The 576,716-nt window shown below is 33.5% G+C and overlaps 14 protein-coding genes and 4 long non-coding RNA genes across 35 annotated transcripts; 11 read left to right on the plus strand and 7 right to left on the minus strand.

Moving 5' to 3' along the window:
• Nucleotides 1-3,574: 3,574 nt before the first annotated feature.
• LOC123683030 lies at nt 3,575-4,522 on the minus strand. The gene is made up of 2 exons (XR_006747931.1): nt 4,056-4,522; nt 3,575-4,002 (listed from the first exon to the last, which is right to left on the minus strand). It is a non-coding gene; the product is annotated as an uncharacterized LOC123683030 (long non-coding RNA).
• Nucleotides 4,523-4,541: 19 nt separating this feature from the next.
• On the plus strand, nt 4,542-9,195 carry LOC123683010 (NADH dehydrogenase [ubiquinone] iron-sulfur protein 4, mitochondrial). The gene is made up of 4 exons (XM_045621911.1): nt 4,542-4,717; nt 4,773-4,914; nt 4,975-5,150; nt 8,895-9,195. Exons 1-4 carry the CDS (start codon nt 4,659-4,661, stop codon nt 9,073-9,075), a joined length of 558 nt encoding a protein of 185 aa, XP_045477867.1. The 5' UTR covers nt 4,542-4,658; the 3' UTR covers nt 9,076-9,195.
• Nucleotides 9,193-203,298, minus strand: LOC123682927 (sodium channel protein 60E-like). Of its 4 annotated transcripts, XM_045621781.1 has the most exons (28): nt 203,058-203,293; nt 182,012-182,234; nt 174,174-174,308; nt 164,156-164,466; nt 150,252-150,400; nt 145,145-145,299; nt 140,190-140,334; nt 138,831-139,048; nt 126,454-126,624; nt 113,604-113,797; nt 87,905-88,010; nt 81,436-81,570; nt 54,850-55,024; nt 49,811-49,932; nt 40,553-40,700; nt 36,983-37,081; nt 36,787-36,919; nt 32,553-32,868; nt 32,008-32,283; nt 30,776-30,880; nt 30,530-30,721; nt 25,114-25,402; nt 24,862-25,055; nt 21,892-22,367; nt 20,180-20,399; nt 19,516-19,655; nt 17,269-17,578; nt 9,193-13,168 (listed from the first exon to the last, which is right to left on the minus strand). In XM_045621781.1, exons 1-28 carry the CDS (start codon nt 203,255-203,257, stop codon nt 12,626-12,628), a joined length of 5,880 nt encoding a protein of 1,959 aa, XP_045477737.1. In that variant the 5' UTR covers nt 203,258-203,293; the 3' UTR covers nt 9,193-12,625. The 4 variants fall into 4 exon arrangements, with proteins under 4 accessions (XP_045477737.1, XP_045477718.1, XP_045477727.1 ...); XM_045621762.1 differs by having other exon boundaries at nt 36,787-37,081; XM_045621771.1 differs by having other exon boundaries at nt 36,787-37,081; nt 81,445-81,570; nt 203,058-203,292.
• Nucleotides 203,299-207,295: 3,997 nt separating this feature from the next.
• LOC123682960 (phospholipase A2 inhibitor-like) lies at nt 207,296-240,944 on the plus strand. Of its 8 annotated transcripts, none has more exons than XR_006747926.1 (3): nt 213,989-216,479; nt 216,530-216,620; nt 235,871-236,394. XR_006747926.1 is itself a non-coding variant. In XM_045621855.1 (2 exons), exon 1 carries the CDS (start codon nt 223,850-223,852, stop codon nt 224,777-224,779), a length of 930 nt encoding a protein of 309 aa, XP_045477811.1. In that variant the 5' UTR covers nt 223,664-223,849; the 3' UTR covers nt 224,780-224,815; nt 235,871-236,394. The 8 variants fall into 8 exon arrangements, 3 of the variants coding, with proteins under 3 accessions (XP_045477811.1, XP_045477797.1, XP_045477780.1); XR_006747928.1 differs by lacking the exons at nt 213,989-216,479; nt 216,530-216,620 and adding exons at nt 233,720-234,294; nt 240,809-240,944 and having other exon boundaries at nt 235,871-237,395; XR_006747927.1 differs by lacking the exons at nt 213,989-216,479; nt 216,530-216,620 and adding an exon at nt 207,296-208,561.
• LOC123682994 (sodium channel protein 60E-like) lies at nt 240,607-462,909 on the minus strand. 3 transcript variants are annotated; one of them, XM_045621887.1, is made up of 3 exons: nt 462,211-462,909; nt 280,330-280,335; nt 240,607-240,995 (listed from the first exon to the last, which is right to left on the minus strand). In XM_045621887.1, exons 1-3 carry the CDS (start codon nt 462,826-462,828, stop codon nt 240,783-240,785), a joined length of 837 nt encoding a protein of 278 aa, XP_045477843.1. In that variant the 5' UTR covers nt 462,829-462,909; the 3' UTR covers nt 240,607-240,782. The 3 variants fall into 3 exon arrangements, 2 of the variants coding, with proteins under 2 accessions (XP_045477843.1, XP_045477852.1); XM_045621896.1 differs by lacking the exon at nt 280,330-280,335; XR_006747929.1 differs by lacking the exons at nt 280,330-280,335; nt 462,211-462,909 and adding an exon at nt 261,655-262,844 and having other exon boundaries at nt 240,865-240,995.
• Nucleotides 272,174-273,498, plus strand: LOC123682990 (arginine kinase-like). Its single transcript, XM_045621873.1, has one exon. It carries the CDS (start codon nt 272,252-272,254, stop codon nt 273,341-273,343), a length of 1,092 nt encoding a protein of 363 aa, XP_045477829.1. The 5' UTR covers nt 272,174-272,251; the 3' UTR covers nt 273,344-273,498.
• LOC123682945 lies at nt 327,477-340,965 on the minus strand. Its single transcript, XM_045621800.1, has 9 exons — nt 337,613-340,965; nt 337,403-337,554; nt 334,867-335,076; nt 334,081-334,290; nt 333,293-333,502; nt 332,707-332,910; nt 332,488-332,601; nt 328,968-330,986; nt 327,477-328,477 (listed from the first exon to the last, which is right to left on the minus strand). Exons 2-9 carry the CDS (start codon nt 337,542-337,544, stop codon nt 328,245-328,247), a joined length of 3,342 nt encoding a protein of 1,113 aa, XP_045477756.1. The 5' UTR covers nt 337,545-337,554; nt 337,613-340,965; the 3' UTR covers nt 327,477-328,244.
• LOC123682953 lies at nt 356,551-359,566 on the minus strand. Its single transcript, XM_045621813.1, has 7 exons — nt 359,387-359,566; nt 358,529-358,649; nt 358,000-358,344; nt 357,678-357,940; nt 357,287-357,622; nt 356,941-357,068; nt 356,551-356,878 (listed from the first exon to the last, which is right to left on the minus strand). The coding sequence occupies exons 1-7, from the start codon at nt 359,439-359,441 to the stop codon at nt 356,552-356,554; spliced, it is 1,575 nt and encodes a 524-aa protein (XP_045477769.1). The 5' UTR covers nt 359,442-359,566; the 3' UTR covers nt 356,551.
• LOC123683022 (cold and drought-regulated protein CORA-like) lies at nt 406,211-426,470 on the plus strand. Of its 2 annotated transcripts, none has more exons than XM_045621923.1 (2): nt 406,211-406,376; nt 426,098-426,470. In XM_045621923.1, exons 1-2 carry the CDS (start codon nt 406,341-406,343, stop codon nt 426,299-426,301), a joined length of 240 nt encoding a protein of 79 aa, XP_045477879.1. In that variant the 5' UTR covers nt 406,211-406,340; the 3' UTR covers nt 426,302-426,470. The 2 variants fall into 2 exon arrangements, 1 of the variants encoding a protein (XP_045477879.1); XR_006747930.1 differs by lacking the exon at nt 406,211-406,376 and adding an exon at nt 421,264-421,619.
• LOC123683015 (holotricin-3-like) lies at nt 432,693-435,673 on the plus strand. The gene is made up of 2 exons (XM_045621916.1): nt 432,693-432,767; nt 435,373-435,673. Exons 1-2 carry the CDS (start codon nt 432,753-432,755, stop codon nt 435,595-435,597), a joined length of 240 nt encoding a protein of 79 aa, XP_045477872.1. The 5' UTR covers nt 432,693-432,752; the 3' UTR covers nt 435,598-435,673.
• A 38,810-nt stretch (nt 462,910-501,719) lies between the features above and the next one.
• LOC123688797 (uncharacterized histidine-rich protein DDB_G0274557-like) lies at nt 501,720-503,647 on the plus strand. Its single transcript, XM_045627463.1, has 2 exons — nt 501,720-501,992; nt 503,202-503,647. Exons 1-2 carry the CDS (start codon nt 501,957-501,959, stop codon nt 503,439-503,441), a joined length of 276 nt encoding a protein of 91 aa, XP_045483419.1. The 5' UTR covers nt 501,720-501,956; the 3' UTR covers nt 503,442-503,647.
• Nucleotides 503,648-514,966: 11,319 nt separating this feature from the next.
• On the plus strand, nt 514,967-520,652 carry LOC123688798. Of its 2 annotated transcripts, XR_006750112.1 has the most exons (4): nt 514,967-515,042; nt 515,109-515,262; nt 515,322-516,608; nt 520,327-520,652. It is a non-coding gene; the product is annotated as an uncharacterized LOC123688798 (long non-coding RNA). The 2 variants fall into 2 exon arrangements; XR_006750111.1 differs by having other exon boundaries at nt 515,035-515,262.
• A 5,710-nt stretch (nt 520,653-526,362) lies between these two features.
• LOC123688940 lies at nt 526,363-529,936 on the plus strand. Its single transcript, XR_006750134.1, has 2 exons — nt 526,363-526,994; nt 529,464-529,936. It is a non-coding gene; the product is annotated as an uncharacterized LOC123688940 (long non-coding RNA).
• Nucleotides 529,937-530,155: 219 nt separating this feature from the next.
• LOC123688941 lies at nt 530,156-530,568 on the minus strand. The gene is made up of 2 exons (XR_006750135.1): nt 530,331-530,568; nt 530,156-530,255 (listed from the first exon to the last, which is right to left on the minus strand). It is a non-coding gene; the product is annotated as an uncharacterized LOC123688941 (long non-coding RNA).
• Nucleotides 530,569-534,681: 4,113 nt separating this feature from the next.
• Nucleotides 534,682-536,221, plus strand: LOC123678264 (glycine-rich cell wall structural protein 1.0-like). Of its 2 annotated transcripts, XM_045615231.1 has the most exons (3): nt 534,682-534,821; nt 535,628-535,706; nt 535,773-536,221. In XM_045615231.1, exons 1-3 carry the CDS (start codon nt 534,807-534,809, stop codon nt 536,144-536,146), a joined length of 468 nt encoding a protein of 155 aa, XP_045471187.1. In that variant the 5' UTR covers nt 534,682-534,806; the 3' UTR covers nt 536,147-536,221. The 2 variants fall into 2 exon arrangements, with proteins under 2 accessions (XP_045471187.1, XP_045471177.1); XM_045615221.1 differs by having other exon boundaries at nt 534,696-534,821; nt 535,628-536,221.
• An 18,160-nt stretch (nt 536,222-554,381) lies between these two features.
• Nucleotides 554,382-556,194, plus strand: LOC123679875. 2 transcript variants are annotated; one of them, XM_045617413.1, is made up of 2 exons: nt 554,382-554,538; nt 555,585-556,194. In XM_045617413.1, exons 1-2 carry the CDS (start codon nt 554,524-554,526, stop codon nt 556,146-556,148), a joined length of 579 nt encoding a protein of 192 aa, XP_045473369.1. In that variant the 5' UTR covers nt 554,382-554,523; the 3' UTR covers nt 556,149-556,194. The 2 variants fall into 2 exon arrangements, with proteins under 2 accessions (XP_045473369.1, XP_045473379.1); XM_045617423.1 differs by having other exon boundaries at nt 554,390-554,538; nt 555,588-556,194.
• A 1,837-nt stretch (nt 556,195-558,031) lies between these two features.
• Nucleotides 558,032-569,977, minus strand: LOC123679885 (origin recognition complex subunit 4). 2 transcript variants are annotated; one of them, XM_045617444.1, is made up of 6 exons: nt 569,834-569,971; nt 569,482-569,717; nt 569,083-569,428; nt 568,713-569,026; nt 568,372-568,659; nt 558,032-558,290 (listed from the first exon to the last, which is right to left on the minus strand). In XM_045617444.1, exons 2-6 carry the CDS (start codon nt 569,665-569,667, stop codon nt 558,126-558,128), a joined length of 1,299 nt encoding a protein of 432 aa, XP_045473400.1. In that variant the 5' UTR covers nt 569,668-569,717; nt 569,834-569,971; the 3' UTR covers nt 558,032-558,125. The 2 variants fall into 2 exon arrangements, with proteins under 2 accessions (XP_045473400.1, XP_045473392.1); XM_045617436.1 differs by having other exon boundaries at nt 569,482-569,977.
• On the plus strand, nt 559,564-564,047 carry LOC123679898 (kynurenine aminotransferase-like). The gene has a single exon (XM_045617456.1). It carries the CDS (start codon nt 561,578-561,580, stop codon nt 562,856-562,858), a length of 1,281 nt encoding a protein of 426 aa, XP_045473412.1. The 5' UTR covers nt 559,564-561,577; the 3' UTR covers nt 562,859-564,047.
• Nucleotides 569,978-576,716: the final 6,739 nt, after the last annotated feature.

Consider the following 576,716-nt stretch of genomic DNA (forward strand, 5'->3'; position numbering starts at 1 on the left):
GTGTTGAGCTTAGTGAGAGTAATTCAAAGTCGCCCAAAAAATGGCGTCCGCTCACTAAACATGTTGAGTATGCGCTCACTGATCAGATCCGTTCAGCGAAAATTCTTACAACTGTTTTACAACTGTTGTGTCCGCTGAACGCAGCCAATGGCGTCAGCCATCATTCGGAGTATTTCTGCTAGTGCTGTTGTGGTTGATTTGCCCTTCAGGTAGCCATGTTGTTGTCGGCTCCAGATGTCTTGTTTTTAAAGAAACTAGTGAATCTATCCTTTATCGCACTTTCTAGAATTTTTGCATTGTTGGTTTATGGTTATCAGACGGAAGTTACTCATCTCTCCTGGGTCGCCCTGTTTGTGAATCGGAATGACTCGGCTCTTTTTTAGTTGATCGAGAATATGTGACCCTCAGACAAACTTCTTGAGAATATTCCACTCAAAAGAAGGGCGATTGTGGGAATGATCTATTTCAAAAGTTTAGTAGATAGTCCATAAATATCTTTTGTGTCTTATCTTCCATTCTTCTTGTAATTCTTTCTATTTCGTCCGATGCTACGAGGGTTACTATTTATGTATTGAGAATACAAAAAATAAAAAAGCGATTTTGATGCAAAATATTTTTATTGCTTTTCAAAATAATATCCTTTAAGATCTTCACACTTTTGCATGCGATTAAATCGTCATTAGAAATATTTTTTTCAGTTAGAAGATGGTAGATCTAAAACATGCATTTTGAAGACCTCAACCTCTTTTGCGGACGATGAAAATCGTTGTCCACGATGTTTATTTTCAATTTATGGGAAGAGGAAGAAATCATTCGTTGCCAAGTCGGGGCTGTAAGGCGGATGACTCATTATTTAAGAATAGTTTTCACAAGAATTTTGAAAACTTCAACAAATACAGCACAAACAGACCAAAACTTATATTGAAATATCCTAAACTAAATTTAAGACAATCAAATGTGGTCGTTCGATATGAGGGGTCGAAATTTGATTGTTTGAACTTTACACATATTTTTCAAATTTGAAATGGACTCGGCCTTGAACTCACACTGTACAACTGGCCCTCACAAATCTAATCAAGAAATGTATGTACGTAATTTGTACGCCAAGTTCCATGAAGTTGTTTCAAGTAATAAAGACATGATTCACAGAAATTTTTTTTCGAAACGGAGTAACGTCATCAGGATTTATATTTTGAATAACTGAAATTGTAAGATGGAACTATCCAGAAAATTCCAATAAATGGTATAATTATTTAAGTCATTAGTGAATTGCAACACATTATTTCATATTTCAGATTTGGGTAGTTACATACACCATTTCAGTTGTAACGTTACAATTGCCCATGAGACTCTAAAGACTAATTTCTAGGGGTGGTTTGGCTTATTTGGCAACAAAAAACTCTTACCCAGGTTTTTACAAATTCAATAAAATTAAAATATACAAAGATCGATCCTTTTCACTCTCAACAAATAATATTGATATTAAAAACTTAACTTGAATCGGTTTTCAATGAATTAGTCTGCTACTAGGATGGAACCTCTTCTGTAAATTATTTTCAGCCTTCTGAACACCAGATCTTATCAGGAAGCTATAGTACTCCAATTCACATTCAGCGAAATTGATGTAATAACGCCAGGTATTACGCAGGTATTCTCTCAGATTCAGGAAATCTGAAACAAGGTACGTATCCTTCTTGAAGTCTCGATAATTATTGAAAATCTTTCAGAAAATTCTCTCTAGATACGTGCATCCTCATTCCGACCAATGGCATATACGATTAATTGAGAAATTACCGCGTCTTCAAAATTCCAGTAGAGTAACATGAATTAAAGAGTGCAAAATCGTTGCACGATTCACCATGGATAATTGCACCCATAGACATACTATCAGATATAGTCAAAGATTGCCTCCTCACAGCGACATGATAGAAATACATCAATTGATATGAGAGCCTCCATGGCAAAGCTAGCTGCAATACTTTAATCGTATCCTCTCTGATGTTTGAAAGAGAAATATCGAAAAATACAGATCATAAATTAAAAATGGATTGAAACACCTTGGATTTTTTCACACAACATGACAATTCTTGAATATCCTCACATTCAACAGGTGATCAACATTGTTGAATATATTCTTTGAAAATGCCACATTGGGTTCAATTTGGAAGCAAGTCGCTATCTCTTGATATAATTCTATCAAAACTCAAATGCAAGTGAAAATACATTCAAAACCAGGAAAAACAGTAGAGCATCCATGATGAACAGATATGTAGCTACCCTCACAATGAAAATTGATAAATGAAAATGTTTATATCAAAATTAGCAAGGAATTCAAATGGATAAAGTTTGCATATCAACGCAATAGTTTCTATAGTATAGTTCTTTTAAACTAATTCAAAGTAATTTGAGATTAAATCAACTTCCCTAAACTAAATCAAATACCTTGCGAACTAGCTTAGTTTGTATAAGAAAGATGAGTTGTCAGAATGGATGTGGGGGAACTAATCTCAAACTACAGAAAACAAAAGAACAGTGACATATAATTTTAGCTTCATTAGATGACATACATCTAGTTGCAGGAACATTAATTAAAATAATAACCCTCCATTAAACAGTGAAGATGGCCAATAGGCTATGATGATATTTTAATGAACGTTCCTGAAACTGGGTGTTGGATTGGTTCGAAAGAAGACTACTAATATATCAATTACATCTAATAACACTGATCAACACAGTACTTTAATCCACAACATTATGATTATATGTTTAATTTAATTAACCAAAAGATTCTTGATACTGGTAAGAATATTTATATATATGCTATATGAAAATCAACTTCAATACCAGTAAAAAGAACAATTTTCAATTTTGAGCCAGAGTATAAAATGATTTATTTATGGTGATTACCAACGCAAGAAAGGAAATTTGGATACTATTCTTCATTATAAAAAGTTATTTAATCAAATAATCAATAAACCAACTGTTGGAAATAATTTCTGAAGTTGTAATCTACATAAGGATTTGGCTGCACTTACCTCCGGTGTCCTATGCTGCGCAAGGACTAGATGGAAATTCAGTTCACTCATTTATTTGTTATAACTTCGACTTCTAGGAAGAATGAAACAAATATTGAGTCATTTTGTTCTTTTTTGAGTAGTTTTGTATAATGAACATTGTCAGTCAGACTATCATCATTCAAAATGGTTTCTAGATAGTTTTTGTATTATTAAGAGACTTTTATTGCCATATTTTTATTAGAGAACAAACTAATGAAACATTAGTTGTGTGTGGCACTTTGCCCAGGGGGCATGTGTTGTGAAACATTCGAATAAATATATTTTTCAAATAGGAATCAATTGCTATTTGCATTGTTAAAATCGGTGAAAAAACAACTTATTTTTGGTATATGCACTGGAATAATCTACTCATCTTTTTGGTGCCACACTAACTTCAAGACTCAACACATGCCTCCGGGCTACGTGCCGCAGTGAATGTGTTGAGTTTAAAACAAATTGCAATGAAGCAGTTCATTTCACTAGGAAAAAGGTGAGAGGAAAAAGAAAAAAGAAGATAGTACCTTTTATTTGTTATATTTTCTCAAACCCTTCTATTGAAATTATTAGTAGTTGGTTGAGTTAGTTGTAATCCAGGCAAATTTGTGAAATCCAACTGCTTAAGCATCTCTTTGGTGTCGTTGTCAACTTCGATGATATCACTATCCAAAGCCGATACTGCGGGAACAAAATTGTCACGTCTCTCTCGTTCTTCTTCCTGAAGTTTTATTGATATTCCTCGAACTTGAGAGTATCGAAGCCTTTTCATCAAATGGGTGACAAATCCAGCAATTTTATTCCTGAGAGGCTTCGTAGGAATAGAGGCTACTTCTTCGCAGATTCTTTTATTTGTGTGAAAATCTAAGGTTAGGCGAGTGTAATATTTTTCAATTATTACTTTTGATGCTTTTTTAACTGTCTTCGTACGTACACGACCCATGGTGCTTTTCTAAAACCAGAAAATTGATTTACTTAGTCTGATTAAAATAAAAAGATTTTTACCTTATTTTGTATACAACACTTCGATAAAACACAAGGTCACAAGGAACGTAATCCCAAAATATAACCAATAATAATAAAATAATGGCAATAATCTATTATACTATCTATGGTTAAGAATAAGAAGTCATGTATTTTGACGAAACCAGTGAACTATCAAATAGTAAATATTTTCATTTCACATTTATTTAAAATTGATTTATTAATTCTCTTGAATTAACGTTAATTTTCAAATTCTCCTTATATGTGGTTGTAGTTTTTTTTTTATTATAAAATAGTTTTCCTCTTTTTGGCATTCCTCAGTTTCACTTTTACCTGGTTGTGTATTTGTCAGTAAAATAGAATTTTCCCCAACCTTTCAGTTCTCAGTTTTCATTATTAGGCATTATCAGTGAATTCAAAATTTCCACATAATTTCTACTATTTCTAGTGAAATCTGAAAACTTTGGCAAAGTGCTACGGCAACGTTGCCAGCGGCAACGAGTATGAACTGAGAAGTGTCAAGTCAAGACTGTCAAGTGACAACTCGAGTATAATCAAGGTTAGGAGACCTTCAAAAATTCAAATTGAGAATATTTTCCTGTGCAAATCTTTCAAGACCGAAAAATGGCCCTTATACATTCTGGATGTAAAAATTTCTTAAGACTTACACCTGTTTTGCAGAGGTTGTTTTTTATTGTTCTCGTCATATAAATTTTAGATGTTTTCTATAATTTTTAGGACGACTGCTGCTATTTCCAGTACATGTATAAATTACAGTTCCAAAGATGCTAAACCTATTAAAAAAGATCATGCTCTCCTTATGCCAGAAGAACTAGAACAAAGGAATAAATTGAAAGGTTACATAACAGTTGAAGAAAAAGTATGAATACAATTACTTTTGTATTGGAGCTATTGCAAAGACATTGTATCAATATTTTAGACAGATATTTCCCCCATAACTGGAGTTCCACCAGAGCATGTCAAGGAAAGATGTGTCCGTATATATATGCCTCCAAAGAATGCAATGCAAAGTGGGACCAATAATTTGGGTCATTGGGAAATTGATTTTGACAACAGAGAAAGATGGGAGAATCCTCTTATGGGGTGGTGCTCTACGTGAGTAGTAATGCAGATATTTATATATAGTAGAATCCCAATTATTCGTGCTCCATGAGACGGGACGAGGGATGGATAATTGAAAAGCATGTATAATTCAAACATTCATTTGTTACATAATATTTAAATATACATAATATTTAAATATACATAGGTACGTATTAAAAAAAAAAGATCACATAAGTTCAAACTCAGTTTATATGTATCGCCTCAAAAGATTACAGAATAAAAAATTATATCTACTTAAGTAAAAAAGTAAACTACACAAATTAAGAAAACTAAAGACTCTACATATGTTAATTTGAATTTACATAAAGTGGATGTGTATTTTGCGTAGCTATGCACTTGAGAGAAGTCTGTCACCTTGTTCTGTGTTGAAATTTTTCAATAGTCTGACGTATGCAGTGCAAGTTGAAAATGTTGGCAAGGTCCGAAAATTTTCATTGCTCAAAATAATCTAGTAGAACATTGGCAGCTTCTTCAGCCTTTCTGTTACAAACTCTTTTAACTGATGCTATCTGATCATATTATTCAAAAACACAATTTTGATTATGGGACATCATGGCATCAATAATCCGCAACACAGATAATCCGCACACGAATGAAAGGGGTTCTACTGTAATTTCTTATATCAATTCAAGACATTTTCGAAAATTTTTTTCTTCATATATTCATTTATAAGAGTATTTCTATATACTTAAATAGATTTTTGACAAAAATCTCAAATTCTTCCATAGTGGATTATGTATTATAAAATTAATACATTCCCGGATAACTTTCACTACTCTGAGACTAATTTTTATTTGATTATAATTTGTGAAATTGATTAGTATTCAATTCATTAGCAGATTTAACTACCATGTATGTAATCTGACTTTTGAGAAAATATTTTTTTTCGGCAACCGTCTAGGAAGTGCTCACTTCCCGGACGCTTTTTCTCTGAGAAAGTAGCATTTCCCGGCCTAGTCCGGAAAGTACGTACTTCCCGGACTAGGCCGGAAAAGAATCATAGAATCCATAGCAACCGAGATAACGGCTGACAGTTCATATGAAATTAGTTGTCAAAAATTTGCATGTTTTTTTATCGCAATCGCAATAAAATATGGAAAGCAGCAGCGATAGTGTTATTTTACATGGTTGCCGAAAAAATATTGTACGCAACACGCCGGAAAATGGTTTTTTTGGACTCACAGACTTCCAGGACTCGCTTACGCTCGTCCTGGACTTTTGTCTATTCGTCCAAAAAAACCCTATTTTCCGGACTTGTTACGTAAATTACTATTTTCAATTGATTTTCAATGAATGTCAAATAATTAGTAGTTTACTTTAAATCACTAAATTTGAATTAAATTTCTTCCTGATTTCCATGATTTATTATTTTTGTCTTCAATTATTTGGGATTAATGTAGACAGGTAGCAATAGCTAAATAAAATTGCATTTTATTTAAGAAATAATTACATAAATAATCTTGACACAATGATCTAATAATACGTAGATAGCATGTAGAGAGGGAGGAATCGATTCTATCCTAATGGTGAGACATATGGCGTTTGCATTAGTTGACTGGAGTCACAACATAGCTTCTTTATCCTCTTGATGGTCTTATGACTGGAGACTCAACCTTTCTCTCTTTAATGTTGGAGTTGACGCTCTGCCCTGTAGGATTGGCGAATCTACGTAATATTAGATCATTGGTCTAATATTCCATCTGCAAAAAAAGTGAATGAAGTATTGAAGCAATAACCTTATTACTGTCACAGTCTCGAGTTCTTGAGCTAATAGGGTATATTCCCAATAAGTTGAATTAGTGTCACAACACTTGTTGTAAATTGTATGCTTCCTTTGTTTGATATATTCTTCAAGAATCGAACTGCAATACTTTTTATGTAGCAAAAATGTTTGCTTTCTTTTGAGTCTTTCTATTTTCTGGAACCTTTGATCTTCAATTATTTAACTATTATTAAGTTACAATTCGGTATGTTATATATTGAGAAGTGGTGGAGATGCTGATGATTTTCACAACCTGTCCCCTTTTCAATCCAAAGTACCTGAAAACATGATCACTAGTCAGAATTCGCGGCAACTGGTTCTCTTTCAGTTGGTATTTAGTCAATAGTTTTTTTTTCTTCAGTAGACAATACTACAATATGTTCTGGCACCATCTCATGTTCAGTAATATTATTCATTAGCTCAGATTCCAAAAATTGTTCTAAGGTGTATTTTGGTGTCATATCTACCAACCATTTTTTGGCTGAAGGGGTTATTTCTTTTTGAATAACAACGATTGCGTTATGTACATTTTCAGACTTCATTTTGTCACAATTAGTCTTTATAGTTTTCATACAAATTTTGGGTTCCTCAGGAAAAAAGACAAATAATTGATTGGTTGGGTCATCAATATGTTGTACCAAGATAACAAGAGCTTCTCTAAAAGATCTATTTTCACTTGGTTTATCTCCAAATTGTTCAAGGGTCTGCTCCAATTCATCTTGAGTAATAAGATATCTTCTGTCATGACATAACTGCATTAATGTCTTATGAATTCTCCATAATTTGTAAATTTCCTCTTCATCACCCATCTTAATTTTTTTTCAAAATAAGCGAGCACTTACTTTCGACAGCAGATCTCAATTTATGACCGAAATGCAGAGAATGTCCAAATAAAGCAATCTTTCAAAACCTGGGATTTTTCACACCAAATTACATTGTAACATTTACTTTGCATTCTGTCAAATTTCCAAAGGGCTTCAGAACTTCATGACCTTCATGTTTCATTTGACAATGCACGACACTATAAAATAATTTTTTTTACTAAATGGCCATATCTTGAAATTAAAACCATGCTCTTTTCATGCCACTATTTCACTCACATCAGATTTTTTATTTGATAAGATGTTTCCTTTTTTTTTATAATGAATGTGTAAAACTTAGCGACAAAGTGATATCATACAATAGGCGCGTTCAGCAGAAAGATTGTTAGGTAAGTAGCTCCAGTACTGATAGGTTTTAGTTTGGAAACGTAAGAATTCTCTGCTGGACGGGTTGCTCCTTTTCTTGACAGCAGTAGGTTCTGTGGGCCCTTATTGAAGGTTTACCTAATGATGAGAGACAATTTCCTGTTATAATATCGATTTTTATTTCCAAGTTTGCTTTTGGTATTATTACTATTTTCTTCTACAATATATGTCTCTCATTATAACGTTACCTTCAATAAGGACCCACAGAACCTATTGCTGTCAAGAAGAGGATCAACACGTCCAGCAGAGAATACTAATGTTACCAAACTGATACCTATCAGTAGCGAGGCTACTCACGTTACCGATCTTTCTGCTGAACGCGCCCATTGTGTAAGGCGAAATATTATTTGATTTTATTTTTTAGCAATTTGATCAATTGTTCCATGACTGAAACTATAATGAATTTTAAGGCGGATGCTTGATTTAGAAGATTGTTGTTATTTAAGCCATTTGTATTAATATGACCATTGGCAACAACATAGACCTTACAGCATTTGACTCTTTCTTATTGTGAATTTCCATGATTAGTCAGAATAGTATTGGTATGCATGCACAATAATCGAAATTCTTTTGAAACAACATAACATCTCTTTATCATTGAACAGACAAATTGTCAATCTTTTCAAATCTCAAAGAATTTCTCTTTCAATTTTGAATTATATTTGATATTTGATTATACAAGGGTTGCCGAAGTTTCCAGAAATTGATATTAATACTGTATTACAGTGGGGATCCATTGTCTAACATGAAAGTTCAGTTTGGAAGTCCAGAAGAAGCCATTGAGCATTGCGAGAAAAATGGATGGCAGTGGTACATCCAAGAGAGCAAACTTGAAAAGCCAGTAAAACCTAAATCTTATGGTATCAACTTTTCATGGAATAAACGTACCAGAGCTTCAACAAAGTAAGGATGTCAATTTAATTGAAAATAATTTTTACATTGAAATTATCAACCTCATATTATGTAATATGAGAGGCAAATAACATCATATGTATAACTGAATTAAAAATAAATAGTAACATCAATCGATTAATGTTTTATTTTAAATTCAAAAGCTATAACTTCGGGTAATAGATTTGTACACAATTCTACATATAAGTGATTCCTTTATATCGTTCAAAATTAACAACGATATTCAAAAATATCTTGATAAAGGCAATCTATGTTTAATTTATCACCAGCAACTTCCAAAATGGCTAACACAATATTATCATTTGTATGAGGATCAGCAATGAAAAATCATTATTATAAACATTGTTATTCTGCTTGAGCTGTTGTGAAATAATTACTCCACAGTATACGTCATTAACTATTTTTGAACATATAATTTCTTTACTGTAAAGCTACTACTTTTGATAAAAATATAAACGTTAACTGTTCAATTCTAATTGATTTTTGAAGAAAGATTTCGATTTTAGAATATCTAATTTTGTAATAGGAAGATTTCAGTATATACTGTGAGGTAAACAATGAATAACGTATCAGAACATACTAACAAAAGTTGACCTAACCTAATGAAATATATAAAGGTGTTTTTCAAGTATTTCTTAGAAATCTAGCAAAAAGGACAGACATGTGATTATATTCAAACTTGAAATGAATATTGATAGATACTGATATCATCAGTATAGTATAATGATATGAAGTAGTTGCTTACATTTTTCTTTTATAATCTGAACAACTAATTTAGAATTTAATATAGTCCCTTTTTCGATAAATTCAACTAGTTCAAAAATTTAAATAAGATCAAGATCAAGAGTGTAATTTCTGTTCCTCATACTATAGATGCATAATAATTTGGCCAATTGCTATTTACAAATTTTATTAATATTTTGGCATTAAACTCTTTTAAACATCATTCATAAATTGCAACAGATAATATGATAACAACATACAAACAAAGCATAATAGGATATTGAATACTTTATTCGTGACCTTATTATTCTTAAATATATCACAATTCAACATAAGGTTATCAAGGAAGAAAACTTCTTAAATTATTTTCTCAAGCTTGAATTCACACAGGTGAAAGAAAGCTAAAGTGAGCTAACAGACTACAAAGACTCTTTTTTTACCTATTATACCTTGAATATATAAATTTTATTCTTATTAATTTTTTCCCATTTGCCTCTTATTTTGTTTCGTCTAATCTAAGTGCTTTTCGCAGTGCTGTGAATTAGAAGTATAAAGAATAATGATGGAAAGAACTGTTCTAATTAGGTTGAATTAAAATTTTATTTATTTTTTATTAAAGCTATTCCTGCTATGATTAAGAATAATTGTAGTCTGTTCTTACTTCAGCTACATTTTATATACTACAAATGAGAATGAGTATTTACAATGATATATTAATAGATTTGATCTCTGGCCCCATGAGAGTTGTGAGTAGCATGCATTTAATTAGTCTAATGTCATCAGTTATTTTTATTAAAATCTGTAAGAACCCAGAGGTAATAGTGCAAAAATTCTGATGTTGGAAGTTGAAGAAGAGGATTTCTTGATTGTCTCCAATAAATGTAAAATTCTAATTTTTCTATGTAAGATATGTGGCAAATCTTTATTCAATTTATTGATTCACAACCGTAAGCTTCCGTTTGTGCAATTTATTCTACAAATTATTTGCATTAACCTAACTTTAGGCCTTTAGTATTTTCTGATAATTCTTAACAAGTTTCAAGAATGGAAAAATAGCTAAAGCAGAAAATTTAAAATCTATTAGATGTTTGTATATTCGAATTTCTTAAATGTAATTACTTATTAAAGTATCGAATTTTAATGTGGAAATGTAGGAATTATTTTTGAATTATTAATATTTTTAAGATGTGTTATCAGCTTCCTCAGCAGAATTAATATTATCATCAAATCCTCTGTTAGTTTGAGAGAAAAATTTAAAGGAATATTTCAAAATATCCTGGAATGATCTTAAATTGAATCCATTTTTGCTGCTATCTCAATAATTGTCTAACTTGATCTGAATGCAGAAAATTTTTCAGAATAGGTATAAAATTTGATACAATGTTTGGGTCATTTCTTTCACAATGTACTGATATTAAAACTAATTACTGATTGTGCATATACTTTCAGTAACTTAATGAACTATATATGTATAATTAATTGACTTAATATTATTCACTTGTAATTTGTATTCATAGCATGAAACTTAATTTTATACGACTCAGATTATGTAGGTACTGTACATTATTCATCTAAAGTTTTTGTACAATTATGCGTTTCGCATTTCAATTAGAATTAATTCACTTTACCATTTCTTAAAAATTCAAACAGAAACAAAAATCATCAATAATATATTATTCTATTTTAATTAGTGAAGCAGAAATATTACAGCATTTCAATCATGACATATCATTACCGAAAGAAATGGAAAATATAAGTAGTAGTGAGCAATAGAATTGATTCCTGAATAGTAAATTGAAATTCTTCTACTTGGGAGTAGATTAAAATTCAATTTGTTAGTGGACTAAGCATAATTTTTTCTGTTCATGTTCATGCAATCAGATTGAATAGAATTGATTTAATTAAGAATTGCTTGGTGAATAGGATACAGTCACTAAGAACTGATGTGTAAGGTATACAGTGTGAAAGGTTTTCTGTTGATACAAACGCCAGAAAGTAAGTTATTCATTTCTGCTTGTTTTTTATTGAGTTTTTTTTTAGTTGCAAACAAGTAGAAAATAGAATTTAGCTATCTTTGTCAGAGGTTAATAATAAAGCTTTGTCAGAGGTTAATAATAAAGCTTGAACATTATGTCTAAATATAATAAAAATATATTGAGGTTAATATTGAATAAAGTTTATTCTTAATTTCTTCTGTTTATTGAATATAAAGCAATTGTTTTGCTACGCATTCGCTCGGTCAGATTAACTGGATAGAAAAAAAATTGTTAAATATTCAATAAACCTTGGAATTTGAGAATAAGCCCCATTTAATATTAAATTGAATAGATTTTCATTGAGTTAAGGCCGACTCAATGAAATAAAATAAAGGATGTAACAGGCTGTAAGCTGAATAGAATTGCTCTTATATAGTACAAGCGCTCGAACAAGGTTCCCAAAACTGATGAAATGAAATTTCATTTGACTAGTTAGTTGAAATTTGGGGAATTGTTTTGGTTATAAGGGTTATATTTTAGTGTAAGTAAACAGTTTTAGACAATTTTGAATGGGAGTGGGGCGTAAACAAATGAATGCAATATTTGTTAAGCTTGGAGTTAACTAAAAAAAATTTCATCTCATCATACACCCAAACAGATCACACAAGAGTTATTTTATTTGTTTTGTTTATAATTTCATATAAATATTTTCCCTTTCTCCTGGCAGATATTAAAAATATCACTACTATAAAATCTATACACGTTCTAACAAAGTCGAGATTTTATTTGTTGAACTATTCTAACCGTAAAAAATTATTGCGTTAACCTTCTAACATAAAGTTCAGATCAGCTATCCCTGACCGTACTATTCGAACTGAGAGTGGTGTCAACGATGATGTCACTCAACATATCATCACATTTCTCTTGGTCAACCTGTTCAACTTTGAGTTCAGGAGTAGGTGTTTCCTGCTCTGGTTCATGATACTCCTCACTCTCACGATGAACCAATACCTGAACAATGGTTGCTTCACTCTGCTGCTTTTGGAGTGTCGGCTTTGTAGCTATTGAATCTGGAGAAGCTTCGGTGACTAGGATGCTCACATCTGTAGAGTTCTGTGGCTCGCTTCCTGCCCGGTGCGCTTGAGAAAGCATCGATGTGGGACGTGTTTTGCAGGAACCGCCTCTTTTTCGTCGAATTATGCTTCCACTACGTTTCGGCTTGGTATCCTCCGCTGCGGCTGGATGGAGGGTTTGACTAGTTGAGACGTTTCGTTTTGGAGCAGGAGGCGATTGTGATACGTCCTCGTTTTCTACAGCGTCTTGATGTCTAAGGAAGAAATTGTATATACTTCTTCGTCGAGGCTGCTGAGTTGGTGTTAACGCATCACCCTATAAAAGTGAAATATGATAAGGTATACTATAAACAATTTCACTCGTATTAGAAGTTTAAGTAAAATAACACAGCGTGTTCACAGTCTAGGCAATTGGGCTTTGAAATTCTGTTAGCATTGCAGGGTATCTTCTTAAAGACTGCGAATAAATTATTTCCAAGACTTTTAAATATTGGGGTATTACCTGGAGACATTATACTCTCAAGATATATTGCAATTCAATACTGACCCTTGTAAAGCTAAGAAATATCAAAGTAAAAAAAATTGGAAAGTTCTGACTTGAAATCAGGATCGCTTTTGGGTTTTGATCGTTTGTAAATTCATGCGCCCTTGGAGACCGCATGTATATGGGTATATGTGGTCGCCAAGGAATACCATTGCCGCATGAATAAACTAGAGCACAAAGGCTCCTTTTTTTCGAAATTCTGCTTGAATTTTTCATGGTTCTGACACCGTCTTGACAATGAAATATTGGGTTGTTGTTTTTTGATGTCCGTTTTGAATTTCCTATTGTTCACCATGCTTTGCTATGGAGATAGAAAGTGTGATTTCGTTCCCGGGATGAAAAACTGCAATAATTCTTAAAGAGGGCGCACCTTCGACATTGCCTGGGAACGCCTCGTTAAACATATATGTGTGGAACATGGTTAAAAATAAAAATTCATTTCTACTTGAAAATTTTTTATCAAATCTGTAATCGTGCACTATACTACGAAACAACTAGAAGAAGAATATTAATCGGATATTACACTGAAACCACTTGAATTACGCCAAGCCCAAAACATGAGAAAAAAAGTTTCACGAAAATTAGGTTTTTGTAGGATAAAAGAAGAATATGGCGTTGTATATTCAGAGCTCAAAGTAATAAACTTAGATTTATATTTATTCATTTATTACTTTGAGGTTGAGTGCTTTATGTCTATGCTTTATGTTTAGGATGAAAAATTTTTCATTCATTCGTTTTTCTTTTTTTCACCTTTTGAGAATTATTACTTTTGTAGGTATTTATTATGGGTGGTGTTTTAGTATAGTGAATTGGGTAGTGATTATCAGCTGTACCTAGTGTTTGTGAGAAGACTGTGTAAAGCAGGTCTACAATGTATCATGATAAAGTGGAAGTTGTCGAATTATATGCGTACATAGTTGGTGTTCAAGTTATGATTCATTGAGGGTATCGATAATGAATATTTACTACCACGTCAACTATTTGTAGTTATTGAGGAATTTTGAAGTATTGAGGTGGATTGTTATAAATAGTCTCGGTACGATCAGATCAAGATCAGAGACAATATTGTAAAGAATGCTTTTGTGGATTTCCAATGACGTTATTCACACTCACAGTCATGGTACGGTCAGTCAAGTTTTCAGTGGTTGATTTTTCGTCACTTTCATTTTTTATCTTAACTTTTGGATCCCATTGTTCAAATACGTTTTTACGTCTTTATTTTTAATTTCATAAAAACCAGATTTATATGGGAAAATTCATAAAAAAAAATGTTTGTTCGGAAAGTTATATCCTGCATTGTATTTATTAGTCAATTAAAAAGTTATCTACTTTTTTGTTCATTCGAAAAATATTAATGAATAAGGATTTTTGGCAAGGAAGTTGGACTCTTCGAAATGAATAATAGTGAAAATCTCATATATGAATTAATGTTCCCCGTTGCATGAAGTAGAATGACGGTGATCTGCCAAGACTAGATTGTGTGAGTGAATGGTTGTCCCTTGATGACGGTGATTTGACAGTAATCTGATTGTACCCTGACTGTTGGTATGAATCCACCTCTAGTGTCAATATCTGAAATTGTCTTTTAGTGCACTGGATTGTGAAGGAGTAATTCCCGGTGCACATGAACATAAACCCAAAGTAACTGGTACGCCGCGATAATTTTCAGATAGGCAGAAAATATGTTGACGAGTAGGTTCCCGATAAATATCGGCGTCTCAAGTTAATTGCACCATTTACCCCTAACGTATTTCTGCCCTGAAAACTATCCTGGCATCCCGATTCATTTGCATCTCTTGTGTACCGAGCCTGATGAAGTTGTAGTAGTTGGTAGCTTCTGATAAAGTAAAATTAAAATTCATTCATTTGAGGGTTGAATAAGATTCCGTTAACTTAATACTAATTTGGTATTCAAGTTTGTTGGTTATTCAACGTTTCCTTAAAATACAAAATCATGGTCTGGGATCAACTACATTTATCTGTTTGGATTCAACTCAGAATTCCAATTGAACTTCTCTACTACTCTTCTTACTCATTTAATTGAATGCACTGAAATTTGAATGGATATAAGTAGATATATAGATATTGCACATTCAAGCAACTAGTTAAATTCGAAACACAGCAATAATTGACGTGGTAATGATTGAACAACTTTGACAAAAAGTATAGAGAATAACAGACTAACAACCTAGTACATTAAAAAGGGTCCAACGAAATCTACAAGTTACTGTTACGAACACCTTCAGTAAAGTTGAAAAGAGATAAATGAAGTAAGGAAGACAGATACCTACAATAAATTCAACATCGAAATCTGATGAATGAAATGCATAATGGAGAACAAGAATTGTAGAAGCATATACTGGAAATATCGCTGCAGGGTTGAGAAACTATGCGTAAAGATTGAAACGATGGAGGGATTTCTCACTTAGGACTCTGCTCTCACTTACCAATCTCTTCGGTTGATTTAAGAATTGAGGTGACGGACAAGAATGTTGCTTAAACTAAAATTGAAAAATGCTTTTGAAACAACGTATACTAATAATTCTGTTGAAAATGAACGAGTAGTGGATATTTAAATGATGGTAGGCCTAAAACAATTTTCTTAATCTTTCAAGTATTTTCTTTAGAGGCACGTAAGAAAAAAATGGAATAATTTCCTCGATATATACTGAATGAAATAACAACACCCAGCAATGATTACCTTTAGGTATAATATTTCAATATTTCTTGGTATGCATTCAAGAGATTGTTGATAACAGCCTGCTAAACTCATGTTAACTTAGAACCTCGTCTGTCATCTAGTTTATTTGCTGTGCTTCATAGTATAAGGTGGTACATTAATTGTCTATTGCTAGTCTGGAAGAAATTCCTGCTGAAATTTTTGTGTCTCAGAATCAATTAGAGACATTTCAAATGATTGTCAGCAAAATTAATAACTGCGTAGCTGACTGCTATGGTGTTAACTCGTTTCCAGCGAATTTTTCTTCGTGGCTTAAATATGCCAGAGTCTGTGAAGGATGATGGACATGCTTCTTGCCATAATATACCACACAAGCATTCAACAGAATTTCGATTCAGTGAAGTGTAGCCACAGCAAAACATTAACGGCTGCCGTTTTCGTTCATGTTATCGGAAATCTAGGTAGTAAACAACAGAAGGTACAGTTTTTAAACGATTACAATAACAGCTCTCCATAGCGACATAAAAAACAGTTCTTCTGCAAACTGATATTCTCTGATTCACCTTGAGGTGGAGTAGAGAAATGGCCTTGTAAGTTGGTTGCCTGTGCTGCCTACCTTGGTACGCCTCAATATCAAGTTGGTTTTCTGCTTATTCTTTCGCCCAATCTCCTCATGCAGGCTTTACTCCTAATGCAGAATAATTATTACGGTGGTCCATTTCGTGATGAGACCAAGCAACATCTCGATAGAGACAACTCTTACTCCTATCAAGTTAAAATGGTCATAATTTTGATATCTTTCGTAACGCTCAACACAATTAGATGGAGATCTTCTTAATAGAGTTTCTCCACAAAAAGTAAGATATGATTAGATGAAATTTTGTTTCCCCAGAGAAAAGAAGTTGATATTGTTAGTAGGATAGTAGGACATGACTTTTGTTACAAAATATATCGAAGGAACTATGTTTTCTGGGTGTAAGAATGTCACTGAGTATATATCGAGAAGTATTTTTTGAATGAGTGAAATCCACTATTATTTTCATAGATTTTAAGAAATAGTGGAATTCGATGACTATCAATTTTGCTCAATTCTCCGAACAAATGAAAACTGATATTTTTCAGACATCATCTAAGATATCCATTCATTCATTTTCATCTTTCTTATAACAAATATCAGTATAAATCTACTTACGATCCTCCTTTCTTTATCAGGCGTGGCTTCGTTGACCTTGATGCTGATTGCATCGTTGGTGTCGCGCTTCAAATCCAGCTCCTCCGGATCCATGTTGGTCGCACTGGAGAGCAACAACAGCGGGAGGTTCAACCATGGGCCGCCCAACTCGCTGAGATCACTCGCGTCCGATGCCCTGGAGGACTTGCGAGAAGAAGCGCGACTCCCTCGATGAACATGCAAAAAGGCTGACAGTCTTCCTTGCCACCCTCCTGGCGATGAGTTCCTGGTATCGGCTTCTTCCTGCTCTCGCTCACGGTCTTTCTTGCGTCTACAAGATGACAACATGAGAATCGTGTATTGACCAAGACAAGAAAGCAGGCAACAAATTAACCTAAGGACATGTAATGTTTTCTCTACTGCTGATCATACACGTACCAATAGATTAGTATACATAGAAAGCATATACATAGCCCATAGGACAGGTTACACTGATTTAGTGTAGTTGTCAGAAACCTCATTCAGCCATGTGAAGCTTGGAATGTCCAGAATGTCCTCTCAAGCATAAAATAATAATCTAAATCTTAAGGTAAACACAAAGGGATAATTGATGGCTCTTTGGATTTGTGAACAATGGACAGATATCTCTCTGTGATACAGATGTTGCAACATTGCGAACCCAGATCATTTCGCCAGTGACTATCTGACTTGATAACCAACTATTAGTTAACCAAGAACTATATCTCAGTGAAAACATCTAAAACTGTTTATCTATGGTCCGACTTAATAAACGGTTTTGTTGCTGATTGCAGTTCGCCAGTGAGTACACTGCTTGTATACGGGGTGTTACCAAAGAGGTGGGGAAAATTTTAGGAGGTGAATCCTTGTCGAAAATTAAATTTCATTCGAATAAAAGCTCTTAGGTCTTTCGTTTTTGTTTGAAGGTTGTTATCCTCCTATGTTATTGTTAACAGACAACATGAAATTTTCACACTCAGCTGTTTGTACATATATTAATGTTTACTTTATGTTAAGGAAAATGAACACATTATGATTAAGTTATCTGATTTTCATGGTTATTCTACTAGAAATTCGGCTACTTTGTGTATTCCTTCTCACACAACTGCCAAATTTGAAACATCTCCTGCTTATCAGGCAATTATCTTATATAATCATGTACCATCAGTTGTTAAATCATTGGGAAAGAAAGAATTCAAAAAATTAGTCAAAGGTGAATTGATTAGGAAATGTTATTATAGTATTAAGGAATATTTGATGGATAATAGCTTCCTGGTTGGGTAGATTAGAAATAGTTTTTAATTTTGTATAACCTTGACTTGTCTCATACATATTTTGTTATGTCTCAAGAGATGAATAAAATTATTATTATTATTATTATATATTCAATGTTTATAGATATTATTGCATCAGGTATTCCAGAGAAAGTAGGCTATGGACTTCTTAACATATGGCTTACATTGTTAAAATTATTCTTCGTTAATCAATAATATGGCCTGCCAAAGTAAATATGATATACACAGCTCAATAATATATTTTCTCTATTTCAGTAACGCAATGAGTTCATTACAGTTCTAAAAACAGTGCTGGAATGAACTCATTACAGCATTGTTTTCAGTTATATTTTTCATTTTGTGATTGTCTACAGTACTCTAATCCTATAAAATTTCAACAGACCTCATCAATTGTCAATACCTATAATATGATTTGGATATAGTGAATTAATTTGCAGCATTATTCGCAATTTCTTTCAATTCTGGTGGTGTTAAGTCGATTTTCGTTAGACATAATTCACGAGTTATAACTTATTTCAAAATTCCAAACGTACAATTCAAGTTCAAATTCCGTATTCGTCACTTTTCTTAACAGTCACACCAACTGCCAAGATACAATACAAAAGTCATTAGGATGTATAATCTGAATTTTTCATTGAATTTCGACAATATTTCATAAAACTTGACTGAAATAGAGAAAATATCGTCTAATACTCGAATACTCGTTGCAGAAGGCAATTCCAACACTCGCTCCTTCGTCGCTCGTTTTCGAATTTCGCATTCGTGTTGGAATAGGAGCCTATTCTGCAACTTGTTTTAGAATATACTATTATTGGTGTTTTCTTCCGAATGGCAGAAAATGCAAAAAACAGAGAAACTAATGATATTCGAAGTATCGAACTACTATAGAAAAAAGTTATAACCATAATATGATTTCAAATTATTTTTGTTTGTGGATGATCCTTATTTCGCTTACCGCTGATAGTCCTTGTAAGTCCGCTGTATCAATCTGGCAGCTTTATCTTGTCTTTTCCAAATTCTTGTGGAAGAGACTATCTCAAGTTCCTTTCTTGTAGGGAACTGCTTCTTAAATTTGATATCCATCTGCTCCTGAAGCTGGAAATAGTTCATTTTAGTATTGAATTGATATATTTTTTCATTTTAAATTAAAGTAATAGCGAAAAGAAAATATGTAGGTACTATTATCCACACAAGATTTTTCATAATCGTGTGCAGCAATAGTAAGGAAATAAGTTTGGTTTAGTCCATTAACTGATTTATCAAGAATTAATCCCTTGAGATCTTCAGAAGATGACTTTCAAGAATTTGAAGATTTTCAATAAAACTTTGTGTGCTGTTATAAAAAAAAATCAAAGCATTAAGTTCATTTGTAATTTCACTTCAAACACTTCTTTTGTGCCTGATTTTAACTTTTACATTCCTAAAAAATTGGTTACTTCATGTTGAAAAGTTTTCGTAAAGGCAATTTTTTTTTTCATTTAATTTTCATCAGCAATCAGAACATACATTCTATGAGGTAATGTATTAACATTTAAAAATAATCTGTTTTTTTTTATACTTGATGCTTCATCCTAGATCAAATATTTTGCCTATTCATGTATTACTAATTACTAACTCACCTGTCTGAAGGTATCAGTCTCTTCTACGTGCCCCAGAACGTGCTTTACCAAAGCATGAAGAATATCGAGGCAGTGAATTTCATTTCCCTTTGCTATCGGTAGGTTAAAACTGACCAAAGCCACGGTGTTCGGTTTTGGAATACCTAGAGGAGGATCAAGGGAAGCTATGAAGTCTGATAATTGTGAGAACCTTATGAACTGTGTTGCGTGAGGATCATATCTGAAAAAAGAAATGGTGACAAAAAGCTTTGAAGAAAGCGTTAGTGGGTTATGAATGCCAGATTGGTATCGGAAGTAACCTTCTAATGCTCTATTTAATTGTCAGTTATTATAGTTGATTCCATAAGAAAATTAGGTTTAGCCAAATATTCTTGGACGAAAGTTGAAGATCACCAAGTTCAATGGGATAGAACTATTATATCTTATGGATATAATGTCTTAAGAGATCACTAAACTTATTTTTATTATCATCTGACAAGGAACAATGGACTAAGATAAAACTAGAAAGATCGTATTATACCTAACCTATTCAGTACCCCGAATCTAGAAATTGATGATTTTTGGAAGATTGTAATGAGCAGATAGTCGAGTAGAATTTACCAAATCCACCAAACCTATTCCGACAGCTACGTAGTAACAGCTATGTAAGTATACATAGGAACAAAAATGGTCGATTTCGCATATCTCTTGCGCGACCATTAGAAAAATGAAACTTATATGGAATTAGTTTCGTAATGTTCCATACCGTGCATAGTGGTTAAAGAAAGATCGAAAAACTCCTAATAAGTAGTTGACAGAATTGGAAATTAAGAAACAATTTGCAATCACCTTCAGGTCCAATGAAAATTAATTTGGCAACCAGCTATTCTCAGAACTACCTTGAAGACTGATGGAGTTATCTATCGAAAATGATCAAATTACAAAATTTCTAAGACAATGGCAACAGCCCTTATATGTATACTCTGAATTAGAGATATTGCTCGATGAGGATCCGTGCCAAACGCAAAAAGAGCTTTCTTCTGCTAAAACCGTTAAAACCTATATGGAAACGCTCAAATGAGATGTCCTTCCACACCCGCAGTATTTCCCAGATATTGCGCCGCTAAATTTATTCTTGTTCCGTTCAATGGTACATGGTCTGGCTCATCAGCAGTTCCATTCATATGAAAACATAAAAAAATTGCTTGATTCGTGGGTAGCCTCAAAAGATGAACACTTAAACCGAGCTTTACCAGTAAGATGGGAAAAAGTTGTATCTAACAATGGGTAATAATTTGAATGATTTATTTCTAAATATTTTTTCACAATGAAGTTTCCTTTTTATAAAAAAAATAGCGGTTACTTAGTTGCGCTCCTTATAACTCATAAATAATTTTTTATTTTATTTATTTTTGGGAAGATATTGTCGAATCGTAACATATCTGAAAAAGCAGCATTGTTTAGAAGGAAACCTTACTCATATAACTCATAGTGAACAAATCACAATGATACCTTATATTTGAAAACTAACAACTAGGCCCATTTGTGGACTTTTATCTTAATGAAACGAGTCCTAATGATTTAGAAGCTGATAGCAGGCGTGAATTTTATATCTTTAGTTTTATGTTTGACGGCCCTTCATAAACACAAATCAGAGAGTGCGATTTTTTAAGGAAAACCCAATGAAGAATATTTTCACCAACAAGTTAAACAATAGTTTTTTTAACACTCACTTGCTCCATCTGATGTAAAACATCTCCAGGTCATCTTCAACAATTCCAATCTCCTCTTCTTGATGAGCTTGGTTGAAGTTCTCGAGTATTATAGCTATGTACATATTGATAACAATCATATAATTTATGATGATGAAACTTGTGAAGTATATTATAGCCAACAACGGATATCCGCAATCTCCGTTACTCTGGCCCCTGTAATTAGGATCGCAGTCGGGATACTCGACCATCAAGCTCTCCAGGACATCGTTCCAACCGGCTGAAGTTATCAGTCTGAAGAGTAGGTGCATCGATCTTCCGAACGTTTGAAAGTTGACCATGTCGTCCAGAGCGCCTTGCTGTCGAACGTGGCCGAAGAGGAACATGCCGATGATGGCGTATATAAAAGTTATTAGAGCTAACAGTGCCCCTATATTGAAGAGGGCAGGCAAAGAAACTACCAGCGCAAATAGTAATTTCCGTATACCTTTAGCAGCCTGTAATAGAAAGACATTCATAAAATACTTGAATTACACCCAGTTGCATCTTAATCATCCAATACAAGGAGCCTATTGGCCATCTGCGCCGTTTAATGGAGGATTAAAATTTTAATGCGTCATTAAATTTGCATGAACGTTTCTGCAACTGGTTTTTGAGCAAATGTAATTAGGTATCTTATCGAAATAATAATAGTTTGTGCTTTATGATGGAACCGGCCTACCTAAAGAGTTCTCTTACGCGATATATTGAGAAGAGTCAAAAAGTCTGAAGGAGAGGCTAATGACAGACCTCTTACCCTGACCATCAGGGAGTAAATATCGATACCTTACTTTCTTGAATATCGATATAGAGAGTCTCTTTGATATTTCAAGTTTCAAGACATTGTCTTTATAACTGTTGAAAAATAAGACTGATGTATTTGTATTCATATGACTCTATTATATTTATACCTTCTCACATGTGTAGATTAAATTAAGTACAGGGAGTCCCAAATTCGATGCTCTCTGAAAGCATCTCGAGAACTATAATACTTAGAGAAAAAATCTTCTAGTTACCCCGAGGTCTTTTTTCGAAAATATTCGATTCGATTCGTTCTCAAGTTAAATGACGTTTCTGAAAAATGACTGTTTCAAATAATTCGTTCGGGATAATATAAAAAAAAATCTCAAACGTTTTTTTCAGTAATTGTTATTGTTTATTATGATACTCGTTACAGATCCTAGAAATAAATTACCATTTTAGAGATAAAAAGCAAATTTGGTGTTTCTTAAATGAGACACCCTATATTTTTCAACGCAGTTTTTTGTCCGCAGATTTGTTGAAATTCATCCCGTTATCGGTTTTTCAAAAATGTTATCCGTTTCAAAAATATTGGGTTTTTTTGACATCATTGTTTTGATGGGATATCTTATACAGCGTGTCCTCTGAGTAACTGTACATACTCTTACCGGACGTAGAATAGGACTAAGGGAGTACGGATTGACTGCAAAAAATTCTCTGCCTTTCCCCAGAAAGCTACAGGGTGGGTTTGCATATTCATGGAAATATTTAAACCATCATCAAAACCAAACTTATCGTCGGAATTTATTGGACCTTGGGATGTAATTGACACATATCGAGGTCGAGTCAGAGATATATTAATTATTTTTCAGGATTCATTATTTCTCATTTATAGTGTTCAGGTTAAAAATATCACTTTGTATTTCATTTCGAATTTAAAATATTTATATTTCCAAGAAGAAGATAAATTCAGCTTCAATACGCGGTATGACTCAGAGTTTTCACATCAAACATTCTTTTTTATGACTTTTTGAAATTGGAAAAAGTACGAAAAGTTTTATTTATTCACATAAACAACACCGAGATATCTCGTGATTGAACATGAATTATAAAATTCTTCCTGAAAAATCATCTAGAGGGTCAAGAGTTTCATTTAATAATGAAAAAACAACAAAATGAAAAACATCGAATTTCAGTAATAAGCCTAAAAAATAGAAAAAAAACGAATAAATTTTTTATATTGAAATTCGTTAGAAAATATTTGCACAGTTGTTCGAATTGAAAACCATTTGCTTATTTCTTAATATATCGCAACAGTTGATTATTTTATTCAACAAGTCTCTTGACTGGATGTGTTCAGCATTAGCCATATCCTTCAATTCTCCCCATAAGAAATAATCAAGTTGGTTAAGATCTGGAAATCGAAATGACCATGAAACGGGTCTTCCTCGACCTATCTCCCTTTTCAGTTATCAGCATGTTACAAGAATAGAAAACGGTCACAAACGTTTAGAGGAATTCGTATTTTGTCATATTTTCTTTTGCTTTTTATTGTTGATTCACTGATCAACTGAATTATTCCTTATTAATATAAGGATAATTTGCTAATGCAAATTATCATCATATACTGGACGTTGACTAGATTTTTACTAAAGAGTAAAAATTGAATATAATCAATAATAATATATGAATATAAAGATATATAATATACGAGTATGAATATACAGATATTCATTCACGACTCGTACCAAATACCCCTAAATAAATCCAATTGCAAAAAATCATAAAAAGAAATGTTAGGTGAATGATACCGCGTATTTTAGCTGAATTTATGTCCTTTTTCAAAATATAAACAATGATTTCACATTCTAAATACAAAGTGATATTTTGAACGTGAACACTTTAAATGAGAAATAATGGGCCCGGTTCTGTAATAATAATTGATATCTCTCTGACTCGACCCTGGCATGTGTCAATAACATCCCAATTTTCAATTAATTCCGCCCATAAGTTTGGTTCTGATGATAGTCTCAGTGAGATAGAGCATATTCCATGAATATGCAAACTCACCCTGTAGCTTTCTGAGGAATGGCAGAAATTAATTTTTCAGTCAATCCGTATCATCAAAATAAAGCGAAAAATACGGAATTACTTATTCCTCAATTAATAATTGAAAATTAATATTATTAAAATTAATTCACATTTACTCACCTTGATGAGCCTTAAAATTCGTCCTATCCTAAAAACCCTAACTACTCTCAACAACGTAGGAGAAACTGGAAAATCTATCATGATATCCTCCATTAGTATACCAAGAATGGAAGCCAATACTAATAAGAAATCAAACACATTCCATGGAACGGTAAAATAGTGGTATCTTAAACCTATTATCTTCACTATTGCCTCTAAAAATGAAATATTCAGTTATAATTTTCTTTTTACTTTAAACAGTTGAATACTCACCTAAGCCGAATACTGTTGTAAAAAAAGCATTTCCAACTTCGAGGATAAAGAACACTGTATGGGGTTGGTTATAATGTTCGATCCCCATACTCAACATATTCAGAAAAATCAGAACGAATATTGCTATTTCGAATCTCCTCGAATTGGAAAGGTCGTAAAACATTGCTAAAAATTGGTTCCTTGGTCTTTTAATGACCTTTTGGGGTTTCTTTCTACCTAATTTCTTCATTGCAGTGTAATATTGTTTCTGGCTATCAGTGAGGAACATCTCCAACACTCCACCTTCGTACTGCAAAAAAATAATAAAATTTTTATTATTTAAATAAACAATTTCATGGACACAACCAATAGAGCTACATGAAAATGAACCATACATCATAGAATGAATAAATATTTTACAACTAAATGAATAAAAAGTATACAAAATTAATAATTTAAATATAAATGTATACAGAGTGTTTCATTGGGAAACGGTAATACTCAAAAGGTGAATAGAGGGTACATTTGTCTGTCATTCAGCACTATTCTGTAACTTCAATAGAAATGAATGAATCAGATCTAAGATGCATAGAATACCTGGTGTGCCTACTTATAGCTGTAAAACTTTCAGACAAAACGGGAGATTTTTCGGATTTATACCTACTTGATTTCGAGGGATCGCGGGCTTTTCAGATGGCGCATACATCGTTTACATTTAACATTTCTCGACTCTTGTGAAACAAGGGCGTAGATCTTTTTTTTCTTGGGGAGGGATAATCGAAAAAAAATTTTGATGACAACTTTTATTCATATCTGTAATGTTAGAAAAAGAAGTTTGATAATGAAGTTTGAACCAAATTACTCGAAATAATTTTTGTTGTTACTTATTCAGTTGTGCTTACCTCGTTCTCAAATAAGAGTTACGAAGGAAAATGAGAAATTACTTGGATAATTTTGAGAAAAAAAAGTTTCATGAATATGAGCCCACAAAGGCTTTGCTTTCAATATACAGGTTGTTTCTAGTGTTTCGTACAGTTTATCAAATATTTATTAATCTTCGCTACAGATTAGGTAAATAAATACCAAAACTTATAATTAATGCATTCATTAGAGCTTACTAGCTGGATCTTCATAATAATTTGGATTTTCCTGAGGATTACTAGAGATTTTTCTCGAAATCGATAGCATATACGACAAAACTATAACAAACCAAAAAGTATAGTACTGGACCAGAGTTTTTTTTCTACATTTTTCTAAACTAACAGCCATTCACCAAAATATAGTTTTGGAGGAAGGAAGCAGGCATCCTTCCAGAAAATATATCACCCTGTAAATTTGCATTCAAAATTATCATATCACATAGTGAAAACTTTAAACTGGAATATCTATGGCCAATTCATATTAAATATCTTGTGAAGGGAAGGTTATACGAGAAATTAACTTGAACTTCAACACATGTATCTCAAAACAAAATGTTTGGGGACTCATGCTATAGGACTTTTTTTCTTAAAATGATCCGGAAATTTATATTCTATGGTCTGTCATTATATTCCATTCATTTGAGTAAAAATTCGATATGAACTGAATTGTAATTTATTGTGAATGTTCGCAGTGTCTAAAATCAGTATTTCCTTTTTAAACGGCACCAGGCAGATGCGGGAATTCGAAAAATTTTAAAGAGCGCCACCTTACAGCACTCTGGTGAAGCACACCACCAAAGCAACAGGTGGGTCTCTCAAAAAGTCTGAAACAAAATTGAATCAGTAAACACACCAGGTATTCTATGCATCTTAATCAGATCGTAATCTGAGAAATCGGAATGTTTCACTTCTATCACGTCTAAATTTGGTGTTCTATACCAATTCTTCTTCTATCGCCAAATGTAATTCGTAATTGATATCCTGATATCCATAGGAATTCTACTTGAGTTTACAGAATACCAATTCGATTCGACGGTGCATTTCTATTCTATCCATACCATATCTATTCGATTTGAAGTTACAGAATAGCGCTTATTGATGAATTTTACCTAAGTCTTCCTGGCGTCAATACGAGCGAACCACCCTGTATTTTTTCTTCATATTTGGCACACATGTTCCTTATTTAATGCTGAAATTCATAACTCAGTAACAATGAGAAGAATCCAGGTCTAGTTCAACAAAAAATGAAGAAAAGATTCTTTCCTTGAAACAACATAACTCGGAATTTAGAAAATCCACTTGCATATTCGGAATGAGTACAAAAAGTTATACTGAAACGTATGCTTCGCATTTCTGAGTAGAAAGTTTCCCTGCACTAATTGTAACTTATAGCGTATTCGATTGGCTGCACCAGTGCGAATTAATTCGAATTTTTTCAGTGCTAAATGACATAATTAGCTCGGTCAATAACATGACCGGTAGGGATAATAAAAACCACAATCAAATAACAACAAAAAATCCTCAGCATCTAGCTGAAGATTTCAACGAATACTTCATCAATGTAGCCAAAAAATTAATTCAAAATTCCCAAACTAAGAAAAAATTTCAACCCTCTGAAAACAGAGGAAACGTTAAATCGTTTTTCGTATTTAATGTGACTGATGATGAAGTTATTAATACTGTCAAAAGAATGAAAAATAAAACTTCATTTGGCTATGATGAGATACCTATGACAGTTATCAAAAGGTCAATTCATTTGATCGCCAAACCACTGTCTGAAATTATATATGCTTGTTTCACGCAGGGAATATTTCCAGAGTCTTTGAAGACTTCAATCGTGAAACCTGTTTATAAGAAAGGAGATGTCAACAATATTGGAAATTACAGACCTATCAGTCTTCTGAGCGCATTCTCAAAAATATTCGAGAAAATACTATCAGTGAGATTAATTAAGTTTCTTCGCAAATATAATATCTTTGCGAGTAATCAACACGGTTTTTTGAAAGGGAAGAACACAGAGACCGCAATATTTGAAATGGTTGATGAAATAATTTCGGAATTAGAGAATGGAAATCCTTCAATTGGTCTGTTCTTGGATCTCAGTAAGGCATTTGACTGCGTTAGCCATGACTTGCTGCTGGAGAAACTGTTCCACTGTGGGATCAGAGACAATCAACTGGAACTGATCCGGAGCTTTCTGAGAGGCAGGATTCAGAAGGTAAAAATTGAGCTGAATGGGGAAGACTATTTCTCGGCTGATCGGATTGTGGAGATGGGGGTACCCCAGGGAAGTATTCTTGGTCCCCTACTATTTCTTCTATACATAAATGACCTTCCTGATTGTGTCCAAAACTGTCTGCTTCTGATGTTTGTGGATGACACGAACATCATAGTGTCTAGAAAACTGTTTGATGACGCAGTTGATGACATCAAAGCTGAATATGAAAATTTTTTGAAATGGTGTGAGAATAACCAAATAAAAGTAAACTCGGAGAAGACAGAGTGTGTTTTATTTACGACACATAATTCCAAACTGACGTTTCCTGATGGAGTATCCCTGGAAGGTGGCGGAAAGAAGTTCCAGTCTTCAACCAACTTTCTCGGTGTAATCCTTGATAGCCATATAAGCTGGAGCTCTCAGGTGTTAAACGTGAGAAAAAGATTGAACTCGGTAATATATACAATGAGAGTATTGTCGAGGAGAGTAGATTCTTCCTTTCTCAGGGTGGTCTATTTTACCAACTTTCAGTCTCTCCTACAATACGGCTTAATGATATGGGGTAATGCTTCTGATGCATCTGATATATTTATTGTACAGAAATCGGCAATACGTATTATGAATAACATGAAATACAGAGATTCCTGCCGTGGTGTTTTTCGGAGGAATGGAATACTAACATTGACGGGCCTATACGTGAAAAAGTGCCTACTCTTCTTCCGGCAGCAAAGTTCTTATTTCGAAAAATTCAGAAATACTAATAGTACAAGGAAAATGATTCCCTTTCATTTTCCCCAACACTCTTTAACTTTGACTGAGAAGAATGTCAAATATATGTGCCTGAAATTGTATAACTCTTTACCAAGAAAGATTCAACAAATCGATAATTTCAAAAATTTTAAAAGAGAAATATCAAACTTTCTAATTGAAACTGAACCTTATAATGTTCAAGAATATTTAGATCACTGTAAGTGTAAAGGATTAGTATAGCTGATTTATATTAACTTGTATTCTATTTTTTTTATTATGACATGTTCTTCTTCATGTATTGTACATTGATTTGGGAATAAATTATTTGATTTGATTTGATTTGATTTGATTTGAATTAATTCGAACTGGTGCAGCCAGTCGAATACGCTATTGAATTCCAATATAGGTACAGGGTGTTGATTCAAGATCCTAGTATACAATCGTTTCGTAGTTTTTTGTTATCTCATAAAATGATTTTTCTTTTATTTATCAAGTTATTGATTTGAACATTAATTGAAGAACATGTGTACCAAATATGAAAAAAATATACAGGGTGGTTTGCCTATCAGGACGGAATGAGTAAAATTCTTAAAAACTCCTCTATTTCGGTAACAAAGACATTCGGAGCTGATAAATGTAGTATATCTAGAACCCATTCGGTCCCCTCTATTCTCCTTCGAAGGTTTTCTGTTTCCCCATGAAAGACTCTGTATAAATATACAGGGTTAGAACTATTTAGGGGGGCACTGCACTACAGGGATATCGAAAACCTTTAGAAAGACAGGGTGGCTTAAATTACAAAAAAAATTGCGCTATTTAGGGATGAGTGTGTTGGTGTAAACAGATCCGAAATATCTCCATTGGTTCCAGAGATATCTCGAAAAAAAACGAAAATCGAGATTTTCTTTTTTTTTCTGTATAACTCATTTGTTTTTGGAGATAATTTCACGAAAATTGGTTTATAGCCATTATCCAATATAGAGATTCTAAAATGGTGTCTTCAGTTTTTTCTGTTTTCTATTGTTTCAGAGACGCGATAGTCAAGTGATGATTTCACATAACAACTCTTCAAATTTGCATACCTAGACTCGATATTTTTGTAGAGTGTGATACATTGTGAAATTTGTAATTTTTTTCTTTATCACCTCATAAGGAAATCCAAAATGGCGTCTATAAGAAAAAAAAGTTGACTATCGCATCTCTGAAACAATAGAAAACAAACACAGAAAAAATTTAACGACGCCATTAGAATCTCTATATTCGATAATGGCTACAAACCGAATTTCGTAAAGTTATATCCAGAAACAAATGAGTTCTACAGAAAAAAAATCTCGATTTTCAGTTTTTTCGAGATATCTCGGGAAGCATTGAAGATATTTCGGATCTGTTAACACCAACACATTAATCCCTAAATAAAGCAACTTTGTTGAGAAATCAAGCCACCCTGTATCGCTAAAGGTTTTTGATATCCCTGTAGTGCATCTCTAAATTGGTCTAACACTGTATAGATAAATGATTCATCTTCCTATAAGTTTCGTCTCAAACTCACCTTTTTCTTGAGCATATTGAAATTATCTATAATAACTCCTATAAATAGGTTCAATGTGAAGAATGATCCGCATACGATAAAAATCACAAAATAAATGTAGGCATATAAATTTGCCTCTCTCTGGGGCTGTAAATTCACCCCTCTCGAATCCACAGCATCAGCCATGACTTCCATCCAGCCTTCGAAAGTGGCCTGAAATATTGAAGTATTAGCAGAAGGATCAAAATTTTAGGAAAAACTACTTACCACTTGAAATAAGGCTAAATATGCTATTCCAACATGATCGAATGAAATTTTGGAGTTTTCCCAAGTATAGTTCAACCTGTTGCAATCCCATTTGTTCTCTACGATCTGGAAATAAAAGCACGTTATTTATTACTATGCCGTGATCTGAGGTCTGAAAGTTCACATTCGGTTTCAGTTTTTTTGTTAGGAATTCGAAACATTATTCACATTTTTATTTTAGATAATATAGGTCAATTTCACATGAACGAATATTTGAAATTTTTATATCAGTTTAAAAACCCCAACAAAAAGATAAATAGACAAATTTAAATATACAATATTGAGATCAACGAATATTTAATATACAACATATATAGTTTTAACCCTGTATTAGAACTATTTGGAGGCCCTCTCAATAGTTCAAATTGTTCTAAAGAGTTCTAGTTCTATTATTAAAATTATTTATGCCCTTGGTAGTTCTAAGCCTGTATATTTGATAATGGCTAGGAAACAGCCTCAATATAGGTAATATAATTATGAAGGCTTTCAGAACCGAATTCCATATCAAGTTTAAAATATTTCGGGTATTTCAATGAATTTTTACACATTTCAACTGACGTTTACCCATATGGGCATATAAATTTATGAAAGAGGGTTCAGAGCAATTTTTGACTGATATTGTAGGATCGATCACATAGGCTCATAACCTCCAGAGCCATCTGAAGTACAAGCCTAGAACAAGATGATTTTCGCTACGTCTCTGCTAGAGGAGTGTATTACGACATGATTTTATTTATGTTGAATAAATAGTTGTTTTTGAGTTAATGAACGGCGTGGAATAAGTGCGATATAGTTTGAAATATAGTGTAAAATTGCACTTCAAAAAGTGAACTACGATAATGTTTTCGCAGAATTTTTTTCTGAAATTTAGGTGAGTGCATTTAAAATCATCAGCTGAGGAAAATTGTGGAAATATGTGTTGTGTTCCAAATCGCACGAGCAATTAGCCCTATTTCGAAAACAAAATTATGAAAGTTCTTTCCACTCTCTGAGAAATTAAGTGTGACCATCCCCACTTCGACATTGAAAAAGTATTTCATTCGATACGGTATTGCGCAGATGTTTTGATTGTTGAACTATTCCATTGGACCATGAGTATTCTATGGAATAACTTTGAATATCCTATCTTTCCGAATGCATTTTCCAAACCTGCACATACTTACATATTGCTATCGCATATAGCTTAAACTCACCGTAATAGGAAGGAGTTCTCCTTCTTCATCCACACATTTATAAAATTTACCACTGAAGAATTGCACTCCCATAATTGAAAAAATGAGCCAGAACACCAGACACACTAATAACACATTGAAGATACTTGGAATGGCGTACATCAAGGCATTTACTACGATTCTCATGCCTTGCCATCTACTTATTGCCCTAAGTGGCCTTAAGGCTCGTAATGTTCTCAAAGAACGTAATACCCGTAAGTTTTCGTTTTCCTCAATTAGAAGACTGAATAGTGATACCTGAAAATAGAAAATTACATTAAAATATTTTTGTCTTTTAGTTAGATTAATTAGAGGTGAAATAGAAATTTATTAACTTTTGAAATTTAATATTCAGTTGGTCACAAATGATTATGGATTTACACCTAAATGACACGATCAAACTTTTTGAATTTAATTATTTTAACATAAAATGAAATTTTAATGAATCTGACTCATTCTTTCGAAAAGTTTTCTAGAAATACTGAAAATTCTCAATGTTAATTTCTTCAAGTAAAAAAGATACTTACAAATACAATTAAAAAATCCAACAGTGTCCAGAAACTAGTGAAGTATTTGTGAAAACCATGAGCGATCCATTTCAGAAACATTTCGATGATGAAAATTATAGAAAACGTGAAGTTGGTCCAATATAATACTCTCTTCAAGTCGGGGTTCTCGTCCAAGTGGATATCCTCGAAGCACAGTGTAACACTAGATGCAAAAATTAAGACCAAAACAAACCATTCGAAGCTTGGAGTGTCCACAACCGACAAAACTCCTGTTCTCATCTTCGTCCATTTCTGTCCGATCCTAGTGTTCAGACATTTCTCGAATCCATTGCACCTACAAAATTAAATGAGATTTGAAAACGGGATTAGGACAAATTTTGATCATGCAGTGAAAATTCAATGGAAGAATTTTGGGCATAATATGCTTTTACTCAAAACAAATTCACTACGTATCCTAAAGCGAAGCTTTTTTCAATATACTAAATGCATCGATTGTATGCATTTCAAAAGTCTACCAGTTTTCTCTATTATAAGTAAATTATTAATGTTGAAGTTTCAACTATTCTACTTCATAAAAGCATTGAATATTTTTTCAGTATACTAATTTGGGTGTATTAGATTTTTCTTAGCAGAATTTAAAAATAAGCCGAACATTTTTGAAAGTAATGATTGATCATGCTAAACTTCAGATGAAATCATTATAGCTTTTTCACAAATTTCAAAATATGATGGGATGATGTATTCATTCGTTTGAACAATATTAATGGGATAGATTTACACTTGTCAAATAGAATTCCCATTGTGTCGGCAAAACTATTTCATGGAACAAATCCTTGTTTTTTCATTTCACCGATTTTTCATTTTTACTAGGAAATATCGAGCAATATTTTGAGGGGAATAGAACACCGACAAATGAGTAGTACATTTTTTTTGTCATAATTTTTTTTTTAAAAGAAATCGAAATATTGTTCTCGGGATTTCGAATAAAAGAAAAAAATTCTTCAATTCATGAACATGTAGTTTTTCATGTAATCCATTAATCAGAAAAATATTATTAATATTGTTCAATATTTCCAATAAGATTATTATTAATCACATAAAAACTTCCAGAGTATAAATTGATTGAATTCAAATCTGATCAGATTTAGAATGAATAAGCCAATAGCACCTACATTGAATGTTTCTTCTCAAAAAGCCAATCAGTACTTTACTAAGCTGGTAACAACTAACAGTGTTTAGTGAAAATTAAGATTGATTTATGTTTCGAGTGTTAGAAAAATAAAAAGCATATTCTAATTCCTAATCGAAAGGAATGCAAAGAGAGATTTGTTTTTTAACCAAAGCTACGTATGTTTCAAGGTTTCAAGAACAGTTTGTCATTTCACATACTGCTCATGCTTTCTGCTATAAGAATTTCATTCATTAATATGGCCTGTCGCAGAGCATAAAAGAGTTCGACCTCATTTTTCAACTATATTTCTTTTTTTTTTTATTGAATTTAATATATTGAAAACATAATAGGTAGGTAGCTACTATCGGAATATTTTATCATGAAATATTAATTTTATGGAACTCACTAAAGTTTTAAATATGATGGCAATACTGCTAACTAATCTGATCAACCTATTCCTAAAATTGAACACTCAACAATGCCTTTTTCATTTTCGAAACCCCACATCAACTAAAACTGAAAACAAAAACGGATTATTTGTGGTCTTTTCCATTCTTATAATCATTTAATGCCAAGAATGAAACGGTTTCATTCATAATTATGCGCATTTCAGAGACAGCATTTCACTCATCTAACATGTCCAAGATGAACATTCCGTTTCACATAGTTGTGAAAAAAAGGAGCAAGGTTAGGATATCCTTTTCATACTTCAGAGAATAATGAGGAGAGATTAGACGGGTCGTCCGGGTCGTCAGCCATTGATGACTTTTATTTTTATCTTTTCGTTTTTCATATTGTCCATGTTCTCTACTTCCTCAGTTTTCTTCTTGTATTTTCACCTTTCCTTATTTTCCCTCCTCTTCGTTTCCTCGTTTTGTTTATTCATCTTCATTTTTCTTGTCAGCTGTTATATTTCGAGTTATTCTCCATACGGCGTTGATGTTCAAATGCAGGAACTTTCGAGCTGTTGTAGTCTATTTGAGATTTTATTTTTTCAGCAGCCAGTAGTTCAAAAGTCGAAAGTATGAACTATTTTTCCCAAAGAGTGTTGTCATGTAGATTGCATTAATCCGTCAAGTTCTAGTGAAACATTGAATGTTTCTTCGAGAGGTTGAAAATTGACATTTCTTCGAAATTATAACAGGTATAGGCAAATTAACACCATGATATATTGGGAAAATATTGCTTTTATGGGTATAACATAATTGACTAAAAATGTTTCGCTAATCGCTATGAATAGTTCTATCAAAGATCTCTGTATTGACAAATTTTGCTTCATTAAAAATTTCTGATCTTAAGAGATAGAGGGGTTTGCATTTTTAACTCCTTCAACATTGCATAATAAAAGTGAAAAAATATTCATATGTTATATTTTTAACAAAATACCACTTCTACAACTCTTCAGCAATATAAGGTACTATCATTTTCAAGGGAAAGCCTAGCTTTAGAGCATTTGTTCACATTAAATACAAGGATTCACTCTTTGAAAATATTCGCATTTATTTGCTAAAACTCTGTAGATCAGTCGAAGATAAATATTTATTTATGTTTTAGTTTCAACTCAACCATTGTTTTTGTGAATATGATATTCGTATATCCCAAAGACATGTAAAATATTCGTCTTTAAATCATGAATAGAATAAACCGCTCTTATATTGTATGTTGAATATTTGAAAACACCCATACCTATAATAACTAAATTTACTGAAAATAGTAAACAGTATTTTATTGCTGCATATATCGATTTGTGTTGTTTTGTTTATGTTTTCTTGAAACAAGTTTTGTTATCTTATTGAGGGTACTTCATGTTATTCATTTTAAATATTTTGATTGATCCTTTCTCCAGATGTTACGATGTGAAAATTATTATTATTTTAATTGTGTGGCGGCTTCTCATAAAGCCCACATAGCAACAATAATAAAACACAGCACTCAGTGGCCTAGAAGCTAAGACTGTGTTCTCACTCACCGAGATGCAACAAGGTCCCGGGTTCGAGTCCCGGCGGCTCCCGATAATAATAAATTCCCCAAGCGTCTGTGACACGGCACACACAATTATACCAAAGTCACACTGATGAGTCCGGTGTGTGTGCCAGGGACGAAACGCATAAGTAGGTATACGTGAAATCCTACATTGGTGACCCCGACGTGATGGCGGAAAACTGCGGCGTTGGAGCGCAGAGGCGACTCACTGCCCCGCTCAACGTTACGGCTACTGGGGTGTCCGTCGGTCACTAGAGCCGATGGTACGCCGAGCCTCGTGTTTCCGTCGTCACAGCATGCAAGCCCGACGTGATCTGAATGGCCATCTTAACGATGTGTCCTGGAAAGCAGAAGGTTGATGCATAGCTTCCATATATCTGCAATTTCCAACGAAACTCTAGACGCCCATTCCCATGACGTGCAATACGTGCTCCTTGGTCTGCCGCGGTATAGCGGACCTGAATAGGCGGCATTCACCGTCCGCACGATGCCGCGAGGTGCAGCTCTGATTAGGCGGCAATCACCCAGCTGCACCGATGACCTCGTAACACGCATAAGTTTCGTTCCTCCGTCACTGGGGAGGGAGTCATGAAGCAGCTTCTCATAAAGCCCACATAGCAACAATAATAAAACACAGCACTCAGTGGCCTAGAGGCTAAGACTGTGTTCTCACCCACCGAGATGCAACAAGGTCCCGGGTTCGAGTCCCGGCGGCTCCCGATAATAATAAATTCCCCAAGCGTCTGTGACACGGCACACACAATTATACCAAAGTCACACTGATGAGTCCGGTGTGTGTGCCAGGGACGAAACGCATAAGTAGGTATAAGTGAAATCCTACAATTGAAATAAGTTTGGAAAGCTATACGAAAGTCAATTTCGTAGATTATTTATCATTCTAAAGTTGCAAGAATGAAGTCTTCTTTTTGCTCTGATGACTGGCCTCTAAAGCTTACTCGATTAGGAAGGTTGTAAAAAATGATCGAAAACGAATTACCTTAACGGATAATCTTTAGAAATCGTGATAATATCGACCTCCCATCACTCGCAACTTACCACACTTTATGCTCATTGCTGTTCAGAAATGTCCCTACTTACTTTTGGTAGATATGAATCGGAAAGCAATCCGGAGGTACTTTCGGAGGCTTATTCCTTCCAAACCCCGGAAAACTACCCATCCCATCCATGTACTGCCCTTTGGAGTTTCTTCTCCCTCCTACTGTCAGTTCATCTACATACGATACCAAAGTTTGCCATGGTCTACTTTCACTTCTTTCTTTTCTGTCATATTTACCCTTCGATTCTGGACAGAGAGCTGATTCTTCGTCGTGTTCGGTGTCTGCCGATGCGCCCCTGCCGATGTCCTTCAGTTCCACATTTTCGGAATTTTCATCTTGAAAATATTCATTTATTAGTTGATACAATCATGAAATTATTATATCGTATTCAGTAAAACTGATTGCGCTTGAAAAATATTTTCATTCATCAACTAAGTACCGGGTTTTTCACCATAATTTGACCCCCCCCCCCTTTAACTCTGTTATTAGAAGAGGTACAAAAAAATATTATTTACAAAAGTTTCGCGAAATTTACTAGTGCTTTCTAAAATGATTTCACAAAACGAAATATATACGGAATGGGCAACATATTGACTGCAACTTAATTTTTTCAAATGGAACACCTTGTATATTTTTCTATATTTGACTAGATCTTTTTCCCCTGACTTCGAATATATAACATATGTTTGTTCTATCTCTCTTATTCTGAGTACTTACCACAGAGTTTCAAATTTTAAAAACCACCTGGCATGCTCAGTAATCAGTTTTCCAGTGGTAGGTTGCGATAATTCAAAATGCCCTTTTTTGAGTTATCTCTTTGGCAACGATATGACATACGTTTCTCACTTAAAATTGGAATTGGATGATTTGGATGCAACTCCATATATTATTCTCTCCTTGTAGCTTTTTTTATTTTTATTGTTCTTCACATAAAGTGGAAATAATTCAAATTTTTCCACTTCTGTGTAGTGCATATTCGATGGATAATTTCATTGAAAGACTAAGGTATGTCATATATGCCAACTCAAAAATGGATATTTTGAATTATCGCAGCCTTCCACATAAAAACTGATTACTTAGCTTGCCAGGTGGTTCTTAAAATTTGAAACTCTATGGTACTCAGAATAAGAGAGATAGGCCAAACATAATATGTTATATATTCGAAGTCAGGGGAAAAAGAGCTAGTCAAATATAGAAAAATATACAGGATGTTCCATTTGAAAAAATTAAGTTGCAATCAATATGTTGCTCACCCTTTATATATTTCATTTTGTGAAATCATTTTAAAAAACAATAGTCGATTCTGTGAAACTTTCGTAGAAAACAATTTTTTGTACCTCCTTTAGTACCAAAGTTAAAGGGGGGTCAGATTATGGTGAAAAACCCGGTACTTGTAGCGATGAGACTTCTAGACTCTAATGAAATGGAAATTAAGACAATGAACAAACGGTCCTCAAATTCTTGTTGTTCGCAATTCGCGTCACCCTGCTCCAAAAAAAAGAGCTACAAAAACTTCCGCTATTAGAAAGCAGTGAAAATACACGTCCTAAAGATGTATTTCTTTGAAAGCTCATGCTTAAGAGGGATTACCACCACGTGACTTTCCGAGTATCAGTCAAACATTAGGTACCCATTAATTTCCTCTCTGGTGCTCCTGCGATGACCAAACTTTATACGGTGTACGAAGTTGTACAATTACTTTATCTTCTTTCTTTTTACAAAGCATATAAGTAGAGGGTAGCACTGTTCGAAGGACGACAAGTTTTTTCACATAATTATAGTTGCAGTTTCGAAATTCAAATGAATTTTAAATATATTTGCATTCTACAATGAAAACTATTGAATAATAATTGGTGGTTGTCAGAGGAAGAATCCATTATTTTGTTTTGAACTGAGCAGTCACGTGGTGGCATTCCCTTTTAATGATGCGCTGCTATAGATGCTAATTGACATTTATTATTAATTTGTTAATGATTCACATATTATTATTAATTTATTGAGCTATTTTCAGAATTTATCTCTATTTCGAAAATAGATATACTGTAGCTATTTGGGGTTTTCTAATATTTCGTGATTTCTTGATAAAAGAATATATGACTAGTATTTTACTTTTTCAGTATATTTCATAATAGATGAGCTGAGTTATAAAATAAAGGGTATTTTTTTATCGCGCACTGGTTATAATGTATAATATACATCAGCGATGTAATTAGTTTATTAGGTATAAAATAAACTCTTTTCTTCTTCTATAAGAAGTTTCATTTTGATATTGAAAAAAAAGTATATTTTGAGAGAAATCAATGATGTTCATTTCATTGTAAAAAGGAAGGTACTCCATTAACGGTAGAAAACAATATGAGCAAAACTCCAACTCAAACTCCAAACAAGAAAAAAAAATTAAAAATATGGAATTAATAGTTTTCCAGAAAATTTCTCAAGCTTTTTTTGAAAGAATGATATGTTTCAGGTAATATTTAGGAAGTTCATTGTGGATTTGTGCTTCTGTGTAGCTTGGTCCTTCTTCTGTCATAGTTTAATCAAAATGCAAAAATACAAACCCTTTCAAGTTTAGGATTTTGTACTAAGCAAAAGGGGGGGGGAAGAGTTTAGGGCGGATGTTGGTTTGGTGAATTTGTTTTGAAAGATTCAGTGTGGAAGTGGGAAAAACTCTTCACTATTCCATAAAAGGTATTTTAGGAAGGAAAAAATTTATTTTAAATGTATTTATTTTTTATGGATTCAAATTTCAATCCAATAGATGATTTAGAATAAGTGGAGTGCTCAACTGAATTCTTATGAATAAATGATAAAATATATTAATTGATTTCAGGTTTCAGATCCTTCTGCTGAGTTTTGACACATATAACGCTCGCTTTTTATTTCTTTGATATGATTGAATTAAACAACCGGATGATGCTGATGAACGATTATTTTAAATTCGAAAGGATGTTAGAGATATTCACGATACAAAGATGTTCAAGATAAGTAAATTTGATAAAAAAATCATTTGAGAAATTTGTTAGAATGAAAAAAAAAATTTAATTCGTTCTTCCAGTAATCAAAATTTCCCAGAAAAACGAGATCATGATGGCCTTCATTATTTGCCGCCCTCCTGGAGAGAGCTCTGCAGTATCAGGTTCCTAATTCAGTTTCAATTTAAGAAAAAGCTCGAAAATTGTTTTTTTTTTTGTTTAAGATTATTGAGTTGAACAATCGATTGATGCGGATGAACCATTATTTAATTCGAATGCGCCCACGTCCAACATTAGATAATTTGATATAAAAAATGAAGAATATTATAAAATAATGGAATGTGCTATGAAGTAATGAAACTTCTTATATTTCTTAAGAAGGATCAGTTGGAAGTGATGAAATGGAACTGTTTTCTTATATTTTGCATTCCATTCTGAGGAATTAACATTCTGATTGGAGAATTGAAAAAAAATAATTCAGATCCCCAAGTGGCAATAAAATATATGAGTATAATGCGGCCTTTTTGATGGTTTTTGATGTTAATTAAATTTGTCGGTATTCCTTCCTGTTGTTGTTGACTGAATTAAATCTCATTCGGTCTTTTGAATTTCTACACATGTAATTTTTGTTGATCAAGCTTGAAATGCCGCCCTTGAATTTTGCCGCCCTAGGTGAGCGCCTACCCAGCCTACCGTCTAGCGACGGCCCTATGCTCTATTCAAAATGAAACCTCTTATTGGAGGAACATGTGGGAACTGGAAATATGTTGACTAGATGCAGGGCGAAAATTCATGGGGCGAGAATGAAAAAGATCGATAAATGAAATACAATACCTGTTCCTGTGGAATTTTTCATGGCTATCAGATTTTGCCTTTTCGATTCAGGCAAATTTTCGAGTATATCACTCTCTTCCGACACTCCATTGATCAGGGTGGAATACTGGTTCGGTCGTCTGGATTCCTGCACTTCTGCTATCGTTTCCTGCAAAAAAATTGAAATTGTTATATTATCGCGGAGAACGATCTTATTGATCCGATACAGAACGATGTTTGTTTATATTTTCAAACCAGACGTCGGGTTGTTTTGCTCGAACTGAACTTTGAGTAGACTCCAGTGAAACTAAGTTTGAAATGAAGGAAACTTCGGACGTAGCTTTTTTGCCTTCAAATTCGAAGGATAATGTGTTTATAGTTCAACTTCCAGAAGAAGTTGAGAAGGGATATTTCTTAGGTAGATTTCAAAGTTAGGTCCATTACTTCAGAGAAAAACACGTTTCTGCTCTCACAAACGTGGATGTCTCCATTACATCACTTTGCAAATATCATTGGAATTCTTCATATGGTTTATCGTAGCCCTTATTTATAGACCTTATAAAAGTTTATTTCAATTTGATGTTGTTTATTTCTATCGATGATGCCATGAGAAAATCCAGTGGATATCGAGAGCTTGTATTCCGAAGGAATGGTGACATGTGAAATTGGATATTCTTAACCAAAGATACTCGGTGGAAATAGAAGAGGCATTTTATATGATTTTTTCGACAATCCGGGGGACACAATTTCTATCAAATAGTTTCATAATAGAAAAATGTACAGAAACAGAATCGGTAAACTACCTGATATGGAATATGGATATAAAATTTGATGCGAAAGTGTGAAGGAAATACCACTCAAAGTTTTGAGAGCTCGTTTCCCGAACAAAGTGTTGAATCATTTCGTCATGATGTCTAATTTTCTAAATTTAAACGATGAGGTTCGACTCATTGACGAACCTGTCTTCAAATTCAATTCCGTCTATCTTGCTGTCCGGACGTGAAAACATTGAATTTCAAACGGAAAAACCTAGAAATTTGAAATTTTCGGAATACGACAAACGTCAGATCTAGATCGGAAACTTCGCGGTTAACTTTATTAATGGTTTTCCAGATGACTATGAATTCGATGGAGATTGAATTTTGCATTTAGATGCAGATTAAGAAAATCAAGCTTCAGGAAATTTTTCACTCTCAATCGGTGATCTATGGACCTTCAAAGCAGTCAGAAGCGAGTCATTGAATAAATTTTTCCTGCCAAGCAAATGTCACTTTCATCAATGAAAATCAATGCAAGTAATAATTGTCATCAAAACCTGATTATTGATGTGACCGATTGTGAGTAAAATAGTGAATAAACCTCAGAGAATATCATTCCAGATCACTTCCCCACTGGGTACTATCGTTGAGCCATTCACCAGAACATGAGATCATTCAAGAAGAATATCGAAAAAAAAACCTAATATTTCAGTGATAACAGATTTGAGTGACTTGAGAATTTGTGACTGTATTTATAAAAATTTTCAATTTTATGCAAAATTTTGTGTTGATTTCGCCATCAGAACAATGAAAGGTTCAAGTAGAATATCGAACAAAAATATCCAATATTTCAGTAACAACAAATCCTACTAGATTGAAAGCCATTTTATATGAATGTAAAATATATTAGAAAGTTCATGCCGAATTTCAGGACGATCAGAATACTTAGAAGAGTTTCCTTTTCCTTAATACCACACTGATTTCGCGAATTCAACAACATTCAACAGTTGTATGTTTCGTCGATGTAAAATTCAACAACTTGTAAATGTAGGTACCTACTGCTTTCTGAGGCTTAATCCTATCGTATATTGTTCCCTATTTCTTCTTATATATGTATAAAATACCTATTTAAAATTCATTGGTAGACCTTATATCGAAAATAATGAATTTTTTCAAGAAATACAAAATTATATCTGAATGCAACTACGCATACACAGACGGAAAATCAACTGAAGACGTGATTAACGAGTTGCAGTTTTATTGAGATTTTTGTAGATCTCTGAAAATTCTTCTAAACCATAAACCATGATTGATGGAAAAATTGAATGAATTCGGTAAGTACACATTCAAAATTTTGAAGAACTATTGCAAACATCGACAGCAAATGGTTCTTGTTGAAGGTTAGTTAAGCAGTACTAAGTCTGTAGTATGTGGTGTTACCCAAGGAACCGTACTGGATCCTATTTTGTTCATCATCTCAAGTAATAGTCTGATGAGACTGTGATCTAATATGAGATTTCTTGGTATTGCAGACAGTATTGTGATATTTTATGATTCTAATTCATTCCTGTATAAGATATAGGTAGGAAAATACTAACAATTTAGAGCAACTGTTCAGATTTAACATTCTTACACTCAATTGGAATAATTAATAAAACTTAATTTTCATCAATCTGTTCTCACATCAAGGATGATACATCTGATCATCGAACCATGCTCACATATCCTAGAAGCTGAATCTGTTAAGGATTTGGGTTAGGTAATGAGTTGAGAGGAATAATAAATAAACTCAGACATATAAGGAAAAACCTGGAATAGTAAATTATGCGTTTGTTCAATCACATTAAATATGAAATCATCGGATGAAGGAGTGTAAAAGATATGCTTTTTGAGAAGTTTGAATGAGATTCAAAGGTGAATATTGAGGATTATTTGTAACAAACTAGTTAATTTTTCAAAATTCAAATGAAAGATTTTATGGGGAATTTTGGTTGCTTCGTATGAAACAAGATACATTTCTATCTGATTCTATCGCGTCTGAACACTGTTAGAAAAAGGATTAACGTTGTTTGGCCGTGTTACACTAAATACCTAGGTCAACAATGTTGTTATTTGCTGGCCCTCCAAGCTTTTGAAATGACTTCAGTACCAACCAACCATTTGATTCAAAAATCACATTAGATCCACTGTTTTCAGATCAGTTATAAAACGAAATAACGAAATTCAGAAAAGACATTTTTTCCGGCCAAGCTTGCTCTTTTTTTTTAAATTTCAATCCGTTCACTAGATTCATAACGTTTGAACGTTGTAAAAAACTTTTGCTTAGTTAGTTAATCGAATCAATTTGCAAGAAAAGAAAAAATATTGTACAATAATGCTCCATTTCTGGCAAACTTTGGATACAACACAAGACCTGCCCAAAATTGACCAAATACCCATAGTTCTTCATTACATCTTGATAACAGAAAAAGAATATCATGGACCTAAAGACATGAAATCTGCGAATCATTTTTAACGTTTATACAAATATTCGAATGTAATGCAGAAGGACTTCAAACTGGAATTTTGAATACCATAAAAGAATATGGAATGGATTTGTTCAAATGTAGAGGGCAGCGTTACGATAGAGTGAATCGAGGAGTAAATGTTATGTCGGGTTTATATGGAGCGTTACAAGCCCTTATAAAAGAACATGTTCCAAATTCCGATTACGTTCATTGTACGGCACACGCATTGAATTTAATTTCAATTGATGCTGCGAATCGTGTTCCTGAAGATTCAACTCTTTTGAGTATTTGGAAAAATACCTGTATACTTTTTTCGATGATAATATGAATTAATGAATCGAAATACTCTCATTTCATAATAAAAGAAAACATTGAAAGGAAATCGTGACATACGAAACAAACAGAAAACAAATACTTTTTCTCAAAGGTGAGCTTCCGCAGGATTGAACCCTGTTTGAGAATTAAAACAAAAAAGTACAAGTTCTTGACGTAATTTCTACGTCATAGTACCTATGAAACACTGGTCAATGTTGAATAACGATTCATTTACAAAATATAAAATTACCCTTAAAATCTTATGTCCTACTATAGCTGGTCCTAGTAGTTCGAAGTATTACAACTGTATAGAAACTATTATCTGTTTCAAACGAATTAATGAAAAAAGAAGCAGGAAAACTGTCTGCCAAATACAAGGACATTTCAGTTCATCTGTATGAACAAATAATTGCTATGAAAACATGCTCAAAATCGGAAATTTAGACAATTCATTCCATCTAGGAAATTATAGAATTAGAACTGATTAAATTGATATAGCCTTGCATCCAGGGACCAGGTTTCCTCCGGAGGTCAATGTTGCAAACTTTCTATTTTTGACCCTTCCGGCGGCTACGACTTGCAAGCGCTGAAAAAATTTTCTGGGATTGAGACTAATAAAAATTATCTAAGGACTTCTATGGAACAGACTTGTTGTTTATAGGGGCAAAAAAACTAGAAAAAGTGGAATTGTCGTCAGCTTTGGAGGATTTAATAATAAAAAGAAGTTGGACGCAATGAAGTCTAGAATAATGTATCTTTGATTTGGATTTTTATTATTTAAATCATAGTTGCAATTAGTATAAGTAACTCCATTCAATTATAGTATAAAAATATACAATAATGTTTCAATTTGCAGGGTGTCCCCAAATAAGGGTGACAGAATTCAATGGTGCATTTTACGTCAAAAAATAGGACGAAAACTTCATTTGAACCTATATACAGGGTGGCCACTTTTTCAATGGGATTGTATTGGTAACTTTTAAACCATAAAAGTTAGAAGGTCGGTCAAATGGAGAAAAAGTTGCATGCATAGAAGAATTATCAAGCAGTTCAAACAAATCGAGATTATCATCAGGGCCGGTTTTCGAGATATCATAAGAAAAGTAAATTATGTCATTTTGATTTTTCTTTTTTTCCCACTTTATTTCAAAAATTATCAAAAAATGTTACAGGAACTTTTTATTCGACAGTAAATTATCCTCAATTTGACGTAATCAGATTTCGTATCCAACGTTTCGTACTCTCTGGGCCACCCTCAACCTCATTTTTTTCAATACGTACCTGCATATTTTATGACATTTTTCGAAATAACTTTTAACGCTGAATTCAACGATATATCATACAATGTCATTCAAAGTAGATTTTCAGGTGATTTTGACCCTTATCCAATTTTCTTCGGGTCGGATCTGTATTACCTTCATTTAGTTTAATTAACAATATGCAATATGCAATAAATTTCGATAAGAAAATCAACTTACCCATCTTGAACTAAATGGAACATATTAGAATCAAAGCAAGAAACCAGTATACTGGTTTCCTGGTTCTTCTTTTATAATAATCATTTGAATATTTCAATTCATAAAAATTAAACGAAAGTGTCATTTAATGAAAGAAAAATCAAATGATTATTCGAAAGTAAATGAAAATTAATGAAGTAAGTGTTCGAAAAGTCCACCATTTTGTAAAATGCACTTTACGGTTCTGGAACCCATACTTCTTATACATTTGCTTGTTTGGTCTCCTTGAATACCTTCCAAAACATTCTCAATTTTCTCGCGAGGTATCACTATTGTTGTATTTGTCATTTGAATCGTTGAAACAAATTACAAATTCGAACTTTATTTTGAGATCATTACGATATAATTTTTGCAAGGCTTGGTATTAAACTTTAAAATCATTGTATTCGCGTCTCTTGACTATTTTATTACCAGCAGTTTTTGAAAAATTCCATTCACTGGCCACAGTTCTCGATTTATTTTCTGGGTTCGATTGAATTTGGGTCAGAACATTGATATCGTTAATAGAATTGTTTTTTCTTACATAAACACCATTAAATTTGGATGAGGGTCAAAATCACCTGAAAATCAACTTTGAATGACATTGTATGATATATCGTTGAATTCAGCGTTAAAAGTTATTTCGAAAAATGTCATAAAATATGCAGGTCCGTATTGAAAAAAATGAGGTTGAGGATGGCCCAGAGAGTACGAAACGTTGGATACGAAATCTGGTGACGTCAAATTGAGGATAATTTACTGTCGAATAAAAAGTTCCTGTAACATTTTTTGATAATATTTGAAATAAAGTGGGAAAAAAAGAAAAATCAAAATAACATAATTTACTTTTCTTATGATATCTCGAAATCCGGCCCTGATAATCTCGATTTGTTTGAACTGCTTGATAATGCTTCTATGCATGCAACTTTTTCTCCATTTGACCGACCTTCTAACTCTTATGAGTTAAAAGTTACCAATACAATCCCATTGAAAAAGTGGCCACCCTGTATATCCGCCAAAGCTACCTTCTTGAAATGGAGGCTGTTGAAGTGAATTCTCTGAAAACAGATTTTTTTTTATAATTTTTGCCGAAACTATAAAAGAAAGGTATTCAAAAATTTGAGAAGTTCTAAAATTTTCCAGCCTCTATAAAACGAAATACATTAAATGGCCCCGGTCAAGTCAGTGACGGATTGCACCAGGAGGAGGCGTGGAAAATTCCATCAAAAGTTCATACCCTGTATCAATTTCAGTAAATTGTTTCTTTCATGAAAAATTTTACGCTTTCTTTGGACTCCCCAACACATTTTGGTACAGGGCCACTCTAAAATAAGCTACGCAAATGACAATATCAATCTTTTCAAAAAAACCTTCGATAAATGTCTTTCTCCGTATATTATGAGCAGAATTAATGATATCATCTCCAGAGGACTAACTCATAGATAGGACGGGTTTAAATTGGAAATATATCAGGCTGAAGATGGCGGACAGCAATTGAAAGTATACAGGGTGTCCCGTAAAGACCACGTCAAACCGTGGGAGAATGTAGATCAAAGGATAACCCACCTGCTATGACAAAATTCCCCTTATAAAAGTCTTACCGTTTTCGAGATATTTTTTTTTGTTGAAAATAATGAATTTTTGCCCCTTCCAATAGTTTTGCCTTTACAGTTGGTACAATTTTACATCTTTCTGGTTAATTTTTTTTGTAAAATATTGCTGAAGAATGATTTTAACGTTTACATTAAAAACATCCTTCGAAAATTTTGAAGGGGGGCTATGAGAAATATTTCAATTGGAAATTTTGGTAGTGGATTATTTTGTTCATGAAGTTTAGCACATCGTAGTGCAAAAAAAATTTACCGAGATACTGCTGCACATTACACCAATAAATTGTCTGTTTTATAGTAATTTCAAAGAGGTATCACACAAGTCATTTGTTATTCAAAGAAAAAAGATATGGCTGTTTTTATCCAAATGGGTACGTTTCTGACAAAATCAAGTTTGTTAATTCTGTTAAGAAATCTTCGATGTTGCATTATTTAGTGAACAATGGCAATTGTTTACATGCGAAAATATTACTCGCATAATTATTCACCTCAACGAAATCCAATTTTGCCGGCAAATTTTGGAAAACATCATGCAGATCCAGGTTTTTTTAATGAGATCATTTGGAGCGACGAGTCTTTCTGTACCAAGGATGGGTACATGAATCTCCACAATTTGCATAGCTGGAATATCATAAATCCACACGAGGTGAGAGAAGATAGATCACAAAATCGATTCAAGATCAATTTATGGACTGGAATATTTAATGGTGCAATTTTGGGCCCGACCGAACTGCCGCCATCACTGAACGCAAACAATTATTTGGAAATTTTAAACAACCAGCTGCCCATTTTATTGGAAGATGTGCTACTGGCGCTGCGACGTAGTCTGTGGTTTCAACATGATGGATGCCCAGCACATTACGGACTCGAAGTTAGCGCACATTTGAATAGAACTTATCCCCTCCGGTGGATTGGAAGAGAAGGTGAAATTTTGTGGCCTCCTCGTTCACCTGACCTAAATCCTATGGACATTTATTATTGGGGCTGCCTAAAAGACAAAGTATACGCAACACCCATACGTGATGAAGCCGAATTGAGAACACGCATCCGCAATTCGGCTTCATCACGTATGGGTGTTGCGTATACTTTGTCTTTTAGGCAGCCCTAATATTGAAAGTCCAGAGGATTTAAGTCTTCATGTACCCATCCTTGGTACAGGAAGTCTCGTCGCTCCAAATGATCTTATTAAAAAAATCTGGATCTGCATGATGTTTTCCAAAATTTGCCGGCAAAATTGAATTTCCTTGAGGTGAATAATTATGCGAGTAATAGTTTCGCACGTAAACAATTGCCATTGTTCATTTAGTAATGCAACATCGAAGATTTCTTAACAGAATTGACAAACTCGATTTTGTCAGGAACGTACCCATTTGGATAAAAACAGCCATATCTTTTTTCTTTGAAAAACAAATGACTTGTGTGATACCTCTTTGAAATCACTATAAAATAGACAATTTATTGGTGTAATGTGCAGCAGTAGCTCGGTACATTTTTTTTCCAGTACGATGGGCTAAACTTTATGAACAAAATAATCTACCGCCAAAATTTCCAATAAAAATATTTCTCATAACCCCCCTTCAAAATTTTCGAAAGATGTTTTTAATGTAAACGTTGAAATCATTCTTCAGCAATATTTTACAGAAAAAATTAACCAGAAAGAGGTAAAATTGTACCAACCGTAAGGGCAAAACTATTGAAAGTGGCAAAAATTCATTATTTTCATTATTTTCCCTCGGTTTGACGTGGTCTTTACGGGACACCCTGTATACGGAGAATGAACATTGATGTTTTTTTATATATTTGGAAGATTTGTCGATATTTTCGTTGATGGTTTGTATTTTTTGAATGGAAATTTCAAATCTATTACGTATAAGTGAAAGACTTCACGAATGATTTTGTTTATTTTGCTAATATGTCATTAAGTTATGTATAAATTTTATTAATTCAGAAATAATAGTATGTTATTTCATAAGGAGGAGAATGGTCACTTTTCATGGCGAGCCTGTGTTTACCCGCCAAACATAGTGAGGCAGGTAATTGATGGCGAGCCATGAAAAGTCACTTCTCCGAATAAAATTTGTTATTTTTTTTTAAATCATTTGAAATTCATAAAAATCTGAAGATCCAACTGTTGATAAGATTTATATTAACGATCGTTATAATTCTTTTTCCGATTGATCACTGGAAAATTTGCCTAGTTACGGTTGTCATGCTTTACTAATTTTGACCAACATTTAGTAATAGTTGATTTTTATCTTTTCCCTCCGGCAGACGGAATAATTCAGTGTTGACATAGCAACAATTTTCCCTCAGTCAAAATATGACTTTCGTATTGCATGTTTAAAAAAAAATTTTTTTCATTATTATCGAAGTTTTTTGTGTTATTAAACTTTACCATATTCATCTTTTAATTCCTAGAATCTTTGTACTTCATGTAATACATGTTATACTTGCCACCTGTTTTGTATGCATGAAAGTTGTGGAAAATGAAGAGCAATAACAAATACATGAATATTGATCCATGAAAATTCAGATCTCATTTTAGCTTAAGAGAACTACCTTTGCAACGTTATTAGATTATGCTAATACTAACCTGGTAGTCCGGAGGCTCGTAGCTAATGATGGAAATCGGTCTGTTCATCGCTTCCTGGTAGCTTCTCTTATCTCTCGGAAAATTAACCACAGATTGTTCGACGGGTTTTCCGGTGACGCCGGCTGGAAATTGAATGAGATTTCAATTCATTACGTACGCCTTGGGGTAAATTACATTGCTGAAATCAGTCCGGAAGCTCTACATCTCAATTCGAAAGTGTGAATCGAACCGAAGCCAAAGTAACGGAAATTGAAAGAATTCGGCTACTTTGAACAAGAATCTTTTCATACTAGAGGTGATATTTCAATTTGAAAAGAAATTCTTCTGAAGATACAATAATTATTCGAGTTTTATTTTCAACAAACCTATAAAGTCTAATTTTTTTCAGAATCGAAGATAATCAGGAACTTTCTTCCTAGCCGCTCGCCGAATCAATAACATACATAATTAATTTTAGGAAATAGAAATATAAATTACACTTATAGATCGAACGCATGAAAATCGAGGGAAATGAGATCAAAACCAACTTTATTTGAGTATTTTTTTATGTTTTTCTGAACACTACAGGAAAAAAATGATATAAAACCACACTGATTCATTTTCGAAAGAAATTATGAATGACTGAACAAAAATATTTTTCCTTTCTGTGTATATTTGATAGTTGATTTTTTTATTGATCTTCGAGGTAGAGAAAAAGCAAAAGTCAAATCGAACATACTACTCTATTTATACCAACATATACATAGATGTAAGTAAAAATTATAAAATGAATTGAATTGTATTAGTTTCTTCGGACGGTCCAATTGTTGACAGTTCCGAGTTAACTATTGTTAAGCTTATAGTAGGTAATTCCCTGCCAATACACACAGCCAAACCTTCCTGACTATCAATCCTAGCTTGACCACTGTTTACGCCGGCTCATCTCATTTCAACCACGACCGTTTTCACTTGACGTTGTCGTAAGTGATCCACGTTTCATCACCAGTTATACCAACCGCTTCAAAAATGAACTGATTTTATTGCGATTCAGCAGCGATTCGCAGATGGAAATTCGGTACAAGAGGTTTCTTACTCATATGGTACCCATTCATCAAACTTCTTCTTGAGACTACCATTATGCAAATGGTTTCAAACGGTTTCTAGTGCAAATTTCAGCTCTTGAGAAATCGAAACAGTGCTTTCATGACGGTAGGACTCGACATCGACAATGCCCATGATTTTATCAACATTTTCGACAATTGGCCTTCCAGTGCGTAAGGCATCTCTGACATTGAAAATCGGAATCGACAAAACCAAAATTGCGCGTGATTGGCTGTTACAGTATCGGAATTATAAGCATTAATTACATTTTCAACCACCTGGATTGCATTTTCGTCTTTATCGAAGAAAAATAGAAAAATATAGCTTATTTTCTCTTTGCTTGTGTCCATATTTTAAGCGTGCTTGAATTAAACTGAGTCGAATAATCACAAAACTGTCACAGAAGTTTTTGTTGTACAACATCTCATCTTTCTAACGCCATCTAGTGGAACCCGATCGGATTTATAAAACTCGAGGTACAGATAACTAAAGCCATTGGTACATTCCGAATAAAGTTCTCACAGCCCCTTTCTGTTTCAGAAAGGATGATCCCAAAAGTCATTTTAGTTTGAAAAAATATGTACCTAATGTGTGAGTGCAGCCTTGTCATTACGTCATTCAATTCAGTGAAAATACCAAGATTTTTTTTTCATAACTATTTGTAGAAATAATCTTCAAGCCATTAAATATCTCAGATCTCATGCAAAACTCTCTATGGTCTTATATTCACACTCATTACTTCATTCAACAGGGTGACCGAAAATTGCTTGTGAAAAAAGAGACAGACGTATTTCGTTCTTCGTCATAATTATCCTTCTGAGTATGAAGCAGACTCTCTTGACATTTCAATTAAATGTGAATGGGCTAGCTTCATTCTTGCTACGAAGAACTGCCTGGAAATATTATGATTACATGGCCATTATAAAATAGAGGCACTAACGCCCCATTAAGGTTGGCTCATAGTCCCACTGCAAGAGAATCAATAGCTGAAAAGAATTCGTCTCTTTTCTGTGCAGGTTGTTGAAACTGATTAGCAGCAAACACTTCACTTTTACAAAGATTTCATCAGAGCTTCAGGAAACTATGCACAAAAGTATCTAAGAGAAATTCAGTAATTTTCTCAATTTTAGAAAGAGATTGGTGTGAAATTAACAAATCTCTTTTTATTCAAATGTTAATATTGGTTTTTGTAGACCTTCATGCCCTTAATGACAAAAGTTGTAAGAAGACTCTGATCAACGCTGTTTCCCAAGTTATTGGGTGTTCAAAGTAGACAGCGATAAAAGCTACAAATGTAATACCATCATAACTTTTGGACCAGGGAACATATTTGTAGGATCCAGTTTATTGTTCCCTGTAAATAATTGAGATGGTCAACCGGATGCTTGGAGACCTATTAGTCTCTTCAAGTGCCAAGGGCATGACAAATTCAATGAATTTACAGGAAACGAATTGTTATTGTATATAATGTGAAAAGGATGTGTTATTCTTCGGGGTGTCGAAGAATGTGTTATGTCGGTTGTAAAACTTAAGAGATTTATGGGGTTGGGAAAGGTTCGAAGACAGCACGGTCGTGCCAGATGTGTTTCATATGTTTTTCTCAGGTTCAGGTCCTTCTAGAATATTCGGTTTCCAGGAATCCGCGAAGATCTTTGGGGGCGGTACGGCAAAAGCCCTGATTGGACTAGGGGGATGGTACCTTTCCCTAAGGGTGTGGTCAAACCGAGAGAGGTCTATATTCGAGAGAGGGTAGTTCCAATCGACAGAGAGGACAGTTAAGATTAAACCGAAGACGGGTACAGACGGTACAGTTTAACTTAAGTCTAAGACGGGAGACAGAACAAGTTCGGTCGGTCAACTTAAGACGTACGACGTAAAGACGGTTCGCGGACTAGATTAAGACGAGTCGCGAACGAGTTGAAGACGAGACGACCAAAACTTGTAATAAGACGAAGACGTTTCGAGTAATTAAAACTAGAGTTAAAGACGAAATTCAGTACCGTAGTGAGAGACTTGTTAATTAAGACGTAATTAGGATCTTCTCAACACTGAGTTTCTATTGTATAATTGTGGCTTTGTAAATAGATGTAGATAATTCAAAAGAGTTTTATTATTACAAATCCAACAAAGTCACGGAGAAAAAGACGAAAGGCCAGGTAATCGAATCATACCTCTAGACGATCGATTAACCAAGCCTACATATTTGAATATTTTTTCGCAAGATACAGCCAGTATCGTCGACTACACAGTTAATATGGCTAACTTTGTTCCTTTTTCATAATTTATTATTGCCATCAACTTTTGCAGGTCTTGCAGTGAGTTTCGTGAGGCGTCATCTCGCATCGGATTTTCATTATAACCTTTCCACAGAAAGTACTATTCTTTGATTTCTTCCAAGTTCATCTATAAAATTCTCAATTTCTGGGATCTACACATTCCGAAAATCTGTTGATAAATTGCAATGATGATGATTTGTCACAAATTTCTGGTAGGTACAGTTTGATATGGTGTTTTGGAATAAGTTAATCATAGATTGATGTTAGTTTGAATATTGATAAAACCTGAAGCTACAGCCCACTGTTTTACGAGTTAACTTGATACTCGGATTTTGGATACACGTCCGTTCCGATTGGCGGTGAGGTTATCCCTATGACATGTCTGATTACCGTGTTAATGTATCCTATAACCTACAGTTATTTTCAGTGTTCTCTGAACACTGAATAGTAGATGAGACCAGGGCTAGTTGGCTACAGAGGTAGGTTGGCACAGAGACCATTCTTCAAGATTCCGATTTGGTGATTCTACCAAATGTTGTTAACATAATAGTGACATCTATGAAAGGCAACAATAAATATAATAGTAATTTCAGCCGTTTGACGGTGTGGAACCAGTGGCGTACCCAAGGGGGGGATAAGGGGGTATATCCCCCCCAGAGGGAATATCCATTATATGTAACAACCTTATATATCACAATATTATTATGAGTAAGCAAAATTCTTTGGAAAACTTCTTCAAAAGAAGGAAAATTTGAAATTTTTTTCTTTATCCCCTCCCAAGGCTTATGTCTGGGAACGCCATTGTTCTTAAAGTGGTTTCTGGAGAAATTGATCAAGTATGATGTTTGAAATGTTCGGTGGAGAAAGATCATATGTTAGCTTATTATATGGAGTGATTTCGTATGAAAATGAAACAATAATAAAAAAAAAACTGTTCTGGGTCAGATTGACACACTGTGTCAACAACCAATTTAAGAATTGAAAGAAAAGAAACCTCCAGACTTTATAGTAAGGATTTCATCTCTTACCAGAATAAACTGTCAAATTTTTTCTGATGAACCTGTTGCGGATCTTTCTGATTTGATTTCGCCTCCTAAAACCCTTCCACAACCCTTTACCATAGGCACTACGCACGGCAGCACCCAGGAAAAAAATCATCAACAAAAAAAAAAGAATCACGGCTATTCTAGCTGATACCCAGATCAAAAATTATTTGGAAAATGAATCGCAATCAGTCAAGAAAAGATCCAGAAATCCGCAGCGAAGAAAATAGAAAGGTTTAATTAAAATCCAAATCTGGAAACGCCTATTCAGATGAAGATGAGGTGGACTATTACTATCTCGTGTGTATGGATAAATATTCCGAAAGTGCATCTTGATGAATTGATCCAATGCACAATATGCTGAAAATGAGCTTTTACCCCAAGTTCGCGGTTTGCTGACACATGTAATCAATGTGGGAAAATAATAATAGCGTGACACTAATTGAAGAATGGCAATCTGAAGTCACTAAATGAGTACTTAAGTAAAGTCCAACAGATAAAAATACTAAGGGAATGAGAATTCGCATAAGTTTTCCAAAAAAAATAATTTTGTTTTAATGACTCAACAAGTCACTGTCTCCCCTAAGATGTAATCTCAACAGATAATAAATACGTAATACATAATAATCTTTGCACTGACCTTTTAAAGCAGCGTCCTCCTCAGCTTTTTTCTGCATAACCTCCCTGACGATTTTTTCCAAACGCGAATTGTTCTCGTTCTGCTTCTCTTCCTGCATTCGCTGTTCCCTTCGTTTCCTCACAAGGTCCCTTATTCTTTCGAAACTCTGCGCCAGTTTCGACTCATCGCCAACTTCCTAGGAACAACAAAGATCATTTTAATGAAAAGAACACCACTTTGTTCTGCTAAGAGACTAAGACAGGCATTCAGGCTCCTGCATGGACGGGCCATTCAAAAAGCGATGTCTCATCTAGAAGAAACGACTGTTGCAATCAACGTCTTCGGCATGAACGTTTGAGATGGATAGCGGGAGGAATTCATTATTTTTCTTTCACGGTTCTCTCGCGGAATTGGAAGAGATATATCTTCGCGATGGAAAAATATCTCAATATGACCAGAAAATATGTATTTTTCAGTTAGTCCGAGCTCGAGAAGAGAAAAAAGAAGTGGCTAGCCGGAATCGATTATGGAAAAATTTTATTCCTTCTTCATAAACAGAAGTATGATATTCCACCTTCTCAGCATCATCCGCAATTTATTAGCGTTAATTCATTATGAATGAATTAATTCTCCGATAAATGAGAGAACTTTGATAACATTGTTGAACATACCTACCCTTGATTTCCCTCAGTGATTCAATGAAATTGAATTTATTTATTTATTTAATATGGACAGGAAAAACTGCCGTGGTGTGAAGGAAGAGAGCGAGGTAATGTAATTCCTTATTGCTCATCTTGGGATGAACACGGCGTCTTGCATTATTCAATGAAGATAAAAAGTGTTTCTTACTCAGATTTAAAGAATCTACTATACCTTTGTACAATGCACTAGGAATGGACTAGTTTAGTGATGTTGATAATACTATATTTGACACGATAGAATTAAAATATAGAGCAAAACTGATAAATCATTAAAAAAATTTTGAAAATCCATCAATAAATGACTGAGAAATAGATTATTTAAATTTAAGTATTGTAGCGCGGAACGTCTTTGGTCTGTGACGTCACGGCTCTTGCCTGTGATCGCTACACCATAAATTACGTTTAAATACTTAGCCGCGCCAAGGTGCCGTTTGTAGTTGTACAATGTAGTTTCAACTCGAGTTTTGTTTTTATGTCACCATAATAGAAGAAGGCTTCGTGAAAGGACAAAGTGACAATTTGCCTAAAATAGATATATTCGCAGTGATGGAGTTTTTTTCTTCAAATCCATCTTATGTCAGTGCAGAAATAAAGGGACTTAAACTTTTCAAGTAAGTATCTACTTTTGAGTTTGCTTCATCATGGTTCAACTTATAACGATGATTTATTTAAAAAACGTTTCATAAACAGTTTGTAGTTGAGTACTGGTTGTTGAAGTCTATCAATGGCAAAACATATTTATGTGAGGAGTAAAAAGTAAAAAGAGAAAAAAGTAATTTATATGTATGTATATAGTGAGTTATTTCAGCCATCGTGTAACGAACAAAACACGACACGAACGGCACAAGTGATTGTACACCAATGAATTCGTAAGCACTCTGCGAATACCAGTCGTCTAGTGTGTGACGTCACGACACTTACACGTACTATGAAATTATTCTTCCAAGCGCAACTTCAAAGTCCCATAACTTTTTCATTTCTAGAGATATTTCAATGATTCTTCCACATTTTTGTTTCATTTTACTTAAATTTTTAGAATTAATCCTTAACAAAAAAATGAAAACTAGTCCATTGTCTGATTCTCTATCAAACACAGATAAGTGTAGGAGTTTCATATAAAGAAGAAGTACTTATACAGAGCGCGGCAGAGCCGATTGACGAGTTCTGACAGGTCATTGCTCGGGGTGTGGTGGAGACAGTTAGATGCGGAAGGGGTCTTTGTGTTCCTTAGAGTCAGTAGTTTTTAGTCAGCACCATGATTTGGACCGGAGTGCATCGAGGCTTCGCCGTTCGCACGTTTTACGAAAATGACCGTTCTGTGATCGCGACCCAGCAAGCATTTCGGCGCCATTTCGACATTCCTGTCAAAAATCAACATGTGAAATTTCAAGATGAATCCTCTAAAACACTTCTCGCCCTCTCACATAACATGACCCTTTTCCTCTTACTTTCATTGGCAGCGATTAATTTTTCGTAGAAACGAAATTGATTCATTCAAGAACTTGTCAATGGCATGTAAATGAATATACTAGAAAAGATGATATTAGTTTTCACGAAGACAAACAGCTGAAAAATACAAAATCCTTGAAAGTAAACTTGTTTCAAGACATGTAGTCCATATTATCGTTAAGAAACTTTTACTATGCCCTGAGTGGAGGAGTCTTTTTAAGATACCTACAATTCGTTAAGGTTTGCGTGCAACGAGTAACGAGAAATAATCTGGTGGGTTAGAAAGTACTCATAAAATGAATTTTTTGTTTTGTGAAGAGCATCTCAAATTAATACCACCATAATAACATGAAACTTAAGGTAGAAAGTGCCTTATGATTAGAGGAAGTCGATGGAATGTGGATTTTCATTTGTATTTAGCGGCTTTTAAATAAACAATACAATTCAGCTTTTGATAGTGAACTGAGTGAATGGATTTTGATGGAGTTTGAAAAATATATCACTATAATAAAACATTTCATCCTATAACGAATTTCACAGATTAATCTTGACTGACTATGAAATATCAGAAGTTTGAACGTGAGCAGGGTACATGGTATATCCAAATAGCTTGATTTTTTATGGAACCACCTATGGTCCAATCCGTATACGTATACCGTTATGGATTTTTCTACCAAAATTTTCATACATTCATCACATTTTATTGAAAGTTAAAGATCCAGTAATCATATAAAAATTTGACTTATTTACTGACTAATATAACATTTACGAACTAATATAACATTTTTAAGTAAGGTAATTAATAAATGTTATGGTCGAATTTATCAAGAGCTTTCTGGAAATATGACAATATGAATTCTTGACTTTTCACTACAAGTTATTGAATTGATGCCTCTCTGCAGATTTCTTTTGCAGATTCCAAAACGGAATAATCTTTTATTATACAGGGTGGCAATTTGAAAACGAAACAGACGGGATTACAGACGAAATAAAGTTTTTCGATAGAAATGCTCGGACAGGTCGATTTCTGTTTCGAGGGAGACAACTTAAGACGTAGGTTACGGACGCATAGCGCTTCAACCCTTGCTGCTACAACCCCCACCCCCAATTTTTGAATAGGGAAGATGGGGTGAGTGATACCTCAATTTAAAGGTATTTTTATACTGATTTCAGCACAGTAATTGTTTTTTCATTTTATGCATTAGTTCTCGAAATATTCATGCGTTAGTTAGTTAGGAAGGAAGCCACAGTCATGGTTGTTTTGAAGCTCAAAATGTCGATTTTTCACAAAACACTACAAGTGCCATGAAAACACCACTCCATTTTCAAATACTTAGTTAAGAATATTTCGAGAACTAATGCATAAAATGAAAAAACAATTACTGTGCTGAAATCAGTATAAAAATACCTTTCAAATGAGGTATCACTCACCCCATCTTCCCTATTCAAAATTTGGGGGTGAGGGTTGTAGTAGCAAGGGTTGAAGCGCTATGCGTCCGTAACCTACATCTTAAGTTGTCCCCCTCGAAACAAAAATCGACCTGTCCGAGCATTTCTATCGAAAAACTTTATTTCGTCTGTAATCTCGTCTGTTTCGTTTTCAAATGGCCACCCTGTATGTAAGTTAGTCAGATTTTTAGACAAATTTCTTTGTAGATATTTGACAAATTGAGATATCAATTACAAATATGTACTGTACAAAATTCCAAATTCATAAATAAAATTCAATTTTTACCCAATATAACGGAAAATTCAGTAATGATTTCAATTAAAGAACAAGAAGGAAATATCATTTGTATCTAAATAGAAAAGTACTTTCCATTGTGAATATTTTAATATTTTAAGACTAAAACTTCTCCAGATTTGTTTCTGTCTTATTAAATTCTTAACATAAATATGCATTGAATACTTGAATGCTGAATGAAATAATAATATTTCGTCTGTAATCTCGTCTGTTTCGTTTTCAAATGGCCACCCTGTATACATGAAAAAATCTCTAGGAAAAAAATCAAAATTCTTTTCCCGCTTTTACCCTGAAACAATCACACAAAAAATGACTCTTGCCAACTATCAGTGAGTGGCTGCCCTTAGTATTCGAAATCGAATCTCAGTGTATAAAGGAAAATTGGAGAAGAGCAGTATTTTGACATCAGAAGCTTTAGAGCACTCCTCACTCATACGCCATTGGAAACCACAGAATTGTATATTACTATATTAGGGGATGTGATTTATTATAATCTTCTAGTTGTCGGTTAGTTTAGCTAGACTCAAAATTTGTAATGAACATTTGAGTAGTAGTTTTACACATACCTTCAAACTAAATTTTGCCCAAGTTTAGATCTATTGTTATGGAAATATTAAGAATTATTTTCGATATTCCGCTTGAATTTTCTATAGTTCTAGTGACGTGATGGACATGAAATTTTGTACATAGGTGGCATGTAATTGTTATTTTTCCAGTAATTGTTCATAGTTTCATACATTATTAAATAACATTATTATATTCTTATATTTCTATTGGAAATAAAGTTATTATTTATTTATTTGCATGCTCATGCAAATATTGGTCAGTCTTATAGTTACTGAAGTATCAAATTTTTTTTCAATATTCTGTTAAAATTTTCTGTGATTCTGATAATGCAATCAATTAGAAATGTTGCACTAAAATATATATTTTCATGAAATTATGCATGCCGGCTTGAAATGGTTTTCGTTCATCTAAATGCTTGGTTTTGAAATTATCAGAAGAATAGAATTTCGAACAGCCATATTTATTATACCTATTCATTAATCTGAACCTTCCCTGATAATTTCAAGTTTCTAGGTTATAAATTATACCACAAATATTTTATTTCACTCATTAATAAATATTACCTACATGTTGCATGCATATACGATGTGATATATTATATTAAACTGCATGCAGCAGTTTATTCTGTCAGAAGTTACTTAGGTATTATAATGATGGAGTTTCATGTATCCCAGAACCGCTAATCAAATACCTACTGGAAAACGATTCAAGTTTCAGTAAATATTTTCATTTGCTGTTTATACATCTCCTGAATCCGCTGCGAATTATAGAGAAAAAATTATTTCTTTATAGTTGTGAACTTAATTCTTACTGTAATTCTTTGATAGAATTATCGGTGAATTCTACTAAAAGTGGTATTATTGATTAAAAAAGTTGTTAGAAATACCCAGCTAGCTTGATCAGACAGATTATGATTCCGCTTGATGATTTATGAGAAACTAACTTTCCATTCATACCTGAATAGAAAAATCAGATGTTTAGGTAGGTGAAAAAAAAGTCAATCTTCCTGACAAACGATTCAAGTCAAATCAAACTGGACAATGGTTACAAGTTTGAAAATTCGAACTGTTTGTCAAACTAGTCTGAAAGAGTTTGAAAAATAATTTATCTCACCTCACAATTCTTCGTGAAAAGTAAAGTTCTTACTTCAGTACTTCTCACAAATTAAGTGAATACTGTGAACAAGAAATCTCGAACCAGAGCCCCCTGCTCATAAAAATTACAAATACAATAAAACGAACCGCATATTTTTAACTTTAAGAATATAAGAGCTGCCGTCTAAATACTATTTCGATAATTTTGGATCCAACGTTTTATGTTGTTACTAGATACCACAAATAATACTTGATCCAAAAGGTGCTGCTTCTATCGAAAATTCTATTTTATACAATTTTTTGTAGCTCTTAATCAAATGACCTTAAAGAACTAGTTCAATTATTCAAATTTTATACCGTTGTTCTTCATTTTAACATAATTTGCACTTTCCAATTTTCATTGTTTTGGAATCGCCTGCCTCAACACCAAAAAAATCTTTATATTTCTCTTTCTTGGTGATTAATTTTGCCTCATCTACAGATTTCTTGTCATAGTTTTTAGAGGGGAGGATTTTCAAAATCATACTCAGTTTGTTCTGGTGTACAGGGTGGGCAAATTTTGATGTTTTAGCACTACAACTTTTAAACCAGAGGTGATAGACAAAATCTGATACCCACTTCTCGATCTCTTTTTCTGAGAAACTATCAAGGGTAGTATTCATTTTTGGCCACCTTCTTTTGTTTTCGAGTTATAAGCGAAAATTGGAAAAATGGCGATATCGACAATTTCGACAAAATTCGGATTTAGATATTTTTTATAAATTTTTCATTCCAAAATGGTTTCGGAAATAATGAAAAGATCCACATCATCATCATATAGTGTTCCCATTTAAAAAAACATAACTTTGGGTCATAGCTTCGTAATTGAAAACCCTTTTGAAAATACGAGCACGCTACTGGATTCTACGTAAAAAAGTGCCCGTGTAATGTTTTCATTTCAGAGCTCTATCATCAATATCAACGGAGATATGAATATTTTTCGATATCGCCATTTTTCCAATTTTCGCTTATAACTCGAAAACAAAAGAAGGTGGCCAAAAATGAATACAACCCTTGATAGTTTCTCAGAAAAAGAGATCGAGAAGTGGGTATCAGATTTTGTCTATCACCTCTGGTTTAAAAGTTGTAGTGCTAAAACATCGAAATTTTCCCACCCTGTACGTATTCCGAGCGGTATGAGCTATGTAGCTCATACCGCTCGGAACTCTTTTCATGTGAAAAGAGTTCAGGTTCAGACATTTCGAGTTCAGACACAACACATATTATACCTTCTTAAAAAAAAAAAAACGAAACAAGCCAAGCGTATCCTTCTCAATACGAACTATAAATATTTTGCAAAGTAGTAGAGTACAGGTTCAGAAACGTTGCGCAATTTAACATTCGAACTTCAAATCAAACTGTTTGAAGAAGATTGATTTCAAGCCAAACCTAAAGATAAAGAAATCGAGTCGAGTCAAACTCTTTTACATAAAAAGTTTGATTTTCAAGCCGAGTCAAGTTTGTGAGCAAAATCAAACTAGTTTGACTTGAATGCATTGTCTAATCCAAAATACTATTCGACTCAAATATCCAGCAACTTAGAAATATTAAGGAAAAGAAATTATTACACTCCCATTCCCGAAATTTCCATTCTTCGAAATGAAAAAGTAATAGAGCCATATCTAAAGTCACAAATCTCATAATCTGGTGAATTGCAGCAGTCGTATTATATTCAAGATGAAAGTGATAACTCCGGCGTAACAGAATTGCACGAATTCGTTTCTAGTCGCGTGGCTGTGTTCCATGCTAAAATATCCGAACACGATTGTTAAATCTTCCGTACAATGTTCAAGGCAAGTTAGGAGCCGAAATCACTTTATGCTGCCTACATTGCCATAACTGTTATCCCCAGACGAAATTTACTTCGGGAAATTTTTGTTTGAAGTGGGAAAATGTCTAACAGTCTAATTATGAAGGTATATATTACGAGATTGTTACTGCAATGAACTACATCTACAATTTTTATGTTCTATATTAGACCATAAATTTAGCTTATGCCGCTTATGATGCTATTACCAACTTCCCATTAGCGTTTTACATTCACACTTCTAACTGATTTGAACGATGGAATTGTTTTTGCGGATGTTAATTGAAATGGAAAATTATTTAGTTAAGTTTATAGTCCAGTAGACAAATACAAAAGAGGTGGGTCTGCTGCAAAAAATTCCGAAATTAATGAAACTTCTACAGGTTGTTTGGGGGTATTGTGGGATGACTCTGTCAAGTTATCCAACAAGAGGACCCTGCGCTTACTTGAGGGGGGCCGAACAACCTCAACATCTCCGGACTTTTTTCGGTTTTTTGCTCATAACCTCTCAACTAAATAGTTTTCGACCAAAACGTTCATTTTTAAAGTTGTAGAGCATTAAATTCTCTACAGTTTTGTATTCACAAACTTTTTTGTTAGTCAGTAGACAAAGCAAAAAAAGAGGGAGTCTGCTGGAAAAAATTCAGAACTTAATGAAACTTTTACAGATCATTCGGGGGTGTTGTGGGATGATTCTGACAAGTTATCCGACACGAGGACCTTGATCTAACTTGAGGAGGGCCGAAGAACCCCAACATTTTCGGACTCTTTTCGGTTATATCCAATCATTATTTTCAACAAATTCTTGGGTATTATTTATTGATTTTACCCAGTTGATCTGATTATTGAGGTTCAAAATAATTATGATAACATGCCACGATAATATTGAAATATCTACTCTTCACATAAAAACAGGCTTTTAGTCAAAGCTACCTTCCTTCTGCCCCTCCCTATGTTTCAGTATGTCGATATTGATGAGTTATTACTATAATTACCATAGAACGGCTGGTAATTGTTAGTTAGAGGGTCAAACCTTTGTTTTTTGCAAATTTCTGACATTTTGAGTAAACTTCTCTAATTTTGATTGGCTGTATCTCGGTTGATATACGGTTTAGAAAAAATTTTTTGAAAACAAAGTTATGGAGATTTCAATCATCTACAACTTTAAAAATGAACGTTTTGGTAGAAAACCCATTAGGTTAGAAGTTATGAGCAAAAAACCGAAGAAAGTCGAGAAAGTTGAGGTTCTTCAGACCCTCCTTTAGCACAGGGTCCTCGTGTTGGATAACTTGATAGAATCATCCCAGAGAAACTTCAAACAACCTGTAGAAGTTTCATTAATTTCGGAATTTTTTCCAGGTAAAATGTACATATCTACTGGACTATTAATGAATGGCCATAAATCAATTTCATATTTCTATGTGAGAGACTTTTCATCAAAAGATTCGTCATAATGTGGAAGTATACACACTGGCAAAATTAGGGGAACGGGTGAAATTTCAAAGGAGTTTTAAATTCAAGTTAGCAATTCTTTTCTTGATTTGAAGATTCCTTGGAAACATAACGTTTAAGAAGCCATCCCCATTCATTCCTCTTTGTGTGAAATAAAAATTTACAATCAACTTTTTGTCATCTCAGACACGATTATATGCCCATAATGAATTACGACAATGATATGAAGGAATAATTGAAAAATATTTATAAAAATAAAAGACGTTGAATCCTTTAGATTCGATTTTGCTTGATATCTCACTCGATTAACTCCTTTTTCTGCAAAAATCGCAAAAACGCAGACTGAAATATTGTTTTCATCGAAAACTGCTGATTGCAAATACTTGGGACTAGGGATTCACGGCTTGGCTTGATTTTCAAACTACTAGGCTTGAGCTTGAATTGATTACAAGTCAAGTTCAGTATCGTGATGAGTTCATTACTTTTCTAAAAACAGTGCTGTAATGAATTCCTTACAATTATAATTTTTATTATGTCTATGTTGACTTCCAATCCTATCAAATTTCAACAAACGTCAATAATTGTCAATATAAAACAATTTGGATATAGTGGAATGATTATTCGCAATTTTTCTTTATTCTGATGGTGATAAATCGATTTCGTCGGATATAATTCAGGGATTTAATGCGTAAATGTAAATTATTTCTGAATTCGGAACGTTCATATTCAGATTCCGTAATCTGTCAATTTTCGTAGCAGTCACACCAACTGCCAAGTTACAATATAAAAATTACTAGGATGTATAATCTGAAATTCGCGAAATTCGTTTTATTTTTTCTGAGAAAAAAAAACATTCTTTACAGTTTTTTATATAAATACATATATGTAAGTGTGAATATATTTTTCTTGTTGCTAATATTCTCTTTTTTCGAGACTTTTTCATATCGAATAAAAACATTAATTAATTTCAATGGTTTTTCAAATCTATATTTTCAATATGACCCCAACTTTAAGATTTCTGAAACTACCGAAATCTACCAATAGAAAAATACCAATTAAGTCACACTGGCGAATGCTTCAGTCTCTCGGCGCTCGAGGAATCCCTTTATTCAGTCTAAAGGCGGCCACTCACGATGCATCCATGTTCGAGCGTTCGGATAATTTTACAGTCGGGCAGCTCGGGACAAGACCGCACGACTGTAAATCAGATAAAGAACTTGACTGCCCGACTGGAATCTCTTGGACGCCTGGCGTTTAAAGTCTCGAAAAAACGCTTCGTGAGTGGCGGGCTTAATGCTTGCCATTCACGAAGCGTTTTTTCGAGCGTTTGGTAGCAGGCGTTCAAGAGATTCCAGTCGGGCAGTCAAGTTCATTCTCTGATTTACAGTTGTGCGGTGGTGTCCCGAGCTGCCCGACTGTAAAATTATCCGAACGCCCGAACATGGGCGCAGCGTGAGTAGCCGCCTTAAGCGCGCACGAGATTGCAGAAATATCTATATGCCGTGCGACGCGTGCATATCAAGCTCAAGTAATATCAGTAGCGTCATATCAAGTCAAGCAATAAATATCTAAAATTAAGTCAAGTCAAGCATGTAATTTTGTACGAGCTTGATTTTCAAGTCAAGTAGTTGGTTAAAATGTCAACCTACTTGGCTTGATGAATCCCTACTTGAGGCTATGGCAGTTTCAAGGAGGATTGGATTTTTTCCTTCGGTCTATTCTAAATGTATTCAAATGTGAATAATGAACTAGTGAAAAAATCCAATTAAGTTTTATGCCCTACATCCGTATCTTCATTTCATATTTACTGCCCGAATTTCTCCTAATAACACATTCACTGAAGTGAAATTAATCAGAGACTACAGCTTCCAAGTGGAATGAAATATTCAACCTGCTGAATGCTCGCTAAAGGTGAAAATTGAAATAGGTAGAAATTGGATTCACGAAATTCAACAGTGGAATCAACGATAGTGGTTCTATATATAAACATTGCCCACTATTTGGACATTTGATCGAATACCGTGGAGTAGTGAAAAGGCATTACTTACTCATTAGCTCGTTTCATGATCAACTACAGATTATTTATAACAATTTCGAATATGTTGAATTTCAGTGCCAGTTGAGTTTAGAATCTCCAATTTATTAATCATTCGTATGATTAGGGAAAGATATACGTTCTATGAATTTTCATTAATCGTCATATTTCATATTGTGAAATAACCATGAAACCGCTATTTTTTTATCTTCATTTTGGTATAGATCTGAGAAAACTCTTAGAAAATAAAAAAAAGCTTTTCTGTTGTTCTACAGGGTGTCCCAAATTCAATGCTCACTGAAAGCATCTTGAGAACTATTAGACTTTCATTTCAAAAACCCCCGACCTATTTCTTCGAAATAATTAGATATCAGAGAGCAGATCAGGGATATCTTGATTTCTTCTCCAGTTACCAAGCGGTTCTGAAAATTGAATGTTTGAAATATTTCGATATATCTTGGGGTCTGTTCGAGATATTCAAAAAACGCTGAAACGTTTTATTTCAGTAATTTTTATTGCTGATATGATACTCATCAATCTAGATATCTATGATCTGCTTTCTGATATCTTATTATTTCAAAAAAGAAGATCAGGTCCTTGAAGTTTTTTTCTCTAAGTCTTATTTTTCTCGATTCTTATAATGAGCATCAAATTTCGGACACCCTGTTGTCTCCGTAACGTATTACCGTAGTGAAACATGAATTTTGAGAGTTTAATGAATGTATCATAAACTGAATATTATAGAATAGTCAGGGTCAAAAAGATTTCACCTATATCATATTACCCCAAGACAAAAGACAAATAAAAGTTCTGGACTGTATTTCTTCAAAAATTGTAAAATTTAAAGCTGAACAAATAGCCCCTCATTTATCATTTATGTTGAATCTTTCTATATCTTCGAGTACCTAAGTTTCCATCGACATTAAAAATATCACCTGCTTACCAGTCTTCAAAAAAGATGATCCTGGTAATGTTGTGAATATCTATTTTGAGGATTTCGAAATAATTGTTTTCAATCGTATAAAGACTTTTCTAACCAAATTTAAACTTGTGACAGACTGCCAACATGGTTTCAGGCAGGGTAGATCAATAGAATCGGCTGATGTTTTTTATATGGAACATGATTTTGAAAGCCTTGATAGTGTCCTCTTTGTGGCACACCCGTTCTTTGATCTTTCCAGAGCATTTGTTCGCCTCATCTTTGATTTTATATTGCATTAACTATAAAATCTTGGATTTACAGGTATACTATATTTCTTGATTGGATAAAAAGTTATTTATCAAATAGAACTTTTCGTGTGAAAGTAGAAGATAGTTGGTCTAGAGATTATGCGTTACATCAAGAGTTCCTCAGGGGTCCGTATTGGGACCTTTTTTATTTCTTCTTTTCATTGATTATTGACCGGAATATTATGGTATCAATAATTATTAATTAAATTTTGTCGACGACACTTCATTTGGTATCGCAGCAAGGAGTTCTAAGGTGTTTACATGCTAGTGTATTATAACAAGATTATAAAAGCTTTCAATTCTTGGTAACAAAAAATTTTTAATTCTGAATATATTTATCTGAAACAGTTTGTATATCTTTAGGTCTTAAGATTACTGGTGATTGTTGACCGTTCTGTAATATCAAAATCTTGCACAACATTTCTTGGTATAAATGTGTATAGTGGATTGTCTTGGTTAAAACGTAAATCCATTGTTTATATAAAAAAATGAATAAAGCTTATGATGCCTTAAGCAAAGTTAAAGAATCGTTGCCAGTCGCGTCACTGATTACTGTCTCTTACAGTCTTGTATATAGTCGTATAGCCTATAATATTTTTCTTGAGATGAATTCGGTGGAAAAAGCAGCAGACTTCCCATTCTTCAGAAGCGAATTCTTAGAAGGATGTTTGATGTAGTTCCTAGAGAATCATGTAAGCCTGTTCTCAGGAGTACATCCATTTGACTGTTCCAATTGTGTACCTGGTTAATGCCTGGTTTATTTGAAAGATAATGAGGCTAATTTCTCACTACTCTCGGGTTTTCATGATTATGAAACGAGAAGTCTCATTTTTCTCCTCAAAACACCGGACGCCCAAATTTGAAAGCGCGTAAAATTCTTCAATCAGCTACCGCATGCTTTCTTCAAAACAAGGAATATAATTCAATAAAAGAGTTTCTGCAGGAAAATCTCACTGATGATTTGTTTATTCAATATGACTTATTTTAACATGTCCATTCACCGTGCTGTATCTTTTGGGACTAATGAATATTAGTATTGTTCTTATTATTATTATCTCCCGAGAAATTATAATTTAGGCATACGTAAGTTCCATATTCGGAGGGGGTGAAATAACTATGGAACTATTTATACCCATCCCAAGCTAAACACTTGTTTGCAGATGACACCGCCATTTAACATAACAGAAGAATGCGTAAATCAAATACTGGACAGTTACAGTTGGACCTAAATAAAAAGACGGAATATTTCAAGAAATGAAGTGAATACGACGAAAATAGTTACAATAGTAAAGAAAGAGGAAGCAGGAAACGTCAAAATAGAAAATCACACAATAGAATGAAAAAAAAGCAAAATATCTGGGAGTAATTCTAGATGAAAGAATAAATTTTAGCGAACAGATAGAAGAAAACAGAAAAAGGCAAGGCAATTGCACGGGAAACTCTAGCCGCTGCTCAACCCAAAAACCAAAAAGTAAACTTTTCTTCCTTAGGAAACAAGTTGAAGATGATAAATCTAGTGCTATTACCAAGCATAACATATGCTGGAGCAACCAAGTATAAATACCATGATAATAAGAAATATCAGTTACAAAGTATACTGAATACAGTAATCAAAACAGCGGTTGGCGCCTGATGGTATATTAGCAACCAACAAATCAGAGAAGAATTGAAAATTAAAGCTATTGGAGGAAATAGTAGACAAACTAATAGAGAAGACAATAGAGACGCTAAAAGCACACGCGAATAGGGAATTGAAAGATAATACAAATCCCAACAAGAAAGACTGACAAGAGAAAATACCTCTTTCAAAGAATCAAATTAAGGAAAATAGTGTCATGCAGAAGGGAGAAAACTCTCCTAAATGAACAACAGTAGAAAATTGGAGAACTTCTAAAAGAGGCGTAGGGAATAAAATTCCAGTCCATATACAAAAAGGACCTGTGATGAAATACTTATACCATAAATTTTATCGAAATCAGATAAGTAGAACACGATATTTCGATCTCTTGTTAAGTTTGCGAATGCGGAACCTAAAATCGATCCAATCTGATCTAAATCAAATTTCATTGAAATCTTATTTTTTTAATTCAATATTTGTGCAGAATTCAGAAATTGATCAAATTAGAGTGTACAGAAACGAGAAACGAAGGAACTTCTTCAGTGTACAGTAAATGGATCACTTGATATTGGTTCGTTATTTCTCATTATAATAATAATAAACTTCTCGAATCGTTCCTGAATTTATTTTTCATTCCACAGAAGGTAGTTCAAAATGCACACTAGAAGAGGAATTATATGATTTTAAATTTATAATGCACATTTCGAATTCCATGAGGGAAGAAGTAGTAATTTTCAGCTCAGCCGTATATGTAGCTTACGCTCGAAGCTGAATTTTGCATAACGTATTTCCGAGATGTATGGATATGTATCCTGTTTAAGTTAATATGCAGAGCGTGGAGAGCAGTGAAAAGTTAGTATAACAATTTATTTCGTAGAGGTGTTCAATTAAAACTTTCGAACAAAATTCAGATTTTCCTTCGCATGATTCTTAAGCTACAGCCTCACAAATTTGAAGTAAGTAATAATTTATGACGATGCCATTAAAAATATTTGAATTCGGATCATGATGTGGACTTGAACAAAAATTAATAAAGGCTTGGAAAATCAAGCCTGTGAATTGAAATTACGTTACGTTAGATGAAAGGAATTCATGAATTTTGTACCTACTATATTCCATAATTCTCTAAGCTATGATGAACTGAATTTGTAATAACATTATATATCGACATGGATGTCGCAATGCATTCAAGCGGGGTGACATAGGTTCGAAATCTTTGGAAGTTGGGTAGGCAATCAACAGTTGCTAATTTGAAAATTTTGATTTGAAAATTTTCGACAATCAATGAATTCTAATTTTGGAAATTAAAATAATTTTCCTGAAAGACAATAAATATGAAGTAAACTGGTTTTCTTCCTTTTGAAACTGTAGCTTTACAGTCTACCTGAATACTTATAGCATACCCACGCGCAACTTTAGTTTTAGTGAGATTTCAATGTTTATTTACATCTCAACTATTCTTTTGTTATCTATGTAAAACATTTTTTTTTTGTGAATAAACTTATTATTATTATATTATCTAGTATTTGCATTTTGTAGTGGTTGATTCGAGTGTGGTAATGTAGGATCCAGTTATTGTTCCCTGTAAATAATTGAGATGGTCAACCGGATGCTTGGAGACCTATTAGTTTCTTCGTGTCGAGGGCATGACAGTTTCAATGAATTTACAGGGAACGAATTGTTATTGTACATATAATGTAAAAAGGATGTGTTATTCTTCGAGGTGTCGAAGATATGTCAAGAGTTGTAAATCTTGAAGAGATTTACTGGGGGAATGTGAAAGATCGAAGACAACACGGTCGTACCAGATGTGTAACATCTGTGTATCAGGTTCCAGTCCTTTGAGAATATTCGATTTCCAGGAATCCGCGAAGATCTTTGTGGGCGGTACGGCAAAGTCTTATTGGACTAGGGGATGGTACTTTCCCTAAGGGTGTGGTCAAGCCGAAACAGGGTAAGTTCCAATAGGCAGAGAGTACAGTTCAAATTAAGCCGAAGACGGGTACAGTTCAAGTTAAGACGAAGACGAGTAAAGTTTGGTCTAAGTCGAAGTAAGAGTAAGTTCTGTCGGTTGAAACTTAAGACGTAAGACGAAAAGACGGTTCGCGGACTAGATTAAGAAGAGTCGCGAACAAATCAAAGACAAGACGACCGAAAACTTGAAGTACGACAAAGACGGGATAATCGAAGACGTTTCGAGTAATTAAAACTAGAGTTAAAGACGAAATTCAGTACCGTAGTGAGAAACTTGCAATAAGGACGTTATTAGGATCTTCTCAATACTGAGTTTGTACTGTATAATTGTGGCTTTGTAAGTAGATGTAAATAATTCAAAAGAGTTAATGATTACAAATCCAACAAAGTCACGGAGAAAAAAACGAAAGGCCAGGTAATCGAATCATACCTCTAGACGATCGATTAACCAAGCCTACAGTAATATAACAGTTCAATATTTGACATGAAATGAGTCGATTTTGCTTGCGAAAACTGGAAAATATAAAAGAAAATATTTAAGTATTAAATCTTCTTTTCAAACTTCGGAGTGGAAAATCCAATAGAAATATCATTCTTTTGAGCAAATTTGCTTCCGCCGTTTTGCAATAGATTGCTGTAGCGGTAGGTGGTAGTCGAAAAAAAAAATAGCTCGTAGATGTCATACAATAAGCTTAGGTATTTGTCAACATAACGCCATCGAAATATTAGTCGATTTGTGTCTGCATAATAAAGTTATTCTCGATTGAATATCATCTTACGGGCCAGTTTCTCGTCAGTTGCGGGAGGTATAAATTTTCTGCTTTAATATGAATAAATCTGCGGCTGAGGCTTATCAAATGCTCTCAAATAATTATGGTGAGGCCGCTATTAGTGGAAAAACATGCCGAAAGTGGTTTCAACGCTTCAAGAACGGTGATTTTGTCGAAGACGGCGGTGGAAGAGAGAAGGTTTTAGAAGATGCCGAATTGGAGTCATTATTTGATCCAGAATTGTGTCAAACGCAACAAGAATTGGCAGGATCATTGGAGCGACGCAACAAGCCTGAAAGTCATGGGAATGATTTAGAAACAAAAGGAAATTGGATGCCGTACGAGTTAAAGACTTGTGAACAAGATGCATTTGAAAGTAAATGAAATTTCCTTTTAGACGATACAACATGTTTCTATACCTTAATTGTAAGGTTTCCTAATGAGAAGCAAATTTTCATCCCAATATTAAGCTGCCGGATCGAGGGGTCAATAGAAATATTTCCCAAATTTTTCAAATCACATCGGATGACTTTAAAAGCATACATTGCCGGCTAAATTCCAATCATTTAATAGTTAGATAAATAAAGTTTATTTAAAATGGAGAGGTAGATATTATTTGGCTTTAGCGAGCTATTTGATCAAAAATTTTTCAACCATTTCATAGTCTTTCTGTTTCAGATGAAAGACAACGAAATTCCACTGAATTCAAATGATTACCTCAGGGATTGTAGGACGCATAGGCGACGAACCAGCAATCTATTGCAATATAAAAATTGTGAAATGAATGTGAATATTCGGCGACATGGAGTTCTCATTTGTGAACTGAATAGGTGAACGAGTGAAATTCCAATTACAGCTCTATTGTTGCCAACATCGTTAATGCACACCGAATAAATCTGACGGAAAATCTAGTCGGCTGATATAGCAGTTTGCCTATATGAAATGGTTTTCGGATCTCTTTTTCACAGTGAAATTTAAAAAAAAAAAAATTCTGACATCCATCAGATTGCATCTTGTGTACAACAAACCATTGATTATTACACAAAGAGATAATTTAAGTTCTTTTCTAAAATTACTAAGTACACAAGTTCGAGTTAAAAATAATCGATATCTAATAAGAATCTTTGTTGATTTTCATAAGCCTCTGTTGATTCGAATTTTTCACCAACAAAATTGTTCGCTATGGACAGGAGCATATGGTAATCACTTGTTGCCAGGTCCGGACTATAAGGTGGATGCATGAGAACCTCTGAACCAAGCTCCCGGAGCTTCTGGCGAGAACTATCGATGTGTGGCCTGGCGTTGACTTGATGGAACACAGTTCCTCTTCTATTGGACAAAGTTGGCCGCTTATGGATGATTGCTTCCTGCAGACGGTCCAACTGTTGACAGTACAGTTCCGAGTTAACAGTTGTCCTGAAGAGGAGCAGCTCATAATAGATAATTCCCTGCCACCCCACCAAACACACAACAAAACCTTCCTGGAGGTCACTCCTAGATTGGCCACCGTTTCCGCCTTCTCACAGCGTTTTGACCAAGACTTTCGCTTGACGTTGTCGTAAGTGATCCACTTTTCATCTCCAGTCACCAACATCGAAATTACTGGAATGACATCGGCGAACCTAAATTGCAGTGATTGGCTATTGCAGTATCAGGGAAATAATTAATATTTACATTTTCAGCCGCCTGGATTGCATTTTCGCCTTTAACTAAAAAAAACTGTGAAATACAGCTTATTTCCTGTTTGCTAGTGTCCATCTTTGACAGAAGCTCAAATTCAACTGAATCAAACTAATCACAAAACTCCCAGAAAGGTTTTTGTCGTACAAAATCTTATCTTTCTAATAATCTAGTTTAACCCGATCGAACTTATATAACACGAGATACAGATTACCAAAGCCCCCTATTAGAAAAATAATGCTTTTTTTACTACACCTTATATGAAATGATCTCAACTTTAATCTCAAAATTTGAGGGTGAGGGTGCGGTAGTTGTTCTACGGATATCTAAGTTCAAGTAACATCAATTGCTCTATAACGATGATGGAGGAACTGAATTATTTCTGTTATTCATGTAATGAATATCTTAAATTCTCTTAATTCTGGTATACCAAAAATCTTGATCTAATACCGAACAAACATCAAATCTGACGCAATATTGAACTGACGTTGTTTTGAAAACATTGCACGAATCCATAGTGACTGCTGCTGAAAAACATCCTTCCGCTCGAAAAATAAGTCGGATTACCTTAAATCCGATTCTATCACGGAATCAATCGGAGAGAAAACCGATAAATTGAATCTGAAAAGATTGATACAGTGAACACAATCAGGGTGCAGTATCGGGAAATCAACTGGAGCATTCACTTATTAGAGCGTCCGAGCGAGTGTTGTACAAAGTTTAATATCAGAAAGTTACGATTAGAGTTCAACACCTCTAGATGAGCGTGAAATTAAAACTCCAAAAGACCGCAGCTGCTGCAACTTCAATGGACGCTGTGAAACGTTAAATGGAAAATAACAAATTCTCTCTGGAAGAGGTTTTAGATGCCACTGCATTTTCCGGAATGTAGATACATTTCTGTATGCAGGGGAGCGGACGATATGATGACATTATTTTCGAATACAATGGGCGAGTCAGGATTTTCTCTGTAGAAATGAAATTCATAATAGATTTTAGAAATGTTCACCATATTTTCTAGAAGTGAACCTTTCAAGCTCGCAATTATTGATACAAGGGCATAAATAGGGGGTGTACGGGGGTTATTACACCCCCAAGACTTCCAAATTTCAGAATTTTCGCGACGAAGAACACAAATTTCTCGATAAAAATGAAATAATAATCATTTTACTTTACTTTGAAAAAAATCGGACGCATTTATGGTTTCTGAGTTTAATTGTTATCGCTTATTGCACTATTATGAGCACGTCCATGTCCAAAGTTCATTATTTTCTTTTTATCCGCTTTGTCGCCTCTTGTTTTGCCATTAATAATTTTACATTCGTCATCGGTATACAGTCATTCCGTTTTCGGTTTTTTGTCTCTGAATTTCTTATATTATGTTCTTTGTTTAACATGCGATATAAGTCAGATTTCACAAACAAATCTGTCGACAAACAGGGTGCATCCTTTTTGATAAATGACATTACATTACATCTTGGTTAGAAGAAAGAAGGACCGATGTAGAAACCTGTTTCAAAGCAATATTCAACGAAGTAGAATTGCTTCATTCAAAAATGAATTTGTATCTTGCGAGCCCAGAACTACTGAGATTCAACTCAACTGAGTTAACACTCCAGCTGATTCAATCGAAGATTATTTTAGAAGTATTTCTATTACATTATTGGAAAATGTACTGGCAGATCTCGAATTCCGTTTCTTTAATGATGTATCTATTCGAAGTTTTGATATGAATAATTCAATTCCCCCCTCAGTCTTTGGAACAAAATAAAGTTGTTCTTTTCTTGTATTACCCTACGAATCACTTGACAGAACACCCAACTATTAACTGAGCCACAAAATTCGAAATGAATTAATAAAAATATTATTATCATAATTAATATTAATTTATTTTGAATTTAGTGGCTTTATATGAATTAATTCATTTATTTATTCATTTATTCATCCATACTAGCAAAAAATTGTTACAAATTTGATAATAATATTATTATCATAATTAATATTAATTCATTTTGAATTTCGTGGCTTAGTTAATGGTTGATAATTGTTTTGTCATCGATTAGTTTTGTGTTTATGTAATGATGAATCATAATATTTGGATAACATTTTAAAAAACTTTATGAAATTAGCAGATTTTCTGCTATAGCCATCTCTCTTAAGTGACTCCTTGTTACCTCTAAATGCCAGATTATGGGATTTTTTCGTCAATTTTTCTTCTCTTTAGGTATGAATGTTCTCATACAGTCTGTTATTTTATCATAGACCACATAGGATCATTTTTATCATGATAGTATGTCCTTTATTTATGACGAACGATGGCTGAAATTGTACACTCTGTCTTAAAAAATCAACACAAAAGCTTCAGCGGTTCGCCCTGGCTCTAAGAAATTTTACATATTGATATAAAATAACAGTTTCAAGCTTCGTGCAGTTTTGTGATGATTGCTTCATCAGAAGGAACTCAAGCAGTATATCGATACACAAAAAAAAATATTTCAGTGACATCAGATCCACCCTAGTTGAAATTTTGCTAATAGATATAAAAAATGATTTCAAGCATTAAACGAAATATATTTACCGTAACCATAAAAAATTCGAGCAGCTTATCGAATTACCAGATTATTTCATAACAAAAGAGTTAATTAGGTTGACATTTGGTTCATATATCACTCGAAATTTTATGCCAAATTTCAGTAAGATCGTAACAGAGAAATAACCGACATCAATGGCATCCTCATCTCACATTTCGAATAATATAACATCAGTTGTTTCCTTTAGGTGCATCAATGAATAAGCACTCGAAACACCTAACAAAAAGTCTTTCCTTTTCTCGCATTTTTGCATAATGTGAATCGATTACTTAGTAGTCTCTGTCTGCCAGAGAGATGGCACTATGGGCTACGCGCCATACTCTAGTGCAGCCCCGAAGGGAAAAGGGGGCCGTCGCATTACGGCAGTCACCCACCATAGATTGGAAAGGTTGCCAAACTGATTATTCCACCAGTGATATCAGGATGAAAAAACGTAATTCTCAGAGGGAGGGTAGACCTCAAAAATTTTGGTTGAGAACGACTCGCCAAAGAACCATTAGGTTTAAATATGTTGAAATATCATTTCCAGAATGGGTAAGGAATTGTTTTCGTTCATTCTTTTCAAGAATAAAACTATGGATACTTTTCAGGAAAAAATAATTTCCTTGAAAAAAATAATTTCCTTAAAATTTTCAAAATTGACAGTTTAGAATGTGTAGATCCAAAAAATATATTGCTATAGGTACTTTCATTCTACCAGCTCAATAGGTTGCGCCATTTTTCAGAACAAAAAAAGGAAATTATTGCAATTGCGATTTTATTTCGAAAGAATAAATGTTAGCCTTCCGATGTTTGACGTGAAAAATTTAGTTTTCAAACAGTGATTCGTTGATTCTCCTGTTTTGTATCCTTTATGATGATATTATATATTATAGAAAAAAAAAAAAAAATAAATCAAAGTTTGAAATTTACATATTATTTTGTTCGCGGTTTTTTACCATAACTTTGTATTTTTACTATCTTCTCATAATGAATTATTTTATTATTATCTATTATGAAGAATATCATTATATAAAGTACAATAAATGAAAATATTGTGATGGCAAAACTTAGATCCAGCCAGCACAATTATAATTAATCCCTCTGGATTAATCTCCTCCAGATTTCCTAATTGGGAGAAAAATATACATAATTACGTATCATATAAATGATAATTTCTATTATTCTATTATTATTGAACCATTTTATGGTGTACGATTAATACTAAGTGCTAGCTAGTCTATTTTATCTCATTAGTGATAGAAAATGAATTGTCTACTCGATAAATGAGCTGCTCTTATAGAAACCAAGGATTATCTGTGAAAATTTCAACGAGTAATGTAGATGTACTACTTTTCAACCATAAAATCTATCAGTAACGAATTAGCGGTAACACGAAACACAAGTTTGAGAACCCAGAAACTTGTGAGCTCTTCATGTTTAGGTCATGGTTGAAAAGTGTAACGGTGAGTTGAGCCTTAATGCAGAGAATTATTTCCCAGTTAATTGAAAGATCAATTAATAATAACCAATAATAATCAATTAATTAATTAATTGAAAGATCAATTTTGGGTACTACAGATGAAATTTGTTTTTGGTAATGTGTACTGGATTTGTTCAAAATAATGGATTAAGATTTTTGTTCTGGAAATTTTCAGGTCAATTTTTCCACTATTACAACAGTTATCTAGATTTTAACCTGTATTGACCGCCTCCCGAAATCTTTTTCGAGATGAATTCAATGTTTGATAAATAGTGTATTATAAAACCGAAGATAGCAATAAACTTATAGCTGATAACCTAAAAGGTGTTTTGATTCATTCAAAATGGAAGAACAATTATTATTATTATTATACAAGGGCGGTTTGATAAGTCAGTGACTTTTTGAATTTCCCGCACATTTACTTCAAATGCATCAGTGCTGCCGTCAACTGTAATCTATAGTGAGAAACTTTCTTATTTTGAGAAAGTTACTACGTGCAGTTGCTGTTTTATGGCCGTTCAAAGCAGACAACCTCGTGAATTTTTAGAAAATGGAAAAAAGTAAATTTCGTATACTGATTATGCCAAAATCCACGAATTGGGCTACGAAATTCTACCTCATCCAGCTCATTTTCCAGATTTAGCCCTTGCGACTATCTTCTGTTTCAAAATATCAAGAAATGGCTGGACGGTAAGAAATTTGAGTTGAATGAATAAGTCATTACCGAAACAAATGCTCATTTTGAGAGCTTAATAAAAAAATTAGAAAAACGCTGGACTAAATGTATCGAGATAAAAGGTCATTATGTAGAAAAATGAAATGTGTATTTGCCGAGAAAATTTTGTTTTATTCAAACAGTCAATACCTCATCAAACCGCCCAAGTATGTACCAACCAATTTTACATCACTGATTGGATTGGATTGTTTTTGATGAAAGATTCGAAATATGTGCTATAGTGACTGTCGTAAAGGCATATTGATTTGCAGGAGTTGTTTTCTGATCAAGTAATTTACTGGTTTGTTGACAAGAATCGGCAATTATAACCTTTTGTGACTTGACACCTTCCAACTCTTGGTTAAAGGACTATTTGGAATTAAAAAGTGAATATTCATTGAGGCCTTATATCACAATATCTCTACAGATAACAGTTTTATTTTCTTTCTGTATAACTCATTTGTTTCTGGAGATAACTCAACGATATTCGGTTTGTAACCCTTATCAAATATGAAGATTCTAATGTTTTCATCAGATTTTTTTTGTTCTCCATTGTTTCATAGACGTGATAATAATTTTTTTCTGATCAACTCCATATTGGTTCTCCTCAAGAGGTAATAAAGAATAAATTACAAATTCAACAATGTATCACCCTCCACAAAAATATCGTGTCTAGCTACGCAAATTTGAACATTTTAAGTATTAGGCTGGAGCCAGAATTCTCAAATAACTTTGTTGACAGTTGTTATTTGAAACCATCACTTCAGTTTTTCAAATTATGTATAACAATTCCTTCACAGACATTGACAGTTGTACGCTATGGAGATATTGGGTTCAGTAGGATTATATAATTTTTAGGAAGTTACTTATCAAACAAGATTCAACAAAAGGAACAAAACTCGAGAGTTCTTCAAAACTTATTTGAAAATTCTGGCTCCAGCCTACTACTTACACAAAAAACTAAAAAGAAAGTTCGGTAGTTAGAGTCGATTTATAGAGGGTGATACATTTGTTGAATTCGTAGTTTATTCTTTATCACCCCTCAAGGAGAACCAATATGGCGTTCATAAGGAAAAAAATATTATTTAGTCTCTAAAACAATGGAAACAAGAATAGATCTGATGACTCTTAGAACAGTTATTTATAATACAAGTGTAGAAGGCATTGATATTCTTCCACGAGTTCAAAATTCAAAAACGAGCCACGAAGTGGCGAGTTTTTGAAGGAACGTGTGGTAGAATGAGCCTTCTGTACGAGTATTATACATTATTTTCTCTAATTCATTTCATTTTTATCGAAATTTATGAAATATTTCCATAAATATCATTTAGTGATTTTTGCATTGAAAAATGTTGGTTGGCACAACTGATTTCTTTAAGGGAAATTGATGAATTGACAGATAAAGCCGTGGCGGAATGTTCGTAGTACCAACATATAATAATAAAATATAACCATGAAAACTGTGCGTTTCTGATATATTCTCGCACGATTTTGTTCTACAAGATGTGGAAGAATGAACTGAATAACCACAGAATTAGAGAAACTCTATATTTGATTATGGCTACAAACTGAATTTCATGAAGTTATCTCCAGGAACAACTGAGTTACCTATACAGATAAAAGAGAATATCGGGAACCGTTGGAGATATTCTACTTCTGTTTACACCAATGCACTCATCCCTAAATAACGCAACTTTTTCGTAATTTAAACCACCCTGTATTTCTAACGGTTTTCGATATCCCTGTAGTACCCTACTGAATAGTTCGAATCCTGTATACTGGAAATAGTTATTTTGGGCATTTTGAGAATTATGAAGATAGAGTTGAATTAAACGTTGTGGTTGTCTAAATTCTCAATTATTTTTAATTTATTACTAGCGTTACTGCAAATTATTGCATGAAGATACAAAGACTATTGGAAAACAAGAAAATGGCGATAAATTGTTTCTATAGTGGAAGAATTGACCTGAAGAGCTTTGGAAATTAGGTTGGTTTGATTTTAGATCTGTATTCAGGAGATCAAAAAGGTGATGTAATTGAAAAATGTTATCATTATTTGCCTGTATAGGATCCTAAAATTTATATACTTAATAATCCACTAAATTATAAGAAACTCCATGCTTCCTCTAATGTCACAAAGGTGAAAAGATGAAATGTTGCTATCTACTCACAACTATGGACAGCTTCAACGCTCATTACAAGATCTCTATCTGATAATTGTTTTCTCGATTGCAAATTGAATATAACACAAATTCCCGAATGCGCTTGTAAAAATCTAGTTTGTAAATTTGACGAAAAATGCAACGTTTTAATTTCGAATATAGGTTCAGGAAATTTTTTTTTGCAGTAGAGAATTAAAGCTGTCCTTTTGAAGAACTAACGAAACCTAATCACTCTGATCGTATCTACAATATTATAGCAACCTAAAAATGTAATGATGGAATTCTTGTGCGAATATATAACTCACCCCAAATTTTCCATGAAAAAAATTTTACTGGAAAAATCTATCATTCGGTTAGTTGAATAATTATGACAAGAGGTGTCGATATTATACTGAGCAAATGATGAAATTCACAATATTCCGAACATTTTATTGCAACTCCGTCGCATTTTAAAAAGATTTCATTTCTTTTTAAATTCGATTTGATTATATACTATAAATATAAAATATTTTCCTCCATGAAAGTTACATTGGTAAATAATGAGTAATCCCTGAAAAGGAGAAACAGCGTTCAATGGAATATAGAAGAGGTAAAATTGATGCAACTTTGAGTGGATAATAAGATTTGACTTTCTTATATGAATCGACATTTAAGGATTGTTCAAGAAGATATTGCACTCGACAGATAGATTTATAATATATTTCAATACAGAACGAAATTTCTTGATAAATAAAGATATTTCGTTTTAAGCCAAAAATAATTAGGTTTAAATCCTTGAAGAAGGAAAGAATGAAAATGTTCTACGAAGTATGAAAATCGTATTTCTCATAGTCTCAGTGAGAAAAATAACCAAATGTATGATCACCAGTGAAATTTTACTGATGTGAAAGCTCTTTATATGAAGACATTATTATATGTAGTTCTGCATATTTTCACGAATAGAACATAATTTGAACAAATATAGAAAATCTTCATGAGAATCAGTACAAACTTTTCTATGTACAGCATCAAATATCGGAGCAAATAAGATGCTGCTCTGAAAGACATCCAGGAACACCTTCGAAAGAAATAAGTACCTATAGTAGGTATTTATAATGATAATAATATTTTGAAGGGGTTTGATTTCAAGGAAATCAAATATTTCTGGGATTGCAATTGAAATGAAAAGTGGAGAAAACAACTTTCATTGGGATTCGTTCAATATCGGCGCTGTTATTGTTGTATGGCATTGATTATATGTTAGAAAAAATAGAAGATGAAACATTTACAAAATCAGACACATTTCTTACAGCTTTTTCCAATGCATTGATAATTGTCAGCTCAAAAACAGAACACACATTTACATACACATTGAAATGACACATATACGATTTCAGGGTGTACATCATGCTCCACGTGCAGATGGAAAGTTCATGCTCTAGAGGAAAATTTACTTCCATCTTTCATCACAATATCTTTGTATGAGATACAAAGTTATCTTAGTCATGCTAGGGGAATAGTAAGAAAACACAGCATACATTCAATACCTCTTTCCTGTTCTTCAATTCTTCGGAGTTGAAACTATTGAGTAACAAAGCCAAGAACAAGTTCAGGACCATGAAGTTTCCCATCACGAGTGTAGGCAGGAAGATGGCTAGGCACAAACCTGGACTCTGAAAGAATATAAAATTTTAGGAGAAAATAATGATTGGAAATAATCCTAGAAGTGATAGAAAATTTAAATTCTCTTAGAACATTTACAAACCGTTCATATTTTTTGTGAATAATTACATCTCGTCATACTTTTATATTTTTAGCTTATATTCAATTTATCGTACTCATGTTTTAATTAATATGCAGTGGTGCCCAATCAGTATCTTAGAATTTAATATGAAGGTGTTTGAAAGAAATGCATAAAGAATGCTGAAAGTCAAAATGGCAACGTTTTTCTCTCTTTCCATCCACAAACAGTGAAAGTCCAATAAAAAAGAAGAGAAAAGTCATGCTCTACCTCTGTAAAGTTTCGTCCCTGGTGCCCACATCTTAGCCGTGTCTAGTAGTTTCATTTCCATTTAGAATTTTTTGGAAACCTTATACTGGTAAAGAATTGTAATTCTAAGAGAAAATGTATTCGAGAATTCAGATAATTCGAATCAAAATATTTCGAATATACCTACTGTTATGGATCATGTAGTTTACTTTCTTGATTTTAGAATTGAATATTCAAAGACCCACAAGAAAATTTTGGCGCCCAACGTGGGGCACGAACCCACGATTTTTTCGTGACTTTTTTCCTGAGGTGAGTTTTCCTTCTTTAATCAGGTTCTTAGAATATTTCTCCATTTTTTTCTCCACGTTTTGATACCACATATCTTGCATTCGGTCTATTTAATGAGTATTTTCTAATATTCATAATTTAAGTGAATTTAAGCTAATTTTTCAGTTTCTAAGATTCTGAACAGATGTAATCAAATCAAAAAAATTCCATTAAAATCAACATGAAAAATATAAAATATGATTCATTATGAACATTGTGAGAGGAAATTGAATATTCATCCCTTGATTGTTTTAACAGAATGAAAATGATTTATAAATGGTTTCTCATCCTTAAATTGAATATCTTCTGTTGATTTTATTGAATTTAACTTGAATTGTGTTAACATTGTCCTGTTGTCCTTCCCATACTGTTAATGGATCTTATCAATTAGAAAATTTATGATGTATTTGATGAATTAGGTGATTGTTTCCGAAAATTATAATTTGGCATTGTATTTCGTTGATTTTTATCAGTCGATTTTAAAATTCCATAACACTACTTATACTCCCCTTTCCTCAAAACGATTTTGAAAAGGGAACTGTTCTAATTACTGAATCCAGTATCATCATTTATTGAATGCTAATCTTTATTCTTGTCATTGGATTTCTAGAATATAAATACGTATCACTGCCAAGTGCCAATAGAGAAGTATTTTCCATTGAGAGAGAATACCACCACTCAGTTCAAAACGAAATTATAGATTTTTCTTCTAGCATTCACCGATTGTATGGGGTTTTCACATAATGTCTTTAAACAATTATCTATCATAAATTGTAGAATGAAAATATTTCTAATCAATGGGAAAACATTTTGTTAACTTCTCGTGTTTTGCAAAAGAATTGAGGATATGTTATGTTCAATGATATATTTGATGATTAGATATTCGCATATAAAATTTGGAGATTTTTCTCATTGATATTAACAGTTATAACGAGCTTATTCAATCGTAAACTAATTGATCATATCAGAGGTTGAACATTCCATTCGAAATATGAGCAAAAGTTCTTATTATGAGTATGAGAGAATAATATCCTTGCAAATGAGAGTTAGAAATTCTCAGTGTTATCCAAATGATTATCATATTTTACGCTTTGTGGGAATTTCAAAGGTGTGGAGCAATTGTGAAAATTGATTAAAAATGTATTATTATTCTTTCTACATATCCACCCTTAACGTGACAAAATTTCGTACGACGATTCAAATCTATGTTCACGTTTTGGGATTCAGCATTCAGCAAACTTAGATTTCAACACAGAAAAAAATGTTTGCCAGAATCAAGCCCTGTTAAGTTATTCAAACATCTAGATCCTTCCTTCTTGCCGAAGAGTAGGAGATGAAAAGTCCCAAATGGACCTGCTTTCCTATAACAATAAAGATATTCAGGATTCCGCCCTTGACGCAGTAGTGAGGGCGAATGTTTATACTAGAAGAAAGAACATTAATTCAGAGCTCTGCTTCGATGTTTCACCGCGTAAAATGTACATATTGAAGTTTGTTCGAGGAGGTGAATTTTTATGGTGTGTAAGGTGGTAGTTAAATATTGGGATAGTCAGATGTGTTCGAATGAGCTTTTTTGTCGTCAACATCGAGGGTCTGTTGACGTATACAGAAAATTTACTGATCTGGGGTCGGATTGACTTATCCAGAATACGTTGTGGATAAATCTCAAATACTAACTGTAATTCAAATGAATAAAATCTTTTTGACAATCAACCCGAATGTTTTCGATGGTTTGAAATATCATAAAATATTCACCTAAGGCACACGTGCGCAAATCAATCAATCAATCAATGTTATTTATTTTACCAAATTTAGTACAATAATTTTCAAGAAATACTGTCAATTAAACCAATGGTTTGTGACTGACAGTAACAATCTTTACATCTAAACAGTTTCAAAATCAACAAATATACATGAACCCATTTTAGTATCTTCATTTCACCAGCTTATAATTATACAGCTTATAATATTTTCTCCCAATTTTATTGATTCCCCCTCTATTTTTGTACACAGTACAAATCAAGAATTAAGAATTGTGTTTTTTATTTTTCTGACAAAATGTCTGAGGTCACTTATACGCTTTATCTTCTGAGGTAAGGCGTTGTATAATCGTATACCCACGTGTGAGGCATGTTTTTGAGAAATTGTTTTCTGTATTTTCGGCGTTTTTATTTGATTTTGGGATTGACTTCTTGTGCCATAAGTATGCTCATACCTTACATAATCTACACGGTGTTAGTATATCATCAACACGGGACACGGGATTTCATATTTGATTCAGAATTTGGGCTCAATAAATTGCGTTACATAAATAATTTGTTAATCATATTCGAATGCATAAAATCTTTCTCAGTTTTTCGGATGAAAATTGCATATCGAGAGAAAATAAGTGAGGTGAAATTTGGATTGGAGGCATATTCAATATGCAGGGTATCCCGGGACTAATTGTACATACTCTTATCAGAGGCAGATGTAGACTAGGGGAGAACGGATTGACTATAAAAAATTAATTTTCTGCCTTTCCTCAGAAAGCCACAAGGTGAGTTTTCATATTCATGGAAATACTGAGACTATCATCAGAACCAAACTTATCGGCGGAATTTATTGAAACTTCGACGTACCTATGTTGCATGAGATCGAGTCAGAAAGATTAATTATTTCAATATTACAGGACCGGACAATTTTCATTTTTAGTGCTGAATTTCAATATATCAATTGAAATCGATTCAGAAAATAAACAAAATTTCGAAAGTGATTTTGAAAATGCTTTTCGCTAAATTGATAATAGATTTATAGTTTATTTATTCTTGCTTGGCCTTTATTGAAATGAAATTGAGTGAATGATATGCCATTTATAATGTATTCAATATTTGGAGCGGAAGAAGTGGGTTATTTCAAAGACAGATAATATACGCCAATTTTCAACTATCGTTCGAGCCAGAACGGTTCATCGGACAGAAAACTTAATCGAATAAATTGGTGGGATGTTTGATTTGTTTTTGTATTGTATTGATTCATTAAAAATTGATATTTTCCGAGTTAAAAGCAAAAACCGTCAAAATTTTTTTTTTACATTCAATAATAATAATAATATTTATATTTATTGTTTGCCACAAAATTTTCGTGGCAAACCCCAGAATCGGATTCAGCTCCAAAAGAACATATTAAATCAAGGAATCAAACTCCAAAACTTTCCTGTAAGAATCACATATTGACTAATTATCTCATATAAATTTCTTACCTCTAATATCTTAGCCTGAGTCGTTTATATGTCTAGCTTTGAATTGATCTCTGAATTGATGCAATTTTGTTTTCAAAATAATCATTTAGATTATTTTATTTCTCCCCTTTCTAATGGTGTAAACCTTTTTACAGCTTAATGGCCAATGATTATAATATCCAAACCTGCTTTGTGGAACTAGGGATATGTGTGACAATTTTATGATCTACAAAAATTGCTTCTCTGATCTGTACCTATATGAGATGTGATTTGCTAGGATTTCAATGCTGTCGGTTAGTTGATCTAGAGAAATTTCTCATAGAGCTTGAAATGTTATTGGATACATCTACACGCCAAATTTGAATTCAATCGATCAGTGTCACTGAAAAATCAGCTTGGTTTCTCTCGATGCTTTGCTTAAATTTGCTATGGTCCTAGCTATGCTATGGTCACGATCAAGAAATTCTGCAGAAGCTTGAATTGCGATATTATATGTACATGGTGTCCCAAATTCGATGCTCGCTGAAAGCATCTCGAGAACTATAAGACTTGGAGAAAAAAACTCCAAGAACGCCTGATCTCTCTATTAGAAACCTTCATGAACGTTTTATCTTCGCTGATTGGTTCCTTATTGGATTGCATCAAAACGATTTTCATGGAAAAATCATCTTCAATGTTCAGGCCCATTTTCACATAGGACGTTAAGTTCATAAGAAGAATTGTCGTATTTGGGGTTCTAAGAATCCAAGAATGTGATGAAAAGCCTCTCCATTTCCCATGTGTCATTGTTTGGTGCGATTTATGGATTTGCTATGTGATTGGACCTTACTTCTTCGAAAATGAGAGTGGTGCAACTGTTACGCTGGGCGGATTTCGCTATGAATGATAATTTTCTATGGCCAGAATTGAAAGACGTTTTTTCGCAACAAGATGGCTCTACGTGACACACAAGGAACAAAACAATCGCAATTTTGCAAGAAAAGTTCCCTGGTTGTGTTTATTTCTATATGAGGTGAACACAATTAGCCACAGAGATTTTTTGATTTTACAACTTTAGACTTTTTTTGGGACTACGTGAAAGGTAGGGACTCTGCTAATGGTACACAATCGATTCAATACCTTAAAGATGATATTCGTGAAATTAACGAGGACATACAGCCGCGAATGTTCGAATTGGTCCTGAAAATTTTCATGAAAAGGATATGGTGCTGCAACCGTAGCCTATTTGGCTTTTCCATCGTTGATAACTTTTTCAAAATTTAATAAACAATAATTGATTTCTCCGAAAATATACTCGTTTTTTTAACATCAAAATGAAACCTATTATTGGAAAACCCTTCATACACTTATATGCTATGTATGTGGTTTCTACATTTTTCGGGATACCGAATTGATTAAACTGAATTCGATATCCTGGAAAAGATGAGGAATTTTTATCGATATTTGTGTAGGATCCAGTTACTTATTGTTTCCCTGTAAATAATTGCGATGGTCAACCGGATGCTTGGAGACCTATTAGTTTCTTTCAGTGTCGAGGGCATGACAGTTTCAATTTATTTACAGGGAACGAATTGTTATTGTACATAATGTAAAAAGGATGTGTTATTCTTCGGGGTGTCGAAGAATGTGTCATGTCGGTTGTAAAACTTAAGAGATTTTTGGGGTTGGAAAAGTTTCAGAACAAGACGGTTATGCCAGATGTGTTACATCTTTTTCTCAGGTTCTAGTCCTTCTAGAATATTTGATTTCCAGGAATCCGCCAAAATATTTGGGGGCGGTACGGCAAAAGCCCTTATTGGACTAGGGGGATGGTACCTTCCCCTAAGGGTGTGGTCAAACCGAGAGAGGTCTATATTCGAGAGAGGGTAGTTCCAATCAGCAGAGAGCACAGTTCAGATTAAACCGAAGACGGGTACAGACGGTACAGTTTAACTTAAGTCTAAGACGGGAGACAGAACAAGTTCGGTCGGTCAACTTAAGACGTACGACGTAAAGACGGTTCGCGGACTAGATAAAGACGAGTCGCGAACAAATCAAAGACGAGACGACCGAAAACTTGAAGTACGACGAAGACGTGATGAACGAAGACGTTTCGAGTAATCAAACTAGAGTTAAAGACGAAATTCAGTACCGTAGCGAGAAACTTGTGATTAAGACGTAATGAGGATCTTCTCAATACTGAGTTTGTACTGTATAAGTGTGGCTTTGTAAATAGATGTAAATAATTGAAAAGAGTTTAATTATTACAAATCCAACAAAGTCACGGAGAAAAAGACGAAAGGCCAGGTAATCGAATCATACCTCTAGACGATCGATTAACCAAGCCTACATTTGCAAGAGCTCAAAATTTATATTGTTACAGTTCCCTTATATATTGCTTGGTGAATGGTTTGTAAACAGCGTTTTACGTCACATAAGCGAAACGGTGAAATGAAACTCTTATTTAAATGCGGACAAACATTCTTCCTACCTCTCCAGCTTCAGCTCTCATACAGTCCCAAAGTGGCTCGATCCATTCGCCGCATAATATCCGGAAAATCATCATGAACGAATGAAAAAAGTCAGTGAAGTTCCACCTGTAACAAAAAGTGAAATTACAGTAATCTTTCATATATTATCAATAATTTCGTTGAATACACGTTTACTTTTTATTTCATTTTTTGATTCCGAGTCTATTGGAGGAAGCGTTGTGCAAATCAGTGTCAACGCATTGTGCTTAGATTTTGAAAGCACTTGAACCGTTTTTGTGCTCCCAGGGGTTTTTTAATGGCAATGCTTATTGGTTAGTGATTGAATCATTTCAACAAAAGGTTTATTGTCCATAGTAATCCCCAATGTGCTCCTGAGTATTGATATTTTTAATAGAGTGATAAACATCTCGCGCTGGCGCTATTGTGGGAACTTAATGATGCGTTATATTTATATTTGAATAATTAATATGCCAACATTCAACAGCTAATAATACCATCGAGAGCGAAAATTTGATATAACCCTTCAAGCTGAAATATATTCCTTTCTATTAAGTATCATATCAATTACAAATCGATTTATTTTAAAAAGAGAAAATAAAACGCAAAATCTAAGTATATATAAAACCGCTTGCACATATACGTCAAACTTTAAACGTAAAATCACAGCCCAAACGGGACCATCTAGAGCAAAAATGACAAGAATAAGACCCCCCTCAAAATCGTCTGGAGATCCCGGGAAAAATCCCAAACCTTCGATTTTCCCCGCGGTTTTCGAGTATACGGGGTGTTTCGGATCATTTTGACATTTCAAGTCCCATATTTCTGTGGTATCTGTGGACAATTTGGCTGTCAGTGTCATGTTAATAATAAATATTCCATTTCGATATATGAAAGTTCTTGAAAAAGTTTGCAGTTTCCAAAATTGTATTCAATATTTAAATAAATGCCGACAGATAAAATGCAAAGTCTTCGGCGAATCAAAAATTCCATAGATATTTGTCAAAATTTGGAAATGAACATTTATATCATGGAATGCATTTTCCTCAATTCAGGTTTGTTTGAAGGGTTTGTATTATTTGGAATTAATTGGATGAATGTTACTTTATTTCAGGAATTTTTCGTTTATTTTCCACAATCTATAAAACTACATTTCCTTTCGTGAGAATTTGAATTTATTGCGACAGAAAATGGAACTACCAAAGAGAACAGAAGCTTCATTCATCAATTCAGTCTTGGATTGGAGTAAAAGTTATGCTACTATGAAACAGTATTAAACAGATAGAAAGACTCCTTATAGATAATTCACAATTGGCTTTATTACTGGAAAAAAAGAGCCAAGTTAGTCAGATAACAGTCAAAAGTTTCCATGAGTTTTTTGAATATCTAAAATATACACTTTTACGACAGAGGAGTGCAAAAATATAAGTGATCACTCCGTTTTTGAAGAATTTGAGTGCAGTGCTGTTGAATTTATAATGAATAAGTCAAATCTTTCATACTAATAATTTCAACTATATATACCCTGTTATATTATATTCCGCTCAACTGAAACATGTATCAATAAGCCTTGGAAATTAGAGACTCTCAAACTTATCACCTGATTTCTCAAAAAGGTTTCACCAAGATAAGATATTGTAGGTAATTGCTTATGAGGTAACATAGGCCATGGGTATTTGAAAGGCAAGTCTATTCATTATGTCTCTTTTTAGTTGGTTTATTATAGCTATACTGAATATTTCTAAAAATAACATTCACTTTAGATGTGAATTAATTAAATTTGGACTTATGCATCATATCATATATGACTATGAAATTGAGAAAGACATATTTTTCTGAATTCCATTATAAGTCTTTCGAATAGTACTTTGAAGATATTGATTTCAATGACGTATAGAATATATCAGTTGAAATACTAGTCAAAATGTTACGACAGAAATAAATTTTGAAGGATCATTCAGTATATGAAGAATTTAACATGGCAGTCACTTTCGAAATTGGTATCAATTTTCCAGCAATTCAATGAAGGTATAAAATACTTTAAAAAGCAACTATTTATTGAAAATTTCCATGTCATGAATGAATGATCAAATTTGTATAAAAATGTTGATACCTACCTATTTGTTCACTAAAGTTTCCAATCTTTTAATCGTTATAGGAATAGGTGCTATATGGCCATTTCAAAAATGCTATCCTACTGATTTATTCATTGCTTTTCATTTTGGTAAGAATTAAATTATTCATTGATTCAGATCCAAAGTTAACATTTGAAAAAATCAAGTCAATGTAGTTATCGAATCCACTAATATGGGTCAATAGTATTGGCCGATACACTTTTAGTACCGATTTCAAATACTCAGTTCCTTTTGACTGAAGTAAAAATTGAACAATGATCTTTGTATCTTGAAATGAGTTTTGCACTTTTCCAGTGTTCAACAATGAGATAATTATTAAATTGACTCAAGAAATTAACAGAGTATGCTATATCAGGACTAGTTAATACTGCTAAAGATGTTATCATAATAAACCTATTAATTTCTTATATGGTTCATCATTACAACTTTCTTTTGTTGAATTAAAATTCAATTTAGTTTTCACATGTTCACAATCAGACATGTTGAATTATTGCAATACATATTTGAAGAATATAATCGATAGCGTTACTACCTTTTCCATAATTTCTAGTAATATTCATCCCTAATCATTTTTTAGCTTCCCCTAATTTCTTTATCATAAAATTTTCTATCAGAAAATTCATTCAGAATTAACATTAGTTAAAACAAAAAAGTCATCCACGTACAATGCAACAATAGTAAGCCAGTTATTTTTTGATTTATGTAAATACTATGATCAGTTGTTGATCTTTTGAAACTTATATCTATCAAAATTTTATTTACTATATAGGACATAAATTGCCCTGTTTAATTCACTTCTGAGTAAAACCCAGAGCCACAAGTCTCGTTCTATAACATAGCATCAATACAATCTTCAGATACTAAAAAACCCCTTAGTTCGTCAGGAATTTCCAATAGGTCCTTCAAATTGTTGTAATTATATTGTATTTCTTCACAAAATATGGAATAGAAGAATAATTTGCTGCTCAACTGAAAAATGTATTGATAAACCTTGGAAATGAGGGACTTCTTATAACCTGATTTCTCAGATATGGATATCCGAAAGGTAGATCTATTATTCATTCTGCCTCTTTTCAGTTTGTTTATTACAGCTATACTGAATATTCCTAAAACAAAAATCTCACTGTAGGTCTTTTCATAGATCTTATCGAACGATTATGTAAATTCAATATTTGTCAAAACTGAAAATAAACATTGAATGCAATTTCTTTATTTCAGGTAGTATTTCTATTAATGAGTCAATTGAATAAATGTAACTTCATTTTAGGGCTCACAAGTAAATATCCAATGGAATGATAGCCCTTAAAATATATCTATTATTCATTTTGAATTGACTTACAAGAATATCAATATTTTCATCGGCAAGACATAAAATGACAAATTTTCTTTCAAAGTTGAAATTCAGAGAAAAATATGCTAATAATTGTCTATTGTAACTATTAAATAAACAAAAAAAAGGACCATAAAAAGGATTACAACTTAACTAACAAACATAAACTTTTTTTGTCAATTTTTCCCACCCAATCATCAATTAAATTTGGACTTATGCATCATACATGTCTCTATAAAGAAGAAATGTGCTAATTTAAAATCTTAATGTTGGGATTATATTATTATTCAATATTCTCTAAAAAATTTTTACAAACCTATAAGCATGAATAACTTTCTTGAAAGACTGACGCTCACATTTTGATTATTCATTTCTCCCAAATTCTTCAAAGAAAGAAATTGCCATTTCTGGAAAAATGAGATCTGAGAATTTGGTTGATATCGGTTATTTTTTATTCATTATTAAAGAATACAATATACGATTTATATTCGAACAAAATTTTAAGACATGCGTCTGAGTCTGACTGACAATTATGGTCATAGAGAAATCTTTGTTTATGGTTATGACTGCGTTCGGCAAATCCACACTAGGGATGGGCAAAGGTCAGAAAACTATCGATATCTATATATTGTATCGATATTTTCTGACACTATCGAAATATGTAAGAGTAAAATATCGATATATATCGCTGTGATATTTTGGTGTGAGAAAAATCTGTTGATTTGAATAAAGTTTTTCTATCATAGAGGATAATAATAAGATTCAGTGGAAAACGACATATTTAGTAGTTTGCTTCCATTTTTATGGAGTATTTTGTCCTCCTGAACATTCATAGGGACATTGATGTTGACGAGGACGCTGTGATTACAAGGTTTTCAAAGGGTTCAAAATTTTAAAGACCAAATTAGATTTTGTGATGTAGTTGCCAATTGTCTTCTTTTTTTCATATTAAACAATCTAATTTTTTTTTAATTTCTACCTGAATGGTTAAAACCCTGATAAGTAAATAATGGTATTATAATACAACAAATACATAAGGGTAAAACTTTTTTTGCGAAATTCGAGGCTCTATTGTAAAAAACTGGTTATACATTTATAATTCAAAGTATTGCCCATCGCTGGTCACTACTTTCTTCTATCTTTCGGACAGCGTACGAATTGAAAAAACTGGTCATCTTTTGAAGCGATCCACAAATCGATCCAAGTTTTTACTTCTTCATAAGATCGGAAGTGTTGTTCAGCCAGGCCATGTGCTATTGATTGAAACAAGTGATATTCCGTGGGAGCAACGTCTGGAGAATACGTCGGGTAGGGTTGTGGGGTAGGAATTCCCATTTTAACGTTTCCAAGTATATCTTGATTACTTTCGCAACATGGGGTCGAGCATTGTCATGCAGTAAAATCAATTCATCTTCTCTCTCGTTGTATTGCGGCGGTTTGTCTTCCAATGCTCGGTACAAACGCATTAATTGCGTTCGATAACGATCGCCTGTGATTCTCTCAGTCATAATACACTACGCCGAGCTGGTCCCACCAAATACTGAGCATGACCTTAGAACCGTGAATATTCGGTTTGGCCGTCGATGTGGAAGCATTGTCAGGATATCCTCATGATTTCATGCGCTTGGGATTATCGTAATGAACCCATTTTTCGTCTCCAGTCCCAATCCGATGCAGAAACCCCTTCCGTCTTTGTCTTGCAAGCAGCTGTTCACAAGTAAATAAACGTCGTTCAAACACCTCGCGGCTTCAACTCGTACCGCACCCAATTTCCTTGTTTCTGAGTCATTCCTATGACTTTCAGGCGTTTTGAAATGGCTTTTAGTGTCACTCCTATTGATCCTACAATTATTGTTGCGTTTGACATGAATCTTGATCAATTATTGCCTCCAATTCTGCATCTTCAAAAAACTTCTCTCTTCCACCGCGATGCTGGTCTTCGACATCAAAATCACCATTCTTGAAGCGTTGAAACCACTCATCTATTTCTTTATTTATTTAATCAAACGGAACAAGCCATTTTACAGATGTACCAGAAAATAACTAAACCTAGACATAAACAATATCGTTGGTACGTTCTTCCACCAATATCGTTCTCACTATAGGTATTTGAAAGCATTCGATGAACCTCAGCCGCGGATTTTTTCATATTTTAGTAGAAAATTGAAACCTCCCGCAAATGACGAGAATTTGGCTCGTAAGCTAACATGGTTAGTCGTGAATAACTTTATGATGCAGACACAAATCGACTAACATGTCAATGGCGTTATGTTCACAAATACCTAAACTTATTGTATGACATCTACGATATATTTATTTCTCTAATTCTATGGTTACTCCGTTCATTCTTCCACATCTTGTGGAACAAGATCGTGCGAGAATATATCAGAAAAGCACAGTTTTCATGGTTATATTTCATTATTATATGTTGGTACTCCGAACTTTCCGCCACGGCTTTATCCGCCAATTCATCAATTTGCCTTAAAAAAATCAGTTCTGCCAACCAACATTTTTCAAGCCAAACATCACTAAATGATATTTATGGAAATATTTCATTAATTTCAATAAGAATGCAATGAATTAGAGAAAATAATATATAATACTCGAACAGAAGGCTCATTCTACCACTCGTTCATTCAAAAACTCGCCACTTCGTGGCTCGTTTTTAAATTTTGAACTCGTGGAAGAATATCAATGCCTTCTGCACTTGTATTATAAATAACTATTCTACTACCACTTACCGTTACAGCCATCTATTGCAAAACGGCGGACGCAAAGTTGTACGCCTTATATAAATATTCATATGAATATCTAAATATAAATATTTTTGAGAGGTAAGGCTTGATATCGGTATAATCTGGGATTTGGTCCCATAGAAATACTCGAAGCCCATAACGGCGAACCCCCTCAAAATTTAAGGCTAAGACCGCCCTTGATTTGTCGTCATGGAAAGTTATTTGCATCAAATATTTTCATGTGAACAAGGGCCAAACGGTATGTTCTAGGAAAAAAAATCATACAGAATTCCACCCTAGAATCAGCATAGTATACCGAGTGAATCGTCTGAAATCAGCTAACGATACAAGGTTTCCGAAAAAAATCTTTTATTTTCTAGAGGGATACCCAGTGAAGGATCTACCGGCATAGTGACGGGGTCCAAGGGGCGGAGCCCCTTCGGCGAGCAGAGCGAGTAATATTTCTATAACAGAAATCATTTGTGCAGGTGCAAATATTTTCGTTTTTGACTCGGATTTTTGTTGCCACTAGCATTCATACTTCTTGTTACTCTATTACTTAGCAACCTATTCTTTTTATATAATTAGATTTCTTCACGATATTACTTCCGAGGATTATTCAAATATTCGATCACTACTCCCTTTTCTGAATAATATTCTTATTTTTATGATTACGTTTTATTCTACAGAAAAATATAACAAGAATTCATTTAAAATCGTGGGCAACTTTTTTCTGTATTTACAAGTAGCGCTTAGCTTGTACCATATTCTTTCCAGATTCGAAGTATGTAAACAAATGTTAGTGATTTGGTATAAGCTCAGCGCTACTCGTAATCACAGAAAATCAACTATAATTTCTCCACAAGTCTCTTGACCACGAATTTGATTGAATGCTCGTTAGTATCTATCTATCTACCTTCTTAATTTTCATTATGAACCCAATATTTCCGAAGTATTTTCATGAAAATAGATGTAAATCTAATTTTTTTGCAGTTTTTGACATGGTATTTCAAATATTCTTTCTTTAATCCGAAATTAAACGTTATATTCACTATTATTCTACTTTAATTTGATTCTACCTTCAAGATTCCGCAAATTTAAATGATAAATTTTCGAATTTTTTATATTTTACAAAACCAACTCGTCAATTCGAATATTAATTGATTAAATATTCCGTTGGATGAATGAGAATTGAAAACTCTTGAAGCATGTTACTTCAGTTTTCTAGGACTTCTAGACAGTTGGGCTTCAAAAAACATAAGAATTAATATGTTACTATTCATAGAAGGAAAATTATTACTTATAAATTAGAACTATATAATATATTGCTCTGAAATTTTTCTTTGACATTAGGCGAGTTGTATTGTTGTAGACGAAAAAGACAGGTCTCCGCTATTTGATATTCTATCAATTTATATAGGTTAACAAATAACAATCATTGGTATAATTCAGTTGGTACTTACATTCAATTAAAATCAATAATTTTTCCATAAATGAAACTTAAAGCATTAAAAGTTCAAAATCCATTTTTAACGCAGACTTCAAATTGTTCTCTTTTATCCTTGTCTTGCTTAAACATTTTTATTCTGATATTTCTCTTCAGATTGTTGACTTTGAAATATAATGAACATTGAATAGGTAAAATATTAATTCCAACTGAATTTCACCTTCACCAGTTTGCCCTAATGAAGTGCTTAGTGCTTGAAGCCCTTATTCTCTAGTGGTGAGTGTTTACTCGAATCACTATTAATCAGTCCTCGTTACAGCTCTGACGTTGTGGTCATTTTTGGAATTAAAAAATGTGGCCACTAATTTCAACATTTCCTGGCATGGAACACGTTTCAAACTACAATTTTGGTTGGTCTGTCGGTGCACATCCATGCAACAACTTCAACTTCTATTTCTCATCCTTAGTCTTATTCGTTTCTTAATATTTGATGAAAATTTTTATCAGCATTTAGTTCCAAATGTAGATCACCCCCTACAAAATTCAGTTTTTCATATAAAAGGAAAGCGTTGTTCTACCGATTTTCATGAAATTTCCTATTCTATTTTGATGAAATTTGGCATGTATATTTGGATTAAAGTGGATGTATTTTCCACAAATTCAGGCTCTTTCGGATAACATGCTCTACTCGTATTAGGATTTCAATATTTCGCTTTCTACCAGTCCAATTTTGAAGAAATATGGTATTGTTATTTGGGTTGGGACGTCAGATGTTACATAGTAATTTCAGCTCTAATGAATATACGTTGCGTTTTAGGGCTCCTTGGAAGAGAATAGTGCTATAGAACTGAAAACTACGTACTCTGGAGTGCTGACTTCATTTAACGTGAAGCAAAAATTAAAAATAAACTAAACCAAATAGCTCCAGGAATTGGTCAATGATATACGAAATATGTATTACTACTACTATCACTCCTTTGCCCCAATGGGAATCCATGTCTCAGTTGACATTTAGCCTTTAATTCATTTCTGTCTTTTCCATGAAGATGCAAAATACAGAGAGGGCCATTGAAAACGAAACAGCGGCTCTGTAAGTCGGCAGAACCGAGTTATATAAAAACGCTCGGACACGTCAACAACATTTTCGAGGGGGACATCGTTCGCGATGAAATTCACTCGAAATACATTCCATCCCTCGGAGCTGTGACCGCCACCCCTAAATTTTTAAATGGCACCATATGGCAAGTGATACCTCATTTGAAAGGTAGTTTCCTTCTCAATATCAAACAACAGAAATAAATTAATTCTATCGATTCGTTTTCGAGATATAGGAACTTGAAGTTGGGAAATAACTTTTTATTCACTCAATCAATAAAAATAAGATCTAACATTGCAACTGTTTAAAGATAATTATCATTGTCAAGGAATTAAATGATCTAACTGTTCACCACCCATTTCCATACAATAGTACAAGTTCTGTTCAAAATGAGACCTCACATTTCGTAGCATTTCCGGCGTTATTCGACGGCATTCTTCAATAATTCTACGTCGTAAATCTTCCAGAGATTCTGGTTCGGTTGCATAGATTTTGTTTTTCAAGTGACCCCACAGGAAAAAGTCGAGTGGGGTTAAATCTGGTGATCTGGCTGGCCACCCTATAGCGCCTCTTCTTCCAATCCAATTTCCAGGAAACATTCTATCTAAAAACTTGTTGAAATTTCAAGTGCTCTTCATGGTAACGATTGAGTGATTAAAAAGTTATTTCCCAACTTCAAGTTCCTATATCTCGAAAACGAATCGATAGAATTTATTTATTTTTGTTGTTTGATATTAAGAAGGAAACTACCTTTCAAATGAGGTATCACTTGCCATATGGTGCCATTTAAAAATTTAGGGGTGGCGGTCACAGCTCCGAGGGATGGAATGTATTTCGGGTGAATTTCATCGCGAACGATGTCCCCCTCGAAAATGTTGTTGACGTGTCCGAGCGTTTTTATATAACTCGGTTCTGCCGACCTACAGAGCCGCTGTTTCGTTTTCAATGGCCCTCTCTGTATTTAGATGGGTACAGGATATCACAAGGAAGAATGAAGACCGCAAACAGTGTTGTATGTATGTGTAGGATTATGAAAGGAGTTTAGTAATTTATACTTTCCTTGAACTACTTTTTCCTATAAGATACTTCTGGTACATATTTCTCTACATAATAACTGTATTCTCATCTTTTCTCGTGACATCATACGCCTATCTCAATATTGATCTTTCAGTTATGTTACTATATGCCTGGTTGTTTGTAGATTGCTATATCGGGTGTGTTTGATTCTTAAAGTTCACTTTTCTCATGTAGGTCTATTAATAGATAATGCTAAGTTAACTATTTTCACGATGAGGTCTTAAGTCCTTCTTCTTCCATATTTATCACTAAATCATCAGAACCATATTCAACCTTATTACCAATCGTTCGGTCAAAAGGTTTGTAGCTACAATTTTCGAATTTCGAGCCAGTTAAATTTGAATTTTCAGGATTGGATCGTATCTCGAATGTTTCGGATGTTGTAAATACAACATCCAAATGGATGTAGAATGTCAATTCAAAGCCTCGTGCAATATTTCATGTTGATCACATAAAAAAACCATATTTTCGTGACTACGGAGTTGGGTTTCTGGATGTTGATATTGAAATAGGAAATTAAAAATTTTCGAGCTGATCCCATCAACAAAACCTTAGAAAATTCGGGAAGAATATTGAAAACAAATCACCCAATGCGGACGCGTCTACAGATCCAGTTGAGTTGAGAATGAACATTCCAAAATTCGTGCAGAATTTGGTATTGTTTACTTCATCAGAAACATAAGAAATTTAAACCAGATTTCGAAAAAAACATTCTTGGCAGGTCTCATCGATCAAGACAAAATATATACCAATATGCAGTTATGCGAGCTCTTAGGGTACAATTTGTGCATGAATAAACGAGCTCCTCATTTTTTTATGACCTTATACCATCATATTTCGAAGAAAATTAATAGAAATGTAGACATCAGACACCGTGACGACATGAAAGACGCTCTATTTCGGGGACAAGGATTCAAAAAATATCACGACAACGAAGACTTTCATAATGGGGGTTCTTTTCAAAGCAAGTAGGGTAGCTTTTGATCTATATTCTCATCAAGTTTAACGTCTTCACGAGATACCCTGCATTATTATTATTATTATGTAGAAATTTTGTTGTATGGATAGTATTTCCCGATTTACTGTTTATATCAATGAGTATATACACGTTTTAGCCTCTATTCAAAAATATTGAATCATCCACAGCAACATTACATAGGTACCAGGTAATCGATATAGATCAAGAATTAAATTAGTCCAAGCACTGATCCACAGGATAATCTTCATGAAATTTTCATCATGAACGACTCTCTCCATCCAAATTTACCACTTGATTGCTTTCACCGAGAAAGAATTCAATACACCCAGAACTGGACCTTACATACCAATATATTCCAATTTGCTCAGAAATATTGTTAACACTATCAAACGCTCTAGTCAACATCACTTCCTCTGCATCATCCAATGCCTCCATGATAAATTCGATGATATATACCATGGCCGTGGTTGTCGATATTTCCTTTCTGAATGCATCTTGTTAATATCTAAGCAAGGAATTGCTTCAAAGAAACTAGATCACTCTGGTTCTTAGAACATTTGAAGGACCATGCAAGCATATCGATTAAAGTCAATTAAACTAAAAGGAATATCGGTTGTAGTAATAATACAATTAAGCTCTATCTCCTTATTGTCTTAAATTTCCAAGCTTTCGGTCGATTACCTCCACCATCTTCAGGGATCTGAAAATAACTATCAATAACACAAATAGACTCAAAAATTACAACCAGGTCAATCACAACCAAATGGAATGGTTTCAATGAACTTCCATCCAGAATTACAAACAGATTCTGGTAAAAAAAATTTTTTGAGTCAGTAAACAACTCACAATTTAGGAAAACGAATTGAAAAGAAAACGGTTTACCCTGTAACAGTTCAAATTTCCTCTTAAAGAACTCTTAGAACTCCAAACACGTGAACAAAATTCCAGAACATTCATAAGTAAGATTTGAAGATTTTTGAGCTAGCACAATCGATATCGGTCTATAATTCTCATATATTTTTTTGTCGTCTTTTTTCATTACCCTTGCGATCTTTAGTTCATCAGGAAAGAAGCCTTGCTGAAAGCAATCGTTCATGATGTCTGGGGTTGAATACGTTTAATATTGAATTAATTTTTTTGTGCACTTTTAATGGAAAGCCATAAATATCCTGTGAAGATTTATTTTTCATTTTCCAAACAACCTCTAAACTTCCTCTGGTATAAACGACATAAAGGTTAGTGGTGCCAACATTGTGATAAAAAGAAACCCTTTTAGCGGGTTTTTTGGATAATCCATTCCCGGTTCTCTTTTGGAGAATGATATCAGAGAATGAAGAATAAATATTTCATATTTTAATCCGCAAAACCTCAACCCCTGTTCTGAAATAATTCGACAAGTGTTAACCTCTTTAGCTTGATAAATGCGAGAATGAAAATGTCTTCCATTTGGATCCTCACGAATTGAACTTTAGCTTTCGGAATCGATGCTTGGAAGACTATACGAGCGTGAAAACATTTATGGTCGACTAGCTACATCTTGTTCGCTGTTGCTCTGTATTTCGGGCTATTTATTATATTACCAGGAACCTGTTAACATTCGACTTCAGTTTGTTCTCGTATGTGATCATTCCCGGACAACCAATTTTTTTTTTACCATAGATCATCGGAAATTGGATTTGAAACAAATCGGCTGAATATGCTCCATTATTTTTTGTGAGCTTCTTTTATGGAACAAGGCGATATCAGTACGTTCAAATTGTCAAGACTAATCTGAAATGTTATCGAAATTTTGCTCGTTCTTTTATCGAAATAGTGACAATGCATAACGCAATTGTTTTCACAATTTTTAGAACAATATTATTGAAGGAAGACGTCTTCGAACGAGAAATTTCATTAGACTTAACTATGACTTAAAAGACAATGGCCGGACAATACGTAACTGAAGAGGAATGTACTATTCAGGTTTCATACACCGCATTCTTCTGATTCTTCATACAATTATTACTATGTTACCGATGTTGACAGGTGTAGAATTGTTGCCTATCGAGATATTGTCATGAAACGAGTTGGTCAGGGAAAGTTGACCAATCGTTCACTCATCTCCGGTTGAGATGTTCTTTTGACCCCTGGAAGAGCGGCTTTCCAGAGGTCTCGGAGAATTAATAATTATGTAAATTCACAAAGATGTTATGTGTGAGTTCGGCCCGTCGCTTCAATGGACAGGTCTTTTTATTTGACTTTCTTTCTCTAGGGACAGGATTAGTTTACTGGGTCAATGAAAATCGATTTAAATTTTAAAACTAAATATAATAAAGAAAAATAAAAAATAAGCGAAGTTACAATATCCCTGAAATTTCTATGTTGACTCAACGGCCAAAATTTTATATGAAAAACAAAAAATGTCTTAAATAATCTGTTATTCAAACAAAAGAAACAAAATACCAACTCTGAATTTGGGAGAATCGGGACTACTCAAATTAACTTATTTTCATCGAAAAAACATTCAAACATCAACAAATAAAATAAAAATTAAATAGCCAAAAAACTTGCCCTTATCCCACGATGCTAGGTGGGTATTTTAGGCTCTGCCTAAACCTAGTTTTAATATTTTCAAACTGTTCACTCGAAACGTGTAATTCCTTATATAACACTTCACTCCCGATCCGCGAACTCCGATCTTACCTAATTTATTCCAAAACAAATTCTAAACTTCATCCCAGAAAATTCCTATTTTACTATTTCTGACCTAATTAAGTTAATTAGAGTTAAAACAATTCCTTCTTCCAAAACAACTTAAAATTCCTTCAACTCTCTATCATCTACTAAATTTCCTTTATTTTTTGATTCAACATTAAAAAAATTACTCTGATCTCCAAAAGAAATTGTTTCAATCTAAATCCGGTTTCGCGACCGGCGTTCTAATTCTCAACCCTTCTCAATAAGAGACCCTAACGATCAGTGACGGCTCGTGCCCTCGAGATGTGGGTCGGCCACACACACACACACATATATATATATATATTGTTATGGATCGTATATATTCAAGTTGAGATTATGTTGTTGTTAATTTGATTTAAATTGATTAGATCCAATAACTAAATTTGAAATTATATTTTATAATTTTGCACCGACTATATTTCTCAGGAGGGTTCATTCAAATTCAATTATATATTTTTTTTAATTTAATTAATATTTTCGAAATTCACTAACTATAAAGAAATTCTTATCTAATAACTAAATTTATATTAATCTAATCTTATATTTACGTATTTAAATCTTCATCGACCTCATCAGTGTTCTATGTTATGGTATGGTATCGTCTTCTATGCTCCTAACCTCGAATGGATTATAACCTTGATTTGTATTAATTCAGTTGCATTGTTTTGAATCCATTTTCCATTTGATATTGCTTCAACTTGCTTGAATCCAGGGAAATTTCTTCTTGAAATTGATTAAATAATTTTCCACTTCTTCTCACAATGATTTTCAGGTACGTATTTAACAATTTTAATATCTTGCAAATTTTCGTAAATAAATTCTTTCGTTTATCAATTATTTCAGGTAAATTTCTTGAGTCAGGTGACGTGCTCTCAACAATGGTTTTTTACTGACTGACTAGCTGTCATTCGGCTGGGCTTTATATAGATTTTCAATTTTTTTCTTGAAATCAAGATTGCCTTGGATGTCAAAAAATTTTTCAAATATGATGCTTTCGCAATTTTCTCTTTTGAGGTAAGTTTTCCTTCTTCAATCTTGATCTAGTTAATTTCTTCATTTTTTTCCGCATCTTTTGGTACCACATATGTTGCATTCGGTCGATTCGAAGTTACAAAATTTTCAAATATTCTATATACAATTTGGAAATTTTTCTAATATTCACTTTCTTTGGCCTAATATTCAAAGATTTCTATCTATAACTCCTAAAATCTACTACTTATTTTTAAATTATACTATAATCTAAAGAAATATATACATTTTTGTATGTTTGAGACATTAATTACTTTAGAATCCCTGATTTATCATTCGATATCCTATCCCTATCCATTTTTTACAATTTTATTAGGAATTTCAGCTAATATTACATTTTTGAGATTGTATCTAGATGTAATTCACTAGATCACAAGCTATTTCATGAAAATTAACATAGGAAATATAAAATAAATGATTATTTTTTATCATTTTGAATGAAAATTGAATATTCAGTCTTTTGACTCTTTTAACATTATTTACATGATATATAAATGGTTCCTGATACTTGAGTTGAATATCTTTTGTTGATTTTATCAAATTGAACTTGAATTTTATTAATATTTTCATTTTGTTTCAGATCCTGAGATGCTTTGAATGAATATTGATATAGAACTTTAGAAATATTGGATTTATGCTACTTTTATAATGTGCAATTGAATGGAATAAATGAATAAAGTTACTCTACTTTCTTTAAAATTATTGGATCATATCAAGTTAAAATTTATTATCTATTTGATGAATTTACTGTAGTTTCCGAAGGATAGAGTCTGGTAATGTATTCTCATTGATTTTATAAGTTGATAATACCATTCCATAACAATTCCCCAAATTTAATATTTGAAATTTTTTATTTTCAATATAAAATTTAAAATATTAAAATTTCTCCAACATTTTGAAATTTGATTGAAATTTAAATTAACTTTCATTCGTTGTCTGGATGAATTCATATAAATCATTAATATGAAAAATTCCTCTTTTTCTTTCTGTTTCTAATTCTTTTAATACATAACTATTCAAACCATTCTCATTATCTATTATATATGGTCCCTCAAATGGAGTTTTTAATTTCGCACAAATCTTATTCCGCTTGTCTGTTACCCTGTGGAATCGTACAATAACCAAATCTCTTTTTTTTTTAAACTTCACATATTTCCTTCTATTCATTCTCTCCATTTTCTTTCTGTATCTTTTTCTATTCTTTTTCAATCTTACTTTTACCTTCTTCATGATGTCTTCATTATTTATATGACTTGTTCTGTAACAATTTCTTTCTTGTTTAATTGAATATAAATTTGTTTCTTCATTAATTGCATTATGCATTGTATTCAACAAAAATTCCACTCTGTTTAATTGTATATCCCATTGGTTTTGTTCTCCATTGACAAATTTTCTTGAATATTTCACTACTTCTTGAATGTATCGTTCTGATGGTTTTGCTTGAGTATCCCTTATACTGTTATAATTCAGAATTATCTCTTTATTTTCATAATATTTGTCTTCTATTGAATTTTGTGGATTTCCTAGCTCATATATATTTTGGTCAATCTTGTTTTTATTTTCTGAAAATTCTATTAAAGGTGCTGTATACTGATTTATTAATTTTTCATTGAAATTCATGTTGATCTCTCCTACAATTTTCAATTTTTCATTCGATTTCTCATTTTGAATTCTTGCAATTTTATACATCTCAATCTTATTGACTTCTAGTTGCTCATTTTGTTTTTCAATATCATTATATATAATACTCAGATTTCCTTCTGTTAGATTGTGAACTCCAGTTTCACAAATCTCCAAATTCTCTTCATATATTTTTCTTTCTGTATCTAATTCAGTTGAAGATTCTTTTTGTACTTTATTTCTTTTGGTATATAACATTTCCTTGGAAATCATTAATCTATCCCCAATTTTTTTATCCATTTCAATTATATTATCTGCCAAATGAATTTTCTTTTCTTCTTTAATTTCTTTCAAATTTTTATCCAATATTTTTGACGGATCTTCAAATTTTTTACTCATATTTTCTTCTAAACTTTTCGAACAATCTTCAAATTTTTTACTCAAATTTTCTTCTAAACTTTTCGAACAATCTTCTAATTTTTCACTCCAATTTTCTTCTAATTTTTTTATTGCATTCATTATATCCCATAAATTCAGTTCTTTTCTATTTTCTTCATTTATTTCCATATTTCCTCTTGCATTTTCTTCTTCATCCCCTTTTTCTCCAATTTTCGTTTTACTTCTTGTTTCCATTTTTTATTGAATAATCAATGATATGATTCCAACAATTATGTATTAATTTGAAATTTTTTTTTTTTTTTTTAAATAATGCTGTAATTGAATTAATATAATAATGCTGTAATTGACTTTATATCAGCCCCACGTTGGGCGCCAATTGTTATGGATCGTATATATTCAAGTTGAGATTATGTTGTTGTTAATTTGATTTAAATTGATTAGATCCAATAACTAAATTTGAAATTATATTTTATAATTTTGCACCGACTATATATCTCAGGAGGGTTCATTCAAATTCAATTATATATTTTTTTTAATTTAATTAATATTTTCGAAATTCACTAACTATAAAGAAATTCTTATCTAATAACTAAATTTATATTAATCAATCTTATATTTACGTATTTAAATCTTCATCGACCTCATCAGTGTTCTATGTTATGGTATGGTATCGTCTTCTATGCTCCTAACCTCGAATGGATTATAACCTTGATTTGTATTAATTCAGTTGCATTGTTTTGAATCCATTTTCCATTTGATATTGCTTCAACTTGCTTGAATCCAGGGAAATTTCTTCTTGAAATTGATTAAATAATTTTCCACTTCTTCTCACAATGATTTTCAGGTACGTATTTAACAATTTTAATATCTTGCAAATTTTCGTAAATAAATTCTTTCGTTTATCAATTATTTCAGGTAAATTTCTTGAGTCAGGTGACGTGCTCTCAACAATGGTTTTTTACTGACTGACTAGCTGTCATTCGGCTGGGCTTTATATAGATTTTCAATTTTTTCTTGAAATCAAGATTGCCTTGGATGTCAAAAAATTTTTCAAATATGATGCTTTCGCAATTTTCTCTTTTGAGGTAAGTTTTCCTTCTTCAATCTTGATCTAGTTAATTTCTTCATTTTTTTCCGCATCTTTTGGTACCACATATGTTGCATTCGGTCGATTCGAAGTTACAAAATTTTCAAATATTCTATATACAATTTGGAAATTTTTCTAATATTCACTTTCTTTGGCCTAATATTCAAAGATTTCTATCTATAACTCCTAAAATCTACTACTTATTTTTAAATTATACTATAATCTAAAGAAATATATACATTTTTGTATGTTTGAGACATTAATTACTTTAGAATCCCTGATTTATCATTCGATATCCTATCCCTATCCATTTTTTACAATTTTATTAGGAATTTCAGCTAATATTACATTTTTGAGATTGTATCTAGATGTAATTCACTAGATCACAAGCTATTTCATGAAAATTAACATAGGAAATATAAAATAAATGATTATTTTTTATCATTTTGAATGAAAATTGAATATTCAGTCTTTTGACTCTTTTAACATTATTTACATGATATATAAATGGTTCCTGATACTTGAGTTGAATATCTTTTGTTGATTTTATCAAATTGAACTTTATTAATATTTTCATTTTGTTTCAGATCCTGAGATGCTTTGAATGAATATTGATATAGAACTTTAGAAATATTGGATTTATGCTACTTTTATAATGTGCAATTGAATGGAATAAATGAATAAAGTTACTCTACTTTCTTTAAAATTATTGGATCATATCAAGTTAAAATTTATTATCTATTTGATGAATTTACTGTAGTTTCCGAAGGATAGAGTCTGGTAATGTATTCTCATTGATTTTATAAGTTGATAATACCATTCCATAACAATATATATATATATATATATATATATATATTTATATATATATATATATATATATATATATATATATATATATATATATTTTTTTTTTCAATTCACACTAGCGTGGTAGTTCAATTGTGATTATTCGGGCCGGAAGGCCAAGAATAAGGCGCGAATTACAGAACTTTTGAAATCAGGATGTTTTCAAAGTTAGGAATATATTAATTATATTTTCATGATCAGAAAATCAATACCTAACTACTATCGAACGGCATAAATAAGTTCTTTTCTGATTAAGACGTAATATCCCATAATTAACCATTCATTTGAATATATTAATTATATTTTCATGATCTGAAATTCAATAGCTACTATCGAACGGCATAAATAAGTTCTTTTCTGATTAAGACATAATGTCTCATAATTAACCATTCATTTAATTATCAAATATTTGAAATAAACTGTGAAAAGTTGCTGCTTGACGCTCTGCAATAGGATAACCGGCCAGCCGACCCTGTGTATTGGGAAGCGACCTAACATCGAGTTGTTGTGCCGTTCTACTGAGTGGTCGTATTCTGGGCGTATGTCGTAGTATCTTTTCCTTTACGTAGTGCTCTCGGTAGCGTTGGTTCCGCCATCGGCTCTTGGCCGACCTAACGTGACATTTCAGGAGTTGCAATTGTATAATTGTAACATTTGTGTTACATTTCAGACCTAATGTTACGGTGTTACGTACAATTCTGAAATAACTTGTTTGGGGTGATGTTACGAAAAGTAACCATTTACGATTGTGGTTTGTTACAATTTATGAAAGGGAATAACAACGCTGGATGCTTTGGAAATCGAATATTAGGTGGTCCGAAAGAAAATATTGGCCGGTATAAGTTATATTTTCCTGTTCTGAGTGGAAATATTCATTACCGAGGGAATTTGGATATCGAAGTCGATAACTCCGATTGAGTTTCAATGAATTGAATATCTAGAATTATTTTCTATTTCCCAATAATTTTTGGGTCGGCCCGGCCGACCCTGCCGACCCTGACGAGCCGTCACTGCTAACGATACTGATTTCTTCTTTCGACCTCTCCAAAAATCGTAACATCGTACTTATCTAAGACTGCCCCAACAATTCCTCAAGATACCATGTCAATTAGATCATTGGTTAGAACATTTTTTATCTTTTTTCAATAAGAGTCCTTACCTCTACTTCAAACTACATTTTTCTGTCGATCTCAGCAAGAAACATACTTCAACTCCGCCTAAGACCTTTTTGCTGCGTCATCTTGAGAACGACCCAGACGGTTTTTCGCATGTATCGAACTCAGATAAGTCAAGATTTCCCCATATCTAAATTATTTTTCTTATCCGTAAAAAATATATCAATTTCACCAACGTCGTGAGACGGTAACTAAAAAAAGTATTGATTGAAAAATAAAACATCCTTATTCTAAGATAAGATCAGTTTACACAAGTCGCGATCGCTCTGTTGAATTTAACGTATATTTCCTCTGCATAATAATTGCAATAATTTCAATAATTTCCAAATATCCGCTTTACTACAATATTGGGTTGTACTTTGGTGAAATTGGCCATCGTGTTAATTGTACTGCAATGATCGGAAAGCACTAGTGTTGTGTATGTATAAATAAATATAGAGAAACACGACTAAGACCAACTGGCCAATCCAGGCGTACCACAGAACGTCAAGATAGGCGCTTCAGGCAATTCGCTCTACGAGACCATTTTGCTACTAAACTTTAAGTCGCTGAACAATAGTTAGGAGCAGAAGGTAGACAATAGGTGCACTATATCGCCATATTCTTCATATATTGGCCATATATCGCCATAAATTCGAGACAATTTCATAATTTCTACGATCAGCTAGTTGTTGGATTAATGATTTGGGTGACTATTAGTATTGCCTATGAAAGTCAATCACTACTTCTCTTTATTCGGCCAGCATGATAGCTGCACGTTATGTTGCGATGTCCTACAAACAACTCTCCTGTCTACTATCTAGATGGCCACCAAGACGTCCTTTTTCAGCGAGACAGCGCCCGTCGAACTTTTTCCAATGAGCTTACGCTAACGTTTTGCGGTGGCCACCCCATTCACAGGATTTAAATCCCATTGAATATGTGTGATATATGATGGGGAGGAGACTGTCTGATTCGAACTAACCTACACAGACTTCAGAAAGTTGATTCAGTTAGCACAGTCAATTCGCGTTGCTGGAACAAGTTGTTACAAGTAGACATCTTATTTTGTCGATACCTAGACGTGTATGAGATTTTATTCAGCTACAAAGTCGTCATAATATAATTATTTTTATGAAAGGCTGATAAAATTTAATGAAAATGTAATCGTTTCACTGATTCTTAATAGTTATATGACTTGCACATATCCAAAATAAAGTCCACCGAGTTATTTTTTTTTCGATGTGATACTTCTAATGTCAGTGCGTATAAATCGTATAAGAATAATAATAATGATGGCAATAGTGAAAGATATATCTAAGGTGTTAATCACGAAATGAGGTATGCGGCAATCATCCTTAATATAATATTATTGAATATAATGAACCGAAAAAAATTGCATTAATTGCAATAGTTTACAATTTAACGAAGATAAAAAAAGAAGAAAAATTTAATAATTATTGACTTTCAGTTCCATAATGGTTGTTACGACGAGACGACTACATTTCCTTGCGTCCTATTTTGGAGCTTAAAATTTTATATTACTGTTGAAAATATTATTGTAGTTTGTGAAATTAAATAGTGAATTTTGATGTTTCAACATTGAAAATTGTTTTTATTGACTGTATAGGTCTCTGTGGGATGATATAGGTTAATCCTAGACTCCGTGACCCCAGGAATAAATAAATAAATTTTATTGCAATTCAATCCAGTACATGATAGAAAGTGTCCACAGAGAAGACACATTTTCTGCATTTTCATTCCACTCTACTGTTAACGATTGAATTATTTATCTATATAACTCGATCAAAGGTACAGTCGCCGCCAAATAAGATGGCAAATCTAAGGCGCAGAGAGAAATAATGCTATCTCCTTCGCACTATCACGGCAGTGGTTCTGGGGTGTTGCCGATTTCGAGACTGCTCAACTCAGTGGCGTGGTAAATAAATTGAATCGGCAACGAATTATTCGAGATAACGAAAAAAAATATCGGAGGATAATATTTGACATTGAGAGTAGAGCCATTCATTATAAGACAAGACAGAAAAAGTTTACAATTATAACAGGTACTTTTATTTGAGAAAATAAGATATATAGGTAGTACAATAGTATGAAATTAAACTGGCTTTATATGTACTCTACTGAATGGAACGCTTCGGGTTATTAGGTACTCATAGTCAGTCATTAGCTCCTCCTTCAGTTTTGTGCGCAACCAAGTTCTTGCCAACTTATTTGGCGGCGACTGTACATTGCATTACTGCTGAGCCCAACAATATTTTGGTCCTCAGCGGGGGTTTACGCTATCCAAAGTATAGTGCTTTGAAAATGAATAAATGAATGAATTGACTCCTGTAGCATTTGACCATAAATGTTTTTTAGGGTCGAAGAGCTAACAGAAATGAATAGAAGTCGCACTACGTATTTCATATCTCTGTATTCAACAGTAATAGATGTGCAATACTTCCACTTTGATGATGATGAAAGATTTGTCAAATTTCGATTAACACAGTCGCAGAAATTAGAGAATTAAACATAAGGGATCTTCTGTAAAAGGCCTTCGAAAACCGAGGTAGAGAAGAAGTGATAATATTTCCTTAATTAACACTTTGATAATTATCTCTAAACATCAGTTTGCCACAAAGGTATTTGAGCTCCATTTAGGATAAAACAAAATACATGAGACTTGATTAACCAATTTATGTTGTTCATGAACATCCATCAACATCAACTCGTTTTCGTGATCAATCATTGACATTTCACGCATTTCTCCGAACATAATTTTGCATAAAGACCTCGATATGAAGTTTTACAAAGTTCACTTATAGCTTTGAAAAATATTCATGAGTTTTTTAAATAAACCGTATCAAAAATGCAAATTTCAAATGGACCACCCTTTACATTATTTATAAACGTGAATCTTATACTTTTTTTTCGCGTGAATCAACGCGCTCCAAAAATGAGCCATATTTCCGATTATTTTAATCTTGAAATTCCTGTTTATTACTGATTATTCTAAAAGTCAATTAATACTTCCTTTAATTGATAATCAAAATATATCACGTGTTTATTAAATTGCAAAGGTTTACGAAATTCAGCCAGTTTTTGTAAAAATTCAATTCTAATGTAAACTGAATTTTGAAATAAATGTCATCGATATTCTTCCAATCTTGATCCTTTTTCAATATCCTGACAACATCATAATCGTTCGTTTCATCTCAAGGTCAATGATCCAAGAATTTCTGCATTTTATTGTCTGGAATTAACGCGAACCTGTTTTTTTTTCAACAAGACGTCTTGTCATTGACAAGGGCGACAAACAGGGTGTCTTTCACGTGTTGAACATTTATTCTATCATCACGCGCAATTTCTGCAAATGACACCCATCTGCTCCTCCATTATCAAACCAATTCTCATCACCGGAAGATTACTGTCGTCAGACAAGATTACGAATGTTTCTCATCTTCCCAGAAGTGTTCTTCATTTGAATGTTTCCGAGGTTTGTAAAATTCCGAATAAAATATGTTTGTTAGGTTTCTTAAATGGTGTTCAGATATTTTCTAGCTCTTTTTTTGAGTGCGTTCCCAAAAGAGAAGGCTATATAATTTCGTCGCGATTTATATTATTTACGGATTTTATTCCAGAATTATCTCGAATGATAAGGTTCAATTCACATATTATGATGAACCGTGGTCGAATTCCATTATGATCGTCCGGTACTGGCAGGCCGTAAAAAAGATAACTCACTTCTACAGGATGTCTCGTAAAGATCACGTCAAACCGAGGGAGAATATAGATCAAAGGATAACCCACCCATAAAATTCCCATTATAAAAGTATTACCGTTTTCGAGATATTTTTTTTTTTTAGAAAATAATGAATTTTTGCCCCGTTCAATAGTTTTGTCCTTACGGTTGGTACAATTTTACACCTTTTTGGTTAATTTTTTCAGTAAAATATTGCTGAACAATGATTTTAACGTTTATTTCAAAAACATCCTCCTAACATTTTAATGGAGGACTATGAGAAATATTTTCATTGGAAATTTTGGTAGTGGATTATTTTGTTCATGAAGTTTAGCCCATCGCATCTTAGTGGAACCAAAATTGTACCGAGCTACTGATGCACATTGCACCAATAAATTGTCTATTTTATAGTGATTTCAAAAAGGTATCACACAAGTCATTTGTTATTCAAAGAAAAAAGATATGGCTGTTTTTATCCACATGGGTACGTTTCTGACAAAATCAAGTTTGTCAATCCTGTTGAGAAATATTCGATGTTGCATTACTTAGTGAACAATGGCAATTGTTTGCGAAAATATTACCTCAACGAAATCAAATTTTGCCGGCAAATTTTGCGAAAACATCATGCAGATCGAGATTTTTTTAATAAGATCATTTGGAGAAACTTGATATTTTCAAGGTGAGTTGCCAAAATAATGGATATAAATAGAGTTGAAATATTGCATTTATATATATGAAATAACCCAAAGAAAATAGAGGAAGAATATCGAAAAAAAATTGAAAATCACGTTGATAACATAATCGATTATGTTGAGATTTTGTTTAGATATAAAATGATAACATCTAATTTCTTGCAAAATTCGTGCTGATCGTGCCATAAAAATTATACAGAGCGGTTCACAATGAAGTCCCGTATTTGCGAAGCTTATAACTTTTGATAGGAAAGCCATAAAGTGCTTAAACTTTTTGCATGATATTTCTCAAGAAATTCATAAAAAAATTTGGTTTATCGACAAGAAAGTGGTTTTTCTTTATGTCCGAGATGAGATAAAATGATAAATTGGTAATGCTTGATTGTCTTAGATACATGATTTGATCGGTTTCAAGAGAAACATATTAATAATGTTTCTGATTGAATTCGCCCTGTTAGTTTCAGATTGATTCCTGAGCGACTTTCTAACCGATAAATAATTCCCTTTCTTATCAATTCGATCCTTATGAAATGAGGAAATTCATATGAGATCTCAGGAAAAACTTGAGGATATAAGGAATATCGATTATTTTATCGTTTTTTTTATGATTTTGACTTCTAGGGCAGCTTTCATCCTGCATATAGTTAGTTTTTCATTCTTTGTATAGTGTGATTTTTATTTTCAAAAATATTGAAATGTTGAAATTGCTGTGATGTACGAATGTTTTGTTGAACCTGATTGAGGTTGTTTTCGTTATTTTAAAGAGGTGTCATCAATTTCATTAATTTTTGCAGCCCTGATGAAGAATCAATAAAGAATCAAAATTTTAGCAATTTCGATGGAGTTTTTTGTTCGTTTTGAGTTAAAATTTAGTTTGCATATATATTGGGTTTCCAAATTTGTAGTCTAGCAAGTGCATCTCAGAATCCCTTTGAGCTAAAGAAAAATGAATAGCACATTTTAGGGCTCAAATTTTGAAAGAGCTGAATTGATGGAAACAGCAACCTTATAAGTTCAACTGTTTTCAAGCTATAAGAGAAAATTAGAAAATAGCGTGAAATGAAATAAAGTTCACATAACTTCTTTATTACTGGTAATAAACAAACACATTCTACAGGTCCTTTTTTCATAGTGATTAATTTTCCAGTGCGATTAGTCTTGAAGTTATAATACAAATTTATATATTTTTAAATGTAAACCTTACAAATTTCGGTAACAAATGTAAAAACGCTTTTTTTTTCGGAAACATTATAGGTATAACATAATATATCAATTTTTTATCAAACTATAAAAACTAGCTCAAAGAAATTCTGAAATCACCTCACTTGACTATGAGTTTGGAACATCACAATATTCAATTGAATGTGAAATTTCGAAAGTGTTCTGTCTTCAGCATCTATTATGTTTGTAAGTGTTATTCAATTTCTCAATAATAATATTTGTTATTTCATTACTAATATCGATCACCTGATAGAATTCATGAGTATTACATTATTATTAGAGAATATTACAAAATTATTCCATTCAGTATCTTTTTTACCTACTGTTGGATTGTTATTTCTTATAAAATCGTTATTAATTGCATTTTAGAAATAATTAAATGAGCACTCACCTGGGTACAGGATCAGGATGAAATTTTTCAGCCAAATAGTCCCTCGAAAAGAGTTGCATTCCGATAACAGCGAAAATATAAATGATGATCAGGAGTACCAAAGTCAGGTTTCCGAGAGCGCCAATGGTACTGATGATTATACTGAGTAGAACCTTCATGGTTATCCACGATTGTGCAAGCTTCAACACTCTCAACTGAAATCAAAATTACACTTTGTTGTTTAGATATATATTAGGTACCTACTTCTGGATTCAACATTTATTCAATTCATATTGATGCAATTTGATCCAATTTATTACTGAGTAACAGTTAATGAACTATAGTAAGTATATGGAAATAAAAAAAGTTAGCTCTATTGTTTGTGAAGTTTCGTACCAAACAAATGAATATGGCATTTTTCAAATCACTAATGAAGCAATTTAACAACAGTTCAACAACATTTTTTTCATTAGAATTTGTGGAAATTATCAATAATGACCTTGAAGTAGGTATTAAAAACATTTCGTTGCCCTCTCGAAAAGGAATTATCATCTCAAGTGAACCCATCCTACAAATTCTAGATTTCTCATTTGAAGACCATAGTTATGAATTTGTACTCACTGCAAGATTTCGACAAGATTACTAAAAAATTTTTATTCTAGTATTACAGTACAAGTTAAACATAACTAAAAAACTGATCAGTGTATCGCGATACTTGAAATGTCCTAAAATTATGATGAGGATGATAGAGAATATTCGGAAATTTTTAAAAAATTCTTGAGTCCAAAAATGATATAGGTATAACCCTGTGAGGATTCCCGATGAGAAATCATTGAGTTGTGAACTAAATTTCAGAGAAATTAATTCATCCTATAACATTGCAGGGAATATTGTAAAAAGCATCAAACTTCAATTTCAGGCATAAGGAGCTAAGTTCAAAAAGTTTAGGCGTATAAAATGCTACCGATCGAACACATTATTTTTCTGTCAGAAACAAATCTTCTATTTTTGTGTAGATATGAAACTGTTTAGAAAATACTTTGAATCAGTAAGTTCACAGAAAATTAATTTGAAATCATTCCTCATTAATAAAATGTTTGAAATTGTTTCTTCAATCGAACAAGATTGCCATAGTACAAAAAATAAAATATCAAGTAAATATGTAGTTCTTAGACTGAAAATTGCCAGCAATTAATAAAAATGCATGTCAGCTAATCTATGCGCTGAGAGAAATATATTTTGGAAGAATACTTTTTTTTCCTCGTGTTTTTTTCGATATGTATAATATATATCATGAATGTTATAGGTTATTATTGAATATGTAATATTATTGTTGAAATAAAAATAATGAAATTACTTTTGTTTTTTTCAAAAAAAAAAAAACTTGCATTTTTATCTATGTCAAACAGTCAATATGTTATTATTCCCAAAAAAAAATTGGTGAATTGCACTGTTTGACAAAGCAACAAAAAAATTTGAGGCAGCCATTTGAAAACAAAATTACGTCACTGTGGCGAAATGAATGACGTCATAAGAAAAATTCATCTACCTTTCCTTTTTCCACACATTGATCATTTATGACATAAATATTAATTTGAAAACGAACAAGTATATACCACTTCCTAATTATATATTTAGAGCAACTAAACAAATTCGAAAAGAGCCTCTACTCTTCCAAAAATGAATGATGATAAATTTAGTGTTATTTGATATGTGATGTGAAAAAAGTAACACAATTATTTTTACACCATTCATTCCCACATTCTGATTTTCTTTCAGTAGTCTCCTTCAGTAAAAGATATTTCGAAAAACACTGCTCAATGTTTGAACCTAATATTTCCTGCCGAGATTTGATGGCGTATGGGTGGAACTTCTATCCTATATCTTGTATAAAGGCGGCCACTCACGATGCTACCATGTTCGAGCGTTTGGATAATTTTATAGTCGGGCAGCTCGGGACACGACCGCATGACTGTAAATCAGAGAATGAACTTTACTGCCCGACTGGAATCTCTTCGACGTATGCTTCCAAACGCTCGAAAAAACGCCTCGTGAGTGGCGGGCATAAAGCCACTTCACGTATCTCTTACGGCAGTACTTGGGTGATAAACCCAACCGTTCTACGGCCAAATCATTATGCTCCGCACAAATTCACAGGCAATGTAAATATCATCGGTTATCGATAAAAATATTTATATTCAGATATGCAAGAAGAATAATATTCAATGAAATTTAATTAATCTAAGGTTCTTACCTTTCTTGATTAGCAAATTTTTGATTCGATTTTATTAATTTGTTTGAAAAACTTATTCTGAAATTAATCAAGATGTACGGGTAGAGTGTCCCCCAATTTCAAAAATGATTGAGTTAAAGGTTGGTATCTTTTTGATAAAATACCGCATCATCAGTCTTCTGTTTTAAACGCTACTTAATAATTTCTGAGGAGATCGTCGACTTTATCGGCAAATCTAAGAAATTCTTTTGAAACTTGCTGTCATGTTGATCATCTTACGAGGGCGGTTTGATAAGTCCGTGACTTTTTGAATTATCTGAGCAGTTACTTACAATGCAATAAAGTTTCCGTCATCTGTGATCTATCAGTGGGCAACATTCTAATTTTCAGAAAGTTACGACGTGCAGTTGCTGTTTTATAGCCGTTCAAAGCAGACCACCTCGTGAATTTTTAGAAAATGGAAAAAAGTTAATTCCGTGTGCTAATTAAGCATTACTTTTTACGTAAAAAATCGATCACTGAAACTATAAGGAAAGGCTTTATAAATATTACGGGGACTCGGCACCATCAATTTGAATGGTAAAAAAATTGTTTACAGAGTTCCGTTGTGGGCGTACTAGCACTAGTGACGCCGAACGTTCAGGTCTCCCAAAAGAAGTGATCACCCCGGAAATCGTAGATAAAATCCATGAAATTATATTGGACGATCGGAGAATGAAAGTGAGTCATTTGGCTAATGCTGTATGTACCTCAACAGAACGGGTACATCATATTATACACAAATATTTGGACATGAAAAAACTCTCCGCGAGATGGGTGCCGCGATTGCTCACAATCGACCATTAGCGCAATCGTGTGACCACTTCAAGAGAGTGTTTAGCGATGTTCAGCCGTAATCCGAAGGAGTTTTTGCGCCGTTTTGTTACTGTGGACGAAACATGGATCCATCACAACACTCCAGAGAACCAAAGAAATCGAAACAGTGGGTTGCAGGGGGTGAACGTGGACCAAAGAAGGCAGAACAGAGTCGGTCAGCCAACAAGGTCATGGCCACAGTTTTTTGGGATGCACGCGGTGTCATTCACATTGATTACCTCGAGAAAGGTAAAACGATCAACGGCGAATATTATTCAAAGCTTTTGAACAGATTCGAAGTTGATTTGAAGCTAAAACGGCCGCATTTGGGGAAGAAAAAAGTGCTGTTTCATCAAGACAATTCACGTGTGCACACTTTTCTAATCACGATGGCCAAAATCCACGAAGTGCGCTATGAACTGCTACCTCATCTAGCTTATTCTCTAGTTTTAGCCTCCGCGACTATTTTCTGTTTCCAAACCTCAAGAAATGGCTGGGCGGTACGGCTTTGAGTCGAATGAAGAAGTCATTACCGATACAAACGCCTATTTTGAGAGCCTCGAGGAAACCTATTATTTGAAGGGAATAAAAAAATTAGAAAAACGCTGCACTAAATGTATCGAGCTAAAAAGGGATTATGTAGAAAAATAAAATGTTTTTTGTCGAAAAAAATTTGTTTTATTCAAAAAGTCACGGACTTATCAAACCGCCCTCGTATCTAGGCAAATTCTTTTGAAATCCTTTGGAGCTAAGAAATCGTTCACTATTGTTTGGAATTAAATTTAAATTTTTTGTCTTCTGAACATAAGGTGGAAGTCTGAACTTATCTCTCATTTAGTTTGAAAAATATTCGCCTACGGAATTCAATAATTATGGAATACAATTAATTTGGAATATGGAATGTCATGAAAGAAAAAATTAGGGTACCTACTTTCAACACAATGTCTTTCATCATTTTATTTGAACAATTTTGTTGAGGAAACGAAGTTTTTAAAGACAATTATAGTACCCCAGTGATCTCGTATTATTTTTCCTCTTTTGTCGAACATTCAACATATATGGCAGAAAGAATAATCTCTTCAATAATGTTTACTTATTCGAATTATGTAACTGAACATTTCAGTCGAGACCGGGGAGATCATCGCAACCTGATTTAAATTCAAGGACGGATTCGTCTTATCATTTGAGACTGCAGCAAGCTTGAAATTCGACAATTACAGATTTTGAAGATCTCAGTTCCATTGAACCGTTTTTAAGCGCTTTTCTTCAAAAGAGCTTAAAAACTGATTCATGAAAAATAGCTAGTTGATATGTAATCTGCTCTAATGTAATATAAATCGAAATAGACCGATAAATACGAATCTAATGTATACCTCAACGTCCTCAACTCATCCGTCTGTTAAATTATTGGGATGTACGGGCATCAATGTTCAGAACTGTCAAAGGTTGCTTGTTAATAAGAAAGGCGATCACTCATCAACAAACTATAACGATGATGAATTTGGAGAGAAGATAATAGTAGGTACCCTTCAAGGTTATATCAAGAGTTGAGGTGATTAATCCAAAATAATCGGGGACGTTAGTCAGTGTCTCACGTAACTGTCACCAAAATTAATTGACCTGCTGTACAGGGTGAATGTGGAGAAAGATCGAGGAGTTCGAAAGTGTGTGGATAAAGTAAGAAATAAAATTCATAACACACACTCTCTGCAATTACTCAAATGTTGTTTTTGGGAACTGAAACAAAAGATGTCTAAAAGATCCCCCCAACAAAAGTCAGGCCTAGATCCGCGCCTGGCCACTCATAAGCCTACTTTTTACATTTCAAGTTTCGGTACCCTCTTGATGACTGAATATTCCTACAAAATCCATTGATAAAATGGGGTAACAAACACTTATCTATTTAGCTTTTCTTATGGGAAATTTTTTCATGTAATAACCCTATAATCCACAAAATGTATCTTGGATATCGGATTCATTTCTTTCAAATTACCACGGATATTTATCTGAAGGAGGGGTCTAAAAAATGTCAAGAAATGCATTTTGAGCTTAATGACTGATTTGTTTATTCTCTACGATTTTGAGCCAATAATTGAAATTGGAATTGAACTTCTCCATAATTAAAACTTCACTAGGAAAGAAATATTTTTCATTTGGAATTTTTATTCGCTAATCAATTAGTCTGTATCAGACTTATCAAATCTTCGTATTATCTTGTTGAATAATTGCCTAATTATTTTTCGGCTTACAAACAAATTTTCTATGTTTAGAGGAAATACTTCAACGTGACTGCTCATACTTCATGACAAAATTAGAGATATTTCTTCTATTACAGATTTTATGTTTAGTTTTCACATAATTTCTTCGAACGATAATCTACATTCGAGTATTTCAATATTTCGAATTTGCAAATGAAAAAATGTATGATGATATGGTATCCATACAAAACACTGTTGAGAATATTCGTAAAAAACATCCACAAGAAATCATTACATAAAAGGCAAATATCTAAATTTTGTGAAAATTTTTAGGAAGACTCGTAAATTGTAATATTCTACTGATTGTTATTTCCTCTATCAGCCGAGAAGAACTAATTTGCATAATAATAATAATAATAATAATAATAATAATAATGGGTAGCGGTAGGTGAATCTCTAGCGATTCACCTATCAGGAGAGTTGAATCGACTCCTGCCCACCGCAGATTCCAGGAGCTCTCTGACCCGGGAAGCTGAAACCTGTCGAAGGGTCCCTGTCCAGGGTAACGGACGAAGCCGTGTGGAAAGCAGCTCAAGAATTCTCCCACCGTAGCTCTGCGGATCGTAAAAAGCGATCAAAGGCCGTCTCCCCCACGACACGGAGGAACCCATGAATGATGGTGAATTTAAGGAATAGGAATATAGAGCCGCTGCCTGAGGTTCGTCAGGGCGTGTCTGGAGCCGGCGCTGGACATGACAGTATGCGGGACGTCGGTGACAGAGTGCTAAGGAGACGGGCGTCTGTCGAACAAAATGCTACGCCTCCACAATCTCAACATTCTAGGAGAAGAATAACACGAGTTTCTCCGACCGCTGAAGGTGCTGCGCAGGATCCCCAACCAGCACTCACCCAAGCAGGTCTACCAAGAAGACGCATGAAATGGACAAGTTCGATAAATGAAACGATCATGCGCATATATTATGAAGTGACTAATATGGAAGAGGATAAAATAGGCTACCGTCAAAAATTATTTGCAGAATTCCACAGAAACTATCCCGAACTTCAAGTTTCTGAGCAAAGAGTAGCCGACCAATACCGGGTCATATTGAGAAATAAACTTGTACCCGATGAGAGACTTAACACCATAAAAAATGAAGTCCAACTGAGGCTACAGAATAGGAACCTCACTAACAACGAAACGACAATTGAAGAAAACTACGATTGTGCTGAAAACCAACACAACATCAATGCACAAATGAACTCTGAGGAACAAAACAACGCAGATGTGTTAGCAATAAGTGATGCTCAACGACGGAATATATATGCTGCACCCGTCGTAAATCCAGAAGAAGACCAAAGAGAACTACTGGAGCGATTATTTGCCACAATGAATAGATGCGTTATAGATTTTGAGGGCACAGATCCATTGAGACGACCGATTCTGCCAAGATTGAGGACATCTAAGAAACTATCTCATCTTCTGGTCATGACCAACAAGGAGATTATACCCAAGTATCTTTCTGACTACCATGATCTCGAATCATTACACCTCATCATATACTGTGCAGCATTTTCAATAGCAACAGTGCTAGGTGTGAAGCCAAAACCTAAAAGTCAGCAACCAGCCAGAGAAAAACAACAAAATAAACCACATTGGCAAAAAAGGCTAGAAGACAAAGTTCATAGCATCCGCCAAGAAATTGGGAGGCTCACCCAATTTGCAAAAGGTTCGCCGTCTAGAAGATTACAAAAAATGGTGAATATAATAATGGATCGTCACCGGCAACATACAACGTATGATCCAAACAATGAAAATGCTCAACAAATTTTAGACACACTGAAACAAAAACTTAGTGTGTACTCCGAAAGACTCAGAAGATACAATGAGAGCTATAGAAGAAAACAGGATAATATGATTTTTGAAAATTCCGAAAGAAAATTCTATAGAATGTTAAACAATAATATGTCAGCAACAACAGGAAGTTATCCAACCGTCGAGGATATTGAGAATTTTTGGACAGATCAACTGGCTACACCAACCCCCTACAACTCCCAGGCTGATTGGATAAGAAATGAAGAGAAATCCTGTGAGACAATGGAACAAATGCCGCATAACGCAGTTTCTATTGAAGAATTCCATGAAATATTGAAAAACACACACAATTGGAAATCACCCGGCCCAGATGGAATCCACAACTTTTGGTTGAAAAAATTTTGGTGTATACACGGCAGGCTAGTTGAAACCATAAATGATGTTATAAGTAATCCAACGGAAATGCCCAAATTTTTAACAACAGGGACCACTTACCTCTTACCGAAGGATATGCAACACACAGCGGATCCATCAAAATACAGACCAATTACATGTCTACCAACAATATATAAAATCATCACATCATGTATAGCATCTCGTATCTACAAACATTGCGAGACAAATAATATAATGACAGCACAGCAGAAAGGATGTTCCAAGAATGCACTAGGATCGAAGGAACTGCTGATAATAGATTCCATCATATGCAACCAAGCCTTCAAAAAACACAGAAATCTTTTTATGACATATTTTGACTATAAGAAGGCCTTCGACTCTATTCCACATGGGTGGCTGACAAAAATTTTGGAAATATACAAGATCGATCCAATTACAATAAACTTTCTGAAGTATGCAATGTGCAACTGGAGAACGAATATCGAACTCTCTACAGCGAACATAATTACTAAAGATATTCCAATAAAAAGGGGAATTTTCCAAGGAGATTCGTTGAGTCCCTTATGGTTCTGCTTGGCGCTGAACCCCCTTTCTAAACAACTGAATGCTACTGAAAAAGGTTTCAATGTGAAAGGAAACAGAAATAATATTGCACTCAATCATTTGCTATACATGGATGACCTCAAACTTATAACAGGCAACAAAAACCACTTGCAAATTATGGTCAAACTGGTGGAAAATTTTTCGGAAGACGTGGGGATGAAATTCGGATTGGACAAGTGTCGTACTATTAGCGTAGTGCGTGGAAAAATCCAAGATGAACCGATAGCTCTCTCCAATGGACAGGAGATAGAAGCAATGAAATCGGACGATCTTTATAAATACCTAGGAATGAAACAAAACCGACGAATAAACCATCAAAGAATGAAGGAAGACTTAACAACTGAGTTCATTAGGAGAATCAACAAAATTTTGAAAACAAACCTCAACAGCAAGAACATGACGAGAGCTATCAATACATATGCATGTTCAATTCTTACATACTCTTTCGGTATCATTCCATGGACCAAAACAGATATGGAAAACCTGCAACGCAAAATGAGAACCTTGATGACGAAAGCACACAAGCACCATCCGAAAAGTAGCATTGAGAGGACGACACTGCCGAGGAATAAAGGAGGCAGAGGTCTGCTAGACATCATGGAACTTGCCCATGGTCAAATTGAATGCCTACGAACATACTTCAAAGACAAATCAGGCACGTCAGAGATCTACAAAGTACTGTGTGAAGCAGACGAATCAACACATTTACAACAGCATAAGGAGCAATTGTCATACAACCACCAGACAATCCAAGAAAAACTGCAAAGATGGAGAGAAAAGCCCCTACATGGACGACATTTCAACGAGGTGAACCAGGATCATGTCGACATTGAAGCGTCGAACTATTGGCTCACATCAGGTGCGATGTATCCAGAAACGGAAGGATTTCTTTTAGCCATCCAAGATCAAGTGATCTCAACAAAAAATTACTGCAAACATATCATAAAGGATCGAACTATTACTGACGATCGATGCCGTTATGGTTGTCCAACGAACGAGACAATCCAACATATCACGGGAGGATGTCAAATGTTTGCAGGAAATGAATATAAAGAGAGACACGATGCAGTAGGAAAGATACTACACCAAGAAATGGCAACTAAATTAACACTAATTAATTCTGAAAAAGTGCCATACTACAAGTACCGACCGGAAACCATCCTGGAAAACGAACGCTATAAACTGTACTGGGATCGTACAGTTTTGACTGATAAAACAGTCCCTCACAACAGGCCAGATATATTGCTAGTTGATAAACAACAAAAGGCAGCAATACTCATCGACGTAGCAATACCTAATAACAACAACATGCGTCAAAAAGAGGTCGAAAAAATTTCAAAATATAGGGACCTCGAATTTCAGATAAAGCGCCAGTGGGGAATGATATCAACGAGAACTATTCCAATTATCATCTCAACAACAGGAATAGTACCCAAAAATCTCAAGAGAAATATCAAGCAACTAGGACTTAGTGAGTATATATGTAATATAATGCAAAAAGCTGTTCTTTTAGGTACTGCAAGGACGGTGAGAAAATTCCTAGGAAGCGAAGGACAGGTCCAAGGATCGCGTGTAAGAGGACCAGAAGTTCGACGAGAACCAGGGGGACCACAAGGACCGGACACGACCGAGCTCTGCCCTTCTGATATTTTAAATATCTGGGATTGAGTGAATGTTCCTCTTAGCGAGGAGTGAGAAGCCGACGGCGAGGAAAAATCCTACGCGTATAGGCAAAAGTCGATAATAATCATAATAATAAATATAATGCAAAAAGCTGTTCTTTTAGGTACTGCAAGGACGGTGAGAAAATTCCTAGGAAGCGAAGGACAGGTCCAAGGATCACGTGTGAGAGGACCAGAAGTTCGACGAGAACCAGGGGGACCACAACGACCGGACACGACCGAGCTCTGCCCTTCTGATATTTTAAATATCTGGGATTGAGTGAATGTTCCTCTTAGCGAGGAGTGAGAAGCCGACGGCGAGGAGAAATCCTACGCGTATAGGCAAAAGTCGGAAGATCATAATAATCATAATGTAAGATCCCAATGGACACAGGTAAGTTGATATAACTTGGTGACATTTTTTGGTAACCAATCGTTCATTATCAGTCAAAATGTCTTTGAAAATAACGTTCATTTGCTCGAAGTACGAGTATCATATCAATATTGAACTTCGTTTTTAAACGTACGAATGCGTTTTCAATAAGATATCAACAAGAATTTTGATCGAACACTTGAATATATCATATAAACAATTATTTATATTTGAGAATTTTTAATAACAGAACATAGACACGTATGAATTATTCTAGTTATATTTCTGCTACATTCTGAATATTCCAGAAACAATGTTTGGCGAGACGTACACCCGACCCAAGGTCTATAGATTGGACTATTTGTCTCGTAACTTTGAACTTGATTGAGGATACCAGGTGATGTTACATATGGTTGATGCTGATTGGTTGAAAGTAACGAGGCAACCGTCAATGAATAGACGCTTTACCCTCACTCTTCAACCTAAGTTACGAGACAACATCTATAGTCGTTGCACTCGACCCAAGATAATTTTTGAGGAGATTGTGTTTTTCAATCCTGAGATCACTGTTCATAAGCGGTCACCCATCCATGTCCTAATCACACACGACTCTGCTTGGCCTGAGTATTCTTGCGTGAACTGATAGTTTCAGGGTGTTATGGGTGACTTTGATGGACTAGCAAAGAGCCATTACAAATGAATATATGATATGGTAAACAACCGCTGAGGTAAATGTGTAAATGTTTGGACACCACAGATGGATATAAAGAAATATCATTCTTGTATTTACCGATTTCTCAAAATAGAAAAACAGAAATTAAATTTTGTATAAGTTGGTTCACGTGAGTGGATCACTGGATTTTGAGATTCATTCTTTGAGCAAAATTAAAGAGTGAACCATCAATATGATAATATTTTTCACGGGCTATCCAAATATGTTATCGAAAAAACAATCGAACATAGGCAGGGAAAGTTAACAAGGAAAATCCGTTTTTAAAAAAAAAAAATGGGTTTTTGAAATTAAATGGTTGAAATATAATTTCAGACAATTTTTTTTTCATTTGAACTCCGGGTTTTCTCGTAAATGGAAAATTTTTTGAAAACTTTCGAGGGAATGTGAAACAACGTTATTCAATAATGTACAAATAAGTAAGGATAATAGCGCATATATCAAGGTGATATAGTGACATGATTATTAGATCGTAGTTTCATAATCGATTTAAAACGGATATTCCATTATCACTAACAACCATTCGAGTCAAAAAAACGTGAGCGATGATAAAATGTTGAACACAAATTTGTATGTTAGAGAAATAAACGACAGAGAGTATGAATGATATGTTTATATCAAAGTTTAATGGAAACGTGATGATATAGTTATTAGAAAAAGTGTTCTATAGATAGGTGGTTATTGAATTAATTCAATGCAATGTTGAAATATCATCATTTTAATAACACATACAAAATAACGTATTATAGTCATTAGAGAACTAGTTTCAGAACTAACAGCTGGAAAAAAAAGTTGAATATAATTTTATCTACATGCATCTGAAACACGTTAGATTCTGAAACCAAATGACAACGTTGAAAATTCAACCAGTAATGTGAATTTCAACGATACAACGTTGAATCAACATGCGTCTGTCTATTTGGATGTAAATCCGTTATTTATTTTCAATAGCTAGTGCAGAGGAAGCGATCATATTAGAAGTTGAAAATTCGTCGCAAATTATTGCTGTTTGATTTTATAGTGAGAAGTTGAAGATCTGCTTGAAGCAATTAGTCTGTCTTCGATAATAATTACTTTTTCAATTAGTTGGGCTAAGTAGATATTTTTTTATTGAACAGAGTCGAAAGGTTAATCTTTTCGTCTTGCACACGCTCGACAATAACAAATTTAATTAGTTTTTCGATAAATTGAAATATGCTGAAGATGAGTTTTGTTTGCTAGAATAACTACACCTACGATGAAAAATGAGCGTCAGAGTTTCGTCGAATAGTTTTCACATAGGGAAAACATAAAGTGAGCTGCTAAGATATACTTTTGATATGCATATGAGAGCTGGTTGATTGTAGCGTAACAGTGCGTAAATTTTACCAGGTTTCCTGGCTTAATTATTTTGTTAGGGTCGAATTACTGCGTCAAGATGAAATGCTGACGAGATGAATTTTCTGCAGAATCTCTCAATATTTACCCTCTAGGTATACCTACTGCATTGTGAACAAGCGTGAAAATTATATAACCGAATAGACAGCATCTGGAGAGAACTTTGGCCCCAATATCGACGATTGAGCTTTCAGTTCTTTGAGAATAGAAAATTAAAAATAACTACTATAAGACTCAGATTCAAGGACCTAATTCTTAAGAAATCCTTCTTTCTGACCTTCCATTAATTCTGTTCTGGTAGTTTGAACGGAGTAAATTAATCGATTCCACAGAAAAAGGTAAGAGCGTGAAGGTGGAAATTGATGAAGAATCCTGCTCAATATAAGTTTGATCTGTAAGATTTTTCGCATTGAAGTTATCATCACGTCCCTGCACTATTCAACAATTCCAAAACCATTTACCGAAATAACTATTTATCCTTTTGATGTTCTCTTAGATTAGCCAATATTATTACAGAAATACAAATTCATCATTATGTAATATTAGTTTACCCATTCATGTATCTCGTTGAAAAGTCTTCTATCATCATTTATCAACATGCATGAAATTCAAAATTGAAATAATTCACTCACCAATCGAAGTCCCCTAAGAACTGAAAGACCATCTACTAGTTCGAAAATCAGATCCAGCAGACTGGCAGAAACGATGATTAGGTCGAAAATGTTCCACCCGCAATGAAAAAACTCCTTACTTAACGCCATGAGCTTCAAGGTGCATTCGAACGTAAAAATCGAAGTGAAAACCTGAAACAGCAAAGCATCCTATAACTGGAGTACAATAATGGATTGAAGAGGAAATGGAGGGTAATTTGGTAAATTGCAAATAATAATGCTTTTGGTGGAATACGTTAATATTGAGATGAATGAAATTCAGTTAAAATGACTTCAGGTTCTTTTCATTTTCCGAGCTTGTATTAAGGAGCCCGAATGTCTAAAATTTTCGGACATGATTTTGAACCGCACACTGATGAATATTTCGTGGTCATTTGAATCCCGTCTGGCCCGCGACATGAAATTTGCTTGGTACACTTGAGACTTAAATAAACTGTTTTTTCGATGAAAACGCAACTTGCAACATTTAGAAAAAATAGTTACAAATGAATCATTCAAAATATTGCCCATTGTTAGCTACTTTTTCCCATCTTTTTGATAGAGCTCAAACATCGTTACCGTCGAAACACCATTTATTACTACGTATTTCTCAGTTCGTCGATTTGATAAGTTATATGTATATATTTGAGCCTCATTATTCGATTTTCAACTGCGGGTATATACGGACCGCTAGCCACTTGTTATTGGTCAACAAAATTTAGCCTTGACAGTTTCGAGGTTATTATTCTCTTGTAATTTGTAAATAACAAAAAGTTCTTAATTGCTCTGAAGAGTATTTTTCATAATTGAAATAATTGGTTTGAATGGCAGTCGATGACTAAATATATCTGAAAAGGCAGAATAAAGTCTTTGATTTGGGTGTCAGATGTAAGATGCATAGAATCCCTGGTGTGTGTACTGATTCGATTTTGTTTCAGACTTTTTGAGATATCCAAAATGTATAATTAGTGTGTAGTGTATAATTATTTAAAATTAGAATAGTTTCGAGTGGTAAAGTCGAAATAATGTTTAAGGAGAAACTGCTAATTACATAATTGTAGAGATTGATTGAGAGGCAAAACTGATGATTGAAGAGTTAATCTCATTGAAAGATTAAAGAAGAGAAAACAAGATCAAAAACACCGATGAATACAAGAATATTCATGAAGGGAATGCAAAATATATACGAGACGCAAAATAGAATTGGTAAGAACGCTGCCAAAACTTGAGGAACTATAAGAAAAACATGATAATTTCAAAATACATAAAAATTAAGCAAATAGCCGGACCCAGAAAGAAAAACCATCAACAAACATTTGTCCTCTGACTACAAGAAACAAACAATAAATCAAGAAGAAATTGAAGCTTTGGCGAGTTGTTCTTGAGCCAAGTTACGAGGTGCGTCCTCTCCTAGGGGTTTGGTGTTTCGTCCCGAGATTGCTGGTGGGCTATCCAGCGATCCTTGCCCAAGACACACCTTCTCACACCACTTTGGAGAAGTAACTCTGTTGAAATGCGACGACCCCATTTCAATCCGCCAGGGCCGGAGTACTGTGACACGGATCAGTCATAGCATCATCTGCGAGCAGACAGAGTCACTACATACAACCCCCCCCCAGGTGACGACGACCTACCAGTGGAGGGGTTCGCAGGTGTAATAAGGGGGAGAGAGTGAATGTGAGCTGTGAAGGCGGAAACGCAAGGCTCAGCGTGCCATCGGTGCTACTGTCCGATGAACACGTCAGTAGCCGTGACGTTGAGCGTGGCAGTGAGTTGCCTCTGCGCTTTCCGTCATCTCGTGGGGGTCACTACTTTGTGGTATCGCCTTTTCGTGGGGATTATTAAAACACTGATGGACGACAAACCAGAACTTTATTGTGATACAGCACTTGGAAACATCCTTGAACACTCTACTAACTCAACTTACTCCACTGAACTCTCCTTTTCCCAGTCTTATACTTGAGTTAGAAACATAAAATCATATTGTACACCGTGAATTTCTTCTTTCTTTTCTTATTCTCTAAGTTCTATGCCTGCGCAATGGTATCATGGTGCCTGCATATTAATTATGATAGGGGAAGGATAAACTATATTGTATCTTTCTGAGAATCCTATGAACGAAAAAGTTGTATACACAAAAACCACGAAAGACCATTGTTACACTAATACAGGTACATTTATAGGTATATTAAGTATTGTGACGGCAATTTCGGCTAGACACAGATATTATGTCAGATTGCTTTTTGTCGCCACAAAGCCATTTGGACCAAGTATTTAGAGAAACTTTTTGATGATAACAGAATGGAACTAGTATCGAGACAAGTGAATCAAGATTTATCTCTTCGATACTCAAGAAAAGCGGAACAAACAGATCTTCACAATATCGATTGGTAAGCTTGCTGTACTATGCACTGAAGATCGTGTTGAGGATCATATCTACATAAGAGTGAAAGAATATACACTGCTCAACAATTGATCGCCCACGGCAGCCGCAAACGGAACAATTATGGGTTCAATAATCATATCGTGATATCTCTGGCTGGTTATGGTGATGTTCTGCAGAACAACCAACTCTGTGCGTTGGTTCAAACAAATGCCTTCCCATACACATATAGAACCCGGCCAAAAGCTGTTGTGGGTACCATAAACTGTTCTGCATACCTTCGACCTCTTTCCCTCCAAGCAAGAATACGTCCATCGGAGTTGACCAAACGAAATCTAGACTCATCCGTAAATAAACATAGGCTCCAATCTTCAAGTGTCCAATTGCGGTGCTCCTCAGCCCATTGCCGTCGATGAACCCGGTGTTCCCTATTCAAACGGGGATGTTGTACCCTGCTACGTGCTCTCAAACCACGAACATGTAGTCGTCATCTTACAGTCTGGTTCGAAATTAGAACTCCTGTTGCAACTCTGTGATCTATTGAGCCGCGACGCCGGGTAAGTGGAATTTCTCCTAGCATTAAGGATCAAAAGACGATCTTGGGCAGCTGTTGTACTGCGCTGCCGACCTTCCTCATGAACATAAGCTACTGAGTTGTTTTGGATGAACCTATTCCAAGCCCGACTCACGACACTTTGCGAAACATTCAACCGCCGGGACACTTCTCGCTGGGACAAACCCTCCTGTATCCACCGTATGATTTGGTCCAGTTGCACAGGAGCCAAACGTCTTTTCGGCATGACTGATAAGCTGATATTGTTCTCATTTCTTCAATTATTGTCACCTTATGTGTTTGAACGAGAGAAAAAAACAGATTTAATAACAAATACCACATTGCTTTTCACTCCACCTGTAACAGCCTACAGATAATAATCGATTTTGTGAACAAGAGCCGATGAAGTGAGGAAGACTTTGATATAATCAACTCAAAACATCTTACTTTTTCCTTAGAGAACATATAATGTACAGATATTCACGAGATAACTTGAAAAAAATACAAATGAAGAGAAGTTCATAAGTGATCCCTAGCAATTGTTGATCAGTGTATCTAAGGTGTGATTGATATGTGTTTGGGGAATATTCGGTTTAGTTTGAGTTTTGGAATCCGAGAATCACTCTTCGAGGTTAATGTGCTTCTACAGAAATGCAGAAAACAATCGTAAGTGATTCACTCATGCTTTATAGATTACGAGAAAGCTTTCGACCGAATAGGCCATTAAAAACTGATCAATTTTACTTCATTAGCAAGGTTTAGATCAGAGTGGCATCATTCTAATTTGAAATTTATATCGAACCTCAGCAATAAAAATAGGATTCAGATGCTCCGCCCAGTTCTTATGAGAAAAAGTGTAAGACAGTATTGGGTTGCATATAAACGTTAGCGTGGATTCTAAGGTAATGTGATCTTGAGGACGCAAGGGTTGTGACTTCAATGCGGATCATGCGATAATAAACGTTTTTTCTTTAACTAACATACATAGTATTCACATAAAATATAATTTAAATGACATCATGACCAACGTAAATACTCAATAAATAAGGACAATCGATTTATTGAAGCAATATTGAATCTAGATTCCAACGTTCACATGAGACTACGTAAGTATTTTTCCGTTCAACGTAACTTCTAACTTCGGTACCTATGTAAATAATGATTCTATAATCAAATTGGAAACATAATTGCTGGTTACATTGTTTCTTTCAACCTAATTTTGAAATACTTTTCATGTGAATATTATTGGCTTGAGAGGAAATTTATGATATGATATGTTGATCATTTTGAAGATTTTCTGAACGTTTAGTACAGACAGAAATGCATTCTCTCTCCTCTTTCGAATATGTATTCGGAAAGAATAATCCGGAGAGCATTGCAAAACATCCAGTAAGTGATTAGACTGAACGGAAGATTCGTCAAACATTCACGATATGCAGACGTCACCACTTACCGTTATATTAGCAAACAGCAGAGAAGAATGAATTCAGACAGAGAAATGCTGGTGATTGTCAAAAGACGGAAGACGAGCTATTTGGGACATGTATATCGGGTGTCCCAAGGTGCGTGGCCTATTAGATTATTATGGAAACTATTGATGGTAAAGATTTAAAATTTTGTGGATAGATATTTGGCCATGTAAGGTACATTTTTAAAATAATTTCACATTTCCAGTGTTGCCGGATGTACGACAATTTGGCAACAACTTTGTTATTTTGAATAGGACATCCGGTATTTCTATTTTTTTTATGATACTCCATAAAATATTAAATCTATTCATTCTTACTTTTCCATCCCTATCTTCAACGGTTTTTGAGTTATTAATTATTTTTCGAAATTTTAGATCAAATTGGCGTATTACGAAAATGACTCTAGTTCGCTCAATATTTGAGATTTAAGTCAGAAATTTTGCAAATCGTTAGATATTGATCTGATCTGTTTCACTGCTTTTGAATTATGGTTGTCAATAATACAGGACGGACCAAAAAAAATCATCATTTGCCAAGTTACAAAATTGTAAAAAAGTCTATTTTTTCAAATTAGACACGTAGTATATTTTTCAATTCTTGGAATCAGTACAACCTACTCTACATTTTTTCTATTCACGTCCCTATACCTATCTCAACTGGATTCCGAGTTATATGCGTTATATGTGTATATCTTTCTTGAGCCATTATTTATAGAGAAACCTCGGAACAAAACACCTGTTAGGCAATAATTGTTTATTTTGACATTTATGGATTGAACTGATTCATTGATATATCGATCTACGAACGACAAAGAGAAAATAACAATACAAAAGAAATTAACACTTATTGGATCAATGTGAAATCTAATAAACGCATATAACTCGGAATCCAGTTGAGATAGATAGATAGATAGATAGATAGATACATTCTTTATTTCAAATTAAATTTTACACTAGGAAAAACATGAAATGAAACAGTGTCCTTAAGTAATTTACAACTACATGAAATAATCCCCTAAATTATACGGTTCAAGATTTATTAAAAATGTCTTGGTTTTTGATTTGAAAAGTCTGTAATTTTGTATTATTTTAAGATCATTTGGCAAACTGTTGAAGATTTTAATGCACATATAGGATGGATTTTTTTCTGTTAGAGATAACTTATGCTGTGGATAATTTATATTGGCCGTTCTCGTATTGTATGTGAAATTAGTGTTATTTCTAAGAAATTCTACTTTGTTTTTGTGTAGGTAGAGAAGGCACTCATGCAGATATAGACCATAAACTGTCAGTAACCCCAATGACCTGAACTTGCCCCTGCAGGAATCCCGGTACCCCATATTCAAAAATATTCTAAGTATTCTTTTCTGACTTATAAATACTGATTGTACAGATGTACTCACACCCCAAAATATTATTCCATATCTTAATAAAGATTCATAATTAGCATAATATAAAATTTTTTTAACATTTTCATTTATATATTTGTGTACCACTCTGAAGGCAAAGATCATCCTATTCAATTTTCTTAACAGATCATTAATATGTGTATTCCACTTCAGAAATTCGTGAATTATTATTCCTAAGAATTTAGTATTCTCAACAGTGGTATTGGCTTGGTTGTTAAGACTTACTTCTGCAGGTTTTTCTTTTGAATTGCTCGCTCTGAATACAATGACATTAGTTTTACTCGTGTTTATAACCAGACCATTTTTTGAAAACCAATTCTCTACACAACTATATAATGAACTACACCTTTCCTTCAAGCTTTCAGTGTTCTGTCCCGCCACCAGAATATTAGTGTCATCTGCAAAATTTATAATTTCTGAATCTTCTACTTCATTTGTTACATCACTCAGGTCATTTATGTATATTAAGAAAAGTATCACCCCTAGGATGCTACCCTGGAAAACACCAAATTCATTACTTAGCCATTCAGAAAAGCGAGTTTCATTACATTTTGTTATTTTAACGCACTGCCACCTGTTGGACAGATAGGAGGCAAACCAGCTCAGGGCACTTCCCACTATTCCATATTGTTCTAATTTTTTGATCATATAGTCTCTATTAATACAGTCAAATGCCTTTGAGAGATCTATAAATAGACCTGCAACAAGTTTATTTTCTTCCAAGAATTTCAAAATATTGGTTGTTAACTGAAAAGACGCAGTTTGAGCTGATCTACCCCCTAAGTATCCATGCTGAGTGGGACTGAAAAGGTCACAATCATTAAAATACTTGATAAGACGAGTGGCCATTGCAATTTCAAAGATCTTAGAAAAACTATTTGACAGATTAATTGGTCTATAATTTTCCAATTTTCCTGGATCTCCAGACTTGAAAACTGGCACTATCATGGACATTTTCAGTTGATCAGGAAATATTCCAAATTTGAAAGAGTTATTAATAATATAACATAAAACTTCTTTTACATAAACTATACTAAGTTTTACAATGTTTATCGGAATTTCATCAATACCGCTACTATATTTATTTTTCAACTTATTTGATAAATCTGAAATTTCCGATGGGAGAAAGGGTTTCAAGTACATCGAAGTATCAGTCTTAACATCACAATGAAAGTTTGACTTATGACAATGTTTTAATAGGTTTGGAACTATGGTTATTAAAAATTCATTATAATTTTTTGAAATAGACTCTGGGGAACCATGTATTCGACATTCTGTCCCATCAGATATTTTTCCTTGAATTTGTTTACAAATGTTCCACATGCTTTTATTCTTATTGTCGGATGCCAGTATTCTGTTATTATAATATTCTTTTCTTGATTGAATTAAGATATCATCATATTTTCTTTTTTCATCTCTATACAAAGTTTTATATCTTACATCATGGCTACTCAAACAAAATAGCACATCTAAACGATGTTTGGACTGTGAAATTTTAGGATTATCATAAAACTTTTCTTTTGAATTTTCATTTTTTACTATCATTTTTTTTTTTAGGGAAATACTTTTCAAAAATGTGTGAGAATATTGTGAAAAAACAGTTCCACTGTCCATTCACATCATCAGTTTCAAAACTAAAAACATTTAACCAATTCTGGTTACCTAACTCATTGAAAAAATCTTGTTTAGCTTCATTTGAATATAACCTGATTTGTTTATATTTAACATACTTATCAACTTCAACCTTAAAACATATTTTCTGCGCACTATGATCAGAAATGTGATTAAAAATTATGGAGCTATTCACAGTTTCTGTTAAATTTGAAAATATGTTATCAATACAACTGTTTGTGTTATGGGTTATTCTAGTATCCTCAGAGATATGTTTCACCAATGAAAACGAGTCAAAAATTGATATCAATTCAGTCCTAAACCTGTTTTCTTCTCTGAGTTCAATGTTAAAGTCACCCCCTATTATTATGATTTTGTTTTCTTTATTTATAGCAATTAGTAAACCCTCAAGCAGATCAAAAAATATTTCCTTATTCCCATTACATGGTCTGTAGATTGATACCAGTATGTATTTCCTGTTGTGAAGTTCACATTCTACCACTGCACACTCCATCTCACCTTGTACTGAACACTTACTGAGCTCACTTCTATGTATATGTTTCACTCCCCGTCGAACATAAACTGCAGTTCCTCCATGTTGGTTTTCTCCCCTGCACCATTGTCCTGCTAGATCATAGTTATATATTGATATCGTTTTCAGCTGCTCCACAGTTTTCCAGTGCTCGGTTACCATAAAGAATTCGCATTCTCCCTCTCCATGAATGAAACTTTGAATTCTGTCCAATACGTTGCCAATTGACTGTACATTTTGATGAATAACACAAATATTAGCTTCCTTTCTGTTTTTATTTTTCACCACTACATTTTTATTCCTAGTACTCGAACTTAGGACTCTTGAATGCTTTTCTGAAAATTTCCGCTTCTTTCACTCAAAAATTTCTTATTTTTTTCAAAGTCGAATCGTTTAACACCGACATTTTTGGGCCAAAATTCTGGTTGATACATTATATCCTTTTTTATTAATGGGGCCGTAACAAGGAATCTCTTCAATTGATCTTCATCACTTGGAATTTCTTCTACATTAGTTGTATATTTGTCAAATCCAGGTTTTTTAGTGATATATTCAATTATTTCTTTTTCTGTCGTTACTCTGTTGACTCTGTATATATAAAGCCAGACTTTTCTTTCTCCACCAGAAAACCCATTTTTAGTTTCATCTTCACTAATTTCAGCTGTTCCTAAATTTTTTTTTGGTCTCCTCTTTTTGTATGTAACCTTTTTGAATTCCTTTTCTTGTATCTGACTTTCCAGTTTGTCTTCCACTATGTCTTGTTTGTTTATATTTGAGCGTGCATCTTTGTATTGTCGACTGTCATTTGATGTATCTTTTCTAGATGCCTGTAATGAGGATTTAGACACCTGTTGGCTCGGTGTTGTACTCATTATGCTGCTGTATGTTGCATTCTTCAATATGTTACTTGACATCTGATTATCCGGCTTATCATCTTTCAAAATTATTGGAGTTTTTGATAATGAAATATTTTCTCGTTTTTCGATGTTAATAGTAGGACGATTTTTTTCTTGATTGCTGTTTATATTAACTATTGGAATTTCAGTCTGCATTTGTGTTATTCTTTCCATCAAAAATCTATTATTCTCTCTGAGAATTAGGTTCTTATCATTCATTTCATTTAAAAGCCGTTCTTTGTTTTCTTTTTGTTCATTCAATAAATATTTCAAGTGATTTATTTCAGCCTGGAGTATCTGTTTTTCATACCTCATTTTGATGTTTTCTTCTTTGAGTCGGATGTTTACTGATTGGTTCGATTCAATCTCATTTTCTCGGCCTCCGTTGGAATTATATATTAGTTCCTCCATTTCACAGCATTTCACATACGTTGCGTCCAGGAATGACAGACCTGTTTTGTTTACTAGTTTTCTCGCACAAGAATCGTGATATGCACCACCACAATTTTTGCATATTAATGTTGAGCATGTTTTCTTTGTACAACACTTGAAGAATTTGTAAATTTTTGTATTTTTCACTTCAGAATCAGCACTTATATCAGAGCACTGATCATTCACGTCATCTACACTTTCCGCCATCTTGAGATAGGTATAGGGACGTGAATAGAAAAATTGTAGAGTGTGTTGTACTGATTCCAAAAATTGAAAAATATACTAGGTGTCTAATTCGAAAAAATAGACTTAATCACAATTTTGTAACTTGGCAAATGATGAATTTTTTTGGTCCGTCCTGTATTATTGACAACCATAATTCAAAAGCAGTGACACAGATCAGATCAATATCTAACGACTTGCAAAATTTCTGACTTAAATCTCAAATATTGAGCGAACTAGAGTCATTTTCGTAATACGCCAATTTGATCTAAAATTTCGAAAAATAATTAATAACTCAGAAACCGTTGAAGATAGGGACGGAAAAGTAAGAGTGAATAGATTTGATATTTTATGGAGTATCATAAAAAAATAGAAATACCGGATGTCCTATTCAAAATAACAAAGTTGTTGCCAAATTGTCGTACATCCGGCAACACTGGAAATGTGAAATTATTTTAAAAATGTACCTTATATGGCCAAATATCTATCCACAAAATTTGAAATTTTTACTATCAATAGTTTTCATAATAATCTAATAGGCCACTCACCTTGGGACACCCGATATAGAGGCAAAAAGTATTGATTCCTGAGGTTGATAATGGAGTGCGAAATTGACGGCAAGAGAGGCACTGGTAGGAGACATGGTTAAAAAATTTGAGAGATTGGATTGGTCTAAGTTCAGATTTATTGGTGAGAATTGATAATTATTCAGGGTAGAGAAAACTTACTCAAAGGATTAATGTTACACATTTGAAAAAAGTTTTGTAACAGATACCTACTGTTTATATAAATATGAAAATGCTACGCCGATGGACCACTCATTTTGAAATCATAGACAACAATTCCAATTGACATCTTCACGACAAATTCATTCTTTTTTATGTATTCTACCGACTTCAAACGGTCGTTTCAGCCATTTCAGAGAATAAATATGGTTTCTCAATAAGACTGCTTCGGCCAGAAATTCTTTTTCAATGTCTTGTGAGATGACTTTTTCCACGAATTTTCTGTCTCGAATGTCATTTACATTTCAAATGATAGTGTTGATTAATTTGCATTAGTTCTGGCAAGAATCGGAAAATAGAGAAACATTGTCAACATCTTTCACTTCGGACCGATGCGATGCGTGATTATATTGTGCCAACTCAACTAGAATGAAAATTTAAATGATTGGTCCAATTGGATGATGAATTTTCGATACATTCACAATTGTATGTTGATGATTCATCATTTTTTTGTGATGGGTAGATATGCAGACATCTAGGTTTGCTCCAGCAGTGAGTGCTGGTCGTTTTTGACATATCCAAATAGTCATGAACCAAGCTTAGACACATGATAAACTAAAATGTTTTAACATTTGATGATTTTGTTTTGTCTGCATCAACATTCGGTTGTGTTAATATGTCAGATTTTGTGCCAAATAATCGTCATTTGCGGAAATTCTTGATCTTTTTTCATTCAAAGAAAAGGGCCGCTGAAACGCTTCGAGAGCTCCAAAAAAATTACGGAGATGATGCTTTAAGTGATACAACTTGCCGTGATTGGTTTCGTTGCTTCAAAGACAGTGTTTTCGATGTTGACGAATGTTACAGCGAATTGAAGGTTTTGCTCGATGAGGATTCGTGCAAAAAGTGAAAAAAATTCTTCTTCAGCATGAGTTTCACCAATCCATTTTCAAGCGACTCCATGCGTTGGGAATGATTTTTGGGCTACCACGTTTTCGTGGCGATTATTAAAATACTGTTGGACGACAGACGATCTTTATTGTGGTACAGCACTTGGCAACATCCTTAAAGACACTACTAACTCAACTGGTCAACACCTCGTAACTTAATTCACTGAACTCTCCTCTTCCCAGTTTTATACCTGAGTTACAAACATAAAATTCTATTGTACACCGTGAATTTCTTCTTCCTTTTCTTATTCTCTAAGTTGTATGCCTTTGCAATGGTATTAAGGCACCTGTACACTAATTAGGGTAGAGGAAAGATATTCTCTATTGTATCTTTCTGAGAACTTTATGAATGAGAAAGTTGTATGTGACGACAAACTCGGCTAGACACAGACATTATGTCTAATTGCTTTTTGTCGCTATAGATTCAAGAACAGGGAACTTGAGCTTCTTATGAATAGAAGCCAAGGGACGTCGAATGCTGTTTTTTCGCCTGTGACCAACTGCCTTCATTGCATCGCGACAGTTGAAAGCGGAATTATTACAGCAACCCAAATATAAAAAAGTCATGGGGACTGCCCGGTAATGCTTTTACGTCGTCACCTATACGAATAGTCACGATGCTGTTGTTGGAACCAAGTGAAATCATTACTGGGAAACGGTATCGACTTCAAATGATGCGATTGATAACCTATCTCAAATGGGAGGTCCTACCCCATCTACCGTATTCTCCAGATCTTGAAAAATCAAATCATTACTTTTTCTGGTTAATGACCCATGGTCTGGCTCGTCAGCAGCTCGACTCATATGAAGACATCAAAAAATGGCTTGATTATAGTATAGCCTCAGAAGATGAACACTTTTACCGTAAGAATATTTTAATTAATGATGGGCAATACTTTGAATGATTCATCTGCAACCATTTTTCACAATAAAGTTGCATTTTCAAGAAATATGGCGGCAACTTAGTTGCGCACCTCATATCACAGAAAAAGACACTGGGTATGCCCGATGTTTGTTTTGACATTCATGTGGATTACCAAATCAACTGATAAGTTCTTCCTATCTGTTGCACAAGACGATCTTAACCACATATTAGTTTCTTGTCACATAAAGTCTATTCGTTCACAAATGTAAGGGAATAATTTCTAATTTCGAGCAGATTATTCATAAATTCTTACCTTATTTCCTACGTCTAAGGCTCTATACACTGATTCACTCATTCCGTGATGTTCTAAGGCCAAAAACATGGTATTTAAAATAATGCACACGGTAATCACTAATTCGAATAACGGATCTTTTACGATACGATATAACACTTGTTGAAACTGCAACCAACCCCTGTAGTCCATACAACACCTCTCACAACTCTTACAATTTCTATCAGGCATCTGATCATCTGAAAAAGAATATTATGGATTGAAGAATGCAGTTATGTGTTCCGGGTATTTCATCATAAACTGGACAAACATATAATATGTCATGTAGATGGCATCCGTAAAATCATTTCTGCTTTATGATATCCTGTTTTTGAAGCATAATCAAGTCAAGATTTCTGGTCTCATCGAAGTATTTTTGAGTGGTCAATTAAGAAAAGGTGGAGAACCCTGAGAAAAATTTCAAAACGGCAGAAAATCTGCAAGGTCGTGTTTTTTTTTTTGATTGCCAAATTCTAAATCATTTTCTGAATGAACTCAATTTCTGTGAGAACTTCTTATAAATCGAATAATTTTTTTTTATGTCTAATGCGAAAAAAAATCACCTCAAATTGATGAAATGTTTAACGATTTTACTTTTCTATATATCTAACAAGAATATGATGAAAGAACGGAAAAGCATCAAACTCTTTCTTCATTAAAGTCATCCAAATTTCTCTTTCGGTCCTCTTATATAATTGAAAAAAAAAACTAGTAGGGCTATGGGGACTAAAATTTTAAAATGGGTTCTTGAAACTGTGATTTGAATGAATCTCTGTTAGAAGTCAAACTCTCGACCTTGAGCCATGAGGTATAACCTGTGGAATGTAAATTTGAACTAATCCAAGGATATTTGATTATAGGACCGAAGGAGAAATTTGGTTGTCTTTAATGAAGGAACCGTATGATGTGTTTCGATTCTGTTTTAATATTCTTGTTAGGTATGAAGAAAAGTACAATTGTGAAATGTTTCATCATTTTCGGTTTTTCACTGTAGGAATGTGAAAAAAAAATTGTTGAATGAAATACAATTTGGTCATCGAAAAAAATCACAGGAATATTTTTTTCAGGGTCCTTCACCTTTTCTGAATTAAGCACCCAAAAATACTTTGATGTGACCAGAAACCGTAATTTCAAAGATTATACATAACTTATCCCACTCAATAGAATATTGCTCAGGCATGACTATGTCGCCTATGCTTCGAAAACGAAATATATGTATGCCATAATAAAATGATCCTCTCGGTGTCATTACACGATTATACATGTTTGTCCAGTTTATGATGAAACACGTATATAGCTACCACAATTTGATTTTGTCCTTCATATAGAGAAAAAACTCACCAATTACAACAATATGTGAAAGATAATCAGGTGGAAGTGTGTACATGTTATGTTTTTTCTTCCTACAACTTCCAACTCCGTTACATTTGATGACTTTTATTTCCTTCGGACTGAGTGTGACGGCCACAGGAGTTTGTTGTATTTTCTGTAAATAAAATAGATTAGGTACATATGGAGGTACTAAGAAAAAAGCTGGTTGAATTAATTATACCGAATCAGTACTAAGCGGCGCGAGCTGGAAAAAACCTGAAAAAGATGATACAAGCAATGACTTGGAGTTAGGAGCTTTCGAGCATTTTTTCACTCGTGCGCAATTTGCAATGTTGGAGTTCACAGAACTATAAGAAAGTATCTGTTTTCCTAAGGCAGTAGCTGGCGCATAAATGAACCAGCGCTCAAAACTACTGACAGGTCATTGCTTTTCTCATATGTTTTTCAATATTCTACTTAGATTTTCTATGATTCTGATAGAGCGATTTACATATATGATGCAAAATTTTGCATAATGCTTGAAATTTTCATTTACTGTCGAAACGTTAATTTAATGAGAATATTAGGTTTTAATGTTATTATCGACACAAAATTCTGACCGAAGCTTGAAATAGCTATTCTCAATAAACATGCAAAATCTTATTTTTATCAGATCACTATTAATTATTTTCTTGAAATATTTTTATTGAATTTACGGATCCGATGAGATGATCATATTGAATTGTACTTGTAGCTCGAACAAGTTATTCAACATCAACTTTCAAAATCTCAACTCCGTCAGTTCTGTTGTCTTGGAAATATAGTGTATTTCCTTTCGCTATTTTTCTTTAATTTTTTATAGATCTTGTTACACTATCAACATGATATTTCGGACGAGAATTGTCATCTTTAATTTGAACGCTACCAAAGCTTTCAAAGGATAAAATTATTCTGACAGTTCGATAGCCACCAATTAATTTGTCCAAGTCACAACGCAAGAGTCACATGATATATCAAAACGACTTTTTCAGACCGTGTTTTTCTATAACACATTGAATAAATAAAAAAAAATGAATAAATTTATTGAAATTGAACGGAGTACACGACAGAAAGTGATTTATCACTCAAAGATTTTTTTATCTTTTGGACTATCTGAAAACTCTGGTTTATGGATAAGAAATTGATGAAGTGACGAAAATTAATGAATTAAGGTTCAAAATAATTCAACTTTGAGCCAAAATAGCAACTATGCCGATTCTGTTCAGATATATAAGATTATCATAAGAGATTTTGCTACTGTTTAGCTCAACAAGGTGGATTATTCGAACATTTGATTTGAATTTGTCTACCCTCGATTTAGCCTTTTTCAGAATTTGTTTCTATTCTTCATTGTAATTCTGTCATATGATTTATTTAATTGTCGAATCAGTTATCATGAAAAGCAACCTAACAACTCATTTAAAGGAGAAATTTCCAATAACATTCATTATCGCAAATAAATTCCTCGCATGAAATAAAATGAAATTTTCGTATTTATTTTCAACCCATCCTACGGTTGGAGAGCGACTTATATTCGACATCGAATATCTAGCTACATTTTTACCATCCCCACTTCGCCATCGAAAAAGAACACTCGTTTATTCGATATCGTATCAAGCAGATTTTTTTATTGTTGCTCTGTTCCCTTGGACTATGAGAGTATTGTCTCCAATAACGACGTCGGCTATTCCCCTCAAAAAATTTCAACCAATCATATTAACGCATATGATACCAATCACTTAGCAAGGAACCAATATTTTGAATATCAATGCAGCGTGAAAATATTCGGGTATTTGCACGTTTGCTTAAGGTAAATATTTTTTTGACGTTTCAACCATCGAACATATTCGGGATGATTGTCAAAAATATCATATTCATTTAAATTACAGTTAGTTTTCAACAATTAAAATTGGGTGAAATTTCATTCGTTTTTCACTCGGTCTTTCATATACTCCTCGTGCTTGCCAAATTATCGAATATTCTCCCTCCTGCAATTCGTGCAGTCAGAAATATATTCGATTACACTCGGGATATAACTACTGAATATCCTATCTTTCAGAATATATTTTCCAAACCTGACCATATATAGCTTCATCACACTCATCATAAAAACATATCAATTTATTGGCGATGAACATTTTCATCAGTTACAACACAATTCAAAAGCCATTCTGAAAATATCTTCAATTTACATAAACTGAGATACATCTATTGTTCCTATCAACGAACGGCGTAATGAAATCAGTATTTCATTTTTTCAGACCGGCAAACTTTTATGAACATTTTTAGTGAGGGGGATAAAAAAGGAATCAAAAGTTTAACGACACTCATCCATTCAAACTAATTCCTAATATTTTCATTGTAAAAAAATATAATAAAAAGTTTAAGTGGGAAAGTTGGAAAAATATTATGAGTTGCGATTTCGGCGATTTCGCTTATTCTTTCGTGGAACGTGGAAGAACCTCTCTATAGTCTGTATAGTTGTTAACCATTGATTCGAAAAAGTCAAGTGAAAAAATTTCAAGTATCTGGGTGAAATTTGTAATGAACAAATAAACATCCGAAGAAATTAGTTGAAAGAAATTTTTGTCTCATGATCTTTTCATAGGTATTTTATTTGAAATCATTCATTGATTGATTCCATCTACTGAATGAATTGGAACAATATCGATCAAAGTGATTAGTTATATTCAAAAAGTTACTATGTAAATCTTTTCATTAGACCTACATCGTCTATCATGAGTGGTTGGCCGTAGCCTTGTGTGCCATGAATGCTGGTCATCCAGATCCTTCAGAAAAGTTGATTGTTATGTATCCTGAGACTGTTGGAGGTATAGTGTGATTCATGAATATTGGCCTAAATTTCTTATATCCATAACCTAAGAATAAGCAATCCGATTTTGTTTAAATTTTGTGGGTTTGCCCACTTCATAGAATCCTTCAAAATGTTTTATGTAATTTCAATATTTTCAGTTCTGACTCATCATGAAAATCAAAGAAGCATGTTTTGGTTGTAGCATTGCATTAATTTTACGCATTTTCCTCAAGAAGCTTGTGTTTCAAATTTGCATATTGGATATTTACACTGCTTCTTGCCAGATCATTGATCAATATCTCGAAATATACACTTGATCGAACCGAATGTTTTCTGTTAGAAGGTATGTCTTTTTCGCTAATACTGGGGCTTCTTTATATAATTATGCAAACATTGAAGCAAAGAAACTTACTTCAGATTTATGAGTATAAAGCAACCTTCATGTGGAGCTGTTAATGGCATGCATTACATTTCACTAGAATACTTCAATTTTGAGTCCGCCTTGAGGGGAGGCTATGCAGTAAAGAGTTAAATCAAAATGACATAACGATTTCGAAAAGTGTAAACTATGAGTGCATATACTGTAAAGCAAAACTAATAGTAACAATTAATTTTTTGAGGAAATTTGAACCAATTTACTTCAATTTATAACATATCATTGGAAGAAAAGTATCAGAAGAAATTTTTGGAATACAGTTCACGAATTTTTCACTTACTGACCGCCCTTCAGTTCAACAAGTTGATTAAGAAATTTTGGGATTTTTTTTTTATTATCTCAAAATCCGACGAAAAGAATAGAAAACGTTTTGAATGTTCCGCATTAAGGACTTTCGAATGTTAAAATCCGAAAAATTGCATCATTTTCATTACCAAAACGTGGAAAAATCAGATTCAGGAGATGTAGATCGTAGGATAAGTTTCTGTAGTTTTCAATAATAGAACAACGGTTACTAGTATTTTGTTTTCTGTTGAGTTAATATTCACGAAAGATAAAGTGTTAAATAAAAAAAAAAGTCATTTATGTACTTAGAATGATCCACATGTGAAACATTCCACAAATTCACAACACAAACAACACAAATTCTCCATAAAAGTTTTGAATCCTAAAATTAATAATAAACAATAGACCCGAACATATCGCAAAGGAGGTTAACAGGAAGAATCTATTTGAATTTGCTTCAATCCATATGAAAAAAGAATCAGGAAAGGCCTGAATAGAAGTCCATGGTTGTTCCGGTTCCTTGCTCGACCGTGGCGGGTTAAGTATCGACTATCTACCCAATCTCGGCTGAAATGTTCCGATACAAAAATCGAACCTAGATAGAGATATGATTCTTTCTGGAATGAGTATTGAGTGTCTGACGAAAGAGGATGAATAATGTGACATGAGCCAAATAATTTCCGAATTTCTTTTCATAAGCCTTTTCGCTTCCGGAAGAAATTTTTTAACTGGCATTGTGTTGAAAATAGGTAATCTTTTTGAGGCATGCAACTTTGCAGATTTATTATTGAGTATTATTTATTCAATATATTTCAGTCAGTCTTCTGAACAGAAGTTGGACGTATAAACCTCTTGGTGTCTTGGTTTTCAAAGCCATTCCCCTCAAGGTCAATCACCAGGACACCAAGAGGTTTATACGTCCAACTTGTGTTCAGAATTCGGTTTTATATTTGATTTTATTGAAGAATTTTTTTTATACGTAATACAATATTCTAATATAATGAACGAAAAGATAAACGAAAATAACGGCGAATGGAAAGATCAATACTTGCCTTCAATTAAAGCTTTTATGGCCTAATTTCAAGATAGTCCTCAAGAGACTGACAGTTGATTATGTCAATAAATTTATTCAATAAACTCAACTCTCTTTGAAATTTTGGCAATGTTTCTTTTTTCATTTTCTTATCAGATATTTGTGGAAAATTTTCATCCACAGCAAAAACAAATTCGAAAAAATTGTACTCCTGAAAATAAGTATATTTTATATTTCTAGGAAAATATTCGTTCAATGACTTCTGACGTGATACTTTCGATATAAAGCTCTCAAACGTCCATTTCCATAAATATTTTCTGATCCTCGAATAAAGAGTTATCCTTCTCAAATTTCGTTGCCGTAAAAAGTTCACTCACCCTTTTCTGCGCTGGGGTATGAGACGTCGCGTCTTCTGATGTGGCATAACCTTCCGTTTCGTGGTCATCAACGACACCAGAGTCATCTAGTGACGATTCCCTGTTATTGCTGCTGCTGCTCGTTTGTCTGCTGCTCGGTCTGAGCTTGTTAGGGGCTGAAAAGGAATCAGTGTTGAAATGGAAGATTGGCACGATAAATTCCAATACGAAGGCATTGTGGTTATCTCTAAATATGAGTCGTTATTTTCGTTTGAGTCGAACGGACAAAGCACTCTGCACTCGATGGTTTTGATGAAATAGAATTTCCCTTGGGAAAATCTTAATGAGGTTCAACTAGCACAAGAATTCCTCACACCCTTCAACCTCAAATATTTATCGGTTATAAGCTTCTTTTAGAAATGAAACTGAATATTCCTACCTTTTTTCATGAATATCTACTGTGACAATGTTAACTCGAACTAAATAATTGATTCGTTTGAATTTTACATTTTACTGAATAATTGATCAAAGTGAAAATATATTATTCAGTTTTTGGATTTTTGATTATATCATTCTTGTGGCCTTGTGTGAATTTCTGTTGACGTTTGACCATAATTTACTTATTTCACGTATCTCTGTTTTTTTCTCTACAGTTGTATACTGGATAATTTCTAAGTTAGAGTTTATAGGTTTAATGCGCTTCAACTCCGTTACTCTGTTTGATGGTAATAGTAATAATTGTTGAATATTTTGTACTTTATTAATTTTTATATTTTCATGCCCCACCCCCATAGACATTTTGGAAGTACCTAACACTGCACAGCAAAACCTTTAGATTAATAGCGAATTTTGGTTCATTAACAATTCAAACGATTGCAAAAATAATAATTCAATCTGCAGTATGTGAATTAAATGAGGAAAAATTTTTTCTTATATTATTTATATTTATTCCTATTAATATTTATTTTTATTCATAATAGTATATACTGTCTTAAGCAAATTGCTTGGACTGTTCAATTTTAGTTTTCAATTAACCACCTCATGGCATAAAAATTCTACTTATGGTGTAATTCATTTTCAAAGGGTGACTTCGGATTTTTTTTTGAATGACTCCAAATTTTCTTTGCTAATTGATGGTGTAAACAAATTTTAACCGAAGATAACAATTTTTTTGTGGAAATAACACATTTACTGTGAGAGTTTAAATTTAAACTTTCATGGGAGAAAATCTTTATTCATCAAATTTTTAGCACAAATGTTCAAACTATGCAAACCATTTGGCAAAGACCTATACAGGTGTAAACACTAAAGTACTTCAAGTGTGATCTGGTCAACTTCAGCGTGAATTATTTTTTTAACTCTTCTTAATTATTTGGCCTATTGAAATGAACATTTGATTTCCAATGACCCGATAAAAAAAGATTAATTACTCTGGGAAACGTGGTGGCCACTCAATAGTTCCTCGACGTCCTATCTACCTTTCAGGAAATGAGGCGTACTGATATTGAAGGATGCTTATCAAAAGTGAGGAGAAGCCTGATCTTGTTGATACCAAATATCCTGAGGGGATAATTCTGTTTCGTCGTAATTATGAAAGATTACTGCCAGAGCAGGAACTAAATCAAACCACAAAATTCAAAATAACCTCCAGTTATAAGGTTTTTTTCAGAATTATAGGGCAATGCAAACATTCAATATGTTGCGGTGTTGACTGTAACATTCATGAGTCCAGTGGGGATTTTCTCCTTAACAATACCTGCAATTATGACGATTTACTGTCTCATTCAGGCCAAAAATTACTCTAGATGGTTTATTGAATGCGATATAAAGTCCACGGGATAGGAGGACATTCTTAACTTCTTGGTTGATCTATATTCAATGAAGTTAATATTTAAGTTTCCAGTGATCGTACATTTTTTTCCAGAATTATTGCGTATAAATTACCTTCTTGACCATCTACTGGGGCGCTGTGGGTGCAAAAAATAAGTGAGTTTCTTGAACTTCATTCCTGATAGTGGTAAACTTGAAGCTCAAAGCACGCAGTGTTCCTAAGTGGTCACTTATTCAAGTCCTGACCGCGCTCGGTACTGATTGGCTACAGTATTCGTGAACTGACAATTTCAGCGTGTTATGGGTGACTTTGCTCGACTAGCAAAGTCACTATAAATGTATATATAATATCGTAGACAACCACTCAAGGGAATGTGTGAATGTTTGTACATCACCACAAATTTATATGAAGAAATATAATTTTTGTATTTCCAAGTTACTCAAAAGAGCTCTCTTTATTATAGATCTGCTTCCTTATAAGAATGAAATAAATTATAAAAATTCTAATGTGTCAGAGGTGTTTCACGTAAACGGGTCACTGTATTTTGTATTTGATTCTTTGAGCAAAATTTAAAAGTGACCCATCAATATGATAGTATTTTTCACAGGCTATCCTAATATGTTATCGGAAAAACTACCGAACACAGGCATGGAAAGTTAATAAGGAAAATCCTTTTTTCTAAACAATTTTTTTTTCAATGTTTTCAGAATTAAATGGTTTAGAGGCAATTTCTGATCGATTTATTTTTTCATTTGAACTTTTCATTATTTCTGATTTTCAACTTTTCAACGATTCATGAATTACCTGTTATAATATTCTAGTTCATTTACGAATTCTTACATTTATGAATGCTCGTCATGAATTCAACACCCAATGAAAGCCTTGCATATCCACCATTTTGGCCTTTCTTCGACTTCTTTGCTGAAACCGAATTCGAAATCACGATGTATCTTCAATGGAAACGATCCCCGTGTATCATATACTTTCGAAATGGGATTAATGGGATGTTATCGTATCTTTCCACAGTTTGTGTGTCATTACTATTTTCGTCATCCCATTTCTAAGATAAGAGTATTTTCTGATATTGGTATGGAGAAAAAACTATCCTAGATTCGTTTCCAGAGGAACATGTGGTCTCCATCAGGAAATGTATAATATATCATCTCATTTCTAAGCGAATTGCGTCATTGAAGTTTAATCCAATACCTATAAAAGCGCCAAGGAATAAGAGAGCGGAAGAAAATTTATCTTCATATATCCGTATTTGTCAGAGAAGCTGGCAAAAACCTCACGTACAACGGAGCGAAAACAAGAGTATCAGAATTCTAGAAGGATGCTGTATTATCTAGGGATTCTCACAGATTTTCAAGATTAAAGATAGATCTCATTAGGGAAGAAGAGAGCCTTAAGTATAGATTACTATACATATGAAAAAAATATGATTACGAATGAGTTTTAAATATAAATTTCTTGAGATATTTGAGTGCTGAATATGGGTCCGCTTGTAAATATATAAATTTTAATACCTCTTGACTTTTTTTTCTGAGGAGGGATAACCACTTCATTCACGCTGTTAGCTTCCGAATACCATTCCATAATATTAAATCTTCCTTGGAAATAAATAATTTTTTTAGTATGGGTCATTTTACATCTCTTGAATATATGATTTACTCTACAGGGTGTCTATTTTCAACAGTCCAAAACCTCGCGGGAAGATGGTACATGTGATTTGCAACAAAAAATGTCATTTAACAATTCTGCATTTTGTGTTTTCACGGAATATCTCAACTTTTTCTTTGTGAATTCAAATTTGGCCAGGTATCCTAAAAAAGAATGAAATTTGTCTCAACAAAAAATTCCTTTCTACAGGCGTGGTAAGCAGATAAAATTAAGGTTCTTAGGTGAAAATTATCAATCATATTTTTCCAATTTTATCGATGAAAAATGAATAATTATGAACATATTTTCCCTTCAGCTCAGCAAAAACTACCCCATTGAGCTTCTCTTACGGCACGCTATGCCGTATTTTACATCTAGATTTCTTTCTCCATCCATAGTTCAATTGACCCAAAAGCTAAAGCTAGCTAACCAGAATCCGTACAACATAGGTATGGCGATTGAGTGCTTGAACAACAACGTATGGATTACGATTTTTTCATCGAATTTTCTTCAGCGACGAAGCATATTTTTCCCTCAGTGGCTAAGTAAACAAGCAACATATGTCACATATGAGACAGTGAAAATCCCCATGTAACTGCTGATAAACCATTACATCCACAAAAAGTTACTGTAAGGTGTGCAATTTGTTGGAGTGATTAATCGTACTTTTTTGGAAATGAAGAAGGTTTCACTCAAATTGCTGCTTCTCATTGCTATATTCAAATGATTTTTTTTCGCCTAAAATTTGGTTCCAACAAGATGGTACCAACAAGCCACAAAGCACGACCCTTTTGGCGAAGTGAATTGGCCACCGAGATCTTGTGATTTATCGTCTTTGTATGGGTAGTTGTGATTGTGTTTAAGCGGATGACCCTTAGACTATTGACGATCTAAAAACCAATATCCGTCAAGTTATTGGTGAGATTAAAATGTCTAAAACACTGGTGTGCCCACTTACTCTATAAAAATCTTAAGATTAAAGTCGATCAACTTTTGACAGAACAAATGAAAATTTTGAAAAGATGCCGTTGTTTGGTCAATTCTTTGTATAGCTCTATCTTAAGGAAGAAAAGGGAAATGGTACCCATGCCGAGCCAAGTCACCAGAATTATTTCGAACAAAATCTAATCATTGAGCACTCCAGTATTTAACACTTCTAAGGTGAGATATTGCCCGAAATGTTCCAGCGAGTCATCGAAAATTATTGCAAGGTTCGAGTCCTGTGAGAGATCACGCGGAGGACATTCAAATGATGTTTTACTCCACACATAATGGCATTCGATCGATATTCTGAGTGAAAGTGTTTTATTTACGTTTACTTTCGTAACCTCAAAATGGATAACCCTTCACATACTCACTCACTTATTTACTATAATCTCGAAAAATCCTAAATCAGAAAGTACATTGAATCAAACTTTCCGCCACCGAACCAAAACAAACTCGTTCCGAGAACGGAACGTTACCCTTCTGCATATTTAACAGGTTATCGATTGAACGCTAGAGCGAGCATGTTTTCTTATCATTTCATCCCAAAATACTACCTAGCTGGCTGCCGCGATCCGAAGCCACATAACATTTAACTCTGCCCCGAATTACTAATATCAAGCGCTCCTTGAGCCTCGCATTCCTTCCACTTACCCAAAGTGTTTCCTGGATGCAAAGTCTCGGGACCGCATCTGGGATCCGTCAGTTGAACGTGTTTCGGGGGCGGCAAAGGCAGGGGCAGAACTTGAGGCCTCGGCGTTCGACTGTGACGTGGGCTCGGGCTAGGGCTAGGAGTGACGGACCTGAAAAATAGGCACGATATGAGATGGATTGGAGCTAGTTAAATTTCATGAGCATTGATGAATAACCAATTCAATTCATTCATTTATTCACGCAAAGCGCAAAACCAATTAGGAGCCATCTCTCGAGAAGCTGAAATCTTGAATACCTACCGACTGATTCAATTTTTGAATCGAGGTATTTTCGTTGATGATTAAAAAGTAAAATAACTTATTTCCGCTTTATACAGGGTGGCCACTTTTTCAATGGGATTGTATTGGTAACTTTCAAACCATAAGGGTTAGAAGGTCGGTCAAATGGAGAAAAAGTTGCATGCAGAGAAGCATTATGAAGCAGTTCAAACAAATCGAGATTATCAGGGCCGGTTATTGAGATATCATAAAAAAAGTAAATTCTGTCATTTTGATTTTTCTTTTTTTCCCACTTTATTTCAAATATTATCAAAAAATGTTACAGGAATTTCTTATTCGACAATAAATTGTTCTCAATTTGACGTAATCAGATTTCGTATCCAACGTTTCGTGCTCTCTGGGCAACCTTCAACCTCATTTTTTTCAATACAGACCTGTATATTTTATGACACTTTTCGAAATAACTTTCAACGCTGAATTCAACGATATATCATACAATGTCATTCGAATAATCATTCGATTTTTCTTTCATTAAATGATAATTCGTTTAATTATTATGAATTGAAATATGTAAATAATTATTACTTGTTTCTTGATTTGATTCTGATATGTTCCATTTAGTTCAAGATGAGTAAGTTGATTTTCTCATCGAAATGTATTGCTTGTTGTTAATTAAACTAAAGGTACCGAAATGTAATACAGATCCGACCCAAAGAAATTTAGATAAGGGTCAAAATCACCTGAAAATCAACTTTGAATGACATTGTATGGTATATCGTTGAATTCAGCGTTAAAAGTTATTTCGAAAAGTGTCATAAAATATACAGGTCCGTATTGAAAAAAATGAGGTTGAGGGTGGCCCATAGAGCACGAAACGTTGGATACGAAATCTGATAACGTCGAATTGAGAATAATTTACTGTGGAATAAAAAATTCCTGTAAAATTTTTTGATAATTTCTGAAATAAAGTGGGAAAAAAAGAAAAATCAAAATGACAGAATTTACTTTTCTTATGATATATCAATAACCGGCCCTGATAATCTCGATTTGTTTGAACTGCTTGATAATGCTTCTATGCATGCAACTTTTTCTCCATTTGACCGACCTTCTAACTCTTATGGTTTAAAAGTTACCAATACAATCCCATTGAAAAAGTGGCCACCCTGTATATTTATTTTCACAACAATTGCTTCGTCATAATAACATGACTTCGTCAGGTGAGCATGGTAACTAACTACATATTTGGGATACAGTTCTTTAAATAGTTGAAAAAATATGGTGTGAAACATAATAAAATCATGGAAATTCGTGGGTTTCAAAACAGGTTGAGTAAAGGAGATTTATTTAGGTCCGTTTGGTGGTTGAGGAGAATCTGTTTTTTATGGTACCTATTTATCTCCAGTGGGTGGTTAGAGGAGGAATGAATTGTGAGATCTGTGTATGTTGGTTTTCGGAAAATTGAAAATTCATGTTTATCATTAATTTTCAATTTTCCGAAAACCATGTTTATCATTAATTTTCGTGATTTTTAAGTCAAGAAAATTAATACTATTATTTTGTTCTTCTTCATATGTAAATTTTATTGTAGGAGATAATGAATTTATGAATTCTAAAAACATCGCGAGTTGTCTCTTGGTACCGGTAGTGCTAGGATGTCATCTACGTAACGATACCAATAAATGAACCATTTGTAGAAAGGGCTCTCTCGGATTTTGGTTTCTAGGAAGTCCATAAATATTTCGGCTAAAATCGGGCTAAGCGGATTTCCCATAGTTAAACTTTCATCGTCCTCGTACAATATGTCATCAAACAAAAAGTAGTTTTGGCTCAGACAAACCTTCAAGATTTCCATAATCTCTTGTTTTATAACTGGGTTTGACCTCCTTTTCACCAATAACATATCTACCAGTTTTATGGTTTGTTTAACAGGTACACTAGGAAACAAATTTTGCACGTCGCGTCGATAGAAATGAGTTTGGCATTGTTCGGGATATGTATATTTTTTATGTTATCTATGAGGTGATATGAATTTTTTATGGCTACCTCAGCTTGGAAATTTGTTTCTTTTTGAATGATTTTAATTAGTTCTTTCGACAATTTATACGAAGGTGCTGTAACAAATGAAACTACTGGTCTGATAGGTCGGTTTTCTTTATGCAACTTTATGAGAGAATACATACTTGGGGGTTGTGGATTCATAATAAACATAGGTGTATTTTCAAAAAGGGTTGTTGAGTTTTTTATGACTGATTTTATCTGTTTTTGGTATTTGGTAGTAGGGCCTTTTTTAATAATTTTGTATTTGTTCGGATCTAAAAATGTGGTCGTTTTGTTAATGTATTCATGTCTTTGGATTGCAATAACTGTTTTTCCTTTGTCCGCGCATGTGAAAACTAAATTATTATTAGAAATTTTGGTTCTTATTGTTCTAACTGTATTTTCAATTTTACTCTTATTAAATTATTTTCTAACGATTATTATAATATCATTAAATTTATATTAATATTATAATTATTATTTTCGAACGATCGTTCCCTGAACAGTTGGCTTCATATTTTTGGCACATTGTAGGTAATTTTAGAATATTGAGGAGGGAAAGATTTCGAACTACTCGAGGATGACCAATCCATCTCTGATAGCATCCATCTGGTGTGACGGCCGTCCTAAACCAATGACTCTTGAAACTTGAAATTTTCGAGGTAGGTTCGAATTGTTTCTGAATATGGTCGTTCGAAATTGTGTTCTTTTAATTTCCAAAGGACCACTCATCGCATCAAAGGGAAATTGGCTTTCGGTGAATTTGCTCCAAATTTTTATAGGTTATGGAATTTGTGATGCTGATCAAATGTCTTCATTACATCACTGCTCATACTTCAACCATTTACACTATGAAAAAACTTTTCTTGAATTTCAATTGCCATTGTGAAGAAACTTTTTCGAATATAAGTATATATATATACATACAAACCAACTCGAGTATACAGGGTGGCCACTTTTTCAATGGGATTGTATTGGTAACTTTTGAACCATAAGAGTTAGAAGGTCGGTCAAATGAAGAAAAAGTTGCATGCATAGAAGCATTATCAAGCAGTTCAAACAAATCGAGATTATCAGGGCCGGTTTTCGAGATATCATAAGAAAATTAAATTATGTCATTTTGATTTTTTTTTTCCCACTTCATTTTAAATATCATCAAAAAATGTTACAGGAATTTTTTATTTGACAGTGAATTATCCTCAATTTGACGTAATCAGATTTCGTATCTCACGTTTCGTACTCTCTGGGCCACCCTCAACCTTATTTTCATCAATACGGACCTGTATATTTTATGACACTTTTCGAGATAACTTTTAACGTTGAATTCAACGATATATCATACAATGGCATTCAAAGTAGATTTCCAGGTGATTTTGACCCTCATCCAATTTTCTTTGGGTCGGATCTGTATTACCTTCATTTAGTTTAATTAACAACATACAATATGCAATAAATTTCGATAAGAAAATTAACTTACCCATCTTGAACTAAATGGAATATATTAGAATCGGAACAAGAAACCAGTATACTGGTTTGTTGGTTCTTCTTTCATAATAATCATTTGAATATTTCAATTCATAATAATTAAACGAAAGTATCATTTAGTGACAGAAAAATCAAATGATTATTCGAAAGTAAATGAAAATTAATGAAGTAAGTGTTCGAAATGTCCACCATTTTGTAAAATGCACTTTACGGTTCTGGAACCCATACTTCTTATACATTTGCTTGTTTGGTCTCCTTGAATACCTTCCAAAACATTCTCAATTTTCTCGCGAGGTATCACTATTGTTGTATTCGTCATTTGTTCCGTGGAAACAAATTACAGAATCGAACTTTATTTTGAGATCATTACGATATAATTTTTGCAAGGCTTGGTATTCAAATTTAAAATCATTGTATATGCGTCTCTTGACTATTTTATTAACAGCAGTTTTTGAAAAATTTCATTCACTGGCCCCAGTTCTCGAATTTTTTTCTGGGTTCGATTGAATTTGGGTCAGAACATTGATAGATAAAATCAACTTTGAATTACATTGTATGATATATCGTTGAATTCAGCGTTAAAAGTTATTTCGAAAAATGTCATAAAATATGCAGGTCCGTATTGAAAAAAATGAGGTTGAGGGTGGCCCAGAGAGTACGAAACGTTGGATACAAAATCTGATTAAGTCAAATTGAGGATAATTTACTGTCGAATAAAAAATTCCTGTAACATTTTTTGATAATATTTAAAATAAAGTGGGAAAAAAAGAAAAATCAAAATGACATAATTTAATTTTCTTATGATATCTCGAAAACCGGCCCTGATAATCTCGATTTGTTTGAACTGCTTGATAATGCTTCTATGCATGCAACTTTTTCTCCATTTGACCGACCTTCTAACTCTTATGGTTTAAAAGTTACCAATACAATCCCATTAAAAAAGTGGCCACCCTGTATGCATCGATTGTTCGAACAGTCCAAAATAGCAAAAAAAGATTCTTGCACGTACAGAGTGAGCCCAAAGATATCAAGTTCTTCAGTACATCGATAATGTAGTTTTGATTGCCGTTAATCATTTCACTGACCACTTCACAGAACTGGAGCCTGTGATCGGGATCATCATCAATCGTATCTTATAAGGATGGAATTTATGTTGTTTCATGATTCTCTTGATTGTTGTTCGTGAAACACCAGATACATAGGACAATTTCCTAGTACTCAAGGTCGAATTTATTGCTACATGATCATAGACAGCCGAGTCTCTAGCTTCGTCTCTTTCATGTACTCTTTTTTTGTTTCCGACTTTACCAGTAGCGTCAAATTTGACAACTAGTTGCGCAACGTAAGCAGCGGATACATTTTTTCAGGATGTCATTCGTTTAATGAAGCCGCTGTTTTTTCCTACACCCTTTATTCTACCCTTTAATTCTACTAAAAATTTACAATCGCCTTGACACACTAGTAACGTTCTTTAAAATTCACGAGTAATGTTAATCAAAAACATAGCCCGTCTACTCTTTTGGACCTTTGAAAGGTGTTTCGGATGCGGATTATATTCTCGAGATAAATTCCACATTGCCTCTTTCACTATTTTCGCAGTTATTTCATTATCGAAGGATATTTTGAAGCGAAATTTTAGGGTCAGATTACTACTCGATACGATCCTCAAAATTAGTTATCACAACAGCTCTCATATCTATTTAAAATCTAGGGGTTATGCTCAACCCCGTTAGGAGGTTGAAGTTAAGGGGATGAAAAAAGCGGAAAAGTTTTTCCACATTTTCATTTCAAAGTCCAAAAATCGAGGTATTAAGTTAGGCCATCCTATATGTACCTATATGGAGTTTGATTAGAAATACACACACAATAGAAATTAACATTATTAAGCTGAAATTTCGTCGATGACACAAATCATAAATGAAGAAACTTATCTGGCCAAAAAGAATCACAAATGAAGATTGATTTACATGTTCATGTTGAGTAGAAAAAGTGACATGAGTAATAGCCACAGACTATAACGACATCATTATTGTGAGCAAATCCCTTTGGCTGGACGTACTCCACTTACATCGTGATTGTCGTGAGAAAGAACATCGACCTGTTGGTATGTTCCACTGGTGTTTATGAAACGAGAAATAGTATTCTTTCTGAAATCTGGAAAGTGTAACATTTCTCCAAGATATTACTCTATAATAATAATAACATCATATTTCTTCACGTAAATAGTGGTTGGAATAAGATTTCAGCACCGAGGAGAGTTATTCCTTTTACTTATTGCGTTTTTGTGAATTATGAGTCACCTCCAGGAATAATTTCTGTAGTGGAGTCCCAGGCATTCAGAAAATACTCGATTGTTAATAAACCCACATTAAAAATCGAAATGACTCGGAATTTATATCGAATGATTCATCGAATACTCCAAACTGATCTTTATAATAATCTGAGAATTTCTTTGAGCTAAAAATTAATGAATGGCACGTTTTCGGACTTGATTTTTAAAAGAATTTATTTGGTGAAAACCACAACCTCATAAGTTGAACTGTTTCGAAGCTATAAGAGAATATTGGAAAATTTGAGAAAACGAATCAATTTTATTTGTTACAGATTTTTTTATGGTTTACATAAAAAAATACACAAGTTCGTATAATGACTTCAGAACTAATTGCAATAGAAAACAAATGATTGAACACAAGAAAGTGTCTGGAGAATGTTTTTTCTGATTTAAAGCACCAGTAATGAAGAAATTATGAGAACTTATCATTTCACCACATTTTCCAATTTTCTCTTATAGCTTGAAAATAGTAGAACCTATAATATTGCGGTTTTCACAAAAAAAATTCTCTTAAAAATATTCTGAAAATGTGCTATTCTTTTTTTCTACTTCAAAAGTAATCGCCCTCTAAATTTTTTCGCAACTATTTATATACATCCTGTATAATGGCATATATTTTATATGCTATTTCATTGAAGAAAATTAACATTGGGTAGAAGTACCCAATTCACAGTTCACATTTCCATGGAATGTCATAGACTGAGAAGTTCTGACAGATTTGTGTTGAGAAGACATAATCCTATATTGCAACAAAAATGCGAAATTTTTTGAAAATGTCATGACAAAGAATTTGTTCGAAGCATGTGAAATATTCTGCCTTCACGTTAATGGATTCGGTCCTTACTATATAAATGTAATTCAATAGAAGGAGGAATGATTGGTTCCATAACAATTCTCACATGATCCAAGAGAAATAACTTTCGGGTTAGGTAAACTTCGAAATATTTCTTGAGAGCTTTTTCAAGAATCTGGTTCAGTACTCGCAGGTAATTCGCTTCTTTCGACTAGAAACAGTTGGTAAAATGATTTTTGAAACAAAAACTCCAAGATAAATCAGATGAACTTTATGGTTGAATTTCATTCGAGCTAGTCCTGATGCTCAGATTGATTTTTCAAACACATAGTCAATTTCATAGACATGAATGACATGGGTTTTAGTTTCTTTTAAATTTCAATACACTTGGGAGAAACACCCTTATAAGAAATTCTCCTCTCACAATGAATATACATAGATGGAGTCATTCCAATAAAGCAAAGTTCTAGTACGTGACCAAACGTAGTTGAACGCAGTCTGGATCAAAACGTATTGGGAACGTGAGTCAATGCTGGATTAATGTCTCACAGTTATTGAAAATATAGCAGATAGGCGCTGTATCGTTTTCCCAAGAGGAAATTGAATTTCATTATTGAGGGAAGAATACGACAAGCCTTTCCGCCAATATCCGTGCTACACCTGCTTCTGGGTATCTAATTGATTTCGAACCATAATAGTTTCACCAACATCATCGATTACCGAAAATATGTCCACCATATCTGGAGCTATTCTGAAGATGAATTATTGAATCAATGTTATTCCTTTGTAAAACGACGTAAGAAATTCATTTTGTTTGAAACCCTTATTTTAATTCATCAATAATTTATTCATCGTCAATTTAAATCACAAAATTACAGTTTTCGGGAACTTGGCCTAAACAATAATTGTGTGCTGAGATTCCCGAAACAAAAATTCTAGGTATTCATTATTATATTATACTATTAATATAATACTTCCTAAGATTACTAATCAGGAGTACCATTTGGACATGCATTGTTTAGAGGAATTCGACATAAGAAATGAAAATGAATAATGATGAGTAGGTTCTGCTATAAAGTTTTTTCAATCGAAAATTCATAGTCATTAGAGTTTAAGTTGAATTGAAAATAATTTAAATATCTCAGTATGGTTCTACAGATATTATTCAAAATCAGAATGTAGGAGATATTTGTATATCATTCAGAATAAGTATAGAAAAGAAGAAGATTTGATTGATGGATATTTCAAAATTGAGTGACAGTGCCATAGATATTCCACAGACGAAAATTGAGAAAGAAAGATTTAAAATCCAGGATAGCAGGAAAAAAATCAGAATAATACGTCTAGAAGAAAAGTAAGAGTAAAATGAAAGGCGGAAGTTGTGAACCTAACTGAGAAAGAGTTTCGCTCAATTTTTATTAGAATATTAAGAAGTCAAAAATTTATATATCTGTTTTTGGATCGCATTATCAAATTTCAAATCAAAATTTATTCTATTGAGAATTATAAAACAATAGTCGATCCATAACAGTACCTAATGTCTTACAACTACAAACTACTAATGTCTTACAACTACAAGAATGAAGTTTTTCACGTAGTAATTCTATATCAAAGAAGCATTTTTTCATTAATTCAAAAACCTGGAACTGAAACTGCGGCAAAAATTCAGGGGGTTGTTCCTTGGACTATTTTAAGCATGTTTTGTCCTTGGATGATTTTTGAAAAACCTCTTTGTTTCGAAGATACAGGGCGAACAACATTTTTCATATTTTTAAAATTAATAATAGTTTAAATAAAAATGCGTACCGCACTGTGTTTACTAAGTAGGTCCAATTTATTTTTAAATTTGTTTAACAACATTCCAATTACTAAAAACGGCCAGTTTTTTGACTAAAAATTGATAAGTGCAGATGGTAAAGGAATACAGATTAAACACGGTTTTCATTTGAATTCGTTTTGTGATGTATTAGCAATTTTTAGTCAAAAAACTGGCCGTTTTTAGTAATTGGAATGTTGTTAAACAAATTTAAAAATAAATTGTACCTACTTAGTAAACACAGTGCGGTACGCATTTTTATTTAAACTATTATTAATTTTAAAAATATGAAAAATGTTGTTCGCCCTGTATCTTCGAAACAAAGAGGTTTTTCAAAAATCATCCAAGGACAAAACATGCTTAAAATAGTCCAAGGAACAACCCCCTGAATTTTTGCCGCATGTTTAGGAAACACCCTGTATAATTATTTCCACATATCCAAAAGACATAGGTTGAGCAGGCAAAATAAATTCCTCAATATTTTATCGCTGAAGTTGAATTAGTCAAAGTAATGCCCAAAACAAACCCATTCCTCTAGTGCGCATCTACAGTCTCAGAATTAAACATTTCGGCGCGCAATTGAAAACTGCTAACCGTAGAATGTTGAAGTACATTTTCATGACTATTGGTGATACATACAGGGTGGCCATTTGAAAACGAAACAGACGAGATTACAGACGAAATAAAGTTTTTCGATAGAAATGCTCGGACAGGTCGATTTCTGTTTCGAGGGGGACAACTTAAGATGTAGGTTACGGACGCATAGCGCTTCAACCCTTGCTGCTACAACCCCCACCCCCAATTTTTGAATAGGGAAGATGGGGTGAGTGATACCTCAATTTAAAGGTATTTTTATACTGATTTCAGCACAGTAATTGTTTTTTCATTTTATGCATTAGTTCTCGAAATATTCATGCATTAGTTAGTTAGGAAGGAAGCCACAGTCATGGTTGTTTTGAAGCTCAAAATGTCGATTCTTCACAAAACACTACAAGTGCCATGAAAACACTACTTCATTTTCAAATACTTAGTTATGAATATTTCGAGAACTAATGCATAAAATGAAAAAACAATTACTGTGCTGAAATCAGTATAAAAATACCTTTCAAATGAGGTATCACTCACCCCATCTTCCCTATTCAAAATTTGGGGGTTAAGGTTTTAGTAGCAAGGGTTGAAGCGCTATGCGTCCGTAACCTACATCTTAAGTTGTCCCCCTCGAAACAGAAATCGACCTGTCCGAGCATTTCTATCGAAAAACTTTATTTCGTCTGTAATCTCGTCTGTTTCGTTTTCAAATGGCCACCCTGTATGTAAGTTAGTCAGATTTTTAGACAAATTTCTTTGTAGATATTTGACAAATTGAGATATCAATTAAAAATATGTACTGTACAAAATTCCAAATTCATAAATAAAATTCAATTTTTACCCAATATAACGGAAAATTCAGTAATGATTTCAATTAAAGAACAAGAAGGAAATATCATTTGTATCTAAATAGAAAAGTACTTTCCATTGTGAATATTTTAATATTTTAAGACTAAAACTTCTCCAGATTTGTTTCTGTCTTATTAAATTCTTAACATAAATATGCATTGAATACTTGAATGCTGAATGAAATAAGTATTTTATATCAATCTTCAAACTTCTACTTGTGAATATTTCGAAGATTCCTAACAAAATATACTTTGAAAGAAGACAGATGGTTATCAATTGATGGAAATGAAAAATGCCTTTTCCAAACATTTTATTATTGACTAGGCAATACCAACAAAGGAGACATCGAAAACAAAGCCAATGGTAATAACTTGATCTGTCACAAGTTTCAGGCTCAATCACATCCTTTGATGGAATGTGATACATTGTTACATTCAATCCCTTGAACGCTCAGTTCGAAAATCGAGTTGTTCGATTATACGCTTCAGAAATTCCACTCCGCTTTCCAGAAACAAATAGCAGAGGCTGTAATCTGCTGCCTATTGTTCGGTTGTATGCTATGTGCCTTCAACAGAAGCCGGTTATTTTCTGTTCCCTGCTAGGTGGAAGACCGGAAAGACTCCAGAAGAACGATGCAATTCGGGTAGAAGAACGGATTATCAGATCCTCGCTTCATTAGTGTGCAAAGGGCGGTTTTGAATAACCGATTGTCGTTTTCGTTCAGAGCTCGGAGATTAAAAACAAGGGGAAATGTACATTTCGCTTTCGTGTCTGAGAATATCTTCAAATTGTTCTGCCATCTTAGCATCCTCGAAAATGGCAAACACGCACTAGAGAAATTGCTTTGTTTCGGATGTTACTTTGAACTGATTTTGAAGAAGTTCAACTTCAATGATAAAATATGGAGGAATTTTTGTTTTTGTTTTATATCTTTCATATCTATGGGAATTTTTCAGCAATATATCAGTATCAGAAAATATTTTTCATTCAATTCATTCTGGTTCAAACCGAGTAAATCACAGGTCTGTTCTCTCTTCAGAATAAATTTGACTCGAGTGTTTGGTGTTCACTTGTTTGCTATTTCAAGGGATGATAACTTTCTTGTTTTTTAAAGTTTTAATACATGGAATTTTATTCTTCACCGTTATGCTGCAACATACCAGTGAAGTTATTTACAAAATGATTTCGAAAAATATAGTATGCTCACATTAATTTTCAACTCGATTAACTACCTCGAGGAGGATTATCACCACGTGGTACTCACTCATTTCCCCTCTGGCGCTCCTGCGAATACCAAACTTCGTACGTTTCACGAAGTTGTACATTCACTTCATCTTCTTTCTTTTTTCGAACCAAACAAGTAGGATGCAACACTGTACGACGAATTTCACGAAATTATAATTCTACCTCTTTCGTGAACATTTTTGGTAGGTTTTTCCACGAATATTTCAAAAATATATAAATGCATTGTATACAGACCAAATCATCAATTTTTTTTGCGAAAAACGAAAAGTTACCAAAAATTTTTTTTTCAATCGCGAATTGAAAATATTTACTTTTCTTCCATGAAGGTTATTGTTTAAGGAAATTATGTGAAATCCCCATAAAAATCTGTATATATATCTAATTTCGTTTTGAACAGCGCAGCCACGTGGTGATGTTTCCTGTTAAGGAACTTCTAGGTACCATAAAAACGGTAATATGCGTTCGCCTAGTCGGAAGAAATAGCGAATTTCTAACTTCAAATAAATGCAATATATTGAAAATGAATTCTGTCGACGGATGATGTGGCTTTTGATGTTTTATAGTAATGAAATTTCATTTGAAATAGCTCCAGACTAGTTATTTATAATACAAGTGCAGAAGGCATTGATATTCTTCCACGAGTTCAAAATTCAAAAACGAGCCACGAAGTGGCGAGTTTTGGAATGAACGAGTGGTAGAATGAGCCTTCTGTACGAGTATTATACATTATTTTCTCTAATTCATTGCACTTTCATTGAAATCAATGAAATATTTCCATAAATATATTTTAGTGATTTTTGCATTGAAAAATGTTGGTTGGCAGAACTGATTTCTTCAAGGCAAATTGATGAATTGACAGATAAAGCCGTGGCGGAAAGTTCGGAGTACCAACATGGAATAATAAAATATAACCATGAAAGCTGTGCGTTTCTGATATATTCTCGCACGATGTTGTTCTACAAGATGTGGAAGAATGAACGGAATAACCACAGAATTAGAGAAAGTAAAATTATAAGGTATTCTTCAGTGCTGTCAAGCTAATATTCAAATCTCTTCGTAAATTGATTTTAGACCTTTTATCTCTTATGATGAAGGTGACATATTTCATTTTGCCTTGCCTATCAAGTATTAATCGTAGAGTTTTATATGCATAATTAAAATTTAGAATGGGCTTTGTGTTATTTTTCAAATTTTCCGTTTATTAAACACACATGGAAAAATTTGATACTCGTATTTGGTAGAATTTGAGGTCTCATGATTTTTTATTTTCAAATCAATTTTCAGTTTCAACTTGTATATTCAGTCTTTTATTGAATGCTGATGTTGAACCCCAAATTCAAAACATCCTGTGGTCACATTCTTTAAAGATACAAATTTCTGCTGAGAATCATTCATTTTCAACATTTTATTTTTTGGTTCATGCCTCTGAATGCACTACTTCATTTTCGAGAGACAAATGAACTTATCATCAACGGTTTACTTTGAAAAATGTGATTTTTTGAGGAGGTGGCTTTGCTCGTTGTTGCCTAAATGTCAGTTTGACAGAGACTTAGAAGAACATCACCATGGTTTTGAGTGCAGAAAATTAGGCAAAAGAAAAGCTGATGCTCTTATTGAAGATGGACCTTACCTAGAGTTACCAAGAGTAGTCGAACGTTTTAGAAACATTGGCAGAAATAAGCAAGAAGCGGAAAACCACTGCTGATGATGACAGATTTTTTCACATTAATTCTTTGCGCGATCGTCATCTAACAGTGAAGTCTAAAAATCATTTCCAAGATGTGAGTGCGAGAACAGTTTGGTTTGAAAGTTTGCAGATCAATAATTGAGCTGTTGAACTGGCATGATGGCACAATGAAAGCACCAAAAACCACGTATAAAAATTACATTTCTTAAAATTGTATGAACTGTTTATCATTTCTCTCTTAAAGATGAACTCAAAGGCATAAACCGTAGAACAAAATATCGGGAAGGAAAAGTTGGTAACAAATATTTGTATTTTGAAAGAATTTAACTAAGAAATCATTCCGAAGGATATTTCAAAATTAGAGTCCTAAAACAAAAATCTGAATGTGTCGATAATTTCATCTGAAGTTTGCTGAAAAAATTTCGAAAATTGAAATGACAAAAGCTATGAGATCTCAAATTTCACCAAATAATAATTCAATGCGTTTTTTAAATGTGAGTATACAAAACCATCGTAAGGAAAATGTCTTTAAAAAATAGCATTTCAAAGCGGGTTACTATTATAAGATAACAGATTACTCTATCTATTTATTCTCAAGTTATATCAGGACTATTCATATAAGTAAGTCAATTATTTTTTCTATATGTTACTTCATATTCAATGGAAAGAGTTCGAAATATTCCGTCACTTTCCATATCGATCAGCTATGGTCGAATGTTCGGATAATTTCAGATATTAAAACAAGCGAACTCAAGGATATAATGTAAAAACCAGGTATGTAACGAGATAATCACCTCGAGTTCTTCCCTGAAGAATAATCCATATTCGACGTTTCATCATTCTTCTTGTTTGTGCAACTATTATCACTAGCCTCTGACTTATTTCCTCCACCACCGGGATTCTGCTGTGGTTTTCCAGGGTTAGTGGTACTCCTGTTTCTTTTTCTTCTCCGCGTCCGCTTTCTTGTATACGAAGACAGCAGAACGCCTTTGCGGGCATCAATTTTCTTTATCTTATGTTTTTGAAGTTTTTTCACGTTGAGGCTGGAAGGATCAAAACTAAACGTTGAGTCCTCCCGATGGTCGACTAACTCTTTTTTTCGTTCCTGGAAAAGATAGACAAAAAATCATTTAGATTAAATACTTTGTTATATTGTCGGATACTATAAGGTGAATTTAAATGGCAGAGTGTCATTGTTATGTCGAACTCGCGCTATAAAGAAGGGTTGATATTACAGTTTAGAAAAATACATTCGGAGAAATAAGATATTCTACTTCATTTCAGAGTATACTAATGGTTCGATGAAACAGTTCAAAAATCTACCAGATACGATATCGAAAAAACTAGTATTTTCTTAAAATGGTGAAGTGGGGATGAGCCGAGGGATGGTCACACTTGTGGCCTGCGTGTGCGGTGCGACTTAATAGTCGAGTCCCCAACCGTGATATGAGTTGTAAGAATGAATATAAATACGACGATGTTATCCCTTTGTATGAGGGGAATTTGTTTGTGGCAATGAATGGCACAAATAATTTCCTTTGTGAAAATGAGTACGATTATTTTTCACCATAACTTTTTTGAAAATGAATCCGACGAATCAAAATAAATCCGACGAAAGAGAGAAATGTGATGGAAAATAAAAACAAATCCTACAAACTGCGTTATCGGGAGTCTATCGATTCAAATTGAATGTTAAAATAATCCACCTTGTTGAGCCAAAGAGTAGCTGAATTTATCATAAAGAGATAATCTCATATCTCTGAGCAGAATGGGCATAGTTGCTATTTTAGTGGGTTCATTTTGAACCTCTATTCATTAATATTTGACACTCGAGATAAATCCGGTGAACTGGGGGCCATTTGATCATGCTATTTGTAAATAGAAAAAACACCAGAAAGTCCGGAAAAGTTGTCCTGCGATATTTTATGACTATTTTTGCATTGTGACTTGGTCAGACATGATGTTGAAAACTGACATAATTGAAATTACATTTTAAACATAAACATAAAATATTTTATTCATTCAAATTACAGTTAGTATTTGAAGAATTAAAATTGAGTGAATTTTTTTCCGGGAAATAGTCCTTCTCGTGTTTGTCACATTATCGAATATTACTTGGCAACTTACCAATATTTTTTAATATCAATGCAGCGTGAAAATATTCGAGTATTTGACAAGCACTCGGGATACTCGTACCTTACTACTGAATATCCTATATTTCTGAATGTATTTACCAATCCTGTATTTTCACTGAGCGACGATATTCATGATGAAAAAGAAAATCAAATCATTATAATCAAAAGATTTCTTATCAAAAACCCACTTATGGAATGAAAAACATTATTCAATATCTTCGGAATCGAGAACGTGGCAGATTGACACGGAGTTGTAATGTTGATATGAACACCAATTTGAGAGTGCGGAAAATTAATAAATGTACCTAGTCAATATTTGTTAATATGGATTTTTCAAAATTTGGATCCCTCATTTTACGCCTTGAAAATCTATTAAACATAATCTCGAGCTAGGAGAATCAATGCGGTACAACAATTGATTTTTCTACTAAATTTCTATCGACTTGTTCCTTTACTTTTCGAGAATAGCACTGGATGGCGGACGAATTTTTTTCAGTTGAATTTTTTCCCCCAAAGCTTCTTATTGAAAATAATTAAACAAAAACAATTTTTCTATAATAAAGAATAAGTAATTGAGCAATAATGTTCCTCAACATCATTCATTTTACGATCATAACAAAAATAATGATAATGGAGCTTTGATTCCTACTCACAATGCATATGCTGACATTTTCATGAAGTCCTGAATTTTGCTAGAGTTTGAAAGAATTTATTCAGGATTAATTGAAAAGAGCATTACAGATTTTCAATTTGGTTTTCGAAATTTATGTATTGGATTTTGAAGATGGAAATTCTGATGTAAATCTCTTCGTTTCGCAAAAAGCGCGCGCTCGTCTCTGAACCAATCTATAGAAAATTCAAGAAAAATATCACAAAAAAAGACTCAATATTTTCGTGATAACAATTCTGATCGGATTGATAAAGAATGACAACTTTAATAGAGCAAGAGCCCACGAGAGACTACCTGTTACCTGCCAAAGTAATCACAACTCAAACTTTATGGTCGTTTTCACCCTTGTTTTCACCTTAGAAGGGACATGCACAGAAAAACTTTCTGCTCTTATAAAATAACGGAGATCTGGCCGACATGGGCTCTTGGACTATAAGCATCTCACATAATTTCGTGCTGGTAGTGTTATCAGAAGAAATTCAAGACGATTAATGACAAAAACTAATATTTCCCTGATAATAGATCCGACTTAGTTGAAATTTTGAGTTTATACCAGGTGGTCCACCCCAGATCAGGATCTCATTGTGATGGAGCAAATGGAGATATTTTGAAAATATTTTTTTGTGATGTGTATAAGGTAGTGAGAAGCACAATTCAACTTTTTTTCATATATACTGTGTGTTCGAATACAAATATATAGACGAAAGTTACACTTCTTTCATTGTAAAACCCAGGATATGAATTCAAAAATGGTATTCTGAGCTCGGATGATGATAACTCTCTTCAGATCACTTTTTTTTTTTTTTTGAACAACAAATGACTTATGTGATACCTCTTTGAAATCACTATAAAATAGACAATTTATTGGTGTAATGTGCAGCAGTACCTCGGTACATTTTTTTCTACTACGATGGGCTAAACTTCATGAACAAAATAATCCACTACCAAAATGTCCAATAAAAATATTTCTCATAGCCCCCCTTTAAAATTTTCGGAGGATGTTTTTAATGTAAACGTTAAAATCATTATTTAGCAATATTTTACTGAAAAAATTAACCAGAAAGATGTGAAATTGTACCAACCGTAAGGGCAAAACTATTGAAAGGGACAAAAATTCATTATTTTCAACAAAAAGAAAATATCTCGAAAACGGTATGACTTTTATAATGGGAATTTTGTCATAGCAGGTGGGTTATCCTTTGATCTACATTCTCCCTCGGTTTGACGTGGTCTTTATGGGACACCCTGTATGAAAATGTGATTTTAAACCAATCAGAACGTGTATTTCTGACGATCACCAGATGAATTTTAGTGGAAATTTTTTCCTCGTGAGTACCCAACAAGCGAATTATACTGGAAATTCTTCTGACATTCATAATGACAATATTTTTTTTGACAATCTTATTTTTATTTGTTCACATGATAATTTTGATTAATTTCAACTACAAGCTTAGATGTTTTTTGAATTCTTTGGACCATTATGAATAATGTTTATATTAAGGGTCAGGTTGATTGGAAGTTGCTTGTTCTTGATTCAGAGTACTTGATGAAGACGAAAATTGATGTTGTTGGAAATAAACACATTTGGTGTGGAATTTTCTTACCAAATACCACACGAGGTCAAATTGAATCCGAAAATTTTTCTCGCTCATGAGTATTTTTAGGAAAATATCCCTCATCTTCGACTCGGGATAATTTTCAAAATATTCATGAGCTCGAAAAAATTTCCGGAAATAATTTGACCACTAGGGGTATAACTAGTGAAAATATTTTTAATTGGCGCTACCAGTTACCCCCTACACATCACGAAAAAAGATTTTCAAAATACCTTCATTTACTCCCTGAAACCGGGATCCGCTTCTGGGGTGGGCCACCTGGTATAAAAAACAACAATTTCAAGACTTTTGGAAAATATTGCACTGACTCAGATTCGTAAGCATTCTGCCCACCTTATGCACAAGAGCTTTCGAATGAAACGATCTGGGAGCTAGAAATTTTTGAATAGTAAATGGACGAAATTAGTAAATAAGGCGCGGATAGAGCACGGTCTAAGAAAAATTTTCGATTAGGTGTTATTAAAAAGTTTCTTTAATATATTCAGTTATATCTCAGTACATATTGAAAATGCAATTGCTTCATTCATTCATCCATTAATTTATAATCCATTAGTAATTATATTTGGAATTAATTATTCCATTTATTTTGTATTCCTTCATACATTTAGTGTTTTTATGATTTATCTATTCATTTTGAAACTCATAAATTCCTTCATTGAGTCATTTGTTCATTTTTTATTGATTCGTTTATTATGTTTTACATTTATTTATTCATTCACAAAAACTGTTCGAACAGGAGTGATACATATTATTGTATTCCCTGTTTCATGACTATCTGGAAGTAATTGACATTTTTCGTACTGAGAATTTATTTTATTGTTCTGGTGTGTTTTTACTGGACAATTTCGTCACATTCTTCAGCGAAAATTGTTGCATTTTTATGTCTCTCCGGTTCTTTACGACCATTCGAAAATAAAAACGGATAATAAAACGGAAAGATGATCAGGCCTTTCAATTAGTTTTATGGTCTGCATTTATGTCGCCGAGGTATAGAAGGAGTTGCGAAGAAATAACCGTTCTTGTATATCGTAAGTTCCACTCCAAAGAAGATCATGAATCTCAGGAAGGAATGTTACGGAAAGTCAATAATATATTTTTTTATGGAGGAAAATAGGTGCAACATATAACGCAAAAGATATCCATGAGACAAAATCAAGTTGTAGAAGTGAAAATTTCAAAGAAATCAAAAAAAACGAATAAAAAAAATCATACAATAAATACGAGGGCTACTATTTATGTATTGAGATTTGGCATCACTAATATTGCCAGGTATAATAGTATAATGTGCAACAAGTGGGGAAAGTCCAACTTTTCAACAAAGAAAACACACAGAAAAGGACTTTTCCTATAACTGCTATGGAAAGTAGCGTATTCTTCACAGCTTATTCAATTTCAAAACTATGTATTGCTCATACTGTGGGAAATATTATTTCCCACGGCACTTTGCCCACACCGCGCTTGGTAGACCAATGATATTGGGCTTTTGAGTCGTTTCTATGGAAACACAATAAATTAGCACATACTGTCAACGAAGGTCATTTTGATTTGAATGAAGTCAATCACTTGAATTATTGAAATTTGTGCAGTTGTAGGAAAAGTATAGTGTGCAACATGTGGAGAATAGTATATTGTTGCACAATATACTATTCTCTATATCTCCATATCTCTCTATACAATAATTCAAGTGATGGACTTCATTCAAATCAAAATGGCTCTCGTTGACAGTATGTGCTAATTTATTGCGTTTCCATAGAAACGACTCAAAAGCCCAATTTCATTGGTTTACCAAGCGAGGTGTGGGCAAGTGCCGTGAGAAATAATATTTCCCACATTATGAGCATTACATCGTTTTGAAATTGAGTAAGCTATGAAGAATAAGCTAGTTTTCATAGCAGTTGTGGGAAAAATCTGTTATTAACTTAAGGTAAAATTTAACATTTTTTGTGTTATAAGTACTCTTAACTTTTAAACTTACGAGCACAATTTTTGTTATTTACAGTAAATTGAAAATTTCATATCTGCCAAAATATGGATTTAACTAGTGAAAATTTTCGAGCTATGGAAATCATGACTTTCGATGTGGTCTAACTTTAGAAAAATGTATTTATCAACTAAATTCAACTCTTGGCGATGAAGCACCATTTGAAGGCACTGTAGGTATATCGCTGGTACACTGAATTCAAACTTGGATGTAGTTCCCTTACGGACGAAGTTAATGAAGGTCGTCCAAAATCAGTCGTTGTGCCGGAAAATATTGAAGCTGTGCGAAAACTAATTGGAGAAGATTGTCAAGTGACATATCAGGAAATGGAGAGATGTTTGAGCATTAGTATGACTAGGATACATAGGATTTTGCAAGAACATTCGTGTGTTTGGTATATCGGTGCAAGTTGGATTCCACAGGTGTTGAAAGATGCTAAAATATTGCTAGTATCGATTGGTGCCGTAAAATGATTTTGAAATACAACTGTGGTGCATCCGAAGCACAACATCGCCACAGGCGTCGAGTTGTGGTGTTATGCATACGATACAAACAAGAAAGAAAAGGCCAGTTGGCAGTTTGGTTGTTTCAATGTGAAGCAAAGCCAACAAAAGTTGTTCGTTCTCGAAGCGTTAAGAAGCAAATGGTGGCGTCTTTCTTGACGAAAACTGGTCCTGTGGCAATTTTGACCGTTAATTCAGTGTGATGAAAACTATTTGGTTGCCTGCAGTTTTCGATAAATTGAAAGAAACAAACCCAAAACGACGAATCTTCTTGCATCATGACAATGTGAGCTCACACTATTTAAATGCAACGAATGAGTATTTGAACACAAAAATCAAATTAATGGTTCATCCGCCTCACAGCCCCGACTTTGTATCGAATGACTTCTCCCTCTTCCCAGTAATAGAAAATAAACTTCGTGAACAACAATCTACACCGCCCGAAGTTGCAGTTGAGGTCTTCAAAACGTAATTTTTAGAATTACCATCTTCTGAAGGGAAAAAATGTGTCGAATGATGGTTTGATCGCATTCAACAGTGTATAGATCTTAAACGCATTTATTTTGAGGAGCAGTACAAATATTTTGCATCAAAATCAAAAATTATTCATTGTCACTAAGTTTTTTAAATTTTTTTTAGGGGTGTTTATCGTCCCCGCTTATGAGTTACATGAACAGGCGCAGAAAACGTATCTGTTCAGCTGTTTTGCTCAAACAATATTTTATATTCAATATTCATCCATCATTTCGCTTTTTCTATTGGAATATTAAGGGCGAAAGTATACAATAACAGCATTCTTGAATAACACACTTTCCAGCATGGGCGCCCGCAAACATTTTTCTCAGGGGGGACAAAATGAAAATTATTGAAAAACGATAAGGCGTCCATAAATGTCGTAGGCGATATTAGTATTCCAATTCTTTCTATTTCTGTATTTATATTCATAAGTGAATGAATTGCTAATAAATAAAAAAAAATAACGAAATAAAAAATATATACATATATGCTCGATAAAAATATGTTTATAAAAATAATAAAATAATAATAATAAATATTGAAATAAACACTGAATGACGCAAAAAATAAAGTTTCAAACATGATACTAAAATATGATTCAAAATAACACAGAATTGCTCCAGAATGTAAAAACAACAAATAAGTATATAAACAAAATTAACAAATCATAAATTGCAAAAAACAACTCATAAAAACAATATCTGAAGACAAAATACTTAATCGCTATACAACAGAGTACGCATATTCAATTCTGCGCTGAAACTACGCTCTATAGTAGAAGTAGTACATGGAAATGTAAGGAGAAGAATAAGGCATTGTTTGATAGCCGGAGAAAATTTACATTGTCCGATAATATCTTCAATTTTTATGTTTTAATCCATTTATGATTTAGATAAATACTCATTCCAAATGTTCAATTCACTTTCTAAATTTTCAATGTTATAAATATTGCCGACCTTAGAAGCGAAATATTCAATATCTAGTAATTTTGAATTCTTAGTCAGAAAATTGAACAAAGAAAAAAGCATTACATGTTCTTTCGAGAATCTCGTTTCAAGGGCTGAAATCAAATGATCTAAATAAGGGATGAATATAGATTTTTTGAAGTAATCTTCTGCTGAATCTGCTCCATAATTAGATCTGTACATTTGTCTACCGCAAATTCGTGGTTTTCCAATCTCTATATTGAGACTCTAAGCAATAGATGATGCTTTGGAAAAAATTTCTGTGAAGCATGCATCATCTGAGCGATGTTTTCCACATATTTCTATAATTAAATTTTTATGACGGTGAAAATCACAAAATTAATAGAAACACCTTGTAGTGTATTTGCTATTGGTTCCAATATATTTGAATATTTACTTGCTACCATTAAGCAAATCACAAAGTGAAAGAGTTTATTGCAGCCCATAACTGAGCAGCTCTTTTTGTTGATGAAGAATTCATTGAAATTTCTCCAGATTTTATAGCAAAAAGAGTTTTAATATAGTATTGAAGTTTTCAGCGAAAACTCCCAAAGATTTATATTTAGCTGACCAACGAGTTTCTCAAAACGAAGGAATATTTGGAATCAGATTTCTTCTTAAGGAACTCTCTTGAAAAGAGACTATAATGTCATTGATGGTGCCAATGCTATTACGAATTTCAGTTATTTTACTGATGTCATTTATTACTAAATTCAACCTATGGGAGGCACAACGGAAATAATTTGCTTTCTTGTACTTGTCTTTTATGATATTTTGAACCCTGAGAATTTCACCGGCCATTGTTGAGCATCAATCACATTCACAACCTTGTCCTACAAGTTTGTCCAAATTCAAACCAGCTGCGTTGAATGAATGGATCTCTAAATCTTTATCTCCAGCGTCTACTCTGAATTTCAAAAGATCACTAAAATTTCCAGAGTTCTTGTTGCTCTCTCGTATAGGCATATCTTGAGTTCCGCAACAAAATATTGTTTTTATAATCTGTAAATTTTTTTTTCTATTTTCTCCAATATTTTTTTTCTTACCTTCATCTATTGAAGACAATAGGAGAGAATATATAAGATGTATTTTCAAAAAAATTGACACGCATGGATTGCGTTCGGTTCCACGATTTTTCTTCACCCAACAAGTGCTCAATGCGCCTAAAAGAGTTTTCAATTCAAAAAATACCTCTGCCGATTATGGATATGTGTATAGTATATTATGTTTATATGTATAAAATTTCCATTGAAAACCGGAAAATTATTGTGAATCCATTACTTTCCTTTTTTCCTTGCCCTTTGGATTGAGAAAGTAATATTGAGGGTGTTGTGCTGAAAAATGAGGTAATCAAAATCTCAGGGGGGGCCATGGCCCCCCTGGCCCCTCCCCTGCGGGCGCCCATGCTATCCAGCAAGTCTTTCTGCTCTGAAGCGGGATTCAGCCACTATCGTCGGCTACTAAGTTTATATATAAATATATATGGGTAATTTTGTTCCTGTTTGATCATTTACAGACCTTTTATTAGTATTTCACCTCGGAAGTCGGAATTCAAGATAACCAAATATGAATTTGTATTTCGACATCCTAAAAGTTGTCTCGAAACCTAAATAAGGTAGGGTATCCGCGACCATATAAAAATAAAGTGGTCACAACAATCGTTTTTTTGCATATTTTTTGCCAATATTTCATTTCCTATGGGTGATAAAAGTGAAAAATTCCGATACCATATGATACGTTCCGATTCGTTTGTATTCGAGTAAGAGAATAGAGCCCATTGTACGTATCCATTGCTGTATTGAAACTGAAAAATCTTTGTTTGAGTTGAAACGATGCAAATTTGAAACTATGGCTCATCTTGTTATTGAATATCTCATGTCATTAAAAAAATTCTTAACAAAAAAATAAATCGGTACACGGTGGAGTCCAGGTCTTTCTCGTCAATATTTGAAGGCTAACCACTGAGCCATGAATCATAGAGGGTAGATGTGTATTTATTATTGTCACAGTTCCCAGAACAAGCTCTGAAAGGCGACGGAAGTTTTTCATTCGATTTTTGGATTTCATTCAGAGTACCTAAATTTTATTTTTAAACGAACGATTTCAGAGGTATATTAAAAATTGAAAATGATTATCACAGTACGCTCATAGCCCAGAACCTATAATAAAGACTTATATGAAAGCTATTTTCTTATAATATGGAAGTACGAATCAAATGTAGAGATATTCTTAGTCCTTTCAGAACTACAAATGAGCTTCAATTAATTTGAGAATCTCATAACTGTACAATATTATGTATTCCCCGCTTCACGATTCTCATAAAGGAGCTCACTAATTAGCAATTAACACCTTTGTTGACAATCATACACAACATACCCAGAGAATTAAGGGAATCTTGTTCATAATCTGTTTGTATTTGAACTTACCTCTTGAGTTATCTCAGCCTCCTCTTCGTAACTAAGTGCTACCACAGCCAACATTAGGTTTATAAGATAAAACGAACCAAAAAATACTACAACAGTGAAAAAGCTCACGCTGATGGGTCCACATGCCGAGAGCACCTGCAAAAAAAAACAATGTTAATAACATTCCGAAGAATTATAGTCCTTGTAACTGTCATTATTTCTGTAATTTCGAGCAAAACACCTTCTTTATTGATTTTCAATGAAAAAATTATCTATTATTCCTGTGGTCAATTGTAGCGTTATGTATACAGTGTGGCGACCATCGTAGCATGAATATTTCTGATTACAACTCTTGGACATGCACTACGACATAATTAAGTGAATAAATATAAAAATCGCGCAAGGTTGACTCGTCTGAAGATCTCTTGGTAGAGAAAAAGTGGACAGGAAGTGAATTCTGCCGAAGTAGTTCCACAATTTGAGTAAAGACTGGCTGAATTAAACCCCACCCAGTTCTCTGAAAAATCTTCACTTATTGTCTCTTGAATTTCTGAATATTTTTGAAAAATGGACTTATTTATGTAATGTTCTGAATAAACTCTTTATTATTAATTAACTGAAGATGCAGTTTTGAGTTTAGTAAAAGATCTTGTTAATAGTTTGGATGAATCGAAGAAGTGTATGACAGTTTTCCTTGACTTAGCTAAGGCTTTTGACACCTTGTCACACGAAATTTTATTGGCAAAGCTGAGAAATGTGGGTATAAGAGGTGTTGCTCACAAATTAATGGAGGACTATTTGAAAGATCGAACTCAATACGTTAAAATTGATGATTGTGTTAGCAATTCGTCAACGATTTTGTTGGGGGTGCCTCAAGGAACAGTGTTGGGGCCATTACTGTTTCTGATATACATGAATGACATTCTTGAGCTGAAAAACATCCCTGGTAAAATTATTTCATATGCCGACGATACTGCCGTTGTTTTTATAGGTGAGTCATGGGATACTCTTTATAGAACTGCCGAGAAATGTCTGGCCGATATCTGTGGATGGCTGAACATCAATTTGCTCACATTGAATTTCAATAAGAGCAAATTTATCACATTTTCCATTACCTGTGAGAACCAACCCGATGAAAATCTCCTATTCATTCACAATGAAGTGTGTAACCTTCAGGGGTGCACATGTCCATCTATTTTGAGGGTTGATGAGGTCAAATATTTAGGAGTAGTTATAGATAAATACCTACGATGGGAGGCACAGGCAGCATTGCTGACGAAAAAGTTGAGGCAGCTCATGCATGCGTTCTATGGTCTGAGAGATATATTATCTAGACAAAATATACGCATGGTCTATTATTCTCTCGTTGAATCTATTCTGAGATATTGCATTGTTGTATGGGGAGGACTAACCATAAATGCTAGAAGAAACTTGCAAACATCGCAGAACACCTTGATCAAGATAATGCTTAGGAAAGATAGGCTCTATCCAACAAGGGATTTATATGGTGAATCCAAGTTGATGAACCTTGAAAATCTTTTTATTTACCAGTCACTTATATATATGTTCTCGAACAACCACCCTCTTGTTAACTATGGAAATAAATATATGACTAGATTAGTAAGTAATGAGTCTCTCCAAATTCCTTTATTTAAGAAAAGCCATTCTCAGAATTCCATTTTCTATCTAGGTCCGAAATTCTATAATAGGCTTCCACTGTATGTGAGAAAAATGAAAACTAAGAGAAGATTCAAATCGGAAGTGAAAGTGCTCATATTGGAGGGCCGACTTGCCTTTGATTCGTTGATGTCGTGATTTTTTCAATGGTTCGCGATAACGATGAAATTGAGCGAATTTCTTTGAAATGTCGATCTTTCCTCCTGTTTTGCGCCCAGAATCGTCCACACCAGTTACTTTGTTTTTTTGTGTTTTTTTTGCTTTCTATTCAGATAGGTTTGGTGCTTAATTTCGTCGGGGAGCGGGGACTACATAATACAAGCGCATTGCGCTTAGATGAGTCTCCGATCGTCGATGTTGATATCCAGTGTAATGTTATAATTTAGTTGTACAGGGTGGGCAAATAAGCGAGGTAAGCGGCTATATCTCAGGAACCACTCATCGTAGACACTTGCGGTAAAAAATTTTACCACTAAAGTAAACAAAAGAAAACACTGGAAATTATTTTGAAGTTCATACCTCCACCGCTAGGGGGCGTAATAGCTATCGTCGAATAGACAAATGCATTTTACTCGAAAAATTTTCATATTAAGTTGGAAAAAAAATATCATCACTGTAAACCTTGGAAAATTCTCAATCTGTTTGAATTGTCACTTTCGATTTTGCGACATCAAATAAGGGTGGGGGAAAGATAGAAATCTGACTGATTGAAATGTCTGTAACTTCAGTTTGGCTCAACATTTTTGAGCAAATTAGATCTTATTTGAGAGACAACATCTCGTTGATTAAGGAAAAAATATACTCATGATGAATTTGATTCAGCTGCTTCCGATAGGGAGCGCTGAGTCAGAAGTTCATTGTTTTGTTCATTTTTCTCTGAAATTTCAAATGTAATGATAGGATTTTCTTAACAAAAACAAAAATTTCATTGAATTTGCATGAAAAAACCTAAAGGTCGCAAAGCGATAATTTCAGGCGTTCTGAAGTTATGGCCGAAAGAAGATATTCTTCAACTGATGCACGGCGAAAAACCAAATTGTGTCTTCAAGTTCTAACAGAAATAGAAATCCCATCAAATTTGTATGAAAAAACCAAAAGGTCGCAAAGCGATAGCTTCAGGCGTTCTGGATTTATGGCCGAAAGAAGACACAATTTAGTTTTTCAGTGCATCAGTTGCAGAATATCTTTTTTCGTCCATAACTAGAGAACCCCTGAAGCTATCGCTTTGCGACCTTCTGGTTTTTTCTTACAAATTTGATGGGATTTCTGTTTCTGTTAGAACTTGAAGACTCAATTTGGTTTTTCGCCGTGCATCAGTTGAAGAATATCTTCTTTCGGCCATAACTTCAGAACGCCTGAAATTATCGCTTTGCGACCTTCAGGTTTTTTCATGCAAATTCAATGAAATTTTTGTTTCTGTTAAGAAAATCCTATCATTACATTTAAAATTTCAGAGAAAAATGAACAAAACAATGAACTTCTGACTCAGCGCTCCCTATCGGATGCAGCTGAATCAAATTCATCATGAGTATATTTTTTCCTTAATCAACGAGATGTTGTCTCTCAAATAAGATCTAATTTGCTCAAAAATGTTGAGCCAAACTGAAGTTACAGACATTTCAATCAGTCAGATTTCTATCTTTCCTCCACCCTTATTTGATGTCGCAAAATCGAAAGTGACAATTCAAACAGATAGAGCATTTCCCAAGGTTTACAGTGATGATATTTTTTTTCCAACTCAATATGAAAATTTTTCGAGTAAAATGCATTTTTCTACTCGATGATAGCTATTACGCCCCCTAGCGGTGGAGGTATGAACTTCAAAACAATTTCCAGTGTTTTCTTTTGTTTACTTTAGTGGTAAAATTTTTTACCGCAAGTCTCTACGATGAGTGGATCCTGAGATATAGCCGTTTACCTCGCTTATTTGCCCACCCTGTACATAGGCACCATGTAATTGGAATCAGAATAAATTTGAATTTGAATTTGAATATTAATAACTATCTCGAAGACATAGGTATCTCTAGTTCGAAGGATATATAGCTTCATACAAATGAATGGTGGTCAGATAGATTGAAGCTCAAAACGAATGGAGCTTGAAATACATGGTATTTCTGACAAATTTTCCTGCAAACGAATTTTTCAATATATTTGAATGAAAAAGAGTTCAAGTTATCTTGAAGTGATTCAAGATATGTGGGAGAGTTTAATCATATGACAAATCATATAAAGCTAAAATATATGATTTCAATTGTCGAAGCTGAACTAAAAAAAAATAATTTTTTCGGCAACCGTCCGGGAGGTGCTCACTTCCCGGACGCTTTTTCTCTGAGAAAGTAGCATTTCCCGGCCTAGTCCGGAAAGTACGTACTTCCTGGACTAGGCCGGAAAAGAATCATAGAATCCATAGCAACCGAGATAACGGCTGACAGTTCATATGAAATTAGTTGTCAAAAATTTGCATGTTTTTTTATCGCAATCGTAATAAAATATGGAAAGCAGCAGCGATAGTGTTATTTTACATGGTTGCCGAAAAAATATTGTACGCAACACGCCCGAAAATGGTTTTTTTGGACTCACAGACTTCCAGGACTCGCTTACGCTCGTCCTGGAATTTTGTCTATTCGTCCAAAAAAACCCTATTTTCCGGACTTGTTACGTAAATTACTATTCTCCTTTCATTAAATCATGAAAGAAGTATATTAAACATTGCAATTTATTTTTTTTTGATGAAATCGATCTTTTGTATTGAATTTTATAATGAATGCTGTGTATTTTTGCCGAGAATACTCTACAAAAACTGCGCCCTTCTTGTATCTTAGCATTCGTGATATCCTCTCTGCCAATAATGGATAAAATTCGAAACAAATAATCCGTTCCTTGTTAGATATTCTGTAGTTTACATCTCAACAATGAACACACAAAATCGGATTATAATATGACGGATAGTTTCGGACATGAAGAAACTGAAAAAACAACTTTTTCGAACTTCTAACAATAATTTCCTTGGAATTTTTTGCATGAACATTCATTTCATTATTTTCCCTGTCCAATAGGTACTTTTTTTTTTGGGAGATAAAAATCATATGGGTATGAATCCAAAACCATGAAATGGACTATATCTATTCGCGAAAGTGACCTAGAAATTAGGACATTCCAGCCTATTAAAGATGTTATCAGAGGCCATACTCGAATTGAATTCCGACAACAAGATACATTTGAGCTGAATGATTGTCCCCTTATTTTTCTGGAACACAACAGGTCTTTATATTTGAGCCAATTATGATTCGCATTTAGTCCCACCTTTAAAATTTAGCCCTAACATATTGTAGTGACTCCTTACTAGTCCAAAAGATGACGTCGTGGGCTGCGGATTTCTGGGAAGTTGGAAACCGCTTGTGACAAAACCAGATTCATCTGCAAATTTACCATGCTCCGCTATGGGAATGGGGGTGTATATGGCAGGGAACACTGAGACTTCAAATTGATGATCTCATCAGTGCTCCCGGGATGAAACTCTGCAATCCACACCTCAATAATTGGTGGAAGAAAGTTTTAATAGTTAGTTTTGGACTCAAGTTTAAAGAATATCGTAGAAGTTTATTCAGAAGGAAAAACGTCTCGAAAATGATTCAAGACAAAGAATTTATGAAGAAGTAGTCCCACATACATATAACCTAAGCATCACCTTACAAAGAAAGATTGCCACTATGCTTGTCTGAGGAAGTTCTATTGATTGCTCAATTACTTCAGAAGAGAAAAAATTTTACAAAAAATAATAGGTTTGGAGACTGATAGGAAAATTTTATTGTGGATTATTTTTTCTCAATTTTTCTTCTTTTTGCTGTTCGTATTGACTTGAAATGAATGAGTTTCCTATTCTATTAAATTCATCCTCCTGATTTGGAAGGTCATCGGTACTTAGTAGGGAAGTATTCAGTGACTCTACGCAAGCACGAGAACCGGCGTCGTAGGCTGCATATCTATCGGAATCGCTTGAACATGAACTCAACCGTCCTAAGCCAAAGTCACAATGATCTGTTATGGGTATATGGAAGGTGTATACAGGGTGATTCCAGAGGAGACCGTCAGATTTAAGGAGAAGTTTACACTAGTCAAGGCAGTTTCGAAACAATGTTTGGTTTATGGTTGAGGGCCTTTATTGAGAGTCTACAGGGAGATTTGACCGATTCGACCGATTTTTCTTTTATTCATAACTTTGGTATGGCTTGATCAATATTGATGAAATTTTCAGTGTATCGATAGCCATTTGATATGTAATCAATAAAGTTCTCTCTGTCTCTCTCTCTCTCTCAATATGATTGTCTACTTTCAATAATTCTAAATTTTCTTAAAAATGCAGGGTGGGAATTATGATAAGTTCAGATTCAATTTGCAGGTTGAAAAAACACCCGGTACATTCCGTTTTCGAAAATTCGCCTCCTGCTTCAGATTCTACCTCAAGTTTACATTACTGGAGCGTTTTTATTTTTTTGGCACAAGTTTCTCTAAAAAAAATGTTTAAAGATGAACAATATCGTTATTTCGCTCCAAGACAGTGAGAATATTCTGAACCTGCAAATTTAATCTGAACACCTTATATTTTTGAGAAAGTTTTAGAATTATTGAAAGGAGACAATTATATTGTTCTAAAGTGAAGATTTATTCAATACATATTGATCAAGCCATACCAAAGTTATGTGGGATCCAAATTCTTAACACCCGACTGAATGATACGCTACTGACTTTACGAAACGAGAACTACACGATCGACCCTAAAAGGTTGCACCATGCAGATTTATCGATAGGTAGACGTAAGGGGAAGAGGTACTTGAAACTTAAGGACTGAAGTACGATACAGACGAACGAGGGTGGAATTCGACGTAAGAGAGTAGACGGACATAGTTAGGATTCGACGTTAGAGACGAGACGGGAAAGGTTAAAGAATTCGACGTGATAGACGCATATGATTCGACGTAAAATATAGTAGACGCAGCGAGTTAGATTATTCGATAATTAGACTATTAACAATTAGACGGAATAAAATAACTTCGATAGTTCCATAGACGAAAGTTCAGTGGCTGTACATTCAATTGACGTGAATTGTACATTGTGTAAATAAACAATAGTTAAGTTCCGGCGGCCTTTTATATAAACCCCTAGACAACCATATAAAAACCCTACAGTTATGAATAAAAGAAAAATCGATAGAATAGGACGAATCACTCTGTAGACTCCCAATAAAGGCTCCCAACCATAAACCAAACATTGTTTCGAAACTGCCTTGACTAGTGTAAACTTCTCCTAAAATCTGACGGTGTCCTCCGGAATCACCCTGTATGACAGAAATCACTAAGAACTATACTGTTTATTCCATAAGTGTTCCTGTGATAGATTTCCACAATTCGTACCTCAAAAATTCGTGGAAAAAAGTTTTTACTGTTATTTTGTCTCTCAGTTTAGAGAATCTCGTAGAAGTTTGATCAAAAAGAATAAGATTCTCATTCTATACAGTGTAAATCTAAGAATGCTTGGTTTTTCTTCTACAAAATAAGCACTTTCTCGAAAATGATTGAAGTCAAAGCAGTTATGAAGGAAGGGGCATATTATATTTTAAGCATGACCTTACAATGACCAACAAAGGTAACAACTTTGCTTCTCTGAGAATGTTCAATAGATAACTCAATTAATTTAAATGAGAAAAATTTCTTTAAGAATAAGCAATAGACGAAATGTTAATAGGCTTAGAGCGTTATGATTCAGGTGAATTGCAATTTTTTAAGGGCACCATTCCTCTCTTCGCTGATGATATTAACTAGAAAAGAGATGTTTTCTGATCTATTGAATTCTTTCTCCTCCTTTGGGACATCTTTGGTACAGGTAGGGGAGTGTGTAGTTATTCTTCCCATGGCCTATTCCTTGGCAGAAAGGAGAAGAAAATGAAGTTTGCATATCATAGATCTAGCTAGATCTATCGAGTAGTAAATATATTTTTAAATTTTTCCTGGAATTGATCGCCCTTCATCTATATAATAAGACAAGATGATGAGAAGGATACGAGTTAAATAAGTTGATAATAAGTAGACGGCTTATTGAATAGAAATATGAAAAATTCGTGGTTGCAATTGTTTCGGGTGATCAATTAGTGACAACAATTCTCGACATTGCAAATCACAACTCACCATATTGTAAACGTTCTCCCAGTAGTCGAGCGTTATGAGCTGAAAGGTGGTCAGCATAGACCACAGGAAGTTATCGAAACTGGTGTAACCATGGTTCGGATTTTCACCGACGCAAAGGCAGGTATGGGTAGTCGGACAGTGCCTGCTTCCGGTCACGTTTCCGCACAGCAGTGGATCATCCGTTCCCGGTCGTAGCAACCAGTTGCTAGGGTCATTAGTCCAGCTGAAAGTTCACACATAATTAATTACAATCATACAGAAAACGGACCCTGTACTCGATGTCGATTGCATCGGAAAATCACTGGGAAATTGTTCCGAATTATTGGAGAGCCCTTTATTGTTGAACAATCGGTTTGAAGTGCATTACTATATTTGGGACGCTTAATCAGTACATGCAATCCGTTTTTCTCTATCAGCTCTACTTTTTTAGATACATCAACTTAATTACCAATGTGGGTTTAATTCAGTATATTCTTTTATGAGAGTTCCAAAATTATTATCATACATATAATTATTAATGTACGTACCCCATGCTTTTATTGTCAGTCAAATTATTGGACAGAGGAACCAAAATTACTTTCTACCGTACAAGAGAATGAGATCTGCTACTATTCTTTTCTCAAGAAGACAATCTTGTATTTTGTCACGAAATTAGGGGACTCATGAAAGTAATGGGACTTTCTGAATATATTTCAGATGATTGGCGCCTTTTTATTGACAGTTCAAAGTGAAGTTCAAAATGTTCATTCTACAAAATGAGAATGAATATGGTTCAATACCACTAGTTACCTCGAAGAAACTGAATGAAGAATATACCACCATAGCTTTGGTCTTGCAGAAGATTGAAGTATCAAAAATAGTAAACTTTCTTCTTGGGCAGCAAAGTGGTTACATGAAATATAAGTGTTTCTTGTGCCTCAGGGATAGTAGGGACAAAACACAGCACTGGGTTCAAAAAGATTGGCCTCAGAGAGAAAACATGGACATTGGGGAAGAGAATATCATTAACGTCGCTTTGGTTGAAAGAAAAAAATAATACTCCCTCCTTTACATATAATGTTGGTCTCAATGAAGTAAATTGTAAAAGCTCTTGATAAGAATGAGTTATGATTTGCATATATAGGAGAAAAAATGTATCAGATGAGCACAGAAAAAAGTCAAAGAAGGGATATTTGATTGCCCACAAATAAGACAATTAATAAAGGATCCTGCCTTCATGAATTTATTGAATCAAGTTGAACGAGAAGATTGGAAATCATTTGTTGCAGTTGTAGAAAATTTTCAAGGCAAACAAAAAGCTCAAAACTATGTTGAAATAGTTAACAAGATGCTTAATAGGTTCAAATCCTTAGGATGCAATATGAGTATTAAAATACACTATTTACACAGCCATTTAGACCGTTTTCCAGAAAATTTAGGGGATATGAGTGAGGAATAAGGTGAAAGATTTCACCAAGACATTAAAGTTATGGAGGACCGCTACCAAGGAAGATGGGTAATGCGCATGTTGGCAGATTACTGCTGGAGTTTTAAAAGGGACTGTTTGAAAAAACATTCGAGAATGTCGTGAAAAAGAAGCTTTCGAAGTGTTGAGTTACTATTTGATTTCTTCATTTTTTTTCTATTTGTTACGACATGATATTGTATTTTGTATAATTAAAATGAAAATTTCGTATCTACTTTCGTTTACGACACTTAGGAATTCAATGTAACTTATATTTCTCTAAAATTGTATATCTTAAAATTGTTAGCTCCTAGGTAGAATGAATACGTTATTTGAAATCATGACATCAAATTGATATGGAATCAGCTCGAAAAACCTCGACACCAAAATAGCTGTTCCCCTGTGTAATATGTACAATACTCCAGCAACATCTGGTGGTGCTGCAGCCTCAGCTGATGAAGAAAATAAAGAGAAGAAGTTGTAAGAACCTTAAGAATCCGGGTCAGATGATGACATAGACTTTGGTCTCTTCGACTAAACTGAATAACAATTTCTTTTTCAAGAACAGCAACCGTGTAAGAAGAGAGCCATACTGAAATTTTAAACCGGAAAACATCCTGGAAAACGGAAGCTATGAAGTGAACTGAACTGAAATCGTACCATTCCGACTAATGAAACAGTTCCTCAAAATAATGAAAAAAATACATTCTCAACATCGAATTCAAAATCATAATAAATATTCAACAGAGCAAGCCCATTCCATTTCTCATTTCCCATTTTACTTCTCAACAACATCTTGAGATTAAAATAAGTTAACTGGTAACGTAATAGTAATTTACGTAACGAGTCCGGAAAATATGGTTTTTTTGGACGAATAGACAAAATTCCAGGACGAGCGTAAGCGAGTCCTGGAAGTCTGTGAGTCCAAAAAAACCATTTTCGGACGTGTTGCGTACAATATTTTTTCGGCAACCATGTAAAATAACACTATCGCTGCTGCTTTCCATATTTTATTGCGATTGCGATCAAAAAACATGCAAATTTTTGACAACTAATTTCATATGAACTGTCAGCCGTTATCTCGGTTGCTATGGATTCTATGATTCTTTTCCGGCCTAGTCCGGGAAGTACGTACTTTCCGGACTAGGCCGGGAAATGCTACTTTCTCAGAGAAGAAGCGTCCGGGAAGTTAGCACTTCCCGGACGGTTGCCGAAAAAAAACATTTTGCGTAATATAGATATGTTAGGAAATAATTGCATATTCAGAAAGTACCGATATCGCACTGAGTTTTGAATCGGGAATTCCCGATAATTCCTTCATCCACATCTTGAATTCACATTCAAGGGTTATTTTTTCAATAGTCTCTGAATCTATTTCATATAATTTTGTTATTTTTTTGAATCAATAAAAGAATATTTTTTCCATTGCAAAACTTTCCCTGACTTGCGATGATTTTTATCGAATTACCTATTATGCTGTATTTTGTTCCGTTATCATTCTATTTTCATGGATCGTCATGAATTTCTTTCTTGCTACTTTTACTTCAACAAGACAGCTCTACACATGCATACAATTAAATATCCCTATAAAAATATCAGAGCTTGTATATTAGAAGTCAATGGAACCTATTTCAATAATTGTGGAGAATTTACGGTGAAACAAAAAATGTCGCTCTGTCTACTTTGTAGTAAGTTGCAGAGACGTCAAAGGATATGAAAAATGGTCGACTATTTGTAGAAATTAGAAAATCATTTTCCCGATCATTTTGATGACATTTCCTGTTTTCTACCGATACTATACATTTTTGACAACAGCGCATTTGTATAATGATCCCTTCTCTAATTCATAAGTCGTACAATGCAGTTCCCTCAGCTAATTTTCGCACCGGTCTTCCCTTTGAAATAGACCCTTGTAATTTGTCCATAACGGCCAAATCGGTAGCAGAGAACACAACTCAATTACAGACAATATAGCGTTATTACAATTCTACAACTGAGTAAACCGATGTTGAGGTTTAGTAGTAGACCTGAAAACGTTTTAACGAGTCCAACATAGCATATTTGTAACATCCAATCGATCCAACCTAGAGGCCATTTTACATGGCACATTTTATCACTGTTCATGTATTTCAATGTTCTCAAATACGGATTATAATTTTAGGAATAATCATTTTTAATTTTTGAGCGTTCGTTTACCCGAGAGATCGCTTTATCATGTCGTCACAATGTCTGTAATTTTTTAATTTTGAGCCAGAAATGGTTATAAAAAATAAGGTTCGATAACGCATCAGTTATTTTCAATTCTGTTAGTCCGTCGCTGACCAAGATAACTCTTGAACTCCTTGAAACTTGAAGCTTAACCGTAGAGCTAGCAGAACCCAGGGTTTTTTTTGAAGAACGTAAATTCAGAATTTTGGTAATGGGTTCAAACGTAGGCCTAAAAAAAGCCTAAAATTACGGTGAAATCAGATTGAGAAATAAGAAATCGATTAGCTTGATGGTTCTGCTAGCTTAACGTTAAGCTAGTAGAAGCCGCGATTTCTCCGACAATTTAAGGGCAACAAATTTTTGAATAGGGTAATGTTCTTCTTCTTCTTCAAGTGCTGTCTCCGCGGCGGAGGTCGGCAATCATCCTGACCTTTGAGGCAACTACTCTAAAGAGTTGTTTTGAACTGTATCCAAACCATTATCTCAGATTTTTCAGCCATGAAATGCGTCTTCTTCCACGCTCCTTTGGCCCTCTATTTTTCCTTGCATTATAAGTCGCAAGATACTGAATTTACTGCCACCTACTATGTGGGTAATAAATAAGCCTAAAATTATGGCCTAAAAAAATGAAGAATCGAAAGTGGTTCTGCTAGCTTAACGGGGTGAAGAATCCAAAAGAAAAGGAAATGTTTTCACCTGCATTGAGTATTTATCTCAATTCGATAGTTGTTTGAGAGATCATTTCAACAGATTTTCTCAGGTAGGTCGAGGCAAGGTGAATCATCTATTACATCAAATTTATGATGAATTTATTGATTTGATGGCAAAAAATGTGAGAAAGGAAATCATAGCAGAAGTTCGAGAGGCTTTATATTATTCAATTATTGTTGATTCCAATCCAGACAAGCCATGTCGATTAGCTTACGTTCATTTTGAGTTATGTAAGCAGAGGAGGTGAAATAAAGGAGAGATTTTTGGTATTTTTCGCTATAGATCAGTATGATGATGAATATCTAAAAAATACTGTTCTACAAATATTGATTGACTACTCAATTGACATCCAACTATGTATATGACAATGCTTCCAATATGTCAGGCAAATAAGTAGAACTTCAGACCCGGATAAGGAAGCATATTTCATATTGAATTCGTTCTTGCGATGTGAGATTTTCAGTTATTTTTTTTCAATTTTTTATATTATTAAATTTTTTATTTATTTTTTGTTGATTATACATTCATTGAAAGCACTTTATTATTGCGTTCGAACATATTTTGAAGTATGTGAAGGGGCCCCAGATTTACCTTGCGCTTCGGGTCCCCAGTTGTCTTAATCCGCCACTGCGATGACCAGTAATATGAAATGGTTGTTGGCGAATTTTGTCGAAGAAAGTTTGAGGATAGATCCATTAAAAACTTGAATCCGTCATCAAACGATACTAATCAATTACGTTAATTCGATAAAAATAAGCTTATAGAGTGGACACTCGCCAACTCGTAATATCACGGGACCTCAGAGAAAAGAAAACAAATTTTTTATTTTCTTTCCTCTGAGCCACGGGACCAAGATTTTTCGTCGAGTTAAGTATAGTTCGACATAGGCGTAGTTCAAGTTATACAGATCATTCGACTCACAAAGGTAATGAAATATAGATGTAAACCAAATGAAAATTCAAGTTATAGAGGTGAAGAATAGTGATATATGTTTCCTATAGAAGGCGTAGATTATATACATATATGATGAATTTACTGAAAAATGAATTGACAATAGAACATTCCATGATGAAATAGACCGACGACTTTCTGTGTTGACAAATTCTGAATATTTTATGAGTTTCTCTGACGGTAAAGATTCAGATTATTAAACGCCAAAAGAGTTAATTTTCAAAGTGTTATTTTTCGTTCTTTTTGGGCAACTTTTTTTTCAACCTGATAAATTATTTCAATTATATGCGCAGGAGCATTTTATTCAAATTTTTTGAGTTTGTTTTAGCAATTGAGAGTGAAAACTCTAAATAAGTTTGTCGTAAAAATTCCTATCTTCTGAGAGGTCTCTCAGAGGCTAAGGAGAATCGGGATAAAAAACATTAAACAAAAAATGTATGTCCGACAGCCTTTACAAAACTAAACAACAAAATTTAACTCTATAAAACCTCACGATGCAATTATTGCATCATTAAATACGGTCGATTCACCGACACGATTCGATTTGTGCGGCGGGGTTTGGAATTAACTACTGACTTCGAGTTATAGAATTTTTGTGTGCCTTCGACTTATAGAGGTGAAAATGGTGAAATATATCCGTAAAATCATTTTCAGTTATGAATGGAAATTTTTTCGGCTTATACAGGTTTTTCCAAGAGGATTGAAAATAATTTGAGTTATCGAGGATTTCGAGTTAACGAAGTTCGAGTTAACGAGAGTTCACTGTGTAACACATACAGGGTGTTCCGAATTAAGTCGGGACCATTGCCAACTCCGTTATTATTGATGCTACGGTGTCGGTTGAATGGGCAAACTGGTAGCATCTTTAGTGGCATTCTCGACGCCGAAAACAAAAAAAAAAATTGACATTCCTCGTTGTCATAACATTTCATAAAATGATATTTTTTTCAATGGAACACCATATATTTTTTCATGCATTTCGATTCGTTATAACATTCTCAACAACAAAGCTCATTTGACCTTTTTTCTTAAAGGTGAAAATAAGACAGTTGTATTAATAGGAAACATTTATAAAAAACGGATTTGATAAAGCGCTCTAGAATATCGAGTGAATGTTCAAAAACACCGCCTTCTTGTTGAACACATATTTGGGCCCTTCTATTGACACCATTGATTCACAAAATGAATGCGGCTAGCGAAATGGCTTTAAGATGGAAATTATCGTTTTGTATATTAATACCAAATAGCTTAGTGGTGCCAATTGAGGGGTGCGACATAATGATCACTAGTTCACATTCCAGCGCAATTTTTTTCTTTTTGCTATTAGTAACGAAATATTGTCATTCGTATAAGTACAAAAAATTGGTGTTTGTACAATCATGAGGTGTTATTCGCTGAAAGAAATAAATATTTCGGAATAAGTCCCTCATTTTCCACTTTAGGAAGAAAGGTGATATGATCCTTGTTGTTGAGAATGTTATATCGAATCGAAATGCATGAAAAAATTTAGGGTGTTTCTTTGAAAAAAAATATAATTTTATGAAATATTATGACAACGCGACTGGCAATTTTTTGTTTGTTTTCGACATCGAGAAGACCAGTAAAAATGCTACCAGTTTGTCCATTAACCGACATCGTAGCATCAATAATAACGGAGTTGGCAATGGTGCCGACTTAATTTGGTACACCTTGTATAGAGTAAACAATTTGCTCATGAATGAAAGTGTGGATTACTATGACCAGTAATATGAAAGGTTGTTGGCGAATTTTGTCGAAGAAATATTGAGGATAGATCCATTAAAAACATGAATCCGTCATCAAACGATATACCAATCAATTACGTTAATTCGATAAAAATAAGCTTATATTCCCAACTTAGTTTTTCCATTGTATCAGGACCAATCTCTTTACAATGGTTCCGCTTTCAACTTTTACAACATCTCATTAAGCTTATTATGCGACAAGCTGTTGCTCCAAGAAATTCGAGTTAGGAATGATCCATTAATCGCGAATTCTATTATAACCACTTCAATGGCCAAACATCAAATTTCAGGCGGTATTCTCGATAACTTTACAGCTCAACCCATTGAATGGTGTTTAAGATTTATGAGGTATTTTCGCAACTGATTTTCGCTATAATTGAATTGACGTCGTCTCTTTAGGAATATTCGCCCTAATATCAGCTTTATTTCTTGAAGAGTGAAAATGATATTATGAAAAAAGAGACGAAACAATGAAGTCCGTGAAGTTAGCACCCACTTTTTCGAAAATGAAGAATTTTTTTGCATTCGTTAGTACCTCGTTAGTAACTATCTGTAACACAAAAATTTTCGTTTGTACCTCAACGATACTGGTAGAAAAATATCGCATTCCGTTTTTTTCGATTTTTCCAATTTTTCTCGAAAAAAAAATTAGTTTGAAAGTACATAGGGCAACGATTTTGCACGCTTCAATTCATGTTACGTTACTGGAATTTATTTATTTATTTATTATACCATTCAACAGCCTAAGCCAATTACAGAATGGGCAAAAAAAAAAAATTACAAGAAATGAAACCTTATTAAACTAAATACATTCCATGTGAAAAATAAAAAAACAAAAGAAATCGAAGCCAAGTGCGAGATATGCAATGATTATACAAAAAAAATAAAAATAAACAATAATAATAAGGAATGCCCACACCTAGCTTCACATTTTGTAATTTAAATCAGACTATGATCCAAGTATAGTCCTCCTTATAACAGATCGTCACCAACAACAAATAGTTGTATTTGTCAAATTGAATTGCTCTATTGCTGTTTCAATAATCAACACATCAGCATCATTATTATAGCTTGTATTACCAATACATTTCCAGCAAAAAACTTTTCTTTCAACATTGAAATGAACCGAGATAATATACGTGGCGTACTCATGCATATTATGACGATAATAACTTTTATTTTTGAATCGGTTGTAACGGTATAAAATTCCTCTTTTTTTATTTGAACCATTTCAAGATATTTTTCTATTAAGCAAACAGTTTTCCTCTTTTCACATCATGTCCATCTTACGGCATCAATTAAAATCAAATTGAAATCAGACAGTTTTATTTAAAAACACAAGTTAATAACAATTCGAACAGAACACAGGTGGCGATCTTTGTCTGTATGTCTCCTTATTCTTATATTGTATCGGCGTAGTAGATAAGAATCATTACAGATTTTTCATTATCGATCTGGTTGTCGACCTGAAAAGGGATTAGAAATTAATAAACCTAAACTTCTGAATATAGAGAATATTTCGTATCGAAATACCTACCAAAATTCTATTGAATCTGAAAAACCCTTTTTATCAAAAGGTGAGTGTTGTCGAGATTTAATTTCAATTGTTTCATTCGTGAAAACGAAATTTAAGGGTTTCTACCGGAGGCTTTGTACATAATTGTCTTTCTTATCGGACACCTAGAAGGAAATTATTGCTGTTACTGCCAGAGATTCAACCTTATCAACTGGAATTTGGTTACCGTTCTGAAAATAGTATTTTCGAGTATACTTACCTGAGTTACGTCAATCATCATCATCACTGCAAGCTGAAGCCATTTTGTTTTAAAGTACAGTTGTTCTGTAAGGACCTTCTAACATCAAGGCCAGTATCAATCTACACTGTATTAATATTCATATTACGATTATCAAAGAAGAGTTTGGTGTAATAACTTCAATATCGTACTACCTTTTGAAACAAAGACTTTCTTTCCATCATCATTAGAATAGTGTTATAAGTAGGATTTCTCTAATTCTGTGGTTATTCCGTTCATTCTTCCACATCTTGTAGAACAAAATCGTGCGAGAATATATCAGAAACGCACTGTTTTCATGGTTATATTTCATTATTCTATGTTGGTTCTCTGAACTTTCCGCCACGGCTTTATCTGTCAATTCATCAATTTGCCTTACAGAAATCAGTTCTGCCAACCAACATTTTTCAATACAAAAATCACTAAATTATATTTATGGAAATATTTCATTAATTTCAATGAAAATGCAATGAATTAGAGAAAATAATGTATAATACTCGTACAGAAGGCTCATTCTACCACTCGTTCATTCCAAAACTCGCCACTTCGTGGCTCGTTTTTGAATTTTGAACTCGTGGAAGAATATCAATGCCTTCTGCACTTGTATTATAAATAACTATACTAACCCCTTATTTTTCTGAATATTATAATGGCATTTCACCTGCATATATTAAATTGTCATTAGGTAATCATATTTCTTTATTCACTGTCACCTGAAAGTAACACTGTTTGTTTCTTGATTTTCAATCAGTGGATTCATATAATTTTATATTAATTAAATTAAATCAAGTGGCGCCCAATTCATTTTAATAATTGTTATAGTGGAAAGAGAATTCTGTGAATTATATAACCTACGACCCAAATGTTCTCTGGCGAAAAGCTGCCAAGTGCAATTATGTAATAAAAGTAGGAAACTACGTTACACGGTATATCTCAGAAACGCTGGCTCATAGGAAAAAAACTATTGGTACATTTTTTATAGATAATTTTATGATCTACAATTATGTTCCAGGTACTTTCAAGATGAAATTTATCGTTCTGCTAAAAAACGCGAAAGACATTTCTTTTACTTTTGACCTCGAATAACAGTTTTTCTTACACGAGAATGATGGTGAACTTTCAGTAATTGTTTATAATTATGTTTTGAACAATTTAACTCATTTTCAGCTTGTTGGAAATTTATGTACCTTCACTCTCATTTTTTGGTCTGAATTGACCGGACTATTAACCATACGTTAAAATATCCCCGTTAAAAAGACTACCACGAGAAGTTTTTTGTTGAACACCCGATATTTTTTGTCGTCCATCAGCTTTGTTGATCTAAGTGAGCCCTTGGAGAGAGCTGGGGGTTGAAAATTGACCGACGATTAGCTTTTAGATTCCGTTCTTGCCAGATCAAATAGCGGGTGACTATAAATCATATCACGCCGTCTAATCACGGCTAGTATGATGTATTGAATTGACCCATTTTCACAAGGTTTACGCAACCGATGGATCGCAGTTGAAGGTCAGTTATAAATACGACACGAAAGGCTGATTAAATTGGACAAACTGCCGAGAAATTCGGTTTGGAATTCAATTTACCATGAACGGAGTTGTTGTTTTGAATTATGGCAGTATTTCCGTGATTATGAGGAGAATCATTGTAAGTCCTAAGATTATAGGCTTTATGACATCCAGTAGAACTGTAGAAATTTCGTTAGGCACACTGAAGATAAAACGCACCAATTTAGAGCTATTGTTTCCTGAACATTCGCCCTATCGTTTCGTCACAATTCCAAGAGTGTAGAAATAGGGGTGTACTGGGGGTAATTACTACCTTCGCCCAAGATTTTCGAAATATAAAATATCAGAAATCTCGCAAAGACGAAGAACTAAAATTTCTCCATGAAATGAACCAATAATAATCATTTTACTTTCCTTTGAATCGACACGTCGGTAAAAAATCGGACCCCTTTACGGTTCATGAGTTTATTATCGCTTTCAAGATGAGTACTTTTATTGCACTATGAGCTCGTCTTTGTCCGAGGTTTATTATTTTCCTTTATCTATCCGCTTTCTCGATATCGCCCCTTATTTGTCAGCTGTGATTTTTGCATTCATCATCGGTATACACTTACCCGTTGTTCTCGTCACAAAATTTCAATATGTAGTATCAAAGAACTGAACTGAGTAATTCGCACCGAAAAATTGTCTGGGCTGTGTTGTACAATTTATTGTGTTTCATTCAAATTGCAATTTATTTGTGAAGACATCAGTTTTGAATTGATCATATCTACAGGGTGTTCCTAAATTGGAGGTACAAATGAAAATGACAGATTTCTCGGATCATATCAAGAAAATATCCTATATCATGAGTTCGCTAACGCTTTGTTTTTGAGATACAGATGTTGAAGTTCAAGTTTTTCTCTCATAGCATCTTCCCTTGAATTGGCATAGATATTCCAATTTGAAGTTTTCATCATGTGGTATCCCAATTTTGAATGTAAATCTACAGGGTGAATTATTTCTGGACGGGTGCCCGCTTCTTTCCTCCAGAATTATTTTTTTTGTGAACCAGTGGTAGTTTAGAAATATTTAAATAGAAACTCTGGTTCAGTACTACACTTTTTGTTTGTTGTAATTTTGTCGTATCTGTATTCGATTTCGAGAAAAAAATTCGAACAGCTCTTTATAGTAATTCTCAGGAAAATCCAAATTATCATAAAGATGCAGTTAGGTAGATGTGATGAATAAATTAATTATAAGTTTTGGTACTTATTTACCAACTATGTAGCGAAGATTAATAAAGATTCGCTAAACTGCAGGTTAAGCATCACAAAAGAGTAGAACTACAAGAAACACCCTGTATTTCGAAAACAAAGCGTTTGCGGGCTCAGGTTTATGAGCCATTTTATTTTTGAAATTATTCAAGGTATTTCTCATTTTCCTTTGTAACTCCAATTCACGAGCACCCACTATAAGATAAGAATAGTTATTTATAATATAAGTGCAGAAGGCATTGATATTCTTCAAAATTCAAAAACGAGCCACGAAGTGGCGAGTTTTGGAATGAACGAGTGGTAGAATGAGCCGTCTGTACAAGTATTATACATTATTTTCTCTAATTCATTGCATTTTCATTGAAATTAATGAAATATTTCCATAAATATAATTTAGTGATTTTTGCATTGAAAACTGTTGGTTGGCAGAACTGATTTCTTTAAGGCAATTTGATGAATTGACAGATAAAGCCGTAGCGGAAAGTTCGGAGTGCCAACATAGAATAATAAAATATAACCATGAAAACTGTGCGTTTCTGATATATTCTCGCACGATTTTGTTCTACAAGATGTGGAAGAATGAACGGAATAACCACAGAATTAGAGAATAGTTATTTATAATACAAGTGCAGAAGGCATTGATATTCTTCCACGAGTTCAAAATTCAAAAACGAGCCACGAAGTGGCGAGTTTTGGAATGAACGAGTGGTAGAATGAGCCTTCTGTACGAGTATTATACATTAGTTTCTCTAATTCATTGCATTTTCATTGAAATTAATGAAATATTTCCATAAATATAATTTAGTGATTTTTGCATTGAAAAATGTTGGTTGGCAGAACTGATTTCTTTAAGGCAATTTGATGAATTGACAGATAAAGCCGTAGCGGAAAGTTCGGAGTGCCAACATAGAATAATAAAATATAACCATGAAAACTGTGCGTTTGTGATATATTCTCGCACGATTTTGTTCTACAAGATGTGGAAGAATGAACGGAATAACCACAGAATTAGAGAAACGTTTTTTCTCACATTGCAGATATGAGTGAACCTTGTCGTCAAAAACATTTTTTCGATTAACCCCCTCAAGAAAAAATAAAGGTCTACGCCCTTGTTTATACTTATTGGTTATGGAAATAGAATCGTTGACTTTTTAAAGATTTGATGTTCAAATAGGCAGATGAAGAGGCGCTCAGAAGCCCCGACACAACTTCATTTATCCAGGAAAGCACCTGCGCTGTGAAAGCTGAAAAATGGATAATTAAAATGTTGGTCGATTGCATGTTCGCGTTCCTTCGCCAATTTGGAATCTGAGCATCTGGGCCTTGGGTGCTTTGTTACCCATGACGCTGCGGCTTCGAACAGTTAGTTCCTATCATGTTCATCATTTCCGACGCCGAACGGTGTACACCGGAACGAAAAAATTGAATCAATCGTGTCGGATATTTCGCTTAGAGCAGCTGCTTCCAAGTTTTATTGCCACGATATTTCATGAGGGACAGAAAATCCATGACCTACGGCATTTCACGAAATGTTTTATAAATTGATGACGTTCTCGAAGGTTCCGTCGAAAGGCGAAAAGACATCCGACAGTTATTTTCAACTAATTAACAACTAATCACCTTACTGCGAGATATGGATAAAAAAAATCTTGTTACAAGTGATACTTAATGCGGCCAAAAGGAGAACGGTAGAGCGGTATGGCTTTGCTAACGGAGGTGTCTTTGCCGAACCTCCTAATATTTCAAGTTTAATTTCTTTTCGTAAAGTTGGTAATATCTTACAGAAATCACGAATCGGGACCTTCAACCGCACTATATACACACATATGTTGCAACCGTCGCAGTCGTCTGGCGTACTTTGAATGGTGTGCTACGGTATGTTATGTGAGCGGGTAATTTTTTAACGTGGGTATACAGGGTGGCCACTTTTTGAATGGGATTGTATTGGTAACTTTTAAACCATAAGAGTTAGAAGGTCGGTCAAATGGAGAAAAAGTTGCATGCATAGAAGCATTATCAAGCAGTTCAAACAAATCGAGATTATCAGGGCCGGTTATTGAGATATCATAAGAAAAGTAAATTATGTCATTTTGATTTTTCTTTTTTTCCCACTTCATTTCAAATATCATCAAAAAACGTTACAGGAATTTTTTATTTGACAGTAAATTATCCTCAATTTGATGTGATCAGATTTCGTATCCAACGTTTCGTACTCTCGGAGCCACCCTCAACCTCATTTTTTTCAATAAGGACCTGCATATTTTATGACATTTTTACTTTTAACGCTGAATTCAACGATATATCATACAATGTCATTCAAAGTTGATTTTCAGGTGATTTTGAACCTCATCCAAATTTAATGGTGTGTATGTAAGAAAAAAACAAGTCTATCAACGATATCAATGTTCTGACCCAAATTCAATCGAACCCAGAGAAAAAATTTAAACTGTGGCCAGTGAATGGAATTTTTCAAAAACTGCTGTTAATAAAATAGTCAAGAGACGCGAATACAATGATTTTAAATTCGAATACCAAGCCTAGCAAAAATTATATCGTAATGATCTCAAAATAAAGTTCGATTCTGTAATTTGTTTCAACGGAACAAATGACAAATACAACAATAGTGATACCTCGCGAGAAAATTGAGAATGTTTTGGAAGGTATGCAAGGAGACCAAACAAGCAAAGGTATAAGAAGTATGGGTTCCAGAACCGTAAAGTGCATTTTACAAAGTGGTGGGCATTTCGAACACTTACTTCATTAATTTTCATTTACTTTCGAATAATCATTTGATTTATCTCTCATCAAGTGATACTTTCGTTTAATTATTATGAATTGAAATATTTAAATGATTATTACAAAAGAAGAACCAAGAAACCACTGGTTTCTTGCTTTGATTCTTATATGTTCCATTTAGTTCAAGATGGGTAAATTGATTTTCTTATCGAAATTCATTGCATATTGCATTTTGTTAATTAAACTAAATGAAGGTAATACAGATCCGACCCAAAGAAATTTGGATAAGGGTCAAAATCACCTGAAAATCTACTTTGAATGACATTTTATGATATATCGTTGTATTCAGCGTTAAAAGTTATTTCGAAAAATGTCATAAAATATGCAGGTCCATATTGAAAAAAATGAGTTTGAGGGTGGCCCAGAGAGTACGAAACGTTGGATACGAAATCTGATTACGTCAAATTGAGGATAATTTACTGTCAAATAAAAAATTCCTGTAACGTTTTTTGATGATATTCGAAATGAAGTGGGAAAAAAAGAAAAATCAAAATGACATAATTTACTTCTCTTATGATATCTCAAAAACCGGCCCTGATAATCTCGATTTGTTTGAACTGCTTGATAATGCTTCTATGCATGCAACTTTTTCTCCATTTGACCGACCTTCTAACTCTTATGGTTTAAAAGTTACCAATACAATCCCATTAAAAAAGTGGCCATCCTGTATATGCGAAATACTAGGGGTAGTGCAGAAAATATAGCGAACGGTACATCAAATTATATTTAGCAGCTTACTTAACATTCATTTAGAGTCACGTTAAAAAAAAATGAAAACATTTGGTTGAGAGGGTTTCGACATTTCGGGAAAATTTTCCATTGTTGCCCTTTGGGGGATCTGGGCGGCCATGGCAAAAGATTTACATGAGTCGAAAAAGTTTGAACTAACTCGGGCAATTTGAGGTCGGGCATTATCTTGCTGAAATATTGGATTCTCGAAGCGGTTAAGGTGAGGGAGAACATATGGCTCCACTATTTCTTGAGGGTAACGCAGCGCTGTGATGTTACCTCGAATGAAGACCTAAGGTGACTTACTTGCATGTGCAATAGCACCCTATACCATAACGCCTACTGTCCGGTGGACATGACGCTCAACATCAAACTGAAAAGACGACACGATGCCATTACCTACACATTCCAATGTACCACTGTAATCGTTGCCGGCAATACTCAACCATCAGAAGTAACACAAGATGAGGTCGATAATAATGTAGTCCAAAAGACCTTATCTGACGGTAAATCGTCCGGACAGCTAAAGGATGGCCTTGTTCTCCTAACCCCTCTTCAGCCAAAGATCGAGTTGTCGCAAATCGGTCTCTAATGGCCATAAGTGTTCGACGTCGATCTTGAGCTTCATTTGTGTCCCTTCGACGTCCGGTGCCTACTCTTCTTCGATTTTGGACATTATCAAACCACGCTTGACGACAACTCATAATAGTAGTTGTATTTCTGTTTGTACGATTAGCGATTTCTCGAAATGACAACCCCGCTTCCCGTAGACCAATAATTCGACCTCTTTCAAATTCACTTAGCTGGCGATAAATTAAGCGTGCACGTGCTCTAGGCATTTTAACAACTTAACATCTATTTTGGATTTCCTCGAACAGCTGGTTCGTTGTAAAATTTAAAAAACGATTTCAAAATTTAAGTAACGATTTCAAAATTTGAGTAACGAAAATTGTTTACATTAAAAAACCTTCACATGATCTAAATTCAATCATTTTCTCCTTGCTATACTATCTATGTTTCACAAAAAAAAAAATTAAAATTCAAACAGCTCCTTCTGGGAGCACATAATAATAATAATATAATAATATAATGTTTATTCACTATAAACATAAAAAAAAATATATAAAATAAGAATGAACGGAAAACAAACCGAGGAAGGTACAGAAGAAAAACCTGCAACATGTACACTAGGTAATATAGTCGATTAATATGGTGTAAGTCGTTACAGCTGCTTTCAATATTTTTTTATCAAGTTGAGTTGCAATACTCATCAGTACGGGCGTTAACTGCACTTGGACATGTTTTAATATATACCATCTCCTCAAATTAACATTTGAACCAATTATTCTCACGACCCAAAACTTCAACATATTGGAAATCGAAACTGTGGTTGGATAAAAAAGCGTGACCAGACCATGCAGTACAATTCTCTTTATTCTTACACACACTCTCATGTTGAGCCGATCTGTTGTTCGAATATTGGCCTGTTTGGCCCACGTAACAAGCAACGCAGTTGACCTTATACACCACTCCAGAATATCTATCCTTAGGCTCTCTTTAGTTTTGGAAGAAATAAAACGAACAGTTTTGTTGAATTTTTTTTTTACCTAAGGAAGTCTAATTAAAACCGGAACGTTTTAAAAGAAGAGAGTAGGACTTCTTAGATTTTTTTGTTTCAATATTTAATTTTAATTAACTAACATTAGTCGTGGTTGCGTTCTGTTATCCTTTTCAATATTCATTCTCAGAAAAACTCATGAATGATTATTTTTTTGGAAGATTTTGGAGGTGAGGCACACCGGTATCAATATAAATGGTTTTTCAATAAGATGCTGAAAAAAAAAAGAATATATTTCCTATTTCCTCTATTTCAGTATCGTAATGAGTTCATTACAGTTTTAAAAACAGTGCTGTAATAAACTCATTACAGCATCGTTTTCAGTTATATTTTTCGTTTCGTGGTTGTCTCTACTGCCTTCCAATCCTATCAAATTTCAACAAACGTCAATAATTGTCAACATAATGTATAATTTGGATAAAATGAAATGATTTGCAGCATTATTCGCAATTTCTCTTGATTTTGGTGGTTTTAAATCGATTTCGTCAGGCATAATTCATGTATTTAATGCGTAATTTTAAATTGATTCAAAATTCGAAACGTTCGATTCAAATTCTTTAATCTGTCAATTTTCGTAACAGTCACACCAACTGCCAAGATACAATACAAAAGTCACTGGGATATATAATTTGAATTCTTCATTGAATTTCGACAATATTACACAAAGCTTGACTGAAATAGAGAAAATATCGTCGAATACACGTTGCAGAAGGCACTTCCAACACTCTTGCGTTCGAAAACTCGCTCCTTCGTCGCTCGTTTTCGAATTTCGCATTCGTGTTGGAATAGGAGCCCATTCTGCAACTTGTTTTAGAATATACTATTAAGAGGAATCAATAGATATTCATTTCATTGTGAACTCGAAGATATATCATTAACGATGGGATAAAAATGTCAGCTAAATGAAAGAATATAGCTACGGCTACGTTTGAGCACCATATCCTTTTCAAGTAATTTTTCTTGACCAATTCGCTCATTTGCGGCTATATGTACGCGATAACTTCATGAATTCCATATTTAAGATCTTGAATTGATTCTGGAGCATGGGCAGAGAGCTATTTCACGTGGCTCCTAGTAAAAAAGTATTGAGGTGTTAAAACACAAGATCTCGGTGGCCAATTGTGGTCACCCATTCGGAAGGAAACTTTTTTTGAAAACTTGTGATTCTTCCGTTGTTAGTGTGGCACGTAACGCCCTCTTGGTGAAACTTCCAATTCCGGTCATAGCCTAATCCGCAAGATCTTAATGGACACACTGGAATCGACAAACCTGGGTTTATGTCTCTAGAGAAACGTACCTACTACCTACACGGTTTCGATTCTTCACATAACTAACTTGTCCGATAGCTCAAATTTCAGATTCACTATTGCCGGCCGAGAAGCTGCTTAGCTACGATCCAAAATTTCAGATGATAAGTTTTGCGGACTGTGACTGCATAATTTTCAGCATTTTGTAGTGAATTTTAACGATTTAAATATGTTGTAGTAGCGTAAATCGCTCCAGTTTTATCTATGGAGTAATTTTTAACCTGAATACAAAACCATGAACTCCATCATCCATCTCATATTGCATATTTCTTCTTACATTTGATTTCTATGTACAGGGTGGACAAATTTCGATGTTATAGCACTACAACTTTTAAACCAGAGGAGATAGACAAAATCTGATACCCCATTCTCGGTCTCTTTTTCAGAGAAACTAAAAAGGGTAGTATTTATTTTTGGCCACCTTCTATTGTTTTCGAGTTAAATATTAAATACAAATTATTAAATACAAAATTATATAAGTTATAAGCGAAAATTGGAAAAATGGCGATATCGAAAAACATTTTTATCTACTCCTATTGAATTATATACTCATTATTCAACTGCTTTTGAGCAATTAATAGTATCTATTAACAAACAGCGTGATTTATAATAACTCACTACTATAACTCACTATTATAAATCGGAAAATATGGATCTGTGCTTCTATACTTCTCTGCTTCTATTTGATTGGCCGAAAGGGAACATTCCATTATTGTTATTGAGGGGAGGAATGTCCGAGGGAATGTCACTTTTGACGTTTTCAAATTAAGTTGATATCTACTTATTGTGAATGTTCTGCTGAAAACGATTAATTCAGATAGTGAAGATGAAATATAATAAAGGTATACATTTCCAAAAGACAAACAGCTAATGTTACCATACAGAATTAATTGCCCGAAAAAATATGAAGGAGTTTGAAAAAATTTTCAAGATGGGTGTAGCAGTAAGATCATTAAGTCTTCGTTTACAGGGAATATTTTTTGGTATATTTTAATGCATTTTTATAGGCAATTATTAAGGTTTTTCAATAAATTTCTATGTCTGTACTCTGTACTGGATTCGAGCTAGCCGAAGCTAGTTCGATTGTGATTGGTGGCACTAAGTTTCCATCTCTCTTGTACGGGATCGAGCACATTATGTTTATTTCCCGTTCCTTCTGTCTTTATTCTAAGTCTGTATTTTTTTCTTAGTATTTATTGATATAGTCGTAGATAAAGTATAGTATTCAACTTGCGGTAATGGTCATAACTCACTTGATGAATTACAGCACTCGCCTGCGGCTCGTGCTGCAAACATCATCTGCGTGAGTTATGACCTACATTACCGCTCGTTGAATAATATACTAATATCTCCGCTAATACTGATGATAGAGCTCTGAAATTAAAACATTACACAGGCACTTTTTTACGTAGAATCCAGTGGCGTGCTCGTCTCCTCAAAATGGTTTATAATTACGGAGCTATGACCAAAAGTTATGTTTTTTCAAACAGGAACACTAAATTTTTGTGCTATTTTCGGAAAGCATAATTTTTCCTGATTTCAAAAATATATAACATCGTATGGTTTGTAGCAATATAAATAATAGAAAATGGTCAAAAACCTCTTTTTATCTAAGAGTCTCAATATTTCTATGGTTTTAACTGTTGATGAGCACAGAAAAATTGAGCTTTCAATAACAAGAGTAGTGTCCTTCCGTCAATCTAATTATTTCTATGCTCTTCACTAATTTCCACAAAATTCGAATTACGATATGTTTTATAAATTTTTTATCTAAAAATTGATTTGGAAATTATAAAAAGATAACCAAGATCGAATGTTTCAATCGAAAGAGTTGTATTGAGACGGATGTATCAGAAGTTTATTTACATAGGTCGCCAGAAGTAATCCGCATAAGTACTAATCCATTTTAAATAGCTATGAAACAACGCATATATGATTGAACTCAACAATTTAATTACGAAGGGAACAAACAAGAAATAATATTTAACCTAATAATGACAACAATTTCACAATGCACAGTCGACACCTCTTCTCGATATTTCGTACAGAATTCAATAGATGAATATTTGAAACTGTGTTCAAGCTACCTAGGAATTTTTCTCCGAGTTCATTTATATTTTCGAAACTATTCTATAAAATAAATCTAGATTCGAATTTTGTAGAAATTAGTAAAAAGCATAGAAATAATCAGATTGACGGAAGGACACTGCTCTGGTTATAGCTTGTTCTGTGCTCATCAACAGTTAAACCATAGAAATATTGAGACTCTTAGGTAAAAAAAGGTTTTTGACCATTTTATGTTATTTATTTTAATACAAACCATACAATGTTATATATTTTTGAAATCAGGAAAAATTAAGCTTTCAAAAAATGGCACAGAAATCTAGTATTCCTATTTGAAAAAACATAACTTTGAGTCATAGCTTCGTTATTAAAAACCCTTTTGGAAAGACGAGCACGTCACTGGATTCTACGTAAAAAAGTGCCTGTATAATGTTTTAATTTCAGAGCTCTATCATCAGTATTAGCGGAGATATAAATGTTTTTCGATATCGCCATCTTCCAATTTTCGCTTATAACTCGAAAACAAAAGAAGGTGGCCAAAAATGAATACTACCCTTGTTAGATTCTCAGAAAAAGAGATCGAGAATGGGGTATCAGATTTTGTCTATCTCCTCTGGTTTTAAAGTTGTAGTACTAAAACAAATTTCCATGTTTATGACTACAACGTTTATACATCTTCTTACATTTTCGAGTTATAAGAGAAAGGTAAGGTAAGCCTGTAAAATTATAAATACTAACGAATATCACATATGACAACAAAAATATTCTATTCAAAAGTTGACCATTATTCTTGTCCACTATTATTCCAGAATTTTTCATGTTTTAACAAGAGGTTCCATTGACATTAGAGTGTTCAAATTGTTGTTGATCTGTCAATTAGAATTTATCCATGATACTCACTTGAACCAAACTGCATAGGATGCGTTGTGATTATCCATCTTAAGTACACACTTGTTGCGAAGCTCCCCTTTGTAAACTTGGAGAGCAAACAAGGCGAAAACCATCAGGCAAAAGATGGTTAGGGTCATGACCTCCGCCAACTGTTTGAACGAATGGAGCAATGCGTTGATGATGGTTTTGAGACCTAGAAAACAAGTCATGATTAAATCTCTAGCAGAATACGTATTTATGTTTTGTTGGTTACTTTTCATAACAATAAAATACATCGAATCATCATTGGATATAAAATCTCAAAATACTTATATCAAGATAAAGTATTAGATGACATTCGATAAATTCAAAAGTGAATATACGAGTTGAATGAATTTCTGGAGCTTTCATGAAAGACAATAGGTAGACATTTTTAAGAAGTTAGAATTTGTTATGATATTTAATAAAGACTAGTAGTCCAGGGTGGGCAAATAAGCGAGGTAAGCTGCTATATCTCAGGATTCACTCATCGTAGAGACTTGCGGTAAAAAATTTTACCACGAAAGTGTACAAGAAAACACACTAGAAATTGTTTGAAGTTCACAACTGTACCGCTAGAGGGCGTAATAGCTATCGTCGAGTAGAAAAATAAATTTTACTCGAAAATGTTCCATATGAAGTTGAAGAAAAAATATCATCACTGTAATCCTTGGAAAATTCTCTATCTTTTTGAATTGTCACTTTCGATTTTACGACATCAACTAAGGGTAGGGGAAATGGAGAAATCTGTCTGATTGAAATGTCTGTAACTTAAGTTTGGCTACACATTTTTGAGCAAATTAGATCTCGTCTGAGAGATAATATCTTGTTGATAGAGGTCAAAACATACTCATGATTGATTTGTTTTTGCGTTGTTTTTGCGTTCTGAAGTTATGAACGAAAGAAGATATTCTTCAACTGATGCACTGCGAAAAACCAAATTTAGGTTCTGACAAAAACAAAAATCCCATTTAATTTGTATGAAAAAACCAAAAGGTTGCAAAGCGATAGCTTCAGGCGTTCTGGAGTTCTGAACGAAAAAAGATATTCTTCAACTGATGCAATGAAAAACTAAATTATGTCTTCTTTCCGCCATAACTCCAGAACGCCTGAAGCTATCGCCTTGCGACCTTTTGGGTTTTTCATACAAATTTGATGGGATTTCTGTTCTGTTAGAACTTAAAGACACAATTTGGTTTTTCGCAGTGCATCAGTTGAAGAATATCTTCTTTCGGCCATAACTTCAGAACGCATGAAATTATCGCTTTGTGACCTTCAGGTTTTCTCATGCAAATTTGATGGAACTTCTGTTTCTGTTAAGAAAATCCTATTATTACATTTGAAATTTCGGAGTAAAATGAACAAAACAATGAACTTAGCACCTCCTATCGAAGGCAGCAAAAACAAATTTATCACGACCATATTTTGTCCTCGATCAACAAGATATTATCTTTCAGACGAGATCTAATTTGCTCAAAAATGTTGAGCCAAACTGAAGTTACAGGCGTTTCAATCAGTAAGATTTTTTCCTTCCACCTACCCTTATTTGATGTCGTGAAATCGAAAGTAATAATTCAAAAAGATAGAGAATTTTCCAAGGATTACAGTGATGATATTTTTCATTCAACTTCATATGAAAAATTTTCGAGTAAAATTCATTTTTCTACTCGACGGTAGCTATTACGCCCCCTAGCGTTAGAGGAATGAACTTCAAAATAATTTCCAGTGTGTTTTTTTTTACACATTAGTGTACACTCCACGATGAGTGGATCCTGAGATATAGCCGCTTACCTCGCTTATTTGCCCACCCTGTACATTTTACCTGAAAAAAATTCTTCTAGAATACTTCTAGAGGTTGTTTGAGGGTGCTGTAGGATTGCTCTGTCAAGTTATCCAACACGAGGTCCCTTTGCTAACTTGAAGAGGGCCGAAGAATTCTAACATTTTCGGACTTTTTTCGGTCTTTTTCTTATAACTTTTAACTCGATTAGTTTTCGACCAAAACGTTCATTTTCAAAAGTGTAGATAATTGAATTCCCTATAATTTAGTGCTCAGAAAATTTCTTCTGAATCTCATATTAACCGAGATGCAACCAATCAAAATTAGAGGAATTTTCTCAATATGTCGAAAATTGGCAAAAAACAAAGGTTTCGACACTCTAACTATCAATTACCATCCGTTCTATAGTGATTATGGCAATTACTCATCGATATCGACATATTGAAGCATAGAGACGTAGACGGAGGAGGTAGCTTTGACTAAGAGCTTATGTTTTTGTGAAGAGAGATATTTCAATGTTATCGTGGCATGTTATCACCTTACTGTGAGTTTCTATCAACCCATAATTATTTTGAACCTTAATAATCAGATCAACTAGGTAAAATCAATAAATAATGATCAAGAATTTATAGAAAATAATGATTGGATATAACCGAAAAAAAGTCTGAAAATGTTGGGATTCTTCGGCCCTCCTCAAGTTAGCACAGGGTCCTCGTGTTGGATAACTTAACAGTCATCCCACAACACCCAGGAACAACCTGTAGAAGTTTCCTTAAGGTCGTAATTTCTTCCAGCAGACACCATTTTTTTGCTTTGTCTACTGGACTCTACAGAAAAAAAATCTACAGAAAACTCAACGTTTTGTATTCATGGAAATATTTTCTATTTCAGTATTCTTCTATGATATTCTATAGTTTTAGTTTACCTGATCAACAAGCTTGGAATTTTTAATTTTACATGCAGATTTCCATTTCAATGAATTCTGCAGTTTTGAGTTCAACAGGAGAATAACATTTCTACGTTGATATTTACGGTCCAATTATGAATTAAGGATTCATGAACACCATCATATGATTTCTCAGATCAAAACAAAATTAGAGATAGTACTTCTTACAAATCACCGATTTAATGAGGTTTTCCCATCATTTCTTCGAACAATAATCAACATTGTAGAATTTAAATATTTTTAATTTGCGAATGAAAAAAGGAATAATTATTGTGATAACTTTTTTGCAGAAGAATTGATGATATGGTATTCCTATAAAGCACCGATATATTTTAAAAATATTCGTAAAAGAATACTATGAAAATCATTAAAAAAGAGCTCTTCTTCCTCTTCTACATATTTTAAGCCGGTGGGTTCTATTTCCCAATTATTTATGCCTCTACAAAAGAGGTGAAACTCTAATTTTGTGAAAATTTACTAAGAGAGTCGTAGTATACTTTCATTCGACGAAAGTTGGAATTATTGTATTATTACCAACTTCTATTGATCATTCAATTATTCTGGCAATACTGCACATTATTTTTGTCCCTCCTCCTTTGCAAAAATATTGACAGATCTCGAGAATGTCATATGGTGGTTTTCCCTCCCAACAGCGGCATTCAAGATTCGAACCTACCTAGGTAATTTCAAGTTTGTTGTTGTTTTCGACCACAAAACTATCTAAATTTGGTTATGAATTCGGAACATTATTGTCTGAGACCATTTCCGCTCAAAACTCTAAAATTAGGTCATTGTGACGAAATGAGTCAAGAGCACTAGCGACCAAAAATGACTAATTTTCTTTCTTAGTTTCCGATGATTCATTATTATTATTTTTAAGCAAAGATTAAAGTCTAGGCAAAACACTTGAAATCACTGATTTTTTTTTTAAAGAAGAGAACATGGTAAAAATGCTTGAAAAGCGAAAAATGACAAATATTTTCTGGAGAGAAAAATTACAGAAGAAAATTACACAAAAAGGTTTCTTTCACTTTACTTGGAAAAATAACAAATGATATTATCATCTCAAGGGACGGACACTTTTCATACTAATAGCTGACTAGTTGAACAAAACCTTCATTGATACACAATTCGAAGTGGAACCATAGGAAAAAATTCACAGTTAGTCTCGTCCGCTGCCGAATTATTCCTCATTAATTTTTCGGTCAATTTTATTGATATATGTCTGAAGGATCTTCCCAAGAATCTGAAAGTAAAACGATATTTTTCCATGAGTTATTGAAAATGATCCAAATTTGATTTGCAGTGGTATGGGAACGAGCAGTCCTAAAATATTTCGAGTTTAATCCCAACCAATTAAATGTTTCAAAAGTTTCCAATATTGGAATCATAGAATTTACGACGCTTGATGTTTACTAAAGGAGTTATTTTTCAATAGTAGTCATTGTATATTTTGATTAGAGTGAGTATAAACAATATTATCGGCAATTTATGATAAAGTAATCAGAAGTGGGAATCCTCGACCACTACGTATTCCACTCTGCGAATAAGTTGATATTCTGGTTTGGCTGCTGACCCCACTTTCATTCTCTTGTTTTTCAGTGATTCATAATGAACAAACGATTGTGTACCACACTGCTACTTTTGTTAGTTTCAATACTAGGAGCTCGATCAAGAAAATGTGTTTCTTTCAGTGACATAAATTTCGAAGCCAAGGATAAGAATGGACAACAGGTCAACATAACCTCTTTCTCTGGTATAATAGAGAGAATATCGTTCGAAAACAGAACTCTTAAAGAAGTGTATATTCGTCATCAAGATATAAAAAATATCGGCACAGAATGTATAAGACATATGGTGAGGCTTAAAACATTAGTATTCTGGGGTTGCCCTGTACAAACAATATCTCCTGGGGCAATGAGGAACCTACCTGCCCTTCTGAACCTACAAATATCCTATGGAAATCTCACAACAATTCCTGCAGGAGTGTTTGATGCTGCCCCAACGTTAAGATTGATTAGACTTCATGACAATCTGATTCACTCGATCGAAGATAGGGCATTTGCCAATTTACCGAATCTGAAGAAACTTTTCATTGGAAAGAATAAGATCAAAGTTTGGGAGAATTCTTGGTTTTCAAACACCAGTAATATAGAGATATTAGATTTTCAGGGAAACAAAATAGAAAATATTCCAAGTAAAGCGTTCCTCTACATGAACAATTTGAAACAAATATTTTTCGATTACAATGAAATAAAAACCATCGAACCAGATTCATTTTTGAGTGTTAAAAATCTGGAATACCTAGGACTAAGATACAACAGGTTGAAAGAATTGAACGAGAACGTCTTCCCCAGTAATTTATCCGTGAGATCTCTACTCATCGATGCAAACTACTTGAACTATTTGTCCAATGAAGTGTTTAAGAAGTTATCGGTCAAAGATATAACATTAGATGGTAATCCATGGAAATGTCCCTGTCTCGATAGAATCCACTACTGGATTTATACGAAGAATATTACGTTGAGAACTTCCAGTTATTGTAATAATCCTAACATACCTTTGTGCATTTATCCCGAGTCCTATTCTACAACTTGTTTGGACAATTATGATGAAAAAATAACCAACCTATACCAACAAACTTTAAGAAATTTGTCATCTGAAGTGAATCGATATTGTGCTCGTCTAGATATTTGAACTGCCAAAGTTGATATAAATATGTTTTAAATGTGACATATTTGTGAGTCGTCCAGGAAGTGAATATTCACGGTGAGTTCCGAAATTATCAATTTCTTTAAATTAATTTGTTTTTCGGAATGATAAATTAGATCTAGAATAATTCTCGATAAGTGGTTCGCAAGATCCATTGAGGATAAATAAAAATATAATTTCTTTTTTATCACGAAAAAGATCTCGTGATTGCTTATACTCGACGTTTCCTCAATATTGCCCGGTATTTCTTCGTTTGAAACGTCATGGCAACTCCATTAATAGAAATCCTCAAGACTTCTGCTTATTTAATTGAATCTTGTTGATGTTTATTTTCACTAGGAGAAGTTCCGAGGTTTCATATAAAATACAGGGTGTTCCAAGTTCGAAAGCCTATTAGACGTTTCTGGAAAACTGTTTCCATTTGAAATTTGGAAATTGGGATTTTGATACTGTTCGTTATTCTCTACCGAGCTAAAATATTACTTTCAGTTTCACTTTCAGTTTTACAAACGATTGAAAAAAAATTTGTCGACATTTTTTTCTTCATATTTGCGTTTTTGACATGATCGAGCATTCAATTCTGAATATTTTTTTAGTTGAATCGTTGTATTCGTCTAAATATTTTTCAGAATATCGAAAAAAACTCGTCACAGTCAAATCTCGTTTCGAAATTTGTGATATGAATTTAATTTAATTTATAATAATATCATTTATTCAATTGAAGTATACATCTAGAATTAATTACATTCTTGGAATGGTGAATAAATAAGCATACTTACGAAGCAGAGCACGTCTGCTTGTGTGTAAGAGCTCATAACTCTCATTTTTGAAATTACAATTCTTTCTATATGATTGCGTTGGATATGTGAGCAAAGTAATGTTTTAACATGTTTATAATCCTAAATTCAATAATTCAATAATTAGTTAGGGTTTCCTGAATTTATGTCGTACGTAGAGTCAAATTCATAAAATCTGTTCTATAACAATAACCTGTGTTCATAGAAAATGAATTATTCCAATTATACTTAAGATATTGAGAATAGAAATAACGAACATAATACTGATTACGCATATTTCCTTTTTTATTCAGTTTTTTTGTTGATATTTTGAAAACTTTATATATTTCGAATAGGAAGATATTCAGAATTGACTACTCGATTTTTAAAAGTTCAGATAGGTCTAGTTCTCCAGAAATATCTAATAGGCTCTCAAACTTGGGAAACCTTTATATTGCAGTATAAACTATAAGAAAATTTACCAGATAATAATATGGTACTTCTGATCACAGAAAATCGTCCATAATTTCTCCACAGCACTCTGGACCACGAATTCAAATGAACGCTCGTTAGATAAATACATGACAAGAGTGTTCCGCGTACCAATATAAAATAATAAAATATAACCATGAAATCTGTGTGCACCTGAGATATTCCTGAGCGATTTTGTTCTACACTACAAGGTACGTCAAAATGAACGTATTTGACACAGAATTAGAGAAATAAAATTCTACCTCTTTACGTATTATTTCTTCCTGGGCCGTCGCGTGACTTATCGGCATCCAGGGAAAGATTGTCCCAAATTCAATTCCGCGTGAACTCACCCCGAATTCTGAAAAAATCGAATACAAACAAATAGAAAGTGACGTGACGTGATGCAACACTATCTTTCAGCTACTTACTCATTAGCAAAGTCGTATGGCGGGTTGTAGGGGAGAATGAGTACGGTTAAAACAATTTTGCTTTAATTTCCTATAGCATTGTCAATACTAAACCGAGCACCGAATTAGATATGTTTAATGAAAGGTCATATTTCTATCTACCGATTGACACTATCATTTGAGAGCTCGATCTTCTAGAGTTCGTGTGAAATCAAATTGAAAATTAAAATAAAATTGTTTCAATTGTCCCTATACCAAGGGCGGTTGAAACAGTCATTGGAATCAATTGGAACATATGCAATTGATACAAAAGGTTATAATTTAGCAAGTTTTATTGATAATATATATTCATGTGTAATCTTGATTCGTGGTACATCCGAATGTTATTTTTGTCACACAAAAAAGATATTTATAACTTATTAGTACATCTAATCAGTTTTCAAACAAAATGTTCTCTTCAATTGAAAGAAAAGATTGTAAAAATAAGAAGTGTCTCTAAAATTATATGTGAATATAGTATACAGGGTGTTTCCTAAACATGCGGCAAATATTCAGAGGGTTGTTCCTTGGACTATTCTAAGAATATTTTGTCCTTTGATGATTTTTGAAAAACCTATTTGTTTCGAAGATATAGGGGAAACAAAATTTCAGATAATAACATTTTATTATGAAAAATTACATGAAAATTCAACTCAACCTACAAAAACCGTTGAAAATGACCACCTCTAGCCAGCATACAAGCGTCCAATCTTCTCCTCATTGACTGCCGAACCCTTTCAAAAACACCAGGATCATTTCTTATTAAGTTACACCCAACAATGATCCGATTTCGCAAGTCTTCTGCACTTATCAATTTTTAGTCAAAAAACTGGCCGTTTTTAGTAATTGGAATGTTGTTAAACAAATTTAAAAATAAATTGTACCTACTTAGTAAACACAGTGCGGTACGTATTTTTATTTAAACTATTATTAATTTTAAAAATATGAAAAATGTTGTTCGCCCTGTATCTTCGAAACAAAGAGGTTTTTCAAAAATCATCCAAGGACAAAACATGCTTAAAATAGTCCAAGGAACAACCCCCTGAATTTTTGCCGCATGTTTAGGAAACACCCTGTATAACATTACTAGCAAGGTAAGAGGGTTTTTACTGGCGAATGGAGGATATAATTGACGAGCCGCAGGCGAGTCAGTTACCTCCTTGAGCCAGTAAAACCCGTTATCTTGCGTGTATTGTTTTATATTTTATTTGTTTCTCATTTGTAAAAAGGTTAGATAAATTCCAAAAAAATCTCAATAATTTGTCTCAAATGTCGTAAGCTATCATAGACAAGTCTATGTAAGCTATGGAAGCGTTGCCATGAATATGTCTGTTTATTTTTCTTTACATTTGTTTTGGCGAAAGAGAGAATGAATGTACCAAAAGAAATTATTGAGGCAGCCAGTAGTGTAGCTTTAAGTTTATTACCTGCAAAATCAGCTTCAAGGTACGAGCGAGAATACGACGACTTCAAAAAGTGGCAAAACAAAAATAGTGTGTTTGGGGTAACTGAAGATGTTTGTTGGTCTACTTGAATCAACTATCAGCTAGATTCAGCCATAATACTTTATGGGCAAAATGGTCTAGGCTGAAAAGCTGCTTGGAAATGAAAGAAAATGCCCCTGTTCGCAGGTTTGTTTTCCTTAAAAAATTTATTGAAAAATATGACGTTTAGTTGTCATTTGCAGATTTCAAAAGGTAATAGCGTTTCTGAAACGAAAAAATGAGCCTTATACGCCAAAAAAGGCCAAGGTATTAAGTAAAGAAGAGGCTGAACAATTTCTTTTACATGCTCCTGATGACCAGTGGTTGCTGGCTAAAATTGTAACAATATTTGGGATTTTTGGATGTTGTCGATGTGACGAAATTCTCTCCTTAAACATTAATGATCTAGAAGATATGGGAAAATACGTTATTGTGACATTGCGGCAAACAAAAAATTTAACAACAAGAAGATTCACCATAACCGATGATGGCTGCAGCTTCAAGCCTTGCATGTTATACAGACAATATGTAAATCTTCGGCCTCCTGGAACAGAAAGCCTAAGATTTTTTTTGACATACCCACATGGAAAAATCTGTGTTACTGGAAATAACAATTGTACCATGATTTTCAATATATATGACGATAAAACAAAATTTTCTAATGTAAATAATACTACTAACTTGTGAAAATTTTGCAAGTTAACTGTCAGTTTTACAAGTTAGTGACTTGATAAAATAAACTTTCTTGATTAATATTGTGTTTTTGGAAACTGACGTTTACTAATGAGAAACAAATAAAATATTTTTCTTCTAGAAATGTTGAGGTTTCTGAAATAAAGAATAATAAAAAAAAGTATTCAGAATAACAATTATGGCTTTACGCTGTTATAAGCCTCTTCGTATACCGACGAGTGTATTTGTACCTTTCCTTGGCATATCGACAACAAGAAAATTGAATAATTATTTTATTTTGTCTCGAATGGAGATAGTTGAAACATATTTATGATTTGAAACAAATGTAATTGTTTCAATCGTACCCACAAAAAGTGTTTCAACTGTCCCCAGGACCCCATTTGACACAAAATAATTCACAGTAATAGTAAAAACAATTTTTGAGAAAAACTATGATATTTACTCGATGTTCCAAAAGCATTAGTTCAAACACAAATACACCAATCAACACTGTCTCTGTTAACAAAAATGAACTAATTGTAACAATATGCGTACACAAATACTTTTGCTCACCAAATAACAATAGGGCCTATTACAAGGAACTGCAATGCGGGAAGTTTGGCAGGCTATAGAAATTCGAGTTCGGACTCGTCGTCCGCTTTGATCACCTTTTGAAACTTTTCTTGCATGACATAAAGTCCTCAAGATATTCACTTTGTTTCAACCGCCAACTGTTTCATTCGTACCCAGTCTCCCCTACCACTGTCTATGTAGTTACAAGGAAAATTGATACAATGTCTTCAAAATCTTTCGCCTCTTCATTTTAATGGACAAGATGGCCAAAAAATTGATTCTCTTCGTTGACTTAGATGGCGTAAATATAATTTAATGAGTTTCAGTTAAATAAGATTACTCTCAGAAGGTGTAATTATCCCTGAAGTTTTTATTGATATCCAGATATTTGTTACTGAGTCTTTACTATCCGTTCGTTTTAACAGGCTAATTGAAAAGTCCCTGGTCAACAATAGTGAAACACATGTTTCTGGCAAAATTCGATTTTATTATTCAACATAGTTGCCTTCTTTGGCGATTATAGCGATCTTTCAACTTTTCGATACCATTTTTGTAGTACGATTTGTCTTTCGCTTCAAAATAGGCCTCAGTTTCGGCGATTTCTTTCTCATTGGCGCTGAATTTCTTTCCAGCGAGCATTCTTTTGAGGTCTGAGAACAGGAAAAAGTCGCAGAGGGCCAGATCTGGCGAATACGGTGGATGCAGAAGCAATTCGAAGGCCAATTCATGCAATTTTGCCATTATTTTTTTGATTTGTGACACGGCGCATAGTCTTGATGAAACAGCACCTTTTTTTCTTCAAATGGGGCCGTTATTTAACAATTTCATCCTTTAAACGATCCAATACCGCTATATAATAATCGCTGTTGTGGTATGCCTTTTTTGCAGGTAATCAATGAATATTATACCTAGCGCATCTCAGAATACGGATGCCATAAACTTGCCAGCTGACTGTTTTTCTTCGCTTTGGATTCGGTTCATCGTGTGCAGTCTATTCAGCTGACTGTCGATTGGACACCGGAGTGAAATTATAGAGCCATGTTTCATCCATTGTCACATATCGACGCAAAAGGTTTATTGCACTTAAACAGCTTCAAACACTGCTCAGAATCATTACCACGTTTTTGCACACATCTTTCTTATGTACAAATATTCGTGAATGATACATTTTAAGTTAAGTGGGAAATATACTTTGATATATGCAATCATTGAACATCTTACACAAATGTTCACTTATACAAGGGATGACTCGTTTCAGTAGGGATGTTGTCATACCACAGAAATCTTTCGAGCTTTCATTTTGTAGGTTATTCATGAGAGTTATTATTTCATCTTCAATTACAGGAAATGGAAGAAGATAATCTGAAATGTTCGACTTACTGTGTTGAAGCAGTCCAATTTGAGCCTGATGGTTTTTGCTGCATCTTGTTTGTTTTTAGCTCTTTTATTCTTCCTGTTACGTTGTAGTTATTGCGTTCCGTGATTTTGGTTATGACTACAAATAATGCATTGAATATTTTTCTGATTTTTTTAAATTTATTGAGTGTATGACATAGTTGGAACAGTTCCAGGAACGTTTTTTCAAATTTATTGCTTCATTCATTTTAATCCTCCATTGAAAGGTACAGGTAACTAATAGGCTGCTCCAATTGGGAGATTAAAGTTTTAATGACGACATTAAATTTTAATGAACGTTCCTGCAATTGGATGTTAGTCCCTCAATTCGAATGTCACCCTCTCTCTATACGGGAGGATGGATATAATCTAGTTTGTGGGCGAATGATAAAATGATATGTTAAGGAAGTTTTCCATATACCATAAGAAGAAAGAAGTTGAGCTTGTTGAATTGGTTAGAGCTGAAAAATAAATATTGTCATTGGTACAAGACAAAATGTCGATTGAGTTTCTTTCTTGAAGAGAGTTATCTATAAATGAATAATAATTTTTTAAATACAAGAAAGTATTTCATCTATTTGAAAATTTGCGTCGAAATGACAAGAAATGGGGAAATCTGTGAACTTATGGGTATCACTTTGATTTGTAGTATTCACAAAAATTTGCAATTTTAGGAATGATCTGCCGTGCGGAAATTTAATACTGAAATTCTTTGTGCAATTTTTTTCGGTTCTTAGCTTCCATAACGATCGAATGAATTGGAATGAACTGGCATGAACCTTGATAGGAGTGAGCATAAACTATATTATCGACAAATGAATAATCAGCACCGGGAATACAAATTCGCTATTCTATCATGCCAATGAATTTCTGGTATCTCCACTGACTACATCCATATTCTCTTTTTACAGTTGTGAAGATTAAACATGAACGCACGTCTATATTCCACAGTAATAGTACTAGTGTTTTTAGTTCCGTTGGCAAACACTCAATCTATAAAATGTGGTTCTTTCGATAACATCAATATGTTGGTAAAGGAAAAAAATAAAGATTTGATGGAAATAACCTCCTTCAGTGGCACGATTGATGGCAGTGCGTTCGAAAATAAAACTTTTCTAGAAGTTTACATTTTTACACAAGATATTGAAAGTATCGGTGCAGGATGTGTGACCAATATGTCGGAACTGAGGACATTAGTTTTTTTGAGTTGCCCTGTGAAAACAATTACGCCAGGGGCGCTGAAAAATCTACCCGGCCTTCTGAATCTACATATTGCCGAAGGAAATCTCACTACAGTTCCTGCAGGAGTGTTTGATGCAGCCCCTACGTTGAAGCGGATCAGACTTCCTCGCAATTTCATTCACTCTATCGAAGATAGGGCATTTGCCAATTTACCAAATCTGGAGGAACTTTCTATTGAAATGAATAAGATCAAAGTTTGGAAGAATTCTTGGTTTTCAAACACCAGTAATATAGAGATATTACATTTTCAGGGAAACCAAATAGAAAATATTCCAAGTAAAGCGTTCCTGTACATGAACAATTTGAAGAAAATATATTTCGATAACAATGAAATAAGAACCATCGAGCCAGATTCATTTTTGAGTGTTAAAAATCTGGAATACCTAGGACTGAGATACAACAGGTTGAAAGAATTGAACGAGAACGTCTTCCCCAGTAATTTATCCGTGAGATCTCTACTCATCGATGCAAACTACTTGAACTATTTGTCCAATGAAGTGCTGAAGAAGTTATCGGTCAAAGAAATAACATTAGATGGTAATCCATGGAAATGTCCCTGTCTCGATAGAATCCACTACTGGATTTATACGAAGAATATTACCTTGAGAACTTCCAGTTATTGTAATAATCCTAACATTCCTTTGTGCATTTATCCCGACTCTTATTCCACTACTTGTTTGGAAAATAATGACGAAAAAATTACGAACTTATACAAGGAATCCTTGAGAAATTTGATATCTGAAGGGAAACATCATTGTGCCCGTCTAGATTGATCGATTACAAGGTTTCAAGGTTGAGATAATCACTATTCTGAATTTTTCATTTATATTGTTTGGAAATATTAAAATATCTAAAACACCGTGAAATTAATGTTAGCTGGTTACTGCAAAATTTCCGGAAACCTGAGTCATAAGTGAGTGTGAACGAGGCAATTATAATTTTTGCTTTCATAAATTATTTTAGTTCGTTTTCTCAAGATAGTGAAGTGCCCTGAAGGGGAAAAAGACAATATACATTTATTCAAGACATTTCGCATGACTTTATTCTACTACAGGTGAGTAGTTGCCATTATAATAACGTAAAAGTTAAGAATTCAAACAGCGAATTGTTCACTATAATTTGACGTATAACAGGCTTTTCCGCGGTGGTCTAGTAGGTTTATGATTTGACGTTTCGTCTACTACTCCAGAACGCATCGTCAGAAGTTTCAAGGTCCTGAGGTCTCTCTTTGTCGAGTGGAGTCGCAGATTTCACTTTAAATTTTTGGTAATTTTTGACGAAGTAGCTTTTCTTTCTGTTTATTGGTTCATTGTCCTATTTATGTAGGTCTTTATTCTTCTGTTAACTCTTCTCTGTTCAACTCTTTTGTTTTCTCCTTATTTGTAGTCGATCGCTTTTCTTCTACCACTGTTTTCATGGACTTGAAATTCAGATTTTCTTCCATAGTCATTCATAATTATATGAAGTTTCTTTTCGATTTTATTGTTTTTTGATCTTTATTTTCATTTTACTTTATTTTTATTCCTTGGCTCTTCGTTGATTTTCATTTTCCATATGTGTAACCATACTACTGGGATGTGTATTTGTCTTGGAGAATTATTCCTAGTTGCACTTCTTTCTGTTCTGATAGATGCAAGTACTACTGAGTCATCTGCATAAAGTTGCATGGTTGCCTTTGTTCTTTAGGATTAGTCCTAGTATCGAGCTCTGTTACTTCTGCAGCTTTTATATTTTTTACTTCCGAGGATTCCTTGTTGACTTTGATGTGGAATTTCCTTTATTCTAGATATAATTCAATCAGTTTTACGAATTCTTTTTATTATAATTATACTTTTTCTGCCCTTTTATTCTTATGGATGAGTCCGTTGTTTCTCAAGTACTCTCAAATCTATCGAAATGTTTGGCAAACTGCGGTTTAAGTCCCTTTTTAATTTCCTTTCTGAAATCTGCTTTTATTTTGGCCAGCTGTGTTCCTGTTCTGGATCCACTTCTGAACCTGTATTGCATCTCCAGAGATGCTTTCTATGCAATAATATTCTTTATTTTTTCAATTATTGTTTTTTCTGCTCAATTAGGTTATTCAGTTGGTTCATAATATTCTTGTTTCGGTTCTAAAGTTTTCTAGTATTTTCTCCTTGCCAACGTTCTGAGACCCATCAGTTTGTTGGTATTTTCTGGTTGCTTTGTTATTTTTTCTTTTACTTCAGTTTTGACTATGGATTCTTCTGTAGCGGTCTTGATAATTATTTCTAGGTCTTGTAATAATTTTTTCAGTTGATGCTTTTCTTTCTTCTTATTAGATTGTTATTTTTATATGATGGGGATCTGATCAGGTATTTTTGATGACTTACCTTTTTCTGCTTTCCATGATATTTTGTTTAGTCAATGTTACCGATATCTGCTCTTTTCCTGGGCGACGAGGTTTTCCTTCATTGGTGCGATTATCTGCACTTCATTGGTTTGTGTTTTCTGCGTATATTACCTTGATACAGAATAGAGCAGACGATACTGGAAAGTAATACCTATATTTTTTATTTCGCTATAAAGTAGTTATCTTTATATTTCAGTTTCCTGAAATTATAATATTACACATAATTTTTCGTTTTTTTTTCTTGTTCAGTTGAAATTAAATTCAGTCATTGAATAGATTGCACAACCAAATTAAATCAACTTTGCGACTTTATGACTAAAAAAGATAATATCTCATTTCGACAAAACATAAGGGGGTCCAAGAATTTTGGCGATGTGTGCATAGTAAAGTTATGAGAATTTGAACGAGATCGATTCATTGGTGCTCATTTATTTGACAGGTGCATCACACCAGTTTTTATGTTTTGTTGTATATTAGAATTATTGATTCTGTCGATCGAAAATTGGAATTTGGTGTCGCGAATGGAATTTCGTGTGCCGATTTGCTTGTAATTCTTCAGAACGCCTTTGTGATTTTTTTTTGTATTAGATCGAGCGAGAGGTTCAAAAGTTCGACATCAAATACCGAAGAAAACGAAAATCAAGAAAAATATTGTGCTTGAAAATCGCCATGTAATCTTGAGAAAGGAAGTTGGTGATCTCAAGAGAACTTTTCATTTCACGCCATTTTCCAATTTCCTCTTATAGCTTGAAAACAGTTGAATTTATAAGATTCTCTCGCTTACGCTCGTCCTGGAAGTCTGTGAGTCCAAAAAAAACATTTTCTGGCGTGTTGCGTAAAATATTTTTTCGGCAACAGTGTATAATAACACTGTCGCTGCTTTTTTCCATATTTTATGAGGTACGATTGCGATAAAAACATACAAATTGTTGACAACTAATTTAATATGAACTGTCAGCCGTTTTCTCGGTTGCTATGGTAATGATCAACTGCATTTATTAAAAATATACCTACCAAGATTTTCATATTCACAATGACACAAACAACGTGATTCTTTTCCGGTCTAGTCCGGGAAGTGAGCACTTCCCGGACGGTTGCCGAAAATAGTAATTTACGTAACAAGTCCGGAAAATAGGGTTTTTTTGGACGAATAGACAAAACTCGCTTACGCTCGTCCTGGAAGTCTGTGAGTCCAAAAAAAACCATTTTCGGGCGTGTTGCGTACAATATTTTTTCGGCAACCATGTAGAATAACACTATCGCTGCTGCTTTCCATATTTTATTGCGATTGCGATCAAAAAACATGCAAATTTTTGGCAACTAATTTCATATGAACTGTCAGCCGTTATCTCGGTTGCTATGGATTCTATGATTCTTTTCCGGCCTAGTCCGGGAAGTACGTACTTTCCGGACTAGGCCGGGAAATGCTTCTTTCTCAGAGAAACAGCGTCCGGGAAGTGAGCACTTCCCGGACGGTTGCCGAAAAATGTTTTTTTTAGACATTCATTTTATATTTGTACCAGTTCTCAATAAAAATATCGTTTTGACATCATTTTTCTCTTGAAAACCAAAAAATTCACAAAAATAAAGTTGAGCTGACATTTCATGCGAGCGAGAAGGCATTCGAAAAAATTGTTGGTGGTGTTTCTCTATGATTCCAAGGGGTATAAAAAGCCACGCTCCAAACTTGTTTCGCGATAACTTTTTCTTTTTCATATTTTACAATGAGTAAATTGATTTTGGATAGGGATAAGGTCTCTTGTAATTTCGAAAAAAAAACATCAACAAATAATACGTCTGAGTTGTGGAGGTTGGAATTATTTTCGACCTCGAATTTATCCAATAGGTGGATGTCAAAACGATATTTTTATCGAGAAATGGTACAAATATAAAATGAATGAAACAAAAAAAAAACAACAATTATAAACTTTTCACAAATTGAAAACTTCTTTTCGGGGAGCCATCTATAGGGGGCTACCTTAGGAGATGGAGGTGCAAAAAATAATTTTATATGAAAAACCCACCATATGAATAAGTAATTTCTCCCTGAATTTTTTCGCAACTATATCATATACACCCTGTATACTATTGTTTATTATTTTAAAACTTCAACGAAAGTATATGACTCAAATTATGAATAGAAAAATACTATAAGAAAATATAATAAAACTCCTTTTCCTCAATATCTAGTAAAACAGTCAATTAGTCTGTCAGATTTTTGAATTTTAAACATGTAGTGCTTTTATTTTGAATCGGTGTGGTAATTATTCAACTTTGTTGATATAAAAACCCAAAAGATGAATCGTTTTGGTGAAGTTTCGACAGAGAAAATTACGACAAATATCGGGAAATCTATACCGCAATCTACAAAAAACACAAAAGCTTCAATCTGGAGACAATTTATGGAGTTCTGTCGAGTTCGAAAGTATGAATTGTCCGAAATAATTCCATTACACGAAGTAGCAGATATATATTAAGGGATTGGGCCTATAGGCCCATCTCCATTTTTTTTTTCATATTATAATATGAAAAAGAAAAATGGAGATACTACTTGTAAATCTCGACTAACAATTTATAATTTGAAATAGAAAGGATATCGGGTGTGTAGTCAAACTTAAACAATTTTATCTCTTTATTGCTTCAGCCAAGCTTTCGGACAATGACTTGTCCTTCTTCAGGGCTACTGAAAATTACATGAAGTTGTAAAAAACACACAGAAATTAATACAGCATAACTTACATCAATGTGAGTCTCAAAAGTTAAAATTATTACAATGTTCATATATAACATCTAATTTGGCAAGAATAACTATATTTTACTTAATCTTAACAACAGAATCAAACTAGTAAAATCTTAAAAGACATATGAACGAATAATGTCAAAGGTTAAAAACAATAAAAAAAACACAAAGACGAGAGACACAGAGAGGAACGACAACAGAGGACGAGTGACGTCACACAATGAGGAATGATAAGGCGTTTTATAGTGAGGGAATCATCTGTAATGCATAATCATCTAATTTCACTCACATTAATCAGTTGAACGATGTTGCAATAAATGGAAGGAAAGGAAAATATTTCTTTCCTTGAAAGACACATTCAGACTTTGGAAATTAAACTAATTAATTGTTTACCACAAGACCTCTTTAGGATTTTTGTGAATAAGAAGTCTGAACAGTTTAGACAGAAATTTGTAAGAGTCAGGAATGTACAGTTGAGGAAGTTTAATTCTCTGAGATCTTATTATAACTCTTTACATCAGGTTAAAACAGAAGATTGTTGGTTTAAAAATCTGACAGATGTTAGTATACCAGAGAATGTTAAGAAAATTTTTGCATTAGGTCCCAAATTCAGTTTTGAGGATCACCGGAGGATAGACATGAAGGAATTCATCTCGGATGTAGATTACATAGTTAAAGGATTAGACACATCTAACAAAGATATTCTCACTGCACAGTGTGCCAACATTATCACTAATTTCCTTTTACACCACCATACATACACCAACCGACACTCATCAAAGATATTAAAACCTCTCAATCTTTTTTGAAACAACACCCTGACCTTGTTTTAACTAGGTCAGACAAAGGTAATGTAAGTGTTCTTATGTCCAAGAGTACTTATGTTGAAATATCTCTCGAACTTTTGGATGATCACAATTCATACCTTGAATTAGATAGTGACCCCACTGAGAAATTTCAGAATAAAATCAATCGTTTCATATTAAAATTAAAGAAAGAACAAAAAATTGATGCAAATCTTTCTGGAAAGTTGACCACATATAATTCTGTGGCTCCAAAACTCTATTCTCTTCCCAAAATCCACAAACCCATTTTATCTGTCAGACCGATTGTTACTTGCATTGATTCTCCCTATTCCAAACTTTCTAAGTTTATTGCCAACATTTTGTCCAATTCTCGAGACAGGAGCAATAATAATTATCATGTTAAAGATTCCTTTGAGTTCTCAAACATCATTCAAAATTTCAACATCCCTGATAACCATATAATGGTCAGTTTTGATATTGAGTCTCTTTTTTCTAATATCACACTTGATGCCGCATTGAAAAGTATCGTTTCACATTGGGATTCTATAGAGCCACATTGCACCTTGAAGAAGGAAGAATTTTTGGAGTGTGTCAAACTTATGTTCGGAACCACTTATTGCCAGTTCCAGGGACGTTTTTTTCTACAAATTAAAGGAGCTCCTATGGAAGGAGATGCTTCTCCCATTATTGCAGATATGGTTGTGGACGATTTGCTTGATAAGGCCTTTGAAGCATTACATTACACTCCCATCGTTATTAAAAAATACGTGGATGATTTGTTTTGCATTGTACGAACAGATTTACTCATCAGTGTTGTTGACACCCTCAATGCTCAAGATCATAACATAAAATTTACTTATGAACGAGAAGTAAACTCCACTCAAAGTTACCTAGACTTACAGTTAACACGCAGTGATGATGACAAGGTGTGGACAGATTGGTATCAAAAACCAAAGGCATCCGGTCGTTACCTCAACTAAATCTTCACACGACTTTAAATATAAAATCAACCTCATTATAGGATTAAAAAATCGAATAGAAAAGTTAGTTAGCCCTCATCTATTGCAGTCTAGCCTCCATAGATTACGTCACCTCCTCCTTAAAAATTCTTATCCTGCTAGACTTTTGAATAAATGTTTGTTTAACAACCCTGGTCGCATTATAGAATCTGGCTCAAGGGTGATACATGATAACCTTCCATCCATTGATGGGGAGAGTCCAGTTGTTGCAAAGAAATTCTTCTCTATTCCTTACCATCCTGCCATCACACCTTCCATTATAAGAACTTTTAGAAACCATGTACCAAACAATCAAGATCTAATAATTGCTGCACGCATGCCTTGCACTTTGGGTAAATATGTATTTTCAAAAATGAAGGACAAAACACCAACATCCAACAAGTCTGGAATAATTTACTCCATAGATTGCATGGAATGTAATGGACCATATATAGGCCAAACAGGCAGAAATTCAAGTACTAGAATAAAGGAACATGTTAGAGATTGTACAAAAGGGAGACAAACCACTGGATTATCTGAACACATATATGAAACGGGACATACTATGAAGTTCTCAGAGGCTAGGTGCTTAAGATCTGAGCGAAACAAATATAAAAGAGAGTTTTTGGAGGCGGTTGAAATCATGAACCATGAAACAAATTTAAATATCTACTCAGATTTTAATGGTATTAATTCCATTTATTGCAACATCGTACAACTGATTAATGTGAGTCAAATTAGATGATTATGCATTACAGATGATTCCCTCACTATAAAACGCCTTATCATTCCTCATTGTGTGACGTCACTCGTCCTCTGTTGTCGTTCCTCTCTGTGTCTCTCGTCTTTGTGTTTTTTCTATGTTTTTAATCTTTGACATTATTCGTTCATATGTCTTCTAAGATTTTACTAGTTTGATTCTGTTGTTAAGATTAAATAAAATATAGTTATTCCTGCCAAATTACATATTATATATGAACATTGTAATAAATTTAACTTTTAAGACTCACATTGATGTAAGTTATGCTGTGTTAATTTCTGTGTGTTTTTTACAACTTCATGTAATTTTCAGTAGCCCTGAAGAAGGACAAGTTATTGTCCGAAAGCTCGGCTGAAGCAATAAAGAGATAAAATTGTTCAAGTTTGACTACACACCCGATATCCTTCCTATTTCAAAAAATGGAGATGATTATAAAGAATATGCGGTCAAATCAATTATGAATTCGACTGCGAAGATGGTACAAGAAAAATATTTCTGTTAGTACAATTTAAATTTAATCCTTTTGTCGACATAAATTTTGAAGAAGCTCGTGATGCGAGAAATATAAAACGGAAAGAATTACAAGCTATTCCAGCGAAAAGGAAGGTATGTTCTGTAGCATTGGACAAGAAAGATATGTATACCATCTGTCTGTTGTTGATCAGATTATACCTGAACTTGGGGACCACGCAGTATATGATTTACCCCAATTGATGGAATTATCATTCACTGGATGTAGTATAAAAAATATATCTTTAAGGGCATTGGAGAATCTGCCTAAACTTCGTATCATTGACATAAGCCATAGAAACTTAACATCTATTTCAGCTGGTATTTTCAATGATTTGCTCAATTTGGAAGATTTGGATTTATCTCACAACGAAATATCTTATATACAAATCCATACTTTTCTTCATATGTCTTCACTCAAGCAGGTTATACTATCATCAAATAAACTTAGCAGTATTGAGAATGATTGGTTTTCGGACAACCCCAATTTAACTTTAATAGATTTGAGCTATAACTCAATAAAAAAAATTGATAATTTCACGTTTTTGTCTACGCCAAATCTGAAAGATCTATTTCTCGATTACAATCAAATAAATCATATTGGAAAGAAGACTTTCTATGGTTTGACAAATATGGAAATTGTGAGTCTCAGGCACAATCGGATTGCCCTCTTGGATTCGAACATAATACCAAACAATTTCCAAGTTCATATGCTTCGATTGAATGCTAATTTCTTAAATTTCCTATCTCATGATTTTTTGAAGAAAATTAAAGTAAATGCTCTGGAATTAACAGGAAATCCATGGATATGTCCATGTTTGAATCAAATAGAGGACTGGATGCGCCAATCGAATGTTACCTCGCTGAATAGTGGGTATTGCAAAAGGCATAATATCCCAAAATGTATTTATGATAATAGTGATAATATTTGTTTGGAGATACTGAGTTCTGAAATAACTGAATCTTACTTGGGAAAATTAAAGAATCTCAAAACTCCTGTTGATGATGAGTGTGCGAATTTATCCTGATAATACTATATATGGATCTACCAGCAAAATAGTGTGGTGAGTTGAGTTACGATATTTATATTATACATTTGGAAATACTCCAGAAAATATGGAGATTTAAATAATTATTTATACATTTTTTTATATTATTATATTTGTCTTCAATACTTTATTTTCCATATGCCATTAGTTTTCTTAGGCAAAGAAAGAAGTTGAGCTTGTTGAATTGGTTAGAGCTAAAAAATAAATATTCTCCTTGGTACACGAAGACGAAATGTCGATTGAGTTTCTTTTTTGAAGAGAGTTATCAATAAATGAATAATAAGTTTTTGAATACAAGAAGTATTTCATCTATTTAAAAATTTGCGTCGAAATGACAAGAAATGAGGAAATCAGTGAACTTATGGGTATCACTTTGATTTGTAGTATTCACAACATTTGCAATTTTAGGAATGATCTGTCGTGCGGAAATTTAATACCGAAATTCTTTATGCAATTCTTTTCGGTTCTTAGCTTCCATAACGATCGAATGAATTGGAATGAACTAGCATGAACCTTGATAGGAGTGAGCATAAACTATATTATCGGCAAATGAATAATCAGCACCGGGAATACAACTTCGCTATTCTATCATGCCAATGAATTTCTGGTATCTCCACTGACTACACCCATATTCTCTTTTTACAGTTGTGAAGATTAAACATGAACGCACGTCTATATTCCACAGTAATAGTACTAGTGTTTTTAGTTCCGTTGGCAAACACTCAATCTATAAAATGTGCTTCTTTCGACAACATCAATATAAGGGTAAAGGAAAAAAATAAAGAATTGATGGACATAACCTCTTTCAGTGGCACGATTGATGGTAGTGCGTTCGAAAATAAAACTCTTGTAGAAGTGAATATTCGTAAACAAGATATTGAAAGTATCGGTGCAGAATGTGTGACCAATATGTCGGAACTGAGGACATTAGTTTTTTGGGGTTGCCCTGTGAGAACAATTATGCCGGGGGCGCTGAAAAATCTACCGGGCCTTTTGAATCTACAAATTTCCGTAGGAAATCTCACAACAATTCCTGCAGGAGTGTTTGATGCGGCCCCTACGTTAAAGCTGATCAGACTTCATGACAATTTCATTCACTCTATCGAAGATAGGGCATTCGCCAATCTACCAAATCTCACGAAACTTTTCATGGGAAATAATAAAATCAGAAATTGGGAAAACTCTTGGTTTTACAATACCGCCAGTATAGAAATATTGGATATGCAGGGAAACAAATTAGAGAATATTCCAAGTAAGGCGTTCCTCTACATGAACAATTTGAAACAAGTATTTTTCGATGAGAATGAAATAAGAACAATCGAACCAGATTCCTTTTTAAGTATTCAAAAACTGGACTACCTAGGACTGAGATACAACAGGTTGAAGGAATTGAACGAGGACGTCTTTCCCAATAAATTATCCGTGAGATCTCTACTTATCGATGCAAACTATTTGAACTATTTGTCCAATGAAGTGCTGAAGAAATTATCGGTCAAAGATATAACATTAGATGGTAATCCATGGAAATGTCCCTGTCTCGATAGAATCCACTACTGGATTTATACGAAGAATATTACGCTGAGAACTTCCAGTTATTGTAATAATCCTAACATTCCTTTGTGCATTTATCCCGACTCTTATTCCACTACTTGTTTGGAAAATAATGACGAAAAAATTACGAACTTATACAAGGAATCCTTGAGAAATTTGACAACTGAAGTGAATCGTCATTGTGCCCGTCTAGATTGATCGATTACAAGGTTTGCAAGGTTCAGATAATCACTATTCTGAATTTTTCATTTATATTGTTTGGAAAAATTTAAATATCTAAAACACCGTGAAATTAATGTTAGCTGGTTACTGCAAAATTTCCGGAAACCTGTGTCATAATTGAGTGTGAACGAGACCATTATCATTTCCGCTTCCATAAATTATTTCAGTTCGTTTTCTCAAGATGGTGAAGTGCCCTGATGGGGAACAAGACAATATACATTTATTCAAGACATTTCGCATGACTTTATTCTACTACAGGTGAGTAGTTGCCATTATAATAACGGAAAAGTTAAGAATTCAAACAGCGAATTGTTTACTATAATTTCACGTATAACAGGCTTTTCCGCGGTGGTCTACTAGGTACATGATTTGACGTTTCGTCGACTACTCCAGAAGGCATCGTCAGAAGTTTCAAGGTCCTTAGGTCTCTCTTAGGTCTGTCGATTGGAGTCGCAGATTTCACTTTCAATTTTTTGTTAATTTTCGACGATGTAGCTTTTCTTTCGGTTTATTGGTTCATTGTCCTATTTATATAGGTCTTTATTCTTCTGTGTTCAACTCTTTTGTTTTCTCCTAATTTGTATACGATCGCTTTTCTTTTACCACTGTTTTCATGGACTTGAAATTCAGATTTTCTTCCATAGTCATTCATAAATATATGACGTTTCTTTTCGATTTTATTGTTTTTCGATCTTTATTTTCATTTAACTTTATTTTTCTTCCTTGGCTCTTCGTTGATTTTCATTTTCCATATGTGTAACCATACTACTGGGATGTGTATTTGTCTTGGAGAATTATACCTAGTTGCACTTCTTTCTGTTTTGATAGATGCAAGTACTACTGAGTCATCTGCTTAAAGTTGCATGGTTGCCTTTGTTGTTTAGGATTAGTCCTAGTATCGAGCTCTGTTACTTCTGCAGCTTTTATATTTTTTACTTCCGAGGATTCCTTGTTGACTTTGATGTGGAATTTCCTTTATTCTAGATATAATTCAATCAGTTTTACGAATTCTTTTTATTATAAATTATACTTTTTCTGCCATTCTATTCTTATGGATGAGTCCGTTGTATCTCAGTTACTCGCAAATCTATCGAAATGTTTGGCAAACTGCGGTTTAAGTCCCTTTTTAATTTCCTTTCTGAAATCTGCTTTTATTTTGGCCAGCTGTGTTCCTGTTCTGGATCCACTTCTGAACCTGTATTGCATCTTCAGAGATGCTTTCTATTCAATAACATCCTTTATTTTTTCAATTATTGTTTTTTCTGCTCAATTAGGTTATTCAGTTGGTTCATAATATTCTTGTTTCGGTTCTAAAGATTTCTAGTATTTTCTCCTTGCCAATGTTCTGAGACCCATCAGTTTGTTGGTATTTTCTGGTTGCTTTGTTATTTTTTCTTTTACTTCAGTTTTGACTATGGATTCTTCTGTAGCGGTCTTGATAATTATTTCTAGATCTTGTAATAATTTTTCCAGTTGATTCTTTTCTTTCTTCTTATTAGATTGTTATTTTATATGATGGGGATCTGGTCAGGTATTTTTGATGACTTACCTTTTTCTGCTTTCCATGATATTTTGTCTAGTCAATGTTACCGATATCTGGTCTTTTCCTGAGCGACGAGGTTTTCCTTCATTGGTGCGATTATCTGCACGTTTGTGTTTTTTGCTTATATTACCTTGATACAGAATAGAGCAGACTATACTGGAAAGTAATACCTATATTTTTAATTTCGCTATAAAATAGTTATCTTTATATTTCAGTTTCTTGAAATTATAATATTACACATAATTTTTCGTTTTATTATTTTTTCTTGTTCAGTTGAAATTAAATTCAGTCATTGAATAGATTGCACAACCAAATTAAATCAACTTTGTGACTTTATGACTAAAAATATAATATCTCATTTCGAGAAAACATAAGGGGGTCCAAGAATTTTGGCTATGTGTGCATAGTAAAGTTATGAGAATTTGAACGAGATCGGTTCATTGGTGCTCATTTATTTGACAGGTGCATCACACGAGTTTTTATGTTTTGTTGTATATTAGAATTATTGATTCTGTCGATCGAAAATTGGAATTTGGTGTCGCGAATGGAATTTCGTGTGCCGATTCGCTTGTAATTCTTCAGAACGCCTTTGTGATTTTTTTCTGTATTAGATCGAACGAGAGGTATATACTCCGTTCAAAAGTTCGACATCAAATACCGAAAAAAACCAAAAAATCAAGAAAAATATTGTGCTTGAAAATCGCCATGTAAGCCTGAGAAAGGAAGTTGGTAATCTCAAGAGAACTTTTCATTTCACGCCATTTTCCAATCTCCTCTTATAGCTTGAAAACAGTTGAATTTATAAGATTGCGGTCATTTGTGAAAATTTCAAATTATTTCTAAGTCTGGAAGACAATTCAGAATCTGAATTTTATGAATTTTTCACAGAATTCATGAACATTTATTCCATAAAAAGTTACCATACTGGCAACCGGATACTTCCGTATTTGGATGAAAAAATTAGGAAGAATTCATACGATTTTGAGGACACTTCGGAAGAATTTATTTAGAATTATTTATATGTGATAAATTAATTCCAATGTTAAAATGTCATATACCTGGAAATGTTATTGTCACTTTGACATCGATAAAAAAGGTGCATTCTTTAATCTTTTTTATCGGATAAAAAATCCTCTTCCTCAATATCTAGTAAAACAGTCAATTAGTCTGTCAGATTTTTTAATTTTAAACATATAGTGCTTTTTTTGAATCGGTGTGGTAATTATTCAACTTTGTTGATATGAAAACCCAAAAGATGAATCGTTTTGGTGAAGTTTCGACAGAGCAAATTACGACAAATATCGGGAAATCTATACCGCAATCTACAAAAAACACAAAAGCTTCAATCTGGAGACAATTTATGGAGTTCTGTCGAGTTCGAAAGTATGAATTGTCCGAAATAATTCCATTACACGAAGTAACAGATATTTATTAAGGAATTCATAATTGATTTGACCGCATATTCTTTATAATCATCTCCATTTTTCTTTATCATATTGTAATATGAAAAAAAAAATGGAGATGATTATAAAGAATATGCGGTCAAATCAATTATGAATTCGACTGCGAAGATGGTACAAGAAAAATATTTCTGTGAGTACAATATTAAATTAAATCCTTTTGTCGACATAACTTTTAAAGAAGCTCGTGATGCGAGAAATATTAAACGGAAAGAATTACAAGCTATTACAGCGAAAAGGAAGGTATGTTCTGTAGCATTGGACAAGAAAGATATACTGAAAATGCAGAAGAACCAGAAGGACTACAAAAAAGATTTTTTCATATAGCTTCTTATGAATTAGTTTGGAGGGGAGGAGAAGCTGTAAACTGTAAAATATACCATTTCAAAGAGGAAGAAAACCACGATGGAATTCCAAAAAATAGATTCGAATATAATTCAATATTTTCGAAAACTGCACAAGGTGGATCGAAAAAATTGACCCACAGCAGATGGTTAGTAAAAAATGAAATGGATGAAAGTATTTGCCCCGTTAGATTATTGAAATATCTCTTACAAAAAAGAAATGAACACATAACATCCGATCGACTTTTTTCAACTCCAAATCCTTTCTGGAAAACACAAATTCTAAAGGTTGGTATAAAAATGTTCCATTAGGTATCAATATGATTTCTACTTGGACCAAAAATTCTGTCACTAAAATTGGACTCGACATCACAAATAATTAAATTACCAATCATTCAAATCGCGCTAGTACAGTGTCTCAATCAGCAAAAGCAGTAAGTGAACAACAGCTTATAAAGATAACGGGATACTCATCATCTTTTTCAATTAAACCCTATCTTCAAATTGACCATGAACATCATGAGAATCTTAATGAGAATTAATTCCTTACGATCCTCGAGTCCGAGAAATCAAAATGAATATTCCACATGTGTGAATACCACAGAAGAAAATTTTCAAATCAATACACCAAAGCAAACAATTTATAACAGCTGTGTATTTAATAATTTCACTTTCAAATAATCGAATTTTAGTACAACAAAAAAAATTAAAAGTAACATACAGACAATGGAGATGAAATTTTTGAGGGGAATAAAGGGAATAACAATAATGGACCGAGTGAGGAATGAAGATGTCTGAAATGAACTGGAGGTGAATTCAATAGAACCATAGAGGACTTCTTGCAGAAATAAGCTCATTACGAAAGATGATACTTTTCCCAACTGGTTGCACAAATAACTATTTGAATTTAATGAATCATATTATAATAATGCATCTCTTTATGTCATTTTTTGTGTGAAATGTAAACCACAAGGGTTATCATTTTCATGATAAGACAGAAATAGATTCATGATGCAAGCTGATACTCTCTCTATTATCATTGGAGATTTCACCAACTTACTGTCCAATGAGTAATATCGAGTAAATGCCAAAATTTCAACTGATCAGTTCAAACGAATTGACTGAAAGCACAAAGATTGAATTTTATATTCATACCAATCCATATTATCGGTATACCCTCCAAAATGAAGCAATATGTGACTTGCAGTGTTTTATTGATAATATCGTATCTCTCCGTCGGCAGACAGTGCTACGAGTGTAATTTTTTCAAGAAAATATCAGTTTTTGTAACACCCAAATCGATAGTGCCCTATTTAAAGATGTATACTAAGAACAATTTTTCTGGATGTTTTGAACCGAAAAATTTTGATGTAGTTGTATACCATCTGTCTGTTGTTGATCAGATTATACCTGAACTTGGGGACCACGCAGTATATGATTTACCCCAATTGATGGAATTATCATTCACTGGATGTAATATAAAAAATATATCTTTGAGGGCATTGGAGAATCTGCCTAAACTTCGTATCATTCACATAAACCATGGAAACTTAACATCAATTTCAGCTGGTATTTTCAATGATTTGCTCAATTTGGAAGATTTGGATTTATCTCACAACGAAATATCTTATATACAAATCCATACTTTTCTTCATATGACTTCACTCAAGCAGGTTATACTATCATCAAATAAACTAAGCAGTATTGAGAATGATTGGTTTTCGGACAACCCCAATTTAACTTTAATAGATTTGAGCTATAACTCAATAAAAAAAATTGATAATTTCACGTTTTTGTCTACGCCAAATCTGAAAGATCTATTTCTCGATTACAATCAGATAAATCATATTGGAAAAAAGACTTTCTATGGTTTGACAAATATGGAAATTGTGAGTCTCAGACACAATCGGATTGCCCTCTTGGATGCGAACATAATACCAAACAATTTCCAAGTTCATATGCTTCGATTGAATGCTAATTTCTTAAATTTCCTATCTCATGATTTTTTGAAGAAAATTAAAGTAAATGCTCTGGAATTAACAGGAAATCCATGGATATGTCCATGTTTGAATCAAATAGAGGACTGGATGCGCCAATGGAATGTTACCTCGCTGAATGGTGGGTATTGCAAAAGGCATAATATCCCAAAATGTATTTATGATAATAGTGATAATATTTGTTTGGAGATACTGAGTTCTGAAATAACTGAATCTTACTTGGGAAAATTAAAGAATCTCAAAATTCCTGTTGATGATGAGTGTGCGAATTTATCCTGATAATACTATTATGTGGATCTACCAGCAAAATAGTGTGGTGAGTTGAGTAACGATATTTATATTATACATTTGGAAATACTCCAGGAAATATGGAGATTTAAATCATTATTTATATATTTCTTTATTTTATTATATTTGTCTCCAATACTTTATTTGAAAAATATTGTTTTGCAATCAAACCAAAAAATTATAGAATATTAAGTCAAATCTCAAGAAAGTTGCATTACTGAATTATTTGTCCTCTAGACTGAATTTTTTTTAATTGGAAAATGCTTAAAGCAACGAAATATTCTGATGTATCAGGAGCTTTTGGGCACACATCCATTCCTGCGCCAATTGCATCTTTGGATATCACATAATACCTATGATATCACATAATACCTGAGTACATTACGTTTTTGTAGTCTCCAAAAGTGCAATTGGTGCATGCATGACGAGAGCTTAAAAGCTCCTAACTTCACGTCAGTGCTTTCCTCGTTTTTTTTTCTGATATTCTGCCTGAATTGTCCATAATTCTGATGACGCCATCAAAATGAAATTTCGATTCGATTGAAATTTTAACTTTATATTAACTTAACAAATCTCAACTTAATACCTACAGGGTATCTCATTTAAAAGTGTTCACCCTCAATAACTCAATAGAACACAAACTGCAGGTTCATACAAATTTGAATCCATGCATACATTTGTGCTACAAAACTACCCACGTTCCCTATTAAAATTCCTGATGGGGTTGCCAGTAGAAACAAGCTTTGTATCCCAGATTATGTTCCCTGTCATAAAAAGTCGACCTGTCTGAGTGTTTTCACAAATTCTGATTCGGATCTGGAATTTCAAATTTTGTTCTGTAAAAGCAAATTATTCTCCAAATTGAACAAGCAACTCAATATTGCTTCATTCATTCCTTCACAAAAACAGCGGTATACTTTTTTCTTCGGAGTACTTGAGAAGTGACCGAATGGCAAGCCACTGATGTTCCCGAAAATCGAAAATATCTTCATAAAATCGCCCTTAGGGAGAAGGGTAGGCATGCAAAATTTTGTTTCAGTTCAAGCTTTTTTATGGAAGCTATTGCATAAAAATGATTTCTCCTACAACTGCTATGAAAATTAGCGTATTCTCCACAGTTTACTCAATTCCAAAACTATGTATTGCTCATACTGTGGGAAATATTATTCCCCACGGCACTTTGCCCACACCTCGCTTGGTAGACTGAAAGAATGAAATTGGGCATTTGAGTCGTTTCTTTAGAAACGCAATAAATTAGCACATACTGTCAACGATGGCCATTTTGATTTGAATCAAGTCCATTACTTGAATTATTGAAATTTGTGCAGTTGTAGGAAAAGTATAGTGTGCAACATTTGGAGAAAGTCCTTTTATCGTTCGTGTGTTTGCGGCACTCGCCTTTCAGGCTCGTGCCACAAACTTCCACACTCGCGAGAAAAGTTGGACTTTCCCCACTTGTTGCAAAATATACTATTCTCTTGTAAACTTCAACACCCTGTATCTCCTTCAGGGATCGAGATAGAGGTATATAATATACATTTTTCCGAATCAGAACAACGAGGAGAATATCCCATTAAATTTTAACGATTAAAACTGATACACCCTGTATTTGAATTAAGAAACAATTCAGCTGAAAGAAAACTTCATGAATTATTCTGCAAGAAACTATAACGGGAAAATTAAAATTGAAAAAAATTATTATGAATTGTTTTAGGTCAATGAATAAGTCTCAGATGTAGTGAATCGCTAACTCGAAACACACTGTACCTACCTACTGAATAAGTTATTCAGAACACAGTCTAGTTCTAGTGCGAGGTTTATGGAATGGAATTTGAAAGCGGGAGTTCTTCGAACAGTTCATAAAGCTGTCGCTGTTTTCATATTCTCGAAGTATTGCACCTAAATAAATGCAATGCATGAGGAGGTTCTGCTTAGGAATAGATTTCAAATGATTGATGAAAAGGAGACGACGAATTTTGTAAATAATGAAGGACATAAACAACTTGCAGACTCAACTAGACTCGGACGCGGTATTGCTCAAGAAACATGGAGAATTAATTACTCGGGTATTCCCCAAGTCTCGCGCAAGGTATTTCCTACATTTATGGTGTTGTTAAACAATTCTGCTAGTCAAGACAAATTCATGTACACTAATAAATATGCGAATAACTAATCACTTCCCAGTTTTTTTTCTCCATTTGGAAAACCAACTCGGGTCACCGACATCGCCGACGGCGTTTGTCTTATGTCATTCTGTAGGTACTCTATAGTTTACTGCACACGGTGTCCCAAATTGGATGCTCACTGAAAGCATCTCGTGAATTACAAAGAAAAAATCTTCAAAGGCCCTTCGAGCCTTTTTTCGAATTAATCAGAAAGCAGATAATAGATATCTTCTGATTCGTCCCAAGTTACAACAGGGCGTTTCTGAAAAATGACTTTTTCAAATATTTCGGTATATCTTGGTTCTTGTTCCAGATATTAAACAAATTCTAACATGTTTTTTGAGTAATTTTTATGGTTTATATGATACTCGTAACAGATCATGACAATTAATTACCTTTATAGAGATATAGAGCAAAGTTTTGTTTCTTGAATGGGACAACCTATATTTTTCAACGCAGTTTTTTTCCGTCAAATTTGTCGAAAAGAAAGCACTTGTCATATGAACCTGTGTAAAGGATGTTTTTGAGAAACTTTTTGCTGTATTTTCGGTGTTTGTATTTTCAACTTTTGAATAGACTTCTAGTAAATAAAATAAAACGAAGTAATTTCCACTATGTACATACATACTACATAGTGGAAATTACTTCGTTTTATTTTATTTATAATGAATTTCCGCCAAGTAAGGACCGAATCCATTAAATAGACTTCTAGTACCGTAAGGATGCTCATACTTCACACAATTTTCACGGTATTTGTAGATCATCAACAGAGCAATTTAGAATAATGGAATAATCGATTCATTGTTTCAATTTTATCCATATTTTTGAAATCATTGATATGTTCAGGGATTTTCATTACATGTTACATCAGATAGTTACTCATAAGACAAGTGCAAAAGGCAATGATATTCTTCCACGAATTCAACATTCAATGAACGAATGGCAGAATGAGCCTTCGGTACGAGTATTATACATTATTTCCTCTAATAAACCTAATTCTAATTGAAATTAGCAAGGTCAGAAAAAAGAAACATAAAATCATCTGATTGTTTTCTCGATTATGTAGTGAAAAACAAAATTTCATATGGGTGAAACTCCGGAACCATCTGACGGATTTTTTTCATGTGATTACTAATTTTTACTTGACTTTTATTAAAGCAAGTTTAATACTTTTATACTTTCTATGTTTTTTTTTTACTACCAAAAGTAGGTGTTTGATGAGAAACATGAAATGAGTACAAAACTACATTATGTTATCCCCGAATTGTTAATATCTCATTTTTGGAAGTAAAAATATAGAAAATATAAAACTTGCTTTCATCACACTCACTCACTATTCCACTAGCACAAGAGTAAAAAATAATTTTTTTCCCAAATCTCTAATACTTTGTGGGAAATTAGGTTCATTTTATCTCTTTTTATTAAGTCAAAATTATTAATCACACACCTATTAACGATAAGCATTTATAAATTTTATTTATACTGATCATCTGATTTCAGATATCAATACAGGACCTCTTCCTTTCCAACCAAGCAACCTTTAAAGGTACTTACCGGGCAGTATGGATATGGTTTTGAGTGCCCTGAGCACTCTGAAGGTTCTCAGTCCAGCTAGATTTCCCCACTCCATGCCGATGGTGGCGTAACCACTGGTTATGACTACAAAATCTAGCCAATTCCATGGATTTCGGAGATACGTATACTTGTTCAATATGAACCCTTTAGCAGTACCCTTGACTAACATTTCAGCCGTGTAAATGGCTAAAAAAATATACCTGGAACAAAATTTAATTTTCAATTTCGAAATCTTCGAACCAGTTATTTTCATTGAATAATTTTGCAGTTTGCAGAATCAAAAAAAAGAAAATTTGATACAGAGTGTGAATACATGACATTTCCAGATTATTAAATGTGAATTTTTCATTAGTGCATATGTATCATGATAAATAACAATACAATTTCTATAACTAGGGAAATGCACCATCGCTTCACTATTTTGAATAATTAAATACTTTAAAATCTTGTACCTGCCCTTCATTATACCAAACGTTTTACCTTATGTCCTTATATATTAGAGGCATCACCACCACGTGACTACTCACTTCAAATGAAATAAGTGATATTTCTTCTTACAACTCACCGATTTAATTTATGGGGTTTTCACATAGTTCACTTGAACAATAATCTACATTGTAGTATTTTAATATTTTCTATTTACATATGAAAAAAAATATTGATTTTAGTAACTTTTTCTTGTCAAAAAAATTGATACTCTACAAAGTACTGATTTATTTTGAGAATATTCATTAAAACCAACCTACAAAAAAGGCAAAAATCTCATTTTGTGAAAATTCATAAATCGACCGTAAATTAATATCTTTCGGCAAAAACTGGAACTATTGTAATAGTTGTAACTGCTGATCATTCAATCGTTCTGGGAACACCGCACATTATTTTTGTCCTTCCTTCTCAGGGCTGATATTGAGAGATCACGAGAATATCACATGGTGGTGTTTCCTCTAAATTTGAAAATTTAGAAATAGATTATGAAGTGAAGGGGACAAAACTTTCAGTACCTCATTTTTAAAGAAAAAATGAGAATAGTTCAATTCCTGAACACATTTGCAATGCGCTTTCATTTTTAAATTGATCCTTCATCATCTAGGTATCTTGACTGCAGTGGTGCGTTTGAAAAAATGTTATCATACATATTATACAATAATGATTTGAAACAATTATGATTACTTATCCTGTCATTATATACATTCTTTCTTTTTTTTTCTATTGAAGTTGATTCGAAATGAAACACATAATCAGAAAACTGAAAACGAATATTTCTAAGAGGTAATTTGAGTTTCATCAAGAAAATCAGATTCAGAATCAACAGAATACAGTCCTTTTTCAATGACAATTGGATTGGGAATTCGTTCACAATGTTAGTCAACTTTAGCTACATGAGAATCGTTAATTTAAAAACATCCGAGGATCCTGAATGGGGAGCAATCTGATTTGGCTTTCACATAAGGTAATTCAAACATTTCAACTTTCATTGCAAAAACAGTAAAAAGGTCCAATTCGACAGAATTTTATGCTTCTAAATGTGTTGAATTGATACCAATGTTGTTGAATATAATATAATACCAAAATTGTTGAATATAATGATATACACATACATTCTTGAATCATTAAAGTTATTATGACTATATTGAAGAATATTGCTATTATTATATCATACAATAAAAGGAATAGCTTGTCATAATATTTTTCAATATTTTTTAGTGAAATCGAAAAATCTGCAAAATCCATTCATCATTCTAATAACTCTCAATCTTAGACATAGAATAGTATGGACTGGTCGTTAGAGAGAACATTGAAATCGGGGTATTGTGACAAGGATAGAAGAGTTAATGGCAAAACATTGGTTTCGTGCATTGATTGTGTGTGTTTTCTTGTGGATATAATGGATTCTTTAACGATTCATTAAGAGTTTGTTGTAATTCTTCAGCTCAGTTTAGTACTATGTACCTTATAAACAATTTTGAATATGTCTGTTTCGTATGCAGATTTTAATTGTATTGTTAGATCCAAAAAAGAGTTGGACGTGACACATCATAGTCAAGAAAACAAGAAGTTATGTATCATAAATTTTATTGAATATATCCAAAAAATTCCGAGAAATTATATAAAATGGGTCATGGCAATGAGGAGTAAAGAATACAAACCTACTGTCACAGCCGTAGTATGTAGTAACCACCTCAAAACAGAAGACTATTATGTCAATCCATATGGAATCAAAATTTTGAAGGAAAGAGCCATACAATTATGATATTGAAAACATGGGTTACTACATGATAATGAATACTATACAGCAAATTCCTACCCTTTATACAGGGTGGCCACTTTTTCAATGGGATTGTATTGGTAACTTTTAAACCATAAGAGTTACAAGGTCGGTCAAAGGGAGAAAAAGTTGCATGCATAGAAGCATTATCAAGCAGTTCAAACAAATCGAGATTATCAGGTCCGGTTTTCGAGATATCATAAGAAAAGTAAATTATGTCATTTTGATTTTTCTTTTTTTCCCACTTTATTTCAAATATTATAAAAAAATGTTACAGGAATTTTTTATTCGACAGTAAATTATTCTCAATTTGACGTAAGCAGATTTCGTATCCAACGTTTCGTACTCTCTGGGCCACCCTCAACCTCATTTTTTTCAATACGGACCTGCATATTTTATGACATTTTTCGAAATAACTTTTAACGCTGAATTCAACGATATATCATACAATGTCATTCAAAGTTGATTTTGAGGAGATTTTGACCCTCATCCAAAATTAATAGTGTGTATGTAAGAAAAAACAAGTCTATTAACGATATCAATGTTCTGACCCAAATTCAATCGAACCCAGAAAAAAAATCGAGAACTGAGGCCAGTGAATGGAATTTTTCAAAAACTGCTCTTAATAAAAGAGTCAAGAGACGCGGATACAATGATTTTAAATTTGAATACCTAGCCTTGCAAAAATTATATCGTAATGCTCTCAAAATAAATTTCGATTCTGTAATTTGTTTCGACGGAACAAATGACAAATACAACAATAGTGATACCTCGCGAGAAAATTGAGAATGTTTTGGAAGGTATTCAAGGAGACCAAACAAGCAAATGTATAAGAAGTATGGGTTCCAGAACCGTAAAGTGCATTTTACAAAATGGTGGACATTTCGAACACTTACTTCATTAATTTTTATTTACTTTCGAATAATCATTTGATTTTTCTTTCATTTAATGATACTTTCGTTTAATTATTATGAATTGAAATATTTAAATGATTATTATAAAAGAAGAACCAAGAAACCAGTATACTGGTTTCTTACTTTGATTCTAATATGTTCCATTCAGTTCAAGATGGGTAAGTTGATTTTCTTATCGAAATTTATTGCATATTGCATGTTGTTAATTAAACTAAATGAAGGTAATACAGATCCGACCCGAAGAAAATTGTAAAAAAAAAATTGGGTCAAAATCACCTGAAAATCGACTTTGAATGACATTGTATGATATATCGTTGAATTCAGCGTTAAAAGTTATTTCGAAAAATTTCATAAAATATGCAGGTCCGTATTGAAAAAAATGAGGTTGAGGGTGGCCCAGAGAGTACGAAACGTTGGATACGAAATCTGATTACGTCAAATTGAGGATAATTTACTGTCAAATAAAAAATTCCTGTGACATTTTTTGATGATATTTGAAATGAAGTGGGAAAAAAAGAAAAATCAAAATGACATAATTTACTTTTCTTATGATATCTCGAAAACCGGCCCTGATAATCTCGATTTGTTTGAACTGCTTGATAATGCTTATATGCATGCAACTTTTTCTCCATTTGACCAACCTTCTAACTATTATGGTTTAAAAGTTACCAATACAATCCCATTGAAAAAGTGGCCACCCTGTATATCCGGAGATCCGGAATTTTTGTTATTCGAGTTTCAAAGCCCTGATTCAAATCTCCTCGTCAGATGTTAATCATTATTTTTGTTATATCAATATTTATTATATGTTTTTTTATATGTGCTTGTATATTTGATGACAAAAGATAATATAACAAAGCCTTGTATAAATTTTGCAGCACTTTTCACATCGCCAGAGTAAAGGAAGATGTATACTTTTGGAACGTAAGGCTGAAAGGTCCTCCTTTGATAGGAAAAGTATAGCACCTTCATCCCTAATAACACCCACTATTCCTCGGATATTTCTCAAAAATTTTGTGGCTATTTTTTCTTAAGACAGATATGAAATTTTAAAAATTTCAGAAATTTTCTTTTGTAAGTATTTTTATTTATCACAAATTTTGAATTCCCTAAAGTTCAGTTACACTTGTAGCTACATTATATTGAATAATATGAATTAAATCATCTATAATATTACTTACATACTGAACTATCAAAAATTCTGGAATAGAAATAAAAAAATATTTTCTTTCAGAAGATAGCACTCAATGAAATTCGCCTTCTTCTGAAAGAAATTTTAGATATCATGAAAATCTTTACTCTAAAAAATAATTAAAAGCACGTTATTCCCATAGCCATATTGAGCTATACTATTCTCATCCGAATAACGCAATATTTCTCTTTAGAAAAAAATTGAAAACGCGTTATTCCCATAGCCAATTCGTATGTTTTGCCATTAATTATTCTGTCCTTCACAACACCTCTCTTTGATGGTCCGCAAAGCGTTGCGAGTAGAAGCCACGCGAGGGCCAGTCCTTGTTATTATAGTTCTATGATCTTAATTGATAACATGGAAACAGCTGATGAGCATTACAAATGTGTACATGTATTTTTTTTTATTGAACCAATATGGAAAATCATTAGGCAAAAGGAAATATTCACTTAAGGAAATATTCACTTACTCAGCTTCTTCAATTGTTTCAGCCATGGCAAGGAAGACACAGTTGAGTAAAATGGTTGCCATAACCATGTAATCGAAGAACTGATTCGTACTCAAATATATACAAGTTTTTCTAACACGACTAAATGGACTGAAGAAGAAAAATGAACTGGTTGCGGTGAATCGATGGATGTAATTCTTCCGGAAACGCTTGGACACTACGCAGAAGGTCTGAAACAAATAAGAACAAAATGAATGGGGAGAAATTTCGAAGAGGTGGAGATAACAGTTCAATTATCAATTAAAATGTAGACTTCCACAAGACTGAAGGAAGAAAGTATCTAATTCATTCATTACTACTGCATTGCAAAATGAGGACAATAAGGGAATCATTTCAAAATAAAGATGCAACTTCCATTTCTAGAGATACGTTAATCTAAGATGTCTAAAAACCTGGTGTATCTGACTAGATTTTGATTTGTCAATTTTGACAATATTATTTGAGTTTCGTTATATCAACTGTATAGTCCGGGAGCCAGGTGCAAATTTGGTTGATTATTTCCTCTCGAGAGATACTTGGTGAGATGCATCAGATAATAGTAATAAAAAGCCTCGTAAACGTCAGATACGACACGGTTGGGGGGAGAGCGGCGGCAGCCCCCCAAACACGAAGAAAAAAAAATACATTCAGTCATTTCCTCCCAACTGAAAATTTGTCAAATTGTAGCTAACCCAATATCTAGACCAAAAAATACAATCAGCTGGCTATAATATGAAAAAAAAAATTATATTTTCAATGACAGCTCTGACAGCGACTCTGATACTGAATCAGAGAGTAGAAGTAACTAAATATTATTGTGCAACATGTGGAGAATAGTATATAACATTACTAGCAAGGTAAGAGGGTTTTTACTGGCGAATGGAGGATATAATTGACGAGCCGCAGGCGAGTCAGTTACCTCATTGAGCCTGTAAAACCCGTTACCTTGCGTGTATTGTTTTATATTTTATTTGTTTCTCATTTGTAAAAAGGTTAGATAAATTCCAAAAAAATCTAAATAATTTGTCTCAAGTGTCGTAAGCTATCATAGACATAAGTCTATGTAAGCTATGGAAGCGTTGCCATGAACATGTCTGTTTATTTTTCTTTACATTTGTTTTGGCGAAAACGAGAATGAATGTACCAAAAGAAATTATTGAGGCAGCCAGTAGTGTAGCTTCAAGTTTATTACCTGCAAAATCAGCTTCAAGGTACGAGCGAGAATACGACGAGTTCAAAAAGTGGCAAAACAAAAATAGTGTGATTGGGGTAACTGAAGATGTTTTGTTGGTCTACTTGAATCAACTATCAGCTAGATTCAGCCCTAATACTTTATGGGGGAAATGGTCTATGCTGAAAAGCTGCTTGGAAATGAAAGAAAATGCCCCTGTTCGCAGGTTTGTTTTCCTTTGAAAATTTATTGAAAAATATGACGTTTAGTTGTCATTTGCAGATTTCAAAAGGTAATAGCGTTTCTGAAACGAAAAAATGAGCGTTATACGCCAAAAAAGGCCAAGGTATTAAGTAAAGAAGAGGCTGAACAATTTCTTTTACATGCTCCTGATGACCAGTGGTTGCTGGCGAAAATTGTAACAATATTTGGGATTTTTGGATGTTGTCGATGTGACATAACGACATGGAAAGTGCATTTCCCTTAATGCTGGCCAGCACACTATTGGTGGTATCCCAAAGCAAATAGCGAAATATTTAGGTTTGAAAGACCCAGAGTTATACACCGGCCACTCTTTCCGCAGAACTGGAGCCACTATGGTTGCGTATTCGGGTGGAGATATTTTAGCACTAAAGCGTGCAGGAGGGTGGAAGAGCACCGAAATTGTGATGAGTTATGTAGATGATTCGGTCAACAAAAAAATCGAAATGTCTAGCAAATTATTTGGTAGTACGGAGAGTACAAATGTTCTGCAGTCCTCGAGTTCAGCAGTTTCTGAGTCAACAGATGGTTCATCATCATCAGTATCAACTCTTTCATCATAAAAAATCTGTGTTACTGGAAATAACAATTGTACCATGATTTTCAACATATATGACGATAAAACAAAATTTTCTAATGTAAATAATACAACTAACTTGTAAAAATTTTGCAAGTCAACTGTCAGTTTTACAAGTTAGTGACTTGATAAAATAAACTTTCTTGATTAATATTGTGTTTTTGGAAACTGACGTTTACAAATGAGAAACAAATAAAATCATTTTCTCGCGAGTGTGGCACTCTCTGATTCATTATCAGAGTCGCTGTCAGAGCTGTCATTGAAAAAAATTTTTTTTTCATGTTTGAGGCACCAGCTGACGTATAATCCACCATGCTATAGCCAGCTGATTGTATTTTTTCGTCTAGATATTGGGTTAGCTATAATTTGACAAATTTTCAGTTGGGAGGAAATGACTGAATGTATTTTTTTTCTTCGTGTTTGGGGGACCGCCGCCGCTCTCCCCCCAGCAGAGTCACAGCTGACGTTCACGAGGCTTTTTATTACTATTACCTGATGCATTCTACTAATTACCGTTTGAAAGGAACTTGGTCATGTATATCTGTTACTGGCTCCCGGACTAGTAGGTAGAGCTATTAGCAAATTATGACTGATTCTTGTAATTTATGATTTATGAGTTTTGTGACATTTTGTATCTTTCATTATAGCTATGACCAGTGTAAGCAATTCTTGAAATTGTAAGAACACCAATAAACTCTCTCTCTATTTAAAATATTTGAATTCATTCTAGTAAACGTTTTGTGTTTTGTTTCACTACTTTGTACGATCATACTCGGTTACACATCGCTTTTGATTGGCCAGGATCGGGTTTTAATTAATGTATCCAAGTATAACATTGCGGCGCCGCCACGAAATAAAACTAATATTCTCAATTTGGTCGAATGTCATTGCATTTAAAAATTGACGAGTGCATACACCATGTTTTTAGACCTCTTACGTGCATCTAAATTTTCGAACGACCTGCAACTTTTTTTTCCTCCATCTAACCTGCAAATTGAAAATGGTAGGTACTACAATAAAAATCGAGAAAGCACTGAAGTGAAAGCAGGAGTTCGCTTTTTCAAGTTCGTATTTATCCGATGTCAAAACTTTATAGTATAAATGATATTTATCACTGTTTTAGATCTCTAATGATCTCGATAATCCATAAAAAATTTTTTCGTGTTCCATCTTTATATCACATACCTATTGATATTTCTTCGACCCTCTCTACAAATAACCGAAAAAATTTGAAACAAATGAGTTCGCTCCCTGAAAGATATTCAGATCAGAAATACTCGATTAATAAAAGTAGATATGTAAAAGCTTCATTACTGAATTTTCGGATAACTCAATTCGTTTATTCGTTGATCTTCATAGAAATTTCAAATTCAGATGAAATTTGATAGCTTCTAATAATAATAACGTCTTTATTTCAATAGAAATCTCAAGGGGAAGTTCATCCAATGGTTCTCCACCACTTAACCCTTGTAGTATACAAAATTTTAATTTGAACATAACTTATGCAGAAACTCTATATCATATACCTATTGATATTTCTTCGACCCTCTCTACAAATAACCGTAAAATTTTGAAACAAATGAGTTCGCTCCCTAAAAGTAGATATGTAAAAGCTTCATTACTGAATTTTCGGATAACTCAATTCGTTTATTCGTTGATCTTCATGTAAATTTCGAATTCAGGTGAAATTTGATAGCTTCTAATAATAAAAACGTCTTTGTTTCACTAGAAATCTCAAGGGGAAGTTCACCCAATGGTTCTCCACCACTTAACCCTTGTAGTATACAAAATGTTAATTTGAACATAACTTATGCAGAAGAGAAAATACACAGAATTGATCAAAAAAAAATATCAGCATATCAATAAACAAATCCCACAAACTGCCAAAAAATCGCTCTGATAATGAATCGAGAAGATAGGCCTTAATCTTTTTCTTGATAACAATTTAATTTAACAGTTTAAAATTATCAGGAATACCGTTGTACGAGTTAAAACTGAAACTTCTTTCAAAAGTAGACGTTGTGTGACGGGGATATGACAATATATTCCTACGATATTGATATTATGAACGTTAGTTCTGTAAACCAATCTATTGAAAAGATGAGGTGAGCTTCTCTTCAAAATGATGTTATGAAATATACAGAGAGAGTGAAATTCAAAACAAATCCCCATTGGAGCCAATTCAATTCCCTCAACTTATGCGAAGCATGATAATACTTCCTAATTCCATAAATGAACCTGATACAGGAGTTCTGCATACGCTGGATCCGTTCCAGCGGTTCTTGATCAAGACAAAAACCAAACAAAGGTGAACAATAAGTGAACTGTGACAAGACCAAATTATCGCACAGAACCTTTTTAGTATGCAGGGGCAGGCACGACCTATGAGGATACAGCAATCTCCACGCTCCATACGCTCTCCGAACCACACTTACCACATGTTCACGAAATCTAGTCTCTTGCACTATCAACAGATTGAATGACATCATTGTTTATTGTTGGCTTGTACTTCATCATCTTCATCAATTTTTTTGTTTTTGTTCTAGCCAAATACTAGAGCAGATGATTTCTTCAGGTTCAATCTCAATGAATGTTTTACTGCGATGTCCGCTAGTGGATTCAGATCATCATTCATTCTTGCTGCATCATTTAAGTCCCTTACAGTGAAGTCGTAGTAGATCTCAAAGCCATCAGCGTACATATGGACTTTACAATATCGAATAAACTTTGTGAATTAGCTGGTGTAAACAAAAAAAGCGGTCCAAGGACTGAGCCTTGAGGAACACCATCCAGAACATCTCTAGCATGGAAAATTTTCTCACTCAGCTTTACATTCTGAGATCGTCCCTTAAGATATGACTCGAAGAGTCTCTTTTTCGATATTATTTAGAGAACAAAATATCTTAAATTTCTTTTTTATATCAGAAACAAACTCTAAAAACGACGAATCTGTATATATATTGAAATTTTTTTGGATATTCTCCTTTAATTTCTTGAGATTATGGATACTCGATCAATGTTAAATTCTGTGTAGAGCTTCAAACTCTTATTCTATAAACGAACGCAAAATTTTATCACCATCAAATTTGTAGTTTCCAAATCAAAAGGAAAATAAATTTTCGAAAATATTTACGAAAAGTCTAGTCGAATTATGTCTATTAATAAACACAATTGCGGAGTTTGAGATTGGAACCTACCCTGAAAATTCTAAGTTTTCAAGTCTTTCCGTTTGAAAGTTATTGCGTCTATAGAGTGCCAGCTAGATAGAATTGAACTTAGTTGGTCATCAGTGTGTCGAACCTTGATGTTTGAGATTATTCTCTGCTCAAAATTCGAAAATTGAAGACATTATGACAAAATTTTACAGCGATCTGTTCAGCAACAAACTTTCAAAATTTATGGGGATCAATCAGCAAACAATTCATTAGATGATGACACGAAATCAAATGGAAAGCAAATAGAAAGATTTAAGAAAGCCACATAGTCGAAAAGTCAATAATAAATGACACACAACTACAGACATATAGAAAGTATAATTGAACAGGGCCAGATTTTGTGAAATTTAAGAACACTCTGTGTAACCTAACCTCACCTAACACTAACTCTACCAGTAAGAATATAATTATTGGTATAATATTATGAACATTCCCTATTTTACAGAATGAATGTATATTCCAAGGAGAACGAGTAAAAAGTATAAATAATAATACTGAACTGTAGTGACTACTCTATGCTTGCCCGAGAGATTACGTTATGGGATTCGAGTCACTCTCCAAATCTGCACCGCTGGGTACATAACCCACCACACTACAGCAGGGATCAGGGATAACTTTACTCCACGAAGGAGATGAAGGTGCACAGAGCAAATTATTCTGTAGAAAAATTTCCACTGGTTGGTATGATCCGAATAACACATAAATCATTTTGTGGCATTATTAGAATGATAAAAACGTTTGTTTTCAGGAAATTTTCTACAAATAGAATTCCTGTAACACAATGCTCAAAAATTGTAAAATTCAATTGAAAAAATTCATATTCTTCGCTTAAAATCGAAATAACGAATTGTCCAATTCAACAACAAAGGATTACTGAAACAATCTAACAAATTATTGAGCGAAACCTACACGTTTTTTCGTCAGCAGGGATACATTTTTGTTGTAATAAGGTGCAGTACCTTGTCGAACTTAAATTTTCAATTCCTACATTTTTCAAGTTTTCAGAATCTTCAAAATTGCGAACGTCTCATCTAAGCGGAGGTTTTTTATCAAAATGTGATTCAGTTCGTAATTCATTTGAACAACTTCCTCATATCAGTCAAAACAATATTAAATTAGCAGGCCAAGGCATACTGTATGTACATTTTCCAGAGAACAGTTTGAATTTTTTTATTCATTTCACCTTGCACACAATTATATTACAGGAATTATATCTGCAGGACATTCCCTTGAAACAAAAGTTTTTTCATTCTAATGGCCAAAAGTATTTCCTGTGCTCTTCGAATCATACGAAGCAGTGGGAATTATCCTGCAGAATAATTTGTTCTATACACAAAAGCATTCTTCTTCATTAGCGTTTGTAGGTCATACTCTCTTGAGGTATTTGTGGAAATGCAAGCTTGTTTTTTGCAGGTTTCATTCGGCGTATTTCTGAAATTTAATTACTTTTTGAGGTGTCCTGAGAGTGGCAGGAATGGTGCGAAGAAAAAGATTGTCAGATGAATCCTCATACAATTGAAACGTGAAAATTCTCTTTCATAATTGTTTTTTTTCTAGTATAGAGTTCTTAAGAAATTGGGGTTCAAAAATTCATACTACACTGATCAACAATTGCTAGGGATCACTTATGAACTTCTCTTCATTTGTATTTTTTTCAAGTTATCTCGTGAATATCTGTACATTATATGTTCTCTAAGGAAAAAGCAAGATGTTTTGAGTTGATTATATCAAAGTCTTCCTCACTTCATCGGCTCTTGTTCACAAAATCGATTATTATCTGAAGGCTGTTACAGGTGGAGTGAAAAGCAATGTGGTATTTGTTATTAAATCTGTTTTTTTCTCTCGTTCAAACACATAAGGTGACAATAATTGAAGAAATGAGAACAATATCAGCTTATCAGTCATGCCGAGAAGACGTTTGGCTCCTGTGCAACTGGACTAAATCATACGGTGGATACAGGAAGGTTTGTCCCAGCGAGAAGTGTCCCGGCGGTTGAATGTTTCGCAAAGTGTCGTGAGTCGGGCTTGGAATAGGTTCATCCAAAACGACTCAGTAGCTTATGTTCATGGGGGAGGTCGGCAGCGCAGTACAACAGCTGCCCAAGATGGTCTTTTGATCCTCAATGCTAGGAGAAATCCCACTTACCCGGCGTCGCGGCTCAATAGATCACTGAGAGTTGCAACAGGAGTTCTAATTTCGAACCAGACTGTAAGACGACGACTACATGTTCGTGGTTTGAGAGCACGTAGGAGGGTACAACATCCCCATTTGAATAGGGAACACCGGGTTCATCGACGGCAATATGCTGAGGAGCACCGCAATTGGACACTTGAAGATTGGAGCCGATGTTTATTTACGGATGAGTCTAGATTTCGTTTGGTCAACTCCGATGGACGTATTCTTGCTTGGAGGGAAAGAGGTCGAAGGTATGCAGAACAGTTTATGGTACCCACAACAGCTTTTGGCGGAGGTTCTATATGTGTATGGGGAGGCATTTGTTTGAACCAACGCACAGAGTTGGTTGTTCTGCAGAACACCACCATGACCAGCCAGAGATATCACGATATGATTATTGAACCCATAATTGTTCCGTTTGCGGCTGCCGTGGGCGAGAATTTCATTTTAATTGACGATAATGCCCGTCCACACCGTAGTCGTCTGGTTAATGAAGGGCTAGAAACTCATGCTATTGATAGGATGGACTGGCCAGCTCGCTCTCCAGACATGAATTGCATCGAACATGTCTGGTCTGAGATGTCTAGACAATTGCCAACCTTATAACAACCGATCAATAACCTGGAGGACCTTTCTAACGCTTTACGGGATATTTGGACGAATTTGCCCCAAAATTTTATAAATCGTTTGATCGAAAGTATGCCTCGTAGGGTAGAATGCTTGAGACGAACTCGTGGGGGACCAACTAGGTACTAGCTTAACCGAAACTTCAGCCTTCTTGTGGTTTCATCATAAAATTTTTATGTTATTCAAACACAGAATTTTGAGTGTTCCTAATAAAGTCTTTTTTTCTCCCCAACTTTCCATTTTTTCATTCTTTTCTCAAGTGAACCATATTTTCAATTGAAAATACTCTGATATCTGACTAAATTTATAATCTTGTAGCGAATATTTCAGAAATAAATTTAGAACAAGTAAGTGATCCCTATCAATTGTTGAGCAGTGTATTTTAAAAATGTTTCGAATTCAATATGAGTTGGAACAAAATTTCTATTTCTTCTGATTTTTTGCTTTTCTCCAGGAGGAAATAAGATGTTCCTTTTAGGACTATCAAACGTAAAATATTATCACAATAAAAAAGCCATTTTTATACAATTACTACCATGCTTCGTCAATTTTCATCTTACACAAACGTTGAAATAAGTCAATGAAGCATAAAGTTCATAGTTCCTGTGAAGTTAAGAGAGGCTTACACTGTTTCAGTGCTGCGGCAGTTCAAATATAAGTATGCTTTATTTTACGCTAGCGACCATCGATTTATATGAGGTTTTCAGAATTATTCATTTTGAACAGTTCGTCATTGCGGAAAGTCCTTTTCATATTTCCAAGTCAATGATATCAATATTATACAAAAAGTCTTGTCCAAGAATGAAAATGTGGTTTTCATGAAATTGAAAATGAAAAACGTAAAAATCTATTTTGAATTTTCGCTTATCGTAAGGAAGGCGGGAATATCAGAGGAATGAGATTCCTTCACCCCTTCTGAAAAGTGGTGAGATCTCAAAAACGCTGAGGAGAGAGAAGTACCTAATGAGACTTTGGCAGATCACGAAAATGTCATATGATATAAACCCCTGTCAAGGAACCTTTTTCGAACAAGAAATGAAAATTTGGCGTAAGCTCCTTATCTTCATGAAGATATCAGTTAGCAGAAGGCGACAAAAATTAATGGAGCGAAAACATATCGAGGATTATGTGTTTCAGTCTAGCTATTTTAAATAACTAATTTTTTAATGAGTTTCTTGATCTGCATAATCAATATATATAGGTTCTGCTATAGAACAAAACGAAAGAAAATTATCATAAGAATTCACTAAATGAAGAAAATAATACAAAAGCAATATGGAAAATTATCCAAAATTCTGAGAGTCGTACACTGATGAATTATGAACTATACAGGGTCTTTCACGAGGAACCTCACCCATATTTATACGGGAAACTACTGAACGTATTTTTATGAAATTCAGCATTTATGAGTATTTCACGATGCTGATGAAATCTAAAATATTTTCAAGGCATGAGCACCTCCGGTTTTTCCGGAAATGACGTCAACTTCCGTTTTTCAAATTAGAACACCATTTTTTTATTGCAGAAATAGATTCCTTAGAAAATTTCAGGTTATTTTGATGTAACATTTTTCAGTTTTGGATGGAAAAATCTCTCTGAGCGGGAAAATTCGAAAAAAAATCGAAAATAGAGCTCCGCTGAAACAAGAATAACTTCGAGGTTTTTGGATGGAAAATTTTCATTTTTGGGATTTTTCAAGATGTAAGATTGATGTATCCACTTTAAAAATCGAAATCGCGATTTATGATACAGGGGGTGAAAAAATCGCTTCCAAAGTTAGGGATGACAAAATCGTGAAAAATCAATTTTTTCAAATGAGAACCCCATTTTTTTATGGCAGATATTGAATCTACGTTGAAAAATAATGTGAGTGTATGTATCACACTCTTGCCCTAAAGTGGATATTTTCTGAGTTATTCACAAAAAACTGTTTTTCGTCTTGAATTTTCAGCTATTTCTTTTCCCTTCACGCCAAAAAGATGAAATTTTCAGGAACTGTTACTTAAACCATGTTTTAGATTTTACTACCCTAATATGCAAGAGAAAAAAGTTACAGGTTGTTATTGAAAATTAGGCATAGTGATCGATTTTATAACTTAATACAAATTATCACCAAATTAATAGTAAACACAAAATGCTACTGAATAAAGAGGAATTTGGCAGATGTAATTAATGATATCTATCATTAAAAAAAAAAGAATGTAAAACATGGTAAGTTTTTGCATATGGTTCATAAGGAATTATTTATTTATCACTGGAGAGAAAACCGATGGCCGATTAGTTGAAATAAAGAGGTTTCCGATACAAATTCGAATCAAAATTCGCCATCTATTTAGGAACAACCTGTAACTTTTTTCTCTTGCATATTAGGGTAGTAAAATCTAAAACATGGTTTAAGTATCAGTTTCTGAAAATTTCATCTTTTTGGCGTGAAGGGAAAAGAAATAGCTGAAAATTCAAGACGAAAAACAGTTTTTTGTGAATAACTCAGAAAATATCCACTTTGGGGCGAGGGTGTGATGCATACACTCACATTATTTTTTAACGTAGATTCAATATCTGCCATAAAAAAATGGGGTTCTAATTTGAAAAAATTGATTTTTCACGATTTTGTCATCCCTAACTTTGAAAGCGATTTTTTCACCCCCTGTATCATGAATCGCGATTTCGATTTTTAAAGTGGATACATCAATCTTACATATTGAAAAATCCCAAAAATGAAAATTTTCCATCCAAAAACCTCGAAGTTATTCTTGTTTCAGCGGAGCTCTATTTTCGATTTTTTTTTCGAATTTTCCTGCTCAGAGAGAATTTTCCAACCAAAACTGAAAAATGTTACATCAAAATAACTTGAAATTTTCTAAGGAATCTATTTCTGCAATAAAAAAATGGTGTTCTAATTTGAAAAACGGAAGTTGACGTCATTTCCGGAAAAACCGGAGGTGCTCATGCCTTGAAAATATTTTAGATTTCATCAGCATCGTGAAATACTCATAAGTGCTGAATTTCATGAAAATACGTTCAGTAGTTTTGCGTATAAATATGGGTGAGGTTCCTCGTGAAAGACCAAAACAGCAAAATATCAGAACCAAGTAAAATAGCTGATACATTCAATTCTTACTTAGCAAAAATTGGTGAAAAGATGACAGAAGTCATAAAAAGTGAATACCATCCAAACAACAATTTCATGTTAAGGTCAATGTATTTAAGCCTTGTTACCTTGTGCTTTTTTGAGTTAATCAAGCTCTCTTGATTAACTTAGCCTTTACGACTGATTAGTTGCCAAATGAGTTGACACAAGCAATCATTACCCCAATTCCCAAAAATGGCGATGAAGGTGATCCCAAGAACTTTAGACCAATATACGTAACTTCTGTCGAAGCTAAGATTTTGGAGAAATGTATGACTGTTAGATTTAGTGAATACTTATCAATGAATAAAATATTGTCGACACAACAGTTCGGGCTTAGAGAAAACCTTTCCACAGAGGATGCCTTATTCTGCTTGACACAGAGAGTACATGAAAACCAAAATATCTCACGAAATACTCATAAACAAGTTGAAGTCTTATAGGATACGTGGTGTAGTGTATGAATTACTCAAGGATTATAGTCAGATCGTATCTCCTTTGCAAAGATCAATGACCTCATCAGCGAGCCACAGAGACAGAAATATGGTACACCACAAGGAACAATTCTGGGACCACAAATGTTTCCATCTCGGTTTCTATTATACATAAATGATATGTTTAAAGTTGATATAAAAGGAAATATCATCTCTCACGCCGATGATGCTGAGTTACACTTTTTTCCGAGAATACCTGGGAAATAACGAAGACAGCATTAGAAATTACCTTATATTGAATCTAACTCTAGTTATATATGAATTAATTAAGCTGAAATTTCGAAAAAAAAATTGCCACATTTTCGAATTCCATTGCAACCCAACTAAGTTTTCCAACCATCAGATACCATTCAAAATGATCAATACATAAATGTTCTTGTAAAAGGGTAATAACAAAGACTGATAATATAAAATATCTGGGTTTAATTAGTTAGTTCAAAGAAGTTTTCAGTATGTGCACCTTGTCATGGCTCATTTACTATGAGACGATGGTACCTGATGAAATTTGTCACTTTGAACTAACTACTGGTGTTTCATATATCGTAAAAATTATGGAAAAAATTAATTTTCTCAGAGAAAAATATTTGGCAACAAAATCCTGATACAAGTCAATTTTTGTTTCACGTTTACCAAATCTGTATGCATTTTGGAAGGATTTTTGTTGCACCTTGTGTCATCCCCATCAACCCTCTAAATTTTTTGAATGGGGAAAGTGGGTCATGTGGTAATTTTTTAGCAAGGTTGTATCTTCTTTACAGGCGTGATGAAATTTTCAAGAAAAAAATTTTTTTTTGAAAAATCAGTTAGTTCAAAGAAGTTTTCAGTATGTGCACATTGTCATGGCAAACTTATTTTGAGACGATGGTACCTGATGAAATTTGTCACTTTGAACTAACTAATTTTTCAAAAAAAAATGTTTTTCTTGAAGATTTCTACACGCCGGTACAGAAGATACAAAAACCTTGGGTGGTACCTACGAGAGTCAGATGAGGACATTGATTTTAACACAAAAGTGGATACTAAAAGTAATAACCTCAAAACCAACAGCCCAACTCTTTTCCAACCATTGGAGAATGGACATTCATCAGTTTATGTTTTCAATATTTCCAAATTTATGTACCGAAACAAAATATCGAAAACCGCAAGTTATCATGATTACTTCACAAGGCAAAGAGAAAATTGGTAGACCCGAGCAAGTACTACGCTTTTTCAGAAGTTTATATGCGCTACTGATCCGAGAGTATATAATTGTATCCCTCAGGAAATTAGGGACTCTGGAAATGTTGGACTCCTTCCCAAGAAATTGAAACAATTATTTCAAATAGATATTATTTCCAGAATATATAAAGGAAACCATCAAACCTGTTCCAATAAAAAAAAGGAACAAAAGGAAAATTTTCTGAAGAGTATCCATACCATCTATTCATTGAGATACTGTAATAATAGTTGTGATCTTTAATTTATGTATCGACACATTAGGTTATTTATATTAAAGGATTTCATAACTTTAAATTTTGAGTTGTTTTTAAATTTCTATGTAAATGTTAGATTGGTTCAATAAAATTTTATTCTATTCTTTTCTTCTGCTCAGAAATTATATTACTGAGAATTTATTATTGTTACCCAGTTTCTTCACGAGGTTTGTATTTTCCGAATATTGAACCGGAAATGGTCTCAAACAACACGATTCCGTCGTTAAATTCAAGTCTGTCCACCTTGAAATTCAAATAGGCTAGGTTTTATGAAGGTGTTGCGGGGTTTCTTGGTTATGAGCAGAGATTCAGTTTTCGCGACAGCGTGCTACTGTTTTACTCTTGCCATTATGGTTTCAGTGCAACTAGGCGATGTTCAGATTTTATTATTTTCAGACATTGACTACGTCATTTCGACTATTGCGGAATATATAATATTAAAATAGTTAAACGACTATTCATAGAAATTTTTACGTATGATCTAGTGGTCTACACCCTTTTTCCGGATACTACAGCCTTTGAAATATTGATATAACACACGTTCATTTTGTACAATTGCAAACAATTCTCTAGTTCTTTAGGTCAATAATTTTTCATCTTTAAAATCCATTGAGTAAGCTGTGGTGAATAAATTAATCACAAGTTTTGGCAGTTTTAATGAAGATTCGATATTCTTATTTATCAAGTTCTGTTGATGGCGCGATAAACGTAAAATTTTGCAAGAAACTTGAAATTGTTGTTTGACTATAGTTTAGAAATTATCAGCTAAAAATTTCTGGACGGATTTGGCCATAAATGAACTCAAGGTCCGAAACAACCTTGAAAATATCAAGATTCTAGGTTTTTATTGTAAATAAAAAGACAATTTAGTGAATATTATATGTATATAAGCTGACGGTGTTAGGTACATTGATTGTACCTATATATTTGTATATAAGCTGACAGTGTTAGGTACATTGATTGTACCTACAGCAGGGATTTCGTTGAAAATATAAACAAAAAGTGATAAAACAGTCAATTATTTAGAGAACTGAAAGAGGCAGCTTGATGATAACAATGATATTCTTTTGGCAATGGTATATTCTAAAACAAGTTGTAGAATGGGCTCCTATTCCAACACGAATGCGAAATTCGAACGCAAGAATGTTGGAAATGCCTTCTGCAACGAGTATAAGAAGATATTTTCTCTACTTCATTCAGATTTTTGTGAAATATTGTCGAAATTCAATGAAAATTTGAGATAATAAATCATAGTGAATTTGAATCAAAGTTTCGAATATTGAAATTATTTATAATTACGCATTAAATTCGAGAATTACGTCTGCCGAAATTTATTCAACACCAACAGAATTGAGAGAAATTGCGAATAATGTCGCAAATCTTTTCATTAATCCAAATTAGGTATATTATGTTGACAATTGATGTGTGTTGAATTTTGATAGGATTGGAAGTCTGTATAGACAACCACAAAACGAAAAATATAACTTAAAACAATGCTGTAATGAGTTGATTGCAGCATTTCTTATAGAACTGTAATGAACCCATCACGACACTGAAATAGAGAAAATAAATTACAGTTTTCAATGAAGAAAACTTTTCTTCCCGCCTATGAATTAATTATTACTGTTAACATGCTGCACCCTGTTAGTGAGTTATTGATGAACGATTAAAATTGAATTGGAGTTAGAACTAAAAATTATGGTAACTAATTATTTTGAAAATTTGAAAATGAATGATCGAAATGATGAATATAAAGATCGAATATAGACATGAGACTTTTCATTGAATAATTAAGAATATGATTCCACAACATCATTTTCTAATGACATTTAATCATTCTTTGAATGGGATTAGAATTCTACCAATATCAAAAAAAGGAATATATATGTAAATATATTCACCAGACCACAGACCGAAATGTCAATCTGCTTCTTAGAGTAACGTTTAGCAAATGTTGATTATTATACCTCGGTGACATTAGTATTCAGTAAGCCAGTTGTACTTCACGGTTGAACAATTTAAGAGATTTAACTTCTATGAGGATACCTAGCTAGGGGCGAAAGACTTCTCCTGATTAATGGTCAAAAATAGAACTGGACCATTACGACGAAATATCTCTGTCGACGGGTTATGAAACGTGATATGGATATTAACAACCGTGGAGTATGTTAGGCCAATTGAAAAGTCTCTAGTCTGATGCACAGATGGGGGTGCTGGTATTGAATCCATATGATTTTTATTTAGTAACGACCTTTAAACGATATGTGTCAAAACTTTACAGCAGTCCGACCATTAGTTTGTGAGATATTGCGTTGTGAGTGTAGCTACTTCTGTTATTTGAAAAAGGATGACAAAAAAAAAGAATTTCGTGTGCCTTTTTGCAGCGAAAAAATACAGTTGAAGCAAAATCTTGGTATGAGAAAGAGTTTCAGGGGTCTGCACCAGGAAAATCAACCATCATTGATTGGTATGATGAGTTCAAACGTGGTGAAGTGAGCACCGAAGAGAATAACATTTGTTATATTAAATACATTCGATATTTTTTTAAATTTTATTTTATTGAGCAACTTAACATTATAAGGCAGATGATTAAATAATGTTATGGCCTGATATACTGGGGAAGTTTCATATATGGCTGTTGCATGTGATGGAATGTACAAAGTTGCATTATTTCTGGTGGAGCAAGACGTACCCAGACATAAGGCTTGGGTGGGGGATAAGGAAAAAAATTTCAAATTTTCCTTCTTCTAGAGAGGTTTTCCAAAAAAATTTGCTTACTCATAATAAGATTGTGATATATAAGGTTGTTACATATAATGGATATTCCTCCTGGAGGGATATATCCCCCTTAACCCCCCTTGGGTACGCCACTGTGGTGGAGTAACCATGAAAACTGGATAATGTTACTATTAAGTGTTCATGTTCCTTGATATAGGCTAAACATCTATAAATATATAAATATGGTACCGTCAAAGTCTTATGTAGACGAAACAAAGACCTACAGGAATCACGTGTATGTTAGTGGAAAATCAGACGCATAATTCTCTCGCTATTAGAATCTACAGAGTTACCCCACAACAGAATATTATAGTTCATATGACTGTATACCAAGCTATAACCGACTGAAATGGTAATTAATAATTTATCCTACTAATCGCATAAAAGGAACTACACAATTTTTTGCAAACAGCATCCACATGGAAATTCTACCTCAAAGAACTGTCCAGATGAATACCTAGAAACTTTATAGTATCTTTCGAGACAACATCCTGGTCGAGGCATCAATCGATCATTATAAATATTTTTGATACTGAAATAAATTCATTCGGTTTTGTTTGCATTGAGAATGGCGCCAATTTACAAAATTGAAAATCAATGATTGAAAAGCTTAGAGAGCTCCTCAAGGCTCCGAACCGAGATCAATACTGGCTTATCATCAGCAAATCATTAATTCCAATATAATGTGTTCGGGTCAGTCATTAATGAACAAAATGAATAGCAACGGACCAAGTACTGAGCCCTTAGGCGCCCCCAAATCGATACTAAATTTCTCTATTGCACCAGTCATCCACCGATCGGTGATGTGGCTTAAAATCCACTGGGGAAAACAAAATCAAAATGTTATACAGCTTGTTCTGGGTGAATTTCCAAGGAAGAACATTGGAATCACGCGAGAGATCGAAGAAGAGACCTGCAACATGAAGGCCCTATCTAGGCTCTTGTACAGTAATGAGAATGCTGCAGTCTCTGTGGAGCTATTCTATTTCGAACCAATAACATTTTTATTCCGTTATCTTCCTCTTGAAAACCATTCTTTACGATTTTTTTAGTGAAAATGATACATGCTGACTGGCCTGAACGAATGGTTTCGAAAAATTGAAGAAAAAAATCTAAGATTTCACAAACTTGTTAAGGACGAACAAATTAACTTGTTTGATCAAAACCCTTTGTTCCATTATTACCGCATCTCACGTCAGAACAAAAAACCTCGTCTTTCTTCTTATACCTTTTCCCACATTATATTCGCAGAACCTTTGAAGGAGCCGTGATCCCCTGAATTGCCACTCGATGTCGCATCGCTGAGGCGCTTGTTAAGGCAGTCCTTATTATAGTGCAGAACCTGAAGCTAAAGTTCAAGCACTTCACAAATTTCAGAGCAGAAGACATAGATTGTTGCGGCCCTTCAACTGAAATATTAAATTGCAACGTAGTGAGATTTATATCCACTCTCCGGATTACTTGGTTTCCCATGAATCTTTCGGATTTTCTGATGAACTTTGAAGGCTTTATGATATACAGGTATAACACTCAAAATACAGGGTGATTCACCGGGATGACCTGTTAGACGTTCATGGAAATTACTAATCGTAATTTTCAGCTGAAAATTTTCGTTTGGGTTTGAGACAATGTTCTTTCTCCCTAAAATAGTTTCAGACTTCTACAATTTCCGGTTATACCGGAAAGGGACTACTAATTCCTTATTTCAAATGACACACCCGTTATATTATTGCAGCATCAAAACCTTTTTGACGACAATATCGGATGATATATATGTCATACCTTGGGTAAAAACTGAACAATTTATGGGTTAATGGGATTCTTATGAAAAAAATGGTGGAGGTGAAGAGTCACATTTTTTCGAATATTTCGGCAGAAAATGCTTTTTTCTGAATTTTTCTTTTTTTTTCGATTATGCAAATACGTAGTATAAAAAGACTGTTTGCGGTTTGGATTAAAAATGTACAGGGTGTTAATTAAAAAAAATCTTAAACTTGGACAACTCAAATTGATCATAACTCAAGATTTTCAAATTAGAACCTATATATATTATTACTTCAGTCGATTTTACTTAACGAGGGAGTTACTTAAGCAAACCCTTTACCTAAATTGAATACTTCAAGAGTTATCGAGGAAGAACCTTCAATGAGGAAAACCGCAATTCCTCACTGAGGGAGTAGTCTGGGACTCGCGGAAAACACAGAAAGAAACTAAAATTCGATGTTTCCCTAACTAAGTTTCATATTTCGAGAATTGTTATGAATTATTCGTAATTGAAAATTGTATTGGATATGGATTTCTCAACAATCCCAACGAAAATTCAATTATAATTCATGAAATGTAAAATTTAGTCATCCAAACATCGAATTTTAGTTTCTTTCTGTTTTTGCCGGAAGTCACAGACTACTCCACACAGTTTTAAATTGCGGTTTTTCCTCATTTAAAGTTCTTCTACGATAACTCTTAAAGTATGCATTTCAGGTATAGGGTTTGCTTGAATAACCGCCACTATTTTTGTACGTTAAATCTACTGAAATCATAAAAAAATATAGGTTCTAATTTGAAAATCTTGAGTTTGGATGAATTTGAGTTGTCCAAGTTCAAGATCTTCTTATGAACACCCAGTACATTTTAGATCCAAACAGTCTTATAATACTTTGTATTTGCAGAATCGAAAGAGAGAAATATTTTCTCGAAAAAAGCTTTTTTTGCCGAAATATTAAAAAAATGTGAGTCCTCATCGCCCACCATTTTTTTTCATAAGAATCCCATTGACTCATGAGCCGTTGAGTTTTTACCCAAGGTATGTCATATTGCCGAAATGGTTGTCAAAAAAGCTATCTAATGATGCAATAATATACTTACTTGATGTACCATTTGTAATAATCAAGTAGTAGTCTGCTTCCGGTATAACCGGAAGTTGTAGAGATCCAAAAATATTTTAGGGCGAAAGATAAAAACCCGATATTTAAGGCGGAAAAATCGTTGTCTCAAACCCCAATATGCGAAGTTTCAGCTCAAAATTATGATTAGTTCTTCATAAACAACTCTCGAAAGTTAAAGATAGCAAAAATTTGATATTTGGAAAGAATAGGAGTTTTCTGTTACATTGCTATGATCATTTCATATAATATTTGAAAAGAAATCGTTTGAAAGACGAACAAATAGTAATAAGATTGGTTTTACTAGGAATACTTGATTTCTATAAACAAATTGTATTTTAATTTTCAAAAACTTCTCTTTGCGGCTGAGCGCACAAAAATAGAATTTCTTATAACGTGAAAGTGTTTCATTCACGCTAGTAGGAAAAATATTGCCCCTTACTCATGTGGAAAGTGCTTTTTCCGCACTAGAGACTGCAGTCTCTTACGGAAAAGTAGGTATTACTTTTCACACTTGTTAGGAAAATAGTTATTTTGAGCTCTTGCATTTTGCTAAAATTTGGTCTAAATTTCTAAAATTTCTGTTGTTTCAGAATGTTTATGCAAAACTGATCTCAACCGATTAGGTTGGTAAGTAGTAATTGAATTCAATTTGTCAATTCGTCCAGCCCAAAAACAGAGAATAAAAGATTATTTTCATTCTTTCAATTTTTGGAGAAATCTATAACCAAACTTGAGGAAAATATTTCAATGAAAATTGCAGCTGAACTGGTTTAGGACTAAGACTTCATTTCTGTGTTCGATATTTCTGTGGCTATCAAGGCGATAAATCAATCGACTTTTCTCATGATCTTCAAATTTATTCAGAAATTAACACTAGGGCAGTTCGGTCTTGGGACATTGAGGAACTTTAGAATGATTTTTGCCTGAAAGAAATCTAGGATAATATAAAAATGAAGCATAGAGATTGTGCTGGCATTGAAGGTATTAGCATCAGATCGATTTTGTCTTTTTCAAAGTTCATCACTACCGCATAACTAGGCAAAAAATTGAGCTATAAAAATTTCATTGGGAGCTCACACATAGCGTTCATCAGCCCAAGTAATATTCCTTGTAGTCACTGGAAAACTAGATATCTGCGTATTTTTATTCTCTTGCTTTTTATTCTACATATACACATATAGATTCTGAGGTTGTTTTACCAGCAGGTATGGAAAAATAATACGTTGAAGAGTATAGCAAGAAATCAATTATTCTGAAAATTTTCATCAAAAATTTCAATGAATTGAAAAATGATTTGAAAATAAGAAGTTCAATAAAGAGGTCTCATGAATTCATAACTGGATATCAATCATGGATTAGATCATAAAAAAGACTGTTACAACTAACTTCAACAAAGCTGACCTCAATGAGGTCCGTTAATTATGTAAAAGATTGATTCCACATACAACATTTTCTTGGAGAGTCCACAATTAACAAAAAAGTATTTCCTCGTCATAATAATTTTAGTATAAACTGGATGAATTGCGAATTCTGAGAATTAAGATACACCTTGACTGGTTGCTAAGTAGCACCTTAGTTGGTGCAATTAAAATTTAAAATTTTTATGTTGTCTGCTTATCCCCGATCTATAGCATGAACTTTCCATCCATACATATAACAAAGAATTTTTTTATCTCTCTGTTAGTACAAGTAGGTACTACGCTCCTCAACTTCTGAAATTTTCTCACAGTTTATATTTCATTGCCATTGATATTGGATGAAAATGAAAAAAAATTAACGTAATTTTAATTGTCTTAATCTTGCACTCCACAACGACGAAGTCATGAGCACACGCTAGTTTTCTCTATAATGGAAATTCCTGGATATTGCGAATTAGAATTCACCCCATACGATTTGTGAAATAACCCTCAATTGATGACTCTCAAATTAGTGATACAATTGGTGACTCTCAAATTAGTGATACAATTGGTGATGCGGGTTCTCACAGTTACTCTAAATTTTTTTTTCACTAATGAAATAGTAGCCTATTACGACATCAATTTGATTGAAATGAGAACTACTTACCGAGATAACTTGCTATTATGTCCAATTTTTGTACGAAATCCTATTGATCATTTTATTGTTATCAGAAAGACTGTATGCGACTCTCTGCAATGGTATTCTATTTCCAGCCCCCGTGTCTTTTTAGCGATGGAAGTTGACGTCAGCATTGGCTGACAAAGTAGCTGAAGGTCCCCTCAATGAATTTCTAGTGTCTCACTCGTTCGCAACCCCAGAAAACTGGCTCTTTTGCTTGGAATTCACGAAAATGTGTTTTCTCAAACAGGTTTTCTTGAGAATTTATCCTTTTGATAGGTACTGCATAGAAAACCGTAGATAGATACTTCCAATTATGTTTCTAATTTGCAATTATTCATTGACAATTTTCAAGTGACATACACCTACTTCCTCACTCGTAAATTTACGAAACATATCATTTCTTGAATCTGGTAGGTATATTGACAATGAATATATTTTTCAACTTTTTGTACATTCTCTAACTTCATGTGACATGGTTCCTGAAAACGACAAGATCTATCTTCATCGATAGGAAAATATTGTGTTTAGCCTTCATGAGAAATTTATTAATTTCTTTTCGGTTAAAAACAACTTTCGATTTTTACCCATCATTTTTTCTCTTCAAAAAAGTCATGAGTTTTGGAAATTTTGAAATATCCTCAATCTTGCATTGACTAAACATCGAATATTTGCACCACAAACATTCTGGCTTCTTTAATATTTTGCTCTTTTCCATGAAATTTACCAGCATAGTTCATTTCTGATATTAAGGTTGTATTAATTTTTAGGCACCATTTTTTGAAACACTTGCTCTTAGGAAGCGTTTCTCAGAATTTTTCGATAGAATGAATTCACATAATTTATTTGCTCTTAAATTTCATCTTTTTTGGAAATCATTCAAGTAAATAAAATGTAGTTTTGACAATTTGTATGACAGATGAAAACCTTAGTAACCCCAGATGAATCCTCATTCTAAAAGCAATTAAAAATTAACATTTGTGGTTGAAGAAATATAATACACAACTCAGGCGGCAAGTTTTTTCGACCAGCCTCGGACTTCATTGCACGCCCTCACTATTGCACTGGCGCAAACTACGTCCTTATTTGGTAAATGTCACTTGCCTAATAATGTCAAAAACTATTATAATACAATATAGCTTTGCTGATTGTTTTGTGTGGACTCAATATTCCAAAAAAGTTACTAAGACAAAATTTTTTTCGTTCCATACTCGGACAAATATGATAATATTTTCGAGTTGAGGTTGGTTTCTTCTATTTTGAGGATTGCTTCTGCATATATGACTCTTTACTAACTAGCTATTTTTATCGAACTAACGCAATCACGTTTCCTCAAAATCTGGTACTGAAATATTTCGCTTATAGAATTTATAGCTTCATTGGTGACAAGACGTCTCCTAGACTCTAACGGCTATATATTTGGCTTGGTATTCGAAAACGAGACTGTTTTGCCGTCGCGACATTTTGACCTGACAATCGAGGAATTTGATGAAACAAGTTTTTTTCCTGCATTTCCGTTCAGGATATTAGTAATCGCCTGGAGGCCTTCGAAATGTGGACATACAGGAGAATACTCAAAATAAGGTGGATAGACAAAGTATCAAATAAAGAAGTACTCAAAAGAATGGGTAGAGAAAGAGAAATACTGAACGGGGTGAAGATTGGAAAGTTGCAGTATCTGGGTCATGTGCTGAGAGGGGAGAAATATACCTTATTGAAGATAGTGATACAGGGAAACATACAGGGAAGAAGGAACATCGGAAGAAGGCGAATCTCCTGGTTAAACAACTTGAGACAATGGTACAAGTGCAGTTCTGTTGAGTTGTTTAGGGCTGCAGTGTCAAAGATGAAGGTAGCCATATTGATAGCCAACCTTCTGAGAGGAGATGGCACCTGAAGAAGAAGAAGAAGATTTCCGTTGAAACAATAGGAATTTTCATCCGGTAAACTGGATTGGACTTATGAGAATATTGAATCAATTAGATTCATTCATCTTGGCTGTTAACTAAACTTTGTGAATGAGATGTAAATTTTATTGTACTAAAATTGCTAATAACCCAGGTGTTGAAGCGAAAATTTATAAATAAATAAACCTCTTGGCAAAACCCTCGGACGTGATGCCAACTATATTCGATTTCGAAATACCCTTTGAAACGGTTTTTGATGACCGTCTCAGTGCAAAAATCTCTGTGAATACCTTGGACAAAAAGTCCTCAATATGGTATACCGATGGATCAAAATCAAAAAGAGGTACAGGTATTGGGCTATAAGGGCTCAAAACAAGGTTCACTAGCTCCCTGGGAAGTAAGCCCATGATCCCTGGGAAGTGAGCCCTCTATCTTGCAAACCGAGCCAATAACTGTCTATACTTGCGCCCAAGAGTGTCAAAAAATAAATATCAAAGGGGCGCGTATTTACATCACTAGGAACAGCCAGGCCACATTGAAATCCCTGTAATCATATAGCCAAAGATCTCTAATAACGTGGGAGTGCCGTAATTTCATTAAGTAACTGGCCAGAGGGAATAAAGTAACTCTAGTACTAGAGTAAGATCCCAGAGCGATAAGACACAACTTATTTTCACATAAATGAAACCTCATGTTCTCAGTAGTGTCTTATGTGCTCAGAATACCTGCGCACTTGTGGAGCTTGCCGAGTGACACCTGGGCAGGTACCAGGTGTGAAAGGTAACTAAAATTAATAGTTACCTAACTTAAATTTTCATAGCTGATTTTTAAATATATTTTGTAGAGTGTTATTATAAAGTTATACCATAAGCGTCAGACACTTTTCGTGGGCCAGTACTTTTGTCAGACGCTTTAAAGCTCTACAAAAAATAAATTAACTTAACTTATTTTTACATGTCTGACATTTAAATATGTTGTTCAGACAATTGTTGCGAAGTTATATTTAATTAGTCAGACAAAATTGATTGACCAAACACCCCCTAAACATCAAAATTATTCTGCCGTGAGTATGAGCGCGAAAGCATTATAGGTGCGTTTCGGAGCGAGTTAGACGGTCTTACTAACTCAGTTCCCCTTCTCTCATTCGTGTAATTCTTCTGTGTATTGTGTATGTGTCCTTTGGGGGTAGGCAAATTTTGTTGTAAGATGTTCTGATACCGATATAGCGATTATTATGTTAGGACATATGCATAATTTGAAAGACGATGGTTCCAATGTATGGTTAAACGCAGGCACCGGAAACAACCAAAGATTTATTAATTTGACAAAAGTGTACGAGAACTTGGGATCATCTTTGTGTCGAAGTTTGCCAGGATTTCATGCATTAACCGGATGTGACTATAATCCTGCCTTTTTTAAAAAAAGTAAACAAAGACCATTCAAAATATTAATGAAGAGACCTGAGTATCAGCAAGCTTAGATGCACTTTGGTGATCCTGAATTATTAACCGATGAGCACAGACAAGAAGATATTTTCAAGACTATTCAAAAGTTTATCTGTGAAATCTATAGTGTTCCTGATACATATGATGTTAACGCTGCCCGTCTTCAGCTATTTTTAAATAATTACAGCGTATCTAATATAAATGAAGAATTTAACCGTGCAAATTTAAAAAACTTTGATGCAAGCAGCTTACCACCGTGTAAAACTGAGCTATTTCAACAATTTCTACGAGCTTATTACATTTCTAGCATATGGAATTATGCTCATGAAAAACAACCAACCATTTTTACTCCTGAACAAAATGGATGGAGGTTAGAGGAAAACCAGTTTCACTTTCATTGGTTTGATGGTGACCAATTACCAAGGGACGTTGGTGAATCTCTTCAACAATCAGGTACTATAATTAGAGTTCAAGATTAAAATTTATTTAACTAGTAATTTTATGTATTTTAATTCTTTTGATTATTTTTTGCAGAAGAAGATGTCAGCAACAACATAACTGATGACGATGAAGATGATGACTTAGTTTGACAGTATCGTGATTGGTTAAATGATGAAAATTCAAATAATTGTTATGATGATTGCGATGATTAAACAATAAAATAAATGCTTATTTTAATTAATTATGGGTAAATTTTTTTTTACAAAAATGATTTTGTAAAAAAAATAATTTCAAATGATATTTTTAACAATGAAATAAAAATTTTTCTAAGAAAAAATAGCTCTGAACAGATTAATTATACCAGAAATATTAAATGAATTAATGTACTTTCATACTGACTAATTATTACGTTAAAATTGAAATAGAGATGCAAAAATTTTATATCGGAAGCTGTACCGTAAGTATTTTTCATATATTTACTCTAAGACGCATGCGCATAATGCTTTCGCGCTCATACTCACGGCAGAATAATTTTGCTGTTTAGGGGGTGTTTGGTCAATCAATTTTTTCTGACTAATTAAATATAACTTCGTAACAATTGTCTGAACAACATATTTAAATGTCAGACATGTAAAAATAAGTTAAGTTAATTTATTTTTTGTAGAGCTTTAAAGCGTCTGACAAAAGTACTGGCCCACGAAAAGTGTCTGACGCTTATGGTATAACTTTATAATAACACTCTACAAAATATATTTAAAAATCAGCTATGAAAATTTAAGTTAGGTAACCATTAATTTTAGTTACCTTTCACACCTGGTACCTGCCCAGGTGTCACTCGGCAAGCTCCACAAGCGCGCAGGTATTCTGAGCACATAAGACACTACTGAGAACATGAGGTTTCATTTATGTGAAAATAAGTTGTGTCTTATCGCTCTGGGATCTTGGACTATACGGGGGTATTGTAAAACTGAAGGAAAAGAAAAAGCCGATGAACTTTCAAAAAAGGCATCAAAGTTAACATCTGTTGGTCCTGAGGCCTTCTGTGGGCTTGGAAAAGACTAATATAAGCCAACAGTCCAACAATGGGAGTGGGAAACTAGAAAAACCCTCTGGAGAAATACTACGGGTCTTGCTCAGGCAAATAAATTTGTGGTGTTTTCACCTATCTATACCAGGAAGCTCCTGAAGCTATCACGTACTGAGCTTCGGGCAATAGCGAGATGGCTGACAGGACACGGTGCAAATACATTTTGTACCGCATGGGTAAATCAGCAGATGAGACAGGCAGGCTCTGCGTAAAGGAGGTATAAAGAGCCGAACTGCCGAACGCATAGTGTGCAAATAAATGACCGGGGCTGACTGGCCACTCATATGGGAAAGTTAGTTCTGTATACTCACGTAGTAATACCCAAAGCTCCTAAGGATCTCGTCGGTTTTGTTAACCGTATCAACGGGCTCCCTGGGTTTGTATGAATAGGTGAGGTTAATAACAAAATATAAATTTGTTCGCAGTTCTCGGAAGGCTATCAGAACTGCAACGACCCCGATTTAGTATATAAGTTATTCTTTTTCAATGCATGTATTAACTTCATATTCACATTCACATATCGGGCATTAATTTGTGGTTCTATGACAAAAATAATCTAAGCCGACTTCAAAGACTCCAAACTAGGGTTATCCAGAACACATATAAGCAGCACCTGTTACTTCTATGAAATGTTTTGAGTACTACTCATCTTTAAGGCAGTGAAACAATAGCCGTGAAAGTTGATCTATAAGATAAATGGGGGTTTATTAAAATCAATGTTGAATCGAAACAAACATTCTGATGGCCACAAATATAGCACAAGTAACTCAAATCATCTATACAGTGATATTCAAGACAACAAGAGGGCCAAAACTATCAGCATACTCTGCAATGAAGTAATATAATCAGGTATCCAACCATTTCAAAAAAAAAAGAAAGATATCATAATTTCGAAGAAGATTTGAAAAGATTCATAAACAATCAAATGGTTCAATTAATAGTTGTACTCTGTGTTAACAAACTTTAATTGATATAGAGTATTATATTGTAATAAATAAAAAACAAATATCCAGTTTTACCAGAAAAAGTCACGTGTTTACCATAAATTGGAGGTCGTGCTTTTGTAACCAAAAATGGGGCAGAATCGAAGTTCAAAAAACAATAGTAATAATAATAATAATAAACTTTATTTAGCACTCGGCTATTGAAAACAATACTAACGTAATCCACTAACTTGATTAAATTCTTCATAAATATAACTCATTAAACATTTTTTGAATTCTCTATAATTATTACAATATTTGATCTTTTCAGGTAGTTTATTGAAGATAACTAATCCCCTGCTAAATGTGGATTTATTCATTAATGTAGTATCGACTTTTTCTATGTAAAAATCATCTCGACGTCGTGTATTATAATTATGTATCTCATTACCAAATTTTAGGTTTTCACTCAAATATTCAGGTAACATTTCATTCCTTGCTTTGAATATTAAATCTAATGTTCTATAAATAATCCTTTGATTGACACTCATCAATTTCAAACAATTTAACATATTTCTTATGGGAGTTCTTTTATAACATTTCAAAATAATTCTCATTCTCAGTCGAGAAATAATTATGTCTAGGCGGTTAATGAATATTAGGAGAAATTGGTTCTGATGGCATTGTTTTCATTCAGCCGTAACACGACGTAGGGTAATGTACCAAAGTTTTTTATACGGAAAAAATTGCTGCCCTGGAGAAATTGTTCACTACTGTTATCAAAATTATACAGGGTGTATCTGAATAACATCGAAAAAAATGTAAGGGGTGATTCTGTGATGAAAATTAAGGTGGGTATTTGATATAAACACGAAACTTGGTTTATATTATTTGTGAATAAAACTACACATTTTGAAAATTTTTCAGTACTGAAGTATGCTTAGAAGGAGTTGAAATAGTGAACGCCTACAATATCTTCTGTTCCAACTTTTTTTGGTGGAAACTTCCCTTTACAGGAAACATGACTGAAAAGCTCAATTTATTTACTAAAATTTTCATCTCTATAATAAGTTTTCTTGAAAATTTCAGCATTTTCAATCAAAAATGCATTGCAAGCTCATGAGCAATAGCATTTTATTGAACAAGAGCTAACCAAATTATGATTTGATTCTACTAGACTAAGACTTTGACAACTAAAACAATAGTGAACAAAGAATGAACAAAAACCTATCGATTATCGACAATACAATTATAATATTTGTTGAAAAATTTTTTTTGTAATTTTTTGAGAGGTGAAACTTTTCCGGGGATGGGTTTTTCAAAAAGAATTGAACCAAATACCCATATCAATTTTTATTACAGAATCACCCCTTATATTTATTGGTGTTATTCAGATACACCCTGTTTAGTATAAAATGTGTAAATCATTCAGTCACTGACTAATTGATGAAATATTTCCATAGATGGAATTTAATTTCAAAACAACATCTGCAATTAAATATAATAGTTTCAGTTTGTCTATTGAAAAATTAATCCAACTGCATAACAAGAATAAACAATTAGGTAACATTGACAAAAAGCAGAGATAATCAGACTCTGCAAAATTTTAATTTAACCTCAGTACAAAAATTCATCAGCGTAAGAAAAGTTAAAACGCAGGCCGGAAGAATCCAACGCCCTAATTTCTAGTTAACAAGTAATAAAGGGGCAATTATTGCGGGTTTGCTCTCTGTGAAATTTCCTAATAATTAGCATCCATCAAGGAATAATTAATCTTACTCAGGGTCGCTGAATATTTTAGTCGCGATGAACATTGCTGGTACTTAAGTTGAAAAACTGCAGTTTGAAAATTACTGAATATTTCTATTCGCCCCGAAGGGAAATAGTACCTAATAATAAAGTTTAACGACATAATTTACAATTAACACTGGAGTTGAAAATGGTTTCAAGTATAGAGAAGGCTATTACGGACTAGGGTAGAAGTTTAGACGAGTAGAGACAGTAACGAATCCATGGGGAGAGAGATTCAGCGTAATAAAAAGGATTTTTTTTGCATCGATATTTGACAGTGGGTGGAACATGCATTCATTACTACGTGAATGGTTTAATTTTCAACGGCTGTTATGATAAAAGAAAAAAACCATGACCAGTGAATATTACATTACGTTATTGGATTTGATTTATTGAGTACCGAAATGAAAAAAACCCTCAAATGAAACAGAAAAAATATAACCTCGTCACAAATCGAAGAAAATCATGGTCAAATTCGACGAATTGCATTTCCAAATGCTTGACCACCCAGCTTAAGGGTGTTCAATACCTTGTTCATACCACTGCTATTTCAGTGCTAATCAACTACATTTGTGAGACCAAAATACAGGCAGGATTCATTTCATTCTTTGAGTGAACAATGACGTGATAGTGAACTTGGACGTATCGTCTAGATTTAAAAAAAAATCGATATCTAGTATTCCGCAAATTGAACCTTGAAATTAAACACATTCTTTAAATTACTATTCAGCTTTAGAGAGACTTCTCATTTCAAGTAACTCATCGATAAATGTTCAGTGATATTATGAGTTTTGAATTGGTGCAAATATTCTTTAAAAATTGCTTGATTTGCTCTAGTTATTGATGTTTTTCAAATAGAATTATGCTTTTGGGAACGCCTCCTAAATGTTTACGCCTTTTTGCAGCATGAACGCCAATAGAATCTTGGACTGTATTTTATGGCTCGAGATGAATGACACTCTTATGATTTACGAGGGTAGGGTTTCTCTGATTGGCTAAAATTGTGGACATTACTAGTTCATGTCAATATTGCAATGAGGAATAGGGATATATAGAAAAGTTGTAATGAAATCATTATTAGAATTACAAACGATACTGTTCCTAAAAATATGTATGCTAGCTAATTCTATTCGTAATGATGTCTAGAGAAATATATTTTGAGCGTTTAGTAGCATAAAGAAAATTTCAAAAGTCATAAAGAAATTAAGATGAAAAAAGATATTTGTATTTTTGCCGAAATATGGAAAATTATAAATATTTGAAAAATCTGAAGAAAAAATTCTCAAAGAAAAAATTTATATTGAAAAACTCCCTGTTCCCGAAATTCTATCTACAATTTTTATCGTTTTAATTTATCGCTGAAAATAGGCAATTATTAATTAAGAAAATTTTCTCGTACTTCATTAATATAAACTTAAAAAAAAAATTTAGTAAACATTTTTCGCTTCGTGAAGCCATTCTTGTAAACACACCTCCTTGAAAATTTCATGTCATAAAAGTTTTAGGAATTGCAATATTTTCCTTTTAATAATTAAAAAAAATAATAAATAAAAATCGGATGAAAATACTTATTGTCAAATAAAAGTCACTTTCAATAGTTATTTATTTTACTATAGGTAGCAAAGTAGTATATTGATTTCCGCGGCTGATAGTTTATAGCCAAGCCATAGTATAAAAAATACTTATACATGGCCGAGCGTAGCGTTGCTAGGAATTCAGCTAAGGTAGTCAATTTACTACTTTGCCGCCTAATAAAACAAATAACTATTAAAAGTGTCTTTTATTTGACAATAACCCTTTTTATCCGATTTGAAATAATGATTAAATATTGAACTTAGATGAGCTGAATATATCTGTAAAAACCCCAAGTGTTCCGATAGACAGAACAAAATACAATATTTTCTTCTATTCTGTTACTCTTTCTTATTGCCTTCACTCATGTTTTTAGGTACGTGTCAAATGTCAAATAATCATTTTGAATTTCAGTAGAATATCAGAAATTCTCATCTAGATAAACAAACCGACAACAATAACCTAATAAATCACATGTCTTATATTCCTATACCCACTGTTGTGGTCTCCAAAGGCGCATAAAATGAGAACTCAAAAGCTTCCTGGGGGGGTATATATCCTCCTTATACCCCCCCTAGAATACGCCACTGTATCTAAACTGAACTGAATTCCTAAAGTTCACAGAAACACAAATTTACTCTTTTCTGGGCTTCATCGAGAGTTGAGATTTTATTAGGGGCAATAAATACCAAACAGGCGGTTCTTCAAGTAGAATGGTTGTGTCAGGTACAAATCTACCAAAAATATTCGGGTAGCTCCATCTAGCGGAATTGCAGTTTCAGCGCAAAGTAGTCTACAACCTTAATCTCCAGATCTGACTGCCACTGATTACCAACTGGTTTTTTGTAGACTTCCTTGGGGCATATTTGAACACCGTTCAGCAGTGTTCAATCAGAATCTGAATGCAACACCCTGGGTACAATGACTGATACAATCAACCCTGGGTACAATGACTGATATAATCAGTGCATCAGGAATTACGATTCCCGTTTTAAGGTTTTTCGTTTAAGACTAATCGTGTTTATGGCCGGAAGGCTGGTAGATGGACGAATAAAAATGAATTTATCATGGATTCGTCGTCAGTGGGGCGAGCATTACCTGGCTCAAAAGTTGTCTTTTTGACCATGTCAGGTTGTAGACAGGATTTCTTGAATTTTTGAAATGAATGCAATTTCTGACAAGTTTTTCTCGAATTCTTAAATAGTTCATCAGGCTTCAGAGAATTGATATTATTCTTCTGACGTTGGTTAAAAGAAAAACAATCCATTTCATTCTAAAAAGTAATGGATTGTTAGTGAAAACGAACGCCCTATTATATTATTTTCGACCGAAGTCTATGATCTTCTTTGATAACTCAAAATACTGTCATCAAAATGTCACGAGAAATGGAAATAAAACCCAGTAAATTCCAGAGAATAAATGGCTCCACAGCCTAAGAATTGTCGCATAAAGTGTGTATCTAAAATTATGGACGAATCATACAACAGATTGATCCAATCAGATTCCAAATCTTTATTGAAGAAATACCTATCCCAAGACGTTTACAATGCTTTAAAGGAAGAACAAACTCCCACCTATGGCTCAACACTTATGGATTGCATTCAATCAGGTTTAATGAATCTAGATTCCGGAGTGGGGATCTACGCTCCAGACCCAGAAGCCTATACAGTTTTCTCACCTATTTTCGACGCCATAATCGAAGATTATCATTTGGGGTTTTCCCCCAATCATACGCACCCTCCGCTAGATTGGGGGGACCTCACCGCTTTCCAAAATTTGGATCCGGAGAACAGGTACATCATCTCCACCAGGGTTCGATGCGGAAGATCAATCGAAGGATATCCGTTCAATCCTTGCATGACGGAGGTCCATTACAAGGAAATAGAGCAGAAAATGACTGATGTATTCCGGGGTCTAAGCAGTGAACTGCCTGGAACATACCGACCTCTTACGAAAATGATGAGATGCGAGCAGGAGCGTCTAATCGAAGATCATTATTTATTCAAGGAAGGAGACAGGTTTCTGAAAGCGGCAAAAGCTTGCCAGTTCTGGCCGGTTGGAAGAGGGATATTCATGAACAAGGATAAAACGTTCCTCACTTGGGTGAACGAAGAGGACCACCTCCGGATGATATCAATGGAACCGGGTGGGGATTTGGGAAACGTCTACCGCAGGATGATTCTAGGAGTTACTGCTATCCAAGAACAGGTCAACTTTGCCAGGTCTGACCGATTTGGGTTTTTAACGTTCTGTCCAACGAATTTAGGCACTACAATCAGGGCATCTGTTCATATTAAACTTCCGAAATTATCTTCTGACAAAGATAAAATGAAATCTGTCGCTGAAGAGCACCATCTCCAGGTCAGAGGAACCCGAGGAGAACACACGGAGTCGGAGGAAGGAATTTATGATATCTCTAATAAGAGAAGATTGGGTTTGACAGAATTTGAAGCACTGAAAGAGATGCAGGATGGAATATTGAAACTGATAACGATCGAAAATTCTTTATAGATGCCACGTTTAATCAGAATTTGAGTAAGAGTGAAATTATGCCTCATCAATATTCCTTGTTTTTTTATCATTCGTGCGTGTCAAGCTAGATATTGACTTATAGCTTTTTTATATATATTTTTTTTTGGATAAAATATATTTGAATTTCGATTTTTTTAATGTCTATGGTTATAATCTGCTCTTTTTGAGAGATTGACTGATTGAATGGGAAATAAATTGAAGTGGAAATCTTTCATTATCCTCTTCAAGCTCCATGCAGTAATTGAAATTCAACTAAGTTTAGGGAGGGGTGCGGGAACTGATTAAAACTGTTCTTATTAATGAAAAAAACTGGAGATTACTCCAAAAAATATTGATAACGAAAAACACATTCTGAAATTGACACTTTTAGCTTTGGGTTCGCGAGTAAATTTTTTCACTCATGTGGGTAATTTTGCGGTAATTGAAAAACTTTATCAGCTTTTGATTTTTTAGTGAGTATCAAAGGATATTCTGATTCGAACCATTCAATAAATGCATATGTCACATATTCCTTCGAACCTTCTTTCGCAATGCATCTAGAACTGTCTAAAATATTTCCACGAGTCGGCCCTTTCAAATATAATATATCCTAGTTATCTGCAATGAAATAAGCAACATTAGGTAACCAAAACCAATTTTTAGACTTTTGAGTCTGGACATTATAGTTTGAACGTTTTGAAAGAAGTAAAATAACTTCCACATCCAGAAGAGTTAGGTTTGGTGATACAGACTTTGGAAGTAACTCATTCCAATGGACAGAAAAAAAAAGTTGTGAGATTTTTGGTAAGATGATTGAGATAGATAAAAGTTGATGAGAAGAATTAGAAAAGAGAAAACATTATTACACTTGCCACCTAAAATTAAAAGAAAGAAAGTATATCTTAGTTATAATAAGCAATGGCAATTTTCGATTTTTTAAAGTTGATATGAATGATTTTTCGTTATTAATATCCTTGATATTTCTATTTATGAGAATATATTATATTTATTATTTAAATACATTTTCTGTTAATTGGTTGATATTTGGAGGTCCTGAGAAAATGGAATGGTAAGAAATTTATCATATTTCTTTTTCATTGTACAATTTTGAAATTAAATAAAGAGACAACATGGTTTATTCTTTTATTCGGGAGGAAACCTTGAATGAATACAATTATTTCCATAAGATTATCAATTCATTATTTTAATAATTGCATTTGTACAGGGTGTCCCAAATTCGATGCTCGCTGAAAGCATATCGAGATCTATAAGATTTAGAGATAAAATCTCAGTTTTAGAGATATAGAGGAGAGTTGGTGTATTTTAAATGGGACACCCTACATAAGATTTGATTGGAATTATGCAATGGACACAAAAAGAATTAGGTCTCGAAACATATTGATTATTATATTCCACCAAAAAGTTATGTTATGGGTTTCAAATATATTGAGTTTTTTGACGCGACAACTTATACAGAGTGAGTCTTGTACATTCATTTCAACTGAAGATTTCTGAGATCGAATGAAACACTTTTTTCCTTTACTATTTTTGAAAATTTCAATATCTTTTAAACGGATGACATTTTTGAAAAACCAAAAACGGACTACTTTTCAACAAATCTACGGCTAAAAAAGAATGTCCAATTTAAGAAACACCAACTTTGCTCTATATCTCTAAAACGGTCATTAATTTCTATGATCTGTTAGGAGTATCATATTAACCATAAAAACTGAAAAAATGTTCTAGAACTTTTTGAATATCTCAAACCAATGAAACCAAGATATGCTGGAATATTTGAAACAGTCATTTTTCAGAATGACCCTGTAATTCGAGGACGAATCGAGAGATCTATGCTCTGTTTTTTGATATCTTATTATTCCGAAAAACGAGCTGGGTGATCCTTGAAGATTTTTTCTCTGAATCTTATAGATTTTGAGATGTTGTAGTGAGCTAATTTCACATACATTTCAACAGCTGTTCAGTTAATGTGTAAATTGACCGACGAAGCAACACTATTGGCGTAACAATTGGCGTACCTACCTAATATTTCAGATTGTGAAAATTGAGTCTGGCTTTATTTCAATCGAATAAGAGTTAATTTCGTCCCTAGTTCATAATTCCATTCAGTTACCTTTTCCAGCTGGCTTAATTCCATTCCATCTAAGTATATTTACTTGTCTTTCGAAATTGATGAATAGCCGAAAGAAATTGAAAGAATTCGAAGACACGATTTTGAATATCCATCGTCTCATTTCCTCGAAACTTTGAAGTTTCTCGTGAACTTCGAAGTTCACAAACTCCGAACGAGAGAATCATTCCAAATTTCTTTGTTATCGACGAAGAGAATATCGGGTGAAGTGATGATCGGTTCAATTCAGAGTTTAATCCAATTCAATTCCGGGGACTCACATTTAATGTGAGTTGTAAATTATCCTTGTGAAGTAACTCAATGTTGTAATTTTATTTCGGGAAGAGGATATAGAAACTATTCGAAATAAAACGTTTGATGATTGATCTGTACTTCGCTGAAATTCTGAAATTGACTTTTCCTAAATAGAGTTTTGACTATCCGCATCATTTTCTTGATTTTCACGCTTTTGAAACACTCGCATTATTCATTGCTTTCTTATTTTCGATTTCGCATTTTTTTGGTGTCTTTTAACACCGCTTTTGACATCACAAAGTTTTAACTGATATCTGATATCAATAATGCAACAAAACGGGTAAAGAACACGAAAACATTGTTTAAGACATTTCCTAACAAAGACTCACTAAGAATGACAAGCAAATAACCAATGAAGATTTGAACATTAGATCATGTGATAAGAGCATTTTTCTGAGTCCTGTTTTAGAACAAGAAATATACAACTACATCATGCAGTTAAGGAATAAAAAATCAGTGGGATATGATGAAATTCCCATTGACCTATTCAAAATCAGTGATTCATTATTGACAAAACCATTAACGCATATAATTAATTTGATATTAAAAACAGGGAAATATTCACAAGTCCTTAAAGAAGCTTGGATAAAACCAATACACAAGAAGGGAGATACCAATATCTCCGACCAATATCTATTCCCTCTGATGTGAATAAAATTTTTGAGAGAATAATTTTTGATCAGATTAAAAACTTTCTTGAGGCAGAAAATATTTTGGTAGAACAACAATGTGGATATAGAAGGGGAAGATCTACAATAAATTCAAATATCAAGCTTTAAATTCAACCATGAAATCTTCAAACAAAAATCAGAAAACAGCGGCACTATGTTTGGACCAATCAAAAGCCTTTGATAGAGTGAATCAAAAAATGGAGAAATATGGAATAACAAATAGAGAGAGGTGTCCCTCAGGGCTCGATATAAGGATCACTACTATACATAAGCAATGATTTAATACAGGTCACAACAAATAATACTGTAATGTTTGCTGATGATGTATCGGTGATTTGTTCAGGTACCACTGCTAATGAATGCAGAGCACGTTTGAAGGAGTAATTAAAGAACATGGATGAATGGTTTGAAAAAAATTACCTTGAAATGAACATCAATAAAACAAAGGTGATTTTATTCAGAGATGAGAGCCCACAGGATGCTTTGAATGTAACTTATAAAAATGAATATATTGCAGCTGAAGAGTCCATATCATTCTTAGGGGTGCTAATTGATTAGAACCTAAATTGGAGGTCACAAATCGAACATGTGGCCAAAGGCCTAGCAAGATATTGCTATGCATTGAGAAAAGCCTGTCGAGAACGATTGATATTGATGCGGCACTGACAGCATACCATGCCTATGTGCAATCCAGACTTAGGTATGGAATAATCTTCTGGGCAAATACGGTTGAAGCTGGAAGAATCTTCATTCTTCGATAAGATACTTAAGACGTATTTTTAGATTGAGACCTGATGAATCATGTAAAGGTGTCTTTATTGCGTATAAAATACTGACTTCGTAACTTTATACATTTATGAATGTGTAATGTATATAATCAACAATTATAATTATTTCAAATCTTTCCAATTAAAACATGAATATAATACTAGGGGAAAGACCTATTTAAGTGTTGAAAAAACAAAACGCACATATATACAAAAAAATGTTACCCATTTTATACTAACAATCTGGAATAAATTACCTCCATATTTCGAAATTAGGCATATTGTACAACAAAAAAAAATCGTTAAAAAGTTGTTTGCTTCGAAAATGCTATTATAGTGTTGAAGAATTAATCGATGATGAAGATTTAAATGAACTTTAAAGTAATTAACTATTAGATAGTGTTAAAGATTTTAGAAAAGGTTTAAGCTTAGAATTAATCGTAGGTTATAGGTTTTTTTTTAATTGTTCGTGTAACGTGATTCACATCTGGAAGATATAATGGATCGAATAAAATTTATTCATATATCTATCTATCTATCCCGCACCAAGGACCCTATGAAGAGGTGGGATTTGTAGCAGAGTTGCTTCATTTTTCGAACCTGATACCCCATTTGGTAAGTCATGATTGTTGATCACAAATCGCGCTAATTGCACAACTTTATATAGGTATATGTGTTGTCAAAAGCTGCTGACTTCTCGTCAATGATTTCCTTATTTTCTTATATAATTCTTAATTTTTCTGAATAAATGAATGAACTAGCGCTCAGTTCCTTCTGACACAGTCAGTGCTTTTCTAGATTTTTTAACACAATTATGTACTCTTACCAAAATTCAAAAATTTGTATTTCATTATCTCTTTAGGAATATAAAAAACCTCAAAATTATACTGTACCTTGTTTTTGTGCTTGTTTCCTCATGAATGTGATACGCATGGATGTTCTTCAATTATGAGTTTTTTTCGAAGATTATTTACTATGTTCAATTATGAGTTTTCTTTGAACATTGTTTACTATGTTGCTATCTCAAAAGCCGATATATCTAAAATTGTAATCGATACATTGGGAATAAAACTCACGGGTTCAGAGTGCGAAACAAAATTTTATATTCTATTTAAGACATCCTCACATCAAAATATCGAATGACACTTGGGTCCTGTGATACATTATTTGAAAAAATTATTACGTAGTTCAATATTGCAGATATCTCACCTATTTGTACTGATTATATGACAATTATATTGAGCCGAAAGTCTCACTTATATTCCAAGAAATTTTTCGGTAATGAACTAATTCTGAAAGTGAGCTATTATGCATTGAAAATCGAAAAAAAATAAGCTATTTATGACTTAGCTTACATCATAAGCTCAATTGTTTCAACAGAAACAATTAAATTGTAAACTCCAGCAAAAATTATACTTTGTTTATTATATTCCATTCTTCAGAGACTTGCTGATGCTTTGAGATAATATACAGGGTGTTCCTAAATTGGACGTACGAAAATGAGGGATTTTTCAGATAATTTTAAGAAAAAAGTCCTATATAAATGGGCCAAAAACGCATTGTTTTCGAGAAACAGGTTGTTAAATTTAAAGTTTTCTTTTTCTGATAGCACCTATACTTCAGAAGATATCTAACTGAAATTTGGCAAAGATAGTGCAAATCAAAACTCACATCTTGTGATCTGCCAATTTCATATGCAAATTCACCGGATAATATTTTTCTGGAGCAGTGCCCGCTCTTTTCCTTCAGAATTTTGTTTTTAGTGAACCACTTGTAGTTTGAAAAAATTTAAAAAAACTTTGGTTCGATTCAAGAAAGAAAATTTAACACTTATCTCGAAATTCCCAGAAATATCCGAATTATCATCCAGTTTGTAAGCCGTGATGCATAAATTAATTATTAGTTTTAGAGTTTTGCTGATCTGTAGCAATGATTCATAGAGTTTCGATAAATTCGTATAATCGTATGCAAAGTAAGACTACGAGAAATACTATGTATATTGAAAACAATTACGACATTTTTTTCCAAGATTCATCTAAGGAATTTCTCACTTTCATTTGTACTTCGAATTTAGGAACACCCTGTCGAATAGTCCTTTACTCTCTCGGAACTTGAAAAAAATTGACATGAGAAATCAATATGGTGAAATGTTTTCCAGATTGCCTGATTAGGCATCGCACCGCGAAAATTTAGAATAAAAAATATACCAAATGTTGAAACCGAATTATCCAATGACAGGTCTCTTGACGGATCCATGGTCCTCAATCGGATGACATGTTGAAAATCCAAATTAATCATGCATTCATTCATGACTAAATACTCTATATTCTCATTTACTTCAATAATATTCTCAAGATAAGAAGTATAATATTACAAGTGAAGAAATAGGATGAGATAGTAGTGTAGTGCCTGAAGTAACTACTAAGGAAATGAGGAAGGAAATAGAAATGAAATCGCATAGTAAACATAACAGTACTGGGCAAGAAAGCACTGAGAAACATAAGTCATGCTAGTTTTCGAATAGAGGAAGCTGAATACATCTAAACCTTTCGATGAAATTAATCTCACTAAAATTTCAAATACTGGTCAAGAATTCAATATTTATTATCTCGAAATGATTTCTCATTCAAAGTGATGTCCAAATTCAATGAAATAAAAATATATAGTATGAATTGATTGAAATTATTTTAACTTCCACCTATTGCCATGGTTTTGATTATATGGATTTCATACCTATAATAATTAATTATATCTCAAAAATATCAACAATAATGATACACTGTTGCAAATGAAAGAAATGCATGAACAATCATTTCATTACACAACATATTTGCAACTGTTATGCACACCTTGTTATTTCATGCATTGCTCTACACTACATGTTTTTATTTCATTAATGGGTAGTTTAATGCTACAGGTTCGGGGTTGAGAGTTCAATCTAAAGGAATTCTGCGTGGTAAGAATCAAATCTCATTGGTAGATTCAATGCTTACTGATAATCTGGGAGTTTTAATGGGTATCGAATTATGGGTTTACTTGTTGCAACGAGCTCTATTTCAGTCTATTAGAGGGATCTTACTCACCAAGTTATGAAAAGTAACTTACTGGGACCTGGTAAAATAGACAATATTAAAATTTGATTGGAAAATATTCATTGCATTGAATGGATGTGGTGTTAGTGAGGAAAGGTCCATTTTGTCAAGAAGTTCTCATATATTGTTTGTTCACAGTGAAACACTTTCTTTTTATATCGTCTTTTTCAATGGAAATATGCTGTCACAAAAATTCTCAAATAATGTTAAAAAATGTAATTATACGGATTTCCCAATAAAAATTCCAAAGTTGACCCCCATCCCCCCACAAGAAAAAAGTAAGTGCATAAGTTTAGAATAAGTGGTCCTTTATTGGAATCATTTTCCCATCAGATTTTTTTTTCTATGTTTGTAACTGATTCAACCTGAAAATTCACTTGGTATATTTACTAGAATCTGTTCCAAGAAAGTGTTGCATAGAAGATTATATTTTCATAAATATTAAAAATTATCTCAATTTCTTGAGGATAATTAATTGATCAACTAATCTGTATACAATAATCTGAATATTTCTTTTACAGTTTCCGATTTCGATAAAGAATTCATTAGAGCTATGAGGTAAGGCTTGAATAAGTTGAAATAAACTCACATAATTTGGTATACATTTATTCACGCATAGTTTCACAAATACCTAAGTACAAAAGGAAATAATAAATACATTTCCTATATCTCCATCCTCAATTCGAATTCGAAAAGCAATAGTACTAGAAAGTTGAAATAGAGCCATACTAACAGGTCAATTGAAAAGTCCCCGGTCTACCATAGTAAAACACATTTTTTTGGCAAAATTCGATTTTATTATTCAACATAGTTGAGGGCGATACAGCGATTATAGCGATCTTTCATCGCTGAGGGCCAGATCTGGCGAATACGGTGGATGCAGAAGCAATTCGAAGCCCAATTCATGCAATTTTGCCATTGTTTTCATTGATTTGTGACATTTCAAATGGGTCCGTTTTTTAACGATTTCATCCTTTAGACGACACAATAACGCTATATAATAATCGCTGTTGATGGTCTGGCCTTTTTGGAGGTAATCAATGATTATTATACCTTGCCCATCTCAGAATAATGATGCCATTACCTTGCGAGCTGACTGTTGTGTTTTTCTTCGCTTTGGATTCGGTTCATCGTGAAATGATGGAGCCATGTTTAATCCATCGTCACATATCGACGCAAAAATTCAGGATTATTGTACTTAAATAGCTTCAAACACTGCTCAGAATCATTAACACGTTGTTGCTTTTGATCGATTATGAGCTCGAGAGGCACCCATTTCGCACCCAGCTTTCTCATGTACGAATATTCGTGAATGATATGATGTACACGTTCAGATGATATCTTCACAATGTCTGCTTTCTCGATCTACTGCACTTTACGATCATTCAAAATTATTTTGTGAACTTTTTTGATTTTTTCGTCGGTGGTGAGCTGTCCAATGCGTTCGCCGTCTTCGATGCTCATTTCCTCACGTTCAAACTTAGCATACCAATCAATAATGGTAGATTTTCTTGGTGCAGATCCTGGCAACTCATCATCAAGCCAAGATTTCGCTTCAACTGTATTTTTTCTCTTCAGAAAGCAATATTTTATCAGCACACGAAATTTGTTTTTCAATTTTTTTTCAAATAACAAAAGTAGCTATACTCACAACGCAATATCTCACGAACTAATGGTCGGACTGCTGTCAAATTTGAACACGTATCTTGTGAAGGTTGGTTCTAACTAAAAATCATATGGATTAAATACTAGCACCGCCATCTGTGCATCAGACGGAGGACTTTTCAATTGGCCTAATAATAGAAAAATAAGATTAATACAAACATTCAGTTAGATCATAAATATTTCAGTACTTAGTAGATAAGTATATCAATACTTAGAAGACAGATTGATTAGAAGACCCAATTTTTCTGTTGAAAAAATATTCATTGATTCATTTTTAGGCGGAATTTTTAGGGTTTCGATAAATATATACCAAGTATTCAGACGCTAATTTCTTGATTAAAATTTCTGTTATAATATACAATTTCTTTGAATTTGCGTTCTATTCCGAGTTGGGTAAACTAAAAATAAGAATTATCCGTATTTCACAGGAAACTAAGAAAGGATGGCTTATTGGAAAAAGTTTTATGGTAATCACTTTTTCAGCCAAGGAATGACCTGCTGCAATTTCTAAGAGTATTCTCCATTTATTTGCTCAGTTTTCATAACCATTTTACTGAAGATTTGTTCATCACAGATTTATCAGCTTTGAAGAAAAAATGCTCATATTTCTTTTTTTTACTTTTTTATTTCCTGAAAAAGTTTTCGTTAGAATGCAGTCACTAGTTTTGTTTCAGCAGATTTTGATTTTAAAGGGGAAACAAGCAAAAAAGAATATATTTAAATAATTTTTTATTACAATTGAACTCAAAATTTCAGAAGGTGATGTAATCATAAATTATGTTAAAAAGACTTCCACCATCCCCTACAAGCACGTACCCCCTTTCTTATTTTTTCAGCTGTTACTTTTCGCCTGAAATTTACTGTCAGTCTTCTCGATGCTTCGATGTGCTCGATGTGTTCGATCCAGATTTCTCGCTGGCCACGAAAATAATTCAGAATCAAAATAAAATTTGGTCAACGTAGAAAATATTGTCAGTAAGGTGAAAAATCTTTTAAAATTACAACTCAAATATCTCGTAAATTGTTAATTTTTGGTTATCACCAAATATGGCTCAAACGACAGCAAATGAGTCATAGTAACACATCCTCCAAGGTTCACGTCTATCACCCAGTATCAACCTTCTAAACTTTCCAGTTTAGATGGCTTGTATCAACTCAATGACATACGCCTGAAGCTTGACTTCAAGCGTGTGGAAGAAATCAATTCTACAACAGTAGTATAAATCTATAACAGATGATTTCTGTAGCAATAGCAATAGAAGTTTCATGCTAGAATTCGAGACAAAAAACATCAATTGTAGAAATAGAACAAAAAAGTAAATAAAGCTGACGAATAAAAAAAAAATTGAATCGAATCAGATTTTATTCATCTCTATGAGAAATACATTAAACAATTACATGAAAATAAAATCATATTATATAAATGCGATAGTATAATTCGAATCAAGAAATTTAAAATCGCGCATTATAGGAATTCATGATGGTGCTGAAATCAATCATTGATAAAAAGTTGCTGCAAACTCAGCAATCCCATTTTGTCTCATGAAGTGGAAAATTAATGGTTCACATCTTGAATGAACAATCATGAATTTCAACTGATTTGAAGGAGCTCGAATAATTGAATAATAATTATAGGGAATGAAGGACTGCCGCCTCTGGAGGAATTGATTGAATTTTCCGATAAACCATCATAATAAACTAACGAAGAAGGGTATTCGATTGTAACGAATGTTTTCTTCGAGAAATACTCTTGAATTGACAATGAATTCACAGATATTCAGATTTAAATTTTCTAATATGAGCAATGATCGAAAAATATGCTTGTTTATGACTACTATGAAATATAGCCCTTTTTTGTGGGATGGCGAGTGTTGGTGTTTTTGTTAATAATATTCTCACTTTTATTATTTTTTCAACGTGTTCACAGGTCAAAACGACAACCATTATTACAGATTCATTAAAAAGTACAGAACAGGTTGTACATACAGATTTTAGAAAGGCAGTCGACAGTGTGTTGCATTCTACTATGGGGAGGAAACTTGGGACATTTGGTTTTCAAGGAATATTTAATTTGTGGATTCCATTTCGTGAAGATAGGTAACACGCTTTCAGTTCCAGTTTACGTGACGTCAGGCGTTCCTCAGGGAGGTCACCTGGGGCCATTGTTGTTTTTGATTTTCATTAATGATATGAGACTCGTCGTTCGCTTTATCCGTTTTTCACAATTTGCTGATAATCTGAATCTTTTTACTTCAGTTAAGTCGTTGGCTGGCGTTGCGGGGCTGGAATCGGATCTTCAGGCTGTTGAAGAGTTGTGTGCAAACAATTGTAAAACAATTAACATCAATAAATGTCAGTTTATGACTATTTCCCGTTTAGAATTCCCTTTGACAGTTCATTTTTCCATCGGAGGTAGAACCATTGAGAGAGCATTTGTTTCAAGGACTTGGGTATATTGTATGACAGTGAGTTGTGTTTCAGACCACATATTTTCTGTGGCACCTCCGAGGACTCTGAGATTGTTCTGGTCCCTCTATACATCCGTAGACAGCCTTCTTCTTGAAAGAGTACAAAACAAGTTCCTCAGATATGTTTCAATTAAAAGTGGCTCATTATCTTTCGAGTCTTTATCTGCGAGTCGGTTGCGGGTCCAGCTTGGACTGCCTTCCTTGAGATCAGAAGATTTCAAGTGGATGTCATGTTATGATGTGACTTGATTTCAAGCCAAGCTCAAGTCCAGTAGGAGTTTCTCAAATCTCAAGTCAAGTCAAGTACTTGAATCATATCAAGCTACTTTATTTCTTTATTTTTATTATTGTGTAGTGTCACATCATTAAAAAAATGATGAAATGAGAAACAAAAAACACTTTTGTTTATCAAACTTATTGTATAAAAGTACCGAGAATAATAACTTTTTCGATACAGAAACATAGATTAAATCACTATAAATTATAACAAAATTAAAAAAAATAAGTTTCATAATATTGAGATACCTCCAGGCTTTGTTTGATTTCTTTCTATCCAAAATCTAAGACACATGACGCATCTTATAGATTTGTCGCCTAACCTATTGCGGGTTTTTGTAACTGTAAGGCTCTGGAAAATTGTCTTTTACAGCAGCTGAAGATGCTGTCGTTGATAAAAAATCCATTTTGGCCGAGCTTGGAAAGATATTTCTGAAACTACCAAAATCTACCAAAAGATTTCATAGAAATGTGAGAAAACTATAATACTAATAAAGTCACATTGGTGAATACTTCAGTCTCTCGGCTCTCGAGGAATTCCCTTATTTAGTCCTAGCACGCACGAGATTGCTGAAATATATGCCGTGCGACGCGTGCATACCAAGCTCAAATAATATCAAGTAGCTTGATATCAAGTCAAGAAATTAATATCTAAAATCAACTCAAGTCAAGCTCAAGTATGTAAAGTTTCACGAGCTTGATTTTCGTCAAGTAGTTGATTAAAATGTCAACCTGCTTGGCTCTGTCCCGGAGTTGGAAGAATATTTAAGACGTCTTATAACATTGTCATTTTATTTTTTGTATAATTTTTGTGGGGTAGACGATAAAATTGATAATTTAATGATAATTTTTGTTGTAAAAAGGTTTTGTACCGTTTATTGGATAAATAAATATATAAATAAAATACACTAATGAATAAGATTTTGAAGGATGATATAATTAATGATTTTGCGAATTCAAAGTCTCGCAACAAAATATTGTAATATTTTATGATATAGATAACCCAAACTATAATACGAAAAAATATTAAAAAAATTAAATTTATTTGTATTGTTTTAAAACTATCTAATCTAACCGAACTTTGAAGGTTGTACGTGATTGAGATATTCTTTGTTATAAATAATGTTTTTTCGATAATTTTTTGCTGTGAAAATAATCAAGGACATACAGTACCTTAGTTCTCAACAATAACCATCTGGGATGCAACGAGGATGACCGTAAAGTTAGAATTTAATTACAATTAGAATTAATACATTTGGAAACAAGGGCGTAGAAATGGAGAGAGGTAATGGGGTTAATTACTTCCCCCCCCCCAATATTTTCAAAATAGAAAATTTTGAAAGTCTCGCAAAGACAAAGAACGAAACTTTTTCTTGTGATTCATTCAGATTGCAATTTATTTGTGAAGACAACAGTTTTTAATTGACTATATCTACAGGGTGTTCCTAAATTGGGGGTACAAATGAAAATGACAGATTTCTCGGATCAATTCAAGAAAAAAGTCCTATAACATAATCCGCAAACGCTTTGTTTTGGAGAAACAAGTGTTAAAGTTCAAGTTTTTTTCTCATAGCACCTTCCTTTCACAAGATTTTCAACTTGAATTGGAATAGATATTCCAATTCATTTTTTATCATGCGATATCCTAGTTTTGAATGCAAATTAACAGGGTGATATTTTCTGGAAGAATGCTCGATTTTTCCTCCAGAATTATTTTTTTATGAACCACTGGTAGTGTAGGAAAATAAAAAGAAAACTCTGGTTCAGTACTACACTTTTTGGGTTGTCGTATTTAGTGTTGTCGTATCTGCAATTGATTTCGAGAAAAAGCAGCTCTCTATAGTAATCCTCAGGAAAATCCAAATTATTATAAATATCCAATTAGGTAGCTGTGATAAATAAATTAATTATAAGTTTTGGTACTTATTTACCAACTTTGTAGCGAAGATTAATAAATATTCGATAAACTTGTTAAGCATCACAAAAAAAAATAGGACTACAAGAAACGCTCTGTATCTCGAAAGCAAAGCGTTTGCGGGCTCATGTTTATGGGCCATTTCATTTTCAAATTTATCGAAGGAATCTCTCATTTCACTTCATAACTCATAACTAAAAATTTTTTTTCGATTATGTACCCCTCAAGAAAAAAAAAGATCTACGCCCTTGTTTGGAAACTAAGCTAGAAAAATTCAGATGCGCAAAAGTTGAATAGCCTACAGGCGGCAAATCTGTAAATCCGTCACTGCCTGTACAGTGCATCCCATTTTGGGTGAGACTGCCAGGTTTCTCGCTTGTTATTTAAGATAGAGACTTGCGGTTTTCACGTTCCTGTCCTACTTTTTCGTGAAACTCAAGTTGGTCTAATCAGATTTTGCATAACTGTTTCCGTTCAAGAGATACAGGGTGATTTTGGAAATTGATACTTTTCGGACCCCTTCTTTATCTCCGAAGTTATTAGAAATAATGCTGAGGTAAAAACTACGTCTGAATCAGAATTCTGCGTAGAATCCAGTGGCGTACTCAATATTTTTTTCGGGGTATGGTTTTGAAGATTCAACACAAACTTATGTTTTTTTTAATGAAACACCATGTGTATCATTACTTCGTTGAATTCGTTATTTTTTTTCCTTCAAAATGATATATGACACTATATAGGTAGGATGTTCAGAAGTGTTAAAAAAACACTAAAACATCAAATAATGATGATTTTTTGTTAATGGGCAATGGATTTCCCATAGAAAATAAAAATCAATAATGATAACAATAATTTATAGCGATAACAGCTAGATCAGATTGGTTTTTTCCCTCCAATACCTACTTGATAAAACAATGCTCCCAAATGCATAGTAGCCATAATAGCAACAAGGATGTTTGTGTCATCAATGACCTACTACTTTTAAAAATCGAAAGTAATAATCCTCTTATTGAAACATAGAAAATTCATGGCCCATTTACAAAAAATCATCATTATTTGACGTTTTAGTGTTTTTTTAACATTTCTGAACATCCTACCTACATAGTATCATATATCATTTTGAAGGGAAAAAAATAACGAATTCAACGAAGTAATGATATATAGGGTGTTCCATTAAAAAAAATATAGGTTTGTGTTGAATCTTCAAAACCATACCCCGAAAAAAATATTGAGTACGCCACTGGATTCTACACAGAATTCTGATTCAGACGTAGTTTTCAGCTCAGCATTATTTCTAATAATTTCGGAGATAGAGGAGGGGTCCGCAAAGTATCAATTTCCAAAATCACCCTGTATCTTTTGAACGGAAACAGTTATGCAGAATCTGATTAGACCAACTTGAGTTTCACGAAAAAGTAGGACAGGAACGTGAAAACCGCAAGGCTCTATCTTAAATAACAAGCGAGGAACCTGGCTGTCTCACCCAAAATGGGATGCACTGTACAGGGTGGGCAAATAAGCGAGGTAAGCGGCTATATCTCAGGAACTACTCATCGTAGAGACTTGCGGCAAAAAATTTTACCACTAAAGTAAACAAAAGAAAACACTGGAAATTGTTTTGAAGTTCATACCTCCACCGCTAGGGGGCGTAATAGTTATCGTCGAGTAGAAAAATTCATTTTACTCGAAAAATTTTCATATTTAGTTGGAAAAAAAATATCATCACTGTAAACCTTGGAAAATTCTCTGTCTGTTTGAATTGTCACTTTCGATTTTGCGACATCAAATAAGGGTGGGGGAAAGATAGAAATCTGACTGATTGAAATGTCTGTAACTTCAGTTTGGCTCAACATTTTTGAGCAAATTAGATCTTATTTGAGAGACAACATCTTGTTGATTAAGGAAAAAATATACTCATGATGAATTTGATTCAGCTGCTTCCGATAGGGAGCGCTAAGTCAGAAGTTCATTGTTTTGTTCATTTTTCTCTGAAATTTCAAATGTAATGATAGGATTTTCTTAACAGAAACAAAAATTTCATTGAATTTGCATGAAAAAACCTGAAGGTCGCAAAGCGATAATTTCAGGCGTTCTGAAGTTACGGCCGAAAGAAGATATTCTTCAACTGATGCACTGCGAAAAACCAAATTGAGTCTTCAAGTTCTAACAGAAACAGAAATCCCATCAAATTTGTATGAAAAAACCAAAAGGTTGCAAAGCGATAGCTTCAGGCGTTCGGGAGTTATGGCCGAAAGAAGACACAATTTAGTTTTTCAGTGCATCAGTTGAAGAATATCTTCTTTCGGCCGTAACTTCAGAACGCCTGAAATTATCGCTTTGCGACCTTCAGGTTTTTTCATGCAAATTCAATGAAATTTTTGTTTCTGTTAAGAAAATCCTATCATTACATTTGAAATTTCAGAGAAAAATGAACAAAACAATGAACTTCTGACTTAGCGCTCCCTATCGGAAGCAGCTGAATCAAATTCATCATGAGTATATTTTTTCCTTAATCAACAAGATGTCTCTCAAATAAGATCTAATTTGCTCAAAAATGTTGAGCCAAACTGAAGTTACAGACATTTCAATCAGTCAGATTTCTATCTTTCCCCCACCTTTATTTGATGTCGCAAAATCGAAAGTGACAATTCAAACAGATAGAGAATTTTCCAAGGTTTACAGTGATGATATTTTTTTTCCAACTTAATATGAAAATTTTTCGAGTAAAATGCATTTTTCTACTCGACGATAACTATTACGCCCCCTAGCGGTGGAGGTATGAACTTCAAAACAATTTCCAGTGTTTTCTTTTGTTTACTTTAGTGGTAAAATTTTTTGCCGCAAGTCTCTACGATGAGTGGATCCTGAGATATAGCCGCTTACCTCGCTTATTTGCCCACCCTGTACAACGATATTGCCTTCTCGAGTTTTATTTTTGTTCAAGCCGACTTCAGGTATCCAAATGAAATTCAATCTTTCCAAAAGCGCACCTCGCCCAACTTCATCTTTGATTGAATTCAGCCTCAATTCAAACACCAAAACAAACTTGTTATTCGAGCCGTTTCATAACATTTCCTTTCCATCGATCGGTTCGAAGCGGAGAAATGGAGAATAGCTAGTCAACAAAATTTTCGGATTTGCATCTCCATAATGACATAACATGTGAGTGACATGTTAAACAGGAGATATATCTCGTGTTGTCACGAACATTAAATGAATATGCGAATAAATTCATGATCGGGCTCCGCACTGCCACCGGATTAGCCCGGATTCAAAACCGTACATATTTTCCTGTGATATGTTGCTGTCCAGGGAAAGGCGAGGGCAATAGTTGGGCCCATATCCATCTTTCATATCAGCTGCTAACAGCCGAGCCGAAAATTCGGGATGAAATTGGGCTCGTGCATCTTTATAATTCATGAATATTTGTAGTATCCATATACATGCTAGCAAGGATACAACCACAGAGGATTCAATATGACAGCGGATCTTTTTGTGATGAACCATCATTATCACAAACCTTATTTTGTTTTTTAAATGTTGAGAACTAATTATTAAAGAACATGTCAAATACATCACTGTCTTGATTCAATAATAGTTTTTTAAAAACTATAAAGGCATCATTATTACATGAGGGTGTAAGCTGCAAACGAGTGCGTAGCACGAATTAATTAAACGCACCAATATAGTAATGATGCATTATCACATATGTATATAATACAACTTTCTATCTACGACTGCCTATAATCAACTTTGGTGAAATGTAATCAAAAATATACATTGACAACCACTTGACGTCTATCAAGTCTGATTGTAAATAAGATGTCTAAAAACCAGGTGTATGAACTGATTGGCTTTTGTTTTGCCAATTTTGAAAATATTAGTTGAGCTTCGTTATGTCAACTGTAGGTAGCGCTATCAACAGATTAAGATTCTTGTTATTTATTATTTACGAGTTTTGTGCCATTATGTACCTATATGTATATCATTCATTATAGTTATGATATATGGAAGTAATTCTTGTAATTGAAATACCAATAAACTCTCTCTATTACAAATATTTGAATTCATTCCAGTAAACGTTTCGTGTTCTGTTTCACGACAATGCACGATCATACTCGGTTACACGTCGCTTTTGATTGGTCAGTATCAAAAACAACGGAAAAATGATCGAAATGACAAGTATGACATTGCGGCGCCGCCACGAACTAAAACTAATATTTTGAATTTGGTCGAATGTCATTGCATTCAAAATTTGACGAGTGCATTCACCATGATTTTAGACATCTTAATTGTCAACAATGTCTTTCAAGTGAAATTTTCGGCTGGTATTTAATGTGTTTGTGAAAGACTATCATCCTATATACTAGGGTGAATGAAATATAAACGAGACTTTTCGCCTGTCAGGCACGATAGTGTAGGGAGAACGTTTCCGCATTGTTTGTTGTTGGATAGGTTTGTCAGGAGTAGGGAAAGCACGTGGGATTACCACCACGACCCTCTCAGTGTCCACCGTGACGATTTCGGAGCAAAAGACACTTCCGTCAATTCCGCAACGTGTCGTAATCAAGTTCTTCAGATGTGTGGGCTTTTTTTTGCACGATTTCAGGAATAGAGAGAGCAATTTCTCACAAACATTTTCACCTGTGACGAAACATGGGTGCATCACTTCGCCCCAGAGTCTAAACAAGCGAGTATAAAGTGAAGAAAACAAGGAGAACCTGGATCAGTGGAAGCCAAGTCACGTTTGTCGGCAGACAAGGTTTTGTTGGCTACCGTTTTTTTTTGACCAGCGTGGATTGCTGTATCTCGATTTTCTGCACGAGCGCCGTACAATTAATGCGGCCTACTACTGCAACGTTTTGAGTGAGGTCCGTCTGACTTGCGTATCGCAGCAAAAGAAGAGAACAGGGAAGTGGTTCTTCTCCATGACAATGCTCGCCCCCATACAGCAGCCTTGACTAAGGAAAAATTGGAGCAACTGGAGTGGGAAACATTGGAACACCCTCCTCACAGTCCAGACCTATCACTCTGTGACTTTCATGTGTTTGGCCCTCTCAAGGAAGCTTTGAGAGGCGATAGTGATGCTGAGGTTGAAACCTACGTGCGCAATTGGCTGCAGACACGACCTGAATCTTTCTACGTGGAAGGGATTGGAAAGCTGCCTATCCGCTGAAAAAAATATGTTTCCAAATCAGGAGATTATATAGAAAAATAAACTATATTCTTTTTTGCGTTTGAAATAAAAACAAATATCATGAAAAAAGTCTCGTTTATATTTGATTTACCCTCGTAGAAGAAGCAGTATCGGTTATAGGTTAGGTAAAATAGTTATTTTTTTTCACTAGGCAGCAAAGTAGAAGATTGACTACCGCGGCTGATAGTTCATAGGAATTCATTCAAGGTAATCAACTATAGAACTACGTTTTGGAACAAATCTTGTACCTACTATTCATATAATTGAAACCATAAGAATCCATGCAGATATCTGTCACAAAACTTTCAACCACATTCGAAATCTTGAAGGATGATTGATTGATCCGATCCTAACTCAAAGAAACTTCAATTTTCATCATTTTGAATGAAAATAAAATAACTATTATATTTCACCTCGCGAGGTTCATTTGGAATTGGAATTTTAAATATTGCTTGCATTGATAATGACAAATATAACAATACAGTTATCTGCCAAAAATGTTTCATTATTTATTCAATTGAATAAACATTCAAGCCAATTCTAATGAATTCTGTTCGAGTCGCGAATAATTTATTCGAAAAATCCACTCGATGACCCAAAAGGGTGGAAATACAGACAAAAATATAATGAAGGATCTAATGAAAGAAGCTCCATTTCCATCGAAATGAATATTTATTAGACAATCAAACAAAATTACTGTTATATAATCGAAATAAGTGTTCCATCTCAAGTAAATAATCTTTAGTCTGTTTACTGGAATTCAAAATAACTTCTTTGAATTCTTTGTTGTCTTTGTTACCTAATGAGCCCATTTTCTTCTTGGTGTAATAGGATTTCAAATATTGGAAATAATTGGGAAAATCTTTCTTCATTATCTCCTCGGCTTTTTTGAAATTTATCTCAATTTCATCTATGGCTTTTTTTATATTTTCTTTCTCGTCGATTGGCTTACGTTCTTCAATAACTTTTCTTTTTGGAGGTACAATAGAAGATTCGTTACTCAAATTCTCCAGATATATCCTATTCTCTTTCCTCAAATATTGAGGATTGTTCAATATGAAACAAAACCTCTTGTTTTTAATGAGTTCCGGTAATTTCATTTTTCCTAAATATGGCCAGAAGTCGCCAAATTCTTTGAAATAGCAGGCAGTTGATTTGTCTGATGTTGTTGAAAATAACATATCAGAATCGGTCAACAAAGAGTCATCTTCCGGGTGTGTGAGGTACTTTATGTGGTAATCCAGTTGGTAATCATCTGATAATATTTCAGCTTGAGAAGACTTGGAGTTTTCAATTTCCGTTATCTTGGGTTTCTTCAATTTTTTAATTTTTTTCTTAGCAGTAGTTTTATTCTTCGGATTGGGGTTTGCTTTATGCATTTCAATTGTCCATAGGAGAGCCAGAAATTTTGCATAAAAAAATGTTTGTCAATATGACATTAGCAATTAATAATTAGGTAATGCAGGAACTACATAGAATTATTTCTAACAGGAAATTCCAAAAATCGAAAGGTGATGACATAGATTAATAAACATAGATAGAGGGAGTGAACGCAATTTTACATGTCCCCAACATGGTTAGATTACTTTGTCGGATTGTGGTATTTTTTAAAATCCACAACTTTTTAAAAAAAAAATTTTTTTTTCGATTTCCAAAATATTTATTTCATGAATTCTGTTATTTTTCTGTTCTGTAATTGATAAAAATGCAGAAAAAAATCTTAAAAATTCAATTTCTTCATTTTGTTGGAGTTTATGAACATTTGAATCGAAAATCGTGATCCTTTAATTTTTTGAAAATTCGATAGTATGAAACAGAAAAACCGCTACATGGATTGAATTGAAATTCTCTGGGATTTTGTGGTGATATTGAACTCTAAAAGGCACACTCAAAAATGATGTTTTTTTCCGATATTTTCAATTCAGCTCTTGATTATAGAAAAAGCCTCCAAAAGCCCTTTTTTATCAACTTTTCAAATTAATGTAGAGAACGCAGAAATTTTTTTCCGAAAATAGCATAGCTACTTCTTGTAGAGAATTCATTCAAGATTTCAAAACATACCCTAAATTTTCTGTGCAAACATTGATTGGTGAGATATTGATGGTTAAAGACAAAAAAGTCCTTTTCAATTCAAAGTTCGATATTTCAGAGAGAAATGCCCGTATCGAAATTTTGAAAAAAGGAAAATGAAGCTGAATGAACAAGTTATCTCATTCATATAGTGGTTAAGTTGGAAAAAAAATTCCAAGTCTGTGGGCCAAAAATAAAAACTGAAAAAATTTCGCAGGAATTTTAGATACTGTATTCATTAGGATTGAGCGGTACACGTTGCTTGAAAAATTTTGTCATCATGAGATCTCTAAACTATAAACTTCAAACTTCAAAAAGCTTTTTTCAAATTGAGTTACGACCATTGTTATCGAAAATACATCCATTTGAGAAACCGCTTTAAATTTCGAATTTCATTTTGATCCTTTAATTTATTCCACTAGTATAAAACGACATATCTAATTTCAAAAATATTCCATGTCTGTCAACTAATTCACATCATCTCAATTCAAGATTGTAATAAATCGAACACTGTCTAAATCAATATTCTCCACCTATAGTATTCCATACAATATCGTTGGGGGGATGGTTCAGTTCCAACTCAACCTGTACGATTTCGGTGATGAAGATATTCTGGTGGAATGAACAAAGTGTTATCGCGATTTGGCATCCGAATATTGCCTTCGTGCTGACTAATGAATACGAAGACCTGCTACCATTATTCCAACCCCTGCATTATCTAAAATTGAAGACGTGTTGTATCATTAGTGGAAGAGAATCAATCACTTATCAGAACCATATATCAGCCCTATATTTTCTTTCATCGTATGGAGAATGGGGAAATTTCTGAAGCTTATTATAGTAGTTGGTGAAAGATGTGGCAGAAAATTACCAAGAAAACATTTAGATTTCTCCAGTGCGGGTTTGCCTGAGGTTCGGCATTATCGACATAAATACATATATTGCAATCAAGCAATAAGGTAGACTTTCACTTCTAGAGAATTCATCAGACTGAAATTTTTTGAAATTACTTTTGAGAAACATGATAATTTGTGAGTATCTACTTCATGATAATGAACAATTCTACGAATCTTTGAAAAAAAAGGCAAACAACTAACGTCAAGTCAGGAACTTTTAAACGCTCATTCCTTCATTTACCAATTGTGCCGATTATATAACATTTGAGTCATTGTGAATGATTGAGCATCTTGATGCTTCTGATCTCTCATCCCGGCACTTCTCATTTATTTTCTATATTCTGCTTGATCATTCTATGCTTCTGAGGACAGTATAAACAACAAATTTCGCGAGTTATTCCAAAATATTGTTATATACAGGTTGGCCACTTTTTCAATGGGATTGTATTGGTAACTTTTAAACCATAAGAGTTAAAAGGTCGGTCAAATGGAGAAAAAGTTGCATGCATAGAAGCATTATCAAGCAGTTCAAACAAATCGAGATTATCAGGGCCGGTTATTGAGATATCATAAGAAAAGTAAATTCTGTCATTTTGATTTTTCTTTTTTTCTCACTTTATTTCAAATATTATCAAATAATGTTACAGGAATTTTTTTATTTGACAGTAAAATATCCTCAATTTTACGTAATCAGATTTCGTATCCAACGTTTCGTGCTCTCTGGGCCACCCTCAACCTAATTTTTTTTCATTACGGATGTATATTTTATGACACTTTTCGAAATTACTTTTAAAGCTGAATTCAACGATATATCATACAATGTCATTCAATGTTGATTTTCAGGTGATTTTGACTCTTATCCAAATTTCTTTGGGTTGGATCTGTATTACATTTAGTTACCTTCAGTTTAATTAACAACATGCAATACATTTCGATGAGAAAATCATCTTACTCATCTTGAACTGAATGAAACATATCAGAATCAAATCAAGAAACAAGTTATAATTATTTACATATTTCAATTCATAATAATTAAACGAATTATCATTTTAGGAAAGAAAAATCGAATGATTATTCGAAAGTAAATGAATATGAATGAAGTAAGTGTTCGAAATGTCCACCATTTTGTAGAATGCACTTAACGGTTTTGGAACCCATACTTCTTATACATTTGCTTATTTGGTCTTCTTGAATACCTTCCAATACATTCTCAATCTTCTCGCGAGAAATCACTATTGTTGGATTTGTCATTTGTTCCGTTGAAACAAATTACAGAATAGAACTTTATTTTAATATCATCACGATATAAGTTTTGCAAGGCTTGGTATTCAAATTTAAAATCATTGTATTCGCGTTTCTTGACTATTTTATTAACAGCAGTTTTTGATAAATTGCATTCACTACAGATCCGACCCAAAGAAATTTGGATAAGGGTCAAAATCACCTGCAAATCAACTTTGAATGACATTGTATGATATATCGTTGAATTCAGCGATAAAAGTTATTTCGAAAATTGTCATAAAATATACAGGTCCGTATTGAAAAAAATGAGGTTGAGGGTGGCCCACAGAGCACGAAACGTTGGATACGAAATCTGATTACGTCAAATTGAGAACAATTTACTGTCGAATAAAAAATTCCTGTAACATTTTTTGATAATATTTGAAATAAAGTGGGAAAAAAGAAAAATCAAAATGACAGAATTTACTTTTTTTATGATATCTCAATAACCGGCCCTGATAATTTCGATTTGTTTGAACTGCTTGATAATGCTTCTATGCATGCAACTTTTCCCCATTCGACCGACCTTCTAACTCTTATGGTTTAAAAGTTACCGATACAATCCCATTGAAAAAGTGGCCACCCTGTATAGTGCGGGTAATTTAGGATGGTAATACTAATGCATAGAAATGCATGAAGAATACCAAAAGTCGAATGGAAAGGGACGTTTCCCCTCCCTCACCTTCCTTCCATAAACACCGAGATAAACACTCAAAATGGAGAGTACATCAACTTTCCTTACCTATGCAAATCTTCAATAAACCGTGTCAGCATCATATTCGTAGTTTCATTTCCACTTAGCTTTGCGTGAAATACTTTTGCAGAGAAAGAAATTTCGAATCCTCGAATAAAACACAAATTATGATCATAACGACACTGTCGAAACATCGCAAAATTAAAATATGATAATATTTCCTTCTCTCAAAGCAATGTTCGAGAGGAATTGTTCAAATAACTGCAATATTTGGTATTTTATTTAACTTAAAGGATTCCATTCAAGTTCCTCTCATGGGTATTCACCCTATCGAAAGCTGTTTATGACTAGAATATATATATGTATAATTTCCACTTCCTCGGATCTATTGTCACTGAATTATTAGTTTTGTTTTTATTCTGCTTGAATTATCTATCGTTCAGACGATGCTATTAAAACGAAAGTTTGCACGTTACTTGAAATTGTCTATATTCACACGCAAAATCCCAAACTGATCAGATTTGTTATCATGGAAATATTTGGTAGGTACCTATTTCTTTTCCAGTGTTCTTACTTATTTCAGAAATTTGAAAAGTTGCAAAGTGAATTGTTACTTTTTTACTACTCTAGAAGCACAATTTTGTTGAAAACTACTCGTAATTTTGCGAATGAATTTGGTTGAAATTGAACTACATGGAAAAATCTTCCACCTCAGCCTTGATTATTCAGTAGCATGAAAAGAAATACCTATAAATTAACTTATGAAATATAAGAACGGAAATAATTAATGGAATTATTCGAAGGATTTATGTTACTTTTATTTTTGGGATTATTCGATCTTATGTTTGCCTTCATTAGAATTCACAGAATTTGTGTCGTGGCGAGAAAGTTATTCCGCAAAAGTTAATTTATTGATTTGCAATGAGAAGTAATATGCCGCATGCATTAGTATCTCAAAATTATCCTTCATATCTGCTTCGATTCCCACTAATAATGAAAGCATCAATTCATTCTTAGCAATAATGATATTTTGAATTTCTGCTTAAATGTGAAACCCATTGATAAAAATGCCATAAAATAACAGCATATTGATAGGAATGTGATATTCCGATCTGAATCTCTCAAGTTAGAAAAATTCCATAAACTCAACATTTTCAGGGATGAATTTTAGGGTGAATATTGAACAAAAAGATTACAATCCAGAAATGTACCATCCAATGAATAGAATCATTTCAATTGTGAATCGAAATATCGATGAAAAATTGATTTGATAATTGAAAGAGTGGAAGACTATAAGTTCTAAACGGAACTAAAACTAGAATAGGTCTCTTTTCATATGTAACCTAGGATTCTGGAAATAATTTGTCATCAGTTTTGTCATCTGCTCTGTACGAAGAGAATCTTGTAAGAATATTATAAAATGATAGATAATTATTGCATATTTCTTTATCAATTCTTATTTGATTTTTAAAACCTACTGAATTTATTAACATAACTCATATTCAGTTCCCGAGATTGTAATAAAAATTTCTCGAAGAAGAATTCAAATTAATATTTGATACTTTAGAGCGGGTTCAACTCACTGATGAAGAATTCAAGGTCATTTTCGATTCTGTCCGTGTCCGTCCTTCCTATCGTTCGGAATACGGTAACCTTCGGACGAAATATTCCAGAACTGATATTTTCATGATTCGAATATCTCGGTCAATTGGCAAAATCTGTTAGAAGAACTGGAACGATACATATAGGTATGAAATCCTCTTTTCTCAATTATTGGAATGAAACTCATCCGATCTGGGATATATTCAGGAATTAAATCCAATATAATCAAACAAATGGTCATTCGAAATTGTGTGTTATTTTAGGGTTTGGTGATTTTTAGTGAAACAAGAAAATCGAGTGTATTTAAAAATTTTTTTCTGAACTTCAAAGTCCATAATCAGGAACTCAATTTTTCTGAAAGGACTGAAACAAACACTCTGTGTTTTAAGATTCGTTCAACATTCAATTTCGAGTGAGTCAGAAAAAAGTGACTGATTCCACTTCAGCAATAAAGATTTCTCTTCTTCATCACCCTATACCTCTGAACTTAAGACGTTCACGACACCCTGTATAAACGGAATTATTTCAGTCATGATTTTAAAATTGAGATATTGATGGACGATTTTTGCGGAGATAATATAGAAGTCGTTGCATTTTTATTCGTTGTCATACTCGGAACTTAATCTGGATTAACCAAAATAAAAAAAAAATATTAGGTGTACAGCTTTGCTTCAGCCGTTTTTGAGTAGATGGCTGTAGCGGTAATTGGTAGTCTAAATGAATAAATCATACATTTCATACAATAAGCTTAGGTATTGGTATACATTTGGCATCAAAAAATTAGTCGATTTGTGTCTGCATCATGAAGTTATTCTCGATTAAACATGTCAGCTTATGAACCAAATTTTCCTCATTTGCGGGAGGTTTTAATTTTCTGCTTTAATATGAAAAAATCTGTGATTGATGCTCGTCGAATGCTCTGAAATAGCTATGGTGAGACCGCTATTAGTGAAGAACGAGTCGAGAGTGATTTCAAGAACGATCATTTTGACGTCGAAGAAGTGGAAGGGAGAAGGTCCTTGTTAATGCAGAATTGGAGGCATTACTTGTTCAAGATTCAAGGCTTGTCCAAACGCAACAAGAATTGGTGAGATCAACAAGCCATTTCAAAATGACTGAAAGTCATGGAAATAATTCAGAAAGAAGGAAATTGGCTGCCGTACGAGTTGAAGCCGAGATATGTTGGAAGGCGTTTGTTTGCTTATGAACAGCTGCTTGCAAGGCAAAGACAGAATGGATTTCTAAAAGGTGTTTTTTTTAGAGCTATAGAACTTTAAATTGCAATAAAACAACGATGGAATATTCGATTGACATGAATTTCATTTATTCCCAAGATAATCTTGTGGCATTACATTTTAAATATGATTTCTGGCATATGATCGCCACGGCTGGCTCGGATGTAGTCCGATCTGGACGTCCAATTTTCGATGACTTCCTCCAACATTTGTGTCCGTATATCGGCAATAACTCGGCGAATGTTGTCTTCCAAATGGCCAAGGGTTTGTGGCTTATCCGCATAGACCAATTACTTTACATGGCCCCACAGAAAGTAGTCTAGCGGTGTTAAATCATAAGATCTTGTAGGCCAACTCACAGCTCCAAAACGTGAAATTAAGCGGTCACGAAATGTGTCTTTCAATAAATCGATTGTGGCACGAGCTGTGCGACATGTTGCGCCGTCTTGTTGGAACCACAGCACTGGACATCATGGTTGTTCAATTCAGGAATGAAAAAGTTAGTAATCATGGCTCTATACCGATCACCATTGACTGTAACGTTCTGGCCATCATCGTTTTTGAAGAAGTACGAACCAATGATTCCACCAGCCCATAAAGCGCACCAAACAGTCAGTTTTTCTGGATGTAACGGTGTTTCGACATTTGAGGATTAGCTTCACTCCAAATGCGGCAGTTTTGTTTGTTGACGTAGCCATTCAACCAGAAGTGCGCTTCATCGCTAAACAAAATAAAATGGACGTAGTGCGCGATACGTATTGCGCACAAAACCATTATTTTCGAAATGAAATTTCACTAATTGCAAGCGTTGTTCAGGCGTGAGTCTATTCATGATAAATTGCCAAACCATAATAAAAATAAATCACTTAACAGCTGTTAAATCGGTCGCCATCTTGAACAGTAATGCCAATTTGAAGTTATACACCTTGAAAAAAAAACACACATTGGACTGGAGACGAAAAATACCGATTATCCCAAGCGCAGATGAGAGCATGGGGATATCTCGGTCATGCTTTCATCTTGACGGCCCGAATATTCCAAGGTCATGCTCAGTATTTTGTGGGATCCTCTCGGCGTAGTGTGAGTTGTTGAAACCGATTGAAACAATCACAGGCGATCGTTATCGAACATAATTAAGGCATTTGAAACGAGCATTGAAAGACAAACGGTCGCAATACAACGAGAGACATGATAAAGTGATTTTACAGCATGATAATGCTTCACTTCATGTTGCGAAAGTGGTCAAGACAAACTTGGAAACGTTGAAATGAGAAGTCCTACCCTACTCGCCGTATTCTCCATACGTTGCTCCCCCAGTTTATCACTTGCTGACCAGCACTTCCGGTCTTATGAAGAAGTAAAATATTGGATCGATGCGTGGATATCTTCAAATAATGACCAGTTTTTTCAACGCGGCATTCGTACGCTGTCCGAGAAATGGGACAAAGTGGTGACCAGCGATGGACAATACTTTGAATCATAAATGTATTATTATTATTATTATTATTATTACATTGGATACAGAGTTGAGTATAAAACTATAAAACTCTTAACAAAATAAAACCTAATGTGAAAAAATAACACCAAAACAATTCAGGAAAAACAACACATACTGAAACATCCGATATTTGAAAATATGTTTGACTTTATTCAAGAACTCTTGTCCACCAGATGTCGAACCCATTCTTGAACACGCTCACCGACGCAGCTCCAACAAAATCATGCGTTAATTGATTCCAACAGGCGATTCCAACACGATCACAAGCGAAGACAGATAACTCTTCGAATTTTGAGTTCATAGAAACAAGATTCGTATAAATGAGTGGCAACGTAATCAAGTTAGACTTCAATTTTTTGAAGACGGTATTTTGATTATCGAAGGGATTCCCTTTTTGTATTTAATAGTCAGGTCAGTCTCCCCAGAAGAACGTTTTCTTTCAAGCTCCTTGCGAAGGTCCTGAAGCTGCTTAATTTGAAGTGGCGTCTTATCATCATCTATTGAAATCCTCCTGTAGTTCTCAAAGGCAGCAAGGACCTATGACGTAGGATATTGGCAGGTACCGCCGGGTTCGAAAACTCTACCTTAACCAGTCTGGGCGCCCCCTGTCGCAAATTACCGAGTCTTCTGGTCGCGATCACTTCGCAGGATGAGCCGTCCCTGATCTTCGAAATAATATCAAGAATTAAAGCTTTATCTGTTGTAACATCTACAGACTCAGGAACATTTCGGACAATGAGATTGTTAGCTCGCTTAACACGATCCAGTAACTCGACTGGATTAACGTACAATAAAGAACCATCGGCTCCAGCTGCCGCTGCCGAGATGGAAGAACCAGCGATATCCTTCAAGGTCAACACTTCACTCTTCAATATAAGGCTAGCTTTCCCCAACGCCACAACATCAACTGACCCCAACTGATTCTTCAACCCCGAAACGTCCTCCCTCAGAACTGAATGGGAAGCTTTAAGGACACTGAGCTCACCACTGAATTGCTGCAATGATGATGCATGCTGCTTCAACATTTTGCCATGTGCCTCTACACTTCTCACACAGCTGCTCAGTTTATCTGAAAGCTCTTTCTGTGCTTGCTTAATTTCAGCAATATCTCTAGCGATACAAACAGTTTTTCACAATGCAGCCTCGAATTTCGGAGAAAACAGCGGAAGCGAAGTTGTATACGCCTATGTAATATAATATAATTCACAAAAGTTGTACTTTTAATAGAGATTGAAGATTGAACCATTTTTATCAGAAAAACATTTCAATCAACCTGATTCGATGAACATTTTATAGTATGGCAAAATGGCGAATGCGTCGGTTTCAGATTTCTGAAAGATACATTTTCTCAGAAAACTCGAAGTAAACAGTGGTCGGCATTCTTTCTTCACTCCCGTGTTCAAACTTTATGTTTATACTTGCTTCAACCTGAAGCTGCAATAAGAAAACTGTTAAACCGTTCTTTACAGTTTTCAGTGTTGAGAATAAGATAAAATGCTAGTCCAAGCGTTATTCGATAATATTTTTGGTGGTAAGGTTAAGCTGCTATGTGTTGAATAGTGAGGTTAGTTTGGAAGCCTTTGGTATTTTGGGAATTTTTTAAAATAATTTTCTGAATAAAACAACATCATTGTCAAAAGGATTCGTTATTCGCTTATAACGATTCTGTGGGTTATAGTATGGATACTACAACATGTACAGGGTGGGCAAATAAGATAGGTAAGCGGCTATATCCAGGATCCACTCATCGTAGAGTCTTGCGGTAAAAAATTTCACCACTAAAGTGTACAAGAGAATACACTGAAAATTATTTTGAAGTTCATACCGCTAGGGGGCGTAATAGCTACCGTCGAGTAGAAAAATGAAATTTACTCGAAAATGTTTCAAATAGAGTTGAAGAAAGAATATCATCATTGTAATCCTTGGAAAATTCTGAATCTTTTTGAATTGTCACTTTCGATTTTACGACATCAAATAAGGGTAGGTGAAAGGGAAAAATCTGACTGATTGAAATGCCTGTAACTTCAGTTTGGCACAACATTTTTGAGCAAATTAGATCTCGTCTGAAAGATAATATCTTGTTGATTGAGGACAAAATATACTCATGATAAATTTGTTTTTGCTGCTTTCGATATGAGGTGGTAAGTCAGAAGTTCATTGTCTGTTCATTTTACTCCGAAATTTCAAATGTAATGATAGGATTTTCTTAACAGAAACAGAAATTCCATCAAAAAAACCGCAAGTCTCTACGATGAGCGGATCCTGAGATATAACCGCTCATCTCGCTTATTTGCTCACCCTGTACAAAAAGTTTGTTTTCGTTGAATAAGGAGAAATAATATTTGACGAGTTGAGTCCCCATCGCAAACTTCAATCGTAGCACGAGCTCAAAAGATTGATTCAAAATACGAAAGCGGAAAAGCAAATGATTTGATCCAAAAAACAATCTAAAGTACCAATAGCCCAATTCACTCCTGACTCCACTCAAATCATAGGTTTCGGAAATATAAATTTTTCAATATCTTTCTGGTATTAATATCTATGTAATTCCTTCATTATACAACAAGATTCATGACTCTTTTCGCAAAGACATAGTCTGATAGCGGAAGTCGTTGTTCCGAATCTCAGTAATTGATTTTTTTATGTTTGCAGCCACTTTCGGTTCATTATGTTCGATAATGAATATTTGGCACCTCGCACAATATTACTTCAAACAGACACTATAATTTAAATGAATGAACTTATACCTAACTTGACAAGCAATAATTAAACAAATATAACAGCATACCCCGTTTGAGAATTTTTCTAGAAATAACAGGTGTGTAATCAAATACCTCATTTTCTCTTCCTGATATTCAGCGACACTTATGTAATGATGAAATTGAAATCATTATATCATAATACTGGCTCATTTTCAAAATGAAAATATTTTCGTGATATTTTAGATTGTATTCACGGCGAAAGATGGCACGAAACTATCGTGCTAGTCATAGTGACTTAATTGTACATAGTGGCGACAATTAGTTCAAGTTGAGCCTAAAAATGGCGAAGGGGGACATAGAACCATAGAACTTAAGAATACAATTGACAAAATTATTGGGTCTTATAGTAATTGATTGTATATGGAACAAATTCATTTAACTGAAGAATATGACAGTGACTAAATAAAATGGGCCTTACATTTTGAATAAATCTCAAAAATCAGGAATTATGTTCAAGTCATTGTTCATATTACTTATTCTCTATAATTCATCTTATAGGCTCCATTCCAATTGAAATACAGTAATTTTGTTGAAACAATTAGATATAAGGGAAGTTTCTACCTATTTTTCCTCCTCAACTTCGCGACCTCCTCAAATTCAATTAATACTTTGATGATGAATTGGTTTTTTATCGGATCAACTCAATTTAGTCGATCCTGCGAACTGGAAAACATCGAAAGAAGTTTTGATTAGAAATGGTATTTTCCAAAGAACAATTATTGAAACTGTTAAAACTCTTGAGAATGTTAACAGACTCAGGAAAGTAGTGGGCAGTTATCACTTATAAGTATAGTATATCCAAATTCACTTGGAGGAAACCTGAATATTTCAATTATACCAGGGTTGTCCAAGTTTTCAGAAATTCCTTTGCAATTTATGAAAATATTGCTATCAATACTCTCAAATAAACCCCGGTATTTAGCAAATCGTCTTGGAAACAAGAATGTCCCGATTTGATTGATCTTATTGGCTGAATATTTCCCCTCGTATTCCCCTTTCCACTTTGAGAGCATTTTTGGTTACACTCATTGGCCGCATCTGTCACTTCTTAATTACTTTCTGATAATTCGCATAGACCAGTGTGGTCCATATAGGGGTATTATTGAAATGCATTTTCACGTAGTTTTAGTTCGTTGTGTGACTGATGCTTTTAATTATTTCGACTATGATGTTTGGCACAATTCTATGGCTTATGTAAAAGAAGATGAATATTTCGCAATCAAATCTATTCCTCCATTTACTTTCAAAGTCAGAATTGATATATAACAGGTTCTGAAGAAAATGATTTCGCATCCTAAATATCTTCATTCCACTGAAGGAAGAATTGATTAAAATGAGATTAACCAACAAAATTTTCATTACATTTTTCTGATTATAGCAATGTTATTACTGGTTTGAAAAATCATGTAGAATAGGCATATGATGTTGAGGCTCTTACTACGTCAAATTAGCAGCTACGTAGATCGAAAAATCAATCAAGTATTTTATAGAAAATAGAAATATTCCACCATTTCCTGCCATCAGTCGGGACAGTTTTAATAATAGGTTACATATATCTTTGAATATTTATTCTGATTCTGAATACCAAAAATTCAAGAGTTATCGAGGAAAAACCTGAACTGAGGAAATACTGCAATTTCTAACTGAGTGGAGTAGTCTATGACATAGAAACTAAAATCGAATTTTGGATAATTAAATTTGACATTTCATGAATGTCATTCATTATTCGTAATTGAAAAATTTTATTGGTTTTTGGATTTTCAACCATCTTAACGAATAATTTATTACAATTCATGAAATTTTGACGATATCTATAGAAATCTCTTTAACTTATGAACCGTTGAGCTTATACTCAAGTATTGCCATGTTGCTGAAATTATCATCAACCAAGCTATCTGATAATGCAATAATATACTGGGTGTGCCGTTTGAAATAAGAAAGTAGTACTCTGTTTCCGGTATAAAAGGAAATTGTATAAATTTTCAGCACATAATTATTTTTAGTTTGCCATAAACGTCTAATAGGCCATCGCGGTGAATCACCCTGTACATCATTATCATTTAGCCTTCTGCTTCCATTGAGGGACATACATTTCGCCTTACAATAATGAAGAAATAAAATTCAAGCTGCTAATTTGACGTAGAAAATTGGATGTCATTCAATGATCTTAAGGTCATGCACCTATTCTACCCTAGTTTGTCTTATCTTCAGACAGAACATTTCCGAATTCATCTCGAACATTTTCGTGCTCTTATAATTCTATGCAACGATCAGTTCATCATCGTTGATGACGTTCCTTGATAGTATATTACAGGTTGAGAATAAAGAATAATCAAATTATAACACCGTAGAATGACATATAGCATCATTTTTGATGTAACAGCAAAAGCTACTCACCTCACAAATTTTCTGAAAGAATCGACATCTGAGTCCCATACATACGCAAAAATATTGTTTTCAACTCAAGGGTTTGAAAAGTGTGCGCCTATGGTTTATGACTGTTTTGCAATTATCTCTGGCCAAGCGTTTTTATAGACTAGTTCAAGTGACTTTGGATATACTATAATAGTGTATGTAAGTTCAGACTGTCGACAAAAAATTAATATAATTTCACTCAAAAATTGAAAAACTGTTCAATTTTTTTCTGTGAATCGTCTATTCATTTTACAAACAAACCTATGTTTCAAATGTATGACATCTCCGAACAAAGACTATAGTAATTAGAAAACATGAGTTTTTTTCGGTTGTTTCATCAAATGTAATGGATTTCTACTACAAGCTGGAGCCTAGCATATTCAAAATTCATTGCTCACCGCATGAATTCAACAGAAAATTCCACTTTCCTTACATGACTTCCCGGAGAACATTATATCGATTCAGAATTGCAACTGAATGGGGTGAATGTTTTCATGCGGAATATCAAAACAAATATGAGGAAGTTGCATACTAGTCCTCAGAAATGAACTCCCCCAAGGCTTTCAAATGGAAATGCTGAAAACAAAATTTTCAGATACTCATTTCAGGAAAAAATCCCTGCAATTTTTCAATGACTGTTTGCCAAGAAATTGGATAATTTCCTTATGATATCGATTGAAAACATATTTATTCGATGGATTTGGTCCTTACTTAATGTAATTCATACAGGGTAATTCACCGCGATGGCGTATTAGACGTTTATGGAAAACTAATCATAATTTTGTGATGAAAATTTACGAGTTGAGGTTTGAAACAATGATTTTTCTCCCTGAAATATTTTCAAAATTCGACAATTTCCGACTATACCGGAAATATACTACTATTTCCTTATTTCAAATGGCACACCCAGTATATTATTACATCATTAGATAGCTTTTTTGATGCCAACTTCAGCAATATACCTTTGGTATTAACCCAACGGTTCATGAGTTGATGGGATTCTTGAAAAAAAAAATTGTGGCGACGAAGACTCACTTTTTTTTCGGTATTTCTGTAGAAAAAGGTTTTTCGAAAAACCATTTTTTATTTTCGATTATGCAAACACGTGCTATTATAAGACTGGTTGCAGTTTGTATAAAAAGAGTACAGGGTGTTTATCAGAAGATCATGAAGTTGGACAACTCAAATTCATCAAAACTCAAGGAAAACTGATCACAATTTCATGTTGAAAATTTGGATGTTAGGGTTCAAGACGATGGTCCATCTCTAACATAAAATATTTTTAGATCTCTACTTCTACAACTTCCGGTTATACCGAAAACAGACTACTACTTCCTCATTTCAAATATCACACCCAATATATCATTGCATCATTATATAGCTATTTTGATGACAATTTCAGTTTTATGCCTTTCTTTTAGTATTAACTCAACGGTTCATGAGTTAATGGGATTCTTATGAAAAGAATTGGTAGCGACGAGGACTCACATTTTTCAAATATTTCCGCAGAAAAAGTTTTCTTCGAAAAAATCTTTATCATTTTCGATTCTGCAAATACGTAGTTTTGTAAACCTGTTCGCAGTTTGGACGAAAAATGGTGTTCATCAGAAGATCATGAACTCGGACAACTCAAATTCATCAAAAATGTAGGTTTTCAAATTAGAACCTATATTTCTCAATATTTCAGTCAATTCTACGTAAAGAGAGGGGGGTTACTTGAACATACCCGATACCTAAAATGAATACTTTAGAAGTTAATGAGAAAGGACTTCAAATGAGGAAAAATCACAAATTCTAACTTGGGGTAGTCTGTGACTTCCGTAAAACACAGAAAGTAACTAAAATTCGATGTTTCGATAAGAAAATTGGACATTCATTGAATTGTAATCTAATAGACTATCAAGGTGAATCACCTTGTAAATAAAATGAAACAAAGTGATTTCCACAAAATTCAAGATCAGTGGTAATTACTTGGTTTCATTTGAATCGTATACATGGGCGCCCGCAGGGGGGGCCATTGCCCCCCCTGAGATTTTGATTGTCTCATTTTTTAGCACAACACCCTCAATATTACTTTCTCAATCCAAAGGGCAAGGAAAAAAGGAAAGTAATGGATTCATAACAATTTCCGGATTTTCAATGGAATTACTATACATATATCCATAATATACTATACACATATCCATAATCGGCAGAGGTATTTTTTGAATTGAAAACTTTTTTAGGCGTGTTGAGCACTCCTTGGGTGAAGAAAAATCGTGGAACCGAACGCAATCCATGCGTGTTAATTTTTTTAAAAATCCATCTTATATATACTCTCCTATTGTCTAATAGATAAAGGTAAAAAAAGTGTTGCAGAAAATAGAAAAAAAAATTTACAGATTATAAAAACAATAGTTTTTTGCGGAACTCACCCACGATATGCCTATACGAGAGAGCAACAAGAAATTTTAGTGATCTTTTGAAATTCAGAGTAGACGCTGGATATAAAGATTTAGAGATCTATTTATTCAACGCAGCTGATTTGAATTTGGACAAACTTGTAACACAAGGTTATGATGGATGCTCAACAATGGCTGGTGAAATTCTCAGGGTTCAAAATATCATAAGAGGTAAGTACAAGAAAGCAATTCATTTCCATTGTGCCTCCCATAGGTTGAATTTAGTAATAAATGACATCAGTAAAATAAATGAAATTCGTAATAGCATTGGCACCGTTAATGACATTCTAGTCTTTTTTCGAAAAAATACCTCAAGAAGAAATCTGATTCCAAATTTTCCTCTGTTTTAGGAAACTCGTTGGTCAGCTAAATATAAATCTTTGTGATTTTCGCTGAAAACTTAAATACTATATTAACTCTCTTTGCTATAAAATCTGGAGAAATTTCAATGAATTCTTCAACAACAAAAAGAGCAGCTCAGTTATGAGCTGCAATAAACTCATTCACTTTTGTGATTTGTTTGACGGTAGCAAGTAAATATTCAAATATATTGAAATCAATAGCAAATATACTACAAGGTGTTTCTATTAATTTTGTAGATTTTCACCGTCATATAAATTTAATTATAGAAATATGTGGAAAACATCGCTCAGATGATGCATGCTTCGCAGAATTTTTTTCGAAAGCGGTAGACAAATGTACAGATCTAATTATGAAGCAGATTCAGCTGAAGATTACTTCAAAAAATCTATATTCATCCCATGTTTAGATCATTTGATTTCAGCCCTTGAAACGAGATTCTCGAAAAAACATGTAATGCTTTTTTTTTTGTTCAATTTTTTGCCGAAGAATTAAAAATTACTAGATATTAAATCTTTCGCACCTAAGGTCGGCAATATGTATAACATTGAAAATTTAGAAAGTGAATTGAACATTTGGAATGAGTATTCATCTAAATCACAAATGGATGAAATCATAAAAATTGAAGATCTTATCAGACAATGTAAATTTTCTCCTGCTGTCAAAGAATTCCTTATTCTTCTCCTTACATTTCCATGTACTACTTGTACTATAGAGCATAGTTTCAGCATTTTGCGCAGAATTAAATTTTAGTTTAGAATAAAATATGCCTACTCTGTTGTATAGCGATCAAGTATTTCGTCTTCAGAATTAATATAGTTTTTATGAGTTGTTTTTTTGCAATTCATGATTTGTTAATTTTGATAATATACTTATTTGTTGTTTTCACAATCTGGAGCAATTCTGTGTTATTTTGAATCATATTTTAGTAGCAAGTTTTAAACTTTATTGTTTGAGTCATTCAGTGTATATTTCAAGATTTATTATTCATTTATTATTTTTATAAACATAGTTTTATCGAGCGTATATGAATTTATTTTTTATTTCGTTATTACTCGTTGATTCTTCTTTATTTATTAGAAATTATAATAATTATTTCATTCCGTTCTCCATATTTTTTATATTTTATTTTTTGTGAATTGTTTCATTGAATGTGACTCGTTTTGAAAAGAGTTACCGTATTATTTTACATCACTCTATGTTGTTGATGTTTTAAAAAAATGTTGAAGTGGAAAACTTCATAATTTTTATTTTGCACAGTCCTTCCCCACTTTAGAATATAAATACATAAATAGAAAAAAACGGAATACAAATATCGTATACGACAATGATGGACGCGTTATCGTTTTTCAATAATTTTCATTCTGCCCCCCCTGAGAAAAATTTCTGCGGGCGCCCATGATCGTATATATTTATTCCTCATATTATATTTCAATCTGACGTTAACAGATTTTCTTAAAGAAACATTTGGCCTGAATATGTTCAATGTACTTCAAAAATTAGAGAAACATACATGTATTGCTGAAGAGAATGATATTATGAATATTTCAAATTCAAATTTCACTTTACTGACGTGAGTGGCATAATGGAGTATTTTACCGACTAGTGTACTGTACCACAGAACACCTTCAATTTTCAGCTTCTGAAAGGCAAATAATTGCGAATATGATTGCATGCTAGAATGCTGTTTTTTTCGTCTCCTGTAGCAAAAAGAAATACTAAGAGAACTTTCCATGACATACCTCATCTTATTTCAAGTTACATTATTTCTCAAATCTCTCGTATTTTTTTCCGCATCTAAATACGGAAATACGCAGTTACCATCATTTGTGATATTTCTCACTTGTTCTATCTGAAAATCATCAACTCATTCATGCTGAATTTTCTTTCGGATCTGAAAAAACGCCACATTTTATGGAATCACTGATATTCGAAATAAATCGGAATCGAAGAATATTGAATATCTTCGGAATGTTCAATTATTGTATTCGGTAGTAGGTAAAATATATCACATATCTACTCATATCGAAAATTGTTATTGAGATATTCGAGAATATCTGCGAATATCTATCACAGCGTTACATGAACCTTTACGTTGTAACCTTGTACACTGCGCAAAAAAATTAACGCACATTCTGAAAATCTCAATTTTAATGAAAGTTAACTCTACATTGACTTCATAACTTATTTTTTATGTTCTCTCGGGAAGGTTTTGAACGAAACAAGACACATTAAATGAAAGAAAAATTCAGGATTTCACCGAATCTTACGTGAAAAAAGAGAAATAAACAATTTTCAAAATACTGGAATGCTGATGTGATTTAATACTTGGTATTTCTACCCCTTGCGTTAATTACAGTTTGGCAACGACGGTTCATACTCAAAATGAGTGATCTTAAAATGTTCTGATCTAATCCTTCCCAGATTTTTCTGAGTTGGTTTTCTAAGTCATTAAGAGTAGCTGGATGATTTTCTGAACTTCTCAGCCTTCTATTAAGGTTGTCCCAAACCTGCTCAATCGGATTAAGACTGGACTTCTTGCTGGCCATTCCATTCGAGAGACTTCAACCTCTTCAAGGTACTCCTGAACGATGCGCGCCCGATGAGGTCTGGCATTATCGTCTAAAAAAATAAAATTTTCACCAATGTATAGGGCAAATGGTACTACATGCTCTTCAAGAATGTTCCTTTTATATCTATCAGCATTCATAGCTCCATTGTCAACGACTACTAGGTCTGTGCGAGAAGTCAAAGATATTCCACCCCATACCATAATCGATCCTCCCCCGAAACCAGTAGTATTCAGGAAATTGCACTGAGCATATCTTTCATGTGAACGTCTGTATACAAGGAAACGTCGATCACAATGGTAGAGGCAGAATCTAGACTCATCTGTGAAGAGAACTCTTTCCCAATCAGCCCCTTCCCAATGGATATGCTCTCTCGCAAAATCCAAACGCACCCTTCGATGGGCTGGGTTAAGAGTTGAGCCTCTTGCCGCGACACGAGGTCTTAAATCATATTCTCTGAGGCGATTTCTTATTGTCTGAGTGCTAATTTGCACCCCATGAGTTTGCTCAAGCTGATTTTGAAGGAGGCGAGTGGGTGCAAACCGTTGTCTCAACGAAGAAACTCTCAAGTAACGTTCTTGAATGGCAGTTGTTACCCTTGGTCTACCCTGTCCTGGTCTTCGAACATTCATACTTGTCTCCCTGAATCGCTGCAACATTCTGGACACACTTGCATGGGAAACTCCAAACCTTTCTGCAATTCTTGTGTATCTCCACCCTTCTTCTCGCAAAACTTCCGCTTGGGCACATTCCTCTTTGGTCAAATTGCGTGTTTCGAGTTGCATAGCGATCGAGTGTAGAAAATCAAACGAAAGAAAAACTATTGATCACTAGAATTGATCGAGAACAACTGATTTCAGAATGAAGCCAATACATTCAAAATCTGATAATCTCATCTTTTTTTATTCCTGCTGGAAAAAAACATCTGTATTGAAGAAAAACGTTGAAAGTGGATAACATATGTATGCATAATTCTGATAAAAATAATTATCATTGAGAACACCTTCAGTTGTAGAATAAATTTGAGATTTCCATAATGTGCGTTAATTTTTTTGCCCAGTGTATATGCTTACGTTCATTCATTTGTTTCACTATGTTGACGGAAATTTTCATTTGTTTTGAATGATATACGATACGACACTACAGTTTTTTCAATAATTAATTCTAAAAATACTACAAGTAGAAAACAAACCGCTCTTCAAATGACATAATCAGACTCATCGGCGATCTCTGTATTAGACCCTCTTGTCCACATATTTTTCAATTGCGTTTTACATCGTTGTGATGAATCCTTAAGTCAAGAGTACCTCATTGTTGTATCATAGCTTCAAGCTTCCATGCCTGTTCATATTTTTTCCATCCTAAGGATGCCCTCAGGGCAGTTGTTTGATAATAGGCAGGGTAGGCGGTCACCAAGGACACCACCAGGGGCGGCATTTCAAGCTTGATCAACAAAAATTTCTGTGTGTAGAAATACAGACAAATTTAAAATGAGAAGATCGAAAGTGCCGCAATATACATTATTCTGATGAATATGTCAAATGTCGCGTAATCCTCCTCATGGTACTTCTTACGATTTATTGACGCTGAAACTCATTAGGATTATCGGCGTCCTCTTTAATGAACATTGTCGACTTCCATCCCGTTTTTGAAGAGTCCCCTTGATGTTTCAAAAATAATTTTTCTTTTGAAATCTCTAATCAGAATGTTGATTCCTAAAAGTAATATTACAGAAACGATTCCATTTCACCATTTCCATTTCATCATTCTGAAGAAGTGTTTTCATTGCATATCACAAATAATTGCGAGTATAATATTCTTTCTAATTTCCTAATGTAGGTATATGCAATGTGAAAGTTATCACTTTTTCATTTTGCCTTCAGAATTCAAGATGAATTGAGTTCATGAAGTAATCTATATGTATAAATTTTTAGCATTTTTTCGGCAATGGGTAATATAATACCTACGATGTAAGTCAAGTAGAATAGATGGCATTTATAGGAGATTTGTAAATATATTGAAGTCTCTTCTTCTTCTTCTACATATTTTAAGCCAGTGGCTTGTATTTCCCAATTATTTATGCCTCTTAGGAGATTGACGTTCACGAGTCCTTCCACCGTTTAGGCGGTCTTCCCTGCGGTCGACGTGTTCCTGGATTTCCATCCCTTACTATTCTGACAATTCTTTCCTCATCCATCCTTTCCACATGGGCATTCCAAAATCTTCTTCTATTGCGACCCCATCGAACTATATCTGGAACTCCACACTCGTTGCGGATGTCTTCATTTCTCTTTTTATCTCGTAATGTGAAGCCTATGATGTTTCTGAGCACTTTAATTTCGGTAGTTCGGAGTGCATTCTTCATCACCTTGGTGTCTGCTCTCGTTTCTATTGCGTACGTCATCATTGGTCTCACAATAGTTTTATATATTCTGGATTTAGAATCTTTCCGCATGTGTTTGTTGTTCCATACAATGTCTCTGAGAGCACCCGATATCCTTGCCGCTTTGTTTGTTTGGTCTTTAATTTCTTTGGTTCTGTCCTCTTTAGCTGTTATTTGCACGCCCAAGTAAGCAACCGACATCACCTGTTCAATTGGTCGATCCTCCAACACAAGTTTACATCTTATTGGTTCTTTTGCAGCCACGAGTGATTTCGTTTTCGCAGTCGATATTTCCATGTTCAATGTTTTGGCTTTTGTGTATAAAATTTAAATAGGAGCCGTTGTAAATCGTCCTCGCTCTCAGCTACAATCACTTCATCATATATTGAAGTATTCCACAAATAATGTTGTAAATAATGGTGAAGAAGGAATTATGAGAATCAGAGAGTAAGTTTTAGGTTTTATTCATTTATAAATAACGGCTGGAGGCTTTTCAAAAGTTATAGTCAGCGAACTAGAAAGAATATCTCTACCACTTGAAAATATAATACTCGTAGAACAGAGAAATGAAAATGCATATTATATGAAGGAAGAGCACAATCTTAGAATTGATTCAATTTTTTGATAGGTTAGAAATTGTTCAGTTTTTGTTAATGAATATTTCCCCTATTTCATTCTCAAGATTCTCTAAAGAGATAAAAAGACCCCGATTGTCCAATATTTTTTTTTGCATTCGTCAGAGTTGACTTCTGTGGGCGTCAAATTATGTCTCTGCTTGGAAAAGCAATTTGGCTAGCGACGGCTCTGGATACCCTAGAAACCCTATCAAATTTTCCAAATGAATTATGAGTATCAATAACAACACATTCAATTATACCATAAATTCTTTCTTATGCCTTATTCCAGGAAACATAAACAGATCACTTACATCTCGAAGGGGTTTCGTACGTTATCAAACTTCTGAAACGCAATTTGTATTTCGGTGAAAAACTGAAGGCATTTCCTTCAGATGATCCCGAATGCTATTCAGAAACCCGAAACTCCCATACAGGGCAAAAACTCCGTCCCTTTCATGCCGGTAAATCAAATTATCGGTATCCTCTCTCAGTTTATTCACTCCCACAGACGTTTTGTTTGGCACCTTCGATCGTCCGAGTCTTGGAAGTCGAGCTAACATTTTCCACGTATAGACGACTCGACGCCGTCGTTGACATAACGAAGTTTCGCACTCTCTAGAAATCCATGAGCTCCGTAATCTATTTTCTGACAAATTATCTTTTTCTTTGAGCTCAAAAGACTTGGATATTCTCAATTAGGGATGTTTCCCGTGAAAGTTCAGGCCTAGATTGATCGTGGTGATTCTCGCGAAGATTTTCAAGGTTTATTCTTCAGGATTATTGGAGCGGAGGTAATTAGGAGGAAAGACGTTGATGATTACTTTGATTAATTGAATCGATAATCTAAGTGCAGGACAGAACGTTTCAGCAAGAACCCCACATGTCTTTTTAACAAACCAATTAAAGCGTTTTTTGCAGGATCCAGGTTTTTTGATTACTTACGGTGTCTGTTGCTAAGGCGGTAGGTATTGTGTGCCATTTGTTAGGTAAGGGCTTTGATGGTATTTGACAAGACTATTTCTTGAGACCATAATTACGTTTTATCATTGTGATTTTTGGTGACAACAGCTGTAAAGTTGTGCCGCAGGTTAACTCGAAAAAACTACTGACAGGTGTTGACATGCTGTTTTTCCATCTAGAAATCATTTCTGTTCAATATTGACCGTTTGTCATTGGTGGCAATTAAGACTTGGGAAATAGTAAAAAATAAATTCTCATAAAACGTATATACACAACATTGAACATTTAAAAAACAACAATAAACTTTCTCCAGTGAATAAAACATAAAACAAATTTGTAATCATAATAAACAGGAAAAATATGACTCCAAAACAATTTTTGTGAAATGGAAATAAAATCATTGACTAAGAATATAGTGTGTCCGTTGTGTTTTTTTATAAAACCAATTTCAAGAATCATTTGTTGAGTTTCTTCGCAAATCTTTTTATCTGTAATCTGTAATAGGTCTTAACATAATAACATCTCGATTGATGATGGATACATCATCTTCCTGATGAAGCCACAGAATCAATTCGAAGTACCTTCCAGGAATAAACACTTTGTTCATTATATTATATTTTATATAATTAAATTCATTATATATATTTTATAAAATACTGAATTTTAATCAAATTGATATAATTTGCTATATCAGTTTCATCTGACGAAAGACCAGCAGCAATTATGTTTCGATATAAGCGTCACAATATCTCTTTGGGTGCAGAAAGATCGAAAAAAGAAGATTCACCATCAGTCAGTATTGCTTGATTGTTCGAAATTAATAATTTTCATTGCTCTTTCTCAAAAGAATATATATGTAGGCGTGGTTAATCGATCGTCTAGAGGTTTGATTCGATTACCTGGCCTTTCGTCTTTTTCTCCGTGACTTTGTTGGATTTGTAATAATTAAACTCTTTTGAATTATTTACATCTATTTACAAAGCCACAATTATACAGTACAAACTCAATATTGAGAAGATCCTAATAACGTCCTAATCACAAGTATCTCACAACGGTACTGAATTTCGTCTTCAAATTTAGTTTTAATTACTCGAAACGTCTTCGATTATCACGTCTTTGTCGTACTTCAAGTTTTCGGTCGTCTCGTCTTTGATTTGTTCGCGACTCGTCTTTATCTAGTCCGCGAACCGTCTTCGCGTCGTACGTCTTAAGTTGACCGACCGAACTGTCCTCTCTCCGATTGGAACTACCATGTCTCGAATATCGACCCCAGTTCTTTCGGTTTGACCACACCCTTAGGGAAAGTACCATCCCCTAGTTCAATAAGGGCTTTGCCGTACCGCCCACAAAGATCTTCGCGGATTCCTGGAAATCGAATATTCTAGAAGGACTAGAACCTGATACACAGATGTAACACATCTGGTACAACCGTCTTGTTCTCGAACTTTCCCAACCCCAGTAAGTCTTTTGAGATTTGACACCCCGAAGAATTACACATCCTTTTTACATTATGTACAATAAAAATTCGTTCCCTGTAAATTCATTGAAAATGTCATGCCCTTGACACTTGAAGAAACTAATAAGTATCCAAGCATCCTGTTGAACATCTCAATTATTTACAAGGAACAATAATATATATACTTACTATATGTTTCGGGTACATATCTAAAGTGTTTTGACGACAACGTTTGCTCATATATGTTATGTGTAAAAAAGAGGTTTGATAATGAAGTTTGAACCAAATTACTTGAAATAAGCATTTTGTTGGTTACTCGATTCGATGTTTTTTATCTTTTATAGCCAATTAAAAACTGATGTTCTCACAAATGGATTGTAATTTGAATGAAACACAATAAATTGTACAACACAACAAAGACAATTTCGATGCGAAAATCTCAGTTATGTAAATATCACAGAAGGCTAAACAAGGGCGACAAAGCGTATAGATGAAGTGAAATAATACCAAAACTTTGGACGTAGACATGCTCGTAGTGCAATAACAATCGTGATAGCGATAATGAACTCATAAACCATACAAGGATCCCATTTTTTACTGCCGTGCCGATTTCAACGAAAAGAGAAATGATTAATGATGACTAATGACTTATTTTCATAAACAAATTTTCATTATTCATCTTCGCTAGAATTCTTTATATTTGAAGACTTCGGGGAGCAATTACTTTCAGTAAATCCCCCCTGCCATATATCTACACCTTTATCGCTAGGCATTGGGTGTCAGTAAAAGACTCCTAAATCATTTACCAATGTCTCCATATCCATAATTGATAGAATTAATTAATAATGAGAATTAATCAAAACATTCAATTTAACAAACTTTAATAAAATAAAAATCGATATATTAGATACATTCAGACTCAATGTGCATCGAAAATTTTCAGCTTGCTGTGTCAACGCAAAGATTCGGAGGGGCGCAGGGAATTTGCCAATTGGAAGCTTGGCTCTTAGGAATTCATACCCTCTTTGGGGATCGGGTCGCGCAGTGTACGTATGCGAATTCTTGACTAGAGTGCGAAAAATCTCCCCAATATTCAAGGTTATAATCACCGCATTTGGCAGAAACTTCAGCCTTATAAAATTCCATTGATGCGAGAATAGACTAGTTTTCATTTTTTTGTTAAGGATTAATTCTAAAAATTTAAGTAAAATGAAACAAAAATGTGAAAGAATCATTGAAATATCTCTAGAAATGAAAAAGTTATGGGACCTTGAAGTTGCGCTTGGAAGAATAATTTCATAGTAAGTGTAAGTGGCGTGACGTCACACACTAGACGACTGGTATTCGCAGAGTGCTTACGAATTCATTGGTGTACAATCACTTGTGCCCTTCGTGTCGTGTTTTGTTCGTTACACGATGGCTGAAATAACTTACTATATACATACATATAAATTACTTTTTTCTCTTTTTACTTTTTACTCCTCACATAAATATGTTTTGCCATTGATAGATTTCAACAACCAATACTCAACTACAAACTGTTTATGAAACGTTTTTTAAATAAATCATCGTTATAAGTTGAACCATGATGAAGCAAATTCAAAAGTAGATACTTACTTGAAAAGTTCAACTCCTTTTATTTCTGCACTGACATAAGATGGATTTGAAGAAAAAAACTCCATCACTGCGAATATATCTATTTTAGGCAAATTGTCACTTTGTCCATTCACGAAGCCTTCTTCCATTATGGTAACATAAAAACAAAACTCTAGTTAAAACTACACTGTACAACTACAAACGGCGCGAGAGCCTTGGCGCGGCTAAGTATTTAAACGTAATTTATAGTGTAGCGATCACAGGCAAGAGCCGTTACGTCACAGACCAAAGACGTTCCGCGCTAAAATATGTAAATTTAAATAATCTATTTCTCAGTCATTTATTGATGAATTTTCAAAATGTTTTCACTGATTTATCTGTTTTGCTCTATATTTTAATTCTATCGTGTCAAATATAGTATTCTCATCATCACTAAACTAGTCCGAAACCTAAGGAAGCTATTCAGGGGTTAGAAACTGTTGAACAATATTTGGTTTTCAGATAAAAGTCATTTTCATCTTATTGATTAGATACGTGGCCTCTAAGGTGAAAATGAGCTTGCATACAGTTTACGTTAGTAGTAGTAAAATCCCTGGCCCAGTTGAAATCTCGGTTAAAACAAAATATTCACCATGAAATGGGAAATATCATACTGCCATGCATAGGTACTTGCAAAAATGTCATCAGGAATTTTAGTGTCAGATTGGATGAGTGTCGTGAACACGAGGGTCGACATTTGGAAGATTTTAGTTTTAGGAAATAAATTCTCAAACATGGATTTTTTTTCATAATTGAAAAAAAATTTTTTTTAATGTTTTAATTTTTTCAATCACTTTTCTACTTATGAACCTTTTTTGAGACACCTTGTATAAGTATTAGTCATCTTCTATCGTAATGCCTCATGTATAAGTATATTTGTGGAATTAATTTTGATTGAAACTAGGATGTAAAAGAAATATAACTCGTATAATATCCGACAATAGTCTTCGAGCGGTAAAATATGCTCATTCAATATAATATTTCAGCGCTCATTTGCTAAATCAAGCGCTATGTCTTTTGTTTACAACGTCTGCGTCTTTTGAATTTAGAAGAAATGGTTCAGCCATGCGGCAGTAACCAAGCAAAACCTAAAAATTTTGATGTCAATGTCGCGGTTAACTTCGTGCATGTGCAAAACGTGACTAGGGTTTCTGTGAATATAACTTCCGATGTTGTTTTCCTGATATTTTCTGATGAATGTACAAACTCGTTAGAGAATCTGCATTCATATGTAGATTAACAGTTTCAGAGTTCCATGTCAAAAATACTCAATATTTCAGAGACTCTGTGTGTACCTATATGTGAATAATTTTGAGCTCGTGCAAAATTTGGCGGGGACTGTGTAGTTAGAAATAGAGAAAGTTCAAGCAGAATATAAATTGAAAAAATTAAAGCTCCGGAGATTTGGAAATTTTCCGTGATTATGTCAATGTCAGCATTTCATATCAATCGTGTCATCACAACCATAGAAAATCAAATTCAATTTTTACCTATAGTCTAAAATATAATCCCTCGAATATTTATGATGAACTTCAGGATTATCGAGGCATCAAAACCCTCCATCTAGATAAATAAACTTACAACGATAATATCCTAACAAATATATGCATGTGGTCTCCAAGGGTCAATGTGCACATGAATGAACGGCATCTAAAACGCTCCTGGTGACCTCAAGACGGCGTTTCTGTCGAATCTTTCTCATTATCTAACCTCACCAATTCGAATTCCGACAAAATATCCCGAACATTATGTTGCTTTGGTTGAATTAGTCAATAAAAGTCGAAGTTTAGGGGCGACATAATGGTAACCTTGGTTGCGTGTTGTCCATTCGACCTCTGTTCCTGATACGCACGCATTCCCTGTGACGTTGCTACGTTCAATATTTTTATACCTCCAATATTCATAGCTATCACAAACTTCTGCCCGGGTTGCACTACCAAACCATACCTTACACAAATTACGTAAAATATTGAACATTAGTGAACTTTTTGATGTAGTTTCGATTTTAACTACCATGGTTTATCATTCCATATATTTTCGAAATTAAATTATATTTAATATATTTCCATATTTTAAATATATAGGGTGACTGGTCATGTGAGAGACAATGACTCAGAGGAGATAGAGGACCTGGAAGTGATTGAGGATTGGGGGTTAAAATGTCCCATAGTATATTGGTTTCAGAGATATAGGGGATTCATGAAAAAATGCTAAAACTCCAACATCTTTTTTAAAATGGCAAATTTTTCGCTGATATTTCACAGGGTTTTTACTAATACACATTCTCCATCAGCTCAAAAAAAACACATGATAAAATTGTAGTATTGAAAAATTTTAATTTATATGTCAGGTGAAAAATATCACTGGGTATATGAGATGAAAAAAATTTAATAGAAATTTGAAAAGAGCGAAAATATTGAGTGAAGATTAGGTTTTCGTTTGAATGAAGCAAACTTTGTTTGGTTTTCATGATATGTTGAAAGCTTAATATATATTACAAAATTTTCATATTCACTCGATGAAATAATATTTTTGATAAAACATAATAATAATAATAATAACACTGCTTTCGGGGTACTGAAGATAAGTCCGACTTATTTCAATAACTCCTAGAGCTCCTGTTCCTTTTATTGAACTGAAAAATGTAGAACAATCATCCACCTTGTATGTTTCCAAGAAAGTATAGTCTTCAACAAAATAATGTAACAATAATCAGGACAGATATTTTTTTTTACGGGCATTAAGGTGGTAACTTGAGGTTCAGCATTTTGAAACCAATATCCCTATAGGACATTTTAACCCACAATCCTCATTCAGGTCGAGGTCCTATATGTCCACTGACCCGTTGTCCCTTCCGTCAAAAGTCACCCCTGCATAAATGAAAATTCGTTACACATTAAATTCATATATCATTATGTGGAATAATACTTAGTTGTTCAGAATTGTTTAATAGGAATCAGTGCCAACTTACCGAGAGAAATTCAAGAAAGCCTATTAAGAGGATATGCTCACTAGAAAATAGAATTTCACCAAGTTTGACAAAAATTTGCTGAGATTTCTATTATTTTATTCCTGGTATCAGCAACTCAACCATGTATTAACGCCTCCAATGTTCACACATTCAAAAAAAGAAAGGACTCTTGGAAATATAATTGTCCTTACTGAATTAAATCCCTCAATTTTCATTAATTGAATTTATTTTTCGTTGATATTTTCTTATCGTTCGGATCATTTGATATAAGAAGATTATTGATAGATCGTAAAGTCCCACGACTACCTATTTAAAATTACTTTTTTAGCGTTGTTCTCCGAACCGATCGTTTTATCATTTCGTCAGAATGTCTATAATTTTAGAATTTTAACCAGGAAATGGTGTGATAAGATAAGCTCCAACGAATCCATCCTCATATGAGATCGAATTCCATAAATAGTTCATTTTTTTCATCGCCTTTTAGGTTATGATTCAATAATAATTTTTGGTAATGATATTCATCCCTATTGAAACCTTCCATACTCAATCGGATCATTTCTTTCATTTCATTTTTGAATTTCCTCGTGTTCATCTACATGCTCACAAGTTTCCCTTTTCTTTTGTATTTATGAAAAATAAGGGTTGAAATACATTATATTCAAAGAGTTGAGTAGCACTGAACTTTTACCATTGTGCGGAAAGGAGTAGAGTGAGCGTTGAAAGCTGCTATCATTCTTATGGTTGTACATGTGTGTACAGAAAAAATATCAAGTTCTTTGAGACATCTCTCAGGAATATTGATGATTTATGTTCACTCCATTCGTTACTCATATTCATAAGGCACGTCTGATATGGAAACGGATTTAAAATGATTAATGTATTCAATCTCACAGCTATTTTGTTATCTCGTGGGATTGCTTGTAGTTTGAAATTGAACAATAAAGTCGATAGAGCTTCATTTAGTTAATACTCTCGAATCATATCGAAGAATTTAAAATAAAAGTATCATAAAGGAAGAGATGAAATTGCTTAAATATACAACAAGTGTAAAAATGGATATAATTCTAGGTGACGTTTTATTTTTTTGAGGAAATTATCAATCAAAAATCAGAACAATTTGAAATTGGTGTATTGGTCAGAGTAACAAACATGATGTTTTACCAAAGAAAAATGATACTTAAAAATGTATATACTTTTTTCCCAGTAGTGGAAAACATCGAAATCTTCCATATAATAGTAATGTATAACCATAAAATCGGGGATATTCTTGCACGATTCTGTTCTTCAAGATGTGGCAGAAAAAAGGGATTAGCCACAGATTTAGAAAAAACTTATATGTCAATGCTGACTTGATAGCGCTGAAGACTACGTTATGGTAGTACGTTTTGAGGTGGTCCAAAAAAGACTTGAGGCGTTCCTTTTTGAAGGCTATAAATTTGGTTTGACAGTTAAGGAAATATTCACAATATAATTATATAAACTGCTAATATATCCCTCTCAATGAAAATGAATGCACAGAATATCCAATGCATTTATTCTATTTCAATTGGCTTGGATATTATTAGCGATGTTGTATAAAGGCTTCAATAATCTTTTGAATTAGGTACTTTGAATTGAGAATACATTGTAAATATGCCCCTAAGCCATAGAAAAATGCTTATATATATATATATATATATATATATATATATATATATGACTAACGTTGAGTTCCAAGACATTTTGTACATATGGATAGATTGTATACATCCGATAGTATATAGGTTCATTTCACCATATATAAGTTTAAGAAAGCTTTGGTAACATCAAACTTGATGTACTCTTTATTGGTCAATTTATATATCAATTTTTGCATGTAATGTCCAGTTCCGAGACCTACCCTAAAAAAGTTATTTTATGTTGGAAAGTTTTTTAGAAATTTTATTTTCGCAGTCACGTTTCCTTCATGAAACGCCCATTATTCCACAATTCGTTTTCAAAATCTCTTAAAATGAAGAAAAGTCGAGTAAGAAATATCAGTTGAAAAGTCATAACGAAACAAAGTACATGTATATAGGTTAACAGTGTTGATAGGACTTTCGGTGTCTGAAACACTTTTCTAACTTTGCCAACGTTTCGTAGACATATTTCCACTCCCTCCGGGCTGAAATTAATTCAATAAATGAACAAAGGTTTTTCTGTTCCATTTGGATTCCCCGTTTATTATGACATATCCCAATTGTTTCATAATTATGATTGGAATTTATTTAGCGTATCGTATTCTAAATCTAATTTTTTCTATGATATTGAATTCCAAAAATGACTTCCTTATAAAACAGTTCAACAGCAATGATCTTAACAACACATGACAAAAAAAGACAAGTACGTATACTGTGAATAAACATTTCCCTGTTTACCATAATATCAGATGAACTGTTATAAATATTTCATTGCCATCAAGTTTTCGATCATCATTCATTAATCCACTGAAAAAAAAATACGAAAAATATGAGTACTGCTATTGAATGTTGGCTGTTAGCATCTGGGACTTCGGTTTATTGCTTAATCACTATGTAATATTCTACTTTTATCTTCATTCAGACATGTATACTATTCTGGATGAGAAAATTCGGATTTTTTATATTGGGTATAAACGAACTTCACGAATTGAATATTTTTGTGGAAAATATTCTTCTGATCTTGACTCTCTGCCAGGATTCATATAAATCTGAATGATTACTGATGTCAAAAACTTCACCCTCATCTGGAAAAATATTGGAAAAACTCTAAAAACTATGTAGTTGTTTCATATCTATCAGTTTATCGATCGCCTTCGAATTATCTCACTTCGCGTAAAAATACGCGATCAAAATGAATATACATCTATTTAATGGTGTTTTTGGAGACATCAGTTTCCCGCGAAATATTCAATGACGTAACATATCTTCTTCCTTCCTTCTATTCAGATATGTTATCAATTTATGGACGAGGGACACTAATTTCCGAAATTTGTACTTATGAAAAGGGGCCAACTCCATCCCATTCAGTTTTGAGCGCTCGCCTCGAGGTTTATCGCTTTATTATTTCGTCACAATGTCAATTTCCGAGTTCTCAGCAGTGAATAGTCCAAACAATTTAGCTCGACTCACTACAATTAATACACTATAACTTTTGAACTTATATAGGTACGCGAAATTTGCCGGGAAGGTTCGGATCTCGAATGCCGCAGTTGAGTTCGTTTAATAAGCAGAATCTGAATAGGGGTTCCGTAAATATGGCCGTTCGAAATTTTGTATTTTTTTAATTTCGAAACCACAGGCACATTTGCGAGGGAAATTTGCATTCAGATGTAGAATGACCATATAAAGCTTCGTGCAAAATATCTTGTTGATCACTTGATCAGAACCATAGAAACTCTGTGACCACAGAACTGACGGAGTTGAGATTTTGGGTATTGATATAAAATAGCAATGCTAAGCTCCTCGCCAAATTTCAAGCTGATCGCATAATGAGAACAATAAAAAATTAACCTCGGAGTCGACATAGAAATGATTGGGATATATTTATGTACCTCTTTTTAATGTTGAATTTCGGGACCGCCACCAGATGTCTTTAATACTTCTAGCGAATTCTCCAATTAGCGGCAATATCAAAGATGTTGTAAATCAATGTTTTCACCACGTCGGTTTATGAAATGGACGATGCTATTCCTCCTCTTATCGCATTTTTCACGTAAGCAGATCACTGGATTTTGTTGCTTATCCTTCAACCAAAATTGGAACGTGTCCCATCAATATGATGGTATATTCCACAGACTATTCAAATATGTTATTGGAAAAACTATCGAACCAAGGCGAGTAAACTTATTGAGGAAAAACAGTTTTTTCAAAAATTTTTTTCTGCAAATTTGACTGGTTTTCAAAATAAGTTCTACAGACAATTTATCAGCCTTTGTTTCCTCATTTGAACTTCCGATTTTCTAGAAAGTAGAAATTTTTTCTTGTAAAATATACTTCACAATATTTTTTCATATCTTTTGAATGCTCAATCGATTCTGAATCCGGATATGTAAGTAGAGTTGTTGTTTTATCAATGAAATTCAAATTCAATTCAAGTTGTCAATATCGATTATAATATAATCTGAAATATGAAGCCTGAATTTTCATTCAAAACTTTTAATATTTTCACTCTTGAAAAAAGATGTGATATTATAATATACCTATATCAAAAACAACAAAAATGCTGTGCGAAGAAGTGGGTGGCAGGCATTTTCAACACTTTCTTTGAATAGCATTTTTTGTTACTACATATTTCGAAAGTAACCCTTTTTTCCAAGAGTAAATATATTTATTGCTTTGAATGAAAATTCAGTTTCATATTTTCGCTCATGTTATATTCGAGAATTAATACTTAAAAATTTGACAATGAAATATTTATAGAACCATAGGCAATGTGGATATGAGTATACCTAATATGGAATCTGTATTATGTCAAGAACTCCACGGAATTTTTCGATCGTCTCCGTATTATATTTCTTCGCATAAAAATATGCTAATAAAATAAATGGGTTCTTAACTACATCTGTTCAACATCGTTTGTTTCAATTTCCTGCTGAATGTTTAATTGTCCTAGTTCTGTTCAGATGAAAAAGGTATTTCCTAACCTCGATACAAAACTCTAGAGGATCATTCGTCAGGTCGTTTGAAGAAAAATCTATGAATATATGTCCGGAGTTATGTCGTATCTGAAATCTGGGTGACGAAAATGCTATAATCCTGCTAGTTTTTCCAAAATAAAATTGTAAAGTTGGCTTAATGAAGGTTAATAATAGATATTTTGCTTGTAATTTCCCAATTGTTTTTCGTTAGATATGGTGAATTAATCATATTTCAAGCCTTTTTTCTTTGTCAAAACGACGATTGTATTCATATTTACACCCCATGGCGGCTTCAATCGTTTCTGTCAGCTGTTCCGTTTGAAATATCATATCCTCCATCGGATGTAAACAAAACTAATAAATCCTAGTTTTTGACGAAAACAGATTTTTTTTCAGGAATTCATAATTTACAACGAGAACCAATTAAGAAAATACAAGAAAACTATCCATTATTATGAATAACCTTACCCTCATTAAACCAAATTTACAATTTTATTACGGAAAAACTAGCAGGATTACAGACTTCGTGAGTCCCAGATTCGTAATCTACGACCAGAATCTGTAAAATTATTCAAATTAATACGCTATTTTAAATAACGCGATTGATACATACAATATAGAATTTTGCCGAGATCACAAATATTTGGAAAACTGTTGAACGGAAAATGAGTGAAAAAATATGTAAAAATATGCTGAATGTTCCTGGAATTGAAATACCCCAAAAAATATAGGGTATCTATATAATTTAAAACAATAGTCACCGTCCAATCCGCTTTTGTGTGACACCCCCTATATATTCTTATATACAGGGTGTCTCAGGTGGTAGGCACAAAACCTGTGTTTTTTATTAGGAAATACCCTATATTTCACTCCAGATTTAGGAAGCATGGTTAGAATGAGGCTAATTTTGACGTCTCATGTGCTCAAAATTTTCCGATTTTGAGATATTTCAATTTGTCAATTCGAGCATCTCTGAAAAAAACTCGATAACTCCGACGCAAAAAAATTTGGTGGAATGAGATTTTGGCTGTGAATACTAGAATGAAGGAATCAAATACTGTATATGGGTCATATAATTATTCAAAACTCTGCTGAGAATTTTCGAAATATCGTCATAGGACGTTTCGAATAGTGATGAAAATTGTGAACAGAATTGGTCTTAATATGAGGATTATTTTATTTTCGAAAATATATTTCATTGTAGTTTCGTTACAGAAATTGCATTTATGACAAGGGCGATCCTAGCCTTTAAATTGGGGGGGGGTCGCCGTTATGAACATTTTTTTGATCCTCTGTATAACCGAAAGAGCCTAGATTGAGAAAGTATTCTAATCTCAATTTTCAAATTTCTAGTCGACCCAGTTCCTCAGTAACTTCTTGATTGAACTTGAGTATTCCCAGTTAAAGGTCATAAAAATAAGGTGAAGTTAAATTATTGGGTAAAGTATTTTAAATAATGAGGAAGTCAAGGGAATCATAATTCTTTTCAAATTTAAATATCTTCTCTATATGTACGAAAGAGCCAGGAATGATAAATATTCTAATCTCCATTTCCAAATTTCTAGTCGACCTAGTTCTTCTGTAATATCTAGTTAGGAATTTCCAGTTGAAGGCATAAAAATATGGTGACAATAAAATATTCGGTTTTTCTTTGGTTTTTGATTAAGAAAAATAATAAACTTCAATTGTAAATGAAGTGTTTCGAAAGAAACACCATCTTGAAAAAATCTTAAGAATACAAATAAATGAATTTCAAAGGAACATAAATAAATCTCTAAATAAAACGAACAAATATAAATGAAAATAAATGAATGAAAATGAAGAAACATAAACAACTTTCTTGAAAAGTAAATAAATATATGAAAAAATAAATAAATATGAATAAAAACGAATGACTATGTATAAATTAAAAATATCACAAATATTCAGTTTGAAAATGAAAGTTTCTTCTTGGAGCCCTTCAGCTGATTGTGAATCCATGTCTTTATTTGTGGTGACGTGCGATTCTGAAGAACAGGAGTTTCTTTTATCACTGTTTGTATCACTTTCAAAGGAGGTAGAGCTTTTCTATTCATATATTCTCCGAAAATACGGAAAATAGCATCCTTCTCCTCTTGGGTCCACCTCACTCTTTTGAGGGTGCCAGATAGGGTATGGGCTATAAAAATGGAAAAAAGAGTTGAAACAATACACAAGTTTCAGTAACTTTTCAAGACGAGAGTGATTCTACTCTAACAACACAAGCAATTTTTTTTCTCAAACATAAATCGTATGATATATCAAGAGAATTTTTTTAAGAGACATTTATTCCACTCCGTAGTGATTCACTTGGTCCTAATGAACATGAATTGTTGAAATTCAAGTTCTTTCATATTATATTTTAGATCTGGAGTGGAAAAATTCAATATACTTCACGAGAGCCCTCGCTGGAGCTCAGCTGTAGATTTGTTTTCGATTGGTAATACTATAATATAAAATATAGTGATGAAATCACTATTTTACGTTCACGGCCGTACCAAAAAAAATTGCTTCGGGAAATGACATTAGTAAAGTCGAAATTTCAAGATGTTTTTGAAAAAAAAACTATTTTGAGGTTGGTGAATTGATTACAATTAGCAGTTCGAATGAAATGTAATTATGTATCTCACCTTTGCTGGAATTCCTCCTATTCCCCCCACTAAGATTTGGAGTTCCTCCTGTTGAATTGATTTCATTTGTAGGAATTGGTTCTTCATCATTGACAACCTCATTTTCGGAGTCATCACTGCTTGCATTTTCATTTTCTCCTTGAGCTGTTTGCAGGAGTTGTGAAATGCCCAAAATGTCCCTACTTATAATGGGCTGACGATAAATGCCCTTGTGTATCTTCTCCGAATGGCCCATGAAGTTCGACAAATCCACTACGTCTTGATTTTCAAGATTCAAAGTAATACACGTAGTGGCTATATGTTTCCTCAAATTGGTGCCACGTAGTCTTGTCGGGTGCTCAGCACCACAAGCTTCAGAGAATTTCCTCATCAAAGTGCAGGCACTCAGATGTGGATGCTTTTTTGTATCCGACCCTGGTGTACCGAATACATAAGGGTTACTCTTGTGGACCCTCATATTTGTTCTGTTTTTTATTATTAATTGGATGCACTCACATAAATGAGTATCCAATAGAACAGGAACCGTCCGATTCAACTTGCCCCTTATAGTGAATCGAACATATTTTTTTGCAATTTCTTTTGATTTCTCTGAAAGTGATTGAAATAGATCATTATTACTTCTCTCAATCGTTTCGTATTTTTCAAATTCGGTAATGCTAATTCTCTCGACTTCTCCAGCGCGTCGTCTATTGAAAACCTGGATAGACGTTAGCGTTGCCTCTGCTAAGTCTATCCAGGCCAATGACGAGAAGCAAATTTTCAATTTCTCAAGGGCGTCTTTTCTCTTCTTGGTCAAATAGTCGCTGAGTTTTTTTATGTCGCCCATTGTGGGTAGCATAACTGTTTTTGTTCTACTCATTTTCAGTTGAGTTTCAGCAACAGTTCTGTTTACATTTATGTTCACTTCTTGAGCGAAAACTTTCAAGAAATATTTAGCATTTTTTCGCATTTCTTCCTTGTGGTTTTTAATGCACTCTGTTATTAATAAATTGCCAATCTGCTTCAGCAGTGTGCCCAAACTGAACGCTACCGAAGGAGCTTCGAAGCAGTTCGTAGTTTCAGTGTACCGGGCACACATATTTATAGCAGATAAAACCATGTCTACAAATTTTGGGTCATATATAGAGGCTAAATTATTTATTTCCTTACTCAGTGCCTTCATTTTAATGAGGAAATTACCAATTAATCGTAATCTCTGCCTTATCATTTGGAAATGTCTCGGTTCTCTATATTTTTCCACCATTTTGTTAGCATAAATGATGATGAGTTCATCATATCTGATTGCTCTACATACATCATCCTCCCTCAGCGGTGGGAATAAATGATTTCTCACAGTTATTGATGCCATAGGATGTATTCTTGATGTGATTTTTTTACTTAGCAAATTTGGCAATCTTTTAATGTCGGAATCAATGCCTGTGCAGGATCTGAAATGCACTCGAAGGGTGGCTTTTGAGAAAAATCCCTTACAGTTTGCACATGCACTGTAATCCCTACCACTTTTATTCCTGCTGCTTTTAGGCCGTCGCGCCACAATCAGCTCACCATCATTTAAATTCTCATTCGTATTAAAAAGGAAATTTCCCCTTTTTCTTATCTGACCAATAATCTTGGCCCTTTCTACGTTACCTTTTGGTAACATAATAAATTTTTTCACCTCCTCCTCACCGCTGTGTTTATTCTCTAGGTGTCGTGAGATTTTTTGCTGTTTCGTATGGCAGTAGAAACAAAAATTTGCCTTCTTGTCTCCTTTTCTTCCGCGGGACTCAGTTACCATCATATTTTCATCATCGCACCCTGGTTCGTTTAACGAGGCAGATAAATGAACTTGGATGCTTTTCGAGAGGGAATTATTATTGGACCCATTCGGTTGCGTTTTCTCCTCAATATTCAGATCCATTTCAGATAGAAAGGAACATGGTGTTGAGCTCCGACTGCCATCTCGTGAGTTATCAGATTGCGTTTCTGAATAAGTAGATAAATTATAATCTGAATCATCATCAGAATTGTCTCCATAAACTGAAAATAATAATAATAATTTAGGAAAAACTTTGAAGTTATAAACATTTAGGTTCACAAGAAAGCGACAGCGCGATGTTTCATATTTCTCGAATTAGGGAACATATACAGTGTGTAGATAAAAAAGGGGCAAAATCAATAAGTGAGTTATTTAATGTTTTCTTATGATTTCACTCATGACGTCATTTATTTTTACAGGTTGACGTCATATTTTCTTTCAAATAACTACCCCATTTTTTAGCTGCTTTATTATACCTACTTACATGAGGTTGTGCAATAAGTTACGTTAATTACAATCTTTCACACCATTATTTAGGTAAATTGCAGAAAATGTGTGATCTTTTGAAAAAATTTGTTATCTACGGTTTCAATTGTGTACACCATCATTAAGGCAAGTTTGATAAAGGAGAGAAAATATTTGGATTAATAATTAGAAAAAAATCATGCTGTGACTCTGTGAAATATGGTCTTCATGAGCAATGTTACCATAAGATGGTTAATTAAAAACTTGAATTCACCTGAAAGAGCGTTTTGCTTGATAAGATTCAATAACACAGCTCTTAATTTGATTTCTCACGTTATCCACACACTGTATAGAATGTATATAAATATTTATTATATTTTATTATTTACATACAGGGTGATTCACCGCGATGGCCTATTAGAAGTCCAACGTCCAATTAAATATTTGCATATGAAATAAACGATTGACAATAATTAACAATGAAACTAATTTAATTTCAGACTTGTTTCGAATGGTACAATATATACTTTTTATGATTTCATAACAACCATAACCTTAGAAATATTATGAAGATCCATATTTTTATTTTCTTTCAGGAAAGCTCAAGTAATAATTTCTCTAAGAGGTATGGAACATTGGGCAAATGTTGCAGGTCCCATTATTAGGAATTACTGTTCTATACAGGGTGTATCTTGAATGGTTGGCCTTCGCCTAGTAGTGAATGCAAGTCATCCAGGCCTTTCAGAAAAGTAGCTTGTTGCGTATCCCAACTGTTAGTTTCGGAGATACAGGGTGATTCAGGGAAAAATCTCAAAGATCTTATTATTGCCCTAGAAATATCAAAATAACATTGAACGCTCTGAAAGGTTGTTTGATGTGAACAAACCCACAAAATTCAAATAAAATCGGACTGCTGATTTGCGAGTAATGGTTATCCGAAATTGAAGCCGATTTTCATTAATCTTCCTGTACATTACTAACTGTCTTAAGATACACAACAAGCCACTTCTCTAAAAAGCCTGGATAACCTACACTCACCACTAGGCTATAGCCAACCACTCATGTTACACCCTGTATAAGCAAAAGATTCGAAAAATTTCGAAAGAAGGTTTTACAGTAACGATATCTGAACAAATATATTTTTTCATTTTTCAGTATAGATTGTAGAAACAAGTTTCAAGGAATATGGGTATTAATTTAATCAATTAATATTGCTCTCACGAAAATATATGCTTTTTCTGAGAAGGGTATAACTACCTGATAATTCTATCTCATCTTCAGGTTCCACTTGAACTGGTATTCCATGATGTTGCATAATACTCTGTTTGTTTTTGTCAACATTCATATCTGAAGCTTCCATGGTACTATTATCTGAAGCATAATATAATACCGTTTTAATTCAATGGCATGATAACAATGATCACACATAAATATACAGGGATATTCAAGGAAGGTTGATTATTATAAATGAAGTACCTTGAAATTCTGCATATCTGTCTTCCTCCTCTCCACAAACAGTGGAGAAAACAGTATCATCGAAGTTCTTCATAAGAGAAGTAGATGATCGGTTAATTTCCACATATTCTGTTCCAATTGAAAAATCATTGAAATCCTCATAGACTAGAGATTTTTCTGGCGATCTCCGCGGATTAAGCAATATATCTTCTATAATTATTTTCTCTGCAAATCAATAAAGATTCAATATCAGCCCTCGATATAGCTATTAGCTATCAGGTCACTACAGAGGCGTACCCAGGCATAAGCCTTGGGGAGGATATAGAAAAAATTGTTCGCATTTTCCTTCTTTTGAAGAAGTTTTCCAAAGAAGTTTGCTTACTCATAATAAGATTGTGTTATATAAGGTTGTTACATACAATGGATATTCCTCCTGGGGGAATATATCCCCCTTATCCCCCCCTTGGGTACGCCACTGCGTCACTATAAAATTAAAGTTGTTCGTGAATTGAGCTATAATATACATACATATATAATAGTTGAGGATGAAAATAAGACTCAAATGATCTTGTTATCAAAAATATGTGAAGAACAAGTAAGTAGGTACCTTGAAATGCTCCGTCACTACTTTGTTCATCTCTACCCTCAACGGTGGAAACATATTCATGGTTGATGGAGGAAGTAGATGGTCTGTCCATATCCACATATTTTTTTCCAATTTTTGAATCAGTGGAATGATTATCGCCTATAGATTTTTCTACTGATTCTCTTTGTTCGAGCGTTTCTTCTTGAAGAATCCTCTGTTCTTCTCTTTGCTCTGAAAATGAATATGGATTGGATATAAATATTTTATTGCAAACAGTCACTCAGAAAAACTTAATTGTACCCGTTGGGCAAAATTCGATGGTATTGAATAGTAGCCCTGTAGCCATAGGATCTAGGAATTATGGATGGCATATTTTCAACTTCGATTTTTAAAAGATGGATAATGACCAAAACCAATCCCTATTTATTTATTCATTAATGAGTGAAATCTCATTTTGGATTCAATGATTCATTTTTATGAATTTTTATAGTTAATGAATGCTAATTAATAACGATTCGTTTTGAGTTTTTGAAAGCTATATTTCATCAAAACACAATAAAATTGAAAGTTTAACTGACTTTTCATATAGAAAGAAAGAAATGATTAATCAGGTGACATAAAGAATGATACTTTATTAAACTTATATATTCAAATGCTTGATTCTGAAAATAGTGGAAACCCTAATTTCCGATATTTTTTGCCTTTTTACCGAATTTCAGCGAAAATTTGACCGAAATATTACGATTTAAGGTTGAAAATACGTGTCAAATGACCGTGTTATTGAAAATATTTCGAGAAAAAGTAAGTACCTTGAATTGCTTCATCACTACTTTGTTCATCTCTACCCTCAACGGTGGAAACATATTCATGGTTGATGGAGGAAGTAGATGGTCTTTCCATATCCACATATTTTTTTCCAATTTTTGAATCAGTGGAATGATTATTGCCTATAGATTTTTCTACTGATTCTCTTTGTTCGAGCGTTTCATCTTGAAGAATCCTCTGTTCTTCTCTTTGCTCTAAAAATTAATATGGATTGGATATAAATATTTTATTGCAAACAGTCACTCAGAAAAACTTAATTGTACCCGGTGGGCAAAATTCGATGGTATTGAATAGTAGCCCTGTAGCCATAGGATCTAGGAATAATGGATGGCATATTTTCAACTTCGATTTTTAAAAGATGGATAATGACCAAAACCAATCCCTATTTATTTATTCATTAATGAGTGAAATCTCATTTTGGATTCAATGATTCATTTTTATGAATTTTTATAGTTAATGAATGCTAATTAATAACGATTCGTTTTGAATTTTTGAAAGCTATATTTCATCAACACAATAAAATTGAAAGTTTAACTGACTTTTCATATAGAAAGAAATAAATGATTAATCAGGTGACATAAAGAATGATACTTTATTAAACTTATATATTCAAATGCTTGATTCTGAAAATAGTGGAAACCCTAATTTCCGATATTTTTTGCCTTTTTACCGAATTTCAGCTAAAATCTGACCGAAATATTACGATTTAAGGTTGAAAATACGTGTCAAATGACCGTGTTATTGAAAATATTTCGAGAAAAAGTAATTACCTTGAATTGCTTCATCACTACTTTCTTCATCTTTTTTAACAACGGAGGAAACATATTTATGGTTGATGGAGGAAGTAGATGGTCTGTCCATATCCACATATTTTTCTCCAATTTTCGAATCAGTGAAATTATTATCGCTTACAGATTTCTTTACTGATTTTAGCTGTCCAACCATTTCATCTTGAAGTACCCTCAGTTCTTCTTTTTTCTCTGAAAATGAATATAGATTCGATATGAATATATTATTTGTCACTCAGAAAATCTCAACTACAACCTTAAGAAAGGAATATAATGGATGGCATATTTTCAACTTCAATTCTCAAAAGATGAATACCTAATGTCCAAAACGGAATCCCTTTCTCCTTTTGTGTTCAATTCATAAGGGAAAATTCATTTTTGTTTGAATTGATTAATTTTTTCAATTTTTTTTATTCATATGAAATAAAAAATTTAACGATGTTGAATCCGGAGACCTTACTGACCACCAAATAATTTAATTATCAGAAGTTCACAAATTATCATAAATAGGCCCTTGGTTGATTTGCCGTGTGAAACTGAAACTTTTTATGATTTTTGTAGTTTTTAAAGAAATTTATTTATCATATTATATATCTTCGAAAATTGAAAAAACGATTTTATTTATTTTAGAAACATTTGTGGTTTTTAATAAACAACAATTATGTATTATAACTTCTAGACTAAGTAAGCAATAAGAATGAAATAATTATACCAATGGATTTTACCAAAAAAGTGACTGTAGTACTTTTCATTTCACGCCAATTTCCAATTTTCTTCTATAGCTTGAAAACAGTTGAATTTATTATCTGTTCGAGTCCGCAAATGTGCCATTCATCTTTTGCTAGCTCAAAAGTTTTCTGAGATCCCATCACTAGACAACGAATTTGGGACAGCCGATATAGTCAATTGAAATGTTTGGCTCTATATGTACAGGGTGTTTTATTATTAACTGGATTAACATATATGGTCGTGTAGATGACACCGGGAGAATAATTTTTGTCTTATGACATATTTTTTTTTTTTAACGACTTTATTCTTCAATTAGATACAACAAGGCGACATTTAGCTTGAAGCTACTCTTACATGTAACCTCATCATACCATAACATCCATGACCTAGCCGGGATTCGAACCCGGTACCTTCAGCATCACAGCCGTCTCCCAAACCACTGTGCTGCCGAAGGTAGACAACATATATCTCGTTTTCAAAGCGAACTTGAGACACAAAGGGTTCAACGTAATTTCTGAGCAATATTTTATTGAACATGATCAGTATGAACCTTTAAAGTTACGATTTCTGGTCACACCAACTTATTTTTTGGTGCTAAATTCGAAAAAGGTAAAGAACCCTGAAAAAAAATTTCAAACTGGCGGAAAACCTGCAATGTTCGTAATTTTTTTTTTCGGTTGTCAAATTGAATTTCATTTTCCGAATGAACTCAATTTTCCAAGAATTTCAATAAAAAAATCTTTATAAATCGAAAGGAATATAATTGTTGCATGTTTACAGGAAAAAATTATTCACCCGAAATTGATGAAATATTTCACGATTGTCTTGTTTTCATACTTTACACGAATATGAAAACTGAATCGAAAAATATCAAACCTTCCTTCATTAAAGCCATCCAAAATTCTCCTCCGGTCTTCTAACAAAATTGAATTATCCTTGGATGAGTTCAAATTTATAATTCACAGGTAATAACTCAAGGTCGAGAGTTCGACCCCTAACATAGATTCATTGGAATTACAGTGAAATATTTTTGTGATAAATTTTCATTACTATTTGAATTGTTTCGACAGCTCAATTTCAAACTTTTGGCCATCATAGCCCTACCAGTTTTTTTTTTCAATTATGCTAGAGGACCAAAAGAAAAATTTAGATGGCTTTAATGAAGGAACTGTTCGATATTTATCGATTCTTTTTTACTTTCGTGTGAGGTATAGAGATAAGTACAATCATCAAACATTTCATCAATTTCTGTTGATTTTTTTTCGCTTTAGATATGTAAAAAATATTTTGGTTCGATTTATGAAAAAATTTTCTCACAAAAATTATCTTAGAAAATTGAGTTCATTCAGAAAATTAAATTAAATTTAGCAACCGAGTTCTCGTTCGGAAGTTATCGTATAAACGTTCGGCCGGACAGAATCGAATTTGAGGATAGATTTGTCAACAGTGAGTGGAACCTTTTGAAACCATTTCCGGCTCGGAATTCAAAAACTACAGACATCGTGATGAAATGATAGAGCGATCAATTCGGATACAGGCACTCGAAAAAATTTAATTTTATTTTATCAACAATAAGTTTCATTTCGAAATTTCTGATTACGAAACAGGAGGTACAGGGGGTGTTATGGAACTTTGCAGTATTGTGATCAATTAAGAATATTCTATATTCAATTATAGTGGCAAAATTCATATGTATCCCTGGAGATTTTCAAAAAGAAATTTCATTCTAACAACTTATTTTCAATCGATAAAAAATAATTATGGGTGATAATATAAAAAAACAACTCACCTTTTTCTGTTATCAGTACTGCTTCATATTTGGCACCTCTATGTTTTACAATGCAGGCATTATTATCTCCTTTTTTCTTTGAAATATTTTTCATTGAATATATTCCGTAAGTCTGGTCGGGAAAATGAACTAGACCAAACATTTTTGCTTTCCTGGAAAACACAATTTCTTTATTTAACTGTCTCAATTAAGATTATCAATAGATCTTACCTTACAAAAAGATCGAAATATTCAAACACAAGTTTTCACTCCGAAATATTCACAACACAACCAACTTCAGATTAAAAAAATCGAATTTATCTGCTCGTCTATTTTCAGAGTTCTAATATTCACTTGGAGAAATTCAGAATAGATCTGTATTATTCCAACTGTTACTAGGCCCTAGTAACAGAAATTTTTTTATTATCTCGTCAAATGAGCGAGATTTTGCCTATATACGATGACATGAAACACCCGATATTGGTTATACACAAAAATCTAATACATTCAAATATAAATCGTTTTCAAGTTTTATATCTTCAAAAAAGTAATTTTAAGGTTGAAAAATATCGAATTGTATATTAAGCTCTTACCTTTAATAACTGAATAAACAAAAAGTCCTTAGGTCAAAGGCAAATATAACTTATAAAAAAACTTCAAACACCTTCACTAACTTCACTTAATAATTGAGTCTCAAAAACGTACAAATATCAGTCAGTCAGTAAGCAAGACCGTATAGAAATAGTGAAGAGTACTAGTATTATATAGTAATTACCCCTCCCAAGATTTTCAAAATATGAAATTTCAGAATTCTTGCAGAAACGAAAAACGAAATTTTTTTCCATAAAAATGAACCAATAATCATTTTACTTTCCTTTGAAATCTTCAAGGCAGTCGAAAATCGCACCCTTCAGAGTTTATTAGTTTATTATCGCTTTCAAGATAATTATTTTTATTTCCCTACGAGCACGTCTATTTTCGAGATTTATTATTATCCTTTGTATATCCACTTTGTCGGCGTTGCCTCTGGTTTTGCCAAATGTGATTTTTGTATTCGTCATCGGTATACGCCAGGCCAGTGATTCCTAAAGTGGTCCAGGTTATTGCAAAATATTCAACGCTTTCAAATAATAGCTACCTAAATTTGCATAACGGTCAAAAAAGTTATCCGTCTTTACTGAATTTTAAAGCCGACCCATAAAACGAACCGTAATTCTGTTATGGATAATGCCGACAAAGCATTATCAGAGGTGTCTACAAGCATGAGAGTTGCTAAGTACAGGTCCATTATGCATAAGATATTGTAATTACTGTATTGAATTCGTATAAGATCCTCTTTATTTCCGGAAAGCAATGTATTGATCGAACATCATTTCAACAGTTTCATCAGCGTGATCAGATTGGAATATGATGAATCTATACTGACGTTTGAATTGAGAAGTGCGTGCGTATCTACAAAAAATCACTTTTGGGATATTGATTGAACTTTAAATACTTTCATTTGTGCCATCTACAGATTAAATTTAATTAACATGCATTATCATTTATTTTTTCTTCATATTAATTCAATTGAATCTGTGGATGAAATGAAAGTCTTCAAAGACAAATATCCCAAATGTGCTATTTTGCAGATACGCCCTTTTCAATTGAAAAGTATATTATATTGAATATGAATTGATTCATCGGAACATTCTTGAGTCTAGACATTCCCAACCGTCTCGGTTAGATTTTTTGAAACTACTAAAATCTATCAAATGATTTCTTCCTATTAAAAACTTCCTGAAAATGCAATAATCTACTGAAAAATTGGATATCAACTAAATCTGGTCATACTGAGTTTCATTATATTTTGAGTATCTATTGACACTTTAGCTCAAATGATAGGTACACTGAAATTATCGTACAAAACGCTATTATCGTACATGCGATATCGTACATAGAATTGAGCAGCAAATTATCGTACAAAACGATAATTATCGTACGAACGGCAACGCTGTACTAGGGCTCTTGCAGCAAAAATTCGATAAGAGGGGGAATATCATCATCCACATCTTGAAGAAAACACCAGACGTGGTGTAAACATTTATTTACAACCCTTGTATTGCCGATAACTGGAGAATTCACTATATGGATTGAAGACATCTGGTTACGGTCCCGAAATTCAACATTAAAAAGATGTACCTATATCTGAATCATCTCTATACCGACCCCGAGGAGTCTTTTCAAGCCGGACTTTAATATTTTCAATATTCTGCTTGAATTTTATGTAGAAGCCTCTATTCACACGAAATTTTGCATGAAGATCAAAATTGATAATTTATATATTCAGGCAAAATTTCAACTCGAGCAAATTTGTTGTAACTTATATATTAGGTGTACATTTTTTTAATTCTTCTTGAATTTTCTATTGTTCTGTTTATGCTATCCGCACGAAATTGTGCACGCAGTCTCGAATGATCATTTTATGTATACACGCGAAATCTCCATCTGATCAGATCTGTAATCACAGAGATATCAAGTTTTTAATATCCAATATTCTTCTTGAATTTTCTATGGTTAATTTTTTATGGTTCTCATTATGCGATAAGCTTGAAATTTGGCGAGGAGCTTAGCATTGCTATTTTATATCAATACCCAAAATCTCAACTCAACGTCAGTTCTGTGGTAACAGAGTTTCTATGGTTCTGATCAAGTGATCAACAAGATATTTCGCACGAAGCTTTATATGGTCATTCTACATCTGAATGCAAATTTCCCTCGCAAATGTGACTTTGGTTTCGAAATTCACAAAATACAAAATTTCGAACGGCCATATTTACGGAACCCCTATTCAGGTTCTGCTTATTAAACGAACTCAACTGCGGCATTGGAGATCCGAACCTTCCCTGCAAATTTCGCGTATACAGGGTGTTTCATTGGGAAACGGAAATACTTCATAGGTGCTTAGTTGACACCAAGGCGATTCTGGAGATACCCCATTCATTGGGTCTTACAGTCTTCGTAGGCGAGATACAGAGTGTTTTATGCGTTTTGCCCGTTCCTTTCAGAGGCCATTTCAAACGAACCACCCAGTATATTTTCTTCATATTTGGCAAATATGTTCCTAATTGAGAGCCCAAACGTATCATGCAATAACCACCTCGAAAATTCAGGTCCTGGTTAACAAAAAATTATGAATAGTTTGAATCCTCGTAACAACACCCTGTACATCGGAATTTTGAAAATCTGTTTCGATATTCGGAAACACCACTAAAAACTAAACTGAGAAGTGTAATTCAAATTTTCGCGCAGACAGTTTTACTGCACACATTTTCAAAGTGAAAGTGAAGTTTTCAAGAACTCATCAGGCTTGTCGGCGTTCGCTTTACGTTGCCGGATTTCATGACCACTTGGGGTTCTGCATTATTATCTTTTCAATTCTCTAATCAGACTACCTCGGTAGTGCAGTGGACAGAGATGTCGACTGTGGTGCCGAAGGTACCGGGTTCGAATCCTGGCTAGGTCATGGATGTTGTACATGTCCGGTGATGGTTAGGTTAGAGGCTAATGACCATAGCAGTCGATGCCTTCAATGAAAGAAAAAAAAAAAATCTCTAATCAGAATGTTGATTCCTCAAAAATGGAATGCAAAATATAAGAAAACAATTCTATTTCATCACTTCCAACTGATCCTTCTTGAGAAATATAAGTTTCATTATTTCATACCACATTCCATTATTTTATGATATTCTTCATTTTTTATATCAAATTATCTAGAGTCGAGCGTGGGCGCAATCGAATTAAATAATGGTTCATCCTCATCATCCGATCATTACTCGATAATCTTAAACAAAAATGCCGAAAACAAAACAAAAATTAACAGGGCCCAAATATGTGTTCAACGAGAAGGCGGTGTTTTTGAACATTAACTCGATATTTTATAGCATTTTATCAAATCCGTCTGTTATAAATGTTTCCTATTAATACAACTGTCTTATTTTCACCTTTACGAAAAAATGTTAGATAAGCTTTGTTGCTGAGAATGTTATTACGAATCTAAATGCATGAAAAAATATAGGGTGTTCCATTGAAAAAATATCATTTTATGAAATATTATGACAACGCGTCTATTTTTTTTTTTTCGGCATCGAGAAGGCCACTGAGAATGCTACCAGTTTGCCCATTTAACCGACATCGTAGCATCCATAATAACAGAGTTGGCAATGGTGCCGACTCAATTTGGAACACCCTGTATATGAACATTCAAAATCTCAATTGAATCGGATCTGTAATCACGGCTCTATTTTCAATATTCTCCTTGAAACTTCTATAGTCCATTTGTCATGGTTTTCATAATCTGATATCCATCAGTTGTGTGGTCACGTAAATATTGGTCATTTTTTTGGTTATTCTTTTTTAATTTTCTATTGTGCTGATTAGATGATGAGCATTAAATTTTGCACAAAGCATTTAAATGTCATTTTCCATCCAATTGGAAATCTTTATCGCGATCGAAACTGCAGTTCCGACATCAACAAGAAAATGAAATTTCGAACGTCAATATTTACGGAAACCATAATCGGATTTTATCCATAAACGAACTTAACCGCGGCATTTCTGATCCAAACCTACTCTGAAAATTTTAAGTTTCTAAGACCTTTCATTAGAGAATTATCGTGTACCTATACGGCTGAACGGTCAGAGTTGAATTTGAGGACGGATTCGTCATCAGTGAGTCGAACCTTATCATTTATCCATAAACTTCTTATGGACATTTCCAATGGAAGACCCTGCATACATCACTTTTTTCAAATGCGAGTACATCTGCATCCCATAAGCAATAGAAAGGAATATCCACATATTATTTGCACAAATTCCTGACCCACACATTTCATGAAGAAAAGAACGAATGAAAAAAATATATATTTATTGCGTAATGCGAGATGATAAAAATTTCAACCGAAAATTAATGTCCCGAAACTCAACAATAAAGAGATATATTTCAAAAATATCGCCTGATATCCCATTGAACTGCGTACTACATATTGACATCTTATATTTCCTCATGTCATTTATACATATAGTGAACTTCTACTTGAAGAATTGAAATGCGAAGAAATAGTTAATTTCCCATCTAAAGCGGAAACTTCCACTCATATACCGAGAAATGTTCGGACCAATGGCACATTTAGAACCGAATGTCATTCCGATTCCGAGAAGAATATAATTTCATTGAGAAAACCATTTTCATTCCTTGTGCAAAGATATTTCTGACATGCGGGACAGTCGAAATCGAATGAATAGATTTTATAAGAACGCAATAGAGACGATATCAACGTGATAAACGTCCTGGAACTATGCAGTATATTAGGGTACTGGAAGTCAGCATTATACATATATCAGTTCCAAGACTGTCCCGGAACTATCATTTCGGTCCTGGAAGTCAACATTAGGCATATATCAGTTCCAAGACTGTCCTGGAACTATACATCGGTCTTGGAACTCGCGGTTAGCTGGTAAAAAATGTCTTGGAACTCGACGTTAGTCATATATATATATATATATATATATATATATATATATATATATATATATATATATATATATATATATATATATATATATATATATATATATATATATATATATATATATATATATATATATATATATATAATACACATTTTCTGTTCAATTTTATTTGAGAAATAAAAATCAACAAAATTGTCTATTTTCAATTAATCACTATACTGATCAATCTAATAGATCACTATATTTTTATTGCTTTCGGATTTCTTCTAAATTCTTTGCATCTGTAATTTTTTCAGTCCACTGAACACAAAAAACATACAATATCACCCTTTCATGTCTAACGAATAAAAACACAGTGATACAATATGTCTCTGGAGATCGTTCACGATAACCATAGATGCCTCCTACAAAATGCAGTTTATCAGTTTTGTTGATTAATAAGAATTTTGGATTTATTCGATCAATCATTAAGTTTGAAGAATTAAATTGAAAGATTCATGTATTTTGCAATTTTTTTATTTGCAATTCAATTAAACATTGAACACTACAAAAAAGTGATATAATAAATATTACATAGATCAAAAAAAAACTTTCATTCGTTGTACTTTGAAAAAAAAACTACGATTTAGAAATGCTTGAAAAAGAAAAACTCACATATACTCACACGGTTTTTTAGCGATATTATCCCTTACATTTGTTCAGACGCCATTACTTTGTCAATTAGTCTCGAGTGTGCATTGCTATTTTCCAAATTGATTGAAACATCGAACAAGTCAGTATGAACATTGAATCTGTTTTTTTTAACATTGAAATACAAAACACAATCGAAGAAAAACATATTATCAGGAATAACACTCTTGAATCCTGCTCCACGATAACATTCGACCTCACAAAGTTATCTTCGAGAATTAGCGTCATACTCAGAACTCTGAATATATTACGGAACTCCTGTCATCTTACTTAATCAAATTCTCCTTTTCTTTCAAATCTAAGATCACACACTGCCAGGTTCCAATATTAAGTAGATGAAAGATCTTAAGAATATGAAGTGTAATCCTTAATTTGATCCATAATATATTCCTTTTCCTGAAAGATTTCTACTTGAGGGAGATAACATGGACTTAGATAAATAATAGCTTTTATCTACTCCTATTGAATTATATACTCATTATTCAACTGCTTTTGAGCAATTAATAGTATCTATTAACAAACAGCGTGATTTATAATAACTCACTACTATAACTCACTATTATAAATAGGAAAATATGGATCTGTGCTTCTATACTTCTCTGCTTCTATTCGATTGGCCGAAAAGGAACATTCCATTATTGTTATTGAGGGGAGGATAGTCCGAGGGAATGTCACTTTTGACGTTTTCAAATTAAGTTGATATCTAATTATTGTGAATGTTTTGCTGAAAACGATTAATTCAGATAGTGAAGATGAAATATTATAAAGGTATACATTTCCAAAAGACAAACAGCTAATGTTACCATACAGAATTAATTGCCCGAAAAAATATAAAGGAGTTTGAAAAAATTTTCAAGATGGGTGTAAGATCATTAAGTCATCGTTTGCAGAGAATATTTTTTGGTATATTTTAATGCATTTTTATAGACAATTATTAAGGTTTTTCAATAAATTTCTATGTCTGTACTGTGTACTGGATTCGAGCTAGCCGAAGCTAGTTCGATTGTGATTGGTGGCACTAAGTTTCCATCTCTCTTGTACGGGATCGAGCACATTATGTTTATTTACCGTTCCTTCTGTCTTTATTCTAAGTCTGTATTTTTTTCTTAGTATTTATTGATATAGTCGTAGATAAAGTATAGTATTCAACTTGCGGTAATGGTCATAACTCACTTGATGAATTACAGCACTCGCCTGCGGCTCGTGCTGCAAACATCATCTGCGTGAGTTATGACCTACATTACCGCTCGTTGAATAATATACTATTAGTTCATTAAGAGCTCGAAGTGATAAACACATTGTCGATTGAGAGAGACAATCTTTTGAAATCGACAATGAATTTGCGCTAAAATTACATATTTCTTCTGCAATCGAGCAATTAACATATTTCCTCAAAATTATTCAATTTGATTGATGAAAATTGAAAGTACAGTTTTAGCAATTTTTTATGACAGAGGAGAAGAAAGTCAAGATGAGTTTGAAATTGTTGGTTCTGTGTTGTAATTTCTGATATTTCCTCAAAATAGAACTGAACATGAACCTTTCTCTCAAAATATTCAAAATTCTTATTCACTTACAAAGTAGATATATTCGAATCATTTTATGGTTTAATGTAACTATACGAAACCGAGCATGAATCAGTGGCCTCTAAAAATTATTACATACAGAAGTTGTGAAAATTTTTGCATTTTCATGAGCATCCCTCGAAATGTTCCGTCAGCGATTATTCAAATCAGGCAGGAACAATACATCTCACTAGATCCATGTCGTGATCGGGCATGCTACATAAATGAGAGGAGCAAACACAGGAATATGAAACATTAATATTTCAGACAGACGCTTGAAAATACATGATATTTCGCATGTCACATCCACAGCTAGGCAATGATTAAAACATCCACCATTCGGTCTTCTACCTTTTAAACTTCAATAAAAATTCATTACTACCCATCTCCTCCATTTTCCTGGAATCAGCTTCTCTTTTATGCTAGAGTGTCCGCTTCAGAATTTGCATCACATCCCATATGAACCAACGAAAGAAGAGAAAAATTAATAATGAATATTAGCAGGAAAGGGTCGAAAAAAAGATAATATCCTATCCATTAGTTCGAAATCAATTCGAATACTAAAAATGGTCTAAGTTGTAATGTAACACAAAGATTTCGGAAGAACAACGGTTATCGTTTACACATTTAATTTAATTCCTAATCTGTGGTCACTGAATTGTTGGATATTTCTAGTTTCCTATTCATTCAGAAATTCGAATATTTTATTTTTCCAAGATTTGCACATATTTTTCGATTCTTCATATTTCATGGCTTTCATAATTGTTAACGAAATAGAAATAAGAACAAACGGAGCAATTTAACCAAGATATTTCAGATATTCTACCCATAAAGTATTTCGTCAGCCCGTCACTACGGGTGAAATATTATACAAGAGCCACAAATGAATAAAGAATCATTGATATTTCAAAGAAAGTGAAAAATCAAGAGACAAAAACTCGACCAGTGTACAGTGTTTGAAATGATAATAAGGGACGCTCTGATTTGGAAGAAATAGGTACAATGAAGAACCAACTAGAAGTCTTGTATACAAAAAAATTGAAGAAAAAGTTCAAGCAGCTTACACAAAAAAATTCTCTGAAAAAATTGCAGATGTATTGATCAAAGGAGCATATTAGTCAGTTGATGAAATTTTGAGCTCAAATCTGATGATGTAAATGTTGATCTCTTTTACTATTTGTGTTATTTACTTCGGCTACTTTGAGCATTCGTATTTTCTGTATTTGTGATCTTGCATATGTATATGTGCGTTTGTGATCTTCGATCTGATCTGTTATCTGTATATTTATTTGATGTGTGATATATTTCAGGATAAGATGTTTGATATGTTTTTCTCATATGTACCTATTTTATATTTGATATATTCCAAATTTAGATTAATGATAAGTCGTGTAAATATTTTGATGATGTTGAATAAACTATCTATCTATCATATTCTTTCGAAATTTGAAGTCTAATCCTATAGATGTATTCGTGGATAAGTAGGTATAAGCCCAGGCTTTTCGGTCAAAACCGAATAATCTTATGCTCCTCAATTACTTTCATTGAACATACAGACCTAATCCTATAAAAGAAGTACTGAGTATGTATTACATTAACTTTCATTCGGCTCAATGTTTCCACACTGTTATTCATCATATTCCTTAAAAAATAAATAACAAATTATATGTGCCTCTTTATTAAAATTAAGAGGCATATACAGGGTGTCCCGGGAAGAATGCGACAAACGAATACCGTGAATTGAAGTCATCAAGGAGGACCCGTATTAAGAGGTTTCAATCGCCTGAGTGCCTTCGTTTGGGATATACAGGGTGATGTTCATCTTATGAGTGAAATTTCACTGTTGAATAACTCTTTAACTAATCGACCGAATAATTTCAAATCTTGAAGTTTTGTCACCCTTTCCTATCGCCTTCCTTCAATATTTCTGAATTCGAGTAAATCAGATCCGGACTAGAAAAATTTCAGACTCTTCCTATTTTCGTGAATATTGGATCACTCTGTACGTTAACAATATGATTTTTTTCCGTTTTCGGAACCACAAAGAATCAATTCATTATAAAAATTCTAAATCTCGGCTTGGCACGGTCATGCAGGGTGATTCATAAACATTTCCTTATGAGTGAAATTTTTTTAGTTCAATAACTCTTCAAGAAATTCACCGAATAATTTCAATTTTTGAAGTTTTGTCGCCCTTTACTATCGCCTTCCTTCAATATTTCTGAAATCGAGTAAATCAGATCCGGACTAGGAAAATTTAAGACCTTTTCTATTTTCTTGAATCTTGAATCACCCTGTATGTTGGTATCATGATTTTTTTTTCGTTTTCGTAATCACAAATAATTAATTCATAATCAAAATTTCAAATCTCTGCTTGGCACCATTATTCAGGGTGGTCAATAAACATTTCTTCATGAAAGAAATTTTATAGTTCAAGATATCTTGAATTTATCCGTAGAATTATCTCGAAAATTTAAGTTGCTTCACCCTTCACGAATGTCTCACCTAAATTTTCCTCAAATTATTTAGAAAAACTTTCAATCAACAAGCTGGATAAAGAATAGAAAAAAACAGCAAATAAATTGAAAATATTTGATCTTGAAAACAATTAATCAAAAATAAAATATTTTCAGTTCAGCAGATATTGTTCAAAATGATATTCCTCCATTTTAATGCATTTTTGAGCACGTTGATATGATATAGTTGTTTCACAGATTTCGCTATCTTATTCGGTGGAATCGGTTGAACTTCTATCATGAGGGAATATTTATTGGTCACCCTGTATGACGGTGGCAAACTGAGTTTTAGAATGTTGATTATGACCTTAATTTATGGTATTCGTTTGTCGCTTTCTTCCCGGGACACCCTGTATAAAAGTTACCTAGTTTCCGTGAAGAAAAAAGAAATGAAATATGAATAAGTGTTATGAGTACAGGGTGCGTTAAGGCTAAATTAAAAATTTTAAAAAATTACAATTATGTAGGGAAACGGGAGCTCCCAGTCGAACGAAATATGTTTCAAATGTTGAAGTGGATTCTTTAGTTTTCATTCCTCGTTATATTGTGGACAAGAAAGCAGCTTGATTTTTTGTCGTAGCTTTCATTCAAAAGAACGTTCTGCAACTACCAAAGAGAGGGTCGTCTGTTCATGGTATGGTTTATCATCGTCTGAGACTTAGAGTGTTTCTGATAGGTAAACAAATTTGACTTAGGTACACAAACTTCAAATAACATGCTCTACAATGGAAGTTTAGCGTAAGGTCCCTGCTCCTTTCACAGCCAGAACCACCGCAAACTGAAGTAAGGACGTAACTAAGTGATGGCAATTAGCAATCTTCTAAGAACGATTATGTATATTTCCCGCTGAAATTATTAGGACAATTTTCAGCCATAGTATAACCTTCATAAGCTACAAAATAATTTTCTGAAGAATGAAATCCATGAAATTATTGGCTATTTATTTCCCATATTCTTCATAAATAGTCTATGGTTTTGATGACATGATCAGCTTGAAATTGTTACTTCTTATCATTACCGAAAAATCTCAACTCCGTCCGTTCTGTAGTCATAGTCATAGTCAAATATTTTTTTTTTGGTTTTGGTCACACGATCGCTATAGTTTCACACAAGTCTCGAAATCTCTAGTTCACATGCGAATATAAATTTTAATCTCGAGCAAATCAGCTGGTGCGAAATTCAACAAAAATAAAAAATGTTCAACATAAAAGAAACTATATTCTGGTTTTGCCCATTAACAAACTAAACCTCGGCACTCAAGATCCGAATTATCATGTCAAATACCACTTGACATAAAATTTGAGCAGGTAAAACTTCTCGATTGTAATATTCAATATTTTTTTGTTACTTTTCGGCAAATTTCAGTTATGACATTTTTCCAAATTGCCAAATCTGACCTGATTTCCTTCCATTTTGAAGCTCTTAATGATTGAAATAGTTGTTTTTTTGATTGAATAGTGAGCTAATCTCACTAAAACTGTTAATTTATCTGTGTTTAATTAATTAAACAATTAACTCATAGTGAATATTCAAAATATCTACCACCTTTTACACTGAATCTACAACCCTGCGTTGTTCAAAACAATTCTCACCCATTTCTGCACAACACAATTTTATTATATTCATCAAATCATCAGACATAAAAATCCGAAGGAGTAAGATCAGGCTTCATTGGTGGCCATCTTAGTGGACCTAACCTTCCAATCCATTGTTCTCCGAAATATTCATTTAGTTGGTACCTTACATTCCGGCTATTATGAGCCACCAAGGAGTCCTGATCTTATACCTTTGGATTTTCATATCCGGAACATATTAAAAGTTTATCGAAAACGCGTTCAAACTCGAGATGATGTGATAAATAGAATCAAATTGTGTTGTCAGAAACGTTCTGAACTACGCAGTTCTAGGTTCAGTGTAAAATGTATTGAACAAGATGATAGACATTTTGAACATTTGATATGAATTAATTGTTTCATCATTATTCAATTATTTAATTATTTTTATCATTATAACCTATATCATTATTATTATTAATTATTTATAGCGAGTACTTTCAGAGACTCCCTGTATAGTTTTTCTTCACTCATTCATTTTGATGGATATTATTCGAAATTGGCTCAAAAACTTATTACAAATATCGGTAATCCCATCGAGATGAGAAGACAAATTAAAACGCTGGAATTGACGAGGCCGTAAGTCCAGATATCCGGCACAAAAAAAAGATCATTCCTCAATCTCTTATCGTGGCTTATTTCGGCTCCGACTAAGCTAGTAGAAAAGGCAGCATAACCATCCATCACTGAAAATTACAAAGGGCAAGGAAAACGGAGTTTTTTGCGGCGAGATAGCCTGGACAAGTATTGAACGAGAACCGTATCAATTGAATGGGCTTTGTAGAGCGGAGGTTATCTTCAAATTGCAACGTTTTGTGAATGTTTCAGCGGCATACTTACGTAAATAACAACTCTTGAAGGAGTATGACGAAAAATTTCAGATATCTGCGTGGAAAATAAAATGTTCACTTTGTAGGTTCGGGAACGACAGACAGAATTGAAGACCTGCGGAAGGTAGGCTGCAAGAGCGATATAATCATTGTCGTTGAGGTGAATAAACACCATGACAAGAAAAAAATCCTAGTTTGGTACGAAATGAAAAAGATAAAATGTAGGTTATCAGAATTTCTTGTTGTCTTTTTGACAAACAATAAATGTTGATGGCGCCATAGTCCCTCGTATATTCCTTGAATAGCTTAGCAAATGATAAAAACATTACGTCATCTATTAATCATTGCTTTCGAGTCTACCGAAGGTGAACTCTCATAATTTAGCAACAATTGTCAACCTAATGTATCGGGTGTCCCAAATTCGTTATCTTTTGAGGGGATCTCAGCACCCCTTTGAACAAGAAAAAAATGGATGCCATATTTTCAGGCTCAATTTCCGAGATATTCAGTTCCGTGGAAATCGCAGCCTTATCAATTCAACTGTTTTCAAGCTATAAGAGAAAATTGGAAAATGACGATAAGTGAAATGTTCTCATAACTTCATGATTATTGATGCTATTAACATGAGACAAAAACATCCTTCAGGCACTTTTTTCAGTAAAATCCATTGATGTACTAATTTATTTTATATTGCTATTAGTTTCGAAGTTATGATAGGAACTTGCGTTTTTTTAAACGTAAACCATAACAATTACTATAAAAATAAAATTGCTCAATTTTTTCCTTTTCAAAAATATATAAATATATCAATTTTTCAATGAACTATATAATCATCAAAAGTTTCATACGGCAAATCAATCAAGTTCCTATCCGTAATAATCTGTGAACAGATAATTCATATATTCGTTAGCCACCGATCTCCGGATTTAAGGCCGTTAGATTTTTTCAACACTTCAACATTTTCAAATTGTTGAATACTGTTCTTTGAATGTGGCCAAAGGAAGAAATCTAACGATGTTGAATCCAGAAAACGTGGTGACCACCGAATATCTTAATTATCTGAAGCTCCCAGATTATTATAGATGACACTTTGTTGATTTGCTGTATGAAACTGAAACTTTTGATGATTTATAGTGTAATAAGAAATTTATTTATCATATTATTTTTGATGAGGGAAAAATTAAGGGATTTTTTTTCATAGAAAATTGGTATGGTTCAGATTTAAATAAACAAATTTGTATTATAACTCAAAAATTAATGGCATAAAAAATAAATTATTACATCAATGGATTCTATTATCAATGGATTCTATCATCAATGGATTCTATCAAAAAAGTGCCTGTGGGATGTTTTTGTTTTATGTTGATAGCACTAATATTAATGAAGTTAAGAGAACTTTTCATTTCACGCCATTTTTCAATTTTCTCTTCTATATTGAAAACAGTCGAAATGATAAGGTGGCAGTTTTCACAATTCATAATACTTATATAGATCGAGCTGAAAAATGATCCATTCATTTTGTTTCAACTCAAGGAGATACAGAGGGAGGGCGAAATAGAAATAGGACGCTTTTGAATGAGAAGTACTATTTTTATGCTAGATTGAGGAAAACTCCTGTCGGTGTCTGAGGGCCAATATTCTTGAGAAACTCATTGGCAAAAATTGCAACTCCTTTAAATAGTCACAGAGTGTTTTTCGAAAATGTTCATTTTGGAAATATTGCTGTAACTTTTTTCTATTGAAAATTTATCATTTTTGTGGCAACTTAGAATTCAATGACGATAATTGAATTTGCCGAAAACGGATATTTCATGTAGATATCCGTATGAAATTTTTTGTTCAAATGGAACATCCTCTATATTTCTACCTGTTTCAATAGAGATGAAAATTACAATTTCAAAAATATAGCATAATTGATATTTTTCTAAAGTCTTGTTCGAAGTCCAAACAGGTGGCCGGCTAGGTTGCCTGACCTAACCTCTATAGCCTTCTACTTTTAGATTCAAAAATACAATATTTCCTATAGACGTTAGGTCTACCTGTTGGGACTTCGAACATGACTTCAGAAAAATATTAAGTATAATATAATTTGGGATTAGTATATTTCATCTCTATCGAAATATGTAGAAATATACGAACTGTTCCATTTGAAAAGAAATTCATAGGTTTTTCTCATGGAATATCAGTTCGAATCAATTCGATTAACGTTATTGAACTCTAAGGCCCAGTTTCACCAAATGCTTTAATCTTGACTTAGCTCTTAAGTGAGGCCTTAGATCACGATTAATGTAATGTAGCGTTTCACCACACTCCAAAGCGCCATTTAATCGACCAATCGCGATTTAGCACTAATCGGCCATTTTTGGAGGATTACAACCTTTCAAGTTGAGATTAATAATTATTTATCAGTATGGAACTCTTGTCTATGTAATTATTTTTCCGGAAACTTCTAATTTTTGGGTCAATTTTATCAATATATATGACTATATGTATAGGCTCAATATTTCCCATTTAAAATACACGTAAACTTTGTTTTTGTGTTTTATGAAATTTATTGCAAAGAATAATTTATTGATATGTTTGATTGAAATATTATTTAAGAAGCAGTTAAACTTGTTAATAAAAATAAATAAGTTAATAAAATTACTTATATAGTTTTTTTTCCAGAATGTGTGGTTTTGTGAAATGGGATAATTTCTTTTTAACTTCTGCAAGTTTCCGACATTTCCAAGCACATCACTCGACATTTTCGGCAAAAATTAACCTGACACCTACACTGAGAAAAAAGTTTGTTAACTATAATGCATATTTATTAATACCTAATAAGGGCTTCATTCAAATATGGCGCAATAAAGATTTATTCCTCAGAAATTAATGCTTTATTAGAATTCCTCAAAGAAATATACCAAATATGTTTATTAATAATGAATAATTTCTTTTCTTTGCCTGAAATGAGCTTCTTTATCAGTTATAATGAACATAATTATCTATAGGAATCCGCTGTGTTATTATTAATAATGTGAATTAATCCAAAACATCAATTTCATTATTTATAAGTAAATTGTTATTCATAGTAAAATTATATTGTCGAATAAACAAATATTGAATATTCTTCGAATTTTGAATAGTAATAAACATTTGTTTCCCATAACACTATGTTGACTAAGGTCGTTTTTCTCATTTATTTCCCGTGAATAACATTTATTCAGATTGTGAATCCATTTATAAAAAATATACAAAAAATTCTCTATGGCAATCTTTACAAAATAACTTATTTTTCATGACAGCATATCTGCGATAAAAACTAATATCGAAAGATATTCATAATTTTCAAAAGGTAATTCTGTAAAGATTGCCATACAGAAAGTTCTGTATATTTTTTATAAATGAATTCACAATCTGAGTAAATATTATTCATGGGAAATAAATGAAAAAACAACCTTAATCAATACAGTAATTCAAGAAAGAAATGTGGAAATCAGATTATTTCCAATATCTTGATATTTTAAGGAAGAATTTATATCAACTGTTCTTGTAATTGTTTAATTTCGATGAATATTTAAAAAGTTTTATTTTTTCTCCATGACACAAGACTGGAATGAAAAGTAATATCAAAGGATTTTTATAATTACAGAGAATAAATTTGTAAAGGACACTACAAAATTTTCAGTGTAGTTTTTATATTCAGTATCATAATCAAATCGTAATTAGATGTGGAATTCATTATTATGTATAATTTACGATATGATGAAAAAAAATTTTTATTATTATATTTTTTTATTCCTAATTTTTTTTACCCATTACGAAAAAGTTTGAGTTCTGGAAATAGGGGTTAATAGAAAAACATCATTGTGATTAATTTTATATTCTTTATAACTCAAACAAAAATCTTGAAACATAACAAAATTCAGGTACAACAAATCAAACTAAATATCAAAAATAATAATTCATACACAATCACATTTCCTGTTTCACGGAGGAAATGAATTTATTTCCTTCAGCATTAGCATGAATATGAGTTAAAAAAGGTGAGTACAACGATTTTGTATTAATAATATAATTCTTTGGTAGAACTTTCTCAACAAGATATGCTTCGTAATGTTTAATGAAACCATAACACTCGATCATCTTATAGACTAAATAAAATTTTTGGTCATCTGTTACGAAAACTTCTTCAATAATTCCAAATACTGGTTCGCCGAAATCGTCTCGATCAACTTGAGCAATCAATCCTTTTTTGAACATTATGCCATTCAATTTAAGCCAGCTAATGAAAAGGCAAGATGCTTCAAACCCAGCACTTTTCAAAAAAGAAACTTGTGTTTCGGAAGGAACTGTTCTTGTTTCACTAAATTGTATACTGTCGCAAATTCCATTACCAAGGAGAAAACGGTAGGCCAATTTGAGTTGGTGTTTCACCCCTAAACTGAGTGGTAGATTAATACGAGAAGATGTAACATTACTGTACGACTTGCTTACTCTATGAAAAGCTTCGAAACGAATGGAAGAAACCCTGGAAAGTGGTCCTATATTACGTATAGTTCGTGAATAATGAAGAAGAAAATGAAATTTTGGGGTAAGATGTTCATTAAACAAAGAAATATACAAGGAATGATGCTCATGAATTAAATTATCCAAATATATCAATTCGCTTTCATTAATCGATGGTTTTATCACTATCTGCACTATATTGAAAAGTAACAGATAAAAATGCCATACCTCATCTGATTCATCCACTAAGTCACCAACAATAAAACTGAAATAGGTAAGGAATGCATGCATTTCTGCTGATGACATAATAATTATTTGCTTTTCAATTTGTGTTGTTGGAATTAATGGAATTTTATTACCTACATCTACAGATGAATGATTAAAGTATTTGATTCTTCTATTAAGGGTTTCCAGAGTGAAAATTTTCTCTTTTATGAAAAATTTCAAAATTCTACCGAAATCGTAACGACAAATGCCTTCGTACAAGTCATGCATTATATCAAAGTGCAAATTTTTAGTGACATGGTAATAAGATAATTCATTCCACATACAAGAACTTTTTATTCCATGACTGTTCTCTTCAATATGTATGTTATAATTATCTTCATTTCTCAAACTATTCTTATTTTCTCTAGTCATAAATTTTGTTTCATTTTTATGAGAAAAACATGCACGACAAAAATTGTTCGATGAAAAACTCTCATGAAAGCCTAGAATTGAATTAACTCCCAAGTTATCGCCTAAAAAAACTGGTACAACAAAGAAAATTTGTTTGTTATTTACATTTATGCCAACAGTTTCCAAGAATTTCAATTCATCTAAGAAGACTTTGAAAACAGCCTCATTGCCAAAAGTAACACGATCTGACGAGTAAAATATTCCCCACAAAAATATACTTTCTAATCTTGATGCAAATTCTGGCCCCATACAAGCAAACGACACATAAACTCCCCCTAATTTGTGAACTCCTGCTTGGGTTCCTAAAACATTTCCAGTCTCAAAATCATCATAATATAAATATAAAGGAAGTATCGTTTTATTCCCCATTTTATTTTTTATAAATTTCCATAAGCTACAATTAAACATGCTGCTCATATAATCAGAAACCTCTTCTTCATTTTTGATATAATCCAACATGTATTGAAGAACACCAGGGGTTTCTAAATATTTTTTAAGAATTTTTCTGAGAGATATAATTACGCCTTTACATTGTTTTGTGAGTACTTGTGATGTACTAGCAATAGATGAGGTTCTACTTTCAGGGAGGTAGCCAATGAAATACTCTTCTGGTTTGAAATATAAATTATGTTTTGCCAAAAGTTGAAACCGTTTATACTCTGATTTACAAGATTTGAAAATATCCGTTGATAGCGCTGAGATAATTTCATTATAGGATGAATGACCTTGCAGATTTGGTAAATCTTCAATTTTTAAAAGGATATTTGAGAATATGTTATTGATCAGCTCAGAAGTAGTGCCTATAATGTCATGAACAACAGATCTATTGATGGCAGGATGAGAATATAGTTTATTCACAAAAGTTAACATTTGCAATTCAAATGTATCTTGCAAAATAGTTTCTACAATATTAGGAGAATTTTCGGACAGTTCTGGACATTCATCATATAAAACCTCATTGTCATAATGGAAAGAATTATTAGAAGAGGATTTAGATTCAGAATTTTTATTTTTGGCCACATTTTTCTCTGAGTGAAATTTTTGTGTATGTTTTTTCAAAGATGATAAAGTATTGAACTTCCTTGGACAATCCTGTTGGCCACATGAAAAGTTACTCAAAAATCTATGAATTGTTGAAATGTGAATGAGATAAGAATTATTATCAGCAAGCTTCTTGCCACATTCTTTACATAATACCATTATTGAAAACAAAAGTTGATCGAGTGAGCTAAAATTAAAAGATTGACGCAACCAGTATTTGAAGAACTTTGAATTTCTATGAACATTTGTTGACAAGATCCAAAATATTGGGTATCTTATCATAAGGAGTGTTTAGGTTGTACATACCTATTTGAATAAACATCCATATGTTCTCGCTTTCATAAGGGTATCTTAAGTTGAAAATATGTATAATCTGAAAACATATATCAATTGCTTTCAGTACCCCATCGCAACGATAAATGATATCATTGTAGACAACATAAACATTTTCAATTTCTGAAATGGATGGCCCTTGTATAATCACAAAAGGAAGTAGAGGAAGGTTGTACTTGGATAGAAATTTCCTCTTGCTATTAATTGTGTCCTCGATTTCAGCAGGAATCTGATAAAAAATAATAAAGTTACTGATATTGAAGATATTGATGTTCAATGTGAATAACCTACCTTAATATGTACTATAACACCCTTCACGCTGTCCGTTATTGTAGGGTGCCATATGTTGCCCTTCTTTCCATATGATTTTTGTGGTAAAAGGGAAGCCAATAAGGTAAGCATGTAGTAATGACGACTTTCTGAAAATGGAATATCTCTATTAGAATATATATAGGATACTTATCTTCCAATATTGAATATCTACCAAAATCAATCGTAATTATGTAAAGGAATAGGAGTAATGAAAGTTTAGACTAGGAGTAGGTATCGGATGAAGTTAATGGTAATAATTATGGGACTTTCTTTCAATACTTCAGACGATTATTAGGTAACAGTAATTTGAGTTTTGGGATCTTACCAACATTAATTTTTTCCGATTGAATGAGATCTACAATCAGTAAATCACCATGATTCAAGTTTTTCTTCTTCAACTCCAAAAGCTTGTGGAAGATAGGCTCGAATTTTTTAAAAATTAATTGATACTGTGGTTGGAATGTCCTTTTGAAATCAATGTCAATTAAAGTGTATCCTAGGGGATTTTTGATAATGGGAAATTTCTGTAAAATCTCCTGAAACTCTATATCCTGCCTGATGAGTTGTTTCCTATATTCAAAGGTCTGAGACCATTTATTTATCACTTCTCCCCAGGGTTCCCTGTTATGTATCAGCCAAACCAAATCTTCTTCGAAGTCATCTACAAAAAACTCAGAAGTAATACTAAAATATAATCAAACTATGAAATTGCATACCATCTTCAAGATTTCTTTCATTAGGTTCAGGTGTATTAATCTCTTCTTTATCTGTATATTTAGCAGAAATGATTCCTGATTTTCTTAGGAATGTCAGCCTATTCCTATATTTGTCAACAAGTTTGCCCCTCGCCACCCCACTTTTGTTATCTTTGGAATTTCTTTTTTTTATTGGAGAGGTGAAATATACTTGGTGTAATTCACCAGGAAATAGTTCGACAATATGTTTCGATAGTCTTCTAAAGTCCTCATTCGTTAGTCTCCTTGAAAGAAAGAAAGTTATTAGTTAAATTAAAAACTGTTTAGTTATATTCATTATTACCTGAAAGGTTGGATGTTTATCAAATGTTGAACGATTAACTCCACCAAATAAGATTGACAAGTTGTTGATAATTGTCCGTTCGTTCTATAGAGTTCGATAATAGCCCTACCCATGAGTGAATTCTGCAACAATTGCTCCAAGTGGAATGTATTATCTCCAATTATAATACTGGACAACACAGGTGTAGGTGTAATGTTGAACACAATCGGTGTAGATGTGAAATCCAAATCAATCGAGGAAGTACTGCGTAACGACTGTACTTCAGATGGGGTTGCATGGATATCCGGAACGTCTATTATGATTTTCTTCGTAGAAATTTGGTCTGTTACCTCATCATAACAAGTCCTGTAGATATATTTTAAACATAAATCAATCAAAATATAGGGTAATATAGATTAACTAAATACATGCACATTTAAATAAATATTGGATATATCATGCAGTAGTCTCCAAGTCAACGAAATAAGTGTAAGAATGCTAAGGTTATGGTGATAAAAAAGCAGATGTAGGTATGTAATGAACGACTCACTTTTGAGAAAGGGATAGTTTCCTTTTTATCTTCAATCGATCTCCCAATCGAGGCACTGTCTCTTCGAACGATTTATCCTGTACAAGTTGTGTTATTAGGTCAATTGAATCTATTCCATTTTCTACAACAAAGTATAATCTTTGACAAAATAGGAGAATAATTATTAACATACGTATAAAGGGTGTTTCGTTTTAGAATTAAAAAAATCACAAAGTTTTTCTATTTCGTTATTTCGCTCTGTTCCGTACTATTCTTTCGATGTATGTTCATAATGAATACAATAAGATAGATTTGTGATACAATTTCACGATTTACATTACCAGAAATGCTCAAAAATAAGAATTTCCTCATTGTTTATCTATTCCGCCATAACTCCTTCTGGAGAAGTGTATGTCAGTGTTTCCATTTCGTATTAATTACAGATATCATAGATATAAGAGGTAATAGTATATTCAGTTATCATGAAATAATCTTAAATTGATACTAACCGGTAACACTGCAAAATCCACCGTCAGATTTCTTAAATCCAATTTGATATGGCGGATTTCCTGCAAGGAATTCTCATTTTTTGACCATTTCTGGCAATGTAAATGGTAAATTCGTATTGCACATCTATATTTTTGTATTTATTACGAATATACATCAAAGGAATAGACCAGAAGAAAACGAAATAACGAAATAAAGTAGGGTTACTCTGGAAATTTTTGCGATTTTTTTCTAAAAACTAGAACAGAACACAATTTTTCGTAATCCATGATCAAAATTTGGCCAGAAACAATTAATTTCACGAAAATTAATCGTGTATATTGTGTTCTTGTACACATTTAGCAGAATTAATTTTATATGCATAACACTTACCCTCCAGAGATTCTTTAAGATGCATCAATCCTCCTTCCTCCAAAAAGTTTTCCATATTCGGTATACTTATGCCTTGATATCTTCAGATTCACAGTCACAACTAATACATATAAATATTATGATTGCGTGATATAGATATTCTGATCTTAGTCTATAATAAATAATAGTAATACTACTTCGAACTACGAAAAGAATTCTCTTCTCCTGTGGAGTACGCAGTACCCTTCAGACCTGCGCAAATACGGTCATGCAGGGCGCCGCGATTCGTCCTATTGGTCGATAGCGAAAGACAAGATTCGACAAGTATAAAGAATGAGTGGAGTAGACAAATAAATATGTTAACTATTAACGAATGTATATTTCACTGAAATATATACTTTGAATTAAATATTTCTAATAATCATTTATTTGCATGGAATGAATAATATTTGGTCTAAATAAATTTGGCCTGAATAAATTTGTTATTAACTAAAAATAACTCATATTTGTTGATTTCTTTGATGGAAATCAGATATACTTGTTATTGGCTTACTGAGATTACTATAAATAAATATCGGTCAAATAATCATTTATTAAATATAAGCCATATCATTTTTCTCAGTGTAGCGTCAATGGTGGTCATCACTGCTAATACGAATACAGAACACTATATAACTCTTTGTTCACAACGTTGCCAAATGGTCTGACTCTTTAATCGCGATTTGGTTAATCGCGATCAAACGCGGACGGGTTGATGCATGGTGAAACAGAAAACACTGTTAAGCCTGCTTTAGTAACAAGCGGAGTTTAATCAATCTGGGATCAAGTGCTGTTTGGTGAAACTGGGCCTAAGTAAAGAGTTGCCACAAGTATGTTTTTACAGAAATGAGAAATTTCGAAAAGAAAAAAAGTAGCAGCAAGATTTCGAAAAGGAACACATTCGTTCTTGAACTCCAACGACTTGACAATCTATAAGTTTTTCAAAAGATTTATTTATATTTGTTATAAACAAAAATTTTCTTTCAAAGCAGGTATAGTAAGGTTAGGTTACTACCTACTCTAACTACTTTTCTTCAGAAAATTATTGAAGTATGATGATTAAATGATATTAAAAAAAAATAGATTATCATATGGTTTCCAAAAGATCATCCTGAAAGCCTGAAAAACCAGAGTTGAAACCGCACTTAGAGCAATTAAGCATAAATGAAAGATGGCGATGTGAAACGTCGGATGTCGGCCAGGCTGATAAATATGAAAAAAAAAATCTCTTTGCCCAGTGGTGCGGATTACCGGCGATTACACAAAGCGGTGGACCATTAGCCATGTTCAGTCAACATAACTGTATCGTTCCGGCCACCACTTCCGGGGAGCCTATTATATGGGGAAAATATGAACCGTTGAATGAAAGATAACTGGGTTGATGCATATTAAGTTAGGGCTTTCCAGAAATACCAACGGCATGCCAGTCCATGGCGGATTTTATCTTTCATCAACTCTGGGATTTTGTATTCAAAGGAGCAGGATTTATTTCATTTAGTAATCAAGCCTTGATTAAAAATTCGAATATAATTTTCACTTCGATATGAACACGTACGGGTATTACAAAATGCTGAGTGAAGCGCTGAAGTAATAAAGGAATACAAATTATTTCAATATCTGATTACATACAGCCAAAAGCGTAGATATGGGTGTACTGAGGGTAATTATAAATAATAATAATAAATCTTTCTTGGTCCATTTAGACATATTACGTGTATAGGAGAAGTCAATATTGTGGTATAATAAAAACAATAAATAGGTCCAATTTTACAAAATAGATTCATAATACCTTAACCGAAATACAGAAACTGATTATACATGTAAGGTAACAAATTGAAATACAAATATTTATAACTAAATATCCTACTAGTAAAAAAAACAGACAAAATAAATATGAAACTACAAGTCGCTATCCGTCAGATGCTCCGCAACATTATACTATGCCTTGTTCAAAAGTAGTGATTTGACTCTACTCCTGAAATCCCTTAAACACAAGCTTTTATATTTGGAAGGCAAATGATTATAAAGAATGAGACCTTGATAAGAGACAGATGACTCTAGTTTCCTATTTTTTGGTATGGGAACACAAAGCATATCCGAGTGTCTGGTATTATAGTTGTGGAACCTTGAATTTCTGTCAATCAAGTGGTTGTAAGTTTTCATATATATCAACACGTGGAGGATATAGAGGAAGCAGGCGCGGATCCAGGACATACTTTTGGGGGGGGAACTTTTCGATACTTCCGCCATTTTGGGACGTCATTTTTTTTGCCGTTCATTAATATGGGTTTTCAAAAAATGTATTGAAGATGAAATGAATAGAATAAAAAATGTCCCCATACATTCACTTGTATTTTCAAATTATACACTGTGTCCGTATAGTATGGAACAAATTCATTTTTAGCTAAAAACAGACCATTTTAAGAAATAATCGTGAAACACGTCAATTTTTTATTTCAATTTACTGTATTTTAAAATAATAATCTAATATACAGCGTTAATTACATTCGAGTAATGACGTCACCGTCATTTTTTTCAAATATAACACCCCCATTTTGTCTCAATTTTCCGATTACTCTAGCTGAGCTGATTCCGAAAATGTATCACATTTTGATTCCAATTGGTACAGGATGGACAAAAATACATATGTTTTGTATTCCAAAACTGTATCACATATTGATTTCAATTGGTACAGGACCAATTGGAATCAACATGTGATACATTTTTGGAATCAGCTCAGATAAAGTAATCGGAAAATTGAGACAAAATGGGGGTGTTCCATTTAAAATAAATGACGGTGACGTGATTACTCGAAAGTAATTCTCCCTGTATATTAGATTATCATTTTAAAATACGGTAAATTAAAATAAAAAATCGACGTGTTTCACGATTATTTCTTAAAATGGTCTGTTTAGCTAAAAATGAATTTGTTCCATACTTTACGGACACAGTGTATAAAGTAACAAAGTGTATTAGTTTTTTGACATTTTCTATGTCACTTGTGTTCAGTAGATTATGTCATTTAAATTTAATCATAGAAAGATACAAGCTTTCACTTCAAAATGGACCACTTTTTTCTTCAAAATGACACTAGGTTCACTCTTTGTTTTCCAGATACAGGGTATTGGAGTTTGATTTTTTCAAGTTTTTTCTCATAGCACCTGTGCTTTACAAGATATTTAACTTGAATTTGGCATAGATATTCTAATTTAAAGTATTCATCATGTGATCAAGTATTAATTTTGAATACAAATCTACAGGGTGATAGTTTTTCTGGAACAATGCCCGCTCTTTTCCTCCAGAACTTTTTTTTGTAATGAGTTATTGGTTTGAGACCTTTTTTAATGATGAACCATAGATTTTTGTTACAACAACCTGACCTTCAACCCTGTCAAGAAAATAGTTCATTTTTCTTGGAAGACTACAGGTAGTTTAGAAAAATTTTAAAAGAAACTTTGATCGAGTACTACACTTTTTGGTTTCTTGTAGTTCTGTCCTATCTGCTACTGATTTCTAGAAAAAAATTCAAACTATTCTCTAGTACCTACCTAATACCATAGTATAAGGATATACTATGCTAATACTCAGAAAAATCCAACTTATAACGAAGATCCAGTTAGTAGCTATGATGAATAAATTTTATTATAAGTTTTGATACTTATTTACCGCACCTGTAGCGGAGATGAAGAAAGATTTGATAAACTGGTATAATCATCACAAAAAAATAGATTACAAGACTTACAATAAACACTCTGTATCTCGAAAACAAAGCGTTAACGGGCCCATATTTATAGGCCTTTTTTTATTATCCAAGGAATCTCTCATATTCCTTTATACCTCCAATTTTAGCAATCCATTCCTATGATTATTCAACAAAGCTAAATATTTCTCATGATAAACAAAATAGGAAATATATTGGCAAGTAGGCCTGCTTTTATTGAAGATCATATTTCAGATCCTTTTTTCCAAAGTACCAACAAAGAGGAAATATTTCGCATGCACGTGTTATTATTCTTTCATAATTGTCTATTTTTATTGCCATCCGTTCCAAGAGACTGCATCGTAAACCTCGTATTGAGTAGGTAACTCAAAACATCATTAGACCCGAATAACAGGAATAGATAATGTTAAGGGTAGGCGGAGGGCCTCGACCCGATATAAAATAAATATTCAACGTCTTGTTATGTTTCATGTGATAAGTAAAAAAAAATTCACTCAGGAATTGTTTTGTTGACGGAATTCTGAAAATTACAGGCTGCCAAAAATCATGGCCCCGGGGAAAATCACACTCGCCCCCTCCTCTCTCGACGGACTAAAAGGCTTGCGTAAGGCGGATTAACTAATTTTTTATTGCAGATTTGGATTCAACGTGATTTGAAATGCAAAAAGCCAAAGTTTGAGGTATATTTATAATAAAAATTTGTTCGATTCCAGATGTTACTACAGCACCATGTCAAAAATTGTTGCATTGGTAGAATGCGTACTCAAATTATATTCATTCAACATTAGTGGAATACCAATGAAATATTTTGATCTTTACCATTATACAAACAGAGGTTTATATATATTGGGCAGGTGAACAAAAATAAGAACATCAAAGACTTGTTGAGACTAAATTTGTCCTAGTACAATACAACAATTATATTTTGGGGTCACAAAAAAATTTCACAATATACAAATTAATAAATAGAAAACAACTGCTTATTCTGGTCATCTACACTCCTAGTATTCATATATTTTTCCCTTTCCCTCTTCTTGGGGTTCATAATTCTGATTGGTGAATTGAAATTAAAAACAATTGCTGAAATATCAGAGATAACGCCTGAAGATCTATACCCATCAAAGAAGCCACACTTCACACAAAAATTGATGGTTTGTCAAAGAGATACCGACAAGATTTATGAAGGGCAAAAAAACTCTTGGAAATCGGGGTAAGCAGAGAATCACATGCCGACGCGCGACAGTAATATTTATGACCCAATTGCGGCATCTTTGAACGTGTTTATTGCGGAACGTTTGAAGTTTGAACCTATATATTGGTCCATATTCATATTATTTCTAACCTTATTGCATTTCCATTCCGTATCCGTACTTTCAACATCTTTGTTTCAGAAATTCCGCCAAATTTTTGCGGATCTTGTAATTATTTGAGCCTTAGTATGTCAAATTCTAGAAGGGCCGGCAAAATTTAAAAGGTGCCCGGGCCATTTGGGGGGGGAACGTTCCCCCAGTTCCCCCCCCCCGTGGATCCGCGCCTGAGAGGAAGGTGAGAATCTTGTAGGCCGCAAAAAAAGGTTTGCAAGACTCTCTATGGGGTATGCTGGACATGGTGCGCATTACCCTCTTTTGTGCAATGACCAATCTCTCACTGTGCACAGAGTTACCAAAAAATATCACATTGTATGGAAGGTGACAGTATACTAGGCCGTAATACACAGACAATATTGCTGACCGTGGCATGGATTGATTTAGGCGCGAAATGGCGTAACGGGAACTAATTATATATAAATTTGAATATTGTATCTTACATGTGATTTTTTTTGTTTGTTTAGTTCATAGGTAAATAACATGTATAATTAAGGTACACCAACACCTACACAGAATAGATGTTTGACCATCTGTGATTTTTGTATTCGTCGTCGGTATACACCATGGAGTAATAAACATAGATAGAGGGAATATACGCAATTTTTACATGTCCCCAACATGGTTAGATTACGTTGTCGGATTGGGATATATTTTCAAATCCACAATTTTACTATATCGTTATGAATGTATATAATATAGAATGAAATATATTCATTTCAGTGATTCCGATTAAATATGCAAATTTAAATATTTAGAATCCGATATTTATCTCAATCGCGAATTTATAATAAGCAGAATATTTATTATTTTCTCTTCCTATCTGCTGAAATTCAAAGTTTTGGCAATTTTTGCTTTCCTAGTGTCATCAATTGTTACACGTCGTTTGGCGCGTTTGAAGTTTGTTTTCTGAATTTCTGATATATTTAGGTATTTAATTCAAAATATTTCGACTTAATATGAAACATTGATTCACTATGAGACATGAGAAGTGCGTTCTTTGAGGAGAAACTCGCGAATTTAGTGAAATATCACTAATATGTTTTCATTTCCGCACGCTTCATGTCAAATTTGATATTTCATGTTGGGGACAAAATTTTGTTACTGAAAATGACATATGCTCCCTCGATATATGTTTATTGCTCTGAGGTATACACTTGCCCCATGTTTCCGGTTTTTTGTATCATTTCCGTCAGTCGTCATGAATTTTCAACACTGCAGTTGTCAAAGATCTAAACTGTGTTATTTACATCGAAAAATTGTATATGCTGAGATGTACAATTCAATGTGGTTTCATTCAAATTACACTTTATTTGTGATGACATCAGTTTTGAAATGACTTCATAATGTAAGAACAATCGAATCGAGTAATAAAAAAATTGCTATTGTTTCGAGTTATTTGGTTCAAACTTTTTCTTTTTGTGCATATATACGTTTTATGAATATTCTTTCCTGGCAAAATGATCAATTGATGTGTACCTGACGATTTTTGTTCGATAAAACCCCCAAGAAAAAAAATATGCGCCCTTGCATTGGGAAATATGCATAGATGAGGTGAGTTAGCTGACAATTATATTTTTATGTGGAACTTATGTACGATGAAATGACGGATTGTGATAGTCAGATGTGGTGGAAATATGGGTAATCTACACCTCGATACTGTATTTCTCTCCAGTACATGATCCGAAATGACCTTAAACTGGATGTGACATTTCTAACTGAAATACCAGAAATAGAGGCCTCACATCCCTTTCCTCGTATATACTAGCACTGTATGAAAGTTTTTTTTTTCGATTTCAATTCCAATTCATAAATATCATAATAATTATAAAACAGTCATCGTCGAAGTGAATCAGCAGAGATGAACAGGAAGAAAGTTGTTAATTTGATTTTCTGAAAAAGAAGTTATGACACTCATATTGTCTAACTACATCCCACTACATAATTGATCCTGTGACGTCATTCAGTAGGTAAAGGAGCTGATGAATTTGGTTTTCGGAACGAGGTGGATCTGGAAGTTATATGTTTTTTGTTTTCCTAATATGTGAGTAGGAATGAATGTTTTCCTACAACTGCTATGAAAAGTAGCGTATTCTGCATAGTTTACTCAATTGCAAAACTATGTATTGCGCATACTGTGGGAAATATTATTCCCCACGGCACTTTGCCCACACCTCCCTTGGTAGACCAATGAAATTGGGTTTTTGAGTCGTTTCTATGGAAACGCAATAAATTAGCACATACTGTCAACGAAGGTCATTTTGATTTGAATCAAGTCCATTACTTGAATTATTGAAATTTGTGCAGCTGTAGGAAAAGTATAGTGTGCAACATGTGGAGAAAGTCCTTTTCTCGCTCGTGTGTTTGCGGCACTCGCCTATCAGGCTCGTGCCACAAACTCCCACACTCGCGAGAAAAGTTGGACTTTCCCCACTTGTTGCACAATATACTATTTCTTCTGATGATTTTGGGAGGAATAAAGAAAAAATTATTATTAATTCCAGAGAGCCATGTTTCATTTCAACATGATTTTAGTTTCAACATCATCGTAAATTAGCTTGACGAGAGGTCATTGTCGAAGTGAATCAGTAGAACGATGAGCAGAAAGAAAGTTGTGAATTTCATTTTCTGAAAAAGAAGATCTTTCAATGTTATGACATGCATATTGTCTAACTATATCCTACATAATTCATCGAATTCTTCAATTTGAGAAAACGGCATATTCTTGACCGAAATTAGATACGCATGAATTAAAATAAATTTCGAAGAAATCAATAAACTTCTCTCCGTCGTGTAAAGTTGTATTCAATTTTTTTAGTTTCCTACAAAATATTCAACAACGGTTACCCTATTATTACGAGCTAGCATGTGAACTAAAAGTATCATGCAAAATTCGTATAGATCGAGTTCAATGACATGAACATTTTCGAAGAAGTTATCCACCTTCTGATGAATAATGAAAATAGGTTGTCCAGAAAGAGATTGGAGAAGTATTCGATATTTTCCACAGTAATAGGTTATATTCTTGACATCATCTGTGGAGAATTCATATTATCGTGAATTCATTCTCAGTTTCCGATAAAATTTCATTGAATATGATATTTTTGATTGTGGCTTTTATTACAAATTACTGGAGTTGAAAATTTTCAAGATTTTGGGATCATGACTCAAAATTTTCAATTCGACCTTTGAAAATAAAAATATATATTTGGATTTTTCAAGATAGAAGTTTTCCAATCTCGACTATTCATTTAATTAATATCTATTGTAACATGCTACATTGCATATTGAATAATATTCAACTAAACACGAAAGTTGATGAAAATCTGGGCGTACGCCAATGATTATCTTCGTGCATGTGTACCCGATACAGTGAAACTGTCATATCATTTCTTTTTCTGGTTTCTTTGAATGAATATCGATAATTATCGCAGCGAAATTTTTATAATTGTTTTCCTTTATTATATTCGTAAAACCCTCAAGAAAGGGGTAGGTTGTATATTTTTCTTATCGTCACTTGTATATTATTTGATTGTTGAACACGTTATATATATATATATATATATATATATATATATATATATATATATATATATATATATGATAAGTTTTGATATTCAGATTTAATTTGACAAAGGAATGCATCCGCCATTTTAACATTCCATCATTTAATGTGAAATGAAAATTTTTATTCATTATTTGAATAAAATTTATTACAATCAAATAATTTTAATACTTATTACAGATGAATAAATGAATTTCTATCATGAATAAAGCTTAATAACTCATAACTATTTATGAGTATTTTCACGAAACTTTTATGTGAAGAATGTTTTTCGTGCCTTTTATTTTTTTATATTTTTCGTTTGTTGAATTTTGAAAAAGATCTCTTCTGAAACAATCTACATGTGATTGCCTTGAGATCCCCATTTAGTTTCTCATCTCATTTTTTTCACCGACAAAATAAATACAAGAGTATTGATAGATATTATGTAAACTCTGGTTGTTTCAGAAACAGAAAAGCCATCACCTTAATTTGGCTTATTATTAATTTCTGTTCTCTGATTTTCGGTTTTTTTTTATATTTTTTCTTCACTAAAATTCTAATTGGTTTTCCTGATAAACGCTTAAAGTTTAATTATTACATTGAGAGTCCTTCGCCAAAAGACAGCCCAACATCATTGTCAATTGTCAGCTTAAAAGCCGAAGTATTTTACTCTCCTTGCTGTTGAAGAACTGTCAAACCTAAGTTCTTATCAACTTCGGTGGAGGAAGATTGGCTCAGTATAGAGCTAGAACTTATCTCTTCAGGGAAGTAATTTGTTAATTTGAAAAATTACTTTATTCTCGTAAATTTATAAATTTCGAATTCACTTATATATATTTCTATTTTGTGAAATATTGTTTGTCAATTTTTCTGGTACCAGATTTTTTAAAGATTCAGATTGAGAAATACTTGTGTAAATAACGGGTGTTTTTTTTTTTTTTTGAGGTATATAACTTTAAGTTGGCATCACTGTTCAAGATGGCGACCGATTTAACAGCTGTCGAGTGATTTATTCTCAGTTTGGATTGGCAATTCATCATGAATAGCCTCACGCCTGAACAACACTTCCAAATAGTGTGATTTTATTTCGAAAATAATGGTACTGTGCGGAATACGTATCGCGCACTACGTCCATTTTATTTTGTTTAGCGATGAAGCGCCCTTCTGGTTAAATGGCTACTTCAACAAACAAAACTCCCGCATTTGGAGTGAAGCTTATCCTCAAGTGTTTGTCGAAACACCGTTACATCCAGAAAAACTGACTGTTTGGTGCGCTTTATGGGCTGGTGGAATCATTGGTCCGTATTTCTTCAAAAACGATTATGGCCAGAACGTTACAGTCAAGGGTGATCGGTATAAAGCCATGATTACTAACTTTTTCATTCCTGAATTGAACAACCATGATGTCCAGGAGCTGTGGTTCCAACAAGACGGCGCAACATGTCACACAGCTCGTGCCACAATCGATTTATTGAAAGACACGTTTGGTGACCGCCTAATTTCACGTTTTGGAACTGTGAATTGGCCTCCTAGATCTTGTGATTTAACACCGCTAGACTCTTTTCTGTAGGGCTTTGTAAAGTCATTGGTCTATGCGGATAAGCCATAAACGCTTGACCATTTGGAAGACAACATTCGCCGTGTTAATGCCGATATACTTCCACAAATGTTGGAAAAAGTCATCAAAAATCATATTTAAAATGAAATGCCACAAGATTATCTTGCGGATAAATAAAATTCATATCAATCGAATAATCCATCGTTGTTTTATTGCAATTTAAAGTTCTATAGCTCTAAAAAAAACACCCTTTATAAGAAGTGTTGGATCGACCTGGGTTTTTGTCCCTTCCATTTGGTGGATTCAGAGATCAGAACCACGACTCAAAACAAACGACTGTTCTCGGGCATTTTGAGTTGTAACAAAGAGGTTACACTATTGAAAAAGTAGAACAAAAACACATTCTTGGACCATTTCAGTTTTGTCTTTTTATTATTTCAGTCAATTCTACGAATAAAAAGAGTAGAAGATTATTTAAGCAAATCCTATACCTAAAATGACTACTTTGAGAGTTATCGAGGAGGAACCTTAAATGAGGAAAAACCGCAATTTCTGACTGTGTGAAGAAAAAAATAAAATTCGATGTTTCGATGAATAAATTTAATAAATGAAAATTTAATTGGTTTATAGATTCCTGAATAATCACAATGCACAATTAATTACAGTTCATGAAATGTCAAATTTAGTTAGATTTAGATTTAATTAAGGAGGTGTCGTTTCACTGCGTTCTAATGGTCTATTGTGCCCCCATCAGAGCTATTCTCTCCATAACAATTATCAATTTCCTCTCTACAGAGTCAGAAAAACGTTCAAAGTTGGTCCTAGATAATTCTTGAAGTAATTATTGGAGGTATGAAGTTTGATTAAGTAACCCCCCTCTTCTCATTCGTAGAATGACTGAAATAATAAGAAATATAGGCTCCAATTTGAAAATAATGAGTTTTGATTAATTCGAGTTGTCCAATTTCATGTTCTTCTGATAAACACTCTGTATATTTTGAGTATAAACCGTCTCATAATACTATGTATTTGCAGAATTGAAAATGAAAAAGGTTTTCAACAAAAAACCTTTTATGAAGAAATATTCAAAAAATGTGAGTCTTCGTCAACACAATTTCTTCCATAAGAATCCCATTAACTTGTTGTGACTCTGTCTGTTCACAGATTGCGCTATGGGTTTTCGCGCCTGACTACTTCGGCCCCGGCAGATTTAAAAGGGTCGTTGCAACGCAACAGGGTGACCTCTCCTCGATAGTGTGAGAGGCAGAGATCGCTGGATAGCCTAACTGATGAGTCCACCAGCGATCTCGGGACGAAACACCAAACCCCTGGGAGAGGACGCACCTCGTAACTTAGCTCGAGAACAACTGGAAAAAAACTCATGAACCGCTGAGTTTTTACTCAAGGTATGGCATATTGCTAAAAATGTCATATTGATATACTGGGTGTGATTTTTTGAAATAAGCAAGTAGTAGTCTGTTTTCGGTATATCCGGGAGTTGTGGAGGACAGAAAGTATACTAGTGGAATAAATCAAAGGATCAAAATAAAATTCAGAATTCTTAGCGGTTTTTCAAATTGCTGTATTTTCGATAAAATGGTCGTATCTCAATTTGAAGAGAAGCTTTTTGAAGCTTGAAGCTTATAGTTTAGAGATCTCATGATGATAAAATTTTTCAAGCAACGTGTACCGCTCAATACTAATGAATACAGTATCTAAAATTTCTGTGAAATTTTTTCAGTTTTTATTTTTGGCCCACAGACTTGGAAATTTTTTTTCCAACTTAACCACTATATGGATGAGATAACTTGTACATTCAGCTTCAATATCCCGTTTTCAAAATTTCGATACGAGCATTTCTCTCTGAAATATCGAACTTTGAATTGAGAAAGACCTTTTTGTCTTTAACAATCAATATCCCACCAATCAATGTTTGCACAGATAATTAAGGGGATGTTTTGAAATCTTGAATAAATTCTCTAAAGAAGTAGCTATGGTATTTTCGAAAAAATTTTTCTGCGTTCTCTACATTAATTTGAAAATGTTGATAAAAAAGGGCTTTTGGAGGCTCTTTGTATAATCGAGCGCTGAAATGAAAATATCAAAAAACACATCAATGTTGAGTGTGCGTTCTACAGTTCAATATCACTACAAGAATCCCAGAGAATTTCAATTCAATCCATGTACTGGTTTTTTATTTCATTCGATCGAATTTTCAAAAAATTGAAGGATCACGATTTTCGATTCACAAACTCCAACAAAATGAAGAAATTAAATTTTTAAGTTTTTTTTTCTGAATTTTTATCAATAACAGAACAGAACAATAACATAATTCATTAAATAAATTTTTTGAGAATTACAAAAAAAAAATTTTTTTTCTTTTTCCATTTTTTTTATTGACTCCAAATAAATCAATTCAACATGTCATTATCATTTCTAATGCGATTCCGTAATTTTATTCCAAGATTTTGATGATAGAAACCAAATAAAATTCGAAATAAAATTGATATTCCTGAGGGAATTTCGAAATCGATCTACTCGCTTTTCAGAATTTGCATATCTCAACTTTTCATCTATCGAACTTTTACAACGCTAAATACAGGCAGTTTATTCTCAAAACGAATTTGCAAAATTTAAATTTTTTGAGAATTCGATCCAATGAAACAAAAAAACCGCTCCATAGATTGAATTGAAATTCTCTGGGATTTTCGTGGTGATATTGAACTGTAATTGATGTTTTTTTTTATGTTTTCAATTTAGCGCTCGATTATCCGAAAAGCCTCCAAAGGCCCTTATTCATCAACTTTTCAAATTAATGTAGAAAACGAAAATTTTTTCCGAGAATACCATAGCTACTTCTTGTAGAGATTTCATTCAAGATTTCAAAACATCCCCTTAATTTTCTGTACAAATATTGATTGTTGAGATATAGATGGTTAAAGACAAAAAGGTCCTTTTCAATTAAAAGTTCGATATTTCCGAGAGAAATGCTCGTATCGAAATTTTGAAAAAAGGATATTGAATCTGAATGAACAAGTTATCTCATCCATATAGTGGTTAAGTTGGACAAAAATTTCCAAGTCTGTAGGCCAAAAATAAAACCTGAAAATATTTCGCAGAAATTTTAGACACTGCATTCATTAGGATTGAGCGTTGCTTGAAAAATTTTGTCATCATGAGATCTCGAAAGTAGAAACTTCAAGCTCCAAAAAGCTTCTCTTCAAATTGAGATACGACCATTTTTATCGAAAAATGTGCTGCATGACTACCTTGTTTTGCGAACCAAATTTTCAATTTTCATTGTGAATTTTAACAATTTCAATGAGCTATTAAAGCATTTATCGTTTCATTTTGAAGTCATGACGTAGTTTTCAGTTGTCAAATGTGAAAAGATCTCAGCTTTAAAAGTGACAGCTGCCGATATAGCGGGCTATTAAAAGTGAAAGTTCTTGATGGTAAACCCTGCATATAAAATATTTCTAAATATTGATTATGCTTTACTTGTGAAAAATTCGAAATAGCTATTCAATTTCAAAGTGTATTGAAATAAGATAATCAATTCCTCATTCAATTAATTGAATGATTTTTTATTTTTCCATTTATTTTCAGTTTTCTTTATTGAATAGGGAACCAACAAAATGAGGTAACAGGATTTAAAATATAAAATAAACCCTCAAACCATCTTACTGGAATGATTTGGAGTCGACATCGTATAAATTCATATTTGGGAACAAATTACCTTCGAATTCTATACTGTTTTCTATCGAATACATGCGTTATATTTGCAAATAGCTGTTACAAGGTCGTTCATGCGACGAAAGGCACAAAACTGAAATACCTATTTGATCCAATGTTCAGGTATCGGAAACATGTTTACCAACAACACGAACGCAATAATAGATTCAATGTAAAATGATCCGTTAAACAGAATTACGTATCACACACGTTATCTTCCATTCTGAACATGCTCGAAAGCGAATAAAAATATCGAAAGGCGCAAATTGAATCAATAATTTCAATTTCGGTCTCGAAGTGATACGGTCTGAATCGGCCAGAATTAATCTTTGGCAAACACGTAATGTATGATCCCAGAAATGTTTTATGATACTTCCAGATAGCAAGCTAGTTTGCTGTAATTCTTAGTTCCAACAGAGCGTAATTGAATTCTTACAGAACTTCGAACTTGCCGATGACACAATTTCACGAAACGAGGGAGTTGAACAGTTATAATTTATATGAAATAAATTGGATTTCGGGTGAGTTTGAGTAATCAAAATAATTAATGGAAAAAACTCCAGGTGGTCTGTCTCTAAATTTTCTTTTTCTTGTAATCGTTGAAATAATTTCATCTCCGTTCGTTTTCCTAAACTCTCCCAATTTTGGGATTTCTATTCCTTCATAGAAGGATGAAATTGAACTCTTCTTCGCGCCTGTATATATTTATTATTATTATATAAATGCGTGATCACATGAATTTCACATAGATTGTAACACATATATGAATTTTCAACGGTGTAGCTCAATGCTTTACTACATAAGAGAAGGGTGCGAGTTAAAAAAAAATGTAGAGGCGCCAGGTAGTTAAGAAAATCACTTAACACTTGAAAATTAGATATAAACCGACATAAAAGATATTGTAGGAAATTAAACCAAAATGAAGAATGGTTAAATGAATTGATATATTGATGTGAATGGAGAAATAAGATCTTTGAGAAATTTTGGTTGGTCTAAACATTTATTCCACAATACCTGAGGGACTTTGTATCATTGTCGTCATGCACTCACAAATTTAGTTGATTACAAAATATAGGTAGTTAGGGCGTGGGATTCAATATTGAAGAAGTGTACTCAGCCAAATTCTAATCCCAGATGTTCAAAGAGGAATGATCTTTGGTTGGATGGTTTAAGCAGGAATCCAAGAAAGGAAATCCCTTCAGTCAGTCACCAATTTGATGGCCTTAGCTCTAAAGCATCGGGATTTTGGATGTTATTATAGAAGGAGCCTTTTAACTCAGTAACCTGAAGTTACATTGAAATACGAATCATTTTTCATTCTTTCATTCCCCTTGGAGTTAGACGGCTTCTAAAGCTTTCATTCAACGAATTATTTGATCGTGTGTAAAACATGAATTTTACTAGTTCTACTCGAGAAATGTAATATACAGTGTAATTTATTAGCTCACCGACAAACTTTGTCCTTTAAAAGATATGTATTTTGGCAAAAAAACATTATGGGAACAAATGTCAGATTTCAGTAATTATTCAATGAAATAAATAGCGTCAAAAGTTCCATTTATGTCTATTGATATGATTGATTAATAACAAAAAAGTATGCTTAGAAACAAGCGTGAATACACTTGTCAGTTCATTATCGGTTGCTATTCTAATTTTCATGTTCTGTTACACTAAAATTGTTGCAGAACGTTGAAGGATAATGCTGAGTTAATGAGTTCATTTGAATCTAAATTTTTCTGCATAAATTGTGGAAAGGGGTTTTCAAACTTCAATTTTGAATTAGACATCTATTCCTTCGTTTCATATTGTCGTCAATTTATTCTTAATAGGGATAATTTTTTTTTAAAAAGATATGCATGTTCAATTAGAAACTCACTTTTGAAGAGAAAAATAATGTGGGGAGAAGAATTTATGTCAAACTGGAGTTGAACTATTTATATGCTCCTCAAATCATTATCATGCAAAACAGATACTTTTCGAAAAGTTTTTTTTCGGCAACCGTCCGGAAAGTGCTCACTTCCCGGATGCTTTTTCTCTGAGAAAGTAGCATTTCCCGGCCTAGTCCGGAAAGTACGTACTTCCCGGACTAGGCCGGAAAAGAATCATAGAATCCATAGCAACCGAGATAACGGCTGACAGTTCATATGAAATTAGTTGTCAAAAATTTGCATGTTTTTTGATCGCAATCGCAATAAAATATGGAAAGCAGCAGCGATAGTGTTATTTTACATGGTTGCCGAGAAAATATTGTACGCAACACGCCCGAAAATGGTTTTTTTGGACTCACAGACTTCCAGGACTCGCTTACGCTCGTCCTGGAATTTTGTCTATTCGTCCAAAAAAACCCTATTTTCCGGACTTGTTACGTAAATTACTATTTTTCTGATAAAAAAGGTGACATAAAAATTTGTCATCTGTACCCATCATAAAATGAATTGTATTTTGGAAGAAAAATTATCTATTTTATGAAAAAATATATTATAAATGTGAAGAACACTTCATTAAAACTTTAAATCATTTGAAATTTTTTTCTTTTCAATTCAGTTTTCCATTTATTTTCGAAATAAAAAATATTTCTTACTGACATTTCAATTCAATGAATTGAAAACTATGAAATTATAATTAACTGGGACATCTTTCTGTAATAGGAATGATTCTTGCGTTGAGCATCATTCTATGTAATCAGGGGCGGATACAGGGGGATACAGGAGGACGCACCCCCCTTGAGCGATGATGCATTTTAAAAAATGGAAAAAAGACTTCCTTTTTATCATTTTTATGTGAATGATCCCCCTTGAAGAAACTATACCCGAGACCGCAGGAATTCAATTCAAGAATATTTTGGGATGTCCAATTTTGAGATCTTCTATCCGATCGAGCAGAAATATTGTTTTTATCATCACCCGGGTGAGAGAAATTCTGCAAATTTTTAGTTTACAAAATCGTACTATTTTCCGATGATTAAACTAGTGTTCTTTCGAAAAATTCGGTTTTTCTTTTTTCAAAGGTGATATTGACTTATAGCTACATTCATATTATCTTCACCGACGTTAAAATAATCGATTGAGATAGTTATGATTGAAAAACTCATAATCTTATTGTTTTCTTCATTCACATTTGAATAGAAGAAATTTTAGATAACATACATAGATGACAATAAAGGAGATTACGGCTGATGCTGAAAATGTTGTCTGTTCACTTCACTTCAACAAGTCACAGGCGCAGATCCAGGCTCCACTTTTGGGGGGGGGGGGAACTTTCATATACTCAAAATACTGAAAATGTGGACCCCAGACACTTCCGCCATTTTGGGACGTCATTTTTTTTGCCGTTCATTAATATGGGTTTTCACAAAATGTATTGAAGGTGAAATTTTTGCTGATCTTGTAATAATTTAAGCCTTAGTATGTCAAATTCTAGGAGGGCCGGCAACATTCAAGAGGTGCCTGGGCCATTTGAGGGGGGAACGTTCCCCCAGTTCCTCCTCCCTGGATCCGCGCCTGACAAGTCATGCAATTTTCGAAAGTCATTTTGCCTCATCCCTGTTTATGCAATTGTTTTTATATCTGTGAAAATCGTTTCTTCTAATTATTATTTAATTCAGTTATTATTATCATTCCGAAAGAAAGAAAGATCTGACAACAATGTAAATCCAACCAGATAATTGAGGCGTTTCCTACTCGAAGTCACTCTGTATAGACTATAGACTATAAAGAATAGGTTAATGGATAGTGGACCAGCTCATTCGCCAATTTGTAACAGAAATAATTGTTTTACAAATTGGCGAATGAACCTGTATCTATAAGGTGTTGCCAAATAAGTGCGAAAGTTTTCAGGGGGTGATATCTTGTCGAATAATGCAGGGGATCTTTCACTTGAAAGACATGAAAGTTTACATAAACTAAAACTTTTAGGACTCTCCTTGTGAAGTTACATGTTCCCAAAACTGAGTATAACAAAAAACCGACCAGTTGAAGGAATTGCATTTTGTGAACATATTTTGGCAATGAGCCTTCTACTGAATTTTTTCGATTCCATTCACAGAATATTTTCTCAAGCAAAATAATGCATTTCATTCGTTATTAGGAAACTATTGCTTTTACGGTACAACACAAGAGTCAAAAAAAAAAATGAATCGTACTCTTCCACACATATTTTCAAACTTAAGAATTCTGTTTGGTTAAAATTTCTAATGACAAATGAAAAAGGGGTTGCATGTTTCACGCCTTTGGAAATTCTCGGAAATAACAAAGAAATAGGTAGCCTTATTGATAGAACATGCCCACAAAATTTCTATAACTTTTCAGGACTTTCGAGAAAAAAATAATACTTTTTTTATTTACAAGGGAAGGCCCAAGAGTTTTCGTTCAATTGAAAGACCCCTTCAATTTTCACTATAGAATCACCATAGAAAACTTTCGCTACGGGGCTGGAGCCTCGAAAGTGAGCTGAAGAAGGGGCGAGGGGAAAGGTATATTATAATTATAGTCGATATTTACCAATTTCAACAAGCTTTAAACTCACACTGTTTTATTATTCAAGATTTTAATTGTCACGGTTTCAGAAATATAGATAATGTTTTATCCAATTCCAATTTTATCCAATTTTATCCATTCGCCATAATCAGGATTTTATAACTATTAGAATAAACCTTATTCCTTCAAAATTTGAAATTTTTAACAGATCTATACAGGGTATTCCTAAATTAGAAATACAAATAGAAATTAGAGACGCACCGGATAATTTAAAAAAAAAAATTTATAATTGCGAGCCCTCAAATACTTTGTGTTTAGAGTGTTAGTATTTCTCTTGAAGTTTTTTTTATAGCATCTGCAAAACACAAGATATTTAACTGGAATTTGGCATAGTTATTTTAATATAGAGTTCATATAAATTTCCATTACAAATCTCATATCAAATTACAGGTTGATATATTTTTTGGAACAGTGCTCGCCTTTTTACTACACAATTTTTTTTTAACGATGCAGTGGTAGTGAGAAGAATGTGAAAAAAAAACTGTAATCCAAAACGAAACTGTTTGGTTTTCTGTAGTCTTGTAGTATCTACTACCGATTTCAAGAAAAAAATTCAAACAAATCTCTAGGAATCCTCGGGAAAATTCAAATTTCCATAAAAATCCAATCAGTAAGTGTAATGAAAAAATAAATGTTGGACCTTTTTTCTCTTCAAATTATCAAAGGCATTTCTCATTTTCGTTTATACCTCCAGTTTAGTAACAGCCCGTATATTCGAACCAATAAACGTGTTTTTCGAGGTACAAAAATTTCCTCTGGAGAAAACAGATGCCAAACGCCCGTAGAATTAATTGATAAGGTATTTCAAATTATAAATTACAGCACTCGAACTTTTGGCACTAATTCTGTAAATACCAACCTGTACGGTTCTAAATTGATGTATCGCCATAGTTCGACTTTATAGGTATACCATTACGCTCATAACTAGCTATCTGCCCCAATTACTGTTAGTAACTTCGTTACGGGCTGGTAATGAATAATGAATATTCGCCTCCCGAGAGTTTCAGAACTCGCTTGAAGAAACCCTGATCGAGATGCAAAATCGAAGATTACCGTCAATTTTTTTAAGCTGGCAAGAATTCATGTCTTATTCAACTCAGTTTTTTCGATCAATTGCTTATGGCAACCTATTCTGATATTTCTTTGGGGTATCGCGTTTTTGTGGGGATCACTAAAACACTGATGGACGACAGACGAGAACTTTATTGTGGTACAGCACTTGGAACAATCCTTGAACACTATACTAACTCAACTGGTCATCTCGTCGTAAGTTACTCCACTGAACTCTCTTTTTCCCAGTTTTATACCTGAGTTACAAACATAAAATCATATTCTACACCGTGAATTTCTTCTTCCTTTTCTTATTCTCTAAGTTATTTGCATGCGCAATGAAATCATGGTACCTGCACACTAATTAGGGTAGGGAAAAGATATTCTCAATTGTATATTTCTTATGAATGAGAAAGTCGTATGCACAAGTACCATGAAAGACCATTGTTACACTAATACAAGTACATTTCTATTAAGTATTGCGACGATAAATTCGGCTAGACACAGACACTATGTCTATTTGCTTTTTGTCGCCACAATTCTAACTAGTGTTTTTGGATGCATGAGAAGTTTCGATAGTTGTTGTCTGCGGTTTGACAGTTAAGGATGTCAAACTGTATTGAAATTTGTGTTAAGTAAGCTTTTTTTAATCCATCATGAATCGTTTAACGCCAGAACAACGCTTTCGAATTGTGGAATTTACTTAAAAAAAAAATAATCTTTTCGCATGAATCTTCATTGAGCACTTCGTCCATGCTACGATGATCGTAATAGATCAAAAAAATCATTAACTTCAAACAACAAAGCAATATCTTCATTGAAAGCAGGGAATTTGATACATAATTACTTGATTTCATCTGTGAGAGCCATAAAGGTTTCAAATTTGCATAGAGAAGTCTTAACCTCAATCGATTTAGCTTAAAACTGTCACGATTTTACAGTACAAACACAGTATTGAGATGGTTTTACCGTCTTAATTACAATGTGTCAATACGGTACTGAATTTCGTCTTATCGAATGTTAATTACACGAAACGTCTTAAAATATCGTCTTCGTCTTCAACTCTAAGTTTCGTTCGTCTCCAATTAATTCGCGACTCTTCTAATTCTAGTCCGCGAACCGTTTATAATTTATTGAAAGCCTATGTTCAAGCCACCATTGACGCCATACGGCCAGATTTATCAGAAAAAGTAGTGAATAATTGGAATAGTCGAATAGACTCTGTAAGTCGTTACCACGGCGGATATAGATATGTCGAAAATCATATTAAAAAAAATTAATGGCATGAATTCTACTAGATTATACCTAATACTGAAACAGTTATTTTTCTTCAAGCGCTTGAAATAAATTGAAAATAATAGAAGTCGTAAATTGTTGACATACATATGAATGACAGACGTAATTCTGCATGTCGTTACCACAGTTATGTCATCCCTAACTATAATTGGGCGTTCAGTTAAGATGTCTAAAAACATGGTGAATGCACTCGTCAATTTTTGAATGGAATGACATTCGACCAAATTGAAAATATTAGTTTTATTTCGTGGCGGCGCCGCAATGTCATACCTTTCATTTCGATCTTTTTTCCTTTGATTTTGACAGGATACATCAATTAAAACCCGATCCTAGCCATTCAGAAGCTTAAACTAATATTCTCAAAATTGGCAAAACAAAAGCTAATCAGTCCATACACCTGGTTTTTAGACATCTTACGTTCAGTGCATAGAGACATGACAGAATTAATTTATTCTTTATTACTTGCTTTTTTTCCCGCACTGTCTGGGGTAGTGACTCTTTGTGACTTAAAATGGGTGTGGAAAAAGAGTAGACAACGCACGGTTGCAGAAATTGATCTCAATATTTCTGTCTTGTATTTTTTTCTTTTGTTGAAGGCATCGACTACGGTCATTAGCCTCTAACCTGACACCATCCCTAGACATGTACAACATCCATGACCCAGCCGGGATTCGAACCCGGTACCTTCGGCCATAGTATAAGCAAAGAATAGTAAGCCAACCGCCGTTTGACGGCAAGGAAATGGTCACCAGGGGTCACTACTGTAGTTGGATTTGGAGAAGTAACTCGATAATAGATGGCACTGAATCATGAGCTATAGATGGCGCAGAAATAATACAATAATTCATTCAGATGGCGCTCAACATCAACAAAATCGAAAAAAGCACTACACTTGCTTACTATCCTTTCCTTATACTATGCTTCGGCACTACAGTCGACTTTTCAGTCCACTACACTACCGAGGCAGTCCGACTTATATTTGGTATTATTTACAGTTATGAATCTATTAAAAAAAGGAGGGTGGATATGAAAGTGGAATACAGTGGTTTTGTCATGAAAGATTTTACACTTCAAGAGTAAATTTTTCGATTGACCCATTACAAAAAATCGTATTAACATTCTCGAAAAGTGGACTCTTATTCTTCACTATACAGCTTTTCTTGAGATAACGAAATGTTCCACTTCATCCCCTATAAAAAAATTATCTCATTCATTATTACATCTCCAACGAATTTCACCAGTTCTCGAGATCATTAATTTTATACAAGGGAGGAATGCGTGCTCATAAGATAGCTGCACCATGTGTGGTGAGAAATTGGACATAATAACTCTGAAGTGAGCGAAAATGATTGGATCATTAAATATATCGAAAGAGATTATATTTTTTTTATTCATTGAGCTTCAAACGACTCATAAACTTTTGTGAGCGCTACACTTCATCTTCCGTAATATTATGGCCATAATGAAAGCGAAGAAAGAGGATATGTTTCGAACCTCTGTCAAAAGAGTATTTCTTAGAACCTATTCCTCAATACCGAGTTGGTATTTGTTCAATTTCTATTATCATTCTATATTGATGAACAAGAAGTAATAGATCCAAATCAATAAATGCTATTTTATTCGCAATATTCATCATCCAAGTATTTGTATTTTGGCATTTATTGAAATTGACACCTGGGTCGGAGATATTTTGTGAAGAATTCTCTATAACATGCTTTTCAGAAGATCAAGTAATGTTTTGTATGCGTATTATTTTTGATTGAGTACTATTTCCATACAGTGCTAGACTGCAAGAACTGTTGAATTAGAAAAGAAAATGGAAGAGACACTTATTTATATAGTTGTATTCTAATACAATCGATTTCGGCACTAGGCCATCATCAGGTCAGCTGAAAATAAGATGTAAAAATAAAATCACAACACGATAACCTAACATACAATTTTTACAAAGTTTTTACAGTGATAGTGTCTGATATAATTAAAAAGATGTATTATAAACTCACCGTCAAAGAAATAAGTACTTTTTAAAAGAGAAATTAAATGTATAATAATTTTTCTGTGAAATTGTTTCCATGTATACATATATATCTAGGTGTTAAAAGTAAAATATCAAATTGTAATTCTTTCTATGAAGATTATTATTGACAGTTTTGAATCGGAATATGTTTTATGTTTTTTTAATTCCGTGTATTAGTTGACCTTCAGATACATGAAAGCGTATGCAGAGGCAGGCGGAAAAGTCTATATAGTTAGAGGTTGGATCATCTTAAATAAATTAAACAGTAAATACGTTATCAGAAAATCTGTCTTCTTTGCTTCTTTCCAGCCCATGAAAGAAGTATTATATTTTTCATACATATCCTTTGATTTCTGGAGTAGTACCTAAACTCTAGGTTATTGTATGAGCAGATACATTTATTTCAGAAGGATTGTTCTCAAATTCTAGATCTGATTCGCTAGATGATCCATTCTCGTTCATTTCGACGCTAAATATTGATTAATTTAATTTTGAAATGAGTATGTCGATTTGAAAATTGCAGTGAATATGACAATCAATTCGGATCACAGATAGATTTTATTCTTCATAATCTCAAATAAATTAGTAATATTTATTCTATAACAAGGAATGGAATGTAATTGAGTCTTAAGGAACTAGGTGTTGAATTATGATTATTATTTCACATGTCAAGTGGTCAAATTGGAAATACGAAGAGCTATATTCTATAGCTATCCTGGAGAAAAGGTAATGTTAGGGACAATCAGATTGCTAAAAATATTCAGCAAAAAACATTTAGTATGGAAATTTGTTTTCAATTGAATTCGATAATTTCGTGATCCCTAGATAGAATCCTAAATTCAATTTCGCTATGAAATTTTCACATTTCCGTAGCTCGATTTAACATGTTCCGAATAAATAAAAATTTCAATCACAAAACACTTCTCATTGATCAAATATTCATAAGTGCTCTACCTGTGCCATAACATAAATTCCATTTTCCACTCGTTTTCCCCTATAAACACAAGTAGGTTAACTTGCTCAGGTAGAAATCATTTGAAATTAGCTTTCCCCGAGTCGCCATCTCTGATACAGGAAATTCCACGTCCTCTCTTGCTGGTATCCAACTAGTAATTTCCTGAAGTCTGGCGAAACTTGGAAAACCAACATCCTCTGCAAATGACCTTTCCACATTTGCATATTTCTGTTCTCAGCACACTTCTCTTTGATAACAGAGGATAGAAAATGTGAAGCGTGAATTCTCAGCATTATTTTCCAATGTCTACTGGAAAATTACCATAGATCTCTTTCCTTGTGAGATATACTACAAACGAGATAGCCATTTTCGCCATCAAAATAAATTATTTGATATCAAGAAGACTATAAAACATCTTATTCAAATGAATTCGCCTCTTTTTTCATTTTGTTGATTTTTTTTCCTTGAACAGATAACAAAGTTTTTCGAATAACGACTTCACTAACGGGGAGAAAAATAGAATGTTTGTCATGTCTTGCTAGTGAATAGAAAATTACACTGTAAGGAAATTTTCAACATCGATAGTCGATAGTTCTGGATTGTATGTGGAAATTTCACACCGTTTCTTCAAACCCTATTGATGGTGATAAGATAAAAATTGACATGAATGAGATACGATGAGGCATATGTCCAGAAGTAGAAAAGAGAGCTGAAGAAGTAACTAATCCATAGTTTTTGAAAGAAGATACCTATATGGATAATTTAATGTTGAATATGGCATTAAATAAATTGCCTTAAAATTTTACTCATGTTTATTTTATGTGGAATTTCTTCCTCTTTCTCATCTTTTTTTTTCACAACAATTGTTGAATGCCAAGTGAAGTTTTGTTTTACTAGAAATAACATTCGATTCTAGGCATAAACTGTATTTCTAATATTAAAGTTGTGACTTAAGGATATCGTGAAATATATTGAAGTGCTGTTTCATCAGATATGTTAATATCTGAGTTGTAGTAGGGAACTATGGTCGGTAATTTATGTCCAAAATTGGGGAATTGAGTAAAGAGCTCAAACATCGTCGAAGTATTTTGTTCAAACTAAAGATTGCAACTGGAGACAAAATCGCCCAAAATACCGCCACTGTCTTCATGATATCATGCAAAACTTCTGAGAAATGAATATTGTCTGTCTAACATTTTATATTCCGATATTTCAACAACAGTTTCGAAATGATATTCGTAGATAATCATTGAATTCAAGGTAAGTTCTTATCTCGAATATCTCCAGCACAATTTTGTAATTTCATAGGTGCTTGAGTGAATGAGCATTCCAAAATTTCCGAGGCTAAACCTGGACTCTTCTAATCAAAATTTAGTATACTAAAGAAAAAAAAACTAGTCAATATCTAGTTAACCGCAAAATTATTTCAATTATCTCAATATAGTACATTCTGTAACTAGGAGGAAAAGTGATACATTCCTCAAGATTTCCTTTGAGATCACATGCCTGTATATAGGTATTTTATGTATATGAGATGTGATTTATTATGATGTCATTTGTTTCTGTTATTAAATCCCGCTGAGGGGTTCAGATGATACGAATCTCTTAAAATTTGGCATTGAACATTCTGGTGAGTTTTCACATTCCTATATGAACAGAATATCAGTCTAATCGGATCTCATTTTGCAGAATAAAAGGATAATTTCAAGTGAAATTTCTATAGTTTGAAAGACGCCTATACGAAATGTAGGATCTAGTTATTGTTCCATGTAAATAATTGAGATGGTCAACCGGATGCTTGGAGACCTATTAATTTCTTCAAGTGTCGAAGGCATGACAGTTTCAATGAATTTACAGGGAACGAATTGTTATTGTATGTACATATAATGTAAAAAGGATGTGTAATTCTTCGAGGTGTCGAAGATATGTCATGGAGTTGTAAATCTTGAAGATATTTATTGGGGGGTTGAGAAAGTTCGAAGACAACACGGTCTTACCAGATGTGTCACATCTGTGTATCAGGTTCTTGTCCTTCGAGAATATTCGATTTCCAGGATTCCGCGAAGATCTTTGTGGGCGGTACGGCAAAATTCTTATTGGACTAGGGGATGGTACTTTCCCTAAGGGTGTGGTCAAGCCGAAAGAAGGGAGGTCGATATTCGAGACAGGGTAAGTTCTAATCGTCAGAGAGACAGTTCAAATTAAGCCGAAGACGGGTAAAGTTCAAGTTAAGTCGAAGATGAGTAAGGATCGGTCGGTCAACTTAAGCCGTACGACGTAAAGACGGTTCGCGGACTAAATTAAGACGAGTTAGAGACGAGACGACCGAAAACTTGAGTTGCGACGAAGACGTGATAAACGAAGATGTTTCGAGTAATTAACAAACGAGTTATAGACGAAATTCAGTACCGTAGTGAGAAACTTGTAATTAGGACGTAATTAGGATCTTCTCAATACTGAGTTTGTACTGTATAAGTGTGGCTTTGTAAATAGATGTAAATAATTGAAAAGAGTTTAATTATTACAAACCCGAACAAAGTCACGGAGAAGAAGAAGACAGGCCAGGTAATCGAATCATACCTCTAGACGATCGATTAACCAAGCCTACAGAAATATTGCAAGTTCGAAATGAACATTGAAATTGATGTCACCCAGTTTTTTATATACTTTTTGAATTTTCTCGTGTTCTGATGAAGCAAACAACAATTTATTTATGCATAAGTGTAATTCTATTACTGGAATACAAATTCGGATTTGTCCATTAGCGAATTGAATCGCGGCTTTCGAGTTCCCAACCAACCCTGATGTTTGATGATGACCTATATACCTAGTGAATATTTGGATAAACCCAAAATCAATTCAATTATCTAACAATAGTGTATTGTGTAACTAGACGGATCAGTGATACATTCCTGGACGACCATATGAATTATTGGATTCCGAGTAACACATACTGATCTCTTGAATAACTGATAAACTTTCACAAATGTTTTGGAATTTTCCGAAAAAAATAATAAATATTTACATTACGATTTTTGATTTTCATCCAATAGTCTATGAAATTGTTTCATCGGCAATCTCGATTCATTTATTGTTGATTGAAGAAAATTTCATTAATCGTATCAAACGAAGGTTCAGTAGGTACCCAAATCGGTTTCACATCTGATTAGTTTCAAAAATTTCAAATTTAGACAGTGATGAGATATGCGTGACACACCACGAGAGTTACTAAATGCTACTCTAAATGATATTTTGCATTCATTGCCAAATAAATATCAATACGCTCACCATCCTTGGATTATTCCCAGAAAAAAAACGATCTCCATATCTGAAAAAGTTTCAATTGAATACTTTTTAGATTTATGTACGGCTGAATTTCACCATAAGCACAAAAAAAGATACTTTTTGATATTTTAAATTACATGCTTCCCTGAAATGTTAAACTGACGATCATAAAGTAATATTTTTACTCAACTACATAGATATTTTCTGTATTGTTCACTTTTTAGGTTGTCCTTATTTGATGTTAGCAATGCATGTTTTCATGATAAACTATGCCAATTAATAATAATAATAATCTTTATTCGCAGACATATTGATACAAAGTGAATAATTTTAACCCATCAAAATTTTACATGGGGCGTCAAAGTAAAATACAAGTATAATATGCTAAACATCCCGAAAGATAGAGATCAATAAGTTAAAATATAAATGTACAAAAATATAGTTTAATAAGTTAACATTTAAGTATATCACAAACATCACATTGAAGGACAAACTATTCAAAATGGCTTGACCAAAATTCATCCATAGTGTAGTATGCTTTTTCATATAGAATTTTTTTCATTTCATTTTCCAGCTTTTTTTTATTCATAATTTTGAGACATTCAGGAATTTTGTTATAATATAATTTTGGATGGCTTCATGATTTATGCTCAGCTGAGTTGCTAACAGCCTGTGGTATGGAGTTGAAAATTTCCCTGCATTTCTCGTAGTATAATTGTGGTATTCCCCATTTCGGGTCAATGTGTTTTTGTTATTGTGAATGTATAATATACAGGTGAGTATGTATAGACAGGTAAGTTTAAGTATGCGCTCCTGCTGGAAGTAGGTTCTACAGCTTTCAGCTCTCTTTAGTCCACATATAATTCGAATAGCATTCTTTTGTTTGACAAACATCTGGTTTTTTTCAGGTCCACTACCCCAAAATAGCAGTCAATAACTGATAAGGCTGTGAAAATATCCAAAGTAAGCATGTTTAGCAGCTTGCTTACCTGCTACCTGTCTTGATCTTCTAATTGTGTAAGTAGCTATGGACAACTTTCTTTTAAGAACTTCTGTATGCTGCCAAAACTTCAAGTTTGGTTCCAGATATAAACCCAAGAATTTCAAGGTGGTGTCCTCTCTGGGTCTGGCATCGAATACAATGCTTTGAGTCTTTTCTTTATTCATTTTGAACTTGTTTGCATGGAACCACAACTCAGCATGTTTTAGGATTCTCTGCGATTTTTCCTGAAGCTCCTCCTCGGTAGTTGCAACTGTGAGGAAAGAGGTGTCATCAACAAAAAGAACCGTGCTGTGTGACTCTACATTTGTTGGTAAGTCATTAATATAAATCTGAAACAGCCCCAGAATTGATTCCTGAGGGACACCACTCTCAACACTCCCCCATTCTGAACATTTTCCTTCTGAAACCTTCTGAAATCTATTACTTAAGTAGTTCTCAATTAGCTTGAGTACCTCTCCTCTGATTCCATATCTATATAGCTTCTCCATTAAAATTTTGTGGTTAAGGGAGTCAAATGCCTTACTTAGGTCACAGGTTATTATTTACATTTTCTTCTTGAGTCGAGAGCTTTTTGCTACCTCAACTAGTACAGATGATATTGCTGTATATGTGGATTTATTTTGTTGAAACCCGTGCTGTTCGTCACACACAACATGAAATTTATGAAAAAAATCAAGTAATTTATCTCTGATAGCCATTTCGAACACCTTGGAGAGGCTTGGCAGAATTGAAATTGGCCTATAATTTGAAGGTTCGGCCTTATCTCCACTTTTGAATATAGGTATTATTTTGGCCATTTTCAACTGTTCTGGAAAATAGCCTTCACAGCAGCACTTCGTAATGATCCACGCTAGGAGTTCGGCGATGCTTGGAATCTCTTTCCTTTTTTATGCAGGTTCTGTGAATTCACTTTTACTGGTGGGCAGTTTTGTTCTATTTCACTTCCCACTTCGAGCAGATATTCATTCAATCTTGCTGGATTTATTTCTGTTTCATATTGTTTTTTTTTTGTTTTGCGTTATCCTGAATTATTTTCCATATTATTTTATTTCTATTTGTTGCTTTCTCCACTTTTTTGAGATTATTTTTTCTTTTTATTTCCAAAATTTTTTCTCTTTATAGTACTTTGCAAGCATTATACGCCCTTCTACTGTCTGCATCCTTTCTGTTATGTAATATAACCGACAGTGCATCTAACCTGTTCCTTACTTCCTTCACCTCCTTATTCATTCTGATTTTTAATTTCCCTCTCTAATGTTCACGAGCAAATTGAATTTGAATAATGATTCAATTGAAGATTTCAAATCAGAACTTTTCGTTTAAATAAATAAATACAATAAAGATAATAAAACGAACAAACCAAGATCATTTGTGATTATCGAATAGTATATTCTAAAACAAGTTGCAGAATGGGCTCCTATTCCAACACGAATGCGAAACTTTTCGAACGCATGGGTGTTGGAATTGCCTTCTGCAACGAGTATTAGACGATATTTTCCCTATTTCAGTCAAGTTTTGTGAAATATTGTCGAAATTCGATGACAAATTCAAATTATATATCCTAGTGACATTTGTATTGTATCTTGGCAGTTGGTGTGACTGTTACGAAAATTTAACATCAACAGAATCAAGAGAAATTGGAAATAATGTCGCAAATCATTTCACTTAATCCAAATTATATTATATTGACAATTGATGTGTGTTGCATTTTGGTAGGAAGTGTGTGTAGACAACCACAAAACAAAAATATAACTGAAAACAATGCTGTAATGAGTTCATTACAGCTCTGTTTTCAGAACTGTAATGATCTCATTACGATACTGAAATATAGAAACTTATTTATTGTCGCTTTGTTACATCTCGTCCCAAAAATTGCCGTTTTTTCAACTGAAAAAGACTTCCAGCAACCAGTAGCAATACATTAGTTTGGCGAGATTACTCAGGTTGTCTCCAAATGTTGAATTTGCCAAATGCAGATAAATACACAGGACATTGTTTTGTCGGTCCACTGAGAAAATCTTGGTTAATGCTTGAACCGATTAATTTCTTTTAAAGTTGTATGGGGGGGTGGAAATCCTCAAACTTCACCGAAATATATATGTAAAGAAAAGCACCATTTCATTAGTGTGCTTTCCATAGATTAATCTGTTGTGCTTTTCTCTATTTTTTTTTTAATTCAAGTTATCCGGGTTGTCAGGATAATTTAATTTTGGAATTGTCAACAGAAAATCATTTTCATTTGAGAATTGTGAATTAGATGCTTCAAATATTGTTTCCCTTTATTTTTGCAGAGGAACGCAGTAAAGTCTTTATTCAATTCAAAACTTATCAGATATATAGAGGAATCTTTTTCGAATAGAATTGAAATAGCAAAAAAAAAATTGGAGCTAAAAGTGATGAAGAGAAATCTGATAATTCTCTAAGTATAATTAGCAAAAGAAATAGCAATATCGACGCTGCTAATTGAAAATCATCAAATTAGATACGTTCAGAGGAGATAGAATAAGCCTATGTTCAATGATTATACAACTGCAACATAACTATAAATATACGAAAATAGTTTTATTGTTCGATATATCATTCAATAATGGTTGTTAATTTGTTTAAATACGCAATATTCAAATCTTGTCTGAATTGTACCGGGTGTTTCACCATAATTTGACCCCTCCTTTTTCTTTGTTACTAAAAGAGGTACAACAAATGTTTTCAACGAAAGTTTCATGAAATCGACTAGTGTTTCCTAAAATGATTTCAAAAAATTAAATATATACAGAGTGGGCAACATATTGAATGCCACTTCATTTTTTCTAATGGAACACCCTGTATATTTTTCCACATTTGACTAGCTATTTTTCCCCTGATTTCGAATATATAACATATCTCTCTTATTCTGAGTACCACAGAGTTTCAAATTTTAAGAATCACCTAGCATGCTCCAGTAATCAGTTTTCACGTGGTAGGCTGCGATAACTCAAAATGCCATTTTTTGAGTTATCTCGTTGTTAACGATATATGACATACGTTTTTCACTATGAATTGGAACTCTAAAAAGGGCATTTTGAGTTATCGCAGCCTACCACTTGAAAACTGATTACTAAGCATGCTAGGTGGTTCTTGAAATTTGAAACTCTGAAGTACTCAGAATAAGAGAGATAGACCAAACATATGTTATATATTCGAAATCAGGGGAAAAAGAGCTAATCAAATATGGAAAAATATACAGGGTATTATATTTGAAAAAATGAAGTTGCATGCAATATGTTGCCCACTCTGTATATATTTAATTTTTTTAAATCATTTTAAAAAACACTAGTCGATTTCATTAAACTTTTGTTGAAAACATTTTTTTGTACCTCTTTTAGTAACAAAGTTAAAGGGGGGGTCAAATTATGGTGAAAAACCCGGTACATAAGAGATTTTTATCAATCAATCTGCTATATACATTACAGACCAGTTTCGAAATATGCATCTCTCTGCTAGTCCACTGAAATAAATATTGAACTGTTTCAGTTCGTAATGTTAAAAAGTTTCAAACTTTGTTTTGTACTCCTAAAAACGGGATATGGATAATTTGGGTATAACCGCGCATTTTCAGTTCATCTTCAGGTTGGAATCAACAATGTACAATCCATTAAACAATCAACAAAGCCGACATCCACTGGTGCAATAAATGACTAATCAAAGTGAACCCAGAAAGAGCGCTGCAATTCTATTATCATGTAGATTACTCAAACAGTTCGGCCACAAACAAATTTACATAGGTACGTGATAATATCGTCTGGGAATGCCAACTGAAACACTCAGAAGTCATCTTGAATAAGAAACTCACAAGTCACATTCACCAATAAATGGACTATTATATTATATGTCATCTGAAAAGGTAAAATGGAGTTTGCCAAATTGTCTTCGCTACTCAGTCGTCGCTGCAACATGTCCGCACAGAACAATAATCTTGTATAAAACTATTTGTCCTTCCCACTGTAACTTACGCTGCTGCAACGAAGTTCAACAAGTTACAGATCGTTTAGAATAAATTCCTCAAGACCACTTTCAACGCGCTCAGGTTAGTTCGGAATACTCAGCACCATGGAAAGGCGAACCTACCACCGTTAAAAAAAATTCTTAATGAAATATCTTTCAAAACTCTCGAAAAAGAAGAAACACACCCAAATCCATTAGTGGAATAATCCCTCTACTACGATGAATCATCCACCAGATACAAGCGTTCAAAGCTTGATGATTTCACAAAAGGAAATATATACATAGTGTCCAACATATTGATTACAACTTCATTTTTTCAAATAGAACACCCTGTATATTTTTCTATATTTGACTAGCTCTTTTTCCCCTGATTTCGAATATATAACATATGTTTGGCCTATCTCCCTTATTCTGAGTACCACAGAGTTTCAAATTTTAAGAACCACCTGGCATGCTCAGTAATCAGTTTTCAAGTGGTAGGCTGCGATAACTCAAAATGCCCTTTTTTGAGTTAGGGGAGATTCCTTAAGTGAGTTTAAGAAAAAAAAGTCTCATAATATGAGGTCGCAAACGTTTCGTTTTCGAGATACAGAGTGTTGAAGTTTGAATTTTTTTCAAATTTTTTTCTCATAGTATCTACACTTCACAAGATATTCAACTGAAATTTGGCATAGATATTACATTTGAGGGTTCTCACCACGTGACATGGCAATTTCGATAGAAGATCTACAGGGTGATATTTTTTCTGGAACACTGTCACCTGTTCTTCTGCAGAACTTTTTTTTGGTGAGCAACTGTTAATTTGAAAAAATGTAAAAACAAGCTTTGTTCTTATACTAAACTTTTCGGTCTCTTGTAGAGAACGATTCTCTCGAAATCCTCGTGAAAGTCTGAATTATGATGGGAAGGCCACTTTGTAAGCTGTGGTGAATGAATTCAGTGTCAGTTTTTATGGAAATTTTCCTGATCTGTAACGATGATTCATAAAGATTCGATAAACTCGTATAATCAACACAAAAAATGTATTACAACAAGAAACGTAAAACTAAAAAAAAAATCATAACAAGAAAACTAAGTAACCGCAAAGGACTGAACTACAGCAAATGTTGAAAATGTCCTCCCCCTACTCTTATACAAGCTTCTGTTCTTCGTCTCATAGACGATCGAACTCTTTCAAACACTCCCGATCTTCTATCGAAATTGCCATGTCACGTGTTGAGAACTCTCAAATGTAATATCTATGCCAAATGTCAGTTGAATCTCTTGTGAAGTGTAGATACTATGAGAAAAAAACTTGAAAAAAATTCAAACTTCAACACTCTGTATCTCGAAAACGAAACGTTTGCGACCCCATGTTTATGGGACTTTTTTTTCTTAAACTCACTTAAGGAATCTCCCCTTTTCGTTTGTACATTCAATTTAGGAACACCCTGTATATGAACGAAGCATCTATTGGTAAATTATGAGTTCCTTTAGTGTCTGAATTCTACTGCGAAAAAATGCGTTACATAATGCAATTTGAGCTGTGTAATGAGTTTCGTTACGTTACGCAAATTCAGTTGTGAAATAGCTACAGTACAGAGAAAGAAGTTTATTGACAAACCTTAATAGTTAGCTATAACAATGTTATACAAATTTCAGTTATAATTTTGTTTACTGATAAAATCAAGTGGAAAGTTTGAAAAACCAGCAAAAAATTTTGCCTTTTAGCTACATGCTTCTCTGATTGACGTTTAAGAAACGTACATAATTTTAAATAATTCTCTATATTTATTTCATTAGTTATGTAGAGTGTGCTTCTTAGCATAGAGTAGGAAGTCCACTATCATATGCCAAGAGAACATTTTTTGTAAACGATGACTTTATGTCCTTACTGCTACACAAATCTTGAAAATTTTTGTAAACATCTTAAATCTTTAAAATTTTTTGCGATTTTTTGGGGAAGAAATGGTGTATGGTGACATTAGCTGCTTGTCTTATTTCTGAAAGTTTTGTAATGATTCATCTTCACTATCTGAATTAATCTCTTTCAGCAAAACATTCACAATAGTTAGGTGTCAACTTAATTTGAAAACGTCAAAATTATTGAAGTGACATTCCTCCCCTCAATAACAATAATGGAATGTTCCCTTTCAACAAACCGACAAGAAGTATAGAAACACAGAGCAATCTTTTCCGATTTATTTTAGTGGGTTATTATAACTCACGCTGTTTGTTGATAGATACTATTAAACACACAAAAGCAGTTGAATAATGAATATATAATTCAATAGAAGAAGATAAAATTACTTTTCAGTCCAGGAAAGTTCGTCGCTGAAATACTAAAGGATCGTATTGAATAAAAAAAAAATGAATCGAAAATAAATTGCTCCTTCAATCGAACAAGATAACCGCAAATGTAAAAAATGAATCCGACCTCCTCCATCCGAAAAAATGAGCAGCGAAAGCAAGTGACGCAAAACGCAATCTGGTCTTTCGAATCAACACGCAATGCCGTCTATTCTAACCTGCAATGCAGCCAATTAACTATACACAACTTTCTTTCCCATTATATCTTCCCATGTTCCTTGTTCGCATTATGCGAAACGTTCGACCGTTCAATTTTACGTTTCAGAGCTGAACTTTGCTAATGGGCTCCTCGAAAAATTCAGAAGCTAAGGAACAATGAACCTTTTGTCCGATGTTGCTAATAATCATTGTTAGGTGAGGTTGTTGACAGTTTGCAACAAAGTACATTCTACATAGGTATTCGTGTTGACGAATTACCTCAGATCTGTAAACATTTCTCTGTCTCTTATTCAGATTAACACTGAGATTCTATACGAGGTTTCCTCAAAAAATTCTAGATCAACAATAGGTCATATCCGATCAATGTTTCTGCTAGTGTAGTCAAAAAACATTGAGGTTTGTTCTGTCATCCCTTGTCACTTATATTCAACATAATATTAGGAACCAAACAGTTTCCTGCAGTGTGGAAAACCTCACGCATTTGTCCTGTAGTCAAACCGGGAACGGTTGTATATGTCAGAAACTACAGACCCATCGCACTAATATCCGTGTGCTCAATGTTATTTGAGATTGTTCTCTACAATCTGATCTATTCACGTGTACATAGCAGTTTATCTGAATCCCAGCATGGCTTTATGCGGTCGAGGAGCGCGGTCTCGAATCTATGCACCTTCACTCAGTACATTTCGGGCTCAATGGATAATCTCAGGTAAATTGATATAGTTTACGCTGATTTCAGAAAAGCGTCGATAAAGTATCCCATAGACAGCTCTTGAAGAAGTTGTCGAGGTTCGGTATTTCTGTTGACCTTCGGTTGCTCTCGCAGTTGTATCTGGATGGAAGGCAGTTGTATGTTGAATATGAGGGAGTGAATTCTTACTATTTTACAGCCTATTCTGGAGTTCCTCAGGGTTCCAACCTGGGGCCTCTACTGTTCCTCATGTTCCTCAAACGACGTTTGTAGTATTTTAGTATCATTGAGGCTTTTTTTCGCAGATCATTTTGAATTCTTCAGAGAACTTGTCAGTATAGCTCTGATTGTCTTAGCCAGCAGGATATCCGGCGCTTGTCTGATTGGTGCTCATCTAACAAATCAACCTGAAAAATTGAAAAATGTAAAGTAATGAGTTGCCCCAGTAAACTTTCCCCTATTGAATTCGAATATACAATTGAGGGTAAAACTTTGAGAAGGGTTGTTAAAATTAAGGACTTGGGAGTGTTGTTCGACCGCAAGCTCATATTCAGTGCCAATGTCTTTGGGTTTTCTTCTGCGCAACTGCAGGGAATTCTCAAATTTTAGAGCTATATAATCAGTGTATTTCTGCTTAGTGTGTAGTAATTTGAATACTGCAGTGTGGTGTAGAATCCATATTACAGTAAATACATTTCAGCGTTGAAATCTATTCATAGGGAGTTTTCGAAGTTTTTGTACTTTAAAAAGCATTCTATTCATCCTGTTCAATTGATCAATAATCGTATTGACTCAGTATCGTTACTTTCTCTTCTGGATTTCAACGCCCCTAGACTTGCGTCAAGATCTAATTTAACATTTAGGATTACTATCCCAAGCTCGCAGCACCATTTCCACAGTCCTGTTTTTTCGATGTGTAGAAGCCTAAACAATGTCCCTTCAGTAGATGTTTTTTTCTGTCCATAAATGATTTCAAAAGACAATTGTATTGTCTGATAGAAAATTGATATTTTTTTTCTGCCGAAGGCGATTCCATTCAGGTTATTATTATTTGATAATTTTTCCATATTACTTACACCTTACACCTGTAATTGGGCATGTGCCTGTTGGTTGTAATCCATTCAAACGAATAAATAAATACTATTAAGGAATATGATCCCGAGCTGTTCCAATAAGATTATTGTTCATTGATTGTGAACTTGTCTAGTATTTGGTACCTAAACCTAATGAATGAAGAGAATATTCTGAAACCATCATTTCTTATTTAATGACGATTCTTTTATCATACCTTGACCAATTGTTCAGGTGACTTTTTCTGGATGCTAAGGCACACAAATCACGATAACTAGCTCAGCCAGGGCGGGGGAGTTCTTTGGGGCTGCAGCCCCCCTCCCTCAAAATACCATCAATTCAGAGAAAGTTTTTCAATGGAAAGAACATTATGTCTATAATGGATTTACGTTTATTATTTATAACACCACATCATTTATTGCTTCGATCGGCAACTTCAATAGATATAGTGAGAATTCCTTGGGGGTTGCTTCTGAAAAATAACCATAAAATTCGAATTTTATCGTCACCAGGTAGTTTTTCAGTAGTTAAACACTATGATATAGAGACATATTATTATTTCTTTGAATTAAGTTGAACACGTCCTACAAAAATATTCCCCGAATACACATCCAAGGGTTATTTCGTTGGCTGTTTAAGGACATTAATGACTGTTCGACTGGTTTCCAAAAAATTACACTATAATTCTTTTACTTTTTGAAAATCAGTCGAACAATCATTACTACGATCAATCAAACATGTGAATAATGATAACAATAACAATAATAATAATAACAATAACAATTCTTTATTAATCCCTTCGACATTACAAAAGAATGTATAGAACAGGTCAAAATGAGATAAGTTCCTAGTAAAAAGAAAAATGAAAACAACTGATCAAAATAAATGTGATAAACTAGTTCGATAAATAAGCCAAAAAAGTTTATGCGAAATGGCCGTCTGCAAAGTATTCCGCTATATTATAATAAGATTTTTCAATCAATATGCGTTTTATGGTTTTTTTGAATTTCAATTCAACTATCCGGCCGGCACGATAACATACTATTCAGGTCGTAGAGCTGAGGCCTTAGGGGTAACCAATGTGAACGAAAATTTCAATATTTATGACTTTCTCAATCCTTCATACCATGAACTAAATTCCATTTTTGGCCGCTTATTCGAAAAACATGAAAAACACGAAAAACTATCCGGCCGGCACGATATTATACTATTCAGGTCGTGGAGCTGGGGTCTTAGGGGTAACCAATGTGAACGAAAATTTCAATATTTATGGCTTTTTCAATCCTTCATACCATGGACTTAATTTCAACTTTGGCCGCTTATTCGAAAAACATGAAAAACACGAAAAACTATCCGGCCGGCACGATATTATACGATTGGGGTCTTAGGGGTAACCAATGTGAACGAAAATTTCAATATTTATGACTTTTTCAATCCTTCATACCATGGACTTAATTTCATCTTTGGCCGCTTATTCGAAAAACATAAAAAACACGAAAAACTATTCTGCCGGCACGATATCATACTATTCAGGTCGTGGAGCTGGGGCCTTAGGGGTAACCAATGTGAACGAAAATTTCAATATTTATGGCTTTTTCAATCCTTCAAAACATGGACTTAATTTCATCCCTGGCCGCTTATTCGAAAAACATGAAAAACACGAAAAACTATCCGGCCGGTATGATATCATACAATTCATGTCGTGGAGCTGGAGCCTTAGGGGTAACCAATGTGAATGAAAATTTCAATACTTATGGCTTTTTCAATCCTTTATACCATGGACTTAATTTCATCTTTGGCCGCTTATTCGAAAAATATGAAAAACACGAAAAACTATCCGGCCGGCACGATGTCATACTTTTCAGGTCGTGGAGCATACTTTTCAGGTCGTGGAGCCTTAGGGGTAACCAATGTGAATGAAAATTTCAATTTTTATGGCTCTTTCAATCCTTCATAACATGGACTAAATTTCATCTTTGGCCGCTAATTTTATTACATTCACGCATCTAGAAATTCAATTCAAATATCGAAAATGACGGAAGTGTGTTTGACCGTGGTGGAATGAATGGTGCCCGTGGAGCTGGCCGGCCGGGAGCTAACCTTACCGGCGTTAATTTTTCATAAATAAGAAACATAATCTTCATTCTATCCTATTTCTGATAGTTTCCAAGTTCTCCAAGCCTTGCCTTTCTATGAAGCTATACGGAAGCGGCAAAAAAAACAAATAGAGATAATCAGAAGTCATTATTCGAATAGTCAATCATTTAAAATTATTAAAGGATTCCTCATCATTAATCAAAAAATTTTTACAAGTTAATGATATTCAAGGTTGAATTAGGTAAAAATTCGGAAAATTACATCTTAATTATGGATCCATCTCTAAGCAAGGCAATGACTTGGCCACAACTAAGGCCATATTGCCCCATATTTTTTATAACCAACGTCATAGATAATTAATTTCATTAAGAGGAATATGCTAAATAGGATTTATTTGGTTACTTTTACAGAATTCATTGGAATTTAATCACATAATGTTCACTACATATAGAAGAATAAAACCTAGTTTTACATGCACTTTGTAGTTCATTACATCAATTGATTTGGAATGATTAATTTGAATTACCCCTATACTAGCATAGGATATAAAATACGATTTATGATCCCAATCGATTATCATAATGTTTTGCATATATTAGAACCGTCATTTTCATTTTCAAATAGTAACTGTTCATCAATGAAAATTAGTGTATTCGTCATTATTTCCTCGATTATTTCACATTGGGACAAACGATAAAATAGAGGCTGACTCACTAGATTGTGACGAGATTACAGCATTTTGAGCAAATGCACATTCTCTATGTTTATACTGATATGGAAAATATGATCTACTACAAATTCAACCTCATTATTCGTGGATCTGGTAACCTTCATCGAAATAAATAATATGATTAATAGAACTTCCATGTTCACAATGGCTGAGAGCTTTGTATGGTTGGAATTGAAATAACAGGAGTTTATTAATCAATTTTGTCACTATTGAATTTTCATTATTTTCACCTGAAGGGAATCTAGAAAAATGGTGTTTTATTTTATGGGAGAATGTCATATTTAAATTTGAATAAAATCATTTTCGACTCAAAGTTCGAAAATAACAAACATTCCAACGAAATGATAGAGGGATTGATCAGAAAAACGAGCGCTCAAAAATTAGAACGAGGAATGAGTAGCTTTTGAGTCTTGTTTACAGATAGATGACCGGTGAACTAACAGTTGAAATTTGAGAACGAAGACGTCATAATTGTGCCGAACGTCATCCTTAGAGATTATTCTTGACTTTAAATCCGAAAATAGCAGATATTGTGAAGCGTAGAGCAACTTCGTTCACTGGAATAGGTATTCAATTTATTAGGAATCATTATCAAAATTTTTCACTTGATCAAAGAAATTTATTTAAGTACTAGGTTTCAACAGATCTTCGCTCTTTTCGAGGTACTCTAATATAATTTTAAATTAAAGGAAATTTTTGTAGAATAACAACTGAAACTTGAAAATTGAATTGTTCATCCAAATCCTTATTATTTCAACTCCATAAAATTCACAACACAACTAATGATTCTATATGAAGAAAAATATCAAAAAGCACCGAAAATGTTCATTTCACAAATACACACCTCGTCAAAAGTCTTGCCCCCCCCCCCTATCAACTCTCAACTTGTTGAATGTTATATGACTATTTTTCGTGTGTGGAATTTTCACTATCTTATCATGAAAATGAATAAACCAGCAAAAATGTTTCTTGTTCGGGAGAATACAGATGTATTCGAAGTTGATCAGTTTTTAGCGAATAACGAGAGTTGGAATATTGAGAATCTTCCGCTTAAAATGACGGAACATCAGATTTCCCAGTTTGACAGGGGAAGAATAATAGCGCTACATCAAAAAGCTTTGTTGAACTACCAGATCGCGCAAAGTTTGAATATTTCTCAGACTTCAGTAAGGCACATAGTGGAAACCAGCAGCGTTGCCGGAGACAAGTGCCTGTTCATCCCATAGTAACATATACACAGGAAGACCATTATATCGCAAATTTTACTCGAAGGAATTGAACGGTATCTGTAACAGCCCTTCGAAGTCATTTTTTGAGGACCTACAGATAGGTTGTCTCAACCAGTACCATAAGGAGATGGTTGCATTCCCCAAATTCAAGGACAAGAAGACCTTTTAAGAGTACCTCGGCTACCACCTGGACATAGAGCTACCCTTCGGCAATGGGCAGAATACCAAGATTGGCTTTACCACAATGGCGCGACGTACTTTTTTAGGATGATCCACAATTCGGTCTACAAAGAGATAGTCAACGAGAAAGGGTTTGGAGAGGTCCAGGCAGACTAGAGCGCCTAAATTTCGCCATGGAGGTTGTGCCCTTTCAAGGAAGATCAATAATGTGCTGGGGGGTATAATGATGGCTCGCCGTACCCCTCTTATTATCGTTGAAGAAACAATGACTGATTCCAGCTATGTAGAAAACATCATTGTTTCTCTGGTCAACGAATTAGGGGATAATTTCATTTATCAGGATGATAAGGCCTCACCACACCGTACACGAAGGGTTCAAAGCATTCTTCAAGAGAACAATATCCAGAGAATGAACTGGCCACCAAACTCACCAGAAATGAATCCAATTGAGCCCGTATGGAATTACTTAAGAAGAGCAATCTCCAATCGCCAATATCCACCTTCAACTTTTCAGGAATTGAGTTTAGCCCTTCAGGAAGAATGGAACGATATGCCTGAAAATTTCATTAGTGACTTGTTTCGGGGGGGTGCCTAGGCATATTGGGCAGACGATTGAAAGAAGAGGTGGTAATATGGACTATTGAATTCAGTTTTGGAATAACTATAATCAGTAAAAAATAAATAATCGATTTTTTCTCATTTTTCCTATCATGTATCTTCCTGCATAAACCAAAGAGTAACAAAGATTTTCTATCAAATATTTTGCAGTGGAAATAAAGGAGAATATCCATCTCATTTGCAGAACATAGAATGTTTATTTCTTGAGGGCGGCCAAGACTTTTGATGAAGTATACATCATCTCGGAGCAACTTTTTACTTCGACTTCAGTGACGTTAATTGAATTTTACGCAAAACTGATGTATTATGAAATATCACTATTAATTTTTTTTTTCAAATGGGATAGATCTCAAAATTACCATTACCAAAAATAAGAATTTTTCGAATTTTATCTCTTTGATGTGTAGGCTTCGGAATGTGTGGCGGTGAAAATAAAATAATTTGGAGATTGATTATTGGCTGACAAAGTTCGATTGAAACAGTTAATAGCAAGGTTAATAGAAAGAAAAAAAAGCCGTTTTCTTTTCAGAAACCATAAACATTTGAATTAATTTCCAAATAACAAGGAACGAAGAATTTAATCAAATGAGGTCTTCTTCATACTATTAAATTTTTGAATTGAACTTTGACAGCCGAAAATCAATCTCCACACTCATTTATTATCATCGCCGCACAATCCAAAGTCAACTTATCCAAGAAAAAAAATTTAAAAATTCAATATCTTGAACATGACTCGAAAAAAAATCAAGTATGCTATATTTTTGGGATGAATTGTAAATAAATAGGACTTCCCCTTCAAAAGTATCCAATTTTGCCTACTCTGTACATGGATATATGTCGTGTGGGCTTAGTGTAGGTAGGTATAAACGTTCCCTTGTCGAGATATACTTTTTTGAAAGAAATTCCTGTTCTGATGATTTCTCTGAAACGGATAAAGAGAATGTATGCAAAATTCATACATGCCTTCCGGTCAACGAGTTTCTATTAGTGTGAAACAAGCGAAACATGAAAATTGACCTCTGCACGTGGATGTCAACATTCTAACGAAATGAGTTCTGCATTACAATCCGCATATTACGACTGCTGTGGACAATAAGGGATCATCTCCCTTTTATGAAAAATTGTTCTGTGACCTTGAGAGATTTACAAGATCTCATATATTCAAAACATAAAGCACAAGATTTGCTGGGATCCATTTCAAGTTGAGGTTTCTTTGATATTTTATACAGGGATTGCAGGCCTTCATTCATTTTCTAATACCCTGCGTTTCAGCATAGAATGTTCAGGAGAGATCAATATCGTTGTCATAAAAGTCAACATTATAATACATATTCATTTTTCAATTAAGAGTAATGATTATTTTTGCACGATGGAATGACTTTTGTTAGTTACCGTGTTTGTTGCTGGGTCGGTAGATTATTTTTACTGGTTGACCGATAAAGAGAATAGTAAGTGAATCACTTACCGTTCAGTGAACGAATAATATTCATTGAAATAATGAAATAATCAAAAAAAAAATTGAATTTGATTAATTTAATATTGAAAGTCAATTATTACAGTTGCTGATGGAAATACCGCTGGCTTGAGAAGAAGCTGAATTTCCAGAAACTGCTGCTGACTTTAATATATCTCACTACGTTCCGAAGAATGTAATTTTTTTTCAGCAAAGTCGAGTTAATTATTGTCCCTTTTACAATCAACAATTAATAAGCTTTCATCAACAAGACAAGAATACAATTCTTTTGTATTCGTACACCTCATAAACATTGAAGTCACGAATGACTATTTAAATTTTTTGGATAATTATTTTGTAGTTTGACTAAAAAGGTTGTGTTTCTCGTGCGAAACGCGCCATAAGTATCTGTTAAGGATTACCGATCTAAGACAATATTTGGATTGGTCGCTGCGCTCCTTCCCCAAATTATTGTCTTCGATCAGTAAAATGTCCTTACCGTTCTCGATACTCAATATACTATTAGTCTTCTATACTCCTTCAAAACAACTAAATTTTAAAATATGAAGTTTAGCTGCTTTGATATATCTACAAATGAAAAAGCGCTTCTAGAAGGGAGTAGAGGAAATAATTAATTACAACAGTAGTAATAATAATATAATATTTTAATGAATGAAATTTATTTTCAACATTCATAGAAGGATCAGTTCTTTCGAGTATTTCATACCTCAATAGTTTTTTTAACAAACCCTACCTTTATAATTTTTCATTCGTGATATAAATAATTTCGAAAACAGGGAACTGAAGTCAAAAATATCAATTTGAGTACTAAAATTTAATCCGAATTGTACCTATATATACATATATTACGAATTCAACATATACAATATATTCACAATTTTTGGCACAATATTTGAAACACCCTGTGATGATATTTCCCAAATTCAAGATATGCACGATATTCCAACATCATTCTAGTTTGAGAAAGTGAATTAAGTATACGCATAGGATATGCACAGTAAAAATAATTCACGTAATTGAGACTAAGGAAATTCTCTATTTTATACGTTTTTTTCTTAATATTTTGAAAACTATGAGGACTAACGCAATAATTTTAGCAAAGAGTAATTGATAATGGAAATCTTGATAATATCTAAGACATAAAATGAGAAAAAAGGTTTTTTTCTATTTTTTTTTATTTCTTGTATAACCAGAAGTGGTGAAACTTCAAAAATATTTTAGCTGAATAGGGCATCGTGAACAATGTCATATTCCGAATTTTCAGATTTCAAATCGGCCCCGTTCTCCAGAAACGTCTAATAGACCGTCGAACTTGAAACACCCTGTATAACAATGTTTGATCAAGTGAATTCCGAATCAATATAATCATTTTTAAAATTATATGAATATGAGTCGAAATAACTTTTACCGTCATGCAAAAAGTCCGACCATAGTTCATCTTTAATGTTTTAAGGTGCCGAAATAACATTTCAATAGAATACTTGATAATAATATGAGCTTTATAATAGAAGCGCATTCGCCATTTTGTATCAACAGATGCATTCCAGCAGTCATGACATGAATTCAACGTTCGAGGAGAAGAATTGATTTGTTTTCAGTTTGAGGCTAAAGTAATCCTCGAAATATTTTCGTGTTCAGGGGGCGAAAAATACTTTTGAAGTGATTAAGCCGAAAGCGATATCAACTGAATATTTTTATCGATTCTCAATAATACGACTAATCACCATTGTGCATGAATGACCTACCAATGACCTACATTCCGAAGTGTGCTTGAACTTAGAAATCCAGTTTTATCGAATTCAAAGGAATTCGAATTGATAGTTATAAACAAGTAATAACGGATATTCTTTATTATTTCTTCCTCTTCTTCATAAATATCCATTTCAAGATGAGTAAACCAAACATATATTTTACTACTCCTCATGAATTTCACAACAAATATTTATAATTGAAGAGAAATACACTGAAAACCCTTCTTTCCAAGAAAAACTGTTCGATTAATGTTTATGCTACAATAATCTACATTATTATTGAAAATAAGTGAAGAAACAATTCAAGAAATAAATGTAGATTTACAACAAATTCCAAAGCCGGAATCTTTTGAAATTGAAAAGATATAACAAGAAATAAATCACTCTGTGAGCAGGGATGATCTGAACAGATCCCTGCTACTTCTTGCTCTGCAAAGTATCAGTTATTTTACAGATAACAAACTGTTCTGAATGTTATAGAATATTAAGTACTCAGTTAGTTGAACTGAATCGATTGAAGGATGTTATTGCCTCGGGAAAAATCGCCATGATGATAGCCAACCTTCTTAAAGGAGACGGCACATAAAGAAGAAGAATTGCCTCGTTAATATTTAAGATAAATAGATTAAACTCATGCTTGATATATATTTATTTTCTAGTAAGTATATTCAAACCTCATTAATTTTTTTCATTAAAATTTATTGTGCTTTGATTTCTCAGATCATTAGCACTACGGAACAGTTACATTTCAAGCACATAATAACATAATGGACTATTTTAACTGACGAGAACTATTAAATAGATAGGTACAATATAGAATCAAGATTGAATCAAATTGGTAAGTTGAAGAAATTTAATCGTAGATTTCAGTTGATCATATCAGTTTGTTCTCGTTGGAGTGCATAATTGAGACAGTCTATCAGGATACGGTTGACGGTGATAGTTTGATCACAATCGGTGCATACTACCAACCTCACTAATAATGCTGACGAATAATGAAAGGCTCATACATACATCTCAGGTCAAAAAGGAAGTTTTTTCGTTAACAATTTTTTTCAATTGAAATTACAAAAAACACAGAAAACAAACTATACACTACGAGTATATGATTTTAATTCCCTTTCACAACAATTGTTTTTGAGTCATTATACATTATAGTTTGTAGGCATGTTATATTCATGTTTTTTATGTTTATGGAATTTATTAAATGTTTTCTTACGGGGAAAACTTCCTTTAATTTTCAAAATTTTCGTTGTTGTATATATACGTTTTATGAGTATTTATTTTTGATAAAATAATTACCTTATAATATTTTTTTCCGAAAAAAATAGAATAGAAGTTTTACTCAATTATCTCGAATTTCTTAGAATTATATACGGAACTTCAATATTCGGTTTTCTCCAATTCTTATACATGCTTACATGCATAACATAACATATAAACTTAAAACAGCCTAAAGATATTGTGGAACAATTATTATTCTAATTTCTAAGGTCGTTATTCACATTGGTTCAGCTTATTATACTGATGGGGATTTTTTTGTCATGTCCGTGTTCTGGCAACTTGGAACTTGGCAACATTTGATGTTCACAGATAAATATCATTCTTTGATTCATATGAAAATGGAATGTGAAATGGGTAGGTACCTTTTGTAAAAAATTAAATGAAAAAGAATGAAATATAATCGAGAGAAGATTATTCAATATTTATCGCAAACGAAATTGCTCATCTAATTGTATTATACAATGTACTTCGTTCGCCGAATGGAATGTAAAACGTGAGTCTATGCTGATTACTCTAATGAAGCAGCTCAATTCCAAAGTTGAAATGTTATTTTTCATTATTTAGTGTGCAGGTTTTCATGGGTCACATAGCTCATTATGAAAATTTGAAATGGCTATATCTTTTCACCTCATTTCCGAATTGGAAAAAATGGTGAGGAAACAGTGTTCCTTTTGACCTCATGAATCTACTGTTAAAAATATTTGCAAGACAAAGAGTCACCCTGTATATACCTATATCCTTTTGAGAAAAGGCAATTCAAAAAATTATTAACTTCAAACAATAAAACATGTGTAGATAAATCTCAGAATTAGCAAATAATAAACCATATCCACAACAAGTAAATTTAGGAAACATAAATATTTGAAATATGAATGAAATGAATCATTCAAGTCTCAAAAATTCCTAAACACTCTCTACATACTAGAAGTGAATTTGATATTAATGAAATTTCCGCTCCGAATATATTAAGCTGATATGACGCAAAATTTACTGTTCGCTAAGTTTATGAGCCTGTTGCCACCAGATGGGTAGAAAGAGAGAGAAAGATGTTCCGGAATATTTAATTGTCAGTCCCCGTGGATTTTCGCAAGCGTAAAATGTAACAAATGACTGGCGCATTGTTAGTGCTCTAGGAATTCGCTTCCGGATTTTGCCGGATTGAGTTAGTGAGCTGAAATGTTAAAAAGCAATCGTTCGCCATACCGCCAGTTTTATTGTGTACATTCCAAGAGGAATCGAAATTTTAATCAACCAAAATGCAATTCGCAGAAAGAACAGTTCTTCTGTTCTCCGTAAGTAATGAAAAAGGGCTATTCGTTATTTGTGTATTGTTTCCAATGTTATCATTCGAAATTGAAACAAAATAATTCTTCAGAATGCGTAGGTATAAAGTGAAAATTATATAATCAATTCACAGAAGATTAGAGGCCTCCAGATCTTACCTAGAGTCTGGTTAACAAAATATTTGAATACCCATGAAATGAATCCATTGCTTGCATTTCTCATATTCTAGTAAAAATCTTCACCATTTCTGTAATTAATTTCAATTATTTAATCGAATTGTTGAAGCGTGTATTGTTTTATTTTGAGTATTGTCGTAGTTTTTCCTTGACTAATGTCAAAAGATGACAGCTTCAGAAGTGACAGCTGCTCAGATAGCTCGTTCAATATGAAACTTCTTTAGAATTTAATTTCTGATATAGGCAATATTACACCTGTCGATTCCGTTTTACAATTTTGAGCCTAACGTAGGACAGTTAACTTCAACGTTATATTATTGATGCAATCTTCATTCTACTTTTTTGTCTATTGCAGTCGACAATCAATGATCTGGAATCCCTCACTTCTGTGACTTTTGTGATTTTCTGATTGTGTATGCGCAATCTTCTTTAGGATTGCTTTGTATCAAATCCAATTTTTCGAATCTTCGGAATAAAAATGAGTCGACGTGTTATTGAAGCAGAAAAATGGAATCATAACGGAGCCTCCTACCTAATTGTGAAAAGTTAACGTTTGAGGAATATTTTCCAGTTGATGTCCCTGGTATCCTAACCGATACTGAACGTTTGGCCTATCAAGATGAGGATGAGGAAGAAACTGATGAAGAGCAACCACCAATTCTAGTCACATTGAGCGAGGCAAAATCTTCTCTAAACTCTCTATGCAACTATATCCCCTGGGCGGAACCAAACGTTGATTTCTTCTAGGCTCTCAACACTATAGAAAATACCCTGGACAATGCTAGATGGAAATCACTAACTCAGAAGAAAATTACGGACTATTTTCCAAAATGTACGTTTACTCATATTTCATATAATATGTACTTTTGTAATCATATACAGGGTGAGTCTTTGACTTGTACATATATTTTAACCCAAGATTCCTGAGGTCAAAAGAAACATTTTTTTCCTTTACCATTTTTTCCGATTCGGCCCGGTTAAAAAGATACAGGCTGTTGAAAATCGTTAAAAAAATGTGATTTTCGGCTATATCTCGTAAATGGTTGTATCGAAGGAAATGATTTTTGAAATATAGCTTTTTTTTGATGTGATACATCTTCTCCGAACACAAGATTCCATACACATTCTTCTGTTTCTTTATTATGAACATTATATCCCATAAAAATACCAGAAATTCGAAGAAACCAACTCTTAAGAGTAATTTGAACGTTCATTGAAGAATATTTGGCTAATTTTAAAAATAAAAGTATTCTTCATATTTTCTCGTACAAAGCGCCGTTTTCGAATAACTTGATCTTAAAAAAAAAAAATTATCTGTGAAATTCAAAAAATTGGGTACTTTGGCTGAATGCAACTCTGTTCTGTTGTGGAAAAAAAACCACAGAACTGAATATTTACTATGATGTCATGTCTCAGATTTTAGAATTGAAGTACTAGCCAACTTAGTTTGAAAATGAAGTAATTTGAATAAGCTCACCTCAACTCCTCGATTTGATTACAAATTACTGAGCTTTGGCACAGCTCTGATAATAAGAAGATACTACACTAAAATCAACATTCTTTTTGAAAAGTCCAGATTATTCATAAAGCCCATGTTTAAAAAAGTTTTCACAAAATAGTCCCATTATAATGACAACAATCAATATCCCACTAAAGACTGCTGCTATCGAACAATACTGCATTCTTCTTCGGGTTATCCAAACTCACATCGAAACATACCACTAGGACTAGATACATACTAGACAAATTTTCATGTGATTGAGATTGAATACTTTTATTCTTTTGCTATTCCATAATTTCATCCTAAGAGCATATGATTGACATACTTCCAAGAGGGCCATAATTGTTTTAATGTGAAAACAAATTAGGTGAGTTCAAAGAAACAGGATATTCTATTGTGGATATTTATATTGAATAGTTCTCATTTATTTTCAATGGCAAAATCAAGATGAATCAAGTAGTAGAGTTGGCTATAATGTAGGTACACATTAAGAACAAATTTGATTACAAGTGGAGTCTAACATTTTCCATTGATTACAGAGCCAGAATATTTTACATATTTCCATATTTTCATTCTGATGGCTTCAAAAATATTGATGCATTCCAATATTTTCATGAGATAGTTGGAACAAATCGAATGCTTCATTTCATAACAAATATCTTACAACAATAACAGTGTAAATTGTAAATTAAATTTTAGGTTAGAACATAGATTATTCGAACCGAACTGCTGTGTTTATAATTTGGCATCACTCGAGATTTGAAATTTAAACTTGAAACCACAGATTACTATAGTCTGTGTTAGAACTTTCACAGATAAATATTTATTTGAGATTTTAAGGTTAAATGGCATTGTACAAAATTAAATAAACAACGATATCATATAAATGAAATATAATGAATGAATGGATATGAATATCAGAGCTAATATGGGTGGTAGCGAGCTCAATTCGTTATAATTATCGAAAATTAAATAGAAAATCAAGAGAAGAATATTTAATCTTTAGCGTCAACGAAATTGGAATAACTCATTTATTTGATTTATAAACACTACTTTGTTCAACAAATGGAATGTTAAACGTGAGTTTATGATGGTTTTTCTAATTTAGTAGCTTATTTCCAAGGTTCAAAAGGTATATCTTATTCTTGAGAAAACTTCAGTGTTCCGGTTTTCAGGGGTGAATTAGCTCATTTTGAAAATTTAAAATGGCTATATCTTTTTAACAGGGCCGAATCGGAAAAAATGGTAAATGAAAAAAGTGTTTCTTTTGACCTCAAGAACCTTCGGTTAAAATATATGTACAAGTCAAAGACTCACCCTGTATATACAGGGCCGGCGTTAGGGGAGAAACAGTGAAGCGACTGTTTCAGGCGCCTCTATTCGAGGGGCGACAATTTAGCCCAGTTTGTGGCCGCCTTTTCATATGTCTAAAAAATTTAGTCTTGATTCTTGAATACAACATGAGGTTGTTCCGCTCCGCTGCGTTTATCAACATTCCCTGCAATAAAAATCTCCAAACCATCTTTACTAAGCCGCCTGTGCAATAAATAACACATGGTAACCCAACCAATATAAACAGCATTGCCTATTACCCTAATTGAAAGAGGGATGAAATGTATTTAGCAAAGAAGAAAAACAACACTATCTTCTCTTTCGAATTATGTGGAAGTTGTTTACACATTCAACATATGGAAAATTCCTACGATTTTGCATTCGAAACTAGTAACTGTTAAATGCCAAATGTTTTCACTTGTTTTTAATCCCATTTCGTTTTGGAAGCTTTGCATGCCCTACCGCCTTCTGTATATTGTATATATCTTTCATCGATCGTACGCTGTGTCTTGTGAATGAGAATATCAAATATAGATATTAATTACGCATTGTTTATCGGCGTCGAAGGAGTCCAGGAATAAATCAAGATACCTACAGCATAAGTAGCTCTTTCATTCAATTAAAAAACCTAAAAAAGACCCGGTATAATATTATAATGGACTAGTTCAGTGATGTTGATAATACTATATTTGACACGATAGAATTAAAATATAGAGCAAAACTGATAAATCAGTGAAAAAATTTTGAAAATCTATCAATAAATGACTGAGAAATAGATTATTTAAATTTACGTATTTTAGCGCGGAACGTCTTTGGTCTGTGACGTCACGGCTCTTGCCTGTGATCGCTACACCATAAATTACGTTTAAATACTAAGCCGCGCCAAGGCTCTCGCGCCGTTTGTAGTTGTACAGTGTAGTTTTAACTCGAGTTTTGTGTTTATGTCACCATAATGGAAGAAGTCTTCGTGAAAGGACAAAATGACAATATGCCTAAAATAGATATATTCGTAGTGACGGAGTTTTTTCTTCAAATCCGTCTTATGTCAGTGCAGAAATAAAAGGAGTTAAACTTTTCAAGTAAGTATCTACTTTTGAGTTTGCTTCATCATGGTTCAACTTATAACGATGATTTATTTAAAAATCGTTTCATAAACAGTTTGTAGTTGAGTACTGGTTGTTGAAGTCTATCAATGGCAAAACATATTTATGTGAGGGGTAAAAAGTAAAAAAAGAAAAAAGTTATTTATATGTATGTATACAGTAAGTTATTTCAGCCATCGTGTAACGAACAAAACACGACACGAACGGCACAAGTGATTGTACACCAATGAATTCGTAAGCACTCTGCGAATACCAGTCGCCTCGTGTAAGTGGCGTGACGTCACACACTAGACTATGAAATTATTCTTCCAAGCGCAACTTCAAAGTCCCATAACTTTTTCATTTCTAGAGATATTTCAATGATTCTTCCACATTTTTGTTTCATTTTACTTAAATTTTTAGAATTAATCCTTAACAAAAAATGAAAAATGGTCCATTATATTAAAATATTTCAATGTTCTTCATTCACCAGAATTTAATTTTTTCTTAGCACGATTACAAGATTCTTTATCGGAAATAGAAAGTTCTATGTTATTATCGGAGCAGGTGATATTTTTGGTGGGAGGAGGGGAGGTTGCATTTTATGAAGGAGGTCATGTTGTTATTGTTACGTTTTCAGCAGGGGCACTGTATATATAGATGTGTAGAATGTACATATGCAATATCATCAGTACTTCGTTTATTTGAATTTCATCCTAACACCCTAAGGTTCCTTTGAACTCTTAATATTTTGAACTCTCGGTAATTTGAACTTTTTTGTCGGTCCCTTGAGTTTCAAATTATCGAGGGTCGACTGTATTATCTATTTCCATTTTGACTCATTTTTCTTTGTTATAGTAAATCGATATTGTTCAAGGTGCAGGGATCATCCTATTCTCCAAAATTTCCTAGTTCTAGTTCACCGTTCGATCGGTTAGGAGCAATATTAAATTCGGTTCAACATTGGCAAAACCCCCTCTGACATCCCGTTAACCCTCATTTTCATACATGAATTCCGGCACATCCACGTGAATGTTATAACCCCGAAGATACCACAACTAATGAAAGGCGCCATTCCAAAGATAACAGGCTGCTTTGTTGATATTTAATGCTTTGTTGATATTTAATAGAGTTATCAGCCGCTTCGCTTGAAATGGGAAGATCTAAATCGAGTTTTCCATGTTTGCAATGTTGTATGTTGAACAGCTATCAATAAACACGCTCTTCGAAATGCTGGCACACTATTCAAAAGATGAAGGTGAGACTAATTTGGTCCGTTCGAAGAATTAACTCTAAAGCCAAATTTTTGTCTATGTTCGTTTTCTAGTTGAGAAATCTCAGAATACCTTCACGATGGAAAAAATTTATGTCATATTTTTAGAGATCGATTTTTGAGAGAATTGATTTGACGAAATCCGCAACCTAATCAATTCAACTGTTTTCAAGCTATAAGAGAATAAAGTTCCCATAACTACATTATTATTTGTGCTGTAAAGGGAGAAATAATTCTAGAGGCACTTCTTTCACGAAAATCCATTGGTTTCATAATTTATTCTTATTGCAATTAGTTTCGAAGTTATAATACAAACTTGTGCTTTTTTAAATGTAAATCATAAAAACTTCTGTGCCCCCTTCGCTTTTTTTCCTTTTCAAATATACATATACTAAACTGACAAAGAAACTGCAACACCCAGAAGGAGCTGTTTGAAAAAGAACATAGATAGTATAGCAAGGAGTAAATGATTAAAATTTGGAGAAAAAAAAGGGTTTACAATTTTTTTCTAATAAACATGTTAATAATATGTTTGTCCACCACGATTATCTATACACTCCCCAACATTCACGACATTGGTGCAATAAGATGCTCTATTTCTTCTTGAGGGATACTATCCCAAGCTACCTGTAGTTCATGTCTCAGAGCCGCGACAGTCTGTGGGGGCTAGAGTAAATTTCCTAGCCTTCTACCCATGATCTCCCAAACATGCTCTATGGGCGATAGATCGGGGGATCTGGGCGGCCATGGCAAAAGATTTACATGTGTCGCTTCGAAAAAGTTTAAACTAACTCTGGCACCATGAGGTCGGGCATTATCTTTCTGAAATTCTGGAGTCGGTTAAGGTAAGGTAGAACATATAGCTCCACTATTTTTTAAAGGTAACGCATCGCTGTCATGTTACCTCGAATATAGACTAAAGGTAACCTAATTGCTTATGCAATGGCACCCCATATCATAACGCCTACAGTCCGTTGTACATGACGCTCAGCATCAAACTGAGGTTCGCGTCTTTCTCCCCGACGTCGTCTAACCCTTCTTCGGCCATCATGTGCACATGATTCATCAGAAAAGACGTCCTGATGCCATTCCACAATCCAATGATGACGTTTTCTTCACCACTGTAACCGTTGCCTGCGATGCTCAACCGTCAGAGGTAACACAAGATGGGGTCGATAATGCTGCAGTCCAAAAGTCCTTATCCGGCGGTAAACAGTTCGGAAAGTTACAGAATGGCCTTGTTCTCCTAACCACTCATCAGTCAGAGATCAAGTTGTCGCAAATCGGTCTTAATGGTCATAAGTCTTAGAGTTCTATCTTGAACTTAATTTGTGCCCCTTCGACGTCCAGTGCCTACTCTTCTCCGATTTTGGGCATTATGGAACCACTCTTGATAACTAACATCTCATAACATTAGTTGGATTTCTGTTCGTACGATTAGCGATTTCTCGAAATGACAACCCCGCCTCCCGAGACCAATAATTAGACCTCTTTCAAATTCACTTTGCTGGCGATAAATTCCGCGTACACATGTTCTAGGCACATTAACAACCACTAAACATCGACTTTGGATCACCTCGAAGAACTGGTTTGTTGTAAAATTTGAAAGATTTGCAAAAAACGACTACAATATTTAAGTAACAAAAATTGTTCACATGAAAAAACCTTCACGATTTCTTTCTCCAAATTCAATCATTTACTCCTTGCTATACTATCTATGTTTGATTAAAAAAAAATAAAATTTAAACAGCTCCTTCTGGATGTTGCAGTTTCTTTGTAAGTTAGTATATTTTTGAAAAGAGAAAAATCGATTTTGACAAAGAAATTTTTATTTGTCAGTTAGTATATACAACATGATATACCTAAAATTTCGCATCATACTATAAAAATCAACAAAAATTTCACGGCAAATCAACCAAGCATTCGTTTTTCAGGCAGAACTCGAACTTAGGTTACCTGTTAGAATATACAATGTGAGAATTCTTACACATTGTATATTCTAACAGGCAATCTAATTTCGAGTTTAGAAATGTGGTGTAGGTACATTTATTAACAGATATTAAATCGGTCATTCGAAGCACTATACGACAGTTTCGGATTTATAGATTTTCCCCCTGTAATTCAACGTTTGCCACCTTTGAATTTTGATACGTCAGCTTACAATCATATCAAATACATTTTCCATCCAACTTTAAGATTCGTGCTTCATCATCCTTTCTGCATCAACTTTCTGTATGTATCATTCACAACTAAGATACCGTGTCAGATCGTTGATTATGTTTCTCTGCATATAATTATCTAAAAACATTATTTTTGAAAAATTATAGAAACACGTTGCTAAGTAATATTTGAAAAAGAAACATAACTCATGAGTGCTGGTGGCAACAAAAATCCGAGTCGAAAACTAGGATTTTGGCACCTGCACGAATGGTTTTTGTTGAAAAAATATGATATTACTGTGCATTTTGTTTTTTCGATTTCTTTCAAAGGTAAAATTAGATGCCCGAATGGTATTTGGTATTCGACAAGACTATTTCATGAGACCATAGTTACTTGTTATCAAGGGTATTGTAATTTTTGGTGACAATAGTAGGTAATCACGTGAACACTGCTGACAGATGCTATCAAACAGTTTTTCCATCTAGAAACTATTTATAATTCAAAATTTCGCATTTGTAATTGGTGGAAATTAAGACGAGGGAAGCAGTCGTATGAAATTTTATTCAGTATATTTTACAAAGGGTTTAGCAATTGTTCATTGGGAGATCATGAAATATTGAGCTTTTGGTTCTTTATATAGGACTTTATTTCAATTTTAATTGAATATTTTAAATTTTCTCCAATTTTCGAAATTCGTTCTTTGTATGTGTTTTTTCTTTAATTTCTATCAATCAGAATCAATAAAATAAGGTCAATTTGCCGCCCAAGGCTTCAGCCTTCTTAGCCTGCTGGTAAATCCGCCATCGATTAGAGACATTTTATATATACAGACACCCCTGGCATATTCATTTGTCATTAACCCCTATGGTTGTTGCATTTTCTTTCCACTACATGTATATCGATCGATGCCGTAATTGCTTGGTTATTTGTATAGATAAAAGTATTCAGGTCAGGCTTTTAATGTTGTCATCCAAACGTGATGCAGTTCATAGAGATTCCATTAAACATATTCAATAAATCGAAGGTCTTTTCAAATTGATTCCAACGAAAATAAGAGCGAAAATTGGAATTAATTATATTGAGTGAAATTCTGTTATATTTTATAGAAATCCATTTAAATACAAAACGAGTTGATTAATCACATAATTACAATATTTTTGATATAGGTAGATATTCTTCCATATAACTAACCATAAGTATTGAAAAATAATGCAACTTATTCAGTATAAAATATTAGGATATAACAGAAAATATCTTAGGTAGTAGACTTTGGTCAAAAACTGTTATGAAATGTATCTCATTCAGAATTGATTTTTTTGGACAAATCTTTCATCTGAACTTCATTCTTGTAGGGATAAAATTTCTTCATCTTCTTATTCATAACCAGTATTTCAAACAGGATATGACGACGAACTTGGACAAATACAACGTACATATTCCAATATTCTAAAAATATCGAACAATTATTCAAATGATGATCGCTTAATATCCAATTAGTGGCCTCGAAGATCATCCTTATTAACAACAATAAAGTTAATTGATTCACTGTGAATATTTCGTAAACAATATCTGGTTAATCATATAGCAAGATGAATAATTATATCAGGAATCATCTCATCATTCGAACGAGTCAATCATATTCAGCTATTGAAACTTCTGAGATTCATATTTTATTTTCTGATAGTCAATTCATCGTCATAATCAAGAACTATTTAAATTCCAGGAAGAAGGTATATGATCGAAAAAATGCCCTAAATAAACTCTAATGATCTTAGTATTTATCCTAGAAGCCTTAGTCAGTACCGAAAGTCACTATTTTGAAAAAATTCATTTAGTGATTCTATACCGAGTAGAGAGGTGAGACTCGTTCCAATGGAACTTCAAGTACTCACTGGTACATAGTGGCCCATAAAAAATAGCCTGGCAAATATTTGCGAAAGTAACAGTTTTTCCGGTAGCAGCCGAGAAAGGTCAATTTTTCTTTGTAAATTTATAATCATCCAACAGGTATTTGCAATAGTATTCTTATAAATATGCTAATAGGTTAGTTTGGCGTTAATTTCGTTGAAAAAACACGTCAAAAGTGAGAGAGGAAGAATAAGTGGTCGATCAGTTTCTGTTAAAATATTAATTTATGAATTGTTTGAACTGAACAGGGCCGTCGCTAGCCAAACTGCCGCCCTAGCCGAAACTTACTCTGCAGAATGCTAAAAATTGATATTGGATAATCGGGGTCCTACAGCCCAGGCAAAAATACAAATTGAAACTCTTTCAGGTTTGGGATTTTGTACTAAGCAAAAAAACGGGGGGAGGGGGGTCGGTAGAGTTTGGAGTGGATGTTGGTTTGGTGAATTTGTTTTCAAAGATTCAGTGTGGAAGTATAAAATATATTTTAGGGAGGAAAAAATCTATTTCAAGTGTAATTATTTTTTATGGATTCAAATTTTAATGCAATAGATGATTTAGGATAAATTGAATCCAATAAACAATAAACGTGCTCAACTGAATTTTAATGAATAAATGATAAAATATATGATTTGATTTCAGGTTTCAGATCCTTCTGCTGAGTTTTGACTAAATATAACATTCGAACATTTCGTTTGATATGATTGAATTAAACAACCGGATGATACCAATGAACGATCATTTCAAATTCGAATAGATGTTACAGATATTCACGATGCAAAGATCAGTAAATTTGATGAAAAAAATTATTTGTGAAATTTGTTCGAATAAAAAAAAATTATTTAATTCTTTCTTCCAGTAATCCAGATTTCCCAGAAAAAGTGAATAATGCCGCCCTTCAATATTTGCCGCCTCTCTAGAGATAGCCCCGCAGTTTCAATTTTAGAAAAAGCTTGAAAATTGTTTTTTTTTACCTTTAAAATTATCGATGGTGCGAATGAACCATTATTCAATTCGAATGCGCCTACGTCCAACACTGGATAATTTGATATAAAAAATGAAGAATATTATAAAATAATGGAATGAGGTATGAAATGATGAAACTTCTTATATTTCTTAAGAAGGATCAGTTGGAAGCGATGAAATGGAATTGTTTTCTTATATTTTGCATTTAATTCTGAAGAATCAACATTCAGATTAGAGAATTGAAAAAAAAATAATCCAGAACCCCAAGTGGCAATAAAATTCGGCAACGTAAAGCGAACGCCTGATGAGTGCATGTGTTTTTTAGCGTCAATAACTCGTATACAGCATGAGCATGAGGGGATCACGCCAAATCTGGATATTTATGAGTATAATATATAATGCGGCACTTTTGATGGTTTTTGATATTAATTAAATTTGTCGGTATTCCTCCCTGTTGTTGATGACTAAATTAAATCTTATTCGGTCTTTTGAATTTCTACACATGTAATTTTTGTTGATCAAGCTTGAAATGCCGCCCTTGAATTTTGCCTATGCGACCGCCTACCCCCTAGCGACGGCTCTGGAACTGAACATTCAGGAATTGACAGTTGTCGTAAAAAACTTTGTTAAATGACCAAACAGATTCTAGCAGATTCTGTTTACTAAATATTTTTCGAAAAACCTCAAGAATTGTGAAAACATCCCCTATCAATTTTCATTTGGTTTACAATATCTCATCACCTCTAAAAGTCTAAAAGAATTTAATCAAGAATGACCTGTTTAACTCAAACTACGCGAGTAGTTGAACTTTAGTCGAACTTTACCTACGTAACTCAAAGAGAAATCTTGGACCCGTGGTGTTTCGAGTTCACGAGAGTCCACTTTTTAAAATCGTTCTTGAATTTGTATGCGGTCGTTGTATGCTCTACTCGTTTGGATAGACGGTATTGGAATACAGTTAGTATAACTAAAGGGTTATCTATTTTGAGATTCCGAAACCCACTATCATTGAGTGGGTAAAATTTTTATTTCAATAAAAATCTGCCATTATGTATGGTATACAACATCATTTAAATGCCCTCCGCATGATCTCTCATAAGAGTCGATCCTTGTTAGGTAATTTTTGATGACTTGCCAGCACATTTCGAGCAATACCTCACCAATAAACTGACGAATGCTGGTTTTGTCAATAGTCTAAGGAGTATCGGCATAAACACAATTGTCATAGCCGAAACGAGAAACGCGTCCTTGGAATTTTTTTGCTATAAAGCCAAAACGGGTCGTGTTGTGTGCCTTGTTGCCTCGCTTGTGGCTCCATCTTGCTGGAACCACATATCTTTCAATTCCACATCATTAATTTCAGAACAAAAAAATCCGTAATCATTTGACTACAACAGGGTATCATTTATTTTGTAGCAAATTTTCATAAGTTTTATGAACGATACATATTGCTATAATCTTCATCAAAAGTTTGGCTCGTGGAGCTGGACGTTGTTCCCCTTTAATTTTTAACCTATTCCTCAAGCTCAAGTTGGTCATCACTAAAGTTGAGCATTGTGTATCTTATAGCATAGTATACTATGCTTATAGATATGGCACGTGCAAAAATGTAAGTATTCCGAAAACAAATATTTTTGAATTCAACATTTTGTTTTGAGTTCTATTGAGTGGTGTTGTTTTGTCATTATAATCATTTTTGTATATTTGGTATTTTATTACAGATTGGTGCTAATGTATCTCACAGATACACCGTGTGTAGTCATGATATAAACACCATGTAACTATTTATTTGTTATTAGATATAATGTTCGAAATAACTAAATATTATTTCAGGTGAACTAAAATTTTTCTCATTTATAGATTATAGACTAAAGATGACAAGAAAAGAGTTTAAAAAAAATTCATCTCAATGAAACACTATATCGAACGAAAAGGACCTTCACTGTGATGAAGCAGCGATTGTAGAAAGGAACACTGGACAAAGCGAAGAAAAAAATTATTTGGAGTGAAATTTTCTGAAAGGAAGTGGTTGTTGAGGATGATTTCTCTGTTATTTTGTGATATTTTTGTGACCTATTTGCTAGTAATGCGATATTTATCAAGTTTTAATATGGAGTCCTAGTTTTTCTTTCGTTTTTTCATACACCAATATTTTTCAAGTTCTTATTTTACACAACTTATCGATCATGTACTTAGTGTTACTAATCCAAATTTACTGAGTCACTAGGACCATTGCAAACACAATGACTGAATTATATGTTTATATTACCAGAAATTATAATTATTTGAATATTGTATTTACTATTATTTATTTACCTTCATAAACGAGTGAACATAGATTATATTTTATATTTAGGTGTATTCTATTTCTTTTACTTTTTTATCCAGGAATCGTGAAAAGTTCAGTTCCATCATCGATTTTCCAACTAACCGATTTTGTATCTCACAGATATGACGCGTGCATATGTGTCTCACGCGTGCATATGTGTGACGAAGTGTTAAATGCTTATCTTCCCTTGACAGTATGACAGTTCTGTCTGCATTTGTCATAGAAAGACGGCTGCGAAATTCGGACCACGAGATGGATAACCTCGGTACATGCTGCGGTGAGCCCAAGAATCTCTTTTCTGAGTAAAAGGCAACGAGACAACGACAACAACATAGATAATCCTGTATGTTATCTCAGACCTTTTTCCTTCAATTCGCCCCTTATATCTTAGACCCCATTCTACCCCGCCATTTGTTGAAAAAAACTTCGGTTTTATTCCCAAATTTATTGCTGCTACCTGGATGAAGTCCTATGGCTAATAGTAGTTATTAATAACCTTCTAGAGAGTATTACTCATTTTTAATGTTTATTACTTTCAATATAAGTGTTGATTATATGTGTGAAAAAAGAAACAAAGTAATTTGTACTTGATTTAAAGAATGATTCAATAATCACGAACCAATTTGTGAAGATATAAACATAATTCTCTAGTGAAATTTGCATTATATTATAAATGAATGGATAATCAACAATATTGAAACTAACATCAAAATTAATCCATAATTCGCACTGCGTCTCATCTCATTTCAAACAAGTTTCTCAAGGAATTATTTCCAACCATAAAATTATTCTATTTGAATCATCTTCTCCATGGACTGGGTAATTTTTCAGAATAAATTTCATAAAACAAATATAAATTGGATCTAGAAACATTTGATTGCCTTGGTCTTTACTTGCTGGAATTCTTTTAATTGATAAAATGATGAGTTATTCTTATTTTAGTTTATTATAGTTATAAAATTTTGTACAGACTATTGGTTGAAAATATATTTGATTTGATTTGATTTGATTTTCACTATTTTATTATATAAATAACAATCGTTTGTTACACAGTAGCTTCTTCAGATTTAGTTCATTTTGAAAAACTTAAGTTAGTGATGGACAAATTTTATATATATATATATATATATATATATATATATATATATAATATATAGGGATGAGTTAATGTTAACAATAAAGGACTGAGGGAAGTATAGCAATAAACGATTTTTAGAAAAATATTTACCACTGTTTTGTCGTTGAGTAATATTCGCATTTTGTATGTTGATATGCAAGGTTTCTAGGCAACTAAGGGTTGGAATATGTTGACTTTCTCTTGTTAGAAAACATTTGAAATATTCCTTAATGCTTGCTTGAAAAGATCTCCCTGTTTGCCGTATATACATAGGTACATTTCTAAATCCCGTGTAACATTCATTAGTTGTTATCTGTTATGGATAGGTTATTCGAAATAATGAAAATTTAAGTAGATACTTTAGAGTATTTACATTTTCGATAAAACAAAAAGAAACTAGTAGTAACATAATAATAATAATTTGTTAATCAGTTCGTTTACAAGATGCAGTGTGTTAGAATTAACATTTTGTGGAATTTGAGTTATCTTGACATTTTGAAAATTTTTTTTTATTTTTATTATTTTCTCAATGACTTGTTCATCGTTTTTCACATGAGAATACCATCACATATGAAATTTTGACAAATTTCAGCTGAATGTCTTCGGTGGACCTACGTTATCAGGACGTTTTTTCTTGTAATCATTCAATTAATCAACTCTGTGATCAACACTACAGGAATATTCTGTAGAATAAAACCAAATATGTATGACGAGATTTTTATATAGTCTAAATTTTTCATAGAATTTTCAGAATGACTGGACTCTATCGATATCGATATTTTCATAAATTCTTGAATCTTGAATTTTCCATCTATAATTTCTGTGCTTCCAAAAATTGATATACTACTATCATTTAACTTTAAATAATGAAATAATCTAATCGACCTACATGTTGTGTTGTGAGGCTGTTATATAGTTGGGAATATTTTGCCCTAAGGTCGACCATTAAGACAACTTTTATCCCTAGGCTAAATTGATAAAATCAAAAGCTTTTCCTTGAATAATGTGTTGGTTGAAACGAATAGCAAATAACAATCATCAATTTCACAAAAGATTTTGAAATTTGTCTACTTATCATGAAAATATAAATTTATATCAATTCAAATGACTCCTAATGCTATTAGGCCCCTATAAATGTTGATATTCTGGAAATTTTTCACGCTATGTTTGTTATGTGACAATTGTTGTTTGATACTGCATACATGCATACTAACTCTAGAAATTTGCGGTCCACCGGAGGATGCCTTAGAAAGAGATAATTAAAATATTCATGAGGTGCAGTTAACTACGATTTTTCCCAGATAATTGTTTATATATTTATGGTGGATATAGTATAAAAGAACACGATCTGTATTATTCGAGAATAATTGTCTTCTAGGTTGAACATTTTACAATATGCTGAAGCTATACGTGAGTTAATTTATGAACTTTCATTTACCGTTAACCATTCCGATAGAAAGGGTGAAATTGCTAACATTGTTTTATTGTTACACGGATATAATATGAGATGATTCAAAATTGCTTTTCAACTCTCAAATGTTGTTTCACAAACAATAAAGTAAAGAGAGATTTATTGACTGGAATAAAACTATAACCAACTATAATTGAAACTATGACCTATAGTAAAATAACTTGTTTATACATTGTTTCAAAAATATCAGGTGAGTACCTGATACTCCTGATAGTATCTATGATTTCTGATGACACTAAGTTTTTTCAAGAAATAACTTTTCATTATTTTATTATCAATTCATCATTAATTCAGAATTCAAATATATTGGAAACTTTTCATCTACTCATTATTCATTTTGCTATTTTACTATATTTCAATTTTATACAATTTCTATATTAGATTTAATCTGAAATTATTCGAATCTCTCAATCGCAATAGCTTTGTTAATTGCGGCGGGAGTTTATCAATGCAATCTTATTATGATAAAGAAAAAAAGAGTGAGCATTAAAAATATAATTACCGGATATATGATGAGAATTTTTATTCGTGGACTATCGTTCGATTGTCGTCAGTAAAAATGCAACAGTTGGAATTTCAATAGTAAAATATAGGAACATCATATACAGGGTGGCCACTTTTTCAATGGAATTGGTAACTTTTAAACCATAAGAGTTAGAATGTCGGTCAAATAGAGAAAAAGTTGCATGCATAGAAGCATTATCAAGCAGTTCAAACAAATCGAGATTATCAGTAAATTCTGTCATTTTGATTTTTCTTTATTTCCCACTTCATTTCCAATATTATCAGAAAATGTTACAGAAATTTTTTATTCGACAATAAATTGTTCTCAATTTGACGTAATCAGATTTCGTATCCAACGTTTCGTGCTCTCTGGGCCAACCTCAACCTCATTTTTTTTAACACGGAACTGTATATTTTATGAAACTTTTCGAAATAACTTTTAACGCTGAATTCAACGATATATCATACAATGTCATTCAAAGTTGATTTTCAGGTGATTTTAACCCTTATCCAAATTTCTGTGGTTCGGATCTGTATTACATTTCGGTACCTTTAGTTTAATTAACAACAAGCAATACATTTCGATGAGAAAATCAACTTACTCATCTTGAACTAAATGGAACATATCAGAATCAAATCAAGAAACAAGTAATAATTATTTACATATTTCAATTCATAATAATTAAACGAATTATCATTTAATGAAAGAAAAATCGAATGATTATTCGAAAGTAAATGAAAATTAATGAAGTAAGTGTTCGAAATGTCCACCATTTTATAAAATGCACTTAACGGTTCTGGAACCCATACTTTTTATACATTTGCTTGTTTCGTCTTCTTGAATACCTTCCAATACATTCTCAATATTCTCGCGAGAAATCACTATTGTTTGATTTGTCATTTGTTCCAGAATCGAACTCTATTTTGATATCATTATGATATAAGTTTTGCAAGGCTTGGTATTCAAATTTAAAATCATTTTATTCGCGTCTCTTGACTATTTTATTAACAGCAGTTTTTGATAAATTGCATTCACTACAGATCCGACCCAAAGAAAATTGGATAAGGGTCAAAATCACCTGAAAATCAACATTGAATGACATTGTATGATATATCGTTGAATTCAGCGTTAAAAGTTATTTGAAAAAGTGTCATAAAATATACAGTTCCTTATTGAAAAAAATGAGGTTGAGGGTAGCCCAGAGAGCACGAAACGTTGGATACGAAATCTGATTACGTCAAATTGAGAACAATTTATTGTCGAATAAAAAATTTTTGTAACATTTTTTGATGATATTTGAAATAAAGTGGGAAAAAAAGAAAAATCAAAATGACAGAATTTACTTTTTTTATGATATCTCAATAACCGGCCCTGATAATCTCGATTTGTTTGAACTGCTTGATAATGCTTTTATGCATGCAACTTTTTCTCCATTTGACCGACCTTCTAACTCTTATGGTTTAAAAGTTACCAATACAATCCCATTGAAAAAGTGGCCACCCTGTATATATATTCTGAATATCTCACATTAATCATTAATACTGATGTTATTATATAGGGTGTATCTGAATAGATGCGATAAAAAATAAGGTGCGATTCTTCGTCAAAAACTGGAGAGGGTTTTTCATATAAACTTATTTTTTGAACTCCATAAAGATGGCGCCCGAAAAGTGGTTTTTAAGTTGTGAGAAGTTCATAATTGTTTTTTTGTTACATTCATTTTAAATTTGTACCAGTTCTCAATGAAAATATCGTTTTGTCAACCGCCTATTGGATAAATTTAAGGTCAAAAATAATACCAGCCTCCACAACTTGGGGTGTATTATCTGTTTATATATTTTTTTCTCAAAAACCTTGAATTTCAGCAAAAAATTACACGAGACCTAATTTGTTAAGAATTGATCAGTAAAATATGAATATAGAAAAAGTTATTGCGAAACGAGATTGAGCGGTGGCTTTTTTTACTCCTTGGAATCATAAACGAACACCACCAAAAATTTTTTTGAATGCCTTCTTGCCCGCATAAAATGTCAGCTCAATTTAATTTTCGTAAATTTCTTGATTTTTATGAAAAAAATTGAAAACCACTTTCCGGGTGCCTTCAAGAGGCTGTAACTAAGCAAGGGGGCTCAAACAAAAAAAGTTTATGTGAAACACTCACCTTATCTTTTGACAAGGAATGACCACCTACATTTCTTCGCAACTATTCATATACACCCTGTATAGAAATATTTTCAAAATTGTGAATTAAAGAAGGGAATTACTTCAAACTGAATCTAAACTGAAACATGAAAGGATCTGACTCTATCCCTTTATAAATTATATGAGAATACATACTGAGCAATCATCAATACTTTTTTCTCAAATGGAACATTTGTACATAGTGTCCATATTGGACAACAAAATCCTTAACAAACGATATACACTCCATTTGCTCAATTCTTTGAATTTTTACTTGAAAATAATGAAAACGATGGGGTTTTATGAATTTCATGAAATTAATTGGCTATATTGTTTCATAAATCATAATAACTGAAATTATAGTTAACTTCGAGTAGGTATTAATAGTGTGGTACCCCAATTTACTCCTAGACTGCAGTGAAAACAATATGTATCAAAATAAAATAGTATTACATTATTGTCCTATTGGAGAAATATACCGATCACAGACCACCATTTTCCGAAATAATTCTATTTAAAAGGTGCTTATACAAAAGACTTTTCACCGGGATTGGTTTTTGTTTGTCCCCCATATTGTTTTCACTCAATGGTTATGCTGTTATTCTTAGATTCTGATATTGATCATGAATTTCTAGATCCAATGACCTAATTTTATATTCACTTTTGAGACCTCAAATCCTTGAATATACGTATCCATGGACATAATAATAAAAATAAACCATGGAAACTGCATATTATTCAAAAACATCTCTTTCATGGATTTAAATGTTAGAAAATAAAAATAAGTAAAATTGTATTTATTCTCCGGTTGTGAAGTTATGATTTATTTTCCTGTTAAAAAATAAAATGTGGTAAATAGTGCCTTCAATGTTATTCTTAAACTCAATTCAAACGAAGACTAGTAAGACACATTGGAATAATTTGTAATTCGATGGTTTCACCCTACATAAGATTTTGTATGGTGTGACTTGGCCTCAGAAGCTTTAGAGTCAGTGTTCATTCACATGCCTATTGCGTACTTTAACTCAACAAAACCCTCTAAATATACAGGGTGATCGACGGTCGTTGTTACCCTTGACTTTCACAGAGAATGGAAAGAAGAATTTTATTGAAAATTTACATTCTTGGGTAGGAACCACTACTCTATCTTTCTTTTTTCAGCTCTGCGGTGTTGCCGCTTATATCAATTTTCTCTAGCGGTTTTCGGGTAATTGATGGATTTAGGTACTTTTTTTGTGGAAAACAGAGCTTCGATTGAACATTTGGAATCCTAGAAAGCTGAAATTTTTGGGTATGAGTTACCAATATCCCGTGTATCATTCACGTGTAATAAAATACGTCCCTAATCATATAGCGTTGTTCAAAATAACAGGCATGAGACATACTAAAATGATAAAAATTGTGTTTTTTCAAATGGAATGACCTGCATATTATAAGATGTATTGAAAGAAAATTAAATTTTAAACATGTTCCGATGCCTAAATTTTAAGGTTTCCTGGATAAAAACTAGTTTTCATCCAAATGGCAATTGAGATACATTTTTTTCAGATCTCCATAAAATGTCATAGAACTTTTTAACTGTGTTTGTGAACTGTTTGTCCCATATTACTAACATTTGTTTACATACTTCGAATTTGGTAACTATATGGAACAAGCTACGTTTTAAATAAACATCGCTCAAATAAAAAACAAAATTACTAATTAAGAAATTTTTATAATTTTAAATCATAGGTTCTCATCATCGTTGCCGCTATGTTAGGGACTGTCCTCTGTGAAGCTGATAGAGGGTATAGCCATGGAGGCCATAGAGGATATGGAGGTGGTCATGGTCATGGTCATGGTCATGGAGGCGGCTATGGAAGTAGCCACGGTCATGGAGGTGGTCATGGTCATGGAGGTCATAGAGGTGGTCACGGTCATGGTTGGCATGGATAAAGTTTAAATTCATGAACGATTTGATTTGACAATAGAACTTGTTGAGATTCTTCAATATAAATATATAATAATAATAATAATATAATAATGATAATAATATAATAATAATAATATAATAATAAGAGAGTTTATTCATGAAAATACATTCAATAAACTCTATAATACTGTAGATTTTCATAAAAATATAAACTGTGCACAGTAATGAACATAAAATTTACTCTTTACTCTTTATACACCGCAAAATATATTAGCTTCTAATTGAGTGGAACAAACGTGTGCTTCATCACAGATAATGGTCGAAATCTTGTATTATATTTGTCAAAACCCTGTAGTATATCTGTCGAAATCGTGATTTTAGTGTAGTAGTCATATTCTGTATTTCTCTCTGTCATATTCGTGTGTACATACATTAATATTTCTGATTTATCATTTTATTAATTTTTTTTCATTGTTTGAATTATAATGTTGATTAGGAACTGATGACTCATAGTGAATGAGTTAAATATCGTCATAAATTTACAAATTTTCACACTTATTGGATATTAGAAATTCAAATTCGACTTTATTCATGAACATAATTACCTTCAAGGGTGACACATATACTCCATTTCGAAATCTCCACAGTTCAAACCATGTATCTCGATGTTTAATTATGTTTTTTTATATTAGTGCACGTGTTATATACTTGAAATAATGATCATCATTCAAATTCAAAAAGAAGTTTTCAGACATCTTCAATTGAATCTCATGATATCCCGATTTCTAACAAAACTTTAGATGGCAGATGATCTGATTTTTTCGTCAATCGTCAGTTCGTATAACACCGAAAACTCCTATTCTGAAAATTTCAGAGAAACAATTTTTTCACAAACGATTTCAGAGATCTACACTAAATAATAAATTGAAATGATGAGCCAGAACGTTTTCCTGAAATGTTGATAAGGCGGAGTTCTGTTTTCGTCTGCTCGCTTTGTATATAAAATATCATGAATCGTTTCAGATTCCACGTTTGTGAATCGATGATGGAGCTCGCAGATATTTCCTGGAGCGAATGCGCTGCTACGGCTATAAATCTCAGGTCAAAAAATACTCCATCTCTATCAATTCCCAATCTTTTTTCTTTCTTTCCACCTCCTGAAAAGCGTAGTCGGAAAAATTATATTATCCACGGAAAAAATAAAGCCATTCCACCAGAAATTATTTCATTCTCTTATGTATATGTTTTTCGTATCTAAATCGAATCATTCCGTATCTACATCGGATAAGCGAATAAACTGAAAAAATCTTCAATTATCATACTAAGAAATATGGAGCTCAATATTATTCTCATTATGATTCAATAAATCAAGATTAATTGAAATATAATTCAAATACAAATACAAATTGAAGCAAAGTAGTTCTGTCTATACCTATCAATGTATTTGTAGATTTAACAAATACCTACCTGAAGATAATCAAAGTTACGACATCTTCAATGAAAAACATACCGTATGATATTCAATTAGCATAATATCAGTTTGCACATCTTATTTTCAATACAGCGTCACCCATCATATTACATAATAGCACAAATATACATTTGGAATTCCTATTTAGATTGTAATCAATATAGATTTTAAATATACCTTGCATATCACGCTCCTGCCTTCATTACACATGTGAAATTGATGTTTATTGGGAATTAAATTGCCAAATATTTTCACCTATGTAATAAGTCGAAGTTCTACAGTGGTTATAATTAGTTCTCAGCTGACTTGACAGCGCTGAAGAGACCTATAGGTATATGCTACTGCTTTATTAGGAGGACGTTAATAGCATAATAAATGATATAATTTTCCTCAATGGTTATGAATGACATTATTAAATATATTGATTTGTACACTTGCAATCTTTCATATCTTTAGTTGTTCATAAAAGTGTTACTTGTATTTTTTAGTCCAGATATCTCTCCATATTTCAACGATAATGTTTCTAAACCATTCGAAAATTTTTCAAATGAATAGATCTACATACAGGGTGTCCCGGGAAGAATGCGAAAAACGAATACCATAAATTAAGGTCATCATGGAGGACCGGAATCAAGATGTCTCAATCGCCTGAGTGCCTTCGTTGGGGATATACAGGGTGATGTTCATCTTATGAGTGAAATATCACCGTTGACTAACTCTTTAACTAATCGACCGAATAATTTAAAATTTTGAAGTTTTGTCACCCTTTCCTATCGCCTTCCTTAAATAGTTCTGAATTCTAGTAAATCAGATCCGGACTAGGAAAATTTCAGACTTTTCCTATTTTCGTGAATATTGGATCACCCTGTACGTGAACATTATGATTTTTTCCCATTTTCGGAATCACAAAGAATCAATTCATTATAAAATTCTAAATCTCTGCTTGGCACGGTCATACAGGGTGATCAATAAACATTCCCTTATGAGTGAAATTTTTGTAGTTCAATAACTCTTCAACAAATCCACCGAATAACTTCGATATTTGAAGTTTTATCGCCCTTTACTATCGCCTTCCTTTAATATCCTTTCTTCAATATTTCTGAAATTGAATAAATCAGATCCGGACTAACAAAATTGTAGACTTTTTCTATTTTCTTGAATATTGGATCACTGTGTACGTCGATATCATAATTTTTTTCGTTTTCGTAACCACAACGAATTCATTCATAATCAACATTCTAAAACTCAGCTTGCCACCGCCATACAGGGTGACCAATAAACATTCCCTCATGAAAGAAGTACAACCGATTCAACGGAGTAAGATAGCGAAATCTGTGAAACAACTATATCATATCAATGTGCTCAAAAATGCATTAAAATGAAGGAACATCATTTTGAACAATATCTGCTGAACTGAAAATATTTTATTTTTGATTAATTGTTTTCAAGATCAAATATTTTCAATTTATTTGCTGTTTTTGTGTTATTCTTCATCCAGCTTATTGATTGAAAGTTTTTCTAAATAATTTGAGGAAAATTTAGGTGAGACATTCGTGAAGGGTGAAACAACTTCAATTTTCGAGATAATTCTACCGATAAAATTCAAGATATCTTGAACTATGAAATTTCTTTCATGAAGAAATGTTTATTGATCACCCTGAATAATGACGCCAAGCAGAGATTTGAAATTTTTATTATGAATTAATTCTTTATGATTACGAAAACCAAAAAAATCATGATATCAACATACAGGGTGATTCAAAATTCAAGAAAATGGAAAAGGTCTTAAATTTTCCTAGTCCGAATCTGATTTACTCGATTTCAGAAATATTAAAGGAAGGCGATAGGAAATGGTGACAAAACTTATACGGTCAATTAGTTAAAGAGTTATCGAACTCTAAAATTTCACTCATAAGATGAACATCACCCTGTATATCCCCAACGAAGGCACTCAGGCGATTGAAACATCTTGATACGGGTCCTCCATGATGACCTTAATTTATGGTATTCGTATTTATTAGATTCCAGAAAAATTAAAGGAAGGCGATAGTAAAGGGTGATAAAACTTCAAATATCGAAGTTATTCGGTGGATTTGTTGAAGAGTTATTGAACTAAAAATATTTCACTCATAAGGGAATGTTTATTGATCACCCTTGTATGACCGTGTCAAGCAGAGATTCACAATTATTATAATGAATTGAATCTTTGTGGTTCCGAAAACGGAAAAAAATCATAATGTTCACGTACAGGGTGATCCAATATTCACGAAAATAGGAAAAGTCTGAAATTTTCCTAGTCCGGATCTGATTTACTCGAATTCAGAAATATTAAAGGAAGGCGATAGGAAATGGTGACAAAACTCATACGGTCAATTAGTTAAAGAGTTATCGAACTCTAAAATTTCACTCATAAGATGAACATCACCCTGTATATCCCCAACGAAGGCACTCAGGCGATTGAAACATCTTGATACGGGTCCTCCATGATGACCTTAATTTATGGTATTCGTTTGTCGCATTCTTCCCGGGACACCCTGTATATAATATATAGGGATGAGTATATGTAAACAATAAAGGACTGAGGGAAGTATAGCAATAAACGATTTTTAGAAAAATATTCACGACTGTTTTGTCGTTAAGTAATATTCGCATTTTATTGTGTTTGTTGATATGCAAGGCTTCTAAGCAACTAAGGGCATAATTTTGCTTTTCAATAGGTACCTATATAAAATTTCTATATCGTGGTGGCAATTCTGATATGTGGTTGGAGTTTCAATAATTTATTACCAAAAGTGACTTATAATCATTTTTTGTTATCAAGTTCTCGTAAACTCTCAAGTTGAAAATTGGTGCAGCCAAATAAGCGACTTCGTTTAGATTTTTGTGCTCTTTCCTAATCTATTTTCAAAATTTCGGTATACATGGTGTTGTTTCAAGGATACTTTTCACAATATTTTGTTAATCCGGACCTGAATTTTTCTTGTGATCATAAGTGATTCATTCATGCTTTAAATAAAAAAGATATTCGCCAAATACAAAGAAACTATACAGGGGAGTTCGCATGTTATGACTCCGGAGAGAGATGAGCAAAATTCATGAATAACCCTGTGTGTTAAAGACATCACGAAAAGAGATGATGAATCAGGAGTCTCTAATTTTCCATACAGTGATTGCCAATTGAATGATAAAAATAAGAAAAAAAATTTCAAAACGGTTATCGAAAATGTAAATACTCTAAAGTATCTACTTACATTTTCATTATTTCGAAGAACCTATCTATAACAGATAACAACTAATGAATGTTACACGGGATTTAGAAATGAATCATTGAACTAAAAACTGAGTTTTATAAACATATTTTATTTTATATACAATATATTTTTATTCAGAGAGAGAGTTATTTCGAACATAATATATATACCTAGTATCAATATATTAGGTGAAAAGTAATTCAGTTGATATTATATAATGACTAATTTATAATTTTCACTATTTTGTTATGGAAAAATAATTGAAATGCTACACCGTCTTCAGAGTTCAGACATTTTGAATAACTAACTTAATAATGGACAAATTTCATATTTTACATAATTATATGAGATACAAGGATAGGTACATGTTAACAACAAAGACTGAGGAAATTACAGCAGTAAAAGATGATAAGTTGTTCAGATCTTTTCGATCGTTTAGCAATAGTCCCATTTTATTGTGATTGTTTATTTGAAGTTTTCTAGACAGGAAAGGCATAGTTTTTATTTTCGATAATTTAAAAATCATGCTTAAAATTATGTCTAAGTTTGAATAAATGGTTGGAATATGTCGAATTTCTCTTGTTAGAAAACACTTGAAATGCTTGCTCGAAAAGATCTACCTGTTTATCGTATATACATAGGTACATTTCTAAATCTCTTCGAAATAATGAAAATATAAGTAGATACTTTAGAGTATTTACATTTTCGATAAAACAAGAAGAAACTAGTAGTAACATAATAATAATTTTTTAATCAGTTCGCTTAAAAGATGCAGGGTGTTAGAATTAACATTTTGTATAATTTGAGTTATGTTACCATTTTGAATTTTTTTTTTTTAATTTTTATTATTTTCTCAATGACTTGTTCATCGTTTTTCACATGAGAATGCCATCACATATGAAATTTTGACAAATTTCAGCTGAATGTCTTCGGTGGACCTACGTTTTCAGGACGTTTTTTCTTGTAATCATTCAATTAACCAACTTTTTGATCAACACTACAGGAATATTCTGTAGAATAAAACGAAATATGTATGACGAGATTTTTATATAGTCTAAATTTTTCATAGAATTTTCAGAATGACTGGACTCGATATTTTCATAAATTCTTGAATCTTGAATTTTCCATCTATAATTTCTGTGAGTCCAAAAATTGATATACTACTATCATTTAACTTTAAATAATGAAATGATTTAATCGATCTACATGTTGTGTTGTTGTGAGCCTGTTATAAAGTTGGGAATATTTTGCCCTAACAAATGTCGATCATTAAGACAACTTTTATCCCTAGGCTCAATTGATAAAATCAAAAGCTTTTCCTTGAATAATGTGTTGGTTGGAACGAATAGCAAATAACAATCATCAATTTCACAAAAGATTTTGAAATTTGTCTACTCATCATGAAAATATAAATTTATATCAATTCAAATGACTCCTAATGCTATTAGGCCCCTAAAAAAGTTGATATTCTGGAAATTTTTCACGCTATGATTGTTATGTGACAATTGTGGTTTGACACTGCATACATGCATACTAACTCTAGAGTTAGTATGCATGTATGCAGTATTTCTAGAAATTCGCGGTCCACCGGAGGACGCTTTAGAAAAAAGAGATCATTAAAATATTCATGAGGTACAGTTAACTACAATTTTTCCCAGGTAATTGTTTACATATTTATGGTAGATATAGTATAAAAGAACACGATCTGTATTATTCGAGAATTATTGTCTTCTAGGTTGAACATTTTACAATATGCTGAAGCTATACGTGAGTTAATTTATGAACTTTCATTTACCGTTAACCATTCCGATAGAAAGGGTGGAATTGCTAACATTGTTTTATTGTAACACGGATATAATATGAGATGATTCAAAATTGCTTTTCAACTCTGAAATGTTTTTTCACAAACAATAAAGCAAAGAGTGATTTATCAACTGGAATAAAACTATAACTGTATTGAAACTATGACCTATAATAAAATTACTTGTTTATACATTGTTTCAAAAATATCGGATAAGTACCTGATAGTATCTATGATTTCTGACAACTAAATTTTTTCAAGAAATAACTTTTCATTATTTTATTATCAATTCATTATTAATTTAGAATTCAACTATATTGGAAACTTTCCATCTACTCATTATTTATTTTTCTATTTTACTATATTTCTATTTCAATTTCATGTTTCTATATTAGATTTAATCAGTTATTCGAATAATATTCTCTCAATCACAATAGGAAAAGCTAAATTGCTTTGTTAATTGCGACGGGAGTTTATCAATGCAATTTTATAATGATAAAGAGAAAAAGAGTGTGCTTTAAAAATTTAATTACCGGATATATGATGGAAAGTTTTATTCATGGACTATCGTTCGATCGTCATCCGTGGAAATGCAAGAGTTGGAATTTCAATAGTTTAATATAGGAAGATCATTTATATTCTGAATAGCTCACATTAATCATTATTACTGATGTTATTATATGTATATGAATAGATGCAAAAAAAAAAGTAACGATTCTTTGTCAAAAACTAGGGAGCGTTTTTCATATTAAACTTATTTTTTGAACCCCCCAAAGATGGCGCCCGAAAAGTTGTTTTCAATTTGTGAAAAGTTCATAATTGTTTTTTTGTTACATTCATTTTATATTTGCACCAGTTCTCAATGAAAATAGCGTTTTGTCAACCGCCTATTGGATAAATTTAAGGTCAAAAATGATACCAGTCTCCACAACTTAGGTGTATAATCTGTTTATATATTTTTTTCTCAAAAACCTTGAATTTCAGCAGAAAATTACACGATACCTAATTTGTTAAGAATTGATCAGTTTATTCTATTAATTTTCTTGATGTAAAATATGACTAAAGATGAAAGTTATTGCGAAACGAGATCAAGAGATAGCTCTTTCTACTCCTTGGAATCATAAACGAACACCACCAAAAATTTTTTTGAATGCCTTCTTGCCCGCATAAAATGTCGGCTCAATTTAATTTCCGTAAATTTCTTGATTTTTATGAAAAAAATTGAAAACCACTTTCCGGGTGCCATCAAGGGGCTGTAACTAGGCAGGGGGGCTCAAAAAAAAGTTTATATGAAACACTCACCCTATTTTTTGACAAGGAATGAACACCTCAATTTTTTCGCAACTATTCATACATAGGAATATTTTCAAATTTGTGAAGTAAAGAACGTAATCACTTCAATAGGATCTAAACTGAAACATGAAAGGATCTCACTCTATCCCTTTATGAATTATATGAGAATACATACTGAACTATCATCAATATTTTTTTCTCAAATGAAACATTTGAACATAGTGTCCATATTGGACAACACAATCCTTAAAAAACGATATGCACTCCATTTGCTCAATTTCATGAATTTTTAATCGAAAATAATGAAAACGATGGTGTTTTATGAATTTCATGAAATTAATTGGCTATATTGTTTCATAAATCATAATAACTGAAATTATAGTTAACTGCGAGTAGGTATTAAAATAGTGTGGTACCCCAATTGACTCCTCAACTGCAGTGAAAACAATATGTAGCAAAATAAAATAGTATTACATTATTGTCCTATTGGAGAAATACACCGATCACAGACCACCATTTTCCGAAATAATTCTATTTCAAAGGTGCTTATGCAAAAAACTTTTCACTGGGATTGGTTTTTGTTTGTCCCCCATATTGTTTTCACTCAATGATTTTGCTGTTATTCTTAGATTCTGAAATGGATCATGAATTTCTATCTTCAATGACCTGATTTTATTTTCACTCTTGAAACCTCAAATTTGATCGAATTTTTCCTTAAAAATACGTATCCACGGACATCAAAATAAACCATGGAAACTTCATATTTTTCAAAAACATCTCTTTCGTGGATTTAAATGTTAGAAAATACGAATAAGTAAAAAGTTGTAATTTATTCTCCGGTTGTTATGCTTTGATTTATTGTCCCGTTAAAAAATAAAATGTAATGAATAGTGTCTTCAATGTTATTCTCGAACTCAATTCAAACTGAAAAAAAGACTATGACACATGGGAATAAGTTGTAATTCGATGGTTTCACCCTACATAAGATTTTGTATGGTGTGACTTGGCCTCAGAAGCTTTGGAGTCAGTGTTCATTCATATGCATATAGCGTACTTCAACTCAACAAAACCCTCTAAATATACAGGGTGATCGACGGTCGTTGGTAACCTTGACTTTCACAGAGAACGGAAAGAAGCATTTTATTGAGAATTTTCTCCATAGCACTCTTGACCACGAATTTGAATGAACAAATTATATTATCATACGTTTTTAATGAACATCGCTCAAATAAAAAAGAAAATTACTAATTAAGAAATTTTCATAATTTTAAATCATAGGTTCTCATCATCGTTGCCGCTATGTTAGGGACTGTCCTCTGTGAAGCTCATGGATGGTATAGCCATGGAGGCAATAGAGGATATGGAGGTGGTCATGGTCATGGAGGCGGCTATGGAGGTGGTCATGGTCATGGAGGTTGGCATGGTCATGGAGGTTGGCATGGTCATGGAGGTTGGCATGGTCATGGAGGTCATAGAGGTGGACACGGTCATGGTTGGCATTGATGAAGTTTAAATTCATGAACGATTTGATTTGACAATAGAGCTTGTTGAGATTCTTCAATATAAATATATAAGAGCAGTTTATTGATTTTTTTTCATTGTTTGAATAATAATTTTGATTAGGAACTGATGACTCATAGTGAAAGAGTTAAATATCGTCATAAATTTACAATTTTCACACTTATTGGATATTTGAAATTCAATTTGGGATATTTCATCACTAAAGGCAATTTTTGTGCAGAACAATCGGAAATGCAAATTCAACTTTATTCGTGAACATAATTACCTTCAAGAGTGACACATATACTCCATTTCGAAATCTCCACAGTTCAAACCATGTATCTCGATGTTTAATTATGTTTTTTTATATAAGTGCACGCGTTATATACTTGAAATAATGATCATCATTCAAAATCAAAAAGAAGTTTTTAGAGATCTCCAATTGAATCTCATGATATCCTGATTTCTAACAAAACTTTAGATGGCAGATGATCTGATTTTTTCGTCAATCGTCAGTTCGTATAACACCGAAAACTCCTATTCTGAAAATTTCAGAGAAACAATTTTTTCACAAACGATTTCAGAGATCTACACTAAATAATAAATTGAAATGATGAGCCAGAACGTTTTCCTGAAATGTTGATAAAGCGGAGTTCTGTTTTCGTCTGCTCGCTTTGTATATAAAATATCATGAATCGTTTCAGATTCCACGTTTGTGAATCGATGATGGAGCTCGCAGATATTTCCTGGAGCGAATGCGCTGCTACGGCTATAAATCTCAGGTCAAAAAATACTCCATCTCTATCAATTCCCATTCTTTTTTCTTTCTTTCCACCTCCTGTAAAGCGTAGTCGGCAAAATTATATTATCCACGGAAAAAATAAAGCCATTCCACCAGAAATTATTTCATTCTCTTATGTATATGTTTTTCGTATCTAAATCGAATCATTCCATATCTACATCGGATAAGCGAATAAACTGAAAAAATCTTCAATAATCATACTAAGAAATATGAAGCTCAATATTATTCTCATTATGATTCAATAAATCAAGATTAATTGAAATATAATTCAAATACAAATACAAATTGAAGCAAAGTAGTTCTGTTTATACCTATCAATGTATTTGTAGATTTAACAAATACCTACCTGAAGATAACCAAGTTAGGACATCTTCAATGAAAAACATACCGTATGATATTCAATTAGCATAATATCAGTTTGCACATCTTATTTTCAATACAGAGTCACCCATCATATTACATAATAGCACAAATATACATTTGGAATTCCTATTTAGATTGTAATCAATATAGATTTCAAATATACCGTGCATATCATGCTCCTGCCTCCATTACACATGTGAAATTGATGTTTATTGGGAATTAAATTGCCAAATATTTTCACTTATGTAATAAGTCGAAGTTCTACAGTGGTTATAATCAGTTCTCAGCTGACTTGACAGCGCTGAAGAGACCTATATGCTACTTCTTCATTAGGAGGACGATAATAGCACTTGACGATGGCGAACAGCATTAAATGATATAAATTCCCTTTGTGGTTATGAACGATATTATTAAATATATCGATTTGTACACTTGCAATCTTTCATATCATTAGTTGTTCATAAAAGTTTTTTTGGTCAGATATAGCTCCATATTTTAACGATAATGCCTCTAAACCATTTGAATATTCCTCAAATGGATAGATCTACATATAGGCTCGATCCAAGTTGGATGTAGCCGAAGCTTTCAACGCTAGGCAAAATGTTATCTCACATTTAGTAGCCAAAATAACATTATCAAGCTTCGTCCAAAATTTCATGCTATTTGCTCCATCATAACCATAGAAAATTCAAGTAGACAAATGTATTATTTCAGTGAAAACAATTCTGAGACAGTGGAATTTCTGCGTGTATAGATATATTATGGAATCAATTTCAACCTTAAATCGGTATAGAATATCTAAAAGAGTTATGCAATATTTGTGTGGCAGCAGATCCAACCAGGTTGAAACTCAAATTTTGTATATGAAATAATCGCTCAAATATTATCCGGTAGAATTTATGGGGTTTTGAAAATAACAGGACTAAAGCAGGTTAGCAACGAATTCCATGCAAATTTCATGCTTTCTTCTCTTATTGTTCGAGAGATTGCGAAAAAACCAAGTGTACTTCGAAAATATTCTATGTCCAACATTTCATCATACTGGATTATAACTAACAACAAAAATGATGACCGATCAGATCTAAGAATATTAATTACTTGAAACATGTTATCCAATCAAGGCATACATATTTTCCTAAGCCACTTGATGAAGTAAGTAAAAATATCGTTTTCGAAGAAACTCCATGTTGGAGGTACATGGATTGTTGAATAAATTTGGCTACTAGCCTAAACTTTTCTTGTTATATTACACTCTCCATATGCCTGTAGTTTCATTTCAATCTACCAATTCATCTTTGTTTACAATCCACAGTATTTTTTCAGAGTGGATACATCAAGTATCGTGATTGAATTTTGTTTTTGGAATAAAAAAAGCAAAGGAAATTTATGAACGAATATTGAAAGTGCATAAGAACTCTTTTTTTTTAATTTACTTTTAAAAGAGGCGATCAGAGTTTCTTGACTTCGACTTCGTTATCTAAACCACAAAATTAGTAGGTCGAGGTTCATCTCGTTCAGAGCAAGGATAAATTAAATAATTACCAATACTTCTTTCCTACCAGGTCAATGTACCGTTTTACAAGAGCATTTTGACAATGGCTACTGAAATCCTTGAATTAAAGTTCAAATTGTTCACCGTATTCACCAGATTTGGCTCCTAGCGACTTCCATATGTTTCCGAACCTACAAAATTCATGCGTGGAAAGCGTTTTTCGGCAAATGACAGCTGTAGAAGTGTATTCCAAACTATAAAAATGTGTTTTTCTCATCGAACCCCTAAACTTATTTAATGCACTAGTATTTCGACTACGACATAAATATTATGATGCGTATCATTACTTAAGGTGAAATGTCAGGTGAAAAACCGACTTGATCACAGCTTAAAACTTCGGAAGATCCTAACTCTTGAAGAATCCAGCTGTTAAACGCTTCAGCGTGAAATTCGAAACTTGCATGCAATATTTCCACAAATCAGAGATCCGTGCATTTACGCAGAAATCTAAGGATATTTTCGATATAATTAATCAACCAACACTATTTCCTGAAGCGTAATCTCCTCGAAATCTAACAGCCAACTGAGATAAAGATCGTTCAGTTCCACATATAAACCAAGTATTTATCAGCTGACCCGAATGCATATATCTGCGGAACCATCCGAGTGATGGAACTTAATGATAGAGGATTGAATAATAGGGTTTGTTCCGTTTCGGTGTTCTTTATCAACTGAACATGAAATCTGTTTCCATTGGATAATTGTTTTAACTCAGTTCTGGTTAAGTCTTGAATAACACTCTTGTTATATTGCCATATTAATTCATTCTGTTATCCTGTCAGTGAACTATACTCAATAGAACTTCTGATTACAACTTAGAGATGGGATCATACAAAGTCATTTTTCAACATTCATCACATATATTGGACGATGGAATTTGTGTTGCGGGCTTTTTCTTCGACCAATCTTGGGCATTCGATTGCCTTAAGTTCAATTTCATTATTGACAAATTATATAGTCTTGGATTCAGGGGTGTTTTTCTGGAGTGGGTCCAGAGTTTCCTAACTTGTCGATGCCTTTATGTGAGCGTGGATCAGCATGAGTCCGGTAGATATCCTGTGAAGATGAGTGCCCCGCAGGGATCTGTTCTAGGGCATTTATCATTCATTATATTTGTGAATGATCTACCCAATCATATAAATAAGTATTACCCGTCACTTTATAGTTCCGTCAAGGTTTTGCTCTTTGCGGATGATACTTCATTTCTCATCACAGCGCGGAATCTGGCAGAACTCAAGATGAGGTGTGAGTTGTTGGTGCAAATCTTTTCTGACTGGTGCTACAGGAACTCTCTCATATTAAATGTTAGTAAAACTGATCTTATTTATTTTCAAACTCGAGATTCAGGTCGACGACTTATTTTGAATGTAACTTCAGGGAACTTGCAATCATCCGACTGTTTGAGGTTTCTTGGTCTACATGTCGATATCACTCTTGATTGGAGGAATCATGTTGATAGTGTTTGTAGAAAGTTATGTAGTTCTTATTATGCTATAAGAGCTTTAAAAAATATATTGCCGTTGAATTCGTTATTGGGAGTATACTATTCGCTAGTGTATTCTCACCTGAATTACAATGTGATTCTGTGGGGTGAATCACCTGACATCAATTCAGTCTTTGTGGCACAAAAAAGAATAATTCGACTTATTTTCAATCTTAAATCAAGGGAGTCCTGTAGACCTGTATTTATCAATTATGGAATTCTTACTGTATCTTCCTTGCATATACATCTTGAAATACCTGCTGTATATACATAAAAATTTTAATTCAATGTTAAAATGTTCTGAATATCATGAATATCATACCAGACATAAAAAAACTTTTTGTTTTCCAAAGCATCGTACAACAAAATTTCAGCAGTCTCCGTCATACAGCGCAGCTAAACTTTTCAATCATCTACCTCTTAGGCTGAAGGTTTTGGAACACAGGAGTTTCAGAAAACATGTGAAATCACTCCTAGCGGAGAGATGCTTTTGTAGCAGAAATGAATATTTAAGTTCAGTTATTATCTGATTTAAATTTTGTTTGGGTATAATTCTTTTTTTTTCTTCTTTTGTTTTATATTGATATATGATGTATCCTATACAAATTTGATATTGTCTAAAAGGGTGAATAAACTATTATTATTATTATCCTCATTCATTTTAATTTGTTCAGTTCATCAAGTGTGCTCACATCCACGATTCTCTTACTTCATCTCTTGAATACTAGACAATTCAACTATTTGCATTGTTGTACAGCATATTATTTGATTGATCATATATGTCCATAAGAACTGGCAATATGCTCCAGTATGGTTGAAATACTCAATATTCGTAAGTTTTATTTGATCGATGTTAAGTGAAAATTAGTAGAAATGAATTGTGACTTAGAATAATAATAAAGGCTTTTATTCTGCAAACAAAAAACATATTCTCTCGCAAAATGGGCAAGATCCAGTGCATCCAGGCCGGCTGCACTTATTAGTCTTGATATTCGATTCAATGATTCCGTATAAGTTCTAAGAAAAAAGGAAAAGTGTTTGTTAATTTTGCTTGTCGTTACCTGAGTTCGCATACCACTAAAGGCTTTTTGGAGACTGCTAGTTTTTTATAGTATCCTCGTCAGATATGTGAACCTATTTAATAATATACTCTACTTCTTTATTTTGTATAGTCAACCTAACCAGGAATTCCAAATCTATATAACTAGTTTCTAGGTCTTTCCGTATGAATGGTATTGTGTTTACGGCAGGATGGATGGGCAGAATCGAATTTGGGAACCATTTAGTAACCATCCTTGGCTCTTAATTCGAAAATAATTAACCTAGAATATAGATTTCTACAAAGCGCATTTATGAAGAGTGAGAAAACTCCTTCAGACGAATCTCTTGCTCAAAATGGAACTACAACAATCGTGTCGGTATCATTGAATCAACTCGATACTGATCCTTTAATTTTTCGAAATAAAATGTAGAGAACAAAAAGAATTTTTTTCCGAAAATTCAATAGCTACTTCTTGTAGAGAATTAATTCAAGATTTAAACATCCCTTAAATTTTCTGTGCAATCATTGATTGGTGAGATATTGATGGTTAAAGACAAAAAGGTCCTTTTCAATTGAAAGTTCGATATCTCAGCTAGAAGCTCGCATCGAAATTTCGAAAAAAGGATATTGAAGCTGAATGAAGTTATCTCATCCATATAGCGATTAAGTTGGAAAAAAAATATCCAAGTCTGTATGCCAAAAATGAAAACGGAGAAAATTTCGCAGAAATTTTAGATACTGTATTCATTAAGATTGAGCGGTACACGTTGCTTGAAAAAAATTTTATCATGAGATCTCTAAACTATAAACTTCAAGCTTTAAAAAATTTTTCTTCAAATTGAGATACGACCATTGTTATCAAAAATACAGCCATTTGAAAAACCGCTAAAAATTTCGAATTTTATTTTGATCCTTTAATTTATTCCACTAGTAAATACATAATATCATTAAATTATCTCAACTTTTTCTTAACTTATTTTATACATATAACAGAATAGGTCAAATACAATAGCTTTGACACAACACAAATGTAATGTTGTCAAGTATGTAAGGATTGTTTGAGTTTTTTTTTGTGGGATAGTTTTGGATTCTTGGTGTGATACCAAAACTGCGTGCAGGCAATCGGTTGCTTATGTGGGATCACTTGTAATTAAATGGTTCGAATAATAGTATATTATTCAACGAGCGGTAATGTAGGTCATAACTCACGCAGATGAAGTTTGCTTTAATTCATCACGTGAGTTATGACCATTACCGCAAGTTGAATACTATACTTTATCTACGACTATGACTATATCAATAAATACTAAGAAAAAAATACAGACTTAGAATATAGACAGAAGGAACGGGAAATAAACATATGTGCTCGATCCCGAGTACAAGAGAGATGGAAACTTAGTGGCACCAATCACAATCGAACTAGCTTCGACTAGCTCAAATCCAGTACAGACATAGAACTATATTGAAAAACCTTAATATTTGCCTATAGAAATCCATTAAAATATACCAAAAAACAATCCCTGTAAACGATGACTTAATGATCTTACTGCTACACCAATCTTGAAAATGTTTTCAAACTCCTTTATATTTTTTTCGAGCAAGTAATTCTGTATGGTAACATTAGCTGTTTGTCTTTTGGAAATGTATACCTAGATAATATTTCATCTTCACTATCTGAATTAATCGTTTTCAGCAAAACATTCACAATAATTAGATATCAACTTGAGTTGAAAACGTCAAAATTATAAAAGTGAAATTCCCTCCAACATCCTTTCCCCCAATAACAAAAATGTAATGTTCCCTTTCGGCCTATCGAATGGAAGCAGAGAAATGTGAAGGCACAGATCCTATTTTCCGATTTATTCTAGTGAGTTATTATATAACTTACGCTGTTTTTCGATAGATACTCTATTAATTGCTCAAAAGCAGCTGAATAATGAATATATAATTCAATAGGAGTAGATAATAGTTATTTATAATACAAGTGCAGAAGGCATTGATATTCTTCCACGAGTTCAAAATTCAAAAAAGAGCCACAAAGTGGCGAGTTTTGGAATGAACGAGTGGTAGAATGAGCCTTCTGTACGAGTATTATACATTATTTTCTCTAGTTCGTTGCATTTTTATTGAAATTAATGAAATATTTCCATAAATATCATTTAGTGATTTTTGCATTGAAAAATGTTGGTTGGCAGAACTGATTTCTTTAAGGCAATTTGATGAATTGACAGATAAAGCCGTAGCGGAAAGTTCGGAGTGCCAACATAGAATAATAAAATATAACCATGAAAACTGTGCGTTTCTGATATATTCTCGCACGATTTTGTTCTACAAGATGTGGAAGAATGAACGGAATAACCACAGAATTAGAGAATAGTTATTTATAATACAAGTGCAGAAGGCATTGATATTCTTCCACGAGTTCAAAATTCAAAAAAGAGCCACGAAGTGGCGAGTTTTGGAATGAACGAGTGGTAGAATGAGCCTTCTGTACGAGTATTATACATTATTTTCTCTAATTCATTGCATTTTCATTGAAATTAATGAAATATTTCCATAAATATAATTTAGTGATTCTTGCATTGAAAAATGTTGGTTGGCAGAACTGATTTCTCTAAGGCAAATTGATGAATTGACAGATAAAGCCGTGGCGGAAAGTTCGGAGTACCAACATAGAATAATACAATATAACCATGAAAACTGTGCGTTTCTGATATATTCTCGCACGATTTTGTTCTACAAGATATGGAAGAATGAACGGAATAACCACAGAATTAGAGAGATAAATGAATGTCATATTATCATTACACGTCATTTATAAGAGCTAATTATTTCGAAGAAGACCTTAATCATGGAAAGAAATCTCATGGATTTATGTACGAGAACAGATCTCGAGATGAAAGTCAATGTTTTTTATCTACTCCAATTGAATTATATATTCATTGTTCAACTGCTATTAACAAAAAGCTTGAGTTATAATAACTCACTATAATAAATCGGAAAAGATGGATCTATGCTTCTATACTTCTCTGATTCTATTCTATTGGCCGAAAGGGAACATTCCATCATTGTTATTGTGGGGAGTAATGTCACTTTAATAATTTTGACGTTTTCAAATGGAGTTCATATCTAATTATTGTGAATGTATTGCTGAAAACGATTAATTTAGGTAGTGAAGATGAAATTTTTTGATATATTTCAGTGAACTTAGCATCGTCTCTATGGGTTTTCCACTCCATGCTAAGAAGCATACTCAATATGAGTAATGGAATCAATAGAGATAATTTAAAATTACGTAATGTCAATTACATAACCTAAAAAGACAAAAAAATTCATTGATTGTTCAAAATTTACACTTAATTTTATCAATTAACAAAATGACCAATTACAATCTAAAATTTGTGTAGTATTGTTATAGGTAACTAACAAGATTTTTCAATGAAGTTCTTCCTCTGTACTCTGTACTGGATTCGAGTTAGCCAAAGCTAGTTCGATTGTGATTGGCAACACTAAGTTTCTATCTCTCTTGTATTTGGGATCGAGCACAAATGTTTACTTTCCGTTCCTTTCATATACATTCTAAGTATGTATTTGTTTCTTGGTATTTATTGTTATAGTCGTAGATAAAGTATAGTATTCAATTCAATCAACTAGCAGTAATGGTCATAACTCACTTGATGAAACTTCATCTACGTGAGTTATGACCTACATTACCGCTCGCTGAATAATATACTAATATCGAAGAACCGTTTGTAATGAGTTGACCGACTTCAAAACTCAAATTTCCACTGAAGGACGCCTGTTTGCAATCTAAAGAATACATAAAAGAATCCAATCCATAAATATTTTGATAGCAGTATCCTTGATTGCACAATATTCTGAATATTCAATTCGAAATTTTCACCTCTCCCTATCAACACTTCTCTCTCTCATACTCAAATTTCGTTGATTCATTCTATTTTGTTATTAATAAATCGAATCACAATTAATCTCAGTTGCCGTTATTTATTAGTCATTCAATTAGTTAGGTTCCATCTATATTGCACTAACACAAATTCGTTATCCCACTGTAAAACATAAAACAGATTTCAAAATATCTCTCTTATTCTATTGCGCAAAAAAAGAAAATTAAGTTCACTTCCCAACTTTTCCCATTCAGACACAACTCCAAGTAAAATACTATGAATATATTTCAATTAAATGTTACTGGGTGAAAACTTTTACGAGTTTTAGTTGTATTTAGGTGTTTGCTTTGATATTGTGAACCTGGATTCGAACTCTACAATTCTATGGATGTATTTTTATTTCTCTATCGGGATTCACACCGACCAGGACCAAGGGTATCCCGTGGGAAATTATATACCCAATAGTATGGAGTAAAGCAGTAAGGCTTGTTTTTTTCGCACCTAATTCAATTATTTCTCACTGAGAAAGGCCCTATAGAGGGAAAGAGATATTTTGTAATCCGGCACGTCATTGAAGTTGAACTGACCCTCCAATCTTGAAGTTCCAATGGCGTTAAATTGAAGCTATGCTCACACAGAATGTTAAACCCTCGAAATCGTCCTGAAGGATCAGTTCTATACTCTTTTTCTGAAATATTCACATTCGTTGTACCACAGTCCACAATGCGTAGAATATGAAGATCAGAAAAATTATTATTATTATTATTACTTTCATTATATGGAAATATTGTATATTATATCCGTCCGAGCGAGATAATTCACCAAGGAAATATAATAAATATTAAATTTGTGGTGAAAAATGAGATATTGGGAAGAACGATAAGTGATTACAGGGTGATTCAAAAATGTTTACCGAGCTTTCTGAGGGTGGTGGTATATTGAAAAATAAGTATATTTTGATGAATAAACTTATAGCCTAAAATGCATAATACGGAAGATATTCTTCCAAAGTTGATGAAATTAAAAATATTTCTCCCTATAACTTCTAAATGGTGAATGCCATCAGATTGAAATTTCGTGGATGAATGTGAGTTGTTAAAATACATTTTCGTATTTAACTTCTACATGTCTGTTATTGTTATGAAGGATGTTCTTAGAGGGTGAGTCATGAGTTTTTTTGGAGAACTTCTATGGTGTTCGATGAATCTCGCGATGAATGAACATGCTGACAGCATATGACTACAAAACATCAAATATCTCGAAAACGGTTAAATTTTTTGTATTTGGATTACAGTACTTTTTTCAGGTAATATTCTTCTCTTCCTAGAATGCTTCTATTTTTTAACCAAAACGAATACAATGTCCCAAAAAAATCATGACGCACACCCTAAAAACACCCTTTATAACAATATCAGAAATGTTGAAGTGTGATTCGAAAATGTATTTCAACACATAAACGAAATTTCATTCTGGTGGCATTCACTGTTTAGAAGTTATGCGGAAAAATTTTTTCAATTTTATCATCTTTGGAAGGATATATCTCCCTGAATATGCATTTTGGGCCATGAGTTTATTTATCAAAATATACTTATTTTTCAATGTACTATCACCCCCAGAAATCTCGGTACACTCACCGTGTAACTTCATATCATGAGGTTACAAGTTGTGTGCAAGTTCCAAGACTTGTGTTTTATATTTTGGTGAGATGAAAAAATGATATTTAATATTTGGACTTTGGTCGGAATGTAAAATTAACCTGAAAAAGCCACAGTGTCGGCGAAACAATAGTTGTTAATATTAAAATATTCGTGAAATTATTTTGTTTTTTTTTTATTTAGTTGTAAACAACAAATACACGATTATCAGGTAAGTATAGGAACTTATAACGGGTATTTTTTAGCTGCATGAGAAATAGCGATGATTGTCTTTTACGGTTTGACAGTCGAGAATGTCAAACGTTGTTGCGATTTCTGTGCAGTAACGTTAGTCAATTAATAATGAATCATTTAGTGCTAGAACAACGTCTCACGGGCGTAGCCAGGGGGGGGGGGTTTGGGTGTTCAAACCCCCCCGAAATGTTTAAGATGTCAAAATTTATTAAAACGAAACATCAAGTAAACAGAAGTATATATTCGTAAGTAAATAGTAATGAGATTTTCTATTTTTTATCAATTCTAAACATGCATTAACGAATTTCATTCCATCTAATTCAGTAGATTTGTTGAATTATCTGAATCTGAAATTCTGAAGTAGTAACTTCAGATCGTTCGTTCGGTAATTTAATTACCTCTACGTAATCTAGTCAATTTATGCTCACATATGGCTCTTCCCAAGGAAAAGTTATGGGTTAGTTTTGATTTCTTCGATCGTATGTATTTTTTTAGTGCTGAATCCGAATCTGAGGTTTAGCACCAAAATATCGTGACGGAACATTAAAAAAAAATACAAAAAAAATTTCATCTTCTGGCGTTTTCTCCCATCAAGTTTTTTGTCCGATAAACCTACCTGGCTAGTTCAAAATTGGCGCATTTTACCTATCTCTGCTAAAACCCAGTTGATGGGGTAGTTTGGATTTCTTCGATTTATTTTCTTTGTTTCTGGGGCACAGAATTCGAATCTGAGGTTTGCCACCAAAATTTCTTGAAAAAATTCAGAAAAGGAGAAAATTTTCATTTTTGCCAGTTTTTTGCATATTAATTTTCTACACATAAATTTGAATTTGAGTACTCTGTTGTATAAATACTACGACGGTATTCATTTCATGAATATATTCATAGGAATCGATTAAAAGAAATAAACTAAATTTCAAAAAGTGATTTGGAAAATGATTTTTTTCTCAAAACATACTTGAGAGATAAAACTAGTGAAAATATACTGAATGGGTTAGCTCTCATGAAGTTGACATATTTAGAAAGATAAACAGAAGACTTTCTTTATAATAAGTAAATAAAATCAAATGTTCTTGTGTTTTTTTGTTTTTTTATAATAAAATAAAAATTTAAAATAAATATGATTTAGTTATGTCAAGCACATTTATTCGCTTTATTTTCTTGAACCAGTGGAATATACAGAGAACGAGTTTGATATTTTTGCTATACCATGTAAAGGGTAGTTCTTTAGAGCTATAGAACTTTAAATTGCAATAAAACAACGATGGATTATTCGACTGACATGAATTCTATTTATCCGCAAGATAATCTTGTGGCATTACATTTTAAATATGATTTCTGGCATATGACCGCCACGGCTGGCTCAGATGTAGTCCAATCTGGAAGTCAAATTTTCGATGACTTTTTCCAACATTTGTGACCGTATATCGGCAATAACACGGCGAATGTTGTCTTCCAAATGGTCAAGGGTTTGTGGCTTATCCGCATAGACCAATGACTTTACAAGGCCCCACAGAAAGTAGTCTAGAGGTGTTAAATCACAAGATGTTGGAGGCCAATTCACAGGTCCAAAATGTGAAATTAGGCGGTCACCAAACGTGTCTTTCAATAAATCGATTGTGGCACGAGCGAGCTGTGTGACATGTTGCGCCGTCTTGTTGGAACCACAGCTCCTGGACATCATTCATGGTTGTTCAATTCAGTAATGAAAAAGTTAGTAATCATGGTTCTATAACGATCACCATTGACTGTAACGTTCTGGCCATCATCTTTTTTGAAGAAGTACGGACCAATGATTCCACCAGCCCATAAAGCGCTGGTAGAAAAATTTAAATACTTGGGCATCTGGCTTTGTGAAGACTGGACATCAGATAAGGAAGTGAAATGTCGCATAGAACAAGCCCGACAGGCATTCCTGAGGCTTCGAAGAGTGCTTACCTGTTCCGATTTTGACCTGAACCTAAGACTGAGATTCCTAAAGTGCTACGTTTGGTCGGTGCTTCTATATGGTATGGAGGGTTGGACATTGAAGGCGAGCACAGTGAACAAATTGGAGGCTTTCGAAATGTGGCTATACCGCAGAATACTAAAGGTGCCGTGGACGGCTAGGATGACAAATGAGGAAGTTCTCAGACGTGTTAATAAACAACGTGAACTGTTTGAAGTGATCAAAAAGAGGAAAACAGCATATCTAGGGCATATAATTCGAAACACGAAATATCAGTTCTTGCATCTGTTAATTGAAGGCAAGATCGAAGGTCGGAGAGGAATCGGACGGAAGAAAATGTCTTGGCTGCGAAACATCAGGCAATGGACAGGACTACGCGATGTACAGTCATTGATACACACCGCCAGAAATAAAGAACAAATGGAAAATGTTATCGCAAACATCCATTAATGGATATGCATTGGAAGAAGAAGAAGATAAAGCGCACCAAACAGTCAGTTTTTCTGGATGTAACGTTGTTTCGACATACACTTGAGGATTAGCTTCACTACAAATGCGGCAGTTTTGTTTGTTGACGTAGCCATTCAACCAGAAGTGCGCTTCAACGCTAAACAAAATAAAATGGACGTAGTGCGCGATACGTATTCCGCACAGAACCATTATTTTCGAAATAAAATTGCACTATTTGCAAGCGTTGTTCAGGCGTGAGTCTATTCATGATGAATTGCCAAACCAAACTGAATATAAATCACTTGACAAATCGGTCGCCATCTTGAACAGTAATGCTAACTTAAAGTTATATACCTCGAAAAAAAACACCCATTACATGTTGGCACAATACAAACACTCATTTATTTCTATGAAAGGAAAAATTCTTATTTCTCCCATTATCCTTTCTGAATTTGCCTTAAAACCCCCCCCGAAACTGGAACCTGGCTACGCCCGTGCAACGTCTCCATATTGTAGAAATATAATGGAAAAAATAAATCTGCTCGCAAAATTTATACTGCATTTCCATTTTACTGTCAACATAATCGGCCTAATGAGCAAGCAATTCATGCAGTATTTGATCGTTTTTCCGCTAATTTTACCCTTTTCGATTCAAAACCATCAATAAGACGAAGAGATGTGCGTACCGAATATTGCTGCTGTAGGGCGAAGTGTTGAAGATGATGCCGAAATTCATATTTATCCATTCCTATTGAATTATATATTCATTATTCAACTGCTTCTGATCAATTGAAAGTATCTATCAACAAACAGCGTGGAGCGTGAGTTATAATAACTTACTACTCACTACAATAAATCGGAGTAGATGGCTCTGTGCTTATATACTTCTATTCGATTAGCCGAAGGGGAACATTCCATGATTATTATTGAGAAGAGGAATGTCACTTCAAAAATATTGACGTTTTTAAATTGAGTTGATAACAAAATTATTGTGAATGTTGTGCTGAAAAAGTTTATTCAGTTAAAGAAGATGAATTATTATATACACCTCTCCAGAAAAACAGAAATCAGCTTGTGTTACCATACAGAATTTCTTGTCCGAAAAATCCCAAAAAAATACAAAGTTTTTCAAGATTGGTGTAGCAGTAAAGAACATTAAGTCGTCGTTTAGAGATAATGTTCTAATATATTTTAATATAATAATATATTATATATATATATAATAATTATAATAATATTTTCGAGAACATAGCACTTAATATAAAGCATCGTCTCTATGGACTTTCTACTCCATGCTAAGACGCACATTCAACAAAATGGAATCAATATAGAGAATTATTTCAAATTCGTTTCTTAAACGACAATCAGAGAAACATATTGCTGAAAAGGCAAAAACTTTACTGGTTGTTCAAACTTAACAGTTTATTCTATTAAAAATCAAATTCAGTAATTACAAATAAAATTTGTATAGAATTGTTATAGGTTAAGGTTTGTCAATAAAGTTCTTTCTCTGTACTTGAATCCTAGTATTTATTGTTATAGTCGTAGATAAAGTATAGTTTTAAACTATGACGGCAATGGTCATAACTCACTTGATGAATTACAGCACTCGCTGCGAACTTCATCTCCGTGAGTTATGACCTACATTACCGCTTAATATACTATTAACAAGTAGACCATCAGCATTTCCACGACTACTTAATAATATTGAATGAAATTATTTGAATCAATTATAACCTTCCGGTAGTTAAACATTTGTGCCAAGTTTAGTGAAAAATTCCAACAACTTCTCGATGTTGGATTCCAAAGATTTAATCAAACGAACGGTTTTTATTGCTGATAATCAGCTTAAATTCCACAATTGGTAGCCGAGTTTTAGAAGCTTTGAATCCGAAAGGCTGTTAACCTCACTGTGTTCAAAACTTAATCAATTTGCAACTAGGGAAGTAGGGCCTTACGTGTATAAAGCAGAAATATATAAATTTCATGTCAAGAAAGCGAATCGAAATTGAACTTGTTTTCAGAATAATTAGGACATCAATTATGCAATTCTGCTATGGTTCGGAACGCTTTCGTTCCAGAAAGGCAGTATTATCCGAAACATGAGACTGAGTAGAATTCTGCTCTAGGGAGAATTCCCTTTCTCGGGTTATTTTTCGTGAAGTGAAGGAATATAATTGCATTATATCAAATTCGGTAAATTTAATCTTCCATTTTTCCGCGATAAATATTCTCGATTTACAATTAATACATACTTTCGCTGAAAATGTATGTAGGATCCAGTTTATTGTTCCCTGTAAATAATTGAGATGGTCAACCGGATGCTTGGAGACCTATTAGTCTCTTCAAGTGCCAAGGGCATGACAAATTCAATGAATTTACAGCGAACGAATGGTTATTGTACATAATGTAAAAAGGATGTGTTATTCTTCGGGGTGTCGAAGAATGTGTCATGTCGGTTGTAAAACTTGAGAGATTTATTGGGGGGTTGATAAGGTTCGAAGACAATACGGTCATGCCAGATTTGTTTCTCAGATCTTTTTCTCAGGCTCTAGTCCTTCTAGAATATTCGGTTTCCAGGAATCCGCGAAGATCTTTGGGGGCGGTACGGCAAAAGCCCTTATTGGACTAGGGGGATGGTACCTTCCCCTAAGGGTGTGGTCAAACCGATAGAGGTCTATATTCGAGAGAGGGTAGTTCCAATCAGCAGAGAGGACAGTTAAAATTAAACCGAAGATGGGTACAGACGGTACAGTTTTAACTTAAGTCTAAGACGGGAGACAGAACAAGTTCGGTCGGTCAACTTAAGACGTACGACGTAAAGACGGTTCGCGGACTAGATTGAGACGAGTCGCGAACAAATCAAAGACGAGACGACCGAAAACTTGAAGTACGACGAAGACGTGATAAACGAAGACTTTTCGAGTAATTAAACTAGAGTTAAAGACGAAATTCAGTACCGTAGTGAGAAACTTGTGATTAGGACGTAATTAGGATCTTCTCAATACTGAGTTTGTACTGTATAAGTGTGGCTTTGTAAATGGATGTAAATAATTGAAAAGAGTTTAATTATTACAAATCCAACAAAGTCACGGAGAAAAAGACGAAAGGCCAGGTAATCGAATCATACCTCTAGACGATCGATTAACCAAGCCTACATGTATACTTGTTTCCGTCGATCAACCTCACAAAAATTATGTTATTGATTATTTCATTCATATTTAGTGGTATACAGGTTGTTTCATCATTAACTGGACAAACATTTATATGGGTGTAGATGATACTGGGAGAATCATTTTTGCCTTATAACATGAACCTCGTTTTCGAAGCATTAAGCGAGAAACAGGGGTGTTCAACGTAATTTCTGATCAATATTGTATTGAGTGTGGTCAGTTATGTTTCAATTTCGATTTCTGATCACATCGAAGTATTCTTTGGTGCTCAATTAAAAGAAAATTGAAAAAATTTCAAAAAAAACGTAAAACCTGCAATATTCGTGTTTATTTTTTTTTACTTGCCAATTTGAATTATATTTTCTGAATAAACTCAATTTTTCAAGATTTATTGAATGAATTTTTTTTCAAATGTCTCAAAAGAAAAAATTCATATGAAATTAATTAAAAATTTCACCATTGTACAGGGTGGGCAAATTTCGATGTTTTAGCACTACAACTTTTGAACCAGAGGGGATAGACAAAATCTGATACCCACTTCTCGATCTCTTTTTCTGAGAAACTAACAAGCGAAAATTGGAAAAATGGCGATATCGAAAAACATTTATATCTCCAGTGGCGTGCTCGTATTTTCAAAAGGGTTTTCAAATACGAAGCTATGACCCAAAGTTATGTTTTTTCAAATGGGAACACTAGATTTTTGTGTCATTTCTGAAAGCTTGATTTTTCCTGATTTCAAAAATATATAACATCGTGTGATTCGTATTAAAATAACTAACAGAAAATGGTCAAAAATCTTTTTTTACTTAAGAGTCTCAATATTTCTATAGTTTCAACTGTTGATGAGCCTTTCTATAACAAGAGCAGTGTCCTTCCGTCAATCTGATTATTCCTATGCTTTTCACTTATTTCTACAAAATTCGAATCTATATTTATTTTATACAAATAGTTTCGAAAAGATAAACGAACTTGGAAAAAGTTTCCTAGGTAGCTTGAACACAGTTTCAAATATTCATCGATTGAAATATCGAGAAGAGGTGTCGACTGCGCATTGTGCAATTGTTGTCATTATTAGGTTAAATATTATTTCTTGTTTGTCCCTTCGTAATTAAAATGTTGAGTTCAATCATATAATGCATATATGCATTGTTTCATCTGCTGTTTTAAATGGATTGGTACTTGTGCGTATTGATTCTGGAGACCTATGTAAATAATCTCCTGATACATGCATCTCAATACAACTTTTTTGATTGAAAAATTCGATCTTGTGGTTTCTCCGTTATTTCCAAATCAATTTTTAGATAAAAAATTTATAAAACATATCTAGATTCGAATTTTGTAGAAATAAGTGAAAAGCATAGAAATAATCAGATTGACGGAAGGACACTGCTCTTGTTATAGAAAGCTCAATTTTTCTGTGTTCATCAACAGTTGAAACCATGGAAATATTGAGACTCTTAGGTGAAAAGAGGTTTTTGGCCATTTTCTATTATTTATATTGATCCGAATTATACGATGTTATATATTTTTGAAATCAGGAAAAATCAAGCGTTCAGAAAATTACACAAAAATCTAGTGTTCCTATTTGAAAAAACATAACTTTGGGTCATAGCTTCGTAATTAAAAACCCTTTTGAAAATACCAGCACGCCACTGGATTCTTCGTAAAAAAGTGCCTGTATAATGTTTTAATTTCAGAGCTCTATCATCAGTATTAGCGGAGATATAAATGTTTTTCGATATCGCCATTTTTCCAATTTTCGCTTATAACTCAAAAACATAAGAAGGTGGCCAAAAATGAAAACTACCCTTGTTAGTTTCTCAGAAACTAAGAGAGTGGGTATCAGATTTTGTCTATCTCCTGTGGTTCAAAAGTTGTAGTGCTAAAACATCGAAATTTGCCCACCCTGTACAGACGAGGGCGAAGCTTGAAATATATATTTTTATTTTTTTTATGAATGTTAATGCAGTATTCAATATTTTCTAAATTTTATTTTGTTCATAATTTCAATATATTTTTCTGTTGATTCCGCAACGACCGTTGAAGCAATGTTTTATTTTTCATTTTCTTTTCTTAAATAAATTCGCTGGAATATCTCGGCCTGCATATGGACACATATGTGCCGAAGATAATTAAGATAGATTCTATTTCACGGAATGAATTGTGCGTAACACAGTTCAAAGTTAGCCTATAAATTTCGTTTTTTCGAATTTTTGTTTTCTAAATTCTAAATATTTTCTTAAAGTGTGTGAAAAGTTTTCAAAGATTACAAATAGATACCAGGATATTACCAATTACCCATTCTGGCGTTCATCCCAACAAAGGTAGGTTCGAATGCTTCCAGCGTATCTTTTGTATTTTCTTGTTATTTTTCAAAATTTCATATTTCACTGAGCTATCGTTGCAATGAATGTTAATGAATTTGGAATTTGGCAGAAGTTGAAATAAGAAATTAAATTAAATTTGAATGAATTCAATAAATGAAAATAAACAAAATGAACACAAGAGTTGCTAGGTCGCAACATCATCGTGTAGTGTTCAATTGAAATAATTCGATTGAAAAAAAAAAGAGAATAATAAGAATAAGAAAACTAAAATCGTGAATTCAATTTGTATTCCCAATAAAGTTACAAGAATCAGCGAAATGTAATTTTCGACATTCACTCTATGAATTAAAAATTCCATAATTGAAAAATAACAATCTTGTGGTGTGAAATGGGATGAATGTATACGAAAAAAATTAGTTGTTTTTGAACCAACTTCCGTTTTGTATTAGCTATTACCCAAGAAAATACGGACGAAATGCAATACAGATTTATCAACAAAGAACAACGTAAACTCTCTTAAAGAATGAGTTTTCCATCATTAACTTATTTATCGCGTCTGAATCTTACTACGGAGATAGCTATAGTTCTCAAATTGTTCGACGTTATGTTGATCTAGTCATGTGAGCATATTCTCCTCATTAATTCTAATTAGGATTCACCTCTTAGGAAACTCGGTACGCTTTGAGGAGAAAGGGTAGCTTATCTAAGCAATAATTAATGTCGACAAACTCGTAGAGATCTACCCTAGGGCTGAAAACATATTCCAAATTATGTTTTTACTTTTTCGCTCATTCCAAAACATCAGGGAGGAACTGATCGAATTATATCATTATGAGTTTCCGAGCTCTGAACTTTTCAGATTGCATTCCGAAGAGTATACAATCAAAACTTTATGAATTTATTCATTACTTAGTCGTATTCAGACAGTCACATCAGAAAAATATCTTCAATTCGATTTTTTGTGAACATAGTAACTATATTGAAACAAGGTTTTGAAGAATACATTTCATTGTTCATCATTTTTTGAGAAAACTAATTTTATATCCCAGTTTTTTTGTGAAGAAACTGGTGGATGAGAGCTGGCGAATGAATTCATTTTTAGTGATTGAGCTGTACAGGGAGTCCCAAACTCAATGCTCGCTGAAAACATCTCGGGAACTATAAGACTCACAAAAAAAATCTTTAGGTACCCATAATTTTTTTTTCGGAATAATAAGCTATCCAAAAGTAGATCATAGATATCTTGATTCGTTCTCGAGTTACAGGGCGTTTTTGAACTTGACCATTTCAAAACATTTCGCTGAATTATGGTTTCTGTTCAAGATATTCGAATAATTCGTTTTTTTCAGTAATTTTTATGGTTTATATGGATACTCATAAGAGATCATAGAAATCATTTTAGATATATAGTGGAAAGTTGATGTTTTTTAATGATATACCCCTCATTTTTCAACGCAGGTTTTGTGCAACAAATAAATAAATATAAATGGAATGCCATTTGAAAAACCTCAACTCTCCTCTATACATATATTATCCAAAATGGTAATCGATTTCTATGATCTATTAATAGTATCATATGAACCATAAAAATTGATGAAACTAAAGTTTTTATCAGCATTCATACAAAGTTTCAATTTCATGAGAATTTGGCTGAATCATAATGAATATTTCAGTAAAAAATGAAACTACCGGAATGGAAATTTGTTCATTCAAATTCTTATGGAATTGATATTTTATATGAATGCTGATGAAGTAAAGTAACTAAAATCAATTTATATTAGGTACGTATGAGATGAATACACACAAAATTATAAAGTTTTTAACTATCTTACACTATAAAAATAATAATGTTTATGAGATTATTTATTTTAACAGGGATTTTTACTGCCTTTCTACGCTTCCACTATTATTAATTACTTCAACTGCACACTATTGACTGTGGTACCTATTCAGAGCATGGAAGCATTAGGAGACTACACCCAGTTGCAGGAACGTTCATTTAAATTCAATGCCATCATTCATCCACGAATTCAATATTCAAAAACGTGCCACGAAGTGGCTAGTTTTTTAATGAAAACGTGGAAGAAAGCGCCTTCTGTACGAGCATAATGAATTATTTTTTTAATTGATTTTGGAAATCAATGGAATAAAAAATATATAAATTTAAATATCTTTAAGTATTTTTCATTAAAAATATAAATTGGCAGAACAATTTTCGGTATCACAAATTTGACAGATGAGATAAATAATGAAATACATATAATCATGAAATCTGTGCGAATCGGCGATCTTCTCGCAAGATATTGTTGTACAAGAGGTGGTAGAAATTAGCCACAGACAAAGAGAAAAAACTTTTTCGAACTACTCGATGATATGTTGTAAATTTTAAAAAATAAACAATTTTAAAATTATAACAATGAAAATAAAGTACCTATACGCATCTCCATTCTTATGATTTTTGATAGATCTTTTCCTGAAAAGATTACTCTATCGTTTCGCCACAATGTCTGTAATTCTCAAATTTCAAACAAGAACTGGCGTTAAATATTGAAGGTTCTCTCATTAATTTGTCCTCAAATTCGACTTTATTCGTCCGGCCGTAAACAAAATGCCTATCGAAAGGAAAGACTTAGAAAACTCAATGACATGAAGTCAGGATCTTTTGAGCGAGTTGGAGACTAATCGAGTGAATACAATTATATGGTCTCCAAGGGCTCAATTCTAGCATGAAGAAATCAGCACTCAAAGGCTCAAGACTGATTAAATATACGTTTTCTTGACTTTCATCTCTTCCCATGGGATTTCATTCGTATTCTCCGAAAATGTTGAAAGACGACGAATTAAGATTTTATTCCAACGATTTCGATAGCTTATCATAGAAGAAAATGGACTCGATATATTTTTCTCGCCTCTTGTGCTTGTTCCTAAACTCAAACTTCGAACAATCCCATTATCACAATTCAGACCAACAGTCTCCAAATCACTTCAGCGTCCACTGTATTAGATTTAATTGACAAAATGGATTCCGAGCTGATAAACCAGCGTATAGTTTCTGCGGCATCACCCGAGCAATTACTTGGCCTCGAATATACAGTTTCTCAATACATCGGCTCGATTCACTCTGAAATAGAGTTAGAGGGAGAGTTAATTGTTGTGGTTCAGCCCTCATTGTCGTTATCGAAAAATTCCAAAAAGGCAGTAGGTACTTTATTACTTTTCAGAATATTATTGGATATTTCCTTTCCAATATTTTTCTCCATTGTTCTATTACTTGTCTGCTTTGAGACATCATTGTGAAGTTGAGTTGAAATGTGAAAATCTTGCTAGACATCGTCCTTGATATCACGATGGCCTCACATATTGGTTAATTTGTTTTCAGAACACAGACGTCATTTATTCATTTATTTACTTAGTCCAAGAGGCAAAGCCCTCTTCACTCATACATACAATTCCATTGAAGTGCTCCCATATAATAATAAAATTCTTCAAATGAATACATTTGAAGAATTTTATATGGGAGCATATAACATCAACATCCTCTGAAATATCAGTGGATGTTGAACGTTTCATTTCGGATACTTTCAGATATTTATTTGGACAGAAGGTCAAAAATATTGGGACGTAATAAAGCGAAATTCTTTTGGTAAAATTATTTTTGTAAAGAGACATCTTTGGAAAATCTGCTGAATCATGTAAGATGTCTCTCACGGCTCTTTCTTCTTGATCAAAATATTGACCAATAAACTGCTAGTGAACCATATATGTAAATAGATCACAATACTTTCATTTTTAAAAATTTTGACAAGGCCAAACTGAAATATTTTAGCATTGCGAAAAGTAGTTTCATAGAAACCTAACGACATGGAATAAGATGAACAATATCTATATTGATTATTGAATTTTCATAATGATAAAGCTAAAAATGTAGTTTTTCTTCAAATAACAGCTTTTGAGTAATGCTGTTTCGATTTCAAACTTTTCCGACTTTCCAGAAAAATTCAAATGAATAGCCACCTATGCTACAAAATGAGGCCTAGCAGCGCATCGACAAAATGAGCCTCAAAAATACTTGAATATTTCAAGTCTCAACGTTTTTCTTTCAGAATTCATCGAATTTATTTTTAATGGGAATAATTGATTTAAACCTTTAATTAGTGAGTCCAAACTAATCGTTCAATCAAAACAGATGAAACCAAAACAGGAACCACAATCAAAAATATCTTTATTTGAAAGAAATACAATTTTTCAGAGAAGATTCAATAATTTCCTCTATTTAATAATTTACTTTTGAAATCTTTTGATTGGATTCTGTATTTTCTGACCCAATATTCCTTATTATTTTCGTATGATATAAATTGTCAATTAACTACTTTAATATTTTAAATTGTCAATTGTTGATTTTTTCCAAAAATCAAGGATAACTCAGAACTCCTATACTTAGAATGTCACAATTAGTCGAAGACTATAAGAACTGAACCCATTTTGTCCGTTTCTCGTTTAAATCTCAATTGCATGAAATTCTAAAGCTAAAATCCAAAAATATAATTACAAAAATATGAGTGTGGAACATAAGAAATCATAAAATTATTGCTTATAGTTAGGGTGTTAAGAAATCCTGATAGAAATCGAGATTTTTATTTTTTTATCTATCTTCTATAGGATCTTGTATCCTATCTTCTTTTAGGATCCCTTGATGATAGAAATAATTTTCATTCATGTTGTATCTCCAGTGTCCATTTCGATTGGATATCGATTGATAATAAATCCAATAAACCTCCTATATATATTGGTATTGATATTTTACTTTTTAAGTTCACAACTTCTACATGTTGTCTGTAAATAGAGATGCCAAACTCAAGTGAATAATTATTACAAAAGTTATTTTCCAGAGAATTTTTTTTGCGGGCTTGCTAATTAACCCAATCTGAATTATTATGACGACCTCAGCCAATTCAATTCATATCGAAAGATCTATGAATTTGCTATATGACAAGAAGATTTAAGGACAAGAATTATGAATTGAGTAAAAATAATGACACCTTGTTGTTTTCAATATTTCTTATCCCGATTAGTCTAGTGCTCTTAGAAGCTTCAAGATTTTGTGAATTTTAGTGGTAAACGTTTTGATAGTTACTTTCCTACTACATCATGTAATACGTGAGTACAACGATAAAACTAAAATATCACAAACCTTTATAAATTTGAAATCTTATTAGGCTTGAATACTTTTCTCTTAAAAATGTGTATTATTGTTAATTTTAAATATTCAATACAAACAGGAAATAAACTTCAATAATGCAAAATCATATCAATAGTGCCGGAGTAAGGGTGGCTGATAAATAGTTGAAGCGAAATTCAAGAAGCTATTTGAACAAAACTAATGATCTTCATTGAGAGAATTTGGGTATGTTTTAAAGATATATGCGTAAAACTCTTATTGAGATTCTGTTGATCAGAGTGTGGTCACTACAACTTCATTGTGTGAATTACAGAACGGAAAGGACTTTTCAATGTATTTAGTATTTTTTTATCGATTTTAATTACTCCAATTCAATTAACAACTAGCAGTTTCTATGCGAACTTCCATAAATATAAAAAGCATCGAAATGAAAGAATGCCAAGTTTGGATATTTTGCTAATTTTTGCTTTGAGCATCAGAAAAAAAAAACTAGCACCCGAGCTTGATCTATCTTTCAGAAGTCGACTTAATGGAGTAGTTCAAATAAAATGAAATATCATTAAATATTTTCTGAATACAATAAAATTTTGATGCTTTAATTGAAAATATATCCCCGAAATTTATAAATTTACCTTTCAACCATTCCCGTTCTAAAATGCATCTGAATTTTTATAATGAATTCAATGCTCTTTCGCTATATACTTTCATATTTTTGTTATGGATGTAGAAACAACTGAGAATTTCTTGTGTTTATGGAAAAAAGTGAAATATTGAATTGCCCTAGAATTTAGCAACTTTTTGTATAACAATGTTATCTAAAAACATAAACAAATGAAATTCAACAATCTATTTGTATCGAATTCGAATAAGGTCATCGAAAATTCTTGAACTCGCACTCACTTGAATAATAACACTGATATTGAATTCATTGAAACTCACTGAACATAAACGTAGGTTTCAAAAGTCAAGAATGAAATTAAGTTCCAAGGAATGTTATAACATTCCTGTTCTATAATCCATTGTTCAAATACGCAGCTTCGTGATAAGGTCCTCCCGGTGGAAATGAATCCTTGCTTCTCAACTGGCGACCAGCTCCAATTCAAAAAATCCACACGAAACAAACACTTAGTTGACCCCCTGTTTATACCGATCGATATCCTTAGTATGGAACTTAAAACGCGTATAGTCAAATAATAACCGAAACATTTCTAGATGTTTAATATATCCAATCTGATGAAAGTTTTAAGGGTGTAGGTATTTCGATGAATTTTCGACCCTATTCCATGTACAGTGCATCCCATTTTGGGTGAGACAGCCAGGTTTCTCGCTTGTTATTTAAGATCGAGCCTTGCGGTTTCCACGTTCCTCTCCTACTTTTTCGTGAAACTCAAGTTGGTCTAATCAGATTTTGCATAACTGTTTCCCTTCAAGAGATACAGGGTGATTTTGGAAATTGATACTTTTCGGACCCCTCCTTTATCTCCGAAGTTATTAGAAATAATGCTGAGGTAAAAACTACGTCTGAATCAGAATTCTGCGTAGAATCCAGTGGCGTACTCGATATTTTTTTTCGGGGTATGGTTTTGAAGATTCAACACAAACCTATATTTTTTTTAATGGAACACCCTATATATTATTACTTCGTTGAATTCGTTATTTTTTTCCCTTCAAAATGATGTACGATACTATGTAGGTAGGATGTTCAGAAATGTTAAAAAAACACTAAAACATCAAATAATGATGATTTTTTGTAAAAAAAAAAGGGAAAAAGGGGAATATTTCTTGAAATCATCAATTGCGGAATTACCTTGAATTTGGCAACTTTTATAGTAGACAACCTGTATAATAGTGTTATTTGATAACATAAACAAATGAAAACCCACAATCTATTTGTACCGAATTCGAATAAGGTCTTCAAAAATTCTTGAACGCGCACTCACTTGAATAATATCACAGAAATTGAATTCAAACTTTGAATTTACTCAAACTCACTGAACATAAACGTGAGTTTTAAAAGTCACAAATAAAATTAAGTTGTTATAGCATTCCTGTTCTATAATCCATTGTTCAAATACGCAGCTTCGTGATAAGGTCCTCCCGGTGGAAATGAATCCTTGCTTCTCAACTGGCGACCAGCTCCAATTCAAAAAATCCACACGAAACAAACACTTAGTTGACCCCCTGTTTCTACCGATCGATATCCTTAGTATGGAACTTAAAACGCGTATAGTCATATAATAACCGAAACATTTCTAGATGTTTAATAAATATCAAATCTGATAGTAGTTTTGAGGGTGTAAGTAGAGTCGATGAATTTTCGACCCTATTCCATTTGCATGAAATTGTTAAATAGTCATCAATTACTTTTAATTGATAGTTCAACTCAATTCAGTTAAATTATAGAATGGATTGTGTATTTTCGATACTGAAGTATCAATTTTATGTGTTTTGAATCATGCTGCGTGTTTCGATAGTGTTGTTGATAGACAACATTGAACTTTACCTCGTCATAAATGAAATTATCAATTTCTTCCAACGGTCTTCCATACAGATGTGGAGGAAACGGTTCGAATTTAGAAGGTAACCTGGAGCCATCTTCCACACTCAATTTCTTCCGTGGCGTAAATCCGTACTCGCGAACCAGCTGAAGAGTTTTCTTCTCCAACCTTTCCAGCGATTCCCGAGTAAACGGTTTCACCTGGGTCCTACTTCTAGTCAACGAAGGTTTCAACGTCTCCGATTGACTCGTAGATAGTTTAAATTCCACGGTATGCGAATCGGGTTTCGAATCCGGCCCCCATGGGTACGACAACGGTCTTTTCGGCCTAACTTGGTCGCTGGATTCGGAGGTTAGGTGTTTAGGGTTCAAGAGTCGGTCACTAGAGTCGAGCAGCGGATCACTGTGCGTGAAGCATTCGCCAGGATCACTGTGTTCCAGAAGATGATCACTAGGTTCTTCGTTCTTATTACTAGGCTCATCCAGAGGATAAGTGGGCTCGTAAGTTCGGTCGCCAGCGTCTTCGACCGTGAGTTCTTCGGCTGGTGCTTCATTAGGTCGTGGGGGTAAGGAAGGGAAATCGGAGGACGCCGGTGTCGGCGGTGTGGTCGGAGAGCTCGACATTTGTTTGCTAGGGCGCGAAGGGGCCCTTAAAGCGTTCGGGCATCGCGGCTGCTCGCACTGAACTAGCCGCCCTGGGTCTTGAGCGTACTCTGGCGGCGGCGCCATACAGGGCCGACTCAGGAGTAATGATACAGTTCTGGTTTGTGGTTATTAATGATTCTACAATTGGCATTTTGGGGTGAGAATGGAATAGCTTCACAGTTAAATGTTTTCGACCGATACGTAGATCACTTAGAGGTTGGCAGTTATGTGTCCATTTCGGGTCATTGCTATGGTATCGGAAAGACAATATTGGGAATATGAATCAAGTGGTGAACTCGTAAAACAAAATATATTTTTCATAATATTGCAGCCTGTTCGATTCTGTTATGAGAATTAATGAGGTATTTCGGGGAGATTTTTGACCATAAAATTTGCACTTTCTTTGTTTAGCTTGAATTTTACCCTTTTCTCATTGATTTTGTATTGTTGATGAACAAAATGCAATTCATAAAAATTAAATATTCAATGCACACAATACATATTCATCACAATATCTCTCTTTAACAAGTCGCACATAATATTGTTTACAAATCAAATATTTGATCCACACAATATATAATTATTATATTATCTTTTATAACAAGTTGCTTATAATAATGAGCAAGATTCAATTAATGAAAATCACTTATTCAATCTCCACAATGAAGATTCATTATGTTATCTCTATATAACAAATTGTTGTCTAGATATTGATGATGAACTACTTGTCCTGGAACTTCAACACCACCACCAATAGTCTCTTTAGTAGATGAAAAGAATAGTTTGTAGCTTGAACACTTGAATTAATCAGCGAAAAAAAAGAAACCAATGTATTAGCACTCTAATATTGAATAAGTGGACTGTATGAAAATGAACCAATTCAGCTAATACTAAAAAAAGCACCACAAACCTTCAGTTGCACTCACACTCGATACTAATTCTTTTCTGCTTGGGGATCCCCTCTTATCTGGAACTTCAACACCAACACCAATAGTCTTGTTAAATGAAAAGAATAGTTTGTAGCTGGAACACTACTCTATAACAAGTCACACATTATTATGTGTGATCAAGATTCGATTCATGAAAATTAAATATTCAATTGACAAAATACACATTCATTAAAATATCTCTCTATTACAAGTAACACATTATTATGTGTGATTATGTTTTGCTTATGAGCAAGATTCTGGTTTGTGGTTATTAATGATTCTCTAATTGGAATTTCGGGGTGAGAATGGAATAGCTTCACAGTTAAATGTTTTCGACCGATACGTAGATCACTTAGAGATTGGCAGTTATGTGTCCATTTCGGGTCATTGCTATGGTATCGGAAAGATAATATTGGGAATATAAATCAAGTGGTGACCTCATAAAACAAAATACATTTTTTATAATATTGCAGCCTGTTCGATCCAGTTATGAGAATTAATAAGGTTTTTCGGATAGATTTTTGGCCACAAAAATCGCAGTTTCTTTGTTTGACTTGAATTTTACCCTTTTCTCATTGATTTTGTATTGTTGATGAACAAAATGCAATTCATAAAAATCAAATATTCAATGCACACAATACATATTCATCACAATATCTCTCTTTAACAAGTCGCACATAATATTGTTTGCAAATCAAATATTTGATCCACACAATGTAGAATTATTATATTATCTTTTTATAACAAGTTGCTTATAATAATGAGCAAAATCAATTCATGAAAATCAGCTATTCAATCTCCACAATACCGATTCATTATGTTATCTCTCTACAGGGTGTGGCGTAATTATTGGATAATCCTGTACTGGCGAATAGGGATGGTCATCGCCGACCAGAAAATTATTATTATTATTATTATAATTTGATTTGAATCAAGGACATGGTCCTGTGAGATTCAATATACATAAAGAGCATTACAGTCATACGAGCAGTTGGGCGCAAGAGAAGTACATAGCAGTGTTTAACAGACATATAGAAACAACCAAAATATGTAGGAAAAGAAAAACAAAAAAATAAAGAACAATGATGAAAGTAAAGATATTCCAGCATTTTAAAAAAAAACTAAATATCGTCATATCGATTTTTAAAACTGTTTATAGATGGAGCATTCAGAACACTAGGCGGAAGGGAATTCCAATATTCAAAAACCTGATTGGGAAGGAAATGTAAAGTTATGTTCATTAAAAATATCATAGTTTTCGAGATATCGGAAAATTTCATTTTTTCCTAAAAAGTGCACCTTTACTAACTTAATTCATTGCTGTGATCACAAATCTTGTTATTTCTTTGGGAATTGTTTTTTATTTTACTCTCAAATAGCTGCACTATGAGATAAACTACCAAATTCCTACCATCTTGCATAATTAAGAAAAAAAAAGTATGATAATCCTCATGTTTGCAAATTCACTTACTTTTTTCTTTAGGTTTCAGTCGTTATGGTGGAAAAAAATGTATTGGGACCTTTGTGAACATTTCATGAATAAATTGTCTATTTTATGGCGGTTCTAAAATGGTATAATACATGTTATTAATTTATTAGGTGCTCGGACTACGTTTTATTATTACAACTGAGGTACTTATTTCAGAGAAATGGAGTTTTAGGGATTTTTGATGATACCCAATAATGTGATCACAGAATAGAAATAAGTGAGTAAAGGTGCACTATTTATAAAAAAATTTAAAATGGTCCGATATCTCGAAAACTATGATATTTTTACTGAACATAACTTTACATTTTCTGGTCGGCCATGATCTCCCCTATTCGCCAGTACAAGATTATTCATTAATTACGCCACACCCTGTATAACAAATTGTTGTCTAGATATTGATGATGGACTACTGGTCCTGGAACATCAACACCACCACAATTAGTCTCTCTAGTAGATGAAAAGAATGGTTTGTAGCTTGAATACTTGAATTAATTAGCGAAAAAGAAAGAAACCAATATATTAGCACTCAAATAATAAATAAGTGGACCGTATGAAAATGAACCAATTCAGCTAACACTAGAAAAAGCACCACAACCCTCCAGTTGCACTAACCCTCGATAATAATTCTTCTCTGCTTGGGGATCCCCTCTCAGTAAATGAAAAGAATAGTTTGTATCTTGAATAATTGAATTAATTAGCGAAAAAAAAGAAACCAATATATTAACACTCTAATAATAAATAAGTGGATTGTATGAAAATGAACCAATTCAGCTAATACTAGAAAAAGCACCACAACCCTTTAGTTGCACTCACCCTCGATATCAATTCTCCTCTGCTTGGGGATCCCCTTTTATCTGGAACTTCAACACCAACACCAATAGTGTTATTGAATGAAAAGACTAGTTTGTAGCTTGAATACTACTCTATAACAAGTCGCACATTATTATGTGTGATTATGTTTTGCTTATGAACAAGATTCGATTAATGAAAATTGAATATTCAATCCACACAATACATATCCATCAAAAAATCTCTCTATAACAAGTGACACAAAGACCTTGTCGAAAAAGTACCACATGACTCACTTTTCCTATTCAAAAATTTTAGAGGGTTGATGGGGATGGCACAGGGTGCAACACAAATCCTTCAAAAATGGGTAAAAGTGACACAAGAATTGACCTGTTTCAGGATTTTGTTGCCAAATATTTTTCTTCTGAGAAAATGAATTTGTTCCAAAATTTTGACGCGCACTGTATAAACGAATCAAATGAACTGATCACTGTGTTAGAAGTACAATTTACAGAAATTTCTTGCGAGGTTTCTATGAATTTGTAAAAATATTCCCATACTTTTCCGATGTGTGTATTGGGAAAGCATATTATATCCTAAGTCATATTAATTTCATCAGACAATCTGAATAACTGTCATAAGTGTATATTGTTTATTGTATATAACAAGTGACACATTATTATATATGAATATGTTTTGGTTATGATCAAGATTCGATTCATGAAAATTAAATATTTAATTAACAAAATACATATTCACTAAAATGTCTCTCTATTACTAGTGGCACATTATTAAATGTGATTATGTTTTGCTTATGGGCAAGATTCTGGTTTGTGGTTATTAATGATTCTATAATTGGCATTTTGGGGTGCGAATATAATAGCTTCATAGTTAAATGTTTTCGACCGATAAGTAGATCACTTGAAGGTTGGCAGTTATGTATCCATTTATGGTCATTGCTTTGGTATTGGAAAAACAATATGGGGAATATGAATCGAGTGGTGACCTCGTAAAACAAAATACATTTTTCATAATATTGCAGCCTATTTGATCCAGATTTAAGGATCATAAGGCGTTTCGGATAGATTTTTTGCCATAAAAATAAGTATAAATGGTTATGAATACAATCAAATTGTCGAACGGAAAATTAAAGTTTCTTTGTTTAGCATGAATTTAGCACTATTTTCTCATTGATTATGAATTGCTTATGAACAAGATCCAATTCATAAAATCAAATATTCGATCCACACAATACAAATTAATCATAATATACCTCTTCGAAAAAGTAGCACATAATATTTTTCGCAAATCAAATATTCAATTCACACCATAGAGATTTATTTTTTTATGGTTTGAATATTTCAAGAACGCTGATTTTGACGTCGAAGATAGCATGGCGGTGGAAGAGAGAAGGATTTCGAAGATGCAGAATTGGAGGCACTACTTGATCAAGACTTTTGTCAAACGCAACAGGAATTGGCAGGATCATTGGGAGTGGCCCAACAAGCCATTTCAAAACTCCTGAAAATCATGAGAATGATTCAGAACCAAGGAAATTGGGTGCCGTTCGAGTTGAAGCCGAGAGATGTTGAACGGCGTTTGTTTGCTTGTGAACAGCTGCTTGCAAGGCAAAGAGAGAAGGAATTTCTACATCGCATTGTGACTGGAGACGAAAAATGAGTTCATTTTACGATAATCCCAAGCGCAGAAACTCATGGGGCCAAACCGAATATTCACGGTTCCAAGGTCATGGTGCGACCAGCTCGGCGTAATGTATTATGAGTTGTTAAAACCGACTGAAGCAATAAAAGGCAATCGTTATCGAACGCAATCAATGTAGGATCCAGTTTATTGTTCCCTGTAAATAATTGAGATGGTCAACCGGATGCTTGGAGACCTATTAGTCTCTTCAAGTGCCAAGGGCATGACAAATTCAATGAGTTTACAGGGAACGAATTGTTATTGTACATAATGCGAAAAGGATGTGTTATTCTTCGGGGTGTCGAAGAATGTCATATGTCGATTGTAAAACTTAAGAGTTATGGGCTTGGGAAAAATTTCAGAACAAGACGATTATGCCAGATGGGTTTCATCTGTTTTCTCAGGCTCTTGTCCTTCTAGAATATTCGATTCCCAGGAATCCGCGAAGATCTTTGGGGGCGGTACGGCAAAAGCCCTGATTGGACTAGGGGGATGGTACCTTTCCCTAAGGGTGTGGTCAAACCGTGAGAGGTCTATATTCGAGAGAGGGTAGTTCCAATCGGCAGAGAGTACAGTTCAGATTAAACCGAAGACGTGTACAGACGGTACAGTTTAACTCAAATCAACGACGAGTAAAGATCAAGTTCGATCGGTCAACTTAAGACGTTCGACGTAGAGACGGTTCGCGGACTAGATTAAGAAGAGTCGCGAACAAATCAAAGACGAGACGACCGAAAACTTGAAGTACGACGAAGACGTGATAAACGAAGACGTTTCGAGTAAATCAACTAGAGTTAAAGACGAAATTCAGTACCGCAGTGAGAAACTTGTTAATTAAGACGTAATTAGGATCTTCCCAATACTGAGTTTGTACTGTATGAGTGTGGCTTTGTACATAGATGTAAATAATTCAAAAGAGTTTAATTATTACAAATCCAACAAAGTCACGGAGAAAATTACGAAAGGCCAGGTAATCGAATCATACCACTAGACGATCGATTAACCAAGCCTACATTAACGCGTTTGAGCCAAGAATTGAAAAAACAAACGGCCGCAATACAGCGAAAGACAGGATAAACGTATTTTACAGCATGACAATGCTCGACCCCATGTTGCGAAAGTGGTCAAGATGAACTTGGAAACATTGAAATTAGAAGTCCTACCCCACCCGCCGTATTCTTCAGACGTTGCTCACTTGGACTATCATTTGTTTTGATCCATGGCCATGGCCTGGCTGAACAGCACTTCCGGTCTTATGAAGAAGTAAAAATTTGATCGATTCGTGGATCGCTTCAAAAGATAACCAGTTGTTTCAACGCGGGATTCTACATCTATTGTTCATAGTCAAAATGACGTGGTCAATGTCCGGTTGAGGTAAACTCCTTTCTGTTGTTGAAATCTCTCGAAATTGAATGACATATTGGATATTGGCCAAAAAGGATGTAATTCTACGCTGAAGCATGTCCCATAAATGCTCAATCGGATTAAGGTCCTGGTATTATGCGAACTAGGGCTGGGAATCATGAATGAATGATTTGAATATTCGAATAATCATTGAATAATTATTCGAATAATTGCATTTTGCATTATTCGAATAATCATGAATATTCACTGAATAGTTGAATAATCAATGACTACTTTTCTATTCATGAATATTCAGTGAATAGTCGAGTATTCACTGAATAGTTGAATAATCAATGACTACTTTTCTATTCATGAATAATCAGTGAATAGTTGAGTATTCACTGATTATTCAGTGAATAGTTTTCTATTCAGTGAGTAGTTGGATATTTATGAAGTTACGAATGAAAGTTTGAATGATCACTTGACTCACTATTCAGGAATGATTAAAACAAGGTTTTGTGATTCACTACGGACAAATCGTTTTATTAATATTAAAATTACTGGAAATTACATAATATTGAAATTGATAGATACAATTGAATTAAAATTATAAATAAACTCCTGTCAGTGTTCGGAATCCAAACAAACAAATTGTCATTCAAATTGGTACGTTGTCGTTGAAGAAATTGGCTGATTTTGATAAATAAGATTATTTGAGGAACGATTTTACTATTAATTGATAGAAGAAACGAGATTAATGCCGTAAGTTCGAACTTGAGGTTCAACTAATAAACACGGCTTTTTACAAAATCTGGGAAATGATACAGGACTCAAAGTTACTGGTATTAACCTCCTTCTTTCGGTCTATCAATTAATACTGACATCGTTCCTCAAATACTCTTATTTATGAAAATAAGCCAATTCCTTCAACGAGACCGTACTAATTTGAATGACAATTTATTTGTTTGGATTCCGAACACTGACAGGAGAACCAAAAATGGCGGTGTGTGACGTCACACTAATAGAGCGTATATGGCGAGAGGCAAAACACCAAAACGATTATACCACGTCGCAAAGGGTATATTCACTCATCAAAACGCTCGGATTTTATTGGTTCATTAAAACATGAGTTCAATCACTGAATATTGACTGAATATTCATTGAATAATCACTGAATAATCATTGAATAATCACTGAATAATTATTGAATAATCACTGAATAATCATTGAATAATCACTGAATAATCAACGAATAGTTGAATATTCATGACTACTCATGAATAATCAAGCATGAATAGTTGTTTGAATGAATTATTACAATAATCGAATAAATTTATGGATGAATATTCGAATACAAAAAAGCGAAAAAGTCCCAGCTCTAATGCGGACCATGTCAATACTTCAATTCCTTCGATTTCTAACCAATTAACCAATTCGTCATAAAGGCAGCGATATGGAGACGAGCATTATCATGCATTAGGCGGATGTTTGCACCAATAGCACCAGCTAATAAAGGCACAATAGGTTAAAGAATATCATCCACACACTGTTGACCTCTCAGAAAACTATTTGGAAAAACGAGGTTGATTTCGCCGTCTATAATTATTCCACCCCTAATAATAATTATTGTATTGCCTCTCTATGCGTGAACTTCCTGAACATTTCCTAAACGTTCCACATTCCCGGATCGCTTCCACACTCGTATTCGACGAGAATCTGGATGAAATCCAAATCTGAATTCATCAATGAAAACTACTACATCAGTAAAACTATCGCCCAAGCATCTGCATCCCAATTTATATAATTTTCGCACCAGTCTACTCTGGAAGCTCGATTGCCTCTAGAGAGAGGTGGATATTTAATTGGTCACCGACAATGATGATTGGCTTCGTGGATATGATTGCTTACAGTATTTTGGCTAACGGTTATGTTATGTACGGGTACTTGCTGTAATTCCATAACCAATTCAGGTGCTGTAATTGTAGCGTGTCTTTTGACACATAGCAAAAAAATTTGTCCTGTCTTGCCGGGCTTATATTTTCCCTGAAACGCCTCCATAAAAGACTTATGAAGCTTCAAGAAGACCTACTGCTCAATTCATCTCGTCTAAAGACAAATATCGTCATAGCATAAATTTCTGATGCCTAGCAGACAATTCTTTAATTCCGGAAATAGTACCTCCCTGTATGCGGGATGTAATTGCAGCTTCTTCGGTAGCTCGATTGGTTAGAACATCGGACTAGTGATTCGTAGGTTGAGGGTTCCAATCCTACTCAGGGAAGTACTTTTTTCCGGATTTGAACAATTGTCTTATAGCCATCAAAATATTATGCTATAACTATTCAGACAACAACCAATTTTTCTAACAAATATCGTCGTTCCATGGTAAAACACAATCTTATTAATGCAAATACTATTGACGAACACTAAACATACTGGGTACTTATAGTATTTACTTTTTCCATCTATCGTTTTTGTCAAGTTTTTTCATTGTGTTTGTCACATATGTTCCTAAAAAGGGAGTAAACAGTGCGCGTCAAAATTATGGAACAAATTCATTTTCTCAGAAGAAAAGGATTTGGCAACAAAATCCTGAAACAGGTCAAGTTTTGTTTCACTTTTGCCAAATTTTTATGCATTTTTGAAGGATTTTTGTTACACCCTGTGCCATCCCCATCAACCCTCTAAATTTTTTTAGTAGGGAAAGTGAGTCATGTGGTACTTTTTTGCCAAGGTTTTTGCATCTTGTTTACAGGCATCCATAAATTTTCAAAAAAATTTTTTTTTGAAAAATGAGTTCAAAGAGGTTTCAGTATGTTCACTTTGCCATGGCTCATTTACTTTGAGACGATGTACCTGATGAAATTTGTCACCGAATGAAAGTCGAACATTACAGTTTTGTTCGTGAACAACTTCCAACCCCTACGAACCCCAAAAAAATGGAGTGACATTGGAAATTTATTTCGGGATTGAAGTACTACAGGAGAATAATTGTGCAATACAAGATAAGTTAAATTATACTAATAACATACCTACTCAAGATCATAACTGAAGCGCAGTGTTTATCATTCTAATTTTTCACATGAGGGGGTTGAAAGGGGTTAAAAGTTGAGCATGAACAAAACTGTAATGGTCGACTTTCATTCGGTGACAAATATCATCAGGTACCATCGTCTCAAAGTAAATGAGCCATGACAAAGTGCACATACTGAAAACCTCTTTTGAACTAACTAATTTTTCAAAAAAAAAATTTTTTTCTCGAAAATTTTTGCACGCTTGTAAAATGATACAAAGACCTTGTCAAAAAAGTACCACATGACCCACTTTCCCTATTCAAAAAATTTAGAGGGTTGATAGGGATGACACAGGGTGCAACAAAAATCCTTCAAAAATGCGTGAAAATTTGGTAAAAGTGACACAAAAATTGACCTGTTTCAGGATTTTGTTGCCAAATATTTTCCTTCTGAGAAAATGAATTTGTTCCATCATTTTGACGCGCACTGTATAAACAAAGCAAATGAACTGATTACTGTGTTAGAATAGAAGTACAATTTACAAAAATTTCTTGCGAGGTTTCTATGAATTTGTACCAATATTCCCATACTTTTCCGATGTGTGTATTTTGGGAAAGCATATTATATCCTAAGTCATATTAATTTCATCAGACAATCTGAATAACTGTCATAAGTATATATTGCTAGAATGGAGTTCCATAGCAGGCATCCACACACCGTAAAGCTTTAATATCCTCATTTACGCGCTGGTTCCGGGCCAGAAGCGGGCGATTGAATTTGATTCACTGATGAAGATTTTGAGGCCAGAATCGATTCTGTCCTTCCGTCCGGCTGCTGTGTACAAGATAACTCGAACGGTATGTGCTAATCTTGAAACTTTTAATAGTCCGAATATCTCGGTTGAGGTCGTCAATGGTTGAAATCCGGTCAAGAGGTCCGTAGTTATGGAAATATAAATTTCTGTTTATCCAATAATAACTGACAAAATAAATTTAAAATTTGGTTGCGAAATGGTGGAATTCGTTTTTATGTAGAATAAGGTTATTATGCAGTTCGAAGAAATGCGGAGGTGCAAGAAAATATGAGAATGACGAAATTTTTGTCGAGTTCATGACAAAAATATGCAGCATTTATCATCAAATTTTATTGAATAGATCGTTTTTATCTGAAATAATGGAGCCTTCGGACACCACATTTAATTTAGCGAGCACTGCTACACCCTACATGAGAATTCGAGAATTTTGCTGCGAACAAACTCGTAGCTTGAAGATACACACAACCTTAAATTTGAATAACTCCATCAATCTTTTCAAGTGACTACTTTCATGTGCTGCCTCCTGTTTATTGTTCTTTTTTTATCTCTTTATTTTGATATATTTATGTCTCTTTTATAAATACATTTTTGTTTCAATTCGTTGAAATGTTCAGCTCATACATCGTTACCTACATGTTTTTGTCATTATTTATTACTATTTTGTTTCGTCATACTCGGCTCATAACACGATTCTCAGACTGAGGACATTCTTGGCGTAGATTATGTTTATAGTGTTTTCGCGGTCAGCTTTTTTGATCGTCATGTTTCTCCGTCTTTAGCTATCAACATTTCGAGAAATTATCCTATGTCGCTTTGATTGGATGATGGAAACATTGTATTTTTAATAGCTGTTAATAGCTGGGGTCTCGAGTTATTGCCCAGTGCCCTCTTTGTTTCCGTTTTTAGTGGTATAGAAGTTGAATGTTTAGCCGAAATTATATACCGAATATCAAAATAAAATACTTGAAGTACTAGCTAACTTAACCTAACTTTCTTTTTTTAAATGGGGGAAAATCCACCTTATGGACACCCAACAAATCTTGACAACTTCTGTCGGCATCTGTTGGGTAGTGTGAGGCTTTCCTGAAGGGCATACTCACCAAAAACCTACATTAAAACCTTGCTGAACACGTAAAAAATTATTCCAAGAACGCCAACTTTTCCCCGCGTGCTCAGCCTCAGTGTCGCTGGGTCACCAAAGATTTGGTATTCTACGGCGAAATGTCCAGATTTGTGGTACGCTATCCTGTCCTAATGGAGTATGAGATAGAACAGAAGCAATTCTTTTCTGGTGGTACAGTCATCCAGTTGGTATCTTAATCTTATCTACCCACCTATGACCTCCCTCGTTCCGTGATTTACCCCATAGCTCTCATTACGGAACTCAAGCCTGGGGTAGTTCCCCGCAGGGCCTTGGTCGGCAAGCCTCCTTCCCTAGAACTTAATCACAGTGAAAGGAGATCGACTCGACTCTGGTCTCGATCCAAGAGTCATGCGACCTTTGCGGACTAGCAAGACAAAAGCAAATCCTGAGTGCTTACAGCCCAGGATTCACCTTAGTTCGTGCTGGGAAGTTATGAGAGGGAAGTTTTTCGAAGGAAATTAGTGATTTTGACCTTGAGCAGTGGAGTTGAGCAGAGAGCTAACATTTTTGTTTTGTTATCCTCATTTAAAAAATTCGAGGGCATAATAGTCATAATTACTCCTCGAATAATGTACCGAGAATTTTACTCTTAGTCCTAAACTGGCACTCGCGGAAACATAAGTAACCCCTATTCTACCTCAAACTCTCAGCCAAATGTCGGCATATTCTTGCTTCCTTCTTGGACTTATGTGTCTCGTTCTGCTATACCTGTCAATGTTTTCCATCTACCTTCAAGACCTCCGTCTGGTCGGTTCTGTGCCTCTATCTTCTCTTTGGTGAACCCAGCCTACCGGCTGTCTGACTGCTCTGCTTCTCTTCTCGTGTGGCTCGTTCTACTAGAATCTGTCGCTTGGAAAGGTAGAAGTTTGAGGATATTCTTAGGAGTGGGCGAGGTGTTGCCAGGAATGTGGTGTTTGGGGGAACATGGGATTGTTGAGGTATGGGGAATGTAGCAGGCTGGAATTAGTCAAGCTATATTTCCTGGTCAGTCTTAGTTTCACCGTTTACTTCACAGCAGGTAGTTACTACTAGAGATGAGCGATACCGTGATTTCTAGATCACGTTGTGAAACGTTCCTGTTCCTTTATGATATCAGTGAAATTAAAGCGTGACGGTGATCACCGTTTAGGTATCGTATTCGGTTAGAGTCCGTTCCCCGTTCCGCAGCACTGGGAGTGGGGTCACCCCACTACCAGTGCTGTACGGAACGTTCGCTAACCGAATCCGATACCTAAACGGTGATCACGCTTTAATTTCACTGATATCATAAAGGAACAGGAACGTTCACGTTTCACAACGCTGAGCACGGACCGTGCTTGTTATTATTATTTGTATGAATCACCAAAACCTCAGCTCTTTTGTCTTTCTGTTAATTCTTTAGAGGTAACAGATTTGTGGAATATGGATATGAATAATTTTGGACATCGAAAAATAAATGATACCTACAAATACAATAATTCACATGTGAATATATATTGATAATATTGAATGGCTGATACTGCATCAAATAAAATAAGAGAAAAACAGAAAAAGTAACAATCAGAAATGTACAAAATATAGTAAAACCAGTTATTGAATAATTAAATTTCCTAAATAAATCTGATATTTTCTATTAATTTCTGAGCTAATCAAAGAATTGTGAAATCTCTAAATGAAAAGGTGTGATTTTTAGGACATCGAATAATAAATAATTAGCCATATGCATATATTCAGACGTTTATTTATTTAATAATAATGATGAGTAATCAACCTCCAAACAAAATACACTCATTTTATAATTGTATATATCGAAATAGTTAAGGGGCTGATACTGTAACAAAAGAATGAGAGAAAAATTAAAAATTTCACAACAAAAAACTCAGAAATGGGTAGTTAAAACAGTCCCTAAATAATCGAATTTCCCAACTATATTTGATGAATTTTTCGAGAGAAAAATACAATTATTCCTATTCATTCTCCACCAACGACAATTACAATTGAGGAAGAGAATCATTTGAGTTTTTTTATTAGTTAGCCTGCTTGGACGTTCTGTTAATTGTCCGGCTTTCGAAAACAATCGTCCGCACGGAACTTATGTGGCTAGAGTGCATCAGTAGTAACTGCCGACAAAGGTTCCGAAGCAATAAAAACATCAGACTGGCAGGCTGGCTTCATAATTTACGATTGCACGGACGTTGATAAACCCTGAAAATATCTGTGAAATGTTCAAACAGTGATCCCGTCACGCTCTGTATTCGTTTTTCGGAACCGTGACTACCTGTGACAGTCTGATATCAGTGATTAAATCACAGTTCGTGAAATATCGCTCATCTCTAGTTACTACAAGCCCTCCCACCACGACAAAGTGCTGACCTCGGGAGAGAACTCAACCTAACCTAATATAACCTAACCGGTTATCATTATTATTATTAAATAGGAAGATTCGGATGCTATTTCGAATATTTGGTGTTTATTTATCGGGTGAAACTTTAAAATTGTAAATTGAATCTAACTATAGGATTCTCTCATCAAATAAAACACTTTTTTCATTCAAAATTTTTCCTGATACGAGGTGAACAGTTATGAGTCTTTCGTCCTTTCGATGTTTACACCAACACAGAACTCAAACATTGTGAATTCAAAACAGTTATATTATTATTTTGAAATTACTTTGCCAGATCCACAAATAATGAGGTTGAAGTCGCAGCATTCAGAGATTGTGCTCATAAATACGCGGCTTCAAATGACCGTAAAAAGTGTAATCGCATATGGGATCAATGAAATGAAATCTTTCATCTAACATATGAAAGGTAAGTCGTTATGCTGCAACATTTGAATTTGCAACTTGGGAATTTGTAGGGCTTGTAATGAGACTTCAACTGCATAATACTCCTTACCGAAAGTTCATCCATGACAATGTCAAGTTCTGCAGCAGGTTATCGAATAAATTTACTTGAACTGCGCAGAAAAGTTTATTGAAAAAATGAAACTTTTTCAACAAACTTCAAACCCTTTCGAGCAGTCCCAACAAATGATGGTATGTCACGTAGACTTGATTTCTATGGAAGAAGAAGTAGGAATAAAATTCACATTGAAGTGATTGAATCATACGTAATCTTGCATGATGGTTTATCACGAACGGCTCTATTTTTTCAACTAGGATTAAAGGAACCTAATTTGTTTTATTTTATGAAAAAAGAAAATTGAATCTCGCGAACCTATTTCAATGTGTTGCAAAGCCTCATCCCATTTTAGCTCTAAGATAGTTCTCAACTGACCATGGCTGCATTTTGATTTCTCAAAACAAACTGTTGTACTGTATACATGCCCTTACTGTTTTTTTCTTGTATTTCCCTGAACAAGGATGTCAACTAGCGCATCAACTCAATCCTACAATGAGTCATAGAAAATTCGAGTAGGAAATCAAAGAAAAATTTCATATTCCGGTGACAATAATTCCGTTCGGTTTGAACCATTTCATGATATCTAATTGCATGCTCACTGCTTAGAACTATAGAATATTCGAGCAGATTATCGTAGGTAATTGCACAAGTGCATCAAAATTACCGATAATTTTGCATGACAGCGTGTTGTCATAAAAACTGCATGAGTTCATTTTCATTTTTGGAGAAAGAGCCCGACACCGAAGGTGGAGGGCTCTTGACCGAATGCAGTTTTTCAAAGAAAACACGCTGGAATGCGAAATTATCCGGTCATTTTGATGCACGAGTGTAATTCGGGGGAATATTTCCCGAATAAAGTGTTACATCACTTGTCAAACTGATGTAGAATGGAATTGCCATAGATTCGAACTGTGTAAGATGCATAGAAACTATGCATCTATGAACAGAACAATTATCGCAGTGCAGTTTCGCTTCCTACAATGCAATTATCGTTGTAATTTTCGATAATTGTTCTCCAGATACATAGAATTTTTGACAGGAGGGAAATATTCGAAAAAATACCCAATCTGACTAGGTTAACATTCAGTTTGTGTTATGTAAATAATCACTTGAATGTTCATGCCGAATTTTTGGAGGATCATATCGACAACCATGACAAAATAATTAATCATTTCTCCATTATGATAATATTCACTGTCTTACCTATATTATTACTCAGGTCACAAATGATTAGAAGTAGATATAATGAATTTTCTTCGCGTAACTCACTAAGAGTGTAACGAAAGTTGTAATAGACCAAAGGTTGAAAAAAACATTTTTTCAACCCCATTTTGGCAGCCGGTGTGGAAAAAAAGCAAAAACGGATTTAAATTCCTATCTAATATTTTTGCGGACTCGTTCTAGGGTGATAATGGTGATACTATTGTGCCAAATGACTGTTATCTAGTCCTAAACAATTGAGCTCTACGTGTACAGGGAAATGCATTTAGCATTTTCAAAGGCTTCGATTCTTGAAGAGAATTGCTGAAAAAAAATATAAATGCCATATCATATCAATTAGCATCTTAATAATTCATAAACGGAAAATATAGCAAAATCTAATTCTACTTTGCTGTGAAATAATAGTTTGAATCGAAATTTTCAGAAAAATTACATGAATACAAATATGATCATATTTCAGTTCATTGACGTAATTTTTGTATATGTAGGTATATTTGGATATCATTCATATTCAAAATAAAACATAATAAATAATTTCATCATCATGTTTGCATTTTGTGAATAGAATTTTAATGGTATACGTAGTTTTCTTTTGGATATCGGCGCCTTCGCCATTCTGTTAATCAGAAACTATTTGTGTAATTCGTTTCATTATAATCTTGGAGAATTCTGGATTCTCCAAGATTTTTTCAAATGAATTATAGTAAAAGAAATATAGTGGTAAATATAATTCGAAAATTCTCAAGACCTACAAATTCGTAACGTAAACATTTATTCGATTGTTAAATGCTAACAGGTCGACATAACGAATCTCCTCGAAAATATATTTGCCATTCAGAAAAATAGACCCTACCACCTTCGAAGTCCTCTTCTTCATCCAGCGACTCCGAAAAAACTTCATCATACTTATTATTCTTATGAGCTACAACCTCGGGCGACGGAGCAGAAAACAAAGTAGCGATAATGACGTACTATGACGCAACAACTCTGCAGGCAGGTCGCACTATTGCCACGTTGCCAGATCTTCCTTTCATTATTCAGTAAAGTCTTGGAAGAACTGATCTACCACATTCCAAATCATGGGCTTTTCCTACAGCACTTGCTCATTTTATATGTTTTTTATCATCTGAAAATGACTGAAATCATATTCAACCTTATCCGATCAGAATTTGGATTGTTTTTTGCATTTCTGAACAGAGTTCCAAAAAAAAATTTCAGAAGCTGACGGTGGTTGAACTGTTGAAGTATTGAGATATAATTGAGCAATAAGTTTGGTAGTTAAGTATTTTAAAACTATTCAATTATCTTATAAATAGTTTTTTAACTCAATCAAAAATGTTTTATGACATAGTGAAAGGAAAACAGTGATCTATTTAGTAAAAATAATACGAAAAAAACATTGACCGATGTTGTATTCATTCTTTTTGTTATACTTCGACCATATTATTTTGGAAACTTAAAAACTGTGCCTAACCCCGAGAATTCGGGACTCTGAAATTTTGAAGGATGACGACCAAATATTTCATATATTTGGAGTATGGAGTACTCTAAAAGTTAATTCAGTTATGCAAACAAAGATCTTCAAAGAACGGTATTGAAAATTCCAAATTCAAAACTATAATTAAAAAATTTTTTTTTATATACGAATTGATGAAAACTGTTTCTATTCAGTCTTTAAAAGGGTTTTAGGCATACCTTATGGTAAATTTGACTCAGGCAGATTATTTTCTCTGAAAGTTGTCGATGGGCTAGTCAGTTAGAAGTCTCATTGGATTCATTGTTTTATAAAATTCCTACAAGAAATAATATCTTCAGCAGGAATACAGTGTGTTCCTAAATTTGAGGTAAAAACAAAAATTACAGATTCCTCTGATCATTTTGAGTTCTAGTTCTATAAAGATGGGTCAGCAAGTGCTTGGTTTTCAAGGTACAGGGTGTTGAAGTTTGATTTTTTTTTCAAGTATTTGCTCATAGAACCTACCATTCACAAGATATTCAACTTAAATTTGACATAAATATCCCAATTTGAAGATTTCATCATGTGATATGCTAATTTTGAGTCCAAATCTACGGGGTGATATTTCTTCTGGAACGGCTCACTTATTTCCTCCTTAATTACATTTTAACCATTAACCATTTTTTTGTGGACTTCTGGCAGTTTATAAAAATGAGAAGAGAACTTTGGCCCAGTACTACACTTTTTGGTTTTTTGTTGATTTGTCGTATCTGATACCGATTTCGACAAAACAATATCAAATAATTCTCTATTGATCCTCAGGAAAATCCAAATTATTGAAGATCCGGTGAAAGCTGTGATGAATAATAGTGTATTCGAAAATAAGTTGCAGAATGGGATCCTATTTCAACACGATAGCGAAATTCAAATCCTATACCACACGAATGCGAAATTCGAAAAGGATCGACTAAAGTGCGAGTTTTCGAACGCATGAGTATTGGAAATGCCTTCTCCAACGAGAATGAGACAATATTTCGTCATATGTTTAAGATATACAATTTTAGAGAAATATAAGTTACATTATTTTAACTCAAATCCGTAAGTGTAGTAATCAAGAGATGATACGAAAAACGGTTTGCATGTACAAATTTAGCGTGCCAAGTATAGTTTAAATAAGCTACAATCCCAGTTCTAAAAAGGAATACCATCAAATGGTATACAGATGGTTCCAAAACCACGACGGGGACTGGCGCTGGAGAGTTCAGGACTGGTATTAAATGCTCAATATCGCTAAGCCACTGTCTAAGTGTCTTTCAGGCAGAGATATTTGCAATAGAAAGATGTGTGGAAATTAATATAGCTAGAAACTACCGGAAATGTGACATAGCGATACATTCCGATAGTCAGGCTGGAATTAAAGCACTCAGCTCACATATAATCGATTCTAAGATGGTATTGGAGGTCCGAAGAAAACTTAATGAAATAGTTAAGAATAACAGGGTCTTTTCAATCTGGGTTTCCGGCCACTCAGGAATTAGAGGGACTGAAGGCTAACACACTTGCCAGTAAAGGAGCACGAACTCCTTCCATCGGCCCGAAACCTTTCTGTGGTGTAGATAAATGTACCTACAAGAAAGAATTTCAGTAAAAGGAGGTAACCGAAAGAAAAAAACTCTGGCGGAATCTTCCTGGTTTGGATCACTCCAAAAAGTTTCTTCGAAACTTTGACTCTACAAGATCCAATAAGTATCTGGATCTTAGTAAGAATATGCTACACCTCCTCACTGGATTCCTCACAGGGCATTGTCGCCTTAGGAAACACCCCATGAGAATGTGTCTAACAGAAAATAACGAGGGCAGATTATGTAGGGAGGAGGAAGAAACTGGTGACGGAATGCCTCGCCATCGCTTGTCAACGCAAAACCTGCTTTGGACACGAAACTAGTAGAAGTGAGGAATAAGAGTCCTTGAAGCCATCCCAGATATTGGAACTTATCAGAACCCTGGAACTGGAAGGCGAGCTGTAGGTCACGTTATGGAGAAAATAGCTGTGATGGAGGGCACAATAGAACATTAGATTTCTATAATAGATTCAGATCTTTTGAGTATGAGCTCAAGTTTGGCGTTCCTCAGGGATCTAACCTCGGACCGTTGCTGTTTATAATATTCATTGATGACCTTTTATGCTCTCTCAACTGTGAGGCTCTAGCCTATGCTGATGATCTGAAGCTGTTCATGAGATACATGGAATTAATGGTCTTTGAGTTTCCTGTTCGGGAGCTTCCGTGAGCTAGAAGATCTGTCTGCTCTCAGAAATGTCTACTTTTCCCTTGTTCTTAGTAGGTTGGAGTACGCTAACATGATTTGGTTCCCAATTTATGCAACGCATCTTACTCCCATTGAGCGAGTTCAGAGGAAGTTCCTGAAATACGTCGTTTATAGGAAGACAGGCATATATCCGGAGCGTAGTGTTAATCCTTCCGGCATAATGGAAGAGCTGAGGCTTTCAACCTTATTTGAGCGGCAGGTTCAGCAGTGCGCGAGATTCGCCCAGAAACTCTTAGGTGGAAGGATTGACTGCCCATTTCTACTCTCTCGGGTGAACATTCACGTCCCAAGGATGGCAGCCAGAAGTTCTCCAACATTCAGTCTATCCACGCCTCAGACCAACATACTCCAGCGGGCACCAGTGTATAGGCTTTGTGATTGTGCTAACAAAGTCAATATTAGTCTATTGTAGTTGTTTATTTTAAGATTTTTTTACTTCTTTATATCTATCATTTTTTGGAGTACTTGCCATTCCGTTTAGTTTTTTAGGGAATTCACATGTATTTTCTTTAAGTTGGTGTAATTTGTTACCCTGTTACTGGGAACTTTCCTGTTGGGTATATAAAGTTATTATTTATTAGTTATTATTTATTAGATTGCAGTGGAACGAAACCTCCCCAATTAAATCTAATCTAATCTAGTTAAAATCAGCTCTAAATTCCCAGGCACCAAAAAAAATTTTTTTTTGTTGTCCTGTGTTTTTCGGGTTTAATTCTTCAGATTATAATTTTGCTAATTTAAGAGATATCTATGAATACGTTATTTCCTTAAACAATCATTTCAGCAACAATAAAATAAAACACCAGAAATAATATTCCATTCACGCGGATAATATCTCAACTAGGACAACGTCGCAAGCGGGGATCGATAACAACCCCTTTCGTCCCCCCAATCCTCCGTTCTTCCTACCCCTGCATACCCCAATGTGCCACGTAATCACCTGTGCCCACCTGCTGAACAGCCCTCGAATGCAACCGGTATCGCTCCATTTTATGCGGAGACACGCTCGGTTCTAACGGCATGATACTTTGATGGTCTCGCGGCGAGGATTTTCGGGTTCCGTCGAATAGTCTGCATTGCGATGCATGGCGTGTGTGAAAAATTGGAGACGTACGGGAATGCCCCTATCGAAAATAAACAACGATTGCGTCCCTTGGAGAGATGAATTTCGTCCGATGCTGTCGTTGCACCATAAATATTCAAATGTTGCTTCCGTAGCCGCATTACTGTAGAAGTTGGAGTTATGAATTCGAAATCAGATATATTTTTTATTGTTTGTATAGTTGACTTTGGATTTCATAGATGTCCAATGATATGTTTTATCCGTAATTCACTCAAAATACTTCATGGTTCCTAGAAATTTTGGTGGTTTTTCGCCATAAAATATTCTCGATTCAAGGGTGTCTGGCACGTAGTACAAAAACAATGGACTAGTTTCCATTTTTTCGTTAAGGATTAATTCTGAAAATTTAAGTAAAATGAAACAAAAATGTGGAAGAATCATTGAAATATCTCTAGAAATGAAAAAGTTATGGGACTTTGAAGTTGCGCTTGGAAGAATAATTTCATAATACGTGTAAGTGTCGTGACGTCACACACTAGACGACTGGTATTCACAGAGTGCATACGAATTCATTGGTGTACAATCACTTGTGCCGTTCGTGTCGTGTTTTGTTCGTTACACGATGGCTGAAATAACTTACTATATACATACATATAAATCACTTTTTTCTCTTTTTACTTTTTACTCCTCACATAAATATGTTTTGCCATTGATAGACTTCAACAACCAGTACTCAACTACAAACTGTTTATGGAACGTTTTTTAAATAAATCATCGTTATAAGTTGAACCATGATGAAGCAAACTCAAAAGTAGATACTTACTTGGAAAGTTCTCTTTTTATTTCTGCACTGACATAAGATGAATTTGAAGAAAAAAACTCCATCACTGCGAATATATCTATTTCAGGCAAATTGTCACTTTGTCCTTTCACGAAGCCTTCTTCCATTATGGTGACATAAAAACAAAACTCGAGTTAAAACTACACTGTACAACTACAAACGGCGCGAGAGCCTTGGCGCGGCTAAGTATTTAAACGTAATTTATAGTGTAGCGATCACAGGCAAGAGCCGTGACGTCACAGACCAAAGACGTTCCGCGCTAAAATACGTAAATTTAAATAATCTATTTCTCAGTCATTTATTTATGGATTTTCAAAATTTTTTCACTGATTTATCAGTTTTGCTCTATATTTTAATTCTATCGTGTCAAATATAGTATTATCAACATCACTAAACTAGTCCATTGGAGACGTACAGAAATGCCCCTATCTAAAATAAACAACGATTACTGCTATTTAATTAGATAAATGATATCAATAATAATCTATGAAGTGAAAAAAAGTTTGGCAGTATTTTTGGACCTCTCTAAAGCCTTTGATACGGTGTCACATGAAATTTTATTCAGTAGACTGGAGAGAGTGGGCATTAGAGGCGGTCCCTTGGTTTTGTTGAAGCATTATTTATCTGATAGAACACAATATGTTGAAATAAATGAAACAATTAGTAATCCTAAGTTTATTAAATGCGGAGTTCCGCAAGGCACTGTTTTGGGGCCATTGCTCTTTTTAGTTGATATCAACGCAATGGGAGGTATACTGAAAAACTGTAGTGTTGTCTCGTATGCTGATGACACTGTGTTGTTGTTTGCGGTTGACTCGTGGCCGCAATTCTATGACAAGGCTTAACAGAGTCTCAAAAAGGTTTATTGTTGGCTGAGCAACAGCTTGTTGAGCCTCAATTATAAAAAACTTTTTCTTAAGACTGTAATGAAAAGTAGCGTATTCTTTATAGCTTACTCAATTTTAAAACTATGTATTGCTTATACTGTGGGAAATATTATTTCCCACGGCACTTCGCCCACACCTCGCTTGGTAGCCCAATGAAATTGGGCTTTTGAGTCGTTTCTATGGAAACGCAATAAATTAGCACATAGTGTCAACGAAGGCCATTTTGATTTGAATCAAGTCCATTACTTGAATTATTGAAATTGGTGCAGTTGTAGGAAAAGTATAGTGTGCAACATGTGGAGAAAGTCCTTTCCTCGCTCGTGTGTTTCCCCACTTGTTGCACAATATTCTATTTTATGACATTTAGTGCCTCGTCAGTAGATCAGCCGATTGTAAGTTAAATCAGAGTCCATAATAAAAACTGTTCGGATGAAAATATATGTAGTTGCAATAGGATAAAAAAAGTTGACAAAGTAAAGTATCTTGGGGTTATGTTGAATAATTACCTAAAATGGGAGAAACATGTTGCTTTCTTGAATCAAAAAATTAAAAATATATTCTATAAATTTTATCAACTCCGTGAAGTTTCGAACTATAAGTTGCTGAAGACATTATAGCATGCACTAATAGAGTTGAATTTGACATATGACATTGTAGTATGGGGATATGCCTAATAACGCAGAACGAATCTTTGAAAATATTGTTTAAAAGACCATATAGATTATCTTCACATGTTTTGTATAGTGACCTCAATGTGCTGAATATCAGAAATCTCTATGTTCACTCAGATATTAAATATTTTGATTAAATTAGTTATCCGGTTGATACGGCACTGAGAAAATATAATACAAGATCAACGAGGGAAAAACTTTCAGTGTTCCGTTCAAACCTACAAACGTCTCCCAAAGATTCATATCATATTATTGTCCAAATCTTTTCAATAGGTTGCCTGCCGAGCTCAAAAACAGTTATCAAAATCCTTGAAGTTTTAAGATAAAATATTTTTTTTTATTAGAGCACCAGAGTTATTTTAGTGAACTTTCTTTCTTTCATTGCGTCCCTAGAAGAGATGAATTTCTCCGATGCTGTCGTTGCAACAAAAATATTCAAATGTTGCTTTCGTAGCCGCATTACTGTAGAAGTTGGAGATATGAATTTGAAATAGGATATTTTTCTTATGTTTTCGGTATAGATGACTTTGGATTTCGTACAGGGTTCACGGCTTTACTTGATTTTCAAGCTACTCGAAATCAAGTCAAGTTCGAGTCAAGTAGTAGTTTTTCAATATTAAGTCAAGTCAAGTATGTATTTATCAAATACTTGAATTCTATCAAGCTAATTGATTTTAAGAAGTTTTATTGTTTAGTGTCACGTCAATAAAAAAATAAGAAGGAACCTTGCAAAAAGCACTTTTAATTTTTAAAGTTATCATATGAAAGAACCAAAAATATCAACTATTTGAAAATGGAAACACAAATTAAATCACTATAAATCAAATGAAAAATGTAGAAAAATAAGGTTTCTCAGTATTGAGAAACCTCCGAACACTATTGGATTACATCATTTTCCAGCCAGGATTTGAAACACATGGGGCATCCTATGGATTTGTCGCCTAATCTATTTCGGGTTTTTGTCAGAGTTTTTCTAGTATATTATAATTCAACTATAGCTAAAGACTTGGTGTTGACCAAAAAATCTTCGGCCAAGTTTGGAAAAACAGTTTTGTGTCCCTCCACCATTCTAAAATATCTTCAGAAGTGTCAACACGTGGTTTCGAAAGGAATTTGTCTATTTCATAACGCCAAGCCATTTCATTTGCTTCGTTTACACGAGATTTCTTGAATAAACTAAAGAGATCGATGTCATACTAAGTGTTTTATTTTGAGCTTTTATTTTTCGACTCTGTACCTATCTTGTATATGTATTTTGTTCAAATATTCGATTATTTTCGACTAAAGTATAAAAGAAAATACTAAGGATCACATAAGTGTATACATACTTAAGCTTTTGTGTTTGATCAGAAAAGATTTTACCGATTTGTGTTTTATTCAGGAATTACTCATTTCGATGAAAATTCTCTCCCCTAAAAACTTTGATTATTTTCAATGGTATCGCTGGTAAAAGATGTAAAAGACAAAATTCTTCAAACATGAGTTCTCGAGGTACTGAATAAAAGTTATTTCTCGGAATTTAATCTGAAATACGATATACAAAACACGTATCTTATTAATACGTTTCTTGGAAATATTTCAAAAAGTTGTTTTGAGTTTCATCATCAGAATTAATCAATTTGATTGATGTGATTATCAATATTTTTATGGTTTTTTCATACTTTGGTGATAATTTCTTCGATAAAAATTCAACAATTGAACATATGCTCTCATAGTCTCATATTATAAAATCATATGAATCTAAATAATTGAATTTATTGGAAATGCAAAAATACGTTAAATAAAGGTAATCGAAAAAACGATTCTGTTATGTGGAATGAAAATAAGTAATATATTTGAAATATTCGGTTACTTCAATTTTGTCAATGAAATCCCAGTTTCCTTGTTTATTCACGTAACAGAATAAATTTACACCATCTTTTCTTAATGAGTGGCTTTCGTAGATTCCATCACATTTTGTATTTATTCTCAGCCGACAGCCACCAATGAAGTTTTATGATTTCATTATATTTCCATAAATTCTTCTAGAATCTTCCAGAACCTCAATGAACAATGAAATGATTTATGGGAACAGTATAGGCATCCCAATTCCCAACCGTTACTGAAAATGTTAGATTTCTTAAACTACCAAAATCTACGAACAGATATCTGCCTACTGAAAATTTCATATAATATATAGAAAACATCTAAAAAGTCACACTCTGGCGATCTTAGGTGTAACGGGGAGAGGGGGTTATTGAGGACATAACCCCCCCCATTGATTAGAACAAATTGAAAAAATTGTGAGTAACAATTTGAAAAAAAAATATTAAAATTGGAAGATTTTACCTATTCGTAAGGAGTATAAACGCCCCCCGATGAGTTAACTCTAGTTACGCCACTGATGGCGACCGCTTCAGTGATATCGGAGTTTGGGGAATCCCCTTATTTTGTCTAAGCTTTTTGAGTACCGTCTATGTCTAACATTTAATTTGGCTGTGTACTTCAAGTTCTTATATCTCGAAAACGAATGGATAGAATTTATTTATTTTTGTTGTTTGATATTGAGAAGGAAACTACCTTTCAAATGAGGTATCACTTGCCATATGATGCCATTTAAAAATTTAGGGGTGGCGGTCACAGCTCCGAGGGATGGAATGTATTTCGGGTGAATTTCATCGCGAACGATGTCCCCCTCGAAAATGTTGTTGATGTGTCCGAGCGTTTTTATATAACTCGGGTCTGCCGACTTACAGAGCCGCTGTTTCGTTTTCAATGGCCCTCTCTGTATGTAACCATCAGAAGTGAATATATTATTCGTTAACAAATAGCGTTTTTATCGTAACATAAAGTTGAGAAAATACCCCACAAGTAAGATGGGTCTCGAACTAAGGAAGGAAGTTGAGAGGCGATGAAGGCTTATGCTTTGATCGACTCTTGACTTCGTCTTAACTCTGACTTTGACCGCTGACCGCTAACTATTAACTGCTGACTCTTAACCACTTACCTCCGACTATTAACTGATCTCTCGTCTCATCCGGCCATGCTCATCTGTTTTTTCCTCTTCTATCTGGGCCACACCCGGTATCTCCGGTATCGGGAGAGAGTACTAAGTATCACCCTTGTCCAATGAAAAGTTTTATCAGTACCTCCCTCAAAATACTTCATGCTTCCTAGAAATTTAGGTGGTTTTTCGCCATGAAATATTCTCGATTCAAGGGTGTCTTACACGTAGTACTATTACCAATACCAATTTCTTGATATAGGATACTCAAACAAACAGGGTCAATAGATGAGTTCAATTTTGGGACCTCCCATAATATCAATGGTGGTATCAATGATCTCCTTCAATAATGAATCAAAAAATATATAATAATAAGGATGAAAAAACAATGCTGAAAATATGCACTAAAATGTTTTACCACTAAAAAGCACCTCACTCATACAACTTATACTCTATACACATGTCATGTCAAATATGTTGATCTTTGGTAGTAGTAATGGCGATATAGACTGATTCGATGAGATATAGAGCTTGTAGAGAATAAGTGTAAGGAATGAAACTATCGAGTTAGATAGAAGATTATCATTTCAACCCATTTTAATGAGAAATAATAAATAAATAAATAATTAATAATATCTATAATACTATAATATCAACAGCTTTTAGTTCCCTTCTTAACGCTATCACAGTTGAATTTCGTCTTTAGGCGTTAGTCTATTTCATTCAATTTTTTTTCAATTGATAATTATTTAATACATGAATTCAATTTGAAGTAGCATCATAATAATATATTATTATGCAGGCTAGGCTGTAGTCTAGTCTGTGATAGACAACCTATTCCTAAAGCACACGGTAAGATTTGCTGACCCTCTTTCAATGTGCATGCAGTTATATTTAAATAAACTATTCAGTGGCTACATTTCCTTCCTTGAATTTTCCCACACCCTGCGTGTAGTATCATCTTTAATATCATTTTGCTGAAATCAGGTGGCTTGCTAGCCGGTGATACTGTATGTTACATTCAAAATTGGTACCCAACGTGGGGCACCGAAATAACTAACTAAAGTAACTTTCTGTTACTGTTGTTCTTCATCTAGTAAGAAGTTATTATGTTGTAATACTTCACTCAATAAATCTTGAGCTTAACCAGTAAAATCAAATGTTTTTCTCTAAAATTGGACTTTATTCGTGAAAATAGTCATCTTCAAGAGTAATACATGGTACTTCACTGCTCCTCTAATTTTTCAATACTTTTTCTGAGAGATTTGTCTTTGCATTTGAAATAGGTTTCAACCTCGGCAATAACTTTTTCATTAGAGATTAAATTCCTTTCTCAAGTGCATTTCTTTTAAATCTACAGGAAGCCTGTAATCACTTTAGGCTAAATCTGGAGAATAACTTTAATTGAATTTAATTCGCAATTCGTCCAATTTGACCATGGTGGAAGAGACTTTTTCTTCTGTATTTGAGGATTTTTCTTATGTCCTACACGCATTCAGTCCAATAAAATTATGTAATATTCACCGCTGATGATTCAACTTTTGTCAAGATAAGCAATGAACAATATACTACGCACGTCCCAAAATACGGATGCCATAATCTTGTGCGATGTTTGAGATTTTGGTCGGTATAAACGTCTATAACTCACTTTATGCTTTTTTGAATCTGGAGTGTAGTGATGAATCAAAATGTCATCCACAGTCACAGCAGTGAGCCAGCGCGCACCCATTTCGAGCAGAGCTTTCCCATGGACAAATGTTCAAGCCAAATAGTAAAAGCAATGTCGCAACTTCAATCCAGGATCGATTAGTATCGACAATGTTTACACGCATATATGGAATTCAATAAAAAGAAATGAGGAAAATACTAAACTCAAGTTAGAAGCTTTTAATCGCTCATTTATTCATGCAATTTCTGTCGTTCAGAAACAAACAACGGATCTTTAAGCAACAAAATGAAATTTTGATATCCGTTCCGATCAATAAACGATCTGAATATATTAAGTAGATGGTATAGGTAATCATTGGAACAGAATATCCTGGAAATTTGATAAGAATAAAATATAAACACTTTTAATTTCCACATACTTTGCAATGTGACCTCTTCTTGATAATGCCACTTAGACGGCGAAACAATTGTTGAATTAAATGAAAATCTATGGAAATCAAAGTGTTTATTTTATTTTCATCAAATCAATATGAATTTCCATCAAGTAATGACTGAATCCATTGAATATCTGATGGAAATGTTGGTAATCACTGCTTCAATATAAATGGTGGACTATATTTCGGAACTGTTGAGTTGATCCGTTATATTGTTATGTATTAACCTTCAGCCTTGAATATATAATTGGTGTTGGTATTCACTTCCTATCATATCCTGTATGTGATGCGCCATCTGTTAGAGTCACATGTAAGAAAATGTTTAAAAATAATTACAGTTACCTATAGCTATTTTTTCCTGTTCCATTCATTAGCAGTTTAATATATATCATGTTCTTATTCTCAAAAATGAAGCTCTGTTATAGAATAACAGAAAAGGAAGAGATTACTTTGTTATCACTTTTGATTGAGTCCTTCCTGAGAACCGTACAGGACCTCCAATAAGACATTTTTGCAACACACAATACTTCTTATTTCGAATGTAAGTATTGTGAACAAGGGAAAAATACTGAAACATTTCATTTGGAGATAAAAGTGATATAACCAACAAGAATTTGTCTATGTCTTATACATTCAAGATAGTTTCGCTATAACAAGATTATCATTTAAATTCAATTGGTAAATAAATATTTCTACATAATACCCGAAATTAAGTATTTATATTATATATATTATTTCGAAATAAGATGAGGTTCTCTACGCTACTTTCGATGTTTAATATTCAATAATTTTGTTCTCTACATGATATTAATTCAATAAAAGGAGTTACGTACAGTACGAAGTTCTGTGTAAGAGATATAAGCTTCAGAAAAAAGATTTCCATCAGGGCTCGGATAGTAAATACATCAGATTGAAAACTATATTATCATGAAAATACTTCAAGGAAATCACAAAAGTGCTGACATGAAAACGAAAGTTTTTGAGCTCTCGTCATTCATGCGCCAATTGCGCCCCTTAGAGAGCAGAGACCGGAATATGTACCTAAATATATTTGAGATATGATTCACCATGACGTCATTGTTGTCGGTTAGTTTATCTTATTTCGAATGTAAGTATTGTGAACAAGGGACAAATACTGAAACATTTCATTTGGAGATAAAAGTGATATAAGAAATACAGCATAAACATTTCAGTGATTATTTCACATATTATACATAACGACACATCCTAGTCGCATCTTGTTGTTGCGGAACTTCTTTCGATGTTCAACTTGAATTTTCAATGGTTATACATAGAGAGGCATTTCACATAAAATTTTGCATCGAGCTTGGAATTACTGTTACTCATCTACACGAAGAATTTCGACTTGGATCTGTTGTCACTGAAAAACGCTGCAAACAAGATATTCTGCACAGGGTTTGAAAATGTTATTCTATATCAATAAACGCGTTAACCTATTATTTTGTTTGAACACTCAGAAAATAAGCGAGAATTAACAAAAAACGAATGAATGAGGTAACAGTCAATAGGATTGTTAAAATTGACAGCTACAATGTTCTTAATGACCGAGAGGAGTAGGCATATGAAAACGGCCCGGAAAAGCGCGAATCATTTCAAAAACTTCTTCCCTTATATTGGTAATGATATGGCTTTCTTAATCTAGTGGAAAATATTAAGCTAGTAGACGTTATTTTTGCTTTAACACATAATACCTCTGTAAGATTTGACTATATTTGTGCGTGAGACGTATAAAGCGATTCCGCCTTTTTCTCTGATCCCCTTACTCCTTGAAGCGGTCTAGAACCCATCCAATTTTCAAGAATGAAGTATATTTTACCAAACAAACTGCAGATCCAATAATAGTGATTTTGCAAACATTTTCGAAAAATGTGTGATAATAAGACTGGTTAACTCTTTGAAGAAGCATGGAAGGGGTTTTCGTGTATCACCATGTATAATTTTCAACTGTCCTACGTACGACGTAATTTGGTTCCAATTTTATGCTTATTCGATACCCATTACCTGCCAAAGCTACGATGATCTGAACAGGCCATAATTATTTGACTCTAATGTGGACATTGCGTACAGGAACTTTCAGATTCTTTACTATAACTTATATCTGGCGTCCACGAGATCGTAACCTATTGAGTATATAACTCAAGAGAATTCGTCAAACCAAAGATTGGTGAAATGAAACTAGCTTTATGTCAGAGATGAAAACTAGGCATTCATATGGATTCCTTCTAATATTTCAAACGGAGAGTTAATCCTTCAACAATCCATAATAAAATAATGATAAACCTTAACATACTGATATCTTAATTAAAATAATTACGAAAATTCACATAACGTCTTTTCATGTATGTATTTGGGAAAGAAAGTTTGGTAACGAAACGAATGAGAAGGTCATTTAATATCCCTCTATAAGAATCTACAAGTGTACTCATATAATTACCTTGTTCTTTTTATCCAACATAAAGTTGGTTTCATTTTACTGATTTCTGTTTCTTAAGTGTATTTCTCATTGAGTATTTTTATACTGAACTAAACTCCCCTGTAACCATGACATAGGTATCAGGAAGAATTGAGGTTCTAGCTAACGGCAGCATTAATTTTTGTTATCTTCAATTCTGAGATCTGTTTATTAGGAAGATCGCCTTTGTGGGATGTGGTTTCCTGGGAGCTATCTTTCCATCGTTTGGTTTCCCATCCTTTGCGATGTATACTAAACAGTTGTGGTCCATTCTTTCTACGTGGTCTTGCCAATATATGTAGGATCCAGTCATTGTTCCCTGTAAATAATTGACATGGTCAACAGGATGCTTGGAGACCTATTAGTTTCTGCAAGTGTCGAGGGCATGACAGTTTCAATGAATTTACAGGGAACGAATTGCTATTGTACATAACGTAAAAAGGAAAGTGTTAATACTTCGAGGTGTCGAAGATGTGTGATGTCGGTTGTAAAACTTAAGAGATTTACTGGGGGTTAAAAAGCTCGAAAACGTAACGATGGTACAGGATGTGTCACATCTGCGTATCATCTGCTGGTCCTTCGAGAATATTCCATGATCCATGGCTGATGAGATTACCAGGAATCCGCGAAGAGCTTTTTTTGGGCAGAACGGCAAAACTCTTATTGGACTAGGGGTGGTACTTGGTACTTTCCCCCGATATCGGAGTGATGCTAAGGGTGTGGCCAAATTGGAAGAAGAGAAGTCGATAGTCAGGGTAGGAGAGTAAGTTGGATTCTTGTTAGTCTAGAGTCCAAGCCGAGTCTTGTTATCGGTCCGTCGAGGCTCAAGCTGTAAGACGTAAAGACAAAAAGACGGTTCGCGTACTAGAATTAGACGAGTTCCGAATTAGTTAAAGACGATACGACCGAAACTAAAATTCAGACGAGGACGTGATATTCGAAGACGTTTCGACGAATTTGAGACGAAATTTACTTTAGCAAAACCAATTCACTCTTTGTTTAATCTATCTCTTCAGAGAGGAATATTTCCCTATTCTTGGAAACACAGCTTCATAACACCCATCCACAAAAGTGGGTCTCGTGATAATGTTACCAACTATAGAGGTATATGTAATCAATCTGAGTTGCCGAAGATGCTGGACTGTTTAATATCAAAAAAATTATCCTGGGACCTCAAAAACATTGTTATCGGCGGACAACATGGCTTCTGCAGAGGTCGTTCAACAACCACAAATTTATTACTCTACCAGAGGTCTATTGTTGGCGCATTGGAGAATAAACTGCAGGTGGATTCTATATATACGGACTTCTCTAAAGCTTTTGATAGGGTGCATCACGGTTTATTACTAGCAAAGCTCGAATCCATAGGATTTGAAGGAAGTATCTTAGAGTGGATTAAATCCTATTTAAGTGATAGAGTACAATATGTCAAATACGGGAGTTCACTGTCTGACCCTATCGAGGTCCCCTCTGGGGTTCCCCAGGGATCTCATATGGGGCCGGTGTTGTTTAATGTGTTTGTTAATGACCTTCCAGATGTTATTACCAATAGTTCCTTTCTGTTGTTTGCTGATGATTTGAAGATGTTTAGAACGGTTCAATCCATATCTGATGCTGGGAGTTTGCAGTCTGATTTAGATAACCTTTCAAGATGGTGTGACATTAACTTGCTAAAACTGAACTTGGCTAAGTGTCAAAAAATAACTTTTTCACGTAATTTTGAGACTATTGATTACAGTTACCAAATAAAAGGCACCAATTTATCAGTGTGCAATAAAGTCAACGATTTGGGGGTTATTTTCGACTCAAAGATGACCTTTAAGAATCACATAGTTGAAACCTCATCTCGTGCGCGAAAAATGTTAGGCTTTTCTCTCCGTTCAGCAAGAGATCTGTCTGTCAACTCTCTCAAGATTATCTATTGTGCACAGGTGAGGTCCATACTTGAATATAACTCTGTCATTTGGTCGCCACTTTATAAAGTTGATATTGAACTCTTAGAGAGTACCCAAAATTAGTTCTTGAGGTACTGTGGCTATAGATTGAGAGTGAATAGAGATGAATGCTTTTACCCACGAATGCTAGAAACTCTGAACTTGAACACCTTAATACATAGAAGATTGGAGATCGGTCTGGTGTTCCTCCATAAGATTATCAATGGCTGTATCGATTGTCCTCAGATTGTTGAACTTGTCCCGCTATCAGTAAATGTTAGAAGAAATAGAAATAGTGAAATTTTCAAGATTCCTTTCTGCAGAACAAACTATGGACAAAATGAGTCTCTCAATAAGGCAATGAGATCAGCAAACGCTCACAGCAACAAGCTTGAGCTGTTTGATTCACCCTTGGCTTCCTTTAGAAGAGCTGTTGGAAGGCTATAATTGTTGTTTTTGGTTTTTTTTTTCATCCTATGATTACATTAATGTGTGCACGTGTATTTTACTTTGTATCTTTCTGTTTAATTGTAAATTGGCTTGCCGTTTAATAAATAAATAAATAAATTCAGTACTGTATTGAGAAATTGTAATTAAGATCTTCTCAATAGTTCTGTTTGTACTGTAAGTGTGACTTTGGAAATAGATGTATGTGGGATCCAAATTCTTAACACCCGACTGAATGATACGCTACTGACTTTACGAAACGAGAACTACACGATCGACCCTAAAAGGTTGCACCATGCAGATTTATCGATAGGGAGACGTAAGGGGAAGAGGTACTTGAGACTTAAAACAGAGACTGAAGTACGATACAGACGAACGAGGGTGGAATTCGACGTAAGATAGTAGACGGACATAGTTAGGATTCGGCGTTACAGATTAGACGGGAAAAGGTTGAAGAATTCGACGTGATAGACGCATATGATTCGACGTAAAATATATTAGACGCAGCTAGTTAGATAATTCGGTAATTAGACTATTAACAATTAGACGGAATAAAATAGCTTCGATAGTTCCATAGACGAAAGTTCAGTGGCTGTACATTCAATTGAAGTTGAATTGTACATTGTGTAAATAAACATTAGTTAAGTTCCGGCGGTCTTTTATATAATAACCCCTAGACAACGATATAAAAACCCTACATGTATATAATTAAAACTTTCTATTTATTACAAACATTTATTATAGCAAAGACATGGGGAAGAAGACGAAAGGCCAAGTTATCGAATTATGCCTCTAGGCGATCGATTAACCAAGCCTACATATATTCTCCTCTTCCTTTCTCATCTCACTATATCTTCCACTTCGCGAATAGATCTAATGTCGCTGTTTCTAACTCTGTTTCCTAATATCCTTCTTTCGATAGTTCTGAGAGTTTTCCTTTCCGCTATTCTTAGACTCTTCGTTATATTCATTTCAGCTCGGGTCACGATACCATAGGTTAGGGGTTTGTTGGCCCAAACAACATCTCTCAGACAGCTAGATATTACCGAGACTTTGTTGAAGTGTGATTTGATGCCTTCTATCGGATTGTTATTATAAGATACCTCCGCCCCTAGGTAGCGGAACTTCATCACTTGTTCAACTATCCTTTCATCTAGGAATAACGACTTCACATTGTAATGTCTCCTTCGAAATTGAATACATTTCGTATTTTCAACGAATATAGACATGTTGTATCATCTGCTGATCTTATGGAACTTTTGTACTTGCCTATGTAACCCTTCTTTATTTTCTGCTAGTATAACTGCGTCATCCACAAAACATATCATGCTGATTGGTTTGCCGCTCAGTCTGTAACCTTTGATCATTGATATTATCTCGTATATAAATTCATCCATGACAAGATTGGAAGGGAATGGGCTGAGACCATGCCCTTGCTTTAGGTTTGCTAGTGTTAGTATCTCTTCAGTTGGTTGGTTGTCGACTCTTATTCTTGTTATATTACCTACATGTAAATTCCTGATGACGTTTATTATTGCGTTTGGTGTTCGTTTTGTCCTCAATATTTTCAAAACATGTTGTAGTTTTATTCGGTCAAAGGCCTTTGTTAGATCGACAACACACATATGTTGAATAGCTGAACTCAATGACCTTCTCCGTCACTTGTCTTCAAATGAACAGTACGTCAATTGTCGATCTATTTTTCTTCAATCCCTGTTGCCCATCTCTATTCTCTATGGCATCCGGAAGGATGTCTTCGATAATACTGGTGAACAGTTTCATGTAGGTGCAGACTACCTATAGTAATTCCTCTATAATTTCCCGGGTTGGTTTTTGTCCCCTCTTAAAAATCGGTAAGTTTATACTCTTCTGTCATTCTTTTTGTATGATTGATGTAGTTATTATCTTGTTAAATTGCTATGACTACTTTAACGCTAGTTCCCGGCTGCCAAATTCCAAAAGCTCATTAGGTATTTCGTCAACTCCTGAGGACTTTCTATTTTTCAATTGTTTCATCTTCATCTCAACGTTCTTCTGAGAAATGGTCACTTCATCCTCTGTCTCTTCCTCATGTGCGTTCCTCTTAGCTTCTCATTCATCGTTGTTATATAGTTTTCTGTAGTATGTTTCCCACTCATTTAAATGAACTTTTTTGGTTTGGACGTACTCGTTTACTTTTTTTTCTATTCTTGACCATTTTCCAGACTTTTCTCTTTTCTTCATAAATATCACGTTTCATGTCAACAGTGAACTTGTCCAATGTTCTCTTTTTTTTTCTAATTTCCTAATTTACTCTATTCCTTGTTTCTCTGTATACTACGATTTTATTCAGTCAGGACACGTATACCTACTCGTATTCTGTAGTTAGCTCCCCTTCTTCTCCTCAACAAGTCTTTTCACATCATGACTAAACCAGAGCTTGGTGTTATTTCTCGAATTTAGATTAATATTCGAGCACTGACAGCTGCGAGAGAGAAAGTAGACTGTTACTTCACATAAAGTAGGAGACAGCTGTTGGACGCTGGTTTGTTTACGTTTAATTTGACAGTTTGGTTTTGGCGTGTTCCAGTTATAACGAGGCCGTGAAGATCTAGTGCGCTGAGGCTAGGAGTGACACGCACCTGGCTGGCACTTATAGTAATGCTAACGTGATAGGGACAGAGAGAGTCATTTCTAGTGCGAGAAAGACGGATAATTATACTATTTGATCAAATTATAAATCATTAATAATTTGAATACTCAAATTCATTAAGTACACAACAGTAGTTTAATATTAATAAACCTTTTCTCTACTCCCCAGCAAAAAAATTTAAGGGATTTAAATTAGGTGAACAGGTGGGCCACGAGTTTGTACCAGACCACCCTATAGATCTACCCGGGCATTTCTCAGGTATTCTTTTACCAAGATGCCTTAGTGCACTGGCCAACCGTCTTGCAGGAACCACATGCCCAATATGTATTTAGTGGCTTGTCTTCCAATAGATTTGGCTAATTATAATGGAAAAATTCAAGCAAATTTCAAGATTAAACGCCTTTGGCAGATAAAAAAACCAATTACTTTTTCATTTAATATTGCGATTTGCATGTTCGATCTTGTACCATGAAGTTTGGATTTTCTGCATACCTCCTGTGTTAGTTATTATATGCCTATACATAATATTTTTTGAATGTATGTAGGATCCAGTTATTGTTCCCTGTAAATAATTGAGATGGTCAATAGGATGCTTGGAGACCAATTAGTTTCTTCAAGTGTCGAGGGCAAGATAGTTTCAATGAATTTACAGGGAACGAATTGCTTTTTGTATATATTATAGAAAGTAAGTGTTAATTCTTCGGGGTGTCGAAGATGTGTCATGTCGGTTGTAAATCTTAAGAGATTTACTGGGGGTTGGGTACCAGATGTCACATCTGCGTATCGAGTGCTGGTCCTTCGAGAATATTCGATTTCCAGGAATCCGCGGAGAGCCGTGTGGGCGGAACGGCAAAACTCTTATTGGACTAGGGGTGGTACTTGGTACATTCCCCTGATATCGGAGTGGCGCTAATGGTGTGGTCAAGCCAGAAGAAGAGAAGTCGATATTCAGGGGAGGTTGGTAAGTTCCAGCCGGTAGAGAGTAAGTTCCAGCCGATGGACAGTTCAAGTTCGGTCTAAGTCGAAGACAGTTCATGTTAAGTCTAAGACGAGTTAAGAGCAAGTTCGGTCGGTCAACTTAAGACGTACGACGTAAAGACGGTTCGCGGACTAGAACAAGACGAGTCGCGAACGAGTTAAAGACGAGAAGACCGAAACTAGAATTGAAGACAAAGACGTGATAATCGAGAACGTTTCGAGTAATTAACACTCTAATTGAAGACGAAATTCAGTACCCTTGTGAGAAACTTGTAATTAAGACGTAATTGAGATCTTTCCAATACTGAGTCTGTACTGAAGTGTGGCTTTGTAAATATAGGTATATAATTAAAAAGAGTTTAATTATTACAAATCCAACAAAGTCACGGAGAAGATGACGAAAGGACAGATAATCGAATCATACCTCTAGACGATCGATAAACCAATCCTACATATAGACTCATCCTGCCTTCAATTTTTCTCGAAGAATTGATGATCTTAACAGTGTTTTTGGAACATTTTCGACAAAAATCAGCATAAGATTGATAATACCATGGTACCAGACTTTGTTCTTACTTTGATTCACTATACTTTCGGGTCGTCCTGTGTATAATTCTTTTGCATGTACAGGCATTTTCGTGTTTTCTTCACCAGCTTTTAGTACATCCTCGGATATGGAAAATATCTTCCTTCACGTTGAACTCTGTTTGGAAGTCGATCTCTGGAAAGAGCAAAGGTGCACATTCGTAAAGACTCGATGATCCAGATAATAAGATGCATTTGGGAATCTATCATGATGGAGTCTACCTGGAGCGCTCGCATTGCATCTATATAAAGAAGGTGCCTATTGGAATATTTTTCGTGTGGTATAAGCGGACATGGTGGCACTATACAACAAAGGATCAATGCAAAGATTCAGAGCAAGGAAAAGGTCGTCAGAGAAAAACTAAACAATCCAAATCACAAGTAATCCAGTCCAATAAATGAAGCAAAAATTTGGTAAAAATGAATCTAACACTTTGAAATACGAAAAGGTTCTCATAAAACGAACCAACGTGATGTACTGATCTGTATTGTGCAAATCACCAGCGTCATTAGCGGTCTAGCTTGCACTTTGTAAAATGACGTTAGCGTCACTACCTACCTGTTTCACACAGATTGCATTGAAATTACACTGTCCGTCACACTCCAATTGAAATGTTTGACATAGGGATTTGAGGAAAGCCACAGGTACCGGGTTTTTCACCATAATTTGACCCCCCTTCAACTTTGTTACTAAAACAGGTACAAAAAAATGTTTTCAACAAAAGTTTCAGGAAATTGACTAATGTTTTTTAAAATGATTTCACAAAACGAAATATATACAGAGTGAGCAAAATATTGATTGCGACTTCATTTTTTCAAACGGAACACCCTGTATATTTTTCTATATTTGACTAGCTCTTTTTCCCCTGATTTCGAGTATATCACATATGTTTGGTCTATCTCTTATATTCATGCTACCACAGAGTTTCAAATTTTAAGAACCACCTGGCATGCCCCTAGTAATCAGTTTTCAAGTGGTAGGCTGCGATAACTCAAAATGCCCTTTTTTGAGTTATCTCGTTGGCAACTATATATGATATACGTTTGTCATTGCATGGAACTATTCATCGCATATGCACTACACAGAAGCGGAAAAATTTGAAATATTTTCACTTTATGTGGAGAACAATAAAAATAAGAAAGCTACAAGGAGAGAATATATGCAGTTGCATCCAATTCAAATTTATAGTGAAAAACGTATGTCATATCGTTGTCAACTCAAGAAAGGGCATTTTGAGTTATCGCAGCCTACCAATTGATAACAGATTACTGAGCATGCCAGGTGATTTTTAAAATTTGGAACTCTGTGGTACTCAGAATAAGAGATATAGACCGAACATATGATATGTTATATTTTCGAAATCAGGAAAAAAAGAGCTAGTCAAATATAGAAAAATATACAGAGTGTTCCATTTGAAAAAATGAAGTTGCAATCAATATGTTGCTCACTCTGTATATATTTCGTTTTGTGAAATCGATACAAAAAACACTAGTCGATTTCGTGAAACTTCTGTAGAAAACATTTTTTTGTAACTCTTTTAGTAACAAAGTTAAAGGGGGGGTCAAATTATGGTGAAGAACCCCGTACATTAGAATCATTTTGAAGTTAGTACCAAAAAATTGGGTTTTATGAGAAAATAAGAAAATTGTCTACAATTTAAGAAATATATTCGCATTTTGGTATCGCATTTTGGAATCCTCATAAAATGCACCAAATTTTAAAGTTACTTACCAAACTTGTCTAGTTTTTTTCCACTATTTTCGGTTGAAACAGAGTATTATTGATTTTGAATCTTTGGTTGGACAAAATTTACTTCTATGCTAGAGCATTTATTGTGTTTAAGTTTTATGCAACAGTTAAAACAGTACCTACATAAAAAAAAATGATTTTCTCGATTCTTGTTCAAACCGTCTATAATTCCTGAAATAGATAACAAATTTTTTCTTTATTTTTTCAAGATAACTATTATAACCTAGGCTTTTATCCGATTCCTTTTTGAAGTTGACTTCTGGGATATTCTGTATTTACAACAAACCATCAGGCATGAAGGAGACTTTGGGTATGTTCTTGATGAAGCTCTACTGAAAAAATTCACATATTGCTCATTTCATAACACTCATTCTATCAATTCAGGGTCTAGAAACTACGAAATAAGCGTCTCATTTGACCTTACATATACGGCGAGCAAACTTGATCATAAAAATGGGAATTTCGTTAAAAAGTAAATAACAAATATGGATGGAAATGATTCAATACCTAAAATTCTGCTAAATATTGTATCAATAAAGGTATCCAACCAGTCTGAATAACAAGAAGTTTCATTCATTAAATATAAATAGAAGAATCCATACAGTGAAATTATCAGAAAATCCAAAGCAGTACATCTGTCTATAACGAAAATGAAACAAGTCTTAAAAATGATCAGAACTTTGAAGGTAAGATACATTCCTTTGAATAGTAATATTTAATTTTACCTCACCTTAATGTGAGGGTTTATAGGTAATATCGAATAAATTCGATACACATCCGAATACACATCTGACCCATTATGTTAATAATAAATTCACGTGTTTGACAATTCTATAGGTAAATTATTTCCGAGAAGGCAGAGATAAGCCTTCATATTTCTGATTGTCATTTGACAAGATTAACATACTGTAGAAATACTGGTGTGTCCACTGATTAGACTTTGTTTAAGATAATTCAGAGGTCTAAAACTCGGGATTACAGATACTCAAGGTAAGTATTATTAATCTCTTCTGAAGATTCAGGCCGGTCTGTTCAAAAGCCGTCAGTGGTATCTTTTCTTATCTTACATTATTCGAGAGTGAGTGGACACACCTTTATTACTAGATATCCTTTGTAAATAATAATCCTAATCAAAGAATTTCTGGATTCGATTCCTGTTCCACCCTTAAGTCATGTGAAACCATTTGAAATATAAAATAATATTTGGAATTCAATCAGCATAATCAAACGCAGAAATGAAAAATCGAAAGTCGAATATATGTACCATATAAAATTCATCAATAATATAATATATAATTGCAAGAATGAAAAACTATAACTATTGTCGATCTGAATTGATTTTGGGTTAGTACGAGGCCTTTGGATTTTTGCTGCATTAAATTTCAAAGAGAGTGTATGTAATATAAATCTTGGAAATCATCGTGATATTAAATACATCCAGTTAGTTGCATAGCTATTCCTTCAACCCAATATCGCATAATACAAAAATTAATTACGAAATATTATTAGATAGCATTTGGATATTTTCTCCCTTGCTGTCATTGATAAATTTTCATTGTGGTAAGTGGGTCCTAATTGTATGCAATTTTTGACCCACTCTTTGTCAAACTCACATTGATCTGAATTTTTTTAGTGGCCATTCCTACCTGACCCTGTTTCTGTTGGGGACATAATTCACAGAAAATTTCAGTTTTTAAGCTTTAACGTGTATTACTATTGAATGTAATGTAATCAGATTTCTAATCTTTCTGATGGAATATATGAAAACTTTGAAATAGGATTATGGAAGTAAATTGTTAAGATACCCCATTCTTATCCTTACCTATTCATCCGATATCATTTAGATGATTATTTTCCCATATTATACTTACAAATCAAAATTGATTTTGTTCCAGGTGATATTTTTGATGGTAATGATGGCAACCATTGTGAAAGGAAATTTAATAATAGCGAGAAACGTTATTCCAATACAACCAGGGTTTCTTCCAGTACCTGGACCGTTCTACCCTGTACCAAGCCCTTTCTACCCTGCGCCCTATGCTCGTTTCTATCCACATTATCATGGACCTTATCATCATCACTTCCATCCACATCATCACTTCCATCCTCATCATCACCATGGATTTTTCCACTAAGTAATGAGATCTGCACAATATCTTCAACATCCAATATGAATGTATTGGGGGTTATCCTATAATTGAACCCAAATTTTGCACTCCATTGTTTAGGAATTTCTGGCACAAGATTCAGTGATTGGACTAGTCCAAAGACCATATATATACCATATGTAATTATATCGATGATATACCCATATTATGAAAATAAAAGCAACCAAAGACTTTTTTCTTGTCTTTACTAGAAACTCTTGGGGGAGGGGTCAACTCAAGAATTTCAAATGAAAACCCCTGTTTTTAAAGCAGATTCGTATTCTACGGCAAAAAAAATTTTAACATTTTTTCACGATTCGTGACAGATAGGTCTGTTATCGAATTCGAATTTTCCGTATGTATTACCTTAATGTATCTATTCCATTAATCAATCACAACATCCAACTTTCCGTTTATTCAAATGAAAGATATTCAGTTCAATTTTTGTCTCTTTTTTCAATCGATACTTCTTTATGAGAAGTTTTTCTAACCAAAAACACCAAGAACCAAAAAATTTCGCCTTTTCCAAATGATCAATGAGCAGGAAACGTCATAACCACATGTGACTTATTAATAGAACCTCAGAGTAAAAAACATAGAAAGAGAGAGCATAATATATGTCATTTTCAGTAAGCAAACATGAACTATCAAATCTGACATGAAGCGCGCGGAAATTAAAGTATATCAGTGATACGTTATTTCACTCTCAGGTTTCTCCACGAAGAACGCACTACTTATGTCCCATCAAGGGCGTAGATCTTTTTTTTCTTGGAGGGTAATCGAAAAAAATTTTTTGACGATGTTGTTATCTCATATCGGTAATGTTTGATAACGAAGTTTGAACCAAATTACTCGGTATTTTCTATTACCAATTCGATTATTCTTATCTTATAATGGCTGTTGCTGAATCGGAGTTACGAAGAAAAATGAGTAATTCCTTGAATGATTTTAAAAATAAAATGGCCCGCAAACGCTTTGTTTTCGAGATACAGGGTATTTGTTCTAGTCCTACTTTTTTGTGATGCTTAACCAGTTATCGAATCTTTTTTAATCTTCGCTACATAGTAGGTTAATAAGTGCCAACACTTCTTATAAATTTATTTATCATAGCTACCTAACTGGATCTTTATAATAATCTGTATTTTCCTGAGAATTACTAAAGAGAGCAGTTTGAATTTGTTTTTCGACATCGATTGCAGATACGACAAAACTACAACAAACCAAAAAGTGTAGTACAGAACCAAAGTTTCTTTTTAAATTTTTCCAAACCACCAGTGATTCACAAAAAAATAATTCTGGAGGAAAGAAGTGGGCACCTTTCCAGAAAAAAATCAACATGTGGATTTGCATTTAAAATTAGGATATAACATGATGCGGACTTATGTAAGAGCAGTTTTTTCTTGAAATGATCCGAGAAATCTGCCATTTTCATTTGTACTTCCAGTTTGGGAACACCCTGTAGATTTAGTTAATTCAAAACTGATGTCTTCACAAATAAATTGCAATTTGAATGAAACACAATAAATTGTACAACACAGCCCAGACAATTTTTCGATGCGAATTACTCAGTTCCGTTCTTTGATAACTATATATTGAAATTTTTGTGACGAGAAGATACAAAAAACCGAAAACAAAGGGTAAGTGTATACCGATGACGAATGCAAAAATCACAGATGGCAAATAAGTGACTAGGACAATGCCAAGAAAGCGTATAGATAAAGGAAAATAATAAACCTTGGGCAAAGACGAACTCGTAGTGCCATAAAAGTACTCAACCGAAAAGAGAGGATGAAGAAAATTTTGTTTTGGTTGAAGAGGAAGTCCTTCAATATAAATTATGTCAGCTTATTCTGTAAACGTTTACACAAACCAGTCACTACACTGATACGGTGAGACAGAGTTTTTGCTGAGGTTTTTATCTGTTCTCTTGTATCATACGTTGAAATGTATGATGCCCCGTTACATTTCCTCTGCTAATACTGAGTTTCATCGACACATATGCTTGATTGTTTGAAATTAATATTTTGTATTGCTCTTTCTCAAAAGAATATATACTCATCTTGATAATGAACTCATAAACCGTAAAAGGGCCCGATTTATTACTGATGTGTCGATTCAAGGGAGAGTTAAATGATTATTATTGGTTCATTTTATGGAGAAATTTTCGTTCTTCGTCTTTGCAAGATTTCTAAAATCTAAAATCTTGGGGGGGGGGTTAATTACCCCAGTACCTCCCCTATTTCTTCGCCCTTATATCCCATAGTGAATCAACGTTTCATGTTAACCAAAAATATGTTGAAATAAATACTTAAATATATCAGAAATTCAGAAAACAAGCTTCAAGCGTGCCAAACGACGTGAAACAACCGATGTTTGGATTTCAGCAGGTAGATACAGAAAATAATGAATATTCTGCATATAATAAATTCGACAATTAAGAAAAGCGGTTTTATTACCTTCACTTCGCAGATATCACAACCTTAATTGTCATATTTAAAAAACCCCTAGTGACTTTTGACAATGAACTGAACTGTAGCATTCGACATCTGAACATACCTACCGTGGAAAATTCAAACTTTTAGTTTTCCTATTGAATAGTAATCTTGTTTATGGACGCCACAGAATATTGTCATCGAGAAGAAATTATAGATATATTTGTTCCGAAGGGACTGCTCAACAATTGAGATGATTGTTATTGCTGGAAAGTACAATATATTATTCTTCTTGTATTAAGAAATAAGAAGTCGTTATTACCAATACAAACATAAGATAATGATGAAGACTTATAAGATCATGTTTATTCATGAAACTCGCTCTGCTCGCCGAAGGGGCTCCGCCCCTTGGACCCCGTCACTATGCCGGTAGATCCTTCACTGGGTATCCCTCTAGAAAATAAAAGTTTTTTTTTGGAAACCTTGTATCGTAAGCTGATTTTAGACGATTCACTCGGTATACTATGCTGATTCTAGGGTAGAATTCTATATGACTTCTTTCCTAGAACATACCGTTTCGCCCTTGCTCACATGAAAATATTTGATGCAAATAACTTTCCATGACGACAAATCAAGGGCGGTCCTAGCCTTAAATTTTGAGGGGGTTCGCCGTTATGGGCTTCGAGTATTTCTATGGGACCAAATCCCAGATTATACCGATATCAAGCCTTACCTCTCAAAAATATTTATATTTAGATATTTATATGAATATTTATAGAGGTTGTTTCATGTTCGAAGGCCTATTAGACGTTTCTGGAGAACGGGGCCGATTTGAAATCTGAAAATTCAGAATATGACATTGTTCATGATGCCCTATTCAGCTAAAATATTTTAGAAGTTCTGGCACTTCCGGTTATACAAGAATAAAAAAAAATTCTTCGAAAAAAACATTTTTTTTCATTTTATGTCTCAGATATTATCAAGATTTCCATTCTCAATTACTCTCTGCTAAAATTATTGCGTTAGTTCTCATAGTTTTCAAAATATTAAGAAAAAACCTTAAAAAAGAGAGAATTTCCATAGTCAGTATCACGTGAATTATTTTCACTGTGAATATCCTATGCGTAGGTATACTCAATTCACTTTCACAAACTAGAATGATGTTGGAATATCGTGCATATCTTGAATTTGAAAAATATCATCACAGGGTGTTTCAAATATTGTGCCAAAAATTGTAAACAAAATTTGTTCATAACTTTCGATTTTCAAATCTGAACCCTATTTTTTTGTGATTTCGTTGAATTCTACGGAAAAAAATAAGGGTAGTGTTCAAACATGATTGTGCTCTCAAATTCAATAATTCAAGAGTTATTCGAGATTTTATGAATTTATGTTATACGTAGGGTCAATTTCATTCAATCTGTTTCTAGAGTGCGTTTCAAATATTCAATTATTTCAAAGTGACAGGTGTACTCATTATTGAATCTAGTAGATTATAATTTGACGATATGAATCCCCGTTATTCAAATAATGAAATTCTGGATCTATTCCATATCTACGGTGAATGCAACAGAATTGTTTCGAGAACTTGTCGAGCATTCAATCAGAAATATCCACATTTACCACCAATTGACGAGAAGATAATTCGGAAGGATGTTTCAAACTTTCTGTTACTCCCTTTTCATCACCACGCTGATTTTTTCCTGAATTCATAAAATATATTCTACCGCTTTTTCATATGAATAGAATTGGCACACAGGAGTCCTGCATGATTTTATTTCATTTGGTAGGTAGAGGTTTTTTTCTTCTAGGTAGGTACTCCATCTAGTATAATGGATATTCATGAAGTATGCAACATCCTTTCAAGAAGATGAGGAAATTTCTAATTTAAAATTTGATGAGTTCTACCAATAATTCTATTGCATTCATCGTGAATATGGAATTAGATATTTATAATACAAGTGCAGAACTTATTGATATTCTTCCAAGAGTTCAAAATGACCGAGTAGTAGAATGAGCCTTCTGTACGAGTTTTAAACATTATGTTCCCGAATTCACTGCCTTTTTATTGAAATTGACGGAAATTTCCATAAATATCTATTAGTGATTTTTGCATTGAAAAATGTTGGTTGGCAGAACAGTTTTCTGTATCACAAATTTGACAAATAATAGATAAATCCGTTCCAGTCTATTTTGTTCCACAAAATGTGCCGGAAAGAACTGATTTGCCACTTAATTAGAGAAAAGTATATCCAGAATTTTGTCATTTGAATATCGGAAATTCAATTCGTGAAATCAAATTAGTGAAGCTTTGATAATGAAAATACCTGTCACATGTAAAGTAATTAGATATTTGAATTTCTATGGTCATAGAGTATTATTGCTAGTCTGTCTGGAAACAGATCGAATAAAATTGACCCTACGTATAACATAAATTCATAAAATCTTGAATTATTGAATTTGAGAGCATAATCATGTTTGGACACTACCCTTATTTTTTACCGTAGAATCCAGCGAAATCACAAAAAAATAGGGTTCTAATTTGAAAATCGAAAGTTATGATCAAAGTTTGTTCACAATTTTTGGCACAATATTTGAAACACCCTGTGATGATATTTCTCAAATTCAAGATATGCACGATGTTCCAACATCATTTTAGTTTGAGAAAGTGAATTGAAATAGGCAAAGGATATTCACAGTAAAAATAATTCAGGTAATTGTGACTAAGGAAATTCTCTCTTTTTCACGGTTTTTCCTTGATATTTTGAAAAGTATGAGGACTAACACAATAATTTTAGCAAAGAGTAATTGAGAATGGAAATCTCGATAATATCTGAGACATATAAAATGAAAAAAAAGTTTGTTTTGAAAAAAAATTTTTTAATTCTTATATAACCGGAAGCGCCTGAACTTCGAAAATATTTTAGCTGAACAATGTCATATTCCGAAATTTTAGATTTAGGCGTACAACTTTGGTCCTGCCGTTTTGCAATAGCTGGCTGTAACGGTAAGTGGTAGTCGAAATGAATATATCGTAGATGTCATACAATAAGTTTAGTTATTTGTGAACATAACGCCATCGACATGTTAGTCGATTTGTGTCTGCATCATAAAGTTATTCACGATTAACCATGTCAGCTTACGAGCCAAATTCTCGTCATTTGAGGGAGGTTTTAATTTTCTACTGAAATATGAATAAATCTGCGGCTGAGGCTCATCGAATGCTCTCAAATACCTATGGTGAGGCCGCTATTAGTGAAAGAACGTGCCGAGAGTGGTTTCAACGCTTCAAGAATGGTGATTTTGATGTCGAAGACCAGCATCGCGGCGGAAGAGAGAAGGTTTTTGAAGATGCAGAATTGGAGGCAATACTTGATCAAGACTCATTTCAAACGCAACAATAGTTGACAGGATCATTAGGACTACAAGCCATTTCAAAACGCCTGAAAGTCATAGGAATGATTCAGAAACAAGAAAAGTGGGTGTCGTACGAGTTGAAGCCGGGAGGTGTTTGAACGGAGTTTGACGGAAGGAATTTCTGCATCGGATTGGGACTGGAGACGAAAAACGGGTTCATTACGATAATCCCAAGCACATAAAATCATGTGGATATCCCGGCCATGCTTCCTCGTCGACGGCTAAACCGAATATTCTCGGTTCTAAGGTCATGCTCAGTATTTGGTGGGACCAGCTCGGCGTAGTGTATTATGAGTTGTTAAAACCGACTGAAACGATCACAGGCGACCGTTATCGAACGCAATCAATTGAGAGACAAACCGCCGCAATACGACGAGAGAGTAGATGAATTGGTTTTACTGCGTGACAATGCTCGACTCCATGTTGCGAAAGTCAAGATATACTTGAAAAAGTTGAAATGGGAATTCCTACCTCACCCGACGTATTCTCCAGACGTTGCTCCCTCGGACTATCACTTGTTTCGATCAATAGCACACAGCCTGGCTGACCAGCTGACCTATCTTATGAAGAATTAAAAACTTGGATCGATTCGTGGATCGCTTCAAAAGATGACCAGTTTTTTCAATTCGTACGCTGCCCGAAAGATGTGAGAAAGTATAGTGATCAGCGATGGGCAATATTTCGAATCATAAATGTATAACCAGTGTTTTACAATAAAGCCTCAAATTTCGGTAAAAAAATTTGTGCGCTTATGTATTTGTTATATTATAATATATTTATTAACTTATCACGATTTTAGCCATTCAGGTAGAAATTTAAAAAAAAATAGTAAATCTATTGTTTCATAAGAAAAAAAAGAAGACAATTGGCAAGTATAACACAAAATCTAATTTGGTCTGTGAACCCTTGAAAACATTGTAATCACAGCTTCGTCGTCAACATCAATGTCCCTGTATATGTTCAGGAGGACTAAACTGAATCCGATGCCAATATCGAAAAAACCGGAATAACACCATATGAACTACCATTTATTCATCACGGAATAAGCCGAATTTTCTGCTCGAATAGCTGTGCGAAAATTATGAGTTCCCATACAGTTTTATAATACGTCATAATCTCAAACAATCTATTAATATGAATTTCCACCAAGTAAAAAACCGATCCCATCAAGAAGATCTGGCATACAGGCAACGTTGCAGATTATTAGACCTAATATTAGGTCTATGCATCTGACACACGTTACGTATTAAACATGATGGCCGCCGCCATATATAAACAATCGATAAAACCATCGATTTTGACGAAAAAAAGGCATTTTTATTTCAGGGAAAGCTTGAATTGTGATTAATTAATCATTTCTAACGAGAATCAGTTAATAAAATACAAGAAAACTAGCTATTAATGTGGATAACCTCGCCTTCATTAAGCCAATTTCACAATTAAAAAAAAAAACTAGCTGGATTGAAGAATTTATGACAGCGGATTTGTGATCTAAGACCCAAAATAAGTAAGTCTGCAAAATTTCATCACTTTTGAATCATTATTAAAATTAATTCTATATAGTAAACATTGTTTTTCTTTTCAGAAGATGGATTATTTTCGTTTGGATGGATAATTATACAGGATATTTATTTGTCGAATATCAATTAGAAGTATCTAGAGATGTTGGACCAATTCAAGTCTGAAAATTGAGATTAAAGCTTCAAATTATTAACTAATTTGTAAAGAAATACACAATATTTGATCAACAATTATATAGGGTGCATATATTTAAAGTAGTAATTAGACATTTTGAAATTTGAAATTCTCATTTCTCTAGAAATGGCAATTTCTTTCTTTTTTAAAAAGTTTGGGAAAAATGCATAATCAAAATGTGAGAGTTATTATCAGTCAATAGAAATACTACCTGAAAAAGAAACTGCATTCAATGTTTATTTTCAGTTTTGACAAATATTGAATTTACATAATCATTCGATAAGATCTATGAAAAGACCTACAGTGAAATTTTGTTTTAGGAATATTCAGTATAGCTATAATAAACTGAAAAGGGGCAGAATGAATAGATCTACCTTTCAAAAACCCATGGCTAATGTTGCCTTACAAACAATCGTAATAATATCATATATTCTTTGAGAAATCAGGTTATAAGAAGTCCCTCATTTCCGAGGTTCATCAATACTTTTTTCAGTTGAGCAACAAATTATACTTCTATTTCATAATTTATTAAGAAATACAATATTCGATCAACAATTATATAGGGTGTATATATTTAGAAAACAAGGAAGGACACCTTTTGAAATCTAAAAATTTGGTTAATAGTAGGTTATTTTCCATAATTTATAATATTGAAAGACCAATTGGACATTCCTGAAGAACTAAGGCGTTTTTAGAATCTGAAAATTGTATCGATGAATTTTGCATATTTCTTGAAGGTATATGGACAAAAATGATTTTTGTGGGTTCTGGTGAATGATCAAAGGGATACAGGTAACAATTTCATTAATACCAGTCGCGATGTAGTTATCATAGATAAGGGATGATATAGAAATTTCACTAGATAATTCTGATTCAGTGGAGGACAGCTGAATTCAAGCTTAATAATCGTGATGGTTCGTTACGTTATAGAGCAAGCTTGTAGCTCTGGGTTTTACTCAGAAGTAAATTGAACAGGGCAATATATATAGTAAATGAAATTTTGACAGATATTAGTTGAAAAAGATCAACAATTGAGCATTGTATTTACATAAAATCAAAAAATAACTTGCTAACTGTTGTTGCATTGTACTTGGATGACTTTTTTGTTTTAACAAATGTTAATTCTGAATGAATATATCTGATAGAAAATTTAAGTGATAATTTTATCGTAAAGAATTTAGGGAAAGCTAAAAATCTTTAGGGATGAATATCACTAGAAATTATGAAAAAGGTAGTATAGTAATTGTTTATATTCTTCAAATATGTATTGCAATAATTCAACATGTCTAATTGTAAACATATGAAAACTCCTTTGAAAACTTAATTGAAATTTGATTCAACAAAAGAGAGTTGTAATAATAGGTATATACATTTTTATAAAAGTTTAATCATTCATTCATGACATGGCAGGTATTAATAAATAGTTACCTTTTAAAGTATTTTATACCTACATTGAATTGCTGGAAAATTCATACCAATTTCGAAAGTAACTGCCATGTCAAAATTCTTCATATACTGAATGATCCTTCAAATTTTATTTCTGTTGTAACATTTTGACTAGTAATTCAAGTGAAAAATTCGAACTGATTTTATATATGTATATAGTATAGCTATAAATGAACAACCTGAAAAGAGACAGAATGAATAGACTTGCCTTTCGAATACCCATGGCTTATGTTACCTCATAAGCAAATTTAATATCTAGGTAGAACCTTTTTGAGAAATCGGGTTATAAATTTGAGAGTCTCTTAATTTCAAAGGTTTCAGTTGAACGACAAATAATATTATGATAATATAACAGGGTATATATGGTTGAAATTATTCGTATGAAAGATTTCACAACGATTCGATTTCTTCATTATAAATTGAACAGCACTGCCCTCAAATTCTTCAAAAACTGATAGGTCACTTATATTTTTGCACTCTTCAGTCGTAAAAGTGTATATTTTAGATATTCAAAAAACACATGGAAATTTTTTGAATGTCATCTGACTAACTTGGCTCTTTTTCCAGTAATAAAGCCAATTGTGAATTATCTATAAGGAGTTTTTCTATCTGTTTAATACATGATCAGATGAAGCTTCTGTTCTCTTTTGTAGTTCCATCTTTTGTCGCAATAGATTCAAATTCTCACGAAAGAGAATGTAGTTTTATAGTTTGTGGAAAATAAACGAAAAATTCCTGAAATAAAGTAACATTCATCCAATGGAATCAATAATTATACAAACCCTTCAAACGAACCTGAACTGAAAATGCATTCGATGATATCAATGTTCATTTCCAAATTTTGACAAATATCTATCGAATTTTCGATTCGCCGAAGACTTTGCATTTTATCTGTCGGCATTTATTTAAAGAATAACAATTTTGGAAACTGCAAACTTTTTCAAGAACTTTCATATATCGAAATGGAATATTTATTATTAACATGACACTGACAGCCAAATTGTCCACAGATACCACAGAAATATGAGACTTGAAATGTCAAAATGATCCGAAACACCCCGTATACTCGAAAACCGCGGGGAGAATCGAAGGTTTGGGATTTTTCCCGGGATCTCCAGACGATTTTGAGGGGGGTCTTATTCTTGTCATTTTTGCTCTAGATGGTCCCGTTTGGGCTGTGATTTTACGTTTATAGTTTGACGTATATGTGCAAGCGGTTTTATATATACTTAGATTCAAACCTGCCATCTCACATAAAATTCAGTGATTATTCAAATAACACTCAATCATTTTCGAAGTCATAAAGTTGATGACTATCATTACGCAATAGAAGCTCAACTATCATCTTCTAGAATATAATAAATCCGTACAATGATATGATGAAAATAAAAATATACTGAAATTTCAATAGAGCCTGTACGACATTATTATCTCCATATTTTTTTGTTTCTTTCTGCAAAGAAACTATATTCAAAATTAAAATTTCAGTGCATTTAAAAATATGCCATGCACCTTAAACCGTGGTCAGCTTTTCCCAGAAACTATGTGAGCTATTTGCGTAAATTAAATGACAAAGCACGATCCATGAATGAACAAATTATATTTTCAAAAATAGATTCCAAAGATCTAAAGATACAAGAAATTCGAAATATGTTTTGTCACAATTGCACTGATTATTATTTACTAAAATGATAATACGACCTCATATTAAATTCTCCTTGTCCATCTGTATCTTTAACTTTCGAAAGGAATAATATAGAAACTTGAAATTTTTAGGGCAGATTCGAAAATTACGCGGTTGAGCTCGCGGATTACTTAATCGCAACATTTGATATTCGAACCTAAAAATTTCCACAACATCCGACAGATGTTCCGTAAACATAGACGTTTAAAATTTTGTTTTAATTTTAAATTATTTTTTTTTAGATTTAAAGGCTCGTCCAGATTTTTCGTATTGATCATTTAATCAGGATCAGAGAAAATTTAAAATGAATATTGGAAAAAAATTACACAATAATTACTCAAATAATTACCGTGACCAATTTCAGAATTATTCAAGCTGAATATTAGAAAACAAATACTAAATATTTCCGACACAACACATGCGATCGGGTTTATAATTTGCCTGTATATGAAGATTAACCATTCGAAATTTCTTGTGAAATTTTATATTTATAGCGTAACCAGAACCACAAAAAAATCAAAAAGTAATATTTCCACATATTTTCACATATTTCCACAAAACCGACTGAGAGTTGGGAAATGAAAGTTACTCCCGAAAAGGCGATGTAGATATTCTTCGGATTTATGATTGAATCATTTGCTATTAAGAAATTGTTATCGAGAATATCAAAATATCTGAGTAAATATAATTCGCAAAAATTCTAAAATTCATACCCAGTTGAAAAAACATATTCCATAGGAGTTTACATTTTTTTTTGCGGTCGAATAATAGGGAGGTAGTTATAAAGAAGGTCGAATAATATTCAATAATTTATTCATTGGTCATTCCGATTTGTGAGTTATTCTGGAAAATATCTTCAACCTATGATAACAAATAGATAGTTTGGAATTTCCGAGTTGAAGTGCTAAATGGAAGGTGAGAAAAAGTAAATAATCGATACGTATTATTCTCAAATCATGAGTCTATATCTACTGAAAATAGGTCCTTGGCAATTCTTTCGAATAAGTGCTCATTTTGTGGAGTATGAACAAACAAAAGTTCTGCCAATAATTCCATATAAAAAGGGAATTATCTTATCCGCTCTTCATATATTTTTATTTCTTTCGAAAGAAACATGACAACCAAACTGTTTCTGGTGAGTTAAATCTTTATACAATTGTTTTCTTCTTCCAGAACTAAATAACCATTTTTCAGCTATTTCTGTTGGTTACGCTTCTAATGGGATCTTCACAATGTGCAATCTTGAAGAGAAGCGCTCTGCCTTGTTATCCCCACTGCTACCATCCACGACCTCATCATCATCATTATCAACATCATCATTCCCATCACCACCATCATGGACATCATCATCATCACTGGTGAAAATTTATATGCGAAAACCCCTCTCTACCATTTCTTCTCCAGGGAGGCGAATCTTCAAGTTGATGATTTTTTTTATATAGTAGATATTACAAAAACAACACAAAGATGAGTTAGATATATCAAGATGAAATTTCATTATAAACATATTTTTTTTTCTTTCAAATTACTGAGTTTGTTTCAATTATACCTATATAATTAATTCAACTAGTTATATTATATTATATTATTATATTAGTTATATATTAGTTTATATTCAATTTTAATTTGAGAAAAATGATTTATTACTCTAGTTAATTATTTACATAGTTGTTATGTAAATCTTATACAAATAAAATAAGTAAATATATGAATACTTTATACTTCGTTCTTGATCTAGAGTGGGCTAGAAATTTGTGATTGTATATTTCCATACAGTTTGAAAAAACTTTGTTATACTTTTATGGATCAGTTATGAATACATACCTAAGGCTTCCAATATGTCCAAGTAGAAGGATTCACCCATGTAGTTTTCCTTAGTTAGGAAGCTTCAAAGGGAAAAAAATTAAATACCAAAAAAAAAGAATGAAGTTCGATCCTTTTTTTGCCACTCCTTCACCATCGACTATTTCTCATAAGAGTTATATTTCAAAACCAAGTGTCGACTGATACAGATCTGGACCGTTTGAGATATCGATTTCTAATGTGATTTATGTTAGCTGACGTATTATTCAGATGAACAGAAAAGGAGTGAAACTCATTACACACCTTGTTGCACATGACGAGCCTTCAGCACGACTTAAAGAGGTGCAATCATTAGAAATTTTGCAATATCCTCCGTCTACTTTGGTTTTAATTAAATTAGTCCAGTTAGAAATCCTGCTAAGTAGATACCACAATGATTTTTTTTCAGTAATTCATGAGACTGTGAACAGTCATGGTCAGTATATTTTATGATTCAGAAAGGTGAAAATTCATAGTGGTATAGATATTGATGTTACTACGTGCAGGCAGAAGAACCAAGCATGAAATTTCCATAAATAATTTATATGATTGCAAGTTGCGTTGGAAGTTGCTCAGGTTTAATTGCTCATTGTTTTCTGTGGTTTCGAAGACGAGGCAGTAGAAGTTAAAATGTACTCGGTATGTTTTTTTTTCAATCCTCTTTGTATATCACTTTTTTTTCACTAGTTCATATAAATCTAGTCTGCGTATATTTTCAATGAAATATGCACATTTCTTCAACAATAAAAAGTTATTTATTCATAAAAAAATAAAATATACATCAATACACAGGAATCGATATTTTTTTGGAACAATAGAACACACTCGAGTTTTTTTCGTACAACTCACTCAAAACTCCCCATTAATTTATAAATTGGGTCTAGTCCTACAAATGTATCTATCAATTCCAAAAAAAGGCTGAATGAATATGTATTTAATTGATTCGGTCCTTACAAGCTTACATGCTTACTTACTACACTTTACAATGTGACCTTAATGAAGCCGCTTAGGCGGCGAAACAACTGTCGGAAAAATTAAAAATCTGTGGAAATTAAAAAGTGCTCTTATTTATTTTTATCAAATCTAAATGGATAATGTTCCATGAATCGTTGGAAAATATCCTATAAAGCAAATAACATTCTGGTTACAAATTCCATAAAGCAAATGTGTCTGTCGGAGTTCATCCGCATATCAGTTGATTGTTCAAACCTGAACAGTCAGATTTCTCGATGAAATATATTTTATTCAGTATCACCATAGTATTGAAAATTTCATCCAGTCTATATGTTGCAATGTTTTTCCTTAATATTTGCTTCAATGAATTAAAAGTTCAATAAATGAAAATCTTCAAACACTATGCAAAGCTCAAAGAAATAAATTAGGCCCAACAAATCACTGATCAATAATGTTGTAAGGGTATTTTCTAAATCAATAAGATATTTTATAATAAGAAAAAAATAATGATTTTTTTGTTGAATTAGTCTCTTTTTTCAACCTTCGAAGTATTCCAAGAAAATATTCATGTAGTTATTCTTTTTTCATAGTGTGAATTTACTGTCAATTAAAGTTATTCGAAAGAATCTAGAAATCTAGTAATAAAATGTTGAGAATTGGTTGAATTTTCAAAACATTTCATTAATTGACTCAGTATGAATTGACGGATGCTTGGAAGTAATGTTTTGTTTCAGGAAAAAAATAGAACCATATTTTAGAAGAACTGTGTAGAATTCGTTGAGGTGGTACAAAATGAATTATGAATTTTCACGAATTTGGTCTCTTTCAACGTTTTATGTAATATTTTCAGCACTATAGTACAAAAATTCCATATGCAATTCAAAATACATTTTGTGTTCAATCAATTATGTTGTCCATCGTAAAAATTGCAAAACATTTTCTAAACGTAGTGAAATAAACGAACATGACTAAATGATAGACGAGTCTCAAATTCGGCCCAAGTATAGGTTAGACACCAAAGCAATAAAACATTATCCATTGACGTTGATATTTTCACAAAATGAATATGTATTGACCTCTGAGGTATTGACCGTAAAATTTTCGATGAATGAACAGCGATCAATTTTTGTCAAATAATCTCAGACAGGAAATCACATGTAACGGGTGTTTTTTTTTTCGAGGTATATAACTTCAAGTTGGTATTACTGTTCAAGATGGCGACTGATTTAACAGCTGTCAAGTGATTTATTCTCAGTTTGGTTTGGCAATTCATCATGAATAGACTCACGCCTGAACAACCCTTGCAAATAGTGCAATTTTTTTTCGAAAATAATGGTTCTGTGCGGAATACGTATCGCGTATGGCTGGTGGAATCATTGTTCCGTACTTCTTCAAAAACGATGATGGCCAGAACGTTACAGTCAATGGTGATCGGTATAGAGCCATGATTACTAACTTTTCCATTCCTCAATTGAACAACCATGATGTCCAGGAGCTGTGGTTCCAACAAGACGGCGCAACATGTCACACAGCTCGTGCCACAATCGATTTATTGAAAGACACGTTTGGTGACCGCCTAATTTCACGTTTTGGACCTGTGGATTGGCCTCCAAGATCTTGTGATTTCTGTGGGGCTATGTAAAGTCGTTGGTCTATGCGGATAAGCCACAAACCCTTGACCATTTGGAAGACAATATTCGCCGCGTTATTACCGATATACGGCCACAAATGTTGGAAAAGGTCATCGAAAATTGGACTTCCAGATTGGACTACATCCGAGCCAGCCGTGGCGGTCATATGCCAGAAATCATATTTGAAATGTAATGCCACAATATTATCTTGCGAATAAATAAAATTCATGTCAATCGAATAATCCATCGTTGTTTGATTGCAATTCAATGTTCTATAGCTCTAAAAAAAAACACCCTTTACAAGTACGTCCTGTCAAAAGTGAAACTTCCTACGAGGTTTTTAATTTCATTTGTGTCTCAGTATCGGGATGTTAACATAAATAAAAATTTGTATATTATACTGAAGGGTAAAATTCAATACAGATTAAGGTGCTAAGACGATCAGTCCGACATAACCATTGTTGTTCCTAATTTAACCATACTTTTTTTTTCTGAGAAAAGCTATATTGCGTAACGATAGATTTTGTTTCATTATTCTTAGAATTGAATATGCTAGTAGATTTATCTCAATCAACTCGCCAGATGATCAATCCGATATAAACATTGTCGTTCCTAATTTAACTATACAATTTTTCTTCTTTTTTTCTCTGAGATAAGCTTTATTACGTAACGATAGATTTTGTTTCACTATTCCTAGAATTAAATATATGCTAGTAGATTAATCTCAATCAAGTCGTCAGACTTTCTGTTGGCATATCAAAACATTTTTTCAATTATCTTGTAGTTCTGAAATATCACTACAAATTGCATTCAATGACTTAAAAAAATTGGAATTGAGTGCCAATACCATGAAGGTTTAGGAAGAACAAAATGAAATAAACATATTCAGCGCGTAAACACTTCCACAGAAATACATATTAGGAATCTATCAATATTATAATTTTACAATGATAATGATTGACGCTCTAATAGAGAGCGACCTAAGATAATTTATTTTACTTTCATAATATTATTTGTTTATCGGCTTTGCCCTCGAAGATTTTTGGATGAAGGACCACTGAGCGTTGTTAATGACCTCGTTAATAACATTTGCTCTTCATTTCCTGCTTTTGTAACTTCTCTAACTTAGGAGCTCGGTATGATGTGAATAAAACTGGGTAAAAACTATTTCGTTTTTCATTTTGCGAATAGTATCAAAATGGGGAAAAAAATTTATTTCGTTTGACGATAATCAAATGACAAATTGAATACATATATAGTTTGTTACTGCATAACCATATTTTGTTTCGTGATGTGAGCTGTGGAGGTCAGGGATGTTTCGCCAAATTTCAGTTAAAAAGCCGTTTTTATTTTCGTAGAGTACAGGGTGTCCCAAAAACTATGCTCGCTGCGTCACATGTATCTCGAGAACTATGAGACTTAGTTTATGTGTAACGTATAACAGATCATAGAAATTAATTACCGTTTGAGAGATATAATGGAGAGTTTGCGTTTTTCAAATGGGATACACTATATTTTTCTGTTTTTGAGCAGCAGATTCATCAGAAAGCATCCCGTTGGTAGTTTTTCAAGAATGTCATCCATTTCAAAGATATTGAGTTCTTCGAATGTATTCTTGAAATGGGACACCTTATATAAACATATATTTCATTTTGAGATTCAATTCATTTTTTGTCTATTGTATTATTGTTATGAAGTCTCCGATTTCAAAAACACCAACTCTATCCAAATTGAATTGCAAAAGTTAACTAATATTTTTAATTCATCCTCAGGTATCGAGAATCCTGTTCTTCATATTCATACTGGTTTTATTTCATACAGTGCAGAATGCAAATATTCCAGATTATGAAGAATTTGAACCAATTGTTGTACCAAGTAACAGAAGAGAAGCTCGACTTGAACTAGGATACGACAATTTCAAAACAGTAAAATCATCGAATCCGTCAGAGGTCCATGGAAACAATTGGGAATATTATCAGTGAAGGATTTGATAATTGAGTTCAATGAATTATTGAAATATATTGTGTATATAATCCTTGAAATATGAATAAATAATTAAATTATCATTCAATTCAAATGAAATAAATTTCGGACTCAATGCAGTTTCATTTTTATCCTCACACCTCAATAGGTAAATGAATATTGACGAATCATTACAAATCAATAATCAACTCGAATATAATCACCGAGTGAGATCATATCATCATCTTCTAAAGACTAAAAAAATTGATTTCCTATTGATAAACTTCTTTTTTGTCATGATGAATTCCAAAATAACCTTGGTTCATATTGTCCTTTCCATGAATCTCAGGTTCTTCTATTCAACTCTGTTTACGTCATAGATATTGTCTTACCTTCGGCAATAAATTCAAGATGATTGGAAACGCCTACGTACTCATTTTCCATTAGCAACATTATAATCAAGATAATTGATCGATGTTCAACCATAATAATCATTCCAGGAAGAAGTTCACGTATTGATTAAATCGATTCAAATAATTCCAATTGTATTTGATTTGTTTCAAATTTTAATACTACAAAATATCCGGATAGTATTTGTTTTTTTTTGTATTGTATGGTTTGTTTGATTCGGAAACAACTAATTATAGAAGTACCAACGGTCTAAAACTTTATTTATTAGTTGTCTCGATTCTCGAACGATAAGTCTTCACGGATGATAAATAGTCCTCAAATTCGATTCTGTTCGTCCGTCAGACCCTCAAGACGTATAAACTTTGGAACGGAAGGTCCTAGAAACTTGAAATTTTAGGGTGGGATTGCATCTCAAATGCCGCGGTTAATATAATTAATGGAGTAATCCTTAAATATACTAACTGACAAAGAAACTGCAACACCCAAAAGGAGCTGTTCAAATTGAATTTTTTTTTTTTTTGTAAAACAGATAGTATAGCAAAGAGTAAATTATTGATTTCGAAGAAAAACTCGTGAAGGTTTATTCATGTAAACATGTTTTTTACTTGAATATTGAAGTCGTTTTTAGCAAATTTTTTAAATTTTACAACAAACCAGCTGTTCGAGGAGATCCAAAGTCGATTTTTAGCTGTATTTAAAATGCCTAGTGCACGTGTACGCGGAATTTATGGCCAGCTTAGTGAATTTAAAAGAGGTCGAATTATTGGTCTACAGGAGGCGGGGTTGTCAATTCGAGAAATCGCTAACCGTATGAACAAAATTCCAACAATTATTATGAGATGTTGTCAAGCGTGGTTTGATAATGCCCAAAATCGAAGAAGAGTAAGCACCGCACGTCGAAGGGGCACAAATGAAGTTCAAGATTGACGTCTAAGATTTATGGCCATTAGAGACCGATTTGTGACAACTCGATCTTTGGCTAATGAGTGGTTAGGAGAACAAGGCCATCCTGTAACTGTCCGAACAGTTTACCGCCAGATAAGGTTTTTGGACTGCAGCATTATCGACCCCATCTTGCGTTACCTCTGGCGGTTTAGCATCACCGGCAACGATTACAGTGGTGCAGATAACGTGAACATTGGAATGTGGAATGGCATCAGTCTTTTCTGATGAATCTCGATTCTCCTTGGGTGCACATGATGGCCGAAGAAGGGTTAAGGGTTAGACGACGTCGAGGAGAAAAACCTGAACCTCAATTTGATGTTGAGCGTCATGTACACCAGACAGTAGGCGTTATGGTATGGGGTGATATTGCAAATGCAATTAGGTCACTTTTGGTCTTTATTCGAGGTAACATGACAGCGCTGCGTCACCTTCAATAAATAGTGGAGCCATATGTTCTCCCTTACCCCAACCGGCTCGAGAATCCAATATTTCAGCAAGATAATGTCCGACCTCATTTTGCCAGAGTTAGTTTAAACTTTTTCGAAGCGACCCTGATGAATCTTCTGCCATGGCCGCCCAGATCCCCCAATCCTTCGCCCATAGAGCATGTTGGGGAAATCATGGGTAGAAGGCTTGGAAATTTATCCAAGCCCTCACGGACTTTGTCGGCTTTGAGACATGAATTATAGGTAGCGTAGCTTAGGATACTTAGTATCCCTTAAGCAGAAATAGACCCTCTTATTGCATCAATGCCGAGACGTCTGCGTCTGGGGGAGTGTATGGATTATACAGGGTGTTTCCTAAACATGCGGCAAAAATTCAGGAGGTTGTTCCTTGGACTATTTTAAGCATGTTTTGTCCTTGGATGATTTTTGAAAAACCTCTTTGTTTCGAAGATACAGGGCGAACAACATTTTTCATATTTTTAAAATTAATAATAGTTTAAATAAAAATGCGTACCACACTGTGTTTACTAAGTAGGTACAATTTATTTTTAAATTTGTTTAACAACATTCCAATTACTAAACCCCTCAGATTATTTCCTATGGGGCCATCTAAAATCATTAGTTTATACCACTCCAGTAGAAAATGTGGAAGACTTGCGAAATCGGATCATTGCTGGGTGTAACTTAATAAGAAATGATCCTGGTGTTTTTGAAAGGGTTCGGCAGTCAATGAGGAGAAGATTGGATGCTTGTATGCTGGCTAGAGGTGGTCATTTTCAACAGTTTTTGTAGGTTGAGTTGAATTTTCATGTAATTTTTCATAATAAAATGTTATTATCTGAAATTTTGTTTCCCCTATATCTTCGAAACAAATAGGTTTTTCAAAAATCATCAAAGGACAAAATATTCTTAGAATAGTCCAAGGAACAACCCCCTGAATTTTTGCCGCATGTTTAGGAAACACCCTGTATATCGGGTGTCCCAAGGTGAGTGGCCTATTAGATTATTATGGAAACTATTGATGGTAAAGATTTCAAATTTTGTGGATAGATATTTGGCCATGTAAGGTACATTTTTGAAATAATTTCACATTTCCAGTGTTGCCGGATGTACGACAATTTGGCAACAACTTTGTTATTTTAAATGGGACATCCGGTATTTCTATTTTTTTTATGATACTCCATAAAATATTAAATCTATTCACTATTACTTTTCCATCCCTATCTTCAACGGTTTTTGAGTTATTAATTATTTTTCGAAATTTCAGATCAAATTGGCGTATTATGAAAATGACTCTAGTTCGCTCAATATTTGAGATTTAAGTCAGAAATTTTGCAAGTCGTTAGATATTGATCTGATCTGTGTCACTGCTTTTGAATTATGGTTGTCAATAATACAGGACGGATCAAAAAAAATCATCATTTTCCAAGTTACAAAATTGTAAAAAAGTCTATTTTTTCAAATTAGACATCTAGTATATTTTTCAATTTTTGGAATCAGCACAACACACTCTACAATTTTTCTATTCACGTCCCTATACCTATCTCAACTGGATTCCGAGTTATATGCGTTTATTAGATTTCACATTGATTCAATAAGTTAATTTCTTTTGTATTGTTATTTTCTCTATGTCGTTCATAGATGGATAAATCAATGAATCAGTTCAATCCATAAGTGTCAAAATAAACAATTATTGCCTAACAGGTGTTTTGTTCCGAGGTTTTTCTATAAATAATGGCTCAAGAAAGATATACACATATAACGCATATAACTCGGACTCCAGTTGAGATAGGTATAGGGACGTGAATAGAAAAATTGTAGAGTGTGTTGTACTGATTCCAAAAATTGAAAAATATACTAGGTGTCTAATTTGAAAAAAATGGACTTTTTTACAGTTTTGTAACTTGGCAAATGATGATTTTTTTTGGTCCGTCCTGTATTATTGACAACCATAATTCAAAAGCAGTGACACAGATCAGATCAATATCTAGTGACTTGCAAAATTTCTGACTTAAATCTCAAATATTGAGCGAACTAGAGTCATTTTTGTAATACGCCAATTTGATCAAAAATTTCGAAAAATAATTAATAACTCAAAAACCGTTAAAGATAGGGATGGAAAAGTAGAAGTGAAGAGATTTAATATTTTATGGAGTATCATAAAAGAAATTGAAATACCTGATGTCCCATTTAAAATAACAAAGTTGTTGCCAAATTGTCGTACATCCGGCAACACTGGAAATGTGAAATTATTTCAAAAATGTACCTTACATGGCCAAATATCTATCCACAAAATTTGAAATCTTTACCATCAATAGTTTCCATAATAATCTAATAGGCCACTCACCTTGGGACACCCGATATAGATATCGAGGTGGACAAAGACAATATTAAAAAAAATTGTAAAACCTTCGTTTTTTCTCCAAGTTTCAATCATTTACTTCTTGTTATACTATCTATATTTTACAAAAAAAAATTTTTATTCAAACAGCTCCTTCTGGGTATTGCAGTTTTTTTGTCAATTAATATATGACAGTTCGAAATTTTGGGTTTCTGTTCATTTCAAAAATGCCGATTCAGTAGATTGGAATTTGCACCTGCATGTAAAATAAGAATTTGAAGCCTCAAGCAATATTCCAGTTATATTGCGTAAGTTCAATTTGTGCTTTCAGCAAATCGTTCTTGTTCTGAAAAAAGTACCTCCTCAAGCGGGACTCGAACCCGCAACATCCGAATCACTAGTCCGATGCTCTAAAATTAAAAAAATTCTCCGATACTCCACAACAAAAACAAATGAAATTTTATGTCATTTATCTGGTTTATCATTCTCCTCAATTGAATTTCTGATTGACTTGAGAGAGTTATCATTACCTCTATGCTTGCTCCTACACAAATACAACGCATAGAAGAAGCAGAAAGAATTAAGTGCACAATCGCGTAGGTACTGTGCTGTTCGAATATCTGCTGCTCAACAAGTTAAATGAGAGTCAAACCGCCCTTTCCACATTCAAAAAACAAATTCACAGTGTAGGCTTCTCCATGGCATTGAGAAGCCCAATTAAAAGATCAGCTGATGGGAAATCTGTAGTGTACGGCCTATCTAAATGAATGCACTAATCACGAGAATACCGTCCTGCACAAATCATTAGGTTCAAATTTCCAGCAAATTCCTTGTTTCCATGATGTATGAATCCAATTAACAATTGGGTTCATATTTTGAGCTAGATATGGTCATTATGAGAGTACTTCCCATCCACGGCAACCAAATATGCTGAAATTAAGCATACCAATCATCTAATTCATCTTCTGGATCTGGATTAATTGCAATAATGTATTATAGGCACCAGATTCGCTCTGCATTCTAGAATATGAAACCAAATAACAAAGGAAATCACAATGAATATGTTTGAAAATTTGTAATTTCCCTACGAAAGACTATCGTGATAACAACGTTTTTTCAAAAACTAAATTTTCATGAACTATAATTGTTAGTTGATTCCAATCAGAAAATTTTCGGGGTGTCAAGATAGGAATAAAACAGAAATTTCCAAAAATATATTTTCAATAAATTAAATTATTGGGATAGTGATAACAAATAATTAGTCTAGAGATATTGATAATGGAATTGAGTTCTGTTTATTATGATGTTGAATATTTGATCTTTTAAAGGAAAAGTTATCTTAATGAATAAAAATAAAATTGATGAACAGAAAATTTTCTGAATTATATGTTACCCCATAATTCCAAGGATATTGCATGCGAAATGAGTAATTCAGAACTGAATATTTAGTTATCAAGAAAAAAATGAGAAATGAGAATTTTTTTTTTGTTTTCGATTCATTCCAAAATGAAATATTTCATCTTTTTTTCTTAATTTTTTCAATATTCCGTCACGTAATTTTTTTGGTAAACCTCAAATTCGGATTCTGCACTGCAAAAAAATTATAAATCGTAGAATCCAAAACTACCCGAAACTTTTCTGTGAAAAACACGAATTGAGTGGACTCTTTCTATGCAAAAACAGATTCAGACAATAATATCAGGAATTATGTTTCTAAGTGATCCGAGACCGTTGTTTTTTTTTTTTGTTATCATGATGTTGTTCACTCATAATTCATGTCAAAAATTGAGTCTATTTTGTAAGCGTTATGCGCCATTGGAGGCAGTAGCAGTAGTAGAAAAAATCAGATGTGTAATTTTTTCGAATGGTTCCAAACTCGATTTCCAACATTCATCAAAAGAAATGATAATTATCACATTTCATCAATATTCATTTGCAAAACAAGAATTGGACAGATGCACTGAATTCAAGACTTATCTTAAAGAAAGTAAATTACATCAACAAACCAAATGATATCATTTTAATTCAATTAACCTTGAATGGCTCATAACTATAGTGTAAATATTGTCATACTCTCAATATTCATGTTTATATACTGAATTCCCTCAAAAAGATAACATCATTTGAATAACAAAAAATATTTATGAGGTAAGTTCCACTCGATATTTCTCAGAAGAAGCTATCGAACAAAATGTACAAGGGACTTCACCGAGCATTTGCAGCACTTCCTGCACTATAAACACCTAACACCAATGCTGTTAATTTCATTCAACAGTTATCTTTCGAAAATTATAGTGGAAATCAAATACACCGCAAAATGGTTGGAAAGTTTATGGTAAGTGAACACCAAACTAAATTAACATCTATCTCGATTTCATTTCCATAAATAAAGTACGTACCCGACTGAATATGAGATAACATGCCAAAATTTGTATCGCAGTTCATTCACACCAAAACGAAATCAGATAAAGTTTCCAACAGAAGGAAACCAATATCCAAATGTTATTTATGAGGCCATCAATAACGATCAAAAAGTGGTCCTTCATCGGAAACTTCTTGAGGACGAATCAGATAAACAATTTATTATTCTAATCTTGGGAGATTTACTCGAATCCTATGGACGACTAAACCAAAACAAGTTTGATTCGATCCCAAGAATATAAATAGAATATCATTCGAGCTAATCTAGAGAGAAGAGTATGTTTTTTTCAATTTTAAAGAAGGTACTAAAAACAAAAATCGATGAACGACAGACGAATAATTTTTACTTTTTAATTTGACAAATATTTGTATATGTAAACGAAAATGTCTGGCGATTTGTAAAAGACTATTCTTGTCTGACAAATCGCAGCGAATAATTACACAAAGTTCTTCGGTCGGTATCGTATATAGCGCACCTTATAGAGAGTGTTCCTGAATTGGAGATACCTGCATACAAAAATTAGTGATTTCTCGATTAATATTAAGAAAAAAATGTCCTAAAGACATTTCTATTCTCGAGATACAAGGTGTTTTTGGTAGTCCTACTTTTTTGTGCGCCAAAACTAATAACTAATTCATTCATCACAAGTTAATAACTGGATTTTTATGATAATTTGGATTTTTCTGAGAGAACTGTTTGAAATTTTTTCTCAAAATCGGTAGCATATACTACAAAACCACTGAAAAAACGAAGTTTGGTACTAAATAAAAAGTTCTTTTTGCATCTTTTCAAACTACCAGTGTTCTTGAGGAAAAAATCGAAAATCATCCATCATCCTATAGATTTGCAATCGAATTTGGCATATATTACATACTTCATGAGATATGGAATCTCTATACCAAAATTCAGTTAAATATCTTAAGAAATGCAGATGATATGAGAAAAAAAATTAAAAAATTATCAAACTTAAACCCCTCGTTTCTCTTAAATAACGCTGGCCAATGCTTAAAGGACTTTTAATTATCCGAGGAACATGTTACTTTTATTCGTATCTCCTTTTCAGGAATATCCTGTAAACTATGACAATCAAAGAAATTTAATTAAATTAGAATTAAAATGAAAAAGCACTGACTGGAAAACAGCAGCTTTTTTGAGCTTGTCCGAAATCAGTACTCATGTAATTTTTTTCAAATAGTTCATTACACCATCGAAATTACCGAAACGTACAACGAAAACAAAATTGCGCATGATGGGCTGTTGCAATATCAGGACCGTAAACACTATTTACATTTTCAGCCACCTGGCTTGCGTTTTCGCCTTCATCGAAGAAAAACTATAAAATATAGGGTATTTTCTCTTTGCTAGTGCCCATCGCGCGCTAAAACCAAACTGAGTCAACTAATCACAAAACTGTTAGAAAAGTTTTTGTAGTAAGAAATCTCATCTTTCTAACATCATCTAGTGGAACTCGATCTGACTTATACAACGCGAGATGCAGATATCCAAAGCCATCTATTGGAAAAATAATTTTTTTTTACTACACCTAATATTAACTTCCTTGTCCCTATCTTATTTTTCTAGTAATTGGTTGATTTATTTTTTTTGTGCTTTCCATTTGATTCGTCTATCAATTAAATATTCGTGGATAAATCTAACAATACTATACAATCGGTGCTGATTGTGGATATCTGAAACAAATGTATCTTTAGATTGTCATTGAAATGAAAACTTTCTTTTAATTGAAACCTTACAATTTAGTTATCGTCTGAAAGAAAATTCCATTTTTTTTCAATACATGCTATGATATTGCAGGTCATTTCATCTGAAAAAACGCGTTTTTTTTAATTTTAGCATATTTCGTTGAAGCCTGTGATCTTAAAAAACCTTGTCTGATCAGGGACGTATTTTATTACATGTAAATATACACGGAATATTGGTAATCCATAAATAGCCGAAATTTGAGCTTTCTATGATTCAAGTATCGAAGTGATGAATGTTCAATTGAATCTCTGTTTTGCACAAAAAAGAAGTGAATAAGTCAATTACTCGAAAGCTGCTTCTGATGGGGACAGAGAAATTAATACATAATAAATAATAAAGAAACTACGGCAAGCCGAAAAAGTAATAATTTACGAGGTGTTCTATTTGAAATACTCTCAAAACATTTTTCCATAAGATGATTCCTTTTCGAGATTTTGATTGATTCAACTTGAAAAAATCACCTGCTATATGAAAACGCCTGGCTCAAGATAATTAGAGATTAAAATTGGAAGAGCAAAATAATAAAAATTCGGTATTTGGAATTGAATATACTTCTATTCTGACATACAATTTTTTTTCTGATATAATTTTCATTATGAGTAATATATAAATTTTTTTCAGATTCAATTTTTCATGCTGTCACTTCTACTTTTGGCTAATTTCATAGCTCCAAGTTATGGAGGGGGATTTCAACAACATGCCGAAAGGGGACCTTTCGGAGGGGGTTCTAAACCATCTCATGGAGCCGGAAGATTAGGAGGAAATAATAATAATATAGGAAGGGGAGGAAATAGACATTTTTGATTCATAGAAATCATATATGAAGGAGCTCATCAAATCAAATTACACTGTAATATTATAGTCTGATAATACTGCCCATCGAATTGTTTTAATGAAAAATATAAATATATTTTCTACATAAATGTAATTGAAAATCAAAAAATTGCTTCACTGCTACCTCTGTAATATTCCTTAGTCAGTACCTAATGAGTGGTATTTCAGTAAATGCAAGTTATAAACGGAAATTGGGTGTTTTGAATTTTTATCAATTTTGTTTGATTACTGCATTTGAAATTAAAGAGTGAAGAAATCTATGTGATGCCTTTTTGTGTTCAAACCTTATCCAATCCTGGACATATACCTTCATGTCTTGTGGATCCTGCTGTAACTTGATATCATTCGGCTTTTCACACAGTTTGTTCTTCACATTCTATATGATAAAAAAATATCCGTGCTGGAAACGATGATAGATAAATAATGAATAAAATCTTTCATTGACGGAATAATATTTATTCTATCTTTTTTTTATTTTCTTTCAGTTTTTTTAATGACTGGCTCACATCTGAAGAAAAATATGCATGAATCACTCAAAATATAAGGGCACAAATGTTTCTTCTCGTAACTTCTTAGCTTCTGAAAGGTAAAACAAAGGTCTAGAAAAGTCGGGAATAGAAAATGAGAAGAGCTCTGACATAAAAAATTACTCACTTGTCCAAATTCCGATCGCTGTATTATTTCATCGCAATGTTTGTTTTATTCAAATTTTGAGCCAGGAATGGTTTCAAACGATATAGTTCGAATGATGACTCATAATGAATGCGTGCTCAAATTCAAGAATGTCATCCGTCTGGTCATATACAGGATAACTGCCAAATGAAAAGAGCTAAAATGTTGAAAGGACCAGACCATTTTCCAACTTCGACCCCCTGTGTCTCGGAAACTAGACATAATAATAATAATAATAATAATAACAAGCTTTATTTCAAGTAAAGTAGAGATGTGATACATAACTTCTTGAAATGAAATAGCGTCAAAAAAAATATTTCAAACATCTACTGATTAGAGGTCCTGTTCCAGAGATATTGAGTTAGACCCATGTACTTCCTTATTTAGAAGATCATATTTTACAACATACGAAAAATTAAGAAAATTTAACTTGTGAAAATGTTTCCATTAGGCAACTGCCAAGTTCTTTCCCGGGTAGGTGTGCATCTCGAATGTCGCAAAATCTTACCATGGGTTGCGTAAATATGGCTATTCGTGATATTTTTATTGTTAATTTCAAAACAGATTCGATCGATATCAAAATTTTCATTTGGATATAAAATGGCAATTTTTAATCTGATTCAGAATTTCATATTGATCAAGAAGAATACCAAAAAAATTACCAAATATTTTCATGATCATAAAATCGACGTAATTGAAATTTTTTCTAAAAAAATAAAAAGTTCAAGCTTCGTGCAATATTTCAACCTGATCCCATAGTCAAAGTTTCGAATCATCTATTTACAAGATATACCTAGATTAGAATTTTATAGGAATTAGTAAAAATCCTAGAAATAATCAGATTGACGAAAGATACTTCTCTTGTTATAGAAAGCTCAATTTTTCTGTGTTCGTCAACAGTTGAAACCATAGAAATATTGGGACTTTTAGGTAAAAAAGGTTTTCAGCCATTTTCTATTATTTATATTGATACAAACTATACCATTTTATATATTTTTGAAATCAGGAAAAATTAAGCTTTCAAAAAATATCATAGAAATCTAGTGTTCTCATTTGAAAAAACATTACTTTGGGTCATAGCTTCGTAGTAATTAAAAACCCTTTTGAAAAGAAGAGTATGCCACTGGATTCTACTTCAAAAAGTGCCTGTATGATGTTTTAATTTCAGAGCTCTATCATTAGTATTAGCGGAGATATAAATGTTTTTCGATATCGCCATTTTTCCAATTTTCGAACAAAAATTCGAAAACAAAAGAAGGTGGCCAAAATTTAATACTTTCCTTGTTAGTTTCTCAGAAAAAGACCCGAGAAGGGGGTATCAGATTTTGTCTATCTCCTCTGGTTCAAAAGTTGTTGTCGAAATTTGCCCACCCTGTACAACGCAAAAATTCAAATGAAAACAATCCTTGCATCAATTGGAACTGGGCTATTTGCATAAGATTTAGTATAGAATTGGTTTTTACTACATTGATCTCCCTACCTTGAAAATTCAAGCATCACTGTCTAGAAATCAAATGTGAAAAAATTCAAACATAAAAAACTATATGACAGGTCTAACAGTTATTCCAAGTTATTAAGAATTCTTAACAAATAATTCAGATTTCATTGCTCATACGAGCAAAAAATATTTTTTGTGAGTCGACAAATATGAAAAAGGGAAATAATAATTTAGATTTTTTGCATTTTTCATCTAAAACAGATTCTGGAAAATTTTCAGGGGAAGTTGATATTCATTCTCGATTCTGGTGATATTATAATAGAATAAAAACGAAATTCTTGTATTCTGCAATAATGAGAATTCAATCGAATTAGATGCAATAATCAGATGTCATCCTGAATTAATCCTGTTAATTCATCAATTTGATTCATTTTGATAGGGCTGAAAATATTCTTTAGGAAATATTCATCCATTATAGAACCAAAAAAAAAACTATTCGAGAAATTTTTCATGGTTCATTATAATCTATTCAATTTTCAATATTTCCGGATTTTATAGCATAGAAACAAATACTGTGTAAATAATCGATGATCGAAAATTCCATATTTCTTTCTTTCATTTTTGAAGATATATTACTGGAAATGATGAATTACAATATATAAATCCAGAATACTAACGATTAAACTTCAAATTCATCATCAAATCGAAATCACTACACTAAACCAATACCAATCTTTGCTATGAAAGTACCCACTTCCTTCTTATACCAGATAGGTAGGTAGTTCTATATCAGGAGCCCTTAGCAACAACTCACAAATCGGTAACTAGAAGTTAAATGATAAGCTGAACGGACATTAAACCAGACAAGAATATTTAAAAATCCTAAAACCGGATTCACTAAAGGATAGCGGATAGAAACAGCTGTATGTACTTTACCATCACAGAAAAAAAGAACTCAGATAAAGATGAAGGATGAAATATCCTATGTTTACTTCACGTATGAATTGCAATCATTTTATACAGAGTGTTCTTAAAATGGAGGTACTAATAAAGATGGGAAATTACTTGGATAATTTTAGGGAAAAAATACAGGGTGTTTCCTGTAGTTCTTCTTCTTCATATGATTAGAGGTTAATCGAATATTTATGAATCATTGCTACAGATCGGTATAATAAACAGCAAAACTATTAATTAATTTATTCATCACAGCTTACTAACTAGCTCTTTATGTTTAGTATAGAACCAAAGTTTCTTTTTACATTTCTACTACCAGTGAACTACCAAAAAAATTTTAAAAAGAAAAAAGCGGACACTGCTCCTGAAAAAATATCACCTTATAGATTTGCTTTTGAAATTGGCATATTATATGATGTAAACTCTAATTTACAGTATTTATGCCAAATTTCAGTTGAATATCTTCTGAAGTGCAGGTGCTCGAAAAAAAATTAACCTTTTTTTCTTAGGTGAAAAGATACAGGCTGTTAAAAATCCATATGAAAATATAATTTTTAGTTATATCTCGCAAATGCATTGAAATCTAAAAAAATGATTTGCGGAATATAGTTTTTTATTGATGAGATTAATCTTTTCTGAACATAAAATTCCATCAAAGTTCGGTCTTTTCCAGAATGGTCGCTATATAAAGTTAGAAAAAAGATCAAATCGAAAAAATAGTGAAGGAAAAAAGTGTTTATTTTGATCTGAGGAATCTTCGGTCGAAATATAGGCATTGACGTTAAGTCAGGAGCTTTTGAGCATCCTTTTATCAATGTGTCAATAGCGCTTTCTTTAGTTTCGTATTTTTATTAATATACCCCCTTGAAGGCTTAGGACGGCTAAGCCAATATCTACTTTATCGTTGTAAAGTAATTGAACGAGGTTAGTCACTAAATAGGTATCAGAATACCTACTATCCTACAAAAACTATATTTGTATCTAGCACTTTTATGAAAAGGACATCTCGACATTCTCTTGTCTGTAGAAACTTCAATGAGTGGAATTGAGAACAATATCTGAAATTCTAATTTTCCATGTCCAACATTTATCACTGTAATTAGAGTAGTATGAACCCAACAAAATTACACTATGAATTATAAAGCTCCACAGAAAAAACGATTTTTATCTCGGGGTAACAAGTTATGTATCATGGTGAAGTAACAATGGATTGCGCGTTACTGAGGGCTAACTAAACGAATCAAAAATGAAGTCAAATTTCCATTGAATATTACAAAAAAAAATCGATGGACGTAACACTATGACTTCATGACTTTGGAACATATGAAATTTAAATGATCACGAATATTCAGTTATTTTGGAAGTTGATATTGAATTAACTATTTCGGAATAGTAAGAGCTTATAGAATATTTCAATTCATTGAAATAATTCATATTTAAATCATATCCAGAATTGAATTAAACACAAATACGAATCTAGAAAAAGAATTTTAAATTTTAATAACCACACATAAGAGAACTCTTTACCTAATTCTGAATATGAATTTGCAGCATTTACTATTAACTACTTTTTCACATTACCTAAACTAAATCTGTTCCAAATCCTTCTCAATCATGTTAGTATCCTAACAATGTAGCGATCATTAGTCAAGAACTAAAACAAACAATGGAAGGCAAGAGAACCGATAACACTAATTGGAGACATGTGTTAACCCATAGGTATTCCCAAAGTTTATATTTCTACGAAATTTTTAAAAAAAAAAGTACTTCAAAGCTTATCTTATTCTCGGAACCTTTCAAATTACTTTCTCCGAATTTGTTTTCAAATTCGCGATCTGTTGGGGTCGGTTATCTAAGAACTATTGAAAATAAAGCGATAAATACAAGAAATCTCCTTGATGATGCTCAGGAGTTAAGGTCATCCTGAAACCAGTCATGAGATAAAACAACCAATGTTTTGGATCAATAAATAACACGTTTATCATTTTCCTTTAGGTATAAAAGAACAAGTTCGGTATCATCGGAAGAACAGTCCTCTTCTGTTAGTATTCAAAGCATCTTCCAATATGGCTAAGCTATTCGTAAGTTTATTATTGAAATACCTTTAAATCATCCTTTAAAACTACCATTCCTTGATAAAAATTGTTGGAATCAATTTTTTTCTGGTTCATTCTGAAATATTTTCAATTGATACCAAAAATTTATTTTATTATTATTTAAAATATATTGAAGAGCTAGAAAAACTACTTTTCGTAGTTAATTAATAATAATTATCCCTTTAATCCAGACCGTATTATTCAAATTCTTGATTCGCTCGTTCGCACTTTCAAAGATGAACCGCTATCAAAAAAAAATATTCAATTTTAGAGTGGAGCGTTAAAACGCAAATAAAAATTGCTTTGTCCCTTTAATATTCAAGTCCTTGACACTACATGTATTTTTTTAAGCAATTTGATAGATATTTAGATACATGATAGGATGAAATGAAGGAAACTTTCATGAAAAATTCTTGTATCAGATCATTATTTATTATTGGTTTTGTTTAGCAACGGTTCACCTTTAGATTTGCGCGTTATACTATAATGTTTCATTTCATTCGCCTTGTTTATCCAAATTTGGTGAAACCGAAACGATTTACTTGAAATAGAGAAAATTTTTATAAACATAGATTGATCATGTTAATGAAGATTCGAGTATTCAATTACTCAAAGCAATTCTTAAAGTTTTCTCACCATTATAATAATTTAATATTCACTTCAAAGATTGAAACTTTCGAATATTCGTTCCTTATTATTCGATCATGTCGGAGTATAACATTTCCAGTAGTGGATGTTTGATAATACATGATAATGTATATCATTCTACATTTTTGCAATTTAATTTCTAGGTGATAACTCTTTTCGCCGCTATGGTAGGAACTGCTCTTTGTGGTGGATATGGTGGCGGTAGTCAAGGACATGGCCACGGTCAAGGAGGTTTGATTGGAGGACAAGGTGGTGTTCACCACGGAGGTTCAGGATCTGGTTATGGAGGTGGTCACGGTCAAGGAGGATTGATTGGAGGACAAGGTGGTGTTCACCACGGAGGTTCAGGATCTGGTTATGGAGGTGGTCACGGTCAAGGAGGATTGATTGGAGGACAAGGTGGTGTTCATCATGGAGGTTCCGGATCTGGCTTTGGAGGAGGTCATGGTCAAGGAGGATTGATTGGAGGACAAGGTGGTGTTCATCATGGAGGTTCAGGATCTGGTTTAGGAGGACATCATGGTCAAGGAGGATTGATTGGAGGACAAGGTGGTGTTCACCACGGAGGTTCAGGATCAGGTTATGGAGGTGGTCACGGTCAAGGAAAATTGATTGGAGGTCAAGGTGGTGTTCATCATGGTGGTCATGGAGGTCATTATTGAGTCAGTGAAAGTCGAAGTTCCTAATGTACTTTATTTATGAATAAAATTGTGATGTGATATATTTTCGACATAATACTCAAGTACTTTCATTTCAAATCTTTATTCAGATGAGAAAAAATTCATAGAAATACTCAGATGTAAAACTCTTCACCAGAATATATAGTTCTTTCAATATGGTGTTTAGAGGAAATTACAGAAATTAATTGATTTCCAATTCGAGGAGGTGATTGATGAATCAATCAACTTTGAAATTTCAAAAGGAACTTAAGATGAAGACACATTATTTTTCAATACTAACTCAATAAGCAGTTGAATCTATTTCAGTGCATTCTCTACATGTCTTCATCAAATAATGAGTCATAAGTTAAAAAAGTTAACGGGTCCTAAATGATTATTGTCAATTTTGATAGGACGAATAAAGTGTCCATCTATTTTTGGGTTATAGTGAATCAGTATGATATCTAGGGATATCGTATACCAAATAACTGGATGAATCCCTACAGTTGATTCTTCATTAGGTACTATAGCGGTCTATACGAATATTATTCTGAGGTATTATAAAAACTTAAATGCAATTGAAGTAAGTGTATATACATTTTTTTTCATTTGGAAGGACATGATAGACTTAACTTTGCCAACTTTTTTCTTCTTCCTGCTGAATCTTAAACAAATTGCTTGTTTTGCTTCGTTTCTTTGCCTGTAATCATTCAATATGGAGGATAGTACTTCTACGTTTTTCCGGTGCTCTTGTGTCCAATCGAAGATGTCTCTCGTATTCTTACCAGCCTATTCTCATCCATGCGGGTGATATGTTGATTCAATTCCTTCTTACTCTTCAGCTCCCAATTATTAATGTTATCGACTCCACATAATCTTATGATGCTGTCGCTCCTTACATGACCTATCAATGTTTTCCCTGCAATATTGCGCTGCCCTTCCATTTCAGTTGTTCCCAGTATTTGAGCCGTTCTAGAGATTTCTGGTATGGTTTCCGTAGTTTGAGTAAGAATTAGTCTATGTACCTATCGATTTGTATCAATGTCGAAGATTTTTCTTCGGTACCTATATGTTTATTGGTCTAAATTATGTCGTTTATACACCCTCGTGGCTTGTCCTCTCACCTCTACTCAGGCATCCCCATATCCAAATATCTCTACGCCTAGTTATCTGAACTTCGTCTCTTGCTGTATTATATGACCGTCAATTTACAGCTTTTTCTAGTGTTTTTGATGTGGTCGTGCATTTGGTCTTGGATTTGGATAAAACCATCTGAAATGTCTTCGCTGTTAAATTGAACTGATGTAATAGTCTCTGAAGACCAACTTATTGGCATTCTCTCTTATACTGATCCTTCGAGTAATTCAACCAAGTTTCCTTCGATACTACTACTAATTAATTCATGCGTTTCCTACATCTGGTTTCTTATTAGCTTCCATATTTGTTTTTTAAGCCTATAAATGTCGTTTTCTATCTTTCTTAAAAAAGTTTCCCTGTATATGTTCTTCAATTGTTGGTATCATTTCTGACACTTTTGTACTCGTGAGTTGTATCATCCTGTACTTCAAATAGGCTTTCTTATTCCTCTGCAGTGATGCTTTCTTCTTCGAAGAACCATGAGTTTTTTTTATTACTTTGTTTTGCGTGTCATGTTCCCAGTGCTTCAGTGGCTGCTTGTGATTCTATAATGTTTCACTTCAGTTTATCCCAGCGGTTGTTAATATCCTTATCATCATCCAAGGTGTCATTATCTATTTTCCATTTCTATTGCCTCTGGTATAAATCTCTTACTCAAGATTCTACATCTATTATTTCCAGTGATTTAGAAGGTATTGCAGTTCTATTTAGTCTCCATTTCAGCCTGACTTCACCGAGGAGTAGTTTAGGGTCGCAACCAATATTCGCTGAGTTGAAGGTTCTTATCTCCAGTATTTGTGAAGTATCTGTTGGTTATTATATAGTCGATAGCTGATTGTTGTCCTCGTGTGTTATTCAATGATTGTTGGTATTGATGTTTGTTGTCGAAAAAGGTGTGAATTCTAAGTTCTTTAATCGCATACATGGTGATTAACAGTTCTCAGTTTCTGTTCAATATGTATATCTTCGTTTAAGCGCTGTTTGATCCAGGAAATGTCTCGATGCCGATGCGGGCATTGAGATATCCAAGCAATATCATTGACTTGCTTTGTGGGATTGATTCGATTACAGTTCGGATTGATTATAAAACTGTTCTCAGTCAAAACTTATTATATTGTCTTCAGGTGTATAAATATAATATAATTCGTGTCCTTTTGTGGGTACTATAATAACTAATATCTTTGATCTTTATGTACTGGCATTCCCTCAGGCAGTCCTTGTGTTTTTTATATAGTGCAATTGCCACACCTTCCTTTGCATCTTCTTCAATTTTCACTCCACTGTATTCTAAAATATAATCACTATAAATAGCCTCTGACTCTTTTCTTTCTTCTTCGTTTCCTGCAGTGCACATATATCAATGTTATTGTCATTTAATTTAATATAAGTTCTTCCGCTGAATGATCTTATGTTCCAAGTACCAAAACGCAAATTTCCAGTTTTTTGTCCAATTTTCAAATTTTTTTCTCGCATAGGTCGTCACGTTCAAACCAATCCTGTTCAGAGGCAAAGAGACGGTCTATGAGCAATATATTTTTTTATATTAGGCAGGAAGCTAACCTGACCTCTACTTTATCCGGGCTTGGGACCGGCTGAGGCAATTACAAATATTACAATGCTACTCAATCCACCCAACAACCGAGATTCCAGGCGAAAAATATTTTAAATCATTATTTAATAAATGCAACTTACAAAATAAAAAAGTCTGATCACTCAGATATACAAAGGTCCTTTTACTCACTTAAAAATGGTTGTGCGATTTAACAAAATTGTCAACCTGAATTACACAAATAAATGCGGGAATAGGTACAGGTAAAGCACCCATCTTGAGTGAAAAAGAAACACATGTTTGTGTATCTTTGATTGTGTAGTAATTCTATCAAGTTGTTCAATTTTTAACAGTTAATAATCTTCGAAAAAGTACACAATATTTGAGTACTTTTATGAACAATTGTAGAGGAAAAGTATGTAATTTTGTGAACTTTTTCTATATATGATAGATATTTTAAAAAATTACACAATATTTGTGCCCTCTCTATGAAAAATTGTAGAGGAAACAAATATAAATTGTGTGAACTTTTTCTATAAAAATATTTCAAAAATACACAATATTTGTGCAATTATTATGAACAATTCAAGAAGAAACGTATATAAATTTTATGAACTTTGCTTTTGAGATAACATGAGCCATTTCATCAGATTCTATTTCATTAAATCACGGGATCACGGAGTTTCAACTTGGGATCATATTGATGGAATCATCTGTTTGGCACTCAGTAATCCCTACTGAATACACCACCCATCTCCTTAGCCTTTACAAAAAAACCATCTCTCGGGCAAGCAAAGAGTCGCTACACTGCTCACAAGGGGAAGTAGAATTTGATTTCAATAAATTATCAGCTTTCGAAAGAGTTATTAATTCATTTGCCAAGGAAAAACTTGAACTACACTTGAAACAGAAATAGGTCATTTCTGAATTAATGCTTTTTATTTTGATCCACAAAGTTACCCGATCAAGCCTAAAATTGATCGTTTTTTCAACCATAACAAGCAAACGGAGCCACGGGTAAATCTAGTCATTTCAATTTCAGCAGAACATCATTCAATTTTATATGATATTACTATTATTGAAGTTTTAAAAGGAATGAGGTAAATAGTCATCAATCACAAATATATTCTTCAAATAACTATAAATTCATTCAATTGTAAATTTTCATTATCTTCTCCTGTATAAAATTACATGGTGCCCATCACCTGCGTTCTAAAACTGTAAATACTCGAAAATCATCATTTTGGAAAAGAAACCCCTATTTTTTGCTCCAATCCCGAAAAAAAAAGATGCAACATTTGACTTTTCATCACTATGATACATTAAACGGATTTAAAAATTATCATTATTTTGGTAAAAATGTCGACATTTCAACTGAGTACTGCTGCCTAGCTATACAATTGAATGGGATATACATAGTTATCTAGAGCTGTCGATAGGGGGGCGGAGTAGGCGGTCGCCTAGGGCACCAAAATTCAAGGGCGGTATTTCGAGCCTGATCAACAAAAATCAAATGTGTAGAAATTCAAAGTACCGAATGAGATTCAATTCGCCTTATCCTCCTCATGATACTGTTCATAAAGAACATGCACTAATCAGACTTATCGTCGTTTCTTTTGCTGGAATTTACTGAATTTCATTGTGTATTTGGGGCAGCATCATGGATGTTTCAGGCATTATTTTTCTTTTCATTTCTCAAATCAGAATGTTGGTTATTCAGAGGAATGGAAAATATCCGAGGAACGATTCCATTTCACCATTGCCATTTTATCCTTCTTCACATATAATCAAAAAATATATTTTTTTTATCGTGTTGTTTATGTAAAGTGACTGTTATCATATTCAGAATTTTTCGATTTGTCTCTGGATTTAAGGACTTAAAATTAGGTTACTAAAGGTAAGCTCTATAATCTTTTATTTTTCAATCATTTTTTCGGTATTGGGAAATTTCTATTCTATTTCATCTATGATGAAATAGACAAAATAGAAAATCGAATTTCTATTGATTATTTGAGTTCCCCAATAAAGAATGAATTATTTCATTTCTTATCAAATGCCAACAAATACGAAATTCTACACTCTCTGAAAAGTGTCATATATTATTCAATTGTTTTAGACACAACACCCAGGGATAATTTTTTTAGTATTTGTTCATTTAGGAATAACAACTGAAGCTGATTCTGAAAACGTTATAGTTAGCGAACTAGAAAAAATCTCTCTATCACTCAAAAATATGAGAGGGCAGAGGGATACGATAATGCGAGTAATATCATATCCATATCATTATTTTCATTGATGACAATTGATGATCAGCAGCACGCCACAGGCATCCCGATCCCATTACATGAAAATGTTCATCATTTATAAATCATATTTCAGAAATATATTTTACACTCTCAAATTTCATAAAATGATCAATAAATTATTGATATAGGTATATTTATGGATCTCGAAAATACCCAATTACCGAAGCAATTGTTTATTTTTCTTTGGTTACGATCAAGCGATCAACATTAAATTTGGTTCGAATTTTCTAATTCTCGAAAAAGAAATTCTTTTTACAACAACGTTTACTCATATCTGTAATGTGAGAAAAAGAGGTTTGATAACGAAGTTGAAACTTAATTACTCAAAATATTTTTTTATTGCCAATTCGATTGTTCTCACCTTATACTGCATTTTCTTAAAACGGAATTACGAAGGAAAATATGCCTTGGATATTTTTAAGAAAAGAAAGTCCCATAAACATGAGCCCGCAAACGCTTTGTTTTCGAGACACAGGGTGTTTCTTGTATAGTCATACTTTTTAGTGATGCTTATATTTATTAGTTTATCGAATCTTTATTAATCTTCGCTACAGAATTTGTTGATAAGTACCATAGTTAAAATTAATTTATTCATTACAGCTTACTAACTGGATTTTTATCATAATTTGGATTTTCCTGAGGATTACCAGAGAGCTGTTTGAATATTTTTAAATCGATAGCAGATACGACAAAAATACAACAAACCAAAAAGTGTTTTACTAGACCAGAGTTTCTTTTCACATTTTTCTATAGAACCAGTGCTTCACCAAAAAATTGTTCTGGTGGAAAGAAGCAGGTACCCTTCCAGAAAAAATATCACCCTGTAGATTTGCATACAAAATAAGCATATCACAAGATGAAAACTTGAAATCGGAAGATCTATGCCAATTCAAGTTAAATATCTTGTGAAGGGAAGGTGCTATGAGAAAAACAAACTTTAACACCGGTATCTCAAAACCAAAGCGTTTGCAGATCCATGTTATAGGACTTTTTTCTCAAAATGATCCGAGAAATCTGTCATTTTCATGTGTACACATTAGGAACACCGTTTACCACACCATCAATTCAAAACTGATATCTGCACAAATAAATTGCAATTCGAATGAATCACAATAAATTGTATAACACGGCCCAGACAATTTTTCGATGCGAATTACTCAGTTCAGTACTTTGATAACTACAGTATTGAAATTTTGTGACGAGAATGAAAAAAAAAACCGAAAACAACGAATAAGGGCATACCGATTAAGAATGCAAAATTTACAGATGGCAAATAAGAGGCGACACCGACAAAGCGGATAGATAAGGGAAAATAATAAACCTCGGACATAGATGTGCTCGTAGTGCAGTAAAAGTACTCACCTTGAAAGCTAATAAAACTCATAAACCGTAAAAGTGTCCGATTTTATACTCCGTGGCGATTTCAGAGGAAGGTAAAATGATTATTGGTTCTTTCTATGGAAAAATTTTCGTTTTTCGTCTTTGCGAGAATTCTGAAATTTTATATTTGGGAAATATTGGGGGAGGGGGATAATTACCACCCATTTCTATGCTCTTGCTGGAAACATTGAAAATATTTCTAGCCTTCCCTAGAATTTGCGTACTAAGCATAAAATAATAACAAAATATATGACTTAAGTTATGAACAAAAAAATACCATAAGAAAATATAATCGATGAAAAAAATGGGGGGCGCTGTCTAAGATATTGCCACAGGCGCAATAGTACCTAGATACGGCTCTGCGAAGCGATCATTCTCAAAATTTAAATTTAAATTTAACTCGAATGAATATATGAATATAAGATTTTCAAATTGTTGTTTCATTAAAAAATTACTCAGTGAAACAAGAATGTTAGAGACTGCCCAAAAAAAATTATGTTGAGGCAAATTTTCGTTTACCATTATTTAATTTTGAATTTGAGTCACCACAAGTCAAAAACAAAAAGGGGCGCAATTATAATATTTTTTCAGAGCGCATCTTGGACTAGGCGCGAACCGAGGCACGAATCTGTCGATTACTAAAAAAAGGTCAAGGAAACGTAAATAATCGGATAAGAATAATATCCAAAGAGAAGATTTTTATTATAAAATATTACTTAAAGTAAAAAAAATTGACTAGTCTAATAACGGTATGGGGAATCTCTTGAAATAGATGTGTGTCCTCTTCCGGTTCCTTCGTTCCTGTCACGTCCATTAACTTCACCCCATTGTCTGTTTCCGTTGTTGTTCCAGTCTCCATGCCGACGATTAGTATCTACTCTCTGGATACTCGTAGAGGAGTCTCTAGTGTGATGGGTCTCTATATCACGATCTCTAGGACCATAAGGAATGCATTGCACAATGCAAATAACCATTACCATCAGAAAAATAGACTGAAAAAAGAATACAGTATTATTATTTGCTCACAACAATTACTTTGTTCCTATAATTAAAATATATTTAGACAAATAGGGAGTTTACCTGATTGTTTTTTTTTTGCAAAATGATCTCAATAGACTATGTAGAATAAAGTTGTGTTGAGAATGAATTCTTTCTGAATGTAAGGAAGTGACTTTCACGAGCAAATTGAAACAAATTATTATGTATTATTAATTGATAATTAAAGATGATGCAGAAAAATACAAAATGGATGCAATTTTTATAACCCAAGAAAAAACTTGCATTAATAAAATTTGGAAATTTCAATGAAAAGATCAATTTCTTCTAGGATGACCTATCTAGAAAAACCTATATCAAAATTTAAGAAATGAAACCTTCCAAGCATTTTTATGCTCTCTCATTTCCTTACAAAAATGATAAATTACATTGTGTTTATATTCTTTGTTTTCATTGCGAGTCCCAAACCAAAAAAGCAGTTGCTTTTCCTCATCCTGTAGACTAGATAATTATACTGCAGTATTTTCTGATTTGTCGAAGAATCTGAACAACACATTCAGCAGAAAAGGAATGCAATAACAAGATCGCAATGAATACAAATGCATAAGACAAGTTTATCAGTTAGAAGGATGGTATCAAAATCATATTTGTATATAGCATTAATTCGTTAAAATTTTAGAATACCATAGAAATTTTGTATACCATAAAAATCATCTGACCATTGTGTGGTCAGGTGAAAAATATTTGTTAACGTTTCCTCTCAATGAAACACAAAAATTACATCATCATCTATCATAAAACCAACACCGTTCGGTTTTTAAAATGAAATTTTTGAATTCATATATTCATTAATAGACGTTCAACGATATTTTAATGCATTGTCAACAATTTCTACTGAAACCACTTATCTAAGAATTAAACCAATTAATCTAAATTGATAGCTCATGTGAAAATAAATCAGAAGAGAATATTCTCTAGTAAAACTCACCGCAAAAAACTTCATTTCGGCAACGCAAGTAAGGACGAACCACTTTAACGGAACAAATATTGGTATGTCTAAATGTCTCCTTTCGAAAGCAAACTGAATCGTTCGAATCCTGTGCGGATTATCTTATATCAGTATTGAACTCGCGGAACCTTTGAATTTTTCCAAGAATATTAGAAACAACAAATTTCTACATTTCAACTGCAAAGTATGTCAAATAATAAATAATGTAAATAATTGAAAACAAATAAATGATTATGTTTGCTCATTGACAGGGCCCCCGCAACCGCGCGTTCAACGCGTGCACCGCACGCGGGCGCCACTCTATAGGGGCGCCAAAATCTCTTATAGACCACATGAAAAACCGAAAGACCAAAGGTTTTTGAAAATTTTTTTTATTTTTTCAACAATTTTGAACGTGCAGAAACATCTTTTACACATCCAAACAAGTTCCCGAACGTCGCAATCCCCATAAAATAACCTCGGCCACAGATTGCAATTATACGATTCTTTTCGAGTAAACAAATCATAAATAATCATCCCTTTGTCGGTACGGGATTTTTTTATGGACCACCTGCACCGGACGGCGGGCACCATTTCTTCGATCATCACTAAAACGCATATGGTACATATAAACAATCATAAATACCGAAGCAATAGCTTTTAGCCAGGGGAATTACTGAAACCTTCGCCACCATCTGTAGAAAAAATACTACAGGTTACAGAGAATTTCTGAAACTACCAAAATCTGCTTGCTATGCTATAACAGCAGAAACCTATCCAAAGAATAGTTATTTTGTTTCGAAACGTTTAGGGGTTGAGGTCAAGACGCAAAAAATTCTACTAGTTTTTCTGATTGGCAACATTTATCCTCAGCCATTACAAGACATGAAACATCAATTGCACATAAAGTTCACATGAATAAATGGATGAATTTAAAAAAAATGTTAAAATTGTCCACAACGGTGAACGATCATCACTTACGGGTTTTAGAAACTGAAAGAAAAAAAAATATTGGCATGACGTTCTAGGAAGAATTGTTTCAATTGTTAAATGTTTATCCAGACAGTGTCTAGCTTTTCAAGGTTCTTCTAAAAAACTTTTTGAAAATGATAATGGGAACTTCCTCAAAACTGTCGAAATGATTTCATCTTTTGATCCTGTGATGAGAGAGCACATTAGTCGAGTGCAAAACTCACAAACAAATTCTTGATAACCCATTATTTAGGCTACCAGATACAAAATGAAATTATTGAATTGATGGCTTCTAAAGTAAAAAAAATTTATTTTGGATATGGTTCGAAGTTCCAAATATTATTCAATAATTTTAGATTGTACACCGGATGCAAGCCATACAGAGCAAATAAGCCTCGTTTTGCGTTATGTTGTTCTAAATGACAGTTCTAAAATGGTTCAAATACAAGAAAGTTTTATAGCGTTTAGTCCAATATTCGACTCTACAGGGGATGAAGGGCTATTCAATTTTGTTATGGGATTTTTGGAAAATTTAAATTTAGATATTAAATACATGAGAGGTCAAGGGTATGATAATGGGGCGAATATGCGCGGAAAACATATTGGTTTACAAAAACGCATACTCGATGCTAATTCTAGGGCTTTTTTTGTGCCATGTGCTGCACACAGCTTAAATTTAACTGTAAATGATGCTGCTAAGGTTTCAAATGAAACACTGAATTTTTTTAATATTGTACAAGAACTATATACATTTTTCTCCTCATCCACAAAAAGATGGGATGTTATATGATAAAAAAGCATGTTCCTCAGTTACATCTAAAACCCCTAAGTGATACTAGATGGTCAAGTAGGATTGATGCTATAAAACCACTAAAATTTCATTTAATTCAAATATGTGATAGCCTTTTAGAATTAGCTGAAAATGATACTTTCACCATAGAAACTAGACATAAAGCAAATTCTCTTTTATCAAATATTCAAACTTATTATTATTATTTGTAGTGTAATAATTTGGTATGATGTTTTATTCCAAATTAATATTGTAAGCAAAATGATGCAGAGTGTAGCGATTGACATTAAAGTGTGCCAAAACTATTTAAAGAATTTAGTTGATCATTATTATAGAGATGATAATGTTTTTGAGGAAAAACTTTCTGAAGCTGGAAAACTAGCGGCTGCTCTTGAGATAGAGCAAAGTTTTCCTCCATTATATAGTGTAAGACGAAAGTATAAACCAAAATTGTTCGATTATGAACACACGGATGAGGCACCTCAAGATCCAAAAATCGCTTTCAAAATTAATTTCTTTTTGAAAATAATTGATCAAACGCTAAGTTCTTTAAATAGTAGGTTCGATATGATATCTGAATACGATAACGTTTTTGGTTTTATTTGTGATATTCTTAAATTAAATGACGAAGATCTATTAAAATGCTGTCATGCTCTTCAACAAAAGCTTACTGATCAGGAAAAGAAGGAGGCTGACGTGGAAGAAAATGATTTATTCAACGAGATAAAAGCCCTAAGATTGTTTTCATTACCTGAAGCGTCAAATCCTCTCGAAATTCTACAATATATTTTTGAAAATAATCTAACTTCTTCTCTATCGAATCTTAGTATTGCCTTAAGAATCCTTCTGACTTTACCTGTGTCTGTTGCTTCTGGTGAGAGATCATTCTCTAAATTAAAAATAATTAAAAATTATTTGAGGTCTACTATGTCACAAGAAAGATTATCTGGATTGGCTATCTTAGCTATAGAGCAAGAGATACTCGATAAAATTGATTTTGATGATATAATAAAAGAATTCGCAGCAGCCAAATCTAGAAAAACATCCATTTAATTATATCCTTTAATTGAATATTTTATTTGTTTATTGTTTGGTTTATATATTTATGAATAGATTAAAGAAGAATAAAGCTCAGGTTTTGAAAACTCTGCAGTTTCATTACAAATTTAAAATAAAATGCGGTTTTGATCGAATGCTTGAATAAAATAATGAAAAATTTAAAAAATGTATTATGCAACAACTGACAGCATGAAGTTCTTAAGGCATCCAATAAAGGTTGCTGATAGTTTTTTTAACCCTTCTACAAATAAATTCCTAACGAAAACTGAAACATTTTTTGCCGATTATCCTGCGACGTTTTTCTCCACTTCCCCCCTTTAAGGGGCGCCAAAATATTTTCGGCACGCGGGCGTTGATGACCCTTGCGGGGGCCCTGCTCATTGACATTTATAGCAAATGGATTTTTGTTTGCAATGCAGAATGATGATTCTTGGAAAATTTTGAGTATTTTATTGATTTTGTTGAAAATTTCAAGAGGGTCTTCCCAAAGAAAATTTGGTATGATTGAAATATTTCATGGCAAGTTTTATAAGTGTTCAGGACAAAAAACTGAAACAATATGAATGATTGAGAAAGTGCTCTGTTTGAAGAACGAATGTTCAAAAAGAATACTAATCCATTCCATAACTTTGAATGGAATTATTATTTTTTTAAATATCCTGAACTTTTATTTCTCTGGTAATTTCGCCTACCTTATTTTTTACCAGGAGCATTATATCTCATTTTATTAGTATTCATAAAAAATTTAACTTCTTTTGGAAACTGCAACTAAAAAAACGTAGGTATTCACAAATCACAAAATATCGAAACAAAACATGAAATTAAAAAACTGAATACAAAGAATATCCTATGTAAAATGACCGAAGTTCTTGAATTGATAAAATCTGAATTCAAATTTAAAGTATATATCGTCGACTTACTGCCAAAACCAGATAAGTAACATTTTATTAATTAAATAAGGTTTGAAAGTTCTGCCTCCAATGAAACAACTTCATGAAAGAAAACCTTTCAATAAGTGAAAAAGATGCATTGATTGTGATGCTGTGAACATAATTAATGCCAGAAAATAGAAATATTAAGCTACGAAAATGAACTCAACGCAAAAATGATAAAAATGTACTTACTTTATAAACCGACGATATTTATAAACTACCCAACAACCATTTTGCACTATTATGAATCGTGTATTGTCTACAAGTTCGATAGCTATAGCATGGTAGAAGTCAACGGTAACACCTATATTCAAAACGAACGACAAACTTAAGACTGAATATTATAGACCCATATGAGTCACTTCCGTTGTGCCAAATATGTTTGAGAGCAGTCTGAAAAGCTGCTATGATTTGCATTGCAAGGATGCATTACCACAAATCTGACTTGCCTGGATGACTGCTCTGAGTCCTTGGATATTGAGATTTCCTGAAACGTAGTACACTTGAGATTTCGCATGTGCGTTTTATTAAGTACCAAAGAGAAAGCTACCTGGCAAGCTGGAAATTTTGGAATTCACGGATAGCTTTTTAGAATCATTGATTCATTTTATCGTTCTTTTTTATTCTGAATTACATATATTGAGATAAGGCCAATTAGCCTATAAATCTCATACAGAAAAAAATGCACTACAAAAAAAGAAATGAAAATGAAAAAACATTCCAAGGAAATATGGAGTCTAGTCTGTTTTTGACAGTTTCACACTTTCGTCACCCACGACACTCTCCAGTAAAAAAATCCACCTGCCAAATACCCAGTTCTCTCGCACTAGCACAGAACACCACATAATATAACTTATACTGGTAGCCGCAAAGATGATTGTTGTTCATCGTGAAAATGTCGTCAAGATTACCACCAACAAAATTATTCAAGATGCGGTATATCATAATCACGTCACCACGGACACGACGATCATGAAAACTGCTAAAGCGGAACGTTAGAAGTCTATCCTCATGAGATGGTCTAACTCATTCAAAAGGAATCCTGGTTGCAGAGCTCTGTATTCTCTCCAAACGCTATTGATCACAGAGCAGGTGAGGAAACAACTCTGGAACGGCGTATTCGAGAATTGGTTGGATTTAAGTTATCTAAAGCTGCCTGCTGGTATCAATCGAATATCCAGGAAAGGCTCTCCATATCAGGTACAGGATCTTACTGACTGTTTAGGCTAAATTGTTCACATGGGCAGACCAGGAGATATCCTCTGTGATGATCACGCTAAAGTCATTAACTCATTATGCTCCGTGCATGTCTCCATAACACTCTCATCGACAAGATATTGTTGCCTCGAATTGCTTCCACGAAAATGAAAATCTTTGATATATTCAAGTTTAGAGAGAGAAGCCACACTCGATCCAAATACACCAGGTCACCTTGAAGGATATCAGGCAAGCAAGAATCGTAAAATAATTTGATGTCGTCTGCAGGGATTTTGGTATTCTTAGATAGGAAAACGATTGAAGCTAGTGTCTTACACTTTTTTGTTTCTCACGGATAAACCACAACCAAATTGTTTCACTTGGCACTGGTCTCGAGGACCTGCCTAGACCTTACATCGGTTGTAGAGGGAATAGGTGCGGCCCAATCAGGTCATCACTCCGATGTGAACTAGCAGCGAAGGCTTTCTTGGCCTTCTTGCGAGTTCAGGCCACACTCGTCGGCGGACCCATCACTGGACCTACTCGGCTGGCGGGTACGGCTGCAGGTCTTCGTAGTAAGTACCGTAGGCCCTTACGGCACAACGTACTCGACAAGCAGATGTCTGAGGAATCACTTCCCCGATTTCTGGGTCCCGAAGCCGTCCATCAGGGTTCGTGGAAGTAGGAGGCAACGTTCTGTGATCTTTCCGTTCATGCTCCTCTAGGTAGAGACAGTACTTCCTACAGAACGTTTGATGTGCGTTTGTCCTAGATTGCGCCTGTCTAGAACTGACCTTCAGACCATAATTTCGGACGAAAGGAGATTTGGATAGAAGGTGTGTTAGACACCTTGACAAAACTATTAGATTGATAAAAAGAAAGTTTGACTCGACGTCTTTGAAGTATTATTAATTGCCAGAATTAATTGATTCAGTTTATCGAAAATTGTAGTTATATTTGAAATGATCGAAAAAGGATGTCTTCTTCAATTTCTTCTTTCTCCCTTCACAGTTCGGAGTTCGACAACTACTTATATAAGTACCCCCATCACGTCAAGGTGACGGCCTCTGAGGGGAGCCCTAAGGAACACCACTAACAACAACCTTGAAATCCGAAAAAGAATCACCCACTCTGACCGAGAAATCCCTACCAATGAGGAACGAATGAAGCCAATCCAATAAACTGCCTCTAATGCTAAACTGTGAAATTGTGAAGCAAACGATTGAAAAGAACAGGGTCGAAGGCAGATAGTTATTAACAAGAGCTAATCAATCAATCAATCAATCAATCAATTTATTCAGGAGAGTAATATACAAGCAAAGTTATTTGGACGAGACACCTAAGCCAAGCTTGTGTTGTGTAACTTCGTCCACGAGTACCCAATAATATGAACTCACAAAAAAATTACACTAGGCAAGTTCAATTGCGAGACAAAAAAATTAAATTCATGAAATAATGAACACATACAAAAATCGGAATGAGAAATCAAGAAGCAGGTGAGGCAGGGGATGTCGGGAATTAATCTAAAACAAATCCATGAAAACTGCGATATTCTCCACCAAAAATAATTTTAATCTCTCAACTTTTCTTTTAGTACTTACATCTCTCAATGAAGTAGGCAATTTATTGATGAATTTTGGTCCCAGATACGAAATGTAATGTTGTGTATGCGTTTTTCTATACAATGGAACTACTAAAGGCATGTTCACCCTAGAGCGAGTAAAAACCCGATGGGTATGATATTCTAAAGATGGCGACTTCAACAATCTCATAAGACAGCGATAAATGTATATCATCCGAACCTCGCGCAAACCGGATTCCTTGTAAAGGGTATCTGTAGGAAATCTTCTTTCTCTTTTCAAAATTATTTTTATGAGAGTTTTTTGGGCAATCTCCAAAATGGTGAGATGAGCTTTGGCAAGACCTCCCCATGCTGTGATACAATAACTATGTATGGACTCTGCCAGTGCAACGTAAACAGTTTTCAGTAATTTTTTATCTAATATAGCTCTCAGTTGGTAGTTGGTAGAATTTATAAATTAGTTTTCTAAGCCTTTCAACCAGTTACCCAATATTTACATCCCAGCGTGTAAGCTGATCAAGCATAACTCCCAAATACTTAATTGATGCTGTTTTCTTTATGACTGGGCAGTGGCAGAGTGAGCCCGAGATACACTTAAATTCATGTATTCTAATTATCTCTTTTGCTGGTTGGTCTCTGATTGTTGAGGAGTGGGTCATAAATTTTGTTTTTTGTGTGTTCAAACTCAAAAGATTGCATCTTAGCCAACACGAAATTTTCTTTAAACAATCCTCGGCTTTCTTATAAACAAGATTCCAATCATCCTCCGCGAAAAGCATAACAGTGTCGTCTGCATAAGATACAATCAATGCATCCATATCCAGGATATCGAAAACATCATTGATATAAATCAAAAACAAGATGGGCCCAAGTACCGTTCCTTGTGGAACCCCCATGGTTATAGGAATCGATCCACTATGGTGCTCTCCGATTCGGACTGTTTGATTTCGACCCGTTAGATAGTCCGTGAACAGTCTAAGAGCTACTCCCCTAATACCCATTTGTTCCATTTTTCGTAACAATCTGGCGTGGTTAACCGTATCAAATGCTTTCGCAAGGTCTAAATATACAGACAAACATTTTTTATTTTTATCGCAATTTTCCAAGATAGTACCAACCAGATTATTTACTGCATCTTCGGTAGATCGATTTTCCCTGAACCCGAATTGACCGTGCGATAAAATCCCACTTTTCTCCAGATAATTTACTAATCTTTTTTTACACATTTCTCGAATATCTTTGCGAAATCACCAATGATAGAAATAGGCCTGTAGTTAGTTACCAGTCTTCTATCACCACTCTTGAATACTGGTAAGGTTACCGATTGCTTAATAGAATCCGGGACACATCCGTTCATGAAACACATATTCACTATGTGGCATAGGGGGGCCAATGAAATTTCTTTATAATTTCAACTGATATACCATCAATACCAGTAGCACCTTATTCTTCAATGTTGAAATAATTTCAATCAATTCATTGCACTGTACCGGATAAAGAAACAGCGAACCACGAACCCTTGAGTTCCTGAGGGGAATCTCAGACATGTTTGTTGTATTAATTTTATTAGCCATAGTTTCGCCAACCTTAGCAAAAAATTTATTGATTATTATTATGAGAATTATAAGCAATGAGTAAGATGTAGACTGTAAAGCACCTTCCCAGCATTCCAGCAGATAAATTATCTAACCCAGGGTCGCAGCAGATGGATGCAACCCAGGTAAAATAATAATAATGATAATAATGTTTATTCATTCCGAAATCCAAAAAAAATAATACACATTAGTTCTACCTTAATTAATGAATGAACAAACATAAATCTCCCACAAAAGTATGACACTTGTGCGTGGGTTGTAATTCAAATTAACAATAATTCCATGGACAGACGAACACACAACTAAACAAACTTATTTCTGCTCGTGAATGTATCCCAAAAGGAGTCAGGTTTGCTATTGATTCAGGTTGTAACTCTTTTATTGAACGTTCTGTTATTTCTTGTTTCTTTGATATATACGGGAAGTTTATTATAAAGGAGTGGTGCGAGATATATGAATGATCTTTGTGCAACTGTTTTCTTTATTTTCGATAATTGAAGATGATTTCCTAAGTTTCAATACTTCTTCCTCATTGATATCAATAGATTCTTTTAGGCTTGTTACCTTCGAGATCAATATTGACTGTTGTTCATTCTTTATGGATCCGATCTATCATCTATCTATCAGCTTTCCTGACTTTTTGCATCATACGCCGATGACATAAAGCACTGAATCCATACAAGCGGAGTGTTCTTTATTTGGGCAGGCATAATCCTAGACTGGGTCATTATAAGAAGTGATCTGTTGTCTCCTAGAGCCCTCATATTTTACAAGTATGTAATAAAGCGAAAAAATGTGTTTATTTGAACCAGCAGTGTTCCCGGTGTAGCAATTGAGATACAATTTCTGCACTATACAGTATGAACGCCCATCCAGTTTTGGAATATTCTGCTCCTGTTTGGCATCCATGGCTACGGCGAGATACCCAGGTGCTTGAATCTCTATAACGACGCGTTACACGATTGGCATTCGAAGAGAATGGTCCCAAACGATAAAGACTACTTGAGATCATGCTAGATAAGGTGACGAAGGAGAAACAAGCAATTATGCCTAATTTTAAGTATGAAGAAGAAGATGATGAGATAAATTAAAATCAGATAGTGTATTTTTTCTGAAAATATCAAGTTTCTTAGTTATTCCCCTCGAGAATATTCGTGTTTACGGAAGGACAGACAGAATCGAATTTTTTCGAAGCTTATCGTCTGAAATCATTCCCTACTCAAATTCGAAAAATTCAGACACTTAACTGAATGATAAAGCTCTTTATTCGAGAAACAAGAGCTCCAAAATATTGGTTTGTTCTTAATTGAAAATCTCTGAAAGGTTATCACCAATCTCTTTGAAATTTTGACGTAGCTGTAATTATTTGCTTCAGCAAAACGTTTTTCCTTTATGTTCTGAATCAGTTGGTCACGTCGAAACCCGTACCTACTCCGAAAGTCGGTAGTTCGAGCCCCGGGCTTGGAATTAAATTTTCTGGTTACGGGAGAGCATCCGCTCAGCCTAAAGTGGCGCTGGGACACAGTTACAAAGCCTACCCATTACACAACACATATTGGTCCAACAAATAACTCGGTATTATATTTATTCAACATATTATACTATTGTAATAAATATTCAGAATGTCATTTGTATTAAAGGAAAGGAGTTCAAGTAGACTCAAATAAAATCCTAAAGTCTAGAAGCGAATTCGAACTTTAATTTTTCATTCTTCTCGGGTCACATATTACATGATCTCAAGTCATGCGGACTAGGAACTTTTATCAAGAGTAGTCTCGTTATCTTTCAATATGGATAAATAATTTTAACTCCTCTGATAATTTGTTAGAGTCTCATAGTAAACAGAGGAAAGAAGTGTTAAGTGTTGTTTTTATGGGTAAAAATTAAATATTTGGGCATGGCTAAGTTACTGGTGAGATTTTCTTATCCATTAGTATCTCTCTGTTTGATCAATCTATGTTTTCAATTTTCAACAAAGAATTTAGACTTCCTTTACTATACCTAATCGAACTATTTATTTGATAGTTATGACAAGTTCTAAACAAAATTTTCCGGTAATTTCCAAACTTACCTACACATGCACTATGGCAAATAGACTCGCAAATAGATAGGTATTTCATTTGAAGAAAGTGTTTCAATACAAAGACAATTTACGCAAAAAAATATGATGGTGTTTTTTTAAGAACTTGAGAACCAGAATAATACCAGCCAGAAATATTGTTGAAATGAGTTTTTTATTATTATAATCTGGTAGATAATTTCAAGGAATTCATTCTTTCAATATTTCGCGGAAATAAATCAATTCCATTTCATACACATCCAACTTATGCTCGAAAGGGACATGACATTCCAACTACAGAATAGTTTATCCTAAAACAAGTTGCAGAATAGGCTCCTATTCCAGCACGCATGCGATTTCGAACGCATGAGTGTTGGAATTGCCTTCTGCAACAAGTATTTGCCGTAATTTTCTCCAGGTTAACCTCTCCACATTGTGGTTCTTCTTGTACTCGGATGTCACGCAGAAAGCTAATGCTTCCCTTTGGTGAAGTTGATGGTGGGCTGTTGTCTTCCTGCTTAAACCATGAATGGACGTCTCGTTTCAGTTGTTGACTTCGTTTGTTTGCTGTTGCTTTCAAGTGTTGCTTATTTTAATTCTTTTTCATTTAATTCGTGAATTATGTCTGACGAAATCGATTTAATACCAACAGAATCAAAAGAAATTGCGAATAATATGTTGCAAATCATTTCACTATATCCAAATTATATTATATTGGCAATTAACGTGTATTGAAATTTGATAGGATCGAAAGTCAGTGTAGACAACCACAAAACGCAAAATATAACTGAAAGCAATGCTGTAATGAGTCCATTACAGTACTGTTTTTAGTACTGTAATGAACTCATTACGATACTGAAATAGAGAAAGCATATTTATTAAACTGATCTTATTTTTAGCAGGTTTCCTGTTTTCTAATAATATTTGGTTCCGCTTTGGCAACGGTAGAAACCAATAAAAGAGGAGGACATGGTCTATTTCATGGTTTCGAAGATGGAAAAGTAAAAAGTTCCTGGTTAGAGGAAACAAAAGTGGATGACGTTAAAATAGGTAGAGGAAGTACGAACTCATTACTGAGCAACACTATTTCCAATTCAAAAAAAAGTTCTTTATACCTTCAACCTGAACCAAGAGGCCTCGAGTATTTGTTGAATGTTCCGGATCAAAATCCACTACTCCTAAATTTTTATAGAAAGAGAGATGTGAGCAAGCAAAATGCATTCATCAAAATCAGAAAAATGAGACAAACCAATATTCAACCTGGCTATGTAATACCTGGATCTAGGGGACAAGCAGTTCTTTACGGCGTACCAAATGGAATTGGTTCGCAATCTTTTGGTTATGGTCAACAGCAATCAATGAACAACCTAGGTTTTCCCTCAGAAACTCATCAGAATGGTGGATTCTCAGGAAGAGAAAACCAAAACTCACATTTTGGCGGATACAAAACTCATGGATACTGATATGACATTGATGGAGATAATCTTTTTTATAAAAAAATCAACAAATTTTCTTCTTTCTTTATTAACCCTGGGAATCCTGATTTTTGTCCCAATAAATCCTCATTCTATGCCTGTTATGAACTTATATTAGTTTACGTGAAAACATTTTGAAAATTTTCTTTTCGTAGAGCTGCTTGTCTAAATATTCAGTTATAATATCACAAGAGCATAGACAATATTCGATTATACACCGAGTCACGAGACGTAGTTCGCGAAACATCACGAGAGCGCAGCTCGAGTAGTGGAATAGTTTGTCTCAAACAAATTCGGATGCTTTGGCAATATTGTTCATCGCATCTGATTCACTCAAAGAAATTGAGTATATTTTCTATGATGGTCAAATTTGCCAAATCTAGAGTTAGAAAAGATCCTTTATGGATTACCTAAAATTTTTTTTTTTTATTTTTAGCATCCCAAGAAAGTGTTTTTGTTATTGTAAGTTTTGTTTTAGAGTTAATTTTTTCATTCTTTTTATTTCTTCGTTATAGTTCAAGTTTTTGAATATATTTTTCATTTTATATATTTTTATATTTTATTCTTCTCATAATTTATATCATTTTTTATATAGGTATTTCATATTGAGGTTGATGAATTCATCCTTGATGATGTTATATTTTTGAATTTTAAATATATTACATTCCGATTATTATGCTTGAAATGAAATAACTTTATCCTTGCATTCAAACCTATTCTGAAGTATCTGAAAAATCTTTGATCTTGATCAGGCGGGCCCCAGATTCGCCTTGCGCTCCGAACTCCCAGTACGCCACTGACGATATTATTCCAATTTATTTTGCCCCTTGTTTCCAGTAGATATCAAATTATGGGTGATATGGCAGATAAATACTAAACCTAATAAATTTAAATGCATATCAGAAAACTACAATGGGATGAAGTCACAACCCGCTATTTATAGGATGAAGAAATGCAAAGACAATATGTTATTCCCCATTTTGTGAGACTCAAAATGGCGGATGCGTCAGGGTCACACTTTCCCTATCACCGAGTCCGTAATTCCTGGTCCGGCCCTGAGTATATATACACATGTTATTTGATCAAAACTGGTATTGAAATCATAGACAATTGAACTATTAATATTCCAGACCCTCATAACCTACAATTAATTGGCAGATAACGTTTTCATATTATATAGTCCATATGAACTAAGCTTAAACTTAAATCATCAAATGTGCTTCAATATCAAACAAACATGTATGTTTACTTCATGTCCAAGCGGTCGTCGAAATTTGCTTTTTCGACCTAAGCTCCGACTTGAACTTGGAATGTACAACGTATTTTTCAAAATTGTACTGGGCTCGACCTTCAATCTGTTGTTATGACTCTGTGCTTGCCTCAGAGAGGGCGCACCTTCGAAATTGACTAAAAACGCCTCGCCAAACTGCCTTCAGCTTGGACTGTACAGCCGGCCCTGAATGTTCTCTATCTGAAACAGAGATATTCTAACTCAATGATCTGAAAGGATACCAGATATTACCAATGCGAGGAGGACATTCAACTAATTCAACCACTCTTCCAGCACACCGCATCGTTCAATAACAATAATGCCTTAGAAAATTGAAAATATTGAACTGTGTCTTCTTAGATGTAAAGCAGGCGTTCGATAAGGTCTAGAAGGCATTATTACTTTTCAAGATCAAAACACCCTACCAACACCCCTCCTAAAATGTAAAGATGTCAATAAAAAAGACGTACATCAACCTTCGCACAGGCGCAGTCTATTATATTAATCTTTCCTGATTTTATACTTATTATTCTATTTTATTTCGTTACTTTGGTAAAACATAATTTTCATCATTGAAATAAAAACTTACATTGGGTTCTAATTAAGTTTTTTCATCAAATTTTTATTCAAGAAAGGCTCCAATGAATATTTTGTTGAAACTTTTTATTCAATTTTTTTTATTACAGAAAAAAATATCAAATCAAAGAACTTTTTGCCCACTGAACTACCTCTGTTGGTAGACCAGGACATGATTTCACAGCTTCAGCAATCTGTTGTGATGTTGCCTCAAGTTTAAATAATTGATATTCTTTCTGTATCCTGCTTCCTCCGCCACTGACAAAAGATATAAGCTCTAAATTCTGAAAAAGAAAATTCAATGAATTATTCTGTCATATCGTACTCGGCTTAAAAAAAAGATTTCATCAGTTTTTTCCAGCAATATGTTTTTTCAAATATTTGGTAATCATTAATCTATAAGTTATATCAATTTACAAAAAAAGACGTCCCGTCTATCACATTCCTGAAAAGTGTTCCAACAGAAATCATTTATAATATATAATTTGTTAATTTCAGAAGTAATTAATTATTACAACGGTTTACAACTTTTTTAAAATCTAGAATTGAATGAAGAACTATATATAATTTTCAATTATCATAATCCGATAGATGCAAATGGAATTTTCATCTTTTTCAAAGTTCTTCACACATTGCTCACTCTTCAAAGTTCACTTTGATAGAGAAGGTAATTCAGATTTTCTTTTATCACTATAGATATTTATTATTTAATACCTATATAATAATAATAATAATAATAATAAAGGTCTTTATTCAGAAAAAATTAGAAAGCACATTGAGATTTAGCTCGCATAAATAAGGTAGAGAATATTATCTAGTACCGTACAATCTACCTTAAACCCTATCCATGCGTCTATTCTTCCATCTAACCCTCCTAAACCTAGCTTACAAAAGAAAACAAAACTCTTTACCATGAGCACTAAAACAATAATACAATCCAAACTCTGCCGTATAATCGAGATAAAATTTGAAATATCCCATCTCAGACAGCACACAGATTCAAAATTCAACAAGCAGATGAAAGGAAAAAGCGAAAATAAACAGTCACAAGCATTTCCGGAAAGCCATTCGGTCTTTAGCCTAGGCATAAAGCGGGTCGTTCCGAAAATTATTCATAATGTGTAATTTAAACTTATCAAGTGTAATGTTTCTATACTCAAAGTCTAGGCTATTCATGCAATTGGGTACTTGACAGGAGTACGATCTGGTGAATATGTCGGTTCTGTGTTTTGGTATTGAGATGGTGCGTTTTACTCGCATTCAAACGAAGACAATGTTTTTTTGAAATTTCGTAGATATTATTCAGATCATAATTTGAGGCTACTACAGCCTGTAATGACTCGCAAGGCTCAAACGACAATTTGAGTTGGCTATCCTCTGCATAAAAGAAAGAAGTTACCGAAACATGTGTTTCGGTAACTTTAGAGGTGAAACACGAAATATAAATGATAAAAAGAAGTGGTCCTAATATAGACCCTTGTGGAACTCCACTATCTAAACCGAAAAACGAAGACAAATTGCCATCCATTCTGACAGCCTGAGATCTAGACCCGATATAATCAGCCAATAAATTTATCGCTGGCTGAGAGAGACCCACATAATGCAAAATAGCGATCAAAAGCTGATGATTGATCGAATCAAAAGCCCTACTATAGTCTAGCTGGGTCAAAATAGTCAAATTGCCTTGATCAACAGACTTAAAAATGTCATCAGTGATGTTGAGCAAGGCTGTGCAGCAAGCATGGCCAGGTCTGAATCCATACTGTGTGGAGGGAATGATCTTATTAATTTCTGTATATTCCTGTAATTGTTTTTGCATGACCTTCTCAACAATTTTTGAGAGTACCGGGAGTATACTAATAGGGCGTAAGTCATCAAATGGATTCGGATCCGAGTTTTTAGGAAGTGGGATCACCAATGCCCTCTTCCACGAGGAAGGAAAAACGGAATGCCTGATGCAGTAATTAACGACATGTGTTAAATAGGGCAAAATGAATGGAACACAGAGTTGAATTGTTTTTACATTGAAACCGTCATGACTCACTGCCCTAGTTTCGATTTTTCGGATTAATTTAGATATTTCCTCCTCTTCAACATCGCGAAATGAGAACTGCGAAACATATAATATTAAAAGTGTGCAGGAGAATAACGAATAATTTTTAACCAAGCATGAACACATTACAGCAAACCACAGTCATCTATTCATTCTATTCCAATCTTATTATTATACTTATTCTGCAACATCAGATCAGAAACCTTATTCAACAATCCATGGCGAAGTCGTGTATACAATAATTGCTACAAGCGTAAAGGCCATCCTGAAGAATTGGAGAATTATCGGTTGCTTGGTGTGCTATGTTCTGATTTATTTTCTTCTAAGAAAACGTGTCAACGGCAGACGAAAAATTCGAACAGACATGATCGAACACATCATTACTGTGCTGAATTTGGTTACGAAATTGCCTAATGCGTAAGGATAAAAAGTATACCAGAACCTAGAACGGATTTGCAATCATCCCAGTGTAAAAATATAATTATTCGAACGGTGCAATTGGTGCAATTATTTAGGTACTGACCTTAGGCAAAATTATGTATTTCATAAAACATGAATATATTAAACATGCATATTTTAGAAGAGAGCAATACCTCTGGTAAAGGCCTTCGTTTTTTTTTTCAGATTTTTGCCAAAATAGAAAATCCCACTAATTTTGATCGGCTGTATCTCGGTTGATATTAGGTTAAGAAAAAAGTTTAAATATACAAAATTGTAGGGAATTTAATGGTCTACAACTTTGAACATGAACGTTTCGGTCGAAAACTACTTACTCGTAAGTCGTAGGTTAGAAGTTATGAGCAAAAACCGAAAAAAGTCCAAAAATGCTGAGGTTCTTCACCCTGCTCAAGTTAGCACAAGATCCTCATGTTGGATAACTTGACAGAGTCATCCTACAGCACCCCCGAACAGCCTGTAGAAGTTTCATTGAGTTCGGAATTTTTTTCAGCAGACCCCACTTCTTTGCTCTGTCTACTGGACTACAATCCGAAATTGAGATAGATATGGGAAATTGTACAAAAACGTACCTGGAATTTCTGAAAAATTCTGGGTAAATCCAAAAATAAAATATTTACATTGGTGACTTCCACATGAAAAAAAAATTTTTGTTCTCTTTCATTCTTTTCGATATAAGATTCGCATACGTAATCATGAATTAACCGCTACCGTAAAACCTACTCTCTATAGATGCTAGTATTACATATTAGGTTACATATTGATTATATTATATCATTAATTAATTTCAATTTTTTAATGATAATAATAATTTTCCAAATTCTTACTGTGTATTCAATGTTGAACTATCCACACTGAGATTCAAGTAGAGCTTGAAAATCAAACAAAAATATCGATGGCGGAAAATTTATTTGCAGACCTACGAAAACAGGAGTAGGAAAGTCTGAAAATATTTTCATGTGATATTTATCTTATCTGATTACAATATTCCTGATTGTATTTTTTCAGGATAAAACAATATTTAGAGAATAGAGTAAATCATTTTCACTTTTTTAACATATCATGACTACTATTGAAGAGAAATTCAAGCTACCCAAAATGTATCGTGAATGTTCATTGAATATTTGGAGCGAATTCCACAAAATGATCAATACTTATAATGCATTGGATTTAACAATGGGTTGTCCAGATTTTTCACCTTCGGAGCGTGTAACAGGTGCACTAGAAATGGTAGCAAAGCCTGAAATCCAGCAAAATTATAACCCTCTTGGACAAACCAAGCTTCTGGAAGTATTGGCAGAATTATATAGCAAACTACTCAAACGCAAAATATATCCTGAGAAAGAACTCATAACAATGTCAACTGGTTGTCAAAGTCTTCACGTCATTATTATGACCTTTGTAGAAAAAAATGACGAAGTTATAATAATTGAACCCTATTTTGACTTTTACGAAACCCTTGTTAGCCTTGCAGGTGGAAAATGTAGATTTGTCCCACTCAGACTTTGCAGAAATTATGCAGAAAAGGAAAATGTTTGTACTTCGTATTGGAGTTTAGACAATGAGGAATTGCAAAGTGCTTTCAATAAAAACACTAAACTGTTTATTTTAAACACTCCAAACAATCCTTTAGGAAAGGTATTCACTCATAAAGAAATTTCGGCTATAGCAGACTTATGTAAGAAGTGGAATGTTGTCTGTCTAGCAGATGAAGTTTATGAGTTTTTTGTATACCCTCCCCATGAACATATTAGAATATCGACTTTACCAAGTATGTGGGAGAGAACAGTTACCATGATATGTCCTGGAAAAACATTTGGTGTTACTGGATGGGAGTTGGGAGTAGCATATTCATCCGAAGAATTGGTAAAAAAACTACAAATTACTCACCAAAATATTGTTCACACCAATAACATACCAATACAAGAAGCTTTTGCTATGCTATATAAAAAGGAAATTGAAACGCATAAAGACAAATGCATATTAACTTCTTTAACTAAAAATCTAGAGCCAAAAAGAGATTTTATGATGAAAATATTAAAAGAAGCAGGTATGAATCCTATACTGCCAGAAGGAGGTTTTTTCATTGTTGCAAATTGGTCATCTTTAGCTTCAAAATTTAATTTTAAAAGCAAAGTTGGAAAACCTAAAGATATTCAATTCGCTGAATGGATGATTAGACATATCGGGTTGGCTGTTATTCCGATAACTTCTTTCTATAGTGAAGGGCATAAAAATTTAGGTGAAAATTATGTTCGATTCTGTTTCTACAAAAAATCTGAAACTCTCCAGAAATTTGCAAATATTATACAAAAATTATCAAAAACAGATTTAACAGAATAAGTTAAGTTTAGCAGGTTGAAAGAAATCACTTTATACATATATGACTTAAATTTATATAAATATCCATGTATGTAGATATATGAAAGTTTCGTGTAAAAATTTGAATGAATAATAAATAAGGGTGTTCTGAAATACCAGTCTTCACAATAATTTATTCCTCATTCAATATTATATCTTCCTTGGAAACACCGTAACGCCATGATAGTTTTCTCAATGACTTTCCAATTTTATTCTTGGCACTTCCGATTAACTGATTTGCTATATCTTCAGTTATCATCTAGGTCTTCCACTTTTCGGAAAATTGAGACATTGGAAAGCTTCCTCACATTCTGCTATTACACTATACATAGTGATTTTCGACTTTCGTTTTTTGAATGTAACGCTCAGTTTTCTATTTATAATCAGATTACTTATTGAATTTTATATTTCTTCAATCTATCATTTGCAAATTTTTCAAAGAAAACTCTTCTATATCTATATTTTAGACAACTTTAATTTTATGTTAGCATAATATTTGATAGCTAACAGACAATTTCTTAATTCCCGAAAAAGTACCTCCTTGAGACACGAAACCGCAACCTCCGAATATCAAATATTATGCCATTATAATTAAACTCAGACATAAACCCATTTTTCTAATATTATATGTATGTTGAATTTAAAAAAAAATTGGAAAATTAAAGAACCTAGCATTGGTTGGTTGGTTCCTATATTTCATTTGTATAGCTACGACCATTTAAGATGCTCATGGGCAAAAATAACTAGGTACTTTGAAGTCGTAAAATCAATTTCAATGTTTCTTCTGCTATGCAAGGATCAACTTCGATATATTTCACCCGAGATAATGGTTTATTGATGTTCTTAAAAGCATCTTTTCCCACAAAATCATGTTTGATTGCCAAAATCGTTAGCTATGAGGACTAAATGACATTCAATCTATATTTAAAAATGGGGCCCTGTTTTTCATGTCATAGCATCACGTAAAAACCGCTTAACCGATTTTATTCATTTTTTTAAATCTTCTAATCCTTTCTAGAATAAAATTAAAGAAGGAAAATTCCAAAAATATTCCTAAAAAAAATCAAGAAAAGGTCTATCGGGTCAGCTACATAGACAGTTAATTTCGGAATTTCTCAACCATTAATATGTTGGGGTTAGAATTTTGAGTGGAAAATGCCTTCTTTTTATCTCTCATTCCACTTAAAATTATTAAATATTTATATTATAAATATATATATATACAGGGTGGCCATTTGAAAACGAAACAGACGAGATTACAGACGAAATAAAGTTTTTCGATAGAAATGCTCGGACAGGTCGATTTCTGTTTCGAGGGGGACAACTTAAGATGTAGGTTACGGACGCATAGCGCTTCAACCCTTGCTGCTACAACCCCCACCCCCAATTTTTGAATAGGGAAGATGGGGTGAGTGATACCTCAATTTAAAGGTATTTTTATACTGATTTCAGCACAGTAATTGTTTTTTCATTTTATGCATTAGTTCTCGAAATATTCATGCGTTAGTTAGTTAGGAAGGAAGCCACAGTCATGGTTGTTTTGAAGCTCAAAATGTCGATTTTTCACAAAACACTACAAGTGCCATGAAAACACCACTTCATTTTCAAATACTTAGTTAAGAATAGTTCGAGAACTAATGCATAAAATGAAAAAACAATAACTGTGCTGAAATCAGTATAAAAATACCTTTCAAATGAGGTATCACTCACCCCATCTTCCCTATTCAAAATTTGGGGGTGAGGGTTGTAGTAGCAAGGGTTGAAGCGCTATGCGTCCGTAACCTACAACTTAAGTTGTCCCTCTCGAAACAGAAATCGACCTGTCCGAGCATTTCTATCGAAAAACTTTATTTCGTCTGTAATCTCGTCTGTTTCGTCTTCAAATTGCCACCCTGTATATAATATTTATATTCTCTCATAATAGCAAGACAACGTCTGCCAGGTCAGCTAGATATAGAGTTGATTCAAACATTTTCAACCATGAGCATGTTGAGATTAGAATATTGGATAGACCATAACTTTTGATTTTTATGATTCTGAGGAGTTTAAGAAGAGAGTATTCTGGGTGTGCTATTTGAAATAAGGAAGTAGTAGTATGTTTCCGGTATAACCGGAAGTTGTAGAGATCTGAAAATATTTAGGGAGAAAGATCTCAAACCCCAACATGCAAATTTTCAGCAAAATATTATGATTAGTTTTCCATAAACGTCTAATAGGCCATCGCGGTGAATCACCCTGTATAGACTTGCTCACTTCTTGCATAATAAACGCTAAGCGTCGATAACTCTTTAGCACCTCTGTTATCATTATTATGAAACAGCATTGGTGTCAAAATCATTATAGTAGTCAGGGTCTTCTAAATGGAAAACGACAGAAAATAAATAAACAAAAACTAGCAGAAGTCTAGATCAAGAAATAACCACAGGAAAAACTTGATGTCAGTAGGTAGCAATGCATATAGGTTTCGCTCTTTTTGGATGTCATCAGAACCGCATAATCCGTATTTTCCATGTGATTAACTCTTGATCTAGATTTCTTCCATTTCGATATTTATTTATTGTTATTTTTAAAAAATGAAATGAATAAGGAGAAAGAGTATTTGTCTACAACTCCGAGAAGTTTTAATTGATAAATGCAGGATTAATAAAGTTTTAATCAATTATTTAATCATTTATCATCAAGTTTTAATTAATAATTAATAATAAGATCCCAGTGTAAAGTTATCCGCAGGTATAGTCCAAGGCAAAACTACCAAACTACAAGGAGTAGGTCATTCAATTTTTTTTATCCTTAGATAACACATACTAAAATCAGAAAGCAGTATTTTTCCATTTGAAAAAGTTACTAATTTGAACTACACAAATTACCCCTCTTACCCCCTTTTGAAGTCCTTGGAAATCTTAAGATAGGTTGAAGAGGAAAATATATTATTTTGTCCGTATTGCTTGATTTGAATAATTTTTTACATGCAATTTCTTTGCTAAAATATAAAGACAAAATACCGGGTGTCCCAAGTTATCGTATATATGCAATACCTAGCTTGTTCGACAAGATAATGAAAACATAAAAAAATTTCTTTGAATAACAATGATGTATAAAAAAGGTTCTCACATTTGACAGCCCTGTGGTAGCTAGCCCTCACTTTTCATTTTCAAATGGCACCCCCCCCCTGTATGTTGTCAGTGGAAATTGCGTGTCATTTTATTTGGAATACAAGGATAGCACATACTTGTTTTTTTTATTAATAACAACAAAAACATTAACATTTTGTGGAGTATGAATTGCAACCAAAATACCAAGTATGCAGTTCAAATAACGAAGAAACCTTTAAAGCCAATTTTTGGTTATAAAAAACATATATAATTACCTCGTTGACTTCATGAATGCCAAACAAATACTGTGCCACAACCAATTTGGATTTCGGAAGGGAACATCAACAGCAGAGGCAATCCATTTTTTGACCAAACATATTCAAGAATGATTTAAAAATAAGAATCAGTGCCTGGGAATATTCACCGATTTATCAGCAGCATTTGATTGTTTAAATCACTCGATATTGCTTGAGAAGCTGAAGAGATATGGTATACGTGGTGTTTATGACCTTTTCAGATCATACCTATCTGACCAACAACAGATAGTTGTATTGGATAACAATAGAAGTGAAGCTCACAAAATAACACAAGGGGAGTTGTACAAAGTTCGAGACTGGGACCTCCACCATTCCTTGTGTATATTAATGACATGCCACCCAACATAACTCAGATTGTTGTTGTTTCAACCAGCATATTACCAAGAAGAGTTGTTCCCTGCATGTTTGCAGTTGAGATTGAAGATATCACAACCGTACAATGAACTTATGAAGACATTATGGTTCAAGCCAAAATGTGGTTCAATACAAATGAATTATTTCTGAACACTGACAAAACAACATCATTGGTCTTTAGTGTCAAACAGGAGAGTCACACTTCAGAAGCGAGTTCAGTAAACTTCCTGGAAGTACTCAATTAAGTTGGAGAGTGCACATAGATAATCTCAATACCAAACTGACCGGAGCAACATATGCTATTAAGAAGATTGCCGAGATCACCAATACAAACACAGCTGTGACTGCCTACTACTCCCTATTTCACTCACGAATGACTTATGGTATAATCAGCTCGAGTGATGAAGTAACGGTTCACTTGGATAAAATATTCAGAATGCAGAAAGCAGACCTCAGACGTATCTATCGAGTTCCATGGAATACTAGCTGCAGAAACTTATCCATTGAATCCAGAATAATGACCCTGCATGCAGTATTTATATTCAAGAGAGTAACACATATAAGAAAAAATCTAAACACGTATTTGAAACATTCAGAGCAGCACAATTACAACACTAGAAACAAAGAAGATATCATACAGCAGAGTCAGAGACTGAGGAAAACCCATAATATTAGAGTGCAACTCTATAACCTACTGCAAGTGCAGATGCGTAACCTCCAATATACAACATTCAAGAGGAAACTAAGAACATTGCTATCTGGATATAGCATATACAGCCTCACAGACTTTGAGGCATACTGCACTGTACTGTACTGTACTGTACTGTACTGTACTGTACTGTACTGTACTGTACTGTACTGTACTGTACTGTACTGTACTGTACTGTACTGTACTGTACTGTACTGTACTGTACTGTACTGTACTGTACTGTACTGTACTGTACTGTACTGTACTGTACTGTACTGTACTGTACTGTACTGTACTGTACTGTACTGTACTGTACTGTACTGTACTGTACTGTACTGTACTGTACTGTACTGTACTATACTATACCATATCTCTCCAGCTTCTCAAGCAATATCGAGTAATCAAATGCTGCTTATAAATCGGTGAATATTCCCAGGCACTGATTTCTATTTTTAAAACATTCTTGAATATATTTGGTCAAAAAATGGATTGCCTCGGCTTTTGATGTTCCCTTCCAAAATCCAAATTGGTTGTGGCACAATATTTGTTTGGCATTCATGAAGTCAACGAGGTAATTATATATGTTTTTTATAACCAAAGATTGGCTTTAAAGGTTTCTTCATTCTTTGAATTGCATAGTAGGTATTTTGGTTGCAATTCATACTCCACAAAATGTTAATGTTTTTGTTGTTATTAATAAAAAAAAACAAGTATGTGCTATCCTTGTATTCCAAATAGAATGACACACAAAAGTGAGGGGTAGCTACCACAGGGCTGTCAAATGTAAGAACCTTTTTTATACATCATTGTTATTCAAAGAATTTTTTTTATTTTTTCATTATCTTGTCAAACAAGCTAGATATTGCCTGTATACAATAACTTGGGAAACCCATTATATATCAATCTTCTCATATAACAAATTTTTGTCTCAGAATATATGAAACAATGTGAATAACTTTTCACTAGTTGAATAGATGACCGACAATACAAATCGATTACCAGATATTAGAAATATATATTGTAAGAAATATTTTTCTACCTCACCTGCAGATGCTCAAAAGCTTTCATAACAACTGGTCTCTGAACACTTTGAACAGAAGAATTAGCATTGGCAAACTTTGTGTATCTTGTTAAAACCATTTCAAAATTCATTGGTTGTTTATTGAATATATCTGTATGATGTTTCATAGCTATAATAAGACATAATTCTAAGACACTAAGATCATGTATAGCCTGTATAGTACCGTCTTGCTCAAATTTATTTAGTTGCTCTTGAAAACTTTCAACTGTGATTGTATCATTGTCATCTCTCAAACTAGAAATGATTGGAATCTGTAAATATTATTGTTAACATTAGAATGTATTAACACAAATTCACTCCATACCAAAATGATTTTCAATCTGTTTTTACTGATATCAATGTCCATAAACCTCTGAAGAATACTTTTGAAAGATTTATTTTCGAGCAAATGTTGTACTTGTTTATTCCACTTTGAAATATAAGATGCTGGTATATTATCTATTGCATCTGAATCAGATCGCTTGAGGATCAATAAACTCTTAATATTGTCCATCATTACAATGAACATGCCTTTCTCATCAGCATAGGTATCAGAAAATAAAAATAACTGTCGATGTGAAAAACGAGATTTAACCCGTTTCTCTAGAAGTTCAACAACATCTAAACGACATGTTAATCCTGCAAAATAAAATGTTTGAGCTTTACTATATAGAAATAAGTTATATTTTATTCACCTAGGACACATATTGCAGTTTGGGCTGACTGAGAAATATCAAACAAATTATAAAGAAGGGTTTGATTATGATGTTTACAAAAAGAATCAAACTCTTCCAAAATGAATATGATACTTTTTGAAGTTTCTTTATTTCCAGATTTCAGGCTATCAAGAAGAAAAGCCAAATTCTCTGCAAAACTTCCAAAAACTTTTCCTTCAACAACATTCAACAAATTCATCTGTCGGGTGATAGCTTTCAGAGCCAAATTATCATTTGTATGTACAAATCCATGTAATCTCACTAGAAGAGCATTGTCTTCAAAAGTTTTTAACAATGTAACTTCCCTGATAATATCATTCACAAGCTGAAATCGGAAATTTTAAAATCATATTATTTTTATTTATAATATTCTTATACAGTTGTCTTTCCTGAAGCCCTAGATCCTATAATAAGTGCAGAGTTAGATTCTCCATATTCTACAGTACTTTGAATCAGTTTGAGTATTTTTTCTCTTTCTTGTAATTGCCCCTTAAAATATGAGATATTTTGAAGTTTTTCGAAAAGGCACTTCCTTATTTGATATATAGGTGTATTTTCCTTCATTTTTTGAACAATTTTTTTCAAAACTTCTAAGGTTTTTTAGCATTTATCAACTACAACAGCAAAAACAGAAACTGAATAAATTTATGTTCACATTTGAATCTGAGATAACTGTTTTTTTAATTCATTGTTATTTAATTCGATAATAATAAATGATAATAATATAGACAATTGTCTTGAAATTAATTCTTGGTATCAAAAGTATTGGCGTATATAATTTAATTCATTTAACTCCTTTTATATCTTTGAATAAAAAACATTGTTTTTGTATTCAAATTTTTATAACCGTTTCGGAATTTTCAGAGGTTAGTTGATCCTAAGATGCATAGAATCCCTATGCTTCTTCTTCTTCTTATATCCTTTACTATGTGCTAGGACTCAGCCATTCGCACATCGAACAAATAACCTTCTCGGTTCTTTTCTCACATCAAAAGTAACTTAGGTTGCCGGACTCTGTTTGGACTGTCAGACTTCAGATAACTTGGATTCAGGATTTTCTTCTTCTCCTCAATCTTCTATCTAAGGAATGGGCTGCATTTCTGTCTCCAAATCACTGTCTGCGTACGGTATTTTATACTGCCTGACTAACCGTTAAACTCTCGGAGGAGGTAAATGTACTGGGATTTACCCTATTACTGAGACGTTACATTTGTGAGGAGTTTACAGCTTAATCTTTGAAGCCAACAAAAAATTATACAACAAAATGTACACTGTAATATCATTAGAAAATATCAAGTCATATATGTTAAGAGGGAAGTTCGTTATTCTTCTAGTATTTATGAGATCATCATAGAGCCTTGAGCAATTCATCATATTATCTCGACAATTAAAGAATATGTGAGGGATGTCACCCCTCTCTCCGCAACCACACAGATCTGAATCAACAACATGAATCCTCATCAAATGAGACGGAGTGCAACAATGCTCAGATCTTAACCTGTTCATTGTCACAATGTTACCCCTTGAAAGATCAATCCCCTTAAACCACGGTTTGACTCCAAAGGAACCAATGTGGACATATTTTGAAAAGGTACGATTCCCGATACTGACCTTCCACTCTTCTCTCCATCTTTCCCAAACAATTCTCTTGTATCTAGGCCAAAAGTCACTAATATCTGCCCTCTTGATAACTGATTCCTCAGAACCTTGTTTTGCAAGATTATCAGCCATGTCATTACCTTGTATATTAGTGTGACTTGGGATCCATATAAGTTTTATAGAGAAACCATGGTCACTCAGATATAACAGGTTTGCTCTAATTGCGAGAGTGATATGGTCGTTTTTAGCTGAATTCCTCCATTTCGATATTTTTTCAAGGGCACTCATTGAATCTGAGATAATCAGACATCTTTTCAGGTTTTTTCGTTTGATTTCTCTTGTTGCTTCCAAAATGGCAATTAATTCTGCAGAACATATAGAAAAATGGTCAGGTATTTTCTGAGACATGGAGATACCCACAGGGCTATATATACCTATGCCTGTGAGAGTAGGAGATTTGGAAGCATCCGTGAACACCATTATATGGTCAGGGAAATCTTTAGAGCAACGAGTAGTAAAAGGCAATGAGTTATCGGGAGAATCCTTTGAAAGGTCAAAGTTAATATATGGTATGAAAGATGAATGGACAGTTAAATCATGAGAAAAGCAGGGAAGCTGGTACGAGGAGTAGAAACTTTCTGAATTATTAATTAGAGAGAATGACTCTATTATGGGTGGAGGATTGCCAGCAGAAGTCCAATTTTTAAGGGAGAGGATTTTATTAAGGACAGGATCGTTAGAGATTCGATGCAACTTTGTGACGAATTTGGTTGCCAGGTAGAGTCTACGATATTTGAGGGGGAGTTCATTAGACTCCATCATAATAACGGGAATGGGGGTAGACTTCATGTATCCCATTGCTGTGCGCAAAGCTGAATATTGGACCCGGTCCAGTTTATTGAGAAGGGCTTTCTGACATTTCCCATAAAATATGGCACCATAGTCAAGGAAAGGGCGAACAGTGGCTTTATATAAAAGTAGCTGGGTCGATGGGTGGCTACCCCACCATGTCCTGCACAGAGCCCTCATTACATTAATACCCTGTAGTGATTTAGAACACATGTTGTGGATATGCTGAGACCAATCGAGGGACTGATGGATAGTGACACCCAGATATTTCACGGTTTTGGTCCAAGGGATACTCTGTTGGAACATATTCAATGATGGAATATTTGAAATGGCGTTTGATCTATTACAGCAGAGTGCTGAGGATTTTTCAGGCGATAATTGGAGCGATTTAGTGTTTGCCCATCTTTCAACACACTTCAATGCTTTGGTCATCTTTTCAAATGCTACTTTGAAGGAAGCTCCAGTTGAGATAATCGTGCTGTCATCTGCGTACTTCAACACAGTAACACCAGGGATATCTATGCAATTCTGTAAGTCACCAACAAAACAATTAAACAGTATAGGATTCTTTGGAGAACCCTGCAACAAGCCTATATTCGACTGTTTGGGCCCAATAAGTTTTCCTAAGGATGGGTCAACGAGGAAAATATTTGTATGTACCGTCAGAGATCTCAACAGCTGTATAATAGGCAAAGGGACTTTCATGGACCTGAGAGTGTTCTCGAGAAGGTCAAAGCGCACAGAGTCATAAGCTTGCTTGATGTCCAAGAACACGATAATAACTACCTCATTCCTTGAGAATGCTGAATACATTGAAGCAACCAAATATGCCAAAGCGTCATTCACTGACTTCCCCTTACGGAAACCAAACTGAAGTTCTCGATTGTCAGTTGATTGCTGATAAATCCTCTCTAATCTGGTGGCCAGTAGATATTCTAATATTTTTAAGATGCAAGATGTTAAAGCAATGGGGCGATAGCTGAGAGGATCATCTGGAGATTTATTTGGCTTACAGATGGGCACAACAACCGTGTCCTTCAGAGACAATGGGATATATGGGTTCTCAAACAAATTATTGAAGATCTGGGTCATTAACTCCTTGGCTTGAATTGGCAAACTTTTCAACATTCCATAAGAAATACCATCCTTACCTGGGCAAGATTCCTTTTTTGAATTAATGCACATAATTAATTCATCCAGGGTGATAGGCGGGAAAGGCAAAGGACGGTATACTTCCGGTATATTCGTTTGAATATTCGATGTATTCTGAGTGGGGCACAATCGATCAATTATTTTTTGACCGCAGGTAGTCGAAGAGACCCGTGTTGCTGGAGGTTTGCAACCATGTTGGAATTTCGCTATATCTGACCACAACTTCGCACCGTTGCGAGTAGATAAATTCTCACAAAAAGTCCTGAAGGATTCACGCTTAGCATTCCGAATTTTATTTTTAACTGCTGCTTGGATATTCTTAGCATTAAGGTATTGTTCGGTAGTAGGATTTCGCAGGTACATTTTGAACGCTTCAGACCTTTTTTTAACAGCCTCAGAAAGCTCAACATTCCACCAAGACTTCCTATAAGTAGTTGGCTTAGGAGGTTTTTTCTTTGGAATGGATGAATCGGCAGCCTCTTTAATGAGATCGCAAAATTCTTTAAGGGTATTGGGTGTTCGGGATTGGATCCCATTGGCAATGGTTTCCTGATATTTACACCAGTCAGCCTGAGAGAGGTTGTATTCCCGTGTAGAGAACCGAATACGAGAGGTGGGTAAGGAATGTTGAAAGGGATTTAGCGATATTAATATTGGGAGATGATCACTATTTCCAGGGTCAGAAATCACCCTCCATTTGGAATTAATTCTGAGGTCGCTAGAACTTAAAGCTAGATCAGGAGCACTCAAGTTTTTGCCAGGAGCAGTGACCCTGGTTGGGGAGCCATCGTTTAAAAGACATATATCGTTGAATAGAAGGAATTCTGCGACAATTTTACCGTTAAGGTTTAGCATACCTGAACCCCAACTAGGATTTTGAGCGTTTAAATCCCCACAGATAAGGAATGGTTGCGAGATTTTGCTAAGTAACATGTTCCAGAATGATGTTGGCAAGGTAACATGTGGAGGGGAATAAATATTAATTATGGTAAGGTTCATAGAAGTTAAATTGATTCCATGGAACTGAACCATATCAGGAGCTTCAACAGAATCCAGGTTGATGACCGTAAAGGAAATATTTGTCTTTATCAGTGAGGCAATACCCCCAGCTCGAGAGACTCTATCCTGCTTATAAATATGAAATCCTGGAACTTTGAAATTCCAAAATTCATTAAGCCAGGTTTCCGACAATAAAACAACACTTGGTGAGTACTCCTCAATTAGTGATTTTAGATTGTCAATATTTGATAGAACCGACCTGATATTCCACTGTATGATGAATCCCTATGCATTTAGTTGTCCAGTCCACAGAATATATTGATGCTCACAAACGAGCATTATCAATCATAGACCTAATATCAAATTTGGATAAATTGGTATTAATTAAGATGTCTAAAAACATGGTGAATGCACTCGTCAAATTTTGAATCCAATGACATTCGACCAAATTGAAAATATTAGTTTTAGTTCGTGGCGGCGCCGCAATGTCATACTTGTCATTTCCGTTGATTTTGATTGGATACATTAATTAAAACCCGATACTGTCCAATCAAAAGCGACGTGTAACCGAGTATGATCGTGCAAAGTCGTGAAACAAAACACGAAACGTTTGCTGAGATGAATTCAAATATTTGTAATAGAGAGAGTTTATTGGTATTTCAATTACAAGAATTACTTCCATAGATCATAACTATAATGAAATATATACATATAGGTACATAATGGCACAAAACTCGTAAATAATAAATAACAAGAATCTTAATTTGTTGATAGCGCCACCTACAGTTGACATAATGAAGCTTATCTAATATTCTCAAAATTGGCAAAACAAAAGCTAATCAGTTCATACACCTGGTTTTTAGACATCTTAGTATTAATATTATTGCCTCTGTTAATATTCCTATTTTCTGTATCTTATGGAAACGTTAACCGTTTTTCATTTGACGACAAAAAAATATTGTATTATTTATCGACATCCCAATAGAAGAGTTAGACTTTCAAGGTCGATATCCATTAATTTGACAAAAAAAATTGATAAATGTTCAAAAAAAAGCTTATTATAACCTGAAACGAATAATGGACGGGGTGAACTTTCGTTTACATCTCAGTTAAAGTCGACTTTCATCAAAAAATTATTTCAAATAACCTAATCATAATCTTTGGTGGACTCGGTGGTAAACAAACAGCAGACACCTTTGCATTTAGTGTGGAATACATATTCTCAATTTGATAATAGTTAACTGATTTCTCCTAATAATATCTTATTAATATCGCCCACAAACGATTTTGTATATTATGGACCAATGATCTAATTATATGAAGATAGTGCGAAGAGAGAGCAATCGACTTCAACATAGGAGTGAGATGCATGATGTCCGCATCAGCTGACTGGAGTCATAACGTTGTTTTGATTGGTGTTACATACTGACCCAATCAATACGATTCAGTCATTGGTTGAAATTCGAACTTCTCCTTCTTTAACTTCATCTACTTGGCGTGACCGGAGACTCGACCTTTTCTCTCTCTAATATTGGAGTCAAAACACTAGACGATCGCCCAACGCCTCTATGTGTTATTAGATTATGTATTCTTATTATTAGTTATGTTTAAACAATCTAAACATCTGGGGAGGGGGCGTTAAGATGTGACGTCACTGACGCCAAAATTGCGTATTAAGTAGGTAAGCTTTTATAAGGGGGTTCAAACCCCCCCCGAAATGTTTAAGATGTCGAAATTTATTAATCTTTTTCTTCTTTTATTCTCATTTATTTCTATGAAAAAAATTCTTATTTCTGCCATTAGCCTTTCTTTTTTTTAAACCTTAGTATGTCAAATTTTAGGGGTGGCAGCAGAATTTTAGGTGGGGCCGCGCCTACTCCATACCTCCCCCCCCCCTAGCGTCGCCACTGGCAAGTATATTTCTGGAATTATTTTTATTTCGTATAAAAAGACCAAGTATCTAAGATGTCTAAAAACCAGGTGTATGAAGTGATTAGCTTTTGTTTTGCCAATTTTGAGAATATTAGATAAGCTTCGTTATGTCAACTGTAGGTAGCGCTATCAACAAATTAAGATTCTTGTTATTTATTATTTACGAGTTTTGTGCCATTATATACCTATATGTATATCTTTCATTATAGATATGATCTATGGAAGTAATTCTTGTAACTGAAATACCAATAAACTCTCTCTATTACAAATATTTGAATTCATTCCAGTGAACCTTTCGTGTTTTGTTTTACGACTTTGCACGATCATACTCGGTTACACGTCGCTTTTGATTGGTCAGTATCGGGTTTTAATTATTGTATCCAATCAAAATCAACGGAAATGACAAGTATGACATTGCGGCGCCGCCACGAACTAAAACTAATATTTTCAATTTGGTCAAATGTCATTGCATTCAAAATTTGACGAGTGCATTCACCATGTTTTTAGACATCTTACAAGTATCATTGCATTTTGACAATTGTTGAAAACATGTAATCAATGTGTTCTCAATTGTATCTATCATCATGTAAAAATCGTTCATTTTATATATTTCTTCCAGATCAGTTGGTGTCTCATCCATTGCTTCGTATTCAAATAACAGTCTCTTTCTTCGCAATCAAACTGTTTTAAAAAATGAATCTATTTCGGTCACATATGCAATATCTTTAGCTGTGATTAAAGCTGAAGAAAAGCTATGGTTTCCAAATTCCGAACAGTTTTTCAGTATTTGCGATGCATTTGGCGAGTCCATAGTTTCAGACTGCAAAGCTTTACTTACAATATTCAATTGAAACAATATATTATACATCATTGTAATTATGAAGTCAAATTGTTCCATGTTCTGACGACAATGCCTCTTATGCTGCAACTGATATGTTGGCGCCCCCTCATGATGGCTCCCGGTGCGGTCGCATCGCGCCCACCGCCCTAGGACGCCCCTGAAAAAATAAGTTACACACCTTACTTCCGACAGACAGACAAAAGCTATATGTATAGAGAGGTAGGTTGAAAACCACGAGATA

Source organism: Harmonia axyridis, chromosome 1 (genome assembly GCF_914767665.1).
Source record: "Harmonia axyridis chromosome 1, icHarAxyr1.1, whole genome shotgun sequence".
Taxonomy (NCBI): domain Eukaryota; kingdom Metazoa; phylum Arthropoda; class Insecta; order Coleoptera; family Coccinellidae; genus Harmonia; species Harmonia axyridis.

Bases quoted from the DNA above. Each gene is read 5' to 3' on its own strand.
- LOC123683010 (XM_045621911.1), top strand. From the start codon at position 4,659: ATGGCCCTTATACATTCTGGATGTAAAAATTTCTTAAGACTTACACCT. The intron at 4,915-4,974 runs GTATGAATACAA...TCAATATTTTAG, and splicing joins ACATAACAGTTGAAGAAAAA to ACAGATATTTCCCCCATAAC. The intron at 5,151-8,894 runs GTGAGTAGTAAT...ACTGTATTACAG, and splicing joins CTTATGGGGTGGTGCTCTAC to TGGGGATCCATTGTCTAACA.
- LOC123682927 (XM_045621762.1), bottom strand. From the start codon at position 203,257: ATGACTTGTTTTCTAGGTCTCAAAACCATCATCAACGCATTGCTCCAT. The intron at 145,300-150,251 runs GTAAGTGGAAGG...ATTCCTTTTCAG, and splicing joins GCATCCAGGAAACACTTTGG to CCCCTAACAAGCTCAGACCG. The intron at 126,625-138,830 runs GTAAGAATTTAT...TTGCTGTTTCAG, and splicing joins CCTTAGACGTAGGAAATAAG to GTTTTCACTTCGATTTTTAC.
- LOC123682960 (XM_045621824.1), top strand. From the start codon at position 231,105: ATGAAGCAATATGTGACTTGCAGTGTTTTATTGATAATATCGTATCTC.
- LOC123682990 (XM_045621873.1), top strand. From the start codon at position 272,252: ATGGCTCCACAGCCTAAGAATTGTCGCATAAAGTGTGTATCTAAAATT.
- LOC123682945 (XM_045621800.1), bottom strand. From the start codon at position 337,544: ATGTTTGGTCTAGTTCATTTTCCCGACCAGACTTACGGAATATATTCA. The intron at 333,503-334,080 runs GTACTTACTTTT...ATTCATTTTCAG, and splicing joins TAGTGATGAAGCAATTCAAG to AGCAAAGAGAAGAACAGAGG. The intron at 332,911-333,292 runs GTACCTACTTAC...ATTGATTTGCAG, and splicing joins TAGTGACGGAGCATTTCAAG to AGAAAATAATTATAGAAGAT.
- LOC123682953 (XM_045621813.1), bottom strand. From the start codon at position 359,441: ATGGAAAACTTTTTGGAGGAAGGAGGATTGATGCATCTTAAAGAATCT. The intron at 358,650-359,386 runs GTAAGTGTTATG...ACTTTGTTGTAG, and splicing joins TCTTAAAGAATCTCTGGAGG to AAAATGGAATAGATTCAATT. The intron at 356,879-356,940 runs GTAGGTTATTCA...ATTTTTTATCAG, and splicing joins GTGTTATAGTACATATTAAG to ATTCCTGCTGAAATCGAGGA.
- LOC123683022 (XM_045621923.1), top strand. From the start codon at position 406,341: ATGCAATTCGCAGAAAGAACAGTTCTTCTGTTCTCC. The intron at 406,377-426,097 runs GTAAGTAATGAA...TTTAAATCATAG, and splicing joins GAACAGTTCTTCTGTTCTCC to GTTCTCATCATCGTTGCCGC.
- LOC123682994 (XM_045621887.1), bottom strand. From the start codon at position 462,828: ATGTCGAGCTCTCCGACCACACCGCCGACACCGGCGTCCTCCGATTTC.
- LOC123688797 (XM_045627463.1), top strand. From the start codon at position 501,957: ATGAAACAAGTCTTAAAAATGATCAGAACTTTGAAG. The intron at 501,993-503,201 runs GTAAGATACATT...ATTTTGTTCCAG, and splicing joins AAATGATCAGAACTTTGAAG to GTGATATTTTTGATGGTAAT.
- LOC123679898 (XM_045617456.1), top strand. From the start codon at position 561,578: ATGACTACTATTGAAGAGAAATTCAAGCTACCCAAAATGTATCGTGAA.
- LOC123679885 (XM_045617436.1), bottom strand. From the start codon at position 569,667: ATGAAGGAAAATACACCTATATATCAAATAAGGAAGTGCCTTTTCGAA. The intron at 568,660-568,712 runs GTATGGAGTGAA...TAATATTTACAG, and splicing joins ACAGATTGAAAATCATTTTG to ATTCCAATCATTTCTAGTTT. The intron at 558,291-568,371 runs GTGAGGTAGAAA...TTTCTTTTTCAG, and splicing joins AAGCTTTTGAGCATCTGCAG to AATTTAGAGCTTATATCTTT.